This window comes from Prionailurus viverrinus, chromosome B3, assembly GCF_022837055.1.
Source record: "Prionailurus viverrinus isolate Anna chromosome B3, UM_Priviv_1.0, whole genome shotgun sequence".
NCBI classification, from domain to species: Eukaryota; Metazoa; Chordata; class Mammalia; order Carnivora; family Felidae; genus Prionailurus; species Prionailurus viverrinus.
Genome location: NC_062566.1, coordinates 129571431 through 130125801, shown reverse-complemented (window position 1 = coordinate 130125801; position 554371 = coordinate 129571431). Strand labels below are relative to the sequence as shown.

General features: G+C 45.3%; 2 protein-coding genes, 2 long non-coding RNA genes and 2 other non-coding genes across 21 annotated transcripts; 4 read left to right on the top strand and 2 right to left on the bottom strand.

Moving 5' to 3' along the window:
* The first annotated feature begins 13233 nt into the window (after positions 1-13233).
* RPS6KA5 (ribosomal protein S6 kinase A5) lies at positions 13234-207323 on the top strand. 10 transcript variants are annotated; one of them, XM_047864081.1, is made up of 17 exons: positions 13237-13596; positions 63796-63867; positions 84792-85010; positions 114918-115033; positions 117973-118080; positions 141712-141795; positions 143758-143861; positions 162979-163129; positions 166319-166480; positions 168402-168527; positions 169399-169532; positions 170227-170320; positions 173876-174046; positions 177604-177795; positions 185492-185651; positions 187456-187619; positions 189141-189473. In XM_047864081.1, exons 1-17 carry the CDS (start codon positions 13497-13499, stop codon positions 189378-189380), a joined length of 2397 nt encoding a protein of 798 aa, XP_047720037.1. In that variant the 5' UTR covers positions 13237-13496; the 3' UTR covers positions 189381-189473. The 10 variants fall into 10 exon arrangements, with proteins under 10 accessions (XP_047720043.1, XP_047720041.1, XP_047720042.1 ...); XM_047864083.1 differs by lacking the exon at positions 13237-13596 and adding an exon at positions 13840-13947; XM_047864082.1 differs by lacking the exon at positions 13237-13596 and adding an exon at positions 50419-50533.
* A 7908-nt stretch (positions 207324-215231) lies between these two features.
* Positions 215232-227252, bottom strand: LOC125167218 (uncharacterized). The gene is made up of 3 exons (XR_007152703.1): positions 227152-227252; positions 215918-216277; positions 215232-215617 (listed from the first exon to the last, which is right to left on the bottom strand). It is a non-coding gene; the product is annotated as an uncharacterized LOC125167218 (long non-coding RNA).
* Positions 227253-234812: 7560 nt separating this feature from the next.
* TTC7B (tetratricopeptide repeat domain 7B) lies at positions 234813-490077 on the top strand. Of its 7 annotated transcripts, XM_047861702.1 has the most exons (22): positions 234813-234970; positions 258091-258245; positions 264311-264479; positions 299138-299268; positions 315551-315672; positions 344118-344196; positions 350197-350369; positions 358288-358351; positions 362462-362599; positions 380965-381048; positions 382089-382193; positions 384133-384250; positions 386368-386425; positions 392829-392901; positions 395652-395812; positions 418696-418812; positions 425891-425988; positions 430421-430585; positions 432951-433001; positions 441968-442108; positions 456263-456465; positions 489117-490077. In XM_047861702.1, exons 1-22 carry the CDS (start codon positions 234850-234852, stop codon positions 489336-489338), a joined length of 2748 nt encoding a protein of 915 aa, XP_047717658.1. In that variant the 5' UTR covers positions 234813-234849; the 3' UTR covers positions 489339-490077. The 7 variants fall into 7 exon arrangements, with proteins under 7 accessions (XP_047717658.1, XP_047717652.1, XP_047717653.1 ...); XM_047861696.1 differs by lacking the exon at positions 430421-430585; XM_047861697.1 differs by lacking the exons at positions 430421-430585; positions 432951-433001.
* On the top strand, positions 295273-295402 carry LOC125169351 (small nucleolar RNA SNORA11). The gene has a single exon (XR_007153658.1). It is a non-coding gene; the product is annotated as a small nucleolar RNA SNORA11 (small nucleolar RNA).
* LOC125167511 (uncharacterized) lies at positions 418355-420742 on the bottom strand. The gene is made up of 4 exons (XR_007152805.1): positions 420628-420742; positions 420355-420461; positions 420060-420249; positions 418355-418758 (listed from the first exon to the last, which is right to left on the bottom strand). It is a non-coding gene; the product is annotated as an uncharacterized LOC125167511 (long non-coding RNA).
* Positions 490078-551576: 61499 nt separating the features above from the next.
* TRNAN-GUU (transfer RNA asparagine (anticodon GUU)) lies at positions 551577-551649 on the top strand. Its single transcript has one exon. It is a non-coding gene; the product is annotated as a tRNA-Asn (tRNA).
* Positions 551650-554371: the final 2722 nt, after the last annotated feature.

The window sequence follows — 554371 nt, the reverse complement described above, 5'->3', positions numbered from 1 at the left end:
AGCCTTTACAAGCCCAGGCACACAGAACTAACCAGATTTTTGGAGCTTCACTCTTTTTTTTTTTTTTTTTTTAATTTATTTATTTATCCTGAGTGAGAGAGAGCAAGTGGAGAGGGACAGAGAGACAGAGGGAGAGAGAGAACTCCAAGCAAGCTCAGGCCCACAGCGTGTGGCCTGATGTGGGGCTTGAACTCAGGAATCTGTGAGATCATGACCTGAGCTGAGATCAAGAGTCAGATGCTTAACCGACTGAGCCACCCAGGCACCCTGATGGAGCTTCATTCTTAATTAAGAATGGACAATGGGGGCGCCTGGGTGGCGCAGTCGGTTGAGCGTCTGACTTCAGCCAGGTCGCGATCTCGCGGTCCGAGAGTTCGAGCCCCGCGTCAGGCTCTGGGCTGATGGCTCAGAGCCTGGAGCCTGTTTCCGATTCTGTGTCTCCCTCTCTCTCTGCCCCTCCCCCGTTCATGCTCTGTCTCTCTCTGTCCCAAAAATAAATAAAAAACGTTGAAAAAAAAAATTAAAAAAAAAAAAAAAAAAAAGAAGAATGGACAATGAAGAATCTCCAGACACTTCAGGAAAAGATTTTATAATGAAAGAGAGAAACTACTGGATGTTAGCTGAACCTGCTGTGGCAATCATTTCACGTATATGTAAATCAAACTGTCACACTGTATGCCTTAAACTTATACAGTGATGTATACAGTGATGTACATCAATTATTTCTCAATAAAATGGGGGGGGATGAAAGTAAATAGGAAAACACAAGAAGCTTGGAGGAAACAATCAATTATTTTAAGAAGAGAACTCAAATCAAAGCAAACTGAACAAAAAACCTCTGGTTAATATATTCAGAAAGACTCATGAAGCTATTTCGTCCACAAAAGAACAGAATGCTATGACAAAGAAAAAACAAGATGAGCTCTTACAAATGAAAAATATGCCTGTTACAGTTATAAAAGAATCAATAGAAAGTGTAAGAGTTAAATTATGGTACTCTCTGAAAGTAGAACCAAAAGACAGAGATTTAAAAAAGAAAAAGGTAAGGAAAAGGAAAGGAAAATAAATACAGGATGTCCAATATCCAATTGATAGTAGATTGAGAGAAAGAGAGCAAACACAACCAAGGAGGAGGACAGTACCAAAGAAATACGACAGGGGAATTTTCCAGCACTGAATGCCACACATCTTTAGACAGAAAGGGCCCACTGAGTGGTAAACACAGAGTTTGAAACAAAAATCCACTTAGTCACATAATCTGATTTTAAACATCAAAGTTAAAGGTAACAGTTGGAAAACTTCCAGTATAAAAAAAAGGTCATCTATAAAGGAATGAAAATAAAACAGATTTCTCATGGGCAACCCTGGAGACTAGAAGGCAATAGTGTAACGCCTTCAGTATTCTGCAGGAAAATGTTCTTCAATCTACGATGTTGTACTCAAACTATCAGCCTACTGTGGGTGCAGAATAAAGATCTTCTGGGACAAACAGGGCTCAGAAAATTAACCTCTCACACACCATTTCTTCGGAGGATACTTGAAAATATGCTACAGCAAAACAAAAACATAATCTAAGAAGTAAGAAGATATTATCTTGGAAAATCTAGAATTGACCCAGAAAAGCCATTAAGGGAAATCCCATCATGTGAGCACTGCATGAGGATGGTGGGCCTCGGGGAGGGGGGGTGGGGGCTTAAAAACTCAACAGAATACCTGATTGGTTGAAGAAGCTGGCAGAAAAAAGAGCAGTAATAAAGAAAAATGCAACAAGATAAAAGAAAGACAAATAGAAAACCCAAGAGGAAAAAATGTTGTACCACAAAAAGAAGAACAATCTTCATAAACATTTTGCCTCTTCAGAAAACAGTATTTATAGAGTCACAACAATGTAAATGCTGTTTATTTTTTTTTTTTTAAATTTTTTTTTTCAACGTTTATTTATTTTTGGGACAGAGAGAGACAGAGCATGAACGGGGGAAGGGCAGAGAGAGAGGGAGACATAGAATCGGAAACAGGCTCCAGGCTCTGGGCCATCAGCCCAGAGCCCGACGCGGGGCTCGAACTCACGGACCGCAAGATCGTGACCTGGCTGAAGTCGGACGCTTAACCGACTGCGCCACCCAGGCGCCCCTGTAAATGCTGTTTAAACGCTATTCATGTTTTATGATAAGTCTGTGGGGAATTAGTTACCAAGAAGAGAATGCAAATATTCTTATCCTTCAAATTGTATATGGCAGAGATCTGGAGGTAGACATGAAAGAGAAGTGTAGAGATGCTGTTACCTTCATCCTTTTTTCTGAGCAGTCAGGAGATAACTACCCTTAGTTGATGGAATAAGAAATAAAGGTATATTAATGTAACACAGAAAACCTATAGAAAAACAAAGTTATGTAACTATATAAAGAGGAGAGTGGGTGTGGGTGACAATGTGTTCAATCCTCATTTATCATGTAAGGACGAAAATACAGGAGGCATAAAACAATCAATAGTGATAAGAGCAAATTATTTAAAGGTATAGAGATGACACCAGAAGAAATATCAGAAAGAGATAAAAATGATTATTTCTGAGGACCAAGAAAAAGATGAGGTGGGGCAGAGATATTTTCACTATGTTTGTCTCCTCAGCCCCCCACCATGTTGCTTTCCTACCCACTCCCCACCCATTGCCTCCCTCTCTCCTTCGTCTCTAGTTCTCTGGCCCCATCTTGTCTACTTATTCATTTAAAACCTTTGCTTGTTTGTTTGGTTGATTGGTTGGTTGGTTGGTTGGTTGGTTGGTTGGTTTAAAAAGTCAACTAGTACAAAAGGCATAATCTGACTCAAAGTCTCCATGAACATCCCATCCCAAACTAGAGTCTTCCAGCTGTCACATAAAACAGTCCCCATTTTCTCACAGTGTCTGTGGGGGCTTCAGGAAACGTTCTGAGCTCTGCAGATAAAGTAACGAGGATGTGCAACAGGGTGAGGATGGCATGGGCAGGATGATGAGGTTGATGATGATGATTGTGATTCTGTAAGTCTGGCACGGAGCAAAAAATGTCTACTACCTTCTTTAGTTTTGTTAGTTTGTATTCCTGGGTGGCAACTGACTGCAAACTTGAGCAGCTTAACACAACATCCATTTAGTATTTCACAATTCTGTAGGTCAGAACTTGCCAGATCAAACAGGTTACCTGCTTAAGGTCTCATAAACTTGAAACTGAGGTGCAGGCCAGGTGGGGTTCCTAGCTGGGGGCTCTGGGAAAGAATCTCCTTCCTATTCACTTAGGGCAGAATTTAGGTCCTTGCAGGAGTAGGGTTGAGGGTCTTGTTTTCCCGTTGGTTTTTGGCAGAGGGTTGCTATAGCTCCTTGTGGCTGCTCTCAGGGCCTTTCCGTATGGTGCCCTCTATTTTAAAGCCAACATTGGGATATCTCTCTTGCATGGAAGTCTTTGCATGCTTCAAATCTCTGTGACTTCTGCTACCAGCTGGAGAAAATTCTCAACTTTTCAAGTGCTCATATGATTAGGTTGGACTCACACAGATCATCCTAATCTTAAAGTCAACTAATTAGTAACTTTAATGACATCGGTAAAATCCTTTTGCTGTCTAACATGACATAATCCCAGGAGCAACACCCAAGGACAAAGACCACAGGGCCATTTTATTGTTCTACCACACTCCCCAGAAAATAGCTGTTATTTTTATATTTGATGTGTTTTATGATAAAAAATAACATAGAACAGTTCAAAGAGGAAGTTTCAAAAAAATGCACCCTAAATCTCACCAGAAATGACATTTGGAATAATCATCTCAACAGGTCCTTGTGCATAGAACCAGAGCAGCCAGATTGATAGACAACAGCGGGATTTTACTTTGCAAGTTACTTTTTTTTTTTTTTAAATATTTTATTTTGAAGTAATCTCTACACCCAATGCAGGGCTCAAACCCACAACCCTGAGATCAAGAGTTGCATGCTCCACTGACTGAGCCAGCCAGGCACCCCTGCAGATTACTTTTAAGTAAAATGATTAAAATTAATCTAGGGGCACCTGGCTGGCTCAGTCGGTTAAGCATCCACCTTCAGCTCAGGTCATGATCTCCTGGTTTGTGGGTTCAAGCCCCGCATTGGGCTCTGTGCTGACAGCTCAGAGCCTGGAGCCTGCTTCAGATTCTCCCTCTCTCTCTGCCCACATCTGCCGCTCATGCACTCTCTCTCTCTCAAAAATGAATAAACATTAAAAAAATATTAAAAAATTAATCTAACAGAAAAAGAAATGGAAGTAAAATAAAAGCTGTTGAACTTGAATTAAATGTTTCGATACCACAAGAATTCTTACAATATCCCCTTTAAAGATAAGAAAAACTGAATATAAAAATCATCAAGAAGTTAGAATCCTGCTTGCCTAAGAAAGCTGCAGTCCATGCATTTTCTTAGAGTGATTATTTCCTTGCCATTAAACATGAGTACATGTACATCCTTCCAGTCCTTCTGCTGCGACTTTCCCCTCATTTTTGTTAGGTATGTAATTACTTCTATAGCGTTTACATTTTGTTCTTCAACAATAAATTCCATGGCTGTTTCGTCTTAATTCTGTGTTTAAAATGTTCAAAACTGATCTTCAGTATTCTTAAAAAATCCTTAATTCTTCTCTTGATTTACTTGGGTTCATCCAAAAGCTGACTGGATTTCAGTATAAAAGACTTTTTTCAAGAATGTGGAAACCCTGAGTCTTATGTTCGAGAAAGACTGGGAATAGCCTTTATGCTTAATGGACAACTTGGCAGAATATAAAATTTATGAATCATACCATCATGCTCCTAACGTTTGTAGACCTTGCTTTATTGTCATTTAATATTAGGTGTGGCTTTTGCTTATTTTTATCTGCTATATTTTATTATTGATGACTCTGAACAAATTTTACCTTGACAGTGTGTGCTTTCTACCTGCTGACTCAATCTTCATTCCAATTAAGTTCTTTCTGTTGTTCTGTTTGTTCTGGGCATTTCTTCAGGCACGCCAATTACTCATATACTGGATCTCCATTGCTTTTTTTCCATAACTATCACATTTTATAATTTTTAATGTTGTTTTCCATATTGTTCCATTATGTTTTTACTGGTGTCCATTCTATTTTTGGCTGATTCTGTTTTTAATATATTTTTTAATGTTTATTTATTTATTTTGAGAGAGAGAGCAAGCAGGGGAGGGACAGACAGAGAGGGAGAGAAAAAATCCCAAGCAGGCCCCGCACCATCAGCACAGAGCCTGATGTGGGGATCGAACTCATGAAACGTGAGATCATGACCTGAGTCAAAGTCAGATGCTTAACCGACTAGGCCCCCCAGGCCCCCCAGTTTTTGGCTGGTTCTAAAGTTGCTTTCCTCTCTTTCCTTTCTTGAGCTTTGCCACTTGGTTTCATTGTCTTTTATTGCTATATAATTCTTTATTTGTACCCCTGAACGTCCTCTTTGAGATTTTTTCCTGTAATTTTTATAATATTATTTTGTAATTTTTTCCAGTGAGATAGGGCATTCTTTATTAAAGAATAACATGGGAGGGGTGGAAGAAGAATGTTGAGGCACTTGGCAGCTTTCTTTGGTGTGTTTCCAAATCTGTCAATTTCTTCTCTATGAGAGAATGTCTCTTAGATTCTCAGGTTTGGGCACTGAGGGGGTACTGAGGTCTCCAGCAAGCCTCTTTTGGGATAAAGCTCTCTGGATTATAATCTAGCAGTCACCTCTCCATCCCTTACTCTCTCATCTCCGGGAGACTCCCTTGGCATAGAGGCCAGGTCACAGAAAAAAATGAGCATCCACCTGACTTCTCCTTGGCATTGGCCCTCCCTGCTATCATCCTGGTCCTTTGCAAGAACACTATTTCTCCTGTGAGGTCCTTGGATCTTGTTACTCAAGTCTAAATTTCAGTTATTTGGACGCCACTTCTACAATTTTTGCTTCATCTGAATATCACCTCTATTATAATCAATGTTCTTCTTTGAATCAATTCCCAATTATTACTTATTTAAAAAGGAGGCATATCACTATCAGAAATGAAAAGCCAGTATCATTTGTGATAAATAGGAAGTAACTATTAAGGCAAATGCTGAAACAGAACAATGATAATATGTTCTACCTAGACACAGTTGTCTGCTGGAAGCTGAGTCTGAGGGCTACATATTCCTGGTTAGAAAGAGACATCATTACAAATTAGAAATAAGTTGAACACCATTGGCCCCAAGCCAAGACTTTCTTCCTGATGTAATCACAAGTGGAAGAGAACTCAAAATAGCTTTTTCATTATGTTATTCGATATAGTCAAATGACTGTCCGTGCACCACCTAAACTTATTTCCTGTTCCCCAAGTAATACAAGGCCCCCTTGCCTTTGAGAAACCCCACTCTCATTCAAGGATCAATGATTTGGTCCCTTGGTACTGTGACACTAACATCTAAGAAAAGGTGTTTCCTGCTCAAGGCTGGAGACAGTGTATATTGGCTCTCAGCATTTTAACAATTTCAGTGCAGATTTTACAGTATTTGGCAGGCAAACTTCATGGTTTGTGGTTTGAGGTTTTGAGAGTTTCCTTGTTTCATTAAAAACGGGGCTTTTTCTGTGTTTTTGCTTTGTTTTGTTTTTCGTTGCTTCCAGCAGATTTGGTGTGTGTGTGGGGGGTCTGGGGAGGTCGGAGGTAGAAATATCTTTACTATCTTTCACTGGATCTGTATGTGATGTGCATGCCTCTCTCCCACTGTGCACCAGTTGGCACAGTTCCACGCTGCCAGAGTTCAGACCAGATACTCCAACTCAGCCCAGCACTCCACATCTGCCACACTCAAGGATTTCTAAGCTTGTAGGTACTTATCTGGGATACCAGAAGGGAGAGTGTGAAATTGCCTTAATGCTTCCGTCCCCTTACAGAACTTCCTTCCCGTTTTGTGGACTCAAGGTGTGTGTGCCTTCCCAACATCTTTTTTGAGAACAGTGGCTATATGTCAGGTTTAGCAGTGGATAGGTGTCTTCAGAGAGTATGAACCTTACACCCCCTAACTGTTGGTCTCTGTATCCTGCAGTGACTCACTTAAATTTGCTGCATCTATATCACACAGAGGAGGTTCTGACCAGGTGAAAGATGTTGACAACGTCACTTTTGACTTTTCAAAAGAAGTTCTTTCTTCTCTGAGCGTTTACCTGAGTGTTTTGATAGAGTCAGTTAGAGGGGGTCAAGATGTGGTAAGCCTCTGGTGTTCTCTAAGTCTTATAAATCCAAAGGTGAGGAGCTTCCCTCTCACACTGCAGGAAAAATGAGATCATTGAGCCCTAATGGCTCACACCAAATGAGGTCTCCCTCCACTTTGCTTCCACCCTTCCACTCATGCTAAGGATAAGTGAAGCCACAGCATGGTGCCATAGACACAGGCCCGCAAGATAAAGGGGTGGTGTGCACACCTTTGGGTGCCCTCGTTCTGGCACCAGGAGCCAGCAAGCCTTGTGAAAGGCAGTTTCTAAGGGGAACAAACATATTTTCAAGCTTTTTCTCTATTACTCTTCTGGGCCTTAGCAGAACCATGACACCTTCCCTTTCCCAGACAGACTTGCCCTGGCTACTTGCTCATCTCTCAAGGCCAGAAGGAACAGGGATATTTTGCTTAATTCCAGCAGCTACATCCAGCCCATCAACCATTGTCTCACATGCCTTCAACAACTTCCTCCGTGGATTTTAAGCCATCTTCTCATATCACTGTCTCATTAATTAAGCCCCTCCCACACATTTTTTTTGGTGTTTTCAGCCACTGATTTATAATTTTCCTTTCTACCATACCTAGCATCATTATCGCCTATGAGAAGTTGTTGTTGTTTCAAAATTCCAGCATGTCCTTATTTATCTTCCTCTACTCTAATGGTTGTACATTACAAAACTGGTTCTACCTCACAATCCCTTGGGGACCTTTAAAAAACATCCCAAGGTTCAAGCCCCATTCTAGGTGCCGGGGATACTGAGATGGATGCCCAAGAGATCCCCAAGCCCACAAGCTAATCCATGCCTGCTTCCAGTCCCTCCTCCCTCTGTCCAGCCACAATGAAGGACTAGGTTTCACAATGAAGGACCTCCTACTCAAAGGCAAACCTCTCAGTGAGCTCAGGTTCCCAGCCCCACTCACTTTTTCAGAGATTCTCTTCATTGGTTCTCCTACCTCTGCCCCATCCACCTATCTCATGACCATTCAAACATGTTCCAGTATTTCTTATCTTAAAAGACAGTCAAACAGAAAATTCCCATTAGACTATCACAGGCATAACTGCAATAGGCAAGACCCACCAATGGATGCTAAAATTAGTGGGCGGAAGTTTAAGGAGAAACCAGGTATTTGCATAGTCTACAAGTACCTCACACATTCTCCCAATACTTATTAATTACAATAGAAAAAATAACACCGTTAGAGTAGAGAGATCTGGCAAGTGCCACCTTAACCAAGTGTTCAAGGTTAACACCAAAAGTAATAAGAATATAAACCTCTTGTACCTCTGATATGGAGAATTGACAAAGAGCACATCACGTCTGTGTTACTCTTGCCAAAAGATGCATAACTTCAATTGAATCATAATAAAACATCAGACAAACCCAAGTTGAGGGGCATTCTTCAAAATACTTGACCAGTGCTTTTCAAAAGAGTTGAGGTCGTTAAAGTCAAGGGAAAACTAAGAAACTGCTGCAGACTGGAGGAAACTAAGGAGCCAGGACAACTACATATAATGTAGGATCCTGAATTGGATACTGGCACAGACAAAGGACATGGTTGTGTTCCAATAAAACTTTATTTATGGACATTGAAATTTATATTTCACATAATTTTTATGTGTCATGGTATACTCTTCTTTTTTAACCATTAAAAAAAATTAAATCATTTTTATGGAAAAAGTGGCGACATCTGTAGAGTCTGTAATTTAGTAATGTTGTACCAATGTTAATTTCTCAGTGTTAATGATGGAACTATGGTATGTAACATATTAACATTAGAGGAAGCTGAGTGAAGGGTATGTGGAAACTCTGCACTGTTTTTGCAACTCTTTTGCAATGTAAGAATTTTTTGAAAATAAAAAGTAAAAAACAAAACAAGAAAACCTCCCTGGGTCCCTCCAGCTAGGGCTTTCTCTTCTCTATTTTCCTTCAGGGTCAAACTCCTTGAAAAATATGTCCACACATGCTGTTTCTACCCCTTCACCTCCCATTTGCTCTACCAAAACCACTCTGGATATTGTCACCAATGGCAGCCAAGTTGACAAATTCATGGGATCTTTCCAGACCTCATCTTATATGACCTCTTAGGGCATGTGACTCAGCTGACCATTCCCTCCTTCTCAAAACACTTTGGCTTCCAAGAAACTATGGGTTTTCCTTCTACACCTCCAGCTCTACCTTCTCATTCCAACATCTCAATGTCGAAATTCCTTAGACATCAGTCCTGGGCTCATCTTTTCTTCCTTCTGCACATTTTTGCCCCAGGTGATCTTATTCGTACCTCTGACCTCAAATCCCATCTATCTGCCCTGATTCCCAAATTTACATCTCTATCCTAGAACTCTCTGCAGAGCTCCAGGCTCATATATCCACATAGCTACCTAATATCGGACTTGGATGTCTCAAAATAAAACTTTTGATCTTCACTCTGGTATGTGTTCTTCCTTTAACTCACCCCTCTCATTAAATGATACCATCATCCCCTCCCATCCACCTAGTTGCTCATGTTAAAAACTTTGGTGTCATTTCAGGTACCCCATTCCCCTCACCCAACAAGTCCAATCCTTTATGAAATCCAAAATACATATCCAGGAACATTCCATTTCTTACTATATCTCCTGCACCCACTGTCATCTTCTGCCTATATGATAGTGATAACTTCCCAACTGGTCTTTCTGTATCCCCTTTTGCTTCCTTCAGCCCAGGCTACAAACACTAACCACAGTGACCTTTTGGAAATAATATTCCATTATATCGTTCTCCTGTTTATATTCCTTCCATTGCTTTGGACTTCACACAGGAAAAACTCCAAAAATATTAATAAGGCTTGCCACATACTTCATGATTGGGTCTCCGTCTCCCTCTATTAACTAATCTCTTGCTCACTGTGTTCGGGCCCCACCAGCTTTCTCTCAATCCCAAACATACATAGACTCTTCACCTGCCTCAGGACTTGGCATCTGTATCTTCCTAAAATTTCCCCCCACCCCGCCAACAATTCACTTGTGAAATAGTCAGGGTAGACTAGATTTTGCTTTGGTAGCAAACAACCCCAAGATCTTGGTAGCTTACGCCTAAGATTTATTTATTGCTCACATCACTTTGTATGTAGGTCAGGGAGGCTCTTCTTCAAGTGGAGACTCAAGGGTTCAGGGTTCTTATAAATTGTGGCACCCCATATTCGAAAGTTAGCCTTTGTAGTTGCTGTGGAAAGAGAAGAAAGTGTAGGTGATTATGTAGGGTGTCTCTGGCCAGGCCTGGAAATGGCACATATCATGTTTGCCCACACCCCATTGGCCAGATCACAGTCACATGACCTGAGTCTAACTACAAAGGGGAAAAAAAGTAGTTTTCCTGTGTGTCCAGGAAGAGGAAATGAGATTGGTGAGCACCAGGCCAGTTTCTGCCACATCCTGGTTAAAACCTACTCATCTTTAAAGAATCAGCTAAAATAATACTTCCTTACTAAGGCCTTCAAGCTCCTCCAGCCTAAATTAGGTTGATACATTTTATTGTAACAGCCTATAATTTTCCATTATAGCATGATCACAATGGAAATTTTGCCTTTTGTTATGTGATTATTTAATATTTATTTCCTTTTCTAAACTGTAGGCTCTATGAGAGCAAGAAGGATTACATCTGTTTTGCTTCCACTGTTTCCAGCATCTATCACACTACTTGCTATATAATTGGCATAAAAGTTGTTGAGTGAACAAATGAACAATTACACACAGTCATTCCCTGGCTCCAGCTAGCACACTACTTGTGGAGGAGAAAGGCAAGTAAGTAGGCAGTCATGGTTTAGTGGGATAAATGTTCCAGGCAGGTAAGCCCAGGTTGCTGAGGCAACCTGAATGGGCTGTCAAAGCTTCTCCGCTTTCTCTTCCCTGACAGTCTAATCCAGGAGTCTGCAAACTATGGCCTGCAGGCCAAATCTAGTTTACTGACTGCTTTTTACAGCCCAAGAGCTAAGAATGGTTTTTACATTTTAAATTGTTGAAAAGAATTAAAAGAAGAGTATATTGTGTCACATGAAAATTATGTGAAATTTAATTGCAGCGTCCTTAAATACAGCTTTATTGGAACATGGCCATACCCATTAGTTGACTTATTGTCTATGGCTTCTTTCACACTGCAATAGCAAAGTTGAGTAGTTGTGAAAGAGACCACTTGGCCCTTTACAGAAAAGGTTTGCTAACCTCAGATCTAATCCATGCTGAGTTTAAAAAGTCACTTCTATGTGAGTTACATCCAAGAGGCCATCTTTAATCCTCCCCTTTTCCTATTCTCAGGTCCACTGCCAGAAATTAGGCCCCATAAATTCTGTGAAAATCAAAAAAGGGACACCTCACTAAAGGGGAGCCTACCACTCCACAGCAAATACAGGAAGAAATTGGCAATTACAGACTCCAATAAGTGAATAGTCAAGAGGAAATAATGGTCAATTACAGGATCCGCTAGGAAAAGCTGTACATTGTATCTCTGATAAGAAATTGACTGTCTCTACAACTCAGCCAATGAGAACCCATCATTACCCTGAACTCTTGCTTTTCTCCAATGGACTTTCCTTCAAAACAACCCCTGCCAACTTCCTCCTTTTCCACTAAAAAAACTCCTCTCCTTTGTTTATTGGACTTGTCTATGATTTTTCCATAGCTTGCACCTCTCAAGTTGCAATTCTCTGATATTCCTAAATAAACCCATTTTGCTGGTAAAATAAATGGATATTTTATTTTATTTTTTTAGGTTAACGGTTCTATCTTTGCCACAGTATTCTTGCCCTGTTATTTTTCTTTTTCTCCAGTCCATCCTTCTCACTGTAACTGAAGCTAACTTCCAAGAGAACAGCTTTGGTATTATAACTACTCTTTGAGACTCCCCAGCCTGGACTACAGTGCAGTACGAAATCCGCACTGCTTAGGATGGTAGTCAAGGTTCTCCATTGTCTTTAAGCACCTTACCTTTTTTAGCTGTTTCTCTTAGGTCATACTTTCACCCAGTCTTATCAATCACTTAACCCACCCTTGCCTTCTCTGCTTTCAGGCTGAACGTCACAGCTCATTTCTGCATGAAATGTCTGCTGCTGGTATTTCTATCTAACCCATCCTTTAATTTGGTTATCTCAAATTCCTTCTTGCCCTAAGAGCTTTCCCTGCTCCCCTACTGAGAATAATTATTGCCATCTGTGCAATTCTCTAACAGTTTGTACCACTGTTTTGTTTCACTCTGCTTTATATTTCCTGTGTATATAATCGGATTGTTTCTCACGCTCTATTGAAAGCTGCTTAGGGGAAGGTATTGTATTCTGTTTTATTAATCTCTGTATCCTTTTGATGACTTGGGAGTATCTTGTACAAAATGGGAATGTCTATCCTTTGCAAACGTCCTCACCGAGAGAGCTGGGATTGTGAATTTTTGCAATGTCTAATAACTACCTGCATTTACGCACAAATTCCACTTAACTTGTACAGGGCACACTAAGGCAAGTAACATCTTTTTTAAGACACGCTGTCTTTCAGCTGGGCACACGTCCGTGGATCGCTGCTGGACCCCTCAGGTGTATCCGCAAACACGTGTGAGAAGCTCTTCCCTCTAGGCCCCTCCTCTGTCCATTGTGATTGGCGGACCAAATGTTCCAATCAGACCTCCCCGCCTCTTTCAGCAATAGCCAATCACAGACTCCAAGCGCCTCCTGACTACTAGACACTGTTTACTAACAGATCGAAGCTGGGGAATAAGGGGTGTGACAGTTCTGGGGAGGTGAGGGAAGGGAAGATCCTGACTGCGCGTGCGCAACAGCGGAAATGGGCGGGGCAGGACCTCAGGTCTCACCAATCAGAGTGGTCGCGTTTCTCCCTCTCCTGCCTCCCCGCCAAGCAACAACAATTCGAGGAGCTGGGCGGGGCGGCCCCCGAAGCATCAGAGAGGATTGCCCAATGGGAGCCGGCGTTCACAGATGCGCGCGCCCTGTGCCCAATAAGCGATGGCGGCTAGAATGGCTTCTCTACCTTGCTGACTGTGGGCGGAGCGGCCAGGAGGAGGAGGCGGCGGTGCAGGGGGCGGTTTGGTTGCGCGGTACTAGCGGTGCCCGCCGAAGGGGGAGGAGGCGGAGGAGCGAGCCGTGCGGCCAGAGCGGGAAAGAGACTCGTCGCTGCGTCCGAGTTCTGGAGCCGCCGCATCCCGGCTCCCGGAGCTGCAGCGCGAGCCGTGAGGGGCCGGGCGTCCGTTGTCTCCCGGGTTCCCGCGTAGGACCCCGCGGGATCGGAAAAGGGAGAAGATGGAGGAGGGCGGCAGCGGCGGCGGCGCCGCGGGGACCAGCGGGGACGGCGGCGCCGGGGGAGAGCAGCTCCTCACTGTCAAGCACGAGCTGCGGACGGGTGAGCGACCCCGCCCTCTGGCGGCCGGGCCCGGCGCGGGGGCGCGCCCTGAGGGCACGCGGGTGCCCGCACGGGCCGGGGGCGCGGGGCCGGGCAGTGGGCGTGGGGGGCGGGCCCGGGGCGGGGCCTCGCGGGCGGGGCGGGAGCCCGGGGTCCCTGAAGGTGGCGGCGACCCTGAGGGGGGCGCGGGCCGAAAGTTTTCCCCAGCCCGGGAATGAGCGGCGGGCGCGGGGCGTTGGGGCCGGCGGAGCGGCGGACTGCTGCCTGTTGGCACTCATCTCTGAGGATGTCTTCGCGCCCCCTTCCCTCGCAGGTGACAGATCTGTCACTGCATCCTGTCCGGGGCGAAAGGTGCGCCTTCCTGAGTGTGGGGTGAACGACGGTGTGTTTGGGAGCCTGAGTCGCTTCTCCTCCCCTCCTGTCCTTCCCTAACGGTGGTCCCGGTGGGGGTTTGTGGAACCATCCCCTAAGCCCCGGGGTCCTGTACAGAGTAAAGGGTGGCTGTTCCTGGGGTGTTTCACGAGTCCAGTGTCTTGTGAGGTAGATAGGGATCGCGGGCTTTCAGGATCTGAGTGCTTTTATTTGCAGTTATCATGAAATACTATACTTGGCCTTGAAGTCTTTCAAAGGTCGCTTGCGAAGAAGGTTCTGTAAATTTAAAGCTCTAAGTAGAAGCGACTAACCAGCCTGGTTTAAGCGCTCACGTTGTAATGTTCTAACATTTGAGATCACTTGAGTTGTCCCAAGCTTCATACTTGTGAGATTACTTTATTCGTTGTGTGGGTCCGAGTGGCTCATTTTGGAAAATGGTTATTTTGACTAATCACGACAGTTTGGGTTTAGATTTGTGGAGCCCGGTCTCGTGTTAGAGATACTTTTTCATTCCTGGACAATACATTTTAATACATTTAACGAGCTCGTTATTACTATTAAATGTTCTCGTGAGCATTTATTAAGGTTTATGATTCAGTTTCTTTGGCATATAAAGATGTAGATACAGAGCTTATACAGCAGATATCAGGTGCATACCTGGTACACCTCGTTACCATTTTGAACAGACTGTAAAGCTAACATCTGTCACCTGTTCTTTCAGTTTTTGTTATTTCTAAGGAGATTGCTGGTTAGCATTCCACTGCGTGCCAGTGTGGTGACTTAATTGAAGAGGGATGTCAAATGCATGTTTACTTATTTCAACATTTTTGAACTTTTTTTTTTTTTTTGCCATTGTGAATTTCTTATGTATCCTGAGCTGGTTACCCCAAATCTTTTTGAATTCCTAACATAACCTGTGTGGGTTTGGTTGGTTTGTTTTCTCTCTCTCAATTTAATAGACAACTTATGTTTTGAAAGAGCCATGAAGTCAGTTTTTTTTTTTCAGTAAACATTTATTCAGTATTAAAATCTGATTTGTGCCAGCAGGCTCAGTATCAGGTGCTTTCTGGTGTGGAGATTTTGAATTTCTTTCCTTCTTTCTTTTTTTTTTTTTTTTTTTAAATCTTATGTAACAATTCACTGATTTATATATGTAGAATTATGCTGTATCACAAAAGCTACATACACTCCTCAGCTGTTGGCCATGGTGCAACAAGAAGCTTTTTGCTAAGTGACCAGAGAGCAACCTATTTGTTATTAGCAGTAGACCAACTGCTCAGTTTCTGGGTTTTGCAAACAATGCTAGTTTATAGAAAACAGTGAGTGCTGCTTTACTTCTCCTTCTCTGCTAATCCCGTGAATCATCACCTTCAAGTTTGCATTTTAGAAATTGTTCTGATAGATGGTGAGATTATCCTGAATTCATTAGTACTGTTAACTGTCAAAGGAAATGAACAGTCATTTTGATTTACTGCTGAACACTGGAACAACTGACCGGATATAGTGGTCAAAAATAGTGTTAAAATATAACTTTGAAGATTTGCTCATCTATAGCCAACTGCATCCTTGTCAGCACATGATGCTATAATAGGCATCAAAGTAATTTGATCTGATGTGGTCCTTTGCTTCTCACAACGTGGACAAGCATTATAGCCGTATCAAGTGAGCAGCTGGTGACTGTCCATTTGTGTCCAACACCATGTTGTATGCTGTAGAATGAATGAAAAGGCAATGAAAGTCACATGGAAAGCGTTCCACTTGTGTAGACATGGAAGGTGTTCCAGTTGTGTAGATTGAGTGGCCTGGTATACGTGGACATGGGATCGGAAGACTTAATTCTGAATCCTAGCTCTGCCGCTTACTTGCTTGGGCAAGTCACTTCAACTCTTTCGAACTCACTTCTCTCATCTACGAAATGGGAGAATTGAATGAGACCCTGCTGAAAAAGTGCTAAGCAGTTTGCTTGGCACATGTGAGACACTCCGGAGATGTTGGTTGCATGTAAATCTGAAAATCATTTAATGATAGTATCTTCTCTTAAAGTGTGCACATTAGTCCCATGTAACCAAGAAAATAAATCACTTATTTGGTGCTTAGCCTATGTCACATTTCTGGCTCTCCTCTTTTTCTGGGTATATTTTGCCTTCTGAAGTAGAGTGGAAACTCCCCATGATCCCTGCTACTGCTTAGCAGCCTGTGTGTATCACTTCAGTAACATTTAACACACAGCGCTGTAATAATGGATTTACTTGTCTGTGCTAGACTGTAGGGTTCTTGAGGGCAGACACCGTGTCCTTTGTCCATTTTCAGCCCCTGGTGTATGGTATGGATTCAAATATTTGTTGAATGAATTCGTTGAGTAGATGAGAATCCAGGACCAAGCAACAACCAATAGTTGATTGTATTTCCCAGTATCTTGTAAATGTTAAGTGGTTGATAAATTGATGGCATTAATTATAAACACTGAAGAATGGAGTAAATGATTGCTTGAATCAGTTAAGCATTTCTTGTCACTTTCTGTTTTCTAGGCTAAATGGCACTGGTGATACCAAAAATGATAAGCAAATGTTTTGCGCTCTAATAGGGGAGGAGACCATGTGGACCAGTAATTAGGATATATTGTCATAATCACAACAACAGAGGGATATACAGAGTATAAAAGTAGCAAAGAAAAGGTTAGGACCTTTAGGCTTCAAATAATCAAATCTCTCTGTCGAGCAGCAACAACAACAAAAAAAGAGGGAGGGATTATTGGAAGGATATTGGATTATTTTACCCACTCATTTATTCAATAAATATTTCATTACCTCTTACGTCCTGAGTGCTGGTTTAGATGGTGGGGTTACAAGATAGATATGGTCTTGCCATTGGAAGGGCAGAGTCGCGTCAAAAATCCCTTGAGCCAGAGACATATGTTGTTTGTACTCCCTCCATCTTGAATATTTGCTTGTTTCTTAGAAAAAAAGCTTTTTAAAATGTTTATTTATTTTTGAGAGAGAGAGAGAGAGAGAGAGACAGAGAGAGACAGAGCATGAGTGGGGGAGGGGCAGAGAGAGAGGGAGACACAGAATCTGAAGCAGGCTCCAGGCTCTGAGTTGTCAGCACAGAGCTGGATGCGGGGCTCAAACTCACAAACTGTGAGACCATGACCAGAGCTGAGGTTGGACACTTAACCGACTGAGCCATCCAGGCACCCCAAATCTCTGCTTGTTTTTATGTGAAGGCTTCCTTCTTATCCATTGCTGTCTACCTTTTCCCACACAGGAAAGATCATTGTTGCTGACAGACCCCAAGTTTTACATCTTACAGCCGTCGGTATTGGAGAGATACTGCCTTTTTCACAATTTCAGGAATAAAAATTTCAAGGAAGGACCTTATTGACCTGGCTTGGGTCAGATGCCCATTTTCAGATCATTCAGTGAAGGCCAGGGAATGGGATCATGACTGACTAACATGACAGCTACTGTAGTGAACATGTGGATGGGGGTGAAACCAAACTCTTAGAAGAGGAAGGGTTGCTGGGAAGACATTTCTTCAGATGTCCTGCATTAAGAGAGAGAGCCCAACACTAAAGAGAGGGTCAAGGAAGGGATATTAGTTACCTATTGCCGTGTCACAAATTACCCCAAAACTTAGTGGCTTAAAACAACATGATTTCAGTGAGTCAGAGATCTAGGAGTTGCTTAGCTTGATGGTTCTGACTCAAGATCTCTCATGAGATTGTAGTCAAGATGTTGACCAGGACTGCAGTCACCTGAAGACTTGTCTGGGACTGTAGGGTCCTCTTATGAGGCATCTCTCTCTCATGTTGGCAGGATGCCTCACTTCCTTGCCATGGGGACCTCTCCATACTGCTATTTGAATGTCCTTATGATATGACAGCTGGCTTCCCCAGAACAAGCAATTGGAGAAAAAGAACAAGGTGGAGGCTGCAGTATTTATTAAACAGAGCTTTTGAAATATAATTTACATACCATAAAATACACTTGTTTTAATTGTACAATTTAGTGAATTTTAGTATATTTATAGAGTTCTGCAGCCATCATCACAATCTAATTTTAGAACATTTCCATCGCCCTGAAAAGAAACATCTTGCCCATTTTTATCAGCCACTCCGCATTTTCACCACCCATTCCCAACCCTAGGCAACTGCTAATTCTACTTTCTGCCTCTGTACATTTGCCTAGGACAGTTCATGTAATAGATTTTTACAATACGTAGCCTTTATTGCTGGCTTCTTTCACTGAATGTAGTGTTTTCAAGATTCATCCATGTTACAGCACGTATCTGCCCTTTATTTTTTTTAATTGACAGATACCATTCCATTATATGGATATGCCATATTTTGTTTATCTGTTCATTAGTTGACTGACATTTGGGTTGTTTTCACCTTTTGGCTATTGTGCATAATGGTGCTATGTACATTTGTGTACAACTTTTTGTGTGTGGATCTATGTTTTTGTTTCTTTTGTGTACATTCCAAGAGTAAAATTACTGGATCCCATGGTAGGTCTGTGTTTAACTTTGTGTTTTCCAAAGTGGCTTTACCACTTTATGGTCCCAGTAGCAATGTACAGGGCTCCAGTTAACATCCTTGTTAACACTTGTGATTATCATTTTGCTTGTGGCCATCCTAGTAAGAGGCGGTATCTCACCGTGGTTTGGATTTGTGTTTCCCTAATGGTTAATGATGTTAACCATCTTTTCATGTGATCGTGGGCCAGTTGGATATGTTGAGAGAAATATTTGTCTCTTCAGATCCTTTGCCCATTTTTTAATTGGTTAATTTGTCTTTTTATTATTGAAATGTGAATCTTTATGTATTCTTAATATAAGTCTCTTACCAGATATGTTCTCCCATGAAGTGGGTTGTCATTTTGTTTTTATTTTTGATGGCATCCTTCTAGGCACAAAAGCCTTTAATTTTGGTGAAGTCCAATTTATCTTTTTTGTTTCTTGTGCTTTTGGTATTGTATCTAAGAAACCATAGACTAATCCAACGTTCAAGAAGATTTATACCTATTTTCTTCTAAGAGTTTTATGGTCTTAGCTGTTGTATTTGGGTTTTTGATCCATTTGTTGAAAGACTATTCTTTCCCATTTTATTGTCTTTCCACCCTTGTGGAAAATCAATTGACCATAGATGTATGGATTTATTTCTAGACTCTCTTTCCTTATGCCAGTACCACATTGTGCTGACTGTTGTAACTTTTTAGTGAGTTTTGATCTTGGGAAGTGTGAGTCCTCCAATCTTGTTTTTCTTTTTCCAAATGGTTTTAGCTATTCTGGGTCCCATGAAGAACCGTATGAATTTTAGGATTAGCCTGTCAAATTTTGCAAAGTCGTCCACTGGCATTCTGTTAGAGATCACATTGAGCCTATAGGTCAGTTTTAGGAGTATTTCCATCTTAGCATAGTAAGTCTTCTGATCCATGAACATGGAAGGTTTTTCCATTTATTTAGATCTCCTTTCATTTAACAACATTTTGTAGTTTTCAGAGTATAAGTTTGTATGTTTTTGTTAACTTTGTTCCTAAATATTTTATTCTTTTTGACGTTATTGTAAAAGGAATTGTTTTCTTACTTATTTCAATTTCTGTTCATTGTAAGTATGTAGAGATATAATTTATTTCTGTATATTGATCTTGTATCCTGCAACTGAACTAGTTTATTAGTTCTAATAGTTTTTTAGTGGATGTCTTAGGATTTTCTACCTATAAGATCGTGTCATCTGCAAGTAGAGATGGTTTTACTTCTTCCTTTTCAATGTACATGCCTATTATTATTATTATTATTATTATTATTTGCTTAATTCCCCAGGCTAGAACCTCTAGTATGATATGTTCAGTAGAATTGGTGAGAGTACACATCCTTGTCTTGTTCCTGATCTTAGGGGGGAAGATTTAGTTTTTTACCATCTTTCACCATTATGTATGAGGTCAGCCACAGGTGTTTCATAGATGCCCTGTATGAAGTTGAGGAAGTTCCCTTCTTTTCCTAGTCTATTTGGATGGTTTTTTTGTTTGTTTTTTTGTTTTTTGATCATGAAAAGGCATTGGATTTTGTGAGATGCTTATTCTGCACCTATGCAGATGGTCATGTGGTGTTTGTTTTTTGTTTTATTGGTGTGGTATATTACATTAATTAATTCGGAGGTGTTAAGCCAATCCTGCATTCCTGGGATAAATCTCACTTGGTCCTCAGTCCTTAAGTCAAGAGGGATTCAAGTATATCTTGGGCAGAAAAGCCTTCTCCGGTGGCAAGTCTCCTGTCGTATCAGACCCAACATTAATCTTCTACTCCAGAGCAAGAAAGAATCTTGAAACCTCAGCTTCCTGGAGACATAAGTGGTTTGGTCGGCAGGATTGAATTCTTCCTGTGAAAAAGAAGCTGATGCTTGGTGAAAACCCCTCTCGGGAAAAATCTAACATAATAACATCATGTGTTGATTGAAACTTCACAATTAAATCCACCATGGAGAGATGTCAGTCCCAGAATGCAGTGGGAGGGAGGGGTTGTCACAGTTATTTCCTTTGAGCTCCCATAATGATTTACAGATCTCTTTATGCACCTCCAAGGTGTGAGCACTCCTACATTCCTCTGGTTTGTGAAGGCAGATGAATAAGGTCTGAAATAGAATCTTGCCCTCATTATGTTTGTCCCTAGCAATGTCCCTTTGGGTTCAGCTACAGTTGTTCCTCCAAAAATCAAGTGAGCTCTCTGGGCTTAATACCTTCCTAAAGTATTGAGTGAGCTGATGATCTCACTTTTTTTTTTTTTTTTAACATTCAGTAGGCATTCTCCCCTGTGACTGCAGACAGAATAGGGAGGTAAAATTCCCAATTTTTAGTACAGTACTTGGTATTGCAGTTACTTTATTTCACACTCAAGTTTTTGTGTAGGTGTGCTTCTTTTTATAACCAGTGTGTTCCTGACAAAAAATTGTGTAAATAATATTTTTGTATATCAAACTATTTAGGATATAGAAGGTGAACTTGCTACTTAAAAGAATTCTGAGGTTAATTCTTGAATTAAAACTTTTTGATTGGAGCGCCTGGGTGGCTTAGTCGGTTGAGCATCTGACTTCAGCTCAGGTCATGATCTCACAGTTTGTGAGTTCGAGTCCCACATCAGGCTCACCGCTGTCAGTGCAGAGCCTGCTTCGGATCATCTCTCCCCCTCTCTGTTTGCCCCTTTCCTGCTTGTGCTCTTTATCAAAACTAAATAAAAATTAAAAAAAAACCCTTTTGATTAAGTTCTCCATTGGTAAGCTTTACCATTACTTTGTAGATTTGGCCTTACGTTGCTGTTTTCTGACATCATCCTCACAATTTAGGTAGGTGCAAATAGGTAAATGGTGGAGTCTTGTGTGGCAGGCTGAATAAAGACACCCCAAGTCCTCCAAGGTGTCCATGCCCTAACCTGTAACCTATGAGTGTTTCCTTACAAAGCCAAGAAACCCTGCAGGTGAGATTATCCCAGATTATCCAAGTGGGCCTCATGCAATCACAGGGTCCTTATAAGAGGGAGACAGAAGGGTCAGAGTCAGAGAAGGGGATGTGACTGTGGAAGCAGAGCTTGAAGTGATGCCATTGCTGAAAGGGGCCCATGAGCCAAGGAATGTGGGCAGCTCTCCTGTCACCTTGATTTTAGCTCTGTAAGATCCAGTTTCAGACTTCTGATCTCCAGAACTCTAAGAAGACAAGTTTGGGTTGTTAATAAACCATGAAGTTTAGGGGTTGTTTTTCTTTCTCTTTTTACAGCAATAATAGGAAACTATTAAACCTTGCTTAAGATTGGGTGAGCCAAGAGATAATTTTGCCCCAAGCCTGGATAACTGGGTATGATAACAATGTGAAGCAGGCAGTTATTGAAGCAACTATTTTAGTAGAAAATGGTAACAAGTGTTTTTCTTAGTAGAAGCAGAGTGGTGTCCTCTCTAAGGAATCCCCAAGAAGACATTCCTTTCTGATGTTAGTACCAACCCTAGCTGAACTGCTTTTGACCAGCTGTTCTGTTTTTCCTAGGAACGCTGTGAAATGGGTCCCTCTTTTATGAAGTTAGTGCTAGAAAGCTTCACAACTCAAGCCTGTATCGCATAAAATTGTGGTCTGGCATGCATCTTTAAGTCTCTTTCTAGTATCATTTTTTTGTCTCTAATCTGCCTTCTTTTTCTGTTTTCGTTCTTATGCTTTAGTTCATCCAAGTAATTTGCCTTGAATCTTTTCTAGGCCAGAGGAAGGATTAGGTAAATATGTAATTAAATGCATTTATATTCAAACACATACAAACAAAGCATAAATAATATTGGCAATATGGGAAGATACTTGACTTTCTCCTCAGTGTTTTGCTTCTTAAATAAAATCTTTGTCATATGGTGTTCATGCTATTTTTATATTTCTCCTAAAAGAAAAAAAGTGAGGTCTTTATTAACTAATAGCACTTTTGTTTTTTTATACAAATGATAAAAATGAGAGAAATAATGAGAAATTAATCAAATAGAGGCATACTTTTAAAAATGAATTCTGTTGGCAGAAGGGTGGAGAGCATACACAGGGCTGTCTTTGTACCGGGCAGTTTTCTACATTAGTGGAATATCCCTTCATCAACTGGAAAATTCAGTCAACTGAAGCACTCTGTCCTCTGACCACATCAATACTGGAGTGGAATTATATGTTTTTCCTAAGGGAGAAACTATTCAAAATATGCAATAAGGATAATGTTGCACCTCAGATCTAAATATGATGCTGCCTTAAGAGGGCATGAATGCTGAATCCTAGCAGAATTGCAGTGACACTTTCCTGTGAACTTGCCCCCATAAGTCCTTTGTATTTGTATCATCTGTTCGTAAGGAGGCATTATAATTACGGCTGGATTAGGGCAAATCTATGGTACACACACAAATCAAACTCATCACCTAATTTTGCCATGTATAAGTTGGGCAAAACAGCCACAGTTTTATTCATTCATTAAGGACTGTTGAATTCCTACAGTGCGTCTGGCACTGTACCAAATGCTGGGTTTTAGCAAGGAACAAACTGTATGGCTCCTGCCCTCACTGAGCCATAGCTGAGAGAAAGACCTTAAATACACAATCATACAACCAGCCATATGATTGCAATTGTGATAACTCTGTGAAGAAATACAGGGTCCTGGGGTGCCTGGGTGGCTTAGTTGGTTAAGCGTTGGACACTTGATTTTGGCTCAGGTCGTGAGCTTGCGGTTTGTGGGATCGAGCTCTGCGTTGGGCTCTGTGCAGATGGTGCAGAGCCTGCTTGGGATTCTCCCCCTCTCTCTCTGTCCCTCCCTGCTCTCACTCTCTCTCTCTCAAAATAAATAAATATTAAAAAAAAAAAGATACAGGGTTCTGTGAGACAGTCTGACAGGAGGGCCTGGCATCACGTTAGGGGTGAGAGAAGGCTTCCGTGAAGTGGTGACATTCAGCCGAGGCCCTGGCCATCACAGGGTGGTGGGTCGGGGGAAGTGACACAGATGGTCCTAATGTGGGACATGGTTTGGCACACCAGGGTTACTGGAAGACAGGCCTCTGTGCCTCGGACATCATATCCAAGCAGGTGAGTCACAGGAAATGAGGCTGAAAAGCTGGCCAGAGCCATTTTGTGCAGGGATTTGAAGGTTATGATGAGGTGTTCAGGTGTTACCCTGAGTGCAGCATGAGGCCGTGAAGGATTTTTCTGAGATTAGTTTTGCACTGTAAAAAATGGCTCCCGCTCTTGTGAGGAGAATAGGCAGGAAGATTGCATGAAGGGAAACTAGTTAAGTGCTGTTGCAGAAGTTCAGATGGAACGTACAGTTTGGATTAGGTAACAGATTAAGAATTGTGAATATGTTTGCGACGTATTTAGGAGATAGAATCGCAGCAGAACTTAGTGTTGTTTTCATAGAGGGTTTTCTGGCTGGAACAAACGTGTGTTTGAAGGTGCTCTTTGTTCAGATGGTGTATTAATTTTCCATTGTTGCATAACAAATTACCACAAATATAGGAATCATAATAACACCCATTTATTAGCTCATAGTTCGGTGGGTTAAAAGTCCTCCCTCCTAGCATGGCTGAAGTCAAGGTAGTAGCCATACTACTCTTGTCTGGAGGCTCTGGGTAAAAATCCACTTCCAAGCTCGTTCTTGTAGTTGGCAGATTTTAGTTCCTGTAGTTGTTGGCCTGAGGTCCCAGCTTCCTCGCTGGCAGTGAGCCGGGGGCCTCTGTCAGCTGGTAGAAGCCATCTGCATTCTTTCTCATTTGGCCCTCCATCTTTAGGCAACGGAAAGTCTTTGACTCCCTGACTTTTAGATCTTCTTCTGTGATCTCTAGGCCCGTGTGATTAGGTCAGTTCTACCTAGTTACTCTGCTCATCATAAGGCCAACTGATTTGGGACCTTAGTTACATCTGCAAAAATCCTTTATTGCAAGGGTGTTACCAGATTCATTCATTCAAGGGGCAGGAGATCGTGCAGAGCCTCATGACGGGCTCATCTTAGATCTCTGCCTTAGAACTCACAGATGGTAAATCATATATGGGAGTGGGCAGAAAAGATAGGATCCAGTTTTACGTGGATCAAAGCAAGTTTGAGATATGTTTGACATATTCTAATGAACATACATGGTAAGAGTAATCACGGGTAATGAAAGCTTGCTGTGTGCCACCTAGTAGGTAGGTGCTTTCATTGACTCATTTAATCCACACCATAACCTTATGAAGTGAGTGCTATTACTATTCCAGTTTTCCAGACGGGGAGGCTGAGTCTTAGAGAGGTTCCCTGACCTGTTCAGGGTTACCCAGGAAGTAAGTAGAAGAACTAGTTTTGAAACCCAGGCAGTCTGGCCCAAGTCCCATCTAAATCACCGTGCTTTAGTTCTTTAGTAAGGTGTGGGTCTGAAGCTTGGGAAAGATGTTTGTGCTGCAGGCAGTGATCCTAGCATCGGTGGCATTTAGGTGACATTGAAGGCCCAGGGGGAGATGGGATCAAATTAGGAGAAACTGTAGAATCGAGAGAGGAAGAGGACTCAGAAGCAAGCCCTGAACAACTCGACAGTTCAGAGGATGTGTAGAAAAGGAGGTGCTACCAAGGGGCACTGAGGGGAAACAGCCAGAAGAAAAGCCAAGAAAGAACCTTGTGGAAGCCCAGGTGGAATGGTGCTTCATGGGCACATGTCCAGTCCGACTGCTCAACTCACCACCTTATCTAGAGTGGCCATGGCCTCGAGTTGGCAGGAGAAGCCAGAGAAGATGGGCTGAGGGAATGGTTGCAAGGGGAAACAACTTTGAGAGACTTGGTTCTGGAGGGGATTAGAGAGAGGGACTTAGCCAGACAGAACCTGGGGGTTCGAGGTGGGTATTTCTGGTTATTTTAATGTGAGTGGTGTTAGAACATGCTAGATACCACGAGTCTGAATCCATTACAGAGAGAGAGAGAGAGAGAGAGATTGAGATCAAAACTCCACAAGTGCAAGCAGATAGCTGACAGCAGCAGGGTCCCTTAGAGGAAGGGGACATGAAGTGGGAGCAGAGATTGGCCTCTGATGAGAGAATGCCACCGCTTCTAGGATAATACAAGGGAAGAGGGAGAGGATACAGGTGCATTTGTTGATTTAGTGGCAGGAAGACATGGGAGTTTTGAGCTCTTGTATTTTTTTTTCCCTCTATGAATTGTGAAGCAAAGGCAATTCTGTATTCAACAAGAGAAAAAGAACTTCATCGTTTAAAAAAAAAAATTGTTACTCTGGTCTTTTAAAAATTCTTAGATCTAGAAAAACACCCAGAAAGTTGACACAGAATGTGCCCGCTATAAGATGAAAGTTTACAGAACGTTGTGGAACCGCTTGTGGAAAAGAGGTTTTCAGGCGTAGCCATTGAAATGCTTCTGTGCTCTCCCAGAGGTCAGTTCTCTGAACATGTTCTCTGGATCATGCCAAAATTCTTAGTAAGCATAATGTTCTTTTTCTTCTTTTTGAAGTGTTTTATATTTAGTTCACTTCTTCTAAGTTAAATTTATTTGGTACGCGTATTGGAAAAAAAGCTGTTTGTTACTGCTTTATAAGCATTTTGTTTTCTTATTGACTCCATTTTCATGCTGGCCCAATCGTGCCATTCCAAAATCAGCTGGATAAGTAAACATGACTGTTTTATACACCAAAAGTACAGTGAGTCTTCAAGGTAAGTGACCCTGGCAGTAAGAGAAAAGTGGGCAGCATTGTCTTAAAGTACACAGATATTAAATATAACTTTGTTCTGCCTCCAGCAGAACGCTGTCCAGAGACATGGTTGGAGGCCCAACCACAAATCTAAACAGCTTCAGAATAGCTTACCACCTGGCAGTTAAAAGGAACCTGATGTGCTAACTATTTAGCGTATTTTCCGGCTCTCATATATTCCCTAGAACTGGGCTAATTGGACCCTGCTGACAGAGGTTAAAGATTCTAGATTTCAGAGTTATGTATGTGCTGGCAATACTGCGCTGGACACACAGAGCTTATCTGATAAATTGTTTCATAAATAATTTAGTTCCCCCTGACACAAAGAAAAAAAGAACTAAAACAGCAGAGGAAGATTTGTTTCTCACTGCATACAATTGTCACCTTTTGACTGAAACTAAAATTAATCCAAGAAGCTTATGTTTTTGTAGTGTTGAATAAGAAAAAGCAAGGTTTCATAAGAAAAGTTATTTTATAACTTTATTAGGTTGGTCTCAGCAAATTAGATGCTAAATACATATTTCCTAGTTGGCATATTAAAAATAAAGCCAAGCATATTAAATAAAGATGATTGAGTCAGATCGTGCTCTCACACCTCTTTCTGAAATCTTCCACTTCCTCAGAGAACTTACTCCCATTTTCTCCCTCCCCTTTCCCTCATCCTCAAACTCTCCTTCCCACGAACACATTTGAATCGTCTTGTTAAGAAAAAAAAAAAATCTTCTGTGGCCTTCGAGTCTTTGCTGTCGTTCTCTGTTCCACCAGTTTTTGAAAGAGCAGTTTGTACAGCTGTTTCTACTTTGTTATCTCCCGTTCATTCTTTGATGTGCTGTAGCAGAGGGCTTCTGTCCCAATCTGTCCAGCATGACGGTACCCTCTGAAGTCACCAAGGTTTCCCTGTTTTCCTGATCCGGTGGAAATGTCTGTTTTACTTAACCTCTTTCAGAGCACCTGGTGCTCAGGTGCTGGCACTGTCTTCCCTTCACCCAGGGACGCTGTGCCCTTCCTCCTGGTTCTTTTTCCCTGGCCTCCATCGCTGTGCGTGTCTCGTAAATATTGGTAATCCATCGTCAGCCCTCTTTTCTTGTAAATATGCATTCTGTTTCTGGGAAATCAGTCATCGTCGTGGCCTGAACTACTATCCAAGTCTATTTTCAGCATGGCTGTCTTCATTGAGTTTCTGATCAGTTATTCCCAACTGCCTACTGAACAGAAAACGGGCAGGCAGCCCACAGGTACCTTACACTCTCAAGTTGAATAATGCTTCTTCCTCCAGCTTTCCATGTTGTATTTCGTGGGACTGTCATTCTCCATCCCTCCAGGACCCTAGCTAGAACCATCCTGGACTTCCTCCTCTACCTTACGTTCTCCCTGCCTACCCGTTCACTCTCCCCGTTGTGTAGTTTATAAGTCTGCAGTATCTCCTTTATCTGTTTCTTGCTCCCCCATTGCCACTCCCACAGTCTTAGATCAGTGTCTAACCTGATGGTAATACCTATCATCTATTGAGCTTTGTGTGTGTTAGGAAATCTGCCAAGCATTTTGTGTGTTTCATTGAATTCTGAAAACGTACACATGTGATTAGTATTGTCTCTGACACCCGCAGTGCCCTAGCCCATTTTCTATCTGCCTCACTCTAGAGTTCAGTCGTAGCAAAGAGTTCTGTGTGGGCTTCGGCTCATTACAGTTTGATGGTGTCAAATTTCAGGTATACGTGCTGAACATTTTTACTTTCTGCCCCAGGACTTTGACTTTAAGGGTTGGGACCCTAGTGGGAGCTGGCTCGGCAAGCACAAGTGCGTATTCCAGATATGTACGGGGTGAATGTCCCACTGGGGCCACCCTCACCTAATGGGGGATGATGGAAGCTGATAATAAATGCTTCTCTGTATTGATCCGAGAGTGGAAAATTCTGACGGGCATTCCATATGTTCCTCAAAAGGTCCAGTTCCAGATTAGATTGAGTTGATAATGCATCCTTGTATTGGCTTTTCCTTCTTCCCTATTCACTCTCCTGAGTTCTTCCTCACTCCTTCTCACTGGGATTACTTTCCAAACAAACTATGTGCCCGTGAGCCCCAGCTGAGACATTACCTCACTGGCTCTAGGAAGCATACTTCAGATAGGGTATCGGAGTGGGTCGCCCACTGGTGACATCGCAACAGGGAGGGACACCATTGCTGGCGGTAACCCCTGTCATGTGTGACAGAATAATTACTGAGACTCCGACCTGCAAGGCATTGGGACTGGCATTGAATGGAAGGCGAAGCTTTGGGTCATGTTGCAGCTCTGTGACTTGAGTGGTATGGGGACAGTGGTAATTATAAAAGGACCCTGGAGTTGACTGACCTCTTTTACCTTTGGAAACGTTGAAAATGAGGGACTGACAGACTTAGGCCAGCCAGCTCTCATTGCAGGACACACTGTGAAAAGACAGCCTCCATGGCAGCATTTGAAAAGATTGTCATTGCCTGCAACCAGAGGACAGCTGATGCTAAGGAAGCAGGCCCTGGATTTAATCCTAAGGGTGGGAAAGCCGTATATCTTCTTGGGTAGGTTTGTACCGCGGCGGCTGAGCTAACCTGAGAATTACGTTTCCCAGAACTCCCCTCTGGGTTCTGGGTTAGCACTGGCCACAGAGATATTTTGAGCAAGATTTAAAGGCAGAAGTGAAGCAGCAGCCGTATTTCTTTTACATGTGAAGGTTGGTACTAGGCACTGCTGCGGCTCCCACACGTCGTTGCCAATCTGCTGTGTCATATTGTTGGCATGCAGCTTTAACCGCCAGGCCTGTAGCTCTTTTAGCTCCTGTTGGTTCACCTCCATCAACTGCTTAGAATCCTTGGTCATAATGTGCAGCTTTCCCCCAGGGTGCCTGCATCATCAAAGTTGGAGGCGTGGAAGGTATGAGAGACAGACAGGTTGTTACTTACCTTCATGGGTTCCAGCTTGTCTTTGGGATTACAGTCTATCCTTGCTCCTGCCTACTTCACGTTCACCATTCCTTTCCACTTGCTTGCCCTGCTCTCTTCAGACTCAGCTCCAGACAGAGAAGCAGCAGGATTACGTAGACTCTTGAACTCTCATACGTGTGTGGGATCAAATCCCTAAGTAAGTCCTTTTTCTATGTTGTTCATATATACACCCTGCCTCTTCTATACACCTGAATACATACCTAGGGTATTTAGAGTCAAAGTCAGCACCCTCAGATGGAAAGAGTAGGACCCTGAGATCTCTGATGGGGACATCTGGGTGGATGAGCCTGATAATTTTGGACCCCTGAATTTCCCTGATCCTCGGGACAGGCAGAATCAGTGTCTTGTTAGAACAGAACAGCCCTCCCTTGTTTGGACACCATGCAAAGATCTTGTTGAGGTTCATGCCTCCCAGAATGATGCTTGTCCTCTTTAGAATCTGCCCCACCCTCTACCCCTGTTTCTTCTAGAACAACTAGATGCAATCTTTGCATAATCTAATCAGGGATATTCTTGTTCTGGGAGGAAATACTCAGACAAATAATTCCAGGAGCCGGCTAATAGGTACCAATAGGAACAGGAGGAGTTTGTGGGGGAGTGGATCTTGAAGGTACTGGGCCAGGAGTGGCAGAATAATAAGGCTGGATGGGGGGGAATTTATTAACATGGGAGCACTATTCATAACTCAGGATTTAATATCCTGGTAACCTGGTCCTAATATACTGCAGGGATAGTTTCTTGAAGCTTGGACATGAATATGACTTACAGTAAATTAGATAAATATGTTCTTAGATAAATATGCAAGAACAGCTTTGGCAGAGTATCAAAGTTAGAAGTCTCAAAGAAGAAAGAATATTAGAATAGTTTTATTGTATGAGACTAGAGAACATACTATCTGATATGTTCCTTAGGAGGGTCCAAAGAAAACACTTCACTCAACAAGGTAATCCAGAATGCACTGGTGATGGGAAACAGACTGGAGTTGATAGGAGGTGCTACCATGGAATGGGGTTCCCTAGTGTCCATAGAAATGATAGGATTCTGGAGACACAAAAGCCAAATGGTGGTACTTATCATCAGGGGCAAGGTCGATGTAATTACCATAATGGGCCAAGTAGCATTCAGGGTGCCTTGACCTGCAGAGATCTGTGGCAATGGCACCAAAAAAGGTGGACAACCAACCAGGATGTTAACTTGATTAAGACCTTCGTCTCTGAGGGATCTGAGCCTTCACTTGCCCTTGGACTCTGGTTTCTCCAGATGCCTCTTCACTTTTTTACCAGGCACAGAAGCACCAACAAACATCCTAGTAAATTCCTTCAGTTCAAGATAAGCTCTTCCCTGTCACCATTATATGGTGGCAACCAGCTCCTCCTTGAAAGACTCAGTGACTAATTTATTTTTTTCCAGATTTATTTGAGCTATAATTGACATGTAACATTGTGTAAGTTTAAGGTGTATAGTGGAATGATTTGGTACACATGTGTTCAGTGACAGAGATGGGAGGGAATTTGAGCTATGGTCTATCAGTTGCCTCTGAAGCAGCGCCTCACATCATTTTCAAACTCTTTCAATCAGGTTTTGACTCACTTTGCCCTAACAGTGCCTTCTCTCAAGTATGCTCACCACCCATCTTTTCCTTTCGGCTCCAGGGCTTTTTCAAGGTCCACCACCCAGCAGGAGATAGTGGTGGGAGGGTGCAGAGGCTTATTCAGACTGGAAATGCCTGGAAGTTAATGTACCCTCTAGGACAACCCTTAACTAGAGGGAGTAGGAGCCAGTGGAGAAATGCTTTTCCTTGTCTTTGCACAGGCCATTCTAACAGCTTTCTAATCATTTTCAGAGAGTCTGGTAAGATTAAGCTCCAGTTGCCCACAGCAATGAGCATCTCAATACAGCATCCTCGTATTGGTTCAGGCTCCTTTCCAGTTTCACCCTCTGTGGTCCTTTTTTTCTCCTGCCAATTAAATTGTCTCTATACAAGTCCTCTGTGATGCTCTGTTTTTGGAAGGAATCTAGATTCAGACAAGTACAACTCTGTGTGTGTGTGTGTGTGTGTGTGTGTGTGTGTGTGTGTGTGTGTGTATGTCTGTGTCTCCCTACCTACCCATCCATCCATCCATCCAACCAACCACAGATTATAAATAAGAGTCTTAGAGGGATAGGAATAATTTCTTAGTGCAGCTTTAGTAACCGGTGGAGATTGAATTCATCTGAAGCCAAAACACAGCAGTGCTCTTCTTCCTTGATTTTCTGCCTCCCCACATTTGAAGATGAAATCAGTAAACCTTAGCTGGTCCTTCAGTGTCCTTAGTGATCTGGCTCTACCTGCTTGTCCATAGGGTTGTTCCTAGTTCACTGGTCTCCAAGTTGGTGCCAATAAGTTTCTTTCCTTTCCTTGTGTTTTATTGTAGGGAGATGCACCCCTCACAGTCTGTTTGGGAAAAGTGTACTTTTTCTGTTTCTTTTCTGAGATCAACTCTTGTTGTGTTTCTTTTTTTGGTTGTTGTTTGTTTGCTGGTTTCTGTTCTTAGTTTTTGTATTTCTGTTTTAGGACTTTTTTTTTTTTTCATATCCCAAATGCTTGTTTGAAGATTTTAAATTGCATTTGGAGGGTTGTGCTGCCATTTTCTTCAGCTTTGTGTCTTTTCAAAAGAAGGGGGAGGGATTCATTGGCTGAAATGCTTTTATTTAGTGTTTTCTGATTTTCACAGTTTTTCTGTGTCCGTGACCTGCTCTTTCTGTGTATCTGTTCATTCCCTACTTGGAGAGTTCTATAGCACCCTCCTCTGTGCACTTTCTTTTATGGATGGTGTTGGTGGGGGGGCATGTCTTGTTTGTCTTTCGTTTCTGTGGGATCTTTCATTTTTTTCCTATTCCCTTCTTTCTCTCCACTTCTGTGTTCCCAAGGGTACATCTCCTTCTCTCTCTGTCTCTGGTTTGCCCTCAGAAGTTGTGCTTCTCTCTCCAAGGCTGCCATTTGTGTCCAACCCCACTGACCCTCGACCTTCTTTCCTGGCTAGTGTTTTGAAGTAAAGTGCTGGCCTATGTGTAGTCTTTGGGCTTTTATCTTGGGCCCTTTCTGGGCATGATTTTTTTTCTTGCTTTGTCTAAGTCCTCAGTTCTCCTCTGCTCTTTTCAGTGCCTCATAGGTGTCCCTCCCTGCCTCCAAACCTGCAGGCTTGGCTGTGGGAGTGGCAGGAGCTTGGTTGGAATTTGGTCTGTTTTTCTAGTACAGGTCATTTGAAGGTTGTGGTATTCCTTGGTCCTGCCCAAGGCATGGGTCACATGTGGCTTTATTTCCTCTCTTTGTTGGTTTTATGGTGGTTTTTATTTTTTTGGGGGGTGAACAGGAAGCCTATATCATCTTCCTAACCTGAAGTTTCTCTGTACTTTGAAACACTCAGCTTAGACTTTACATTCTTCTATTCTTTGAAGTCTTTCTTATAGTTTTCCAGTTTCTATGCTCAAATATTTACTACTTGTGCTCCTAACTACTTTTACTTCTAATAGGTACATTTTTATATTGCAGTGTAATCATATATTTGTGTTTCCCTTCACCCCACCAAATTGTGACTATCTCTAAACTGACAGACCACATTTCTTTGTTGTGTTACCATAGTAGGTACCCATTAAATAGATTACTTTACTTAAAGCAGCATAAAAACTGTCAGTTGATGAATGCCACCTCTATCAGCTATGAATAATTTGAATATTTTTAAGTCATATTGTTTAAATTTTTTTTACTTTAGAGAGAGTGTGAGTGGGGGAGAGAGGACACAGGGGAGAGAGAGAGAGAATTTTATTAAGCAGCCTCCACGCTCAGTGCGGAGCCTGACGTGGGGCTCAATCCTCCCACCCTGGGATCATGACCTGAGCAGAAATCAAGAGTTGCATGACCAATCAACTGAGCTACCCAGGTGCTCCTGATTTTCAGTTTTAAAAGAAGATAAATAAGTAGAAAATTTGAATAATGATCAGGTTTATATTATAATACTACTAAAATTTAAGATAGTAAAAATAACACTCTCCCATTGAGCTTATAATGTTAATTGTCAAATTTAATAAAGTTGCAATGACTTTCATATATACCTTTCCTTGCCTTTAATATTGCTGACTAGTTAAAACTCTAGAATATGAAATTATTCATGGTTTGTTCTTTTTTTAAAAAGACTATCTATGAAAAGGTTTGGCAAAATTAATGTTTTTAAAGGATCATTTTAATGTATCCGTGTCTTTTTACCATTTTGGTATACAGGAAATATTTTATGTGTTACATGGCTAAAATTCCATACTTATGGAAAAGACAAACTTGGGTTCTTAAATGTCCAAGGCTCCATTTGCCTGATTAATTTCGGGTGTAGGTGTCCCAGAATCTCATCACGTGGTCAGTTATTGCTACTTTCTACCACTTTGCTGATATCTGACTTGTGCTTTTTCTATCACTGGTTTTGAAATAAAGAATTTGACAATATGAATATATATCTTTAAGGAAACTGTGACAATTCAGGCCCTTTACATAAAAATTATTAAATATTTTATTGATAGAAATTGGTTTTTTTGACCTAACTTTTCATAACATAAACATTTTTTTTTAAAAGGGAGCAATTTCTTCTCAAACTAAGGGATCCATTTAATCCATTTGTTACCTACCGTATTTCATTTGGTATTGTGGGCCATGATTATTATACATAAAAATTAGACAAAATTTTGGAAGATTAAATAAGAGATATATAAAACTTTATTGCAGTTCATGGGATTAAAAAAAAACCTGACTTCATCCAGAATTCCCTGTAGAAAGATATTGTTATAAATAGCGGGTGTTGGGGCGCCTGGGTGGTGCAGTCGGTTAAGCGTCCGACTTCAGCCAGGTCATGATCTCACGGTCCGTGAGTTCGAGCCCCGCGTCAGGCTCTGGGCTGATGGCTCGGAGCCTGGAGCCTGTTTCCGATTCTGTGTCTCCCTCTCTCTCTGCCCCTCCCCCGTTCATGCTCTGTCTCTCTTTGTCCCAAAAATAAATAAACGTTGAAAAAAAAAATTTTTTTTTTAAAAATAAATAAATAAATAGCGGGTGTTAGTCAACATTGTACTGCATTGATTTACTAATGTACAGGTCAGAAGGGAAATTTATTTCTGTAAATGAATTTGTTCAGAAAATACATTTGTTAGTTTTCCATATTCTGAAATTAATAAGGAAAAAGAGTGAAAGGAACAGAATGGATAGTCATCTGAAATTTGTGTGCCATAATTATAGGCATTCTTTCCAATATTTTTTTGTTAAAAGATCATTTTCTTTAGTTTTACTATTTGTAAGATAATTTTTGAGTTGTACCATTCTGTATTTTGGCTGTCTTTGCTCTATTCAAAAGAAATACAAAGTAAGCCACATGAAGCTAGATTTGTGGAGTAATTTCTTTGGAAACACTTCAATTTCTTTTTTTTATTTTAATTTTTTTTTCAACGTTTATTTATTTTTGGGACAGAGAGAGACAGAGCATGAACGGGGGAGGGGCAGAGAGAGAGGGAGACACAGAATCGGAAACAGGCTCCAGGCTCCGAGCCATCGGCCCAGAGCCTGACGCGGGGCTCGAACTCACTGACCGCGAGATGGTGACCTGGCTGAAGTCGGACGCTTAACCGACTGCGCCACCCTGGCGCCCCTGAAACACTTTAATTTCAGGTGGACATTACAGGAAGACATTTGACCCTATTTTTGTCAGCGTCACTTATGAGCCATTCAAAAAATTGGAACAAACCTCTCTTTTCTTTTGAGGTAGTGCATGAAATTTACTATACCATTAATCAGTTTTGATTGCTGTTATTAGTAGTGTAATTCAGGTAGGTACTCTATCTATGCATTCTCATTAAGTCATTAAGTGCCCTGTATAGTAAATGCTGTTACTGTCTCTCTGGTACAGAAGATGAGACTAAGGTTAAGGGCTCTGCTCAAGTTTACACCTACTGCAAGTGGCAAAACTGTGTATGAATATTTGGACAGATATTTGGACTCCAGAAACTGCTCTACCTAACGCTTTTTCCACAACTGATTTTTCACCCTGCCTGAGAAGAACATACCTTTGTGTATTCATTTATTTATTTTCAAATTTGGGGTGGTGCAAGCTTAGGGGTGGTGAGTGAGCCAGGAAGGGCAAGCTGTTTTTGTATCTTTACAAACTGGTCAATTCTCATTACTTTAGTTTTATTTATTGTTTTAAGAGGTCACTTTTAAAAGCATGGATCTTTTCTGATAGCTGTAAAGAGTGAACACCCATAAACCTACCAACTAGCATTATGTAATGTTAAAATTTTGTGATATTTGGGGTGTCTGGGTGGCTCAGTCAGTTAAGCGTCTGACTTCAGCTCAGGTCATGATCTCACAGTTCATGGGTTCGGGCCCTGCGTCGGGCTCTGTGCTGATGGCTCAGAACCTGGAGCCTGCTTCGGATTCTGTGTCTCCCTCTCTCTCTGCCCCTTCCCCCGTTCACATTGTATCTCTCTCTCAAAAATAAATAAACGTTAAAAAAAAAACCAATTTTAACGTTTTGTGATGTGGAGCTCGTATCTGTTTTTCAAGAAACAAAGCATTGCTAATTCAGTTGAAGCCTCTGTGCCCCTCCTTGATCCCATTCTCCTCCTTGTCTTCCTTTCCAGAAGTAACCCGCTATCCTGAATTTAGTTTTTGCCATCCCAATTACGCTTTTATACTTCTACTGTATAGGTATATGTCCGTAAATTACAGTACATAATGATGTTTTGCATGTCTTTGTCTTTACATAAAGGACATTATGTTATATACACATCTTTATTACCTGTATGCATATCCTTGTTGCCTATAGCACCTATGTCCTTCCTTGCTGACTTTGTAAGTGAGAGTTGTTTGTATGGACCGCTATAACTTTTTAAAATTGACTTTCACTGCTGTATGGTATTCCACTATATGACTATATAATAATTTGTTGCCCTGTTGATGGACATTTAGGTTTTTAATTTTTTGCTCTCATGCAGTAATGTTGACTGTGGCACTGTATGTCTTCACACACATATGTGCAGGAGTTTATCTGTTGCGTATACCTAGGCATGGAATCACTGAGTTGTAGGTAGGCACACCTTCATCTTCACTCGATACTGCCAAGTTGCTTTTGAAATTGTACCAGTTCATATCCCTGCCAGTGTGACGCAGGAGTTAATTCTACTTTGTTTGCCAACCCCTGGTATTACCAGGTTTTTAATTTTTATCAATTTGATGGGTGTATTCTATCTGAATTAGCAATTCCCTGAAAACGGATAGATTTTACAGGTTATTGACCGTTTGGTTTTCCTCTTTTATGAAATTGTCATTCTGGTCTCTTGCCCCCTTCCAAACTGGATTTTCTGTTGGATTGTTTCTCTTTGTGTAAACATAGTTCTTTATGCTGCCTGCCTTGTATCCCTAAGTTTCTTTCTTTCTTTTCCATGTTTTTATTTAAATTCCAGTTAGTTAACATACCGTGTAATATTAGCTCTGAGGAGCACTGAGTGTTGTATGTAAGTGATGAATCACTGAGTCCTACACATGAAACTAATATCCCTAACTTTCTTAACAGAGTATTCTGGATATAATTTAACCTTTTCTTTTTTAATAGTGACTGTGAACAACATTTATTGTGCTGTGTTTTGATAGCAGTGCTGAAGATGTATGAGATTGTTGGTGTTCCCATACTCAATGGTCCTGGGCTGCTGTGCTTCTTAGAGCTATTTTGTTTACTTTTTATAGTATTCCCTTTTTCCTCCTTTGTTTCTTGTTTCCATTCTTGATGCTTGCCATATATTTCATTCTTACTTCACTGTTGTCTGGTTTTAGATAGAATTATCTAGGTGAGGCGCTAAGGATTAGTATTGTCTTTTGTGAAGTGACTGTGCCGTGAGGAGCCACTTTCTTAAATCTTGGAGACCCATCTTTTTCAGTTGGGGGCTTGTATTTGAACTCTGGGTGTTGGATGTGCTCAACCTCCAGATTAGTGTGAGCACTGCTATACCCTGTCAGTAGTGATGATAAGCTTTTGAGACTGGCATGTGTTATTGTAAACCAACATAAGTTGTCTTTAAACCTTCTGAACTACAACTTTCCAAAGTCACTTTTTCTTTTGGGTTTCTGAGTGTTGCTGGATCAGTAAAGAAATCTTTCTGATTTTATGCATTTGGCTGGGACCCTACTCTGCTTAACAATGCTTGTAGAGTTTTTATGTTCAACAGACTTTTCTGTGTTTGGGCCACATGGTGTCATATGGCCATCTTTCTGCAAGGGAAGCTGTGAAATTGAATATTTAGCTTCCCAACCTCTCTAGACAAGGAACGAGGTGATGGAGACTTGTGTTAGGTGGACCAACATGTAGTGTCTGCCATAAAGAATATTCAACAAATTAATCCATGTAGGTACTTAGTCAAATACCACTACAAGGTTTACACCAAAACAAAATCAGCAGTCCCTGACCCTCATCTGATACTCCATTTCCAGTTTCTACTCTCTTAGAATATTGTCTACCAGTGGTTAGTGACGTTTAAGAGCTCTTAAGTCCTTAGTTTTAGACTTTTATTTCTTTGCTCATCTACAATAATGGAGTTACGTTACAATTTTGGCGGAATCCATATTCAACCTTTTTTTTTTTTTTCAATTTTTTTTTCAACGTTTTTTATTTATTTCTGGGACAGAGAGAGACAGAGCATGAACGGGGGAGGGGCAGAGAGAGAGGGAGACACAGAATCGGAAACAGGCTCCAGGCTCCGAGCCATCAGCCCAGAGCCTGACGCGGGGCTCGAACTCACGGACCGCGAGATCGTGACCTGGCTGAAGTCGGACGCTTAACCGACTGCGCCACCCAGGCGCCTCCATATTCAACCTTTAATAGCTATATAAATATCCATTGCTGAGCTAAGTGTCTCATATTTTTGTTTTCTTCATTATATAATTTTTTTTTCCTGGAGTTAAATTACCCCAATATTTTCATTTATTTAATTTTCTTCAAGTCTCTGGGTGTCCCCACATGGTTTTAATAGCTCTTTAAAATAATTTTCAACATGATTTTCTGTAGATCACATAACCCATGAGCACTCCTTTTTTCTTGATGACATTCCGTCTGGAGCTTTCTGTCCTTTTCCATTGGGATTTGTTGGTCTCTCTGTGACTGCATAGTTGTTACCATGGAACTTTACTTCACTATCATCTTGGGAATGGTGTGCTTATTTATTCCTATTTCCTGGATCCTGTGGCTTTTTATTTCTTAAAGGTTTTTCAAATCGGAAAATGTCTTCATTATATTCTTTTATGTGTGATAGGTTGGCTTGGTACAGAATTCCAGATTGAATTGTCACTCAGGATTTTGAGGCTTGTCCCATTGTCTTCTAGTTTCTAAGGATGCTGATGAGAGGTTTGATGCATTCTGATTCCCAGTGCTTTGTACATAATTTTTTTTTTTGTAATCTCAGGAAGGTTTTAGGATCTTCTCTTTATCCTTGGATTGGAATTTTGGACTTAAACATTTACACGGAAATAGAAATTTCATATTTGCATGTGGATACTTTTTTATTCAGTATGCTAAACATTGAGTGCACCCCTTAAAACACTCTCAGTTCTGGGAGTATTTTTTGAATTATAGCTTTGATAATTTCCTCCTCTTGGTTCTTTTATACACACTTTCTAGAATTCTGTTAGATGTTAGGTTTCCAAGATATTCTGTAACATTCTTATTTTTCTCTCCTATTGTTCATCTCCTTCCATTTTTTACTTTACTTTTGGCTTATTTCTTTAACTTTATCATCCAGATCTTCAAAATACAACTTTTATTCCCAGATTTTAAAAATTTCTAAGAGCTTACTTTTTAATTTATTATAACCTTTTTTTAAAAAAAAGATTTTATTTTTTTAAAGTAATCTCTACATCCAATGTGGGGCTTGAATTTACAACCCCAAGACCAAGAGTCACATGCTCCACTGGCTGAGCCAGCCAAGGGCCCCATTAATTTATTCCTTTTTAATTGTACCCCATTTCTGTTTCATGGCTAAAATGAATTAAGGATTTGATTGTACTTTCTATAAAGTTTTATTTTTCTTGTACCTTGAATTACCACTCTTTCTTCTGATTTCCCTTTTTTCTTATTTATTTGATGTCTTGTTTGTAGGGATTTTTCTCAATTACCTTGTGATCCTTGACTGGTAACTTGAGTAAGACACTAAAGCACTGGTTAGAAACTCTTTTGTGAGGGATATGTTGCTTGCTAGTTGGAGGCTTATACAGTAGAGCTTTTGTATTGGGAACTGTATATGTCAATATCAGTTAGGCTTTTACTCAAGATTATCCATTTCTCCAGAGAAGGATCCTCCAGACTATTATTTGGGGAGCACTAGCCTGGCCCTGTGCTTTTGGAGCCAGCAGGAAATATGTGGACTTGTATTTAATTTTTTGTTTTCAGTCTGCTGTCTCATCCTTCCCCATCGCTATGTCTTATAACCCCAAATCTGGTTCTTTTCCTCCCCAAATTATTAATCCTATATCATGTGTGAGTGTGGGGACATGGGGAGTAAAACTTAAAAAAGGCTTTCAGACATTTTCCCTGTTTTCATGTTTCACTTTGCTCCTCCTGGTCAGCCCTCTGCTGTCCACTGTTAACCTGAGCCTCCGTATCCCAAGCCTTCTTGGGGTCCCCTGGGGGTAATTCAGCTTCCTCAGGAATAGCTTCATCTGCAGGCATTTTGACTTCACCTTTCTCCACCCTGCTGAGTCACTTTACCATTCTTTCAAATATTTTCTACCCTCACACTTTGCAGTTCAGGATTATAGATGTCTTTGGGTATTATTAATTGTAAAGTGAATTTCTGTTCCTTGTTTACCTTGTTTGGGAGCAGTTTTTTGGAAAAACTAGGATGTAGAAAGGTCTTTACCATCTTGAAATTGGGAGTCAATAAATGATTTCATTTCAGTGAATTATATAGCAACCCATTAACCTGTATTGTGCACTTACTATCTATGCACCACCAGTGTGTGCATGCATTATTTAATCTGTACAATATGTGGTTTGTGCCATGCATGGACTTTATTCAGAATTTTAAATATTTTAGCTCTTTCTATCCCATGACAAATTTTACAGGGCTGGTACTATTAGCATTCTCATTTTATAGATGAGGATACAGAGATACAGGGAGGGGCTAAGCAACTTGTCTGAGCATGCATTGCTAGCAAATGGAGCGTGTATTCTAATCTGTACAGTGAGACTCTAAGCCCCTCTTGTTCTAGATAGCTACTTGTAATTACAAGTGTTTAAATATTTGTAGAATAAGTGTTTTAAAGTACACTCTGGGTTTTAATTTTTTAATTAGAATGATATTTTTATAGGTATGCTTTTGCTTAGCTATTGCCTAGTTGCTATGCTTTTTTATGTGAAATCTTAATCTTTTTATTTTCCATTTTTTTGGAGTCAATTTCAGTATCATAAATAAGGGCAGCTTAGCAAAGTAGAAAGGCCTTTTTAAAAGCTAGTATGTTTTTCATTTTCATGTTAGTAACTATTGAAATGGAAGGCTATAATAAGGCAAATAATAGGAAAGCAGAATAGAATTTTTTATGTCACTTCCCACAAGGAGTCTATGGGTATTCAGTTTTTAATTATTGTAATATTCCTTTAAAGTTCCCTTTTGCAGGCACATAGCAGAGAAAGGAAAAATCTTCATCAGTGGTTAATCTTCTTTTACCATGGGTGTCCTTGACTTATTTAAAAAAAAAGAGTTTATGCTTATCAACTTACTGTTGTCTAGATATTTTAGATACTTTAGAATTTGCCTGTTTATCTTCCTGATTTATAGCCCCAAATAAGAACAACTATAAATCCAAAATAAAATAAATACTTTCCTTTATTACCCCTTCAGATATACTCATGTTAAGCAGGTAATTAATAACATCTAAATCTATATGTAGATAAAGATCTCTGGGTATATGAATGTCAACCTATGTATGCATATATTAGCGGTTTCCTTTATTAAAATCATGTAATTCTCTTCATAAGGGTATTATGGATACTGTTATCTTCCATAATTGAAAGTCTGTAATAGGCTTGCATTGGCAATAGCTAAATCTGTTTGATGGGAATTTTTCTTTCTTTTTCTTTCCTTTTTTTTTTTTTTTTTTTTTTTTTAGAGAGTATTTGTGCTTATGTAAGTGGGGAGAGGGGCAAAAAGAGGGGAGGGGAGAGAATCTTAAGCAGGCACCATGCTCAGTGTGGAGCCCAATGTGGAGCTTGATCCTATGACCCTGGGATGATGACCTGAGCTGAAATCAAGAGTTGGATGCTCAACTGACTGAGTCACCCAGGCACCCTTATTTAATGGGAATTCTTAATAAAGCATTTTAGTTTCCGTCATTTGGTCAACTAAAATATTGCATGTATTGGACAGGCTTATTTGGATTTACTGCATGTCATTTGAATTTCATTAGATTATGATTTCTTTAATTTTAATATTAAGAGTCAATCTAGTTTTCACATACTAAGAAGTACATTGTCTTATTGCTGTTAACAGTATTGGGCATATTTTAGGTTTAAGATGCAGTTTCTATTGTAGAGATTTCTGATTCTCCTGCTGGCACAAGACAGGTGTATTTGTAGTTGGGTGGAGTCATGTGACTAGTTCAGGTCAATGAAATTGATCAGAAGTTACAGGTAAGACTTCAGGCCTGTGTATTTAATTACCGGTATGACACCCTTCAAAGCTTTTATTCCCACTGCTTCAGCAACTGACAGTACTTTAGATGGTGGCTTCTCTGTGATCCCAGGTACTGTAGTAGAAGATATGGAACAGAACCCCTAGGTAAGTCACGATGCACATGAAAAATGAATAAAATAAACTGTGGTTTTGAGCCACTGAAATTTCAGGATAATATGTTATGGCAATATAATTTAGGTGATTCTAAGTGATGAAACCTCCTATAGGGAAAGTGTTATACGAAGGCTCTCAGAATTTTTTTAAGACTATAAAGCTGCAAAGAATCCACCATTTTTTAACAGGAAAAGGATGCTGACATTTAGCTTTACATTGAGGGTCAGGTGGAGATGGGTTGGAAGGTTTTTAACTTTTGGAACACCTCTAAGTGACTCCCAGACCAAGGTGGAAACTTCCTAGTTGCCTTGAAGAATTTTTAGGGGGACGGGGGGAGGACTTCAGGAATGACACTTTAACCATGAGCAAGGATAAATCTTTTAGGTTTGGAGGATAATGACAGTTGTCTGATTGCAAATCTCCATTATACATCCCTCCTGCAAAAAAACCACACCCCATAATATTAATTAGAAGCTCAGATAAAGCCACCTATGGTGCTTATCTTCAGCTTTGCTAGGAGATAGGGAATACCATAATATTCAGATTATATCCAAGGAGGGAAGGAAAAATAGCACCAAATTCCAGCAGAGTTCTTGCAACAGCAATCCTGTGGGGCATAGAGTGGGAGAGGGGAGTCTTAAGAGACTCTGAAAAAAAAGAAGCACAGAAAACTGAAGCAAAACACAGGCAAAAAAATCGCTCTCAGAAAGAGAGTGTCAACAGTATGTTGCAAAATACTGATCCCCAACCCTGGTGCTTGGTAGCTCACAGCTTTGGCCACGGAAAGGGCTTGAAGTGAAGAGGATCAGAAGTGGCAGTGTTAAAGAACTGCTTCTATAGGAAAATAGATAAGGAAGAAGTGAGCACCTTGGGAATGTGGCTAATGAAGAGAAAGAAAGAAAAGGAGAAAATAACAGACCTTGCAGAAACAAGGTAACTTAACCTGCCAGTGCCTTGCTGTCATCCATTACACGGTGAACCCCACTAAACTTATAGGCCTCTTTTACACCACCAGGAACCCTGTACACCAAATACCTAAAAATAGAAGAAAAAAAAAAAGAATACAAAACTACTATAAAAGGAAAATAGAAAATGTAAATCAAAACATTCCTACTGATGCAGTACCCCCTAAATCCAGCTGCTATGCAAAAGAAACACAGAATACAATACTCCTAACTGAATAAATATCCATAGAAAAGCACTAGATGATATTTAAAAAACCTTAAATCATATATTCAAAAACAAAACAAGAAATGGGCAAAAAAGCAAAAACCAAAAAACCTAGGGGAACTGCAATGAGAGTCGATCAAACTTAGGGAGGAAAAAAAAAGAAAAAAGAAGGAAGGAAAAGACAGAATCATTTTGGAAATGAAGACTAAATAACAAAAACACCAAAGAAGAATAGATCCACATGAAAATTAATAGGAGGTATTGAAGAAAGCGGGGAAACAAAGGCTAAAGATTAGATAAAGAAAGAAAAAAGGTCAGAGATAAAGTAGTTGAAATAGAGGACAAAGAAGATGTAGCACGTTGAACTAGAGTCCTAAGAGAAGAAAAATGAACTATCTAGGAAATATAGTTCCAAAAATCAAAGAATACTTGAGCCTACACATTGCAATGGCCACTGGGTTACTGGGAAAAACTGATGATATAATGATCAGCTCCCATAGTGAACAGCTCTGAGACATATCTTAGTAATACCATTAGACTTTAAAGATTAAAAAAATTCTCAAGAGCTTCAGGCCAAAGGATCAAATAAATGACACAATTGTAGGATAATTAGCTGGCATCAGGCTTCTCAAAAGCAGCACACATGGCATGGCAACTCTGGAGCAACTTTTAAAAGAGAAAACTACTTAAGGAAAGGAAGTGCAAACAAGGATTATATACAACCAACTGCCTTCATGATTGAGGCTATAGAGAAAGTTTTGAGTATGCAAGAACTCAGAGAATACCTACACAAGTGGTCCTCCTGAGGAATCTGTTGGATTGAGTTTCATCCAAATAGATTGGGGAAAAGGACTGATGATGAGCCCATAATATTTATTTATAGAGCTGAGACTGAAACAAGATGGGGCCACAGATAGAAGAAAAGCATGTGAACCTTAAAGTTTTATTTTGTATACAACTATTTGTAATTTGTATCACCTAAGAACGCTTAGAGCATAAGTATGTGAACATATTTGTTCCCAATTTTAGATTCAATTTCAATTTTTCTTGACATTACAGAAAAAATCTAGTTTTTTACAATGAAACACACAGAAGCAGAACTAAGAAACCGTGCAAACCATGTACACATTCTCAGATACAAGTATTTATTTCCAAGCTAAAAAGGTGGTGGGAAAGGGGTGTAGGACCTGCCTCCTCAAATTGCTCAGCCTCTTTTTCTGCTTCAGCGTCCACACCAAGTATCCTCTAGTTGCTGACATTCTGACATTTCTTGAGCATTCAGGTTGTTTGCTGGGAAGTGGCTTGGTAATGGCATATGGCAGACCATCTAGATACATGGACATCATTGGTGTACTTCAATTCCATTGGTTCAACATTATAATATTTGGATTTCATCATTCAGCATTAGATCATTACTCTTGTACTCATCATGTTCTTTTATTTCTGGGTGAGTTGGCCATATGCGTTTTGGTTCATTTGGGATGACTTAAACCAGTAAATAAATTTAAGGTCAAATAATTTCATATAGAATAATTTTCTACATTAGCAAATTGTAAGCAAATAGTTTACACCCACTGAATGAGGCATCTCTTATAGTATTTTGGAACACATACCACATGTGTATACAGTGTATGTCCATGTACAGCATAAGTCCATATAGAACATAAGTATATAAATATATGTACAAAAGACTTAAATATATATATAATGGCATAAATATACATTCCCCAGCTCTGTTTGTGAAAAGGCCTAGAAGGCAAGATCTCCCAGTAGCAGTGAGCACACCTGGCACCCAGATTTTGGCTTCTAATGCCATTTACCATTAAAAGGAATCAAGGCTACTTGTAAGAGAAAGCAAAGAAATGCTAAGAAGAAAGGAAGAAAATAAATGAAGGGGTCATGTCAGGACACAGAAGCCAGCTTGCAGATACTTCTACCAACCAAATCTGGGTCCATTTGTGCAGGAAAATAATTGACAGGAGTGAATTTTAAGGCACTGAAAAAGTGGTAATCCATGAATTGTCTGATGATAGATAGATAGGAAGAAGGGAGGACTCTTCTTGCAATACAGTGCTAACTGGTAGACATAGAGGGGCGTGGAAGAGGTGGAAAATTATTATTATAAAAAAGTATTATTTTGTAACCATTATAGCAAAGATTGGTTTAGGCAAGAATCAACGGATGCTAAATCTAGGTGTGGGAGTTTGATGAGGAATGGGATATTTTGACGGCCCTGTAGTGTCTCTCCACAGATTTCTTATTGCAAGAGGGAAATTAGTACCTTTATAATGGAGAAACTGGACAGCACCTTGACTTGGTGATCAAAACTAACGTTGCCAAGGCACCTGGCTGGCTCAGCAAGTATAGCATGCGACTCTTGATCTCAGGGTCTTGAGTTCGAGCCCTATGTTGGGCATGTAGCCTACTTAAAATTAGAAATGAATAAAATGGGGGTGCCTGGGTGGGTCAGTTGGTTAAGCGACTTCGGCTTAGGTCATATGGATTTGAGCCCCACGTCGGGTTCTGTGCTGACAGCTCAGAACCCGGAGCCTGCTTCAAATTCTGTGTCTCCCTGTCTCTCTGCCCCTCCCATGCTCACACTTTGTCTCTCAAAAATAAATAAAAAACATAAAAAAAAAAGAAAGAAAGAAAAAATAAAACTAATGCCACCAATGAGACTGACATTGTCTGCTTCTGGTTGTGATACCCTGAGAAGCACGCATCACTTAAGTAGTATTCCAGCTGGGCATGTACAACCTGAATCATGAGCAGACTTCAGTCAAACAAAATTCTGTTTAAATTTAAAAAAATAATAATTATATTCTTCAAAAAACATCAGTTATACAAGACCAAGGTTGAGGAAATCTTTTGGCTTAAACAAGACTAAAGAGACATGACAAAATAAGTGCAATATGTGATTGTATACTAGATTCTAGACTCAAGGAAGAAGTGCTGTTAAAGAATGTATCAGTCAAGGGTCTCCAGAAAAACAGGACCAAAAGTGTGTGTGTATGTGTGTGTGTGTCTAAAGAGATCTATTTTAAGTAATTGGCTCGTGATTATGGAGGCTAGCAAATCCAAAATGTACAAGGGTGGGCTAGCAGCTGGAGGCTGGGGAGAACTGATGTTCCAAGTCTAGTCTGAGGGAGTCTGCTGGAGAATTCTGTCTTCCCCAGGAGAGGCTGGTCTCTTTGTTCTATTCAGGCTTTCAACTGATTAGATGAGGCCCACTTACATTGTGGAGGGCAGTCTGCTGTACTCAAAGTACGTAGATTTAAATGTTAATCAAAAACACTGTCACAGAAACCCAGAATAACGTTTGACTGTTTGACCAAATATCTATGTATATCTCCTTAAATCATACTTAATCTCCAAGTAAAGACAATAACAAGGTCAAGGTTCCCATTAACATGATACCACTATCCTGTGTACAACAGAAAACATGCTGTTTTCTCAGAAGAGGATTCACGGTCCTTGAGTGATGTTTATTCTTCTCCTTGGTATCCATCCTGTAAGTTAAATACTACAATATAAAGTCAATACATCATATATGTTACATGATAAAGGAACAAGAGAGGGAAGAAAACAAAGATATTTATTTTACACACACACATACACACACACAGAAACGTGTGTTGCAGTCTTCATTTCTGTAACTGGTCACATGGTGCTTTCACATTTCTTCAGGAATGTCCCAGAAAGGAGCTGTGGTGTTGTAACTGTCCATTTCCAGGTGGTGATGGCATGTTGTGCAGAGCCATCTATAACCAGGCCTGGGTCTTGTCTCTTCTGTCTATTGATCTTAGGGAACTCCCCATGAGGCCATAACTACAGGCTGGGAGAATGAAGGTAGTGTGGCAAGAGCGGGGACCATGGGCATTTGGGCCACTTGTTCACATAACTTGTCTGCTTTCAGGACCTGCTCAGCCCCAAGCTCACGTTACCACTTCCATTTGATGATGGAGGCTTCTGTAAACACCTGACTTTATGGAGAGCATTTTGCTTTATGGAGAGCAGTCCACCGATGGAATATTAGTCTTATCCAAAAACACCCTCATGGAAACACCCAGAATAATGTTTGACCACATGTCTGGGCACTGTGTAGTTCAGCCAAGGTGACACATGAAATTAACCATCACAAGGAACATCAGACAGTTGACAGATCGGAATGGGAACCACAGGTTAAAGTATTTTATCAGTGTTAAATTTTCTGAATTTGATAACTACGCTGACGTTACTTAAAAGCATTTTTAGGAAATGCATACCGAAATGTTGAGGGGCAAAGACGCATGACATGTGCAAACCACTGTGAATAGATCAGAAAAAGTAAGTTATGTGAGAGTGTGTACATACACGTTGAGTGTACGAATAAGAGAGAAGTGTGGCAGAATGTTAAACACTCGTGATTCTGAATATGAGAGTTGTCCCTTATTTTTGCAACTTTAGACTTTGAAATCATTTTAAAATAAAATAAAAAATTCATGTGACCAGGGAGCACTATAATAGTGTTTAAGAGGCATGAAAGTTCTGTAACATTTTCACTGGCAACACCATTGTGCTGATACCCTTGTCATAAAATCAGAAGCGTTCATTGCTTGACTTGGTTTCAGCGGAATGGGTTACATGCTTCATGTGTGAAATAAAAAAAGGAGGGGACAGCACAGGAGCACGGTCCTACAGAGCTCTAGTGCCGGCCCGTAAGTCCTTCTAGAATATTCTCTGACCTTTTCTTCTGAATTGAAGACTTGGTAGGCGCCTGGGAGGCTCAGTCAGTTAAGTGTCCGACTCTTGATTTCAGTTCAGGTCATGATCTCACAGTTTGTGAGTTCCAGTCCCGTGTTGGTGTCTGTGCTGATGGTATGGAGCCTGGAGCGCGCACGCTCTCTCTTTCAAAATAAATAAATAAACTTTAACAAATAACAAATAAAAACGAGTAAGTAAAATGCAGACTTGGTGTCAGAGGCTGGTTGTGGTAGAGAAGACCGTTAAAACTGAGAGAGAGGAAGGATGGGATAAGACGGGATGAATTTAGTCTGTCCGGTCCCCAGTGTTCATAAGCATGAAGTTAGTTCATTCACTAGGAGTCAAAATTGATATTTTTTGTAAGTAGAACTGTTGTTGAGAAGCCGGTTGGCGGTAGCCCCTCTGGAAGTTTATAGCCATAGGCACATATTACTGCGAACTGATCTGATGCAAGGCTGCTACATTTAAGTGCTAGTAGAAACCAAACTGGCACTATTAGCAGCATGTCCTCTGGAAAATAGAAAAAGGAAAGGGTGTTGGTAAAGTACTTTCTCATAATAGAATCAAACGTAGAGGTGACACTAGAATTGCAGTGGAAAAATGAGGTATGGCTTAGGAGGAACAAAGTGCTGCTGTATTTTCTTACATCAAATTGAAATCTGACTCTTGGGAATATTACTTTGGACTATTTGAAAACTATATCTTACGTGGAAGGTACAATTTCAAGTATGTCAACAAATACCAAAATAATTTTGGTAGCACATTGGAATCTGGAGTATTTACCTTCTGTAACGGTTTAAGGTTTTTATCATTTGTAAGTTGGCTAATTTTTTGCCTACCAAAATACTGCCGCATGATTTCCATCGCAAATGAACATATACCTTAAGAATAAGGAAAGCTGTGCCGAGTGTCAGTAACGTGGTTCTGTTGTCTATCCAGATTCAAGTTCAGAGCATAGTTGTCTCTAAATTGTCTGTCAGATAGCTAATGACTGATAAATTAACACTAAGTGATAAACTAACACTGAGGGAGCTTACTTTTGAAAGGAAGTCTTCTAAAAACGTCTACACAATCCTTTTGATGTGCTATATTCCCTAAATTATCTTTGTCTTCACATCTTTGTATGTATTCAGTCATGCGACATGGCCAGGAAATGAAGTATTCAAGTTGACTGTTGTAAAGCTGTATGTTTTATAATAATTGTGAATTTTCAAATCATCTTACTACAGTAAAATTCTTTACTGTGTATTGTTCATCTTCATTTGGAAATCCCACAGACATTTTACGTAGTTTTAACTCACAAAGTTTATGTTTACCAAATCTATAGACACCCCCCCACATCTGTATCTTACGATAACCAAGTACATATCAAGAAAATTCTAGTTGAATCTGAAAATCTCTTCTATGTAACATTTGTGTTTAGAAAATATTTTCATGGGAAAAACCCCCCAAAACAAAAAAAATATATTTATAGCTCTCATATTTTTGTATCGAAGTATAACTTACATACAGTAGAATTCACTCTCACTGGCATACAGTTCTGAGTTTTAACAAATGAATACAGTTCATGTACAACATTTTGAAGATTTATCTTGTCTTTTTTTTTTTTTTTTTTTTTTTTTAAATTTTTTTTTAACGTTTTATTTATTTTTGAGACAGAGAGAGACAAAGCATGAACGGGGGAGGGTCAGAGAGAGGGACACACAGAATCTGAAATAGGCTCCAGGCTCTGAGCCGTCAGCCCAGAGCCCGACGCGGGGCTCGAACTCACGGACCGCGAGATCGTGACCTGGGCCGAAGTCGGCCGCTTAACCGACTGAGCCACCCAGGTGCCCCGATTTATCTTGTCTTTTATTCCAAGTACTTTGTGATTTTGTGGTCATTGATGGATTACCATTTTGAATTGAAGGGATTGTACTACAGCTTTTCAGAATTTTGTAATTTTAGTAATTTCCGATGTTTTGGCTTTGTGCTTAGGAGTATTAATAAATAATATACTAAGGAATTTACTTTTCTTCTCTTTTCCTAACTTCAGCGCCTTAGTGTAGCCTGTGTCGTTTCTGGCCTCAACCATTGTAGCAACCTGTGCGTCGGCTTCGCTGTCTTCCACGTGAATTCCTTTCTAACTCATTTTCCACGCTGCTGCTGCTGCTGGTCTTTCTAAGGTACAGAACTGATTATCTCAATTCTCTGCTTAAAAGCTTTCATTGGCTCCTGTTGCCTGTAGAACAAAATACGTACCTTTTCAAATCAGAGTCTTTCACGAGCTGGTTCCTGCCTCAAGTCTGGCCGTGCCTTCCTGCCCTTTCCTTCTTTTGCGTTTGCCTGTCCGCGCTAATTGCTGATTCCCAGACATGCCGTGTTCTCTGTCATCATGGTAGTTTCGTGTTTTCTTCGGACATGCAGGCCTTTTTTTTTTTTCCCCCCATCGGTGCCTCACTTCCCCAAACCTTCAGATGTGGTCAGATGTCCTCTGGGTGTTCTGCGTGCCTCTTGCCTCTGCAGTGGTGTTTGTGCCTGTGGCTTCTTCACTTGCCCGAGCGCCTCCTCTGGCTCCTGAGCTGCTTGGCATCAGGGAGGATGTCCACTCCGGTGTTGCCACTGGTGTGCACAATCCTGGATACAAGTAAGCGTTCAGAGTATTGTTCACTTAGTATCGTTTGCTCTAGGTAGGGAGGAGGGAAATGTGTTATCACAGCAATGGGCACCGGAATTCTTTGTATGGAGGGAGCGGCCTTGCAGGCGGGTATTGCCTTGACCTCAAGCTCACTCAGGGATGGGAGTATGGGTGTTAGCTAGGGCTGAGAGGTCAGAAGTAGAGGAAGCTGCCTGACAGGAAACACGGGGACAGATTTGTTGGGTTTGCTCCTCAGAGAGAAAGAGAGAGAGAAAAGGAGGAAAGTCGGAAAAGCCTTGTGAAGCCAGGGAATAGGTGAGGTAAAGACCCCTTCCTTCAAAGACTGGAAGACGGTGAGAAATTAAGACTGTTCCTCCTTCTGGTTCCCTTTTCATTGCTGCCCTGTGTGCCAGGAATCTCTGCCTTTCTCCAGAAATCTCCACCAAAGCCTTTCTTACCAAGGGGTGCTTTCTGTTCGGGTTTTGTTACTTTCATAGAACTCGGGAGGAGCCCCTGTCACACAGGGATCGAGCAGTGCGGAGCAGAGGTACCTGAGGATCTCAGAGGGCACTGAGGATATGTCAGCTCTCCTGGGAATTGAGAGAAGCCTTGGGGGGGAGGGAAAGGCTTTGGACCAGCACAAGTCTTGGGTCTGCTGGTGTGAGTCCTTTGGTCTAGATTATTGAGCTGGCAAGCCCCAGCCAGTAACTAGGATACATACACGAGAAAAAAGTGGAAATGAATGTACAAGATGAGAGTAGCTAGTATTAGGATGGTGGGGTTATAATCGCCGCCACCTCTGAAACTGTTTCTGTTACAGTTCATGGTAAAAGAAAAGTTCTAAAAAGAGAGAAATGTCTACAATATTGTGCTGTGATCTTACTCTCCCCAGTACTTGGAAATTAGAGGTCAGTGTTGACTTCTTTAACATTGAAGGTGCTAGAAAGGGGAAGGTGAAAGTAATTATTGAGGAATAGGGAATTTGAGCCAGGACTGAAACTCCTTTCTTTGCCAAAAACAGGAACTTTTTTTTTATTGACTTGTTAGGCTTTGTCCCCCCACCCTTTTGTTTTAAATTGATGAGATAATGTCTCAGAGAGGAAAATAAACCTGTTAAGTGCCTGAAAGTTGGGCAAGCTCTTGTGTAAGACGAGTAGCGTTTCAGCTTTCTAAGTTGTGTTCTGTAGATCACAGATTCATAATAAATCATGGCCTAATTGTTTTGGTTTCAGCGGGGACAGGCTGTTGCCCTACTTCCTGTTGCACTTGCGGCTAATCTCACAATGCTGCTTTCTGTAATTGTTCTCCTTTTCTTCCGAGATGAAAAAAGTCACAAAACCATTGACAGGGTCACAGTACGCTACTATGTTGTCTTATAGTTATTGCTGTTATTGAAGTGTTCTTGATAGTGACAAGATTGATGCTGGATTGTTCTGTCATTTGTGTCTTCTCCTCGTGCTCGGGTTTCATGCATGTAGCTGTAATTACAATCTCAAAAGATCGACGTATCAGCTCAAATGACACTTGACCAATTTAGAGCGGGAAACACAAACAACTACCTGAAACACTTGTGTTTGCTTGATGAGTGCATGTTTTCCTTTTGGGTAAGGCTATCAATGTAAAATAGGGCTGCTTGCAAAGCATGGAATTAGAAAAAAAGGGAGTTGGTTGTGTACTCCACCAGAGAAAGGCTTAGGAGAACAATATGGCCGTCTCCGGGATAGGGGTGTTGCTTCCTAGGGGACCTGGTATTTGAAGCTAATGATCAGGGTGTCCCCTGGAAAGTGCTAGAAACACATTACCTCATTTGGCATTCTGTTTTTTAGTGTTCATTTTTTCCCATCTACCTTTTGTTGTCCACTCTTTAAATATCTTAGTTCTTCCTGTAGTTTCGACAGTTCAGATTCTAGGTTTATAGTGGTTTTTGTCGCATAAGGTGACTTTTTAGAGATCTCATTTCATCCCCCTGTGCATGTTGGCCAAGCTGATTTCTGAGGCATTTTGCTGTTGACTCAATGCATTGCTTCTCTGGTACTCCCGCCTGGAGTAGAAAGACCACGGATAATCTTTTTTTCCATCCTTAACACAGCCTTATTCTTCTCTCTGTCTTTTAATCCTTCTCCTTTCTGTCCTGGATCCCATCATTTATCCCTTCCCGAAGGATCTACTCTCTCTGCCCACAGGCCTTCTCTTTCATCTGACTGCTGAGTTGGAAAAATATTTCATATAATTCTTTTCCCATTCTCACTCTGTTCCTTCCTTTCGTATCCTTAAATCGAATGAAGTGTTTCCATGGTTTTTAAGGTTGTTGTCTTGTTTGCCCCTCCCCAGCCATATACCCTGACCTCCCAGCCTAGACTTGGGGATGAAACTATGACTCAGGAACAGCCAACTGGAAGAGATGCTCAGGACAAGGTGTTGGTAATAGGGGAGCAGCAGGGAACTGTGCAACTCGCGTGCCCCGTCAGGGAGCACCACCATCCCAGCACCTCTGTGTTCACCAGCCCTAAGCTCTCAGAACCAGTGTTCAGGGTTTTTTTTCTGGAGATTTCATGATGTAGGCATGACTGGTTAAATCACTGGCCATTGGTGATTAACTTAATCCCTAGCGCCTCTCTCTTCCCTGGAGGGGACAGAGGGGAGGGTGGGGCTGAAAGTCCTAGGTCTTTCTAGCAACCAGTCCCCAACCTGAAGTTCTCTGGGTCCCTTAGCCCCCAGTCATTTTAGCATACAAAAGACACTCTTACCATTCTGGACATTTCCTAAGCTTCTAGAAGCTGTGTGCTGGGAGCCTCGACAAAGACCAAATCTACATTTCCCGTTGTACTGCCTTTTGACTTCATCGTTAATGAGGGTTGGGTTTTTTTGTTTTTGTTTTTTTGTTTTTTCCTGGCATTCTTTCTTTGGATTCTGTACACTGTTCATTTTCCCACCTTTTCTCTGGCTCTTTTTCTTCCTGCGTCCTAACTCCTGATTGTCAGCAAGACTTGCCCTTCTTTTTGTGTGGTCTCCTGAGGACTTTTTTCTTAAAGTGTTTGCTCCTCTCCTAATAACTTGTTTTCCCTCTGCCCTTCTAACTTCTTTGGGACCTCTGGAACAAAAGACAGATTAATATGAGAAGAACACACAAATTTATGTAAAAAGTCTTATGTGACATGGGAGCCTTCATAAGGAAAGGAAGACCCAGGAGACATAAACCTGTGCATTATCTTGTTAGGTTTGATGGAGTGGAAAGTTGTAGAAAAGGAGTAAGAGAGGACCAAGGTATGAGGTAAGTGTGGTAACTGGAGAGAAACCTAGCAAGGCCTGTTTGTTCACACTCCTCCCTGTGTCCCTTGTCTACAGAGATAGGGATGCTCATGGGACTCCTGGGTGGCTTAGTCAGTTAAGCATCGGACTCTTGATCTCGGCTCAAGTCATGATCTCATGGTTCATGAGTTCATGCCCGGCATCAGACTTCTGCACTGGTGGCGCTGAGCCTGCTTGGGATTCTGTCTCTCCTTCTCTCTCTGCCCCTCCTCTGCTTGTGTGCTCTCTCTCTCTCGCTCTCTCTCTCTCTCTCTCAATAAATAAATAAATTAATTAACTAAAAATATTTTTTTTATAAAAAATAAAAATGAAAAAAAGAGATAGGGATGCTCCTTCCTCTGGTACAGGGAGGGTGCGTTTCACAGGAGGTCTTGCTTCAGGGGAAGGTCAGAAACTCCTTCCTGTACCTGCTGTTGATTCTGAGATTACTTCAGTTTAAAATATCCACCATGCCAAGGTGCTGTGTTTGGTGGGTGGATGGCATGTTCTGAACCCCATCAGTGTGCTGTCTCTGCCAAACTTCAGTTCCTTGTCTAGAACTGTCTACATGGCAGCCTTTTCGGAATGCCTAGCTGTCCCTCCAAAATCAGTGTTGAAACCCCAAAACTTCCCCGTTCAACTTCCCCTTTCCACAATATTCACCAGTAACACTACCATTCACCAGACTTTCATTTCTTGTACTTTAGATATGGGGCCGAAGGGCAGAGGGAGGAACAGAGTTTTCATTTATTTATTTTTGAAAGGGGGGACCCTGTCCTGTTTGCTTTTGTGGTCTCAGTACCCAAATCAGGGGTTCAGAAAATGTTTCTTGAACTGAATATTGCAGTGATTCTTAGGTTCGCTCGTTCCTCTTTGCTCTAGTTTCTACTCAGACCAGAGTCTTGTTAGCACACATCTGGTTTATTGCATTAACCTCACCACCTTTTAGCTTTAGTCTTCCCCTTGCTGCTTTCCACATGGCACACTACTGCCAAAGCAGTTTTCTAAAACCTTACTTTCATCTTGTCAAGAGCCATTATTGTTTATGGATTCAATTGAAACCAGTCTGGCATTCAAAGTTTTGAATCCCCTAGTTTCCTGTTCCTACTTGATGTAATATTTTTCTGTTTTTCCCACATAAGCCCATTGTGGCTAATTAGAACAATCCTCTTCTTATTCTGTGTTAGGAAAAGACTTATTCCTACTTATGCTTTTGCTCCTGATATTCTTCTAGCCCAGAATTCCCTAGCTGATCTCTTATTTTCAAATCATATACTTCTTACAGACCTAACAGCTGGCTCATGTGTCAGTAGGTACTCAGTGAATGTTTGTTAAATGAGTAAATGAGAACTTGTATTCTCAGTGAGCATTTGTAAGTAGCTTTACATGACAATGATATCCCCCCCCCAATATCCATAGAATCCATAATCCTTTCTAATAAATTACATTTCTTGTAGTTCATTGCAAGTTTATTAAGTGATTAATCCATTGAATAAAATGGTATCTGAGTACCTCACTCATTTACTAACAACTTACTTGAAATGGCTTCAAAAGCATTCTTCTTTTTCTTTACTTTTACTTTAATTGTAAAAGTGCTTTAAATTAAGCCTTTTCTTAGCTTTAACACAAGTGAATTCTTGGATCTAATCAAATGATTTCGGCACATGCTCTGAGCAATTACATTTGTGCAGCTTAGCAGAAACTATGGCAACAGAATGAAAAATGTGTTTTTCCTGATTGTTTTCCTCCATGAGATTGGGAACTTCCAACTTAAACATCTCAAGTTAAAAGAAATGGTCATAGATAAGATGCGTTACAAATTACTTTTGGTGGAATTGCCTAGAAAGTTGGGTTAAGAAGCCATTTATCAATCATAAGTTTATGGCTCAAATCCTGGAAGGAGGTGCCAAGGATTACAAATAGTAATCTTTGCTGGGAATATGGGAGATTTTCAAGGTTTACTTTAGACCTATTTATATTGTCTATTTTTTTTTAAGCCACAAACCAGGATTATTTTATAATAATAGAACAAACAACAAAGTTATTTAAATTTGGGAGAAAAGACAGTTATCTGGTTTGTCTAAATTTATTATTTAAGAAAATACCTCAGTCATATTTTCCTACACAGGCACACAACCATATTATTATACAAGGAACCAAAGGAATCCAGTTGTAGTGTAAAACACCAAGTACTTTATGTTCATTGTGTAAGACAAGATTTTTCCTTTAAGAGCTATTAATAAGTCAAGACTGTTTTCTAAAGAGAATCAGTTAAACAACTGAAATTCGTTTAAGTTTTGGCAAATCTTTTGTAAAGTTCCGTTGACTTCTTGTAAAGGAACTCATGAAATTCACCCTTAAAAGTGATTTCCTTATCAGGAAATATGCATTATAGGATAATAACACTAATGAAGAAGTGAAAGATTTTCAATGGGGGTAGTTTCCAATATCTTAATAAGAAAAAAATTGGTGAAAATTGCTTTATGAAAGCATTATCTTTTCTAAATGAATAAACTGAGTAATTCATTAATGTAAAAAAAAATCCTTTTGATGAGAAGAGACTGTCTGAGCTGATTAACAATAGAGATAGGCCTAACATAGATCTTGAAAGGTTTAAAAATATTTTCTTTGTTTTAGTCTGCGCTTACTAATATTTAACAACTCATGAGATAGGCATTGAAATAGCTGCTAGACACAAATAACTGACATGGTTGTACTATTATGTACTAATTAATAGCTTATGTAGCAACTAAATAGTTTGTTGATATTCTTTGTTATTTTATATATTTGTGAAGAGGTTTCATAAGGCATTCTTTCTGTGGGAAGGAGTTAATCCTTTTAGTTAGGATTTGGGAGCTGAGGGTAAGGTGTTGGTGCCATTAAGTTATTAGAGCCAGAAATCCAGAAATGCCCAACCTCTGTCCAGCCAATCTACTCTTATCCTTTGGGAGTCATGAGGGGACTGTCTGCAAGGAACAGTAGTAGCCAGTGGGACTCAGAGGTGCCACATTAATAAAGGCTTGTAAACTTCCAGCACATCAGTGTAGAAGTCTCCTTAACAGTGGCCTTGGTGCAAGCAGTTTGGGCTTAAGGCCTATGTCGGGACTCCTGCTTCCCTTCCAACTTCATCCAATCACCAATTACCCCATCACATTCAATCAGCATGTTGAGATGAGTGTTTGATTTGGAGGGGAGGGGCACCTGGGTGGCTCAGTCGGTTGAGCATGGGACTCTTGATTTTGGCTCAGGTCATGATCCCAGGGTTGTGTGATTGAGCCCCATGTCAGGCTCCACACTTACTATGGAGCCTGCTTAAGATTCTCTCTCTCTCTCTCTCTCTCTCTCTCTCTCTCTCTCTCTCTGTCTCTCTCTCTTTCTCACTTTCAAAAAAAAAAAAAACAAAACTGGAGGGGAGAACAAACTAGTAAGTGAACCAAGTCCCAAAAGAACCTCTGAATCTGCTTAGTTGATTATTGTATACAGTAGTCTCCCACCTTACCCACGGGAGATCGATTCCAAGACCCCCAGCAGATGCCTGAAACCACAGATAGTACCAAACCCTCTATATACTATGCATCCTCCTATACATATATACCTATAATAAAATTTACTTTATAAATTAAGCACAGTAAGAAATTAACAACAATACTTAATAATCAGGACAGTTACAACAGTGTATTGTAATGAAAGTTGTGAGACTGTGGTCACTCTCTCAAACTATCTTATTGAACTGTACTCACCCTTCTTGTGATGATGTGAGAAAATAAAATGCCTGTGTGATGAAGAGCTGAGGTGAGGTGGATGATGTAGGCATTGTAACATAGCGTTTGGCTACTATTGACCTTCTGAGGATGGTCAGAAGGAGGATCATCTGTGCCCGGCCCATGGTGAACTGTGGGTAACTGAAACCACAGAAGGTGAAACTGTGGATAAGGGGACTGCTGTATAGTGAAGGAGAAGTGCAAGAGAATGGCCACTGGGCCCCAGGAGGTCAGGCCAGGCCAGGCCAGGAATTGGAGGCAATAAAACAAACCTTGTGTGGAGACTGTTGCTTTAACACAGTGACCCCACCTACTGTTAACTGTGCCCAGTCAGGATTTTGGACTCTTGAATAATTAGATTAGTAACTGCTCTTACCTGTGGGTAGGACTAGACAGGGGGTGGGCAGAGGCTTGCCTGGCACAGGAAAAGGAGCTCCTGCAAGCACAATAAAGTGCCATTTACTTTCACGTAGGAAGGCAAACAATGGACAGTTCTGTCTCTCAGTTCTAAATGCTCGGTTCTGGTACGGTCTGGCCCCAGGCATGGAGTAGCTCCTGATCAGCATACATTTTGGACTTTACTAAGGCATGTAATGACTCAGAAATGCAGATTTCTGTGATTGGCTGATGTTTACTTTACCTCCAGGGTGAAATACAATGTGTAAATATTTTAAGTCTTGTTCTAATAAATGTTGGTATTGTGCTGGGAAGTTGGAGCTCTTGATCTTGGCTTAATAATTTAATTAAGAGAAATATAGTTTTAGACTTTCATATTCAAAGGCTTCTAAATAGTGACAATAGCATAGAAATGAGAACCATTTAGACACCTAGACTCACATGCCCAAATATATGTTTGTCGGTTCTTAGGATTCTATATATAGTATCATATTTACCATTTGTCTATATGTGTTTTATTGTTAACACAGTGAAAAAAGTCTTTATAACTGATAAATTCTTCCCCATGCCTAAATATTGATAGAGCTTCCTATTAATTTGCTTCCATATGTCTGATTACTCACTTTGCCTAACAGATGTCATGTAAAAGAATTATATGGATATTAAGTTCAAGATCCCTGAGTTGGGCTTATATCAAATTACCTTTTTAATTTTATTTTACTCTTTGAAGTTAACTTGCGAGGGGAGTAGTTAAAGTAGAAACAATGTAATTGTAGGGGAGGAGAACCTTTTCCTTCCTTTCTTCTAGGTTCTTTGGCTGGCCTAATAATTAAATTGATATAACACAAGTTAACAGGGGAAAAAAAACCACATTTAATTTTGTATGTACAGGAGCCTAAAGAAATACAAGACTGAAAGAAGTGACCAAAGCAGGTAGCTTTGTGAAGAATTGACAAAAGGGTTTAGTCTTGGGTATCAAATTAGGGAGGCAGTAACAGCTTGTTTATATAGCTTTCTTGGCCCTAAATCCCCTATTTCTGATAATAAGAGCCTTCTACCCTCCTAGTACAGGGAGGATACCTTTCAAATGAGAGATTTATTTGCTGCCTTCAGGGTAGACCCAGGAGGTCACTGTCCTTTCACTGGCTGGGTCTTAAGGAACTTTAATTCTAAAGAACCAGTATGCCAAAGTGGCGTATTTGGAGGGGGCGTGTTCTGCTCCCCTTCATGATGTTGACTGTAATGAGGGAAGACTTTTCTTTCTCATAATTTCACAAAAAGACCGTCTACTGGAGAATTCCATTGTAGAAAACAGCTGTAAAACCTGGATTTAATGTAAAAAGCAACTATTTAAGGCACTGGAGAGTGAACAGAAGCAGATAGACTCTACTGGGGAGTACACAGTTGGAGGAGGGAAGGGAGGGAGCTATAAGAAGTAACTTTGCCTTTTCACTGATTTTAGCTTCAGGCTAAGTACAGTCTGTACTCTGGGGACTCTGGTGGAAAAACAGTAGTCTCTTTGGCCAGGGAGACTAGAAAACTGAAACCAGAGAACCCTGATCACTGAAGATTAGGGGAGAAATCCCAGAAAAAGAAGAGCCAGAGGAGGGGGAGTCCTTAGCTTTTGTGAGCACACATCTCTGACTGCCCTCTGAGCCCTGCATGAGTACAGTGGACTCAGAAAAACTCGGGTAAAGACAAAAAATATCAACTGGACTGGAGCTGCCTCCTAAGAAAAATAGTTTACAGTTCAAGCCGACCCAAGATATTTGCCGGCTAAATGAAAGAAACAACTGTCACTGGAGAAAAAAAACAATCTCTCATCTCCACAAATTAACATTTCTACAGTCCATAATTACCCCATATATGGAGAATCAAGAAAATGGAACATATCAGAGAGGAAGAAAATCAGTTGAATTCTACCCTGAGATGAACGAGATATTGGCTGTACCAGGCAAGACTTTTAAAGCAGCTGTAATAATATCCTCAGTGAAATAAAACGCCATGCTCTCAGTGAATAACAAAACAAGAAATCCTATCAGGAAAATAGAAACAATGAAAAGGAACCAAATGGAAGTTCTAGAGTTGAAAAATACAATATTTGAAATAAAAATTCAGTAGCTGGATTTAACAGTTGAATGGAGGTGCAAAAGGAAAAGTACATGAACTTTGAAGATAGAGCAATAGAAATCAATTTGAAGAACAGAGAGAAAACATATGGGGGGGGGGAATGAACAGAGTTTCAGGGACTTTTCAGGTTGAATCAAACAATCTAACATGAACATAATTGAAATTTCAGAGGAGAGACAGAATGGGATAGAAAATTTTCTTTTGAAAAATTAAGGCTGAAACCCCCCAAATTTGATGAAAAACAGAAACTTACAGATACAAGATCCTTAGTGAATACCAGGGTGACTGAACCCAAAGAAGTCCACATCAGTACACATCACGGCAAAACTTTCAAAAGCAAATGTTGAAAGCAGTAAGAGAAACATGATACATTTAAATTACTGCCTTCACCCGGGAAACCATGGAGGCCAAAAGAGAATGGAAGAACATGTTTATACAAAGTGCTGAATATTGAGGAGGGCACCTGTTGAGATGAGCACTGGGTGTTGTATGGAAACCAATTGGACAATAAATTTCATATTAAAAAATAAATAAATAAGCAGGAAAAAAAAGTGCTGGAAGAAAAGAAAAAAGCCTGTCAACCCAGAATTCTTTATCGAAGAAAAATATGCTTCAAAAATGAAGAGGATTCCAGATTTAGTTAGTGGCAGCAGTGACCCAACTTGTGAATAGACTAAAAAGCATGGACAGATACGCTTTAAAAGGGTGAGTTTTATGGAATGTGAATATCTCAATAAAAAGATTTGAATGAAGGTAAGAAAGACTCTTTCAGATAAAAGAAAACTTGGAGAATTCTGCGCTACAAGAAATGTCAAAGGAAGTTCTTCGAGGCTCAAGAAAACTTACACCAGATGAAATGTTGGATCCTTGGAAAAGATAAGAAAGATCATCAAAAATGATAAATATCTACAGAAATGCAGAAGTCTCTCTCTTTCCTCTTTCTTTGTAAATCATATAAGGAAAACTGATAGCATTGTCTTGTGCGTAATCGCATATATAGAAGATATTAACTCCATTTAATATATATCAATATTCCATAAAGAATGATTACAAAGTTTCTACAGTTTTAGGGAAATGGAACAGTATTAATTATAAGAGGACTGTGGGTAATTAAAGATGTACACTGTACTCCTTAGGGCAACAACTGCACTAATAATGTAACAAAGTAGAGCTAAAATGCCACCTGAAAATTGAAATGAAATTCTAAAAACCATTTAAATGTTTTGTTGTTGTTGTTGTTGTTGTTGTTGTTGTTGTTGTTTTTAAGTCAGGAAAGTAGAAACATGGGAACAAACAGAAAAAACAAGTTAAGGGGCGCCTGGCTGACTCTTGATCTTGGGGTTGTGAGTGCGGGCCCCACGTTGGGTGTAGAGGTTACTTAAATAAAGGGAAGAGGCAAGTTAAAAACAAGTAATAAAATGGTAAACCCAAATCCAGCCATCTCAACAATTTCATTAAATTGTCAGTAGGTTAAGTTCAATGGGTATAGGGTTTGGTGTGCAAAATTAAAAAGTTCCAGAGATCTGTTGCAAACACAGTACATGTACTTAACACCACTGTATTACATACTTAAAAATGGTTTAGGTGGTAAATTTTATGTTACAGGGTTTGACCACAATTAAAATATTTTAATTATGCATTTAGTTAAACTTTGGAAGGACACTGAAGTCACTTATCCCCCTGAAACTTTTAATTCTAGAAGTTCGCAGTTGGGTCTGATTTGCTTGAAGTTGGAGGCCCAGAGCATTATTTATTTGCAAACATTTGTAATGATGCTCTGTGGCACACAACAAGCTCCGTATAAATTTAACTCCTTGAATCCGCATCAGATCCCTATGAGGTAGGTGTTATTTTATTTTCTGCCATTTTATTATGGGCATTTTCAAATATACAGAGAATTTGGAAGAACTACATGTTGAACACCCTCCCACTCACTGTCTAGATTCTGTAATTAACATTTATCGTATTTGCTTTATCACATATCTGTCCATACCTCTATTCACCCCTTAATCCATCTTATTTTTTTAAGCATTTCAAAGCAAATTGCAGACATCAGTATGCTTTGAGGGTAGATATTTTTATTATCCTCATTTTACACTAGAGGGGACCTGAGACACAGAGAAGTTAATTAATTTGTCCAAGGTCACATGGCTTTTAAGTGGTAGAAATAGAATTTAGCTTAGGCCTCCTTTAACCACATCTATAGAATGCTGGTTGGCACAATATTAATAGGTATTGCCACAAAAAAATAATTTTGTGATCCAATAAATTTGGTAAATACAGTATCTGAGCTTTAGATTCACATGCAGATTTTCATGGTGTAGAATCTATGAAGTTCAGCAGTAAAGAAACCTGTAACCTGATTAACTTTGTTTAAGCCGATCATTTCAGGTTTATTTGACTTGAAAGCATCTTTTCCCCCTAAACATAACACCTATTAACATCTTGTAGTATAGGACCAGAATCAATGGAATATATTCTGGAAAATGCTCATTTGTAAGATATCCTAATTTGGTTTATCTAGGACAGAATTTTTTTTATTAAAATTTTTTTTAACATTTATTTATTTTAGAGAGACAGAGCATGAGTGAGGGAAGGGCAGAGAGAGAGAGACACAGAATCTGAAGTAGGCTCCAGGCTCTGAGCTGTCATCACAGAGCCCAATGCAGGGCTCAAACTCAACAAACTGCGAGATCATGACCTGAGCTGAAGTCCAATGCTTAACCGACTGAGCCACCCAGGTGCCCCTGAAGACTTCATTTTTTAGAGCGATTTTAATTTATAGAGAATTGAGCAGGAAGTGCAGAGAGTTCCTGCAGAGCACCCGCCTCCACCTTCTCCCAGAGCCTCCCCTCTGAACATCTTACATTAGTGTGTCTCATTTGGTACAGCCTATGAGCCAATTCTGTGACGTTATTTTCACCCAAAGCCCACAGTTTACAGAGCTCCTTCTTTCTTGTAGTTGTGGTAAAATACGTATCATATACGTATCAAATTTACCACTTTAACCAGTTTTTAAAATTTTTTTTAAATGTTTATTTATTTTTGACAGAGAGAGAGAGAGACAGAGCATGAGCAGGGGAGGGGCAGAGAGAGAGGGAGACACAGAATTTGAAGCAGGCTCCAGGCTCTGAGCTGTCAGCACAGAGTCCTGCGCGGGGCTTGAACCCACGAACTGTGAGATCATGACCTGAGCTGAAGTCGGACGCTTAACCAGCTGAGCCACCCAGGCGCCCCCAGAATATGTTTTTAAAGAGTTAATACTTTCAAACAAATTTTAGAGCTGGCAGAGATCTTAGATTTTATTCAGGTCTGACTTTTGATTTTGGCTCAGGTCATGATCTTGCGGTTGGTTAGTTCCAACCCCACACTGGGCTCAGTGCTCACAGTGCAAAACCTGTTGCAGATACTCTGTCTCCCTCCCTCTGCCCTTTCCCCACTTGTGCTATCTCTCTTTCTCTCCCCCTCTATCTCTCTCTCTCTAATAAATACATGTTAAAAGTTTTCCTGTAATATATAACATACAGAGAAGTATACAAAACATAGCTGTGTAGTTTAACAAATAATTATAAAGTGAACCCTGGCTTAACTACCCAAGTCAAGTAATAAAATATTGCTGGTATTTCAGAAGTCCCCAAGGGCCCCCTCCTGTTCCTGACCCCCTTAATTATTTCTTTTTTCTCTTTCTTTTTTTAGCTAATTTAACAGGACATGCTGAGAAGGTGGGGATTGAAAATTTTGAGCTCCTCAAGGTCCTAGGAACTGGAGGTAAGTCTTAAAAAAGCATTTGTTACTCCTATGACAAAGGATTGGTATCTCCAATACAGAAATCAGTTAAAAATTTAAAAGCGTAAGGAATCCAGTGGGAGAACTGTCAAAGAGCACAAACAAACGATTCATAGAAAAAATACAAAAGGAAAAATTTGGAAGAATTGGCAGGGATTTAGGAAAACCAATTTCTTTTACCCTGCTGTTGGGAATGTAAATTAGTTCAGTCTTTACATAGGACACAATACTAAAATCCCTAAAATTTATAGAGAGCTTGTTACTTGCCAAGTACTCTGTGAAATACTTTATGCTGATTAACTCATTCAGTCCTCACTCCATTTTATTCATATCCACTGGTCATCATTGTTAGTAACGAAAAACGCAAGACCCTTCAGAAACCTAACAAAAGTTAGGTTTGAGTTTGGTTAAATTGAGCAGGGATCTTTATGTTTTGTAATTTAGACAATAGGATTGAAATGATGTGTTTTTAACAGTTTTGAAAATTCTCCATAATGTAAGAAGCTTAATAAGCTTAAAAAAAGGCTACAGACGAGAGTGTGCAACATACCATTTCTGTATGAACCAATGTCTACATGTGCACTTGACCCTTGAACAATGCAGGGGGTTACGGGTGCCAACCCCTGCACTGTTGGAAATCTGTGGGTAACTTTTGATTCCCCCAAAGCTTAACTAGTAATACAGTCTACTGTTGACGAGAAGCCTTACTGATAGCATAAACAGTTGATTAACACATAGTTTGTATATGTATTATATGCTGTATTCTTGCAGTTAAGAAAGCTAGAGAAAAGGAAATGTTATTAAGAAAATCATAAGAAATAGAAAATATATTTGCAGTACTATACTGTATTAATCAAAAAAAAATTACATGTATAAGTGGACTCATGCAGTTCAAACCTCTGTTGTTGAAGGGTTAGCAGTATATATGAATATAGAATATTCTCTGGAAAATCACCAAAATGATAACAGTGGTTGTCCCAGGTGGTAGGATTTTGGACGATCTTGGTTTTCTGCCTTATACATTTCTGTGCCTCCTGGATTTTTGCTGCTGCCATGCTTGCTGCTCAAGAGTCAGGGCCTCTTGGACGTACAGCCTGTGCAGTTGCAGAGACCCCCACACTCAGAAGAGCCCCATGTTAGGTTTAATGCTCTGCTTTCACTGTCCTGAGATTCTAAGTAATTCATGAACAGGGCACCCCACATTGTCATTCTGCAGTCAGCCCACCATTTACACAGCTGGTCTTGCCAGGAACGCACCTGGTCTCTTCAGCTCTCTCTCTGGGATGTGTTGCTCTGCAGGTATGCCACTGTGAGAACTTGGGACTCTCATTTTCCATCTTTAAGGTAGGGATGAAAAGGAGGATTTTAACTCTTTATTTTTGCAGTCTCAACAGGCCCTATCGTCTCTTTCCTGGAAGGGGAGGGAGAGCCTCAGAAAACAGACTATTTTTCTTCTCCACTAAAGTTTAGCTTCACACTCTCAGGGGCCTGTATGCCTTCCTAGATTCCCAGCCTCTTACCCGCCGTTGTCCGCAGGAAGGCATCTGCCCATAGATTCCTAAGTGCCGAGCCTTTTAGCAGGAGAAAAGTCCTTTCTCCTGGGCTTCCAGGATCAGTCCCAGCCACTGCCCTCACATACCACGTATGCAATTCGTCTTTAGGTCATTCGGTATTGAGCTGTCATGCCTAGGGCCTTGCCATATAAGCTTTTCATGATTTTCCTGAGTAGTTCAGCATATTGTATAGAGCCAGCCTTTACAGCTGCCAGTGCATAAGCCCTATAATTTATTTTCATCAGCTGAATATTTTATTGTCAGGAAGAGTTTAGTATAATTGTCAACTTGGGAGAGTTTACTGTGCATTCTCTCCATCAGATCATTTGTAAAGATGTATTTTTAAAACAAACTAGCCTCACCCTACCATATCATTAAGAAATCATGCTTGCAAAATATCAAAATAATGTCTTTTATTCTTAACATTTGTTTCCTCTTTCAAAGGCAGTATCTCCTCGAAGAAGAAGAAAGGTCACAACTGTATGGTGACTGAATTTCCTTAGAAATAGTTTGTGCCATTTTGTCAAAGGCTTTTTCAGGTCAATTTATGTTATAGCCACAGAATTTGTTTTATCTGCATGTTTTTTATTCTAATCGCTTTACTGCAATATAATCACATGCCATATGGTCCATCCATTTAAAGTGTACAAGTCAGTGGTTTTAGTATATTTACAGAGCTGTGCAACCATCACCCCAGCCAGTCTTAGAACATTTTCCTTACCTCAGAAAGAAACTGTGAACCCTTTGTCTATAACTTCCCAAGCTTGCCATCCTCCCAGCCCTAAACAACCACTGACCTACTTTCTATACATTATATTTGCCTGTTCTGGATATTTCATGTAATTGAATCATATAATTTGTGGTCTTTTGTGTCTGGCTTCTTCCAGTTAGCATAATGTTTTATAGATTCATCCATGTGGTAGCATGTATCAGTATTTCTTTCCTTTCCATGGCTTAATAATATCCCTCTATATGGATATACCACATTTTGTTTATCCATTCATCCGTCAATGGGATTTTTGGATTGTTTCTGCCTTGTGGCTATTATGAACAATGCTGCTGTGCGCATTCATGTATAAGTTTTTGTGTGAACATGTGTTTTAATTTCTCTTGGGTACATACTTAGTGGTGGGTTGCTATTCCATGTGATAATTCTATGTTTAATTTCTTGAGGGACTACTAGACTGTTTTCTAAAATGGCCACATCATTTTACATTCCCACCATTTTATATTCCCACCAGCAGTGTATGAGGGTTTCAATATCTCCACAACCTTATTAACACTTGCAGCTGTTCTTTTAGAAAATAAGTTATGAAAATCAGACTAAGATCCTGTTTTATTCCAGATATGGTCAAAGCCAAAAAACTTTCATTTAATATTAGTAGATAACCTCTCTGAAGCAAAATAGGCATGGAAACTACAGATCTCCTCAAGCCACTATTAACATGTAATATTAATTAATTTTCATCGCTGAATTTTATAACATGTAACAAAAACCATGAAACTAATTCTGTTCCTTGATCTGTCAATTTCATATTTGGCAGTATATTCCAAATACATAAGTAGAAATAGAAAGGCAGTTTATGTTCTCTTTCTGATAAGATGACAGCTTGCATATCTTGGAAAATCTTCCTCATTTTTAAACCCCTAAAGTGCTGGATAAAAACCTCTAAAGAAAGTCTACTAAATAGTATAGGTCAGCTTGTAAGAAGAAGAAAAATCCTTGGAATCCAAAAGGAAAACAGAACAGGAATCTAGAGAATAAATAAGCCCCTTGAAGGCAAAGGTTATTCTGGGGAAATGTACCAGTAGATTGTGAGCAGGTTCTTTGGACTTAGCATTTCCATGCCTGGTATGAGGGACATCATCTAAGACTCCTGAGAGGTAGAAAAGGTTACTGCTTAGCAAACCACTAAATAAGAAAAAAAAAAAAATCCACTCTGCAAAGGGAGGTGCAGAGGAAATTTTTCTGCCTCAGCATTGGCTCTGGGTGAAGGGAAAAAATAAATAAATAAAAGTGTTCCCTGAGCATTCACAACATAAGCCAGGCATCATGCGGGTTTGCAGCTTGAATTTGTACACATTTGTGTAATCCCAAAGAACAAAAAATAGGTAGGAATTTAGTTTACAGTCGTACTGAGTTGGTAGTATTCCCAGGTGCCTAGGAAAAGCAAATGTAAATCCTCTTTGAAAGAATAAACTGTTACCTAGACCATAAAGAAGTACCGAAGAAAGTTTTACAGACATGGTCTTAATTGTCAATGATCACAACATCCAAGAAGCAAGTCTCCATGAGTGAAAGACGTGGAAACAACAAATAGCAAAATTAGACCTGTAGAGACTGTTGGAATTATTAGGTCTGAAATATGATATAAATGTTGATATGGTCTTTAAAATTAAACAGAGCTTTGATGGTAATATTAAGGAAAAAAAGCATGCTACAAAATGGACAGATTTGAAAGAGAACCAATAGTAGTTCTAGAAGTTGAAAAAGTAATTCAGATTATAAACTCAGTAGTTGGTTTACTAGCACATGAGATGTAGCTAAAGAGAATTAACATGTTGAGAGATGGGTTTGAGGAGAATATGCAGAATATAAAATGGAGGAAAATGAGATGGCGTTTATAAAAGAGAGATTAAGGGGCACCTGGGTGGCTCAGTTGGTTGAGTGTCTGACTTCAGCTCAGGCCACGAGCTGGTTAGTGAGTTTGAGCCCTGCATCAGGCTTGCTGCTGTCAGCCCGTCAGCTGGTCAGTGGGGAGCCCACTTCGGATCTTCTGTACCCCTCTCTCTGCCCCTCCCCTGCTTGTCCTCTCTCAGAAATAAATAAAAATTAAAAAAAAAAAAGACATTGTAAGAGAGAGATTAAGACATGGAGGACAGAGAGAAGGTACAAGGTTGTCTGATCAGAAATCCTAGCTGAGAATTTACTAAGATTGATTAAACATGTGAATTCACAGGTTGAAGAAACAGAACAAATTCCAGGCAGACAAGTATATAGAAATTCTCACATGAATACATCATAGAGAAAGTGATGAGCACCAGAGAAATACGCTAAAAGCAGCCAGAGAGAAAAGACTTATTTATGAAGGAACAATGATCAGATAAACAGATGACTTTTCAACAGCTACCATGAAAACCAAGGGAGAGTAGACAAATATCTGCAGAATGCCCAGAGAAAATAAGTCCGTTTAGAATTGTATACCCAACAAAACTATTTTTCAGAAGCGAGGGCGAAATAGACATTTTCAGACATACAAAAGCTGAGTGTGTTTTCCACCAACACGTTCTCACTAAAAGAATTTCTAAAAGACCTAGTTGTAGGGAAAAAGGAAAGTAATCTCAGGAGAGTTTCCAAGATGCAAAAAGGATTGGATCTAAAGAAAATCTAAACAACCATAGCTGTAATGTTGAAATTGTGGGGTTAAAAAAAGAAAACTGAATCACTGGACAAAAATAGCATACAGTTTGGGAGGTGATAGGAGTTAGTGTTCTGAGGTAGTATTCCGCAAACTTTAACATGCGCATAAATCTTGCAGTGTGTAAGTTTCTAAACTGATTAAAAAAGACCAGTCAACCTTAATATTTTGTAACTGTTAAGAAAACTAGTAAGTGGGGCGCCTGGGTGGCGCAGTCGGTTAAGCGGCCGACTTCAGCCAGGTCACGATCTCGCGGTCCGTGAGTTCGAGCCCCGCGTCAGGCTCTGGGCTGATGGCTCAGAGCCTGGAGCCTGTTTCCGATTCTGTGTCTCCCTCTCTCTCTGCCCCTCCCCTGTTCATGCTCTATCTCTCTCTGTCCCAAAAATAAATAAACGTTGAAAAAAAATTAAAAAAAAAAAAAAAAGAAAACTAGTAAGCAAAAACTTCCTGCCAGGACAATAGTTGATAGAGTTTTAAGAATGAGTTCTGCCAAACATTCAACCCATAGATAATTCTCATCTTCCACAAACTCTTTCAGAGGATAGAAGAGTGGGATTCTTTTTTTCCAGTTCATTGGATGAGGTATGGCTTTAATTTCGAAAACCACAAAGAGACTATGAGGAAGGAAAATTATAGGCCAGTTTCATCTGTGTGAAATTTTTAATAGTGAATTTATCGAAATCAAACCTGGGGTATATTTTCTTTCAACACAGTGAATGCTTTGTCGCATTACCTACTTCAACTTTTTGAGTGGTATGATTCCAGGTCCTTAAGATAACTCTGCAAAGGTGAGGAATGAGTTTATCAAGAACGTTTTACTCGGGCATTTTCATTTCATGCTTTTTCGGTGCCGTATTACCAATTATACTCTTACTTCTCTTAGGAGAAGACGGAATAACTAAGGTGTCATTTGTAGGTATTTCTGTATTTAAAATCACATTTTTGATGACTAAATGGAGTAGGTGGAAACTTTTCTTATGAATATAATAAAATCTCAATTTTTATTCAAAAATTTCACCACTAATCTTTCAGTTTCATTACCTTTTTAAGATAATTTTTTTTCCAACGCCACCTAGAATAATAGAAAAGCCTCATCAGATGTCTTTATGTGTCAAGCCAGGTTTTCTTTGGAAGTGAAACTGAAAATTCTTCTGATGAATTAATTTTTATGTGTTTTGAACTATATAAAATGCTATTCACCCAATATCTTGAAGACTTTGTGGAATATTAAAATATCAAAGATTTGCTTTTTGATCTCATACTTAAATGCATGTAATATTTGTTTCAAAACCTCTCTTTCACTCAGACTGTTGATTTATTTCTCTTTCCAGCTACCTTGTTTCTGTTGGTCTATCACTAGTCTGTCGATCAGTTTCCTAAGGTAGACACTTGGAAGTAATTTTTGATTTTTCTCTACTTTTTATTTCTTATTTCTTACAAAGTCTTCTAATTTTTCCTTCAAAATGACCCTTGGATTGACCTTTTCTGTTCCTTGTGCCATCACTGATAGATATTACCTTGTACATGGATTGTTGCTAGGGTTTTCTTAACTGGTCTGCTTTGCTGCAAGTTCTCTCTTCTGTGTTATGCATTTTACTTATATTCTGTTATAAATGGTATGCATCCTCATTAAAATTCAACATTACTGCGCTATTCTCCTATTTCAGAATTTATAGTGCCTCCCCCTCCCCCAGTTAACAAATCCTTTTGCCTTGTTTTCAGACTTAGCTTTGTTTTCTCCTGTCTTTTTTGTCCAGTTACCCTGATATTCCACCTACTTTCTAGTCTGGTTACTTTTGTTTTACTCCCCTACATTTAGGCATACTTTCCCGTATTCTGATGCTCTGCCTTATCTTTTTTCCCATAATCCTAGTGCTCCTTTTCTCTTCTGCCCGTCCAAATCCTGCCCAGATCCCTTCCTTCTCTGAATTGGGGTGCTGAAATTCCTTTGCAGAGAACACAGCACTGAGTGGCTCACTGAATTTTCCTTCTTTTCTGCTATTTTCCTTCTAGATTGTAAGCTCTTAAGATCATCTTTATACATCTGTCCAACTCTGTAGCCCTGCCCCATCTCCATAGCTCACAACAGTGTGAGATGATAACAGTCTAATGAGTATATAATTCATGCTCTTGTCTCTAGCATGATTCTTGAGATTGATACCTCCAAGTCCAAGAAATAGCTTTGGTTCATCTTTTAGAATTATACTTGACTCTTGACCAGTGTGGCGGTTAGGGGCGCCAACCCCCTGCCTAGTTGAAAATCCGTGCATAACTTTTGGCCCACCAAAAACTTAACTTCCTTCCTGTTGATTGGGAACCTTAGTGATAGTATAAATAACTGTTCAACACATATTTTGTGTGTTATATGCATTATATACTGTGCATTTAACAATAAAGCCCGAGAAAAGAAAATATTAGGAAAATCATAAGGAAGAGAAAATACATTTACGGTATTGTACTGTATTTATTTTTAAAAAATTAATGTGTAAGTGGACCTGTGTAGTTCAAACCCATGTTCAAGGATCAACTGTATTTTGTTTCATGATGAAATTTTAGATTGTTTGTGCGAATACTGATTCTGTTTTCATTTCTCTCCTTACCTTTTCTGCTGCTTTACTTTTAACCATTTGCTTTCTCTGAGACATGTGCCCAGGTAGAGGTGAAGAAAGTCTTTAAGCATACCCATTGTGTACATTCTTAGTACTTCTAATGCTTAATGGAATGGAGCATGATGGTTTTAGCTAAAAAAAAAAAACTTTAGTATTCTCCTTGAATTTTCTTTATTCATCATACATGATCCTGTACTTTGGAGATCTTTTGTCATTACGCCTCCCCAAAAGTTAAATAAAGTTTGCCATGTGACCACAAAGGGTGCCCCCGAGTTGATTTCCTCTTCCAGTTTTAGTGCATTCACAACTGTGAAGTACTTCGTATCCAGGATGACATAGCAAATTCAGGCTTGAATCTTGATGTTTTCATTACCTACTTGTGTTCCCTGGGTAAATCACTTGAACTCTGAGAGCCTAAGTCCCTATTGGCATAAGTCAATAATACCCATCTCACAGTGTTGTTATAAGATTAATGAAATAATGGATACGAAGTGCCAGTTGCTGGATAACCATCAGTTGTGGTTGTTTATTGAATAGGAAACTCCACTGTAAAGCTATATCCTAAATTTGAAAAACAAAATTATTTGGGACTTCTTCATAAGGATAATTAGTTTTTTCATATAGATATGTTAGCATATCTGGGAGTAATTTCAACGGAAGTTATATTTCTAATAAGAAAAGTCTAACAAATGAAAAACTGCTTCATAAATGAGATATTGGTAGTTGAAATTTGATGAACATTTCTAAGACGTTGATTTGTCTATTACCTTAAAAATAACATATCAAATGAAAGGATTGTGTTTCTTATTCTGCTTTCTTCTTTTAACTATACAGACATTTTAGGTTCTGAGCACCCTTTTATTTTAGGTTGGCGATCTTATACTTAAATATGCAGAAAATGAGTAATAAAACATTTAGAGTGCCTGACACATAGTAACTGCTGTATAAACTTGAGCTAGTTATGTAACTAAAAGAGAAAGAAGCCCAGCTTCTTAAAAGAGATAATATAATGCATTAGCGAGGTCTCACATGAGCTTGATATGTCATTTTTTAACAAATATTTTATGGTACATATTTTATGTCCAGCAAGAGAGGAATAGAGCCACCAAAGATCTTCCAGGTTTCAGGCTGGTTCTTCTGGTCCATTATCCAGTCCACAGCCTAAGTGATCCTTCTTAAGTGCAAAATTGGACATGCCACTTCTCTATTTGAAACTTTCAGTTCAGGGGCACCTAGGTGGCTCAGTTGACTAATAAGCATTTGACTCGATTTCGACTCAAGTCATGATATCACGGTCTGTGGGATGGAGCCCTGCATTGGACTCTGTGCTGACAGCATGGGGCCTGCCTGGGATTCTCTTTCTTCCTCTCTCTTTGCCCCTCCCCAGCTCGTACTCACGCTCTCTCTCTTTCTCAAATACTAAAAATAAACTTTCAGTTCATTCCCATTGCTCTTAGGATTCACTCATTTACATGTGTTTATCAAGAGGCAAGTACTGTTTTGGGTGCTGGGCTTAGAGTAGGAAATATTAAAAAATTTGATAGATTTTTTTTATTATTGCAGATTTATTATTACAAATCTGCAAATTGAATAATAAGGATCTAGGCATTTAATGTAGTCATTTAATATAGAATTATTCCTGAGCTTATGAAACCTTAGAATGAGTACTGGCAAAGTACAGAAATTCAAAATGCCTTACCTCCAGGAATGTCTAGTGGGCAGCTATATTTGTGCCTACCTCAGCCTCTGGTGCCCTCATGAGAAGATAACTTTTTCCTTGTTGTGTTGTTTTTTTTTGGGGGGGGGTCATCTAATCAATAGCAGATCTTGCAAGCTGATGCATGGAAATACTTATTTATCCAGTAGAGAGACCATCTTTTGGTTGCTTACCCCAATCTTAAGTGCCATCCTTGAAATGGTGACTCTGGTGTTCTTTACTCATTTTCCCAGACTCTATGAAAATCATCCTTGATGGGACAGCCTTTTTTTTTTTTTTTTTAAATTTATACTTCAGCGTTCTCAGAAGCACATTTTCTTTATTAAATGAGACAGATTTCTATTTCTCTTGGGTAATTTGCCACTAGAGGGTGCTAGAAATTACACTAGGCAACTTAAAGACAGCTACTTTTTGGTGATAAGATAAAGGGGAATAAAACTTTGGTTGAATCATGTAAAAGACTATTTTATAAAGTATGCTGACTTAGTCATCATTTGTCATTTTATTCCCTTAAGTGTTTGGAAAATATCCCTATTAAAATAGTACTTTTCCAAGCATGTATTCATGAATTGTCAAAATTGTTATTCAAAAAAGTTTATAATTCTGCATCTGTATATATCCACTGTACCTTATGCTTCAGTGTAAACCTACAGTGTTTATGGAAGCCTTAGAGGTTAAATGTTTGTAATGATTTATGCCATGATCATAAAATGATTCCATAGGAAGATGTTGGTTGACATTGACATGATACAACTTATTACTGATGCTGTCGTAAGTCATGTCAGCTAGAAGCAGAGGCCAGGACAGGGATTTAGGTGCATGTGATTAATTGCAGGAATGCTCTCAGGAGAGAGTGAGGGAAGCAGAAGGAGCAGGGGAAGAGCCTAAGCAGCATGTGGTCTAAGCTCGGGTCTAGATTCAGCCTGGACTCATGGGAAGTTTTGGAGCAAAAGTAAGGAGGCAGGCCTTTTGCACCTATGTTAGTCACTGGCTGTAGGCTGCTTGGCTTGGGACGGGTTAGGGAATGGTCTGTCTACCTTAGGCCTTTCTCCTGAGAAGGAGGCAGCTGTGGATTATCAGCAGCTCTGGTGTATGGGTATACCAGCCTTTCCAAGTGTCACTGGCAGAGCACCCTTCACTTCCACTACAGATGGTATTTAACACTGGCCAATAAGACATAACTGTGTAGCTAAATAGACAGCTTGTTTGTTGAGGTATAAAGAGAATGATTTATGAAAGTGCTTCAAGTAATGGTTGTTCGTACTTCCTTGTTCTTGTGGATGTTTCTTTTAGTAAGATTCTCTGATAATCATATTCATGGGCAGTCATTTCCAAGTCTAGACCTCACAGTTGGACATGGTTTCCTCTGTAGCTTTTTCTTCTTTCCTGCTGGACCAGAATCTTTGGTTTTCAGGTCATTTGGCACCAGGGATAAGATATGGCCTGTGATGTAATGGGTCACTCATGTGGAGATAGGCAGGAGTTGGCCACACCCACTTACATATATGCAGTTATGAGCTGGCTTCATGCATGTAGTGTCTTAGTGCTTTCTCTGAAACTTACAAAGTGCTGATCTAGAAAATTATTACACAATTAGTCTTTAGTTACTCAAGCTAATGCAGTATGCACAAATGGTAGCCATAGATAGTTATTCCTGTGACTATTTTTATTTTCAACCTTTGTACGTGTTAAGTCTTTTTTAGACGCTATCACTATCCATAAGAAAATGTACTGTTTTGTGTTCTTGATTCAGCTGTACAACTGTTTCTGACCATTGACGTAGTTAAGCAAATGGGTCAAATGGCCGTGTTTTTAGTTTAAAAACTACAATTGGATTAAATTTAGAATGCTGGCACTTTTATTATGTCTCATCCAGATCCTCTGTGTTACATATCTTCAGGAGGATATACATGTTTATGCCCCAAACAAATGGCCTACCTCAGTGTCTTTTATAAAAATTACTGCTTATGATTTCATACGCTTTTACTGTGTCTCTTTTGTTTACTTACAGCATCTATTTATTTAATCATGTTTGGGGTTCATAGCTTTTCCTTATATCTTAGAAGAATATTTTAGTCTGCCTTAATTAATTTTAGAAATTTGGGGTGTTTTTGATTTTACAAATCAAAGCAGTGGCCAATTTTTACAAAATAGTTATATGAAATGGCTCAGATTCTTTTTTTTCCTCTAACAATTTTATCTCTCTAAAAATTTTATTTCTTTAAAATTTTTTTCTTTAGACATTTTTTCTTTTAAAATTTGAAATACTTCATTTTATAGGTATGTATTTTTTAATATTTGGAATTTAGTGTACAGTTAAGATACCTGTTGTATAAAGGAATTTAGGAATCAATGCTTGTTTGATAAATATATAAAGTCAAGTGCATTTATTTTAAATGTGTTTTGAAATTTACCTTCTTTCAAAAAGAGATTTAAGGGCATTTTCAAGATAAAAAAGAGAGAACCTTAAAAAAAAAATAAGTGAAAGCCAGATAAAAGGAAAGTGAAATAGATTTTACAGACATCTGGGGTGAGATAGGCATTATAATTGAGTCTTAAATTTAACTCTGAGGTTATTAGGAGGCAGGGATAAAAGGGAAAATTCTGTGGCTTACATAATTTTTTTTTAAAGGAAAGGCATATAAATTTATTTAGAACAGTGACTTTCAAGCTGTTTTGGCTATTTCCCATAGGACGAAATAAGCACGTTTTTATATTGCAACTCAGTATGTGTATTTATGTTATGTCTGTATACACACACACACACACACACACACACACACACTTTTCTTCCACTAATACTTCTATAGTGTTTGTTATCTGCCAGGATGCTTACATTAATTTATTTAATCCCTGGAACAGAAAGTAAGATGTAGGAACTATTACCCTCCCTAATGTGGAAATTGAGACACTGTTATCTTAACTGTTCTACCCAAGGTCATACAGTTACTAAATACCATATGTAGGGTTCAGCCTCAGGCAATCTGGCAGAGTATTTGTGTTTAGCTGCTGCTCTGTACTCCCCTCTCTTTTCCCCTCCCATGTGCTCAGATTTGTTTACATTCATATATACATACACATGGGCATGCATTTATAAAGAGGAAACACGGGTTTCATGAAACGCTTTTAGTGTATTTGTTTCTCTTATTTTTTTTTAAATGCTGTTTAGACCCACTAATTGATACCACTGCCCACTGTTTGGAAAAAACAGTCTAAAGAGACTTTTTTTTTCGAAGTTTGTTTGTTTGTTTGTTTATTTATTTATTTATTTATTTATTTATTTATTTATTTATTTTGAGAGAGAGAGAGAGAGCGCGCGCACAAGCAGGGAAAGGACAGAGAAGGAGAGAGAGAATCCCAAGCAGACTCCGTGCCATCAGTGCAGAACCCGATGTAGGGCTTGATCCCATGAACCATGAGATCAAGAGTCGGATGCTTAACCGACTGAGCCACCAGGTGCCCCCAAAAACCGGCCTAGAGAGACTTAACAAGTGCTGAAGTTATCAAATGGTTCCTATATCATGAACATTAAATGATATCATGAGAACAGCATCTTTGACAGAAGATGTGTGTCAATATTATTGGAAAAACATTGTCTTTTGGACAATAATGTTTCTTTTTGATGCTAAGGTCTAATTAATCAGATGTTTCATTTGGATCTTTTAGAAGTACCAAATTACGGTTAGTCGGTTGGATTCGTGAGTGTGTGTTTTTGTGGCTGATTGTGCTGTAAGAACACTAAAATGGCTATTTCTCTGACATGGATGATGGGGGGTTTTCTGGGGCTTCATACACACCACTCTGGCATTACTCACCACGTACGTTCCACTCGCCTATTGACAAGGATCTCGTTTCCAAGGGCAGGACAAGTGAAATTCAGAATTCCATGAGTGTATTTCTTGTTTGGTTCCATTCCTGACAATGTTGTCTTGGGGTCAGTGAAGTTGTACAGTGGAAGGAGGAAGGGAAGGCAGGTGGCCTGCTGGTCAGTGCCAGGACATATCATATGTGGAAAGACAGAAATTTTTCCCCAGATTAAATTATATCTGAGAAAGGGATGTGCCCAGGCATTGTGATTCGTTCTTCAGTGATTGTGGCAGATCATAACGCAGTGGCCATAAATGGACTATGTTAAGACATTTTCCTGCTCTAGAATGGTGGCTACTAAGTTTCCTGAGTTCACTTTCACCAGGGAATGTTGCCAGGAATCAAATTTAATACCCAAATTAAAAGGGATTGCTTCACGAAAGCTGATTGTTCCTTCCTCTGAGGGAAAGAGCTGGGGGTAGCTCGGTACCACTGGTCTGCATTACTGGTTTCTTTTGTTAAAGACTCAGCTTCAACTTTAGAGCAAAATTATCAGCCGAGAAGAGGGTATTTGGCTATACGCTACGGAGCTCTTTCTTTGGTCTGCTCCTGTTTGCTAGCTTGTTTGTTCTTTTTTTTCATGCACTTAGCATTGAGTCTCCAATTACTTGCTGATGATACAAGGAGTCAAATCACAGTGTATGATTTCGTGGAATTTCCAGTCCTGTGGAAGTGGACAGTGAAGCAGTCACACAGATCAGTGAAAAGTCATGTTTCTGATCATTTCTGTGACAAAGAATGCATGGTGTTATGAGAGCATAAAATTTGAGGAACTGTGCTAGTCGGAGAAGTCAGAAAAGGCTGGAGGTCTGAAAGGGTCTGCTAAATGAGACAGAAGGGGGAAAGAGGGAGGTGGACGCCAGATAATTTAATTATATTAAGTATTCTCCTTATCTTAAGGGCAATTGGACATCAACTGATTTGAGCCAGAAGGGTTATATTTTTTATCAGCAATTTAGATGGTACCACAAAAGCTGTGCTTGCGAGGTTGAGGATGAAAGCAAGCTGGGGCCATAGTTAGTGTGGTTGATGGCCGAGTCACCCTTTAACGAGATTCCACTAATCTGGAAGGAGGAGAGACGGTTGGGTTCCAACAGCAATGAACAAGATCCTCTCTCGTAATGACATGACTGGTACTTGTTAATCAAAAAAAACGGTTGAAGTGGAAAATCACTTTAAAAGGATATATATAAATATGTGCTTTGAACATATTAATTTCACTTAAAATAGATAAATATATATTCATCTGCCAGTGAGGCCAGTCTTTGTGGTTGTTTGTTATGTAGGCTCCATGCCCAGCATGGGGCTTGAACTCACCACCCTGAGATCAAGAGTCAGATGCTCTACAGATTGAGCCAGTCAGGTACCCCCACTTGCCAGTCTTTGGGTGTAGGCATGGGACCTTTTCTTTGAGAATAATTTTTTTTTTAACTTTTTTCTAAAGTTTATTTATTTTGAGAGAGAGAGAGAAAGAGAGCACGAGCAGGGGAGGGGCAGAGGGAAAGAGAGAGAATCCCAAGCAGGCTCCACGCTGTCAGCGCAGAGTCCCATGTGGGACTTGAACTTACAGACCACAAGATCATGACCTGACGCGAAACCAAGAGTCAGACACTTAACTGAGCCACCCAGGCGCCCCGAGAATAATTTTTTAAACAATAGTTTATTTTGTATAAATCACTTGTAGTGATGCTTGTAGTGCATCATCTAAAATTAAGTTTCAGATTCTTCAAAGCAGAGTGGGAACCAGCAGCATTTGAAGTACTCTGAGTCCAGAATCCTTCTAGATTTCCACAGTTTTCCCCCAAGCCTTTTATAGTGTTCCACCCACACCTAGCTTTTCAGCAGTTCTTTTTTTTTTTTTTTTAAGTGTCTTGCTTCTATCCAGTTCTTCCAAAGTATTCAACCTCATTTTTCTTTCACATTTACATTTCAGTGGTTTATGTAACATGTAGTTAAATTATATAATAACAATAACAGGAGTAAATGGGTGAGGCCACGAGTGAGTATCCACGAGTTGGTGTGAAGCAGACAGCTGAGCTACATGGAGACAGAAACGCATGGGTGAACCCGTCCTAGGCAGTCAGTGTGCAGCAGTGTGTTGTACAGAGGAAAAGGGGGGCGTATTCCTGGTCCAAGTGGAAGTCGCTAACAATTTCTGCCATGCAGTTTTTTAAAAGCCATGGTTCAAGTACAGTAGTTTCTGCTAGGAGTTTGGTATGAACCCAAAGTGTGGCATAACTGATAAGCAGTGTGTTTGAGGCACACAGTTTTCAATAGCATTAGTAAAAATTGGGAAACAATGATCTCACAGTGCTTGAGCCATTTGGGTCCCAGTGAGAGCGGCATGTCCTAGGTGAGGACTGCAATTAAGTAAATAAACCAGAGACCTTCTAGAACAATGGCTCCTAACTAACTCTTCCTCCATAATAATGCATGTAAACATATGCACATTTTGCATGCGTTTAATTATATGGAGTTGTAAAGTGATTGCTTTTACAGACTGTAAAAATATTTTTTTAACAAATTGTGATCTCATTATCATGAGATTAGATGCTACTTCCTAAAACTTTTTAATGAATTCACATTTTACAAATAAAGCAAAAAGATCGGTTCAGTTATGCTCAAAATAAATTTCAGCAAGAAAGCTGCTTTTGTTTAGCTTGAAAATGTAGTTGAAATTGTGTGGTGGCTTTTGATATGGCAGCATGAATGTCATCTTGTTTTCAAACCGTCAGTCAGTTTTAACTTTTCTTTATTATGACAACAAGCACTGAACACCTGATTGATAATACTAATTGTGGCAAGTGGAGTAAGATTCCCGCACTTGGAAAAGCAAACGGAGACGTACTCCAAGGAACTAGACATTTCCCCGTGGTGCTTGGTTTTAGTTCATTTTATATTATTTGCTTTATCCTCAAGCTATTGAGATCGTTGTCAACAAGGTTTGCCAACACTGTGCTGTCTGTGTCAGCGAGGATAGAATTCTAAATCCGCATTTCACTTTGAACAGAACTAACCTTCATAAGAGAGCTGGTTTCCTCCCAGCTGTGGAGTTCTTTCTCCAGCTTTGTGGAGAAGTTTGCTTATGTGTCTTGATCGAGTTCTCTCCTCTGAAATGGCTGCTTGAAGAGCACTCCGGTCTTAAGCAGAACCCAAAATGGCGTCTGTTGGGCCTAGAATTGAAGGATTTACTTCCTTCATTTGGTCCCAGATGTCGATCAAGCTAAAGTCAGGAACGAATCCTTCTTGTCATGCATTCTTAGAATTGACTTTCCTTCAGTCTCAAAAGAAGTAGAACCTCTACCTCTCCGTCAAGCGCCGTTAGACTGGTCCTCTGGAAACCCAGTGAACTCCGTGCCCTCTTTTTCTCACATTTCTTGACAGAGTATCTTGAAGAGGCGCTGATGCTAATGAAATTGATAAGATTCACAGCAGTACACGAGACTTCCGTGAGGATTGCTCATAAAGCCTTTGAAACCATTGCGTGTCGATGTGAAAATTAGAGTCATGCTGAAGCAGGAAGCTTAGTCTCTACCTAAGCAGCAAATCTGGATGTGTGGCCAAACATCCATTTTAGGGGCTCCATCTGAGCAGGAAGTACTGTTCATTTTTTATGGCCAGGAGGGTTGTCAGCATTGGTAGCCTTTGCAGTTTCCAGACGATGCTTTCAGAATAGGAATTCTTTAACGAGGTCGGCACACCACTTACCGAATGAAAGCCAGTTAGTTGTTGGCTGCACTGGAAGGCAAGCAGTCATTCATCTGGTTACGAACTAAAAGGATACAATACTTCCATCAACTCCACTTTTCGTGTCCCCTCTTCAGACACTGGAATGCATGTAGGTGGTTCTGGAGTGGATGGTGCTGTTCACCAGAAAGGCTGCTTCACTTTCTCTCTCTGTACTCATCTGCAACCCAGTTTACCCAGGGAGGGCGTAGCGACTGGGTTTTCTTCCCCTCTGCAGTGTGACAAGCAGCCTTATGGGTGCTTCAAAAACAAGGCTGTTTGGACACAACTGTGTTTTAGTTAGGCATCCTACTCCTAGGATCCTACTTGTCTGAAATGTTTGTTGTGTGGAATGTTGTAAGGCACTTGTTGAATTTTGTTGACATAAACACCTTTGGCACTTACTATGTGATAAAAGTACTGTAGCCTTAGTTAATTGTGGCAACTATAAAAGTAAAAACAGAAGATTTGTAAGCTTTATCCTTCTTTCTTTTCCCTGACGCTTTCTGATAGGGAAAATAATTGTATTGGCAGGATATATGCAGTCTTTAGCTTATGTTATTGGTAAGCTTCTGGATCTCATCACATGGCAAGGTGGATGACTGTTTACTATTTGACAGTTAGTATATAATGTAGCAGCAGGATGATTTTATATTATTTGACCACATACATTAGCATCCTGTGCTACCTCATATTTAGCATAATAGGACATTTTTTTAAAATTTCTTAACATTTATTAATTTTTTACAGACAGAGAGAGACAGAGCATGAGTGAGGGAGGGGCAGAGAGAGAGAGGGAGACACAGAATCTGAAGCAGGCTCCAGGCTCCCAGCTGTCAGCATAGAGCCTGATACAGGGCTCAAACTCACCGACCATGAGGTCATGAGCTGAGCCGAAGTCAGACGCTTAACCGACTGAGCCACCCAGGCTCCCCAATATAATGGGACATAGTTTTAAAGTAATAGGAAGAGGGGCACCTGGGCGGTTCAGTCCGTTGAGCGTCCGACTTCAGCTCAGGTCATGATCTCACGGTTCATGGGTTTGAGCCCCATGTTGGGCTCCGTGCTGACAGCTCCGAGCCTGGAGCCTACTTTGGATTCTGTGTCTTCCTCTCTCTCTGCCCCTCCCTTGCGCTCTCTCTCTCTCTCTCTCTCTCTCTCTCTCTCACTCAAAAATAAACATTTTTAAAAAAATTTTTTAAGAGTTAAAGTAATAGGAAAGAAATCAAAGAAAAAATATTTGTAACTCACAGAGTACGTCAGTGGAACCTCCTAGTGGTGAGAAGTCTCAAAATCATTTACTTTAAGTTTGGCTTAGGGAATAAGGACATTTTGCATAGGTGAGATGGCATGGTAGTGTTTTTAAGTATTTAAAAAATGATCTTACAGGGAAGGGTAATACTCTTTTTGTAAGTCCAGAGGGTATAGAAGGACCAACAGATAAATATTATAAAAAAGGTCTGTGTCCACTCAATAAAAGGAACATTTTCTAATATTTCCATCCCTTCTCCCCATCAATAAAATAGGCTACTTTGCAAGACTTTCTCCTCATAAAAGTTAACGGCCCCGTGTCCATCACACCAAAAACCCACCTTACTTCTATCGTGACTTCTGTTTAATGTCTCACTCCCTATTTATTTGCCTGTGAGGTCGTCCACGGAAGGGAGGCGGATGGAGCAGAGCTAAGTGTGTGGGACGCAGGGCCAGGTGGGCAAGTATGGTCTTTGATGCTTCAGTTTCTCAGTGTGGTAATCCTTCTCTCCTACTTACAGGGATGTTGTAGGAATTGAATGAGTTAATATACCTCTACAGTGCCTGGCAAGTACTCAGATGTTAAGTGCTAACACCCTGCCGTCTGTCAGCCACACGGTCAACACTTAGGCTGAAAGACTAGCTAGCTATAAGCTGAACAGCCATCTTTCAGTGATGTCTTGGGAAGATTTGCTTTGTTGGACAGCACACATAATTTCTAAGGACCGGAGCATTCTGGAGACGGGAGTCTCAGAAAACGGGGCGGGGTCTGCGTGGGTACCGTGTGTGTAGGGAACACAAAAGCCCCATACTTGTAGAGGACTTGACTTCCTCCCGAGTTTCTGTCATGGCTGACTCTGTGGAAGATATAGCACGCTTCATCAGAATATTTTCCAGCTTCCTGGCAGGGCTTCTGGAATAGATGAGCTTTTTTCATTTTTATATTTTAGGTTAATTTGTTAGCTTCGGAAAGTTGTCATTTTGGGGTTTTTTTGTTCACCTCTACCTCACTAAAATCTCAGTCTGTGATCATTTTATTTATAATGGGGTAGGACACAAACCCTTTATGCACTTTCTCTGTATTCCAGAATGTGTTCAGTATGATTATGGTAGTGATTTTACTAAAACCAGAGCATCCGATTTCTAGGATTTGCGAAGAATCATCTCTTAAATTCATTTTCAGCCCAAAGCGTGGTCCCTGAAGTTTGTATCCATTCTGCCACCGCTTACCCAAGTCTTTTGGCCACTTCCTTACAGTCCTGGAACCTGTTTCTTATCTGTAGCTTGCAATTACTAAAAGTACCACCTTCACTAGCTGTTCCGAGGATTAAGTGAACCAGTGTGTGGAATGTGTTCAGCACAGAGCCTGGCATAAGCAAGTTCCTTAGAAAGCGTCCTCCTCAGGAGTATTCCAGCCTTTCACCAATCCATATGTATATGTCTGTCATGTGTTGGTACTAATTTACTTCTCGAAGGACTGACCTGAATAACGTGGAGTATACAGGAGCCCCTCCCTTTAAGTGCTCTCACACTAGTGAGTGGATCAGAACAGAATTATGGGCTAAATACCGGAGAGGTGTGGGCAGGGTGCAGGGAGGCCCTGGAGGGAAGGTCTGGGTCAGAACTCAGACTAACTCCAGAACGGTCTGATGAAAGTATCAAACTTGGGGCGCCTGGGTGGCACTGTTGGTTAAGTGTCCAACTCTTTACCTCAGCTCACGTCATGATCTCACGGTTGGTGAGTTCAAGCCCTGCATTGGGCTCTGCTCTGATGGTACGGAGCCCGCTTGGGATTCTCTCTCTGTCTCTCTCTCTTTCTCCCTCTCTCTCTGTTCTTCCCCTGCTTGTGCTCTTTCTCTCTGAAAATAAATAAATAAAGTGCTGAACTTCAAAAGTGGGACTGGGCTTACCCACCCAGGAGGTGTTTCAAAGGAAAGAGAATTTTAATACACTGTAGAGATGCACTGGGGACCTACCCCTTCCCTCTCACAGTGTTTTTGTCTGCCTTTCCTTCACCCTCCTCCTCCTACCCCTTCCTGCCCTCTTCGCCTTTCTCTAGGGAAATAAATGCAGATACCTGCGCATTCGGCCCCAGTTCCTCCATCTGGGGGAGTGGCACCACACACAGGGTTTGTCCAACTGAGCCCTTAGGGAAAACTTTTTGAGGTTGACCTACTGAGCCATGAATTACTGCCCAAAGATGTTAAGGGGCTTTTCTGTCAGGATGCTTACAAGTTAAGGTATTTTAGTGTTTTCTAAGTCTGAAGATCTCTTTTGTTTATATAATGTCAGCTTACTTTTCTTTAGTTTTTTTTATTAAATATAGAGGGAGAGTCGAGGTGCTAGGTTTCTATGTGTATGAGATTCTTAAGAACTGTTTTCATTTGTTTACATCAACAGCAAAACCTGAAGATTTTATCTGATGTCTAAAATGTCCTAGTTGTTCCAGAATCAGATTGTGGTTAATTGACCATAATAGCAGCTAGTTCCCTACAGCTAAAAATATTGAGGAGAAAATACCAGTAAAAGAGTGAAAACATAACGCTGTCAGCAGTGGTGAAATATGTAAATACCAAGGTTTAGACCTAGAAATATATTTGGCCTACAACGAAAGAAATCTGTCAAAGCTGTTTTATTTGAAACCGCAATAAAGGTACTTTTTCATCAAGGAAAGTTCGTCGCGCATCTCGTAACTTTCACCTGCCAGTAGATTACCGTTCTGTGTAGTATTTTCATTCTTTTTCTTTTTTCTTTTCATTTTCAGCTTATGGAAAAGTATTTCTGGTTCGTAAAATCAGCGGTCACGATACTGGAAAGCTGTATGCCATGAAAGTACTGAAAAAGGCAACAATAGTTCAAAAGGCCAAAACCACAGAGCACACAAGGACAGAGCGGCAAGTCCTGGAGCACATCAGGCAGTCAGCATTTTTGGTGACGTTGCACTATGCTTTCCAGACAGAAACCAAACTTCATCTCATTTTAGGTAAGTGTCCGTTGGCCCTCGGTTGTCAGTTGTTCTTTTTACCAGAACACTTTTTCCCTTGGGTCTTGAGTCGCAATGAACTCAAAGGACCGCCTCCTTCAGACTTAGAAGAAATGAAACGGTTTGACTCTCATTCTTTCTGTGACGGCAGTTCCTTGAACACCATGAGTTGTTCTGGATTTGGGACCTCCCACCCTGAAGGGGTTTATATACTTCTATTCCACATTCCTTTATTGGTCTTAAGGAATACTTGAGTCATTAGGGGGGGGTCTGCTTCCCTGGGCATTGTGCTTCCACTCAAATGTGAGGACCGGAACGGTGACATGGGCCACAGTTTCTGCCTCAGGAGTTCTCAGGAGCTTTCCACGTTCGGGCTGAAAAAGGGATATTTGTGGAAACTGGTAATTGGGGAAAAAGATAAAAGGGAGACTTCTATTCTTGGAGATGCTTTGCTTTTTTGGTGAAAAATCTGCATTTAAAGGAGATGCTCACCAGCCAGTCAATGGGGGCACTCTCATTTCTACCCACAGACACTTTCTGAATCCTATCCTTTCCCAAACAGAGTTGGCCCATCATGTATGAACTTTGGAAATGTCCTCTGTTACACGTTGCCAGATTGCCTCGCGGGAAAGTCGCAGCGTTTTCTGTTCCTCCTAATGATAAATGGTGATGCTGTACTCTGTCCTCATTGACTATTTCATCTGTTCCACTTTAGTCCCACCCATGTGATAATTTGCATTTATGTGCTATGCTCCCCTGGTTCTCGAACTGTTCTGAGGGTTAGAGGAGATAGAAGTCCGCATCGTGCTCTGTAAGCATCACCTATTTCTTGAGTGTGAATGGTGTGCCTGCACCATGCTACGTGCCAAGTGTTATCCATGGTGATCACTAGCCCTTCACGACAGTGCCGCTAGAGTCCCCTCATTAGTGATGTTGATGGTTCTAGAAGCTGTATCTCCTGAACTTACATATCTTGTGTAAACTTGAGAATGAAGATTGGAACTCGGGTCTGACTCATTTCAAAGTCCGCCAAACAGTGCTGCCTATACTCTTTGATTATTGGTAGTACAGACAGGTAGGTTCTTATATATTTGACAATTTTGTCGAATGCCTTTATTTTGGAAATTATACTTTTATCAGTGACGCCTAAAGTTGCATTCACTTTTTGAGTCATGAAGTTACACTTCAGGCTCAGTTTGGAATGCTTACCGTCAACTAACAGTCCTAAATCTTGTATACGTAGAGGTCACACTCTCCCTTGCCCTGTCAGGGTCCCCTGTTACCATCATCATCTACCCGGTGTTCCTGCAAGTCAGTTATCATTTGGCTCTTCTTTCTGCCTCCTGGGTCTACCTGCTCAGCTTTGTTCCTTACTGATTCTTAAATACGTATTCCCGGAGTATCCCAGGTATATGACACAGAGCGCTTTCGTACAATGATTTTGAACACTTATGGCAGGAGAACTCTTCCCTCAAGTGACGACGCAAACATTCAAATGGAAAACAAATAGAAATGAGTACCCCTGCTTGAATCTGAGCCCAAGGGCACAAAGTCCTGCCAGTTTATTTCTATACCCACCCTACAAGAATCTCCAGGGAAGCTTTAGGAAGTCCGTGAACACTGCTTGAGAAGTAATTATCTTGTTTAAGCTTCTCCCCTTATAAAGAGCCGGCTCATCAAAGTGAAATCATGCGCCTAAGATCATGTAAGTAGTGTGAGCCTGACGTGGCAAGCAGCCACACTCCCAGACTCTGCACCACCGCAGAGCAGCTTTTCTCTTCCGCTCCTCTTCTTCCTGTTCTCGCACCATAACTGGACTCGGTCTTTTCTTTTACTGTTTATCGTAAATCGTGTAGTTTGGTAAATCATGTTTTTAATTCAGAAGTAGATGAATGGACGATTTTGTATTTGATTAAAAAACAATAGTCTTGGGGTGCCCGGGGTGGCTCTGTTGGTTAAGCGTCTGACTTCGGCTCAGGTCATGATCTCGCACTTCGTGGGTTCGAGCCCCATGTTGGGCTCTGTGCCGACAGCTCGGAGCCTGGAGCCTGCTTCGGATTCTCTCCCTTGCACTCTGTCTTTCTCAAAAATAAACATTTAAAAACAAAGCAAAACAAAACAATAGTCTTTAATAGTATTGCTTTTTAGCTGTTGGTTCTCCATTAATTTTGCTCTTTGTTAGTGGCCCATAAATAAATACAGCAGAAGAAAACAAGAAAACCTGTTTCTCGAGCCATCTCAGGAGTAGAATGTGGACTAGAACAGCACACCGGCTTCATCATGAGTGAGGCAGTACCTTTGGAACGCATGCCCCCTACTTCCTCTCTGTTGATGTATTTAACATAATTTCTCATTGTGCATGTTAATAGTTGTTTTTTGGCTTTAAAATCGAAACTTTGCAGAATCTTTGAGCAAGGCTTTATTATCAACTGTTTTTATGGTTCAGTTTGCAATGCTTAGAATGCACAGTAGGCCAGTTTTCCAAATGTTGTGCTATACACTTAGTCCTCATCTTAGTCCCTTTGAGCTGCTGTAACAAAATACCACAGACAGGGGGCTGAAACAACAGACGTCTGTTTTCCTCACTGTTGTGGCGGCTGGAAGTCCCAGATCAAGGTGCCGGTAGGGTTGGTTTCCTCTGAGGGCCATAAGGAAAGTCTGTTCCAGGCCTCTCTCCGTGACTGGCAGATGGCCGTCCTCTTGCTGCCTCTTCCAACAGTCCCCTCTCTGTGCATCACACCCGATGGTGCTTTATGTGTTCAATAGTCCTCTTCTAAGGATACGAGTCTGATTGGATTAGGGCCCACCCCGAATGCCTCATTTTAGTAATTTAATTCCCTTTGAAGACCCTGTCCCCAAATACAGTCACGTTCTGAGGTAGTGGGGGTTAGGGCTTCAATATATTAATTTAGGGCAGGCAGGGAGGACACAGTTCAGCCCATAACTATCTGTTAAGTTTATAGATTAGAGATAGCAAGAATTTTCATGTTGAGCTCTTCAGGGACCTAGCTGACCTTTTTTTTTTTTTTTTTAAATTTTTTAAAATGTATTTTTGAGAGAGAGAGAGAAAGCACGTGAGTGGGGAAGGGGCAGTGATGGGGGCGTGGAATGGAGGATCCAAAGTGGGCTCAGCACTGACAGCAGGGAGCCCAGCGTGGGCTTGTGCATCGTTAGATCATGACCTGGGCCGAAGCCGGATGCTTAACCAGCTGAGCCACCCAGATGCCTGCCCAGCTGACCTTTTTGTCTGAAGTAAATATTATAGACCTTTTTTAAAAAAAATAATATATTTTTAAAACTATTTATTACTGTAAAAGCACATATATGCATATGGAAAATACGGAAAAGCAAAAATAAGAAATAAAAGATGTCAGAAAGCAAAAATAAGAAAACCTTTTCACTACTGGGAGTTTACCTCATTCTATATTGCTCGGTTATTACTTAGTATGTGTATCCTAGATCTTTTTGTCTGTGTGTCCACATGCAGGCACGTTTTGTCAAATGAGGTGGTCCTGTGCTACCTACGGTTTGCACCCAACATCCTTTCTTCAGCTGATGATGCCTGCTTTTCCTAGTTAATAAGCTTTCACTTCATTTAATACCCAGTGGTACCAGTGATGTATTGTGCATATAACAAACAAACCACTCTACAAAGTAGTTGCTTCAGCAAGGATTTGTTTTCTCGTCATTCTGTGGGTTGGCCGGGCGGAGCTCTGCCGGTGGAGCCCAGACCTGCTCGTGGGATGGTGCTCAGCTAGCTGCAGGGTTGGCTGGCCTTAAATTGCCAAGATGGTTACACTCTCGTGTCCGAAAGCGAGTGCTGGCAGTTAGTTGTCTCGGGCACCTCTCTTCTCTGCGTGGCCTGCGTCCTCCAGGGCAGTAGATCAGTTTCTTCCTAGCACAGCAGCCTCAGGGCAGCCGCCGAGAGGGCAAAGGTAGAGGCTTCAAGGCCTCCCAAGGCCAGGCTCTGGAACTCATGCAGCCTCACCTCTGACCTGAGACCAGCCTGGATTTGATGGGTAGGGAAATAAACTCCCTTCCACCTTTTTTTTAGTTTTGTTTTTTTTTTTTAAATTAAGATCTAATAGGGGCGCCTGGGTGGCGCAGTCGGTTAAGCGTCCGACTTCGGCCAGGTCACGATCTTGCGGTCCGTGAGTTCGAGCCCTGCGTCAGGCTCTGGGCTGATGGCTCAGAGCCTGGAGCCTGTTTCCGATTCTGTGTCTCCCTCTCTCTCTGCCCCTCCCCCATTCATGCTCTGTCTCTCTCTGTCCCCCCAAAAATAAATAAACGTTGAAAAAAAAATTAAAAAAAAATTAAGATCTAATAGACATACAGCATTATATTAGTCTTAGGTATACAGCATAATGATTTGGTATTTGTATACATTGCAAAATGATCACCACAGTATATCTGGTTAATGTCCCTCAGTACACGTAGTTACAGAATTTTGTTATGATGAGAACTTTGAAGATGTACTCTCTCAGCAACTTTTAAATATGCAACACAATATTACTAACTCTAGTTGCCCTGCTGTACGTGACATCTCCATGACCTGTTTTGTAACTGAAAGTTTGTACCTTTTTTAAAAAATGTATATTTATTTATTTTGAAAGAGGGAGAGAGAGAGAGAGCTCTGAAGGGGCAGAGAGAGAGGGGGAGAGAGGAATTCCCAAGCAGGCTCCACACCATCAGCACAGAGCCTGACGCAGGGCTTGAACTCATGAAGTGTGAGATCACGACCTGAGCCAAAATCAAGAGTTGGTTGCTTAACCAACTGAGCCACCCAGGCGCCCCAAAAAGTTTGTACCTTTTGACTCTCATCACTCATGTCACCTACTAATCCTCATCCCTGCCTCTGGCAACCACCTAAGTGTTCTATTTATAAGCTTGGTTTCTGTTTGTCTTTTGTTTCTTTTTTAAGGTTCGGCATATAAGTAAGATCATATGATATTTGTCTTTCTGTCTCTGATTTATCTCACTTAGCATAATGCCCTCAAGGTCCATTCATGTTGTCACAAGTACCATGATTTCATTCTTTTTTATGGCTGAATAATACTCCACTGTGTATATATACCACATTTTCTTCATTCATTGATGGACGCTTAGGTTATTTCTATATCTTGGCTATTGTAAGTATAATGATGCAGTGAACACGGGAGGAGGGCATATATCTTTTGAAGTTAGTGTTTTCATTTTCTTCAGAAAAATACCCAGAATGCAGTTGCTGGATCATATGGTAGTTCCATTTTTAGTTTTTGAGGAACCTCCATACTGTCTTCCACAGTGGCTGCACCAGGGCGCATTCCTACCCACAGTGCAGGAGGGTCCCTGTTCACATGCTCGCCAAAGACCTCACTTCCTGATGAGGGGACTACAAATAATTGGTGGCCATCTACCACACAAGGCCATATTCACATTTCACTAATTGTCACATAGTATCTTTTTCAGCTGATTCGTCCAAACCAGGATCCAGTCCAGGAACATGTACTTGGTTGTTATGTCCTTGAAGTCTCTTAATCTGGAACCTACCCTTTTTTGTATCCATGGCTTACTGGTCTGAGAAATTATCTTGTAGTATCTTAGCTTATCCCTCTCTCTACTGAATTCTAGTAGTTGGGAAGTTAGATCTGGTCTTGATAGATTGACGTTCACTATTTTAGCTGGAATAAATCGTAGGTGGTGTTGCATGTTTCATATTGTATCGCATCAGGAGAAACCCATTATCTGGTTGTTAGTAATGTGAAGACTAAGAGAGATGACAGTCTGATCCCTTTATAACAGAATTATGTTTTTTCCTTATTAGTGAAAACAATTTGCATGATGTTTTGGCACTTTATGGCTTTAACAATTAATACTTGATAATTACTTGCTAAAATCAACGAATTATGAGTTGCAAAGTGGTGATTTTCTACGTCTATCATTTCTTCTATGTTTATTGGCTGGCATTCTTTCGTCAAGTGTGGCTTTCTGTCATCCACTGTAATTCTTTGGTTACCCTGAGACACGGTTTCTCACAGAAAGGCAAGAATCATTTCCTTTAACTGTCTGCATTCAAAGCGAGACGTTAAAAAGCAAACTCCAGTAGGCCTGTATTTCAGGGTGCCTGATATCAACTACCAACAGTCATAACCAGAGGTAGCTTGTCCCGTGTACTGTTCTGATTGTTCTCTTTTTCACTTACAAGTGTGTCCTAGAGCTCACCCTGCATAAGTTCATAAAGATCTTCTCATTCTTGGGATGCCTGGCTGGCTCAGTCGGTAGAGCATGTGACTCTTGATCTTGGGGTTGTAGGTTCGAGCCCCACATTGGGTGTGGAGATTACTTAAAACTAAAATCATAAAAAAAAAAAAAAAAAGATCTCATTCTTTTAAATTTCCTTTGTAGCAATGCCATTCTGTTCTATGGTGTACATAACCAGTTCTGTATGACTGGATCTTTGGGCTGGTTCTAATCTTATTTTGAGGCTTCAGATACAACTTTGCACATGTAATTTCCCACTTGCGTAGGAAAAAACCATAGGCTTTCTAGGTCTGTGTTTTGCATATACCCTTCCATAGCCGTTGCATCATTTTATACACCCACCAGCATTGTCCTCGAGTGCCTGTTTGTCTGTGGAGCACGATTGAACTCGTGGGTGTTTCCTGGTCTCACAGGCGAGGAGTTGCATCTCAGTATAGAGCTAATGTATGGTCTTGTTAGTGACAGTGAACATCTTTGCTTATGTTTTAAAGGTCATCTGGGTTTTTTTCCTGAAAATCATTTGTACCCTTTGCTCATTTTTTTCCTAATTTTCGAGGAGCTCTTAGAGAGAGGAACCATTTGCAATATGCATTGTAAAATTTCCCCTGCTTTCCATTTGCCTCTTGACTTTACGATGTTTTTACCAGGTAAACAATTTAAATTTATGTGTAGTGGAATTTATTTTAAAACCATTTTTATGGCTTACAGATTTTCAGTCATAAAAATCTTCATAAAAGATCTCCTCAAATTTGAGGGTTATAAAAGAACTCAGTGATGTTTTTTTCCAGTGCTTATATAGTTTTATTTTTTGGATTGAGTACTTTGATGCATGGAGCATTTTTCTTTGGGTATAACATAAAATAAGTATCCAACCTAATCTTTTTCGTATGACTACTGGTTTTCTCAGTACCATTTAGTAAAAAAAAGTCCAAATTTCCACTGACCCGAGGCTCTGCCTTTCCCATATTTTAAATTCTCATATACATCAGGGTCTGTTTCTTGATTCTCTGCTCTGTTTGGTTTGTTGAATCACCGGCCATAATCATGCTATTTTAGTTTAATCGAGTTCTACAGTGTGCTTTAATACCTGGCAAGGCTGGTCCTCAGAACCTTTTGGGGGGCCATCACGTTTGTTTATTTTTCAACATGAACTTTAGAATCAAATTGTTGAGTTCTGTATGGGTGTTGAGCTTGTTAGGGTGTTTTTATTGGGATCGTTTTAAATTAAAACAAATTTAGGGAGAATTGACATTTTTATGATACGGGTTATTCCTGCTTAAGAACACGGTATGTCTTTTCTCATGTGTTGAATTCTGAGACCTACAGGAGCGTTTCTCATTTTCCTCCCACCCACATTTCTTAAGTTAATCTTAGATAATCTGCCACGTGTCACCATTGTAAATGGGGTCTTCTCTTCTACTGTATCTTCTAGCTGAGAGCTGACAGTCTTTGTACATTAATTTTATACCTGCTGTCTGACTGCATTTTCTTACCCCCTCCATGGTACTTGTGTCCCGTCCTGTTCTTTCTCAGCCTGCTCATGGCACACTGACTGGTTTGTCTCTAAGTTTTGCTGAAGGAACAGGTTGTGAGATTTATTACCATTCTTGCTGTTCTTTAGGATGTGTTGGGAGCTGACGTGGATACCCACAACTAGGTTGCTGTCCCATTCCTCCTCGGATTCATGGCTCACTGGGCATTTCTTGACCAGTCTCCTTCCCTTGGGATAAAATTTGCCTGATTGGCACAGGCTTCTCCAAACGATAAGATTATTGTAACGTTAGTATTATCTTGACAGATGCTTACCCTTGACACTTGCCAGATATGGAGTATAGTGTTTCTGTCAGAACTGCGTAGGTACGATTGTTTCCTATAATACACCTGGTTTAGTTGTAATTGTCTTCCATTCATTTCTGTTGTTTTACTGTCTTCTACCTTAGGGCTCAGTAGCAGTGACTAGACTTGTCTCCTGGGCTGTAATTTGTTGACTACTCCTGTATACTCCATCTGCTGGAAGTCGCATTTCTGTGGGTTTTTTTTTTTTTTTTAATTCTACGTCATGAATATCTTCTTAGGCTCTGTTGTAATTTACATCTAATGGTATCATATGGATTTAATGGGTTTTCTGCGTTATATAATTATTTAGCCTTTCCAAGTCTTATAACATGCAAACCATACGTACTTCCTTTTATAACTTTCTTTGTACCTCTCTCTGTATGGTTATAACAAGAAATATAAAAATATTTTAATCTATTCTTGTTCTCTCTCTCTCTCTCTCTCTCTCTGTCTGTCTCTTAAAATTGTATTCATTTTAACTAACAGTGGGAGAGAATTCTCTGTGGAAAATAATCTATAAAAACAATTTTTCTTTTGGTATTCTCTGATCTGTTAATGGTAATTTTGTCAAAATACCAGCTGATTTATGACTGTATAAACTATCAGATTTATCAGTAGAATTAAGACACTAAAGAAGAGAGTGAAGAAACAAATCACAAAGGGTTTTATAAAGGTGATGCCAAGGAGCTTTGTTAATAATGAATGCCACCCCGGCCTTGTAGACAGTATCATGAGTCATCCTTTCAATATGAATTGAAGTTATTGAAAGCATTAAAGTTTCACTTTTGAGTCTTAATATCATCTCACACTTTGCAGGGCGAGGACATTGCCGAGATGGTAGCAGTTGGAGTGGATCATGATACATTGCAGTCTGTAGTACTTGGCAAAACAGGCAGTAATGGAAGGAACTTCCTTTTCTTTGCTTTGAAGTAAATATGACTAATTTCCAACACTGATAGAGAGGTCTTAGTCAGAACTTTATAATGATTTTGATAAGCTGGAATGCATTCATGAAGAAGTGCTTATTAGAAAGTTGAGCTAAAACCAAAAGAAAAAAAAAAAGGAAGATGACTTTGGCATGACATTAAAAAGAAATTATTTTCAGGTATGTGTGGTATATCATATTAAGACTGTACTTGAGATACAAGACAAGAAGAGGTGCGATCAAGAGAGATTTGGGTGGTCTGGAGGAGGAAGAGTAGGTGGAAATGAGAACCAGAATGTGTAGGAGTTCATGTATTTGAGGCCAATCCGAAGCAAGAGAAAAATTTGTAGGGGAAGAAAATAAAAGAAGGCCAAGTAATAGTGCACAGTGGGAGTAGTGGTGAGGGCAGAATATGGGACTTAAAGCAGATAGCTCTTTGGAGGGTGCCCCCGTAAGAGGAAACATGAGAGAGAAATGCTAAATAAAGGGATTTGAGGTTAAAAAGGTTAAATGACTAGAGGTCAGAGTATTGCCAGACAAAAGTAGATCTGTGGAGAGTGAAAGTAGAACCAGAAGATCTCCCTTTGAAAACAGGAGATGTAGGATTTCACCCTTGGTTTTGTCTGTTAGCTCTGCTTCCCCTCCTGCCAGCTGATTTCCATGAGATGACATAAACAAAACAGAGCCTTCAAAAGTTGACCCAACTCTTCCCCTGGTTATCCTTGTACACCCTCAGGGGAAAATAGTGCTGTGTAGGTCGTTTCTGTAGTCTTTTGTAACATTTGAAGGCTCACCAAACTTAGTATCTCGAGTGGATTTCAGTGTCTCCACCTATTAATAGAAGCACATAAACTAAGAACAGCAGAGAGTTTCTGCGTTCAACAGTAAGTCACATCAGATGTGCATGGGTCTGAGCAGCTGAAACTATCCTCTACCAACTAGCAATGTATGTTCCTTCTCAACAAAATGAACGTGTTCCATGTTATTAATGCTCTTGTTGCATGACTTCTCAACAGTATACTCAAAGCATGAACAGAAAAAGTTGTTGCAAATACTTAGAAGTGACTTCGAGTACCTATTTTTTTGTTTTGAAATGGAAAAATTAAATAATACGTAGAAAGTAATAATTGTGATTGAAAGCGGATGCTCTTTACTTTAATGTTAGTCCTATAACATATTTCCCCAGTCTTACTGAGATGTAATTGACATATAACATTATATTAAAGGTGTACAACATAATGATTTGATATGTTTATATGTTGTGAAATGATTACCACACTAAGTTAGTTCACACCCATCACCTCAGAGAGTTACAAAAAGTTTTTCTTCTGATGAGAACTTTCAAGACCTACTCTCTTAGCAACTTGCAAATATACAGTACAGTATTGTTAATGAGAGCCCCATAAAATATTGTCTCAAAAATATGAATAATTTGTCCCAGGGAGTTGCTGGAATCCTGGAAATTTTGTGGGGATCTTCAGGTCGAGTTCTGAAGATGAGTTCATTGTTTTTAAAAAACAAATGTACTGGCTTAAAGGCTACTTCTTTCTCTTCCAATCTCCTCCCCCTTTCCCAAACACACACAGACAGACCCACACCACAGAGTGTGCTATCCTAAATCCAAGAAGGAAATATTATTGAGGATGTGATAACCCTACAACAACAAAACGGAATCTACTTGCTATTGTTAAATATCTGTGTCAGTTAAGTGTCATTGAAATAAGACATAAATTGCATCCCTTGTATGAAAAAAAAAATTTGACCTAAATTAGAGGAACATCATTCTAGCATAATAGAGAAAAAGATTCTTTTAATGGGAACTGTGAAGGATCTGGCACTTTATAATTATTTTTAATTATTTTCTACAAGGACATATTAATGTGTCACAGCACTAGAATTGCTGCCCACTGGTAGAAGTCTTACACACTGTAACTTGTTACTTCTCTAGACATAAACTTCACCCAGACTTTTGGGTGAAGACTTCTTCCTCAGTCCATGGGCCTGATACTGAGCCAGTTTAGAAGCATAGGGACTCTTCCAGGTCTCAAAAGTAGACGAATAAATGATGGTTCATAGGAGAGATGATATGTGGCTTCAAATTCAAGTTCATTATGTAGGTTTCCTGGAGGACTCTTTGGGATACTGACCCCTTTGGTACAAGAGGTGAACTGTATCAAGATTTTGTCAATTGTAAAACTCTTCATGCATCCTATAAATATTTGCCTGCTTACCCCGTGCCAAGTGCTTGGAAATGGTAGCAAACAACCTAGACAAGATTCTCTACCCTCAGAGCCTTGTAATCGAAAAGGGGGACAGACCTTAAATAAATTAGCACATAACTGAGTACTTAGTTGGAGCAAGTAGTCGGAAGGAGATGCAGAGGGCACTAATGAAAGTCAGTCATGAAAACACCTAAGTCTAGTCTGTGTTGTCAGGCAAGACCTTCCCAGAGAAGTGACATTTAAAGTGTAATTTAAGAGGAAGAATAGACGTTAGGTGAGCAACAGGAGGGGATATGGAAGAATGTTCCAGGCACAGGGCTCCACCCAGCATGTGTGGTAGCCTGAAAATAGGAGCAGTAGAGGGCTACCAAAATGTCAATGTGAACCCAGTAGAAACAGTCCTGTGCGGTGTGGTTGTGAGGTCAGATCATGCAGGGCTTTTAGATCTTGGAGTCGGATGGACTTGTGTCACCTTAAGCAAGTCCCTTGGTTTTAAGCATGATTTACAACTTACCAATGTCTTCTCCATTAGCTGTTTTGCGAAACAGACTACCCCAAGTTAAGTGGCTTTAACACAGCCATTTTGGGGCAAGTCAGTTTGGGCTGGACCCACAGGCGTGGTTCCCCAGTCTTACTTTACTCTCCTTGAAATCTTTCTCTTGGTTTGCAAACTACAGCTGAAAAGTCAAGTAATGTGAGGGCTGAAAAGCATCCATTGTCTGGTAACACAAGGTTGTTTTTAACCCTGGTCTACGGTGCTATTATGAAGGTGGACGTTGTTCTGTAGTGTGTTAAGCAGTAAATAGAGGCTGTGGTGGGCTGAATGATGGCCATCCAGAAATGCTCACAGCCTAATCCTTGGAACCCATGAATATGTCGGGTTATACGACAGATGAGAATTAAGGTTGCAGATGGAATTAAAATTGTTAGTCAGCTACCTTAAAATAGGGAGATTTTCCCAGATTACCTGGACAGGCCCAGTGTGATCACAGGGGAGGGTGGTTAAAAGTGAAAGAGGGGGGGCGCCTGGGTGGCGCAGTTGGTTAAGCGTCCGACATCAGCCAGGTCACGATCTCGCTGTCCGTGAGTTCGAGCCCCGCGTCAGACTCTGGGCTGATGGCTCAGAGCCTGGAGCCTGTTTCCGATTCTGTGTCTCCCTCTCTCTCTGCCCCTCCCCCGTTCATGCTCTGTCTCTCTCTGTCCCAAAAATAAATAAAAAATGTTGAAAAAAAAATTTTTTTTTAAAAAAAGTGAAAGAGGAAAGCAGAAGAGGAGAGTGCACTGGAGATGTGACTACAGAAGAGGTTAGAGTAACGGGGTGTGAGCAGTTGACTTGACTGCCATTGCTGGCTTTGAAGATGGAAGGGACCATGAGCCCCAGTGTGGGTAGCCTCTTGAAGCTGGAGAAGACCAGGAAACAAGACTTCTCCCCAGAACTTCCAGAATAAATGCAACCCTGCTGACATCTTGATTTTAGCCCAATGACATGCATGTCAGACTTACGATCTACAACATAAAGTAATAAATTTGTTTTGTTTTAAGCCACCAACTCTTGTAGTAATTTGATTACCAACAATAGGAAGTGAACAGAGGGTAAGGAGAGTCAGATATCCACATAGACCCTCTAAAGAAGTTTGCCATCAAAAGAAGAAGAAAGAGAAGATGAGGACCTGCAGGATTTAGGGAGGATGGTATTGTGTTTGAAAATGGCAGAGATGCTGCACTTTTGAATTTTTACATTATTTGTGTGATTTCTGAGTTATTTTTATGCTTCTTAGAGATACAGCATCAGAGTGCTTATCCGACACTCCCCACTACTATCACATAAAACTCTTTAAAAGCAAGTTAATTGTACTTGAATACAAATCAGATATCTCTGCAACTTTAAAACTTGATTGCACTAAAATACCAATTCTATAAGAACATTTCTCTTTAGCTTAATACTGACTAAAACTAATTATGCCCTAGTAGTACTTGATGGTAATATATGTTAAACATTTATAAGCCTTGAAATTATGCTTACGTTGAGAAAGTAGATGTCAGGACACCATGAATTTGAATTTTATTTCTAAATCATTACAAGTAAACTGGGCATTATTTTTCAATCCTATAAATTGTAATTGATCTCTATAAACAATAACAGTAGTCAATAAACACTGTGCAATGCATGCTTATTATATCTGGCCCAAGTTTAACTCTTGGTAGCTCATTGAATCCTCATGACAATCTTATGTGGGAGTTGGAATTATTTATATTCACATTTTACAGATAGAGAATATGAGCCATTAAACATAAAAAGACCCATTTAGCAAATACAAAAGAATTGAGATATAATTTTTTTTAAGTTTTTATTTATTTATTTTGAGAGAGACAGAGACAGCACAAATGGGGAGGGGCAGAGAGAGAGAAGGAGAGAGAGAATCCCAAGCAGACTCCAAACTGTCTGTGCAGAGCTCGATGCAGGGCTCAAACTCTCAAAACCATGAGATCAGGACCTGAGCAGAAACCAAGAGTCAGACGCTTAACCAACTGAGCCACCCAGAGCGCCCAGAGATATAATTTGTATTATCTTAAGTTGGCTTTATTGTGATTTTTTTTTTACAAACTTCTGCCTTTTAAAATATTTTTTAAAAATTTGCATGTAGTTGACACACAATATTACACTGATTTCAGGTGTACGACATAGTGTTTCATCTTCTCTATACGTTATGCTACCTCACCACAAGTATGGTTACCATCCGTCCCCTTACAACACTATTAAAATACCATGGACTGTCTTCCCTGTGCTGTGCTTTTTATTCCTGTGACTTACTCATTCCATAACTGGAAGCTTGTTGACCCATTTTGCCCATCTCCCCACCCCCTTCCCACTGGCAACCATTAGTTTGTGCTCTGTATTTATAAGTCTGATTATGCTTTTGTTTGCTTACTCATTTTTTTGTTTCCTAGATTCCACATATGAGTGAAATCTTATGGTGTTTGTCTTTCTTATTCCGACGTACTTCATTTACCAAAATACCCTCTGGGTCCATTCTTGTTGCAGACGGCAAAATCTCATTCTTTTTAATGGCTCTGTAATATTCCAGTGTGTGTGGTGTGTGTGTGTGTGTGTGTGTGTGTGTGTGTGTACACACACCCCACATCTTCCTTATCCATTTGCCAGTAAACATTTAAGTTGCTTGCTTCCATATCTTGGCTGTTGTAAATAATGCTGCAGTAAACATAGGGGTACATATATCTTTTCAAATTAGTGTTTTCATTTTCTTTGGGTAAATACCCAGTAGTGGAATTACTGGATCACATGGTATTTCTGTTTTTAATTAAAATTTTTTTAATGTTTTATTTATTTTTGAGAGAGAGAGAGAGAGAGAGAGAGACAGTCAGTCTACAAGGGGGTAGGGACAGAGAGGAGGGAGACACAGAATCTGAAGTAGGCTGCAGGCTCCGAGCTATCAGCATGGAGCCCAATGCAGGGCTCACGCTTGTGAACCGCAATATCATGACCTGAGCCAAAGTCAGACGCTAAACCGTCTGAGCCACCCAGGTGCCCCTGTTGCTAATTTTTTTTTTAATGTTTATTTATATTGAGAGAGAGAGAGAGAGAGAGAGAGAGAGTATGTGTGAGCAGGGGAAGGAGAGACAGAATCCCAAGCAAGTTCTGCCCTGTCAGAGCAGAGCCTGATATGGGGCTTGATCTCATGATCATGACCTGAGCAGAAATCAAGAGTCAGATGCTTAACAGACTGAGCCACCCAGGCGCCTTCTGTTTTTAATTTTTTGAGGAAGCTCCATAACTGTTTCCCACAGTGGTTGCACCAGTTTACATTCCCACCAACAGTGCATGAGGGTTTTTTTTTCCTCTACATCCTCACCAACACTTGTTATTTCTTGTCTTTCTGATTCTAGCCATTCTCACAGGTATGAGATGATACCTCACCTGTGGTTTTGATTTGTATTTCCCTGATGAGGAGTGATGTAGAGCATCTTTTCATGTGTCTGTTAGCCATCTGGATGTCTTTGGGAAAATGTTTATTTGGGGTTTTTGTCTATTTTTTAATCAGATTGATTTTTTGGTGTTGAGTTGTGTAAGTTCTTTATATATTTTTTATATTAACCCCTTAAAATGTAATCATTTGCATATAAGAAGTTTCTTTTGGTTTACTCAAGGAACCAGCAGTCTATACAAGCATCATTTAAGGTCTTGCATTGTATGGACTATAAAATAGGTTCCAGCTGCTGCACACTCTCAGATTTTCTTCCTCTCTTCTTTCTTTTGCACGTTAACAATTTCTTGGAAATTTTTGGAAATGCCTATCATATTTGGTAAAAATTTAAACATAATAATAATATCAAGAGTTGGTGAGAACTTTGTTTTTTAAGGCATTCATTCACTGTTGGTGGGGAGTATGAGTGGCTATAAGCCTTTCTGAGGAAAGCGCTTATAAAATATTGTCAGCAATAAAAATTTAATATGTAAGTATGTTATAGCTCTGCAGTCTAACTCTATGAATCTGTCCTACTAATCTATACTTGCCCAGCCAGACAAAATGTACATCCAACCAACAAAGAGAAAGAGCAATGGAATTAGAAAATCATCATTGGATCCAAAGTGGGTAGACAGTGGTTTGATGAGGAATAGGATATTTCTACATAGTCTCAATTCATCTCCCCATAAATTACCAGTTAATTACAAAAGGAAACAGAGTAACTCTACTATGGAGAAACCTGGCAAACACCACACTAATCATGTGATCAAAATTAACACCAATATTGGGAGAACTAGCATCACATGCTTCCTGATATTTTCTGAAACGGTTACATCATGTCATTGCTATTCCTTCCAAGAATGCATAACCTGCATCTGATCATGAGAAAACATCTGGGGGAAAAAAAATGAAATTGAGGGTTTGTCTATGAGATAACTGAACTATCCTCTTCATAGATGTCAAGATCAAGAAAGAAAGAAAGACTGAGGGTCCAGACTAAAGACCTAGGATCTCCAATGCATTGTGTGATCATAAACGAGGTCCTAGGCTAGAAACAAAAGTAGCTAGAGAGCGTATTAGTGGGACGGATGACAAGACTTGAATAAAGGGCAAATTAGATAATAGTGTTTTTATCATAAAGTTTCTGATCTTGATAATTGTACTGTGGTTATAGAAAAGGGTGGGTTTTTTTTTCCTTAGGAGGTGCACCCTGAAGGATTTAGGGGTAGGAGCGTGATGTCTCCAACTTACTCTCAGGAAGAGTATGCACATGTATAAAAACACGAAAGAATACTAAAGCACATGAAGCAAAATGTAAACAGTTGGTGAATTTTCGTCATGGTTATGTAGGGATTCCTTGTACTGTTCTGGCAAATATTTTTTGTAAGTTTGAAATTATATCAAGATAAGTTTAAAAATAAATAAATAAAGCCCACAGGCAGGATGACCTAGGAAAAACTTTTCGAATAGGGCCCAGATGTAATGACAGTTTTCACCAGCCTTTCTTGACTAAAGATGATGCCACATTTCGTGTCAATATTCCATATAATGTAAGCCTGAGGAACAAGATTAGAGTATAATTTGTCCAAAATGGTGTTATTCAAGTTTATACTTCTGTTCTGACTTTGGCCAGAGCCATTATGGCATATCCAGAAAGAGGTATAGATACAATTACATGTATCGTCCTTTGTATGTATTATTTCTCACAACCAAATATTTGATGAGATTTGGACTGCCGGCAATTTGAGGTTCTAATCTCTGACAAGGACCTAGACTGTAGTGGTGCCTGGCTGGCTCTCAGGGTCATTAATTCTAGCCCCATGTTGGGTGTGGAAGCTACTTCAACAACAATAACAACAACAAAGAACCTGGACTCCTAGACTGTAGCTCTTCTGTGTTGCCAAATTCAATTCATCGTCTTGAACAGGCAGGTGGGCTAAGGTTATCACCTCTTAGGAAAAATTAAGGAGTCTTCCACAAGGATGGAGGTATTCCTGAAGGCAAGGCCAAGTAATTTTTTTTTTTTTTTTTTTGAGAAAACAGCCCAGTCCATTCCTGCAAGATATAAATTGACTCTTTTAAATTATGTGCTATAAATGGGTCAGTGATAAGTTTAGCTTGGTACATTCTTAGAAGAGATTGAAACTCATTGTTTACTGTGGCCATTAAAAAAAACCCTCTGTGTAGCAACCCCCCCTCCCGCCAAGAATGTCTACTTTTGAGCACTGTGACATTCAGATGAGCCCTCCAAACTTGTCAAACTTAATTGTGAAAAACATGTAAGATAGCACAATTTTATGACCAAATATATAGAACTATTGGCTCTAAGCCATTTACATGTTTGAAGGACAAAACAGTTGATTTTCTTTGTTTTTTAGAACAGTTGATCTTAAGGCAGTTTTTTGGACAGTAATTAACCAGACCAGCTGCACGAAGAGGCTGCTGTTAGTAAGCAACAGTAAAACCATATTTGGAGGAAGTGAAGCACATTTCTAATACGGCATAAAAAAATCACTCTTTGGAGTTAGACTGCCCATATTCATAATCCCTATCCTCCCACTCACAGGATATACAACTTTGTATATTTGTTTAGCCTCACTATTCTCTAGGGAGTACCTATTTTCTCTGGGGATCATACTATTAGAATAGTACCTAAGAGCACTGTTGATAAGGGTCAGATTCACTGTCATCTCTAAGTGGAACAGGCACACAGAAGGTGCCCCATGTCTGTAGTTGTTATTACTTCTTTGTCTGGTCTCAAAAGCAGCGAGCTGTGTTGAGATAATAAATTTTAAAGGAGAGCAATGAAAACCCTGTTTTATGTTCCTGAATTTCTACCTGTCAGCAGCCCTTTCCTGCTTCCCTGACTTAACAGGCTATAGAGATGTGGCTTCCATACAAACAGCAGTAGCCAAGAGCCTTCACTGAGTCAGTACCACTTGGTCCACTTTATGTCCAGAGAGGCAAGAAGATTCAGGAATATCAGTAAAAATGGAGCATTCTCATGCTGTTTCCGACAGTTTCCCTATCATAAACAGAATAAAAACAGTCAGCATTGGCTTCAAACAAACAAACCACCAAAAAACGCCAAACTTCATGCTTGCAATTTGTTGTGAAAGAAATTGGCAGAAACCTGAGAAATCTAATTTCTAGAAATCTAATGAACCCATAATTTGTACAGGAAACTTATTACTCAGGGTAGACATATTGGCATGGGCCAAAAGCTGACCAAGCAGAGTAGACCTGAGGTAATTCTAGTTTCCGCTCAGCGACTTTTTTCAGTCTGAGCTTTTAGTAAGTCTTTTATGGGAGGAAATATAATTTATGCTCAGTTGGAAAGGATGAAGGGTGGGGTTCCTTGCTTTATAAAGCTGAGAAGAATCTTCCTCCCAGATATCAGTAAGGATCTGGGTTTTTGTGATGTCACTGACCATATCCATGCCATTGCTAACTCTGTCCCAGAATCTGCCTGCTTTCCTGATTCCAGTATTCTCCTTCAAGAGAGTCAAGATTTTATAATTCAGCTCATATTTAACAATATCCCTACGGTCTTTTAAATTTGTGTTATTGTTGTCTCACTGCCTGGCTAAATTGTTTTTACTTAGGGCAAGCAAGCCCCAACTTTGCCCTATTAGATTTGCTAGATCTCTTGATAGACACACCAATGTAAAGACACCAGAATGAGGTCCCAGCACATCCTCAGTAGTCAGAGATCTTGTTGAAAATGAAAACCCCTTGCTCCATTTCACTTTGTAAAGCTCTGGACCTCACCAGTCCAATCCTAAATACAAATAATCTCCAGGACAGCTATGCCAAGCAAGGGTAGAAGTCAGTGAGAAGTGAGCTCAGTGCCCCGGAGAGGCCGGAACCAGGTGTGTGTGCCGTGATGATAAAGTTTGCGGTGCTGGAGACCTGTAGGACACTGTTTTCAGATGTTTCCCATGTGCTGGCAGCCAGTACTCATTGGTTTGTTTGTAAATAGAACTTTATAGGAACTTTTCCACTCAAATTTACAATGTTGTTGTAGGGGCTATGTTCCTTAAACTGTTTTTGGCTTCCAACTCCCTGGAGAATCTGATAAAAGCTGTAGACCCTCTCTTCTCAGAAGAATGCACAGATGCTTACGTATGCTTGAAAACAATTGCACATAATTTCAAGGAATTTACATGAAGCACTTTCAGAGCCTACTCTTCATTGCTCCAAAACCAGCCATAAGAAGTCTATCTTCCTCTCCCTCAAAACGTTCCAGAGGGCTCTTTTGTACCTCTTTAACAGTCTTTGAATAATTGAGGGTGATGACGAGGATCATGGTAACTACCTTGTATTGAGCTTTCAGTGTTTGTTAGACACCGTGTATTCCTTATCCCCAGAAGTGAACTCTGGGTCATCCTCTCCAAACCTGTTCTTCCAGCAGCCTTCCCCATCTCCATCTCTTCAGGTGCTCCAGTGAGACTGGATCTGTACCCCTACCACTGCAGTCGCCTTCCTCCTAACCACCATCCTCTCTCACCCTGCTTCATTGCAAGCGATCCCCTTATTTCTACCCTTGCCCTTCTCAACACAGCAGCCAGAATCATTGATCCTAGTAAAGCGCAAGTCTTATCTTCCCTCACTGTTCTACTCAGAATCCTCTACAGGCTTCCCATCTCATTCAGAGTGAAAGATGAGATCCTTCCAATGGCCAGCTCAGCTCCAGAGGATCACAATACATTGTACCATGCATGGTATGCATAGCAGCCCCGGTGATGGTCTGTAAGACTTTGCACAACTCTCCCACCCCCATAACTCAGTGACTTCTGTGACCTTCGCTCCCCTGCTACGTTTTCCTTGTTCACTGTGTTCTAGCCACGTTTGCTTCCTTCCTAATTGTTAGGTGCACCAGGCTCTCCCGCCTGAAGCCTTTGCATTTGTTACTTCTGCCAGGAATCGGGTCCCCCCAACATCTGCTTAGCTCATGTCTTCACTTTCTTAAATTCTTTGTTCAAGAGTCACCTTGGTGAGGCATACACCGACCACCCTTATTAAAATGCAGTCCTCAGCTCTATCCTAGCATTCCCTATCTGCCTTTAGCTGTGCTATTTTTTCCATAGCAATCATCATCTTCCAACGTATTCATAGTATCTTGTTTACTTATGTTTCTCTCTTCCCACTGGAATGCAGGCTTCACTAGGATGGAAAATTATTGCCTGTTTAGTTTGGCATATGGGTGCAGTATCTAGAAAAGTAATTGTGATATAATAAGGGCTCAAAGCCTGTTGAATGAAATGAACAAACCCTAGGGAAATATATTGTTCTCCTTTTATAATTATGGTTTTAGATTCAAAGAGATTACGCAACTTGCTCAAAGTCACACAACTGATGAATGGTATCACTAGGATTTTTGGATTTTCTGACACTAAAGACTTAGGTTCTTAAATACCAAAAATACTTCTTTCCAAGGGTATATAAAATAAGAGGTCAAAATGTAGTCTAGAAGTGGCAGTCTTACAAGGCTGAGGAGTCAAAAGTTGGAGTTTGGGGCCAACACAATGGCTGCAAAGGACCCTTTTCCTTTGTGGCAAAGGACCCTGCCAAGAAGGGAACCACAGGTGAGGTGGTTCAGAAATCTCTGTGTGTGGACTGACTTCCCAGCAGTGAGTGCATGGGGTGAACATCTAAGTGGCCCAGACAAAAGCTGGAAAGGTTGAAAGAGCCCAATAAAGATTTCAGCAGCTCCCACCTTCGGGGAGACAATTTGGAGTTAAATTCCTCCCAAGGTATAGGGACTTGGTAAACTCTACAAGACTTTTGTCAAAATTCTAGAAGAGCCAGGCCATAAGAGTAGGAACCACACTTGCAGAATCAAAAATAAGTGGTGGTAGCGAATTTTAACTCATTGAATAAACTAAACCCCTGAGTCCCTTCAGATGAAATAAATAAATTGAATGATGGGATTTGGGATAATTACATGGTTTCAAAGTACTTCTCCAAAATTACTTACTAATTACAAAAGTGAAATAGGTAACTTTACGGTAGAGAAGCCAAGGAGACACTGCCTTAATCAAGAGATCAAAGTGAAAATCACTGATACTAGGATGAATCGAAATCAGGCCCTACCTGAGACGATGCACCAAGAACAGTGTGACTTCCATGATTTCCTCTAGTGATGCTCACCTGAGTATGATCATGCAGGTACATCAGACAAATTCAGATTGTGGGACAGTGTGCAAAGTACGAAGCCTGTAATCTTCCAAGTGTCAAGGTTATGAAAGTCAAGGGAAGACAGGAACTATTCCGAACTGAAGAAATTGGGTGACTAAACTGAACATTTGATTCTAAACTGGAACCTTTTGCTGTAATACTTTGAGAACAACTAAGGAAACTTGACATTAGGATTGAGTATTAGATGGTAACAATATATTTGTGTTAATATATCATTTTGTGTTAATAATCATTTTGTAAATGATCATGTCATGGTATGGCGTACAAATGAAAGTGTGCTTGAGTGATGGGTTGTCAACTTGACAAATCACTTAGATGGGTTTCTGAAAAAAGTTTTATGACTATATTTAAGACTTGTCTTTAGATTTATGATTGTTTCAAAATAAAATGAAAAAAAAAGTGTATTTCTATATAGTAGGATCAAACAACTGGAAAGTGGAATTTTTTGAACATAAAATACTTGGGAATAAATTTACTCTGTAAATTCTACATTGCTGAGAGAAATTAAAGAAAACATGATTAATAGAGAGATGTACCATGTCCATGAGTAGGAACACTCAATGTTGTTCACATGCCAGTTCTCCCTAAATTGAACTATAGATGGAAAACCGTCAAAGTCACAATCCAAGCAGGGTTTTTGGTGGAGACTGACAAACCGACTCCCAATTCCTATGCAAAAACAAAGGAACTAGAATAGCTCGTTCAGTCTTAAAGAAGAACAAATATGGGAGGCTTAAATGATCTGATTTAAAAATGACTATTAAGTCACAGTAATCAAGGCAGTATGGCATGAAACATATAGATCAGTGGAATAGAACAGGACTCCAGAAATACACCCACACTTCTATAGCCCTTTGATTTTTGACAAATGTGACAAAGCAATTCAATGGGGAAAGAAGTAAGTGGTGCTAGAACAATGAAAAAAGTGAATCTCAACACTTACTTTGCTCCATACACAAGTATTAGTTTGAAACAGACCCTAAACATAAAAGTTAAGCATATAAAGCATTTATAAGAAATCATAGGAGAATATCTTTATAACTAGTGTAGGCAAAGTCTCCTCAAAACAGTAACCAAAAGGAGGAGGCGGACGGAAGCAGTATGAGAAGAGGAGGAAGAAGGAGGAGGAGGAGAAAACTGAACTAATAAAAATTAAACATTTTCTGCTCATCAAGAGACACTTTTGAGAAAATTAAAAGCAAACCACTCACTCAGAGATAATATTTTCCATACATATACTTGACAAAGAACTTGTATCCAAAATCTACAAGAATGCCTTTAAATTATTTTAAAAAGTAAACAAAGAGAGCTTGCTCCTAGAATGGTCATGTGAGGAGCTACATGGACCTGCTTTCCAGGGAAACAACTGTAACTAATAAAAGTTATCATTTAAAATCTCTGGAGGTTAGCCTGTGGGTGGGCATACATACAGCAGTTGAAGAAACATTTATTCAAGGAAATCTAAATGTTAGAACAGCAAAAGTGGGTGGCAGTTGAGCCATGACCTTCTGCCCTCTCCCATACTGCATGACCGAAACTCCATTTGGGTGGGGGTAGCCAAGAAGTTGGGGTCCCCTTCCCCTCAGCTCCCAGTTAAGAGATACTGTATCTCATCAGGAGATTTCAGGACACCAAGCATTTCTCATTCACCCAGCTCCTTGCTACAGAGGGTAAATTCTTGGCAAAGAATTGTGGCTGAGAGTTTGGGAGCTCCTTTCCTCCGCCCAGCCCCCACCCCTAGGGCAGAAGCTTTATTCTAGGCTTGGAAAGTTGAGAATATGGAGCTCTGATGCTCTTGCCCTGCTTGATTTGTAGGGTGAGGGTTCTGTGCTGGTAGAGGCAAACTGAGAAGGCCAGGGACTAGTGCCTTCATGTAGCACCTTATTAATTAAGTAGGGGTGTCACTCTGAGAGAAGTGGGCCACTGTCCTCACCCCCAGCCCCAGAGCAGTGCATCAGAGATTTCCCCAGAGGGAGAAGTAGTGCATAAACCCGGAACTCTGAAGTTCTTAACAAAAGAACTTATTTGAAGCAGAGTATGTAGAAGTTCAAACCTAAGGATGAGGGGGGAAAATGGGGACTCTGGTGGTAAGCAATTAAGAGGAGGCTTCGTAGCTCCATTAGAGCAGCACACTAAACTGTTGGAATGAGAATACCAGGGAAATAGTCAAGGATGAAGAACACTTTTGGGGCCAGAACAAATCTCAAACACTGGCCTCAGAAACTAACCCTACAAAGGAGCCTGAATTTATTGGATCAGACTGGGGAGTAATTTATGCCCCAGGGCATAAATTGAAAATAATAGATCAATCAGCCAGCAATTAGTGGAGCTCAACAACTGGGTATAATATGAAAGAGTCAGACAGCTTAACAGATCAGGTTCTTAAAGAAAGTAAAAAAAAAAAAAAAAAAAAAAAAGAGTCCTGCTAAACCATTCTATGAATGCCCAAGGTTGTGTCCTCTGAGGAGCAGCAGCAGAGACTTCTTGCAGGTAAAACAGACCTCACTAGAATACTCAGTTATTAAATAAAGAAAAAATAAATAAAAACAATCTTCTGGTGGGGGGTAGGGAGTTGGAATCAGATCATAACTTGAATCCACAAGAAAAAAAAAAATGAAGAGAACCAAAAATGTAAATAAGGCTAACATGCTAAATTATAAGTATATACTTGCTCTCCTCTCAGCTTCTCTGAAAGACATAAAATTGTGTAATCATTGTTATATTCTGGTGGCTTGTAACATGTAGTTGTACTGTGTATAACAATATCGCATAAAAAGGAAGAGGCCGTGAGCTCTACAGGAGTAATGTTTGTGTGTGTCACTGAAATTAAGTTGGTATATATCTGAAGCTTTTTTGATCTTAATGTGCATATAATAAGCCATAGCACAGCCACTAATAAAAAATGAGATTCATTAAAGGAATTAAAGTGTTATATTAGAAAATATTCACTTAGTGAAACAGAAAGGAGTAAAAGAGGAATAGAGAAAAAAATATATAGAAAACAAAAAAGTAGAACAGCAGACCAGACATCAACAATATCAATAATAACATTAAGTGTAAATGGAGTAGTCCATGTAATCAAAAGGCAGAAGTTGTCAGACAAGGGGAGAAAAGAATCAACATTATGCTGTTTACAGGAGATACAGTATAGGTTCAAAGATACAAATAGATTAAAGAATAAAGATGGAAAAGGAGAAATCACACAAACAGCAACTACAAGAAAGCAGGAGTGGCTTACTAATATCAAACAAAATAGACTCAAAAACAAAAAATGTTACTCGAGATTAAAAAGGGACACTTCATAATGATCAAAGTGCCAAATCATCAGGAAGACATAACAATTACAAACAAACATGCATCTAACAATGTAGACCCAAAATACATGAAGTAAAACTGATAGAAATGAAGGGAGAAATAAACAACTCAACAACAGTACTCCACTTTCAATAATGCTTTAGATTAACTAAGCAAAAGAGCAGCAAGGAAATAGAAGATAAACCACCTAGATATAACAGACATCTGTAGAGCTCGCTGAACAAACACAGCTGAGTACATATTTTTCTCAAGTGGATAAGGAACATTCTTTTAAGATAGGCCATATGGTATGCCACTAAAAAAATAAATACACCTCTGGGTGCTTGGCTGGCTCAGTTGAAAGAGCATTGACTCTTGATCTTGGGGTTGTGAGTTTGAGCCCCACGTTGGGTGTAAATTTTACTTAAATAAACCTTTTTTTAAAAACACCTCAATAAATTTTAAAAAGTTTAAAATTATACAAAGTATGTTCTCTGACTGCAATGGAATGAAGTTAGAAATCAATAACAAAAAGAAATTTGGGATATTCACAACTGTGAAATTTAACAATTTACTCTTATGTAACCAGTGTGTCAAAGAACAACTCTAAAGAGAAATCAGAAAATACTTTGAGATGAGAGAGAATGAAGACATGACATACCACATCTTATGAGATGCAGCTAAAGTAGTGCTTAGTGGGAAATTCATAGTTGTAATTGCCTGAATTGAAAAAGAAGAAAAAAAAATTTTTTAAAGAAGATCTCAAATCAGTAACTTTATCTTCCACCTTAAGGCACTGGACAAAGAAGAGCTAACTCACACCAAAGCAAGCAGATACAAGGGAAATAATAAAGATTAGAGCAGAAATTAATCCAATAGAGAATGTGCAAACAGTAAAGCAAATGAGTGAAACCAAAAGATGATTCATTGACAAACCTGTAGTTAGATTGGCCAAGTAAAACAGGAAGAAGGCTCAAGTCAGCAAAATTAGGAATAGAAGAAGGGACTACTAACTACAGAATTAAAAAGGGTCATAAGGGAAAACTGTGAACAACTGTCTGCCAAAAATTAGACAATTTAGGTGAAATAAATTCCTAGAAAGGCACAAACTATTAGAGTTGACTAGAGGAAATATAACATCTGAATAGACCTGTAACAAGTAAGTAAATTGAAGAAGGAGAAGACGTAATAAACTAACCACAATGAAAAGCCCAGACCCATATAGCTTCCGTAGTGAATACTGACAAGCGTTTAAGAAGGAATTAATGCCAGTCTTCACAAATGTCCAAAATATAGAAGAGGAAGAAACACTTTCCAACCAATTCTATGAGGCCAGTATTACCTCAACACCAAAACCAGACAAAAATATCAAGATAAATCAAGAAAATGATAAACCAATATCTCTTATGAATAAAGACACAAAAATCCTCAACAAAATACTATCAAACTGAATCCAGCAACATATTAAAAGGAAGGTATACTGTGGCCAAGTAGGATTTATCCCAGGAATGCAAGGAAAAGTGAAAATCAATTAATATACCTTACTAGTCAAATAAAGGACAGAAACCGTATTATCATCATGATAGACATAGAAAAACATTTGACAGAATTCAACACTCCTTTGTGATAAAGACACTCCTACTGCTACTTTTTGGTAGGAATAGTGAACTTCCTCAAAATCAAGAGCCATTCTTTCCCCCTAAAATCAGGAGCAAGGCAAGAATATCCACCTTCACTGCTTTGTTCAACATGAATGGATTAACTCCAAATGTTTCAAAGATTAAAAGTAAGAGCTAAAATGAAAAAATTTCTTAGTGGAAGATGGGTAAATCTTTGCAACCTTGGTGTTGGCAATGGTTTCTTAAATATGCAAAAGCACAAGCAACTAAAGAAAAAAAAGATAAATTGGAATTTAAATTGGATGGAGTGATGAAGATGTTTTAAAATTGAATGTGTTGATAGTTGCATAACTGAATATACTAAAAACTATCGAATTTCATGGTATGTGAATTATATTTCAGTTTTTTTAAGATGTTTATTTACTTTTGAGAGAGAGAGAGAATGAGTGGGGAGGGGCAGAGAGAGCCAGAGACACAGAATCCAAAGCAGGCTCCAGGCTCTGAGCTGTCAGCACAGAGCCCGACATCAGGCTCGAACCCGCAAGCCATGAGATCATGACCTGAGCCAAAGTCAGACACTCAATCAACTGAGCCACCCAGGTGCTCCTATGTGAACTATATTTCAAATGAAGAAAAGAAAAATCAGGGGCCCCTGGGTGGTTTAGTCAGTTATGTGTCTGACTCTTGATTTCAGCTCAGGTCACCATCTCACGGTTTGCAGGATCGAGTCCGTGTTAGGCTCTGTGTTAAGAACATGGAGCCTGCTTGGAAAATTCCCTCTCTCTCTCTGTGTGTGTGCCCCTTCCCTCCCCTGCACACTCTCTCTCTCAAAAATAAACTTAAAAAAATATAAACATCAAGAGGCAAACAAAACAAAACACACTTTAATACACTTCACCAAAGAAGATATAAAAATGTTCAATAAGCTGGGGCACCCAGGTGGCTCAGTGGGTTGAGTGTCCAACTTTGGCTCAGGTCATGATCTCCTGGCTTATAAGTTTGAGCCCACATCGAGCTCGTTGCTTTCAGCCTATCAGTGCAGAGCTGGCTTCTGACCCTCTGTCCTCCTCTCTGTGGCCCTTCCCCACTTGTGCTCTCCCAAAAATAAGTAAATATTTTTTTAAATGTCCAATAAGCCATGGGAAGATACTAAGTATCATTATGACTCAGGAAAGTGCAAATTAAACCCATAATGAGATACCACAACACACTAAACAGAACAACTAAAATTATAATGACTGAGAGTACCAACTGCTTACATTATAGAAATTCTCACTGACCTCATATCCCAGCCACTGATTAGCACAAGTACTTAACCCATAAGGACACTTCAGTTGTACCATAGTTCCTGCCATTATAGCCCTTTGGCAGCTTCTGTATCTACTTACCACTGTCGATACCTGGACCGCTGCGTAGAGCTGGCTGTTCACTTTGTAAAGTACACAACCATGTACCTACAAATAAAACATGTTTATTTTATGAAAGTCAGGTCTTCACCTTTGGCTCTTGGGCGATTCCAAAAGTAGAAAGTAGGTTACTTGATGCTATTTTAGATTTGTTTTCTTAAGTTTGTCATTAGTTGTTCTCTGTCTCCCCAGTAAATGGAAAATAAACCACTTTCTATGTTCCAAGCAACCATAATCCACAGTAGTTAACCATTTCCATTGTATGGATAAAAACTGCAGCTGAGAGAATCTTGATTTGCTCAAGGCAGGACACAGTGAAACCGCTGTTTGATCCCAGTCTGAGAGTTACAAAGCCCAGGTCCTATGGCCTATATTGAGGTCCCTTAAAGATAGTATATTGGATTCTTTTTACAACACACTTGCCTTTGAGTTTCAGAGTGATTTTTTTCAGAGTATATTTAATATTTATTCCACTGTAAAGAATCTGTGTTTAATTAATATATCTATGGAGTGCTTCCTGTATGTGGGTACTGTTTGTAGAGATGAATACATTGATCCAGACTTGTAGAAAGCTCAGAGTTTAGTAGAGAGGCAAGTGTGCAAATAAACATTTTCAATACAGTAAGATAACTGCAGTGGGAGAAGTCTTTAGTAAGTACAGTGGCTAACAAAAAAGGAAGTGATCAACTGCTGGAGTGGTTATTGAAGATGAGAAAATGGCATAGGACATGCAAGGATGGATGGGTAGGAGTTTGTCAGTTGGTCAGCTGACCTGTGGGTGTCTGTTTCTGTGTCATGACTAAGTGTGGAAACCATGTATGCATAAACATCAGTATTTGATTTAAGTAAATAACTACTTAAAGGTAGAAAAAATTCATTGTTAGTTGGCAGGAATGCTGTGTTCCTTTACACTTTTTTAATAATTAGCTTTGTGTTAAGATATAATTAAAACCTCTGAGCAAAATGCAGAAGCCTTACAAGGGCAATGCTTTTTATTGGCATGCGCTTTGTAAAACACACTGCAAAACAACCATTAGAGTTCTTTCATTCTGTTGCATCTGCTTTTTTGGAATTTAAAGCTAACCAGGCAAGATGAAACAAAAATTTGCAAGTTCGTGAAGATTTTGCTTTGTTCCTTTTTCAAATTTTGCTGAACTTGATAAATGAATATACTTGGGATGCATGCTTCTCAAATTTTTAGGAGGAAAGCTTTAAATTACATCTGTGACTATTTTCTAGGTATATGTTGTTTCTCACACATAGATGTTGTGTGGTCAGGTAGCAGTGGTTAGTTTCTGATGAAGCTACTATCAGATTATCAAATGTCTTATTAGAGCTAATTACAAATAATTTTTACAAATAATAATGGTAATTATTATTAAATATAATTATATTTATACTGTCTATATTATAATAATTATATTTATAATTAGTAATTATATTATTAATCACATAATATATTATTGTTATATTATTATTATTATTATTCAGCTCTCATGTATTTCTTACTGTAGCCTTTTTTGTCTCTAATTTCATTATTCTTGGGATAAATGGGGCAAATTAAGAGGGAAATGGGAATCTTTCAGTGTCAGGTGTTTGACTCAGCCACCTTGTGCCACTTTTACTTATGGGCTGCATATAGCAATAAGAAGGCCACCTGCTACCTGAAACACGTTTTTGAAAGGGTACATAGAAAATTCTAGAAAATAGGGAATCTGCTCAGATAGTGACTGGCAGCTATTACAAAGGAAAAGCTGAGATTTTTGTTTGTGTTCTGTTTTGTTCTGTTCCTTTTTTTATCTTAGTTGTTGCAATGGTTGACGTTTTGGTACTCCACAGCAAGCTAAGTATTATGTGGTGATGGCAGAGGTTTTGATACACTGCATTTGGAAAAATGTATTTAAATATATACAGATGTCATGTAATAGTTTTAATGGCAATACTCCATGCACATTCATTTGATTGTGGCTTAGGGTAGTCGTTATCTTATGAAATGTATTACTATATGTATTTAGTAATATGTTCTAGATGAAACTATATACTATAGACAAAGAATTTATACAAAAATAATATATTAAAGTCAGTGCCTTGTGGTTAATCCAAAATGTTTAAAAGGGAATACTTCCTTAAGTTTATGAATACAAGTCAAAGAAAGAAAAAAATATATTTCATTTTTAGATTATATAAATGGTGGAGAACTTTTTACTCATCTTTCTCAAAGAGAGCGTTTCACAGAGCACGAGGTGCGGATCTATGTTGGAGAGATTGTGCTTGCCCTCGAACATCTCCACAAGGTAAGATGCTCAGTCTTTGAGAGTTCTTTTCTTGAAAAAAAATCTATTTTAACTGAGGTAATGCCGGAGCTAAAGAGCTACTGTTTTAAACGTCATTGTCTTCGTGGAGATTGTGAAAGCACACTTGCACACCGTTGCCAATATTCTCAATTCTGTAGTTCCCTTTTTCAAAAATCATCTTTTTTTCTTGGTAGTTCCTGCGATACGGATTAAAAAGATAGAATGTGAGCAGTTCTTTGGTTCTTGTTTATGAAAAATCCTAATGCTTATTACAAAGTACCATTAGAATAAAAGCTTTTCATTCTTAAAATAACCTTTGAAATAAAACCACAAGTCATAATCTATATTTGCTTAGTTGTGACTTACTCCGTTGCAGACTCTGCCTGTTTGTTTGCAGGGTATATTTCCTGATTAAGTGGGAGAATATGAGTTTTTGGAAAGAAGCGCCTGCCACGCTACCCAGCTACCCCGCTGTCCCACTCTGGTCTGCCTTTGCCTTTGTTTTGCCCCTGGGGCCCCCCTCTTGTTCCCTCTCTGTCCCTCCTCTTCCATTGTCTCCATGTAGTGCGAACTCAGTTGCTAAAAACTTTAAGTGGAATTCATGCCTGTGCTGCTGTTTGAACTTCATAAAATCCATTCGAACTTCAAAAATATATATATTATTTCAGATACTATTAATGTTGATCGAAGAAATTTTGACTAAATTTTTTTTAACTTAATGAGGATGGATTATTATAGAAGCAGTTAGCTGTGTAGACCAAGCGTGTGTGTATTTCCTCAGAAATAGAAAGTATTTGAGTAATTTTCATCAAAGTGTGTGAGATCATGAGGCCATCACGACTTGAGTCGCTACATTAGGATGAGACAGGTGCATTGTAGAGCTACTATTTGTCGTGAATTCAGATCCTGCACTGGATTAGACATGAACAGGGATTAAAGTGGTGCTTATGGAGCATGGACAGGAGTGGAGAGAGATGAAGGAAAAGGCAGGGAAGAGGGAGGAAAATTTTAAAGTGGCAAGGAGACTGGAATTGCAAGATGGAGGCAATGGACGGGAGAGGCTGTGAGAAAAGATGGTGAGAAGACACAAGCACAGAAGGAGGGGATCAAGGAAAGGGGACATCTAGAGCAGAACAGAGCCAGGACTGGGTGGGGGGTGGGGGTGGGGAGGGGTGGTCAGAGCAGGAGTCTTACGGAGAGTGGATGAAAATGTATACGAACAGGAGGGAAAGAGAAAAGGCCCTGGTGGGCATGGGGGGGTGGGGCTGCAGTGCGTGGACCAAAGGGACAGAGGAGCAGGAAGGGAGCTGACAGACATTCCTTTGGGTGGAGTTGTCCTGGGGTGGCCAGCTTTTGCTGGTTGAGTATCCGTGGGATATAAAGCAGTTAGGACATCTTCATATATGAACCAAATTGGGCCCAGGAATGGGTTGAAAAGATCTTGGAGTTTTATGCTTAGGTGTAAGTTTTTATAATATAAAAACGATGGTAGAAATCACCATAAATAACCAGAGTAGAAACAAGCAAAGCAAATACAAAGCTCCAATGGGTAAGCTACTAAATTCAGTTTTTAATTTGTGTGAAATCTTTAATTCTGTTAATTCTGTTTATTAAAGAAAAAAATCCATGAACACCTGTTATTATTAAAACAGGGTAATCAGAAGTAGAAAACCTGATGAATACTGGATATACGTGTAATTGATGTAGAGTGAAAGTAATGTAGCAAATCAGATCTCAGCTAAGTTTCTCTTAATCTTACTACCCTAAAAAGATAAATACAAAGAGATACAACAGGAAGCCAGGAATATTAACCTTGACACAGCTGCTAACATTGAGTTTCCTGAGAAGAGACAAAAATGAGAGTTTCCTTGGAAGTGATGAGGTGAAGCAGATAGTAAATAATTTATTTCTAAAATTGTTTTCAAAGAGTTTGTTTCAAAGAAAAAAAAGTCACACTGGCTGTTAGATGTTCATGAAGCTTCGAGTCAAATGTCTGCTCGGACTGCAGATATTATCCTCTCTTTTCGTGTAGAACACTGAAGTTCCAGGAGGGAAACTGCCTAGCATGTTTCCTTCTGTAATTTTTTGTTTCAATTTTAAGAAATTAGTACGAATCTGCTTTTTCATATACTTTATGTTGTAGAAAGCAGGGTTTCTAAGTTTAAAAACATTTAATTGAGGCTGACATAACATGAAATATGCAATGCACATATATCAAGAACTTATATGACTTGTGTAGATTTATTTAGCTGAAGAAATAGCTGAAGTGTTTTACTGTAACACATGCAAAACAAAATGGAGGGATATATAAATGTTATCTAATTGACTTGTTGCTTATTTAGAAGCCTATTATTCAACAAGCCTTTATTAATTATCTATTTGATGCTTTGCAAGATACTAGATAAATGTGAAGAACAGAGTTAGAGTATGGTTATATCAAGACAAGGAGGAAACACCTAGAAAATATCAGTTATTTTTAGATAAGTGCAATATATGTGTAGGTGCTGTAAGAAGAAAAAGAAAGACATGACCAGTGTGGAATCTGGTTAGTCAGGAAAGCCTCCGAATCCATTAGCAAGTGATGGACACGAATTGGCTAAAAGTACCCGAAGAAGATCATGTACAGTGAGGATTAGATAATTAAGAAGATAGGAGGAAGCAATAGTCAACAGAAAGACCCCACAGAAGCTGGGCCAACAAAGATGGACCTTCGTTACACAAAGAAGGAAGAGTTAGGAGGTAGGAGAGGTCCAGCGAGCCCAGCAGATGAGCCCTGAGATAGAGGAATTCACATTTGCCATGGCCAGTCACTAAGAGCCATTAGTGCATCCTGAGCAGGAGAATCCTTTTTTTGGTTTGTTTTTAAGGTAGACAAAGACTTTCCTAATTTATTTTTTGGAAACTGTTATTTTAAAATGCATATTTGTTTGTTTTTACAGTTGGGGATTATATACCGTGACATTAAGCTTGAGAACATTCTACTTGATTCTAATGGCCACGTGGTGCTGACAGATTTTGGTCTGAGTAAGGAGTTTGTGGCTGAAGAAGTGAGTATTATATTTTAATTTGAAGTTAGTAACAATGGAATGTACACAATGATAAAAAATGAGCTGTAGAAGAAGCATTTATCAGGATAGTACCATATGGGTTATGGATTTTGGGGGCAGGTTTGCCTAGAGGAACATCTTGACCTGAATGACTGTAAAGAGTTTTAGCTTAAATTACCATGGAACATGGAACCATCTTGCTAGAATTGCAGTAAACATTTAATGAATATATCAGAATTCCCCAGTCTAAAACAAATCAAAACTATGCATTTAACTTTCCCTATAAAATATGACTGAAAATTTTGAGTAATCCTTTGGGCCCTTTAGGAGAATTATGGCTTAGGTGATAACCAGTGGACCATTACAAAACAAAGGACATACAGTTTACATTATATTTATAAAGTAGGACATGTCGTGATGGCCCTTCGAATTCACTTGACAAAAATGACAAGGATCTACTAGACCTACTTCTTCAACAGTCTAAAATTATTGAAGTAATTTGTGATAGCTGAACTAAAATTTGATAGCTAACGTGCAGATTTTGAATATGGAGGACCTTGCAACTTTCAGTAGAACTCTTTATTATTACAGGTGCATTTAATGACATTTAAAACTGTACATCTAGTTCTAGTTAAATACTCCTCATGTAGCAGCTGTAATAAAAATTATATTTTTACACTACTGGTTATGCAAGATAACTAGATGAATTTGAATGCCAATTCATTTTTATCTAAGAAATTATTAGTTAGAATACAGAATCACAGTGGAATTTTTGTAGTGAAGAACTTTGTGGTTGTAAAACACATTGGTCTTGAATTCCAAATTAGGCGTATCTATTTCTGAACATTTGCTTTTTGGAATATTGCCCATGTAGTCCTAAGTGAATTTGATAAGTGCTGAAATCATAAAAACTAAAGATCTCAACTTTTTATCATATCTCTATTCATTCAGTTCACTTATTAAGTATTGACCACCTCTACAATGCTAGGTACTGGATAATACAGTGGTGAATAAGATGCCTTCATGACGTTATGGTTATAATTATATTGATTCTCTTTGATGGGACAACCATTGTTATAAAATAGATGAATTTTTGAGGAATTGACTTCAAAGTTTGATTTTTAAGACTTTTTCTCCTTTGTAAAACTATTAGTGGCAATGTCAGTAAAATGTGACAGATTAAATACATTTACTGTTGCTTCCTCATTAAACCCCATAAACAAAAGTAAAGGAGTAAAATAGGTATGTACTCAGAAAAGATGAAAGAATATAGCAACCAAATTTTGGAAGACGGACAGCAGGAATACGACTTGTAGCCAATTTAAGCATCCCTGATCACAGTTGAATCCTAAGCTAGCAACGTGAGAAGCCCCAAGGCAAACTAATTTGCACTTCTGGCCCCCAGAAAGGTTCAGGACTCCCTCAGAGTAGGAACACAGGTGCCGTGCGACATAGGAGGGTTGTTTGGAAGTCTGTATAAGAAACAGGTAGCCTCCGGGTCTCTGTCTCCCCTATTCACCCAGGCAGCCATGCTTCCCTTACCTTCCAGGAAGACTGAAAGGGTTAAGTAGAAAGACTGGATTCAGGGACGAGGGGCTGAAGGTGAGGCCACAACAAGGAAACTACTGTTTCCTTGGGGTGAAAAATGACACAGCGAACCATGGAGCTCCCACGGCCTCTTTCTGCCACTTTGTCCTGAGAACACGTCTTCCCAGACAGGAGTTTGGAGAATTCCTCTCTGAGAAACTGAAAACAAAACCTGCAGATGCTATCAGTTGGTGGTGTTGCTAGTGAAGTAGCCCGGCCAGATCTTTCTACAGAGATGTCTGGGACTTGACGAGCCCAGCGCGTGCCCCGGAACCATGTTTGTGATGATGTCACAACTTCTCTTTCTATTTTGATTTCAGTATATTTCACCGTCATTCGTTTCTTTTGTCTGTATTGCAATATGATTAGTTTCCTCTGTCATACTGTGCATTTAAAAACACTATTCTGAGAAGTGGTCTGTGGGCTTCAACAGACAGCCAAAGGGCCCTTGGTTTGTAAAGGACCCCTTCGCAGGGAGATTTGGTGACCATCATCTCCTCTCTCCATGGGACCATTCACGCATTTGCTCCTTCCCTCTATCAAAGTATTTGTTGAGGGCCTTCTCCATGGAGACATTGGGCTAGGTTCTGGTAAGACACCAATGAAAAGAATCACTTAGTGACTCCTGTATTTACAGGTACATGTGGCTGAATGTTTGGCAGACTTTGGCCCTGGGCAACGGCAAAATGTCAGAAGCTAAAACAAAATAAACAAAAGTCAAATATGGATCAGAGTTGTTGAGTTTTTTTTTTTTTAATTTTTTTTTCAACGTTTATTTATTTTTGGGACAGAGAGAGACAGAGCATGAACGGGGGAGGGGCAGAGAGAGAGGGAGACACAGAATCGCAAACAGGCTCCAGGCTCTGAGCCATCAGCCCAGAGCCCGACGCGGGGCTCGAACTCACGGACCGTGAGATCGTGACCTGGCTGAAGTCGGACGCTTAACCGACTGCGCCACCCAGGCGCCCCCAGAGTTGTTGAGTTTTAATACAGAGATACAAATTAATCAGAAAGACTGTATGACTGAACCAGCCAGGTCCCTCCTCACAAGAGAGATTTGTGTGTCCTGCGAGTCATGTCAGCCGCTCCTCCACAAGGGGGGCTCTCATGGGCTGCCTTAAGTTTTGAGCACTTAGTTGTTTAGGTGCAAAAATGAAATACTGGTATTCTATCTGAAGTGGAGAAATACTGTACAAATTTTCTTATTTTTCACTGAATACAACCTAGCTGCGTTTAATGATAGTTACGTGATAGTGTCTGTATAATTAAGCTTTCTAGTTTCATCTCTTCCCCTCAGACTACCAGCTCATTCTTCCTCTTTCTGTAGAGGACATACCATCACACTAGACTTCAGGTTTAGCTCTCATGGCTGGCATGGGAACCACCCTTCTCTGAGACCCCTACAACGGGATCTCGTGGTCCTTTGCTCCCCTAATTCCACCCACCACTTATTCAGCCAATTTCCCTGCCTAAGACTCCTTCCACCTTAAAAATATTTCCACCAAACAATTTCTGTTTTGATTAGCTAGCAATCCTTTTTGGTTTCACATGTCACGCTGAATCACTTATATTGAAGTATCTTTCTTGGAGTGAGTTTCTTTTTTGTTTATCCCTATTCTATCTCCTTGGTTTTTAGTTTAAACTCTAGTTTAAGGAGTCTCCTCCTAGGTTTCCAGTGCCTAGGGAGAGATTGTATGGCTCTAGCTCTAACTAACCTCTCTCCTTCTCTACCTCTTCCTCTTGGACCCTTTTGTTACCATTTAAGCATGCTTAGTCTCTCCTGTCTTAAACTTTTAAAGATGGAGAGTGGATGGATGGATGGATGGATGGATGGATGGATGGATGGATGGACGGACTGACTAGTAGATAAAAAGAATCTATCTCAGAATTACATATTCCCTGCCAGCTCTTGTGTTCTTGTTCTCCTCTGTCAGTATTTGTCTACACACTCTCTTTACTTACCCACATCTCACTCACTCCTTAGTCTACTCTGGTTTGGCTTGCACACCTACCAACTGACTGTAAGTCTTCTTGTCAAGGTCACTATTGACCTCAGTTTTAGATACTTTTTAGTCCTCTTCTTAACTTGACTACCTAGTAATGTTGAACTAGAAATTGCTTCTTACTTTGGCTCCGTGACACCACGGTCCCCTGGCTTTCCTTATCTCTCTCACCATCTTTTGCAGGCTTTTCCTGTTCTACCCAAGTGTTCCTCACAGTTAAATACTAAGTGCTCTTCTCTCTATATGCCTTACTCTCTCCCTTTAGGCTGGCGATTCTTAAATATGTATGGCAACTCTGAGCTCTCTTTTGGGCTCCAGACCCTAACATGCTTCTACCGTATTTCCACTTGACACTTTTGTAGCTCCTCAAGCTCAACATTTCCAAAACCGAGCTTGTCTTCCCCCCACCCAAATCTGCTTCTCCTTCAGCATGTTGCAATTTTGTGTTATAAATTCTGCCCTCATTTGGTCTGGGAAATGTACTTCTTTTTTAATTTTTAGGAGTTTACTTAGTATAAAAAATGTGTACTTTTAAAATAACCTTTAAATTTTCTGTTCATGGCGTAATATTCATGTCTCTGTGTATTTGTTAATTTAACAATTGAGCAAATATTGAGTACAGTATGTCAGGTATTGTACTAGACCCTGGAAATATAGTGGGGAACATAACAAATTCTTTGCCCTGATGAGCCTCTATTGAGAGGTATTTGTCAAATATTCATATAATTAATTATTTCTAGATTATAGTTTGCTAATAAACAGGATAAAATTGATTTATTTTAGAAATCTTTAAAGTCTTTTATATGATAATGAATACTTTACAAGTTTGATACTTTTGATATGTTCTTTTCTCAATCATAGAATTTGATAAATCCCTTGAGACTCTAAGAATAAAAGAAGACATTTCTAAATACCTGTATGCTAGCCTATGTCCTTCAGAGGATTTCTTGAGAGTACAATTAGGTAAACGTTTGTTGAGTTCCTAATGTAAGTCAGACATTTTCTAGGTATCGGATATATGATTCTAACATTGAAGACTTCAAAAACATTTGTTTAGGGGGGTGCCTCGGTGGCTCAGTCGGTTGAGTGCCCGACTTCAGCTCAGGTCATGATCTCACCACTTGTGGGTTCAAGCTCCACATTGGGTTCTGTGCTGATAGCTCAAAGCCTGGAACCTGCTTCAGATTCTGTGTCTCCGTCTCTCTTTGCTCCTCCCCTACTAGACTCTATCTGTCTGTCTGTCTTTCTCTCTCAAAAATAAACATTAAAAAAATTTTTTTAAACATTATTTTTAAAAGGGGTTTGTTTTTACCTCTTCGTAAACAATGTCAAAATGATACATTAATGTATTATTAGTTACCCTATACTTAAAATTTTTTTGATGTTTATTTATTTTTGAGAGAGAGAGAGAGAGAGAGAGAGAGAGCACAAGTGGGGGAGGGGTAGAGAGAGAGTAGGGACACAGAATCTGAAGCATTCTCCAGGCTCTGATCTTTTAGCACAGAGCCCGACATGGGGCTCAAACCCACAAACCATGAGATCATGACCTCAGCCAAAGTTAGACACTTAACAGACTGAGCCACCTAAGCGCCCCTAGTTACCCTATACTTAAATAGTGCATGCATTCTGTGTTTTCATAATCTCACATTGAACATTTACAAATATCACAACAGGTTATTAACATGAGCCTACAGGTAGCTAAATAAAAGTAGCAGAAAAATAATGACCCCAACATTTAAAATAGAAGTAGCTAAACTATAACATACTGCCAAACTATAATATACTTTAAAGGGACAGGCCTATGGATTAATCACTATTTTCTCTTTACAGAAAATAGAAAAATGTACCTTCGCTTATAAAATGATGTTATTCATTAATTAATTTTTTGAACATATAAAGGCTTATATACTGGATGGAACATGTATTAAAGTAAGAGGATCTTTTTCAGTTCTCCACTTTGTGGCTGTGTGACTCTGGGCAAGCCACTTAGTCATTACCCCTCTCAGTCTTAGTTTCTTCGTCTGTAAAATAATAGCTGTCATATCTAATTGATAGGATCATTATATGGACAAAATGAGTTGGTGCTTATGAAAGTATGTTCTAATGTGTGAAGCAGTAAATAAATATCAGTTTCTACTTGTAGGACATACTGTTCAAATTTTAGATTACTGTGAGCAAAATTAAAATAGACGAGAATCTTAATTATTCTCCCTTTTCTGATTTGTAAGAAAGTTTTAAAGTACATCTTTAATGAACGCCTGGTTAATAATGTCATTTGCAACATTCTGCTATTGTGACATATATATCACAAGATGCCTGGGGAGGTTCAGGACCCATAAAGAGCATGTTTGCACTGGGAATCAGATAACCCTCCTCTCTAAGGCAGCTTTCTAGTTACTTCTCTCCCCCTCCTGCCTAATTTGCAGTGACATATGTTCACGATTCTTTGCATTGGCATGTGCTCCTGAAGAACGTATTAAGTAAGTCTCTGGAAGCAAGTCTTGTCAGTCACTTGCCAAGCTGAGTGACTTTAGGATAATTTTAGTTATTTTAGGGTCAACACTGAGATGGAAGTGTTGGGAAAACAGGAGGCCTAGAAACCAGTCAGAGCATTTTTCTGTTGCCCCAGTTTTTCTTCTACTCAAACAGTATTATGCAATTTACAGATGCTAGCACGTTAGTTTCAGCCATTGTTTTTGCAATGTTTTTCTGTCAGGTATCTGTCAGGGGAAGGGAGACAGATAGGGCTTTGCCCTCAGATGTCTGCCGCACAGATTCCTTTATAACTTTTCTTACAGTAGAAATTATTGGCTCTGCTGCTTCCGATTCTGTGCCTCCCTCTCTCTCTGCGCCATCCCTCCTCCTGCTCACGCTCTGTCTCTCTCTCAAAAATAAATACTAAAAAATTTTTAAAAATTATTGGCTCTGTTAAGACTTATCGTTACACTATCTATTTTACGGCAGGTTTGGGGCACTTGGGTGGCTCAGTCGGTTAAGGGTCCAACTGTTAATTTTGGCTCAGGTCATGAACCCAGGATTGCGGAATAGAGCCCCGTGTCTAGCTCTGGGCTGAGCGTGGAGCCTGCTTAAGATTTTTTCTCTCTCCCCAGCTCACTCACTCGCTCTCTCTTTCTCTAAAAAAAATTTTTTTTTAATTTAAAAAATGAAAATAAGGCAGGTTCAATGTATAAGTTCAGTGGGCAGGTTTAATGTAAATGGCATCACAGAACAAGCAGGGACAGCTTTTGAGTGGAGATTATTTTCACAGAAACTTCTATCATGTGCTCCATTGTTCAAATCAGGGTAAATATATATAATTTTTATTTACTTGAAAATTATATTTAGCAGTCACATTATTCTATATTAACATAGGATGCATTAATCTGAAAATAGACCATAATAAAGGGAAAATTATTTAAAACCATGTTGAGTGTCAGGGATTTTCAAGCCCTTAAGGGGAATTTAGCAAAAAATATTCTGGAATTCTAATCAACCCTGAATAAATGGGATGAATAAATGTTTATATCTTTTAAATATCTTTTTTAATTTTTTACATTGTGCAATATTTAACTAATAAAAATATAAAAAAGTGATACAACAGAATCTGTGCACCCACTATTCACATATGCAGTTATAAACATTTTGTATTTTTTTCCACTCACTCAGCAAATATCAATTGAATGTCTACTGTGATCCAGGCAGAGTTCTATCTAGTGTTGAAATCTAGCAATGAACAAAATGGACAGAAATCTTTCCTCTAGACAGGGGGGCAGCCAGTAACAGGAAAATGAGTAAAAACATGTATGGAATATGGTAGATAGTGGTTAAGTTACAAGAAGACAAGTACACTAGGAAAGAGGGATGGGGGTATCAGGGTGAGAAAGGTTGCACTTTTAAATCAGGTAATCGGGAATGGCCTTGCTGAGAAAGTGACAGTTGAGTAGAGACACAAAGAAAGTGAGAGTGTGAGCCATGTCCGTATCTTAGGAAAGAGATTTCTAGGTAGAGGGATCAGCCAGCGTGAAAGATCCCAGGTGGGAATATATCTGGGCTGTTTGTGGAACACAGAGGAGTGCAGTGTAAGTGTATAAAATGACTGACAGGGTAGCAGAAACTCGGGGTGTGCAGGCAGTCATACAGAGGGAGGATTGTATAGGTCATGTAGGGCATCGAAGACTGTTGTAAGGACTACGGCTTCTTTTAGTGAAGTGGGGGCCATTGGAGAGATTTGAGTAGGGGAGGGAGAGGATCTGACTTATTTTAGAAGAGTAATTCGATTTGCCAAGCATGCTGTTCTAATAGTGGGACAAGTCTAGAGACATGGAGACCAGTTAGTAAGATTTTGCATTAATCCCAGCAAGAGATGGTAATGGCTAGTTTAGACCATGGGCTAGCAGAGTAGGTTGTAATAAGTAGTCAGAGTTTAGATATATTTTGACATTAGAGATGATGAAAGTTCTTGATGGGTTGCGTGTGGGGTGTGAGAGAGCAAGAGGAATCAGGGGGACCCTAAGTTTTTTGGTTAGAGAGTCTGGAAGGATGAGGTCGCCATCAACTAGTGGACTTCAGATGGAAAGAAGATTTGGGGTAAGGGGAGGAGTTCATTTGAGCAGCTTGAGTTCTGAGATGACTATTAGACTTACAGAGATGTCCGGGAGGCAATAGGACATAGGAGTCTGGAGTGTGGGGGAGAAGTCCCATCTAGAGATACAGATTTGGAATTTGCCAGTATATTTAAAATCATGAAAATTGAGGAGAATATCAGCAGGGTAAGTACAGATAGAAAAGAAAAAGGGACTAAACTCTGAGCCCTGGCTACTCCAACATGGAGAGTAAAGAGAGGAAGAGGCACCAGCAAAGGAAACTGGAAAGTTGGGAAGAAAACAGGCGAGTGTGTTATCTTAGAAACCACGTGAAGAAATGCTTCAAGGACGAACAAGATCAACTATGTCAAATACTGTTGTTTACTCAAGTAAGGTGAGGACAGGAGATTGATCATTGGCTCAATTTAAACCTCAAGAGAGAGAGAATGGGAATAGACATATTGTCCTCTACCAATAAAGGCAACCTTGGGGTTTTCTGTAAAAAGGAATAGTGAAATCGTGTGGAGAGGGCAGCAGAGGATGAAGCGGGGTCAAAAGAGGTCTCTTTATTATAAGGCGGGAGAAATGACAGACGTCATATGCTGGTTGGCACATTCCTGTAAAGGAAGTGGGGGTCGATATAATAATAAGAGATGGGGGGGAGATGCTGGACCTTGGGAGGGATAAACTCAGTGCACAAGTGGGGATGTAGTTCTTAGCTAGTGGCTTTGTCAGTTCATCCTTAGGAACAGAGAAGGGTGAGTTCCTGGGCACAGAAGCAGGTGGCTGTCAAGACGTAGTGGGAGCTCATAGAGGGTCTTTTCTGATTGCTTCTGTGTTCTCACTGAAAGTGAGGAGGGAAAAGAAGGAGACACTGGAGTTTGAGGAGAGAGGAGAAGATACAAAATAAGCAGTCATGTCCGTGGGAGAATGAATGGATTAGGAAATGAGTGCGTTTGCTGGGCAGCGTTAAAGGCCTGCTCTAGGTTCACAGTCGTGAATTTAAAGTGAAATTGGTCAACCTGATTCTATGTTTTACTCCAAGCACATTTTGCTTAACAAGTGCAGGCAAAAGGCAGATGGTGGGTTGAATTTAATCCTGTTTTAGTGCCCCTACTTCAGATGTGTATATCCATAAACTATATATACTATTAGCTTGTGTTCCTAAAATGGACATAAATGACATACCATATGCAAATTGTTTTATTTGACTTATTTTTGAAATTTATCCAAGTTGATAAGTATGAATCTATTTCATTCAGTTTACCCTCTGTATAATATTCTTTGATGTGAATTATCCAGTTTGCTTACCCAATATCCTACTGAGATTCATTTAGCTTTCTGTGTTTATCACAGTATTGAAGTTTTTTTTCTGATATTATTGGTTTGCTGCAGTTCTTTATATATTCTAGATACCTGTCATTTGTAACTATACATATTGTTTCTTTTCCAAGTCTTTCACTTGTTTTGAATGATATTTTTGCCATCATCAGATTTGACATTTTAATAAAATCAAATTTACTATAATCATTTAATATTTATATTTGATTATGTAAAATTTTTAATTTTAGAAAATACACATAAAAATTATAATCTTCACTATTTTTAAAATGTTTATTTATTTTGAGAGAGAGAGAGAGTGAGCATGAGTTGGGGAGGGGCAGAGTGAGGTGGAGAGAGAGAGGGAATCCCAAGCTGGCTCCGTGCTGTCAATACAGAGCCTGATGCAGGGCTCGATCCTGTGAACCGAGAGATCATGACCTGAGCCAAGATCAAGAGTCAGATGCTTAACTGACTGAGCCACCCAGGCGCCCCATCATCTTAACTAATTTTAAGTGTAGATCAGTAGTACTAACTATATTCACGTTGTTGTGTAACACGTCTGTAGAATTTTTTTTATCTTGCAACTAAACACTACACCCATTGAGCAACAACTCCCCATTTTTTCCCCTTCCTAGCCCCTGCAAACCAATATTCTACACTGTATCTATGAGTTTGACTACTTTAGATACCTAGTATAAGTAGAATCTTACAGCGTTTATCTTTTTTGTGACTGGTTTACTTCAGTTAACATAATGTCCTCAAAGTTCATTCACGTTGTAGCAAGTGACAGGATTTCCTTTTTTTTTTAATGTTTATTTTATTTTTGAGAGAGAGAGAGAGAGAGAGAGAGAGAGAGACAGTGTGAGCGGGGGAGAGAGAGAGAGAGACAGACAGACAGACAGACAGACAGACACAGAATCCGAAGCAAGCTCCAGGCTCTGAGCTGTCAGCACAGAGCCTGACACAGGGCTCAAACTTGGGAATGGTGAGATCATGACCTGAGCCGAAGTCAGATGCTTTAACTGCCTGAGCCACCCAGGCACCCTGGGATTTCCTTCTTTTTTAAGGGTAAATAACATTATAATATATGTATATATCATACTTTGTTTATGCATTCATCCACTAAGGGACATTTGGGTTGCTTGCACTTATTGGCTATTGTAAACAATGCTGCAGTGAACATAGGTGTACAAATATCTCTTTGAGATTATGCTACCAGTTATTTTAGATATATATCCAGAAGTAGGATTGGTGGATCATATGATTATAACATTTTATTTATTTTCCCTCATGATAATTTTATTTTTAATTTTTTGAGGAATGTCCATAATGTGTCCCATAGCGGCTGCACCATTTTACATTCCTACCAACTGTGTGCAAGGGTTCCAGTTTCTCCACATTCTCACCTGTATTTATTATTTCTGCTTTTCTGATAGCAGCCCTCCTAATGAGCATGAAGTGATAGTTCATTGTAGTTTTTATTTGCATTAATGATGTAATGAGTGATGTTGAGCATCTTTTCGTATGCTTTTCGACCATTTGTATGTCATCTTTGGAAGAATGCTGAAATTCTTTGCCTATTTTCTTTAAGTTTATTTATTTATTTTGAGAGGAGGGAGGAGTGAGGAGGAGCAGAGAGAGAGGAGAGAGAGAGAATCTCAAGCAGGCTCCACACTGTCGGTGCAGACAGAGCCTGATGTGAGGCTTGAACTCATGAACCACGAGATCATGACCTGAGCCAAAATCAAGAGTTAGACAGTTAATTGGCTGAGCCATCCAGGCACCCCTCTTTGCATTTTTAAAATCAGATTATTTACTTTTTGTTGTTGTTTAGTTGTAGTTCTTTATATATTCTGGATATTAACCACTTATCAGATATGTGATTTGAAAATTTTCTCTCCCATTCTATAGGTTGTCTTTTCACTTTGTTTCCTTTGATGCAAGGAAGCTTTTAATTTTGATATTGTCCCATTTGTCAGCTTTTGTGCTTGTCCTTTTGGTATCATATCCAAGAAATCGTTGCCAAATCCAGTGTCATGAAACTTGTTTTTTCTTCTAGGAGTTTTATAGTTTTAGATTTTACATTTAGGTCTTTGGTCTTTTTTGAGTTAACTTTTGTATTTGGTGCAAAGTAAGGCCTGAATGCATGTGGCTTTCCAGTTTTCCCAGCATCATTTGTTGAAGAGACCATCCTTTGCTCACGTGTGGTCTTGACCATATGCACTGTAAGGTTTATTTCTGGGCTCTGTGTTTTGTTCCATTGCTCTATATATTTGTCTTAATTCCACTACAAAGATGTATTATTTACTGTAACTTTGAAATATGTTTTGAAATCAGGAAGTGTGAGACTGCCAACTTTTCTTTCTTTCTCAAGATTATTTAGGCTATTCAGGGTTCCTTGAGATTCCATATGAATTTTAAGATTTTTCTTAATTTTTGCAAAAAAAAAATGCCATTGGGATTTTGATAGGAGTTACATTGAATCTTTAGATTATTCTGGGTAGTATGGACATCTTCTATTATGTCTTCCAATCCACAAGCAGGGGATGTCTTTCTTTTTATTTCTATCTTCTTTAATTCCTTTCACAGTATTTTGTAATGTTCATTGTCAGGTCTTTTGACTTATTGGTTGTATTAATTTCTAAGCATTTTGTTATTTTTGATGCTATTTTAAATGGGATTTTTTTTAGATTGTTCATTGTTAGTGTAAAGAAATGTAACTGATTTTAATATGTTGATCTTCTGTCCTGTAACTTTGCTATATGTACTTATTCTAATCGTGTGTGTGTGTGTGTGTGTGTGTGTGTGTGTGTGTGTGTGTGTAATCTTTAGGGTTTTCTACATATAAGATTATATCATATACAAGCAGAGATAATTTTACTTTCTTCTTTTCAATTTGGATGTCTTTTATTTCTTTTTCTTGCCTAATTGCTCTGGATCGGACTTCTAGTGCTGTATGAAATAGAAGTGGTAAGAGGGAACATCCTTACTTTGTTACTGATCTTAGAGGAAGTTTCCATTTTTCACCATTGAGTATGGATGTTTGCTGTGGGCTTTTCATATACGGTCTTTACTATGTTGAGGTAGTTTCTTTCTATTCCTACTTTGTTGCTGAGTGTTTTTTTTTAAGTTTATTTATGTATCCTGAGAGAGACAGAGAGTGTGAATGGGAGGGGGGAGCAGAGAGAGGGAGAGAATCTTAAGCAGACTCTGCACTGAAGCCTTGATGCAGGGCTCAAACTCACGAAACCATGAGATCATGATCTGAGCCAAAATCAAGAGTTGGATGCTCTACTGACTGAGCCACCCAGGTGCCCCTCAAATGCTGTTTCTGCATCACTTGAATTTTTCTTCATTCTGTTCTTCTGTTCTTCATTCTGTTAATGTGGTGTATTACACTGATTAACTTTCAAATCTTGAACCATCCTTGCATTCCAGGAATAAACCTCACTTGATCATGTTACATAAACCTTTTAGCGTGCTGTTGAATTTGGTTTGCTAATATTTTGTTAGGATTTTTGTATCAGTTTTCATCAGAAATAGAAGGCTGTAGTTTTCTTTTCTTGCAGTATCTTTTGCTGGCTTTGGTATCAGTAATGCTGGCCTCATCTGATGAGTTTAAAAGTATGTTCTTTGGTTTTTTGAAAAAGTGAGGACATTCTTTAAATGTTTTTTAGAATTTTCCTTTAAGCCATCTGGTCCTGAGCTTATTCGGGGAGGGAGGTGGGTGGGGGGAGGGTGTTTGATTGCTGATTTAATCTCCTTACTGATCATGGTTCTGTTCAGAACTTTCTATTTCTCTATGATTCAGTCTTGATAAATTATGTTTCTAGGAATTTATCCATTCTAGATTATCCAATTTGTTGGTGTATAATTGTTCATAGTTATTTCTTTTTTTTTTTTTTAATTTTTACCTCCTTTATTTTAGAGAGAGAGAAGGAAAGAGCATGAGCAGGGGAGAGGGGCAGAGGGGGGGAGAGAGAGAGAGAACCCCAAGCAGGCTCCATGCCCATCACAGAGCCCAAGTTGGGGCTCAATCCCACAACCATGAACCAAAATCAAGAGTCGGACACTTAACTGACTGAGACACCCAGGCACCGCAATAGTAGCTTCTTATGTCTTCTCTTTCATTTTCTTATGTCTTCTCTTTCATTTCTGATCTTATTTATTTGAATATTTTTTTTAATGTAGCTAAGAGTTTGTCAGTGTTGTTGATATTTTCAAAAAACCATCTCTTAGTTTTGTTAGTTTTTTTCTATTGTTTTTCTATTCTTGTTTCATTTCTTTGTGCTGTACTTATTTATTTTCCTGCTGCTTTTAGTTTTTCTTTTTCTAGTTCCTTGAGGTGTAAATTGGGTTGTTGATTTCTTTGAATTTTTAAAAACATAATCTCTTTTTATCTCAGTGCACTAAGATATTTGCTTTTATTTTCTTTTAAAAATGAGCACATTAAAATGTTAATTTAATAGGAATTTCTGAATATAAAACAAAGTGGGGATATTATTTTACCTCTTTTTATAGATAATCCAGTTGATAGTTCACTATCAGTGAATGGTCAGTTAATCTTTTCTCTGCTGATTTGAAAGGTACCTTCTGTCATATGCCAAATTCCTATACATGCCTGTGAGTCTATTTCTGTTCTGTTTCTCTTTACTCAGTTTCATTCTTCTGGTTGCTTCTCTCTGAGTCAAAATAAAAAATCTTAAAGGCCATGATTTTATAGTAAGTCTTAAATCTGGAAAGGTGAGATCTTTCTCTTCTTCACTCTTACCCTGCCATTCTCTCCTCCTCTCATCTGACCTTCCTTCACTCTCTTCTCTCTATTCTCTATTCTTGGTCTTTTGTTCCTCCATGTGAATTATAGAATTAAACTGATAAATTAATTCGGAAATAACTGTGATCTTTGGATAATGAATCTTCTGATTAATTAGCATAAATAAATAGTCCTACCTTCCCAGTTATTATCTTTTATTTCTTTTAATAATACTTTATAACTTCCTGTGTAATGCTTGTGCTTATATCATTAGATTCATTTCTATTAACTTTATAAGTTTTATTCCAATTTACAAAAATAAGAATATGGGGTTTTTTGGCACTACAGGAATGTTGATCTTGTACAAAGCAATGTTGCTGAATTCATATTCCAGTAACTTACAGATTCACTTGGATTTTTTAAGTATATAACTATATTAAGAGAAAATCAGAACCACTGTTTGTCAGTAATGATGGTTTTATATCTTTGTGATTCTCATTTTTATTCTGTGTGTTTGTGAATGCATGGTTTGGTTTGGTTTTATTGCCCTTTTATTTGTGTGTATTCTTGCTTGTTTACTTTAAGGCTATGTGTCTTAGGTTTTACAATTTAGTATGGTGTTTACTCTAGGGTTTTAGTAGATGAATTCTCAGTTTCTAATTGTTTATTTATATAAAGAAATTCTTACAGTTTTTCTCTTTAATCACCTAGTGTTGTGAGTTATATTAATAACTTTATGTTGTTGAGTGTTAAGCCATCTTTCAATTCTTGGAAAAAACTTTACTTTCTATATTTTATTATTTTTTTTTTTTACACTTTGCTGGATCTTGTTTGCTAATATTTTATTTTGGACTTTATTTTCCAGTTGACGTATAATTTTCTAATATTACATTTGTCTGATTTTGGTATCAAGATTATATACCAACATCATGAAATGAATTTAGAATCAGATATATAGATAGAAATCATATTTCTCTTAATATTTCTTCTTACTGCACATGTATAGCTATCAGAGTGTAATTTTTTTTCTCCCCCCCCCCCCGAGTGTGAGTAGCTTTTCAAATACTTATTTAATGTTTTAAAAATATGTATAATTATATATGGTTTTCAATTTCTTCTTCAGTCAACTCTGGTAAGTTGTATTTTTATAGAAAAATGTTATCTTTTTTCTTTTTAAATTCCTTGGTATCATTTGTTCATAGAATTCACTTGTATTTTAATCTCTGTTGTGAGTGTAGTAAAGTTTCCTTTTTATTGATCTATAACTTTTCTCTTTTTTCTTGATCAGTTTGCTAGAAATTTGTCCATTTTAATCTCTTCCAAAAAACAGCTTTTGTCAAGTTTCTCATTTTTTTCTATTTCTTTGATGATGTTCCTGTGTTCCTTTTACTTTTCAAGTGTTGTGTTCATATTCTTTTTCTAAACTTTTGAGTCAGACCTCCAGCTCACTATATTTAATCTTTTCATTTTTAATGAGATAATTTCTAAGAACAACTTTTAGATATATCTCACCAGTTCTGATATATAAGGTATTTATTGTTATTGAAATAGTCTAATATTCATTGTGGGTTTTTTTTTCCTTTGGGCCATGAATTATTTAGAAATGGGTTTTTAGGTTTTCAAATATATAGGAATTTTGGGTTGTCTTTTTGTAAATGAGTTCTAATTTTATTGCTTTCTGTATGGAGAACAAAATATATATGATTTTATTTCTGTAGAATTAGAGATTTGCTTCGTGATCTATTACATGGTTAATTTCTGTAAATATGACATATATGCCTGAAAAAAATGTGTATTCTCTAACTATTACATATAAAGTTTGGGGTATTCTCAGGAACATCGTGTAAATCTTCTATAGCTTCACTAATTACTTTCCTGCTTGATTAGTCATTTATAAAAAAAGATATGTTAAAATGCCTGCTATGGTTGTGGATTTGTCCATTTCTTCTTAAACATCTCTCCATTTTTGCTTTTTAAGGCTTTTCAACAAATGTTGAGTATATTGAGGTTTGGGATAGTATTATTTTCCTAGTGAAATGTTCCTTTTATTATTATTCAATGACTCTACCTAATTTTAATAATCCCTTTTGCCTTAAAGTTTATTTTCTTGCTATTAATAAAATACTCCAGCTTTCTGTTGGCTAGTGCTGGTCTGATATATCTTTTTCCATCTCTTTACTTTCAATATTTCTTTGTCATTATGTTTTAGGTGTGCCTTTTGTAAATAACATATAGCTGGATTTTGTTTTTGATCCAGAGAGTTTCTATCTTTTAACTGGTGAGTTAAATCTGTATATTATGATTACTGATATATTTTTACTTATTTCTCTTATCTTGCTATGTGTTTCTCTTTATCACAATTTCTCTTTGCTTTCTCCCCCTCCTTTCCTATTTAGATTATTAGGATTTCTTTGTTTCATTTCTCCCTAATGGTCTATAAGTTATATCTGTTCTATTAACTTATATACTGACTTAACAATTATGTCTATAATTGTCATGACCACTACAAGAACATGGAGTGTTTTAACCTCAATTATCCATTTCATTTTCTGTATTATTGTTACTTAGTATTTAGCCCTACCTTGTATTATATTCCCCCAAATTAATCATTATTGTGTAATTTTCATTTTATAAATTCACTACTTGTTTAGATTTTCTCACATGTTTACCTGTTTTCTCTGTTCACTATTGCTTCTTATAACTTAACTCTTTTCTTGTGAGTTCAGTTTATTGCTGAACTGCATCTTTTAGGGGTCTTTTTAACAAGGATTAATGAATAGTAAATTCTCTTTGTTTTAAAATGCCTTTATGGGGAAGTTAAGATGGTGGAGGAGTAGGAGGATCCTAAGCTTGTCTCGTCCCTCAAACACAGCTAGACAGTTATCAAATCATTCTGAACACCCAAGAAATCACTTGGAGGTCTGAGAGAACAAAAACTGCAAGTCTACAAGTAGAAAAGCAACCACGTTTTGGAAGGTAGGAGGTGCAGAGAGTTGACTTGGGGGAGAAATAACTGTGGGTAAGGTGGTGGGGAGGGAGCCTGCTTATGGATGCTACGGCAAAGTATTATAAGCAAGGGAATGGAAAATTGGAACTTTCAGAAGTCCACTACCATCGGGGACATGCGTGGCTTAAAGGTGCTTAGTGGGGTGGAGTCCCAGGAATGACAGCATGTACTGAGGGTCCCCTGGGTCTCAAGAAGAAAGGGTGGCACCAACATGCTGCACTGTTTCCAGACATAGGAGTGGGGGATGGGGAGGGCAGGGGGTTCCTGTTGAGGGCAGGGAGCTGGAGTGCTGGCTTTTTGCTCTGTTTTGCCATAAAGTCTGAACCCCTGTGCAGCCACTTTCCTTGCACAGCCAGCAAACTGCAAAAGCATGACAAGATGATCACCCAGAGGAACAGTGTGGGTCTGTGCTGCGGAAGTCCCCAAAATTTAGATTTTGAAACTCAGTTGCGCACCTGAGATGAAAAAGCTCGGACACAGGCTGGGTGAACAGAGGGTTCTGATGGCAACTGGCGACAGCTGAGGGATATTGATTGCTCTTCTGTGAGGGTGACCTGAGGAGTGGGGGTGCGAATGTTCAGCTCCAGGGCTAGAGACGAGGGTGCTGCCACATTCATTCCCCCCTCATCAGCACTGAAAGCCTTCAGGGAGCAAAACTGTGCCACATAGTAGAGGCTGGAGCCACTTCTGCCAAGTCTCACCCCCCTGCACTTTGGAGGTGCGTCTACACTAGGGCAAGTTCACATGAGAATCAGTGTGACAGGCACCTCCACCAGAAGGACCAGCACAAACAACTAGCTTGTACCAAGTCTACTACGGGAATTCAAATCTAGCTTCCTTTTTATTTTCATTCTTTATTTTTTCCATTTCTTTTTTTTAATTCCTTTTAAAATTTTTTATTATTTTAAAAATATTTTATATATGGTTTAAATTTAAATTTAATTTAATTAGGATCTAGATTCTTTTAACCAGCAGACCAGAACACACCCAGGACCTAGTGTTTTTTTCGTTTTTGGGTTTTTTTTTACTTTTTTTTTTTTTGCTTTTTTCTTTGTTTTGTGTGTATGTGTGTGTGTGTGTGTGTGTGTGTGTGTGTGTGTGTGTTTTCTTCTTTTCTTTTCTGGACAAAATGACAAGATGGAGAAATTCACCCCAAAAGAAAGAAGAGGAAGTAGATCTCACAACCAGAGATTTAATTGCTACAGATATAATATGTCTGAACTAGAATTTAAAACAACAATTATAAGCATACTAGCTGGGCTTGAGAAAAGCATAGAAAACACTAGAGAATCCCTTTCTGCAGAGATAAAAGAACTAATATCTAGTTATGCCAAAATTAAAACTGCTGTGAGATGCAAACCCAAATGGAGTCCGTAAAAACGAGGATGGACAAAGTAGAGGAGCAAATGAGTGATAAAGAAGATAAAATTATGGCAAATAATGAAGCTGAAAAGAAAAGGGAAAGAAAAGTGATGGATCATGAAGGTATTAGGGAACTCAGTGACTTACTGAAACCGAATGACATTCATATTATAGGAATCCCAGAAAATGAAGAGAGAGAAAAAGAAGCAGAAGGTTTCTTCGAACAAGTTATAGCTGAGAACTTCCCTGATCTGGGGAAGGACACAGACATCAAAATGCAAGAAGCACAGAGAACTCCCTTAAAATCCAACAAAAGCTGACCACCGCCAAGGCATATCAAAGTCAAATTCACAAAATACACGGACAAAGAAAGAATACTGAAAACAGCAAGGGAAAAAAAAGTCCTTAACCTACAAGGAAAGACAGATCAGGTTCACAGCAGATCTGTCCCCAGGAACTTGGCAGGCAAGAAGGGAGTGGCAGAATATAGTCAACGTGCTAAATAGGAAAAACATGCAGCCAAGAATTCTTTATCCAGCAAGGCTGCCATTCAGAATAGAAGGAGAGATAAAGAGTTTCCCAAATAAAATGCCTTTATTTTGCACTGCAAATTCATTGTTAATTTAGCTGTCATGGACTATATCTACTCATGGACTAGTTTATCTTTTTATTTTAAAATAAAACGTATGTAAAAACGAAAGCAAAATAAATGTATGGGTTAAGGAATTTTTATAAGGCAAACACAACCATCACTCAAGAATGGGAATTTGCCACCCATGGATATATTTTTATTTAGTCTGCTTGGGACTTTTGCAATATTTTCTCAAGTGTATCTTCTGGTTTTCAGATTCTCTCTTTATTTGTGTCTACTTTGTTTAATCAGCCTGTGTTCATTAGTACATTTTTTCATCTATATAGTTAATGTTTGCTTCCTTTTCATATCTTTCTCATCTTTTTTATGCCGCTACATTATTTTATAGGTATTTTCCTTCTTTATGTCTTTCATCTTTTACAATATACTAGTCTTTTATAGAATGTTGTTCTAGTGTTCCAAGTAATCCTTCTGTTTGGTTTGGGGAGTCTAGTTCACTTATTTAATAATTTTGAGACTCCAGGGCTTTATCTGTGTGAACCCTCGGCCACCTGGATTGTGGGAATTTGTCTGGTTCTGTCATGTGTTCCAGAGTATTACCACGTTAGACCAGATTTTCTCACTTCCTCATACCAAGGAGGGGAGAGTAAATTCAGGCCTCGAGTCTACAAGAGGCAGAAGCCTTGGGATTTGATTTCAAAAGGGGCATATTTGTTTTCTAAGCTAAAGGCCCTCCCTTTGCAGCTGTAGCACAAGTCATATGTCTACCTCACTGGTTTTTGGCACCCTCTTCATGGCTTGCATCTAGGGATTCCCCTCTCTTTCTCATGAGCACAGTCTTAGATGATTAGCAATGCAATATTTACTTCTTTTTAAAAATCAAACATTTCTAGGGGCACCTACCTGGGTGGCTCAGTCAGTTAAGCGTCCAACTTCGGCTCAGGCCAAGATCTCGCAGTTTCTAAGTTCAAGCCCCGCAACAGGCTCTGTGCTGATGGCTCAGAGCCTGGAGCCTGCTTCGGATTCTGTGTCTCCTCCACTCTCTGCCCCTCCCCTGCTCACGCTCTGTGTCTCTCTGTGTCTCGATAATAAATGTTAAAAAACTAAAAATTAAAAATTAAAATTAAACATTTCTAGATATTTGTTGTAAGATTTGACAAAATTAGGATGGGAGAAAATACAGGATGGGGATGAGACTTTTCATTGGTAATTTTGCATTTATAAATTTATCATAAGCAAAGAAGATCAGGATAAAACATTGGCAAATAAAAGCTAAGAATGATTTAATCTAGTGTTTATTGAGAAATGCCTAAGAATTTGTCACTTAAGTTTATATTTGGATTTTTTCTTAGAAGGGAGCCAGTTTTTGTTTTGTTTTGTTTTGTTTTGTTTTTTTGTCCAGTGCTATCTGATCTTTCTCTCCAAGAGACAGTGGAACCTCCTTGATCAGCTGGTCACTTAAGCGCAAGAACACTGTCTTCTCTGCCAGAATGGTACACACACACTGCTTTTACCATATTTACATTTAAGTACATTCTCATTCACAATCTCTTAACTCTGTGCTCGCTTTAATCAATAATATTATTTATAAAATAATGTGGACCTAAATAGGGTTAGGGTATTTTTTAAAATATTAAAATAGTACTGTAAAGATATTTTGAACAAATGGTAATGAATAGAATTTAGTTATGTTATTCTAGCCTTATAAAACCATAGTTCATAAAATATTACCTAGGATGCTTTCCTGCCCCCACAGCAGACCTTCCTCTGTCATACCTCATCAGTTTATCTCCTTGGTAGAATTATTTGAAAGGCATTCTGTATACTTTCCAGATAACATGCATCTTCCTAAGCAGATAAATACAAATTCAAAAGTAAGTTGGGGATATTTTTACACATAGAAGATAAACTCTCAGGAAATCAAGGCTGACACACTAAAACTTAAAACCCAGAGGGAGTAACACTACCATTGGGGCAGAGGAAGAGGAAGCAGATACAGAACTGCAAGAGGCTAAAATGGCAATGTTTTAAAATAACAGAGAAACTTAAGAAATGCTTTTCCTAATGCTTTTCACTCGTTTCTCAGTAACTGGAACTTCCCAAAACTTAAGCTTTAATTTTTCTGTCTCCTAGAATTTCGATCAAATAGGTAATTATTAATTATTTGTTAATGTAGATACTGCCTACTCCCCTCCACTACCCACCCCCCCCAAACAAATAAACACAAAACAGAGAAGCTAAAGCGATTTAAAGGGAGCTCAAAACTCATACGGAGAAGGTGGATGAGATATCTTTGAGCACGTAATATGGTTCTGAGCTTCCTCTCTGTTGAGACCTTCAAGAGCTGAGCTGCGTAGTTCTCATTGCCAGAGAAAGTAAAACGTGAGAAGTGGGGGTGGCTGTCAGACATTTCTGGCATTCATCAGTAAGGTCTATGTGCCTTATACCCTTTGAACACTAAACTTCATGAATATCTAGTATTTTGAAGAAGAGAGTGTATATTTTCATAACTCTGTAAAATTTAATCATTGTCTCATACTTGGAAAAGTGCATGATTTCAAAATGGTTTGTGACATGGAGCTTCCTATTACTGGCAGTGAAAGTTTATATTTGCTAAAAAGACTAGTTTTCTAAATAAATAAAATCTAGAGAAGCAATAAATCAAACTCATTCTTTTTAGTCATAAAACAGTTTGGAGTATTATTTATATTTTTTTCAGGATATCTAAACTTGATTTAGGATATAATGGTTTAAAGGTATTTCTTAGATGAGATCAAATGATAAATACAATGATTCAGTAATTTTCGTGTTTCTTTATGTCAACTACACAGTGATTTTTGCTCACCCAAAAAAAGGCTGTTGTATACTAAATAGCGTATTAACTAAAAACACTGGTTTTATGAAGTTTGGATTTTTTTTAAGAGTAATTTTGTAGTATTTCTTTTTAAATAAGTCAGGGAACAGATGAATGCTTCTTAATATACACATTTTTTCTAAGCATGCCTAACACAGTTTAAAATTATTCATTACTTTTTATATGTAAATTAAATGGAATCAATTTTATTTAGCTTTAATTTTTCTGTAGTTTGATACAACATTTGCATTTGGTACTGAAATGATGAAGCAGAGAGATAATGATACTTGATATATGCTTTATATTAGCTACTTATTGACAATATTCTGCCAGGTAACAAAAAAGAAAATTTTCTGCAGATCTAAGCATAAGTAAATTATTTCTTTTCATTATACTCAGGAATAGTAATCTTTCAGCATATGTAGTATAAAAAAGAAAGAAATGAATCTTAAACCATCTAATATAATTACAATTAAGTAGTTTTAATATATTTGTTACCAAAGTGTTTATATCAGTTCATTACATGTATTGTCTTTGAGCTTAACTTTACACAAATAGAGAACTTCTGCTGATTCTGTAACATTGCTAGAGTAATGTTCTTTACATTTGAAATTGGCAAATAAGAAGAATGCCTATATCTCAAAATCTTACTGATGGAGGAAGAATAAAGTACAAATTGAAAAGCTTCCTTTAGTTTTTTAAAATATTTTAATGGCACCAAAGTGCCTTAAAATGTTTCAGGTACAGCCATATTAATTGTGTCCCATTAAAGAGGAGTTCTTTTTTTTATTTTATATATCTGTATAATAATTTAGATATTTCTTCTGTTTCATTGGGATGAGTCATATGACACAGTTGATCCATTAAAAAATTTAGTTTTCAAATCTAGACCTTTTTAAAGCCCTACAAAAGAGAAATAACTGTCTTTAAGGACAGTCTTTTTATAAAAACACTTCTGCTCATCATTACTGAGCATATGATTGGCAGTGCCAAACCTAGAAAAAATAAGGTAGGAAGAATTTTTTTCATCATTTTTCATCTCTGGGCTCCCTATTCCCTTCTTAGCATTTGGTCTCTGTCTTTTTTTTTTTTTTTTTTTTTTTTTCCTTAAGGTTTCCCAGTGTTTTCTCAATGTTGCTGATCTGGAAATAAAGTAGTAAAGTATTAGACAGTTCTTGGTACCCTACTAGGACTATTTGAAGTTTTACAAAGAAAATCGTACAAGAAACCACTAATTGAAATATACATACATACAGCAAAGAAGAAGAACAGATAGATGAATGGATGGATGGGCGGCTGGATGGGTGGGTGGGTGGATGGATGGATGGATGGATGATGGTAGATTTCAGGCCTCAAAGTCTTTCAACAGGACATTCACCCAGGACTGACTATACAGGTGATGATCTGTCCTGGTGAGAAGCGGGGGAGAGTCTGTCAAGCAGATTCTACCACTACTTTGCTACTGTGGTTTATCTTGACCAGTAACATGTAGTATTAACTTTCCTTTTTTGTCACTTGTCAGACTAGTTTGAAATCAAATGCCTTTTTGTTTGTTTGATTGTTTAAGGGTGAAAGAGCATATTCCTTTTGTGGAACTATCGAATACATGGCACCAGACATTGTCAGAGGGGGAGATTCAGGACATGACAAGGTATGTTCCGTACTTCTATATATATCTCTATAAAATGTACAATAAGAATCCTAGTTAATAACTTGAGTACAGTCTCTTCAACAGAGCCCTCTTTCTAGTGTTGTCTTACCTTCATTGTTTTCTCTCCTTTGCTTTGTATGCATGAACACATTATGGTATCTAGTGTTGTAGAGGAAAAAGACTGTTGATTATCTCTTCAGTAGAAATAAGTATACTAACAATCCTTGGAGATAGTCAAGGATTCAAGATAGTCTGTTTTCCTAAGCCCTCTAAAAACCTCACTTGCCTTTGTATGTGCAAAATGAAGATTGTAGAAGAAGCATTCTGAGTAGTTTTGTTATAAAATCTCTTTTTTCCTGTATTAAAGGGTACAGATTTGTTTAGTCCCATCCTAAGTAACCAATTTTTAGGAAAGAAAACCTTTTAGAACCTCCTAGAATTCCTACATACCTGAGGTCCAGAATAGAGCTAGTCAATAAATACTCTTTCCCATTCATGGAACAGCTTGACAACTTTGAGTTAAATTAAGTGTGACAATATAGGGAAAGTGCTTATCAACGTACCTGCCTCCACACTGTTCCTTTTATGATTGCAGTCTGCCTGATCATGTTTCATATGTCATGGTTATGTATTTTCTTTGAAATAGCTCTAGGTTCATAAATTTTGCATCATATCTCTGAAACCTTTGCCCTGAAGTTGAGACGCAGAGTTAAAAATTTTAGCATCCAGTTAATATCTCATTGGTATAAGCTTGTGTATTCAAGAAATTACTGAAATCTTGATTTGCCTAATTATAAAAGAACTAATTTGCAGTATATCAAAATTCCTAAGTTATATGTAATTTGGTATGCTCTCAGTTCAGGTAACTACATTTATAAATTGGTTTCCAATTTAGATTGCTTTTTTTTTTTTAGATCTCCTTTTATTTTGTATTAAGTGTCTTCATGCTTCCCAAAAAAAGGATGGCTCACACAAATGAAGATGTATGTGAATGTTTCTATAAGAGGAATTGATTTATGTGGTTATGAAAACAACCATTTTCGTTTTTGCCCTTTAAGGTCAAGGAATTTCATGATACTTATTGGAGCAAAATAATCAATAAAAATGCTGAATGGGGCGCCTGGGTGGCTCAGTCGGTTAAGCATCTGACTTTGTCTCAGGTCATGGTCTCATGGTTTGGTTCGTGAGATCGAGCCCCGCATGGGGTGAGCCTGAGCACCACTCTGGGCTCCGCTCTCCGTCTCCCTCTCTCTCTTCACCTTTTGGGATTCTCTCTCTCTCTCTCTCTCTCTCTCTCTCTGCCCCTAGCTCACTCATGTGCCCTCTCTCTCTCTCTCTCTCTCTCTCTCTCAAAAACAAATAAATAATGCTGAATGCTCCCTTTTCCCCTCCATCATAAGTGTAAAGATTTTACTTAAAATTTTTAAAATTTATTTTAAATTTACAATTTTTTTTTAATTAGGGTGCCTGGGTAGCTCATTTAACATGTTTGACTTCAGCTCAGGTCATCATCTCACGGTTCACAGGTTCGAGACCTGCATCGGGCTCTGTACTGACAGTGCAGAGCCTGCTTGGGATTCTCTGTCTCCCTCTCTCTCTCTGCTCTGTTCCACTCACTCACTGTCTCTCTCTCAAAATAAACTTTAAAAAAAGTTAAAAAATAAATAGAAATTTAAAAAAAATTAACCAAGCTGAAACTATTACTTAATGATTTAGGAAATAATGAAAACACTTTTAGCCCCTTAATTGACTTTACTATGTTTACATTCTTTTGTGAGGATACCTCGATATTTGTCCTCCAAATGTCTTTCGTGCAAGTGCTTAATTTCATACTCCTTACACAGAAAGTTATATACAAAACCTTTTGGTTAAAATATTTTCCAAATATATAGCTTTATTTTGTTCATTTTGTCTTATGAAATATATATTCATATTCTATAAAATGACATTGTTGTTTTATAGGCAGTTGACTGGTGGAGTTTAGGTGTTCTAATGTATGAGTTACTAACTGGAGCGTCTCCTTTCACTGTTGATGGAGAGAAGAATTCCCAAGCTGAGATATCTAGGTAAGACTTAACAAAATAAAATAAATATATTGTGTTATCAAAGGAACTTAACCAAATTTCTGCAATTATAGGCTGATAGAAAAGATAATGTTTTTAATGAAGATAGACAAAATAACGTTCGTGGTAAATTTTCATTTATATTCACATAGAATGTAGATACATAGCCTTTATATTTCTCTATATTTTATGTGCCCAGGTAGATCTTAAGTCGCATAAGGATAGTGTCAAAATTTTTGTGTGCTCCAAAGCACTTAGCATATTGTCTTAACCTAGTACATCATATATTGAGAACTGTATTTGTTGGGTACTTTTTTCCCACTGTATACTGAATGTAATTTCTTTGCAAATAAAGAAACAGTAGTGATCTCTTCAACTCCTGGCTACATACTCTCAGTAGAAACAAATACCATAAAACCACCCTCTTATAGGTTATCATAGCATTATTCTATTCTTTTCCGTCATAGCAGTTATCGCAATTGCAGTGTTACATTTTTGTTCATAGTTATTTGATTAATGTCTGTCTGTCCCACTAGATTGTAAGCTCTGTGAGAGCAAGGGGCATGTCTGGCTTTGATCTTCAGCGTTGTATGCTCACGTGCTAGCACAGTGCTTACTATGCAGAATTCAATAAATATTTTTGGAATGAAATGAGTTAATGAACAAATAAACGAACAGTGATAAAACTTTATACTAATTACTAGTTATGTTTTTGTCCTGTTTTTACTTGAATTTTATAACTTTGAGAACAGATTTGACATTAAAAATTAAAAATTGAGACTTCCACTCCTTACCAAGATGGAATAACAGGGACCCGGATTTACTTTCCTGCCTGAAACAGTTTTTAAAATGGGCAAAATGTATGCAACAGCAATATTGAAGACATTGAACATCTAGCAATGAAGGACAGTGAACACAGTGACGGAAAATAAACGAGGTGAGCGCTATGATTGCCCAGCTTACTGCCTTGAGAGAGTATCTAGGCTGCAGCACAGGGAGGGGAAACCCAGGCAGAGTTGAGGAGATGGAAGTGAGAGTCCAGGAAGACCAGGCAGCTAGAGTTTGCAGGGCAGAGTCCAGAGAGAAGTCCAGAGATTTGCAGAAGGTACCCCAAAATTATTCAGCGAAGTATGGATAAACACACATGTGTTTGGGAGCTACTCAGTATAGTTAAGATGTGATCTCTCTCTGAACTGATCTGTAGATTCAACACAGTCCCAATCCCAGCAGGCTTTTTTTTTTTCTTACAGAAATTGACAACCTAAAATGCATAGAGATATGTGGAGGACCTAGAATAGCCACATCACCTTTGAAAAAGTAGACCAAAGTTGATTTCAAGGTTTGCAGGCTACAGTAATTAAGACACTGTGGTGTTCATATTAAGATAGAAAAATCATCGGTAAAATACAAAGCCCAGACATGGAATCACAGAAATATAGGCAACTGATTTTTTTTTTTAACAAAGGCACAACGTCAATTTAGTGGAAAAAAGATAGTCTCTCTTCAACAGATGCTAGAACCATTGGCTATCATATGGGGAAAAATGAACTTGAATAAATACTTTGCACTGTATAGAAAAATTCACTAAAAATAGATCACAGACCTAAACGTAAAACCTAAAACTACAAAATTTCTGGAAGAAAACAAATGAAAATCTTTGTGATTTTGGGTTAGGCAAAGATTTCTTAGGACACCAAAAGTGTAATCAATCAAAGAAAACACTGATAAATAGGGCTTCCTCAAAATTAAGTACATGCGTGCATGAGCTTTTCAAAAGAAACTAAGAGAATGGAAAGACAAACCCCAGACTGGGAGAAAATTACAAATCCTGGATATGATAAAGGACCGGCTTCCAGAATACATAAATAACTCTCAAAACTCAAGGGGGAAAAAAAATCTGTTTTGAAAAATGGGGAAAAGAGTTTAACAGTTCACCAGAGAAGATCTTTGAGTGGTAACTAAACACGTGAAAAGATGACCAACATCATTAGTCTTTAGGGAAATGCAAACTAAACCACAGTGAGATACCACTGTGTAGTCACTAGAATGGCTACAAATAAAGAGCAAGACTGTATCAGGGTTCTCCAGAGGAACAAAATCAATAGGGTGTGTGTGTGTGTGTGTGTGTGTGCGCGCGCGCGCGCGCGCGTGCACGCGTGTGCACGCAAGTATGTATAAAAGGAGATATATTATGTGGAATCGGCTCGCAAGATTATAGAGGCTGAGGAGTCCCATGATCTGCCATCTGCAAGCCGGAGACCCAGGAGAGCCAGGCCTGAGAACGAGAGGAATCCATGGTGTTAAACCCAGTCCAGTGGCAGAAGACCAGTGACTGGTGTCAAGCGGGCAGGCAGCAAGGGGAACTGAATCCTCCCTTCCTCTGCTTTTTGTTTCTACTCAGACCTTTAAGGGATTCATTGCTGCCCATCCACACTGAGGAGAGGATTCTGCTTTACTGGAGTCCCCCAGTTCAGATGCTGATGATCTCATTGAGAAACACCCTCACAGACATGCCCAGAAAGTTTAATTTGGGCAACCTGTAGCCCTGTCAAATGACACTTCAGATTAACCATCACATGTCCCCCTCTCGTCAGTTTGGCAGCCACGCACATCTCCTCAAACTGTCCTTCGTCTCCATAAAGGCAATAACAAGGTCCTAATTCCACCTAACGTGATACAGTTATCCCTCATCCAACCAAAACCCACTAACCCCTTACACACAACCCCTAAGTGATATTCTCCCTTCTTGAAATCCCCTAACTTAGATACTGTGAAAAAAATTAACAGTACTTAAATACCATGATATAAAGTCAGTACATCTTATCTTACATGATAAAGGAATAAGAAAGGGAAGAAAACAAATACATATCTGTAACAAATATATACATTTAAATTATTTATGCACACATACAACCACACAGATATATTCATAACTAAATGAGGAAATACAATAATTACAGTCCTCATTTCTGTAACTGGTTATGGAGTCATAGCTGGTATTTATAACTACCTGCTTCTACTACCTACTCTGTATTCTCTTTGCCTTCAGCACCTTCTGAGGTGATCCAAACAGTCCTTCCTGAAGAATCTGGGCTTTTAGTAGTTCTACCTAGATTGGGTTATTGTAGTTTTCAATTGACCTTAATCACAGAACATGGTAATACTAACATACCCTAAGAGATCTCCTGCATTTCAGACACTCTTCCTTACTTTCCCTGGGGAGTAGTAGTCCACAATTTCCTCCTTGGCAGCAAGGATCATTCACCACAACCAGCACAGAACTCCCTCCGATTGCTTCAGAGGCTTTAGGAGCCCAAAGTGACTGGGTGGCTGTCTGAATTTCCAGCTCAATGGAATCATTATGTGTCTCTTGGTGGAAGCATTCCTTTTCCTAGAACTAAGACCTCTCGACTAGCAGAGCATAAAGTCATGGGAACAGGAAGCACACACTTGGCTAGTGAATCACTTGGGGGGGAATAGTGAGGGGTGCCATTCCCAGTTCTACCCCATCATTTCTGGACCCATGAATCCTGGTATGGGATAAAAGGCACAATATATTGGATGTTGATTCAGAGCATTGACAGTCTTCTGGAGAACCTTGCCAGATTCCTGCAACATATTGCCACCTAGCTCACACTGTAACTGTGTCTTCAAAAGGCCATTCCACTGTCCTGTCAAGCCATCTGCTCCAAGATAGTGGAGAACTTGGTAAGACCAGTGAATTCCATGAGCATGGGCCCACTGCTGCACTTCTTTTGCTGTGCGGTGAGTTACTTGATTAGAAGCAACGCTGTGTAGAATACCATGACAGCGCATAAGGCATTTTGTAAGTTCACAGATGGTAGTTTTGGCAGAAGCAGCTCATCGGGAAAAGCAAATCCACATCCAGAGTGTCTGTTCTATTTAGAATGAAACATTGCCCCTTCTGTAACGGAAGTAGTCCCATGTAATCAACCTGCCACCATGTAACTGGCTGAGCACCCTGGGAATTGGTGCCATCTTGGACAATCAGTGTTGGTGCAGATTGGGCACTCAGCGGTAGCCGTAGCCGGGTCAGCCTTGGTGAGTAGAAGTCCACATTGCTGGGCCCACATATAACCTTCCCTACCACCATGGCCACTTTGTTCATGGCCCACCCCATGATGACAGGGTTGACTGGAGAAAGAGACTGACTCCTGTCTACACAACAGATCATCCTATCCACTTCATTATTAAAATCCTCCCTGCTGAGGCTACCCTCTGGTGAGCATTCCCATAGGACACAGATATCGTCACATTTTTTCCTCCCCATTCAGAGAGGTCTATCCACATGCCTCTTCCCCAGATATCTTGGTCAACCAGACTTCCTTGTCCTCAGTATTCCAATCTTGTTTCTTCCAAGTCCCTGACCAGCCAAACCATTGGCCACTGCCCATCAATCAATATAAAGTTGGATGTCCAGCCAGTTCTCCTCCCATACAAAATGAACATCCGGGTGCACTGCCCGCACTCTTCCTACTGGAAGGATCTCCCTTCAGCATGTCCTTCGGGGCTGTGTAGCACTGCAGCCGGCCCTCTCAGGCGGTGCCTTCATGTCATGCAGAACAGTCTGTAAACGAGACCTTGAGTCTTCTCTTCCTCTGTCAGCTGTCATAGGGAACAACCCATGAGGCCAGAGATGCAGGCTGAGAGGAAGAAGGCATTATAGCAGGAGTGGGGACTGTGGGCATTTGGGCCACTTTTTCACGTCACTTCCTGTGCCTCCTCGGCCTGCTCAGGCCCCATCTGGTGCGTACTGCTTCCATTTGATGATGGAAGGTTGCAGTGCACACCCAACTTTATGGCTTGATGGATCAGATAACACCCGATTAGTGATGGGCATTTCAGGTCTCAGTGGAACTTGGAGGGCCATAGTTAAGTGTTCAGTCTCTGTTAAGGCCCAGTAGCAGACCAAGAGCTGTTTCTCAAAACGGGAGTAGTTTTCTGCAGAAGATGGCAGGGTTTTGCTCCAAAATCCTAAGACTTTGTGCTGCAATTCACTGATAGGGGCCAGAGGCTCCAAACGCATCTGTATCTACCACTGACACATCAAGGACTACTGAATCTGCTGGAGCATATGGCCCAAGTGGCAAAGCAGCTTGAACAGCAGCCTGGACCTGTTGCAGAGCTGTCTCTTGTTCTGGGCCCCCCTCAACAGCAGCTTTTCAGGTCATTTGGTAAACAGGCGGGAGCCATACTCCCAAATGAGGAATATGTTACCTCCAAAATCCAAAGAGGCCCACTAGGGATTGTGCATCTTTTTTGGTTGTAGGATGGGTTAGATGCAACAACTTCTCCTTCACCTTGGAAATGGTATCTGATGCACTCCACACCACTAGACCCCTAGAAATCACTAAAGTAGAAGGCCTCTGAATTTTAGTTAGATTTATTTTCCACTCTCTTGCCAATCAGTCTAGAGTAGTGGCTACTTCTTGCTCACCAGGTTCAGTGAGCATAAGGTCATCAATGTGTATCTTATAGAAGAGAAAGGCAATCAAGAGTCTTATGAACTAAATTATGACATCAGGCTGGAGAGTTGATATACCCCTGAGGTAGGACAGTGAGGGTACATTGCTGGCCTTGCCAGCTGAAAGAAACTCCTTTTGTTGGGCCTTATGGACAGTGGTGGGGAAAGGACATATGCCAGATCAGTAGCTGCGTACCAGCTGTGTGTTAATTTGCTCAAGCAATGCAACCACATTTGGGTACAGCACTGCAGTTAAAGTCACCACCTGGTTAAATTTACGATACTCCAGTGTCATCTCCAAGATCCATCTGTCTTCTGTACAGGCCAAATCGGTGAGGAGATGGGTGGGAATCACCACTCCTACATCTTTCAAGTCTCTGATGGTGGCACTAATTTCTGCAGTCCCCTAGAAATGTGATATTGCTTTTGGTTTTACCATTTTTCTAGGTAGAGTCAGTTCTAATGGCTTCCATTTTGCCTTTCCCACTGTAATTGCCTTCACTCCACAGGTCAGGGAACTAATACGGGATTGTGCCAGCTGCTAAATATGTCTCTTCCAAATATGCATTCTGGAACTGGGAAAATAACCACAGGATGGTGTCCGGGACCCACTGAAGCCATCGTGACATGGAGCTGGAACTCCATTGGTCACCTGATCTCCATAAATCCCTACTCTTTTTTTTTTCTCATTTTATCATAGAGAGAGAATGCACACACGTGCATGAATGGTGGGGAGGGGCAGAGGGAGAGAGAGAGTCTTAAGTCGGCTCTATAATGAGCATGGAGTCCGATGGGGGGCCCAATCCCACGATCCTGGGGTAATGACCCGAGCCAAAATCAAGAGTTGGATGCTCAAAACAACTGAACCACCCAGGCACCCCATAAGTTTTTTGTTTGTTTTAATTTGCTTGGTGGGAACTTTTTTTTTTCCACTAGGCTTTATGCCACTACGGAGCCCAATATGGGGCTTGAACTCACGACCGCATAAGCCCCTACTCTGACTGGTGGGCACAGGGATCTCCTGGAATTAGTGCCAGTTCAGAGCCAGAGTCCAGTAGGCCCCAGAAATCTGGTTATTTCCTTCTCACCAGTGTACAGTTCCTCCATTAAAAAGCTGTGGGCCCCTTTGGGGAAGGCTGGGAGAAAGAGTAATAGTATAAATTTTCAGGGTCCTTCCTTAAGGTGACTCATCTTTCCCTTCATTCAAGAGGTTCTGGGGGATATAAACTGGGTCAAATGTGGGAATTCATTGAGGGCCAGTTGATTGGGGAAGGGCAGTAGAGATGACAAAGGGACACCAGGAAACTTTGGAGGGTGATTGGCTATCTATGTCACTTACTTTGTGGCAATGATTTCACAGGTGTATACATATGTCAGAACTTACCAAAGGGCACACTTTTTATGTCAGAAGCTTATTGTACATCACCGTTATTTTAGTAAAACTTAAATTTTTCTTAACATGCTTATTACAGGACAGATTAGGAAGGAAATTATTTCTCACTGTTCCAATTTGTTTAATACTGAAGTGAAGTGATCAGTAATATTTCTTGTTAAAATCATAAAGTCATGCCTGTTATTAAAATTTTAAAATATTACTGTGCTTATTTTAAATGGGCCTTTTGACAGTCTGAAAATGCTTCAGGATTATAGGAAACCTTGGTCATGGTCTTGAGAATTTGGGTTCCTTTGCAAGGTCATACCTGTCATGGTGACAGGTGCAAAGCTAGACTTAATCTGATAATATTAAATAGTATCTCCTCTGACTGATTCCCCACTTTATGATTCCACATCCACAAGCAGTCTCCTTTTTCCAGTTTTCCTTTCCTCCACAGGTCTGCCTGCAGAGAGGTATATTGCTGCTTATGATGGCAGGAATGTTATGAGCCATGTGATACTCAAATTTAAATTGATTTTATTGCCTTTAGGTCAATCATTTGACATTCTGGTTTTAGAAAGAGAAAGAGCCTGAATCAGAGTGTCTAAATTCTTAAAACTCTAAAATAGTTTTCAAGAACTTAGATAACATTCTTTCCCTTTAATCAATTATCCATTTGGTCATGTTATTAATAATTTTTTTTAAAGCTTAGTGTTGACCCGTGATTTCGTGGTTTGGGGGTTTTTGTTGTTGTTACTGAAATTTATAAACTGTGTCATCATTCAGTTATCCTAAACTACCTTTTCCTTTCAAAGTAATCATTCTGATTGTCTTCCTGGTATAAAGTCTTTCATAGTATGTTCTTTTAAAAATACGCACCATTCAGTATATATACAATGGGATATTACTCAGCTGTAAAAGAGGATGATATTTTTGCCACTTGCAACAACATGGATGGACCTAGAGAGTATTATGTTATGTGAAGTAAGTCAAAGAAAGACAAATACCATATAATTTCGTTTATACATGGAATCTAAAAAGCCAAACAAACTAGCAAACAAAAAATGCAGAAACAGACCCATAAATACAGAAAACAAACTGATGGTTGCCAGAGGGGAGGAGATAAGTGGCGGGGTGGGGGGCAGTGCAAAATGAGTGAAGGGGGGAGGAGATAATAGACTTCTAGTATGGAAAGAATAAGTCCCAGGGATAAAAAAACACAGCATAGGGAATAAGTAAATGGTAGTATAATAGTGTTGTAGTAATAGTGATAGTGTAATAGTGTAATAATGTATGTAGGTAGCTATACTTGTGGTGAGCAGAGAATAACATACAGTCTTGTCACTACGCTGGACACCTGAAACTAACATAAAATTTGGTGTCAACTTGACTTCAATTTAAAAAAACACATAAATTTAAAAAGTGGAAAAAAATGTACCATTCAGATAAATATATCATTATCTTGTCCCCTGTATTAATTAGCCAAGGACTTTCTTCATCATTGAACCCTTCCATTCCTTAATTTTTGTGATCTTCCGTGAATGTCGTATACTTTCTAGAGCTTTGACTTGAGGTGCTTCAAAAGAACATCTTATCCAAGTTATCTACCTGCCCTTGTTGTCTAGACATAGCCTAAAATGAGAGCAGGCATGTTTTTCTGGTATGTCAAATTTCAAAATGTAATAAGAATGAGAGGGGTCGCCTGGGTGATTCAGGTTGGTTCAGTGTCCAACTCTTGATGTCGGCTCAAGGTCGTGATCTCACGGTGTGTGGGATCATGCCCTGTGTTGGGCTCTGCACTGACAGCGTGCAGCCTGCTTGAGATTCTCTCCCTCTCTTTCTGCCCCCTCCCCCGCGTGCACTTGCACATGCCTGTACCCCCCCCCCCCCCCCCGCCAAATAGATTTTTAAAAAAGAAGAAGAAGAATGATAGGAAAAGTTTCTCCCTGATGTAAGAGTCCCTTCAACAGGGTCCTGTAGTCCTCTGCCTTCTGTCTGAGCGCCATCCATGAGCGGTGAGCACAGTTGTATAAGGTATTTTCAAGAAAGCCCCTTCCGTTAATGAACAACTTTGATTGTATAAAATCCTGCCCCCTTAACGTAAGTTGCAATAAGCTTCCTCTAACCTCTGCCCATCAATCCTGGTTCTTTCCTCTAAAGAACATAGACTAGTTGGGGCACCTGAGTGGCTTAGTAGGTTAGGCTTCTGACTCTTGGTTTCAGCGCAGATCACGATCTTGCTGTTTTGTGGGTTCAAGCCCTGCATCAGGCTCTGAGCTGGCAACACGGAGCCTGCTTGGGATTCTCTCTCTCTCTGCCCCTTCCCCGCTTGCACTGTCTCTGTCTCTCTCAAAAATAAATAAATAAGCTTCAAAAAAATTTAAAGAACATAGAGTAGTTCTGTTGTTCCTTCCTGACGTCGCTTTAGGGAAGTGAAGATAGTTTTATCTAGGATAAACCTTTCATTAGCTTTTCTGAGTCCGTGTCTTATTTTTAGTTCATGTATGTGGCGTGTGCTTTCCATGTGTGTCCCCACTAGCCTTTATTCCCCTTCTGTGTAGAACTTCTCCTGGGCTCTGTGGGGAGGGATCCACCCGATCACAGTATCTCCATCAGTTCTGTCTGCGCCTCGTCCTTTACTTGACTGGGGCTTTGTAACCCATGGTAGTTGAATCCTGTGTCCTCACCTGAGAATCGGGACATACAGGTTCTATTTGCACTTCTTCCGTCATCTCTGACAGGGGCATTTCTTTGCCTCAATTTCTCTGACTCTGAAATGTAGAAAATATTTGCCATGAGATGTTTATTTGGCATTTCATTATCTTTTTTATTTGGCTTTATTAGTGTGTTTCGTTGTATATAGCATAGTGTTCTATAAATTCAGGTCTTAGTGTTATCAAAATAATACTCAGCAGACCTCTTGCTGTACCTTTTAGGTCAGGCGGTTAGCAAACTACAACCCACAGGCCAAATCCATCCTGCTGCCCGTTCTCTTGTGGCCTGGGAGCTGGTTTTTGCATTCTTAAATGGTTGAAAAAGTCAAACGATGAACGATATTTTGTGCCATGTGAATATTCTATGAAATTTTGAGTTTCACTGTCCATTAGTAACATTTTATTAGAACCCAGCTGGGCTCCTTCATTGGGGTATCCCCTCTGGCTGCTTTGGGGGCCACTGCAGCAGAGACGAATATTTGGCCCAGAGACTATGTAGCTTACAAAGCCTGAAGTATTGTCTGGCCTTTCACTGGTTATCCGTCATCCATTGCCCAGTGAGAAACTGCCTGAAAACTCAGTGGCTTAGAACAACATACATTAACTCTCTCAGAGTTCCTGGGGATGAGGAATCTGGGCACAACTCAGCCAGACCCTCCACTTCCAGGTCACTCACAGGCTGCAAAGTGCTGGGCTGTTGTTGTCTCCAGGCCCACCTGGGAGACGATCTGCTTCCAAGCACGTGTGCTTGTCAGCAGGATTGAGTTCCTCGCGGTTGTTGGATTGAGGGCCTCCGTTCCTGGCTGGCTGTGGGCCAAAGACCACCCTCAGTTCCTTGCCACCTGGGCCTATCTAACATGGCCGTTTGCTTCCTCAAGGCATGCAAACCGGGAAGGAATGGGAAGCGTCTCCCAGGTGGCTGGACTGTTTTGTAACCTAATCATGAAAGCGGTATCCTGTCACCTTTACTGATAGTATTGTTTATAAGCAAGTTACCAGGTCCCGCGCACATCTGAAGGGAGGGGATGACCCAAGGAGATTGCTGTGAATATAAGGAGACCACGATCATTGGAGACCATCTTAGAAGTCTGCGTGCCATGGGCCCTTACAAAATGTTTGCTGACCTCTGCCTTAGGTGATCAATTTCTTATTTGTCCTCCAAAAGAGTGTCTGTCTTTAGGGAATTACGTTGATTTTGTGTGGCCTTATTATAGTCTTCTAAAACAAAATTAAGATAGTAGTTTTCTTGTATTCTTTTATGCATGCTGATTAGTCAGTAACACCTTGAATTAGTTCATTTGTATTTTTTTAAATGTTCTGTTTACGAATGTCTTGCTCTTAGAGTTACACATAGAATAACTTTGGCAAGCATTATTATTTCTTGCCCTGTTTTAAGAGATCATTTTTTCCCCCATGGCTTCCGTGTCTCTCTCACATTTTCATGATAAAATCCTTTATCAGCGTATTTTGTAAAGGCTTCTTGATTCCCAGTGTGCTGCTCATTTTTTTCTTCTCTTCCTCATTTTCTGTATTTTTGTACCCAGTAGCAGCATCTGTGTTTCTTGAGGTGGTTTTGACTAGTTCCCCGCCCCCCCAAATCCGATGACGTGTGTCACAATAGCGATTCATCTACATGTTCTTCTCTGTGACACAATTGCAGCAGCTGGAGGGCAGAGTCCAGTGCCGGGAGGCTGCAGCTGGGAGAGGAACGGGATGGACATGACCCTGCCCTCAGCTTTCTGTCTTAACTGCCTTACATCGTCCTTCAGCTCGGCTTACTCCTGCTGCCCTTGCATGATGTGTGGGGATAGAGTTGAATCCTGCTGTATCATGAACTTGTCCTCTGAAGCACTCACTCTCTAGGGCACTGGAGGGCTTAGAGCCCTGAACAGAACATAGGAAGAATCCTTCCAACTGTGGGAAGGACCCGCCAGAGGCGCTATTAGAATGGTTACTGTACTCTGTCAGTGCTCCCCCTGAGACCTGGCCTTGGGTTGTTCCCGGCGAGGCTCTGTGGAGGTACTTATCACCACCTGTCATTACCACCCAGTTGGCTCTCCACTGGTCCCATCCACGTGAAGTCTGAAAGGTCAGCTTCATCCGTACTGGGAGAGGCTGTGGAGGTGGCCTTCTGCCTTTGTGACTCATTTGGTTCAGTTTCTGGAGTAATCTTACTGTTCCTTAGGTGCTCATGGTTCTCCAGCGCCTCCCGGGAGGGGCCTCAAACCTTTCGGGTGATACTCTTGGCTCTGTACTGGCTCTTTGCTCTGACCTTGGCTCTTTTCCCTTTAGCAATCTCTTTGAAATTCTCTGCATTTCACTCTGTTCTTGACTTGAAATACTGCTTTTAGTTTACTGTCCCTTGCAGCCACTTGGTCCTACATCACCAAGGTGTGGTTCTCCACCTTGTCGCATCCCTTTCATCCTGCCCAGTAAGGAAAGGTGCTCCAGCAGAGATAATGGAGTGGGTGAAGTAAAAGCTTCGTGAGCATCGTCCGGGTCACAGAAAAGGGAGAAAGGAAGAGGGACAGGGATGAGGTCTGCCAACAAAAACCAGAGTCAGTGTAGTGGGGTCCCAGCTTTAGCCTAAATCTGCACCCACCCCGTGATTAAGACACATTCAGGCATGTCTGATAAAGCCGTCTGGTAGACCCACTAAGTGCACAAGAGTGCGAGGAGGAGCCCAAGCAGATCAGCTCGGTCCTCAGAGGCCTTGGCCCTGGGAGGGGTGGGGGGGCAAGTCTACGTTGTATCCATCACTTTTAGGGAGAAGATGCTATACGTTGAAAAGAAAAAGAAAGCTCTCTTACCAAAATCTTTACAAGATCGTGCATACATCTTTACGTCCTCAAACCTCACGGGAAACAGAAATGTTCTCTCTTCTGCACCAGAAGCCATGGCAGGAGTGAGCACCCCTCAGGTGGCTTGTGAGGCAAGAGAAGGAAAGGAGATGCTTTATGTGAGAGTGAAGAAGAGTATTTATAGCTCACTTAAGACATGCCCTGGGGGCTCCCAGGGATTACTGGCTGAGATTTTGAGTAGAGTCCCGGATTTTGCAGGAGTTGGTAAAGAATCTCATTTTATTATTCTTACTGGCAATGTCTAAAGAAAGACGGGGTAGGTGGATCAAGGAAGGATTTGGTAACAGCCAAAGGGAAGTGTCCCCTCTGGCAGCCAGTGTCTGAGAGCAGGAACAGTCCTGGAGTAGCCCCACAGAGGGGGAGGCTCCCCGGGGCACAGCCGCGTGCCAGCCTCTGTGCCGAGAAGTCCCACATAGCATTTCCTGGAATCCTTACAGCCCTGGAAAACAGGTAGCTGCATGTGCTGTTTTACAGACAAGGAAACTGAGGCTTGTCTTGCCTAAGAACTCAGAGCAATTGGGCGCTGGGACTGGGGTCAAGTACAAAATGACTCCTGGAAAGTTGCTTCATGCTATCCCATGGCTCACACTTGGTTCTGTGCTGCTGTTTTCTTTCCTAGAGCTGAATGCTTATTTCAGGTAAGGGTTTGGGAAGTACCGGCCCAGACAACAGGGTGATTGATTTCATTCATCTCTGGAATATTTGCTGGGTGATTTTTACCTCCTAAGGCAGAGGAGAAATACAGAGGCAACATTCTTGTCCTAAGAAAACTTGTATACTGTTCACGAAGATGTGAATAAAAGGATGACAATTCGTAATACCAGGAGTTTGGGGAAGTATTGGAGTGGTGAGATGACTGCCATGGAAATACAAAGGCGGCATGGACCCTTGGGGACTGAGAGTGTCAGGGAAGCGTTCATGATGGAGAGACCGCATGGGCTGGGCCAGGAGGACCCAGAGGCTTGCAGAGGCTGAAGGTAGAAAAGAAGGCCTTTTGGGCAGTGGGAAATACCCACAGAGGGTTCAAGACTTCCCAGCCCCCATGCCAGGCTTGTGCTGGTCTCCGTGGGTCTGTGATCTTATAAATCAAGTTCATTCTGTTGTTCCTGTTCTAAAAGTAACGTTCGCTATAGTTTAAAATGTACATAAGGGAAAACCGTAGTAACACCCAGAGACCAGCACTGCCAGTATCTTGATATATTTCCTTTTAGTCTTTCACATCTGTATAATGTTGTACTTATGCTAGAAATATAACTTCGTATTTTCCAGTTTTTGCTTAAAGTTATACACATTCTCATGTATACAAACTCTTTGTACACATAATTTTGCAATGGCTGTGTAATATACCATTGAGTAGACGCACCATAATATTCTTATCTAGTTAGAGTAAATGAAGTTTGCTGAAAACTTCCTAACTCAGGCAGGCATATAAGTAGTCCGGTAATTCTGGGACCACATGGGAACCAGCAAGGGAGAATCAACAATGTTAAGTCACAAAATAGGAAAGATTGTGAACTTTGAAATGGAGGACAAATAGAATCACCCCAAGAGAAGGCATATGCTATTGGTGAAAAAACAAAGATGTTATCTGCAGGCATCTGTTGCAACTGAGGAAGAAAGAGCCTGAGTGAGCAAGGTATCGTAAATGGAAAATAATCAGATGTGTATTTATTCAGGAAATATATGTTGAGGACTTGCTATATGCTAAGCAGTGTTCTAGGCCCCAGGAAAAAAGCACTGAACAAAATTGCCTTTAAAACGAATCTCTCCTCCCTCAGAGCTTACATTTTAGCTGGGAGAGATCAGAGTAACCAATCAATAAATACAAATAGTCTTTAAATGCCATGGAGGAAAAGAAAAGAAAGAAGAGGGATGACTAAGGTGGGGAAATAGGTATTTTTGTTCGGATGGTTCCAGAAGGCTGCTCTGATAAGGTGACACTTCAGCAAAGACCTCAGTGGGGTGACAGGTGAGCACTGCCCACTGTACTAACAGCATTGTTGAGACAGTTCCGTATTGTTATATTGTTGTGATCATAAGAAACACGTGCACACTTTCATGAGCTCACTTTTTCTGCCACATTTTATATGAAAATGTTCGAATACCTGTCACAGTGGAAACCTGCCTACACACTGCCATGATGCTACCATGACTATTTTACCATCCTTGCTTGTTCTATATCTACCCATCTGCCCATCTTGCTCCCCATCATAGTTTTAATTTTAATCTCGATGTTAGTACTCTTTAGTTCATACATTTGTTTTTTTTTAATTTTAGAGAGAGAGAGTGTGTGTGTGTATGAGGTGGGGAGAGGGGTAGAGAAGAGAGAGAGAGAGAGAGAGGGAGGATCTTAAGCAGGCTTCACACTCAGCATGGAGCCCAATGTGGGGCTTGATCCCATGACCCTGGGATCAAGACCTTAGCTGAAATCAAGAGTTGGATGCCCAACCTACTGAGCCACCCAGGCCCCCCAATCCATACATTCTTAAGCTAATCAGATGGGAATTTCTTTCACCACAGAGGTTCTCAGAAACTTAACATTCATGAATAGAAAGAAATTTTATATTCATTTTTATATTATTGGTTTTTATTTTATTTGATTTTTCTTTTTTCATGTAATTCCTAATCCATTTGGAATTCATTTCAGGTTGTGGTATGGGGCAAGGTCTTGCTTCGTTTATTTCCCAAATAGCTGGTTTCCCCAGCACATTTGTCAAACAATGTGGCATTGCCCATGTTGGCTGGTCCCTTTTCAAAAACAATGTAAGTTTGTGTATATGCCTGGATGTTTTTCAAGTTGTCTCTTCTGTTCATGTGATTTGGCTGTTGATTTACTTTGCTAGCACCTCACTTTTACAATCTTGTTTCATAATACATTTTAACATGTGGCTAGGCAGATCTTTCCCAGTTATTTTATTTTTCAAAATTTTCTTAGCTCTGTTATTTGCTGCTTCTTGCAAAAAAATATTAGGAGCATCTATGTTCTGGAATATCAAGTTAAAATTTTGTGTGTATGTCTTGATTTGAAAGGAATCTTTCCTTACCTTTAGAACAGGGATAATAGTGGCTGCCTATTGATAGGATTATTGTATGGATTAAATGATAACAAACACAAGAAGTGTTTAATGTGATATGTCAACTCAGAGCCTGTTCTGATTTTCCAGAGAGCTCTGAGATTTATTTGGGCTCAGTGCTCCTGGGCGGCTCAGTTGGTTAAGCATCTGACTCTTGGTTTTAGTTCAGGTCATGATCTCACAGTTCATGAGTTCAAGCCCTGCATAGGGCTCTGCACTGGCAGTGCACCCTAGTTGGGATTCTCTCTTTACCCCTCCCCTGCTCTCTCTCTCTGTCTCTCTCAAAATAAATAAATAAAAACTTTTTTTAATGTATAAAAAATAGATTAATTAAAAAAAAAAAGATTTGTTTGGGGCCCACCCCATTACAGTTCATTTCTCAAGTTTCCCAGATTCCCTTTGGAGCTAAAAAGAAAGAGTTCTGGGTCATTACCAATTCAGAAATCTAGAACATTCGAAGAGGTCAAGTGGCAACAACACCTGAGAAATGTCTCCCTGCCCGTGTTGCAGGATGTTCTAGTATTGTCACGGCTAAAGGTCCGTGAGCATCCTCCACCTGCGTCCCCCTTTCTGCAGTGCGCATTCTGCGTAACTGTGCTGGTCTGAGCTTCAGACTGACATTCATACTCACAGGTCACAATAGGCTGTAATCTGGCACCAGTTTTGTTTTTTTTTTTTTTCAACGTTTATTTATTTTTGGGACAGAGAGAGACAGAGCATGAACGGGCGAGGGGCAGAGAGAGAGGGAGACACAGAATCGGAAACAGGCTCCAGGCTCTGAGCCATCAGCCCAGAGCCTGACGCGGGGCTCAAACTCGCGGACCGCGAGATCGTGACCTGGCCGAAGTCGGACGCTTAACCGACTGCGCCACCCAGGCGCCCCTGGCACCAGTTTTACTTAGCTTCCTGAGATACAGATCAGGAAACATGGGTATCAGCATGACAGCATCAAGCGCCTCTTCATCAGGGGTCCTTGCAGTCACCAGGCCTGGCTGGCCAGCCCACAGAGGGCACACTCAGCCATTAGTGATGAGAACAGGTGGATGGGTGACCCCCACATGGGAAGGCCACCACGGGACTGCATCGTACTACTCTTCTGTGCACCGCTTCCACCGCTCCCCCCTTCCAAGGACACCCTTGGGGTAAGAGACAACACCCAGAAACTTGTGTTCTCTGAGTTTTAAATAGTCCTGTCTGCTCACACATCTCAGGGGTGACTTCGCGATAACCAGGCACAGCTGTCATTTCACATGCATCTCGGCCCCGTACGTTTCAAGGAAGCAGAAGAGGAAGAGATCATCTTCCCCTGGAGAAGAGATTTAAGCCTGCTGGGGGCTCTTTCTCCTGACTAGCGCACCTCCATTTCTGGTCCTCTTCCTGGCCCTACAGTTCTCCGCGGGATTAGGCTTCAGAACCTCTCCACGCACTGAGGAAGCCCCGTGCCACTCCGTTTACCAAGACGACAAGGAGCCTAAGAAGCGGTCCTGCTGTGCTACCTCCTGCGTGGCCCCTGCTTTCACTCCTGCGAGCTGGGGTGCGTGCTCACCATCGCCTGCCCAACCTCCTCCGGCTGCTTCTGGCCGTGTTCGCTGCAGCCAGGAAAAAGGGAAGCTTTGTGGCCACCACTGGTGGTCCCTCTCGTCCCCTCGTCAGTACTGCTCCGAGAAACCCCTTCAGATTTCCACTCCAACTCTTCCTGATGTGCTCCCTGCCTCACTCCAATGTCACGCTCCAGTTCCTTGCGTGTGGCACCTGCTGCAGCCGTCGGTCGCCCACCAATGCTGTCTGCGTGCCCAGACCTCCGCCCCAAGTTGTACGCAGAGTCTCCCGCGCCTCTTCGCAGCTTGGCATCTCAGTGGGTCATCCCTGTTTCTGGGTGCTCCCTGTTCTCTCGATGCCCCTCCTTTTGTGGATGAACCGCCAGGGTTGGCATGACCGTTGCTTTCCCTAAGTGCCTGTACGGAGTAGACTTCCAGCAAATGCCGATGACTCAGGTGTGTGGACCTACAGAATCAGTACCTTCTGACGACATCAGCCAAAGTGCTTATTTCTCAGCCAAAGTGAATGTCAGCAACAGGGTATCTATTGCCTGATCCTTTCACACAAAAAGTCCCTGCCTGCTAAAAGCACATGAAAGGTGGGGAAAATGGAAAAGTCTCTGCTTAGCTTTCCCTCAGAAACCGGGATGCCAGTGTCTCTCAGAGACGCCTGTGCCTGGTCCCAGGAGAGGATTCTCTCCAATGCAGAAAACCCTGACGAGCAGCGAGCCCTGGGGGAACACTAAAGAACCCTAAAGAGAAAAAGCGTACTTCTTTTTTTTCCCTTGTTCCGTCCGGGTTTTCTTGCATCCCCAGGATGGAGTGCCAGAAGCGGGATTAGCTTTGAAATGAACAAGATGGCTAGAATTTCCAGTGAAAACTTACAGTTCCACTGTCATTTCACTGGTTCTCAGTGGCTACTGGCTGTGGTTTTCTGTGTGGTTGGTGTAGCCGAAGGGAGCCAGGGGCACACAGGTCAAGCGCTTGCAATGTTCCTGGTGCAGCGCTAAGCACTGTCTTCGCTCACTTAAGCATCATAATACCCATTTTAGGTTAAGGAGGCCGTGGTGTGAAGACGTTCATTAACTCTCAGAGTCGCACAGCCAGTTAGCAGCAAGCCAGGGTTTGAATTCGGTCCGGCTCTGAAGTCCATGTGCTTAACCACACTGTGCTGTTACAAATGTGTTACCTGGTTTTGTTCCATAACGGTTATTAATATTTTAATGCCCAACAGGGAATCTTTTTACAAACCCGAATAAAGGAATAACTATCTCCGTGTATACCGTGTTAAGCTTCTTAATTTCAATCCGTCCCTTTCATTATTCTTTCTCATTATTCGTCTGCCCTTTCACAGAGGCAGAGGTACATTTGGATTGGATTGATTTCTTCCATGACCTTAGCATAAATTCAAATATTTCATCAAGAAACTTGATTATCTTAATGTTTCACCTTCCACAGTAAACAGTAGACTTTACCTTTGAGTTCCTTATAGGGCTTACCTGACTGTTTTATAGTGGGAGATAATGAAGCAGGTGATCTCATCCCATGAAAAGCCCCAGGTCTGGTGCTCGTTTTCAGATATTAGGAGTGGAGCCATGTCCCAGTGGCTGTGACCCTACCTGCGTTGGCCTGCCTTCCCTCCCCATTCCCGCCGGGCCCAGCTGTTCCCTGGCACACAGGGAAGGGGAAGAGAGAAGGGTATGATGGTTGGAGCTGAGTGCTGGATTGACTTCTCTGAGTTTATTAGGAGTTGTTTCCATTGGGAAATCTTTCATCGGAGAGTCGAGTCAAGGTCTCACCAGTCCCAAGCCTTCATTTTTTTCCCCAATTAAATATTTGGGGTGGTGTTTCCCCATTTAGAGTGACTTACACTGAAAAAATGATCCAACGCTTTTTGTCTCTGCTTAGTTTCGGAAATTCGATTTCATGGCATCTCATTTTAAATACTCTTGCTCTGCTTTTCACATACAGTTTAGTTTCAAAGTGTGTGGCACAGTACTTGTCTTGCTAAGAATATCGTCACTGTAACTTCATCCTCTGGTTGTTTTAATAGCAAGTTTTATCTGTCAACAGGAGAATATTAAAAAGCGAGCCTCCATATCCTCAAGAAATGAGTGCTTTAGCTAAAGACCTGATTCAGCGTCTTTTGATGAAAGATCCCAAGAAAAGATTGGGATGTGGTCCACGTGATGCGGATGAAATCAAAGAACATCTCTTTTTTCAGGTGAAATTTATTGAACAGATGGTTTTATATGGCCTGCTATTTGCAGGGTGCTTGGCATTCTTCATGAAATGAGTGAACATGGCCCCTTTTGGAGACATTTGCTCCCTATCTTCACATACACTGTACCTTTTTTTTTTTTTAGATAGCAGGGACCCTGTAGGAATCCTAGGATCAGAATTCTCCTTGGAGGGGCATCTGGGTGGCTCAGTCAGTTAAGCGTCTGACTTTGACTCAGGACGTGATCTCACAATTTGTGAATTCGAGGCCCACATCAGGCTCTCTGCTGTCAGCACAGAGCCTGCTTGGGAGCTTCTGTCTCCCTCTCTCTCTGCCCCTCCCCCGCTTTCTCTCTCACTCTCTCAAAATAAGTTAACATTTAAAAAAAAAAAAGAATTCTACTTAGAGACACCTAAATGGTCTTTTTCTGCCTAAATGAAGTGAGAGTGGGGAGGACCATAATGGCGTTCAGTCTTCCATATGCTTATTGGTTCGAGTTTTGAGTATTGGTTTCTATTTATGATCTTGAAATTTAGGCATATGGACTGAAGAAGCTTTTATTTTTTACTTTTCTCTCAGTTCACGAGCCATTCCCACCAGTGTGTTTTGCCCTTTAGACTGATTTCATGCTTTCTCCTTTTCTCAGGAGCAATCGCAGAAAATTTTAAATGTGCCTATTTCTCAGTTACGTATCTGTAACATAGACTTATTTATTTATTTATTTATTTACTTACTTACTTACTTATTGCTTATTCTGAAGAAACCTAATGAGACCATTCTACAGAGCACCAATACATCTGCTTCACTTAGTTTGCTCACTTTAGTAAAACGAACAAAAGAACTCCAAAATTTTAGGTACCTGGGGGAAAAGAATTAAATTGGCTGAGTTGGCTAGCTATTTAAGTCTGAGTAGTCAACCCAGGATACCATGACCTCAGTTTTTAAAACCCTGAACTTAGGACTTATAAAAAATTTCATCACCTCAGTAAGCATGACTTAAATATTTATGGTCTAAAGGGACCATCCGGGTTTTATTTTTATTCTGCAAACTGAGCTTTTACAGTATTATCACCAGAGCAAATGAAAACGCCTAACATAACAAAGGAAAACTGCCCTAGAGTAACCTCTGTGTTGTCTATTGTTTTTTAAATCTAGAAAAACAAGTAATGGTTGAGAATAAGAATTACCTCTCTGTATTTCTTATCTTTTTTGTGTGTGACGCATTTTTAAATTTTGTTTTAGAGAGAGAGAGAGAGAGACAGAGCACGAGTGGCCGGGAGGGGCAGAGAGAGAGAGAGAGAGAGAAAATTCCAGAGGTTCCATGCTCAGCATAGGGTGTGACAGGGGGTTTGATTCCACAACCCTGGGACCATGACCTGAGTCAAAATCAAGAGTTGGACGCTTAACCAACTGAGCCCCCCTCTCTGTATTTCTATACTCAAAAAAAGAGCACCAGTCTCTCAGTTGTAACCCGTTTAAAAATATGTTACCACACATCTTACAGAAGTTCAGTAACAAATACATTTAGAATAAAATTAACTTCTCAATGTGTACATTTCATAAATTAGCATGGCTTACAAAGATTAATAGTTGAACAAACTATTTCAAATACCTTGTTGAGAAATGTGGCTGAAAATTTAACAATGTAAAATTCAAGAAAGTGCTCAAGCAAAATACCCTCATCATATTTTCCTAGGATCTTTTTCACTACAGTTCACTATATTTGTGAATATTACAGTATGTCTTTCATATTACGGAAATTTTTCTATGGCTTGAAATAGTAATTTTAGGTTCTTTAATGGCTTTGCTTTTTAAATGACAAGGACTCTTTAGGAAAGACCAGAATCCAACTTGTAAAGACCTAAATGGAGAGGACGTGGAGAGGAACATAACAGCGATCAATTTTCTACATACTAAACATTCTGCTAACAATATATTTCTTTAAATTACCCCTTTCCTCTAGAAGTTTCTCTTAATGTATGTATAAATAGCCAAGCACAAATCATATGCTTGTAATGGAAAACATTACAGCCACACGGAGGACAGAGCGCTAACGAGAAAATCAAGAGACTGACCCTTCCATGAGCTAATGTTTAAGTGAGAAGGTTAGTTCTTACTTTCAGGCTTCAGTTTCCACCTGGGTCTAAAGGAGATGAGCTAATTGGTCTCTAAAGCCCACGCTGGCTGAAAAACTTGAAGATCTGTAATCTAATGATTTTTTTTCTCCATTGCCTCCACAAGAGGGCATAATAAAAACATTTTTTCGTTAGTTGATTAAACTTCCTGAACGTCATCCACTGTCTCTGAAATCAGAATGCGTCTTACAATGGACAGCTTAACCATTCTACTTCATAATGCCTTTTCTTTCTTCATGGTACATGAAATCATGGCATATCTCACTATGAATGAGGACATCTTAGATTTGAAGAAATATGTTAATAGAATAGCTGTGGGATTTGATTCAATAAGTATTATCTGAGGTTGTTTTAAGTGACAGAAGGAGCACAAAGAAAATAGAGCACAGAGTTGGTTCTATTTATCAGACAATTGTCTGGCATGGGGGGAGAGGGGCTCGGATTATCCCATGGGGGAGACAAGAAGCAGTATTTAAAAAGCTAGGATACAGACTTAAATGAGAAAAGGGTGATTATATCAGTATGATAGGATCATTTAAACTTACAGACGTAAACAAGTGCATGACTTATAGTGAGTTTATTTTCTAGTCTGTCCAGATGACCAGGAGGAAGAGCAGGTCTAGGAAGAAAGCTACCTAACTTTGTCTCTAGAAAATAGGAATATTAGAGTCAGCATTCATATTCGTAGAGCATTGAAAAGCCCTTTGTCATCATTCAGTTTTATTTTGTTCTGGCCTCACACCTTCAGGACAAAAGTAATTTTTCTGTTTTCCCTGTGGGTGAATTAGGATATCCTGGTGCCCCCCGGAGGATACGGCCAGACCCCACAGTGACGGAAGGCAGTCTCCTCATTCAGGCATAGCATTGAATGCAGCAATAAACTGCAGTCAGAAAATGTGCTCATGCTTGGGAAAAAAACGTATTTATAATCATTGGTTTGAAAGATGTGCCCTTTCCCTGTTGACTAATTAAAACCCTAATCCATCTGTGTTAGTCTCAGAAAATATTTCCACTCTGCTGGTCTCTACTTTGTACCCATTTTCTTTTTCTGTTTCAGAAAATAAATTGGGACGATCTAGCTGCCAAAAAAGTGCCCGCCCCATTTAAGCCGGTCATCCGAGATGAATTAGATGTGAGTAACTTTGCAGAAGAGTTCACGGAGATGGATCCCACGTACTCCCCTGCTGCGCTGCCCCAGAGCTCCGAGAGGCTGTTTCAGGTAATCTCCAAGAGAGGGCGCTCCTGTGCGGCGGCCGATGTGCTGTGAAAGAAAAGATTAATTTTCCCATATAAGTGTTCTTGGCGTCTTTAAAAGCAAGATTCTCTAATCTCTTCAAAATATGGAGATGTTGCAAATTATTAACTGAAGCTTATGGTCTGTGACATAGTAGATATTACTTACATGTTCTTTTTTTTTTTTCATTTTTTTTTTTATTTTTTAAAATTTACATCCAAATTAGTTAACATCTAGTGCAACACTGATTTCAGGAGTAGATTCCTTAGTGCCCCTTACCCATTTAGCCCATCCCCCTCCCACAACTCCTCCCATAACCCTCAGTTTGTTTTCCATATTTATGAGTCGCTTCTGTTTTGTCCCCCTCCCTGTTTTGATATTATTTTTGTTTCCCTTCCCTTATGTTCATCTGTTTTGTCTCTTAAAGTCCTCATATGAGTGAAGTCATATGATTTTTGTCTTTCTCTGACTAATTTCACTTAGCATAATACCCTCCAGTTCCATCCATGTAGTTGCAAATGGCAAGATTTCATTCTTTTTGATTGCCGAGTAATACTCCATTGTATCTATATCTATATCTATATCTATATCTATATCTATATCTATATCTATATCTATATCTATATCCACCACATCTTCTTTATCCATTCATCCATCAATGGACATTTGGGCTCTTGCCATACTTCGGCTATTGTCGATAGTGCTGCTATAGATATTGGGGTGCATGTGCCCCTTTGAAATAGCACAGCTGTATCCTTTGGATAAATACCTAGTGGTGCAATTGCTGGGTCGTAGGGTAGTTCTATTTTAGTTTTTTGAGGAACCTCCAGCCTGTTTTTCAGAGTGGCTGCACCAGCTTGCATTTCCAAGTTCTTTACGTAAAGAAGTGTTGATTTTTTTACTTGAAATTTTATTTCTCTTCAGTTTCTTTTATAGAAAAATACAAGACTACTTCATTTTACCTCTAGCATATAAAATTGTCTTCGGTTCATAAAAAGTGTTGTCTGATTCTTTATCTTCAGTGAGAAATCTTAACTGTTTTCCAACTCCTAAAAAAGAATTAGGGAAGATTTTATACTGAGAAAAAGGTCTTTCTCAGACTTATACTATTAAATGGCATCAGAAAGCTATTAAAACCATTAAAGACTATTAAATGCTATCAGAGATTCACTTCTGGACCCCCATAAGTATACCATAAGTATGGCTTCATCTGGTCACCTGGGCTGTGTCTCTGGACCTTAATAACACTAATGTCTAGCACGTGGCTGAGCACATAGTAGATGTTTCAAAAATGTTCTTTGAACTAGTGAGTGTTCTAGCTTGAGCAGATTTATCATCTGTCATTATACCACTTTTGGTTCATTCTGGCATGTCGTTCTGCCATTTGATTTTTATTTCTTTTCCAAAACTCCATTTGAAATTTTTAGTCTAAGGAAATCTAATCAGAGTCAAATAATTGCTAAATTAGAAACTCGCTGTAGTGAAACTTGCTACTTTTTGAGCTTGAAAAATGATAACTCTTGGGCCCCTTTGTTTAATACCTTAACTGTACCTTTTTTGAGAAGCTAGTTGCGTTCCTAAGTGAACTGTCATCAGCAATGCGAAAGAACTCCATCTCCGAGTCAGATATTGGGGGTGGAATTGGACAGAAGGTTTTTCTGCCTTTAATTCTGAATTGGTTTAATTCTACCAGAAGATGGCATTATCTCCTTCGGAAAAGTTTGTCTCCATTGATTTGAAATCTCCATTGATTTGCATTTTAGATTGCAAATAAAATAAAATTAGATTCATCTCCACACATATTTGAATGTTTTTCACAGAGAGTGAAAAACATTATTACAATCTGGACTGTGCTAAACTGGAAAATTGCAAACCCTTGTTCCTTACTCTTCCTTTTCTTTCTTAGGGCTATTCCTTTGTCGCTCCTTCCATTCTGTTCAAGCGGAACGCGGCCGTCATAGATCCTCTTCAGTTCCACACAGGAGTTGATCGCCCTGGAGTGACGAGTGTCGCCAGGAGCGCAATGATGAAGGTATACATGTGCTTAATTAAATGATACAGTTATGATTTAAATACCAATGCTAATTAACATTGTCAAGGCCAATGAATTTAATAGGCTTACCATTTGAGTAAGGTGCAATTTTAAGAAATGAATAAATGGAAATAGCAATGTTTGCCCTAGAGAATTAGTCACATCCATTTCAATGAACTCCTTTTTACAGTGATAGCAAATTATATATCTTAAAAAATTATACAGATGAAAGTAGAAATGGTCTAAAGCAAGCTGAATCTTGGAAGCATATAAATATATTCCATGCATATCTATTAACATTAATAATGTTCTTTAGGGGTGCCTGGGTGGCTCAGTCGCTGGAACATCCGACTCCACTCAGGTCATGATCTCGTGGTTCTTGCGCTCGAGCCCTGTGTTGGGCTCGCTTCTGTCAGCACAGAGCCCACTTCAGATCCTCTGTCCCCCTCCCTGTCTGCACCTCCCCTGCTCATGCCCTCTCTCTCTGTCTCTTACACACAAAAATAAATATTAAAAGAAATAATAATGTTCTTTTACTCTGTTATTTATCCCTCTGTGTTCCTAGTATTTTCTTTTTTTTTTTTTTTAAGTTTCTTTTTATTTATTTTGAGAGAGAGAACACACAGTCGGGGAGGGGCAGAGAGAGAGGGAGGGAGGGAGAGAGAGAGAGAGAGAGAGACAGACAGAGAGAGAGAGAATCCTAAGCAGGCTCCATGCTGTCCGTGCAGAGCCCAGTGCAGGGCTCGAACTCCCAGACCGTGAAACCATGACCTGAGCCGATATCTAGAGTCAGATGCCCAACCAACTGAGCCACCCAGGCGCCTCAGTTCCTAGTATTCTCTTAAGGTAAATGATATTGGTTTCTTCTCAGGACTCCCCATTCTATCAACACTATGACCTAGACCTGAAGGACAAGCCGCTGGGAGAGGGAAGTTTCTCAATATGTCGAAAGTGCATACACAAAAAAAGTAACCAAGCGTTCGCAGTCAAAATAATCAGCAAAAGGTAGGGACCATTTCTGGCATCCTTTGGCATTCTTTTGTATGGACTCATCCTGGTCAAGGAATTCTGTAAATTAGGATTTTTATTTTGAAATCAGTGGTTTCTTGTAAAGCTTTTTAACCCTGGGTGTAGCCATTCAGCTCATTAGCTGATCCATTATCCTCTGACTCTAATAGATGTTTGCTGGTGAAGTAATCCATTTGGGACGTAAATCATGGCGTGACAGGCTTTCGAGTCTACCGTGAGGACATTTTCCGTGGCAGTGATAATCAGACTTGCCCCATTCATTTCGACAGCTGTTGCCATTCCTAATAGTTGTGTATCTGAATTTTTTTTTTCTGAAATTACTTAGCAGTTTGCTGGCAGCTTTTGGGAGCCAGCTAGTTGTTTTGGGAACTCATTATTACTTCCATGATTGTGTATTCTTACTACCAAAATGTCAGGCAAGTGAGGCACCCATTTCTTCATGATGGGCTCTTTTCTGACTCAGAAGTAATCATTTTCTCAGGAATAATGCATTACTTGTTCTGGTGGGTGGTATGATTCATTACTGTCATGGAAACCTCATTGTGATACTTGAACACTTACATTCTGAACACGCTGTAAATAAACACAAAACTAGGGCTGGGATAATATGGACATGAAAACTTGGTGAAGAAGGTACGTACGTGGAGGCTAATCACTTTCATCCCTGCAGGATGGAGGCCAATACTCAGAAAGAAATAACAGCCCTGAAACTCTGTGAAGGACACCCCAATATCGTGAAGCTGCATGAAGTTTTCCACGACCAGGTATCTCACACTATTTTCCTGTCCCTACTGACTCACACAGAGTTCTTTTTTCCAGTTGAGTTGCAACTGCCGGGGTCAGAGTCAGAGATAATGGGATACGACCCGGCCACCAGAGAGGGCAGAGAAGCTTCTTACCCACCCCCAAAACCAGTGCACGCTTTCACTTCTGCTCTTCTCACTCAGTCATGGGCATATGTGACATGGACGAAGGGCAGAGGGCAGGATGGGTCACAGCTGCTGGGCCTCCCACCGGCTCAGCTGCGGCCCGCCGCAGCTTAATCCCTGGACTTCTCAGTAGTCAGTTAACCGTCAGCCTTCGACTTTCTTTTCACTTCTAGAATAGGATTTAGAGTTTAAGCCTAGTTAATGCAAGCTCCAGAACAAAGATGAAGCAGAAGGGCAAGGGTACCCCCTTTCCTCTCCAGATGGCACGTTCACTCAGACCACAGGCCAGGTCCTGCTTTGCAACAGGACCCCGCGCAGAAGCACGTACCTCTGGATGTGGGAGGAATGTGTCAAGTCCGTGTCTCCTCAGCCCCTCCACCGCCAACCTCCATGACAATAGTTGCTCCATTGTTGACACATTTCCCCCTGAGACTGGGGGGGAAGACACAGTCCTACTTGAGACAGCATGCTAAGCACAAAAGCCGATACCAGTCCTGGATGCAGCTGACCCTAGCTTTACCAAAGAAGAAGCAGACTCAGAAGGGTCATGAGCCCTGTCCATGGTCACACAGCAGGGCCATAAGCATCTAGTCGGGAAAATCTGGGCCACCTCCACTGTGCTGCTGTAACAGCATGTCCTGGGTAGGCCGAGGCCCAGTTCTCCACCACACTGAAAGTCCCCAGAGCACTGGAATGATACAGCTTAGCCACAGTGACTGCCGCCCTTTAGTATTGCATACCTTACATGGTCCAGGTACCGGCCCAGACTCCACATGCACGATTCAGTCCTTATATAAGGTAACTCCACCAGGTGGGAAAACTGAAACTCTGAGAAGTTAAGTAACAGGATCTCACAGCTTGTAAGTGATAACGCCGGGCTCTGAACCCAAGCAGTCCGACTGCAGAACAAGCTTTTAATTACTCTGCTCTGCTGCCTTAGGGGAGGCAGCAACATGGCCCGGTTCTCCCAGCAGGTGAGCGAGCACCCAAAAATAACATCGTCATCTCCTTTCTCTTTGGCTCTCGTAGTCAGAAAAGGCAGGTCTTTGAGAGGAGGACTTGGAGGAGCTGCTCTCCTTGCTCCTACTGCGGCCACCTCATGGGGCCACCTGACTGCAGTGGAGGTAGTGAGTCCCCCATCCACTGGAGGTGCCTAAAAGGAGCCCGGACAGTCTCCTCCTGAAGATGATTCACATAACAAGTCAAGGGACTGGTGGATGACCTTCAACACCCCCCTCTGGTGTTTGCACTTGGGCCCAGCTCCATCCCAGCTCTTATGTTCTGGCAGATGTCAGATCTCAGGAACTGCATCCCTCCCTTGTTACTTATGCCACAGGTTAAATTTATTGTTTGCTATTTTTATATTAAAGAGTTACTGAATGTGAGTTGTCTCACGATGTGACCTTGTATCTGCTAGTACAAATATATAATCATTCTGCTGCCCAGTTGTTGATACCTGGGGTGATTTCTTTCCATGTTGGTGACACAGTTGCCTAGATCATCCCCAAGTACACACAGTCTTCTCTTTGACGGAGGGGTGAAATTGATTAGGGTGGGTCTTCAGCCCCTGGGTGTGCAGCATATAGTTCACTTTGTGTGCGATGATTTGTATTCGTTTCCTATAGCTGCTGTAACAAATTACCACATGCCTACACACTACCAATTTATAATCTCGCAGTCTGGAGATCAGAAGGTCAAAATCAGTCTCACTGCTATAACGTCTGGTGTTGGCAGGGCTGGTTCCTTCTGGAGGCTCCAAGGGACAATCCATTTGCTGGCCTTTTTTAGCTTCTGGAAACTGTCCACCTTCCTTGGCTCGTGACCCTTCTGTATATCTCTCCAATCTCTTGTTTCCATAGTCCCATCCCATACTGTTGGCTCTGATGGATAATTTAGACAGTCCTCCCAGCTCAAGATCCTTAATCACGTCCACAAAATCCCTTTGCCATATCAGGTAACATCCACAGGTTCTGGGGATTAGGACACGGACATCTCTGGAAGGCCATTAGTCAACTGTCTCATAAACATTTTCTCACTGTTATCTACGTTTTATTGGCAAGGGTCCTAAAGTTATAGAGGTTAAGTAGCATCCCCAAGGTCATAAGTAAGTAGCAGAAGCAGCATTCAGATCCAGGGTTGATTCTAAAACCTATCTTTAAAAAAATGTTTTAATGTTTATTCATTTATTTTGAGAGAGAGAGATAGAGAGCAGGGGAGGGGCAGAGGAAGAGGGAGACAGAATCCCAAGCAGGCTCCACACCATCAGTGCGGAGTCAAATGCGGGGCTCAAACCCACGAACCATGAGCTCATGACCTAAGCCCAAATCGAGAGTTGGACACTTAACCGACTGAGCCACCCAGGCACCCCTAAAGCCCATCTTTTAAACCATTGCATTGTTTGTTAGTCACTGGCAGATGTTTGTAACAGACCTTCAGTGTTGACCTGGTTTGTCATATGTAGAAACTCAAATTAGCTTGATCTCTGGTAGGCTGGAAGCAATTCTCTTATTAAAAATGTTCACCTTTTAAAATTCGCCCAGTTTGTACAGGATAATTATGAAGCTTTTTCTTTCGGGGAGGATTTTGCTAATTCGAAAAGAAACATATTTGTCAAGTGATGTTGGTTCTGTAATGCATAGCACCTGAATCTGGTGATTGGCTATCTTTCTTTAAACAACATGTTTGTGTTCATTTGAGAGCTGATACAGTTCCTTTGCTTTTCAGTGGCTCCTGAGTTATTTTCTTTATGGACATGTGTGCAAAGCATAGTAAATAAATAACTTTTTAAACTCTTTAAGATAATGCCATTGGTATCCAAAGCAATTATTTACAAAAAAAAAAAAAAAAAAAGGCAGTGAGTTATGGGTATTTGCCGTGGGTATTAACAAGGAACCCTGAAACTAATCTGTTGAGGTCTGACAGGAGGTTCAAAGTGACATCATGAAACACCTTTTTGAAAAGATAAATTTGCTATTCATTGGGTGTGTCAGGCCTCCCGTGGGCAGTTGCCCATTCTCTGTCATTAATCTTCTATATTATTTAAAGCAGACGATTTCACATTATTATCAGCAGCAGGTCACACTTGAAAAAGAAAGCTATGTAAACTTGATCAAGAGGGTTGGAATGGCATTCAAATGAAAGAATTAGTCAAGGAAAGGATATATAAAGATTTCACTGCAGTACTTGAAATTTTCCATTACCAAAATAGAATTCTAAAAAAGCCACATTACCCTTCGATTCTTTCCTCTAAAATATTACAGACTGCTGTTGATTATTTTACCAAGGGATTCTCTAAATGTATTGGTGATAGTTAATAGTCAAGGAATGTTTCATACATAAATACACTTCTCTTCATGAAAGCCCTCCACATTAATCTTTTTTCTTCTCTAGCTTCACACATTTCTGGTGATGGAACTTCTGAACGGGGGAGAGCTGTTTGAACGTATTAAGAAAAAGAAGCACTTCAGTGAGACCGAAGCCAGCTACATCATGCGGAAGCTCGTTTCAGCTGTAAGCCACATGCATGATGTCGGCGTGGTGCACAGAGACCTGAAACCCGAGGTATAAAGTGACGTGCTCTCTCGTGTAACTCAGCCTCGCCTCATTACCGAATATCCCCCCGAGTATGTGTGGGCTTTTCTTGTTTTGTTTTTAGGGCTTCCTGCTAAATAGATACTTGCAGATATCCTGTTTCTGGAATTTTTTTTTCTTTTCTATTTTAGTCTAAAATAAATTTGTCTTTTTTTTTTTTTTTTTTTTTTTTGCCAGCAGATCATCTTGAGGTTATATTTGTAAGTGTGAGAGCCTTTTATGGAAGAAATACTTTATGCAACAGTTGTGGGCTAAAAATAGCTATGGAAATTTTTGTAGCAGAAAATAATATCCCTCCTATATGTGTACCATTTTAGAGGTTTATTTTTTTAATGATGTATTTTGAAAGCTTGTTTCTCATTTTTGTAATCAAATTGATTAGCTCATGAATAGGAATGTATAGAATTCTGTTCTAAGTACTTAAACATAAAGAATTGTCTTGATTTAATTAGCCATACCATCCTTATATGTCTTTGCTCATGTACTGTCTTTATAGAATTGTGTAGCCATGCAAAAGTAGCAGCTTTTTATATATTTCTTCTGTCAAAAGGTTAGTAAAGAAGGTTCTAACTCTAGAATGTCCCTTTGTAGTATCAAAAATATGAAAATCCCCCCCTTTTAGGAAGTCATCAAAATAATAATGAAAATTGAAAAACAAAACCCAGTGATTTATAAAAGGACAACAGTGACTCATCCTTTACCATATGCAAAATTATACATATTTCCTCTTTAAAATAGATTCATTTGTAATTACCATGTGTTGATAAAGCATTTTCAAATATTCTTAAAATAATAATTTATTTGGAGTCTGTTTTTTGTGTTACACCACAAAAGACTATGTCTCCAAAAGCACCGTTTTTTTTTGTTGTTGTTGTTTTTGTTTTTGTTTTTTGCCTTTTTAAGTATCTTGGATCATTGGTAGGAAGAGGGTGTTTTAAAAATGGAATTCTGTGCATCCAAGTGTAATCAACTGATTCTAAAGCACATAAACTTCTGTCCCTGGACTTCCTATTACTGTTATCCATATTACTAGTAATTAATCAAAAGTGAACTGTGTTTCATGAACTTGCAACTGTGGTAGCTCTCCCTCTGCTTCCTTCCTCCGAGTTCTCACTCTCCTACAGAACGCCCACTGACAGTATGGTGCTCTGTACATTGGAGATTAGCAATCTATTTTTAAATGCAAAAGCACACCACTTAAATGTTTTCTTGATAGACAAGGAACAAGCATGTAATTTTTTTAATTGAAGAGATCTGTTCCATGACTGTATAGAATTCATTTTCACATGTTTTATTCTTTGATAACCGGCCATCTGTCATCCCATGAGTCTCAAATGATGCAACTGTCCTTTCCAACAGAATTTAAATTTGCCTTCCCATCTTACCCATACAAAGATACTTGTAGCTTCGTTCTTCTTGTTACCAACCTTTTCTTTCAAGTAGCCGTTTGAAATGAAGACATGTCAGATGAGTTAGGACATTCTACTATATTTATAGTCCTAAACCAACATAGATTCTGGAGAAATGAAAATGTGCCTTCCTACTAACATCTTCGTAATAAAATGACTTTCACTTTGACTTTTAAATGGCAGAGTATGTTACTCCCAGGCCCAAAGTGTAATCCCTTTCCCACTGATGTCGTATTTTAAGACCTGATGGTGTATCTTTTGGTCAATATTAATGTGGCATTTGCTTTCGGCATGGGCAAACTCCTAAATTCTAGGTGAGAAGCAGATAAACTTAGAAGCTAGCTGACATTCTTAGTGGACTGCTTTGTGCTTTTCAAACCGGTCCCCATCCTTAGAGATGAGAGACCAGTGACATCAGATGAGTTTCAGGGTGGAGCTTGAGAGGAGGCTGAAAGGCGGCTGCTTCCTGCCACTCCTGCCCATGCGCACCCAGCCCCATCAGGAGAGCCGAGAGGGGGAGCGCCCCCTCTCCTTCATTTCAAGAACTGCGGTTAAGGAAGTCCTCGCAGAGAATAAACGGAAACCACCTCCCAAGACTTGGCAGGCTCCGTGCGGACGGGGGCCAGGTGTGCCCCACGGTCCTCTGTACAGATCACAGTGCTTGTGCCGCAGAGGAGCTCACAAGTCATTCGCCGAAAGACTTGCCCGGAGCTATGGCGTGGGAACCCCAGCTGGGCTTCAGTTTTTATCCACATTTTATCCACATTTTAATTCCATCACACGTTCAGGATCAAGCATCCTAGGATAGAAAATTTAAGAAAACTTTTTAATCGTTTTGCTTTTCTTTCCCCCCACTTTATCCATTTTTAACTTTTGGGTGGAAGGTGTAGAAGATGTTTTTTTCTTTGTATGAATGAAGCCTTCTGTGATGTCTTTTATTTTAGCGGGAATAATATTAACGAAAAAAAAATGATGTTCCAGATCTGAGGAATAATTTAATGAACATAAAGACATAACAGGTTTCGTCAGCGTGTCTGAAGACAGTATAATCAGATTCGCTTACCGTGGCTACTAGCTTGATAGACTAATAAAAGTGATGATCATGCCTCAGTACAGTTAGCATTTATTAAACATGTGATAAACACGAAAACAATACAGTAAAAGCTTAGTGACTGAGAAGGCTTGGCAGATGAGGGATTCAAGAGAACAATGTTGTGTGCATAATTGAGGAATAATATCCATAAGCATCCAAAAAATGTTTAAGTCTTAGCTGTTTTGGAGAAAATATTCTGAAATGTAATGTATGCCTTTACCATGTCTTCTTTAATTTGTTTTTATTTCTTAAAGGTTTTTGGGTTTTTTTTTTAATCTATTTAAGCAATCTCTACATGCAGTGTGGGGCTTGGACTCACGACCCCAAGGTCAAGAGTCACACACTCTTCCAACTGAGCCATCCAGTTGGAAGCCAGCCTACCGTGTCTTCTTTAATAAGCTATACTGGATACAGCTATTTTATTTATGACTTTATTCAGTGGGCAGATATTTACCAAAGCACCTACTATATGAGTGCAGCAGGTTTGGGGAATAGAGTCATAAATAAGGTGGACACATAGTCCCCGCCTTTAGGGAATTATGGACTCATGAGGAAGAAGACAGTGGACTAATAATGCCGAGATGCTAAGTGCCAGAAAGGAAAAGCAAATATGCTAGGAGAAAATAGAAAAAGTCCTAACTTCAGTGTGGTGGCACGTTTGGGGGGGTGAGGGTGGTATCTCTAAGCAAGCAGTAGGGGCACGTGGGCCTGGTCGGTACCGAGGTTGGTGGAGGGGGTAGAGGACAAACGCCATCCGAAAAATGTAGACAAAGGCTCTGACACAGGAAGAGGCGTGGTGCAATCGAAAAATGTTTCATAAGACACTGTAAAATTGAAATAATATAAACAAGCATAAGCCAGAGAAGAACAGTACACTGTCGTCCAGCTCCCCGACCCTCTCCATCAGACCTCTCTCCGTGTCCGAATCCCGTATCAGCATAGAGATAGACAACGTTATGTACATGGTGTCACCAAGTCCCAGGACATTGTCACAGGAGACTAATTTACGTGTTTGTATCTTGCAGAATTTATTGTTCACTGACGAAAACGACAATTTGGAAATTAAAGTAATCGATTTTGGGTTTGCGCGCTTAAAGCCGCCTGATAACCAGCCTCTCAAGACACCCTGCTTCACCCTGCACTATGCCGCCCCGGAGCTCTTGAACCATAATGGCTACGACGAGTCCTGTGACCTCTGGAGCCTGGGCGTCATTTTGGTGAGTTCATTTCATTAGAGCCATTAAACCTAGTCAGTTCCTGGATGGCCTCTTACCTATCTCTTCCTACTGTTTTTCTTAAAGTTGCGGGGGATATTGACAAATTGGTTTCTTTTCGGCACAACCAAGTAAAGGTCTGACCAAAGGCTATCTCCCTTTTTTAAAATTTACATCGGAGACAATGTAGGAATTTTTATTTTGGTTTATTTTGAAATATTTAAGGTATTGCGTTTTATATGCATAAGAATTTATATAGTATTTTTTTTAAAGACGCAATAGTATATTTTCAAAAGATGCATATCAGATATAATATGAAAATAGCAAAGTGACTTATTAATAGAAAAACGTTAAAAAATATATTCCCCATGGGGGAGGGGAAGGAAAAAAAAAAAAAGAGGTTAGAGTGGGAGAGAGCCAAAGCATAAGAGACTCTTAAAAACTGAGAATAAACTGAGGGTTGATGGGGGGTGGGAGGGAGGGGAAGGTGGGTGATGGGTATTGAGGAGGGCACCTTTTGGGATGAGCACTGGGTGTTGTATGGAAACCAATTTGACAATAAATTTCATATATTGAAAAAAAAATAAAAATAAAAAAATAAAAATAAAATAAAAAATAAATGAAATAAGTAAAAAATAAAAAATATATTCCGTGAGGGGGCACCTGGATGGCTCATTTGGTTAAGCATCCTAGTTTCGGCTCAGGTCATGATCTCACGGTTTGTGAGTTTGAGCCCCATATCTGGCTCTGCCCTGGTGGCACAGAGCCTGCTTAGGGTTCTCTCTCTCCCTCTCTGCCCTTCCCCTACTCTCTCACATGCACACCTGCATGCCCCCTCTCTCAAAATAAATAAATAAATACATATATATATATATATACGTATATGTGTATATATACACACACACACACATACATATATATAAGCTTATATATATATATATACGTACACATATACACACATATATATATTCTATGAGATTTTCAGACTAAAAATGTAATGAAAGACAATGATTTAGGGTAAGTTAACAAATTAATGGATAAAGCGGGAAATATTTATGGTAACTTATAGTAATCGTGGTAAACATGCTTTTCACAAAATGACCTGGGCTGCTGTGATCAGAAACAGAACATTAAGCTAGAAAAATAATCTTGGCATGTTTCTTCTCAAAATAGCTTTACTTTTTCTGCATGTAACTTGTAATGCATAATCTTAGGGAGAAATTTTCGGACAATACAGAAAGAGTAGAGGAACAAGCAGACTCACTCTTGACATTGTGTGGAGGTGACGTGCGTGAGCTCCCCCTCTTCTAGCCCACTGCCTGCCGCCACCATATTACGTGTGCTTTCTGGCTTTCTGCTTCTTCTGTTTACGTGTACAGCTGTTTGGGTTTTTTAGCAAATGAGCTTATATTATACGTGTAGTTTGAGCCTCCAAACCTCATTTAACCTTCTTTATAATGAGCAGTTAGCATTTTCCAGTTTTTCACTAATTACAAACTACACAAATGACTATTTTTTAATAGATGTGGCTGCATTTGTCTCATTTCCCTGGAATAAACTCCTACGAGAAGGGCACGCACATCTTTATTTTGACATCTATGCCTCAAATTCCTTCTAGAAGGTTTACCAGATCATGTTCCATCAACTGTATGTGAATACATCGGATACTATCAATTTCAACCTGAAATTATTTTCTACTGTTGTAATTTGCATACATTTCTTTGATGAATATTCAGTTTTGAGCATCTTTTCATGTATTTGGACACTTGTATTTTCTTTTTTATGAATTGCTGTTTATGAGCTTTGCCCATTTTAAAGCTCTGTGAAGGACTTTAATCCTTTGTCTGCCATTGATAATGGAGATGTTTTTATTCTGATTTTGTCATTTGAAAACTTTGTTTATAGTATCATGGGATTTTCACTTGTGTTTCAGGGTTTAAATGGAGAATTTTTTTATTTCTCTGTAGTAAGACATCAGTCTTTTCCTTTATGACGTGTTTTTTAAAAAATTTTTTAATGTTTATTTATTTTTGAGAGAGACAGAGACAGAGCATGAGCAGGGGAGGGGCAGGGAGAGAGGGAGACACAGAATCTGAAGCAGGCTCCAGGCTCTGAGCTGTCAGCACAGAGCCCAATGCTGGGCTCGAACTCACAGACCTCAAGATCATGACCTGGCCCAAAGTAGGACGCTTAACTGACTGAGCCACCCAGGCGCCCCTGTGACATGTGGTTTTGATGTCAGATTGTCACACACCCCTACCCCAACCCAAGATTATAAAAATATTCTCCCAAATTTCCCTCCAGAATTATATTTTATTTTTATACTTAAATCTGCACTCCATCTGGGATTTATTTTGGTGTCGATTCTCCCACAGTGGCTAACCAGTTGTCCCTGCAGGATGGTTCCTCTTTTATTTTTAAGCTTTATATGGTTTTTATTTCAGCAATTTAAACTCATCATTTATAATTTTCAAATGAAAATATTTATGAATAAGGTTTTTTCAATAAAAATAAACAACGAACTGCTATAGATTTGAGAGTTTAAGGGCTTAAACTGATTACATTTTCATTAACATTCTCCGAAAAAATTAGTCTAAATAAAGGGGAGCTTTCCAACTTTAGTAATAATATAAAAGTACCCCTTGTAAAAGAGCCTTTACTTTAAATACAGGTCAGTTTTGATCATCATGCTTTTTAAAGTTTTACAAAAAAGTCTTAGAGATGTGGACAAGTGTTTTAGAGCTTCCGAATGCCACATCTATGGAAATAGCTGTGTGTCACAGCACGGATGGAAGCCATGCTTCTCTCTAGATCTGCTTGTCAAGTTTCTAAGACAAGCAAGGGGCAAAGAACAGCTTACATGATGCCACAGAAGTACGGTCACAATATCCAAACTATGGGCCGTTCTACAGGACAAACAACCCAGTTTCTCCCAGAAAAAAGAAAAGAGCCTGAGACCCTACAGATTAAAAGACACTTAGAAAACAGTCTTTGCACTTACTTCAATTCTGATTCAAGCAAATTCTAATTGTAATGCTATTTATTAGGTTCAAACTCTAAGTCATCCAGATATAATTATAATAGATACATACGACGTATATAACACAGATGGAGAAATTTGGATATTGATTGGGTACTGAATGATATAAAGGAATTACTGCTAATTTTTTTTAGATGTGATAATAGTGGTGTTGTGGTTTTTAAAAGATCTTTGCCGTTTAGAGATACACAATGAAATACGTATGCAGAATGTTAGTATACACCTTAAACTGTGAAAAAAAAAAAACAACAACCCAGAGTGCTTTGTGAACTTTTCTACATGAATGAATGCATATCTTCAGAGGATCTAGATACAAAGCCTCAGTTATTCCACAACAAGCACAAAGTTTATTTGGAGTCTCCTGATTTGCCTTAGAAATCTGTGGCCCTTGGGGTGCCTGGCTGGCTCAGTCAGAAGAGCATGTGACTCTTAATCTCGGGATTGTGGGTTTGAGCCCCACTGGGTGTAGAGATTACGTAAAAATAACATCTTTAAAAAAATAACAAAATAAAATCTTTAAAAAAAAGAAAGGAAATCTATGGCCTTTTTGTATGTTGTATCTAATAAACATGAATGTAGCTATTATAGTTTGAAAATAATTTATATTACCCCCATTGAGTAAAACAAATACTCCAGGAAGCTGCATCATGTAGTATCATATGGCATGATTACAACCCCCGTCTACCTCATAGATATGCAATCCCTGTCAGAAACCTACAGGACTTTGGGGTGCCTGGGTGGCTCTGTCAGTTAAGCATCTGACGTCGACTCAGGTCATGATCTCGTGGTTTGTGGGCTCGAGCCCCACGTCGGGCTCTGTGCTGACAGCTCAGAGCCTGGAGCCTGGATTCTGTGTCTCCCTCTCTCTCTGCCCCTCCCCTGTTCACACACACACACACACACACACACACACACAATCTCTCTCAAAAATAAATATTAAAAAAAATTTTTAAACAAACGTACGGGACTTTAATTAAAATAGAGCTTACACGGTGTCTTAGCTTGGTGCTGCCATAACAAAATACCACTGATTAGGTGGTTTAAGCAACAGAAATATATTTTCTCACAGAGTGGATGCTGGGAATTCCAATACCAAGATGCCAGCAGTGCTGGGGTCTGGTGAGGATTTTGTCCTTGAGTCGTAAACAGCCACCTGCTCTCTGTATCCTCACATGGCCTCTCCTCAGTGTGTATGCTTAGAGAGAGAGCATGAGCAAGCTCTCTGGTGTTTCTTTTTATAAGGACACTGCTCCTATTGGATCAGGACCCCGCCCATATGACCTCATTTAACTTTAATTACCTCCATAAAGGCCCTGTCTCTAAATACAGGCGCGTTGGGGGTTGGGTCTTCAACGTATTAATTCTGGAGGCAGACAAACATTCAGTCCATAACACACAGTATTTACATGGGCTAGGATCGTATGCTACCCCACGGGTACATTTAACATACCTGTGGGGTGACAGCTAATTCCATTTAAAACATAATCCTCCACTCACAGAATCAGATATGGGGGATCCAGCACCAATGGATCAGCCAGTGGTTCAACACAATCCTCAGGGACAGAGCCCCAACCCCACGGGGTACTGTCCTGAGCAGCTGCCTTCACTGAGTTTTTCACGCTCTAGCAGGCCACCTATCGAGCAGTCTCAATTTCCTTTCTTCCTCCATAGAGGAAGGAAGTCCTAGAGAACCCCTCCTCAATGAGGCCATTGGCTTGAGCTGAGGAAGAAGTGCTGGTGCAACAGAGATCGGTGGCACGCACCTGTGAACGTAACTTGCTCATGCCTTCTGGACTTCCTAGGATTGATTCTACGTGTGCTGTGTCCATAGTACATTGGATCGCTGCTCGGGCTTTGTGAATCAGTGCTGATCATAGTATAAGATGCACTGCTTTTGGTATCCCTTCTATAGGCATTCATACTCTACTAGGAACCAGTAGCGTCCAGGAGATGCTTTTCAGAGAGTAGTTCTCTGCCGTGGAAGGCATGACCCCACACAGAATCCTTCAGGTCTGCTCTACAACTCCTCTGTTGCAGTTGCCAGAGACCCCACACAGCATTCTTCCCTTTCGCAGATACCTCTAACACAATCGAGTCAACCAAATCCTATGGCCTAGGTAGCAGGACGGCTTGTGTTTCAGCTAGGACCTGCCGCAGAGCCCTCTTGCCTCTGGGCCCCACTTGGAACTGGTAGCCTTCCAGGTCACTTGATAAATGGATTGGAGCAGGATTCTCAAGTGCAATGTACGCTGTCGCCAAAATCCAAGGAAGCCCACTGAGTCCTGCACCTTTTTCTTAGTGGGACAAGCAATTTATCTTTCACGGGAAATGTCTCTATGCCCCTAACCATTGGAGCTCTAAAGTCTTTACCAATGTGATAGTCCCCTGAACGTTTATGGAGTTCATCTCCGTCCCTCTGACATTCGTGTGCTTATAAGGCATTTGGGATACCTGCTAGTTCCTGCTCACCAGGTCTCACTTAATGAAGACATCAGTATAGAGAGCCAGCATGGGATTCTTGAGAATGTCGAGATGATCAAGGTCCTAACAGACTATATTATAACAGAGCAGGAGAGGTCACACAGCTCTTGGGCAAGACAGTGAAAGCTATCCTTGGTATGTGAAGACCTACTGCTTTGATCCTTCCTATTGATAGAGATCAAGAACAATCTGTTGACCAACCAGATCAATAGGCGCTTATCGATGCCAGCACCATATTGACTTGTACCACATTCAGCATGGCAGCTGATCCCTGCAGTTCCTTTGGTGTGTACACTGTTCCCTGTTCTCAGTTCTTCCCGCTCAGGAATGTAATTGTGTCTTCACTTCTGCTTTAGACTCTGCTCTCTGGGGAACCCATGCTGAAGTGTTGGAGCCTCCAGTGATCTAGAAAGCAGACCTTTAGGAAGGGGCTGTAAAGTCGCCTGACTCACTGTTCTGATTCCCCACCTTCCATTGAGAAAATGGGGTCCCTGCTGCCTTCCAGCCAGAGAAAGAGGAGGAAGAACGGAGTGAAGCCTGGTATATTAGTGAGCAGGCTCCCGCTGTTACCACGTGCAATGGGTTGTGTGATCCTGTTACATTTGTTATGTAGATGAAGAAAAAGTCTAAGAGAGGTTAACTAACATACCCAAGCTAGTAAACTAAAAAGCTAGAAAACAGAAGCTAGTAAGTAAAAAAGCAGTTGTTGGAAACCAGGTCTGTCTGACGCTAAAGCTCATTTTCCCCTCCTACCGCCTATCTTCTCTCGGGAGTAACTATGACAGATGGCGGAGGCCCTCGTTACACATCCTGGAAAGTTACACCGAAGGGTGGGTGGGCCTCTGCCAGCTCAGGAAAGAAAATGGCCTTCTGAGGGGACCGAGTAGCTTGTGCGCGGTCCAGGAGGCCTAGGAACTGTTGGTGCAGAATAGGGGGTGGGAATACGGCTACTGCAGAGGCTGAGCCCAGGAGGGAAGACGAGGCCGGAGCTTGAAAGGTGCCCGGTGAATGTCGGGAAGCCAGTGTAGGAGTCTGAAGAGGGAAACTTCGGGAAAAGATGTCGGCTGTGTGAATGTTGCCGGTGTGCAGGAAGGATGAAGGAAAGAAGATTTAGGGAGGTTTCTGGTTTTCTTAGATTGTTCTGGCATTGTTCTTCAGGTGTCCTAGCATTTCCCTCCTTAGAACAAGGATCTTCCGGGGCACCTGGGTGGCTCAGTAAGTTAAGCATCTGACTTTGGCTCAGGTCATGATCTCACAGCATGAGTTTGAGCCCCTCGTTGAGTTCTGTGCTGACAGCTCAGAGCCTGGAGCCTGCTTCAGATTCTGTGTTTCCCCTCTGTCTCTGCCCCTCCCCCGTTGACACTCTGTCTCTCTCTCTCTCTCTCTCTCTCTCTCTCTCTGTCTCTCTCTCTCTCTCAAAAATAAATAAAAACATTAAAGTTGAAGAAAGAAAGAAAAGAAAGAGAAAGAAAGAAAGAAAGAAAGAAAGAAAGAAAGAAAGAAAGAGAAAGGAAAGAAAGAAAGAAATAAAGAAAAGAAAGAAAGAAAGAGAAAGAAAGAAAGAAAGAAAGAAAGAAAGAAAGAAAGAAAAAATGTCCTAGGGAAAGGATGTGTGGAATTGAATAGAAAAAAATAGCTATTGGGGTACCTGGGTGATTCAGTGGGTGAAGGGTCATGAAGTCATGATCTCACAGTCATGAGATCGAGCCCTGCTTTGGGCTCAGCACTGAGCATGGAGCCTGCTTGGGATCTCTCTCTGCCTCTCTTTCTGCCCTCCTCCGCTTATGCTCTCTCTCTCTCTCTCTTTCTCTCTTTCTCTCAAAATAAATGCATAAACTAAAAACAATTGCATTAAAAAATAGCTGTTGAGGCATTCTGCTCCCTCTCAATTCTCTGTTAACACGAATACTATTTTTTCAGAAGCAGCCGGATTATCCCTGTTTTGTTTTTCTTGCTCTTTAAATCTTGGTATCATAATAAGCCGGCTCACTTTATTTACAAGGCTTTGAAATGTGTTTGTTGCTTCAGTGATAGAAGTCTACATAATCTTCTAAACCCAGTAAGGCTAGTTATTGTATTTGGTAAACTCTGCTGATGAAGTTACTAGTGAGATTACTGGAGTGGCTTTGACAATGACTTTGGCAGACATTCTGTTCTGTTCCCTTTTTTTCTTGATAGTATACAATGTTGTCAGGGCAAGTCCCATTCCAATCTCACGACAAAAGTTTGACATGTACCAGTGCAGTGGAGATCATGAAGAAAATTAAAAAGGGAGACTTCTCCTTTGAAGGAGAAGCCTGGAAGAATGTATCCCAAGAAGCTAAAGATTTGATCCAAGGTAAGAATCTGATGCAATTTTACATTTTGTATGATGTGTAGTGATTAAAGTGGAATCATACTCATTGTGCATATATTTATTTGTTAATTACTCATGGAGCTTACATGTGTTCTAAAAGGTTTCCAGGTTAGTCTACTGAACCTTTTTTTTTTTTTTAATTTTTTAAAATATTTATTTTTGAGAGAGAGACAGAGCGTGAGCCAGGGAGGGGCAGCGAAAGAGGGAGACACCAGAATCCGAAGCAGGCTCCAGGTTCTGAGCTGTCACTACAGAGCCGGACTCAGGGCCAGAACTCACGAACCACGAGATCATGACCTGGGCGTAAGTCCAGCACTTAACTGACTGAGCCAGCCAGGCGCCCCGGCCTTATTTTTTTTCTCATCAGAACTCTGTCCCTTAGTAGTCTTACCCACATGCACAGGGTCCGCAGTGTCTCAATCGAACACCTCCAAAATGAACTGACACTATTTTACTATCCTTTCCCCCCAAATATGCCTCTTCCCATCCCCCTCTTGCACTGCCAAGCAGCCAAATTACCAAGACAGAAACCTGGACATCACCGTAGATCCCGCACCTTCCTTACCTTCCGCAGCCACTCAGTGCTGCAGGTTCGGTGTCTCTCCTCACCACCTCCTGCGGTTCACGCGGCCGCCCTCGGGTCTTGCCATCCTTCCTCTCCTGAGATCCCACACCATCCTTTCAGCCTGTCTCACTTCCTCTGACTTTACCTGTCCGTTATCGACCAGCAGAGCGACCTTCCTCATATCCAGACGTGCTCATGCCTCTCTTCTGTTAAAAGTCCTTCAGAGAGTCCCTGTTAGCTTCAGGTCAGACTCCTATATGGGAGCATTTGAGATTCAAAGTCCTTGGTGACCTGGGCCTGCCTGCCCATGCTTCCTGTTACCCTTACTCTGCCTTTGAATTCTTCAAATGTGCCGGCCCTCAGATTCCTGTGTGACTTTACTCTGGCGCTTTGTAATTCCTGGGGCATCCCTCTTCGTTGAGCCCACCTGTACCCATCCCCCCAGGACTCATCTTCTGGAAGCCTTCCGGGGTGCCCCCACTCTCTGGTCAGAGCCCTTCCCTTGGGCGGCTAACACACTGTGCCTGGGGATTTTGCTGTTGCGCTCGTCGCCTGATGCTGTCCTAGTTGGTTTTGTCTGTACATCAACTCAGAGCTCCTCTTTGTGTCTCCATCTCCATGTCTCCCCCGCCTTACGGCACTTACTGACTTGTACAAGATGTTTGCACACAAGGGGTGCCTGGGTGGCTCAGCCAGTGAAGCGTCCGTCCGACTCTTGATTTGGGCTCAGGTCATGATCTCACAGTTCACGCCATGGAGCCCCACGTCAGGCTCTGAGCTGACAGTGCAGAACCTGCTTGGGATTCTCTCTCTTCCTCTCTTTTTGCCCCTCCCCCCTTCATGAGCACACACGTGCACGCTCCCTCTCTCTCAAAATAAATAAATAAACATTAAAAAAAGGATTGTTTGTACACAAATGAAGTACATCTAGGTGCTCTTTGTTCCCTTGGAGCTTCCCATTTGCCAGTGGGCGTCTTTATGTTGGGTGCTAATTTTCTCCTGATCAAGAAGCCAGTTAGCCTACAGCAGACATAGGCTATTGTAGGCCTTATCATCAATTAGCACCCAGCATTTACTAGGAGATTTAAATGTATATGAAAATGTAATTACCTTAGTAGGAGTTTGAAGCCTTATAGAAACCATTGTGTCATGTGAACCTCATTGAGATTTATGTCTGAAGCAACAAATCATAAAATAAAAATATCTCAATTATTCCCATAGGACTTCTCACAGTCGATCCAAATAAAAGGCTTAAAATGTCAGGCTTGAGACACAATGAATGGCTTCAAGATGGCAGTCAGCTGTCCTCAAATCCTCTGATGACTCCAGACATTCTAGGATCTTCAGGGGCTGCTGTGCAAACCTGTGTGAAAGCCACCTTCCACGTAAGGCCCTGGGCTCTGCACACATAGGGCGGGTTTGAATCATGACCTCAGAGACACATCCTTAGTGGTGCATTGAAAATAATGCGGTTGTTTTTTTTTTAAGTTTAGGTATGTTTTTATAAATCCCTTCGTGATATAAACACATGGATTAACACAAAGTGTGTGGGGCATCAGAGTCACTGCTGACCCACAAGCACTCATATGACATTTAGAATGAGCTCGTGAGATGGGGCAGTCGTGTGACATTTGAGTAGTGGAAAGTTTTTGGGAGATCATGAAAACAATAGGCTTCATATTGCAATTTTTCTCTCTCAAATAAGCTGAACCATTTTCTTTGAAAGCCATAAATAAATATTAGGAGCGAAGGCACATGTGAAAGTCTATTCACTTAACAACCATTGGCACATCACATATCCTCGAGGCTGCGGGGGACGTGTCGTCAGAGTACACGCATTTGTACCAAGCAGCTGCTAATGCTTTAAGATAATCGCATAAGGAATAGGTGAGTTCCGGAGAAGTACAATTACCTCTGAAGGGATCATCTTGAGAGAGGAAAAAGGACAGTTTCTTCTTCAGCGGCAGACGTGGATCAAAAATTAATGAACGAGGATACCATTGAGGTGCGCAGGGAGTGACTGCGAAGGTTGTAGCAGATGGTCGCCCATCTTCCTGGTGGTATTTGAGGCAAAGCGATCATTAGTAGCCCCAGTGACACCCAAGCTGGAGACCAAGAAAAGTAGGGACAGGCTGCTGGGAGGAGTAACCAGGCCGAGGCATGTGGCACCGAGCCTTTCTGTGTAGATGAAGTGTCCAAGATCCACCCAGATTACCCCGACTTGGAAGTGGAGAGCAGGGGCCCGTAATGGATCAGGTCTGCTCTGTATTGGGGTTTTGTGGTCAGAATTCTTTTTATTTTCTTTTCTTTTATTCTATTCTATTTTATTTTATTTTATTTTATTCTTATAAGTTTATTTATGTATTTTGAGAGAGAGAGAGACAGACATGGGAGGGGGAGAGAGAGAGAGAGAGAGAGAGAGAGAGAGAGAGAGAGAGAATCCCAAGCAGACTCATCACTGTCAGTACAGAGCCCCATGCGGGGCTCGGACCCACCAACCATAAGATCATGACCTAAGCCGATGCTTAACAACCTGAGCCACCCAGGCACCCCTGTGGTTGGATTTAAATCTCAGACGCAGGACCCAGTAAAAGTAATGGGGGTTGGAGGGGGGGGTGGTTAGTGTTTTTTACTGAGAGGTAGCGCTGACCTCGTCAAAAGATTGAGGAAGAATCAGGACTCCTGAGCAGCCTGGCTGGTTTGATTTACGCGGAGCCCTGGGGACTCTTCCCCTGAGCTTGTGCGTCCTGCCAGGAGGTTGGCAAGTAGCGGTTTTAAGGACTTTGTTCCCCAAACAACTTGGAGCCGTGGTTGCCAACCAAAAGTTGTCTTCTTCTAGAAGTCAGATGTGCCGGAAAGCGTCAGCCCCTTTGCCTTCACAGAGGCTCCCTCTCTTTCTCCCCTAGGCCTTTAACAAATACAAGAGAGAGGGGTTTTGCCTGCAGAATGTCGATAAGGCCCCTCTGGCCAAGAGAAGGAAAATGAAGAAAACCAGCACCAGCACAGAGACGCGCAGCAGCTCGAGCGAAAGCTCCCACTCGTCCTCCTCCCAGTCCCACGGGAAGACCACCCCGACGAAGACACTGCAGCCCGGCCACCCCGCTGACGGCAGCAACCCGGACACCCTCTCCCACTTCTCGGACTGAGCGCGGGCGGGCGGAGGGCAGGACTGTCGCCACCGACGACCCATCGCACCCGCGTGCCCTCAGCCTGTGCCTGAGGTGACGTCGTGCGCTTTTAAAAACGTGCCCCGTTGGTCTTCGCGGAACCTGCCTCTTAGGGAGTTGCTTTCAGGCAAACCCAACTGGTTGCCCGTGTCCAAAAAGCACTGCACGGAGAATGTTACTGTGAACAGAGCACACGTTTTACTGTTGAGTGACCTGGCGTGACGCCAACAGGACTGTTCCTGAAAGAGCAGGGGTGTCTGTAAACCTACTTAGGGGCGGGTCAGGTTCGAGCTGCTTACAAAACGAGTCTCGGGTGTTCCAGACGTCCGCCCGCAGGAGTCACACGTACGGTGATGATGATGATGCCTTTTGCTTTGCCTCGGGGACCGTGTGGCCTTTTAAGAGATGGGCCCCCGCGGAGCAGTGCAGAGATTGTGTAGTGAATTTGATGCGTGGCGTTGGCTCATTTCCTGAGAGAGGGTTTTAACTTATTGTCTTTGTTTTATGGTTGCCTACGATGGTAACCTGTTGTTATGAGTCCTTTTCTAAAAAGTAAAAGAAAAAAAAAAAAAAGATACAGGAACGTAAGGTCCCATACTCTGTATTGGGGACCCGTCTGACATGCATGCTAAGCTACGTACGGTTTTAATTTCGCACTGCTCTTTCCTGGCAGGTTGTTTTAATGGTTATTGCCGAATATTGAGGTACACGTCTCTGTTTTAAGTAATACTGCACTTTGTAAAAGACTATGGATAAAGCAAACTATTTTATAAAGTGCACCGTTTAAAGCACATGTGCTGCATTTTTGCCCGTTTTTCCATCATCCGCTTTAAATTTGTCCTCACGTCCCCCTTCTACCTTGTCTGCGACAAGCGGAATGGGCATAATCACGATCCACTTAGGCACCGATGCGAAGAAAATCTAAAGGAAAATTCTATGAAACACTGTGCTTCACATCTGTGTACTGCGTTGTGCTGCAGCGAGGCATGCCCTCCCGGAGTCGGATATTATGTACATACTATTTGAGAATCATGACTCTGACTCGTCTTGAAATTTTTCTGTTAAATTTTAAATGCAGAGAGCCTATTTTATAAACTTCCGCAGAGCCCTTTTGTTGCTCCAAAGTTCTGAATTCCTACAGAAAGCAAGTACTATGTGATGGAGACCTTTCACCAAAAGATTGCTTCCTTTTCAAATACAATGAATTCGTTCCCTATGCAAAAAGAAAAAAAAAAAAAAGATAGGATTTGTACGTTGTATTTTCTTTTAAAGCCATCACAGGAAATGTCAGGACTGAGAAAAGTGATCTTGGCTGTGTTTACAAGAATCATGCTTAAAAAGATAATGCCCAACATGTTTATTTTATAATTCTTGTTAGTGATAATCTCTTGAGCATTGTTTTGGAATTTGGGCATGATATTTATTTATTCCTTTCTTGAGATAATAGCAGCATTAATTTCAAACAGTTACGAATACTAAAAATATTGCACTCTATGTAATAGTAGTATATTTATTACTAAATCAATGTACATATTAATAGCACAGGCAAAAAATGGCAAATATTAAAATATTTTCAAAATACCGTATCACTCTGTTCACATTTTTGTCCGTGAAGGTTATTGGAAATGACTTTTTATACTTTTTAGCGGCCCAAATGGCTATATAATTCTCACGAGTCAATGAAACTTTTGTGCTCCTAGCTTTCAGTCATTCCTGGTAATGATGGGAAATCTTACATGAATTATTACCACCATATAGCTAATTCACAAAATGTGATTTCCTCAGGCACAGAATTATAATAACCAAGAAAATGTCCGTTTGTATCTATAGTTATGTTAAATAGATTTGGAAATGTCTGAGTTAGCTCTTCAGCTCATTTTTTTTTTTTAACTGTGCATCCTAGTAGAAAATACTACTTGCAGAGTATAAACTAAACGGACTTTGTTGCTAATGGAAAACGATCCAGAAAAATGGTCAGTGTAATGATTGAAGATGTCATTGACTCCTGGATGTTGAAATTGAGGGGCTTCATTTTCATTTATTTTCATTGCCTCTTCTTCAGAAGGACTTGGCAGAAAATGAAATGGGTAAAAAGGCAGAGTAAGAAGAGGAAGGAAGGAGAGCTAATCCATCGCAATGAGGGTCTCTGAATAATCTAGAATGGGCTTTTGAAAAGACCTAAAAGCACTCGGGGTGGTGCCCCATGCCAAATACCTTCATCCCCACCCTGCTTATGAATTCCAGAAAGACAGCCTCTGATGCTAAGTTTGCAGTGGTTACACTGTGTGCAAACTGTCACCGCCCAGTGACTTGTATTCTAAAATTCACAACACTTTCACTTAGTCACATCAGAAGTAAACTAAGAAATATCTTATATGAAAATACTTCATATGAACTCTGCCTTAGTATTAGGAGTAGAGTAGAAGTAGATCCAAAAAAGCCCCCAATATATAAATACATTAATTTCTCTTTATAATATTAATTTTGGAGATAAGGCGAAATCACCCCTTCCTTTTTCCCTTATTGATTTTATTGCATGTCATTTCATACCATCATAGACCCCGATTCAAATATTTTATAGCTATATATGGCTAATGGAGAGTCAAGAATAAGAAAAGGAAAGTAGTAGAGGAAATAAATTTTAAAAGACCCATTTCTTCTAACTACTATGCCAGATCCTGTGGCTGACTGAGTTAAATTAGCTATTTTGAAATTCATTAATTCTTCCAAACCTCTATAAAATAATAAGTCAATGAGCCACTGGAACAAAAAATCAAGCCTCCTGAGTTCACTGCAAACATGCTGGTTTGTGTTCGAGTTGCAGATTCATTTACCTGTGAAAAGCTGCTTTTTCATTTTTTTATATTGCTACTGATTTCTTTAAAAAAAAACTATGTAAAGGGCTACATTTAAAACGTAAGTTTGGGGCACCTGGATGGCTCAGCCAGTTAAGCGTCCAACTTCGGCTCAGGTCATGATACCAGGTTTTATGGGTTCGAGCCCCACATAGGGCTCTGTGCTGACAGCTCAGAGCCTGGAGCCGGCTTCAGATTCTGTGTCTCCCTCTCTCTGCCCCTCCCCCATTCATGCTATGTCTCTCTCTGTCTCAAAAATAAATAAACGTTAAAAAAAAAAGTTTTTTTTAAATAAAAAAAGACAAGGAAATGTAAGTTAAATATGAACCCAATGCTAGAGCTTTGTTTTCCTGCTTGTAGGTAGATGGGGAAATCGTCGTTTCTCTTGTTTTCTTTGTTTAAAATCCAGGAAGGTTGACGAACATGACATTCTTAACGGCGGTTTTATTTTTGACTTTCTATGGGGCTGGTCACGCAAAATGTGCACTGTGGTGTTGAAATATATGTGACAATTACCCTCATGAAAGACCTTCTGGTTGTGTAGACCTTAGATCATTCATAACAGTTTACTTTAGGCGCTGTAGTGCTAGCCTATTTGCTGAAGTTATAAACACCAGTAAAAGGAGAGATTAAGTGTACAATAATTCTCATTCTCCTGATGAGTAAGAAGGGAAATACAGAGGGTGCCACATTACATGTAAAGGTAACGCTTTAGTACTGAAGTTTTGAAAAATATCCCTAAGAACTTTACCGCATGAATTTTTAAAAAGAAGAAGAGGAAAGCACATTCGAACATACTTAGAAAAAATTTTGAAAGACTGGCATTTTAACGGATAGCAGGTGTACTTCTGTCTCAAGGGCTATGTATGCATCCTTGGGTGTGGAATTGAAAACTCGGCGAAAATAAGCTACAGTAATCCACGTAATTATGTAAATTCTTCCACAGCCTTCATAAAGATAAGAATTCGTCTTCCTAGAAAGTAAGTGGGATATAAAAAGATGAGAAACATTGTTGTTCTTCTGTGTGAACGATTAAGGGGGACAGTGGTGTCACACAACTCAGACGAATGCCATTCCGCCCATCGCCATCTGTGGTGTCTTCACGGACTGCAGCGACTGTAGTTTCTCTTGCTTTCCAAAGGTACAACCGCACACGTGAGCGTTTCCCTACACTGATACTTTACTCCCCCCTTCTTAACACACCCATGTGTTGACTAATGTTTATGGATTGTAATTAACATCAGAGAAATCCTTGACGGGGGCAGAGAAGGGAACATTTGGGGATGAAAGGGCTGTAGGAAAAGGGAAATACTGGCCCTGTGGGAAAATGAGCAGCTTTACATCTCGGAGGTAGAAACAATTGCTATGAACATGGACAGAGGGTGACTTTACAAAAAGGCCATTTCAGTAGCCGTGTGTATAAATCTCTTTTAATCATTGTATCTACTGGGTCGGTAGGTGAACTTACTTAGCATGTCTATCAGGCTTTGTAAGATGGTTATTTTTTGCTAGGAGGCCCATGTGATTGCTTGCTTTCTCCCCTCCTTCCCTGTTCCCTCTCCAACTGTTCTACTGCTTTCTGCCATGGAGACCATTGACGTTCCGTGGCCAAAGAGACCAGTCCAAATGGAGCACTAAGGGTACATGTAGGTAGTGATCATATTCTTTAAAAATTTTAGGGGCACCTGGGTGATTCACTCGGTTAAGTGTCCGACTTTAGCTCAGGTCGTGATCTCACAGTTCGTGAGTTCGAGCCCTGCCTTGGGCTCTGTGTTGATGACTCCAAGCCTGGAGCCTGGTTGGGATTCTGTGACTCTCTCTCTCTCTCTCTCTCTCTCTCTCTCTGTCTGCTCCTCCCCTGCTCACACTGTCTGTCTGTCTGTCTGTCTGTCTCTCTCTCTCTCTCTCTCTGTCTCTCAAAAATAAATAAACAAATTTTTTTCTAATTTTAATGCAGCATAGCATATAAAGTGCACAGATCTTAAGTGGACAGCTCAGTGAACGTTAACTTATGTATGTACCCTCATAAGCATCACCTCAATCAAGATAAGGCTCCCACTCCATACTCAAACTTAACTACTGTTCTTCTGGCTTCTGTCTCCCATAGACTTGTTTGCCTGCCCTTGTGTCTGGTTGGGTTTGATGATCATCATATCTGTGAAATTCAACTACGTTGGTGCATGCAGCCATAACAATAGTGGCTCTTTTTCATTGCTGTGTATTATTCCATCAGATGAGTATATCCCCATTTATTTATCCATTCTAATGTTGACAGACATTTGGTTCATAATTTTTAGCTTTTCTGTCTAAAGCTGTCACAAACATTCCCGTGCGTAACTTTTGGTGGATATGTACATTCATTCCCTTGGGTTTATACATAAGGATGAAACTTACTGAATCATAGGATGGATGCATATTTAGCTTAAAGATGTTGCCAAATAGTTTCCAACAGCTGTCGCACCGATTTACACTCCCACCAGCAATGTGTGAGTGGCGAAGTTGTATCTCCTTGTGGTTGTAGCCATTCTGGCGAAATTGTATTTCCTTGTGGTTTTAGGCATTCTGGCAAGTGTGGATTCTGTTGTAGTTTTAATTTGCATTTCCCTGAGAAGCAGCGACAAGTAGAGCACCCTTTTATATCTTTATTAGCCGTTTGGACATTCTCACTTGTTGAGCACCTACTCAAGTCACTTAACAAGTTATAGTTATTCGCTTGTCTGTCTTTTTCCTACTGGTTGGCAGGGGCTCTTTACATTTTATTGGTATGAAGTTTTTGTCTGATGTGTTGTTATAAATCTCTTCTCTTTGGTTTGCTTTTTCACTTTCCAATCGATGTCCTTTGATGACCAGAAAGTTCTAATTTTTGTGAAGTACAGTATACCCATTTTTTATGGTTAGTGATTTTTGTGTCCTGTTTCATAAATCTTTACCCCAAGATTCTTATTCTTCTAAAAGCTTTATTTTATCATTCACATTAGATCTGTGATCCATCTAGCACTGGTATTTGTGCATGGTGTGAGATACTACAAAGTTTACTTATTCCATGAGTGTTCACTTGACCTAGCACAGTGTCTTGAAAATCTCAGTGCATTGCAGTTGTAATTTTTACAGTCTTCCCATCTGGTAATGTAAGATCTCTAACTTTGATGCTCTTCCGGATAGTCTCGGCTATTTTTAACCCTTTGCATTTCCGTATACATTTGTTTTTATTTTTTTTATGTTTATTTATTTTTGACAGAGAGAGAGAGAGACAGAGTATGAGCGGTGGAGGGGCAGAGAGAGAGAGGGAGACACAGAATCTGAAACAGGCTCCAGGCTCTGAGCCATCAGCACAGAGCCCGATGCAGGGCTCGAACTCACAGACCGTGAGATCATGACCTGAGCTAAAGTCGGACGCTCAACCGAGTCACCCAGGCACCCCTTCCATACACATTTTAGAAACAGGTTGTTGTTTTCCTTGGGGAGGTTACCTATTAGGGTTTAATTGGTATGGCATTAAGTTATAGAGATCAATTTCAGGAGAATTTATATTTTCTCAATTTTGAGTTTTGTAATCCACAGACATGGTATATCTCTTTATTTAATTAGATCATCTTTACTTTGTCTCAACAAGGTTTTAAGATTTACATGTGGAGGTTAGATTTATCTTTAGATTTTTGATGTTTATATGTTATTATCTAATTATTGTTCATTAGTATGTAGAAACATAATTATTTTCTATACTGCCTTTGCATCTCTCAACCTTAACTAACTTCACTTTAATTACACTAATTCTATAGATTCTTTTGTATTTCTTCATGTATACACTCATATCTCCTAAAAATAATGATAGTTTCACTTCTCTGTTTCCAATTTTTCTTTTTTTCCCTTACTGAGCTGACTAGACTTCTGGCAAAATCTTGAATAGAATGGTGACAGTGGACCTCTTTGGCTAGTTCCTAAACTCAAAATAAGAACTCAGTGTTTTACCATTCAATATGATGTTTGCTGTAAATTTTTTAATAGATACCACTTGCCAAATTAAGGGGTTTTTTTCTCCTAGTTTTTTGAGAGTTTTAATTAAACACTTGTTCTCCCTCTTCTGAGATGACCATGTGGTTTTTCTCTTTCGTTCTCACCTAGTGATTAATTACAGTAATTGATTTTCAAATGTTGCATTCCTGGAATAAACACACAAGCTACTCTGTTGTGGCCCAGAGCAGAAATCTGATGGTAATCATTTTCAGTCACCAAAGTCATTTTCCCCACAGTGGCTTCTTGCAATGATAACTTGGTTGTCATGGGTTCACATAGGAGGAAACCCAGTTATTCATTTGTTCCTTCACACACGTCTTTTTGAGCTCCTGCTCAGGCCAGGTACTATTCTCGACACGGGTAATACAGCAGGAAATAAGATTTCGGCCACTTTGGGAGTTAGAGCCTCTCATTTCCTAGAAGGACTGCTCCCAAAGGGTTTCTGTGTTGTACTATTTCAAGACTTTTTCTTGTGTGTGGGTGAATGAGAGACAGACTGAGCTCAAGGCCCTTAGGATGACAACGCCTTCCGAGTTTATAAAAATATTTTTAGGCTTTTAAAAAATTCTGCAGAGATTAACCCACTTCACAGTGGGTTAATCTTTTGAAAAGCTAAGGCATTATGCCTACCTCCCTATCCGCGAGTTTCTACATCATAGGGACAAGACAAACACTTGAGAGACTTACTTTGGAGCAGAAGTAAGTGACAATTCTAGTTAAAACTCCAGGAGCTCGTTCAGGGAGGACAAACATAGCTCTGAAAGCGAATCCTTCCGTGAGTGTCCATATGTGATCCAGTCAGCCCACTTGTGGTTTCTCATTTTAACTTCGGATTTTACCAAACATTGCACATGCTACAAAGCACTTATTAAGTGCTAAAAAAAATACTGAAAATAGTAAAAGATATGGCTTGCTTTTCCCAGTCTTCCAGAATAGCTTAAATGTCACTGGTACCAAGAGATAAAACATAACCTGAGCATATGTTACTGTTAAGATATTGTGATCAAATCAAGAATTTTAGTCCTGTTTTTTGTTATTCTTTCCCACTTTAGAAACTTCACATGTTCTGGGGAATGGTAATTTGTAGTTCCGATTGTAATCCATTTTCACGCGATCAAAAGGCAGTCCAGGAACTAGAACATCATGCATAGTAGCTCTGTAGAAGCTGGACTACACCCATGAGGACAGACCGAGAATCTTGAACACCTGTGATGTGGTGCCCTGGGAATTACAACCCTTTTGGAATGGTTTACGAACTGCCAGTTAAAATAGACAAAGCCAGGGGCGCCGGTTGGCTCAGTCAGTCGAGCATCTGACGTCGGCCCAGGTCATGATCTCGCTGCTCGTGGGTTCAAGCCCCGCATCAGGCTCTGTGCTGACGCTCGGAGCCTGGAGCCTGCTTCATAATCCGTGGCTCCCTCTCCCTCTCTCTCTCTGCCTCTCCTCTGCTCACACCCTGTCTCTCTCTCTCTCAAAAATTAACATTTAAAATTTTTCTTAAATAATAAAAAAATAAAGTAGACGAAGCCAAACACAAAAAGCCACTTATTGTGTTGGCTCCTGTATATGAAATGTCCGTAACAGGCCTATCCATCAAGATAGAAAGTAGATTAGAGATTTCCAGAGGATGATGGGAGACAGAAATGGGGAGCGACTGCTAATGCATGTAGGTGATGAGGTTTGGGGGTGATTAAAACATTCAGAATTCAACAGGGTAATGGTTGTGCAAACCGCTGACCTGTACGCTTAGATGGGAAATTTTGTGTTATGTGAACGTTACCCTAATTTTTAAAAAATCACACACATGCACGCACACACTCACGATCAGCCAGAGAAGTTGGAGTCATGTTGATGTAGTCAGTGCTAACACCTTGCTCTTCTGACAAAGCCATCTCCACTGTCGTTGAAGTGGCAACAAGCCTGTTTGAAGCATAATTAATACTATGGCTGGAGAGTCTTCGCTAAAAAGAGAAATTAAGTTTTGAGGGACAGAGTGAATTTGTTGCCTGCAGAGAACCCCCAAACTGCAGCCTACCAGGGGACACCTCCCAGTTTTGGGTAACGTTTGGGTAGATACCAAAATGCTGTGTGTTTTGACAATGGTCTCGTTCAGCTTATCATCACTTTGATCTCCGCTCTAAAGGTTTATCTCTTGCTTTTGGCTTCATTGTCCTAATGGGGCCACCAGGCTCTTGTGTTGCATACATTTTTCTTTGGTGAATATTTTTCTCCACTCTCTCTTGCCTTACCAATGTTACCTTTCTCTCTCAGAAGCTGGTTCATGTGTGCGGTTGGCTGAAATATTACTTTATTCATTCATGAAATCATTTGGAATTGTCTTACTCTCAAACATAGTGCCATCGAGATATCTGCAAGTCACGTCACTCCTGGCTTTGCCATCCAAGTAGTCAGAGGTCAATTGTCTCCCTTCACTCCACGGTATATGGTGAAAATATCTGTATCCTCGACAATTGTTTTAAAGCCTAATCATTTCAGTTACTCTCTGTTTTTTAAAATTTTTTTAACATTTATTCATTTTGGAGAGAGAGAGAGAGACAGAGCGCCAGCAGGGGAAGGGCAGAGAGAGAGAAAGATGCAGAATCTGAAGCAGGTTCCAGGCTCTGAGCTGTCAGCACAGAGCCCAGTGCGGGCCTCGAACCCACAAACTGTGAGATCATGACTTGAGCCGAAGTCAGATGCTTAACTGACTGAGCCACCCGGCCACCCCTGGATAATTTATTTATACTCATTAAAGGTAAAAGTTTTATCAATATGAGAGAACTTACAAATTTTTTTATTCACTAACTGAGACATCACATGAAACTTCTTTTGTTTCTGGCAATGATGAACCGTACTGAAGAAAGATAATTAGACTGAAATTTTCAAAATGCTTTTATGGCAAATGTAAAATAAAGTTGTTTCAAACTGCAGATTATTTCACCTAAAATCTTTATGTGGGGAGTATAATAGCACACTAATATCAGTACTTTTTATATATTTTGAATGGTAAATGTTTTGAAGATATTTTTAAATAAAAACTAGCTATTGAAAATTCTTTCTTAAAATATTTAGAATAAAGCCTATCTAAAATATATAAGCTAGTAGAAGTATTTTTTTGTATCATTAGTGTAATGGTATATACGTTTTACAAGAAGGGACTGGAAAGATAAATATTTGTTTATAGTATTATTTTACTGAGTGATGCTGATGCAGCTTTTATTTTTATTTTAAGATTTTATTATTATTTTTAAGTAACTCCACATCCAATGAGGGGCTCAAACCCACAACCCCGGAATCAAGAGGCACATGGTCCACTGACCAAGCCAGCCAAGCACCCCAATTTTTCCTTAATTTAAATTCTAGTTAGTTAACATACAGGGCAGTATTGGTTTCAGGAGTAGAATTCTATGGTTCATCACTTACATACAACATCCAGTGCTCATCCCAACAAGCGCCCTCCTTAATGCCCATCACCCATCCAGCCCATCCCCCCCCACCTCCCTCTATCAACCCTCATTTTGTTCTCAATCATTAAGAGTCTCTTGTGGTTTGTTTCCCTCTCTTCTCTTTCCCCCCCTCCCATACGTTCATCTGTTTTGTTTCTTAAATTTCAAATGTGAGTGAAATCATATGGTATTTGTCTTTCTCTGACTGACTTACTTCACTTAGCATAATACATTCTAGCTCCATCCACATCACTGCATATGGCAAGATTTCATTCTTTTTGATGGCTGTGATATTCCATCGTATGGGTATACCACATCTTCTTTATCCATTTATCAGTCGATCAGGTACCCCCAGTCTAATATATCTTTTTTAGATATGGGAGTAAAGTCCACTATAAAAGTATTCCAATTTTTAAGTTTCAGTGCCCTTGCTTTTGAGCCTGGTGTTGGCTTTCTTTCTTTCTTTTTTTTTAAGTTTATTTATTTTGAGAGAGAGAGAGAGAGAGGGAGGGAGAGCACATGAGGGGTAGGGGCAAAGAGAGAGGGAGAGAGAGAATCCCAAGCAGGCTCCATGCTGTCAGCACAGAGCCCAATGTGGGACTCAAATTCACAAACTGTGAGATTACGACCTGAGGGGAAGCAAAGAGTTGGATGCTTAACCAACTGAGCCACCCAGGTGCCCCAGAGTGTTGGCTTTCTAAAGTCAGAATAATCAAATTCTACTCACCTAAAAATTCAGAAAACTTGTTCTAATGGTGTATCTAATGATACATTCAGGGAAAAAGTTGAGTGTTCAGAAATTCTAATTAGAGTTTAAAATGACTTAGTTGTGTCCTAGGTATATTATGAAAGTGAAAATGATAAGTATTTGTGACTATTATACTTAATGTATAGTCTTTATTATGTAGAATTTTTCTTTTAATTAGTTTCTATACTAGTTTCATGTTAAGTTTTTCAAATGTTAGCACATTACGGTGGTTATAGTAAAGGGTTTTGTTTTAAATATAGTAGCATATCCAGGAACTATTAAAGTCTAAGTTACAATGTCAAATTTTTTTTTCAACGTTTATTTATTTTTGGGACAGAGAGAGACAGAGCATGAACGGGGGAGGGGCAGAGAGAGAGGGAGACACAGAATCGGAAACAGGCTCCAGGCTCTGAGCCATCAGCCCAGAGCCCGACACGGGGCTCGAACTCACGGACCGCGAGATCGTGACCTGGCTGAAGTCGGACGCTTAACCGACTGCGCCACCCAGGCGCCCCTACAATGTCAAATTTTTATAATTGGATCATAATTTTTCAAATTATCTATCTGCCTTGCTGTGATCCCCACCTGTACTGGAATACTCTCTGGTATGAGTTACTCCCTTATGTTGGGAGATAGGGAAGTTAAGCAAAGCATCACAGGGAATTTTTTTTTTTCATAGTAAATTCATCTTATATAGAGAATGACAAGCATATCTAGCACTTTTTGCTAGCACTAGGCTTCTTTTCATTGTGATTGCTTTGCAAAGTTAATGTTCCTCACTGAAAAGAGCCTGACTGGTTTTTTGTTGTTTTTTTTTTAATGTTTGTTTATTTTTGAGAGAGAGACAGAGTGCGAACAGGGGAGGGTCAGAGAGAGAGGGAGACACAGAATCCGAAGCAGGCTCCAGGCTCTGAGCTGTCAGCACAGAGCCCGACTCAGGGCTCGAACCCATGAACCATGAGATCATGACCTTAGCTGAAGTCGGATGCTCCAATGACTGAGCCACCCAGGTGCCCATGACTGGTTATTTTTGTTTAAAGATGAATATTTTTAATACAGAGAAAATAAAAGTTGCATATGTGCCTCTCACACGGCAAACTCTAAGGTACAGTATCCCACCTCGGCATCAGATACCAGCCGTGCTAACAGCGTGCACATGTGCATTAAATATGGCTCTCAAGTGGGTGGGCGGGTTTCCTGTGATTGAACTGATACATAAATATTTGCCCCTTTAAAGGTATTCAGACATTGGAAATTAATTATTTGCCCATGAACCACAGACTTGAAGAACAGTTTTAGGTGAAATTTCCATTCTTAACTTTTTTGCCGATGAATCTTGGGCATAATGCTCTGTGTCTATATTCTAGGACTGTTACTGAATAAGTAGTATTTATTTCCTTGTATCAACCAACGTGTTACTAAGTTATGTCTCTTGTGTTCGGAAAAGCCCCAAGACCACGGGAGACACTGTGTGGTGAAGTTAGAGGCAAAGTGACTGGTGCAGCGAGCCCCTGGCGAGAACCCAAGTGCCGGGAGGCAGGGCAGTGAGCACAGCCCGCCATCCAGGTCAGGTGTGGTCCATGCCCCCCCCCACCGCCCCCCAGCTATGTTTCTGCATGTTGCACTGTGTGTGGCGCTTCCCATCAGTAGTGCTTTATGAAAGGAACTGGGCAGGAAGTTGGTCCCATATTTCCAGACTGGCCACAGACTTGATCAATCTGAGCAAGTCACTTAGCCTCTCTCTGCCTCCATTTCTTCAGCCATAAAATGGGAATAACTCCACCCGTCCTTCCCTGCCTCACCAGCACACTGAAGGATCAGTTAAAGAAGAGGAAAACTTTTATATATTTTTTTTAATATGAAATTTATTGTCAAATTGGTTTCCATATAACACCCAGTGTTCATCCCAACAGGTGCCCTCCTCCATGCCCATCACCCACCTTCCCTTCCCTCCCACCCCCCCATCCACCCTCAGTTCATCCTCAATTTTTAAGAGTCTCTTATGGGTTGCCTCCCTCCCTCTCTTTTTTTTCCCCCTTCCCCTCCCCTGTGGTCTTCTGTTAGGTTTCTCAGGATCCATGTAAGAGTGAACACATATGGTATCTGCCTTTCTCTTTGTGACTTATTTCACTTAGCATAACACTCTCCAGTTCTGTCAATGTTGCTACAAAAGGCCGTATTTCATTCTTTCTCATTGCCAAGTAATATTCCATTGTGTACATAAACCACAATTTCTTTAACCATGCATCAGTTGATGGACATTTAGCACTTTCAACAATAGCCAAATTATGGAAAGAAGAGGAAAACTTCTATCAGGTGCTTTGATCCCAAAGATGGGAAGAACATAGATGTAGCTGTTGTTGAATAATGAAGGCTCTCTATTATATAGCAATTTAATTTTAAAAGTGTCTTTGCCTGGTTCTGTATAGTGAATATCAATTAGTATATTGAAATAGAAACTGAGAATAGGTAGGTTTAAAATTAAATAGATTTTTAGGGGCGCCTGGGTGGCTCAGTCAGTTAAGCGTCCAAGTTTAGCTCAGGTCATGGCCTCACAGTTCGTGGGTTCGAGCCCTGCGTTCGGCCCTGTGCTGCCAGCTCGGAGCCTGGAGCCTGCTTCGGATTCTGTGTCTCCTTCTCTCTCTGCCCCTCCCCCCGCTCACCCTCTGTCTCTCTCTCTCAAAAGTAAATAAACATTAAAAAAATTAAATTTAATCTAAAAGATTGTTAATGTTTTGGGCCATCAAATAGTAAAAATTTATAATGTATATTATAGTTCTGAGTGTGGGTTTGAAGTGTATTAGCACTGGGCTAATTTGTAGAAGGTCTTATTATTTGAGCCAACTTTGTTTATTTCAGAGGGCAAAGTGGATCAGATCATACTATCGTCACAGCAGTATTTTTAGCTTATCTAGAATCTTAGAGCTTAGGAACCTTAGAGCTCACCCAGGGCCTATCAGAGGCGAGGTTCCTTCTGGTGCCATCACTGACGGGGGCTCATGGGGCCTCTTACTGGGGATTCTTTGGGGAAGGGAGCAGGCTCCTACCTTGCTGTTGTTTTTTTTTTTTAATGTTTTATTTATTTTTGAGACAGAGAGAGACAGAGCATGAACGGGGGAGGGGCAGAGAGAGAGGGAGACACAGAATCAGAAGCAGGTTCCAGGCCCCGAGCCATCAGCCCAGAGCCTGACGCGGGGCTCGAACTCACGGACCGCGAGATCATGACCTGAGCCGAAGTTGGACGCTCAACCGACTGAGCCACCCAGGCACCCCATACCTTGCTGTTTTGATGTGTATCTTTTGTTCAAGAATTTCCTAAAACTTGAAACTAGTCAGGTGTTACATTAGAACATGTGAGCATTTAAAATTTTTAATTGAATACCATCTTTTTAAAGGACCTAGGTTTGTAATATTTTCTGGTTTTCATTTCATGGTTTTCCCATTGATGAGGTTGTTCTCTTCACTTTCTTAATAATCTGAAAATATTCTCTTCCCTTCTTATTTGTACCGTCTTCTATTTGGCATTTATGGTAGCAAGGAGGGAAGGGTTGTTTATTTTAATTTTTTTTAAGTTTATTTATTGAAGTAATCTCTACACCCAGTGTGGAGCTCAAACTCACAATCCCGAGATCAAGACTTGCATGCTCTACCGGCTGAGACAGCCAGGTGTCCCAATGATTGTTTATTTTTATTTTTGTTTTATTTTTTAATGTTTGTTATGTATTTTTGAGAGAGAGAGAGAGAGAGAGAGAGAGAGCAAGCTGGGGAGGGGCAGAGAGAGAGGGAGACACAGAATGCGAAGCAGGCTCCAGGTCTGAGCTGTCAGCACAGAGCCCCACAAGGGACTCAAACTCAGAATGGCGAGATCATGACCCAAGCTGAAGTCTGTCGCTTAACGACTAAGCCACCAGGCACGCCTTTTTATTTTTATTTTTTATTTTAGAGAGACAGTGTGCACATGAGGAGGGAGAGGGGTAGAGGGAGAGAGAGAGAATCTCAAGCAGTCTCCACGCTCGGTGTGGAGCCCCACTTGGGTATCGATCCCACAACCCAGAGATTGTGACCTGAGCCAAAATCAAGAGTCAGATGCTCAACTGACTAAGCCACCCAGATGCCCCACGTTATTTTTAGAATAGACTGAAATCATGACTTTCGTTCTTGTCTTACATGGCAACTGGCTTGATTACTGTCTCTTACTTAAAGGTCCTTTAAAACTAGAAGCTATTCCTTTCAGGTAAATGCCTGGTAAGTGATACCAGGAGCTCTGAGGAAGGGGAAGCCATGACACCCCAGTGTAGAGAAGAGTGTCCAAATGCCCTAAGGCTGTATTTCCTTCTAAAGAGCATACTTCCAACAGACATGGCATTCTAGTGTAGACCCAGCAGCTGGGTAGGAAGGCTGTGAAACAGTTTGCTGACTTTTCCTTTAGCAGGTCAGGGGTGGGGACATCATCTAGCCTTGACCTTCAGGTCCACCCTTTGTTCCATCTTTGAGAAATGAAGGTACCTCAATTTTGCTAACTGGCCCAAATTTGTAACTGGCAACAAAGTAAATCACTTGACTCTTTTCTTTTGGTTGTCATTTCTCCTTCTCTCTCTCTTCCTCTCTCTCTCTCTCACAGTTTACTTCTGCTTTCTAGCACCTTTCTTTTTTTTTTTTAATGTTTATTTATTTTTGAGAGAGAGAGAGAGACAGAGTGTGAGCAGGGGAGGGGGCAGAGAGAGAGGGAGACACAGAATTTGAAGCAGGCTCCAGACTCTGAGCTGTCAGCACAGAGCCCAACGTGGGGCTCGAACTCATGAGCTGTGAGATCATGACCTGAGGAGAACTCGGATGCTTAACTGAGCCACCCAGGCACCCCCTCCCACCTTTCCAAGGGAAGCTGTGCTTGATCTTGCTCAGTGCAGGTTACCACGTTAAGATGAATCAGCCATAGACTCTAAACCCTGCAGCAGCGATTATCTGCGTGTAGCCGCCAAATAATTTTAGACAGTTTTGAACAGCTGCTTGCTGTCCAACCACACCAGCTGTGTAGCAGTCCCAGGTGGCGTTTGGGGCAGAAGAATCACCGACCGGAGTGGGTTATTCTCTGGCCAAAACTCGTTTCCAGTTTCAAAGGGCTGTTTCTGAAGGTGTCCTCGTAACCTTTTTGTTTCTGGCTCCGTTAGTTGCCTGATAAGCAGTAGCTAATGCATCATTCCCTAAATATGAGAGGAGCGTTTATTATATTCAGACTCCCAGGCTGCCTGTGCAGCCTTCCTGCCTAGGACCAAGTACTCCCCGCCGAGGAGGGGGACTAGTCAACCTGCAGAGACTTGCTTGCACCCTTCTTGATCTCTCCCAAATTCTGCCTGACTTAATGAGGTTCTTGACCTGCACAGCTGTGTCTTTCTCTCCTGCTCTCTCAGTTTTCCAATATGGGAATCTGGGAAACTCCTCTTTGTTCGCTCTTAAGCCAAGTCTCCAGATAGGGTTTGCTTTGGAAGTTGGTGATGTCTTGTGTTGGTTGTAAACATCAATTTGGATGGCAAGTGGGATGTTTCTGGGGAAAAAAAAAAAAAAACCCTTCTGGGGCAAACCTTTGACAAAGTCACTCAGCTGGCATGTAATTGGAATTTTATTTGCATGGCTTTTTTTCTAAGTCTCTCTAGAAGGACGTAATTCTCTAGAAGACCCAATTCTTACAATGCAAGAAATATTCTCACATCAAGGATTTATATCTGCCTTGTATGCCATCTTTTATTATTTTTATTAGTATTACTATAGTATTAATTCTCCCCCAAGGGAATAGCATTTTTTCTTTCTTTCTTTCTTTTTTTTTTTTTTGCTTGATGACTCCTGCATTTAGTAAATAGTAGCTTTTTTTTTTAGCTGCTTTCTTGAATCTTATATTTATAATATTTTATGGTAGATTTTAAAAAATTGATTACTTCTAGCTGGGCTAGAATCATCAAGTATTAGTTAATTTTTTAAATGTTTTTATTTATTTTTGAGAGAGAGAGGGAGACAGAGCACAAATGGGGGAGGGGGCAGAGAGAGAGGGAGACACAGAATCCGAAGCAGCCTCCAGGCTCTGAGCTGTGAGCACAGAGCCTGATGTGGGGCTCGAACTCACGAGTCGCGATAATTGGTACTGCCATTGGTTAAAGGTAAACAATATGGAGTTAAGAATTTTTATACTATGAGCTATGTATTGGGAATTTTCAGAATTCCGCAGCTACTTGTCTTTAACGCTTGTAACAGGCATGTATGTTTTCCCTTCCTGGTCTTGAAGTCAGTTTTCCCTTTGTTCAGGCAGGTCTGGATGAGTGGTGTCGACCAGAAGGCATACACATATCCCAACGTGGCTGTTTGGTAGACATGTGATGTTTTCTTACTTTGGGCGTTTGGCCAGAAAAGTTTTGTGTGTGTGGGTTTTACTTTTAACAAAGCAGTAAGGGTTTACTTTTTACCAACGTGCGTGTGTGTAAAGATGTATTTATCCGAGCTTTAAGAAAAGAAAAAAACTTGCCAATGTACAAACACCTGATTCGGATCTGTGGGATTTTTTTTTTTTGGCATTAAATAAGATGCTTAAAGAAACACAACAGTGTATATCCATAATTCCATGTCTTAGAAGAATGACTCCCCTTGTGCTAAACCCGTGTGTCGCTAACTGACGGCCGAGTTCCCTTAACCATCCTTGTCTGCTCCTCTCTGCAGCCTCTGGAAAGCGTGGAAGCTTCTCTCTGCGCAGCGTGCTCTAAAGGTCTGGTCTTCTGGTTGCCTGTCCACCTTCACTTTTCTCCTAGAACCCCTGTCGTGTGGCCTGGGGGCTCCAGAAGGAACCAGCCCCAGCAGATGTTAACGGAGGTGTGCCTCAGCCTTCGTTACTGCAACTTTTTTTTTAAGCATTTATTTAGAGAGAGAAAGAGAGTGCAAGTGGGGCAGGGGCAGAGAGAGAGAGAGAGGGAGAGAGAGAATCCCAAGCAGGCTCCACACTGTCAGCACAGCCTGACATGGGCTTGATCCCACCAACTGTGAGATCATGACCCGAGCTGAAATCAAGAGTCAGACGCTTAACCCACTGAGCCCCCCAGGCGCCCCCATTACTACAACTCTTGGCAGCTGCTTCCCTGGGCTCCTTGCTACCACCCACCCGATCTTCTGGGACTCAGATCCCCCCCCCCACCAGAAGTGACTCTCCCCCGGCTCCTCTGGCCCCTTATCCCTCACTTCATCCTCTAAACACCCACCTGCCATCCCTCAAGGCCAGCTTCTCTCGATTTTCCAAGGAAATAGTGACCCGATTCAATTATTTGGGGGCAGCAGCCGTTGATGGAATGAGTGGAAGCCCAGGTCCCGTATGAGCGTCTAGTCGCGGCGAAACAACACAAACGCAGTGGCTTAAAGCAATAACCATCGATTATTGCACAATTCCTATGGGTCCGGAATTCAGGAGCAGCTTAGCTGGGTGGTCCTGGCTCGGATCTGAGTCTCTTGTGTTTCAGTCAGGATGAGGATGTTGGCTGCTGTCCTTTGAACACCACCCCGCCCCCTCCCACCCCCCCACCCCCACCGGCTCCACTGCCCGGACTGTCCCACAGTGCTAGAAGCTTCCCTGCAGTCATATCTTCTGCTTCTCCTGGCTGAGTCAGGGAATGAGCCAAGCTGGGCACTGGCGCGAAAAGTGCCAGCTTCTGAGCTGGAGGCCACTCTGTCTGTCCTCCTGCTCCCCACCCTGTAGTAGACAGAAAAACGGCCACGTCCTGATCTCAAACCCTGTGAAGATGGCCCCTCACGTGGTAAAGGAACCGTCCTGGTGGGATTCGGGTGAGAGTCTTGAGATGAGAGATTGTCCTGGATTGTCCAAGGGAGGCCCCGTGTGGTCGTGGTGTCTCCCCATGAGAGGGGTGGGAGGCCGGAGAGTGGGGGAGATGGCGTGCCCTGCTGGCTTTGAAGAGGGAGGAAGGGCTCCCAAGCCTGAACACGGGGTGGTCTCTGGAAGGGTGAAGAAACGGATCCTCCCCACGAGCCCCCAAGAAGAGTTAGGCCTGCTGATCGCTTGATTTGGACCAGTGAGATGGACTTCGGACTTCAGCTCTGCGAGGCTGGGGCTCCACTCCAGAATAGCACCTCTGAGAAGGCGGAGCCCCTGCCCTCCAACCCCGGCATCCGGTCAGAGGGCCCTCTTTCCAGGAGAGGTGGGATGTCGGCATTTCTCAACCTGGCCCAGCCACCTGTGGTCGAGGCCAAGTCCCGGGCAAGTGCAGGAGGGAGCTGGGGGCTCCTTTCCTCCTTCTGGCCCCTACTTGTGGGGTGGAGGCTCCACCGTGCCCTAAGAGCTCGGGGGCCCCCACCGCCTTGGCACCTGGGGCAGACGTTCCTGCTGGGGGAGGCAAGCCCAGAAGACCAGAGGCTGCTGCCCGCTGCCCGGGCCCACCAAGCACTCTGCTCCCAAGACAGGGTATCACTCCGAGGGAAGCACACCATGCTCCCCAGCGCCCAACAGAAACTAGGCTCATGGTTGCCTAGGGCAGGGCTGGGGGGCGGGGGCGGCGTGAGGGGTACCAGGGCTGACGGCTAAAGGGTGCCGCAGGCTTCCTTTCTGGCGGTGCGTGGCATTTGGGGAAGAGGCATTTTGCACTTACCTTGCGGGAGACCACATTTGCTTCCCACCAAAATGGACATAACACACAGGAGACGCCTTAAAAGCCGGGACACAACCTTGCCATCTCCTGGGAACCTTCGGGAAGAGGAGCAAAGCTCTCCCCTTCCCACCCACCCCCGGGAGCGGCCCCGCTTGGGACCGACACCCCAAGAGCTTTTCCCAAGACATTTTGATCCCGAGTTCAACCAGCCGAAACAAAACCTTGGGAGTGAAATAAATGCCTTCCACTTAGATGCTTAGTTCGTTATCTGGCCCCTGAGTAAAGCTTCGTTGTTTTCAGCTGACTCTGGGGTCCCTGCAGCTGGGCTCTGTCCAGCACACTGTTTATATTTTGCACCCAGTTTAAAACCGCAGCGTATCTTTTCTAAGGCTCTGTTTTAAACTGGATGCATAAAAAAAGAGAGCAATGGATTTTTTTATTTGCTGAGATGAAAACCTGCCTGTCAGTCGTTCATGACTTTGTGGCCTGGCTCTTTTTGCGCTTAAGTTTTTTTGTGTGTGTTTCTTGGAAATTATGACCCAACCTTCTGCTTCCCAAGCCCTCGTTCTCGATTCCCATCCCCTCTCCTCCCTCTCACTGGGCCTGAAGACATTCTGACCGAGCGGAGGAAGTTCACGTTCACCACAAAGGATTCCCAGAGGGCCACGGGGCCTTCCACAGCGTGAGGCCTGTGGCCGTGAGGGAGTGATGTGGGATGACGTACACGGAGCTTCCTTATGGGGACAATGCCCCTCGTGTGTCTCACTCCGATCAGTTCTCAGATCCAGCCACAGACTGGGCTTCATATTCTGTGTTTCTTTAACTTTGGTCAGTTATGCCACGTGGGGCTGTTGGCTCGAACCCAGGTAGACGTGATTCCAAAATCTCAGAGCCAGCGCCACGGATTAACAGCTAACCCGGGCGCGTGTTCGGCTGTTTTTAAGACAGAGAAGAAATAATCACCAGCCTAAAATCAGGTGACATCAAACGCCGTGGCTAAGCGGCCGCATAGAGGTGTGGGGCGAAGGGTTAACGGTGGACCACCCGATAGCCCACAGGTAACCCGGTCTGCGTGTTTACTTTGCAGAATGTTCAGCTGCAAATGACGCTGAGCCACAGGACTGCGTCGAGAATCTCATTTGCGTACGATAATAATGTATGTCAAGCAAAACCACCAGTCAGTACTTTGCAAACTGTGCCCTGGTGGTAGTTTGAGGCCACGGCTGGTATTGATGTGGAACAAACAGGAAACACAGGTTAAGGCCACACTGGGTCCCTCCCTTTGTGGCATGAGCACAAATGGCTGAAAAGCACCCCAAAGGGCGGATGGACTAGCCTGGCAAAAACCAGAATGAGACTGTGGTGCAAGGCCTGGGGAAGACCCCTGCCTCCAAACCTAGCCTCCCCAGCAGGTTCGACACCCCTCAGCACCGCCTGAGTTCCGACCACCGGAGGGTAAACCTCTCTGGGCCTCAGTTTCCTCACCTGTGAAACGGGGGTGACCTTATTGTCATCCTTCAGCCACAGGAAACTGGAACATCCCCTGGGGACTTCTTGGTGCTCTAAAGTCTATCTGAAGTCTCTTGATACTTTCAGACTGCTCAAAAATCATAATAGTTATGACAGATTACTAATACGGAGGGAGGGTCTGAGGCCAGTAATACACTGAAGGCTCGAAGGCAGAACCTAACGGGGGATAAGCCAGCTCTACCTGAAGGAGCTGGGCATGGCGGTCGGACTAATAACCCCCCAACACTGGTTATTATTAGGATGCGAAGGGGCCGTGGAGAACTAGAATCAGATTTTCTACTCATCCACTCTGGAGGCAGAAAGCTGCAGCGGTAGGGATGATGTTAGCAATCTCCTAGACCCCCAGCGACTCTCCAGTGTCTTACCAGATCAGAGGCAGAAGCTACTTCACTGTGGCCCCACCTTGAACTGCTCTTCGTGCCAAACGCAGGGGCAGGTTGCAAAGCTCTGCTTTCGAGTTTGGGGCTCTTTGGGCAGGCATTTGCATAGGAGGCCCAAAATGCATATCTAATGCTTGATTTCTTTTTTTTTAATTTTTTTTTTTTGAGAGAGAGAGACAGAGCACGAGTGGGGGAGGGGCAGAGAGAGAAGGGGGACAGAGGATCCGAAACGGGCTCTGGGCTGACAGCAGCGAGCCCAACGCGGGGCTCGAACTCACAAATGTAAGATCATGACCTCGGCTGAAGTCAGACATTCAGCCAGTTGAGCCACCCAGGTACCCCTCATAACGATTTCTTAAAGGACAGCATCGGCCAGTGCCACCAGCAAAGGGCAGTCGGTTCTGGATTACACAACACGTAGGAGAGGGCCCCAAAAGCAACAGACCAGCAAGGCGGACGCTGGTCCCACCAGTCTTAGAACGTTTCCCTGAACAACCGGTAAGGAAGACGGTCTGACTGCAAGAGGAGGCCACGCAAGGATTGAAATTTGAACCCATTTGATCCCCAGGGTGACTGAGGAGATGGTACGGAGTTCAGTCTGAGGAGCTGTGTGTGCTCACTCATGCGGGCCATCAGGCCACAGGGCACACGGGCCTGGCAGAACAGGTGACCCAGGGAACTGGACCCATCCACAGGCCTCCTGTAAGCAGTGAGTCCCACTCTGGGGGACACCCTGTCCTGAGCATGAAGGGGGTGGGGGGGAAAGCAGGGAGGAGATATTAAGATCTCTGTTCATCTGACCGGCCTACACAGAAGAAGGCTTTCCACGCTCTCCAAAATCAGGGTCTTCTTGCTATCATCAGAGCTCACAGCCGCACCCCAGGGCCAGCCATTCTCTGCCCGGGGCCTGGGCTCTGGACAGTTCTGTCAGTCTTCCTGAGTCCTGGGCATGTTCTCTAATCTTTTCCAACCCTGAGGGATATAAAAATAATCTGCCGGTGTCCCACTTGGGTTCTTTGTGTGAAAGCAACAAAAACTATCCCTGAACAACTTCAGCAAAAAACGGGATGAATGACAGCAAATGGGAGGACCTCTGGACCGAAGGAACAAAGAGCCAGGTGTGGCAGGGGCAGGAATCTGGCCCCTTGGGGCCTGAGGAATAAAAACGAATGGTTTGCTTCATCTGGGACTCAGTGCTGAGCAGTGTCTGAGGCCGACGTGGAGGGGTGGGCAGCCTGTAACTGAGTGTGCATGCGTGCGTGTGCGTGGGTGTGCGCGTGCGTGTGTGTATGTGTGTGTGTGTGTGTGTGTCCTTTTTCCTTCATCATTGTCTCCCTCCAGGCAAGACTGAACTGAACTTCCTGGGGGGAGGGTCCTGTCCACCTGGGCTAGAGGAGGGCGGGGCATCTTCCCCGAGTCACGGAAGAGGTGCTAGTTCGAGGTCATTCCTCAAAAGCCAAAGGGGAGCCTAACCAGAGGGTAGAAACAGCATTAATAGCCACTCCCGCCACCTTCCCCACCCCATCTCTGCTCTCTGCCTTATGTTTTTGTCCAGCCTTTTAACCAATCCGTCCGTCTCCCCGGCGGAGCCCAAACTCCAGGACAGGGACATTCTCCTGCACTTTTATTCCCCTGAGGGGCAGGGGTGGGAGGGAATTCAGCACCAGCCCCGATCGCCATCGGGGTCGCGATCACTGAGTAGCTGCCTAATAACTACTGATGGAATTGAGCTCAGTAAAATCAAAGACAAGAGAAATGAAATGCGGATCTTCTTAACACTTCACAACATCTCTGCGCCCCAAGGTAGAGTGCCAAGGGTTAAACACATCACACCGGCTTTGTGTTCCTGAGGCCTCGTCACCCGGCGGGCGCCTTCTTGCTACCTCCACCTCCACCCACCCTGGGCAGGGTGACCCCCTGTGGTGTTGCAGAATAATGGAATAATTTTGCCACTTGCTGTCAAGACGTTGCATCGCACCATGAGGGTCTTACTCCGAGATGAAGTATGGAAGCAGGCCCGAGAGGGGCCAAATGTTCACTTCCACCCTTGAGAAAGGAAGGTGAATTACAACAAAGTCGTGTTGACTCATTCTGTTGATGCCCACTATCTTCCCCTTGGCAACAAAGAGCGTGACTCATCCCTTCAGACAAAGGTCACCTATGTTCTCCCGAGAAGTCAGGCACCTTCCTCTCTGGGTTGTGATTGCTTCAACACCGTGATTTCGCGGAGAAATCTTCATCAGGGCGACCCGGCAGCCAGCCGCCGCAGGAGCAAGCTGGTCTGCTTATCACGGTCCATGCGGGAAATACTCAGCTTTTCTATCTTCTCTGCGAAATCAAGACCACTCCTTGGATTCATAAACACCGTCTTCTGCTGCTGTGTTCCGCAGCCTAAGAACAAACTTGGGCTTTCCCAGGAGCATGGGAGAGTAACTGGCAAACCCCGGCAGCATCCTGCAGTGTTCTAGCTTTCGTTCAGAGCTAACTCTCAAAAAAACTTGAAAGAGGGCGCCTGCCTGGGTGGCTCAGTCGGTTAAGCATCCAACTTCAGCTCAGGTCATGACCTCATAGCTCATGAGTTCGAGCCCTGCGCTGGGTTCTGTGCGGAGAGCTCAGGGCCTGGAGCCTGCTTTGGATTCTGTGTCTCCTTCTCTCCCCGTTTCTCTCCCACTTGCGCTCTCTCTTTCTCTCAAAAATAAAGATTTAAAAAAAAAAAAGCCTTGAAACAAATGAACAGACTTGAGTTTTCTGATGGTCATTGGGGTGACGCCCACCTCAAAAATCCCCACGCCTGGCTTACCTGGCTTACCGCTGAAGTTCAGGCCCCCCTAGCCCAAGAGAGCCCTGGGGGAGGTCAGCTGCCTTCTCTGCAAGTGGATCAGTGGCCCTTGTATAGAAACCACAGCTCATGACCACCTTTTGATAGGTGGTTGTTTCCTGGGGTTTGAGGTCACGACCTGAGCTGCTCTAGGGCTTTGTGGAACACAGATGCCCCTTAGAAGTTTGGGGCCCACTCCTCTGCATCCGTGTGAGGCCCTCCAGGTGACCCCTGTGGGGTCACTCGGGGAGGCCCAGGATCTCAATGCGCTTGGGTTTCTGGGCACTGCACGATTGGCCACTGACCAGGATGGGGTGTCCTGACACTCCTACTCTGAGATACTTTGGGGTCATGAGAAATTTACAACAAGAAAACTGAGGCCCAGAAAGGTTAAGTGATTTGCCCACAGTCTGGAGAAAAGACACTTTAGAGATGGCTCCACCCTGGACACCATGTGGGTTTTTTATTTTACAAGTTTTTCAGAGAAAGAGAGAAACACAGGCAGGCAGACATCATCCCCAGCCTGTATACAGACACCCAAATCAACAGAGCACAGAGGGGTGGGGGGCACAGGAAATCTAGAACCCAGCTTCCTGACGAGGGGACGGGCTCAGCTGGTTTTGTCTGCTCGACAGCACCCCTCACACTGTGCAGATACTGCTGGTAAAGGAGGAGGGGCCCAGGCTCTGCACCCTTCCGCCCCGGCAGCTGGACCACGCGGACCCCAGCACTCCATCCCTGTCGGAAGGTGGCTCTGTAGCCTTACCAAGATTTCAGAGAGGTGCAGAGGCCTGAGGGAAAATGGTACCTTCTGCCTCCCAGGCATAAAGTCAGGGGCCAGCCAGCCCAGAAACGCCCCTGTGCTCTGGTGTCCAGCTCAGAGAGGGCCAGATGGGGGTGCCTCCGGGAGCCAAAAAGACTCCCTGAAGCTGAGGGCCAAGAGTGGGTTTTTATGTCTCCTGGTCTTTGGGAAATAAAAGTAAGTTTGAGCTGTGGTTTCTACACAAAGGCCACTGATCCGCTTGCAGAGAAGGAAGCTGGCCTCCCCCAGGGCTCTCTTGGGCTAGGGGGGCCTGAACTTCAGCGGTAAGCCAGGCGCGGGGATTTTTGAGGTGGGCGTCACCCCAATGACCATCAGAAAATCCAAGTCTGATCATGTCATGTTCCCCCGAAACTGAAACTGCTCGGTGGCTCCCAACTGATCCTAGGCAGACGCCTCCAAGCCCCCTGTGGTCCTGCTCTTGTCTTAACCCAGTAGAGGGCAGGCCCCAGCCCCTGAGCTCCTTGCCCTGCTCACTCTGCCCCCAGCACTCCCTGACCCCATCCTGACAGGAGATCTCTACTTCCATCCGCTGCCCAGAGGCATCCCTGATCCCTACCCTCAGTGGGGGCCTTCAGATTGTTCCCCACCTTCCCAGACCCCACATATCTTCCTAATATAACTCATAATTATAAGTACGTGACTTCATAGCCATCTAATGGCTGGGTGTCCTCCCCATTCAGCTGTCAGCTCCCCACTGCGTGTTGCCAGCATCCAGCTTTGTCCCCGGCACCACAGCAGACACTCAGTAAATCTGGAAACAATGGCCCCGGCCTGTGTGCAGCTGTGACCCATAGCACAGGGAAGGGAGCCCTGAGCCTGGAGCTCCAGTCTGGTCTGATCCAGGCTTACCTCCGGACCACAGACAGTCCCTTGGATGTCCTCACCTTGCTCCTTTCTCTGTGCTCTGTGACCTTCTGCTCTCTCAGGACTTCCCTCAGGCCCCAATGTCTTAATCACCAGGAACTGGTTCCCCTGTTTGGGAAAAGCTGGATGTCAATGAAGTTTCTCCAGGGCACCCTCCCACACTAACCTGGGCAGACAGGGCCTCTGCGCCCTCCCTCAATTCCCTGACAGCCCCTCCCACCGCAGGGAAAGGGAGATAAGAAACTAATTTGAGCTGGGAGACCACAGAGACTATAGTTTCCGTATTATCTTCAGACACATTTGCATGTTAACAGGCACCTGCCCAAGACCAGACTCTCTAAGGACTGTGGGGAGGACAGGTAGGTGAAACGTTGGGGAAGAAGCCTTTTTGGTGCCCTTGAAACTGACCTGGAGGTTACTGTTTGCCTGAATGACTTGATCGTTTATGCAGCAAAAATATTTGAGGTCCAATGTGTACAAGCCAACCTATCATGGGCTTTGTTAATGTGGTGAAGGTTCCTGAACACTCAGCTGGGAGCATTTGCTGATCAAGCCTGCAGTGGAAAGAAGCCCTGAAATCGTATCCATATTGGGGCCCAGGAATTCTGGCAATCAAGCATGAGATGATCTTGCCTGAAGCTGAGCCTTGATCCCTTAGGTCTCTGAGACCAGAAAGGCAAACCTCTTCTGATTTCAGCAACCAGATGCCCCGGAGGCCATTGGAACCCAGCAAATCCAGCTCCCGCCCTCTTTTAAACAGCAGCAATTCTGCAGAGACAAGGGACAAGTAGAAGACAGGATGAGACTTAATATTCTTAAGATGTCAGTACTCAACCAAATTAATCTACAGATTCAACACAATCCCTAGTGAAGTCCCAGCTGCCAGCTTTGGCAGAAGTGGGTCTGAATTTTAATATGAAACTGATCCAAATTTTAATATAAAAATGCAAGGGACCTTCAATGGTCAAAATAATCTTGTAAAAGAGAAAATTCAGAACTGACATTTCCCAATTTCCAAAGTTACTACCAAGATACAGTGATCAAGAGAGTGTGATACTGACATAAGAATAAGCATGTAGGGGCGCCTGGGTGGCTCAGTCAGTTGAGCGTCCACCTTCGGCTCAGGTCATGGTCTCACAGCTCATGAGTTTGGGCCCCACGTCAGGCTCTCTGCTGACAGCTTGGAGCCTGGAGTCTGATTCAGAGTCTGTGTTTCCCTGTCTTTCTCTGACCCTCCCCCACTCACACTGTCTCTCTCTCTCTCCCAAAAATAAACATCAAGAAATTGAAAAAAAAAAAAAAAAAAAAAAGAATAAGCAAGTAGATCTATGGAATAAACACCAGAATCCAGAAATAAACCCTTTATGGTCAATTTGTGGTCACATGACTTTTTGTAAGCATGCCAATATCGTTCAAAGGGGGAAATAGCCTTTTCAATAAAGGGTGTGGGAGCAACTACCATGAGAGTCTTAAATACAGAGAACAAACTGAGGATTACTAGAGGGTGGTGGGTGGAGGATGGGCTAGATAGGTGATGGGTACTTAGCAGGGCACTTGTTGGGATGAGCACTGAGTGTTGTACATAAGTGATGAATCATTAAATTCTACTCCTGAAATTACTAGTGTACTGTACGTTAACTAAGTTGAATTTAAAGATAGAAAAGAAGAAAGAAAGAAAGAAAGAAAGAAAGAAAGAAAGCTGGAATAACTGAATATCCACAAGCAAAAGAATGAATTTGGACCCCCTACCTCACCATACACAATAATTAATTCAAAAATGGATCGTAGTCCTAACCATAAGAACTAAAACTACAAAATTTGTGGAAGAAAACATAGGTGTAAATCTTCATGACCCGAAGTTAGGCAATGGTGTCTTAAAAACAATACCAAAAGCACAGGTGACAAAAGGAAAAATTAGATAAATTGGATTTCATCAAAATTAAAAACATTTGCACTTCAAAGGACACTAACAAGAGAATGAAAAAATAACCATAGAATGGGAGAAATATTTGCAAATCATATATCTGATAAGAGACTTATATTCAGGGGTGCCTGGGTCGCTCAGTCAGTTGAGCATCTGACTTCAATTCAGGTCATGATCTCGCAGCTTGTGGGTTCGAGCCCGGCATCGGGCTCTGTGCTACCAGCTCAGAGCCTGGAGCCTGCTTCGGGTTCTGTGTCTCCCTCTCTTTCTGCCCCACTCCCCGTGTGCTCTCTCTCTCTCTCTCTCAAACATAAACATTAAAAAAAATTTTTTTAAAGAGACATATTTAGAATATATAAAAAAACTACCACCGCTCAACAATAAAAAAGACAAAAAAATCCAATTTTAAAATGGGCAAAGGATTAAAAATGGGCAGAGGACTGAAAGGATATTTTTCCAAAGCAGACATCCAGATGGCCAACAGACACATGAAAAGATGCTCAACATCACTCATCATCACAAAAATGGAAATCGAAACCACAATGAGATACCACCTCACACCTGTCAGAACGGCTAGTATCAAAAGATAAGAAACGGGGTGCCTGGGTGGCTCAGGCAGTTGAGGATCCGACTTCAACTTCTGCTCAGGTCATGATCTCAGTTTGTGAATTTGAGCCCCTGATCGGGCTCACAGAGCCTGCTTCTGTCCCCTTCTCTCTCCGCCCCTCCCCCACTCTCTCTGTGTCTCTCTCTCTCTCAAAAATAAATAAACGTTTGAAGAAAAAAAGACAAGATATAACAAGTGTTGGTGAGGATGTGGAGAAAAGGGAACCTCATGCACTGTTGGATTTGCCTGGCAGCATAGCAGTTCCTCAGAAAACGAAACATAAAACTACCATGTAATCCAATAATTCCACTACTGGGCATTTACCCAAAGAAAATGAAAACATTAACTCAAGAAGATATAGGCACCCCTATGTTTACTGCAGCATTGTTTACAATAGCCAAGATACGGAAGCAGCCCAAGTGTCCGTGGATGAATGAATGGTTAAGAAGCTGTGGTATAGAGTGGCCAAAATGAACAAATCAGGAGACTATAGATGCTGGAGAGGATGTGGAGAAACGGGAACCCTCTTGCACTGTTGGTGGGAATGCAAATTGGTGCAGCCGCTCTGGAAAGCAGTGTGGAGGTTCCTCAGAAAATTAAAAATAGACCTACCCTATGACCCAGTAATAGCACTGCTAGGAATTTATCCAAGGGATACAGGAGTGCTGATGCATAGGGGCACTTGTACCCCAATGTTCATAGCAGCACTCTCAACAATAGCCAAATTATGGAAAGAGCCTAAATGTCCATCAACTGATGAATGGATAAAGAAATTGTGGTTTATATACACATTGGAATACTACGTGGCAATGAGAAAAAATGAAATATGGCCTTTTGTAGCAACGTGGATGGAACTGGAGAGTGTGATGCTAAGTGAAATAAGCCATACAGAGAAAGACAGCTACCATATGGTTTCACTCTTATGTGGATCCTGAGAAACTTCACAGGAACCCATGGGGGAGGGGAAGGAAAAAAAAAAAAAAAGAGGTTAGAATGGGAGAGAGCCAAAGCATAAGAGACTTAAAAACTGAGAACAAACTGAGGGTTGATGGGGGGTGGGAGGGAGGAGAGGGTGGGTGATGGGTATTGAGGAGGGCACCTTTTGGGATGAGCACTGGGTGTTGTATGGAAACCAATTTGTCAATAAATTTCATTAAAAATAAATAAATAAATAAATAAATAAATAAAAGAAGCTGTGGTATAGATACATGATGGAATATTAGTCATGAAATAGAACAGGACCTCGCCATTTGTGACAACATGGATGGACCTAAAGGGTGTCACACTATATGAAATAAATCAGAGAGATAAAAATACCGTATGATTTCACTTCTACGTGGAATCTAAAAAACAAAACAAACAAACAACAAACAACAATGATGAAAAAGAGAAACAGACTCATAAATATGGAAAACAAACTAGTGGCTGCCAGAGGGGAGGGCACGGGGGGGGGGGAGGGGGTTAGAAGGAACAGGTGAAGGGGATTAAAAAGTACAAACCTTCAATTATAAAATAAATAAGTCATAGGGAAAAAAAGTCCAGCACAAAGGAATATAGTCAATAATATTGTAATAACTTTGTGTGATGACAGATGGTAACTATACTTATCATGGTGAACACCTTGTAACGTATATAATTGTCAAATCACTGTGTGGTACACCTGAAGCTAATATAATGTTATATGTCAACTATACTTCAATTAAAATTTGAAAAAAAAAAAAACTAAAAATAGGCAAGGGATTTGAATTTTCCATAGAAGACAAATAGCCAATAAGCACCCAAAAAAATTGGTCGATAATATTATCCATCAAGGAAGTGCAAATCAAAACTGCAATGAGATACACTTCACATCCACTAGGATGGCTAGAATCAAAAAGACAGATGTTGGCGAGAGTGTAGAGAAATCGGAACCCTTCTGCATTGTTGATGAGAATGTAAAATGGTGCAGCTGTTTTGGCAAACAGTTTGGCAATTCCTCAAAGAGTTAAATGTAGAGTTGACACGTGACCCAACAATTCCACTCCCAGGTATATACCTAAGCAAAATGAAAATGTGGTGGGTCTACACCCAAATCTGCACACAAAGGTACACAGCGGCCTCATTCCCAATGGTCAAAAGGTTCAAACAATCCAGTGTTCAGAACTGTGGTCTCCGCACAATGGAACATTATTCGACCATAAAACTGAATGAAGCACTGATACATGCTACAGTGTGGAGAAATCTTGAAAACATTATGCTAAGTCAAAGAAGCCAGTTATTTAAAAAACCACATATTGTGTTACTCCATTTAAAAGAAATGGCCAGAATAGGCAAATCCATAAAGACGGAAAATCAATTAACGTTTGCCAAGATCTGGGGAAGAGGGACTAGGAGTGACTGCTGATGGGTCCAAGATGTCTTTTGGGGATGATAGGATGCTCTAAAATTGGTTTTGGTGATGGTTGCACAACTCTGTGAATATACTGATAACTATTAAATTATATATTTTATATTGAGAATGTATGCTGATTTATATCGAAAACTTTTTATTTTTTTTTCAACATTTATTTATTTTTGGGACAGAGAGAGACAGAGCATGAACGGGGGAGGGGCAGAGAGAGGGAGACACAGAATCGGAAACAGGCTCCAGGCTCTGAGCCATCAGCCCAGAGCCCGACGCGGGGCTCGAACTCACGGGCCGCGAGATCGTGACCTGGCTGAAGTCGGGCGCTTAACCGACTGCGCCACCCAGGCGCCCCAAAACTTTTTATTTTTTAATGTTTATTTGTTTTTGAGAGAGAGAGAGAGGGTGCACACACATCGTGCCAGTGGGCGGCAGGGGTCAGAGGGAGGGTGGGGACAGACGATCCAAAGCGGGCTCCACGCTGACAGCAGAGCGCCCAATGAGGGGCTTGAACTCACAAACCGTGAGATCATGACCTGAGTTGAAATCAGATGCTTAACAGACTGAGCCACCCAGGCGCCCCCAAACTAAATGACACATTCTAACGCGCTACACAGATGTTATTAGGGTAGGTGGCCTCTTGTATGACAATCCCATTCAATGAATGTTCCTTCATTCAAAAACTACGGCATGCCAACCACATGCCAGATGCTGTGGGGGTTGTTGAAGTGACCAAGATCCCGTCATGGCCTTTCTGAGAGACACAGTCCCCCAGAAGAGCAAATGCACACCCAAATGCCTCTAACAGGAGAGGGACTGTGTGCCCCTGTCACAATAAGGCACTAGTGTAAGAAAGAATGACAAAGGAGAGAACTGGAAACCCTAACTGTCTCTTCCTCTTGGGGAAGGAGAGGAGTCTGGTGCAGAGGGAGGCATGGTTCTGCAGAAATTTCCCTTCTCCTTCCTTTGGGGGCTCTCCAAGCCACCCCCGCTGGATGGATGGGTGAACTGGTGAGTACCTGCTGAGTTGGGTGTCCTGAGGCTGCACGGAGGGCTAAGCCATGGCCCGCAGTGCCTGGTGTCCACAGGCCCCCGGGCCGGGGACACTGTGAGAAGCTGACGAACAGAGCCCATGACCTGTAGAAGGCAGCATGTGGCAGATGCTGGCTTGATGTTCAGGATGGTAAGGGCCATAGGAATGCCACGTCCTGCTTCGGCTCTTTCCAGATTGTGCTCCTTGAGGTCCCCTGTGTGGGCAGCTGCCTCCTTGTCCATCCATGCGGACTTGGACTTGCATGAAGGGCTGTGCTGCAGTTGGTTTAAGCCGGGGTTAGGAATGAGATGAGAACAGGAGAGGGAGGCCAGTCTATGGGGCACCAGACTCTGTTCCGACCTTTTAGGGACCTTTCCCTCCTCCTCTTCTTCCTCTTCTCCCATGTCTAAGCACCCCTGCCGCACCTTGCTCATTGAATCCCTGCTCCCAAGAAAGGACCTGATCCCTGCCCCCACCATGTACATCAGTGCCTCCCTGCATGGGGCGAAGCCCCACTAGAGGGACCCCTCAGCCACTCAGGAGTGGGGTCCCCAAACCCTTCCTGCCCCCACTCCCCAGGCTTAGGCCCAGGAGTCAATTCTAATAGGATTAATATATATTTTTTAATGTTTATTATTTATTTTTGAGAGAGAGAAAGAAAGAGCACAGATGGGAGAGGGGCAGAGAGAGAGGCAGACACAGAATTGGAAGCAGGCTCCAGGCTCTGAGCTGTCAGCACAGAGCCGACATGGGACTCAAACCCATGAACCGTGAGATCGTGACCTGATGCTTAACCAACTGAGCCCCTTGGGTGCCCCCCAGGAGCCCGTTCTAATGCACACAGAGTTGCAAGGGCTCAACCCACTGGGATTAGTTGCTCCCATCAAAGGCAGAGGTGCAAGATCTCTGCTGGAGATTTTAGGGAGGTGAGGTCCCTGAAAGCTTTGCTTTTCCCTGTGAAAGGAAAGTCCGGGGTGCCTGGGTGGCTCAGTCAGTTGAGAGACTTTTTTTTTTTAACGTTTATTTATTTTTGAGACAGAGACAGAGCATGAATGGGGGAGGAGCAGAGAGAGATGGAGACACAGAATCTGAAACAGGCTCCAGGCTCTGAGCTGTCAGCCCAGAGCCCGACGCGGGGCTCGAACTCATGGACCGTGAGATCATGACCTGAGCCAAAGTCGGACGCTTAACTGACTGAGCCACTCAGGCGCCCCGAGAGTCAGACTCCTGATTTCAGCTCGGGTCATGATTCCAGGGTTGTGATATCGAGCCCCATGTGGGGCTCTGTGCTGAGCATGGAGCCTGCTTGGGGTTCTCTCTCTCTCTCTCTCTCTCTCTGCCCTTCTCCCCTGCTCCTCCCCCCCCCCAAAATAAAATAAAACAAATAATAAGAGAAAGTTCACCCCAAGTTAAAATAGTATCTTAGGGGAAGGACTTGGCTATTTGGGCCCCAGGTTGGGCACACAGCCTGAGGCCTCCCGATCAAACCTGAGAAGCCTCCCACGATGAGGATGAGGCAGTCTAATTGACATTCTTGAATGAAAGGCTTAGAAAGCAAGCCAGACTTTCAGGAAAACCCTCCAGCCCATTCACGTTTCCTGTGACCCTCGGTGACCCAAGTGAGGAGCTGGGGGAGGCTCCTACCCACATGTGACTCACTTCTCTCTGTTCAACCCATGACTTGATCTCAAGGACAACACTGCTGAGGTACTCTCCCTTCTCAAATGCCACTTCCTCCACCCGGGCACCTGTACCCTCTTCTTGCCCTGCTAGTGCCTGGCCCTCCTTCTGGAAGCCTCCTCCCTCAGTCCTGTTCTCCACAGAAACCAATGGCGGCTGGTTTCTGCATTAACAGAATTAACCTCAGATGGGTCACAATCTCGGGGATGACAGGGACCAGGATGGAAGCTGGGCAGCCCTCTACAGAGGCCAGAAATCCTCCCGAAGACCGGTCTGGAGAGGAGAGGGCACGGCGCCACTGCTGGGCGTGGTCACACAGGTGCACGTGGGACGACACCACCCACAGCAGCCACAACAACCTCGACCAGATCGGGATGCGGCTGCCCCCGGGCTCTGAGAGGTTGTGTGCCCAGCAGAGCTGAGGTTACCCACCCTCATCCACAAGGGAGTTTGGCACAGTGAGTGCCTGGCATTCTCAAGTTCCCCAGTGGGAGGGGGGATCTGCCTTATCAGGTGGGGGGTTCCCCAAATACAGGAGGGAGATAAAGATCCCAGGTGACCACAAGGCATGACAGATGGCCATTCATCTTTGGATAAATACCCAGAGCAAGGGCATCCAACTCCACTCTTCCTACTCCCTGCCTTCCTGACCAGCATGAGCTCTGAGTTTGACAACAGTTACTCATGGCTGAGTCAGCTATTCAACACATATTTGTTGAGGTCCCAGGCCAAGTGCAAGGGTCCTTTTGCTTGGGAAAGCTCCTTAGAACAATGTTCGACACGCAGCTGTTAAAACTATTTCCTCTGGTTCTAGGGGTGCCTGGGTGGTTCAGTCGGTTAAGCATCTGACTTCGGCTCAGGTTATGATCTCACAGCTTGTGGGTTCAAGCCCCACATCAGGCTCTGTGCTGGCAGCTCTGAGCCTGGAGCCTGTTTCGGATTCTCTGTATCCCTCTCTCTCTGCTCTTCCCCTGCTCGTTCTCTCACACTCTCTCTAATACATAAAAATTAAAAAAAATTCTTTTCCCTCTGGGCCAAAGGCTCTGCTTCCCTGGACTGCAGCAAACCAGAGGCTGTAACACAAGAACATCTGTAAAAACATGTCTTTTTAGGTTTTTATTTTTTTGAGGCACAATTGACATATACCCTTATATAGTTTCAGGTGTACATGTGTATGTTCTGAAGTGACCACAGTAAGTCTAGTTAACATCCACTGCCACACATAGTTGCTAATTTTTTTTTCTTATGATGAGAACTGTTAAGATTTACTCTCAACAAATTTCAAATATGCAGTACAGTATTATTAACTACAGTCACTGTGTTGTACCTTACCTCCCCATGCCTTTATTTTATAACTGGAAATTTGTGCCTTTTGACCCTCTTCACCCATTTTGCTCCATGGCCCCCCAGCCTCTGATAACCACCAATCTGTTTTCTGTATCTATGAGGTTTTTTTTTTTTTGTTTTGTTTTAGGTTCCACATATAAGTGGCAATCATACAGTACTTGTCTTTCTGTGTCTGACTTACTTCATTAGCATAATGCCATCGAGGTCCATCTATGTTTTGGCAAATGGCAAGACTTCATTCTTTTTTATGGCTGAGTAATATTCCACCATATATATATATACATATACATATATATACATATACATACACACACACACACACACACACATATATATCACATCTTCTTTATCCATTCATCTGTCTGTGGACACTTAGGTTGACTCCATTTCTTGGCTTCTGTAAATAATGCTGTAATGAACATGGGAGTGCAGATATCTTTTCCAATTAGTGTTTTTGTTTTCTTTGGATAAATATCCAGCAGTGGAACTGCTCGTTCATATCCCTTTACGTGCTAAAAAGAGAAATCTGGGTGGGGCGAGGAGCCGTGCAACCTTCCTCGTGCTCCTGCAGCAACAGAGACATTCAAACCATCCACCCCACTGGAGCTCATCAGAAAATAACTTCCTACAGTAGACAGTGCTGGCAGCATCTCTCTGCTGGCCACAGACTATTCTGGGCAATGTTTTGAAAATGAAACTGATTTATTAAAAGCTTACAAGAAGAGGCAAAACACAAAAAACAAAAAAAGCCTGAGGTTGACTTGACTGCTTTGCTGTGGGGAGTGGCCCAAGATCATGAGGGTGAGTAGCCTGGGGGATGCAGCGGTGGCCTGAAAATACAGTTTTCTTGTCCCCACTGTCCCGCTCACTAGCCACATAGCCCTGGCCCAGTCACTCGGGCCTTCGTTTTCTTGTCTGTAAAACAAGGCTGAACCCCTCAGGAGTCCTTGAGTGGCAAACATCAGGAATCCACACGGGATGCCAGGAGGGGTGTTGTCAGAAACACAGACTGGGAGGGTCTCTTGCAGCCTGAGGGCTGGAAGCAGCTGGGCCTTGGGAAGGCTGGGAAAGTGATCTCTTCTTCACTTAACATTTACTGAGTTACCACTCTACATGCCAGGCACGTTCAAGGCCCTGGGATCCAGTGATGAACAAACCCCCAGGATGTCGGCTCTCAAGGAGCTTATGGAGAGCTGGTAAGCAAATGAATACCCATGATAGTACTGAAGATGTCACATGCGAGGAAGACACGGAAGCAGGCTGATGTGATAGAGTCTGGCTGCAGGAGGGGCCCTTTTAGAGTGGCCCTCTCTGAGGAAGGGTCACTTAAGAACATTCCTCCCCCACCTCAAAAAAGAAAAGAACATTCCTGAATGTCAAGCCTGAGGCAGCATGGGAAAGACGGGTTCAGAGTTCTAGGCCGAGGGAACGACATGCCCCAAACCTCGGGTGGGACCAGGTTGTGCTTGTTTAAAGACCAAAGTGCCCTGAGGTCCATCAGCCAGAGCCAGTGGCCTGAATTAAGTCTGAGAGGGAGGCAGGGGCCTGGCAGTGCAGGGCCTGGAGGGCATCTCGGCATGGACTCTCTTTCCACCTCCCCTCTCTGGGCCTACGTGTCTGCTTCACTGTTCTTCCTTCTGCAGACTGGTTTCCTCTGCTGCCCAGGCCACAGGGCAGAACAGGGCTGCCCGTGGGTACCAAGTTCACGCTTGGTCCAGCCACTCACAGGGACTGCCTCAATCCAGGAAAGCCCTGGTCACACGTGCATCTCTGGTCCGATTTCCCGTAGCCCAAACCACGGCAGCTGCTAGGAGCCGAAACAGGCTCCAGGAGTCCATGGTGAGAACAGGGCAAGCACTCCAAACTTACCTCCCCCACAGGGGACTGGACCGGGGGCCCCTCTCCCAGCCCTAGGATTCTGAGTGCAGAATCCACATCGTTCTGAAGCAGTCTCAAAGGTCACGAGGACTTAAGTCAGTTCTCACACATTAGTGAGCACCAGAACCACCTGCAGGGTTTGTAAAAACACAGATGGTGGGGCACCTGGGTGGCTCAGTTGGTTAAGCGACCGAGTTGGGCTCAGGTCATGATCTCGTGGCTCGTGGGTTCCAGCCCCGTGTCGGACTCTGTGCTGACAGCTCAGAGCCTGGAGCCTGCTTTGGAGTCTGTGTCTCCCTCTCTCTCTGCCCTTCCCCCACTCACGTGTGCGCGCGCGTGCTCTCTCTCTGCAAATTAAACACACACACACACACACACACACACACACACAGATGGCTTCTGATTCAGTAGGTCTAGGTGGCAGCCTGAATATTTGCATTTCTAACAAGTTCAGATGATGTTTTAAATACTTTGGTTCCTAAAGTGGAGTCCAGCTCTCTGGCCCTGCCAGTGTCCTTATCCTGCAGGTTTCAGAGTCAGAAGGACAAGAGTCAGGGGTAGGGCCTAGCCTCCATAGCCAGCATTCTGGATCCCTCTGTGCACCAGGGTTTGAGGATCATGGTTTTAAAATGTTTCAAAACACCAGAAATGTCTTTCTTCCTGGCCTTGGGTGTCTAATTAGCAAGCTCTCCACTTTCACCCAAAATGAGGGTTCCTCGGAATCCAGCCTCTGGGTGGGTAAGAGCTCTTTTTGGGGAGCATTTTCAGGAGGAGACCGGGTCCTACTCACCGCGTGGCTCGCTGCTCTGCGTAAATAAATACTGGGAGAAAGTTTGGGGACGCGCCCTCCCAGCCCTGGCTCCCGGGCCTGCGGCTGCTACCCGCCGTCCTGCGGGGCAGTCGGCGCCAAAGCCTCGCGGGGGGTCCTCCAATGAAGCGCCGAGGAACTCCATGACCTCATCGGGAAGCTCTCTCATTGGCTGCCGCCGCCGCGCCGGGCCTGCCCCTTTCATTAGAGCTCCGGGTTTCTGCGCGGGCCCGGCCCCTGGATTGAAGGCTGCTTGGGTTCCTAACTGCAGGCTTTGCAGGCTTCTCTTTAGATTCCTCAGAGGAAACTTCTGTTTCTTGAGAAAGACTGAAGTGTTTTTTTCAACCTGCCAAAGTACTGGTTTTCTGCGCTGGTGTGTTACTGGGGTTTAGCTGGCGCTTTCAGCCTAAGTACCTGACCGATCACATTTATTTCCCATTTATTTTAATCATGTATTCTAAAGAGTTTTGTCTTTCTTTCCAGTGGATGAATTTCTCACGCCCCATCTTACTGCGGAATGCTAGTGACCTTCTCTCCCACATTTACCCTGAGAATTCAGTGATTCCCAGAGAGGGAATATGACTTTCACAAGGTCACACAGCAAGTTAGTTAGATGAAAGTCAGATCCCGGGCTCCTAACTCCAGCTTCAGTGTCACACATTCTCCACTCGGAAGATCAGACCAGACCTGAAATCATTTTTCAAGGCTTGGCTCAGGGGTTACCTCCTCCAGGCAGACTTCCTGGAGCCCCTCTGTGGCCCAAGGGCTCCCCCAGTCCCTGGTGTTCATCTGAGTGCAACCACAGAGCTATTTTTCACTTCTTTGTCGCTTTTCTCAATTAGCTGTAAGTTCCTTGAAGGATGGCATCACATTTTATACAATTTTGTATCCTCAGAACCTAACATTGTCTGGCACACAATAGATGCTTAATAAATGTTTGTTGAATTAAACTGTGGAAACTTTGCATGCTGGTGGCCTTGTGTAGGGAAAGATCACTCGTAAAAGTAGACTCTGTGTTTCTGAGGCTCTTTCATCCTGAATGAGAATTAGCTTTTTTTTTTTTTTTTAATGTTTAACTGAGAGAGAGAAAGGGGGGAGGGGCAGAGAGAGAGGGAGGTAGAAGATCCAAAGTGGGTTCTGGACCGATAGGAGACAGCCTGATGCAGGGCTCGAACTCATGAGCCCTGAAATCATGACTTTGAGCCAGAGTTGGACATTTAACCAACTGAGCCACCCAGGCGCCCCAGAGTCAGCTTCTTTTTACTAATAAAGTGTTTAAAGCGAAAATGTTTGCTAATTCAACTCTGCAGGAACAACCAGATCCTTTGTGCTTACCTAGTAAGTTCCTGATGGCCCTTTAAAATTTCTGATGTGTGAATCAACCATTATTCAAATCAAACCATTTATTTATTCTCCATTTATTCTCTTCTGTGTCTGATCTTCCAGGAAGCTTAAAAATCATTCTAGTCACACTCTTGACTAGGTGATGCAGGTACAATGTTCTCCCCTGTATCCATGTAGTTTCTGATCTTTATGTTGCTGTTCATTCACACATGCAGTTGGGTATTTTATCACTAAGCCTATTTCTGGCAGAAGGTAGGACAGGTGGTATAAGGGTAACAGGAAAGTGTCCCCTAAACTCTGAGTGTGAAAAAACACTCATGAAAATAAGGGATTCCTATCATACAGGCTTAAACCCAAACCACCTTGATTGTTATTATGGTGTCCAAAGCCTAGGCAAAGTAGGCATGGGCGGAGACAGAAAGTGGAAACTCACATAACGGGTCCAGCTTCATCCTGAGCAGAAGACAAAGATTTGGGACATATGGATATTCTCACCCTTGGAGAGGTAGGCTCAAGAATGGGACCAACACAGTCCTCTGATCTTTTCCAGGGCCTGAATGATGACCTTCTTGAGAGTCGCCCTACTCTGGTTCCAAATCCTACTCACCAAGCAATCTCTTAACAACAGTTTCAGCTTCGCACGCATCGTGACACTGGGAACGGGGTCTCCAGGGATGGGGTACTGGGGGGATGGCTTCCATCATCAACGAAAGTTGGCATGGAGTATAAACAGTGGTCTGTGGTGAGCTTCTTTAGTGGAAGTAGGTGGAGTGCCCTGGAGCCCCCGCATGTTTCTGGACTTACAGGGCTGAAGGCCACCTTGGGAACATGGTGTCCGCGTGCAGGTCATGCCATGCCCAGGCCTTCCTCGAGCAGCCAGCCAGCCTTCTATCCCTGGCTATCTGGCTATCCCTCTCAGATGGCAACCGATGATAAATTAGAGACACCAGCCTCAGTGCCTGCAGTGGGACTGCCCAGCAAGATTCCCACTAGTGTGTCCCTACAGTGGGAACCATGACTCCAGGCAGCAGGTGGCCTTTGGGAAGAAACTCAGGGGACCCTAGGGCACTTCAAAGGGGAGGGGCATGGAGCCATCTTGAGTCATCCTCAGAAACCCTGCTCAAAACAACAGCACTGATGCAGCTTTTGAATAGCAGCTTTCTGGGGCACCTGGGTGGCTCAGTCGGTTAAGCGTCCGACTCTTGGTTTTGGCTCAGGTCATGATCTCTTGGTTCGTGCGTTCAAGCCCTGTGTCAGGTTCTTCGCTGACAGTGCAGAGCCTGCTTGGGATTCTCTCTCTCCCTCTCTCTCTACCCCTCCCCACTTGCTCTCCCTGTCTCTCTCAAAAATCAATAAATTAACTTAAAAAAATAGCAGCCTTGTTCAGAAAAGTGTGGGTGCTGGGAGTATGATAATGTGGCTGACTCAGTGTGTCATGGGCACACTGCAGAGTATTACACACGGAGAAAAAAAAGGAACCATGGCCTTCAACAAGGCTGTGCCAAGGACAAATCCAAGAAGAGAATGAGCAACGAGGCAAGTGACAGAACATGACACCATGTTTACAAAGCATGAAACCAAACAATATCATATATTGGGTTACATGTAGCATTCACGGCACAAGGGACAGCAGAAGGCTACTCACAAAACAAAGCCAGGGTATAATAAATGCAAAGATCAAGATGATGGTTAACACTGGGATAGTCAGCAGGTGCCTTGGTATTCATTTTACTAGTTTACTATGTAGGTGCCCCTTGATTATATGGGTTGTATGAATCAAATATTTCATAATTACAAACCACGCAAAGGCACGGCACCTGTCATTACTCAAGCCCCAGGCCTGCAGGCTCTGGCATGTTTTCCAGGGTCCTCACGGGCATCGCCGCAGTGCCCACTTGCCCACGGGGTGGCTGCTCATGGCTCACACCTTCCAGGGGCCCAGGGCCCAGATGACAGGGCTGCTGCCTGGCCTGGTGAGGTCAACGGTTAGAAGTGACTGTTCTGTTAGCACACTGTGGTCATTGTCATTTTTTCCATGTAGATTTCCATCTCTTTCTTAAATGCGACCCATTTGCTTCAGCAGGCAGATCCCCACTTCTATGGGCCTGTCCCCAGGGATGCTCAGGACTCGGCTACACCAGCCCAGCCCAGCCCAGCCCAGCCCCATATCTACGGAGCACCTACTCTGTGCCAGGCACCGTTCTCAGCGCTGGGGAGGCAGCCATGGATAAAATCCCACAAAACCCCCTGCCCATGGAGCTTACATTTGAGTGAGGGGAGACTGACAGTAAACACTGAATTAATACCTAGGAGTCAAGAAGAAAGAAGAAAAACACCACAGTGGAGTAGAAAGATCAGGAGTGAAGGGAACGGCAGGAAGTGGGTTTGGATGGGGTGGTCAGGGAAGGCCTCCTTGAGGAGGTGACCTTGGTGCAGAGACCTAAAGGAAGGGAGGGGGACCACGTGGATATCTGGGGAAGAGCCTTCCAGGTTGAGGGAGGTGCAGGGCAAAGGCCCCTGGCCCCTCCTCTTGCCTTCTCCTCAGTCTCCTGGAGCTCCCCCAACCCCAGCCCAGACCTCTCTCAAGCACTCTCCCCCCACTCCCACCCCCCACTCATGTCTTCCCCTATTAGAGTTGTTTTTCTTTTTTAACTTTTTTAATGTGTTTATTTTTGAGAGAGAGAGACAGAGACAGAGACAGAGACAGAGACAGAGTGCGAGCGGGGGAAGGGCAGAGAGAGAGGGAGACACAGATCGGAAGCAGGCTTCAGGCTCTGAGCTCTCAGCACAGAGCCCGATGTGGGGCGATGTGGGGCGATGTGGGGCGATGTGGGGCGATATGGGGCGATATGGGGCTCGAACTCACCAACCATGAAATCATAACCTGAACTGAAGTCAGACGCTTACCCCACTGAGCCACTGAGACGCTCCCCGCTATTCTAGTTGTAAAGGAGACCCAGGCTTTCGGGGGAAGGGGAATGGGAGGTTTCCAGACCACAGGGGCGCCCCTGTTTGTACCGGCCTTTGCTCTGAGCCTTCAGACCGCCCTCACTGCTCCAGCAAGCCAGATTTACTCTAGGGATTAGCCAGGACTCATATTTCCTGAGCCATCTTCCACTTAGCTTCTTTCCTTCTGGGCATCGCCAGCCTCGGGGGTTGGCCTACAAGCTGTGATTTTTCACATCTTTGTCAAACCTGTAATACCAGTGCCTGGAAACAAAGATGTTGGCTTAATTATTGTCATCAGCACGTATGACTTCCTACCCCTGAATTTCCGAGTGCCACCTGCAGGTAAACTTACCTGGAAAACAATCTGGGGGACTTCTCCACCTGCCATCTCTTGTATGTCTCCAGGGTTGTCACGGCAGCTGCCAGAGCGGCCGGGGCCATGGGGAGGACCAAAACATCACAGATGTGGGGCTGAGTCCAGACCGAGGGGCCCTCTCTGGGGCTCTGCACAATGAGGGGCCAGAAAGTTCTTTCCCTTGGCCGGTCAGGCTCACAGTGTTTGTCAGCTTCTGCTGCCAGTCCCTACACCCCAGCAACCTCAGGGCTCAAGCAAATGACCTTGAGGACTCTGTTGGGTGTCCACTACTTCCAGGGTGGCCTGTGGTGACGGTGGAAGCCTCAGATACAGTCACAGACACTGTTCTGTTAAGTCCAAAAGGAAAACATTTGCAGGCTGAGTCCGGACCTTGAAGATCACCAGCCTCATTCGTTCACTCAAACTCCTACATCGTTCCTATGCTGGGTCCAAGGGGGGTACAGAGACACAGAATGAGAGCTCACGTTTTTTGCACTCTTATGGTGGGTCAATGCCATTTTAAAGTGCTTTGCTTGTATTTTCTTATTTAATTCTCCACCAACTCTACCGAATAGGTATGCTAGCTGAGGAGCTGGAGGCATGTAAGGTGTGGAGAGGTGAAATGTCACTGCCCAGGAGGCACCTCCTGGGTTAGGGTCCAGGCTCCACTCCGCCCTCATGACGACATACGCCTTGTCTCGGAACTCATCACGTAGGGGGACATGAGTGGAACTCTGATAATTCACATTCCAGCGTGGCCACTGAGGCAGTCTTAAACGTCACTACAAAGCTTGTTGTTAGAAGCCCTAGCATGGCCTGGGGCTCCAAGAACGCACAGGAATTTCCCTCCTGGACCAGAGGGGACAAAACATTCCAGGCAAATGTCTGGAGAGACAGATCGCCATGCCAGAGCCTCGAGGAGAATATGAGGGTCTGAGGGGGAGGGGAAGTATCTCCTGTGGACATTTCTCCTCCTGTTCTTCCTGTTCCCTCTTGGCAGAACCGAAGGCACCAGGCACCAAAGGGTCCTCTGCTAAGACATGTCCCTTTCCTGGGGCTTGTCCCCAACACCTGAGACCCTTTAGGTCACCTTCGACACGGGTCCTTGGGGGTGCCTGAAGGTTATGCTGGTCACGGCAGAAGTCATCTCCTGACCTTCCTTTCCTAACGTCCAATGTCTCCTTTCAGATTCCTCATGGTGAACTGCTGTCCGCCATGTCTGTTCTCCCCAAGAACAGCCCCAGGGCTGCTGAGGAGACAGGAGACAAACCCATGTGAAGCTGGAGTGAGGTCCCTGGAAGGGGTGCCGCTGCTGGGGACAGTGCTTCCTCAGCACTGGAGCTCCAGAGCGTCAGCTCCGGCCTCAGTCACACTGTCCAGCACCCAGCATCCTCACCTCAGCCACAGCTATCACCCTGGGGCCTCCCCAGCCATCTCTCTCCCCAACTACTGGCAGTGTTCTCAGCCATAGTGGACATACCTAAAATGTAGGTCACAAAGTGACACTCCTGTTAAAAGTCCTGCACGGACGTCCCATTCCACCAGAGTAAAAGCCAAGGTCATTACAACGACCCACAAGGCCCGCCATGAACTGAAATTCCTCCTGCCTTTGCTCGACTCCCTCCCTCCACTCCAGCCACGCTGGTTTCTTTGCTGTTCCTCCAACTCCCCAAATGCTCTCTCCCCCTCACCCCCAAGGGCCTTTGCGCTGCTGTTTCCCATGCCAAGAATGCTCTTCCCCCCCCAGATGTCCTCAAGGCTCTCTCTCACCCTCTTGAAGTCCTTGGCAAGTGTCACTTCCATGAAGCCAAGGCTAACATCCCATTGAAAATTGCAACATCTTTCACACCCCTTGCCCCCCACTCTGTGTTCTCACTTGGCCCCCTCGTCTCTTCAAATAGCCATCTTCACTTTCTAACTGACTACTGTATTTTGCTTATTTCTTCCCCTGGCTGGAATGAAAGCTCTACGAGAGACAGAAATCTTGGCTGTTTAGTTCTCCACTGTATTTATTCCCAGCACCCAACCCAGGGCCAAGCACAGAGCTGGTGATCACTACATAGTTACCAAATAACTGAAAGAATGCACACCTTGGACACCTGCCCCCCAGCTCTCAGTCCACAGAGCCAAGGCAAGGAAACCCCACTGGTGACTTTGCATACTCCTCAGGGGGCAAGGCAGCTGGCATCCGAGCTGGTAGCAGTCCTTGCCAGGCCCAGTTCAACTCAGCAGACATTTATGGAGCCCCTGGACAGGTGCTGTGCCGGCCTGACACGGATGACTCTTCGCCCACCCCGTCCGCCTGGGGGCTAAGGCTGCCAGGGGCAGAGGGGGGCCTCCTGACTGGGACAGGCCAACCCTGGCCCAGAGGGATCTACTGAAACCTGAGATGGCAGGACAAGCTCAGGCAGGCCTCCCCCTCACACTCCCCTCACACCAGGCCCACTAGTCCTGTCTGGCGGGTGACCTTCCTCAGGGTCGCTGCCCTTTTAGGCCCCATCCCCATCCTCCCCTCTGCGGTTTCTTCCCTCCCTCGGGTCCCCAGGCCCCCAGCCCGCCAGACCCACACCCCTCACCCTTGCCCTTCCTCACCTGTCCGCACCACCGCCGCTCCCCCCGACCCCTTCCACCTCGGGTCTCGACCCCAGCCCCAGCCCCCGCCCCCCTCCAGGTCCCCCCTCCCGCCGTCCCTCCCCCGTCGGGCCTCCGCCGCCGCACCTCGCCCTCGCTCAGCCTCCCGCCGCCCCCCAGCCGCGCCCGGCCCCGGCCCCCCGCCCGCCTGCCGCTCCGGCCCTGGCCGGCAGGGGCCGCTCCTCGCGGCGCCCGGGGCCCCGCCGCCGCCCGCCGCCGCCGCCCGCCTCCCCGCCCCTTCCCCAGCCGGCGCTCCCGTTACGCCGCGGAGCCGGGAGCCGGAGCCCGCGCCCGCGGCGGCAGCGGGAGGCGGCGGCGGGGGCGCCCGGGCGGCGGCGGCGGCGGCGGCGGCGGGGCCTGCGGGGCCTGCGGGCGGGCGGGCCGGGCCCGGCCAGGCCGCGATGGCGACCAGGAAGGCGGGCTCGCGGCTGGAGACGGAGATCGAGCGTTGCCGCTCCGAGTGCCAGTGGGAGCGGATCCCCGAGCTCGTCAAGCAGCTGTCGGCCAAGCTCATCGCCAACGGTAGGCACCGGGCGCGCCGGCCTGGGCTGCAGGGGGGCGCCGCGCTCTCCGCTGGGCCGGGCCGGGCCCCGGAGGCGCGTAGGGGCGCGGGCAGGGGCGCGGCCGGGATCGCGGGCGCCGCGCCGGCGAGGTGCGCGGGGCCGGGGCCTGGGCAGCCCGGGCGTCACGCGGTGGGGGCGTCCGGCGGGCGGGGGCCGTGCCCGGCGTCCCGGAGTTCCGGCGTGCTGGCGGGCTCCTGTGGGGTGCGCGCGTCGGGGGGCTCCAGGAGCCGCCTGCTGCACCGGGGTCCCAGGGGCCGGGGCGGCCTTGGGGTTGTAAGAAGTTGGAGGCGATGGGGGAGGGTGCTCCCCCGGGCCCGGCCCGGCCCGTGCAACGTGCAGGGGATTACAGTGTGTGCGTGTATGCTGTACCCAGGGGGGTGTCGAACAGAGACCCCTGGGAAATAGGGTTTGTAAACACATGACGTTCAAGGGGCTCCAGGGAGAAGCTCAGACTTGGGGTGTGTGTCGGGGGTGGTTGGGGAAGGCAGGGGAGATGTGTGTCCTGGGGTTCAGAGAGTAGAATGTCAAAGCTGTGGACCTAGGGAGGTCGGGTTTGGGGAAGTAGAGTCAAGAGAGTCAGAGAGAGAATATTGTAGAGAGAGGTGGGAATGTTGTGGAGGAATGGGGTTGGATGGGCAAGGGGCTTGGTGCCCGGAGGAGGAAGGGGCCTAAGGGAGCCACTGAGTAGGAACCTGGTGCTTGGAGTTAGTCTATGGCCCCGTTGAGTGAATTGGTTCTTGGACCCAATCGAATCAAAATTGCATCCAAAATCCCATTTCAGAGCGCAGCTCCACGTGGCCTTATTTGTTTTGGAAGCAAGTATCGTTAATATTTGCTGGTCCTTTAGTACCCGCCAAAAACCAAGGGCACCAGTGGACTGGTGAGAGGGCAGAGGTTTTGTGTTTTATATCATCTCTGGCAGCCTGAGGCTCTGTGAGCAAATGGTGGCTGAACAAATGAATGAATGAATGAATGAATGAATGAATGAATGAATGGCACTGCTCTAAGAAAAGACATCACACTATTTTCAACCCTCTAACCTCAAACTACCCAGAAATGGAGAGGGATGTCACGTGTCTTCTTCAAGAATGGTTTATGACTGTGCCTTTTACGGTATTAGTGCCTTGAAATAAGAACTTGGTTTTGCACACTCTCAACTGTGGTACCCTGCTTTGGGCAGATGTTTCCTGGAAGGACGCGGGTACCATGACTGTCCCAGGGGCATGGAGGAAGCATAGGTCTGCCTGGGCTCAGCTTGGTGGAAAGTGTTGACTCTTCTCTAAGTCCTCCCTTGACAACAATGGTATTTGGTCCCGTGGGCCCCAATGGCAGCTTGACCTTGCCCTTCCTTTAAGGTTCACCGGCTTCTCCTCCTGCTTCTCCTCTTGTTACCTGCAGCAAGGTCTCATTTTTTCCTTGGAGTTTGGACAGTCCTGGGTCTACTTTGTCACTTCCTGGCTGGGTAGGCATAAAATACCTTCAGGGCAGGTTGATGTTAGGGTTAAATGGGTTCATTTGTGAACCCCCCCGGTTCTCTTCTTCAGAACCTACTTGTTTTCTGCTTTGTTTACTCACTCATTGCGCCGATATTTGTGTGCCCACCTGTGCCAGGAACGGAACAGAAGTGAACAGCACTAACCAAGCTCCTTCCCTCGTGTACTTAAACTTTTCCGAGGAGATAGGATAGCAAATACAGAAATCAATATATAGGTTAGCTTCAGATAGTGAGAGGTGATTTATTTTATTTTTTAATTTTTTTTAACGTTTATTTATTATTGAGAGACAGAGCACAGAGCATGAGCAGGGGAGGGGCAGAGAGAGGGGGAGACACAGAATCCGAAGCAGGCTCCAGGCTTTGAGCTATCAGCACAGAGCCTGACACGGGCTCGAACTCACAAACTGCAAGATCATGACCTGAGCTGAAGTGGGTCGCCTAACCAACTGAGCCACCCAGGTGCCCCAGTGGGAGGTGATTTAAAGAAAACAGACGAGGAAAGGCGATTGAGAGTGATGAGTGGGGGAGAGGCGACTCAAACTATGGTGGTCTTTGGAATAGATGGGCTTTTGGTGGTATGGACCCATCTTACCTTCACAGCCTCCCAAGGCTTGGCTTCCTTCTCAGGGACTGGTCCCTGGGGCCTGAGCCTCAGTCATTATGGGGCTTTTGGGGGAGTGGGTTGCGTGGGGCACTGCAGTCCGTGGGTCTGTGTGTGTGTTTGCTTTTGGGAAGCTCATGAGAGGCAGATTTCTGCCCCAGAACCCACCTACCTTGTAGCAGTCGTTGATGGCAAAAGGTCACCCACCCAGCCTTAAAAAGGTCAAAGAGATTGCTCAGGAACGTAAAAATACACAGCAAGGAAAGAGATGAAACAAAACCAGAATTATTGTGGCTCTTCTTTAGGGTTCAGAGAAATGTTGAAGGAGGGTCCTTCCTTTCTTTTGGCTGCTGGGGGCTTCCTTTGGCTGGCGGTGGGACTTCCTTCTGGGTTTGAGGGCACCAGCTCCCCCTTAGATCCTTTTGGGTGCACTGGACCTCAAGTTCTGGGCAGATTTGGCAAAATCCTTTGGCTAAAGCATTTGCTGCTTGGAATAAGGAAAGCGAGTTAATGTCATGTTTTTCATAGTAAGACACTTTGAAGGCAGCCACAGGCATAACAGAACACAGTCTTTGGAATGAGGCAGACCAGTGCCTGAGCCTGACTCTATGTCCTTGGCCAAATCACTTAACCACGCAGAGCCTCAGTCTCCTCACCTTAGAAGGGGAGCTGAACACTGAGTTTGCAGGGATTGTTACGGGAATCACAGGAACTAATGACTCCCAGGGCTACTCGCAGAGTCTGACATCTTAACATGTAGGCCCTTCATTCGTTCATTCATTTGTTCGTTCATTCATCCGTCCCATAAATATCGAGTACTTGCTACTCACTGCTTTAGGCACTGGGGATATACCAGTGAACAAAACAGACTAAGGTGACAAATGTCCCTGCCTTTGTGAAGTCCACATTCTGGTGGGGAAGGGGCAAGGGGATGTAAATAAAAATCACTCAGTAAAATTTGCAGGTTGCCAGATGGTCATAAGCGGTATCAGAGGGGGCTCAAGAGGGGAAGAGGCAGCAGTGCTTTGAGAGAGGGGTGGTTGGGGGGCACAGAGGATACTGATATGTGGCCAGGGAGGGCCTCACCGGGAAGGCAGCATTTGACATAGGACCTGAGGCTGTGGCCACACATGTTCCAGGGAGGGGACCTCAAGGGCAGAGGCCTGATGAGGGCAGAGGGGTGGCTGGGCCAGATCACCTGAGGCTTGGAGGTCACGGTGAAGGCCTTGGCTTCTCTCTGAATGAGGTGGGAGCCAAGGGAGGTTTCCGAGTGGAGGAGACCTGCCTGCAGAGGACTTCCTACTCAGCAGCTTTTGCTTCTTCTGGGACGGGAGCATGGCTGCGGGCTTGAAATAGTAGACACTTTCAGAGCACGCTGCTCCAGCCTGACTCCTCTGAGATAAATTGGTTTAGACATTTTGCCAAGAGGTGGATAAGGAAGAAAAGGGCAAATGCCAAGCTGAAAACAGACCCCAGAAATCCATTTTCTGCCTCGTGCCCCCCCGTGGGTACCATTTCAACCACTCCATCTCAAAAACACAAAATGTGTGGCAGGGATATGCCAGGCCCCTGTGTGTTCCAGCAGGACAGTGACCACACAAGTTAAGGGGGGGTGGCGGGTTGAGGTGGGAGAAAATTCGACTCAAGTCTAGACTCTTGCTGCGAACTAGCAGCTTGGGCATCGTGTGGGAGCGCGTGAGGAATGGACTCTCAGGCCCCACCCCAGACCTGCAAGGTCAGAATCTGCATCTTAACAAGGTATCCAGGAGATTTGTGGGTACAGGGAGTTCTGAGGTGCGGTGGCCTGGAGCTGAGGTGGCAGCCTGGGGGGGTGAGGGGGTAAAGACGGAGAACAGCACATCAGCTCCCTGTTGGCTCGTAGGTCGGTCCTGGCCCTAGGAGGACAGTCCCAGCTGCCTTCTGTCTCCAGAATGTCACCCTTTAGCCTCCCCATGGTGAGTTCACTGCTGTGTGACAAAGTGCAGTGGTCTGGCACCTGGGCTTCCATCCAGTCTCTACCTGTAGCTAGCTGGGTGACCCTGAGCCAGTTTGTTAATCGCTCGGAGGCTGTGTTTCTTCATCGGTGTGATATGGTTGATAATCCTACTCCCCTAGGGTGGCAGTGAGGAAGAAATGGGGTGAGAAAGGCAAAGCTTGCTACATGCGAAACATCACTGTTTACTCTCTCCACCTGACGCAGTATAACCCTGGACAAGGCAGGCCATGTCCTGGATATCACCTGGCTGGGAAGAAGAATGGGAGGCCTAGAAATGACACACTTGAGCTTGTGCCCGGTGGAGGCTCTCGCGTATTTCAGGCACAGCAAGAGGCATTTTGGAGCCTGTGCCAGCCCCAACAGACAGCCACCCCCTTTCTGAAGCAGTGTCTGTTTTTCCTTCCTTTCCCTGTCTGCTAATCTTAGGTGAGCTCAGTTGCTGAGCTCACTTACAACAATTCGGCCCCAAATGGTGGTTTCTCCTTTAAGGGATCATCACCGTTCTGATTAAGTGTGATTTTGAGACCCTTTAAGTACCTCTTGGTGATGGGCAGGTAGGGAAATGGTGCCTGAAACAAAGAATATTTCTCTTTTAAAAAAAATTTTTTTTTTCAACGTTTATTTATTTTTGGGAGTGAGAGAGACAGAGCATGAACGGGGGAGGGGCAGAGAGAGAGGGAGACACAGAATCGGAAACAGGCTCCAGGCTCTGAGCCATCAGCCCAGAGCCCGATGCGGGGCTCGAACTCACGGACCGCGAGATGGTGACCTGGCTGAAGTCGGACGCTTAACCGACTGCGCCACCCAGGCGCCCCTTAACAAAGAATATTTCTGGCGCAAAGTTTGGTTCAAAATGTATGCAGACCATTGAGTGGGAGTGAAGTTCTTGCATTTGCCAATAACTGATATTCCCCGTGGCATTGGTGCCTCCAGCACGGTGGCTTTCCACTCTGGAGCTGGGCTGAGTCTCAGGCCTCTGGAGCCTTTCCTGCTGGACCAGGGGCTTCTTTGGAAGTAAGGCTGAGGTTTAACCGAGAGTCTGCTGTGGGGTGGGAAGGTGTCACTGTGGTTTGCAATGGCTTCTTTGGAGGTTCCCAGGACGTCAGACTGTTCCCGGACAGTGGGGAAGGACACGAGTCAGACCTTGGTGACACTTCATCTCGGCCTTCCTAGGGCATCCATCCTGCTTTCATGTAGTCTGTCCTGTTGTCTGTCCTCTGAAGGACGCACCTTTGTGGCAGACCATACGTCCTGATTTTTGGATTCAAAGGTTCACTTATTTGACAATAATATATTGATAGCTCTGAGATAAGCACCGGGGCTCAGGCTCATGGTTGCTGTGAGAGGGCAGAAGGACCATGACCTTGTGGCTGCACACAGTGGGGCTGGGACTGCTCAGCTTCTCCCTGGCCTCTGACTTGGAGGGATTTCAGGCTCTGAGGATTCCTGACGTTGATCTGCATGGTAAGCCAGCCTTTCTGGTGTGTCCTCCCATTACCTGAGCTCACCCCCATCCCTGTCTCCTCCGCCACCCCCCCCCCCCCCCGCCATGGCTGGTTTGGCCTATTGGACCCTCACACTCACTTTGCTCACTGTCTTTGCCCCCATGCTCACGCTATTGCTCTGAAGTCCTCTCTGCAGTCAGAAGCCTACCCGTCTGTCAAGGTCTGGTTCAAGTTCCTCCCAGCTGTCCTCCCTTCACAGAGAAGGATTTGCTTCAGAGAAAATAACCATACAGTGTTAGAACCAGATGGGTCCTGAGAGATCCCATTGTGTAGCGGTTTTCAAACCGCGTGGTTGAGGAACCCCTCTGGGAACACGCTTTAGGGGCCTGGGGGCCAGGTGCACGGGCCTCACACAACGGAGCAGCGATACTTTTCCCTAAAGTTTCCTTTGAAAGAAGAGCTAATGTGCTTTTAAAAACATATTTGAAAGCCATCGATCTAATCTTTGGCTCTCCATTTTACAGGTGAGAAAACAGGCTCACAGAGGTGTCTCCTGCAAAGCCACCAGCTGGCGAGTGGCAGAAAAGAGCAGAGTGGGTCAGAGCTCTGGCTTACCGGTTCAGTTGCTTGGTTCAAAGTGAGGCTGTGCTCCTTCCTAACTAAGAGCCTTATTTCCCCTTGTGAAACCGCACATGGGAAGGGGTGATACACATTCGGCATCCCTTTTCTGAAACCCTTGGTGCCAGCTGTGTTTAAGAATGTAGAATTTTCCAGAAATACTGGAAATTTTCCGTATGCTGGCCAGTATGTGACCCTCTCAATGGGTCCGGGGCAGCACTTGATAATAAAACATGTCACTCTTTCTGTATCAAAACACACGAACAGTCCCTGCAAAGGGACACATAGAATATAAATAGCCCACTGTGGTGGGTTTACGGTCTCCCATCCCCCAGTCCAAGGCTGTTTCTCCTCCCCCATGTGGCCTGTCTTGGCACATATCTTGTCTCCTCACCCAGGCGGTCAGCTTCTAGGGGACCGAGGGCTGTGGTTCTGCTGGGATGAGCTGTCAGCCCGCTTGGCATGCTGTGCGGCCAACTGGGCCCGGACTTTTGCACGTGGAGGCCTCTGAGCGATTGGAACAGGCGACGGGAAGTCCTCTTCTCTGGACTTGCTTGTATGTGGGGTCATAAACGTCTTGTTGTTGAAGTCACACTGACTTGGGTTCGCTCCTTACTTGCCGCCCAAGGCCCTCCAGCAGGTACACCTCCTCGCTCACTCGGGTCACCCCCAGCTGCCCCGCCAGCTTTGCACCGGGCACGCCATCAGGAACGGCCTCCGCTTCTGATGCATGTTGACCTCACTTGGGTAGATTCCTGCCCCGCTGGGTGACCTCATGCTTGGCGGGTGGTGGAGGGTTGCAGGGCGTTCTGTGAAAGCCAGTGTTTCCCATCTGAGAAGCCAAGAGAAGGGAAGAGGTTTTCCGACACCTCTCAAAACCCTCTCCATCAACTACCAAGACAAGAAGGAACAGGCATTTGGCAGCTGGGTCAGATGAATGCCATGTAACGTAGAGAGGGCAGTCACAAGCCACAGGAAACCTAGCAGTGTGTGTGGCCACAGCCCCTGTGTGTCTGCTCCTGCTCGTCAAGTGCGGTGCAGGGGACGTGCCAGAGCAAGGCGGAGCAGACGTTTTGTGGTCCTTTTGGATGCTGGCTAGACCTGGAGTCAGAATCTGCATGTGTTTGCCCTCTGAGTGACCTTGTGCACCTCACTTGGTTCTCTGAAGCCTTAGTTTTCCTGACTCCCTGGGTGTTAAAACGGTGCGAGTAGGGAACGAACAAGCATTTCTTGAGCTTTTGCTGTGTGCCGTGCTCTGGGCATCACAATGACCGCGTGAGGAATGGTGTCGGGGGTCATAATTCTCATTCGGGGATAAGTGGACCGACGTTTGGAGATGTTCATCGAGCTGGTTTCTAACCCTCTTCTCACTCTATTCCATTTTTCTTTATACCAACAAATTGTTTTCTAAACTTGTCAGATCAAAGAATCACCAAGTAGACTTGCTGGGCCGCATCCCTAGTGATTCTGATGATGCAGTGGGTCTGGGGCAGGGCTCTGGGGTGATGCCAGTGCTGCTGGTCTGTCCACCCATTCTGAGTAGCACTGAACTAAGGGAGCCTGGACATCATAGATTCCCAGGCCTCTCCGGTGGGGTGGTGATTTCCCTTGGTCCAAGGTGGGGGCTGGACATCTGCATTTTTTTTTTAATGTTTATTTATTTTTGAGAGAGAGAGAGAGAGAGAGAGAGAGAGAGAGAGCACAAGTAAGGGAGGGGCAGAGAGAGAGAGGCAGGGAGACACAGAATCCGAAGCAGGCTCCAGACTCTGAGCTGTCAGCCCAGAGCCTGACATGGGGCTCAAACCCACAAACCATGAGATCATGACCTGAGCTGAAGTCGGTCGCTTAACTGACTGAGCCACTCAGGTGCCCCGACGTGTGCATTTTTAAACAGAGCCTTAGGTGGGTTGTGTGATCAAGCGGGTCTGGAAGCCCTGCTCTCAACCATAATCCTTAGCATTTAATGAGTACCTCCTATGCGTGGGGACTGCACCTGAAGAAATAGAGTGAGGGGGTCACCAGCCACGAGGAGCTTCCAGCTCAGGGTAGTCACGTAATCTCTGGGCAGCTGAGTCGCCTGGGGGCTGCTTAGCAATTCAGATTCCCATGCTGGGCCCGAATTCCGCTTCAGGAAGCCATAGTGGGGTTGGGGTTCAGGAAGCACGATTGTTGACGAGCATAGGTGGTTGGAGCACAGAAAGTTCCAGGACCAGATTTTAGACACGGTTGTCCAAGTGGTGGGGACAGCGTGCCCCGCCTGCAGCCTGAGAGAGCAATGACCACGTTACGAGGCTTCAGGGTGCCGCTGGGTTACTGGGGGGCTGAGGGCAGGGTGCGCTGAGACGACAGTGGGAGGGGCCTGGCAAAGTGCCAGGAGGAGGATCTTGGGCAGGGCTGTGGCTTTAGGGTGACCAACGTGTCCCAGTTGGCCTGACGCTTTCTTGGTTTTCAGAACTGAAAATCCTGTGTCCTGGGAACCCCCCAGGCCTGGGCAAGCAGGCTCGTAGTTCACCCTGTTAAGCAGATGGAGCGGTTTTTAGCAAAGAGGAAAGGAACCCGGTGCAAAGCAGGGCTTTGTCCTGTTAGACCTGGGTTCAGATCCCGGCTCTGATGCTGCTTGTCCGGCCTTGGGTGAGTTACTCAGCTTCCCCGAGCCTCCCTCTTTAGCTCAAAGGTTGTTTTGAGGAGTAAAAGAGATAATGCAGTTTCAGGCACCAGCAGTCATCTGCAGCAGCCTGCCTGAATCAGGAGTACTGTGTGTGGAAGGAGGTTAGAAAGGTCCAGATACTCAGCCCTTTACAGGGAGGAGGAAGCAGTCAGGGTGACAATGACAGCAGGGATAGCAGAGCCGTGCAGGAGGGGTTGGGGTGGGGTCCTGTTGTACTGACTTGTGGCTGAGGCCCAAAGCTGAACGGCAGTCGCTGTTAGCTGGGTCCCCGAACTAGTCAGTGCGGACCTGGGTCTGACAGGCTCCCCAGCCCTCTCCTTGCAGCCTTCCATCCTGCACTTTAATGAGCCGGGATAGGATGTGGGGGTGTCATGATGTGTACTGGGGACGCAACAACGAATGTGACCCCTGGGCTGTCAGCCCCATGAGGGCAGGGCTGTTTTGCTCTTTTGTTCTTTGCTATGTCTCAAGCACCAGTAACATGTCTGACACACAGTAGGTACTCAATTAGTTGTTCAGTGAACACCTTGGCCGCTGCCCTTGAGGAGTTAACTCGGATGCATTTCCTCCTCAAACACCTGCTGAGTGCGTACTGGGTGCCAAGCCGCTGCCTGAGGGCCTGGGGTGCCGTGGTCATTAGGCCCACCCTGTGCTCTAGTGTAGCACACATGCTCAGTGCTGGGAGTGGGAGTGGGAGAGGACGAGGGCTGAGGAGGTCCTGGGGAGGGAGTGTCTACCTGAGAGGCTAAGACTCTTGGTATCGTCCCTCAGGTGACTGGATGGCCCCGCCTGCCTGGGGCTCTGGGTAAGTTCTGGCTGATGGACTGCTGTTCAGGCTGACTGAATGCCCATGACCTTCTCTTCCTGTGTCTCCTGTGCAACTGCAGGGTTGACACTTGCTGAGTGGCCAGGGCTCCCTGCTGCCTCTCCTTGTCCCTCCAGTCTCCTCACCTGTGGGCTGGTTCAGCCCCTTTGCCGTGAGGCCTGCTTCCCTTGAGTAACTAACTGCCTCTCTGGCCCTTGCAGGTTCTGAGTCCAAGAAGAAGCAGTATGTTTTCTCAAGTAAGGGGTGTTGAGTCGGTGAGGTGATATTGCTGGGCATGTCGAGCACAGGGACCTGCAGTAAATGCCTTTCCTTCCTCTGGCCCGCCAGGCCAAGAGAGTCCGCTCTCCACCGAGTCTTGGGCCTGGAGGCCTGGGAAGGTGGGTCCCTCAGGCCCCTTGCAGCTGCCCCGTGGCCCGGGGCAGCCTCCTTCCTACCTCTGCCCCGCCGCACACACCAGTTTTGGCGTCTCCTTCTGCCTGGACTCTCACTTGGAGAAATCCTACCTCACCTGTTTTCTGAGTGTCCCTGGTGGTCTTTCCACCCCACTGTGCCTGGACTTGATGGCCCCACACTGTAGTCTTTGAGGGCAGGGACAGGATTAGAGCTTTGAATCTTCAAGAGATGCTTGCCGGCTCTGTGTGGGTATGCATTTAACTTGTCTGTGTGGGGCCAGCTTCCTGAGCGAGCCCTTTCCAAGCCTTCTGGGCTGGCCTGATAACATCCCCCTGCCCTGTTAGAGTCATTTCCTGCCCTGCTGAGCCCTGGGGACAGGCCAAACCAACTCCAAGATCATGACTTTCAAGTTACCTTTTCTCTTCTTAGACTAGGTTTTTCTAGGGAAGTGTGTGTGTATGTGTGTGCATGTGCGTGTGTACGAGCGTGTGTGTGTTAAACCAGTATACTTATCTATTCTGCCAGCAGTGGAAATATTGTCTTCTGTTCTCACATTTTACTCTCTCATCCTGTCCCTCCAGCTTCTGCATTGTGCATGAACACGGGCAGAAGGCTTTGGCTTGAAGCCTGGACTCTAACTACCAAGAGTTTCCCAGAATATAGCTTTCTGCCAACTTCTTTGAGCTCCTTAATCTTTGACTTATGGCATCTTTGCCTTTCAGTCAAGATCCAAATGGCCAGGTCCTCTGAACCGGGTCATAATTCAAGCAAAGATGGCGGAGGGGGAACAGAGGCAGCCCTGAGGTGGAAATGGGAAGGCCGGGGTCTCGGTCAACAATCATATCCCAGCTGCATGCCAGGCACGCCTGAGGGGGGCTGAGGTACCTGATTAGGTCCCGTCCGTGAAGGGGAGACTAGAGATTGACTCATTCCTTTCAGAAATATTTAAAGAATACCTACTGTGTGCCTTGGAGACAGGGTGTGAAGGGGAGAGTGACAGGGCAGAGGTCAGAGCCAAGGTGGTAAGGTACAGGGATTTTGGCTTTCGCTTCGGGTGAAAGGGGAGCTCCCGGAGGGTTTTGAGGGGCCGGGTGACATGACCTTCTCTTCCTGCCCTGCTGTGTGGCCCTACCCCGGTTAAGCCCAGCTCCCGGCCTGCCCCTGCGTGCTGCATTTTGCGGGAGGAACCTTGCGCGTCATTTGCACTTGATGACAAGTGACCTCGGAGGCACTGCCACGCTTCTGGCATGTTTGTATTCCCGCTCTCACGCATTCTTTTCCCTTCTTAGGCCTTTTATCTGGATGGCACCCTCTCCTACCTCATGACGTTGCCTCATATTTTAGCGAGGAAATAGAGGCAGTTAGGAAACCCCCTTGTTTCCCACCACCGAATCTGTGTCCACTTTCCCTCCTGTCACCGTGTGGAGGCTCCGGTTCCTTTCGAGGCCTGCACCCCCTTCACCTTGGCTCACAATCGCCCTGTTGGAGCCTCCTCAGGACTTCACGGCTTCGGGCATTTCTCCTCGCCTCTGGATCAATTCTCTGTCTCTCTCTGTTTCCTGGATCATGCCCTAGAGGGTTCATAGATACCCAAGACTCTCCTGTAAAAACCTTCCTCGGTCCCACGTCTCTGTCTCCTCACTGCCCGCCTCTCTGCTCTGTCTCAGCAAAGCCTCTTCGAGGAACCTTTGTCTCCTCGGCCCTCTCGGAGCTTGTGTCCCTGCCCATCCCGCTGCTCTTCCTGTCAATGTCACCCTCCGATGTTGCCTCCCTGTTGCCAAATCCAGTGGTTACGTTTGTGCTCTTATTTTCTTCCCTATCCCAGCTGCCTTTAACCCGCTTGGCCACTCCCTCTTTCTGGAAACTTCTCATCTCCGTTTTTGTAACAGGCAGTCCCGGTTTCTTTAACCTGGTCCTTTCTCTCACTCACTCTCCTCCAGCTTTGACGCCGACCTCCATCCACCGATTTGATGTCTCTACTTGGATATCGAATGTTATTTAAGTCTGTCGAAGCAGAACTCTTGGTCTTATTCCTCCTCCCCTACAGTAAACGGCAAAACGGTACCACTGTCTACTCCACTGTGCAGTGTCATATCTGAGATTAAAGAATTTATCTTTAATCCCCGTCCATTCCTCATCCCTTGTGCATCCGTTTCCTATTGCTGCCGTCACCGATTATTACACATTTACTGGCTTGAAACAATGCAGCTGTGTTCTCTGACTGTTCTGGAGGCTACAGGTTGGAAGTGGGTCTCATTTAGGCTAACCTCAAGTGTCAGAGGGGCTGAGTTCCTTCTGGAGGCTCTCGGGAAGGATCCATGCTTTTGCCTTCCTGGCCTCTGCGACTGCCCACATTCCCTGCCGCATGCCCCGCCTCCATCTTTAGAGCAAGGGGTTAGCTTCCTCTGTGACTATACCTGTTTTCACCACCATCTCCTCCTCTGAGCCGCCTACTTCCCTCTTCCAAGGACTCGGTGGTGCCCCCGAGGTAATCCGGAATAATCCCGTCTCAAGGTCATTAACTTAATCCCATCTGCGGAGTCCCTTTTGCCATGTAAGGTGACATATTCACAGGTCCCAGCAATTAGGGCACAGTCGTCTCTGGGGCGCAGGGGGTGTTATTCTGTGTGCCACACCTCCGGTCCCACCCATTAGTAAATCTTGTTTATTTTTACCTCCAAATCGTGTCTTCCCCTCTGCCCGTCTCCCCCCTTCGGCACTATTTCTCACCTCTGCCCCCTTGTCCTGGCATCCGTCACCCCTCACCAGACTCCTCTGCGGTGACCTTCCAACCATCCCTGCCGTTGCCTCGCCCTCTCCAGCCCCAAGTTCGTTCTCCACACGGCGGAGGGAGGGGTCTTCACAAAACCTAAACCGATCACTTCAACCCCCTGCTTGCACACTCCCCGCCCCCTCCAGAGGCTTCCAGGTGCTCTGAGAAGGAAAGCCACACTCCTGAGCACAGTCTGCCACAGTGTGTTCGTGGCTGCCCTTACCCGCCTCTCTGACTACCATGCTCCCATCTGTCCCCGCTGCTCCAGCCACCGGCCTTCTTGCTGTTCCTCACGCATGCCAGCTGCGTTCCTGCCCCAGGGCCCTTCCGTGGGCTGCCAGAATACTCCTCCCTCAGATCTTTCCGTGGCTCGCCCAGTCTCAGGTAGCCACCCAGTCGCGCACTGCCACGCCGCCCTGTTTTAGCTCTCTGCGCGTCTCTTACCGCTACCTGGCCTTTTCCTGGTTTGTCTCCCCTTCTGGAATGTGAGCACCACGAGGGCAGAGACGCTTCTGCCTCACCCACCACTGTACGTGTCGGGTGCTGGCGGGTGCTAAGTAAATGCTGGCTGGTGGCTAATGCGTGCAGCACTCTGAGGTCAGGCCAAGGGAGCAGGAAAGCTTCTCCAAGGTGACCCTGAACTGCAGCTCACACGACGCCTGGGCTGTTGGCAGGAGAAGGGAGAGAGGTACAGCCTGTCCAGGCACCCCCAGGTGAGACAGATTGCCACAGCCTCGGAAGGATGCGGGGGGCCTGGAGAGTGTGCATGTGGGAGGCTGGTGGCCCAGGGAGAGCGGTGACGAGCTCTACTTAATAATTGCAGACCCAGACCTCCCTCACCTGGTTCTGAGATGCCGGGCCAGGTCCTGCCAGCCCCCTGTGGGTGACCAGATTACGCACTCCCGAGTCAGCACACTCCAACACGGGCCATCTTCTTTTCTTGATTATTATGATTATTTTATTGGTTTTAAGAGAATTTAGTGATTCATCACTTGCATATAGCACCCAGCGCTCATCCCCACAAGTGCCCTCCTTCATGCCCATCATTCATTTAGTCCCCTCATCCCGGTCCACCTCCCCTCTTTTCTTTTTTATTAAAAAAATTTTTTTTTAACATTTACTCATTTTTGAGGGACAGAGAGAGACAGAGCCCGAGCAGGGGAGGGGCAGAGGGAGAGGGAGACACAGAATCCCAAGCAAGCTCCAGGCTCTGAGCCCCGATGTGGGGCTTGAACCCACGAACCACCAGATCATGATCTGAGTCGAAGTCGGACGCTTAACCGACTGACCCACCCAGGTGCCCCTCCCCTCTTTTCTTGTTAAATTAACTAGTTAATGTTTTATGCAGGCAATGAATGTACACGGTAGTAAAAGTCAAATAACACAAGAGAGAAAAGTAACTTTATTCCTACAGCATCCCTGTATCCTCTTGCTCCTGTCCACAGACGTAGCCACTCTTGGAACTTTCCTGGGGGTCCTTTCAGAACTAGCGTATGGGGCGCCTGGGTGGCTCCGTCGGTTAAGCGTCCGACTTCGGCTCAGGTCATGATCTCACGGTCTGTGAGTTCGAGCCCCGCGTCGGGCTCTGTGCTGACAGCTCAGAACCTGGAGCCTGCTTCGGATTCTGGGTCCCCCTCTCTCTCTGCCCCTCCCCTGCTTGTGCTTTCTCTCTCAAAACTAAGTAAACATTAAAAAAAAAATAAAAAGAAATAGTCAGCATATCTGTACGTGTATAAGAAAGAGTGTTGTTTGGGGCGCCTGGGTGGCGCAGTCGGTTAAGCGTCCGACTTCAGCCAGGTCACGATCTCGCGGTCCGTGAGTTCAAGCCCCGCGTCAGGCTCTGGGCTGATGGCTCAGAGCCTGGAGCCTGTTTCTGATTCTGTGTCTCCCTCTCTCCCTGCCCCTCCCCCGTTCATGCTCTGTCTCTCTCTGTCCCAAAAATAAATAAACGTTGAAAAAAAAAATTAAAAAAAAAAAAATTAAAAAAAAATAAAAGAAAGAGTGTTGTTGGTTTCTGGTTTTCACACACAATAGTAACATTCTGCATACCCTGTTTTGTATCCCTCTCTGACAGTGTTACCTGTTGCTGTGTAACAAACCCATCCTCAAACGTGGTGCCTTCAAATAGCCACCTTTTATTATTTTTCACCATTCTGGGCTTGCCAGGGGAGCCAGCTGTGGGTCTGCTCCGCGATGGAGCTGCCCTTGTCTGGGCCCTCTCCCGTGGCTGGGCCTGGCTGAGACGACTCAGCTGTGTTCCCTGTGGCCTTTCTTAGCCAGCCCCGCTGCGTTCTCAAGGTGGTCACAGAGAAGCGAGAGGAAAGCAGACGCGAGTAAGCCCTTTTCCGAGCCTCTGTGTGTGTCACACGTGTCTGCGTCTGTCCTGTCAATCAGAGCAAGTTACGCGGCCACGCCCACGTTCAGTGTGAGAGGCCAGAAAGCATGTGGGTTCAGGGGTATGAAGAGCTGGGGCCGCTCGTGCAGTCAGGTACCGCGGGACCGTATGTAGATCCGTTTCCTTCCGTGTAAGGGACGCGTTATGTCCCATCACGTGGGGCACGCCGCAGTGAGGACTGTGCAGGTTGTTTTCTGTCCTATGCTGTTCCCAGTGGGGCCGTATGTTGAAACATCCCCGTTGGTACACGTAGGTGCTCAGGAGTGCACGTATGTATGGGATAAGTTCCTAAGCCTGGAATTTCTGGGTCAGATGGTGCAGGTACATAAATCATTCTGTAGATGTTGCTAATTGCCCTCGGTCGACACTCGTACCGATTTATGCTCCTGCCGACAGTATCCCAGTGTCTATTTTTCTGTCACTTGCTGGTGGGGAGGGGATGACAAGTGCTGTAGGTGCTGGGGTACCTGTGACTTACAAGAAGCCAAGTAAATGAGACGAAATTCACTGAAGTCGTCCTGAGACCAAGAAGTGGAGAACCTGGCTGACTTCCCAGGGCAACAACAGAGGTGCAGGGGACGCTGACAACGGCTGGACTTGAGCAGGGGTTTGTTTTTCCTCTTGGATCGGAGCCACCGCGGGATTGGTTTGAATAGACCTAAATGCTTCTCTATTGACAAATGCGAGTTGTTGAGAGTTTTTTGTATTGGTGTCACGTACTCCCTGGAATAGAGTGGAAACCTTAAGCTTTTTTCTTCCGCGTTGATCCAGTCTCTGGGTGTCAGCTGTTTATCCCATGAGGGAGAAGGCTGGGAGGAGGGGGCAGTCACCTGAAGTGGCAAAGGCCACACAGCACCTCCCTCCTTGGGGGAATCAGGGAGGCCAAGGCCGCCTGGGCATCCAGCAGGGCCAGCCGCCAGGCTTCGGAGATTGTCTGTTTGCAGATGAAGCTCAGCACAGGGCTCTCGCCCGGGGCCGATTCCCCATCTGCTTCTCAGTGAGAGTCCCCAGGAGCGGTCTCTGTTCAGCTTCAGGCTGTATCTCTACCGAAGTCCCTGGGAAGCTGGTTTCTGCAGCCTCACTTAAACCCTGAAAAATACCCGTGGGAAAGGTGGAAACCAGCCCCGAGCACCCCTGAGTCCCTCCTCACCCTGGTCACCTGACAGTCCTGGCAGGCGGAGCAGGAAGGGACTTAGGAACGGCCCGCGCAGCCCTGCGGCCGAAGGGTAAAACGGCTTGGCCAGCGTCACATGGCTGCTTGGGAGGGAAGCTGGGCCCCTTCTCTGGATGCTGATATCCACACGGTTCGTGCCTGACGCGCCGGGGTAACAGCGCAGGTAGACGGCCTGGGTTCAGAATTCCAGCTCCAGGACTGACTGGCCCTGTGACCTTTGACACATGGCTTCACCTCTTGTGCCTGGTCTCCCATCCGTGAGGATGGAGGTTGAGAATAGGTTCTAGTGAGGTTTGGAGGACTAACGGGGTGATGTGATGTCTCAGCGCGCGGCACGGCATTTAGTAAGAGCCCAGCATGGCTTGTCTAGTAAGATTATACAACATTTTTATCATCCTACTAGATCGCAGGCCTCTTGAGCACAGGGATTGTGTCCCCTAGAGCTTCCTGGCCTCCTAGATGCAACATAACCATTCTGGGAGATAGCAAGTCCAAAATGAATGGCAATGGCAGTAATCGTAACTCACATCTGTACCTGCTCTGTACTCTGTGCATTACACCCACGTCTAATCCTCGCCGTCGCCAGGTGAGGAAACTAAGGCTCAGAGAGGTTAGGTAAGTTGCCCAGAGCCGCTCAGCTAAGTAAGCTAGGGAGCCGACGTTAAGCCTGGGGCTGCCTGAGGCCAGAGCTCTGTCTTCCACGTTGTACTCCTAGGCTTTTCCATTCTGGAAAGTACACCCTTGGTCCCACTGTGCAGTCCTGCTGTGCTCCCTGCAGGGTGGGATGGCCGGCTGTGCCCTACCCTGTGCCTGGTGAGTGTGAGTAGGCAAGGGAGTGGGGAGAGATACTTAGATTTAAGTATTTCATGAGGCGGAATCCTCATGTAAGGGTTCCTTGTTCCAGTGGTGCAGCCAGAAACTCTCAAGGCAATTACAGAGCTCACCTTGTCTGCTCCCCACTTTTCAGGGACCACTTTTCTCTGTTGTCCCATGTCCAATGTTGTGAAAATTGTTTTTTTCACATATTTTGTCTTGTGTTTATGGTTATTTGTTTTTTTCACTTGAGAGGGAGAGCGAGAGAGTGCATGCGCACATGCAGGGGAGGGGCAGAGAGAGAGAGAGAGAGAGAGAGAGAGAGAGAGAGAGATCTTAAGCAGGCTCCACCCTCAAAGCAGAGCCTGACATGGGGCTCGATTCCATGACCCTGGGATCATGACCTGAGCTGAAATCAAGAGTCGGACACTCAACTGACTGAGCCACCCAGGCGCCCTGTGTTTGTGGTTATTTTATACAGGAGGGTAAATCTGTTCCATCTTGGCTGGAAGCGAAAGTCTGTTTTTAACTTTTTACTCTCTTTTATTTCATACTTAATTCTTTAATCCAGCTGGAATTAATTTTCTTGCATGCCCCGAGGTGCCGTTTTTTTCCCCCTTGTGCCTCACTTTCCTAGCATGTAGCTGGACATGCTATGGGCAGTAACAACTGGCTAGGTGACATCTGTGTCCTTTGTCACTCGTGGCCTCTGAATTGGGGACCCAGGGGTCCTTGATAAGAGCCGGCAGCGCCGACTGAGGATGGAGCCTCGCAGCCTCCGTAGAACTTCTCCAGCGTGAATTCATAGCATGTTTTTCAGATCTTTGCCCTCCTGGTTGGGAGAGTGAGTGGTAGAGAAGTCACCTTTTTGGAATAGAGAAAAGGAAACATAATTTGCCTGGGCGATTCCCTGGAGCCTGAACAATTTTAAAGTTTCACAAATTATTTTGCAGCCGCTACGTTCATTTCAGATTTTCAATTTGCAGCCGCTCTTTGCTCAGAGCGCGCAGCTCCTTCGGGAACTGAGGAGCTGATCCTCGCCGACCTGGCAGGAAATCCCAACTCTTCCCCTCTTCCCCTCTCTGCCCTTCATGGTTCAGCTCTTGGAGTTCCCCGAACAACGGGGCTGTGCCATGCCTTTGCACGTTCTGTTTCTTCTGCTTGTGAACACGTACCTGTAACATTGCTGGTGAAGGCTTTGTCTCCTCTTCCTCCAGTCCAGGACTGTGCACGTCTCCAGTACCACTGCGTCGCGTGGAGCTTCAATGAGGGAAGGGACCGTGTCTCCTCAGTCTGAGCAAGGCCTCTTCCTCTCAGTGAACCTTTCCCAGGGCCTGTCCAGTGTTTCTGTTAGAGCTGGCCTCCCTCCACAGCTTGGCAGCAAGACTGGTGTGTTCCTCCATTATCCGGAGATCGATACGCTAAAAGTCTGTAAATCCTACAAAGCACTAAGGTGGTAGCTTTTTACGTCTCTTTATGTCGTCCTTTGTTTAAATATTTTTGCAAGCCTAGGATATACAAGCCGTGAAATGGGAGAGGTGGGACGTCGGGGCATTCTACCAAAGCCCTCAGTTGGGTTCTGTGGAAATTCCTTTTAGACGTGAGGGACCCTGAGAATGAGTATTGTTCGGTGAGGTGTTCTCAGATAGCCGTTCTCAGCTGAAAGCCTGTTTGGTGGTCGGGACATCTAGTCAGGATAGCAGTTTGGCCACTGTAACTAAGGTCCCAGTGACAGTGACGAAACAACAAGAGCCAAGTGGAAGTTAATGTTTCTGTCTCACGCAGTGATTGATCATAAGCGGTCTAGGGCTTGGTGGCAGTTCACGCGTGTTGGAGACCGAGGTTCCTCATGTTGTGCTGCTCTGTGGTCCTCAGTAGATGGCTTCCATCTGGAGGGTTAGAATGGATGCGCCATTTCCCAGCAGCGCGGACTCTTCCCAGCTATTGGGGTAGGGCGAGGAGGAACCGGAGGGTGAGCTCACTTCCTGTGGGGCCAGCAGAGAAGCTGCATGCGGCACTCTGTTCACATCCCACGGACCACAACTTAGCATCCAGCCCCCAGGGAGCCCGGGAAGCAGTCTCTACCTTGACAGCTATGGGCATGGATAAAACTCAGGGACTCTAATACTAAAGGAAAAAGGGGAGAATGAATACTTGGGGACAGTTGGCAGATTCTGTCACCTCCCAGAGGAGGTTCACTGGGCCCACGTGTGGAGAACTTGGCCGGAACCTGTTTTCCACGGAGATGGGGCTCAGCGGGGAGAGGGGAACCGTTAGTCCCATGTTTTGCTCCCCGCTTGAGTCTCCGTTCTTGCCCTCCCGCTCGCCCACACCCTCTTCTCCGGCCACTTGGTCCGGTGCACTTCCCTTGCCTTTGCACCTTCCTTGTGCTCTGCTGTTCCCTCAGCCTGGTTTGTCCTTCCCTGTGCTATTTGCCAGTCCAGATCCTACTCATCCTGTAGGGTCTAGTTGAGAGGCATGGCAGGCCAGGCCACAGCATGTCCCTCCCCGAGAATGCATTAGCTCCCATCCACGGTCTCGTTGTGATCACGGTATCCTTCCCATTTTCTACATGGAGGCTGGTGCTTCAAGAGGGTGAGCAATGTGCCCCTGGTCGCACAACTAGAAAGAGGTGGCAGGCAGCAGAGGGCCCAGTCTGCTGTCCTTTCTGCTTGCTGGCCTAGCGATTCTGCTGGGGACGGCCATTTCAGCTGTAGGTCAGGGGAGCCGCAGTGGGGAGTTAATCGGAGTGGGGAAAAATGCGGAGCGAGGAATCCTCAGTTCACACGTACAGTGGGGCTTTCTTAAAATTGCTCCCCCCGCCCCCCCAGAACACTGAGGTTAAATCCTAGAACCACAGTCCCAACGTGACAAACTGGGATTTATATCTATAACTCTGAATCTAACGTTATTTTAGCTTTTGGAAATTTAAAATCTACAGAAAAGAAAGTCCGTGTCTATGAATAGTCTCACCCCAGAAATAACCACTGTTCCTGTCCCATCATATATACTTCCAGTGTTTAAAGAAGACTCGCCCTTTTTCCTAATATTAAGGTAAAACAATTCTGCTCAATGAAAACAATTCAAACTACACAGAGTTAAAAAATTACCCCAAATCCTATCATTCAGAAATTTTTATTACTCATTCTTAAGAGATACTCATTCTAGACATGTTTTTAGGAAAACAGAATAAAGGTAAGCAGGCAGACTTTTATGAAGAGTGATCGCACATTCCTGTCCAACGTCACAGCCATCAGCCACGGGCAGCTTCTGACCACTTGAAAGGTGGCTGGTTAGAATTGAGATGTGCCATATGTGCGAAGTACCCATGAGATTTGGAAAGCTTTTTTTTAAAAATTCATTTTTATTTACTAATTTTTTTTTTAAATAAGCTCTGCGCCCAACGTGGGGCTCGAACTCACGCCCCAGAGATCAGACTCACATGCTCCACCACCTGAGCCATCCAGGTGCCCCTAGATTTGGAAAACAATGCAAAGAAAGAACATAAAACTATGCCAGTAGTTAAAAAATATGGATTGCTTGTTCAACTGATAATATTTTAGATATATTGAGTTAGGTAAAAGATATTATCAAAATTAATTATTTCACTTGTTTCTTTTTCCTTTTTTACAATAGCGACTGCAACTTTGAAAATAACGTGTGGCTTGTACACAGGTCTTGGGCGCAGCCATTCTCGATTTGAAAAATAAAGTATTAATAAGTACTCATGGGAAAAAAGAAACGAAAGTGAATCTCAGGGAACTGTTGAACTCCAGATAAATGCTTCGGCACACGGCATCACTTCCTAAAAGAGTTCAATCAACTCTTCAAAAGACTGGAGTCGTGTGTGTGTGTGTGTGTGTGTGTGTGTGTGTGTGTGTGTGTGTTTTCTTTAAGCCTATATTCCCGTGTTTTGAAAGATGGTGCTCTAAAGCTCCTCCCAATTTTGATATATTGTCATTTTTGCACTGTGTTTAAAGCAGTCACAGTCTGTTCTTTAACTGTAATTCTTGTAGGCACCTAGTATCCTGTAGGTAAATGTGTGGACCCTCCCTGTCAGGCCTTTGCCCACATATCCTTCACGCCTGAGTCCCGAGTTTCTTTATTAGCGGGATTTCATTCTCAAGAATGTGCACTTGGGCTACGCTTTGTGTCTTCTGTAGACGTGGCTTCACTGTCTTCGGTTCAGGATACTTCTGTGGATCTTGCCTGATCTTCCCCCTCATCTTGTAGGTGATTTGCTTTTTCTTCTTGGACACTTACAGAATTTTTGTGTTCAGTCACTTATCTCAGCCCTGTTCTGTTGTTGCTCGGCTTATCCTAGGACCCTCGGTCTCATCTCTGAGAGACTATTTTAGGCTTCCTGGTGCACAGACAGAGGCACTGCTAAGAACTTTAGATTTGGCAGATCTGGGTCACTGACCACAGGACTTGGGAAGGCTCTCTTTCCAGCTTGCAGCCTTCAGTGGACCTACCACCCAGAATCTCAGCGGGTCCTCTGTGATTTTTTTCTCTTGAGTTAATTTTAGATTACCTAAACAATAGGCAAATCTGTTCTCCTTTCTGGGACTGGAATGTTAAAGGTAAAACTGAAGTCCATTTTGACCCTTTACTCCAGTTGAGGTCCTTGCCGCTCTGCATCCCGGTGGTAACCACGGTCATGGATTGGAGATATATCCTTCCAGACCTGTTTTGTCGCTCTTACATCTTGATACAATTGCATCCTGTCCCATGACAGCAGAAATACGTCATGCTCAGGCTGGTGTATGAATCGTTCTGGGTTTATTCAGAGCATCTAGATGTGCGGATCCCAAAGCGCTACTTCTGGAGTGAGCTCTTCATTCTAATTAACAAGCCAGCACGGATATTAGCAGAATTGCAACCATAAGTAGTATACTCTTAGGGGTAAAACCTGCATCTAGACATTCCCAGCTGTCCGTGTCTATATGGCTTCGACTTTTAGGCAGAAACAGACTGCATGCAACTCAGGTGTTTTTGACACAACTCGTTTTAAGAATCTGACTGTAGGGGCGCCTGGGTGGCTCAGTCGGTTAAGCGTCTGACTTCGGCTCAGGTCATGATCTCATGGTTTGTGAGTTCGAGCCCCGCGTCAGGCTCTGTGCTGACAGCTCGGAGCCTGGAGCCTGCTTTCGATTCTGTGTTTCCTCTCTCTGCCCCTCCCCGACTTGTGCTTTGTCCTCTCTGTCTCTCAAAAATAAATAAATGTAAAAAATAAAAAATAAAAAAAATCTGACTGTAGAAGATATTCTGCCAGCTCACCTCCGCGTTATAAGGCCATAGAACACAACAGGACTGGGAGATTTCACCACATTGCTCTTGGAAAATACATAGTATTGTTTTATAAAGATCATGCTGAACAGTATCGTAAGACAACTTTGTGTTTTCCTACTGAATTTGGGCTCTCTCTGTTAACATATATCAAGTCTTTCTAGATTCAATCAATGTGTGACAAAGGAATGAGCTACCACCTGTCTGAGTACAAACTCTGGAACATTCTTTTTTTTTAATGTTTATTTATTTTTGAGAGAGAGCACGAGTCATGGAGGGGCAGAGCAGGGACGGACAGAGGATCTGAAGAGGGCTCTGCGATGACAGCAGCAAGCCCTACGTGGGGCTCAAGCCCATGAACCGTGAGATCATGACCTGAGCCGAGGTCGGACGCTCAGTCAACTGAGCCACCCGGATGTCCCTGGAACATTCTTATTAATGAACAGAATTCACCATAAGATGGTGCCTCCTTGGACTCCATCTAAGGTTATGAAGTTCCAGAAGGGCCTTGCTGAGGGCACGGCGCAAGGGTGTGGTGGTCCTGAAGTCCTTGGGGGGCCTTCCCACTTAGCCTCTCGCTTTGTTCTCTGCAGATGACATGGCAGAGCTCCTCCTCGGGGAGTCGAAGCTGGAGCAGTACCTGAAGGAACACCCCCTACGGCAGGGGGCCAGTCCCCGAGGCCCCAGGCCCCAGCTGACCGAGGTCCGCAAGCATCTGACCGCCGCCCTGGACCGGGGGAACCTGAAGGTACTGTGGGTGCCCGAGATGCGGGGAGCGGAGGGGTGACGCTGGGCCCACCCCGCTCCGGGCAGTGAGCAGTTACGAGGAGCCGGGCAGGTGGGGAGCACGTCTGTACCCTGCCGTGGCTTCTGGGAAGCAGGCCGACCCGCTGCGCGATTGCTGTGCCGGACCCACGGCTGGCTGACCACCATGGGGGGGGGGCTTCCGGCTCCTAGGGGCCTCTCTGGTGATTCTTCGATGACACATTATCCTGAAGCATCATCTGCCCCAGGTGCTTGGATAAAGCTGCCGTCTGAGGCCCAGAGCTCAACCTGCCACCTTGGCCCACTGTAGGGAGGAGAGGAGTTGATCAGGAATGCCCTTTCCCGCCAGTTCCTGCCTGAGACACGCATGTCCTGAGAACTGTGTGGGGCCCCTGCTGGTGACCGCAGGCCTGGTACCTTGGTGTGGGAAGGAGCCAGGACAGGAACTGCCCTCTGCCTGAGCAATGACCTGTTCCTCACGGCACAGAAACCTGAAGTGCTACCCTTCTGCTGTCCGCCTGCTCTGTCTTCTGGTCTCTGCACCCAGCTTGCCCTCTCCCTCTCACCACAGTCCTTTCTTGCTTCCTTTGAATCTCCCTTCATCTGGATTTCACTCCCCCTCCTCCCTCCCCACCGTTACCTCGCTTGCGGGGCTCTGCACACTCCGTGGCCCCGAAGGCTGGCTCTTACCGCTTCTGCAGGCTGCTGCCCGTACCTAGCCCGTTCCCATCATCTTCTCTAGCCACCGTTGTGCTCTTGTGCCCCGCTCACTGTTATCACAGCTCCAGAACTTTTTCATCATCGCAAAGTGAAACTCTATGCATTACCCTCTAACTCTCCATTCCCGCCTCTACCCGTTCCTGGCAACCCCCATTCTGCTTTCTGTCTCTGTGATATTACCTGCTCCAGATCCGTTATAGAAGTGGAATTGCATAGTATTTGTTTTTTTTATGACTTGCTTATTTTATTAATATTATGTCCTCGAGGTTCATCCATGTCGTAGCATGTATCAGAATTTCCTTCCCTTTTAAGGCTGAATAATACTCTGCTGTGTGTTTAAGCTGCGTTGTGTTTATTCATCCATCAATCAGTGGACACTGATGTTGCTTTTACCTTTTGGTAGTTTGAATAATGCTGATATAAACATGGGTTTACGGATATCTCTTCAAGATCTTGCTTTCAATTCTTTTGGGCATATACCCAGAAGTGGGATTGCTGAATCATATGCTAATTCTATGTTTAATTTTTTGAGGAACCTCCATACTGTTACACTGTTTTCCCCAGCAGCTGCACTATTTTACATTTTACATTCTCACCAACACTGAGTTCCAATTTCACAACATTCTTGCCAGCATTTTGTATTTGTGTGTGTGTGTGTGTGTGTGTGTGTGTGTGTGTGTGTGTTGTTTTTGGATAGTAGCTATCCTAATACTTTTGAGGTGGTATCTCATTATGGTTTTGATTTGTATTTCCCTAATGATCAGTGATGTTGAACATCTTGTCATGTGCTCATGGCCATCTGTAGGTCTCTGGAGAAATATCTATTCAAGTGCTTTGGCCAGCTTTTATTCAGGTTGGGTTTTTGTTGTTGTTGAATTGTATCTCTTTGCTTGTGACCTGGATGATTTCTCTTTCCCTTTTCTTTACTTCCTGTCTCCAAATCCTCTGGGACTTTACTCTCCTGTTTGTGTACATCCCCTCCCCCCCACCCCAAGAGGCCATGTTTTCCTCGACTTTACCTTCTGTACCTGTTTTGGAAACCTGTGCCTATTCCCAAATTGCTGTGTGACCCCAAAGAGATCATTTCCCTCCCTGGGGCTTAGCTTCTCTTGGTTTGAAAGGGGTGGGCTGTTGGAGGGGTGAGCTTGGACCCTCCCAGCTCCAGTATATTCCAAGCCTGCGAGCTTTCATTCTGAGATGTCCTTCCTCCCTGTTATCTGATCACCTCCTTGGCCCCGGAGCAGTTGAGGGCGTGGGCAGCATTTGAATACGTGAGTGTTAGTGTTCATCAGTTATGCGGCTGCAGGCTTCTGGAAACCCTGGCAGAAAGCCTCCTTTCAAAATGGCCTTTGGGTATGTCTGTCTCCAGTGGACATAGCCCCAGGCCCCTCAGAGGCTGGCTTGAGAGCATTCACTTTAATATAGGAAGTTCAGTTTAGTAAGCACTTGGTGCTGCAGGTGGGGCTTTAAAAACACATGTTCTCTCTTTCCTTGTTGCTTTCCAGGGGCCACGATACACTTTTCTTCAAAGTCAGCTCATGATACTAGCAGGTGGTCATCAGTGCGAAGGGGGAGAAGGACAGTGGACACGAGGGGCCACGCTTCACAGTGGCAGCCGTCAGATTCAAGCACTACTCCAAGAGGATGTGGCTGTGTGTTAGGGGAGAAAGGCTGAGGATCCCGCTCCGGGCCTGACATCTGGCTAGTTTCTTTCCCCCCTTCCAGACCCCTAACTTCATGGTGAAAAGTTGACCTTTTGTGTTACCAGGTGCTGCTGGGTTTTGCTCTCCACCCTCTACAACCCAGTGTAGTGGTAAGAACACGGAATTTCAAGTTAGAATGCCTGAGTTTGTGTTCCAGTTCTGGATTTATAAGCTGTGTGACTCGGCAGAGTTACTTAACCTCTCTGAGCTTCACGCTGCTCATCTGTAAGCATATAGTTAGCTCAGGGTTGTTTTGAGGCCCGGACGGACGTGGAAGTTCTTTCACAGCCACACAGCACCAGGGACCTGTCATTTGTTGCTGTTTTACTGGTTCTACCTGGAGGAATGTTCTCCTCCTACCATTTTGTAGCTTCCTCTACCCTATACAGAGTGTTCCAGAGTCACACAACTTTTGTACGGGAAACTTCCTCTCTTCTTGACCTTACGTCGGTTTGTCTCCTGGTTGGGAGCTTGCTAAAGCCCAGTGCAGACAAGGTACCCACAAAACACACGTGGACTGAGGCAGGAAGGACCACAAAACACACGTGGACTGAGGCAGGAAGGACCAGAGCAAGGAGGCGATGGGGCGTGGCAGAAAGAGCCTGACCTGGGAGTCAGGAGCCCTGCTTCTGATTCAAGTCAAGAGAACTGTGTTTATCAAGGGCAAGGCCACGCCCGAACACCGTGGGGGAGGTGCTCTCCGTCCGCCTGCGGCCGATTGGACTCACCCAGCAAGGCTGTTCCCTGCATCTAAACTGTGCCTTTCCGCTTGTAATTCTCTTCAGGCTCCTAGATCTTTTCCATCTGGCCTCGTAGTCTACTTTTCTTTTCGAAAAAAAAAAAACAAAAAAAACAAAAAAAACTTACACTTTTTTCAAGCTGAATATTAAAAATCTTTTTCTGTTGGTAAAAAATACATAACACAAAATTTAGTGTTATAGCCATTTTTAAGTATACAGTTTCAGTGGCATGGAGTGCGTTCACACTGTTGTGCAACCGTCTCCACCAGCCATCTCCAGAACCTTTTCATTGTCCCAGGATGAAGCGCTAAGCCTCTTAGACACCAGCTTCCGCCGCCCCTCCCCCTTGCTTTTAAGCCAGTGGTCTCGGTGCCGGAGGGCTTGAGGTAGGAAGGAAGACACAGCCTAGTCGGCCAGGAAGCCTTTCCTCTGGGTGGAGAACCCAGCGGTGGGTGCTTTTGTCATCGCTCTTTTTCTCTTAAGTCTGCTTTGATTTCTGCGTTTGCAGATGTAATTCTAATTTCTTGCATTGGTGCCCCCCCCCCCCGACTGCCCCCACTTAAAACTCTTTTGTTCCCTTTTTTTTAAAAATTTTTTTTAACGTTTATTTTTGAGACAGAGAGATACAGAGCATGAATAGGGGAGGGTCAGAGCAAGAGGGAGACACAGAATCCGAAGCAGGCTCCAGGCTCCGAGCTGTCAGCACAGAGCCTGACTCGGGGCTCGAACTCACAGACCGTGAGATCATGACCTGAGCCGAAGTCGGACGCTCAACCGACGGAGCCACCCAGGCGCCCCTAGAGCATGACACTCTTGATCTCAGGGTTGTGGGTTCAAGCCCCACATTGGGCGTGGAGCCTACTTAAAAAAGAATAATAGTGAACTTAAATGAAAAAGAAACCCCTTTGTTCCCTTCACTTCCTGTGCCCATTTTGCCATCTCTCCAGTGCTGCCTGTTGCCCCTGTTCCCTTTCGAGAAATAACGTTATGATTTCACTTATATATGGAATCTAAAAAACAACAAATGAGTAAACAGATAAACAAAAAGTAGAAACAGACTCATAAATACCGAGAACAAACTGATGGGTGCCAGAGGGGAGGGGAGGGAGAGGTGGGTAAAATTGGGTGAAGGGGAGCGGGAGATACAAGCTTCCAGTTTTGGACTGAAGAAGTCATGGGGGTAAAAGGCACAGCCTAGGGAACACATTAATGGTATCCTAAGAGCATCCTCTGGTGACAGACGGTAGTTACACTTGTGGTGAGCACAGCCTAGCTTACGGAGTTGTCCAATCACCATGTTATACACTGGAAACGAATGTAACATTGTGTGCCAACTGTACTCGAAGAAAAAAGAAAGAAATGCCTGGAAGCTGACCATCCTGGCGGACAGCTGCTTTGCCATGCTCTGGCAGGTGACCTGTGCATTGCCCACCCCCTCCCAGCTGCAGGCTGCGGGACAGTGCAGCTTCCTGGAGAGCTCCTGTATGCTGGCAAAGCTAGCCTGGCGTAGCTTGGGTTCCAGGGAGAAGGCCTGCGCCAGGGTATAAATCTGCTTCCTTCTATAGGTGGCTGGGTCGTCTCTTCTTTTCCTACTGAGGAGTGGTGGCCTGGAAGAAGGGCGGGGGTGAGGTGGGTGTGGACTGGGGGAGCCAAGTGCTCCTGCCTGGAGAGGAACGAGGGCCCATCAGATGACTGTTAGAGCTTGCAGCCTCTGTGGAGGGGACGAGGGCTCAGTCACCTTGACAAGAAGAATGGCTCAGTGGGAGAAGTTTGCCCCTGGAAAGAAAAGTCCTGGGTTTTGCACTAATTTGTTTATTATTATTTTAAAATGTTTATTTATTTATTTTGGGGGGAGAGAGAGAGAGAGAGAGAGAGAGAGAGAGAGAACACGCATGCACATGCACGGGGGTAGGGGCAGAGAGACGGAGAGAGAGAATCCTAAGCAGGCCCCGCATTGTCAGCACAGAGCCTGACATAGGGCTTGATCCCATGAACTGTGGGATCATGACCTGAGCCAAAATCAAGAGTCAGACGCTTAACCAACTGAGTCACCCAGGTGCCCTGCACCAATTTAGAAAGCCTCTCTCCTGGAGTCCTTTGGGTTACGGTCTTGTGGCATACCCCCTGTGCAATGGGCAGGACCTACCCGGATGTCCTTTTTTGAGACAGGTGCTTGTATGTTTTTGTTCATAAAGTGTCCCTTTGTTCATAAAGTGTCCATTCTGGGCCCAGCATAGCCAAGCACAGGGGCCGGAGGGGAGCCTCAGTGTTCTGTTTTGTTTTGTTTTGTTTTGTTTTACAGCAGCTTTATGGAAATGTAATTCATGTGCCATATAATTCTCCCATTTAAAATGTCCGATTCAGTGGGGTTTTTTTGTATATTCAGAGACTCGTGCAGTCATTACCCTCAGTTTAGAACATTTTCAACACCCCCCAAAATAAACCCGTACCCATTAGCAGTCACCTGCCATCCTCCCACCCACCGGCCCCAGGCAAACGGTAATCTACCTCCTGCCTCTATAGGTTTGACCATTCAGGCCATTTCATATAAATGGAAGCATTAAATATGTAGCCATTTGCGATTGGCTTTTTCACTTGCCGTAAGGTTTCTGAGGTTCATCTGTGCTGTGGCGTGGGCCAGTACTTCATTTCTCACTCTGGCTGAGGATTATTCCACCGCGAGGCTAGCCCACATTTTCCTTATCCGTTCCTCAGTCGATGGGCATTTGGGTTGTTTCCACTTCGGGGCCGTCGTGCTGTGCACGTTCAAGTGTGGGTTCTGTGTAGAGAGCCTCAAGGCTTTGCAGCAGCAGGTGGAGGGCCCCCGAGGGAGCGTGACTCAGAGCATCGTCGGAAAATGTTTCTCTCTCTCCTTTTCCTTCTAGTCAGAGTTCCTACAAGAATCCAGTCTGATCATGGCCAAGTTGAATTATGTGGAAGGAGATTATAAGGAGGCTCTCAACATCTATGCCCGCGGGGGCCTCGATGATCTGCCGCTGACCGCCGTCCCTCCTTACAGGCTGCGCCTGATTGCGGAAGCCTACGCTACCAAAGGTGAGCCCGCGCCTTCCCTCCCCGGAGGCCGTCCCCCGGGGCCACGCTGCCCTGCGTGGAGCCTGCAGGCCGACCCGTGCCCTGGACTGGCAGTCCCCAGCAAGGCCTTGGGTTGGAGCCCACCACGTGCATTGCATAGTTCAGGCCCAGCCACACTCTGCTTCCTCAGAGCCTCCGGTCTGCAGTTCTCACCAAAACAAGGAAAGGCCGAACACGGAAAGGGTGCTGATAACTAATCTGCAAGGAAAGCAGGGGTTTATGGGGTAACGGGGATCCTGCACAGCACATGCAGGGAGTCTTGTCATAGGGCCACGTGGCCACGTGGCTGACCAGTCGTATTCATTGATGCCGCCTCTGGGCTAATTAAGGCTGATCGGTCCCTGCGGATGGCCATCCCTGGCACAGTCAGTCGTCCAGTGTTTAGCTGTGTGCTTGGGGGCTGTGGGGGTAGAAGCAAGTATAAATCACCCCAGTTGCCAGGAAGGAGTTTGTAACCAAATGTGTGAGAATGCAGTCTCAGAGAGGGAAAAATGCCAGAGGCAGGACACATACATCATTTGACCTTTCCAAGCTGCTACTTCCTCATCTGTGAAATGGGTATGATCATATTCGCTTCACAGATGTATTCTAAGGATTCAGTCAAATAATGTGTGCAAAGCACCACAGTACCTGGCCTATGAAATGCTTATTAAATAACATTTTAAAAGATCAGCGCCAAACAAGGAGCAAACGGTAAAAGTCGGGCACAGCTAACAGCTTTTTGGAGACAACAGAGGTCGCACAGACCCGCAGGGCCAGGAAGGCTTCCTGGAGGAGGAGGGACACTTTGAATTCCAAAGGTCTTGGGAGGAAAGGGACCATTTGAAGCTGCTCCTCTCCCTCCTGCCACCTACCGTCCAAACCGTGCATGTGATGGACTGTGGCTGGGCACAGGGGCCACCAGAACGGCGGCGAGCCGGTCATCTGTGTGCTGCTGGCTGTCTGACTGGTTGTCCTCTGCGATATTAAAGACCTGGCCCGAGGCACACTTATGAGCTTTGTGACAGGGGTGACATAGTCACCCAGTTCCCTGGGGAGCCTCGAGTGCTGCCAGGTTCATCTACTTAATCTTCTCTACATCCGTGTGGGCTGGGAAAGGATGCCGTCTGTCTGGCCAGGGCGTTTGGTGGTTTGCTGCCCCCTTCTTCATGGTGCCCACTCCGTCACCTCACATCACCTCACGTGGCTTAGGCTTATGGGAGCTCGTGTGTGATTTGGGGCCAGGAACGATATTCTCCAGTGAGAGCAGAGCTTCCTCTGGCAGTTTCCAGTCACCTGGGGGCTGGTGGATTTAGCCAGGGGTGTTTGCTAGCTGGGGGTGGGGGATGGCTCTGAGGCCTGCTTTGCAGCAACAGCTCAGGTCCTCGCATTGGCTCCAAGACAGGCTGGGGGGGGCAGACCATCCGCAGGTGGCACTGCCAGCAGAGACTCGTGGCTGCAGGTGGGCAAGGAAGACAGAAGACTTGGTCCCTGAGTTGCCCTGGGTGACATGTGGTGAGCAGTGGGCTCCTAGCCATGCTGCTGAGGTACTTGGCTCTTTTTAAAAAAAAAATTTTTTTAATGTTTATTTATTTGTGTGTGTGTGTGTGTGTGTGTGTGTGTGAGAGAGAGAGAGAGAGAGAGAGCACGCAGCAGAGAGAGAGACGGAGACACAGAATCCCAAGCAGGCTCCAGGCTCTGAGCTGTCAGCACAGAGCCCGACGCGGGGCTCAGACCCATGAACCCTGAGATCATGACCTGAACTGAAATCGGCCACTTAACCGACAGAGCCACCCAGGCACCCTGAGGCACTTGGCTCTTGAGACACGCTACCCGGCTCACGGGAGACCGGGCCCTGGCTAGCTTCTGACTTCCATGGGCACATTCAGTGTCACACGTGTATGGGAGAGGGAAGGGTCACTTTTGCCAGTGGAGGCCCCCAGCCCTGAGAACCTGCGTCAGCCACGTGAGAGGCAGTGTGGACCAGTGCTTAGCCATCTTTCTGGGTCCAGTGCCTACCTCCATCATGTACTGGCTCTGTGCCCTTGTGCAAATTCTTAATGGCTCTGTACCTCAGTTTCCCCATCTGTCAAGCTCTCCTTGGGTTGTCATGAGGATTACATGAGATAGTATATAGAAAATGCTTAAAACAGTGCCTGGCACATAATGAACATGATACAACTCTTGGCTTACAAGCTAAGTGTTTAATGGGGGGACCACAAGAAGTGACTATGAGTGGCAGAAAAGTTGCCCCTTTAGTTCATGGAGATGCCCAAAGACAGGCCAGTTTCTCTGAGGAGTTCAAGAGGCTCTTGGTCTTAACTCTGTGTAGCAATACTCTTTGGTTCTTCTTTCTTCATCAAGGTCCTTGAGAAGTTTTTAGGAGGGATTGTGGACAAATGTTTGATGAACGCAAAATATACGGAGGACTCACCGCTCCGTAACCTGCAGGCCCTGGAGACGGGGTTGGTGTGGTCAGCTCCGTGTTTCCAGTGCTTTTGAATTAGCTGCTGACATTTCCAGATTGGGACCATCCAGTTAATTCCAGCTCTGTTGGGAAGAAGGAAAGAGCGGTCCCCTCACTGTCCCCGGGCAGGCCCTGGCTGGAGCTGAGCACAGCAGCCCCTGGGACATCCCTCCCCTGTGCCACCTGCGTGCTGCTGGAGGTGGAGGAATTGGCCTTTCACAGGTCACCTAAACTGGTCCATGGCTTCCGGAGGCCTGATTTGAGCCGGGCTGCCAGCCAGAGCCTGGAAATGTCCATGAACTTCCACATCTGCTTCTCCAGCCATTGCTGGGAGCGCTTCCCCTGACGGGCTGATGTTAGCCTTGGCTTATTGGGAATCAGAAGCCAAAATCATTCAGTTGTCAGTTAGGGCTTCAGTGTCTCTTAAATCCTGCAAACCTCTAATTTACAGACCAAGGAAGTGAGACTGGGCGAGGTTACTGGAATGTTACCGATGCCTACTTGTGCCAGGCTCTGTGCCCCTCATTTGGGTATCAGCCAGTCTTCACAACCACCCTGTGAGGTAGGCTCTTTTATTCTTTCCATTTTACAGATGAGAAAACTGAGGCACAGGGAGGTTAGATAAGCTGCCCAGGGTCCCAAAGCCAGGAAGTGGCTGAGCTAAGACTTGAGCGCAGAGACCGGTGCTGGAGCCCATGCTCTCCTACTGAGCGGCAGAAGGGGGACTCAGTCTGAAGCGTGTGCAGCTCCAGAGCCCATGTTCTTAATCATGCTGCTCTACTGGCACGTGGGTCGGAGGATGCTTGGGCCAGGTAAGGTCTCCTCATGTAGAAGACATTCAGATCACTGGAGAATACCCGTGATTTGTATATACACCCCTCTTTGCAGACTCACCTTCCTTGTTCCTCCACCTTAATTCCTTCTCCTTGCCTAGAGTTTTACCTGTAGATTTTGTGCCTCAAGCTCACACCTCCCATCTTCTCTGACCCCTTCTGGGACTCACACATTCAGAGTTAATCAGGTTCACTGCTGTCTTTGCGTGGTAGATCAGCAGACTGCCTGAAAATCATAGTAGTGTTAGCTGTCCTATTATCAGACACCCCCACCAGTCCACGAGTTCCTCTGAAGGAAGAGCTCTTTGTTTGCGAGCCTCAGCACTTACCACGGTATTTGGCACATGATTGGTGCTCAGTTATTGAGTGAAATTTATAAAAGTTCCCTTGCTTGGATTTTTACTGAGATGCCCGTCGTGTAGCTCAGGTGATTCCCGGTGCCTTGGCTCATAGCCGGTCACAGTGAGATGCATTTTGTTTGTAGGCAACATATTGGGCATATTTTAGTGATTCAGGGTCATATCCTTGCAATCATGGGAAGTACCTATGAGAGCATATGCTGGCATCACACCATGACAGAGCCGGACATGGATCTCTTTCCAAAAGGTTGTACGTTTCAGTTCATTTCCATGATCAGAGAGTTCCTAAGTGGATCTCACCTCCCCTGCATCCCCTTAACTCCTTCCTTCATTTCTTAAACCGAAGCAGACAAATAGAGGGTGGGAATAGAGGGAATTGAGAAACACTTTAGCTTCTGATAGCATTGGTTTAATCCAGTGAGTAGACATCTTTGTTCTGGGATACAGATTGAGGTTTCAGGTGAAATCTCCAGGACACCAAATGGCCACAGATGTTTCTTTCCCAAACGGGAAGGCTTGGGAACAGTGGACACATGGCCACTGTCTATTTTGGGACTTAGATCTGCTGGACACGGGGTGACTTTCTGCAGATGGGACAGTGTAGGCTAGAAGTGGCTTGCCTTCCTGGATGTGGACTTTATAGACAGCCTTGGCACGTACCCTTTCATCCTACAGGGACCAAACATGCACTGGCTCCCATGTGAGAGAAGCCCTGTAATATTCCAACTGGTCACAGCCGGTGGGGCAGCTGTGTTCCCTGAGGTTACCGTTTCTCCCCAGGCACTAGGGTGTCGTCCTCATCTCTGTGATTGAAGCCGGCTTGCTGATGTGTTGCAGTTCCTGCAAAGGGGAAGAGAGAGAGATGTCTGGGTGAGCACAAGGAGCACGCCTCGCTTCTGCTGACAGTCCATTGGTGAGACGTTGCTATAGGACCATAGTCACCTGGGAAAAACAAGACCAGGGGCACATGTCAGCCTCTGATTAGACATGCCCCGTAGAGTGTGGTCTCTCACCCAGCTGGAAGTGGCCGAAAGAAGTAGCCTGCTCTCGGGTGAATGGAAGGGGACGTGCAAGACTGAGGCTTTGGTGCCCAAGAGGAGGGACATCATGGACCCGGAGACATATCCGGCGTGGTATTACACTTCCTTTCTAGATTGCATGGTATCAGGCAGAGAAGGATTGATTGCAAAGGGCAAACGGGGCCCTCATACAAATGTTCTGTGTTCCAGTGGGGGAGACTGTGCCAGAGTGGCTCAGGGACTTGCCTGATGACACCCAGTAAACTGGAGGGAGGGCCAGGATGAGGTAGGAAACCTGCCCGTCAGTCTGCACGGCCCCTGTGCCCAGGTAGAGAAGGTGGCACGCTGTGGGGGAGCTCTCTGGAGCCACATTCTCTCTTTCTCCTTTGCTCCTGGTTTCAAATTGTTCCTTTGATGCGTTGGTTAAGAGCCTGGGGCTTTTGAAGCCCGACTGCCCAGATCTGATCTCCAGCTTTGTCTCTTATCAGCTATAAGATCTTTGGCAAGTTGCTTTCACGTCACTGGGGCTCCGTTTTTTTCCTCTATAAAATAGAGATAATAATAGTATCTGCATTGTAGGGTTATCGTAGGGAAAGAGTGAATACCTGTAAAGCTCTTAGCACAGCACCTGGCAGAGCAACAAAGTTTAGCTATTTTTGTTCTTGGGTGTGACCTCAGATGGATAGACCTCTCCAGAAGCCCCAGGTAACATCCAGCTATGGAGAGAGGGAATCGTAGCCTTAGTATATCTCCCTTGTCTGGCAGAGGGTTTGGGACCTGGGAACAGTATATTTAGAGGGAAATCTCTAGGGGCAGATCCAGCCAAAGATCTGAGACCTGGAGTGCCCCATAAAGAGGAAAAGGTGTTGATGGTGTTGGAGGAGGGCAGTACCCAGTGGCCAGGGGCAGATGGAGAGGTTACCCTAAGGGGATTGCTCAAGGGTGGGGCCCAAGACTAGTCCATTTGCCCCTCACCAGTCTTGCCCAAGGCTGACCCAGAGGGTTAGAGGTCTTTGGAATTGGGCCCACATTCATGGTTTTATCACAAAGGACCATTCACCTTGGAATGGATCAGTTGATTCAAGTAGTGTTCCTGTAAGAGGCAGGAACAATTCACACAGTCATCTGACAGCTGTCTTCTTCGTAAGAAACATGCTAAATACGTTGGCTGATGAGAGGAGAGATAGCTGAGGAGAAACCATCTCTTGGTTCGGCTCCCAGGAGGAGGGCTTGTCTCTTCTGATTGGACACCCCTTCCTGACCGGAGGTCGAAGGTCGGAGGCTGATCTCTAAAGAGCTCCCCTTCTCTAGAATCTGCAGAGCTCGTGGACCCCTTGGTCTTCCCAGAAGCGCAGGTGTGATGAATAGCACGAGAATCATATAATGACTTCCCCTTGGAAAATGTTACATCCTCTTTTGCCTGCCTCCAGTAAAGCTGGCCCTAGGGTTCTCTTTCGACTGTCCGTGTGCGTTCTGAATGTCTCCATCTCAGGGGTCAGCGTCAGGGAAGGAACGAAGACACCTGCCTTCTGCAGTGGGCAGTACCACGGGGCAAGGGAGCTCTCAAGAGAGGCTTTCCAGAAGCACCATCTGTCTTCCGCAACTGATAAGCACTAGTCTGTAAATAGAGAACCCGTCTCCAAAAGGTTTGGATCCCAGCCCTGTTCTCCCCAGCTTGAAACCCAGTGTCTTCACACACCCGCAGACTTCAGCTCAGCATAAGCGGTTGTTAGGCCAAGAGACTTAAACATTCTCTACGAATGTTTTCGGAAGAGGCACCTGGGGATTGCCCACTGTCTCCTGTGGGCCTCCTACGAGAGCAAAATTTAGATAAGTCAGCATAACGGATGCAGTCCATTGATGAGGGGCTTTTTATCAAGTGTTGCTCGGGTGTGACTTCTCCACACTTGGCTCAGTCCTGGGCATCTGGGTGGCATGGAAAAAGGCTTGGAACAAGTTGAGTTGGAAATTCTTCAGACGGTGGGTGGTGATGGCTTGAGGACCGTCATACCCCCCAAAAGGCTGCCGTGTTAAGCAGGGGTTGCCTCTGTGGAATGTAAAAGATACAGAACGAAGGCATATCGGCTCTTCTCCCTAGGGGCTGATTCTAACAGCACTGTATGTCAAGGCGAGGCCAGACCCTCGACCGGGTGACTTGAGGCATTCGTTTCCTACACGGTGGTTTACTTTTCTGCTTCGAAGCGTGTTTTCCCATCGTGGAATATTGGCTCCCAGGAGCAGCCCCAGCTTCCCCCAGGAAAGTGGAAACATGTTCACTGGGGGCTTTCAGCTTTCAGGATGCTGCGGGCTCCATCCTTGGAGATGTTAGTTTGCTGGTCCCGGGGCAGCCCGGGTGTGGTGGGTTGGCTGCAGGCTGGCCATGCTCTGCCAGTGCCGAAGGCGTCCGTGGTCACACTCATGTAGGGGGCCCCCTGCCCTCTTCAGGCCGGGGGGCTGAAGTCTTCTGAGCCCTTTGCTCGGCCTCAGGCACAGGGGCAGTGACCAGGGCTTGGGGTGAGGCCACTCGTGTACTTGGTGGGAGAGAGTGTCACCGAAGAGATGTGATGGTCACCGGGGACATGAGAGTAGGGAGGGGGCAGACCGGTGGCAGAGGGTCCCTGTCCTCTGCTCTACCCTGCCCCAGCGGTAAACGAATGTGTTTTGTTCACAGAGAGGATGGGAGGCGGCAGTGTAAATCCTAGTCAGCAACTCGAACCCCACCCTACAAGGCTTTCGGGAGGTGGGGCCAAGCCCCTGCCCCCAGGGACACGCAGAGGGGAAGCAGTGTAAGGGGAGGTGAGGCCCCGAGCCAAGCTGGAGGCTCATTTTGAAGTTCTGCTAAGATCTGTGTCTTCTGAAAGACAACTTTCAGTTGTCGGTGAAAGAAAACCCAACCCAGGCCGACCTCAGCGGCAGCCGCATTCAGGCCTCAGAGATAGGTGCTTTCTCTCCATTTCTCAGCTTACAGTCCTCTGTGTTGGTTCCCATTCCAGGCTCCAGGCGGCTGGGGCGGCTCCAGATTCTTGATTCTCTTAGGTGTAAGTCTCAGAAACCTCGGCCACATTCTCACTGTGTCTCCTTGGCCCTGGTGGATCACATTCCCATCCTTGATGTAGTTACAGGGGCCAGAATCGTGCCCAGGGACTGGCTTGGGCCTTGCATGAAGGCCGTGATGAGGAGGGGTGGTCCCACCGGGAGAATCAGACTTCTATGATAGAAGTCCATAGTGTGGCTCTTCTGAATAGGAGTCCTCTCGTCAAAGAGGCCCAGGGCCCCGAACACCCTTTTCTCCCTGGCAGCGGTCCTTGCAGGGTAGAAGGAACATGAGAGGAGCCACATGGCTGCTCTGTGACGGAGTCTCTGTGGACTGGACTGGAGGGGCCTTCCAACCAGACCATATCAGGTGGGTAAGCGCTGAAGGAATGGGGCTTTTTGGAAAAGAACAGTCTCCAGGGGTGGAGGGCCCTTGGGGGGAGAAAGACTTCTCTGTTCTGTCCTCGGGGATGGGGCCAGAGCGGGGCGGTGGAAACTTCACCGAGTCCAACGTTAGGCCCGTATCTGGAAGTCTTTCCACTAGCAGGAGCTACCTCAGGGCTTGGCTGCCCTGAGAGGTGGGGGTTCCCGGTGGGTTAGCATTTATCGAGCCCTGCCCAGAGGCAGGCGTGATGCTTGCTGATTTAGCTGTGTGACTGCACCCCATTCTGGCAGCAGTCCTGTGCTCAGGGATTATCATTTCCTGTGAGCAGTTGAGAGGCTGAATTTCGGAGGTGAAGTGGGATTCACCTCAAGGCCTATGGGCCCCAGAATCCCTACTCTCTCCGCTTTATCGAGCTGCCTTTCAGCTGGAGCATGAACTCATTTAGAGTGGGGTTGTTGTCGACAAGCGTCTGGTGTCAGATAACCTGCGAACCCCTCATTCTGTTCTGTGATTCTTAAACCATTTGATTTAAGTGTCTAAGTCCTACTTGTTTTACCTGCAAAATGGGGATAATAATATTCAGGTGAGAGTCCTGAGAAGGCTGGATTAAGGCAAAATGGGAAAATGCTTTGAAGTCTATAAATCCGAGGTCAACAGAAGGAGATTTGTGTAGTCGGACATACACCTGCAGTTGGGGGCGACGGGTGGCTGTGATGGTCTCACCCTCCCCTCCCCAAGGTCCTGTCTAGCATGCTCCTTTCCTTGGGCAGTGAGGTGGGACTTCTGGCTGTCCCTGTGTTTGACCTCCTGCCCCTTCCCCCATCATTTTATTTTACTGTTCTTCTTGTTACAGACAACATACATGTGCATTATATAAAAATCAGAAATACAGACCAGTCAAAAGAATATAAAAATATCCATCACTTGGTCTATCCAGAGCCAACCTCTGTTAACATTTTAGTGCGTTTACTTTTAGATCTCTATAATTATCATGTGTGATTTTTTTTTTTTTTTATAAAAATGAGTTTATACCACATATACTGCTTTGTGACCTGCTTTTTCCACTTCAGATCATAAACACTTTTAGCAGCTGTACAGCATTTCATTATATGGGCAAGCTATAATATATTTAACTAAAAAGCCCCTATTTTTGGACATGTAGGTTGTTTTCAGCTTTTTACTGTTACACGTAAAGCTGTGACGAACCACCCTCTCGGCCTGGTCTTTGTGCTTGTCCTTAATGATTTCCCTGGGAGAGATTTCCAGAAGGGGAGTTTCTGGGTCAAAAGAGAAGTATTTCCAGACTGCTCTGCAGAGGGCTGTACCTTTGTGCTTTTCTGTCCATAGGGTAGGGGACCTGCTGCCTCTCCTTCTGGCCCACACTGAATAGAACCCCTTTGACCTAAAAATGAACTTTGATTCTTTGGTTGTGTGTTGAGTGCCGGCTGTTTGGAAAATGAAGAAAAATGTAAAGCAGAAAGTAAAATCAGTCCTCATGCTACCACTTAAGCTAGTTGACCACTGCTAAATATATATATATATATATACACACATACATATATACACATATATATTACATATTATATATATAATATAAATATCTATTTTTAAATTTATATGTGTCTACATATAGATATTTTATATCTAAATATCTGTATCTATATTTATATCTATATATATTTAATATTTAAAATATATAAAATAGATTTATATAATATTTTTAATTTTATTTTGAGAGAGAGAGAGCCCACAAGCAGGGGACAGGGGCAGAGGGAAAGACAGAGAATCCCAAGCAGGCTCCGTGCTCAGTGTGGAGGCTGACGTGGGGCTCAATCCCGTGTGCCTGGGATCATGACCCAAGCCAAAATCAAGAGTTGATGCTCAAGTGACTGAACCACCCAGGCGCTCCTATGCTATTTTAAATACAGTTAGGATTATGCTAGATATACTATTTATGGTCTACTTTTTCACTATATGTATATATGTATATGTATAATTATTTTTCCAGGTCATTAAGTATCTTTGAAAAAAGTTTTTAATGACGGCATGGTGGTGTGCCTTATGGGATATTTTTGAGCCACTTTCCTATGGAACATCTGTATTGTTTCAGTTTTTCATATTACAAATATGGTCTTTGTATAGCTTTTTTGTCTAGCTTATATGGTCTTTGTATAGCTTATATGGTCAAATATAGCTTTTTAAAAAAAACAGATTTATTAAGATATAATTCAGATACCATAAAATACAACCTTTTAAAGTTCAGTGGTTTTTAGTACATTCAGAGTTGTGCATTCATCACCCCATCACCAGTGTCACTTCCCATTGCCTAGTTAACATCCCCCCAGACGAAGTCAACCACTTTGTGTCTCCACTACATTTGCCTGTTCTGGCATTTTATACAAACAGGATCATGTAGTATGTGATGTTTTGTGTCTGGCTTCTTAGCATGTTTTCGGGGTTTGTCCCTGTTGTAGCATGAATCCGTGCTTCGTTCATATTTTGGCCAAATAATATTCCATTGTATGGATATGTCACGTTTTGCACATTTTATTAATCCATGCATCAGTTGATGGACAAGAGGTTGTTTCCACTTTGGGGCTATCATCAGTAATGCTGCTGTGAACATTTGTGCATAAAATTTGGGGGGCATATATAGTTTCATGTGTCTTGGGTATACACTTGGGAATGGAATGACTGGATCATGTGACTACTCTGGGTTTCACGTTTCAAGGAACTGCAACTATTTTCTGAAGCGGCTGTACTACTCTAGAGGCTCCTGTTGCTTTACAACTTGTCCGCCGTGAAGCTGACTCTATAATCTGTCCTTTTGATTATAGCCATCCTAGTGGGTATGAAGTGGTATGTCACGAAGGCACTCCCCAAAACATAAACGTTTTAAGTTTTTGATTAAGTTTGGGACGCCTGGGTGGCTCAGTTGGTTAAGCATCCGACTTTCGGCTCAGGTCATGATCTTGCGGTGTGTGGGTTCAAGCCCGCGTCGGGCTCTGTGCTGACAGCTCGGAGCCTGGAGTTTGCTTCGGATTCTGTGTCTCCCTCTCTCTCTGCCCCTCTTCCACGCACTCTCTCTTTTTCTCTCTCTCAAAAATAAACATTAAAAAATTTAAATTCTGATTAAGTTCAGTGTTTCTTCTACTTTTTTTTTTTTTTTATGGTTGCTTTTATGTTTTTGGTGTTGTAGCTAAGAAATCACTACTTAATTGAGGTCACAAAGATGCATTCCTATGTTTTCTTCTAAGAGTTTTACAGTTTTAACTCTTAGATTTAGATCTATAGTCTACTTTGAATTAATTTTTATGTATGGTATGAGAACTTCATTCTGTTGCATGTGGATATGCAGTTATTACCACAGCATTTGTTGAGAAGACTATTTTTCATTGAGTTGTCTTGATATCTTTGTTGAAATCGATGAACGTGAATGTAAGGGTTTATTTCTGGGTTCTTAATTCTAGTCCACCATTTGTCTATATTTCTGTCCTTATGCCAATACCACACTGTCTTTATTACGGTAGCTTTGTATTAAGTTTTGAGATATGGAAGCGTGAGTCTTCCAACTTTGTTCTGTTTTAAGATTATTTTGGCTTTTCTGGGTTCCTTACATTTCCATATACATTTGAGGATCAAGTGGTCAATTACTGGGGAAAAAAAATACTGCTGGGAATTTGAGGATTCTGTTGAACCTATAGATCAATTTGGCGAGTATTGCCATCTGATTAATATTGTTTTCCAGTCAATGAACACAGAATGTCTTCTTTAATTTCTTTCAAAAGTGTTCTGTAGGGGGTATAGCTCACTGGTAGAACATTTGACTGTAAAAGTGTTCTGTAATTTTCAGTGTGACTTCCATTCCTTTTCTTAAATTTATTCCTAAGTATTTTCTTCTTTTTGATGCTATCATAACTGGAATAGTTTTCTTAATTTCATTTTCAGATTGTTCACTGCTAGTGTATAAAAAATACAAGTTTTTTTTGTATATTGATCTCTTACCTTATAACCTTGCTGAACTGATTTTTTTAGCTCTAAAAATTTTTTGGTGTGTACAGATTCTGTAGGGTTTTCTCTAGACAGGATCATGTCACCTGTAAAAAGGATAGTTTTACTACTTCCTTTCCACTCTGATGCCTTTTGTTGTTGCTGCTTAATTGCATTGGCTACAACCTCTATTCTAATGTTTAATACAAATGACCAGAACAGAGATCTTCTAAGATAGGGGAAAAGCTTACAGTCTTTCATCATTGGATATGATGTTAGCTGTGGGTTTTTCATAGATGGCGTTTATCAGATTGAAGAAGTTTACCTTTATTTCTGTTCATTGAGTGTTTTTTATCATGAAAGAATGTTAGGTTTTGTCAAATGCTTTTTTCTAGTGAGATGATCATGTAAATTTTTGTGCTTTATTCTTCTAATGTGGCGTATTACATTGATTTTCATATGTTTAATCGGCCTTGTATTCCTGGGATAAATCCCACTTAGGGCATATATACACTCTTTTATATGTTGCTGGGTTTGATGCACTAATATTTTGTCCAGGATTTTCACTTCTATACTCAGAATGGATATTGGTGTAGTTTTTTTGGTGATGTCTTTGTCTGGTTTTGGTTATCAAGGTAACACTGGTGTTGCAGAGTCAGTTTTGAAGTGTTCCTCCTCTTTTGCTCTTTGGAAGAGTTTGCCAAGTATTGTGTTAATTTTTTAAGCATTTGGTAGAATTCACCGGTAAGCCATCTGAGCTTGAGTTTGTCTTTCTAGGAAATTTTTTGATTTCTCAATTCCGTCTCTTACTACTCTACAGTTTTAAAAGATTTTTAAAATTTAAAATGTATTTTTTATGATTTTATTTTATTATTATTATTTTTTTTTTTTCCAGAGAGAGAGGGTGCAAGTGAGCGAGAGGCAGAGAAAGGGAGATGGAGAGAGAATCCCATGAGGGGCAGAGAGAGAGTGAGAGAGAAGTGGGGCTCACCCGAAGCAGGGCTCGTGCTCACCCAAAGTGGGGCTGAAGCTCACCAACTGTGAGATCATGACCTGAGCCCAAGTCAGATGCTTACCCGACTGAGCCCCCCAGGTGCCCTGTTTTAATAGATTTTAATTAGCCTTTACTTGCTCTCCACTTCCTTTGACATGGCATTTTTTCATTGGAGCCCCGAGCCTCTTGATCGTGGCAAACAACCCTGGTCAGAAAGGAATGATATTTAGCTAGTAAGTTGAGTAATACCTTCAGCAGCAGCCCCCATGTTATATACACCGTACACCCAGTCTACGGTGTGGTCAAGGGAACAGCACTTCCTGTATTTGCCGTTGATTGACAAAGTCAGCCTGGGGGAGGAGTCCTCTTTTGCCCTGCCAGGAAACTGCCAACCAAGAGTAACTTAAGTTTATAAGTAAGAACGATCCTTCTGGCATGGAACGGAGAATGGATTAGAAGGAATTAAAGATTATAGGGAAGGGGACCGGTCAGGGAGGTGAACTGGCTGCGGGCTCTTTCCCTCTTGTTGCTCTACATCCCAGGGCGCCTGACTTCTGCCAGCTGTTTCCAAGATCCCCTAGTCAGTTGGTTGCTGCCTGGGTTTGGCCAACAGGAAGCATTGGCAGGAAATTGGGGAGCAAAACGAGAGAGAAGCCAGGGTATTTCTCTCTCGCTCGCTCGCTCGCTCTTGCTGTCTGCCTCCAGCAGCACTTTTGACAGCAGGTCCCCCAGCTGTGGGGGTCTGACAGACTTCCCCTGAGGTTTTGGCTCCCACAGGGGAGCTTCTGCTGGGTTGCGTCTCCCACCCAGTAGCCCCAGCTTCTGGGCTCTCGTAACTCCATCTCCTTTCTCGGTCCTTTCTGGCCCTCGGGCTGTCAATGGCCTCCTGACGTTTCAGAATTCTTGGATGCCACACCCTCCTGTTTGTCTTTTCATCTGTTTCATCCCCTTAAATCTCTTTTATCTGTAAGGACTAGAGTGATTCTCTTGTCCTACTGGATCCTGACAGATACTGCAAAAACCCGGGTTCCAGCACGCCCCGGAGACAAGTGTGTTGGGGGGACTTGCTGTGGGAAGGTGGTTGAGGGAGGAGTCAAAATGACTGGGATTTTCAGCATCAGTCACGGGGCAGAGAATGATGTTGAACCAGGTTAAGGATTACAGGAGGAGAAGCCAGCTTCCCTTGGAGGCAGGGGGAAGATACTGGGTTGGAGGGGAACATGGTGATAACCTCTGTGACCGCAAGGGGGTGCTGTCCAGGGAACCGTTCTAATTCTGGAGCCTTTGCTCAGCACAGGGGTCTTTAGGCTTCGGGTTTGTTGGTCAGGATTTAGGAGCTGATTGTGTATAGAATTTGGTCACAACCCAGCAGTGGCTGAAGCTCACTCCGAGGAACACAGAGAGTGAGGAAAGGCAAGATCTGAAGCTGGAACCCTGGGGGCCCTGGGCATGTACCAGAGAAGCTCTTCCTTCAGGCAGAGCGCTCACCAGGGCTCTGGGAGGAGAGGAGGAGGGAGGCAGGTGACACAGAGCTTTTCCCTGGGGTCTACAGGGTCTAAAACACAGCACTGTACATTTGTGGCAGATTTATATTCTTAAGTAGGCTGAAGTTAAAGTGTGGTGAAAGCAGTCAGTAGACAGTGGCCTGAGTGTCAGGACAAGTCAGTCTGAGGTTTAAAAACTATGGAAAGTTACTGAGGTAATCAAGAGTGGAGCCCCCCACCCCCACCCCCACCCCCACCCCAAGTTAGCTTTTCCCTTACTGTTGAAGCTCAGGTTCTTGATGAGTGCTTCTGCTGAGCAAAGCAGGTCTAGGCGGGGCCGAGCAGTTTTCCAGATTCTGGAGGCTCTGTCCTGGTCTTGCTGGGGCAGCCCCATATCCTGGTCTGTCCCACCCGTGTTCTGCCCACCTGCCCTCACCCCTGCCAGGCCCATTCCCCACCTCTACTTGTCTTCTCCCTCCAACCAGGGTCTCTTCCTTTTCCCTGTGAGGAGTCCACCCCTGGTGACATGTCAGTGACCATCTCTCCAGCTCTGTTGTCCACTTCAGTCCCTCCTTCCTCTTCTACCTCTATTTATAGTCAGTAGCATCCAATTTGGCATTCAGTTTTTGTTGGATGACTTCACACCTGTCACTTGCCTTTCTCAAACTAGATTGCATATTTAACTCATTAAGCTAGCAAATATGTGAGCGCCTGCTCCGGGGTGGCCTCTGAGGGCATGTCATGTCCCAACTGCTTGTTTTGTGTCCCCACATTCACGCAAGGGACAGTACTTGCCACACAGGGCTACTGGCGATGGGGTGGTTCTTTAAACAGTTTCCCCTGTCAACCCTGGGGTGCACCGCTGAAGGTGAACTCTAGCCAAGTAACACAAGTTGCCTAACCAAAAGTGCCGTGTTTCCAGTGTATTCTGAAATCCTCTCCATTCTAGATAAAAATAGATTTTGGTTTGGGCCTGACATGAGACGAGACGAGTCGTGTCTCTAACTCGTCTTCTACCACATTCAGTTTCAGGTCGGCTCGTCCCAGGCTGTGGACTGTGTTTCAGGTTGTAGGGCTCTAGAAACCTCTCTCCCATGGCTCCTTTTCTTTGAAAGCCAGTGACTCTTTGGACGTCCTTAATGCAGGTTGCTCCCCTGCACTGTGCTATAGCTGCTCTATTTTTCACTCTTGGGATTTGGGTGCTTTCTGCTAGGATCTCTTTGGGCCTACGCTCGTACGAAGCTGGCCAGGTTTTAAAAGATCATTTAGTTCATACTCCTGTTGAATATTTTAAAACCAGGACTCCTGACGCCTGAGACCGTGCTCCCTCTGCCACCGCCCATCTCTTGGCTTCCATCATTTCCAAACCATGTCTGGTGTTCATTTTCTTCCCCCAAATGTTCCCGATGCTTCGGGAATGAAAAAAGCATCCAGATTTGGAAAGCTCCGAGCTCTGTGGGGGCGGGAGCGGAGCACAGCCTGTTCTGTGGAGAAGGAGGGTGTCGGATTGGGCTCCCCGGCCTCTCCCTCACGCTGGGACTGGTGAAGAAGGGCGGCAAGCTGGGGCGGGGCCCGGGCGGGGCCTCCCTGGCCACGGCCCTGAGCCTTGAACGAGGCAGAGGCCCGCAACTGCCCTACAGGGTACGCGGCAGCCTCACTAGCCAGGGAGAGGGCCTCAGCTTCGGGGAGGGCCTACTGTGTGCCGGCTTCTGGCATCCTAGTAGCAGGTTGTTAATGGTAATTACAGCATTAAAGATGATTCCTTCTAAATACCATTCTAAGCCCTTGCCCTTCAGCGCCCTTAATGCTCACAGCAACCCTGTTAGAAGCTGGTAAGGTCCCCATTTCAGAGGAGGGGTGAAGGGTGGGTCCCCCCTTCCAGCCCCTGGCCCCTTTTCCCCTGCCTCCTAGACTGGGGCTGGCGCATTGTGTGGGTAGCGACCCCCGGGTCACCTCCAGAGACTGCCCAGGCCGCACTCAAGAGGCCGAGTCCACGCTGGGGTCCTGGGGGTGCCTTGCCTTGGTGCCAAGCCGACTTTGCAGGAGCTTCTGGAAAACTTCCATCTCCCTGAACACAGCGCAGACAGCACTCGGGGTTCTTATTTAAGCAGTAGAGTTCTGTGGTTCGGTGAGCACGTTCCAGAACCGGAATTCCACAGACGGCCTCGAGCGAGGCCACCTGCTCAAGGCTCTGTCGCGGGCCACTCCAACAGGGACGGCGGCCAGCGGCCGCGCCGGGGCTTCCAAGCCGAGCCGGCCGCCGCCGCCAGGGGGCGCCGGAGCCGCGTGCTTGCCCGGCTCCCGGGGCCGCGCATGCGCAGGGCGCGCCTCGGCGTCCCGTCTCCGCGCTGGTCCTGCCCGCCTCCGCGGGCCTGCGGCAGGCAGCGGACTCGAGGGGCAGGCCCTGACATTTGGGTCGTTCTGAGATTGCACGCGAGGTCAGGGGTCGGAGGAGAGGGGTGAACTTGCCAGGCTTCATTAAGTCCGTGAGCCGCCCGAGGAACTCCAGGCCGGTTTCTGGAAGCACAGCCTCCAGGGGCAAGGGGGCCTCTCTGGCAGGTGCAGACCCGGCCGGGCCTTTGCTGTTGTCCCGCAGGCGTCCGCAGTGCCCAGTACCTGGAGACATTCAGTGCGTGCATCGCTTTAAGAAGGAAAGGGATGTACCAGTATGTATGCCGATAGTGGAGGTTTAGCAGGAGTTAACATGCCGCCTTTTTATCACCGACCGAACTCCCCTCTCCGGTTATAATTAGGACTGTAGAAGATTTTCCTGGAGTAGTGGTTGGTAGATTAATGTACCAGTCTTGAAGTGACAGTGTCTAGGCCTGACCTTTATGAATTGCATATCTGCTAATGACCATGACCTTCTAGGTATCCCGGAGGCATCGCAGACAAGTAACCATTGACAGTGTCTCTCCCCTGGCAGAAGAATTCTCCAGTCCAGTGGGGGGCCCATGTTCCAGCTACCGGGGACCTGCTCTGGTAGTTAGCTCATCGGAGCAGGGCTCAGGGCTGGCTCTACTGATACCCTCTATGTGACCTTGGGCAGATAACCCTCTATGTGACCTTGGGCAGATGGGGAGCCCTCTCTGAGCATAGATTTTTTCATCTGCAGAGTGAGCAGAGAAGATGGGGGAACCTTTCTTTTTCCCTTGAGAAGTTGCTTTCCTTCCTTCCTTCCTTCCTTCCTTCCTTCCTTCCTTCCTCCTCTTACTATTTTTTGAAGCCTTGAGATCCCTTTGGTACCGGGAAAAAAGCAGTTTTATAGAAAAGTAGATGGGTAGGGGTGCCTGGGTGCTCTCTCTCTCTCTCTAATAAGTAAACAAATAAGTTCCTAATAAATGAACAAACTTAAAAATTTTTTAAAAAGAAAAAAAAGGAAAGTCGATGGGTGGAGGAAACAGGGTGATAGAGTTGGGGCTAGGGAAGGCCTTGCTGAGTGCTGGCTTTTGCCAGTATGCCAAACCCAGAAAAAGTGATGGCCGAGGCCAGGGCCTGGGAGGTTCCTGCATCAGAAGCCTTCCCGCTCTTGATCTCTGGCCTCCTCCCGGCCAGATGTAACCATGCTCCCACTAGTGGGAGGCTGCATGCTCTGTGGCTGCTCATCTCAGGTTGCTAGTCAAAGCTTCCTGTTTATATTTAGATGGTGTGAGAAGTGTAAGAGCTCTTTTATTGCCACTGACCCATATTCATATTTAATGTTGGTTGTGTTAATAGGCTCCTCATCGGTTCTCATTTTGGAAAGCAAGCAGAGACTCAAAGAGACCAAAGAAAGTTTGGGGGCTGGAATCTGAGGCGAAGGTCCACGGAGGTGCTTGTCCTCAGTTTCTCTGTGATACCTATTCTGTCTCAGTCACTGCACTGCTTCCATTGTTTTGAGAATGTCTTTCTCCCCCATTGCACTAGAGGTGAGCTTCTCGAGGGAGAAGACCATGGCCCAGCCCTCAGCAGAGCACTGCCCACAGGTGGTGCTCAGTGAGAATTCTAGAAGTGAAGAAAGGACCAGCACATCTGGTCACTGGCAGCCCTCGCTCCTTGCTGGAGTTGGGGCGCCCAGGGCATGCGCTTTGCACTGTGGGGATCCCTTGTCTACTTTTCTTGGGAAAGAAACTAAAGCCGAGACCAGAGTTTACACGGCATCATGAATGCTTGGGGTGGAGGGTGTATGCGTATAACTCTGCATGGTGGGAGTATGGGTGATTCTTCTTCTCAGTGCTTTTCTGCCTTTCTCAGATACTTCTAAAAAAGGATAAGGTTCGTCATTGTCCCCAAGAAAGGTGCTTGTTGGTAGTAGTAGTTACTGTTTATCAAGGACTTACTTCCCTCTGTGCTAGGCACCCGGCTAAGCCTCAGAATATTCTCGTTTACTTGATGAGGAAATAGAGGCTCCAAGATGTTGAGCGGCTTTCTCAAAGCCACGGAGCTAATAAATGGAGAAGCAAGGGTTGGAGTTGAGGCCTGTGTACTCAGAAGCCCATGTATTTTCATTTCGTAATGTTTTACCTAGCAGTGTGGCAGTTAGATAGTAATGCGATTTTTTAAAAACAAAGACTGAAAGTAATACAACAAAACATAGGATTACCCCATGTTCTGTATCAGTTTTATTCTAGGGATATAGCCAAGAGAATGGAAAACACTTAGGATGAGCGCTGACTCACCGTTGCACAACTGAAAGTAACATAACACTGTTAACTGTCCTGGAATTAAAGTAAAAAAACTTAATGAAAAACAAAACAAAATAAAGAACAAATGTGAGAACAACAACAAGGAGAAAACGTGTGTCCATACAAAAATCAGTGCATGACTGTTAGCAGCACCATTTTTCATAATATCTAAAAACTGTAAATGGTCATCAACCGATGAATGGATGAAGTGTTACACCTGTACCATGGAATATTATTCAGCAATGGAAAGGAATGGAGTATTTGGAACTAGATACAGATGCTGGTCATACAATATTGTGAATGTACTAAATACCAGCGAGTATTAAAAAATGGCTAGTTTTGTGTTGCGTGAATTTCCCCTCAATTAAAAAAAGGAGTGAAGTTCTGATACTTGATACGAGAGGTATGAACCTTTCGAAAAAAACACACCAAGTGAAAGCAGCCAGAAGCAAAAGGTTTCATACTGTATGATTCCATTTATGTGAACTATTCAGACGGGGCAAATCCCTAGAGACAGAAAGTGGATTAGTGGCTACCAGGGTCGGGGAGGAGGGTGCGCTGGGGAGGAGCCGCTAATGGGAGTGGGATTTCTTTTTGGGTGATGAAAATGTTCTTGAGTTAGCTAGCAGCGATGGTTCCACAACTAGGCGGATATGCTAACACCACTGAATCATGATGTTTTAAACAGGTGATTGTGGTATATAAGTAATATCTCAGTAAAGCTGTCATTAAAATCTGTATACAAATAATCTAACAAATGACTTTGATGCTCCCACTTGGAGACCTTCCAGCCTGCTGTTACCTAAAGATAACAGTGGTGTAGGGAATGATCATGGTAGTTACTGTTTTTCAGGTGCTTAGTATGTGTCGGGTACTGTTCCAAGCACAGGGAGGTTTTACATAGAAAGTCACCTGTGGATTGGAAAACCAGGGAGTCTGACTCCAGACCCAAGTTCTTAATCACTACACAGTGCTGCTTTACATATAGAGGCAGGTAAATCAGAGACCAGAGAGTGCAATGTGAGACCTAAAGTCAAGTAATAGTATCTGGCTGGAACCCTAGCTCGGCCACTTACTAGTGGCATCATCTTAGGTGAGCTACTTAATAGCACAGAGACCAGTTCCCTCATCTCTCAAAGGGGATGATAGTAAATCCTCCCTCATAGCATTCGTGCGAAGGGTACAGAAATTATGTCAAACTCTCAGAAGTGCCTCGTGTGTAGGTGTGCAGCTAGTACTCACTAAGGGTTGTTATTACTCTTATGTTGTTACGAAGTAGTGATTTAACGAGTGTCATTCAAATTGCAAATTTCATTTGGCGAGCATTTCAGGTCGAGTTTACGTCTCACTTGCTCACAGAATTGTGGAAGGGGCACTGAAAGATGGTCTGCTGTAGCAGGTGAGTGTGTAATTCAGGGTCTGGCATCTTCTTTTGTGAGTGATGTGTGTGCGTTGTGTGTGTGTGTAAGTGTATATACATGCACGCCTTCTAAGAAGAATATGGCGACTCTGGAAAGAAGACAGCAGTTTCTAAAAGCATCTGGAAGGGGCCAACCGAGGCTCCCAGCCCAGAGACCACTAAAAATTATAGAAGCCCTGGATTGACGGGGACTTCACAAGAAGTCTAGGCCAGCCACCCCCTCCCTTACCCCCACCAGCATTTGGTGGTTTCCATTGGTTTTCTCCTCCCTACACCCTACACAGTGGCTTGTCCTTCCACTGAGTTGAGTACATGTGACACCTGGTGGGAACCTGGCCATTCTAGAGGTGAGAACACAGGACCAACAATCTGGAGCTGCCTTTGCCAGGACTTGGATTTGAAGATCTGGAATCTCTTTTCCTGAATTTCTTTTCAGCCTTGGGAATTGAGATCCCTGGAAATCATCTTACTGTCTTTGAAGGCCATACCACAGGGCTGGGTTATCAGAGACAGTGTATTATAATAAAGTTTTCCGGGTACTTCTAGTTATACATACACTCCCTTATAGGTCATGTTACAGCCAAGTGTCAGGGTCTGGCTTCCAGAGATGTGGTTAAGATAAATGAGGAAACAATGCCTAATGTTGTAGTCCCTAATTCATATGATTATATTTTATAGGCTTTTATTGTGTTGCATAACTTTATAAGAAATTAATTCCTTGTTCATTTTAATGCGATTAAAAAATTCAAAATATTGGTTTTGGCTGTTCTCTGAAGTTGTGCAGCTCAAGCTGGTATCCCGGTGGCTGAGCCCTTCCTGACACAGACAAAGTGTGGGAGGCCCAGTGACCCACAGAACTGTCCAGGGAGGCACAGCTCTTGGTGGGAGAGATCACTGCCTTTGGGCTCTGGACTTTGACTTCTGTGTCTTTACAGTTTGAAACTCATTTTTATCGTCATTACTCTTATCAGACACTGAATATGCTGTCAGCAGCTCAGCGAGACTGGCTATTGTGAATAGGGTTTTGTGGTCTGATAGACCAGGGGTCAAAACTTGACTTTATCATAAAATTCACTAGCTGTGGAGCCTGAAGTTCAGTCTTATCTGTAAGGTGCTGTTAACACCCTCCTTGCATGGTGGCTGTGGGGATTATAAATGGTGCATGTCAGCCCTAGACATAGTGCTGGGTGCTGAGTAGGGCCTTGATAAATGAGCCTTTATCATTATTGAAACTGTTTAGTCTTACATACCCAGACCAGGCTCCTCACTGAGGGTTCTCAAATTTGAACAGTCCCAAATGAATTTGGGGTGGTTCCCCCTCAGCGATCGCTGGAGTTTTGGCCAGTGAGATGTGCAGCTAGCCGCTTCCTCAGCCAGCCCTCCAGGGATACATAGCCCTTGTGGAGATAAACTGGAGCTCCCTTTCAGAGGTGAGGAAACCTTGCTGCAGAAGGAAACCAAGGATGAAGAGTCCAGGTTGCTATGTTGTATGTTCTCTAGGCCACACCTAAATGGAGCAGTTCAGAGGCTGCACACATTTGAGCTTTTAAAAGTGTCCGAGGTCCTCAGCCGGCTCCCTGCAGCCTAGCCCCCTCCCCCTGCCCCCCCCCCGCCCCCACTGTGACATCCCTTTGGTCTGCTGGTGGCCGTGTGACCCCTTTGCCTTCCGACACCCCTCCTGCTGCATCAGACTCGGCAGTCTTGGTTTCTCCCCTCAGAATATTCCCCGGGACAGGACACATTTGCCCAGCTCCCAGGCCCTCTTATAGTTTCCTCCTGGCCCCTGCACAGACCTTTTGGTTGTCGCTTCATTCTTCTGAGACTTTCTTTCTCCACGAGACTGGAGGGAGGATGGTGTCTATTAACCAGGACCACACAGGCTTCTGTACACGGAAGGGCTTCGAAAGCAGTCAGGTGTGATCTAAATGATTTTCTGATCACTAATTTATTTAAGCGTGTTACCCATCATAGGAGGGTCTTTTCGGAAGTGAGTGTACCTGTGGGCTTCCCCTCCTGTGGCAGGGGGATGCATTTTGGGTCCAGTGGCTATTCTGCATTTTTGAAATTGTAGCACACGGTCCGCTACTGTTTTCATCCATGCTTTAAAGTTGGCCTCGATGATTGGGCAGGGAACTGTTGATTTCCACTCTTTGTATGCAGCTTTGATTTTGGAGGCACAGAGCTTATCAAGATGTGCATTGGACGTTGCTGTCACACCAGCTATTTGTCAAGTCTGTTCTTCACTATTTTTTTGGTCATGCATTTCTTTGGGAAAAAGAAAGTAACTAAAATCATTATTGATGATAGCTTTCCAAACTGACAGGGTGTCATCTGACATTTTAATGGGGGCCAGTTTGGGCCATGACCTCAGGACTTGCTTCTCAGACAGTGTTGATCTGATCCCAGATGCTTTAAAATTTATAGTCTAGTCGAGAGGCCCTGTAAGTAGCTTTTGACAGAGAATTAAATATCCTGGAGCTGAGCTGCATAGCCACGAATTCACTGTGGCAAATCAGGGCTCTGCTGTTGCTCTGAGATGTGCCCAGTGACACATGGAAAGAATGTCATAGCATTTGGGAGAAGGAAAGGAATAATGTTTACCATAAAGAGCCCCCTACTAAGAATGATTCCTTGCCAGGGACCTATTTGCCAGCCCAGACCTTGGGTGTCCACATATCTCCCGAATTAGAACACAGACCCACAGAAAACACCAGTGTCTCCTCACTGTGGAGGATTAAGTTGTGGAACTGGTTTGAGTGTTCCTACTAACTATGTGTGTTGATGGATTGCAAGCCTAGATGACTGGATTTCAGATATTTCAGACCCCCAAATACAGATGATAGACAAACTGTGCTGAACTGGAATTGGCTTTTCTTTGATTTGGTGGGTTTGGCGGGTCCCTGAAGGTCGTCTTCACGAGCGTTAGTGGTCAGGGTCCAGCCTGCAGTGATACAAAGTGCCGCAGGATAGACGACCCCCCCCACCCCCCATTTTCTTTTTCCTGGCCCTTCAACACACTCTGGAGATTTTTTTTTCTTTATATTAAATTCCCGATAACGACTTGCACATTATTTGGTCATTTTTCATACAAGCAGAAGGCAGATTATGGAACCATTGATCTCTTTTTGTTTTCCAGTGGTTTAAATTTTGCACAAGTGAGCACTTAAAGCACATCGAGGAAGCTCCAGTCAAGCACACGCTTCAGAGTAGTTCCAGAGCTGCTCTGGCAAATGGTGAATTCGTTTGGTTTGCTTTTTGAGTGTGAGGCAGTTTGTTGTGGTAGTAATAATACCTTAACAATAATCATAGCAAACCCTTCCTGAGTGCTTTCTATAAATAAACTCAACTAATACTCCCATTGAATTTGTTCAATTAAAAATTTTTTTTTTATGTTTTATTTTTGAGAGAAAGAGAGACAGAGACACGGCACAAGTGGGGGAAGGGCAGAGAGAGAGGGAGACACAGAATCTGAAGACAGTCTCCAGGCTCTGAGCTAGCTGTCAGCACAGAGCCCGATGCGGCGCTTGAACTCACGAACCAGGAGATCATGACCTGAGCCGAAGTCAGACGCTTAACCGACTGAGCCACCCAGGCGCCCCAGAGTTTGTTCAATTTATCTTGTATGCTCCTCCAAAGAAAATTTCAATAGGCTGTAGCAGAGTTCACACTGGAGAGAGGCTGCATAGTGATTTTTTTGCAACTGCGTAAACAAATTTGACTCTAAATGGGAGAGGAATGAATATTGAACATTCTAGGACTGAAGGGGCGTTAAAACAGGAATTAGAACTGTATTCCTCCCATTTAAAAATTTAGTGGAGACATGGAAGATAAGAATAGACATAAGTTGGGGCACCTGGGTGGTTCAATCGATTGAACATCCTGTTCTTGGTTTCAGCTCAGGTCATGACCCCAGGGTCATGGGATTGAGCCTTCCATTGGGCTCCATGCTGAGCATGGAGCCTGCTTAAGATTCACTCTCTCTCCCTCTCTGTCCCTCTCCCCTGCTCACATGCTTTCTGTCTCTAAAAAACAAACAAACAAACAAACAAACCAAGAAACAAAAAATACATGTAAGTCAAATTTCTAGAAATGAAAACTGTAATGTCTGGGATGCAAAATACACTGGATATGATTAATGGCAAATTAGACATTGAAGAAACTAATGAACTTGCAGGCATAGTAGTAGAAACTATCCATAATGAAACAGAGAGAAAAATATTCCTTTCAAAAAGTGGAGAGAGCAAACGTGAGCTATGGAATAACTTTAAGTAGCCTCGTGTGTGTGATTGGAGTCCCCTAATAGGATGGGTAGCGTAAAAGATTTTTGAAGAAATAACGGTTGAACACTTTGCAAATTTTATGAAAACCATAATTCCTCAGATCTAGAAAGCTCAGTGAAGCCCGAGCGCAAGAAACATGAAGAAAACGGAACCAAAACACTTAATAATCCAAATTGCTCACAACCAGTGATAAAGAGAAAATCTTAAAAGCAGCCAGAAAAAAAAAAAAATACACATTACATGCAGACGGACAAACATAAGGGAGATTTATTGCCCAAACCCATCCAAGTTTATAATCGTGGTAGATTTACTGTCAGAAACCATGAAAGTGAGAACACAGCAGAGTGACACCTTTAGAGCGCTGGTGGGGGACATGGGAATGAACTATCGGCCCTGAATTCCGTACTTAGTGAAAATATCTCTCAAAAAACGAGGCCCATAAAAGCCTTTTCCAGACATACGGTGGCTGAAAGAAATCATCATTAGCTGAACTGCAACTCTAAGAAATGTTAAAGGATGCCCTTTAGGTAGAAGGAAGGTGGTACCAGGAGGAAATACAAATCCATGCAAAGGAACGAAGTCATAACTATCTCGATGGCTGTGTGTGTTCTTCCTTGTTCTTTAAATGTCTTTAGCATGTAATTGATCATTTCAATAAAAATGAGAACTATGTAGGGTGGGACTTAGAACCTATGTGAAGGTAGAGTGTGTATAATAAGAGAATAAAGACTGGAGAGAGTTAAATGAAAGTATGCAATGGTGAAGGTGTTGTACTGTATGAGATGTGGAGTACTGTCATTTGAAGTAGACAGTGATGAGTTAAACCCTAAAGCGACCACTGACAGTTCTTGAAGACGTCAGTACCCGTTTCAATACGCGATAGAACAAGTACACAGTTGATTGGTCAGTAAGGATAGAAGACCTTGGAACAAAGCAGTCTACTGATTTGACCTAACTGACATTTATGTGGCACTCCACCCAGCAACAGAATACACAGTCTTTTTAAGTGTAATGAAACACTTAGCAAGATTGACCATATTCTGGGCCAGAATTTTGATTCAAGTTTTAGCAAATTAGAAGGGTTCAACTATGTCCTCTGGCCTGTGTTAGGGATCCTTAAGACCAATTCTCAGGTCAGCGATTCACTAGAAAGACTCGCAGAATTCAGAAAAGTTGTTATGCTCACGGTTTCTAGTCGATTACAACAAAGTTTACAGATTACAATATGTAAAGGGAAAAGGCGCTTAGAGCAGAGTCTGGGAGAGGCCAGGCTCAATCTTTCAGTGGTCTTCCCCCAGTGGGGTCATATGGACAGCACTTCATTCTTCCAGGAAGGTTGTGGAACAACACCTACGGAGTATTGCCAGTCAGGGAAGCTCATTCAAACCTTGGCGTTTAGGGTTTTTATTGGGATTCTGTTATGTAGAAACGGAGCACCCATGGAACTGACTTTAATTATTCGGTTTTTACTATTTCCAGAGGTCAAACGGATATAGGGTGGCCCAAGGCCTTCACCATAGATCACATTATAAGTATAACTATCTGGTGTGACCCAGATTAACAAAGACACTCTTATCAGGTACGATTTTCTAGGATCCTAGAGGTTGTTCCCCAAGAGCTGCACAAGGGCCAGTCCTTTCTTCGGAATGTGCGGAGTTCGAACATCCCAAGCCCGCTTAGCCTTTTACTGCACAGACCATAATGGAATTAATTTAGGAATCAATAATAGAAAGATCTTGGGAAAATCCCCAAGTATTTGGCAACTAAATAATACATTTCTAAAGCAGAAATCAAAAGTTAAATTAGAAAGTGTTGTGAACTGAATGAAAAAAAAACCACAACATATCAGTATTTATAGGGTACTGCTAAAGCAGTACTTAGGGAGAAATTTATAGCTGAATGACTATATTAGGAAAGAAAAAAGGTCTCAGATTTATCCTTTAGCGTTCACTTTAAGAAATAAGAAAAGGAAGAGTAGATCAAGTTCAGTGTATACAGAAGAAAGGGAATAGTGAAAACCAGAGCAGAAATAAAGGAAATAGAAAACAGGAAAACAATAGAGGAAAATCAGTGAAACCCCAATCAATGAAGTCAAAAGATCTTTATTGAGAATTTCAATAAAATGGATAAACCGTTAGCTAGACTGTCCAGGATAAAAAGAGAGAACACAAGCTGCCTTGATCAGAGATTCTATAGATTTTAAAAGGATCAGGGAATATTCTAAACAGCACCATGTCAGTAAATTTGACAACTCAGAAGAAATGGACAAATTACTTGAAAGATATAAACTACCAAAGCTCATGTAAGGAGAACGGGATCATCTGAACAACCCTGTATCAAAGACATTGAATTTGTAGTTAAAAGCTTCCCACAGAGAAAACTCTAGGTCCAGATGGCTTCCCTGGTAACTTCTCCCAAAAACTTAAGAACAAAATAACAATTCCATGCCAACTCCTCCTGAAAATTGAAGAGGAGGGAATATTTCTCAAGTCATTTTATGAAGTTAGCATTTATACAAATCCCAAATCCATTACAAGAAAACTATGGATGAATATTCCTCATGTACAGAGATGGAAAAAATTTTAAGCAAAATTTTAACAAATCAAATCTGACAGTATAAAAAAAGATAATACATCATGGTCAGTGGGGTTTATTTCAGGAAAGGAAGTTTGTTTTAATATGTGAAAGTCAGTCAGTGTAATTCACCAGATTAAAAAACTAAAGGAGAAAAAAAGCCATCTGATTATCTCAGTGGACACAGAAAAAGGATTTGAGAAAATTCAGCATCTGTTCTTGATATTAACTCATAGTAACAGTGGTGTAGAAGAGATCTTCCTCAGCCTGATAAAGGGCATCTGTGAAACACTCACAATTAACATCAAACTTAATGGTGGAGGGCTGGTGCTTTTTCCCTAACATCAGGAATGAGGTAAGGATTTCTGACCTCGCCACTACATTCAGGATTGTACTGGAGATTCTTTGCAGCAAGGCATAAGGCAGTACCTAGAAATAAAAGGCATCCGGATTGGAAAGGATGAAGCAAAACTGCCTTTTATTTGCAAACAACATGAATATTTTTGTAGAAATTCTGAGGGACCCTACGGGACCCTACAAAAATGGTGGTAGAATAAGTGAATTTAACAAGGTTACAGATTTCAAGCTCCATATTCAAAAATTTATTGTAGTTTTATATATAGCAGTGAACAAAAGGAAATTGAAATTAAAACAGTATCATTCTTAACACCATGACAAATATGAAATATTTAAGGGTAAATCTGTGGAAAGGTTTGCAAGGCACGTACACTGGAAACTACAAACCATTGCTAAGAGAAGTTAAAGACCTACAGAAATGAAGAGACATACTGTGTTCATGAGTCAGAAAACTCGATATTGTTAAGATGCCAGTTCTTCCCAGATTGATCTATAAATTCAACACAATCTCCATCAAAAGCCCAGCCAACTTAAAAAAATATATTGACAAGAAGATTTCATGTGGAAGTGTAAAGGACTAAGAATAGCCCTCCCCCCCCCCCCCAAAAAAAAAAGAACCTGATAAATGGGAACAAAATTGGAACACTAACACTGCTTTCAAGATTTATAAAGGTGCTGTAGTCAAGACAGGGTGCTATTGGCATAAATATAGACAATTGGCTCATTGAAACAGAATAGAGAGTCTAGAAAAAGACTCACATGTATATCCCCATCTGATTTTTCACAAAAATGCAAAGGCAATTCCATGTGAAATAAAAATCTTCGATAAGTAGTACATTTGGATGTCTATCTATAAAGAAGTAAACTGCGATCTCTATCTTGCAACATATACAAAAAATATTTATTCTTTAAATGTTTATTTTTTTTTTGAGAAAGAGAGAGAGCATGTGTGCAAGCAGGGGAGGGGCACAGAGAGAGAGAGAGAGAGAGAGAGAGAGAGAGGGGGGGAGATACAGAATCCAAAGCAGACTCCATGCCAACAGTAGTGAGCTCAATATGGGGCTTGAACTCACGAACCGTGAGATCATGGCTAAGGCGAAGTTGGATGCTCAACTGACTGAACCACCCAGGCCGCCCTACAAAAATTATTTTAAAATGGATCATAGACCAAATGTAAAACCTACCCTATAAAAATTTCACAAGAACTTATAAGAAGAAAAGCCTTTGGGGGCACCTGGGTGGGTCAGTTGGTGAAGTGTCCAACGTCAGCTCAGGTCATGATCTCGTGGTCCGTGGGTTTGAGCCCCACGTCAGGCTCTGTGCTGACAGCTCAGAGCCTGGAGCCTGCTTCAGATTCTGTGTCTCCCTCTCTCTCTGCCCCTTCCCTGCCCACACTCTGTCTCTCAAAAGTAAACACTTCAAAAAAAAAACAAAAAAAACCCAAAAGCCTTTGTAACCGTGGGTTATGCAAATATTTCTTAGATAGGAAACCCAAAGCACAGTCTATAAGAGAAAATATTGATAAGTTTGACTTCATCAAAATTTAAGATTTCTGATCTTCAAAAGACATATTAAGACATGTCTTAACATTATAGATGAGAGAAAATATTAGCCAATCCCACATCTGATAGAAAACTTGTATTCAGAATATATAAAGAACTCTTTTTTTTTTTTTTTTAAAGATTTTTTTTTTTTCAACGTTTATTTATTTTTGGGACAGAGAGAGACAGAGCATGAATGGGGGAGGGGCAGAGAAAGAGGGAGACGCAGAATCGGAAACAGGCTCCAGGCTCTGAGCCATCAGCCCAGAGCCTGACGCGGGGCTCGAACTCACGGACTGCAAGATCGTGACCTGGCTGAAGTCGGACGCTTAACCGACTGCGCCACCCAGGCGCCCCTATAAAGAACTCTTAAAAAGCTCAATAATAAGAGAACAAACAACCCAGTAAAAATGGATAAAGGATTTTAATAGACATTTCTTCAAAGAAGATCTATGAATAACAAGCACGCAAAGAGATGGTTAGTTTCATTAGTCATTATGGAAACACCCATCAAAATCACAATGAGATCACTTCACACCCGCTAGGCCGGCTCCAATAAAACAGACAATAATGGGGCGCCTGGGTGGCGCAGTCGGTTAAGCGTCCGACTTCAGCCAGGTCACGATCTCGCGGTCCATGAGTTTGAGCCCCGCGTCAGGCTCTGGGCTGATGGCTCAGAGCCTGGAGCCTGTTTCCGATTCTGTGTCTCCCTCTCTCTCTGCCCCTCCCCCGTTCATGCTCTGTCTCTCTCTGTCCCAAAAATAAAAAAAAAAACGTTGAAAAAAAAATTAAAAAAAAAAAACCAGACAATAATGAGTGTTGGCGAGGATGTGGAGAAACTGGACCCCCCCTAAACTGTAAGATGCTATTGCCACTTTGGAAAACAGTTTAGTATTTCTTAAATAATGAAACATAAATTTATTATCTGACCCAATAATTCCACTTCTAAGTGCATACCCATTGAAAGAGAATTGAAAAGATCTGTCCACACAAAAAATTATACATGAATGGTCATAGCAGCATTATTCATAATAGCCAAAAGGTGGAAACAACCCAAAGGTCCATTAGTGGCAAGTGGGCAGGTAAAATGCAGTCTATCCATACAACAATACAAAGAAATGGAGTACTGTTGTAATTTGGATGAACATCGAAAACCGTATGCTAAGCAAAAGAAGCTCGACACAAAAGACCACATATTAAATGATTCTGTTTTTATGAAATGTCCAGAAAAGGTAACTCTCTGGAAACAGAAAGCAAATTAGTGGTTCCCTGAGGCAGGGGGTGGGCAGAAAGGATCACTGGGGGATGACAGAAATGTTCTACAACTGAACCGTGTTGATGGCTGCACAGCTCTGAGTTTATTAAAAGCTGTTGAGGGGTGTGATCAGAGCAGGGGGCCTGAAGAAATGGCTCTTCTGTTTACAACACACCCAACAGGAATCTGGGTTCGTTGTGACAAGGGGCACAAACCTTGTGGCTTTCCTATGAACAGATACCCTACATGTGTCAAAAAATAAAAATAAGATAAAAGTTGTTGAATTGCATACTTAAACTGAGTGAATTTTATGGCATATAAATTATCCCTCAGTAGATGTTTGTTGTGTTTGGAAAAAATGGTATAGAGTAGTTAGGACAGCCTAATATTGTGGAAAGAATAGACAAATAAATGCATGGAACAGAACAGAGAGGCCAGAAATAAACTCATTCAACTATAGCCAACTGATTTATTTTAATGGGGATATGAAACTTTTATTTATTATTTTAGAGGGGGGGGGAGAGAGAGAGAGAGAGAGAGAGAGAGAGAGAGAAAGAGAGAGAGAATGTGAGTAGGGGAGAGGCGCAGAGGGAGAGAGAGAGAATCCCAAGCAGACTCCATGCTCTGTGCAGAGCACAATGTAGGGCTTGATCCCACGACCCTGGGATCATGACCTGAGCAGAAATCAAGAGTTGGACGCTTAACCGACTAAGCCATCCAGATGTCCCATATAATCCACTGATTTTTGATAAAGGCACAAAAGCAATTCAGTGGGGGAAAGATAGTTTCTCCGACAAATGGTGCTGCCACAACTGGACATCCACATGCAAAAGAGAAAAATCTAGACACAAACTTTACACCTTTCACAAATGTTAACTCAAAATGGATTAGACCTAAGTAGAAAACGCAAAGCTGTAAAACTTCTAGAAGATAACATAGGGAAAAAAACCTAGGTGACCTTAGGTTTGGCAGTGGGGTTTTAGGTACCACACCAAGATCACAGTCCGTGAAAAAAAAGATTGATAGGCTTTATTAAAACTAAAACCTCTCGTTCTGTGAAAGACATTGTTCAGAGAATGAAAAGACAAGTCATAGACTCTAATAAAATACTGGCAGATATTTGCAAATATCCGATAAATGAGTTGTATCCAAAATATACAAAGAAATCTTAAAACTCAACCATAGGAAAATAAACAACCCAATTGAAAAAAGGGCAAAAGATCTGACCAGACACTTCACCAGAGGAAGTATACAGATGGAAAATAAGAATGAGAAAATATGCTTAGCATCATTTGTCTTTAGGGAATTGCAAATTACGAGGAGATACTACCACATACCTATTAGAATGACTAAAATCCAGAAAACTGGTAACACCAAGTGCTGACAAGGATGCTGAGAAATACTAAGTCTCATTCATTGCTGGTGAGAATGCAAAATGGTACAGCCACTTTGCAAGACAGTTTGGCACTTTCTGACAAAGCTAAAAATATTACTGTTTCAAAGTTATTTGTAAACAAAATATGTTTATGTAGCTATTAAAAAATTTTTTTTAGTGTTTATTATTGAGGGACAGAGAGACACAGAGCATGAGCAGGGGAGGGGCAGAGAGAGAGGGAGACAGAATCTGAAGCAGGCTCCAGGCTCTGAGCTGTCAGCACAGAGCCTGTCGCGGGGCTCGAACTCACAAACTGCGAGATCATGACCTGAGCCGAAGTCGGTCGCTTAACCAACTGAGCCACCCAGGCACCCCATTTGTAACTATTTCTTACAGAGTCTCACTCTTGGTATTGATTGACCTATTTGAATTGAAGACTATGTTCACACAAAAACTTGCACGTGAATGTTTATAGCAGCTTTATTTGTAATTGCCAAAACTTGGGGTCAACCTAAGTGCCTTTCTCCCTTCCTTCCTTCCTTCCTTCCTTCCTTCCTTCCTTCCTTCCTTTTTTTAATGTTTATTTATTTTTGAGAGAGAGAGAGAGAGAGACAGACAGAGCGTGAGTGGGGCAGGGGCAGAGACAGGCTGTCAGCACAGAGCCCAATGCCGTGCTTGAACTTGTAAACAGCGAGATCATGACCTAGGCTGAAGTCAGATGCTTAAGCCCCAACCAAGGTGCCTTTCAATAGATTAATGAATAAATGGAATATTGTAAAGGGACAAAAAGAAGTGATCAGACCACAAAAAGATGCAGAGGGACCTTAAATGCTAAGTTAAAAGTGAAAGTGAAGTTAAAAGTGAAAGTGAAAATGCTACATGCTGCATGATTGCAATTATATGACATCCTGGACAAGGCAAGACCATAAAGGCAGTGAAAAGATTAGTGGTTGCCAGGGGGTCAGGAGGAGGGATATAGAGATGAGTAGGTGGGGCATGGGACGTCTTTAGGGCAGTGAATTTGTCTGTAGGACACTGTAATGGTGGATACATGACAAAACATTTGTTAAAACTCATCAAGTACAGAACACAGTGAGCCCTAATGTGGTTTAACTATGGACTTTAGGTAATAAAACATAAAATTAAATAAATATAAAAAATCATCATGATGAAACATTGAAAAAATGTTTTGCTTGTTGTATGCCAATTTCACCCCAATAAAGCTGCTAAAAAAAAATGACAAAATCTTTGAGCCGTCACTTTCTGTGACAAACTGGTAACCTCTGAGCTCCCAGGCACGCTGTCCTCAGTTGTTGCGTCCTTGTAAATAGAAGTGGCTTCTCCTCTTTCCTGTTCAGTACAGACATCTCTCTCGTGGCTTTTTGCAGCCTTGGAGGGACGGTCACTGATAAGAGCAGCTTGGAAGAGGCTGTTCTCAACATGATGACACATGAAAGAATGGGTCATTTGCTGACGCTCAGCATGTCTGGTCTCCTCTCTGTAGTGGGTCTGCTCTGAAAATTAGCAACTAACTAGATGGGTGTCATTTGGGAGGCTGGAGACCTGAATTCTGATTCCTGTTGTTCTATTAACCGTCAGGTTTTAGACACATCACTTACTTTCACCCTGGCCGATCTCAGCTTCTTGGTCCATAAAATGAGTGGGTTTTCCGGGGGTGGGAATTTCTCTGGCTTCTTCCAGCTCCAGACCCCCTTTCTGTCAATATCAAAACTTCTCCCGCACTTTTCCCTGGAGTGGAATATATGCCATGTTGTATACATATGTCCCAGGGCACTTGTCACAGGAGAAGCCCTCTTGTGTAGAGTCACCGGAGACCCTCCCTCTCTCTGCCTCCAGTTGTGGGTGGAGACCGGGGGGCGACTGGTTGCCCAGGGCCGGGCCTGAGGTTGGTGCTGGTTCAGGCAACAGCTGTTCTTAGCATTCTTATTTTTTCAATCTTTCGTACTTTTGTACCTCCCAGCCCTGAACTCTCTCTTGGCAAAGAGGATCTCTTCCGTCTCCAAAGAAATGCCCACAAAGCAGCTCTGGTATTTTCTTAGCCCACAGCGGAGAGGTGGTCTGTGGGGCTATTGTGACTCCCAAAAGTCTAAAGCTCGGAGTTGGAAGATTTTCCTAGTAACTGAGACTCCTGAGAGCATTTAACATTTTTTTTTTTATGTTCAGTTAGTTAAGTGTACATTTTGGGATAGAAGATATTCTTTAGCTAGTACTGTGCTGTGAGCCAAGCTTTGCTTACTTTAAGGGCCTTGGGCCATACCTTGAATGAGAAGCTCTGTTAGGTCTGAATGGGGTCATGGTAAAGTACCCGGTCAAATTCTCAACCTGGATATCAAAGTCATGGGGTAATTTCTGTGTATTTGGGGCCTCTTTCATGTGTCACATACGGATATTCTTTTTGGTGTCTCATTTTGATGTTCCATTTTGTCCTTGGGGAGGGTAGAGGGCAGAGAAGCCGCTTCTCTGACGGTTTATGATATCCTGGGACCATCTTCTGGTCCTCTAGGGCAATACTGAGAAATTAAGCTCCATGAAAAACAACTCACCCAGTTTTTGTATGTTTGATTTTTTGTTTGTTTGTTTGTTTTTTAGGACTTTGTTTAGAGAAGTTGCCTGTTTCCTCTTCTACCAGTAACCTCCACGTGGACCGGGAACAGGATGTCATCACCTGCTATGAGAAAGCAGGCGACATTGCACTCCTGTACCTCCAAGAGATAGAGAGGGTAAGTGAGGAGTGTGTGTTCGCTCCAGCTGATAATTTTTTAAAAATTTCAAACCAGACCGTAGAGAACTGTGGTCAACCTCTGGAAAACCTTCCACGTGTCTGCCTCTGGGTGTAAAGCGTTCCTTACATTTTTCAGCGCATGGGAGATGGTGGGGATTGTGGCATCTTGCGAAAAGTGCTTGGGAAGCATTTTAGTATCCTCAGAGCAGAAGTGACAGTGTGCCCCGGGGCTGGTTAGTCATTCATGTTCTCCTACGCGAAGTGGGTTGTACTTGCACGGATGATATGCCCCCATGATGTACATCTGGGGTTTGGGAGGCTTTACATCCATAGTTACATGAAAGGTCGGCTGGGGACTCCCGGCTGACCTGCTCGGAGCAGGTGTGTATCCCCCGAAACCATCTGGGATGGTTTACCTCCAGCAGTCAGTGGTTGCCTGTGGTGTGGGGAGCCAAGCCGGCAGCTGACAAGGGGGCCCCCCTGGGCAGGGATGGAGAGAAGATACCTGCGCTCACGCCCTCGGGCAGAGGAGGTCGGAGGCGCGATGGGGCCCGCCAGGTGCGGGCAGCTTGTCTGTTTAGAAGGATCACTGTCTTTTGGCTCTGCTCTCTCCTCAACCTTTCTGTGTGTAAAAGGAACGTCTACTTTATGAAGTTCTTGTGGAGATGGTAAAAGGATGTGTCAGTGAAGGAACTTAGCCCCGATGCAGAAATATACTGGATCCTTGGTACACGTCATTTATTTTCTACTAATAACAATGGGTTCTAGCCATCTCTACCCCCAGCAGAGTTTCCTGGCATTCTGACCAAGGGCTTACCACCGGTGTTTCCCCCTTCACACCCAGAGACATGTCCCGCGAGACTTTGAAAATGACGCGTCTTGTTTCTCATCAAGTTTATGAGTTCTCTGTTTCCCTAAGGATTAGAATGGGGAGGGGCTGCCAAAGTCTGGTTAGCTCTGTTACGTTGTATGTGTACAGACTGAAGCAGTTTCTTCCCTTAAGTCTTCTCATAACGTGTTGATGTGTGTGATAAGGGTCAGAATTGCCTTGTAAGGGGCAGGGAGTGCAGGTGAGAGCCACAGAGAGGAGTCTGGGGGAATGAGGGGACCAGCGTTTGACCTGGCCGACACCAGCATGGGTCGTAAATTGCAGGTCATGGTGTCTGAGAATTCAGGAAGATACTTGGCCATCTTGCCAAAACGTCCCCTCAGAAGGCTGCTATGAGAAAGGAATTTTTCAGTTATTCAGAATTTCTGATATGATCTTTAAAGAAATGGTTGTGCAGCCTGCTTTAAAATGCACATCGTCTTGAACGTCTGTCTCCCTGATAGCCAGTGCTTGGAAGTGGAGACGTCTCTTACCCAGCCAAGCAGTTCTTGTTGACCACACAGCCCTTGCCACTTAGGGGCCCTTATTTTGCACCTTATTTGCCAACAGTTGTCTGGCCCCGTTACCTCGGGGCTGCCTTCTCCTGGCTGGAGGAAAGGAGTTCATCTGTGACGCGTGTCTTTAATGACGTGGGGACTGGCAGCTCTGGATGTACTTCCTGTTGTGTTCAGTGATAACCACCAGTTCACTGTCAGGTTCTCCCGCCAGACCACCAAGGAGACTTGTATAATCATAGAATTAAAAGAAAAACTTTTTTGTGTGGTGTTGGGGAAACAGTGGTCATAGGATGTGAGATTTGGAGATGAAAATGGAGGCCAGACAGGGAGGACCCACAGGAAGTTAGGACCACAGGTAGGATTAGAACTCTTCTGACACCAAGTTCAGGGCTCACTCATGTCAGGCTGCTGCACACAAGTACAAGGCAGTGTCGTTTCCCACACCCTTCCCGACAGAAAGCGCTCAGAAGGTATTTGGCCAAGCGAGCATAGCTCTCGGTAGCGCGGGGAAGCAGCCTCAGCCTAGGGTGTAATCTCGGGGTATAGATGATTTTCACATTTCTGGCTCTGATTTTCCAGTGTGAGTTTTGCTTTATGGGAAATCACTTTGCCCCCCCACCCCCAAGATAAAACATGCAGGGGTATTAGTGATGAGAGAGATGGAATGACCAGATATCTGTTTTGACTGTAGTAGGTGCTCGAGAAGCCATTTATAGATTGATGGGAAGCATGGGGGAAAAATAGCCTTTCTAAGTGACTGCTGGGCTGGGTGGATGTTCAAGGTCTTGATGAAGCAAGATTGGTGTTCTATGCAGAAGATACCTACTTGGCCTCTTTTTTTTTTTTTTTTTTTTTTTAAGTTTGAAGTTAAAATGACTTTTAAGAATTATGCTAACAGAAATGTTAGGGAAATAGAATCTGAAAGAAGTCACAGACTAGGACAAGCTGAGGTTTATAGTGCTTTGTTTTTCTGGGCGGGCAGACCTTTTAAGTAGAAAATCCCACACACTCTGTTCTGGTATTCGTTCTGCTGGGCACAGGCAGCCGGTCACTCAGTGGTTTCCCCCCATTTACCGGCCATTCTGTAGCAAAGAAACTTCCGTTGGCCAGGACCTCCGGCATTTTATCTACTTGTGGTGGGTTTTTGTTTGTTTGTTTGTTTTGGTTTTCTGAGTGGTTTTCTTCATTCACTAGCAAGAAGAAAATTGGGGGAGAAGTTTTGAGGACAGGGTGGAGTGACACGGTCAATATTTTTTCATGATGTGACACCCCCGAACCGTGTTTCAGAGATGTTTGAGAGTGTTAGATTTGTGAGGCAGCTGACTTAAGCTGTGAGAGGCAGCAGAGCGCAGTGGTATAGTGACAGCCAGGGTTGGGATCTTGGATTTGCCACCTCCTAGCTGTGGCACTTTGGGAAAGTTACTCCACCTTTCTGTGCCACCCGAAGATCCTCATCTGTATCAGGGCAATAATAATTGCTGTAAGGCTGCCATGAGGATAAAATGGGTTCACTCATAGGCCTGCCATCATATGGTTAGCAGTGGAATCTTTCCTAATCTTAGAAGATTTCAGATAGTTGGATAAAAATCTGGAATATTATTAACACACTGTTTTTTGTTTTTTGTTTTTTTTTTGAACTGTTAAATAATTTTTAGCAGAATATTTATGGAGTGACTTTTTTTCAGAACTTTTCCCTTTCTTGTGCAGAAGCCCTAACAGGACCGCGTCTTGCCTGGAGTCCTCATGTCATATCTGGATTCCGGACTTCTGTTTACCCCTGACTGTTTGACCTTGGTCCAGTCATATATTTCCGTGTGCTTCGACTTTCCATTGTCACGGTGGGGCTAACACTGCCTGGTGTATTTGGGGCTGGTGTTTTCCACCCCTTATGGGATGTGCCATGTGTTATTGTCCCCCTGCCCCTTGTCCAGAGGTGGAGGCAGGGCCGAAGAAAATTTGAATCCATGAAAGCAGGGTGATTCAATATTTGTTTAGAGTTGTTCCTGTTATCTTAGGGGTAAAGAGCCATTTAATTTTCTCAGTTTGTTCTCTGAAGGGGAGTAAGACACTCCTACAATTGTGCACATATAGTAATTTAATCAAACAGATCGAATTAGAACGGATCGAATTAGAAAGGACACAGGCTGTCCTTGATTTGTTTGTCTCGAGCTGGTGGCATTATGCCAACGGTAAATAAAGTTACCTGCCCCACGAGGAGCGTCTCCTGGTGCAGCGATAGGAATAAAGATGACTTCATTTTTGAAGAGCATAAGCCGAGCCCCGCTTTTGGCAAATGAAATCATCCCGTCTGTGTCCTTTGCACGCCTCAGCCAACCAGCTGGTTACGGCTTTCTTGAGGAGAAGCCGCGCCGGGGTTCAGCTTCACCTTCTGCCGGCAGTTCGTTTCTTCACGCCCGATTTTAGAAAAGAAGTCACTGCTAAATTACGGGGTGCCGGAGACGTTTCGTGGGCAGTTTCAGTGCTGACGTTTGGAGGAGAAAACAACTGGTCCCCAAATATCGCGGGGCCCGGCCCGGGACTCCTGCTCCATCAAGGCGTTGCTCCCTGGCCAGCACGGGAGGCACCCGCAGTGACGTCGTTGACGTGCCGGACTCTGGACCGGATGACATGGAGGTCACGGCGGGTCTTGAATTCACACGAGGTGTCCCAGGAGAAGGACCCCGCGCCGCTGATGGGGAAGGCAGGGGGTGACTCTGGAGGTCTACGTGGCCGTGCTTTTGGCTTTAAAACGGGAGACGGTAAAGAAGATTCTTGCTTCCCTCCGCCTCTCCAGGGCCTGCCTTTCCACCCAGGCCAGAGCACCAGGTGACTGACTATTCGTAGCTTACGAACTTTGCTTCCTTAAAGAAACGTCGAGAGGCTGACTAGCCAGTAAATGTGCTCTGACTCTGGGCCTGCCATCTGGCTGCCTGGGAGAGGAGGCCACACACACTTGAAGCAGTGGTAGAAAAGTCTGGAAACCGGAAAAGAACAGCAGCTGATTTTAATTTTCGTGTGTTCCCAGCCAGCCTTTCCCCTCGTAATTGTGTGGCATTCAAGAGTTTTGTATCCGTCCTTTGTCACTCAACGTTACGTTGGGACTTCAGAATGTTTTCATGGCCAAATAATATTTCATCGAGTGGCCGGTCTCTCTGACAGAATCAGCTCACTGCCAGGTCTGCCCCGTTGTTGTAAATAACGTGGCGATGACAGCTTCCTGCGGGGACCTCTCCCCCTTTGCTTTCGCTGTTTTCCTGACGGCAGATTCCTGCAAGTGGAGATATTTTCGACATTCTCATTAACTACATATCGTGTCCATTGGCTCCCTACGAGTCACACTAACATCTCCCTTCGGCGCGCCGGGAGCATAATGGTTGCTTTGCACTCTCAACGGGCTTGCTGTTGTGTAAAGGTTATTTTGCTGATCTGCTAGGTGGAAAAATGGGACCTTGCTTGCGGTTTTCGTTTGCGTTCCTTTGACTGTCAGTCAGGCTGAAATTTTGTCCATCTACTCCCAGGTTGCGTTTTGTCTCTTTTTGAATTGCAGCTTTATTGAGTTATAATTCACCTACCATACAGTTCACCTATTTATTTATTTATTTATTTATTTATCTATTTATTTAATTTTTTTTTAACGTTTATTTATTTTTGAGACAGAGAGAGAGACAGAGCATGAACGGGGGGGGGGGGGGGGGGGGGAGGGTCAGAGAGAGGGAGACACAGAATCCGAAACAGGCTCCAGGCTCTGAGCTGTCAGCACAGAGCCCGACGCAGGGCTCGAACTCACAGACCGCGAGATCATGACCTGAGCCACCCAGGCGCCCCCAGTTCACCTATTTAAAGGAAACCATCCATCTGTGGGTTTCAGCCCCGCATCGTGCTCTGTGCTGACAGCTCAGAGCCTGGAGCCTGCTTCAGATTTTGAGTCTCCCTCTCTCTCTGCCCCTCCCCACTCAGGTGCTGTCTCTCTCAAAAATGAATAAATGTTAACAATTTTTGAAAAAAAAAAGCTATTTTAAAGGATCCCATGCAATACTTATTAACATATTTAGAGTTGTATAACCATTCGCCAGTATTTAATTCCAGAACATTTTTGTTACCCCCAAAAGAGACCCTGTACCCGTTAGCACTCACTCCCCATTTGCCTCCGATCTCCCCGGTATGTATAGATTTGTATATTCTAGATTTTTCATTCAAGTAGAACCCTACCACCTGTGGTCTTTTATGACTGGCTTCTTGGCTTCGTCCATCTCGTGGCACGTTCCAGTGCTTCATTTCTTTTTATCGACAAATGTGCCATTTTGTGGATATACTGTCTAGCATTTTATCATTCACCATTTGGGTTGCTTCCAGGTTTTGGCTGTTATAATAATGCTTCTATAAATTTTCACATATAAGATTTTATGTGGGCAATGTTTTCATTTTTCTTGAGTATATTCTTAGGAGTGGAAACTGGTAACTTTATGTTTAACCTAGTAACATTCCTTTCTTGCCTGTGTTTACTTCCTGTCCAATTTTTGGATGAAGTTTTTTTTTTCTGATAATTTGAATAAAGTCTTATATCATAAATATGTTAGCCCTTTAATCATGTTTGCTCTGAATATTTTCCCAATCAGTAAATTTCCATTTGCAAGTTGCTTATAAAATTTAAATCTGTATATAGTTGAATCTGATTTTTTAAATTACATTTACCTCATTGTTTTAAAGCTGAAATCATTGGGGCACCTGGGTGGCTCAGTCGGTTAAGCAGCCGACTTTGGCTCAGGTCATGATGTCATGGTTCATGAGTTTGAGCCACATCGGGCTCTGTGCTGATGGTGCAGAGCCGGCTTGGGATTCTCTCTTCCTCCCTCTATCTCTGCCCCTTCCCTCACCTGCTCTCTCTCTCAAAATAAAGGAACCAAACCAATTAGACAATAAATTTCATATTAAAAAAAAAAAGCTGAAATCTTGGGATAACCCCCTCCAGGATTTAACATTTTTTTCAACCATTTTCCATATCTTTATTATTTATTAAAGAAATCGTTTTAATGTTTATTTATTTTTGAGAGAGAGAGACAGAGACAGAGTGCAAGCAGGGGAGGGGCAGAGAGAGGGAGAAGTAGAATCTGAAGCAGGCTCCAGGCTCTGAACTGTCAGCATAGAGCCCGACGTGGGGCTCAAACTCGTAAACGATGAGATCATGACCTGAGGTGAAGTCGGATGCTCAACTGACTGAGCCACCTAGGCGCCCCTCCATGTTTTTGAAAACAACTTTTAATTTCGAAATCTTCTTGGGATTTATTTTGTTGTATGATGTAGATATGACTCTAAATTACTGTTTTTCTCCAATTTCACTGCTGCTTTGAGATGATCTTTTTTTTTTCACATTTTCTGTCATATATTTTAAGTCATTCAATAAAATTTTAGATATAACAGTCATTTCTGGCTGTCCTATTTTGTTCTCCTAATCTTATATTGCACCAATATGACACTACTTAATAAGTACTTCTTTATGATGAGTTTCAACATCTGAAAGGATTAGTAACTATGCATTAGTCTTATTTTTCAGAATATCCCTTGTTCTTTTCTCATGATACTTCTAGGTGAATTTTAGAATAATTCTGTTGAGGGGCGCCTGGGTGGCTCAGTCGGTTAAGCGTCCGACTTCAGCCAGGTCACGATCTCGCAGTCCGAGAGTTCGAGCCCTGCGTCAGGCTCTGGGCTGATGGCTCAGAGCCTGGAGCCTGTTTCCGATTCTGTGTCTCCTTCTCTCTCTGCCCCTCCCCCATTCATGCTCTGTCTCTCTCTGTCGCAAAAATAAATAAACGTTGAAAAAAAAAATTAAAAAAAAAAAAAAAAAGAATAATTCTGTTGAGTTCTAGAAAAATCCTGTTGGGATTGGTTGGATTTTTATGAACCCTATACATAATTTGGAGAATCATATCTAGTCTTCACTCATCTATGACCATGATACCACTTTCCGCTTTGTAAGACTTCTTGTTTCACAGATTGTAGTCAATTTACTTTATTCCCAGATCTTTTCCATTTGTATTGCCTTGTGAATGGGATCATTATTTTTTAATTATATTTTCGCACATAGCAGTGCTATTAATTTTTTCGTTCACTTACACCAACATTTACCGAGTGCCTTCTGTGCTCTGCAGTGTGCTTGACACGAGGGACACTGGAATTAATAAGCCACAGAGTACGTCCTTAGGAAACGGATGATCTCGTGAGGACACAGGTCTATAACCAGTGTGGGCAGTGTTTTGGTGGGGAGCACTCAGCAGACTCTGCAAGCCCAGAGAAGGGTCTTGGTGGAGCAGCATGGTAGGTCAGGGAGGGCTCCTGAAAGACAGGACACCTGAGCTGAATTTTAAAGGCTGACAAGGGTGGCAGCATAGGATTATTAGCCACAGTCCTGAATTCTGTAAAAATAGAATTGATTCTTTTCATTTTTCTAAGAATATGAATACATGGCAGAGGAGTGATTTTTGTTGTTGTTTCTTCCTGTCTAATATTTTCCGTCTTATCCCTCTCATGCCGTCCCTCCAGATTTTTCCCCCCATCTCCAGTTTTTCTAAAGCAATGTTAAAAGAATGAAAGTGGTAGAAAATGTAGAAAATGCCCTTATTTTGTTCCTGTTTGAAGGTAATTCATAAATATCTGCCCATTAAGGATTAAAATGTTTGTGTGCTTATTAAGTTTCCCACTTACAATTCATAACCATTATGTCGGGTATATATTATTATGCCCATACACAGATGAGGACAGTGAAGGTCTGAGAGATTGAAGGAATTGTCCTAAGTCCACAGTGGTGAGGAGTATCAGAACATGATCTTGAACCTGGGCCTTTTGACCTAAAGTTTTCGGCCTCTGCCTCCTTTCTGTCATGCTTCCGCAGTCACTAGGTGCGTGCTTTTGCCAAAGCAGATTGCACTTGTGAAGAGGGTTTGTTGGCAGTCTTCTTGCAGGGAAGTGTTTATCCACAGAACAAGTGGTGGCTTCGACGTGCCAAACAGTGCTCCTGCCCAGGCCCATGTGTTAGAAGCTCTTTGTGAAGACGGGATGAAATCCAAGGTGCTTAAACTTAAGGTGCTTAGCTGAGCTAAGTTATTCTCTGCCTCCCCACTGTGTCTTTCCCATTCTTCCCACTTATAACCTAAAGCCTCATCCTGGCAGCTCTGACCTCTTGTCTTTTGAACTTTGTTCTGCAAGCAAACACAGACCAAGAGGACAGAGGCGGAGGAGCTGGACTGCAGAGTCAGGTGGACCTGAGTTTCAGCACCAACTCTAACACGTGCTAGCCGCGCATTTTGGGCAACTCACTCAATGGGACAAAGCCTCACTGTCTCCTTCAGTGAAGAGAGGATAGTGTATCTCGGTGGTCTTTTGTGGGGGAATAAATGAGAGCCTGTGTACCTACATAGTACCTAATGCATACTAGGTTACCTTCGTATTGCCTTTTCCCCTGCCTTTCTGATTGGTCTTGCAAATTTATTCATTCATTCATTACCTACATATTTCATTTATTTATCTATCTATCTATCTATCTATCTATTCTGTATATTGAATGCTTACCCTACACCAAACACTGCAGTAGGCACTGAATGTATTAGCAAATGAGATAGATGTGGCCCTGACTTTGTGGAAGTTTTAGCACTGTGGAGGGAGACAGCCAGTATTCAAAGACAAAAAAAATACATCAATAAACTCAGTGAAGGAAAAGGATGGGATGATTTGAGAGGGAATAACAGAGGCAGGCCTACTTGATGTTAGGTGGCTAGGAAAGGCCCTTCCGAGAAGGTGACAATCAAGCTGACACCTGAAAGGTGAGAAAGATGACAAAGGTAACAAGACCCAGACTGTGTTAGAGAAAAGTTATTCAGGCTGCTTGTGGAAAGTGGGAAGGAAGAAAAGGAGAAAGAGATTCCATTTAGGAGACTAGTGTAGAAATCTAACAGGAAGTGCTGGTAGCTTAGATGGAGGTAATGGTTGTACTAATGGGTAGATAGAGACATATTTGAGAAACAATTAGAAGGGACGTGGTAATAGATTAGATGTGAGAGAGTGACAGGGTGTCCAGGCTCACCCCCAGTGTCCGATTTGGGCAGCTGGGTGGATGATGTTCTTTATTAAGACGGGACAACTAGAGATTTGTGTTTTGGAGTGACCCTGGACTTCTGGAGATTTAATCATGCTCAGAGTTTTCCTGGGGGTGGAAGCTAGGCAGTTCTTGTCTCAAGAAGGCATTCTAGAAGGTAGGAAGGAGGTGCCCAGAAAGGGGCCCCTGAGGAAGAGTCTTCTCTCTGAGCTCCAGGTATATAGAACCTTCCTAAGACTGAAATTGGACCAGGAAAAGCAAGAATTTCCCCTCCCACCACCAGCCACATAACAAACACAACGCCAAGTAATGAGTAACAGCAGAATACTGCTGGGAAAGGGGCATGAAATTGGAGAGAAATCCCCTCTGTAGCCCAAGCACACAGGGACTGCTGAAAACAAATTGGAACAGAGACACCGAGGAAAACCCTCTGGCATACCAGGTCCCACAGTAAGCACAAGTTAGTAGCCCACTACTTGAGGAGTTTGCAATCTGTGGTACTTTGGAAGTAACTATAGAGACAACAAAACCCAGCCCAGCTTCATCCTCTGACTACATTGGCTCAGTCCCCCCCCCATTTGTTGCCTTTTAGATGAAAAAAATGTGCCTATTTTCAGGTGTAAATATTATTTACCTCATTCTGTTTTTCTATACATAATCTTCAACATTGAATTTAAAAATACCAGATATATACACAAATGCACACACAAGCAGGAATAAGCAAACTGTTGTGAAGAGCAATAAACCCAACCCAGAAATGGCCCACGTGTTGGAACTATCAGGTAGGAGCTGAAAAATATCAGTGAATAATATGTTAGAGGATATTGTAGAAAAGGTAGACAACATGCATAAAGAGGCGGGAGTTTTAGCAGAGAGATGGAAACTATAAAAATGTAAAATTGAAATGCTAGAAATAACAAAGCAGCATACAATAGAAGAAGAAATTTTTTTTGATATGTTATTTTTACATAATCTCTATCCCCAACACGGGGCTTGAATTTACAACCCTGAGATTAAGAGTCACATGCTGTACTGACTGAGCCAGCCAGGTGCCCTGAGATGAAGACATTTTTTGATGGTTTGTTAGAATACTGGACACAACTAGGAAAAAAATCTTCTAGTTGAAAATAGGTTAACAGAGATTATTCAAACAGAAACACAAAAAGAAAGAAAAAGTAAGGAAAAAATTAGAACAGAGAATGCAAGAATTGTGGAAAAAATATCATGTATGTATTTGGTGTCTCAAAAGGAGAAGAGAGAAAAACTGGAACAGAAGAAATATTTGAAGAGAAATGGCTAAGAGTTTTTCAAAATTACTGAAACACAACAAACCACATGTCCAAGAATCTCAGAGTACACCAACCAGGACAAATAGAAACATATACTTTGACATACTGTAGTTAAACTGTTGAAAATCAAAGATAAAATCTTGAAGGAAGCCAGAGAAAAAGAAACTTTGTTTTATTTATTTACTTATTTACTTATTTATGTTTTAAGTAGGCTTCAGGCCCAGCACAAAGCCCAATGCGGTGCTTGAACTCATAACCCTGAGATCAAGACCTGAGCTGAGATCCAGAGTTGGATGCTTAACTGACCAAGCCACCCAGGTGGTGCAAGAAACTTTAAATACAGAACAATAATGGTAATAGTTACAGCAGACTTATCATTAGAAATTCTGTAAGTTAAAAGACATCAGAAAGATACCCTTAAAGTACTGGATGAAAAATTCCAAAACACCTCCGAAGAAAGAAGACAAAAACTTTCTGTTTCTTCTGGGACAAACAAGACTTGAAAGAATGCATTACCAACAGACCTGCATGACAAGAAATGGTAAAGAAGTTCAAGCAGAAGAAAATACAGATAGATATAACAAAGTGAAGATCATCACAGATGGTGATAATGAGCATACATATAAAAGACTTTTTCTTATGTTTAATTTTTTAAAAAGATCACTGACCCCTTTGGAACACCTGGATGGCTCAATCATTTGAGTGTCCAACTTCAGCTCAGGTCATGATCTCATGGTTCATGAGTCTGAGCCCTGCATCGGGCTTGCTGCTGTCAGCCTGTCAGCGCAGAGCCTGCTTTGGATCCTCTGTCCCCCTCTCTCTCTGCCCCTCCCCACTCACACCCTGTCTGTCAAAAAATAAAACATTAAAAAAAAAGATGATAATTGACCACCTAAACCAATAATAGCATCAACAGATTGTGGGATATATAACATAGAAGTAAAAGGTGTGACAACCATCGCACAAAGGATGGGGAAAGAAATGTAAGCACACTATTATAAGGTGTTTATGCTACATATGAATTAGTGTAATATTATTTGAACAAGAATTGTGATGAGCTAAAGAGCTGTATTGTCTATAGTTGGGCAGCTGAGAGAGAAAGACTGATGGATGGACACACAAACACAATTAACCAGTCATTAGTGGAAATGAAATGGTATCATCAACCTAAAAAGCAGAACAAGAGAGAAAAAAGGAACAAACAACAGATGAGACATAAAAAAAACAACTAGCAAGATGGTTTCAATCATGTCAATTAGTACATTAAATGTAAATGGTCTAAAGAATTAAAAGGAAGAGATTTTCAGATTGGATGCAAATGCAAGGCCTAATATGTGCTATCTATATGAAAACTATTTAAAATTAATATATAGGTAGACAAAAGTAAAATTATATATCACACAAACAATAATCAAAGCAAAGCTAGAATGACTGTATTACATCAGAGAGTTAAATTTGGAACAAGAAATACTACAGATAAAGGCAGATGTTACATTAAAAAGGGGTCAGTTAACAACAAGGCATTGTAATTCTAAAAATGTATGTACCTGAAGTAGAGCTTCTAAATGTCTAAAACAACATGTATAGAGGAATTTATAACATTAAATGCATGTACTAGAAGGGAAAAAAAAATCAGTGATCTAAATTTCCAACTCAAGAAATTAGAAAAAGAAGAAAAAATTAAAGCCAAAGCAAGCAAATAGAAGGAACTAATAAAGATCAAAACAGAAATCAGTAAAATAGAAAACAGATAAACAGTAGAGAAAATCAGTGAAACCAAAAATGGATTCTTTGAAATGATCCATAAAATTTGTAAAACGTTAACAAGACTGGAAGAGTTAAAGAAAGAAGACATAAATTATGAACCCATAAGAAGAGGAAATAGTACTATAGATTCATAGTATTAAAAAGCTGTAAGGGACAGGGTGCCTGGCTGGCTCAGTCAGTGGAGCATGTGACTCTTGATCTTGGGGTTGTGAGTTCAAACCCCATATTGGGTACAGAGGTTATTTAAAAAATAAAATCTTTAAGAAAAAAAGACTGTAAGGGAAAATTATGACCAACTTTATGCCAGTAAATGTGATCACTTACAGAAAATAGATTCCATGAAACATGCAAACTACCAAAGTTCACTCAAGAAGAAATAGGTAACCCAAATATTCCTATATCTTTAAAGAAATTGAATTTGTTATTAAAAACCTTCTAAGAAAACTACAGGCCAAGTTGACTTTATTGGTGAATTCTACCAAACATTAAAGGAAGTGATTATAGCAATATTATAAAAACTTTGAGAAAACAGAGGAGGAGGAAAACACTCCCTAACTCATTTTATGAGACTGATATCTCATGTGACTATAGATGCAAATATCCTCAACAAAATACCAGCAAACTGAATTCAACAACATATAGAAAGGATTATGCTCTGTGACTGAGCGAGATTCCATATCAGGAATGCAAGGTTGACTTAACATGTGAAAATCAATTAATATAATTTATGAATAGAGGGGTGCCTGGGTGGCTCAGTCGGTTAAGCGTCCAACTTCGGCTCAGGTCATGATCTCACATTCGTGAGTTTGAGCCCCGTGTCGGGCTCTGTGCTTACAGCTCAGAGCCTGGAGCCTGCTTCAGATTCTCTGCCCCTCTCTGTCTGTCTGCTCTACCCCCCACTTGCACGTGCGCGCACTCTCTCTCTCTCTCAAAAATGAATAAACGTAAAAAATTTTAAAAAATATATATCAATAGAATAAAAGACAAAACCCACATGATAATGATAATTTCAGTAGATGTGGAGAAAGCATTTGACAAAATCCAACACCCTTTCATGATAAAAACCCCTCAACAAACTAGGAATAGAAGTTCACATCTTCAACCCGATAAGGAGGCACCTATGAAAAACCAATATCTAACAACATATATAATGGTGAAAGATTGGATGTTTTTCCCCTAAGATCAGGAGCATGACAAAGATGTCTCTTCTCACCACTTCTATTCAGTATTGTAGTAGAGGTTCTAGCCAATACAATTAGGCAATATGAAATAAAAGGCATCCAGATTAAAAGGGAGAAGTAAGACTATTTCTGTTTGCAGATGACATGATTTTGCATACAGAAAATCCTAAGGAATTCACACACACAAACCCTATTTTAACTAGTACATGATTTCAGCAGGATTATAGAATACAAGGCCAATATAAAAACATCACTTTTATTTCTATACACTAGCAATAAACAATCTGAAAATGTAATTAAGAAGTCAATTCCATTTATAATAGCATCGGAAAGATGAAAATACATGGGGATAATAAAAAGAAGTACAAATCTTATACCCTGAAAACTACAAATCACTGTTGAAAGCAATTAAAGAAAATCTAAACAAATGGAAAGACATCCCCCTTTTTGGATCAAAAGACTTAACTTGTTAAGATGTATCTGTATCTGTATCTATACTCTCTCTCTTTCTTTTTTCTTTTTTTTTTTTTTTAAAGAAATAAGCTTTTTTTTTCAACGTTTATTTATTTTTGGGACAGAGAGAGACAGAGCATGAACTGGGGAGGGGCAGAGAGAGAGGGAGACACAGAATCGGAAACAGGCTCCAGGCTCCGAGCCATCAGCCCAGAGCCCGACGCGGGGCTCGAACTCACGGACCGCGAGATCGTGACCTGGCTGAAGTCGGATGCTCAACCGACTGCGCCACCCAGGCGCCCCAATACTCTCTCTCTTTCTACACACACACACACACACACACACACACACACAATAAATACAAGATCCATTTTTAACTCTAGGAAAAGTGCCTAGGCCTTTAATGACTATGTGCTTAAAACAAAAAACAAACAAACAAATAAACAAACATTTTTCTGAAGTTGAGTGATTACTCTGATCACATTTTAGTTTTTCCTGCTAAATTCAATTAAAATTAATTCTAATGGTTTTAAGTTTAAAACTGGCTTATATAATACAATCTGTTTTTGTAAAATGATTTTTATCTTTCTTCCCTTGATACGTATGTATAGAGACATCTGGATTGTTGTTTAATACATGCTAACTGGTTATTTCTGTAGGAGGGATATTTTGAGATGATTTTTAATTTTCTTTCTGTGTTGTACGGAATTGGTTTTTTGCTTTTTAAGATAATCATGGCATTTTTAAAAAATTAAAAAACTATTTTCGAAAACACACGAAGGCTAACTATTGGGCCCCAAAGTAGAGATGTCAAGGAAGCCGTTGAATATCTGAGTCTGGGATTCAGAGGGGGAAAGTCTGCAGCGGAGAGGATAAATTTGGGAGTTGGCAGCATAGAGATGATTTCTGAAGCTCAGAGGAACGGATGAGATCATCCTGAGGAGAGACTTACAAGAGACCGTGCTCTGTGCATCCGCAGCACTTGGAGGATGTTGGGGAGGAGCCTGCAGTGAAGCCAAAACTGACGGTTCGAGGGGTAGGAGGAACACCCACCTCTTAGCACTTGCAGAGACAAGTGCTAAGTCGGGAAGGAGCCAGGCAGTTTTGAGAAGATGCTGGGATGTTGTTCAAATGCAAGGGTTGCCCGCCTGGATTTCATTCCACAACATCTGTTCATTGTGTGCTTTCTTTTCTGTTTCCCAAAGCTCGAGAGTTAGAGATCCAGCAATCGCTTCAACTCCATTCAGAGAATAATGTTGAGACCTCTAAGAGGTTTGGGGCGTGGCTCACAGTTGGGTCTTTGGGGAGCTGCTGACTGTCAGCAAACGTGGACAACATGTTTGGAGAACACTTGTATGGTTTTTAAATGGGCCACAAGTAGCTTCTGTTTGATAAATGCTTTATTCGACTTGCCAGTTTAAGGCGAGTAGCCTCTGTAATAGTAGATATGTGTTTACACGTCACTGTAACCCACTCAACTTACAGGTCTTTATCCTGCTTACTTGGCAGTCTTTCTTGCCGGGGCTAAAAGTTTAAACCTTTAAAACCTCGCTGTCTGTTGACAAAAGATCAAGTCTGGGGAGAGAGAGAGCTTAGGTTGTTTGTCTCGGCTCTCCCCTCGAGAGTCCGTAACCTTGGCTCTGTAGCTTAGAGGGTTCGCCCTCCCTAGGGAATTCTGGGGCCAATGCCAATCATAGTGCTTCTTAGGCTCCGCCCTTTTTGAGTTCATCAAGCTTATGTAGGGCTGAAGCTTCAGTCTGCCTGTCTGTGACGTCGGCCATTGGTAGCTGATGACTATTCCCGCCTGTTGCTGGGACCTGTTTCTGTCTCACCCAGACTCTCTGTCAACATCCTGGCATCCAGCAGAACCCTCCGCCTCAGCTCTTCTCCCGGCACCGTGCACCCTTCAGCACCCTTCAGTCCTCAGCCATCCTCGCCAGGAGGGCCACACATGCCCCGTCTCATAGGTGCCGTTCTCTCGGCTCTCCTAATCCGATGCACCGGTGTGTGCGTGAGGAAGGTGATTTGTCAGGTCGTGCAGCGCGTGTAGACATGCGGTTTGAAGGGACGAGGCTTGGATGTGGATCTGATTAGTTTTCCGATTTTCTCCCCTTCTAGGTAATACTTACCAATATTCAAAACAGAAGCCCTAAGCCTGGCCCTGCTCCCCACGATCAAGAACTAGGTTTTTTCCTAGAAACAGGACTTCAGAGAGCCCATGTCCTCTATTTCAAAAATGGGTAAGCCTTCTTCATTTTTTAAATCAGGTTCCTAAAGAAGGAAAATAGAAAGCCTTACAATGCCGTCTCCGGTTTAGCTATTGTAACAAAGCAATTTTAAATATGAACTACGATTGGAATAGTTTTTTAGAATAATGGATATAGGCTCTTTTGCCTGTTCTCCCCCGGCTCTCTCACTTTGCCATGAGGTTTGAAGGTGGGAGAGGGAGGAAGGAGGGCTGTATGGGTATGAGTCACATGAACGAAGCACCGGCCCAGCGGGAGTCGGGGGGGGGGGGGGGGTCCCGACAGGAGCCTGCTTTATGCCATCCTTTCTCCGTGGCAGTGGCTCTGCACACAGGCCTCCCCCTTCTTTTGGGGGACAAGTTCATGATGTGGAAATCCCAGCACACAGGGTCACTGTCCCTTGAATGGCTTATCAGTCCAGAGACTTGGGTTTGCCAAATATCGGACAGTTTTTATGAACGTGGGGGCGGCTCTGAGGCCACACAAGAGCACTTTCCATTTGAGCTGCCTTTGGAAAGGGCACGCGAGGGCTAGCTGTCTAAGGCACTTGGTGGTGGTTTTCCTTTTTGTGTGGCTCTTACAAGAAATGCGATGATTGTGTTCCAAATCTCTTCAGCTGTCCCTTGTTTTGACCTTGTGCTGCAGGATAGATGTACATGAAGTCCAACAGTAGGTATCTGGCTCTTCCGTAGCTCCTCCTGGGCTGGGCACGGGAGGCCCCTAGGGGCCCATCCCCCTTCCTCTAGGAATAGTCACGTAGCGCTTTGAACGACAGAGGGGACGCAGGTCCCAGCCTTGGGATAAATGAACAGTGGAGTTGCTCCCTGTTCATTTTTAAGAGCTTCAAACCTTGGGGGCGTAGCTCATGGGAATGGCATTTCATCTGCCTGGGGGCTCAAAGCCACACGCATCCATCTTCTATTTGTTGTGCGTAAATGCTGATTTTCCCAATCTTGTTAAACTGTTTGTAGAGGAGGCCTGTTTGGCTCCAAAGGCCATTGATTCAGATTGGCACGGCCTGTGAAGGGCCGCAAGGACACCCCAAGGTTTGGACTGGCTTGAGGCCTTGGCACCAAGAAGATGCTCTCAAGTTTGATCTCATCCTCCACTGACTGAGATCATCTGAGCGATAGTGCATGTCTCCTAAGCTCCATTTTTAGTTCTATTTCCAATGATGTTATAAATAGAGGGAGAAGGGAGGGAGCATGGAATATTTTTTTGAGGATCTGTTTCTTCTCCCTTTTAATAATAAGTGGTGGGCATCAAAGAGAGGCCCTGACCTTGCTCTCCCTCCTTCTAACCTGTAAGTGTGTGTGGTTAACTCCCAGATGCAAGTCTGGAGGGGTGAATGCGTTCCCTTGGGGCTCTCAGAGGTGCCAAACCAATACCTGCTATTGAAAATGCTTTGTGTAAGATTGGTGAGGGTGGGCTGGATCATTTGTTTTCATCTGAAGCCTATTCATTGAGGAGGAAGCCAGTCATACTGGGCTCTGGCCTCCTGCCCTGAAATGTTGGTGGTCCACCGGAGTCCAACTGAAAAATAATAATGATGAGAAGTTTGCACGAGATGATGGATTACATGCCAGGAATTGCTTACCGGCTCATTTCTCTTTTTGTTTCACCCAAGTTCAAGGAGATCCCCATTGACGTAGCCAAAGTGAAGAAACCGCTTAACTTTGAAGCCTTTTCTTCTCCTTTCTTGCCGTCTTGCTGTTCTGTCTGGGCTCTGAAGACCAGTGAGGGGATTGGCCAGCTACTCCAGAGAGTCCTTGCCAGCTGCAGCGTCCTGAAGGCTGGGATTGTGCGGCAGTGATGAGAGATTACTTTGGGGAGGATAGAGGTGAAGGCCAGTTAGGGGACCACAAAACGTGGATGAAAAGAGAAAAAGCAGCTGGAGCTTTTGGTCATGCCCAGTGCTTCCAGCACCACCTGACTTAGAGCAGTGGGTTTCTCAGGGCCCAAAAGCCAGACCTGGGTCATTTGTCAGTGGACGTCTGCAGCTAGGGTCTCTGCAGAGTAGGTGGGGACATCCGGAGGTAGCTGCTGTCCCTAAGCACCAGTGGCTTCTTACATCCCATCTCCTCATGTGTTTGCTCCTTTTCATCTTTCTGCCCCTGAAAAATATGTATCTGGAAGGATATAATGGACAGGGTTAGACTGATTTGCGAGGATAAGAAAATGTACTGTAGAGAGCTTCGTGATAAGAGATGGAAATCGATAAAGCAGATCTTTTTCTTTAGAAATACACTTAGGGGCTCCTGGGTGGCTCGGTCAGGTAAGTGTCCAGCTCTTGATTAGGCTCAGGTCATGACCTCATGGTTCGTGAGTTCGAGCCATGCATCGGGCTCTGTGCTGACAGTGTGGAACCTGCTTGGGATTCTCTCTCTCTCTCCCTCTTCCTCTCTGCCCCTCCCCCCACTCACACTCTCTTGCTCTCTCTCAAAATAAATACACAAACTAAAAAAAAAAAGAGAAATATACTCAGATGCCCTCAGCTTTTTAGTTGTCGTCCCTGAGGACTTAATGAGTTTTAGTAATCAACTTCATACTTTTGTAATTCTCCCATCTTTTCTAAGAGTCAGTGCCAAACCAGTGAACTTGGGTCTCTTTCCGAAAGAGCCTGAGCTCCAGACCTTGGATCCCAGGGATGCCGTTGTGTTCACCAAGGCTCTTACTTTGTCATCATTGACCCTCACAGTGTTCGCTCTTTCCTGGGCATTGCCGCCCCGTGAGGCTGGCGCTGTAGGTCACCCCACGGGAACACGGTGACCTGGCTGCCGTTCTGCCTTCAGTCCTTCCAGCCCTGTGCCACATAGGGGAAGGTCTGTCTGTGTGTGGAGACGCTTGGTCCGACCTGCTGTCATCCTGCCCCCCTGGGAGGAAGCGCTGGACCCAAGCACGAGGCGTTGCCAGGGGACGGTTCCCAGGCTCTGCTGTTGATTGGGGTTTTCTCCTCACATTTTTCCTCATGTCTCATGCAGAGCATGTCCCAGGTCACCATTTCTTCCTCTCTCCTCCTCTCCCCTGGCCCTTCCTGCAGCCTCTTTCCTCCTGGAGGGAGAGAATGCTTGGTGCCATCCCAGCGCCATACTGCCCTGTCTGTTTCACATCTAGTTCTTACCCTGTGGGTAGCTCAGCCTCTGCAGAGGGTGAGATCAGAGAGTGTTAGCCTTCAAGCACCAGGACTGCTCCCTCCGTGGGTTCTCGGAGGGCCTTGCCCAGGCTGGCGCTCGGATGAGGGGCAGCGAGGGTGGGAGCCAGAGGCCTTGGACTTGGATGGAGCCAGTCCTTCTTCTCACTGGGTCTCAGTTTCTTTATCTGTGAAATGGGCGTAATCCCACCTATGTCACAGAGCTGAGGTAACGCACCCGTGAGAAAATGCACGTGGAAGCTCTTTGTAGGGCGTCAGGCGAGCGGCAGGCGCTAAGTTGTCATTTCTGGTGATGATGGTGCCCAGCCGACTTTCCAGCAGGAAGTGGAACCAAGTTGAAGCGGGAGTTTGTGAAGCGGCCATCACTCATTTGGTTGCTGAGGCTCACACCACACGTTTTTCAGGGAAGGGCATTTATTTGTGACTGCTGCTTTGGGTGAGCTGTGCTCAAGATGTGTTATCAGTGAGCTTGGATAGCACTAATGACCGATGGCCTTGGTGCTTCAGGGAAAGGAGGTGGGGTGACTGGTCTGATGTGGTAGCCACGGGTGTTCACTGGGCAGCACAGGGGGTCTCAGCCTGGCGCTCCCCTCAGCCTTCTTTTTTTTTTTTTTTTGAAAGATTTTTTAAAATTTTATTTTTAAGTAATCTCTACACCCAGCATGGGGGCTCGAACTCACAACCCCAAGATCAAGAGTCGCATGCTCTTCTGACTGAGCCAGCCAGGTGCCCCTCCCCTCAGCCTTCTAAGGAGAAGAGAAATGATTCTCCTCTCTTCAGTCCCCATGGCTCTTCCGGGAAGCTTGGCTTTGGGATTCCAGTTATTGATTACATGCTGTTTTAGGAATATTTGATCATCTTTTATAAACAGAGGTCAGCAAAGGACATTTCAAGTGGCTTTGCTTCTTGTCAGCCATGTCCGAGGTACTGGCTGAGCGAAACGGATTGCAGTGTGTGTTTTCCCTGGCTCTGAATTTCTTTTACCTCAGGGAGGGTGGGGACAAGTTAAAACAAGGCAAATACCAGCGACACCTGGGAGGTGTGCCTGTGGGTTGTAGTTTTTGCTAGAGCACATCCTGGAGTTGTACCTGGGAGACCCCGACTCAGAGAAGGTGGGAAGTCAGGCCTGTGGTCAGACTCTGAGCTCTCCGAGATGCTTGAGGCCACACCGGGGAGTAAAGTGGTGTAGAGCGCCTTTTTGGAGTTTTGTTATTACAGGCAATCAAATAGACCGCTAATCACCACTGTGCATTGGCTTTAAAGATTCCTAGACTTCCCCAGTAATTTTGGTGCCCTTTGTAACTGTTCAGCTTGGCTTACTGTAGCCCAGAATCAGCAGGCCAAAAAGGGGCAGAGAGGCCTGCAGTGTCCCACGGGCTGCTGAGTAGGGTGCTTCCTGTGTTTATGGTCCCCAGATAGCAGCCACAGGCAGACAAGACTCCTACGGCCCATGTGACCATGGGGAGGGGGCCAGCCAGGAAGCCAGGGGGGCCGTGCTGCATGCACCGTCTCCCCAGGCGCTGAAGCAGCTTGGCCTTCACCTTTGCCTGCTAGCTGGCATACCGGCTGTCTTCCCACCTGCAGTGGTCCGAAGTGTTCCCTTCTTAAACCGCACATGACTTTTTTGTATCAGAAGCCAAAGGTGAACATGGGAGAATTCAGATACATTTCCAGGAAGCTGTGTATCAACTTCTTGTCCGTGACGATCTTCCAGGGATTCAGAGATTAGAAGGAAATGGGCCTTAACTCTAGGAGATAGTAGGAGAAAAGAAAAGGTTAAGACGTAAACCTAAGTAGGGGCGCCTGGGTGGCTCAGTCGGTTAAGCATCTGACTTCGGTTCAGGTCATGAACTCGCCGTTTGTGGATTTGAGCCCTGCATCGGACTCTGTGCTCACAGCTCAGAGCCTGGAACCTGCTTCAGATTCTGTATCTCCCTCTCTCTCTCTGCTCCCTCCCCACTCATGCCCTATGTCTCTAGGTCTCTCAAAAATAAACGTTAAAAAAAAAAAAAAGACGTAAACTTAAGTAACTTTAAAGGTTGTGAAATGAAGGAGGACACCTGATTACTTTAACTGAAGTGAGCTCGAGTTTCTAGGCCCATTTATTTATTCACTCAGCAAGGTCATTTGTTCATTCGTTTCATGAGGATTATTGCATACCTGTGAGGTAACGGACCCCATCTGAGTTAGGTGCTGGTGAAAAGGAGGGGCAATGTCCCTGCCCTCCTGCAACTTACAGTCCCATGGGGAGTTAGGAATTAAAACAAGCAATTTCGGGATAGTTTGTGTGAGTTGCCAGGGCAAGGTCCAGGTTGCCACAAAAGCAAATAGGAAAGCGGCCATGTTGAGACAGCCTCACGATTTGTAAAGGGAGTAAAGCTTTGAGGATGTGCACTTGAAATGCTGTCAATGCAAATCGACTAGGGAGTGCCAGGGCTACCTCCCAAATAGCTGGTAGAACTATGGAGTTAGAACTCTGGTCAGCATCGTATACATTCGGCTGGAGCGAGGATTTATGTAGAGATCTGTGGATTTTCACATAAACCTCTCAGCATAGGGCCTGGCACGCCATAGATTTGGCCAGTCATCTGACAAGTATTTGTTGAGTTCTGCTGTATGTCAAGTACTGGGCTTGGTACTACATTGGCCAATAGAAGAGACATAGTCCAGGCTATCAGGGAGGATGCAGTCGACTGAGGGGGACAGATAATAAACCGGGAAACCGATGTGTACAATTACAAATTGGAAGAAGTGTCAGGCATTGAGTGGGTGCAGTGGAGGCAAAGAGCAGAGGACCTGCTTAGGTAGGGTGGCCAGTCCAGGCTTGCTGAGGAGGAGACACTGAGCCCAGGACCTGACCGTGAGAAGGAGGTAATCCTGCCAACAGCAGGAGAAAGAGGATTCCAAGCAGAGCAGCCAGCATGTGCAGTGGTCTTGACGCGGGAAAGACCTTGGCGTGTTTCAGAATCTGAAAGGATTCTGCGTGGCTGAAGCAGTTGCAAGGGGAGAGTCACAGACTCGGTCCGGAGGACTTTTGGTCAACCTAGCTCACTGCCCTGAGCACGTCACACGAGTCATTTCCCTGCTAAGGAAAATTTCCATAATAGTTGAACTGATGGCGGGGTATAGAATCTGGAAATCTGGGGACTTATCAGAGCACATTTGTTTCAATCACTGCCCTTTACAGATGGGGAATCTGAGAGCCAGAGGAATCACGTTCAGTATCATCTAATAAATGTGTATTGAGAACCTTACTGGGTTACTTTACTGATGCCGAACACTGATCTAAGAACAGGTGAGACCCAGTCAGTGCCCCTGTGGAGTTTACATTTTGGTTGGAAAAACAGTCAGTAGATAAGGCAGCAGGATTTTAAATCACACAACCAGTTGGTGGCACGGCTGGGGCTCGGACCTCCTCCTGACACCCAGTCCTGTTCTCTCACCACTTGGCCCACATGGACCATGCCCAGTTGGTACCCTGTTCTTGACAGTGGTGCACTGGGCAGCGTAGCTTGGAGGAATACGTTACACTTAGAAAACAAGGACTTTTAAAAGCCAGTCGAGATGTAATTATTTATGTAACAGAATGCATCAGCCAAATCTTCTCTGTTTTGTTTAAATGTAGACTAGGTCTGGCTAATCCCTTAATGCCATCAGAACTTTAGTATGGAAACAAAGGAATCTTTGTCAATTTTAATTATGAAACCCCAAGACCACTTTCAGTGATGAATTATGGGGACTGAATTATAGGGAACAGGTAATTGCTTTCAGTGTACTCACAATGAATGTTGGAGCCCTGTGTTGTCTGAAAGCTTTACGAGTGCAAGGGAGCTGCGTCCATGTTGGTCTGCCCTTGGCTTTAGTGGAAGAGGGTAGGTCATTTTAGGCTTCCAAAGTGCTGAGATGGGAGGGTTGAAAGGGGAGGGACCAGTGAACTAACCGGCAGTTCATTGCATCTCATAAAGGCCTCTTCGCACATGGTTTTGACCGGCTGTGCGCTGCCTCCTTTCAGTCACCATTTAGAATTGGAGTTCCCTGAAACATGAGCTAGTAGATGAGTTTATTTCAGTTCTTCGCAATAGATTTGTCTCTGTGGTGATTTTCTGTTTTGATGGGGACAGGAGGGGAGGGAGAGATTCTTTGTTGATTCATTCACTTATTTATTCATCCATCAAATATTCATGGGCTAGGAGCTAGGGTTAAGCGCACAAATGATCCCTATGGACTTTCTAGTTCAGCAGGAAAATAAAAATTCCCAGTGAGTCAAGCCTTCGGAAATAGGACAAAGACAACGCTAATTTTTAAATTTTTAAAAATTTACCCTTTCGCTTGGCAAGTTTTCCTGAAAGAGATAGTTGTACGATACAATGTCTGACAATCAAAGTTAACAGGTTTTGTTTTTTTTTTTAATATTCCCAATACCTCTTGATATGACTGGAGATTGATCCCCCTGGGAATTACTGATAGCAGTGGCAATATTTGCAGAACAATTCTTGGGTCATGCTCTGGATGGGGGTAGCCCAAAAAAGCACACACTGGTGGTATCAGTGGTATCAGGAACACTACCCACCTCTGTTTGGTTTCAGATGATGTGTTGTGACCTTCACTTGTTCTGCCAGCATAAATATCTGAGGATATTTACCTGAGGGTAAAATGGTGAGCCCTACCTGCTCCTTGCTCCCGGAGAGAAATTCGATCATTATATTCTTGGATGTCTAGTGCTGAGATAGTGCTCAGAAGGGAAGGTCCCCATTTCTGTGGGAGTCCATTTTAAAATGACATTGACCTAGATTTGGTGGTGAGGGGAGGTTTTCCTGAGGGAGTGACTGAGCAGAAGCCTGAGAAGATAAATCATTGCGTGGCAGCTAAGTGGCAAAGTCAAGGGTTGGGGGGGGGGGGGTGCTTATTGTTTAGACCTGCAGGGATCTTCAGAAGCGGCTTGCCCAACGGACCCATCCTTTTTTTCTGTCTTTCTTTCTCCTTAGCGTTGAACCAGCATCGAATATACTGTACACAGGGCTCACCAGGGTCTTCTCAGGTTCAGTGAAACACTCTAACTCACAAGACTTTCACAGGCCATGGTTGACACCCATCTAGATAGAAGAATCCAGAACAGGATCATAAATTGCCAGCAGGGCAACGTCAGGGGTTTCTCTTCTTTGTGAATCGTGGTCTCAGCAGTCCGTATGGCCACCCAGCAGCTGTTGTATTTGCCCCTCCCCCATCAAGTGGCAGAGAATGAGCCTCGCAATTAGTGGGCACGGGATCTGTCCCAAGTACTCAGGGTTCCTCTAGGGAGGTGCTCAGTTTTAAGCCCTCACATTTGAGGAAGCCCAAGCCACGATGTCCTCGTCAGATGTATATGGTTCCTTCCAGTCCAGATGCAAGTTATCAATCAGGGGTCACTTTTATCATAAGCAATGTTGCCTGGTAACATAATTGACATTTTATCTTTATTAGGTTTCCTGGGAAACAGAACTGGAAAGTTAACCTCGGGTCAAGTTCTCAAGCAGACGAGGAAGGGAATTTGTTAACCCTTTGCTCGAATTGTATTTTTTTTTTTTTTCTTATCTAATTTGTCTATCTCCCATCACTAGAATATACGTCCCACTTGGGCAGAAGTTTCTCTTTTGTGTGGGGAGCAATGTCTGGGACAGAGCTGTACGTGAATGAACGAGTGAGTAAATGAGCTTCTTGTTTTCAGCTGAGATAGCCATGGCTCACAGATGGCTGATGTCTGTGTGCTTACCTTAAAATTAGGTGATGTAGCATATATTTATCGAGAGCTCAATGGAACTTACTGCCCCAGTTAACTGCTTCTCGGTGGTAAAGAGGGAGATGTGCTCTCCTCATCTAGGTCTTTCTGCATATCATGTCCTTCTGTTAAAGGAGGGTGGAGGGGGCCAGGCATCAGATAACTTCCTTGACCTCAGTAGGAAGTAATACCTTTTCTGGGTAAAGCTTTGGGACCTCTGCTTTCCTCCTTACCTCTGGGATTGGAGGATATTTGCAGTAATGGCGGCTTACCTATAAGAAAGTTCTCAAGCAGGCCCTGGCCTAGCTTAGTGCTCCTAGCTTAGTGGAATTTTGGTGACTGCAGGCCTCCTCACGGAAGCCTCATATGCACCCGTCTGGATGGGAGTCCAGAGTTCCCACAGCAGGGACGAGAATGACTGTCTTCAGTGGTTTAGTTGTTGAGAAAGTTTGCTCCCAGGGTTTCCCAGACCCGCATTTTTCAAGTAAGGAGCTCTTCGAGTTGAAACTTCTTGGGGCAAAGTTGGACACTGAAGCACGTCAGAGTATTTTAAGTGTGGCCTTTGTACGCGGCCCCCCAAGGGCCGACTGTTGAAATGACACATGTGTGTTGGGAAAGAGGAATTCGCATCCTGTCTGGTCAAGAAGGAAGCCAGATTTTACCCTCTCTGAGCCTGTCAGACTCCGGGAAGCTTTCCTGGTGGTTTAGTGATATCCATGCCACAGAGCAAGTCCAGAGGTATTAGCCCTGGAAGCAGGGTGGATGGGAAGGAGAGGGGTGGGGACACAGGCAGCACCCCTGTTCTGGCTCTTGGCCAGAGCAAACTCATTAAGCCGCTGTTTTCTTTCCCTGGTTTCGGTGTCAAATGCATTAATACTTTACACGAGAACAGGGTCGGAGGGGATGGGGTCCCCAGCTCTTTCAAGGGATACTTCCTACCTATTTCTTTTTAAATCATTGTGTTTCTCTCCATTCTTTTTTTCTCAGAGGTATTTTTAGTCAAGTCTTAGAGTGGCAGAGAGAGATTGAGCTAAAGCCCAGAAAATGACAAAGGCATCTTTGCAGAATTTCTGACTTTTCTTAGGAACTACTAGAACCTTCTACTGAAAACGAGCGGGGTTATAAATTTTCTTACAAATATCTGCCTTTATATTTGTATATGTATATTTATATGGCAATATCTGCCATAGATCTGTGCACCAACAAGGAAATCTACGATATAATTGTATTTTCTCATAGCAAAGCTCTCTGTTAAATTACAAGATTTTTATTTTTTCATTTTTTTTTTTTTAATGTTTATTTATTTTTGAGAGAGAGACAGAGCGTGAGCGTGTGAGGAGCAGAGAGAGAGAGGGAGACACAGAATGTGAAGCAGGCAACAGGCTCTGAGCTCTCAGCACAGAGCCCGACGCAGGTCTCAAACCCCCGAACCTCGAGATCATGACCTGAGCCAAAGTCGGATGCTTAACCAGTTGAGCCACCCAGGTGCCCCTGTTAAATTACCAGACTTTTAAAAATTAATGAATTATTTCTTTTCAATTGACATTTGGTTTTTCCACTTTCCTCTCTATTTTAGGTTTGAATTTTTCCTGTTTATTTGTGAGTTTGGTGGTAATTCTTTAGGCCTGGCACAGACACATGGTACATTCCTTCTGCTAGCTCTTCCTCCCATATCCTCTCTGTGCTGGCAGGTGCTTGGCTGAAGGGTGTGGTAGCTGGTTCTCCTTTGAATCTCCCTGGCAATTAGCATCAGAAGCAACAATCTATGCATGTTGGAAATAAGCAGCTAAAATATCAGGAGAATCAGATGCTGTGTTTCTTCTGAAGAATGCCCCAGAAAAACTCATTAGCCAGACTTGGTAAAACCTCTGAATTACAGATTAAAAAAAAAAAAAAAAAAAGATGCAATTATGTTGCTTTCAAGTACATTTTGAGCTAGTTTTAAGAAAAAAAACTATTGCCGACTCAGTTCCATCAATGTTTATTGAGAGCCTGCTGGGCGCCCGTCGCTAGGGTAAGCTCTGGGATAGGAGACGAATAAAAACTGTTCTCCGAGCCCATGGGGAAGACAAGGATGTTGACGAACAATTTTAACACCTGGTGAAAAGCACAATCATAAAGGGATGGGTTGGAGAAAAGAAGGGGGAGGAAGGAAGAAGCAGCCACCTCCCCATGTGAGCTCATCCAGTTTCTTAGAACTTGGTCTTTGAAGGAGGGGTTACAGTTTCCCATCTTAGGGAGGACTGGGGGGACAGGGGTGTTAGTCACAGGTGAATGCTAGATCTGTCAGGCCAGATACATTTCATACGCTCATTGGAGGCAGCATTGTCTAGTGGTTAATGAGCACCGACTCTAGATTTTATAGAGACATTCACCAGCACTGTGATCTTGGCAAGTTTCTTGACCTCTCTGTTTCAGTTTCCCTATTTGTAAATTGGGGATAATAATAGTGCTAATTCATGTGTCGTTTAAGCAGATTAAGTGGGTTCAGTAACGATAGTGTGCTTGAACAGTGTCTGGCACATAGTAAGCTCTATACCAAGGTTTGATCAGCTCCACAGACTGAAGGATTTGTCAGCTTCCTAGAGGGAAAGGTACGATTGGCAGCCAAGAAATCTGGGAAAGTGATGACAACAGGGGCCGCATGGCTTTTGGATCTTCTCACATATCCACATAAAAAAGACACAGTAGGGGCTCCCGGGTGGCTCAGTCGGTTGAACGTCTGACTTCAGCTCAGGTCATGATCTCATGGTTCCTGAGTTCGAGGCCCACGTCGGGCTCTGTGCTGACAGCTCAGAGCCTGGAGGCTGCTTCGGATTCTGTGTCTCCTTCTCTCTCTGCCCCTCCCCCACTTGCACCTTGTCCGTCTCTCTCTTAAAAATAAATAAACGTTAAAAAACATTTTTTTGGGGGGCGCCTGGGTGGCGCAGTCGGTTAAGCGTCCGACTTCAGCCAGGTCACGATCTCGCCGTCTGTGAGTTCGAGCCCCGCGTCGGGCTCTGGGCTGATGGCTCAGAGCCTGGAGCCTGTTTCCGATTCTGTGTCTCCCTCTCTCTCTGCCCCTCCCCCGTTCATGCTCTGTCTCTCTCTGTCCCAAAAATAAATAAACGTTGAAAAAAAAAATTAAAAAAAAAACAAAACACATTTTTTTTGGGCAGCAAACCCAAAACAACATTTATAACAGAACCAGATGCCAAGGTATACTCGTGAACACCAAGGTACAAGCTGGTGTGACAGCTCCCGACAGCTATGGACTAGCATGTTACTTGCATTTGTGTAGGAGAATGCAGAAGGAAGCGATGGGGCATCTGATGGACCTGAGAGTAAGAGACTTTAAAATAGCCAACAAGAGTTGGCTGGACAGCTTGGCAGGCCAGTTGGGATCAGCGGTTAAAAATGAGAGGGTTTTGCCGAGTAAGGTCTAAGGGGCTGGAGCAGTGTGGCCCCTCTGAAGACTTGAAAATGGACCAGTGGGCTCTTTGCCGGGACTGGGCCCCATGAGGGGAAACTGCAGAGCGTGGAATGGAAGTTGACCAAGAAGTGACACAAGAGACAAAAGACTGAAAAGGTAAACGTTGGGGGGAGAGGGAGATAGCCAAGAGTTATCATAAAGCAAGCTGCTATGTTTTTTAGCAGCTTTATTTAGGTTTTATAGATATATATCAAAAACTCACCTGTTGTAAATTTGCAGTTTAATTGCTTTGAGTAAATTTTTACAGTGGTGCAGTCATCGGCACATGGCACCTTTAGAACATTTCCATCACCCTAAAAAGTTCTTCATGCGTATTTGTTTCCATTCCCACCCTTAGCCCCGGGCAACCACTGATCTTTCTCTGGCTCTATGGATTTGCCTTTTCTAAACATTTCACAGAAAGGAAATCATAGAATATGGAGTCCTTTGTGTCTTGCCTCTTTCACTTTGCACGGTTTTTATGTGCACCCACATTGTAGCAAGTCTCAGTAGGTCATTGCTTTTTATTGCTAAATAGTTATTGCATCACATGGCTGTGCTATCTTTTGTGTATTCATTTACCAATTGATGAACGTTTGGACTGCTTGCACTTTTTAACTGTTATGAATAATACTGCTATGAACATTCACGTACAAATCTTTCTGTAGACATGTTTTCATTGCCCTTGGATGGATTCATGGGAGTGGAATTGATGGGTCATATAAGTTTGTGTTTAACTTTTTAAGAAACTGCCAAGCTGTTTTCCAAAGTGGTTGTGCCATTTTACATTCCTGCCAGCAACGTGGAGCGTTCCAACTTCTTTTCATCCTCTTTGACACTTAGTGTTGTCAGTTTTCAAATTAAAGCCAGTCTAGTGGGTTTGTAGTGGTATCTCATTGTGATTTTGATGTGTATTTCCCTAATGATTAATGAGGTTCAGCAGTTTTCATGTGCCTCTTAGCTGTCCTTATATCTTCTGTATGAAATATCTATTCAGATCTTTTGCCTGGTTTTCTACTGTGTTGTCTTATTATCAAGTTGTAGGAGTTCTTTATATATTCTTGATGCAAATCTTTTATCAGGTATATACTTTGCATGTATTTTCTGCCTGTCTGTGGCTTGTATTAATTTTTTTTAATGAGGTCATTTATTTTTTAAAAAAAAAAATTTTTTTTTTCAATGTTTATTTATTTTTGGGACAGAGAGAGACAGAGCATGAACGGGGGAGGGGCAGAGAGAGAGGGAGACACAGAATCGGAAACAGGCTCCAGGCTCTGAGCCATCAGCCCAGAGCCCGACACGGGGCTCGAACTCCCGGACCGCGAGATGGTGACCTGGCTGAAGTCGGACGCTTAACCGACTGCGCCACCCAGGCGCCCCTAATGAGGTCATTTAAAGAGGAAAGTTGAGTTTGATGGAGTCCAATTTTTCTTTTTATGGGTCATCCTTTGATGTCATATCTAAGAAAATTTTGCCTAATCTAATATATACTTTGCATGTATTTTCTGCCTGTCTGTGGCTTGTATTAATTTTTTTTAATGAGGTCATTTAAAGAGGAAAGTTGATTTTGATGGAGTCCAATTTTTCTTTTTATGGGTCATCCTTTGATGTCGTATCTAAGAAAATTTTGCCTAATCTAAGACTACAGATTTTCTCCTATGTTTTATTCCAGAAAATTTCTAGTTTTAGCTTTTACATGTAAGTCTGTAATCTGCTTTAATATTTGTGTATGGTGTGAGGTAAGGGTCTGAGTAAAAAAGTTTTTTTGTATCTAGATATCCAGTTGTCCAACCATCATTTGTTGAAAAGTCTCTTTTTCCACTAAATTGCCTTGACACTTTTGTAAAAAAATTAGTTAACTGAACATAAATCTAAAGGTTTGTTTCTGGAATCTCTGTTTTGTTGCATTGATTTATATGTCTGTCTGTAAGCCAATACCACACTGTCTTGAATATGTAGCTTTATAGCAAGTTTTGAAATTAGATAGTGTGAGTTCTCTAACTTTGTTCTTTTTCAAAATTATTTTGGCTATTCTCAGTCCTTGACATTTCCATATAAATTTTAGGATCAGCTTGTCAATTTCTACAAAAAAAGCCTGCCAGGATTTTGATAAGGTTGGCAGTGAATCTCTAGATCAATTGAGGGAGTATTGCCATAAAAGTAATAGTGAATCTCCCAATCCAGGATCTCTTCATTTATTTAGATTTTCTTTAATTTCTCTCAAGAATTTTTTTATGGCTTTTATTGTGCAAGTTAAGCATTTATTGTTGTTTCTAATTATTTTATTCATTTTTATGCTATTGTGAATGGAATTATTATTTTCTTTAAAAAAATTTTTTTTTAATGTTTATTTTGGAGAGAGACCGAATGCAAGTGGGGGAGGGGCAGAGAGAGAGGGAGACACAGAATCTGAAGCAGCTGCAGGCTCTTATCTGTCAGCACAGAGCCTGATGCGGGGCACAGACCCATGAACCCTGAGATCATGACCTGAGCCGAAGTCGGACGCTTAACCGACTGAGCCACCCAGGCCTCCTGAGGAATTATTTTCTTAATTTCACTTTCAGATTATTCTTTGCTATCATGTAGATATACTGTTGCTATATTGTTGTATTTCAATATCGTTTCTTGTGATGTTGCCAAACTTACTAATTAGTTGTGGTAGATTTTTTAATAGATTCCTTAGAATTTTTATACTCGGGATCACATCATCAGTGAAGAAAACCAGTTTTACTTCCTCCTTTCCAAACCGTACGCCTTTTACTTCCATTTGTTACCTTGTTGCCTTGTCAAGAACTTCCAAAACAAAGCTGAGGAGAAGTGATAGGAGGACACATCTTTATCTTACTCCTGCCTGATCTTAAGAAGTAAGCATTCGGTCTTTCACCATAACATGTTAGCTGTAGGTTCTTTATAAATGCCTCTTTGTCTCTGGTAATGTTTCCTCACTTACAGACTGACTTATGTGATATCTGTATAACCATACTAGCTGTCTTGTAGTTACTGTTTACATAGTGTATCTTTTTTATCCTTTTATTTTCAACCTGTTTGTGTCTTTGGAGTATAGTACTACTTGTATATATTTCTTGTAGGTAGCATGTAGTTGGATCTTGCTTTTTTAATTTAGTATAAACATTTTTGCCTTTTGATTCAATTCCCATTTAATGCAACTGTTGATGTGATTCGATTCATGTCTGCATCTTGCTTTTTTTCTATATGTCTGGCATCTTTTTTGATTCTTTGTTTCTCCCTATCACTTTCTTTTGTGTTAAGCAAATACTTTTTAGTATTACATCTTAACTCTTCTGTTGATTTTTTATGAATTACAATGTAGGTCTTAAATGATCATAGTCTACTTCAGATTAACGCTGACTCAATTTTACTAAAATCTACAACTTGACTCTAATATAGCTTCATTTCCTCCCTTCTTTGTGCTATTAATGTCTCTATATGTTATAAACACAACAGTGCAGAAAATAAGTATTCCCTTATACAATCTTATTTTTTATAGGAGTTTAAAATGATTTAAAAATGTATCCATACAATATTTTATATTTACCCCTGTATTTACATTCCTGGTACTCTTACTGATTTTTGTCCTGTGGATTCAAATTGCCCTCTGTTGTCATTTCCTTGTAGTCTGGACTTCCTTTAAAATTTCGTATTGGGTGTGAGAATTCCCTAGCTGAGAATTCCCTCACTCTTTGTTTATCTGGGAATGTCATTATTGGCCTTCGTTTCTGGGTGACAGTTTTACTGTAGATAGAATTCTTGGTGATAGTTTCTTTTCTTTCCGTACCTAGAGTGTATCTACTCCTCTGATGAGAATAGTATGGTTGTTCCCCTGTATGTGATTAATTTGGTTATTACTTTCAAGATTTTTTTCTTGCTTTTGGCAGGCTTACAATTACATGTTTGTTTTTCTAAAGTACTTTTCCTCTCTGTTCTTTGGACAATTTTTATTCACTTATCTTTAAGCTTGTGATTTTTCTGCCATCTCAAAACAGCTAAATTCCGTTCAGGGAATTTTTCATTGTACTTATACTTTTTAATTCTAAAAATCTTCATTTAGTTAATTTCTATCGCTTCTGTTTCACTATTGAGATTCGCTGTTTTTGAAACGACTGATCTTAAAAAAACATCTTTGTATATGGTTGCTGTTAATTCTTTGATTGTACTTATAATAGCTTCTTTGAAGTCTTTGCTAAATCCAACATGTGGATCCATTTGGAGTGAGTTTATATTGATTGCTCTTTTTTCTGGCCATAGGTCAGGCTTTTCTGTTTCTTTGTGTGTCTCATAACAGATAGAGTACAATCACAAATTTTAAAATGGAAAGAGAACGCTGATAGCACATGCGGAAAATAAATTTTTAATATTTCAGTAATTATAATGATGGTGGTATTATTAGTATTGCTACTCCAAAACACTTTTATGTGACATGGAATAAAGCAAATGAATACTTATGGAATGTTCTATCTATTATCCCCTGTGTCCTTGAGAACCAGATTTCTCGGTGTGGGAGAACCAGATTTAAAATGGAAGAAATCAGGAACAAACTGTGTCAGTCCTGAATGATTAAATTGGAAATGATTGAAACCATGAGTTAGTGTGTGTCTGCATATGTACATGTGTGTGCATGTGTGTATATATATACATATATACACCTGTGTGCGTGAGAGAGAGAGGGAGGGAGAGAAGAAGGGAGAGAGGGAGAGAGGTCTGACTCAGTGACTGACCCAGTAGCAATGAACATCCCTAGTGCATGATTGTGATCTTGAAGTATCATTTACCAATAAAAGAAATCATTCCAGTTCTGGAATAAGAAATGAATAGGTTGAGTTTGGAACATCCTTACGTACCAGATAGCAAGGAAACTCAAAAGATTTCTAGGATCATGTTTAAAGAATTCAGGCCAAATATGGGACAATTTGAATTTCAAGAAGGATAAAAATTGCAAGAGACTCATCAAATATGTTTAAATTCATGAGTTCTAAATCGGTATCAACAAAGTAAATAAAAAGCACTGGAAAACCGAGTATTAGATGAAAGGAAACACCTTCCTATAAGATTATTCCAGCTAATGAATGAAAATGCAAAGAGAGACTTAGAATATCACCATTTTGGGGGCGCCTGGGTGGCGCAGTCGGTTAAGCGTCCGACTTCAGCCAGGTCACGATCTCGCGGTCCGTGAGTTCGAGCCCCGCGTCGGGCTCTGGGCTGATGGCTCAGAGCCTGGAGCCTGTTTCCGATTCTGTGTCTCCCTCTCTCTCTGCCCCTCCCCCGTTCATGCTCTGTCTCTTTCTGTCCCAAAAATAAATAAACGTTGAAAAAAAAAATTAAAAAACAAAAAGAATATCACCATTTTGTACCTCCCAGTGAATTCATGTATCTAAGGGCTGCTAACACCAAAAAAAAAAAAAAAAAAAAAAAAAAAAAAAAGTGACAGCCAGAAATGATGTGCCTCCTGATAGAGGGGTACACCACTGGCAAAATCTTGAGCAAAGGGATTGAACTTGAATAGGTCAAGTCTTGAATTCCAACTACCAACTTTAAGAAATACAGAGAACAGAGAAAAGTATGAAACTGTGCAGTTTTCCAGCTAAGGAGAAACTCGATGGGGCAAACAGTTCAGATTCTTTAATAGATAAATTCTAAGGAAAAGAAGGAGGTAGAAAGGGCACCTACAGATTAAGAGATTTTAAAGACTCCTCGAGTAAGGAGAAAAGTGGGCAAGGCTGAACTGTAGTGTAGGTATGTATACTTGAGGGAGTAAGCCATAAGGAAATGGAATGAGGTGATTATTCTAAAAGTCAGGGTAGCAGGTACTTTTGGGTGGAGGGAGGAGCTGTTAATTGGGATAGGGTGTTTGACAATGGTTGTTTTTTTTTGTTTTTTGTTTTTTTTTTTTAGAGAGCATGTGTGCACAAGCAGGGGGAAACACAGAAGGAAATAGAGAGAAAGAGAGAGAGAGAGAAAAAAAAAATCCTAAACAGGCTGCAGGCTTTTTGCAGAGCCTGATGCAGGGCTCGATCCCACGATCTCCGGGATCACAACCTGAGCCGAGATGAAGAGTAGGATGCCCAACCGACTGAGTCTCCCAGGCTCTCCTCCCTGACAGTGGTCTTTTTTTAAACCTGAGTGGTAGTTATAAGGGTGTTTGCCTCCTAAGAATTCCCCAGGAGATTTATTTGTTTTATTTGGCTGTCTGCTCTATACTTCATATAATAAAAGTTAACAAAGAATGGGGGAGGGTGGGCAGTGAAAGATGAGATAGAACAGTGCCCCGCAGAGAGCAGGGGAGGGTTCCCTGTACTGGGAAGCCAGGGGCCACTCACTGATGGAGCTGCTGGGCGGGCCTCTCCCTTTCTCTCTCAGGGACTCGGTCTCCCTCTCTGTCAGTTGAAGGTAATGAAGTCCTACATGCCTCAGTAGGTTGGTGGGAGAACCATCTGGAATAATGGGTTGGGAGATGGCATGGAACCAGTTGGTGTTGCCTCAGAAGAAGATAATGATGGTGGTTCACATTTACTCATCGATGACTGTTAACCTCACATAATCCTGACAGCAGCCCTGTGAGTAGCAGGTATGCAGCTGGGTCGTATCCTGCGAGCACACGAGGACCCAGTCTCTGTCCTGAAGGAGCCGAAAGTCTTAGAGGGGCTTTCTTGATGAGGGAGTGAAATATTTTTTAATTACCTTGTCAGTGGTTTATTAATACACTTCTGAATGGCTTCGAGGGGCTTGAAAATAGCTTATTCCCCCAAGACAAATTAAATATGCTCCTCACAGATCACGCTTGTCCTGTCCTGCTCGTGTGCTTAGCAAAGCTTTTTTTTTTTTCTATAGATGGTCCAAAGGTACAGTTGAGCTCACCATCTTGGGTGACCGGTTGTGAATGGGAAGGTCAAATAAACGAGTCACTGTATGATGAAAGAATTTAATTTATAAGCTTGTCCTGACGACTGGGGAGAGACCCGTCTCTGTGTTGTCGTCCTTTGGTCAGTGTTAGTCTCTCTGATACCGTCTTACTTCGGAGTTGTGTTTCTGCCCAGACCACTCAGCAGAAATTCCCCGAGGTTCCTTTGTCCTCCGCCCCCAGGGGAGGGGCCTCCAATCCCATCCCTTCTTTAGAAACCAGTGTATTCAGGTGGAGACTTGGACCCTCGCTGCTCCCAACCTTTCTGGCCTCTCTTCTGCCTCTGTTTCTGCGTCACGCGAAGCGGTCACAGTTTCCAGGTTGTCGGCGGGCTTCTGCACGACGGGGATGGTCTTCAGCTTTCGCACCAGAATCAGATTGAGCCTGAGTTCAAATGCTGGCTCTTCTGTCCGTGGGCTGTACGATGTTACGTAATTTCCTGAGCCTTTGTTTCCTCATGCAAAAGTTCTGTAAAACTACAGAAGGTGCTAAATAAATACTTGTTGGTTGGTTGAGAAGAACATTTTGACATAGTATATAATAGAAGCTGGTCCTGATTTTCCTCTGTTTTCTGCTAAACCAAAGGTACACGGACATAGCAGCGGCTGCTTTTGGCTCTGGCCCAGTCAATGTTGACACGTGGAGCGGAGAGCCAGATGATAGATGGTGGGAGGCAGTGGATGGTTGGAGAATGGGGGGGAGTTCACATGGTTCTGAGCACTGGGTCAGGAGCTGTACAGGTGTCATCTCACTCCGGTGTTTGGAGGGAAGATAGTCCCATTTTCTAGACGAGGAAACAGGCACAGCAAGATAAAGCCAGTTGCCCGCATTCTTACCCTTCGAGGTGCGTGCCTAGCATCTGGTATTGTTTTCCCTTCGCTGTGTTTCCAGATGTCTCACATTCCATTCTCCCTTCCTCCTCTTCTGCTCATGATCGCTCGCAACCTTTGCCCTTTTCTTCTTTTCTGTCCCCAGCTTATTAGCCTCTCCCAGACCCAAGCAAGTTATCTGGCATGACTCACGGGAGTGTCTGCGAATCCCAAACAGCACCATGCTGCCTCGAGCTGAGATATACTGCTTTATTTCCCCAAGAAAAATACTGGAGGCTCTCTTGCCAATTTAATGGCGGAGCCCCCCCCCCCCCCCCCGCCTTCCCCACATGGAGTGTATCTGGCCTGGTTTTGAACTCTACACCTTAGGCAGGCCTGGGGCCCCAGCACCGCCCCCAGCTGCTGCCACTGCCTGGCCCCACCCATGTGGCCGCTTGCTTGGCTCCTGAAGGCGTTTGGACCCGTGACCCTGTACATTTAAAGATCTTTTTTTTTTTTCTTTTTAACTGAGTCCCTTGGATTTTTTTCCCACTTGCCATAGCTTTTAAAATATTGTCCCCAGACATTGTTCTGGAACTGCAGTTCTGTTTTCCGCTAATTGAAATGGAAGTGAGTATTGCACTCTGATCCTTGTACTTAACTTTTAGCTCAAGTATTGCAGTACATTTGGAAGGACTGTCCTCCCCTTGATGTCTTCTCCGCCTTTTTCCTTCTCCGTAGCACAATCGGCTGGGTGAGCAGGAGGTCAAAAGTACTTGTGAGACAGTTAGTGGTTCAGCCTCCCAGGTTAACCTTTTTGAGTTTGGCCTGGCCCTCATCAATTGATTCAGAGCAATCTCTGTAAGTTGGCCGTTTTAACTGAGACAGCCCGAGAAGGATTCAGTTCACCTCCCTCAGTGCCTCTGCTTCTCAGTGTTGCATTTGTCCCTGACCGTCCCCTACAGCTTCGGTGGGGAATCTGCACTCCTCCCTGTGGGCACCAGCACACTTGGGAGATCTCACCATCATTTCCTGGGAGAGTGATTACAGAGCCCCGGAGAAGGAGCTTCTGTCACCCTCCCTTGACATGGGTTGTTGTCTTTTGTCTTTGAGGGCATGGTAGGTTTTCAGTAAATAACAAAGTGAATGAGTGAATCCAAACCAGGAATAACTTTTTTTTTTTTTTTTTGCTTCAAAGTGAAATGTCTCCAAAGCGGTAAAACAGACTTTCATGTTCTGTAAGTTGACTGGGAGGTAGTTTCCAGAATTCCAAAACTATTTAGACCAACGACAGAGTTGTGAGGAAATAGTAGTAATAATGGTAAACATTTAAAAGCACTTGCCTTGTGTATTAACTCATTTAATTCCTAGAACCAGTCTGTGGGGGGGAGGGGGCTACATTTGTTATCCCCAATTTACGGATGAGGAAGCGGAGGCACAGGCTCTTGCCCAAGGTCAACAATGAGTGAGTATGAAGCTGGGGCTTGAGCCCTTACCATGTGGCTCTAGGACCCATGTTCTGTTTGGTCTAGGTGTCAGTATATATGTAAGTATGTGGATTTCCAGGTGAGCATATGGGAGGGCCGGCCTCACGTGTTAGATAAGTTCTGGTTCTTTTGGTGCAGGTAGCATTAGACTGAGGAGTCCTGCTCTGTGTTGGATACCGCTGGGATTCGGGGCGAAGGTGACCATGGTCACACCACAGCTCACGAGGATGCACGTGTATTGGCTGGCTCACAATTGCACCCCTGTGCCCCTTTCCTGATGCCCATAGGCACTCAGTAGATATTGTTGGAATGAGGATTGATAGCCTTTGACCCATTCCCCAAAGTTGGAGGAGAAGAACGTGAGAGGAAGCAAGCCTCTCCGTATTCCGTGTTTCCTCAGAGGCCGGGGGTCCAGGCGAGTGTCAGGGAAGAGGTTACTGGGGGAAGGGTGCCGTTGTTTTGCCCGAGTCCAGCTTGCATCTGGGGGCCTCTAGCACACCACGCTGGAAGTGTGCATGTTTTGTCCCGGCTCCGCGACAGCCCTGCCTGCCTCACTGGACTTGTCCCTCCGCTGCCTGAGACGCTGTCTGATACACAGAGCCTGCTCCGCGTGCTGCCTGCTGCCTGGCCGGCTGACCGAAACGCCTGATTGACTCTGCTTTTGTCACGGGGAAGCCTCAGTTGCTGAGGTAGTCAGAAAAAATGTTGTTAAGCCTAGTACAACTCTCATTAGGTTTGCAGCGAGACTTCCGGAAGCTTCGCCTGCTTGATCGCCTCCCAGCGTGGATGGCTGTCACACCCTCCACCACTATATCTAGGCTGCAGCTGGCCTGCTCCGTTGATCAGACAGAGTCCTTTGCTAACCAGGCCAAGGTTGTGGGTTTGATCCCTGGCCTCTGACTACAGCAAGCCATCTGTCTTCACAAATGCATGTCATTGGATACGAGGCAAAGAGCGTGTACAGAGGGAGAAGCTGGAGTCCATTCTGGGACAAAAAGCAGCTCCCTGACAGCCGGCCAGAAGTGCCCTTTTGGACTGCGAAGGATGTCTTTTTCTTCTCACACTTTCCCGATCTGGATATCTGGTTTTGATTTCTGACTTTTTCCAAATAGATGATCCTAAGGTTGTATAAATGAAGAGGAAGCAATTCTCAAGCCTGAGAGCTAAGAGAAATTGACCTAGAGAAGGCTGGTTTATTTCCGTCCTTCTGGGGTTGTATTGACAATGTCTAGCATACCAGTGGGGTGTGTCTCATGTAAGAAGGGTCTGCTTCAGTTGTCCCGTTTGTGGTCAAGAAGACTTTTCATCAAGGAGATGGGGAAAGGGATTTTGGAATACAAGATGGCGCTCGCTCTTTCTTTTGAGGGCACACAGCTTCCTAAGTGTCACTGGGTGCCTGGTTGGCTCTATGTGGCAGTTGGGACAAAGAGGGTCTTTGCTCCCGAGGTGATCACGCTTTGGTTGGCAGACAGACAGAAATACATGTGAAAACCAGTGTGTTGAGTGCTCACTAGGCTCAAAACACAAGCGAGCTTGTTGGGAGAACCCAGGAAGCAGTACCTGCGTTTTCCTAGGGAACCTAGGAAAAGGGTCCCCAGGTGGCCTCTGACCTGGGTCTTGAAGGATGACTAACAGTTCCTAGAACACTTCAGACAGAGAGGAGCAGGTGTAAAAGGCACGTGAGCAGGAACGCTTCCCTGAAATATTTGGAAGGTTTTTAAAAAATCTTCAAAATCCTTCTTATCCGTGCAGCTCTCTAGAAGCTGTCAGGCCAGGCATGCCTCACTCTGCCACTTGGGACAGGCAGGTATGTCACTGCTCCCCCAGGTACCCATGCTGCAATGCCACCGAGGGCATCTGTGACATATTCTGTTTAAGAGAGTGCATTGCTGTGCTGTCTGCCAACCCAGTGCAGCGAGAAAGAAGGGGACAAGGAGCAGGTAGAAAATGTATTCCCTTGTGATCTTGGTTTATTCGACTTACAGTAGCTCTGAAATTCATTCAACAAGTATTTAAATTTTTGTTAAAGTTTATTTATTCTTGAGAGAGAGAGAGAGAGAGAGAGAGAGAGAGAATCTAAAGCAGGCTCCAGGTTCCAAGCTGAGAGAGAGAGAGAGAGAGAGAGAGAGAGAGAGAGAGAGAGAATCTAAAGCAGGCTCCAGGTTCCAAGCTGTCAACACAGAGCCCGACGAGGGGCTCAAACTCACGAACCGTGAGATGATGACCTGAGACGACATCGGATGCTTAAGTGACTGAGCCACCCAGGCGTCCCTCATTCAACAAGTATTTTTTGAGCACTTGCTGTATGCCAGACTCTGTTTGAGGGGCTTGGGGTATGTCGGTGAACAGAACACAGATCTTGGTCCTCAAGATGCTTATTACGTTCTTGTGGGGTGTGTGAAGCCCTCTGAGCTCCCTGGGGTGGGATGGTGTCCCTTGCTCGCCAGTGTATCTTCAGGGATGAGCCTGGAACCTGAAGAACAATGCACTCAGTGACTGTTGAAATGACCCTACTGCTGAAGAGCCTCAGGGGTGCTAGTTGGTAAGAAAAGACCTGGGAAAAGCCAGTGACTTCTTAGTTCTGAGAGATCTACTAGCTTGACTTGTTCTGTAATTGATCTTTGGTTATAGATTTCTTAACCACAGAGGAGAAAAAATATTGAACTTACTCTAGCAGGAGCACTTTTTCCTTATCATCCAGGAGTTTGACAAACAGCATAAAAAGTATTTTATTCACCCCAGAACTTTGGGTTTGCATGACCGTGATAATGGATAGTTGAATCGAAGAGTGTTGGTGGCCTGGGCCAGACTCTGAGGTCAGAAAATAATCTGGAAGGACAAGTTAGGGGAAGAACTGCCCCGTCCCACCCACGCTGGTCCCAAGAAACGAAAGGAGAAATAATAACGAAAAAGGTGTATTGAGCTTGCTGTTGAAGGAGCCACCTATCACGAGGTGTAACGGTTCTGAACGTCTCCAAGTTTCTCCCAGCCCTGGTTTCCCATTTTGATTTTGATTCTGGAGCTCTGGCTTCCTTCCCAATGCAGCTCCTCCTTGATTTCATGGCACAGAGGCACAGGTGGCCATGTCAAAGAGCTCTGAATGTGGCTCAGAGTCGTGAAACAGGCGCTGCCGTGGACTTGCACGTGGCAGGGTGTAAATTTCAGAGACCAGCCTTCAAATGGCTGCCACAGGGCCTGCGGGGTCCAGAGGGAGGCCAAGTGCTGGCAGCGCCGCCTCCCTCGGTGTCCTCAGGAAGTCATGCTTTTGCCCTGACCTAAGGGCCAGCAGACGAGACCTGGGAGGTTCCTCCCATCTGAAACCAGATGGAGAAAGGAGGAGGGAAGAAGAAGTGCAAGTAGGTCACCAGGAACAGAACGCGTCCCTGGGAAAAGTGGGCGGGCTTTCCTGTCAAGACAGAGCAGTAGGTTGCCTGGGTTTGAACGCGAGCAAGGCGGTGGGACTGGCCCAAGCTCTCCCCACAGGGTTGGGGGCACACAGGGATGTTGGCAAGGGAAGACAGGGTTGTGCCTGCTCGTCACACTGGACAACCAGCTGGGGCTCAAGGGACGCCCAGGCCCCTTCTCCTTGGTGATAGCTGAGCTGTTGGGAACCTTTCCACACGGAGGGAGACGCGCCCAGCTTAGAAAGCTTACCCAAGCAAGATGCGGGAGGTGAACCCCAAGTTCTGACAGCTTGCCAAAGTGCCCGCTGCTCACAGGCTGGCAGGAACATTCATTTTGAGTCTAGTTTGCCATAATGAATTCTGACATCATTGTGCTCTCTCAGTCAAGGGTGTTGAAATGGAATCAGTGACCTAATGTGAAGGGTCTGTGGAAACCCTCAAAACCAAGGAACGTCCTGGCCTCCCTTGTCTTCGTTTTGGAGTGGAGTTTTTAAGCAACAATTCATTCTAGATATTTAATGATCTCAACATTTGAAGAATAAACTAATAGTTTAGAGACATGAAGGCAATCCTGTGGCTTTTATTTCCCTCAAAATGGAGTATTTCATAGCATTTAGGCTATAATTCTTATAAGTTAATTCCCCTTTTTGTTCCTTTCTGTCATGATCATCCATCTAGCTTAAATTTTTTTTCTGCTGTCATGGCAACGGTTGGAAATGATTGGTTGAATAAAATTATGTGCCTAAAAAAAAAAATGTATGAATGGTATAGGAGTTGCTGAGAAGGAGATGTTTCTGCATCTGGGAAACTTTCTTCCTCTTCTGCTATTTAAAATCTTTCACCTCCAGCCCCTTCTTCCTGCTGTCAGCCTGGTCTGTGGCCGGACACCCACGTGTGGATGGTGCCACATTCGTTTGATTGGCACGGTGGGGTGAGGCCTTCGGGGGGTCACTGTGGATCCTTTGTTTACAAGCAGGATCCCAGAGCTTGAGGAACAATTCGATTCTGAAAAGCTCCCGCCAGAAATACCGTGGAAACAGTTGAGAAAAACCGTTTGCTTCAGAGGCAGCGTGGGTACCTTGGGAACAAGCACCCAGAGGCTGATCAGCCCCCTCCCGTGCCGCACCCCTGAGGCCCAGACACTTCCTCCAGTCATCCAGCAGGGGGCCTCGGTCCCGCGCGGGAGAGCCTCCTGGCCCTCAGAGGGTAGTTGAGTTTCTCCAGCCATCCTTTCTCTTTTAAGGCAGCCGAGGCAGTACCCTCCAGAAGGCTTCACCTGGGCTGACGCATTTTCTTTTGGATCGTGAACCACTTCCTAGCAGTAGCTCATTAGCTGTGGTCACTGGAACGGGTAAAATCTGTATTATGTATATATGAAGTGATTTGCATATAAATGTTACAAAACAGAGACCTGAGCTCCCTTATTCGTACTTTGTTCTTTCTTCTAGAGCCTCACTTCGCTTTCAGAGCTGACATTTCTTTTGCCCAGAAAGGTGATAGAACCCAGGAGAAAGCTTCCAGCTCATTCTCTGACTGGGTTTGTGAACCTGAGCGAGCCATTTCACTTCTGTGTCATAATGGACTAGGTTGCGTTGGATCGTGTCTAGCTGGAAAATTCTGTGGGTCTGTAACTGGATAAGTGTCTCCTTTTGCCAGCAGGGCGCGGGAAACATTCTGAATGACCAGTGCCTATCTTGCAGCCTTCCCTGGCTCATCATATTCAGATTTGATGCTACTTTCAGGCCTGATTTCCACCCTGGAAAAACAGCCCTTTACACACTGGGTCTTTAGTTGTGTTCCCTCAGCCCCACCCTTAGGTCCTACAGTTCAAACTGCCGTTCCTTTTGCGCACAGTAGGAGCTTGGTCTGTGATTCTGGAACAAAATTAGCCCACCGTGCCCACACCCATCCCTTTTTTAGCTGTTGCTATTTCCTCCCCCACCCCCCACCCCGTTACTCAAGAGAGCTGAGCTTCAGTCCAAAGCAAATGTACTTTGTTGCCTGTGAACACAGATCCCATAAAAACAAACGAAGGGGAAAGCAGAGGAGATCGTATGTCCTGGGGCCTATTACCTAATTTTTATTCACGCCTCTGTTAGATTTTCTTTAGCGCCGCTTAGAGTCCTGAGCACACGCTTCTCTTTTTATGTCACCATAAAGCTTCTGATCTGGTATCATCTGATATGTGTGGGTGAGAGGAATCCGAGAGTATTTATGTACATACGCCAGTAAACTATTATCTTAAAGTTCCGGGGCTGTACTTGTGAACGAGAGTCCTGGGACGTCATGTAGGTATAAGATACAAAGGAACAGCCCGCGTGAGTGCTTGTAACCTACAGAAACCCCACATTCAGTTTGATTAAATACCTTTGCATGATTTAAAATGTCACCCAAGAAGAGAGGCAAATACCTAGAGCATCTGTCCCAGCCGGCAGAGGCTGGCTGACAGGTTTGTACCGGCTGACCCGTTCTGCGGCTTTTTGGAAAGATGAGATGTGTCCTAATGAGCAAGTTATAAATATCACCGAGTTATGTCATAGGTGGTGGCAGCACTCAATGTAAATGGGAAGTGTTCCCAGCTGAGCAGGGCAGGCGCAGCTTTCAGGGAGGACAACGGGCAGGGGCCTGGACATCTGCACCAGGATGTCACTAAACAATGACTTCTCCGTTTGTCTTGGGAGGTGTGGGGCCGGGAGGGGAGATGTGTTCTGAGCAGAGTCAGGCAGCTCCGGGTTCCAGTCCTCATGCGTTTGCTCTCGGAAGGGCCTTTGACCATTTGCTTTTTCTTGTTGGTGCAGGGTTGGGGGGAGGAAGGCCGGTTTGATGGCTTTTGGGGACAGTGATTTCTGTCCTCCAAGATGCAGAGTGATTGCTTGGTGGAACCCCACCGTTTTCATACCTGTTACCTTTGTCTTGCCCATAAAAATCGCAAGTAACAGGAAGCCTTTACCCACAGTGCATTCAGTGCTGACATTTCTGTACCCTGTTGCCACCCACCTTTTAAGTGAAAAGATAGATTTCGGCACCAATCAATAGAGCAGGAAAACTACAGAGCCATTGTAAGGTTGAGGAGAAACTCTTGCAAGATATCTTACATTTTCTTCCTCCTTTCCTTTCCTTTCCTTTCCTTTCCTTTCCTTTCCTTTCCTTTCCTTTCCTTTCCTTTCCTTTCTCCTCCCTCCCTCCCTTCCTTCCTTCCTTTCTTTCTTCCTTCTATACCTTAGAACTGATTTTCACATTTTTTTTTTTCTTGAGGAAATCTGACTGTGGAAGCGCAAAAGACCACCAATCCCAGGCCAAATTTTTCAGAGTTGAACAAAGATGGATGGACATGTGCAGAATAATTGTTTGCTGAAAACCTAGCCAACAGCTTTTATGTAGACAAAATGCATTGAAATATGTGTATAAAATATTTAATATTAATGCACGCCAGATGGAAACCCTGTCAAATTCTGTGTGCACACAGGAACTTGACAAGAGGAGTCGGGAGATTTAGAGAGATCCTCAGAGCAGTAGAAACAAGAACAACTCAAAACCTGCGAATGGTGAGTGTGATGGATAACTTGATTGAGGCCAGAAGGGCACTTCAGGTGTTCTCACTCCTTGCCTCCCTTCCCCTCCCTCTGTCCCTCTGCCCCTCTGCCCCTCTGTCATAGATATATGAGCTTTATTGAGATCTAATTTCCACACTATACATCTCACCCATTTAAAGTCACTGGTTTGTAGTATGCTCGCAAGATTGCTCAGCCGTCACTACTGTTTAATTCCAGAACATTCTCATCCCCAAAGAGAAACCCCATACCTATCAGTAGTCAATCCCCACGCTCCCCTCTTCCCCTGGCCTCCGGCAACCACTAATTTCTTTTTGGCTTTTATGGATCTGACTGTTTTGGACACTTCAGATAAACGGGGTGATATGTACCATGTGGTCTTTTTATGACTGGCCTCCTTAGCACACTGCTTTCAGGGTTCACCCAAGTTGTAGCACGGATCAGCACTTCACTCCTTTTTGTGACCAAATACTATCCCACCGCATGGATAGAACACATCTCATGTATCTGTTCATCAGATGGACATTTGGATTGTTTCCACGAGTTGGTGACTATGAATGATGCCGCAGTGGACATTCTCATGCGAGTTTTTAGGTGGAAATATACATTCTTGTACCTAGGACTGGAATCTCTGGATCGTATGGTAGCTCTACATTTGTTTGTTTGTTTGTTTGTTTGTTTAACTCATTAATGATTTAATTTACATCCAAGTTAGTTAGCATACAGTGCAATAATGATTTCAGGAGTAGAAACCAGTGATTCATCCCCTACATAGAACACCCAGTGCCCATTCCAGGTGTCCTCCCCACTAACCCCTTGTCCATTTAGCCATCCCTCCACCCACCACCCCTCCAGCAACCCTCAGTTTGTTCTCTATATTTAGGAGCCTCTTACGTTTTGTCCCCCTCCCTGTTTTCATGTTATTTTTGTTTCCCTATCCTCTGTTCATCTGTTTTGTCTCTTAAATTCCACATATGAGTGAAGTCATATGGTATTTGTCTTTCTCTGACTAATTTCGCTTAGCGTAATACCCTCTAGTTCTACCCACGTTGTTGCAAATGGCAAGAGTTCATTCTTTTTTGATTGTCGAGTAATATGGTAACCCTGCGTTTAACATTTGGAGGAACTGCCAGATGATTCTCCAAAGTGGCTGCACCATTTTACATTCCCCCCGAAAGTTACGAGGCCTCCAATTTCTCCATATTCCCTCACAGCACTTGCTGTTGTCTTTTTAGTTGTTGCCATCCCAGTACATGTGACGTGCTGTCTCATTGCGGTTTTAATTTACATTTCCCTGATGGTTGATGATGTTGAGCATCTTTTTATGTATTTATTGTCAGTGCTAGCTCTTGAAACCCAAGGAATGCGTCCCATAAGGCAGGGGCCACGTAAGCCCTCCCAGATGCCAGTGTAGCAAAGGAGTCGGTTGTCTGCTAATGATTTCACACCAAAACCTAACCAGAGCAAAAGCAGATTAGATCCTGAAGAGTACTTAGTTGTTTGATGAGTTATATTGACTCTAAAACTCAGAGGAGAAATATAAAAGCTGGTTCCATAAACCAAGCTGTTGATCGCTGTTTGGCTCTCTTGTTGACTTAAGTTCTCCCTCTTTCTTACACTTTCCCTGCTGGGGGAACTTATTGATGGTAGTACCCCCATAGCTTGGCCTGCAGAGCCATAGCCAAGGGGTGTCTGGGTGAAGGTCTGGAGCTTACCAGAAGCTAAGCGAGTATCACATACAACCCCACACAAGATTCCACTTTCCTTTGTCTTGTTACCATGCCACTGTCCTCCTCACGTCATGGCCCCTTTTCGTGCCATGGTAGAGTTTCACTTGGGCAAGGCCAAGAGACTCCTGTTGTGGGAAGAGAGGCTGAATCTTCTTTTTGGTGTCTTCAGGGTTTTAGGATGCGCAACTGTCATGGGGCCAGGTGGCTAAGCCAGAGGCTTTCCTGGAATTAGTGGGCATGAGGGAAGATGGGTGACTTTACGCCCCCCACCCCCTACCCCCCACCAAGACTTCACCTGGTCTGTGAGATTTATTTATATATTGATGGGATTTTTAGGTGCCTTAAGAAGTTCAAACTAGACATTTTGATTTGTAGAGTTCTTTAAGGGAAAACAAAACAAAACAAAACCCTGAAAAAGTATAGATAAAAATTATTGCCAAATGTCTTTTCTCTCGGATTGACCTCCTCCCAACATTTCATAACACTCCTTGCCTGGTCAGCACGAACAGGTTCTTTTAAGATTTGGAAGCACGATTAAAGTAACTGATTATACTGGCAAGTGTTCTTATAATTGTTTTAAGAGCTGATTAAAAATCCAGTCTTTCAAGATTGCTTAAATATGATGCATTTGTTCATATTGTTGACTCAAAAGCATATATATTTTATTAAGGAGATTAATGGTTTTCCCCCACTAGAAGATGCAAGTGCATTGAGTGCACTGTGGGGATCTGCCTGCTGTTTACTTCAACATTATTTTTCACAGAATTAGAGAATATCTTCCACCATTGCCTAAGGTTTGTGGTATTGAAATCAATGTACTTTAACTTATAAAAATCCTATGAGGTGGGATTCTGAATAAAGATATGTCAGGAAGGGAGAGAAGTTTTTTCAATTAGTTTTCCTTTTTTTTTCTGAGAAGTACTGTGAAGAGGCTCCTAAAGAAGTCTGGATAGACTGGAGTTGCCCCTGGGCATTTTCAGCTGCTAACTGGTTGGTGCTGACGCGAGAGGAGTCACTTCCTGTCTGTGTTGGACTTGAGGCGCAAGTAGACCTGTGGTCTTGGTTGATGAGGCTCACGTGACCTAGGTTGAACTGCTTCCAATTCCTTGAGGGCTGAACCAAAGGTGTGCATCAGAATTATGTGAGCAACATTTTTGAACAAGTACACATCCCTAATCCTGACCTCAGAGATGTCAACTGAGTAGGTTTGGGGCAAAACCCGAGAATTTTATTTTCTCATTTCCACAAGGGATTCTTTGCCTTCCCCAGCTGAGAAGCACTTGGTGCTTGGTGGGCTTATTCACTGGTATCTTGGTCTGCACTAGACATCAGAAAGCTTGTCCAGTTAATACTGCTCATAACCATAGGATTCCTCAAGGATCAGCTGATCATTGCAAATTTATGACACACTTAGGAGATGGAAATGTCGCTTTGTAAGCTCTATGGGGTGAGACCATAGCTGAGGGCTTAACAGTACATTTACAGCAACCCACTGTTAGGGAAACACTCCAAGGAACTAAAAGCAGGTGTTCAAACAAAAACTTGAACGTTAATGTTCGTAGCAGCACTATTTATGATTGCCAAAAGATGGAAGCGATCCAAATGTCTATCTGCTGATGATTAGATAAACAGAATGTGGTATGTCCACACAACGGAGTATTATTCGGCCACAAAAAGAGTGAAGACTGACCCAGGCTACAACATAAGTGAGCCTAGGAAACATTACACTGAGTGAAAAAGCCAGATACAAAAAGGCCACAAGTTGTGTGATTCCATTTTTATGAAATGTCCCAAACAGGCAAATCTACAGATTAGCTGTTCCCAGGGTCTGGAAGGGGGGAATGTAGTGACTACTATAAGTGACTACTATACAGGCTTTCATTTTGGGGTGATATTCTGGAACCAGATAGAGGTGATGATTGTATAGCACTGAAGGTACTAAGTGCCATTGGATTATACACCAAAATGGTTAAAATAGTAAATTATATGTTATACGAATTTTACCACAATTTAAAAAATATATACAAAACGGATTTACATAATGGATTTACAAAACGGATTTGTACATAAAAACCTGACTTGCTTCTGGCTCCCTTCCTCTCCTTTCTTTCCTTCTGACTTTGATAGCTACCAATAATTTGTTAACTTTTCAACTGCAAGCAAATGAAACCTGAGTATAAAAAAGTAGAAGGTCTGATTGACATTGGTAATGTTGCTGGTAATTTCTCATATTTAATCTCCTGTTCTGAAAACTTCATGTGGGCTCTCAGTGCCCACAACCAAACTAGTCGGTAGTGCAGTGGTGAAATGACACCCTTAAAATATGCAATCACATCAAAACCTTATTTTCAAAGTCTCTCTGGAAGGTTAATACCCTGAGGTAAAGTGAGATCTCGCATGAGCTGTCTAGTTAGTGGACAAGCAAACTGTTTTTTAGGACAGAGATTTTTATAACTTCAGAATCCCTCCATGGCAGATATACCCAGAAAATGAAGTTCCTCGTTCATTTTTTCTCCTTTGACTTTTTTTTCCCCTCAGCTATAGCGAGTGGAGGTTATTTCTGCCAGTTGATGCTTCCAGCAGAAGTCATTAACGTATATGACTGCAATGAGATGGAAATGAAACTATAATGGAAGGTTTAAGAAAACAGTTCGGGAGCTGTTCAGGTCCTGAAAATTGTGTGCTTATGAGATCTTTACAGATGGCTCAGTTGGGGATGATAGGAGTGCATTTAATTTCACATTTTTGTAGACATTTAAAGCCAGCGGGTCTTACTTGGGAATAATTAAGAAAATTTGCCTTTACCCAGTGGTCATCAGAAACCACTAAGCTAGTGATTTGGTTGCTTTTAAGTTTCCTTGTGGTGTTTTAGGAGATTTCATGTGGATGAAAGCCTAGCAGAGTTCTCTCCTGGAACATATTTATTAAAAAAAAAAAAGTCTCGCCCTCAGGGAAGATCAGCATTCTCTGCGTGTTCCAAAGAATGCTAAAACCTTGTGGGAAAACCTAATGGTTGAAGTTTTATTTTGCCACCTTTGGCTGATCATGGGGTAGCCTGGACCACCCTCAGGTGCAATGCTTCTGTTTTCAGAGAGATTTTGTGAGTTTGTTTGTTTGTGTGTTTGTTTTTACTTCTCCTCTCCTTTATCTCTGGAAGATTATGAGGTAAATGAACTGATACGTATCAGCCAACGAACTATTTCTTAGTAGATGCCACACACACCCTCTTCCCTTTCATCCTACGTGGTACTGTTCTATATGTTCCATGACAGAGGGCTTGGAAAGCATAGTAAATCTGTTTCTAACTCAGGATGACAAGACCCAGATATGTCTGGGTTTTCACAGTGAGGAAAGAGATACCTATCCAGCTTTGAAAAGAGGTCTCTCTTGATCAGCAGCCACGCTCCCCACCTTGCTTTCTCTGTTGCACAAGGTCAGCAGGAGCCTTTGGGCCGCAAGGCCCAGGGTGCGCCCGGAACGAGGTGCCCAGGTGCTGAGTCCCAGGATGGGGCCACCATGGTACTGGCCTGTGGCACTTCAAAGAGGGAAGGCATTCTAAAAATCTTCCCTGATTGTCATCTTACCATCAACGAAGAGATTTTTTTTTTTTTTTCAGGAATAACATCATCTAGGTTGATGCCAAGTTTGGGTTTCAGCAGGGATCTGTTGGGAGGTGATGAAAATATTTGCAGTTCACCTGTTACAAGAGCTTTTGGGAGAGAACTTAACTCAAAGTTTCAGTTGCTTTAGGCATAAAACACGTTTAGCGTTTCAGAGGCAGGGTGGCATTCAAAGGGCATGAACTTGTGTTTCAAAAAGGTTCAACTATCTTGCTGTATTGTATTTTATTTTTTGTCACCAACTGATATAATTTTCATCAGAGAAGTAAAAAATTTTTTTTTTAATTTTTTTTTCAATGTTTGTTTATTTTTTTTGGGACAGAGAGAGACAGAGCATGAACGGGGGAGGGGCAGAGAGAGAGGGAGACACAGAATCGGAAACAGGCTCCAGGCTCTGAGCCATCAGCCCAGAGCCTGACGCGGGGCTCAAACTCACGGACCGCGAGATCGTGACCTGGCTGAAGTCGGACGCTTAACCGACTGCGCCACCCAGGCGCCCCGAAGTAAAAAATTTTTAATCATGAGTCTTGGAATTGTGCCTAGCACAAAATGATGACTGAAAAATATTTATTGAATGAGTGAACGAGTGAATGAATGATGCAAAATTGATTCATAGCTATGCCTTTCCTCCTTTGTGTTTCCAGACAATAGCCAGGCAGTTGGCGGAGATCTTGTTGCGGGGTATGTGTGAACAGAGCTACTGGAACCCCCTGGAGGATCCACCCTGCCAGTCACCTCTGGACGATCCTCTCCGGAAAGGAGCAAACACCAAAACCTACACCCTGCCTCGGAAAGCCCGCGTCTACTCAGGAGAGAAGTATGGCAGTTGATGTCCTCATTTGTAGGTTAGGGGATTGGGGGAAAACTCAAGGATGAGTAGAAGTTCAAGGGCAGATTCTTCCCCGAGAAGAGAACCAGACAAGTCTCATTTGCCAATTTAATAGATAGACCTCATTATTTTTCATAACTTCTGCAAATATCTATGCACCAGTGGGGCATTTTAAGTAGGAAAATTCTCTCATTTCGGTGGTTGGGCACCGTTTTCAGCCATCACTGTTGGTCTTTGGGATTCTCATTCTATTTATTGTAAGAAACGTAGCATTATCCAGCAATTAGCGACAAATCTGTTTGTAAGCCAGAGTTAACCTTTTTTTCTTTTCTTCAGCAATTCCTTGATCTTTTTGTTTAAAAATTTGTTTTAGGGGTGCCCAGGTGGCTCAGTTGGTTAAGCATCCGAACTTCAGCTGAGGTCGTGATCTCACCATTTGTGAGTTCAAGCCCTGCGTTGGGCTCTCTGCTCTCAGCGCAGAGCCCACCTCAGATCCTCTGTCCCCCCCACCCCTCTGCCCATCTCTTACGCACTCTCTCCCTCTCTCAAAAATAAGAATAAAAATAAACATTAAAAAAAGAATAAAAATTTGTTTTAAACTGAATTATCTATAAGAAGAAGGAGAATTAAATAATTTGTAAGTGATTGGAAGATGTGATGTCATTTTTAGATCCTCTTAATTTTTTTAAGTTTTAAATCTGGGACTTAACCACCTTTGAGGAAGGTGGGCTAGGGAACCACTGCAGTCTCCGTGTGGGCCCTCCCCATTTGGGGGAGGGGGACGTGGCAGGGAGAGACCATGAAGAGGGCCAGGAGACAGGGACAGTTGTTGACTCACTCTTGATTCCTCCCCTTAGAGCCTCACCTTCCCATCTTTGCCTGTCCCTGCGAGGACAAGGCATGATGGCTTTTCAGAATCTCTCCATGAGGGAAAGGTGGCGTGTATGAATGCATATGGAAGCCTCCACGGTTGTTAATCAAATCGGGAAAATGGCAGAGAGACTGCAGGCTGCTGTATTGCTAGATACTACATGTGTGACTTCTGAAAATGATTGTCGCATTTTCAAAGGGGACAGCATTTCTCCAGGCAGCCTCTCTTAATCCTCTTATGTTGACCCTGGCTTTTCTCTCCCTCATCATCTTCCTGTTCAGACTGTATTTCTTGTATGGATTCAGAGTGAGCATATTCTTAACTTTTTCCCTAGGCTTATTTTAATTTGTGTTTAATCCCCTTTTAATTTAATCCCCCCTTTTTATGGCCTCGTTGAACCATGAGTTTGCTTAATTCATGGCCTGTGTTCACTCCTTAGTCCTTATCTGGATTCACAGAACATCTGTCCTAACAATTCCCAAACTCTCACTTTAAAAATGCTGACTCCTCATTATGAACTATTTAGAAGCAGGTTTGGGGTTCATTTTTAAAGTGAAACTTACATCCTAAAAATAGACCTGAGATTTTTGTGTGTGTTTGTGTGTGTGCTTTCTATGTTTCTTAATTGACAGGTATATAAGATGCCAGGTATATTGAGAAACTCAGCTCTTACTCCCTCCCCTGATCAAGCTGGACACATAGATAGAGCTCTCTGTCTCTTTGGGTGTTATTCCAATGTGGTCTCACCTCTTGAAGGCAAAAAAGCTCATAGAGCCGGCCACTTCTCCTTTATTTTGTGAACCACTCAGACTTTGTCACTGTTCTGACGTCAACTTCCCCATCTGTCCAAGGAGAATTATGGAGGCAACATGCAGATCTAGAAAATGCAATTACTGGTTCACCAGAGGATTCCCATACCAGCGCTGATTGCTAAGTCACAATTTCATTTTGCACAGATACAGTCAGTTGGGTTTTTTTTTAACCGTTTTGTTGAGATATGATTCACATACTTTACAATTTACTCATTTAAAGTATATAGTTCAGTGGCTTTTAATATTGGTCCTATAATTGTGCTTCCATCACCATAATCAACTTTAGAACATTTTCATTACCCCAAAAATAAACTCAGTACCTCTTAGCTGCTGTCACCCCCATCCCCCAGTTCCTTGCATTTTCATATACATTTTAGGATCAGTTTTTGTCCATTTCTGGGGGGAAAAAAGGCAGCTAGGATTTTGATAGGAATTACATTGAACCCATAGATCAATTTGAGGAGTTGCCATCTTAACAATATTAAGTCTTCTGATCCATGAACATGGGATGTCTTTTCATTTATTTAGGTTTTGTTTGATTTCTTTCAGCAGTGATTTGTTATTTTTAGGGTTAAAGTTTTACACTTATTTTGTGAAACTTATTGTGTGTGCTATGCTTTTGGATGATATCATAGGTGGAATTGTTTCCTTCGTTTCGTCTTTGGTTTGTTCATTACAAATATATAGAATACAATGGATTTTCTATATTGATCTTTTATACTGCAATCTTGCCGAACTAGTTCATTAGTTCAAATAGTTTTTTAGATTCCTTAGTATTTTCCACATACCAAATCATGTCATCTGCAAATAGAAGTAATTTATGTCTAACTTTCCAACTTAGATGACTTTTATTTCATTTTCTTCCCTAATAGCCTTGGCTAACCTCTGATATAACGTTGAATAGAAGTGGCAAGAGTGGTGGACATCCTTGTCTTATTCCTGATTTTACGAGGGAAAAGCATCTAGTCTTTCACCATTAAGTGTGAGGTTAGCTGTGGGTTTTCATATATACCTTTTATTAGGTTGAGAAAGATCCCTTCTATCACTAGTTTGTTGAGTAATTTTTTTTATGAAAGGGTATTTAATTTTGTCAAATGTTTTTTCTGCATCTATCAAAATGATCATGTACATTTTTTCTTTATTGATGTAATGTATTACATTAATTAATTTTCAGATGCTAAGCCAGACTTCATCAGATTTCACTGATCTTTTCAAAGAACCAGCTTTTAGTTTTGTTCCTTTTTTTGAATTGTGTCTCTATTCACTATTTCATTAATTTCCACACGGTCCTTATTCCTTCAGTCATTACTATCATTTTTTAGCTTTCTAGTTTTGTGTGTTCCCAGGGATATTCCTGGTTTATTAGTAAACAGAGAAAGCCTGTTGGGATTACACGTGTGTTGGCGCTTCCTAATCACCAGGACTATCTGATTGGTCAACCCTGTGGTGAGAAGGGCATTACCACCAATTCATTTGTGGTAGTTGGGAGGTGAAAAAGGAAATCCACGGATAATGATTAAACCCCATCTTGGCCAATAGTCCCAAATGCTTCCCCCTTCTCAGTCTCTTATGAGAAATATGAGCACAGAGCAGACTTTAGGAGGCACAGAGCCTTCTAGCTCCAGCAAATCGCAAGAACCCTTCAGAATAGTTGGTCATAATGGAAAAGTGAGCTCTGTCAGAAAACTCCACTCCTTGTCAATGTGGCCTGCATGTGAAGTGGAAACAGGATGCTCATTCTCTCCCCATCTTGAATTTTGAAAGGAAAGCAGATGTTGACAATCCTAGATAGAAAAGAGGGGAGGGAGCACATGCTCTTGGCCTCTTTACTTCCTTCCTTCTAGGTCTTTCCATGTGGAATTTTTTTTTATCTTTGCTTATTTATTTTTTAAGTAAGCTTTTTACTGATACATGACACACATTGAGAGAAATAAACCAGAAGTATAAAACTTGGTGACTTTTTACCAAGTTCCCTATCCAAGGGAAACCATCCTGAGTTCTGTCCCAATAATTAGTTTGGCCCATTTTTCTTAATTTATGTAAACGGAATAATACATGAAGAACTCTTCTGTTTAACTTCTTCTAACATTATGTTTGAGAGATTCACCCATATTTTTGCATGCAGTTGGAGTCTGTTTTCATTATTGCACAGTATTCCATAGCTATTCTAATATATTGATCCGTTCTGTTCATGATGTATGTTGGAGTTGTTTCTCAGTTGGGGCTGGTTCCATCTCATCTAGGCCTTGGCCCAAATAGCTTAACTGTTATCTTCTCAGAAAGGATTCCCAGTCACTGTATCTAACTGTCCTTTCCAAGCATATTCTATCACATTAGCTCCTTTGTTTTTCATCATAGCACTCAAAATATCTGATTTTTTTGGTTCATGTGTTTATCTGACTCCTCCTTCTAGAACGTGCTGCAATGAACATTCTTACACATGTTCCTTTAGTGTACACACGTCAGGTATATCTTCCTTCTATTGTATTCCTCCTTGTAAAGAACACTTTAGGTGGCTTAGATCATTAAATGCATATTTGACTTCTTGATTTATGCAAAGTAAGGAGGGAGATTAAAAACTACTTTTGTGCCAGAAAGTGGTTGATGAGAACATTTATTGAAAGCCTGGAGCCAGATGTGCTGAACTCCTTTGTAGGCCCAGGAGGAGAGAGTGACTATCATGGAGTTCTAAATATAGATCTGAACCTCCCAGAGCCAGTGCACAGGCTTTGGGTAAAGATGAGGACACTGTTTAAAGTGTGAAGATGGGGGGCTTGAAGGGTCAGGAGAACCACCTGATGGCAGAACTGAAGCCGTGTGAGCAACCCCCTGTGCCCCCGGTTCCTGCCCTGGGCTCACCTCTAGTGTACATGGCCCACCTTCCAGTCATGGTGGAGGGCCTGTCTTCTCATCAGGAATGCAGAAGGCCTCGTCCAAGGCCATATGCTTTGTGGGACTCACCCAGTCCACTCCAGAGTATAGCTCAGGGGACTTGGTCCAAACGAAGGACCCTTCTTTCTTTGTCATGAGGGGATGTTGACCTGTATGGAATTGTGTGCCTGGTTGATCCTCACATCAAGCTAGCTGATCCCTCATAATCAGCAGGTACTCTTAATGATTAGTTTTTCTTTCTTGGAATCCTTGTCCTTCCACACAAACCTGGGACTGATGTGTTTTCTGTCTCAGCATCTTTAACAGTGTGACTTGGGGATGGGGTGGGGCTGCAGCCTTGTCGGCTTTGATTCTTTAGCTCTTCTCCACTGGCTGTGGTTCAGAGGCTGCATTTGTCCAGAAATTCCCTAGTAGTATCACAATCAGGCAAGACATAGTCAAAATAAAAGGCACCATTGCTGGGCCTTGGAGTTGATGCCGTCATTACTTACACATAACTTTCTTACAGGTTGGAGGTGCTCAGGGCCATCTTTGTACCTAAATAGGGTCTGCTTTGACTCCCAGATGGTGCCGTTGACTTCCAGACATCCTACTCGTCATTAGTTGTGTAATGGCTAAAGATGACAGAAAGATGAACGGCAGTTGGATAAAATTGGATTGATTTCTTTTGTATGATGGTTTCTACCACATATAGTGACATTTTTCACCTATCTGGGAAAATTTTAAGAAAGGGCTGTTATCTGGGAACCTCAGCAAGGTCATGATCACTATAAGTGAAGCTTCTTGTCCTTGTTTCTTTTGTGTAGAGTCAGACAGTGAGTTGGTAAATTTCATCCAAAGTCAGAAAATGAGTGGCTTGCCTGCAGGTCAGCCCGTGAGTTAGTAATGTGGCTGGGCTTTCAGTGCAGTCCTTCCATCTTACCCAGCAGCACTGTGCTTCCACCCCCTCCGCTGGCCACCAGTCTGTCCCCTAGGAGCTTGTCCTCACCCCCCACGGGCCCTGTTTTCTCTCTGCTCCTTTTAATCCTGCACCCTACCCTTTAGTCAATGTCCTGTGGGTCTAGAGCCCCAGCGTTCCCACTCCACAAGGCTGAGACCCAAGCACCCTGGGACCTCCCCTGAGGCTCTTGGTCCCCACCAGGAGACTGTCACAATTCCGACATCTACCCTGAGCTCCACATCAGGTTCAACAGAGAAGAAGGGAGGAATGGACAGAAATGGGTCTAGAGAATCCATAAGTATTGGAAGGGGTGCATTCTGATATATAGTTTTTCAACATGTCCCTTAAAACTACCCTTCCTCCTTCTCTCACCCCCCATTTCCTCCTGCCAGCCCTGAGAGCTTTGCAGTGCTCCTGAGTACCCATCTCGCCTGCCTCGAAAGGAAGGGTAGAGGAAGTGGAATTAGAATCAGTTAATGTGTTACTTGTTAGCAGCTCTGGTAAAAATAACACTTAGCATTTAAGCAGACTGGATGGCTCAAATGGAATTTAGGGATTATCCATGGACTGAATTGGCTGGTGTTAAGTCACAATTAGCATGGGCTCTCTCTTCTTTTCAATTAGTCTGGACAATGCAGAACTGGCTAGCCATGAGAAAAAAAAGGTTAATGCTACTGCTTTATTTGTAAGGTCCCAGTTGTATGTAAGCTGGAGCCAGAATATCAGGAAATGATTGCTGGGTGGACACACACACACACACACACACACACATGAACACTCTTCATTCAAATTCTGTAGGCTCTATTTCTGAATTTAAGGAGAAAGAAGAGTTCCATCTCTGAAAAACCCAGCTCACCTCAAGCTACCTCCTTTAGGAAATTCACTGCAAATCCCAGAATCTTGCCCAGCATTTACAGGCCAGCCTTTTCGTAAAATTTTAGCCCACAAGAGCAACGGGAACTATCCACAGGTGGTTTCCTTACCTCTAGGGACGTCAAAGTTGTAAAAAGAGAACCAGGCACTGTGCTTTTTCTGTCTTGCTCTTCACGGTCCTTTGTCGCCATACAAAAGTTGCCAGCGCTTCAGAGAAAACAAGGATCTATAATGATGTGGAAGACATTTTTTTTCACCATTTTGGTGGGGGAGTCATCCCATCTCTGAAATGATTGTGATGTTATCACTGGGAAGATTTATTCTTTTGTAATCGTCTCCAAAACGTCCAGGAGATTTGTTTTGTTTTGTTTTGTTTTGTTTTGGGGGGGGTTGTTTGTTTAAAAACATTTTTTTATGCTTTATTTATTTTTGAGAGAGAGAGAGAGAGAGAGAGAGAGAGAGAGAGAGAAACAGAGCACAAGTGGGGGCGGGGCAGAAAGAGAGAGAGAGACAGACAGACAGACAGAATCCAAAGCAGGCTCCAGGCTCTGAGCTGTCAGCACAGAGCCTGACACAAGTCTCGAACTCACAAACCGTGAGATCATGACCTGAGCCAAAGTCGGACGCTTAACCGACTGAGCCACCCAGGCGCCCCTTGTTTGTGTGTTTTTAACCAAGTTCATTTTTATTGCACTCCCCTTCCTTTCCGTGAAACAGTCGAGTTTGGCTCAGTTGGTGATAACACTTCTAATTCTACTCAAAGGATTCTAGAGCTTTTAGAACAGAGGGAAAAAATGCTACAAGTCTTTAAAAATGCTCAAAGCACAAGGCTATAGGCTATAAAGAATGGAGATTGGGGGTATGTTTGGGTTTTTTTGTTCTCTAATCTCGAGGAGCAACATTGAGCTTAAAAGCTTTTTCTTTCAATCCAAGATGTTATATAGCTCAGCCAACTTCCATAAAACAGATTAATAAGACAGCTAGCTCTTGCGGGCCACCCTGTAACGAACATGTGTGTTTAACTAGTGTGGCTCGCCAAATTCTTACAGTATTCTAGAAATGATTCAAACTCTAAAATTGCTTCCAATCTCTTATTTCATCTAATGGACAATATAAGATACGGCAGTTAGCAAGAAATAGGTAAGCAGACACCTGCTTAGTAAAATGCCTATAATCGATACCCCATAATGGGTTTAAGAGAGAGCTTTATCATGGAGGTAATGTCAGTTTGTAGCAAATTTCTGCCTCTGTAATTGGCATATATGTTATTTGGGCTTTTAATGTGGTTTTTACAGCTTTACTTCACTCTGCTGCCTGCTATTAAAATGCATAGTTAAAATATAGTTAAAACTTCCATAGATTACCATAGAAATAAGCAAATTAATTCAAGTGTCCAGATGATACAGTATTTTTTTGGTGTGGATTCTATATAAAAAATCTAAAAGCTTTTAATAATCAGTTCCGTTCATTATATTATTTTGAAAGTGCCATGTATAACATTTGATTTTCTTTACACAGCATTTTTTGTCCTCAAGAAAATACTGAAGAAGCCCTGTTGTTACTGCTGATCAGTGAATCAATGGTAAGTAGAATGTGTTTTTACATTTTTCTTTCCCCTCTTCCTACAGTCCTGTTTGTGATACGGTGACTCCATCAGTACAGTGGCTGTTTTTCTTTGGAGAAGAATACTTTCTAGAGGGGATAGCTGGGTGGGGGGAAAAACAACGGGGGTTTGAAAAGAGGGATGTTTCTTAATTCTTGGAATGGTTAGAAATGTCCCCTGTAGGTTAATGTCAGCTTGGGGCATGGGACTTCTCTGCCCTAGTAGGTAACAGGCATCTGAGTTCATTTATTTGCCCACCTAGTGAGTATTGATGGAACACTAGCACAGTTGTGTATCGGAAAACTGCAGCTAAAAAGACCATCAAAGTAACCCTAAAAAGGGAAGGAAGCCCCCAGAGGTTAACCTTTTCGAGCCTTCTCAACTTGCCTGGGTGGGAGGGAGAGTTTAGGGATAAATAACTTGTGGTGTATGCGAACCTCTGTTTTTTTGGTTTTTTTTAATTTTTAAAAATGTTTTATTTATTTTTGAGAGAGAAAGAGCACAAGCAGGGGAGGGACTGAGAGAGAGAGACAGACAGACAGACAGACAGAATCTGAAGGCTCTGCCCTGTCAGCACAGAGCCTGACACAGGGCTTGAACTCATGAACCGTGAGATCGTGACCTGAGCTGAAGTCGGACGCTTCACCGACTGAGCCACCCAGGCGCCCTGAACCTCTGGTTTTTAAAGCAGAAGCCCGATGGAGCAGACTCAGCTCTTTGGACATGTCTCCCGCCCGCTCCCTGGGCATTGCAGAGTCCCTGGCCGTGAGAGCTCTCTCCTGTTACCTGCTCTGCTGTTGTGCGGGAGTTTTTGCCAGGCCATCAGATTCCTTTGAAATGTTTTCGTAATGTCTGGCCAGAATATCAAAGTTTATATCTAGTGTTTCATTACTCACCATTTATTGGGTTTCTACTCTGCATATCACTAGGCATGACCGCCTGGCTTGAAACTCTGAGAAGCAATCTGTGTTATAGTAGTTAGTACGTTAGCACCTAAATGGTGTGTGCTAAGCACCTGAGCAGAATGGCGAGGCTCCTGGAACTTGGAAGGACCTAGATGTCCTCCCACCCATTCACTCATTCTGTAGATGAGGACCAGAGCAGGCAAAACGGATGTATCCCACAGTGGTCTGTTGCTCTTTCCAGATTAGGCTGCGTCCTCTCATATCTCCCTCCTCACCAGGCAGGCAGGTGGAGAAGGTGGAAGAAAAGGAATCGAAACTGAAGCGAGAGAACGTAGTTTCCATCTTCCCCAAGTGTGCAGTTTAAATGGAGCCATGAAATGCGCTCAGCCGAAGAAGATTTAGAAATGGAACACAAGAAGAAGGCTGTATGCTGAGCGAAGGAGGGATTGGAAGAGGCTGGGATTAGTCAGGGAGGCTAGCATCCTTGCCTTAATTTCAAGCTTTGGGTTTCCTTGTTCTGTGAAATGGCCCAGAGATGTTTACAGGAGCAAGACTGCTTGAGTTACCACTGCTTTTTATTTGGAACCTCTTTGACGTCATTGGCCTTACTTCCTCTGAAGGAAACAGGTTGCCCCCTTGACTCATCTTTCCTTGACTGTCAGCTGGTAACTTAGAACGGTGTCATTTACATTCTCTACTCTGCCTTGGCACAGTCAGGGAAAGCATATATGTGAACAGGCTGGCACTCTGTGGCATTGGGGAACTGTTTTGCGAATGAGCCGGTCTCTCCGCGCTTCGTCATCAGTTCTTTGGTGGGGGCCAGCTCGCGTTGGCCTCCTAGCTCTCGTGCCCTCCTTCTAGGCGGGGCTCTCCACAACCTCGCAATTAGTTTCATTTGGGCAGACTGGGATGGTGACGTTGTAAAAGTTCTGAAAGAGTGGCGACCACACATTTTAGATTTCTTGGACAATTCTGATTGAAAATATGGTGTTCTGTGGTCAGGTTGTGTGTTCCAGTTTAGAGTCTGGAAAACACAGGCACATCTCTGAAATGCTTGCTCTAAGTGGAGATGTCTTGGGAATGATGTCTCCAACTTTCCTGCTCCTTAATTGAAATGATAGAAACTAATAATACTCAAAATTGAGATCCCTTTGAGACAGTCCGATTTGGCTCTGTGGTATTGAATTTCTGGAAACTCTCTTCAGAGGATGGTGAAATCCAATGACATCATCAGTAAATATGGAGGTCTGGGTTTCCAACCAAAATGACTGTGCTCTCCCTGTAAATTATTCCGTAATTATGTAGGTAGAAGTCTCAGTTAAGTTGCCTTTGCAAGCCTTTTTTCATGTTCCTTGACTTCTTGATTTTTCAGCTGTTAGACAGAAAGTTTCATGTGCTCAATTTCAGAACCAGTTGAGAATTGCTGTGTTTTTTTTGGTATCTGAGAAAATTGTATCTTCGTTGGTTCTGACTTTAACTTAGAAAAGTCAATTCATCCATAGTCTCTCCACCTGCAAGAAAGTGTCAAATGAAGTTTCCCCAGGAGAAAGGGGTCATCAGAACTACATTTCCACAATTACCACTGACACGGTGTTCTGTGGTATTTATTATCTGTGGATGTATTGAGGTTTTAATCAAAAGACGTCGATAGATTTTCTCTAAGAATTAAAAAAAAAAAAAAGTGTGCTTGGCATAACTTGAAAATATCCCCTAAGTAGTATTTTGCTTTGTTTTGCTTTGTTTTGTTCTCTTCCAGGCATTGGTCTCAGTATGGAACATTTATGGCAAGTAAATAAAATGAGACCCCTTACAGGAGGCCCTATTTCCCTCAGGGTTTCTTTTCTTGGCTCAAAGACACTCCTAACAAGAAAACCTTAGAATGAAATCTTCAAAAGCAGGCTCGTATCCATAAGAGATGACTCACTTTGTAGGAAGTGGCCTGTCTTATGTATTCTTATTTGTCTTTGACATTTAAGAGCAAGGAGTTTTCGAGTGAGTAAGTACTGATGGGTGGCTAAAAGTGAGTGCTTTGGACTCACACACAGAGAAAGCATTTTGTCTCGTTTGTGAGAGAGAAGGTGTGCGCGCGGCCATCTAAATGTCAGGCAGGGAGATGATCATCAGCTGGCCTGGACAAGCGACCCTGGTATCTCAGGCACCCCTTCGCAGGAAAAACCAACGGGCCCCTTCTGTCCTCCTAGAGGTGGATAGATCTGGAGACTTCTGTTAACTAGCAGGGGGAACAAAGACAGGCAAAATCTAACTTAGTTGATTCTGGCTCCCTATTAGGGAGAAAAAGAAAATGGTTAGAGTAGGTAGCGTCCCTGATACATGGGATATGTGTGGAGAATCTGTAGAGAAATTAAATTTCGGAAGTAACGAAAACAAGTTGTCGTAAAGAGCATTTGATTTCTAGATAGATGAGATTAATAAGTTTGAATGTGCCTGCTGTATTTCTGTGCCAAGCAGCGGCGATGGAAAATAGGCAAGGTGATCTCTTGAGTCCTCGGTAATATCTTTTAAGACAAAAATCTGTTTGCTGCTTGGTTTCTCTGATACAGCTGTTTTGTGCTTCCCTAAACAAGATTGCATTAGTCTTTGTAGTCTGTTCCAGGGAAGGTGCCATATAGGGATTTGAATGTTGCTTTAGTGACACAGGAAGAGGACCGCACGTCTCCACAGGACTGACACAACGTAACGGCACCCTTTGATGATGGGAACATGGGACTGGGGATGTCCCCCCTGCTCTTTAATGTAGAGCGGAAGCAGGACCTACAGGCAAGGCACAGCAGGGCCGTACCTGATGGGTCATTCTGCTGCCCCCGAGCACTGGCTGTGTCTGCAGCAAGCCTGGCTGTGAGCCCGAGCCCAGGAGAAACCACCCTGCTCCCCATCAGCCCCCAAAGCTTCCCTCCAATGCCTGCTGACAGGTACCAAGCGTCCTCTAGAACCGTACCTCCGGGCCTTCGTGTTTGGATAGCACCCCGTACCATGTGCTGCAGTGCTCTGGGGAATTTGAATGAACAGCCCGAGGTCACAAGCCCCTTACTCGTTCCCTCCCCTGTCTCCAGGCCCTCGGCAAGCTGTCAGGGGCAGGAGGGCCTAGATGGCTTCTCTGCCCCGAGCACTGGCGGTGTGCAGGGACTGGCTCACCATCTGCTTCTCTCTTCTGCGTTGTTTTCAGGCCAACCGGGACGCTGTGCTGAGCCGGATACCCGAGCACAAGAGTGACCGCCTCATCAGCTTGCAGAGCGCATCTGTGGTCTATGATTTGCTGACCATTGCCCTTGGGAGGAGAGGCCAGTACGAGATGCTGTCGGAGGTATAGCGCTTGAGTCTGGTACTTTCCGGTGGGGAGTGGTGCCAGCAGAATAAGCCCGGGGAAGGGCTGTGAGACCTGGTCCTGACCCCTCTGCCACGGCAGCCACGTGACCTTGGGCCCATCACTTAACTCTGTGGAGTGGGAATTGGGCTAAATGATTAGCTCGTAGAATCCACTGGTGTCGACTTCCTACCTTGGTCCATAAACCCACTGGCTGTGAATTTGCGTGTGAGGGAAGGCAAGCATTTCTCAAGCAGTTTCTCTTTGAGGGTAATTTCTACCGTAACCCCAAACCTCCCATCCGTGATACTAATGTCCTTATGAAGGTTTTACCTTATTTAAAGCATCGACGCATAACTCCTGGGGCAAAATGGCACCGCCGTGTGTGGTCAGTGAGCTGGCATAGACATTCGTGTCGATAAGCACAGTCTTCGTTCAGAGATTTTGGCTCGATCAGAAGACGCTCTAGTTGATTACAGATCTTGGGCGAGGTACTGTCATTTTGTTCCTTCAGCTTCTAAAAAATATTTGGGATGGAAGCTTGACTATTTTACAATTTCAGAAGAAGCTAGTTAATCTTGGGCTGCGGTCATGCATTATTGAGCTGCTGCCCAGAATACCAAATTCCGCCACGGTAAGGGCTAAATAAGTAACACGATCATTTTGTCCTTTCTTTAGTGGAGTAAGAAGAAAGAAAGAAAAGAAAGAAAACAACTCATTTTGTTAAAATGGACTTTTCCATGTTATTTATCTTTTTCTTTCTAAATTTATACACATTGCAACAGCCTCTGGGCACGAGGACAGGGAATGAAATACAGTAACAGATTGGCTGAAATCAGATAAGCACCCGGCTCACCCTCTCGCCGGTGCTTCGCCACATTAGGCAGGAGCCTTGGAGAACAGATGAGCCTGCGCGGCCCGGGTCTTTTTTTAGGCTTCGGTTTGGTGACTATACAGGGCAATGGTTACTCAGTCTTCAAAAAAAGCCCCTCATAGGCCGGGGCTCAGTGTGTCCAGATGTTCCTGTCGCACACGGTATGCCCCTGGGGACGCTGCCCAGATTCTTTGCCACCGTGGGTGCTTTGATTTCCCCGGCCCCTCTCCTCCTGGCCGGCTGAGTTCCCATCTGCCGTGTCCACCGTGGAGCCTGTCCGTGGGGACAGTGCCACCCAGCTCTCCGTTGAGTTCTTTTAAGGTGAACGTTTTTCCTCTAGATAAACCGCTAAAGCATCTCTCTGGGTCTGAGCGTGATTGCGGTTTGTGTGTCTGCTTTCGTCCCATCATGTGGCCACGTGGCCTTGCCTCAGCTTGAAATGCGCCAGCGTCAGAATCAGGTGTGAGGAACTGGAGGTGGCTGGCTGGCCCCTGCCCACGGACTTCTCGACATGCCATGAATGACTCTAGGGGGACGGCTGTCACCTTAGCAGCGTTCCTCTGCAAGCCTGGCATGTGCCTCCTCCCAGCATGGAATACTGGGACCTTGTTTGCACTCCGATGACTTTCATCTTGGTATCACATGTGGCTTCCATCTTGTGGTGATGACCTGACGCCCGAGTCACTGGGCGGTCTGGTTGCCGGAGCTTTTGCAATTCAGAATTTCACTGCCCTGGTCACGTTTAAAGTGATGGGGACAGCGTCAGAGGTTGCCTCGTAGGTGAGGGAGCACAAGGGTAGGAGAAAGGGAAATTTACCACCGTTACATTCCTTGGAGGCCTTTGGATTTTATCCCATGGCTGTGTTTTATCTATTAAAAATATAAATCAGGGGCGCCTGGGTGGCTTAGTGGGTTCAGTGTCCCACCTTTGATTTTGGCTCAGGTCATGAGCTCACAGTTCGTGAGATGGAGCCCTGTGCCAGTCTCGTGCTGAGTGTGGAGCCTGCTTGGGATTCTCTCTCTCCCTCTCTCTCTCTCTTTCTCTCTCTCTCTCCCTCCCCCCGCCCCCGCCGCTTACATGTGTTTGTGCACTCTCTCTCAAATAAATGAAAATAAAAACTTAAAAAATATATAGAGAAGTCAAATGATAAGATATATAAAATGGAGGACATTCATTTCTTTAACACAGGTATATGTATTCCCCTGTTCTGAGCCAGGGACTGTGATAAAGGCCGGGACACAGCCTTGCACGAGGCATGGTCCCTGCCCGTGAGTGGCTCCCAGTCTTGGGGAGGCAGCCAAGCAGCAGGCAGTTGCCATCTGCTGTGGCTGATGCTGGGGAGGGCTCCCCGCAGGGTCCGCTTCCAGTAGCAAAGCATTTGAATACGTGGCTTCAACCTTTCTTGCTGTTTCTACTTGATTTTGCAGTTGGAGCTTCCCGCAGCAAATATTTGATGACCATGTTGTCTCATATCTTTTAGCTAGAACAGGAGGTGTCGTAGGAGAAAGGTGAAAGCTCCCGGTATCTGGAGACGGTGGCACCTCGGTGCTCAGTTCCGGAAGGTCCACGCTTGGCTGAGCAGGGACACTCTCTCCTCCGGCCCCAGGCCACATCTTCCGTGGAGTGTCCTGCTTCCTTCATTTGCTGGGACTTTCTTTCTTTTTTCTTTTTTTTTTCTTCTCATTTGCCCTTCCATTCTATTGGGGCTTTAGGTTAAAAGGTAATTGGACTGTCTTTTAATTGAGATAAATTCACGTAACATAAACTTAAACCATTTTAAACGTGCACGATTCAGTGGCGTTCTGTGCATTCCCCGTGCTGTGCAGGCATCACCTCTATCAAATCCCAAAACATTTTCAGCACCCTAAAAGGAAACCTCATCCCCAGGAAGCAACTGTCCCCCCTCCCCCCTCCCCCCAGTCCCCGCCAACTACTAACCTGCTTCCTGACTCTATGGACTTACCTATTTTGGGTATTTCCTATTAATAAAATCATCTAGTAAGTGACCTTTTGAGTCTGGCTTCTCTCACTCAACATAATGTTTTCACGGTCACCCACACTGTAGCCTGTCAGTATGTCGTTCCTTTTTATGGTCGAATAACAGCCCATCATGTAGATTATACCACAACCTGTTCATCCGTTCCTCTGTTGATGGGCATTTGACTGTGGTGAGCCGTGCTGCTGTGGGGGCAGCTGGATTTTCAACTTCTTTGGGCCCCATGAGAGTTAGGGATTGTCGTTGCTGTCATTCATCGAGGTAGAATAGTATGTCTGTCTTCACCTCCTGCATTGTCCCCGAGGTGGTCTAAGTCACAGGTGTGGCATGCCACCCTTCCGATCAGAAACACGTGATGGCTTGTCCCATCCCTCCCTCTTTTTCCTTTCTATTTCTTTTGTTTTGTTTCCCTTTTCCTCCCATGATGAAATTGACTTCATCGGTGATCATTTTTGCAGTATGCAGCACCTTGCAGACTCCTTGAAAATCAAACTGTACAGACAAATATGGAAAAGGAAATAAAAGGCACTTAAAGCCCCACCCTCCTGAGACAGCTGACTACCCATTGACATCATAGAGACCATCTTTTCATGTATCTCTTTGTGAATAAATGCATGTACATTTACGGAAGTTTCAAGGAATGGGATAGTATCGTATGTGTTTACTATAGATATTCCCACTCATTTTTCTCCCCTCCATTGGCTCCCCACCCCGTCTTTGTTTTCTCAACCCCCAAACCCAGGGCAGCAACCAAGTGTGGCCCAGGCCCAGGCCCTCGTGTCAGAGAGCTTGGGTTTGGGTCCTGGGTCTGCCAGTTACCAATTGTGTGATCCTGGCAAGTCATTGACCTCATATGCCTCGGTTTTTCCTTCTGCAAAAGGAAATGGGGCTAATAATGACACCTCTCTCAGCCTCTATTGTGAGGCTTATTTGCCAAACCACATAAGGTACTCAGAACAGAGCCCAGCACTGGAGCTTATTACGTGGCCGCTGTGTGCTTCTGTGCTGTCCCCACCACCGTATGCTCAGGGGTTTCCAGGCACAGGGGAAGCAACAAAGTGCACAGAGAAAGGCCTTTGGCTTCCAGAAACTTCCAGAAACTAATTAGGGAAATTAAATAGAAATACACAAAAGGACACTGATTAGAGAAGACTGGTTAGCCCAAGGCATGCTAACCACAGGTGGACAGACCGGGTAGGCTGCCGCAGTGTTTGTAGGTGGGGGGCCAGTGCGAGAGGAGGAACGCTGGTTCCTGAATTGGCTCTTCAAGGACTGCTGGGAATTAAAGTCTCAGAGCAGAGAGACACCTTCATCCTCAGGACTGTGGGGGTGTGAGGGCGTGAGGCCTGAGGACGTGGGAGACAAGGGCTCGCTCTCACGGAGGAGCGGGAGGAGAGGACAGCAGACGGGCACGGGGCTGGGTTGGGAACCCCCGACATCTTGGGACAGACTGCTTGTGCCCTTCGCTGATGGGATCCGGCCGTGCCCCGCCGCGGCTGGTCTGTGAGCAGGTCCTGCTTGCCGTAGCAACACTGCACAGACCTTCCTTTATGCCGGCTGGGACCTTGCGTGAGCAGAAGCCAACAACCGACCTTCTGCCGCTGACCCGGGCCCCTCGGCACCCCTGCACCGAGGGGGTCCCTCTGCCGCAGCACCTGGTGCACCTTCCCCTTCCCTCCCCGCATCACTGGCACCTTTGGGTGTTGTGCAGCACTGTGCGGACCCAGCCTTTTAGGAACGGTGCCTTCGCGGGGCGCAGAGCCACCTTGACCAGAAAACCGTGTTTGTCTCTGTCTCTCTCTTCAGTTGTGTTCCTTCAAGATGGAAGGCTCCCCTCCCGTCTCGAGATCGGCCGCCTCTGTGTGTGTGCCCACGGAATGCCTTGCTCTCTTTCAGGGCAGCGCACAGCCAGATCACCGGGCAGGAGCCTTGTGTAAAGGCAGTACAAACCAGAGGTTTCCCACATCCTCGTTGTGACAGGCTTAAATATAAGCATGGTGTTTACCGTATCTCCGGCGCCATGAGTTTTCGTGTTTTTAGAAGACTAATTGTGAGCCCCGCTGAAAGGTTTGTGTAGGAAGGAACACTTCTTTCTTCCCCTTCAATTTAAACAGGAGCACTAGTTGGCATGACAACCCGTGCTATTAAAAGTAAAGCAACAAGCCCCGCTTCCTCTGTTTTTTTCAGAATGAACCCAAACTGCGAAGTAGGTTTGTTTCTTGAATTTGACTATTAATGGCTCCCTCTTGACAGAATGTTAGGGGGTCCTCTTGGGAAGGGTGTACGTGTCCCCTCTACATAGAGACGGCAGCTTTAAAGACAGAAGTGGTATTTTTGTCTTTCCTTTTGAACTCCCAATTCGTTTCTGGTAAATCTCAACAACATTATAGTTCTGTGGGTAGAACTGTCTGGCTAGTGCTTGTACCAAAGGGACATTTACACATTCCTAACCCAAACACTCATTTAATCAGGGAGCATGTGAAAGACACTTGAATGTCTAAGTCTGCGGAACAGGCCTACCATTTGTCAGTTTATATTAGAGTTTGGTGTTTCGTGCGGCCCCACTTGGGCTACAGAAGCCCAGCCTTGACCTAGGTGCCCAGCTCGCTAGGAGGCATCAGTGTGGCCTGACCACTAGAGGCGTGGCCTTCTGAGAAATCAAGGCAGAATGTTTAGTGCATGGTAGGTGTTCAGTAGAAACTTGCTGAATAAACTCAAAGCCAATGGACATTCTCGTCCTGCTCCCTTTTCTTTGATTTTCAAGATAAACTTTCCCTGGATATGCAGTGAGTATATCTTCCCAGGTGAGTCCAAAGAGTAAAGGTCATTTAGCTGGGAAATAGGTAACAGAGGAAGAGCTGGGCCCAGCATGGGCCAGAGCACCTACAGATCCCCACTCTGGTCCAGCTCTGGGGGTCACCCAGCAGGGATCGGCTATGTCACGTTTGTGTGACAGGCCTGCCCCAAAGAATCTCACCTTCTGACGTGGCCCCTGGCACCTCCATGTCCACCATTATGGAAACGTTTTCGAATTAAGTATCATTGCTCTGTTTTTATGGCCCTCAATAAATTTTAATGTGCCATTTTAACCTTTTTAAGGTATACAATTCAGTGAGTTAATTGCATTCACGATATTGTACAGCCTTCATGACTATTTCCAAATCGTCCATCACTCCAAACAGAAAGTCTTTACCCATTGAACAATAACTCCCTATTTCCTCCTCCCCACCCCCCATAACCTGCTAACCTCCGATCTACTTTCTGTCTCTATGAGTTTGCATCATGTAAAGGGAACCATGCGGTCCTTGTTTTTTATGTCTGGCTTATTTTACCTCGCCTAATGTTTTCAAGATTCCACTCTGTTGTGTAACACGTCTGATCGCATGTATCAGACTTCATTCCTTTTTTTGTCTGGAGAATATTCCTTTGTATGTATACGCCACATTTTATTTATCCATTCATCTATCGGTGGACGTGTTCAGTGTTTCCACCTTTTGACTGCGGTGAATAATGCTGCAGGGAACATTGGCAAACACATATTGGAGTTCCTGGTTTCAGTTCTGTAAAGTCATACATACAAGAGTGGAATTGCTGGCTCATACGGTAATTGTTTAACTTTTTGAAGAACTACCAAACTATTTGCCACAGCAGCTGCACCGTTTGACATTCCCAGCGGCAAGGCACAAGGGTTCCAAGTTCTCCACATTCTCACCAACACTTGTTATTTTTGCTTTGTTTTGTTTTCTCGTAGCCATCTTAGTAGTTGTGAAATGGTATTTCATTGTGGGTTTGATTTGCATTTCCCAAATGACTAATGATGTTGAATATCTTTTCATGTGTTTTTGGGCCACTTGTGTGTCTTGTCTGGAGAAATATCTATTCAAGACCTTTGTCCATTTAAAAAAACTTTTTTTAATGTTTTTATTTATTTTTGAGACAGAAAGAGACACAGTGTGAGCGGGGGAGGGGCAGGGAGAGAGGGAGACAGAATCCGAAGCAGGCTCCAGGCTCTGAGCTGTCAGCACAGGGCTTGAACTCACGAGCCATGAGATCATGACCTGAGCCGAAGTCAGACACCTAACCGACTGAGCCACCCAGGTGCCCCTGACCTTTGCCCATTTTAAACTTGGGTTTTTGTCTTTTTGTTGTAGAGTTGTGGGAATTCTTTCTTTATTGTGCATAATAAACCCTTAACAGATAATGATTTACAAATATTTTCTCCCATTCTGTAGGCTGTCTCTCCATTTTCTTCATAATGTCCTTTGATGCACAAAAGCTTTTCATGCTGATGACGTCTACTGTGTCCATTTTTTTCTTTTGCTGTTCATGCTTTGGGTGTCATAGCTAAGAATCCATTGCCAAATCAAGGTCATGATTTACTCCTATGTTTCCTGTAAGGATTTTATGGTCTTTGCTCTTACTTTTAGAATGTTGATCCATTTTGAGTTAACTTTTGTGTACAGGTAGGGATCCAACTTCATTCTTTGCATGTGGAAACCCAGTTGTCCTAAAAACATTTGTTGAGAGACTGTTCTTTCTCCCATTGAATGGACTGGGCACCTTGGTGGAAAACCAGCTGGCCATAGATGTGTGGGTTTCTTTCTGGGATCTCAGTTCTGTTCCATTGGTCTATATGTTTATTCTTATGTCCGTACCACACTGGTTTGATTACTGTAGCTTTGCAAGCTTGGAAATCAAGAAGTTTGAGTCCTCCAGCTTTGCTCTTTTTCAAGATTGTTTTGCCTATTCAGGGCCCCGTGCAAGTCCACATGAATTTGAAGACTGGCTTTTCCATTTCTGCAAAAAAGACTTGTTAGAGTTTTCATAGAGATTGTGTTGACTCTGTAGGTCATTTGGAAAGTGTTGCCCTCCTGACAATATCTCATGTTTTGATATCAGATCTTAGTTTGAATCTCAATTCTGCTACTTTATATGCTGATTATGAATGTAGGCAGACTCCTTTACCTCTCTACACCAGTCCCCTTACGTGGAAAATACAGGTAATGATAGGACCTACCTCTGAGGGTTATTGTAAGGATTGATAGGATAGTATATGCAAAGTGCATGTTGCTGTTCCTATTGGTGGTGGTGATCATGTGCTTTCTCAAGTAAAATCCCCTCTGTAATTACCCTGGCAGATAATGCTTGAGCTTTGGTAGGGTCTTTCATTGTACAGTGGGAAAACTCAGCCTTGGAGTCCAAGCATATCTGAGTTCAAATCCTGGCACTACACTTTCCTAGCTTGTGATTTTGGAAAGAGTTAGCCATTCTGGACTCCCACCTCAAAGACCGTCATAAAACTTGGTGAGACAATAGGTATAAAATAGCACAGCTCTTGGTATGTGATAGGTACCATTCCATTTCTCTCTGGTTAGTAGAAAGGATGGATCTGAAGTTTGTCTCCTAGAACTTCCATCTATTCTGTCTCTTTGGAACAATAGAGCAAGTTCGGTTCTGCCTCAGTGACAGGCAGCTGTTATGCTGTCTTCTTTCCTCCAGCCTAAAATGCCTGTGCCTTTAGTTTGGGGGTTGGTAAACGTTTCTGTAAAGAGCCAGACACTAAATATTTTAGGCTTTGAGGACCAAGAGACAAAATCAAGGATATTATGTAGGTATGACGAGAAAGGGAACAAATTTCCACAGAATTTTTATTGATTACATTCCAACTGTAACAATGAATACAACTTTCTGTGATACAGGTCCACTAATGAGAAGAACGGGATTATTTTGGAGGATGACATTTCACTTAATTTGGGTTCAAAGTTGGTATTTCTGCTCATCAAATTGATGGCAAATGTTCGTCTATAAAGGACTCCTAGCTTTTGGACTCTATGCCAACAGGCAGCAGGTGTGGTTTGGCTCACAGGCCATACTACGGTAGCCCTTTCTAACGTGACGCCAGCTCCAGGTTCTTGGCACTTTACTGTACTCTTCCCAAGTGCTTCCTTGTTTGGGTGGCCTCCTAAAAGCATATCTGGAAGAGTGGATTGCCACTTGACCCAGGTTTATTCCTTCCTTCAAGCATTCGCTGAGCATCTGTTTCGTGTGTGACACTCCCCTCGTCTGCTGTTACCTTGACTCCTCACTTCCCTCCCCCAGCCCTTGCATGGGTGAAGCGGCAGCCGTGGTCAAAGGGCAAACACCCAGCACCCCCATCCAGGGCAGGTGGACTGAAAACAGATGAAGACCCAAGGTTAGAAGCAGTTGAGGAGGAGGTAGATGAACAGGATGCCCGTTTCTTGAATTTAGTGATTCATTTTGCAAGAATAACAGCTACATGAGCGCAGCGGCAGATGGAATCGTTTTTGATTAGGACCCTGGAGACCCTTTACTCGCAAGGCAAACTTGATCAAGTCCCTTCATAGAGTTGAGCAGAGAGCGTGCCAGAGGATGGTGTCCAGCGTTCAAAGTCTACAATAAAGTCGGTAACCTTTGGAAACCAGCCTGCTCTCTCTTCCTCCCACCATGGCCATAAGCCGTGGTACCCTTTGGTTTAAGCACTTGTCTGAACAATAAAGGTTTGAGACTCCTCAGCTTGGAGCGGTATTGGTGTTTGAAAGCAAAAAGATAAATGGGATGGGGGCACAGATGTGGGGTTCACTCTGTTTCATTTCTCATTTCTGAGGGGAAAACTTGAGTGAGACTTGATGGACCTCATCTATTTCCTCACAACCTGGGTGGGGGAACTTTTACTGGTGGCTGAGAGTCCCAGAAGCATGACTTTTAGAAGCTTCTCCTGGACTCAGACTCTCGTAGAGTAGATCTCTCAAGTAGATCTGTAATTTGTACTCTTATTTTTAGTTAATATAGAAATAGGGGCTCGGAACTGAGTGTCAAAGCTCTAATTTCAGATCTGCCCCTATGTGACCCTGGGCAGGCCCTGTTTTCTCTCTGGGTCTTAGTTGCCACATCTGTAGAGTAAGAATAGGGCTGGGCAGTCTCCAGGGTCCCAACATGCTCTCTGATGATGTCGTTCTGTGGGTCTAAGATATGGGTCCAAAATGTGTAAATTGCTTAGATAGTTTCTCATTGTTAAAAGTAAAGAGGTGAAATATTATCCATACGCCACGTTAAAGTTAAAACAAAAAACTACAATTTTACACAGCTGCAAAGGATTACATTTATCAACGAACTCATTAAGTATATATGATGTAGAAAAGAAAATTCTCCTAAACCACTGGAGGATCCGTGTTACAAGAACTTTTAGTTAGGATATGGCCAACCTGTTCACGACGGTGAATAATGAAGACAGCTCGGTGTGTTATGTGTTCTATTTTAATACTGATGGATTTGAGACATAAGCTCCAGGGTAAAGCTGAGGGGTATCTGATTATTTTATTCCTGTCCCCTCCCCCATGGGTTTTGGCTGCTGGATCTCACTCTTGAATTCCAAAAATAGGCTTTGGCTTTTCCTTGCTCGTGGCATTGTCCTGCTGTCACTGCCACGCACCCAGTTCGTGTAGTTGGGCTTTGGGTACTAGAAAGGTAATCGCTACATCCCTTGCCTGGGCCAGAAGAGCTTCTCATTCCTGGAGCCCCCTCAGGGCTGGCTGGTTTATGTAGAGCCAAAATAGACTGGAAAGGGCGAACCCTTGCTCCCAAAGGGAAGCGACATTTTCGCAAGTGGCATTTTGACTACCGCTCAAATGATTAGGATGCCTTTTAGAGTCTAATTATTGCTCTACAAAATATTCGCGGTATTAAATGAACATGACCTGGGGTGTAGCGAGCTGGCAGAGGTGTGATTACAGCGAATGGACCTGCCTTTCCTGGTAGACGTAATGCTACTCCCAAATCCCCCTTCTTTTCTTGCAAGGGAGGCGATCTGGAGATGTCACCTGCCGCCTGGGGTGTGTGGCCCAGGCATCATCTGCCCCACGTCCCTCTGCCCCGGCCACGCTGCCACCTCTCGACCCAACACCACACGTGGGAAAGGGCTGGCATCTGGCTGGCATCTCTCCCCTTCCCCTCTTCCTTCGCCGTCTACCGGCACCCCCGCGCCATCTACAGGGCCCTCGGCCTCCCCTTCGTGCCCCCTTCAGATCAGACCCGAGCCCCTCAGCATCTGCTACTTTTCCTCATTTCATCAAAGCACCATCAACAGCAACGCGTTTATAGCGTTGGCTCTGTGGCGGCCACTCTTCCAAGTATTTCTCCACTTAACCCCATGACAACCGCGGCTGGTGAGTAGGGAGTTTGGATGAAGCCTGGGCAGCTGGCCCCAGGGCTGGCCTTCAGCACGTGACTGCTCTCTCTCTCTTGGCCTCATGGGCTCCTCTCCCCTTCCGGCCCCCGGCCCCCGCCGGGCCTGGGGATTGAAGCGGCCTCTCACGTGCCCCTGGCACACAAACACCCACGTCTTAGACTGGAACCGTTATTGAAATATGAATGTTCTTATTTTGTCTGACTTTATTTTACAGCACGTATGGATTGCCATCTCCCTCGGTCCATTAAAACTGGGAAATGTTTACTTCGCCCTATACAGATATGATTAGGGGGTGTTCAAAAAGGGTAGTCAGGTAGAACCGGGGTGGGCAAACACCTCATCTAAGGAGCGGAAGCCGTGGATAGCAAATGCCTCCAGAGATGACTCAAGTGCCTTTTTATTCAGCTGCATTCTTTGGGAGAGGGCTTCCATTCGTTGTCGAGGTATGTTGACTTGAGCTGCTTCGGGGCTATATAATCCCCGTGTTTAGGGGACCACGGGGAGGACATGCTATATACCCAAGAGGTATGCTTGGCCTCAAGCTTTCACAAGCATCTGGAGCTGTCTAGGCACTTTCTCAGAGACAGCGTGCCGTCACCGTATGTAAGATGCCAAGAGCCTCGGGAGGACAAGAGCCCTCAGCTGTGATGCCGGAGCTCAAACCCCTCAGAATTGGGGGCGAAGGGCTACTTTGTCGTTGTTGGCTTGTATTTCCTAATTCTGTGACACACCTGGACTAACTTTAGGAAACCGGTTTCATTATGGGAGGGAGGTCCAAAGCGGGAGGGGCCCATGAAGGATGCCACAGTGGAGGGGACATGCCTGAAGGACACGAACTGAGCACCTTTGCTTGACTGTGGTGCTGGTGGATATCACAGGGTCTGGGAGGTTTCTTGAAAATTCCGCAAGCCGGAAAGGCCTCCGTGCTTTGAAGCCTCGGGGATCCCAAAGAGGCCACGGGAGCGAGGGCCCCATTAGCAGTAAAAAATATTGCTGAATCTCCAGAACAGTTCAGGTGAGCATGTGGCATTTTGGGGGGCCTTTTATTTTAGCTATCCTTTGCTTTATGCGGCAAGAGTGGGACTGATAAGTGTGGCTGGCCTGTCTGTAATTAAAGTCGCAGAGGCAGGGAAGTGTTGTGGTTAAGGGCTCTGACTCTGGAACCAGACCTTCCGGGTTCAGGTCCTGCCTCTTCCACCAGCTCACTGCGACCTGGCACGTCTGTGCTCCAGGGAGGACCGTCATAGTGCCGGCTTGTCCTTGGAGGGTTGTGAGGACGAGCCATGAGGCAGTTCTTGCAAAGCAATGGGACTAGCTCCCGGCTACAGAGTCAGTATCCTATAGTAAGGCTCGTCGTTGTAGTCTATTCAGGCTGCTGTAACAAAATTCCACAGGCTGGGTGGCTTATAAACAGTAAGCAGTTATTTTTTTACAGTTCTGGAGGCTGGAAGTCCAAGGTCGTAGCTCTAACAGATTTGATGTCTGGCGAGGGCCGACACTTCTGGGTTGCAGACTGCGGGCTTCTTGCTGTGTCCTCACACGGTGGAGGGGGCAAGGGATCTCTTCTCCCTTATGAGAGTATTATTCCCATTCCTGAGGGTTCCACCTTCATGACCTAATCACCTCCCAGAGGCCTCACCTCCTGACACCATCATATTGGGGGTTAGGTTTCAACGTATGAATTTGGGACACAAACATTCAGTCCATACCACTTGTTAGGAAAATAGATAATTAACGTATATTCTAGTCTGATTCTATAAAGTGTGCTATTTTCAAGGATCTCAGACTGAATCCTTTTCTAAGATGAGAAAGCGTTTTGTAAAGTAATTATTTCTGATATATTATAAAATTGAACTTTAATATTCAGATTTTCATTAAGTTTAAAGTGATGGGAATTATACAGTTTTGCTTCTTAATATAAGAATGTTAAATTTTTAGGGGCGCCTGGGTGGCTCAGTCAGTTAAGCCTCAGACTTCAGCTCAGGTCATGATCTCATGGTTTGTGAGTTCGAGCCCTGCATCGGGCTCTGTGCTGACAGCTCGGAGCTTGGAGCCTGCTTCAGATTCTGTGTCTCCCTCTCTGTCCCTCCTCACTCGTGCTCTCTCTCTCTCTCCCAAAAATAAATAAACATTAAAAAAATTTTTTTTAAAAAAATGTTAAATTTTTATCAAGAACCAATAGCTAACTTTTATTTAGCACTTACTAGCCAGTATCTGAGCTACTGTTCTTATTGCTTACGTGTATTAACTAATTTAATCTTCCTGATAACTCTCTACATTAATTACTATTATATTTCCCATTTTACCACGAGGAGTGTGGATAGAGAGAGGTTAATTGGCTTGCCCGAATCCACACGCTCCATCTGTGGTGGTGCCTGGCTTTACTTCCAGCTACTGTTCAGGTTGTGAATTCCCTATTCTGGAAGGTCCCCGGCAGAACTAGTACAACTACTTGTTGGGGGCTAGGAGGCAGGGCTTGCTTGTAAGAGCCTGAAGCCTTTGATTGGTTGTACCTTTAGGGCTTTGATTGTAGGTAGCAGAAGCTGACTAGTTCACTCCAACAGAAAAGGCAGTCGTCCCTGTGTGCTGCTCACAGGATCCACAGAAGGCTGAAGAATGGGTCTGAGCAGAAATTAAGAAGGCAAGGTCCCTGGCTCAGTTTGGGAGGACACCGTTCCTTCCTTCCAGGGCCTCCACCAACCCTTCTTCTCCTGTGGCCCCCAGGCCCTCCCCTCCCTGCTCCAGATGCAAAGCTCCGGCAGGAGCATCTGATTGGCTGAGTTTGGGCCACGTGACCCACTCCTATCGCTTCTGTCCTTCATTCATCCTTAGGCCTTACTACAGGGAGACAGAGAGGCTGCTTTCCTCCAATGTCGGGTATCCCCAACTCTTGAAACAAAAAAATCAGAAGTGTTTTGAGGTGATGGGAAGCCAAAACGACAGAGATCTCTCCTTTGGAGACTTCAACTGGACGTTTCTCAGGTTCCCTCGTAGCCCCAAGATTCTCCAGGTCTACTTTTTAGGAGGGCTGGTATTTTCCTGGTGCCAGGGCTGGTTGCACATGGAATGGAGCTCTGTACCAATCAGGCCTCCAGTAAGTGTTTTTCACTGAGTATAATGAGTATGTTAACCTTTGGCACAAAAGAAAATAAAGATGCACACTTATTTATAGCATCTTGCTTTTTGATTCAGAACAGGCTGTTTCAGCTGCTGACTCCTTTTGTTTATTGGGAAAACAGTTGATATTTATCATTCCTCTTAGCAAAAGGAGGAAGAAAAGCGTTCAAACATTTAAATGTTTCTGTGTACATATTTAAGTACTTAGTGGTCATATTGCAGTGAACTGGTTCCGTAGAGCTGTTAGGACAAACCTCATTTTTGATTGTCATCTGCGACCTTCTCCACGTGCCGGCTCCTTTGCCTAATTCCTGCAGTGTGATCATGTTTTCCGTTTCCTCCTCCTCCGCCGTCCCTCATCCCCCAACTCAGTTTCCAAGCACTGTTGGCTTTTCACTGCTTGGTGTTCTCTCCTTCAGAGCCGTCCTCCCCCACCTCTTCCCAGCTCCTACCACCCCACACCTGGATGAGGTCTCCCTTCACGCATCTTGCCTACTTGATGTTTTCAGCAGGCTGCTTTAGTTTTTGTTCCCACAGTGCTTCTTAAAGGCACAGTGAGGGCTTTTTAAGGGCCCTTCTTAAGGGTTTCCTGTTCTTATCAGTATAGCAGAGCCGCTAAGGGGGCTCTGGGGTCAGGTTCGGATCCCAGCTCTGCCATTTAGTGTCTGTGTTAGTGAGAGGTGCAGCCAGATGTAATCAACAAAACCAGCTCACAGTGACTTAGCCAAATATGAGTCAATTTCTCCCCCCACAACAACAGCAACACGTCTGGAAAGAGGCTGCAGTCACAGCCACAGCATGTCACAGCCTCAGGGGCCCAGTGCTTTCTCTTTCTGCTCAGCCATTCTAGAGAGTGGCTCTTGTCCTCATGCTTTGGCGTTCCTGGCTGCGTCCCAGGTGGGAGGGAGGGCCAGGGCTGAGGGCAGAGCGTGCAGTAGCCCAGAAAGCCCTCCTCTTAGAGAGCCATGCCGGAGGCCTCACCCAGCAGCCTCTGCCGACATCACATGATCCAGAATGAAGTCACATGTCCAACCCCCCAGATTTTGGCTAAGCAGTTTGCCAGTGTGATCGAAATGAGGAACCAAATATTCATCTTACTTGGGATCTGCAGATCCCCATCCTATCCCATCACCAGGTGTGCAGTAGGTGCTTCTTAACTGCTTATCGCTTTACCTTTTAATATATTTTTATTGGGGTAGGTTTTCACAGTGAACCAGCTAGCATAATATTTGCTGTGACCTTCTCTGGAAATACTACCTAAAATTCTGGAATTCTTTTCTCTCCTCTCCCACCTCCTCACTTCGCCTTTATTATTTCCTGCCATTCGTTCGTCACCCTCTCTGTGGCTCCTTTGTTCCTCCCTCAGCCCCTAGCCCCCTACCCATCCCTGAATGTCTTCCTGTTAGTCCTGAGACTTCCATAGTTGCTCGCCTCTGCCCCAGGCTGGCCACAGAGCATCACTAGAGAGAATTGGCAGCAGGTGCTGCAGGTGCCATTGCACACACACCAGCCTCTAAGGTGACACTGGTGTCTGTCTGTCTCAGGGTGAAGTTCATGTTTAAAACTTTTCTTTTTTAAGAAACTCCCGGCCCTATGCTGTTTCCCTGCTCCTACACCCACCTCGGCCCATCTTTACAGAGGAAACGGTGGCTGGGAAGGACAGCTGCTGGTAAGGGTCTCTCCTCTTTCTCTTAAAGAGCCTGTGTCCTTAAGAGAATGCCTTCCACCAGGGGCCCGTCTATTCCAGGGACCTGGCTCTCTCTGGTCCTGGGGGACCTAATTTATCTCCTCGGTTTCTTCTCTGACTTTCTTCCGCTTGTTCGTCTCAGGTTGTCTCCATGGAAAGATAGGTGCATAGATAAGTCACTGTGCTCCCGGAGCTCGGCCACCTGCTGCCGGGTCCGGGGCCCCTGGGCCTCCCGCACTCTGACCGTCTCCTCGTCCCCGTCCTGAGACCTGTCTGTGTCTCTTCTCCTGGCCCCGAAGTAGAGATGCTTCCCACGGTCCTGCCCGAACTGCCCTCTCTCCGAGCACTCCTTTGATGTTCTTCAAAACCTCTTCTGATGGCTTCGACTGTTTTCTCAAATGTACTTTTCCCCCAGTTATTTTTACTGTGGTAAAATACATGTCTTACCTTCTTAACCATTTTAAAGTCGTGCAGTGCAGTGGCATTAAATACATTCACAATGTTGTACAGCCATCAGCACCATGTATCTCCGGAAATCTCTTCATCTTGTAAAACTGGAACTGTCCCCATGAAATGCTACCTCCCCCGTCCCCCTCCCCGAGCCCCTGGCACCCACCATCCTGCTCTCTGTCTTTGTGATCTTGACTCTTCTGAGTACCTCATACAAGTGGAATCATATGGTATTTATGTTTTTGTGACTGGCTTATTTCACATGCAACAGAATTTCCTTCCTTTTTAATCTGAGGCTGGATAATATTCCATTGTGTGCTTATATCTCATACATTTTGTTTATCTGTTCATCCATTGATGGACACTTGGGTCCCTTCCATGCTTTAGCTATTGTGAATAATGCGGCTATGAACATCGGTGTGCAGATACCTGTTTGGGTCCCTGCTTTTAATTCTTTGGGGTCTGTCTTTATGCCAGTACCATACTGTTTTGATAGCTGTAGCTTTGTAATAAGCTTTGGAATGAGGAAGTGTGAGTCCTCCAACTCAGTTCTTTTTTATGATTGTTTTGGCTATTCTGAGTCCCTAGAGATCCCATGAATTTTAGGATAGGATTTTTTTATTTCTGCCAAAAAAAAGAAATGCCATTGGGATTTTTACAGGGATTGTGTCAAATCCTCAGATCACTTTGGATAGTTCTGACATCTTAATAACATTAATCTATAAACATGGGATGTGTTTCCATTTATTTATGTCTTTAATTTCTTTCAGCTCAAATGTATGTCTTTTTTTAGGTTTTTCTCATGAGGCCCCAGATTGTCTCTAATTATCATCAGTAACCACGTGACACCTCAGACTCACCATGTTCCTTACCAAGCTCATTAATAAAACACATTTCTTCCCCAAATTCTCTCTTTATTCTAAAAATTTTCTTTCTCTCTCTCATAAACACACACACACACACACACACACACACACACGCACGCACGCATATGATATGTGTGTGTTTACACAAGGGTCTTCTCTGTCATGGGTTTGCTCCCAAGTATACAAGCCAGAGACTTTGGAGGCCTCCTTCAGCCTCTACACCTCACCAGTCATCCCTCCCCCCTCCTTGGCTGCCCTGTCTTTGCTGAAGTCTCTAGACCATTCTATCCACCTTATTCCTGGTCTGTCTTCATGCTGGTCACACATCCCTCTCCCCACCCCCCAAATGATCCTTCTAAAGCTCTGATGTGATCATATCACTCTGTGCATAGTGAAGCCTATTGTAGATTACCCACCTAGGTGGGTCCTGAGGTGACAAAGTCAGGATTTCTGCCCTTGATGGTTTTTCACAGTGGAATGTGGCTGGGCTGGGCTGGGGCAGGAAAGGTGAAGACAGTGATATTAACATACAGTTATGAACTTGAGGAGCACCACCAAGCCTGGGGTGGAGGAGGGAGATGGAACATCTTTGAAAAGGAGCTGCCATGTCAGACTCTCAGTGACATGGGCCCAGCCTATGCCAGCCTCGCAGCCTCATTCTGCCCATTCCTGCCTGTGTGCCCTGGGCTGCCTTTATTACTGGACCATTTGCTATCATCGAGTCAAAGCATACCCTCTCACCTCCACATCTCTGCTTATACCCCCCTCTTCCAGATCAGAGCTGCATTTTTTTTCTTCCTCATTAATCAAGGCCCCGCTCAAGTAGCATTTTTCCAGGATGCCATTTCTCAATTCTGTGATTACTTGCCCATTGTTGGGGCACATATCAGTCTGGGCCTTGTGTTTGAGTTGTTTATGTACGTGCCTTTTTCTTTGCACTGGATGAAAAACTACTTAGTCAACCGTGGATGGTCCTGGCTTCTGGCACAGTGACTCATACCCTGTGGGAGCTCCTCAGGAGGGGTCTGGTGGAGGATTAAGTCTGACGCATTCGAGGGAAGCAGATTTTGTAGGACTTACCTTAACATGTGTAGACACAAACTCACACATATCCCGTTGTGACACTGGCAGTTCTCAGATGTCCGCATTTATTCTTCTTTCCAACCAGTGCTTGGAAAGAGCCATGAAGTTTGCCTTTGAGGAGTTCCAGCTGTGGTACCAGTTTGCTCTGTCCCTCATGGCCGCCGGAAAAGTGAGTTGCCCTTTGATGCGTAATCCTCTGTCTCAGTGCTTCATGTCTTGGAATTCCAGGGGGTGATATCACACCTTGTAGATGTCTACACCAACTATCTGAAACTCCCCTGTGGTCGTTTATAACTAAGTCATCACATGTAATGATTTGGGAGCCAAACACGGACATGCCACTGAGAAGAGAAATTCTGAAATATTTGCCCTTTTTTGGCCACTGTAACTTTGTCGTGTGAAGGCGGGACTTAAGCGAAGGCTGGTTCTCCCAGCGACCCTTTCACTCATTTGGAAGCATAAACATATTCCTGGAGGGGGAAATCATTCCGTTGTCTTTAGCAATGCATTATATCAGGCAGCGTAGGATCCTGGTTGAAAGCTTGGGCTGTGGAGCCTTGCTGCTGGAGTCGAGGCCTGGAGCTGCCCTCACAGCTATCACTGAGGGCAGGTCACTTAGTATCTCCATTTCCTCCTCGGCAAAGTGGAGACCTAACGGCGCCTCCCTCACAGAACCGTTATCGGGTAAATGAGGTAAAACCCCTAAGATGTGTAGAATAGCAACCCCCCCCCCCACCCCCTGCACAGGTACACACACAATAAAGGTAGTAGCCACCATTCTCGTTAATTCGGGCCATTTAGCGAAGCTGCCATCTAGTGCCTTGTTAAGTCTGAGATATGAGATTATTTGGGCCAAGTGGAGACAGAAATTGAGTATGGCGTACTTTAAATTGTACCGTTTATTTTTCATAATAAGCCTTCGCTGCCTTTATTTATTTTTTTCTTATTTTTGCAACGGCTACACAAGTAAGGAAGAAAATTAGGGTGATTCCAGGGAAGCATTTCTACTTGTCCTCACCACAGTTTACTCCCGTCACTCGAGAGCCCCAAGCTCTGGTTGTCACCATCCTCAGGCCCCTGCTCGTTTGGGTTCAAAGTTGAGAAGCCTCGTGAAGAGGCCACCCTTACCGAAACCCCTCAGGGAAGGCTTCTGTATTTGGTCCTGTCAAAAAAGTTTGAGTTTTACAGAAATAATTTCCTTTTGCCAAGTCTGCTCGTGCCGTGAAGGTGCTGAAAGAGTGTATCCGTCTGAAGCCCGACGACGCCACCATCCCACTCCTCGCCGCGAAGCTGTGCGTGGGCTCCCTTCACTGGGTGAGTAGGGCTGGGGCCCCGCGCGCTCAGGCAGTGACCTCTTTCGCTTCAAAACACTGAGAGAGAATAGTGGCAATTCATCAGCTACCCAAAAACAAGGCCGCCCAAAGCCCCAAAGCCCAGAACCCCTCCGGCCTCAACGCACCGCGCCAGGACTGAGGAGAATCACGTTCCCAGGATACTCCAGGGTTTTCTTTTTCACAGGAATGTGCTTCAGTTGATGAAAGAGGCAGAACTGATAAAAGAGAATTGGAACTTGTACTCACACCAACCTTGCTGTACGCAAAGAAGGGATGCGGGACTGGAAAGGTGTATGGCACTGAGTGATTCACTCTTAGCAGAGCGGAGGTTTTCTATAGAAGAGTCATTCTCTCCTGCAGCTCACGTGTAAACCAATGCTGTTCGCTCCCCCTCCTTCACGTAGGCTTTCCTCTCGCTCAGATTTGAATTTGGGAATAGTCCCATCTGTAACAGTGCTAGTACCTCAAAAAAAAAATACCGTTTGAGTAGAAAGTAGAAAAGCCAGACTAACCGCTGAGGTGGGGGTATGGATCATTACCACAGACGATCCAGTTTTAATTTCTTTTCTTTAACTTCACGCCAAGGTTAATTAGAAGAAGAATTTGCTCCAAAGACCGAGGTGCCTTGCTAAGGATTTTTGCCGTTACGGTCCTCGCTGCTTGTTTTTTGTTTTGTTTTGTTTTGTTTTGTTTTGTTTTTTTCCATTTATTCTCACGCAGCAGGACGAAAGTAAGCCCTGGGAAGAACGTGTTCTACTTCCGCTAAATTGTACTTGGGGAAGTGTGGAAGGAAAAAGACATTTTGAAAGGGCAGGTTCTCACCTGAGGCTCACAGCTCTGAAGGCGTCGTGTGGTTCATGCACTTTCGGACAGTTCGGTGCCACAGGCGAGGGAACCACACAGGCAGGCTCCAGCGGTGGGCGGAGGAGCTGGACAGACCCTTCCGTTTTGAAAATGCCACTTTCCGGCGATGACTGTCGCGCCCCTTCCAGCCATGGCATTGTTCGTGACTGTCACGCAGATCTCTCCCTAAGGCCAAAAATAAACTGGACTCTCTTTTTTTGTGTGTAAAGATGAGCAGAACAAATCTTTTCTGTATATATATATTTTTTACATTTTTATTATTAAAATTTCCAAACACCCCACAAGTCAAGAGTGTAATGAACTCCCAGGTATTATCACCCAGCCTCCATGGCCCCAACATTTGCCATATTTTGAAGAAACACATCTTACTATTTTGGCTTCTAATAAATTGTGCAAAAGGTCTTACTGTGGGTGCCGTTTCTGGGTGCTTGGAAAGAGCCATGAAATTTGTGGTCCTTTCACATTTTCTCATTGGAATCTGCTGACGTGAGGTCCATGTGCTCTGCATTGTAAAATAAATAGATGGGGGGTTCTGAAATTTTTAACAGCTGTGGGAAAGAGAATCCAAGCCCAAATGTGTTCTTTTTGTCATTAAAAAAAAAAAGGAAGGACCAGACACCAAATGTTTTAAGAACTTTATTATAAATAACATATATATATATTATATATAAGTTACATCTATAATTATTATAGATATTATTTGTTTACAATCCGATTTCTGAATCCCTAGCACAGCCCAATTACAGAACAAATTAGTAAAAACTAAAGATGAAAAAGATAGAACCCCACCAAGAATGAAAATGACCTTGGAAAAGAAGTGAAAAAAAAAAAAGCATTAAGGCAAACTCGAAAGAAAGAAAGGCAAGGTGGGAGCCCTGAGGTCTGTCAGACAGGCTCAAATAAAGAGAACAGAATTACCAGAGTGGAATTGGAAGACCTGGGAGTTATTTTCACAGTGACTCATCAGAAATCTGGTGTTGCCAGCAGACGCTTATGGGAACTCATGTTAGAAATTCTGCAGGTTGTTGTCGTTTTCAACTTGTCTGGTTTTTCAGTTGGAAGAGGCCGAGAAGTTTGCCAAAACCGTCGTTGATGCGGGAGAGAAAACGTCAGAGTTCAAGGCCAAAGGCTACTTAGCTCTGGGGCTCACGTACAGTCTGCAGGCCACTGATGGTGAGAGAAGTCCCGCCCCAAGGGATCTGGGCTCCTCAGGGCTGGGCTCCCTACGTCCGCACTGCAGGGTTGCCACAGCCCTCACAGAGGACTGTCGCAGGAGTATGCATCTAAGTTGGGTCACTCGGGTGTGCCGTCCCGTGGGGACCTGCTGCTGCTGTCCTTTTCGCTCCCACTGGTTGGAGAATCAGAGCGCGGGGGCGAAGGCCCTGTGCGCCAGGTGCACTGACTGGTGGTGCACGGGGTGCCCAGCTGGCAGGTGCAGGGTCTTGAGAGATGGTTCACCCAGCCCAGCCTGCACCTGCGTCTGCCCTGGCACTTGGCTGGGCTGTCCCCATGTGAAGGGATGTTGTGTCTTAGGCACAGGAATGTGGAAGAGTTTAGGGCCAGCTTCCTCCAGGAAGCTTCCCTTGACTGCTCAGGATGCCCCTTCCCTAGTAGCACATTTTAGTTCAGATATGTGCACATGCTGTGCAACAGCTTACCAAATACCCATGCGGGGGGACATGCTTGTTGGATGTACGTAGAATTTGGGGGTCCCAGCTATTTTTTAAAAATCTTAATTATGTTTTGTACACCTGATGAAGCTTTCAATGGTACATCTGCAGGAAATATAAACTGATAAATTACTTTCCTGAACTCTTATTATGTCTTTAACATTTTGTTGTTAAATATAACACGAATAAAAAAAAATTTTCCAAAGCAAATGCATCATTAACGAATGAGGATACAGGAGATATCCTTGTAATCACCACCCTGCTTAGGAGATAGAACCTTACCAGCCGCCCGGGGAACATCTCCTGTCCCCCACCCCCACCCCCCCGCTCCTGATCATAGTCCCCATGAAGAAAAAACACCATCCTGACTTGTATAGTGTTCACTTTCTTTTTCTTTCTTTATAGTTTTGCTATAGTTTACTTTACAAATTACCCCAAATCCTCTTCTCCTAAAAAATCAAAGACCTTAGAGAAATTTCACATTATCAATCGATTTTCAATAATGGGCTTGGATTTTGTTTTTGTTTTTTGTTTGTTTGTTTGTTTGGTTTTTTTTTTTTGCTAATCTTTTTTGCATACATGATATACTGGCAACACCCAGCACATTGTTTTAACTATGGGCAACTTTCAGTGAAGTTTAGGTTTAATGCCGTATATTTATCCAGATAGAGTCTTAGTTTGGACCCCAGCCCTGATTAGCTTGGTAATTTTGGGAGAGGTGCTTGACCTGTTGAGCCTCATCTTGCATTCATGGTTTAGTAGGATCGCCTGAGATGCTCTCTAGTTTAGTCACTGTTGTTCTAAGTTAGCTATGGCCCTTGGGACAGCTGTCCACCATTCTCAGTATCATGGCCGGAGGGGATCGGCCATGCTGGGTTGTTCGATAGGGCCTCCTCAGTTCCAACCCTAAGCAGGTTCCTCCAGGACTTTTTCTCATGCCCTAGTAAAAAGTACCTTTATAGTTCCCATGACAGACCTTAAGGAAGCTGTTTCTCATATGCTCTATACAGGGGACGTGTGGGCTCAGAGCAAGATGGCCTCACACTTTTCAGCTGATTTTCTAGTATCAGTTGTGGGTTTGCCTGGTCTATCCCTTATGTTCATATCAAGGTATTAAAGGTCTTGGCCATTGTCCAGTGTGACTTAAACCGGCCTTGTATGGCATCAAGCTAGTTCCCTTGGCCCAGTATCATAGTTGTCAGTGCCAGAAGGAACCGAAGTCCGTCTGATCAACACCATTGGTGCTTGAATCTCTCTGGACCATCCAGTAGAGGCAGTCTTCCCCCCCCCCCCGGAAGCCACATGCCCGTGCTCGAGAAAGCAGACGCGCTCCTCTCTGGAATTCCCAGCTGATCTTTTGACAACAGCCCCCTATGCCTGGGGCATCAAGGTGACCAGCCAACTCATACTGTCCCCTCGGCATGGCTCCACAGCTGTGCCCACAGAGTGCAACCGTCTGGGGGCGGTCTGGGCTTCATTTCCCAGTGCCCGGACGGGGCTGGGCACACAGTCCTGTGTTGCTTTTAACCCAGTTGCATGTACAGTTTTTATGATGAGCTTTGTGTTTGTCAGAAACTCCCCGATCTTCCATGCCACTGACTAATGGAACCCTTTTCTTAGCTTCTTTGCGAGGGATGCAGGAGGTCCTACAGAGAAAGGCGCTTCTTGCATTTCAGAGGTGAGTGGGAGTTCATCTTTTCACTCGGCTGTGCATAATGACACCAAAGTATGAAAAGTATAAAAAGAAGAGATATTTATAAAGATTATGTAAACAGTATTTTCCCCCTGGGAGTCTTTTCATCTCGAGCACCGAACACACAGTATCAAAACTTGCTGCCCCACTTGTTGCTACGTAAATCTGCATTGTTAATCTGTTTATCCACTTGGGCATGTTATTCATTCCTAATTAAATGATTTCAGCTCTAAGAAGATGGACACTTTGTATGTCTGGGGAGATGCTTCCTTTTATTAAAGACAATTGTCATCATCTAGAAAAGGGATCATTTCTTTTCTGGCCTTTGTTTTTTTTGTTTGTTTGTTTTTTTACACGTCATGCTGAAGATGTTTATAAGAAATGAAAAGGCCAGATTTTAGGACAGTTTCTGAGATGCTGTGATAAGACAGGCCAGCAAGTCTCAGGACCCAGCACTGCCGCTGAGCTCCATAAGCCTTGTGATTGTCTCCATCAATTATGCTCTTCATGAAATTAGGAGGGCACCTTTATAATTAGAGAATGCTCGAGTGACCTCTTGCATTCCTCCTTGAACTTGATCCTCATGCCAATAAGACAGACGAACAAGTGGTGTGTCTACTGCAGGTAAGGGACTAAGGTGTGCAGGAGGGAAAAGAGTTGCCAGAGTCACACAGCTACTGAAGTCAGGGTAGAATCAAGGTCGCCTGACTCCCACTCAGCTTTCCTCGTACCTATGATACTTTGCCGCCCTAATTTTATTCCTTACCACGGGTATAATAAATCACCCAAACGAATCATTGCCTGCAGGGGTAGCCCCGTGATGTCAAATCTTGAATCGGTATTGATCCTGTCACCTTAAATGTATCTGAGTTACACTGATTTCTTGGAATTGTATTAGAAACTTCGTTACTTATCTGAAAATTTTATGAGGCCCTCTCAATACCAAATAATCTCTGTTCAATTTCTTTTCTTAGTAACTGGGGTTGCCTACAGATTTGTCACTGCGCACGTGTCCCTTTTTTCATGAAATCATTATCACCCGGCTTCAGTTACTGTGGGACTCTTTTGTCTCGTTTCTTTTCGTTTCCTAGCAGGCATGCTGATAGCTTCTTCCCTTTTGCCAGTCCCAGACTGGTTAATGACGCAAAGTACCACTTGACATCTGCAGACAGACCTCCTATCTCCATGCTAAGCTTTTGTTAACGTTCTTCAGCATGGAGTGTGGAAAGCATTTCCATTTCAAATGATTTGGAGTTTCACGTCCTGCAGTCCTAGTTTGTAAAGCCCACACATGGATGCCTATGAAAAGTGGCCATCACATCTGTTTCATTTTTCTTAAATCGGCACATCTTCCCGACTGTCTAAAAACAGCCATGGCGGTGGTCTGCCTTGAGCTGCCAGAATTCGTAACTTCATGTTATATAACAGCTATTCCATTGGCCTGAAATCCCTTTTTGTTCCTTTTTTTGCTTGGGTTTTAATTCATGGAGATTTTTAAAAATATTAGTTCATATGGGAATAAAGAGTAATAAAATCCTGCTAACCTACACAATCATATTGGGGAAGGCTAACCTACATTAGTATTTGTGTGAAATAAAGAATATTTTTCAAAGGAATACAATTATTTTGTTTCAAGTACGTTCATTAGCTAGAGCTATTCCAGTGCACTGGAGACTTAACAGAAATCTATAAGGGAATGATGTGAGGTAAATAAGAATGATTTGTATTACTTCTTAAATGTAAATGGGTATTTAAAAACCACTTGGCTGAGAAGTACTTATTTACTGTGTATTGTAAATCTTCTGCCCACAATTCTGTTTATACCACTGTTTGACAATTTTTTTGTTTAAAGAGAAAACAGTATAATTCAAAAAGGATGACGTTGGGGCTCCTGGCTGGCTCAGTCAGTGGAGCGTGCAACTCTTGATCTCGAGGTTGTGAGTTCGAGCTCCACGCTGGGTGTGGATCCTATTTTTCAAAAGAAGGGGATGGGGTTATAGATATAGCATGTGAGAATTAACTCTTAATTATGACCGGAGTCAGAATTCAGAAAGATTTGCTTTCTAGTGGATTCCAAAAGTCGATTTTTGAAGACCTCCTAGTTGCATGACTGCATCTTAATACTGAGACCCTCAGCTGTTTGCTGACTCATACACTCAGCCCAAGCAGCTGAACCAACTCATTTGCCCGGTACGAAAGAATCATGAGGAAAAACAGTGTTGTCTTCCGAGCTTTCTGAAGACACACAAGTGGTCTGAGCGGCTACTTCTGTGCTCTTGTGTCCACCAGAGGAAAGCAAGTCTGCAAACAGTCGAGAGCATGTTTCAGCAGCTTGACCCCCCAACGGCAGCAACCTGGGCTGCCCCACAAGGAAGAGGTGGCATGGTGTCATTCACATTTGCCATATAAAGTGTTACAGGGGGTCCAATCTCGCTCTTTTTTTTCTCTCCCCCTCCTAGCTTCAGTTTAAGTTAATGTGGCATGTTTTATGCACAGTTCGTCAGGAACTGGGAAGTTTCCCAGAATATGGGACTTTCAGTACTAAAACCAGGAATATCCTGGACAAACCGGGACAAGTTGGTCATATCCTATGTGTGTAACTAAAGGGAGGTTCCTGAGTAATAACTTTCATCAGGTTTGTATTTTTTATTTCCTCAATAACACACAGATCCCATGTCCACTGTAATTAGGACTAATGGGACCTTAAGAGTTGGCTAAACAAGGCAATGGGGTGTTATGCTAGGGAGACAAGGCCTCAGAATTTCACTTCTGGCTTTACCTCTTTTGCTGGATGCTCTTGGACAGGATGCTTAATAGTAGATGCCTCATAAACTATAGTTGTTCTTGTTACCAGGTATGTGTCTTATGGACCAGGTTCAAATTGGTCAGCCTTCTCTATATTCTTGGTTCATCTCTAGAGGATGTTGGAACCAGAGTCTAGGAAAGCACTGGAGTGACCTCAAGGCATTCTGAGTTTCAGCCAGGTGGTCTGGGAGGCCCATCCATGCTCTCCAATAGCACCCTGGCATACCTCTCCCAGGACATGCTCCCACTGCACTGTAATGATCACTTTGGGTCTCCCCCTCTGCGGGGTCGTGGGGAGCTTCTGAAGGAAAGACGCTTGTGTTATTCTTTCGTCTCCTTCGTCTCCAAGAGGCTAGGACATGTCCTGGCATTGCAATAGGTACTGCATAATATGGATGGATGGATGGATGGACGGACGGACGGACGGATGGATGGATGGATTTGTGGGTGGGTGTGTGATGAGGATGGATGAGTGGATGGATGGATGGATGGATGGATTTATGGGTGGATGTGTGACTAGGATGGATGGATAGATGGATGGATGGATGGATGGATGGATGGATGACTAGGGTGAATGGATGGATGAGTGGTGGATGGATGTGTGAGTGAATGGATAGGTGGATATGGATAGATGGTTGAGTGGATAGAGGGGTGGATGGTTGGATATGTAGATGGAGGGATGGATTAGTGGATGGATGAATGACTAGGATGGATGGATGGATGAGTGGTCAGATGACTAGATGGACTAATGGATGGAAGGGCAGGTGGATGGATGGGCGACTAGTTGAGATGGATGACAGATAAGTGGACAGATGGATGGATGGATGGATGGATGGATGGATGGATGGATGGGTGGATGACTGGATGGATGGGTGGGTGACTTGGGTAAGGGGATGATGGATGAGTAGATGGATGGACAGATGGGCAGCCTCAGTGAGCCAACAATCTAAGAATTTTTTCTCATAGAAGAGAAACTGACTTAATGGATATGGAGGTGCTTTGACAAGGGAAGTGCTTTGTGAGCATCCATGGGGTGACATTTTTAGGTCTTTGGGTTTCTCTTAGCAGCCTTACCAGGTGCTGACTCTGTGGGAATGGGCTTTATGAGGCTGCTTTAAGTCCATATGCTGAGTCCAGCAGGCTTACAGTTTTCAAGATCGCTACTAATGTCTTTCCTCTCACTTGCATTGCTTGGTCATTTCTGTTGAGCACATTTTCTGTTGGCATAGTTTTGTCACAGGAAGCCTAGCTGCCCAAACTGTTCTACATGACCGAAGCAAGTTTTCTGGAGTCTACATGAGCTCCACACTGTGCGCTTTTTCTTGTTTTCTTGGGCATTCTCCTTATCTCCTTTTTTCTTTCATAGGCTAAAGTGGTCAGTTTAATTCATTAGCAAAATTATTGAAATAAGATTTTTCAATGTGTATGTTTAAGTTGTGTCCTGTTAGAAACTTGGCAGTTGGGCAGTCAAGTTGGCAGTCTTCAGGTTTTGTCCTGATGCACCCCAGAAATGCCAAGATTTCTGTCGTTCCTGGTTTGTTTCTTTCATAGTGCTGTGGCTGGCAGTTAATCGTTATTTGAGGAGGCCAGAGTGGGCCTTTGGTCGGAACTATCCCCATCTACTCCCTGAACTCACCAAGCCATTGCCAGCTTTTCTTGGTTGGTGTTGGGCAGAAGCAACCATGACTTGATTTAACTTCATTTGTGACAAGTCTAAACTGGCCTGAGAAAATGGTAGCTCTGAGGAATTTGGGGTTTTTTTGAGGGTTGTAAAAACCTGGCTTCATTGTGAAAGAAGATAAGATAAAATAAATAATGCTAAATAATTCAAAGTCTCTTCATAATTAAGTGTGTATTCGTTTTCCCTGAATAATTGGGAGAGACAGAAACCATGACATTCCAATCTCACTTTTTATGAACACCAAAGAAAAAAAATTCTTTGATGTACAAATTCATGGAAAACCAATACTTGTAAAATCATAAAACCTGGAGCCCACCGAGTAGGCCTCTGGCAGAAATATGACATTTAAATTTTTTTTTAACGTTTTATTTATTTTTGAGACAGAGAGAGACAGAGCATGAACAGGGGAGGGCCAGAGAGAGAGGGAGACACAGAATCGGAAACAGGCTCCAGGCTCTGAGCCGTCAGCACAGAGCCCGACGCGGGGCTCGAACTCACGGACCATGAGATCATGACCTGAGCCGAAGTCGGACGCTTAACCGACCGAGCCACCCAGGCGCCCCAGAAATATGACATTTAAAAGGACAACACGCACACCTCTTTCAGTCTCAGCCTCTTAAATGAGGGCTGTGTCTTGAGGCAAGATGATGAATGAAGATTCGCAGGAATGGGAGTCTGGGTCCTTTGCTGTTGAGCGTACCTAAAGGACAGTCACCACCCCAGTTTCCCCAGTCCTGTACTGGAGCTACCACATTTGTCTAAACAATGCCCTACTTGTTGGACCCAGTAGCGTATTTTCTGGATCCCAAATACCTGGAAGACTGTTTAGCCTTTTTCTCCACAGCAGACAGATGGTTTCTGCAAAAGGCCTTATTACTACAGGAAGACATCCTTGACGTGTTTGCTGCCATTGAATACATAATGATTTGGCTTCCTTTTCTATCTCAGATTTGTTTTCTGCTGGTAGAAGATTCTCCTTTAATCCCAGAGTGTTGACAGAGGACCGTGAAGGGTTGTGTACTGTCTGCCCCACCCCCACCCCCAGTTGTAATTAGTCGGCCCCATAGTGACTTTTGAAGAAACTGAAAGTTTGTTTTTCTCTTCCTACCAGACTTCTGAACACAGACTTCTGCCTCATCGAGTCACATTTTGAGTTACTCTTGGTGAAATACAATTGGCCTCCACATAAAAGCAAGAATGACCGTGTTTGCAATCAAGTAGGAGGCCAGTACAGCTTCTTCCCCTTCGCTGTCAAAGGCCAGTTAATAAAACCAAGCCTAGTGTCTGGCCACAGAGACTTACATGCATAGTTACGCAGACTACATCAGTAAGCTGGAGGGAGCTTAGTAGAAGCTTCAAAAGGCTGAATGAGAATCCTCCTCTTCCCATGGTTCATCAAAAACCAAAACCTCATTTTACAAGCAAAGCCAGGTCTTTGATTTTCATACGGTTTCCCTGAAATCCCGAAATTTGGAGGGAGTAGTGTTAAGGCCAAGCCAAAACTTAACCAAAGCAGCCGTCACCTTGCCAAGTGTACTCATAGCCTCACCGTGTCCTAGCATGACACGTGGGCTTCTCCTGCTCAGCCCAAGGGAGGCGTCTGCTGGGGGGTTGGGGGGTCAGACCTCAGGGCCTTGTGGCTTCACCTCCTCAAAGCCAAGGGTCCTTGGCTGCCATTTCAGATGCTAGACGAAACACAGAGGCAGGCTCCGGCGCCATACGCACACACAGCCATAAGAGGGAAAACACGTCACACTTGCTAATGGACAGAAGAGGAGAGTTTAAAGGAAACGTTGCATAAATATGTGGCCTGCGTGTAAAACTGCAAATGGGAATACTCATTGGATAGGAAGGGTTCAAATGGCCTCTCCCGCGTTCTAATGGCCATCAATACTTTTTCAGGGCCCACAGCCTGTCACCTACAGATCACCAAGCAGCTTTCTACCTGGCTCTGCAGCTTGCCATCTCCAGACAGGTCAGTTTCTCTCACGTTCTCTGAACTTGGTGTGCGCGCCTTCTTACAGTTCCTTCGGCGCCTCCCTCTGAGGCAGTAGCTGGTCTTCTTTCGCTGACCCGAAGCTGACCCGAAGCCAGTCTCTTCTCAGAGGATGCTGACTCCCCACGGCACAGCCACTGGTGTTTTGGTCAGTTTGGGCATCTGCTGTGAAGACACAGATGTCCTGGGCTCCGCTTTGGGAGATTACGTCCACACATCTGGAGGGTTCAGAGGGCAACACGGGCTGCAGCACGTGGCAGACACCCTGAATGAACCCAGGAGTCACCAAAGAGCCTTTGTCCCTTGCTGGCAGACCCAGTGCCGAGCTGCGCAGTGGGGATTAGCCACTGGTCATCGTAAGGTGCTGGCGATTGACAGGAAGTTGCTGGCAGGCATGGGCAAAAGGTAGCAGCTTCCTTTATAACATGTGGAAGAGAGGGACAGTCACAGTGGCTCCCCCCCTACATACGGGACTCCTCAGCACTCTCCTTGCTGGAGAGGCAAGCTTCGCTGGCCTTCCTCTTCCCAACAGCAGCTTCCAGAAGCCGTCTTGACCATTCTCATACCCTCCCGTCCCCTCCCAGCTGCTCTGAGAGTCTGGCCGCATGCCTGCCTGCCCACCAGGTGCAAGACACTGGTGGTAACCCCAGCACATTCCTGAGTGCTGACTGGAGGGTGAAGCAGAGGTCAGTTCCCCAGACATGCCATTCCCCAGATAGGCCGGGGCTGTGGGCATGCTTCTGACTCCCTGCGGGCCTGGGAATGGTGTTGAGGAGTGCCTTCCCGTGGTGACCCGGGGACGGAGGAAACCAGAATGCCTCCTCTGTGTGGGCCCTGTCGCCCGGCATGGTAGGGCTCACAGCTGGACGGATGGGGAGCTTGCTACTGGGGGGTCGACCCCCCGGGCCCTCCTCCACCAGGAGCGTCTCTCACCTTCTCCCTGAAGCCTCCTTCCTGCAGGAGCCATCTCTTCTCCTTCCTCCTGCTCAGCTCTCCTGTTCAGGACCTGTCTTCCTCCCTAGACTTCAGGTTCCAAGAGGGCAGGAAGCTGTCACCTTCATCACTATACCCTGGTGCCTGGGACACTGCCCACCATGTGTTAGGTACCCGGTAACATTCGTTGAATGAAGAAACCAGCTTTGAATTCCTTCCCAGTCAGCTCTCCCTTAAGGCCATCATGTTGAATCCTGTTATCAGTTTGTCCCTGATTGCTCTGGTCACCCCTGCAGATCCACACTAGAAGTACACCTGCCTTCGACCTTCCTAACAGGAAGCTGAAGGCTGTTCACGCAGTGGGTTGTCTCCCCGAAAAGAGGTCACATAGGTGGGGCCTTGTGGGTCCAGCCGCTATCTTTGCAGGCCCACAGTGTGAAGACACCAGACCTCTGTGGGAGAGTGTCCCTGCTGGGCAGGGGCCCCAAGGCTGTGGCCCTCTTATCTTTAGAGCCAATGCCATTTGCGCAGGAGGAGAGGACAGGAGAGGAATCAGAAGGTCTAGAGCCACTCTTGACTCAGTCACTCACTAGCTAGATGGCAATGCTCAAGTCTTGTCACCTCTCTGGACTCAGCTCCCTCCCTGTAAACAAATGGCTGGGCTGGATGAGCCCTCTCCCAGGCTGTGACAGCCCTGATTCTATGGCTCGGTGGCAGAAAGTCTCTGTAGCCAGGCTTTATAACTTAAATCATCCTAAATGGAATTTCAGAGAGGAAAATGAATAGGTTTGGGAAGTCGTGGCTTCTTGCTACAGAGTGAGGTTACCGAGGGCTGGGAAGAAGCAGGCGAACAGAGAAGAGGTCTGGACTGGAGTTGAGGCAGGGGGACAGGAAGCAGTCCCTGGGTGGTTGTGTAAGAATGCTTCAGTCCTGAGCTCTATTTCGAAATCCAGTGTCAGGTTCTAATTCCCCCCAGTTACTGTTAAACCTGCACGGAATTTCGGGCGTTCAAATATCCATTATGTATGCATTTTATCAACCCTGGTGCTTGGACAATTTTGAAGAGTCTTGCACAGCTCTTGCATTTTAAAGGTTAAAGTTTTATCTCACCCTATTTGAATTTGGATACATCTGCTTTGTATGCGGCATTGCAATTTGTTTCTTGGATCAAGTTATTTTAGGTTGTAGTTTGGAAAGGTGTGGGGTTTTTGTTTGTTGGTTTGTTTGCATATTTCCTTGATGCCTGATGGAGATGTCCAGGACAAAGGAACTTGAAAAGATTCACGGGTGCCTAATCCTTTGGAAAGCTCTGTTTAAGGTTTTGTAATTTCTTATGTACTTTAGTTCACTAATACTTCAAAAAATGAGAACAGTTCAGCTAAGGCAGCTTAATTACACTAAAAACCTCTGGCAACTTGTATGTGTCTCCATTGAGAGTGAAACAATCTTGGGCATAATCAAGAGTGGATCAGTTTTGTGGAAAAAGAGAAATTGTGTTTTGGAGAGAAACAAAAGATTTGGTATTGGCAGTTTTACAGAGAAGCAGAGCATCTAGCATCACTCCGCAGGTCATACTGTCACTTGAAGAAGACATCTGTCTGCATGTTTGTGGTTAATATCCTGGGGCTATCACAAAGGTTAAAATCTGAATGTGGCACAGGGTGAAGCAACTTTTGATGTTTATAGAGAATCAGATATTGAAATGGTATCTTCTCTTGTGTGTGTGTGTGTGTGTGTGTGTGTGTGTGTGTGTGTGTGTGTGTTTTAAAATTCTTTTTGATTTTGTTTCAAACCAGATACCAGAGGCTCTGGGGTACGTCCGCCAAGCTCTTCAACTTCAAGGCGATGATGCCAACTCCCTGCACCTTCTTGCCCTCTTACTGTCTGCACAAAAGCATTACCACGATGCTCTGAATATCATTGACATGGCCCTGAGTGAATATCCAGAAAACTTTATGTAAGTGATCCTGGCCTTTTGTTTTCCCTTACTCAGAAGTTATTAACTTTACTTCTTTCCCCCTTCCGTCACTCTATCTAATTTAAGTCCTTCATGGATACCCTGAGGGTAAATAGTACAAAATTCCTTTATTCTTGTTTTTCCATGATATTTAGAAACAAACACAGCCTGTTAGGTCACCTTATTACATTAAAACACCTTATCCAGTCTTTCCCAATGTGTATGTAGCTTTGGTGCACGTTAGATGATTTAAAATTTTTTTTTTTTTTAACGTTTATTTATTTTTGAGACAGAGAGATAGAGCATGAATGGGGGAGGGTCAGAGAGAGAGGGAGACACAGAATCCGAAACAGGCTCCAGGCTCTGAGCAGTCAGCACAGAGCCCGATGCGGGGCTCGAACTCACAGACCGTGAGATCGTGACCTGAGCCGAAGTCGGACGCTTAACCGACTGAGCCACCCAGGCGCCCCAAGATGATTTTAGATGGATGGTGGATGAACATTTTTATTTTTTAAGATGCACATTAGAAAAAATATACCTGTGTATCAAAGTGTGATTTCATAGAAATTCCTGCTCAGAGGGAGACCACAGATTTTCCAAATGAGTTGTTTCAAAGTCAATTTAAAGAAAACTATGAAGTAAATGCTAATACAGATACACACGGATATGGCACCAGTTAAATCGAGCCGACTCCAGTGCCTGAAGCCTGGGAAACAGGCTTTATGGCTGGTTTGTCCTGGTCACCGGCGCCTTCTGCTAGTTCCAGGCGGTTATCATCTTTTAGGCACCTTGCAACAAGGTACTGACCTCTTTGTACCTTGGTTTTGTTCTCTAGGAAATAGAATTCCCTAAATAAATCAATTAGTGTCTGTACCTAACTGAAGAATTGACATTGTAAACTGCCATATGCATGTCGGTCTACTTGAATTCACAACATTCTTCCAAATCCCTGAATCCGGGCCTGTCGGTTAGGCTTTGTGGAGAAGGACACTGTTGTGTGGGTGCCTTGGTTCCCGTTTTATCCTCAGTGGAGTAGCCTGGTAACCAGTATACTGTGGCCAGAAACGCTGGCAGGTTCTGATTGTCTAAGTGGCAGGGTCAGTGATGGGGCGGGGGTGGCTTGGGGCGGGAGGGAGGGAGGGAAGAAATGCAGACGGGGGCTCAGGGCAGCTCCCTTCACTTTCAGAAATCAGTGCCGCCGTGGCGAATTTTAAGTGGCTCTGCTTTGGCTTTATTTCCGTGCCTCATCACTTCGCTGTTTTTAATCAGTGCGTTTCAGCTCTCCTTGGAAAATTGGTTCACGCATTTCCATTACAAACATTTCTTTGTCTTCAAGTGAAAAGGGCACTTCTCTTCTCCCCATCGAGAAAATTCTCATTATAACCCAGGAAACCTCTGACTAGAGATTTCTTTTGTAGGTTCAGCTATTTGTGCAGAGTGAATTAAAGAGCTCTGCTGCAGTGTTTTACTTCTTGCAGGCCTCAAACGTGCTCTTTTGCACACCGAGTGTATTTCTGGATTGCATCCAAAGCCGGTTAGCCCAAGGAATCTTAAAATGGTGAAAGCACTTTAAAAAGGACTTGGTCCTTTACCCATCAGTAAAGTGCAACCTGATGCCGTTGAATTCGGTTTCTCTCATCAATATTTATAAAGCGGCATTCCTTGCCTCCCACCCCAACACCTTCATTAGACGTTAGACTCCCGCGTGTGTCTCCTGTGTAGACAGCCTCGGGTGTCATCCGAGAGGAGGCTTATTAAACTAATAGCCACGCCACACAGTGAGCAGTAAACAGTGGTGGCTAATATGGTAATGCTTCCAAGTGACAGCAGCTGACAGCCTTTTCAAGTAGAATAAGTAAGGAACAGCAGTAGAGATATTTGAAGAATGCAGGCCTGTTATTTTAATGTTAAGCTGTAAGCTCAAAAAAGCAAAGCATATGGCAGCAGGTCTGAGAGCAGCCAATGACTTGTTTGCTTTTTAAATATTTGTATTTCTTCCTATGTGATGGGAAACTTCTTCCCAAGAATACTTTGTGAAAAGTTGGGGCCAGATGTCATTGGTGGATCCCATGGTTTCTTTCCAACATGGGTAAAACATTTCATCACCAACCTAAACAAGACCATGTGGGCACCTGTCCCGAATGCCGACACGTATTATCCGTTTGTGACAAGCTCGTCTCCCGCAGAACCGTAGGCTCTCGGAAGCCTGGGAATGCCTCATGTTTCTCGTGTCCCAATGGCCATACACAGACTGAGGACATGCTTGATGTTTCCTCCTAGATAACTTGCCAGATGGAGGAGAAAGCCCCTCCCACAGTTGGGCTTAGGCCTGTTTAACTGTTGGGCAGTTAAACTGTTGAACAGAGCATTGATTTAGCTAGCCTCTTAGCCTGATGCAGAGAATAATAGACTTTTTGGTCCCTGTTAAGCTCATTCAAGGTACTTAAGTGCCATCTTTTATCATTTCATGGTAACAGTAAGGATAAGTAGTACTTGAGAGACCAGCTGCCCCTCTGAGGACGTTCAGCTGTCTTAGCTAGTGCATTTAAGGCATTTGTACATGGTAATCACTCAGTAATTGGTAGGAATCCATGTTATTGGTATTACAAGTCCTTCTATAGTGTTCTCAAATATGATTTTTGAGAATCCTTTAAAATGATTGTTATTAAATATTGAGTAAAAGCTAAAGGTTATTTATTAAATATATTTAAAATAATAATACAGTTAACATGTGTGCTCACTTCTTAGTTTAAGAAAAGGAAAATTAATATTGCCTATGAATTTCCTATGTATCCCTTACCTCTCTAACATCTCCGGACGTTAACTGCATCCTGAGTTCTATGTTGAGCATTCCCTTGTGTTTCTATATCATATCTGTTTGCACTCCCAAAGAATGAAAATTTCTGGTTTTGCATATCTAAACATTTTTAATGGAATTGTACTGAGTATATCCTTATACTGCTTGCTTTCATCGTGTGGCATTGTATTCTTGGGGTTGATCCTTACCGCCTGCAGCAGCAATTTATTCTTTATACCGATAAATAGTATTTTATTATACAAATATACCAAGATGTATTTTTCTAGTTGATCGCAAATGGATATACAGCGCAAGTTGGGGTGAGGGTGGGCAGACGGAGAGAGGGAGACACAGGATCCGAAGAGGGCTCCAGGCTCTGAGCTATTGCAGAGCTCAAACCCACAAACTGCGAGATCATGACCTGAGCCAAAGTCAGATGCTTAACCAACTGAGCCACCCAGGCGTCCCAATATATCCTTGTACAGGTCACCTGGTGCACATGTGCAAACACTCCAGGCATTATGTAGCAGTGAGATTGTTGGGTCATAGGGTATCTGCATCTTGCATTTTACCAAATGATTCCAAACTATTTTCCAAAGGGGTTGTGCCAGTTTCCCACCAGCAGTGCCCAAGAGCCCATGTGGCTGCCTACACCAATACCCGGTGTTTCAGACTTATTTTTGGCAATGGTGTTACATTGTGAATTTAAGTTGCATGAGGTTGAATACCTTTGTATTTGTTTATTGGTCATTTAGCTTTTCTGTTTTGTGAAGTACAGGGAGAAATCTTTCTTCTTTCCTAATTGGGTTGACTTTTTCATACCAATTGGTGACATTTCTTTATATATTATGGTTACGACTCCTTTTGTTGGTGACATGTGTTGCAAAAATCTTCCACCAGTCTGTGCCTTGTCTTCTGATGAACAGAAGTTCTTATGTTTAAAGCGATTGAATTTATCAGTTATTTCCTTTATGGATTTTACTTTCTGTGTCTAGTTTAGGAAACCTTACTTTCCCTTCTTTAGGGTCATGAAGATAAGTCTCCTAAGTTATATTCTAAGAGCTCTCTTGTGTTACCTTTCACACTTAAATCTAAGGGTCCATCTGGAAATGATTGTTTTATATATGTATGGTGTGAAGGATGTAGTGTAATTTTTCCCTCTATGGAAAAATTGCTTGTCTTAGCATCATGTATTGAAAAGAATCCTTTCCCTGTTGTTCCACAGTATCATTTTTGCCTTAAATCAAATGCCCATATTGAGGGGGGGTTGCTATTTCTGAGCTTTCTGTTTGGTTCTTTCAGTCAATGTACCCATCTGTGTGTGATTGCCACTTTCTGAATTCTTACAACTTTATTATATGGGGGGTAAGTTTGTCCCCATATCTTGCTCTTCAAGAGTGTTGTGGCTATTCTCAGGCCTTTGAACTTGCATATAATTTTTTTTTTCCTTAGAGAGAGACAGTGAGTTGGGGAGAAGGGCAGAGGGGGAGAGAGAGAGAGAGAGAGAGAGAGAGAGAGAGAGAGAGAGAGAGAGAGAGAATCTTAAGCAGGCTCTATGCCCAACACGGAGCCTGACACAGGGCTCGATCCCACAATGCTGGGATCATGACCTGAGCCAAAATCAAGAGTCGGACACTCAACCAACTCAGCCACTCAGGTGCCCCTTGTGTATAAATTTTTGAATCAATTTTGTCAAGTTCCAAAAACAAAAACAAATCTATTGGAATTGCATTTAGTCTAATAGCTCAGTTTGAGGAGAATTATATATTTATGACAGTTGGTTTTCTAATCCATGGCCATTATATCTAATTATTTAGGTCTTTAAAAATACTTTTTAATGAAGTTTTATGATTTTTCTTATAAATATTTTGCCCATTTTTAACTAGCTTTATTCCTAACTACCTGAAAAAAATTTCATTTGTATACACTATATATGTAGTATTTTTTTCTTTATCAAATTTGCTATCTATTTGTTGTTAGTGTGTAGAAAGGTGGCTGATTTTTGTATATTCTTCTTGACCCAGCAACTCAGCTAAACTCTTGTTACTTCTAACAATCTATGTATAGATTACTTTGGGATTTCTGTATAGACAATGACTTTTACCTGAAATAATTAAAATTCAGTTTCTTTATCTCTAATCCCTCAACTTTTTAAAACTGGCCTTACTGGGCCTTCTGTATAGTTGAATAAAATTCTTTCAGTGTTTTGCCATTACAAATTATGCTTTTTACGAGTTTGTTTATAGATATTATTTAAGAAGATAAGGACCTTTTCTTGCTTGCTAAGTGTTGATCTTTTTAAATCATGAGTTGATATTGAATTTTATCAAACTCTTTTTCTATATTTATTGAGATTGTTGTATGATTTTACTCCCTTGAATCTGAATGTTATATTAATTGATATTTTTTAATGTTAAATTAACTCTGCATTCTTGGAATAAGCCCAACTTGATCATGACATATTAGCTTATTTTAATGGATTCAGTTGACTGATTTTTATTTTTATTTATTTTTTAAATGTAAATAAAATTGTAATTATCACTTCCAAATGGTAGTAATGCAAAAGATGTTAGTTATGAAATTATATGAGATGAATTGCTATAGGTGATGAGAGAGTTGGTTGCTAATTTTTAAAGGAACATTTATATTTATGTTCAGGTATGAAATGCCTTGTAATTTTCCCTTCTCTTTGTATACTTGTCAAGTTATGGCGTCAAGATTAGGCCAGCCTCCTAAAAGGAGTTGGAATCATTTTTGGGGTGTTTTCGAATCATTTGTGTAAGATTGGAATTACCTGTTTCTAGAATAGTGAGTTTCAGTAGAATTTGCCTGTAAAACCATCTGGGGCTGGGTTTTTTTCTATGGAAAGACTTCTGATGCTTTTAAAAAATAATGGGGGGTGGGGGGAGGGGAAAGTGGGTGATGGGCATTGAGGAGGGCACCTGTTGGGATGAGCACTGGGTGTTGTATGGAAACCAATCTGACAATAAATTTCATAAATACTACACTACTACTAATAATAATTAGGGGGTTTTCAAGTTTTCCACTTATTTTATTAAGCTACATATAACGTAGAGGCTGAAACATACAACATATATTTTAAGGGTTTGTTCATCTCATCTAAATATTAAATTTCCTTGGCATAAAGTTGTTCATATTTTTTTATGATCTGTTTGTTGTCAGGTAGCACCTATGGTTAAGTCTTTTCCATTCCTAATACTGCTTAATGTGCTTTCTTTTTAATTTTCTTGAACAGCCTTGCCAGAAATTTGTCTGTTACATTGATCTTTTTGAAGAACCAGCTTTTTTATGGTCTCAACTGTATTTTTACTTTGTCTTTCATGAATTTCTGTTCTTCTATTATTTTCTTTCTTCTATTTTCTTTGAGTTTGTTTTGTTTTGCTTGGTTTTCCTTCTTAATCTTTTAAGTTAGGTGTTTAGTTCATTTTTAATTTTTGTCTTTCTTGTTTTCTGACATAAACATTTAAGACTAAAAATTTCCCACCAAGTGCTGCTTTAGTTGGGAGACCACAATTTCACTATGTGAAATTTTTATCATTATTTTATTCTAAATAACTTTAAATCTCCATTATTCTTATTTGACCCATCAGTTATTTTAGAACTGTGTTTTATAACTGTCAAGTATATGGGTCTTTCCACTTATCTTTTGTTAATGGGCTTTTAATAACTTCATTGAACTGTGTTCAGAAACTGCAATCTATATGAACTTGAAATGTGTTGACTTTTTTTATGGCCCAGCATGTGGTCACTCCTTGTAAATATTCCATCTGTGCTTGAAAAGAACGCTTTCTGTATTTGGAGGTACATTTTTATATATTTGTATATATTTCACATATATTTATTAGATTAAGCTATTAATTGCACTATTCAGATCTTCTTCATTCTTACTGATGTTTTTTGTTTACTTAACCGATCAATTGTTGAGCAGAGGTGTGTTGAAATGTGCCACTGGGATGGTGGATTGTCCTATTTCCCCACATAGTTCTAGCAATGTTTGCTTTATATAGTTTAAAGCTATGCTATAAGGTGCATATAAATTTAGAATTGCTTGTCTTCCTGGTAAATTCAACCCTTTATCATTATGTAATGAGTTACATAATTCACTTTGCTTCAAAATCTAGTTTGTCATGCTATGCACACACATCCACAACATTTATCTAATGTGTGCACACATACAATACATGTGCACACTGCATGCACGCTTAGAGTATCTTTCTTCATTCTGTTATCTTGAACTTATTATATGCTTATGTTTTAGATTCACTCTTGTGCTCAATATAGACAGCTAATTTTTTTTTTTTTTAACTCAGGCCGACAGTCTTATCTGGAACATTTAGTTCATTTCCATTTACTGTAAATACTATTATATTTGCGTTAGTGTCTCCTACCTCATTTGTGCTTTCTCTTTGTCCTGCCCTTTTTTTCATAGGTTATCCTCTCTTTTCCTACCTTCTTTTAGGTTAATTGTGTTTTTGTTACGTATTTTTTACTTGCCAATTTGGAAAGAAACATTCTGTTTTGGTTTTTGTTTAGTGATTATCCTAGAAATTTTAGTGAGGGTCTGTTGCTGGCACACTTTCTCAGTTTGTGTCTGAAAATATATTTGGCTTTACTCTCGAAAGAGATTTTCCAACTGGATATATAATTCTAGGCTCACATTTTCTCACAGCACAAATGATCTTGCTTTCCTCTTGGAGTTGTTGAGAAGTCAACTATTTGTTTAATTTTAGATCATTTTAATGTCATCTGTCTTTTCTCTCTGGCTATTCTTAATTGCTATTGTTGCTGACACTGTACATTTTCACTGTAATACAGATAAGAGTAGGTTCTGCTCGGATTCACTGGGCTTACTTAAATGGTGGATTGGTATTGTTTATCATTTCTAGAAAATTCTCTGCCATTATTTCTTTTCAGCCAAATACTTCTTCTCTTATAGATAGCTTATGATTGGGTCTTGCTTTTTTATTTAGTCTGATCATTCCTGCCCTTTGTCTTAAGTGTTTAGTGCATTCACATTTAATATAAGTAATGGTATGGTTGGATTTATGTGTACGATTTCTATAAATGTATTCTTTTATTTTGTTCCTCTTGTGGTGACTTCTTTTTCTCTTAAAAAATTATTTTTTAAAACCTTTTATTAAATACCTAATCAAAAGAATGACAAATTATTTGCTGATTATATATTGTCTATTTATTTATTTATTTATTTATTTATTTATTTATTTATTTTAAGAGAAAGAGAAAGTACACACAAGCAGGGGAGGGGCAGAGGGAGAGGGAGAGAGAGAATCCCAAGCAGGATCCTCCCTGTCAGCACAGAGCCTGACACGGGGCTCAGTCTTACAACCTGCAAGATCGTGACCTGAGCCGAAATCAAAAGTTGGACGCTTAACCGACTGAACCACCCCAGTGCCCCAAAATGTCTTTAATACATTGTAAGTTTTTCCCCAAATAAAATCTAACAAAGAACACATTTTTCTATTGAAGAGCGTAAATTCGGGTAGATTCCTTATCTAATGTACTTGTTAGAGGAGCCTTGATATTTCTCCTTTTGAAATACAGCTTTGCAAACATTTCCTGACTGATGAATACACTTTCCTTGGTAGATTTCTTCATTGGCCCAAGAAGGTAGATGTAGGTGCCGGGTGATGTTTGGAACAGGTGTCTCTCTGGGGGACGGTGCGGCAATCTGTCAGTGAGCGTCTTGGTCAGCCCCTCACGGACTTTGTGTTTCTGCCATGGGGATGCATTTTTAGATAAAATAATGGGATGGAAGCTGACAATTTGTTCCTTTTTGTCTTTGAAAAATATATCAGATAGTATCCTACTTACAGTGGCATCTGAGAATTTTAGTGTAACTAAAATGTTTTCTTCTAATTCAGCCAGCCTTACAGTAACTGCTAAGGGCAGCCGCTGTCAGGTTTAGCTTCTTGCCCTGAGACAAATGGTGGCTGTGCAGCCCGACTGATTACAAATTGTTAATTGATTTGAATTTTAATCTTTCTTATTTAAACCACAAATGCGGTTTGTGATGCAAAGCATAAGAAAGCAATTTTTAGAACCTCTCAAGGATACAAATCCAAGTGGCATCATTAAGGTGTGTGGCCAACTCTCTTAAGTACATTTCCTTTAAATTTTATTTTATCTATTTATTTTTTAGAGAGAGAGCATGTGAGTGGGAGGGAGGGGCAGAGGGAGGGAAGGAGTGAGAATCCCAAGCAGGTTCCACGCTCAGTGCAGACCCCAGACGTGGGGCTTGATCCCACAACCCTGGCATCATGACCTGAGCTGAAATCAGGAATCAGACACTCAACCATCTGAGCCACCCGGATGCCTCCAGTATGTTTTCTGATCCGTAACTTTGATACAGGAGAGGGTACTGACACAAGTCCTCAGTCACCTGACCAGAAGACCACCAGCTCTTCTAAACACGCTCCTGTGGGTGATCTTATACTCTCACACATGCGAGAGATCACATTTCTTTTGACACCAATGGGAACTAACTGCATGGAAAGCAGTGGGCATACATAACGTCTACTCATTCACTTAGCAGTGATAATTATTAGCATTTATGATAATAGTTGTTATAGGCAACTCTTATCAGCACATTGTAAATTCATTCTAAACTCATTTGATCACGGTGGGCAGTGTTATCACCCCCATTTTACAGCTAAAGAAATCGAGGCACAGAAAGGTAAACTAGTTTGTCCAAAATTACCCACCTCGTCGTCAGTCACAGTCATGATTTGAACACAGGTGGTCTGGCCTCAACATCTGTGCTCTTAATCACTGCCTTTGAGCACTGAGTTCCTACCACCTTCCAGGTACCATGCTAGGCATTGGGAAGGCTGCCATGAATAAGAGAAGACATTTTATGCTCAGAACTAGCAATCCAGAAGGACCGCATTTTTATGCTGTCTCCCCTGTCAATCTTATCAATAAACTGGAAAACATGGTTAGGATCATTCTGTACTTGAGTGGAGCATATATCTGGTTTAAAAAAAAAATCATTACTTGGCAAGTAAGGCTGTCTCTTCCTCACTGTGTCTCACTTACACTCAATGTAAGTTGAAAGATGATACTGAGTAATGTTTGGATGTAGTGATTACTGAGAGGCCAGGTGCTGTGGGCTATTCTTATGCCTGAGCTGAGTGATGGAGTAATGAACATGCCCATTAAATTTGCACTTGATAGAAAGTTGGGCCACAAGGAAGAGATTATTCTTCTCGTTAGCTCAGAGAAATAATCCATGGAAACCTGAAGGATGTCTGGGAGGGATGAGTGCAAGGTAACCCACCCAGGGATGCCCACGCCTGAATACAAGCTGGAGAGGAGGATCTTTGGGCAAAAGAAAATGGGTGGCACCCTCAAAGACACCGTGGATCAAAGCGGAGCAGATTCATCGGTGCAGTAGGTTACTTAAAAACAACTTCCGACAACCAAAAAACAACCCAAACAAAAAAAATCGGCCAAGGAACTTGAATAGACATTTGTCCAAAGTAGATATTCAACTGGCCGACAAGCACATGAAAATATTCGTAACACCGCTAATTATCAGGGAAATGTAAATCAAAACCACAATGAGATACTACTTCATACCCATTAGGAGAGCTGTTAGTAATGCGCGCGCGCGCGCACACACACACACACACACACACACACACACACACACACCAGAAAGTCATGAGTGTTAGCGAGGATGTGGAGGAACTGGGACCTTTGTGCCCTGCTGGTGGGAATGTAAAATGGTGCAGCCACTGTGGAAAATAGTATGGCAGTGCGTCAAAAAGTTAAAAATAGAAATACCATATGATCCAGCAATTCCACATCTGGGTAAGTACTCAAAAGAATTGAAAGCAGGAATTTAAATAGATAACTGCACACTAGTGTTCACAGCAGCACTCTTCACAATAGCTAAAGATGTAGAAGCAACCCAAGTGCCCACGATGAATGAAAGGATAACCAACGTGTGATATATACATAGGATGGAATATTACTTGGCCTTAAACAGGAAGGAAGATCTGACATAAGCTACCGTATGGATGAAACTTTAGGACATTATGCTCAGTGAAATAAGCCAGACACAAGAAGACAAATACTGTGTGGCTATTATTCTGTGAGGTTCCTGGAGCAGCCAAAAATCACAGAGGCAGAAAGCAGACTAGGGGTTGCCAAGGGGCTGGGGCAAGGGGAGCATGAGGAGTTACCATTTACTGGGTACAGAGCTTCAGTTTTGTAAGAGGAAAAACGTTCTGGAGATGGATGGTGGTGATGGTTGCACAACACTGTGAATATACTTAATGCCACTGAACTGTGCGCTTTGAAATGGCAGATTTTGCGTTATGTATATTTTACCACAATTAAAAAAAAAATCAGCTTTCTAGCCTCTCTCCCTCTAGACGTATGTGGTGGTAGGAGGGTTGCCAGCATTCTTGAGAGGCTGAGATTAGATGGCTGGGGTCCCCTGCACCCTTTGACTCTCTGGCTCTGGGTCTGCCGTGTTGCCTTCAGTAAATGTAGATGCTTGTTAAGAGAGACAAAATACCCAAAAGCCAATGAAAAACGGCTTAGAAGCTGAAAATTGGGTTTGTGAGGTATGGGTAGAAGAACTGGAAAAGAGAAAATGGAGGAGAAATGTATTCGAAGCCATGTTGGGTCATGAGAAGACCTCCCTGCTCCAAGATTAGGGATGGCTTTGTCCTCATATTGGGAGCTGAGCTGGCCCAAACTCTGCTCCCTGAGTCCACATGCCCAGTCCTAGATATGCATGTGGCTGTTTGTCCCCCAGTCCTAAGTCCTCATGGGACTCTCCTGCTTCCTTTCCAGAGAGTTCCCCTTTTCCTGGTTATTTCAGAGCATGCTGGAGAGAAAGCCTTCAGGATGTGCCACTCTCCCATCAGCCAGGGGAGAGAGCTCTTCAGGAGGCCTGGCAGCTGGGAGAGGCCAGGCTAGGGCGGCCACCCCAAAGCCATCTATCCCCAGTGGTGGCATGCACAAGGTTTATTTATTCTGGAGCTTTTCTTTACAAGATTGCAAGTTCTTCTAGATACCTTATTCAACAATTCAAAGTATGGAGTGTCATCCTCAGACTTCATGCAAGGTGTTTCCTGAAACCTCTGGGTCCCTAGCACCTAGCCCATGCTGTACACATTAATACACGTTTGCGCAGTGAGTGGTTGAAACTGATGACCCTACCGAGTAGTCTGGTAGCCTTAGTTCCAGCTAAGCGTGTGTCTACCTGTGTTTCTTCCATTGTCCATTTGGGTTTTAATCTGCCAAGTTCTGCTGTATACAATGATGATATCTACTTACTACATATGGATCATATAAAGCACCTACCTGCTAGTTACCCAGCCAACTGTGCAAAAAATATCCAACAGTCCAAATACAGGTGAATGTCAGTGCATTCATAGCGGTCTTTTTGCATTTTAAGGTCATGAAAGATTACTATTTACTATTTGTTTAAAAACAAAACACAACAAAAGTCCCCGAGAGCAGGGGCGCCTGGGTGGCGCAATCGGTTAAGCGTCCGACTTCAGCCAGGTCACGATCTCACGGTCCGTGAGGTCGAGCCCCGCGTCGGGCTCTGGGCTGATGGCTCGGAGCCTGGAGCCTGTTTCCGATTCTGTGTCTCCCTCTCTCTCTGCCCCTCCCCCGTTCATGCTCTGTCTCTCTCTGTCCCAAAAATAAATAAACGTTGGAAAAAAAAAAATTAAAAAAAAAAAAAAAGTCCCTGAGAGCAAAGAAGACAGTCTCCACGTTTATCCTATAAGCATTCTTGTGGGAATCCTCAGCTGGAAACAGCTGGTTGGGGTCAATAACCCACCTACAGATGATCCGATTATCTGTTCTTTGAGCACCCCCCTAGTTAAAGGTTAGAGAGCTCCCACTTTCTGCCACGGCCGAGGAAAGCACTGTCCCTGCCTTCGTGCCGCTTACAGTGCCGTGTGAAGAATTACTCTAGAGTGTCCCGAGCACCTCAGAAGAAACAAAGATCATGGCTGTGGCCCCCGCCACGCACACCGTTGCAGAGCAGGGCCCCCTGCTAAAGCTCCAGCCCCCACGGACAAGGGTCCTGCTTCTGGTCTCCTTGGCACCGCTGAAGCAAAGCCAAGCAAGACAAAACCCACCCCTTCATGATGTGCTAAGTGAGAACACACAGGACGTAAAGACCGAGAACATGGGACCTGCGAAACAGGCCAGGATTCACAGCAGCAGTTTTCTGGTGCAGAAACTAGGTCCCATTTCGCGTCCAATCCCAGAGGGATGGGTGCCTTGTCCACCTCGGGTCCCAAACTGCTGGTTCAGCTTCCCAGCCCCCTGCCAGGTTCCTTCCTTTCTGGTTCCCATCCTGTCCTTGAGTGGAGGGTGCCATTTCTATACTGCAGATCCTCATGGATTCCTTTGTCTCTGTCCCATCTGGCCTGGGCTCTTCCCCATCTAGGTCCATGTGATGGAGGATTCCCATTCTTTTGACATCTGCCACCATCCACTGAAATGGACCCATATGCCTCATTTCTGTGCTTAAGCTCCCAGCTTCAGACTCGGGAATACAGACTCGGGAAATCAGGGCCATGGGAGCTAAGTCCGAAATAAGGACAGGGATACCCTCCAGAGAGATGGGCTCTGAGCAGGTGGCAGGTCAGTAGAGTTGCTTCTGGTTCACTCCCTCCCCCGTTTTAGAAATGACCGATGGCTTTGTGGTTCAGCGAGAATAGATGATTTTCTTTTAGCCAGATAGTTTAATGGGAAGACTTGCTTTCAGATGTTTCCCGTTCACACATTTACTTCCTCGATGGCCACTGTGCCAAAGGCACTTGCTTGCCGGCTTGCTTACAGCAAAGCGGAGGGCAGGTGCTCCCACTTCCACGGTACCCCCTCGGCCTCCCCCCACCACCCGGTGAGATAGCGCTCAGGAAGTGGCCCTGACTGCTCATGTTGGTTCTTTGGTGCTTCGTGGATAGAGCGAAGTGAAATGGCTCCCTTCCAAAAAATGCCAAACTCACACCCTGGAGGAGGTCTTTGAAACACGGGCACTGTGGTTCCAGGGGTGTTTTTAGTTCACCCTGGCCATGTCATTTCCAGTTTGGCTGCTGGTCCTGGTCACTGGTCTAAGTTGAGATTAAGAACCGGAGCGGGAGCAAAAAATGAGCCAAACCGGGGTTTCTTGAGGTGATTTATTTTAGCTAAATATGTCAGTTGTTTGTTTGTTCTAAAAATACCGCTAGAAGGATGGGGGAGTATTCCAGATTGTTGACACTTTGACTGAAATGAGAAGCGAAATGTAACTGATAGGGGATCTAACAGGAGTCCCTGCCTGTCATAAAGAGGAGGCCGGATTAGGATACCGAGAGGCGCAGCTGAGCCCTCACAGACGGCAGGACGCCCCGCAGCTCCCGTCCCTTCCAGCAGCCTCCCAGCCAGGGATGAGGGGCGGCTAAGTTCTGGAGAGCGAGGCTTCTGCTCCTGATACCAGAGTTTGTTAAACAAGAGTGGTGCCGCTTTTCCCAGGAACCAGCAGACCTGGGAGCCTGGGCCCGGGATAACATGGGTGACAGCGAGGCCAGTGTGGGGAAATGCTGAAATGACCTCCCTGACAGGCCGGCGCGTTAGGCGACCTCTTCTTGAGCACCCAGGAAACTTAAAAGTGGTCAGATTTTTAGAACTTGCTCAGGGGTTAAAAACTCCAGGACAGAAGTTTGCCAGGGACCCACCCGGGGCCAGCTCCTGGACAGGCTTTATCCCTGGACCAGACACACTTATGAGAAGACCCACAGTCTTCCCACCCTCCTTCCGTGGTTGTGTTGTGCTCTGGGGTTTTGTCAAGAAAGCCAGCTCCTCAGATTTGACCCCTGAAAAGCTTGTAAACCAGGGGTTTCTGTCTGGCGGCCTGGGAGCTGACATTTGCTAGCGGAGTTCCGTTAGGTCAGCGTACATTTTAAAAATGTTTGGATTTGATTACCTCTCCGGTAGGCAGGCACGACTCCAAACGCTCCCTGACATCTTGAGCCCAGCTCCTATTGAGTTGCCTGGTTGTGGGAGACATTGGAGTTTTCTGTCCCTCAAGAGGACCCACAATGGCGGTGGGTGATGCTCAGTGCCCTGCAGACTCAAGGGGTGCCCTTGAGACACTTGTGCCCTTGAGACAATGTGAATGTGCCCCCAGGGTTGATATGCTGACCCTCGCTGGAGAGACTCTCAGGGAGGACCTGGGCGGGGTTATATAGCACGGCCCTCAGGAAGCTGCCCTGGGAAGCCCTCCGGAAGGAACAGAAGCATTCTGCTCAAGATCATGGGTAGGGGTCCGCTTCATCTGTGAGCTTACTGTGAGTGGTTGATCAGAATTCCCACTGAATTCAAGAATAAAATACTCCCAAAATTCTTACTGGAGGGAAATAAACAGAGGCGGGCTTTCCTAAATGGAGGGGCTACGCGAACACTTCCTTTGGAGGTCTTTAAAAAGATCAGCTGATTGAAAGTTTGAATGGAGAGTTATGAACCAGGCTGGTGGCCCTTGAACTTCAATTCCTACACAAATCATCTGCAAGTTGCGTTCCGTGAAGACTGTAATGCGCTGGGTCTAGGGTGGGTGGCTGTTCTGCATTCTTCACAAGCTCCCACGGTTGCCTGACCCAAACCACACTCTGAGTAGCAGAGCATTACAGGACCACTGGAGGCCTTTTCCAGTTTTGGATTAATTGGAAAAATCTCTCTCTTTTTTTTTTTTTCTAACAAGCCAATGAACAGTTTCAATACAGCGATTCTGTAAGCCAAATGGTCAAAGAAATTGCGTGTTTCCCGTGTAACAGTTGAGTAGATAGATCATTCATGCAGGTGACTTTTATTGAACATTCACCATTAGTGAGTCCCCAGGCACTATTTGATGTCTAGTGGGAAGAGTCACATGAACTGGTTTCTTACCACCCATCCCTTCCAGCTGTTGTCAGAGGACCCTCGGGAACAGTTTCAGGGCGTGGCTTTGGGGCCCTCACTGCTGTAAACCCGACATCATTGGCCCCCTTGGTGGTGAAGGGGCCCTGTTGAACTGTCAGGCCAGGCAGCTCACAGGCCCGTCATGGTCTTGATTTTCAGTGACAGTGACTCAGCCCAGGCTCAGACCTTCTGGGACTGGACCACTTTGGAAGCCCAGCCAGGAGAGGCTCCAAGACCAGATCAGAAATGTTGGTGACAATGAAGTGAATTAGATTTCCTTCTTGAAAGCCACATCGGAGCCTGGAAGAAACCCTTCATTCCCCTCTGAGGGGTTGGTTAGATTTATCTGATGACATACCTCTGCCCGATCAGCAACGGGCTGCTTTCTCTATCCTTTCAGACCTCGTTCCCAGCTGACTCATCTGGCTTCGGATTTCCATCTTTCTTCCCCTCGTCACCACATGGTTTTGGCACATCTCTTTCGATTCCTCTTACCTTACTGGTCTGCGGCTGCCAAACCATTTTCTCAGTTTAAACTTTAATTTCAACATACCTGCACCTCCTACCCCCTCTCCTGACCCATTATTTCTTTTACCTGGTGACAGATTCTCACTTTCTTTCAGGTGTTTGGCAGCCAGCCCCACGTCAGCCCTCGGATCAGATTCCCTGGAGGTGAGGGATGGGGGCGGTAGTCAAGGCCCCCATGGCCATTGCCCCACTTGGGCAGATCCCATGTGCTTTTCTTCACAGCTCTTTTGCATCTCTGCCTATATTCAGCAGATAAACAAAGAGCATGCTGGGCCCAAGAGCATTCAAACACAGACCAGCACCAAATACCGAATGTTCAAGGTGCCTGTGATTCTCATTCTGAATCATCTGCCTTGAATACAGCATTTACAGATCGGCTCATTAGTGCGGGTTTTGTATATTAATATGCATGTTTCCTCCTTGATGCACTTAATGAGTGCATTTTATATCCTGCCAAATAAGGTTGGAGGAAAGTACTAATTTAGTATTTCTCTAAACTTTTCTCATTTACTTTCTTGGAGAGTTCTTCACCAGAAAGTTTTGTGAGGCATATTAGATTCCAGAAATTTGAAATACCTACCCCTTCACCTTTATCTCGGGCCCCAGCCTTATAGCCCGGATTCCAGACACCACTCCTAGCTTACTGTGGATGCTCACACCTCCCTGCCTATGCTCGAGAGGTTGTCCATCCGCCTGCCTGGAAGGCCCTCCCCAACACCCCCCGCAAGGGTCCCACTTCTTTGTGGTCTTCCATGAGCCCCAGGCAGAATGTTCTTCCAGTTGTGCTCCCACAGAACTTTGTCCTTATGTCTGTTCTTCACATATCATGTGTGTGTAACGCTAGACTGTGAGGGAACATTCCACGTCTTATTCCCCTTTGTAGCCTCAGGGGCATAATAGGCACTTTGAAAATGACTGACAAGAGGCTGGGGTGGTTCAGTTGGTTAAGCGTCTGACTTTTGGTTTCAGCTCAGGTCATGATCTCACGGTTTCTTGAGTTCGAGCCCCTCATGGGGCTCTGTGCTGGCGGCATGGAGCCTGCTTGGGATTCTCTCTCTGCCCCTCCCCCACTCACACTGTCTCTGTCTCTCTCAAATAAATTTTAAAAAATAAATAAAAACATTTTAAAAAAATGACCAACAAAAGGATGAACAAATTTGAGTTCATCATCAGGTACATTGATGTATATAGGTGGTCAGCTGTACAAATATGGATGAATTAACAGATTAGAAAAAATATTTTGTACGTGTAAGGGGAGGAAGGAAATAGATTTCTGCCTGAGTCTGGGGGCCATGGAAGATGTCAGACGGTGGGATTTTCATAGCTGGGAGTGGGAAGAGCACTGGGAGAGAGCGGACTTCCAGGCCAGCAGATACAACGCCATGAGCGTAGGTGGGAGCCGTGAGGGTGAGCGTCTACAGTGGACTCAAGGAGGGGCGTCTGAGGTCTGGGACTCCTGGGGGTGGGGGATAAAGTTGAACTGGAATGAGCCACTGGAGTTGAGGGTCTGGTGGTTGGGGGCAGTTTCCAGGGAGTCAGGAAAGTCTTCCTGAAGATGATCATTAGACATTAAACCTGGCCCCGATAAAATGTCACTTTGATGCATTCCCTAAGGTACCCAAGGAAAAGTCGCAGTACCACGTGCCCCTGAGCTTCACGGGGGGTTATATCTTCTTTCTAAATTCTACTCTAAGCCAAACACAGGTGTTATTTCAAGACGTATCTTGGGAGTCTTAAAAAATTCCAAGAATAGGGTAAAATGTTATTTCTGTTAGGTGCAGTGGAAAGTAAAACCTTGATTAACTGAGTCCTTCAAATGACTCGAATTTTGTATGCACCGGACTTTTGGGTGAAGGAGGCAAGTCACAAGAAGCACAGACAAATGTGATCATTTTGTAAAGAAGCCCGTCTGATGTATCCCAGGAACAATCCCCCAGCAGCCCAACCCCCATCTTCCTGCGGCCACACTCCAGTTCCAGGGCCGTAATCTGTCCCTAAACCAGGAAGCCTACCTCCTATTCATGGCCAGATCTTTTCTTCTGATTGGACTTACGTTCTTTGAGGGCAAGGGACTATATTTTATTATATTTACCACTTTCTATGCCACACAGCGACACAGGTCTTTGCACATTATACAGGGTCTTAAATACTTGGCAATGGATTAGAAAATGCTGTCTATCCTCGTTAATGTCAGGAGCGTGATTAGAGCATTTTCAGTCACTCTCCTGCGTTTCTTGTTCAGTGCTTTGGAGTCCGAGGGATCCGGGTTTCTGCTTCCATTCAACCAGTGACCAGCAGTGCGAACCCGGGCAAGTTACTTAACTCGCAACCTGACTTTCAGGGTTAGTGTAAGAATCAGTGATTAAATAGTTAAATTTAAATTAACTGTTTAAAGCTGTTGTTATTGTTATTATTTCGCTTGTCTTGAAAGCAGAAGTTTCCTGGCTTGTAGGCTCTTATCCCACAGCTGAGCTCTCATGTCTTCTCTGGAGTTGCATTTCTATTTGGGACCTTTAGCTCCTGTTCCTTAAGGTCGGCTTCACTGGGCAGTGGGGGAAGGAGGGAGTGGCTGTTTGCCCCGAATCTTGAAAGATGAGTAGATGCTTTAAAAAGCAGAAATGGATGGAAAAAGCATTGCAGACAGAAGGAATAGCATGTGCAAAGGGCCTGGGTCATGAAGGAGAGTGGCGTGGAGGAAGTTGATCACGGCCAGAATGGGGGATGCACACGACGGGCAGGGGGCAGACCAAGGCTAAGCGTTTGGGCAGGAGCCGGGTCAGGAACAACAGTGTGTGAGACGCCAGATTTGGGCTATCAGGAATGTAGTCAGAGTCGTATATTGGCAAGCTTCTTCTATCCTTCATTCATTTTCTGTAAGTTTCAGTGAGTGTGAACCAAAATTGTTTTAATTAGGTCAATGACCTTTGAGCCAGGCATAGGGCATAGGAATAGACCACTTTCCCAGCACGTAACTTCTCACTAAGAGAAGTGACTTCTTCAGCTCATGGTCGGACTTGGCTGCTGTGACCGGCAGACTATCTCAGCCTGAAGTCCCCTCTGCCCGCTCTGCCGGGTTGGTAGTTCCACGTGCTGGAATGTACTCAATGCTGGTTTGTCCCAGGCTTTCTCATGACTTCCTGTTTTGTCCTCAGGGTTTCCCCAGTAGGTGGAATCTGTAATATCTTTGGATATCACCTGTAGCACACTCATGCTAATCATTGTTTGCATTCCCTTCCTATCTGGGCTAATGTCACATTCCCACCAGCCAGATGTTTTCAAACAGTCTTGAAATGTGTGAGCAGGGTTTGGCCAGTATGCCGACAAGCATCACCTGTCCTGTGCTCGGTATTATTCTCTGCTTGTAGACAAGCTGAGGTTTGGGGAAGTGGTGAGAAGGAGCAGTCTCCTGGAGGCCGTGTCTCTGCCTCCTGCTTTTACGTGCCCATCCGAGGGAACATATCAGAGTTTGGCTCGGCAGGGCGTTCTGCCCAGCGCATTGGAGATACCTGACAGCAGCTGCGAGGCTTTGCTTCTGCTCCCCTGCCCGTGTTTTCCAGCTCTTTCTTTCTGCCAGTCTCTCTCTCATGCTGTTCCTCCAGCCTCACTTCCAGGTGCCTTTCCCATCATCTGTGCTCAGCCGTTCCCCCATTGTTCTTCCTGTCTGGTTCTCTTAAATCCAGCCCACACCTTTTCAACTCCATATCCTGAGTCAAGTGTTTGAAAGCTGTTATTTCATGTTAATTAGAAGTTCTTTTTGCAGCCAAGAGGCTTTGCATGGAACCATTCCCCCAAGTTGAGGCTTGGAGACAAGCTCCGGCATTTTGTACTTTGGGTACAGTGAAAGCAATCGTGGACGATTGGAACCACACCGTCAGCGTGTGCGGGGAAACCCTCCCCACCATCTCGCGGCCCTCCCTGGGGCAGGTGGGCTCGATGTGCCTCTCAGAGAACATCACCCTGGTCCTAGGTGGGGTCTTCCTTGGCCAAAATGGCTTGGCAACCAGACCCAAGGGGGTCTCTGGCCTCTGAATAGGTCTCTGCCAAATGCTGCTAGGTGACCCTTGGGCAGCTTCTCCTCCGTCTGTAACACATCCCCAGCTGACCCATGTTTGGTGGCCGATTCCGGTGGGAAGAAACTCTCACCACTCTCTGGACTAGTGGAGACATTGGCAGGAGTCGGCACCTGGTTCCTTAGGAACCCCTTGAGACGCCCTGAGTGGCTGTCATTCTTTGTGGACAGTCCTGGAAAGGCCTCTGGGAACCTCTCCTTCCTGAGATGTTTCGAGCAGATGCCCATCCCTGTTCTCACGTCTAGCCTCACCCTTTATGCCCACCTGTCTGTAGATCAGGGACTACGTCCCTGTCATCACCCGGCCCGTTGCTGTCATCCCAGGCGTCTGCAGATCCAGGCTCCAGGAGGCTCTGAGAGCCACCCAACACCCACCCCCTTGGGCATCCTATGTTCCATTTGGAGGGAGCGGGTGACACTAACCCCTTCTGGAACCTGGGCAGTAATGCATTCAGACCACCCTCATTCCATCTCCCACTGAGGAAAAGGAGACTTTTTGCTTCTAAAGTGCCTCCAAATGAAGCCGTTAAGTCATTTGTGGTGGAAGAATTGTCTTACATGTCTACCTTAAATCACTGGACACATATTTCACAATCTGTGATTTGTACAGAAAGCAGTCAATGAGCAAATGCAGATTTAAGGCCTGCTGGCCTCTGAACACAATCCTAGGCACTCCGGAAGTGAGGGGCGCTGCTCTTTTCTTGTAGGGAGAGAAACACCACCAGGCCGGAAGAGCTGTTACAAAGATGCCCTTGATATTGTCTGTGAAGTGCCAACCACGGGGCCTGGCACAGAGGAGACCCTTAATAAACAGGAGCACCTTCCTCTCTTCTTTGTATTTTCAATAACAACCAGCAGCAGCTGATGTGACACGGAGTAGAAAAGACAGAGACGTAAACGTGGTCTTGTTTGTTGAGGTGGGGTTTTAGCCGGGTTTAGAATTTAGGAAGAATGGGGGAGAGTAGTAGATTCATCCATACAGATGAAAACTGAGGACACGGCAAATATATTCATAGAGTTAGGACAGAAACCTGGCCTTTGGTAGGAGTAAAGGGGTCCAGAGGGATGTGTGGCCCAGAATGGGGTGGGTGGTGACACAGGAGTGGCCGGTGGGCAGGGTACTTTCGAGGATTCAGTAAGGAATTTTGACTTATTATTACAAACAATAAGGAATCATTGTAGTTTCTCGAGCTGGGAATGAAAATGATTTTTAGAGATCTACAGTTTCTTAGAGCCGGGCAACTCAGGGGACCGGAAGACCACCAGGGCGGTATCTGGGCTCATGTTGGGGCCTTCGCAAGGATAGTACTGATGGGCTCTGGGCCCAGGGGAGCCAATGTCTTCAGAAAGGCATAAGTAGAATTTAGGAATGGGATAGCTGAGGGGCTGAGAAGGATCGAAGCTTAGCTCTCAGCAGGTCTGGACAGAGGGTGAAGCCATTGGTGGTAACAAAAATAGGGAAGAGATAGTTGGTGATTACGAAGTGAGTTGGTGAAATCCTAACCCATAAATAGCAGGACTGAGAAGATCCGAGGACAGGGCATGAGCCAGATGCCCCCTTCTTTATGTGCCTGCAGTTCAGGCTCTGCGAAGCTTACGAGATTTATTCACCATCACATGATGAGGATCATTGTGGAAGGTTATTTGTAGACGCTTATATCAACTGAGTCACACCTCTTGTGTAATTTTGTAAATAAATCAAGATTCCCTTTTAATGAATTTTTGAAGCTTTGCAAATGAATTGGTTTTGTGTTAAAAAGCTCTTAATAAACAGCTTGGTTTGAAAGCCGCTCTTGAGACACCTGGGTGGCTCAGTCAGTTAAGCATCTGACTCTTGATTTCAGCTCAGGTCATGATCCCACAGTTTGTGGTTGAATTCCTCATCAGGCTCTGTGCTGTCAGTGAGGAGCCTGCCTGGGATTCTCTCTCTCCCTTTTTTGCTGCCTCTCCTACCCTCTCTCAAAATAAATAAATAAACTTTTTTTAAAAAGTCGCCTTAATAAAATCCTTGTGTTCTCAATAAAATTAGCCACCTTTATGCTTTTTTAAAAAAAATTTTTAATGTTTATTTATTTTTGAGAGAGAGACAGACAGAGTACGAGTGGGGGAGGGGCAGAGAGAGAGAGAGAGAGGGAGACCCAGAATCCTTAGCAGTCTCCAGGCTCTGAGCTGTCAGCACAGAGCCTGATGCAGGGCTCAAATTTGTGAACCGCAAGATCATGACGTAAGCCGAAGTCGGATGCTCAACCGACTGAGCCACCCAGGTGCCCCAACCACTCTGATGCTTTTAACCTGATCACAGATGGTCCTTTTTGGTGTGCCTGCATTTGCCTTCAGTATACAAAGCCATATATTGAGCTGGGAGTTCTGGAATCCTTGGTCTGCACCACGGCTTCCCCTGGATCAAGCCTTTGGACACCCCTTTCTAGGATAAGCACCATAGCATCCGGGTCTAGGCCAGGCCACGGTGTTTGGTTTCCGGTGGGGACTCTGGCTTGAGCCGTGTTGTTTTCTCCCTTTGTCTCCCCGCCGTAGACTACTGTTTTCCAAAGTGAAGGTGGAGTCACTGTGCCGGGGCCCGGACGAGGCGCTCCTCACCTGTAAGCACATGTTGCAGATATGGAAATCCTGCTACAACCTAACCAACCCCAGGTAAGAGGCCAGCAGCGCCTGCTTTGTGTGGTGTTTGCATGGGTCCCCGCCCCACAGTGCCGCCGCCGATGGGCACTTAGCGGATGGTAGCAATGGAGCCGCACACACTCCATTCTTAAGGGGACTTTCTTCCAGTGGCCGATGAGGCCCCCACACTGTGGGTTTCTTTTGCGGCTGCTGCCGCGATGCCCCTCTAGGGCCCAGTTCATGGGCGACCTCTATCTGATTCCTCTCAACCAGCCATTCAGTTAACTTATTTGACAAGTCTTACCATCTTTCGGGTAATTTGTGGATAGACTCGTCAACTGTATACTCCAGATGGGGCTCCTATGGTAATATCTAAAAGGCCTCCATAGACAATAGGCCACGTCCTTCTAAAGAGAGTAGAAATCACTGTATCACTATTGGCAGGATAAAGCATGATTTTCAAACGGTTCAAATCATGGCTCAAATACAAAACAAGGACCTATCGAGATTTTATTTACCTCATTAACGAGGGAACCAGTAAGACGTTAAGACTGGTTCAGAGAAGAATTCAAAAAATAGATAACGCTAAAATGAATTTGCAAAAGATAGATATGCTAAAATGAATTTGCAAGGAAATGCGAAGACAGGAGCCTATAGAACAATGAAATATATGGTTGGGGGTCATCTTTTTTGCAGGGTAGAAATCAGTCGTATCTCATCTGCCCGCAGAGGCAGATAACCTGCGGAAGGTTCACTAGTCAACCCCCAGCTCACCGCTGTAAGACACCCAGTAACCTGTTGTGCCCTTTTTCAAGTCTTGAACAGTTTTTCCCGGTGTGTGTCCTGCCTTAGGAAGGACGTCATTTAATGCAAAGGGACCTAATAATTCCAGTGAACTCAGACAACTGCTCAGACACACTCGGAACATTTTTCAAGCTCATAGCAAGATGTACGGACAGCCCACACTAGGCTCTTAAAAGTCAGGAGCCTAAATATGTTCAACTCACATCGTAAGTGTGTCATAAATGTGTCACTAGCCCAGCACAGTCCCCCAGGAGGCAATAGGCCACTGGCCTAGAGCGCTGGTGGGATGGGCGCTAAGGAGGCCACAGAGTACAGGTGGGGTTCCGTGTGGGATTTTGTTTTACAGAAGTTTCTGCAGTTAAAAAACTATATTCAAAATCAGGGCCCTCTTAGGGGATGGATGTTTGTGACCTGACATTCGACAGACTTGTGACCACAGGCCTGGGGGCAGTGCAGCTGGACGGGAGGAAGCTCACCCTGAACAGCCAGCCCGCCGTCCAGTTCCACGCCCGGCGGGCGGCCAGGCGACCCTTGCATTGCTGGAGTCGCAACAATTAGACAGGAGTCCCCTTCACATAGCCTGTGGCACATGACTGCTCATGCCCCATCTTCCTCTCGGTGAAAAGATAATCGTGAAACTGGCCTCTTCCCTTTTGTGGATATGTTCTGAAAATAAAGATCATTTTAATTAATTCTCCTTTTCTGAGTCTGTCAGCAGAAATAGAAAATGCCCATCTTATGTTCCCGAAAAGCCCCCCGCTCCTGGCTTACCAGAAGCAGCAGGATTTGGGGTAGAGTCTTTGCCACAAGCCCAGCTAACAGGAGACGCTCCCCAAGCTGGTTGCTTCCGTGCTGGAGCATTCCTTTGCCTGTACCCCCTTTAGAAATGAGAAAATACACCCATCAGCCTTCACATTGCCAATTTTCCCTCCGTTCTCCACACCTCTCCCACCTCCCCACATTTCCTCCCACTTAGCAACCAAGAATATTGAATGTGAGGAGAAAAAAATAGCAGAATTGGAAAGCTTTTTAAAAATACTTAACCAAATGCCTGGGCTGTGTGTCCATACTTCCTCCGTTTCCTGAAGGATCTTTCGGGGCCGGAGCAGGGAGGGACCCTGGCTCCAGAGGCAGAGTCTGGGTGGGGTGGGGTGGGGGGGGGCGGGGGGATGGAGGAAGACCCATCAGTTGGCGGAGCTCTCGATCCTGCTACTCAGAGAACCTTGAGGGAGGGGGGATGGGTGGCAATTGAGCAGCCCCTTATTTAGGAGCTTCCTGATTGTTTTTTTAACTTTATTTATTTTCTTTGGGATATAAATAAATGTTTCTCCCGTAGGCCTTACCATTGCGCAAATTTAGACATCCTCCCCAGTGTGGTCAGGCAAGACGTGACCCTGGCAATAGAATAAAGCATAAAGAGGAGAGGGCTGTGTCTTGACAAGGGATCACATACTTCCTAGTTCTCCAGATAAGGGCAGCTCTGGGTCCAAGAGCCTTGAGTCTATGATCAGGTCACACGGGGTTTCAGAAGAGGGCAGAATTGCACGAACCAATGCACGAGAAGCATCCCTGCTTTAAAAAAAAAAAAAAAAAAAAAAACGAAAATGAAAACAGCAGAAAGCATCTTGGGAAGTGGCTGCTTTGTACCGACAGAAGGTCCACACTGACTTCCTGGCTCAGGGCGCCCTTATTTCTGAGTGTGCTCGACCTGCCAGGGTTTCCCGCTGTCCCCACCCCCTCCCAGCTCCATCCCGGGGCTGACACAGGCCTCCAGAGCCCGGGAGGCAGTGAGGCACAGAGGATGGTATGAGCAGTAGCGGGCCACACGGAGACTCCACGTGGCTTTCGTGTTCTCTGCAACTCGCTCTGTATTTTTGCTCGAAGGAAAATCACACCGAGCTAGTGGCTGAACTGAGCCTCAGACAGCTTGCAAAGAGCGCTCCACCCGCAGTCTGAGAACACATCTCTTGCTGTGAGCAGCATGGGGGGAGGCGTTCTCTCCAGTGTACATGTGGCAAGGTGTGTGTCATCTCAGGAGCCTGGGTTTATTCGCTGGGTGTGCAGTTTTATGTGCATTTAGGAGAGAAACCCGTTTCCTGTTTCGTCTCCTCTCTCCCAGTAAAGTAGCAAGCCCCTTTGGTCCTTGCACATTTTGACTCTGCCACTGGGAACAGTGGGGCTTGTGAGCAGAGCACCCCATCCCCCAGAAGGCCCCAGCAGCCTCCTGGAACTGAATGACCCTTCCCTGGGCCATGGCTGTGCTGGGCCATCCACTTGTGCCTTACCTTCAGTCCGCACGTTAGCCCTGCAGAATCACTACTGTTCTCTCCGCTTTATAGAAAATAAACAAGTCTGGGGCACCTGGGTGGTGCAGTCAGTTAAGCGTCCGACTTCAGCCAGGTCACGATCTCGCGGTCCGTGAGTTCGAGCCCCGCGTCAGGCTCTGGGCTGATGGCTCGGAGCCTGGAGCCTGTTTCGGATTCTGTGTCTCCCTCTCTCTCTGCCCCTCCCCCATTCATGCTCTGTCTCTCTCTGTCCCCAAAATAAATAAAAACGTTGAAAAAAAAAATTAAAAAAAAAAAAAGAAAATAAACAAGTCTGAATAATTTGCCTCCATTTTCCCAAACAAGCAGTAGAGCTATGATTCAAGCCCTGCTCTAACATCAAAGCTTCCTGCACCAACCTGAGTCAGCAACCAACTTCTTTTCCTTTATTTTTATTTTATTAAAAAAAATTGTTTTTCAATGTTTACTTTGTTTTGAGAGAGACAGAGCACGAGCTGGGGAGGGGCAGAGAGAGGGTGCGCGCATGAGAGAGAGTACATACGAGCGGGGCGGGGGAAGGCAGAGAGAGAGAGGGAGACAGAGAATCCCAAGCAGGCCATGTGCTGTCAGCACAGACACCGATGCAGGGCTCGATCTCACGAACCACGAGATCATGACCTGAGCTGAAATCAAGAGCTGGACGCTTAACAGACTGAGCCACCCAGGCGCCCCTGTTTTTATTTTTTTATTGTTAACCCCTTCTTTCTCCCTCTTGCCACTACCACTGGGACCATCTCCATCATGTAGCCATGTAATTGGAAGAAAATGTTTTCTTCCTCAGTCCTATTCCTTACTTAACAAACAGCACTTAACATTTTTACCGAGAGAAGGTCCAGAGCATTTTGGTGAAGCTTTTCTGTTTACAAAGCGGGCTGTCATTTCATCTTCAGAACAGCCCCACGAAACAGGCAAATGTCATGTTCTCTCATACCCATTTTACTGATGAGAATTGAGGGTCAGGGATATTGGGAGCTTACCTTGATTCCTATTACCCAGCTGTAAGAGGCCTGGAGGACACCAGGCATCTCCTCTCCCACCTGCCCCTCTCTGGTGTCCTGTCCCAGGGCCCTCTCTTACACCCGGCACTTATGTGTGCCACGTGCTAGTTCAGAAGCTGGCGAGAGGCTGGGTGGCAACAAGAACTCCCGGGCTCTGACTCCTAGCCCGCTGCCAGCTTGCCTCTTGCGTCTGGCCTCCTCTGCGTACCACGGAAGGTAGAGAGGATTTCCAAGAGAAGCTTCCAGTCTCTGGTATAACGTTAACCATCACTACAGTGCACTCTAAATGTTCAGTGTGAGCAGGGAACAGAAGCTACCCACACCTGTGCATCTGCCTACATGGAGATCTGTAGCTTACGTACCATGGATCTGGGGCTCCTGCCGCTGTCCTCTCCCTAAGCTGTCTCCTAGCACCACTGACCAGGAATGGTTTGCTTCCCTTCCTGCTTGCCTCCTTGAGAGGTGCTCCTGGCAGCCTAAAGCACTGGGCTCTGCTAACTGGGTAGTAAGGTGGCAGAGGGTGGTCCATGGGAGGGGCCCAAGCAGGCCCCAGAGGGAGAGAGGAAGTCTTTTGTAAGAGACACTGGCCAGAGAAAGTCAAAGAAACTCAAGGGTTGGCCAGGGCCTCCCTTTGCCCCTTCCTCCACATTCCAGAGGTCATCGCAAAGGCAAATCTTGATGGGTTAAGACTCCGTACCCTCTAAAGGTAGAACTAACCATTGCTTAAAGCAACCAGCCAAATTCTCAGTCCCAGCATTCAGGGTGGAAACAAAACCATCTCCATTTTAAAGAGTGAAGTGTTGCTTATATACTGTTTTCAAAAGGAACTCTGGAACATGCACTATGGGTTGTAACTATGGGCTGGTGGAGGGGAAGGCTATCCTGTGTCATTACCAGTGGATAAGGCTCACAAGTCACGATTTGGGTTTTGGTTGCGGTTTCTAACATTGAGAGCAGGAGGCCCTTAAATCAGCTTTCCCACCCTTATCATTGCACCAGAATGCAAGGAATCAGTGGGCCTCAGAAATTAGCCAGCCGTATTAACCTCAGCTGCATGTATGGGTACGTGTATTGATAACGATGCATGGAATATACCCAAAAGTTACAAATCTTCTGAACGCTGTGACCACATGACCTCAGTTCAGCCTTGCAAAGCTGTCTGTAGGAAGACAACCCTTATCTTCATCTGACAGGGAAAGTAGACCCCAAGTGACCTACTTGTTAGGGACAGATAGAAGGTAAGAAGCCAGACGCCGCCCCCCCCCCCCCCCACCCCCTGGCTGGCTTCCAGGACCCAGCAGCACACGTGACAGCCAACCTTGGGCTCTGAAACTTGGTAAGATGGGAAGCCCGGAGGGTTAGGGCCAAAACAAACACTTCTGATCCATTTCCTCAGATTGGGTCCACCAAAATGCCAGGCGAATCCTTCCTTTGCAATGCCAACACCTTATTGTGTGGCCTGGAATCCCCCAGGAGATTGAAAAAAAATATATCACTATATGTTGAGATAACATCTTCTGGAAAGCTCCTAAGTGAGGAGCCATTGCAATATTCAGACAACTCTTTGTAATATCTTTGTCATATTTATATTAAAAATATATACATGAACAGACCAATGTTGGAACTGTTCAGTTGGTAATGTGATTAATGCACATTTGCATGTACTTTTGTGCTGTCTTCTGCTCAGAGACATTTATTATTTCTCAATTGCGGAAATAATGAATAGAGCGGTTTCCAAAAAACGCGTATCCAATGATGTAATAAGTATAGGCTGACAAATAGTCTGTACTGAGGCAAGTTTCCATCTGTTTCCTGTGGATTTCTCTAACTACATCACTGGACGTGGAAATTGCAGCCTGAGAACCATATTAAGTTTCATACCAAATCTTGTTTGTATCACTTTTAGCAACAGCTGCACGCAGGAAGGAAATTGTGTCCCTTTATTATAGAATTTGAACTTCTTAACAACAACAACAAAATACCACTCCTAGAGCCCCCAGATTGACAAAACAAAATAGATGCAAAGAAAAGCATTATAGATAGACTCAAACCTCAAGAGATAGATGGGCTGCTTTTTGGAGCTTCTTTGATGGAATCTCATGATAGAGGAAAAAAGGAAGAATGTAACTGTTTTTGCTTACAAGCTTCTTAGAACGAAAGAAAACAAGAGTCTGTATGAGCTCCGGTCCCCTACCTCTGTTTCATTCCACCCGGGCCTGATGTGGTCTCCCAAGAGACTTGCCAACCAATGGTGCCAAGCCCGTTCTGTGGGAGCAAGGTGGGGAGGGAGGGGTGGTGCAGCTGGCCTGTGTGACCTCACAGCCCCTTTCCCTCCTGTGTTAAGTAGGGACACAAACCAGGCCATGGCTGTGGTTGCCCTTGGAAAGGAAAACCAGGGGCCAGGGGTTCTCAGATCCAGCTATCTGGGTTCTCAGATCAGAGCCATCTGGGGAGCTTGGAAAAATGTTGACTGCCCCAGAAATGCTGATGGATTTGGTTTGGAGAGGGGCCTAGGGTTCAGAGTCTTCTAGAAATGCCCCAGGCAGGTGACTTCCCTGGGCAGTGAGGGCTGAGGTGTAGACCGTTGATTAGTAAAGCAGTTCGAGGATGGTGTGTGTTTACGGGCTTGATGAGGTGCAAGACATTCAACACAGAATGCCAATCCAGTGGGTTCCCCATTCTAAGGTGGTTCGAGAACCTGCCTTCAAGGTTTCTTTCTTGTATCTTATAATGACACAAAAAGGGTGAAAATTAGCAAGGGTCTGAGGGTGTGGTTTACATGTGTTTGTGACAGTGAACGTGGAAAGTAATCCCAGCCCAGGCCTTGCCACAAGCAGGATGCCTGGTCGTCAACGGAGAGAGTGTTAAAGAGCATCGAAAACGCACAAAAGGGGTGTTACTGCACTTCAGGGTCAGTGGTGGTTAAGTCTGTGTCTTTCCCCTGCCCCCCTTCAAATGACTGACCTCTGCAGCTGTGTTTTGCAGTGATTCTGGACGTGGGAGCAGCCTCTTAGATAGAACCATTGCTGACAGACGACAGCTTAACACAATTACTTTGCCAGACTTCAGCGATCCCGAGACAGGTGAGAATAACAGACCAGAGGGGACGAAACGGTGTCCACGAGAACGTGGGGCCTGGCCCCGAGTGGCGTGGGGTGGAGACTGCCAGGGACTGGGCTTGGAAACGCTCCTCACGCAACTAGGTTAAACTCAATCGAGGCGCATTTTCTCCAGCTTCTCTTCAAGTGTGTGTTCACAGTGGGGGTTGCGATAGTGCCTGCCCGGCAGAGCTCTTTGAAATCTTTTCTATTTTTCCCCTTGTTCTCAGAGCCCAAAATTCAAAACTAAAATTAGATCGTTCCCATCCCCGTGAAGCTTCCCCTCTGCTTTTCTGTCTGCCTCTCTCTCTCTCTCTTTAGGTTTCAGACCTTGCTGAAATCGGTTTTGATTTTTAATCAGTTGCACATAGGAACATCCTCCCCACCCCCACCCTGGGCCAAAAGGCCCTTTAGGGACGCAGGTGGGTTCCGAGCTTCTGATGCCCCTGTCCCCACGTGAAGGCCTGCTGCACTCACTGCCTCTGAGCAAATAGGTACACCTCGTCATTTGTGCTTCCACATCTGCTGGGTAAGGAGGAACAAATATACCTCTGTCATTTCCAAACCTCCAAACAAGTAATGCTAACAGTTACACCAACCATCCAGGGGCAGTTTGGAGGATGTAAAGAAATTCCCTCTGCTTTGAGCCTCAGAGACCATTTCACAGCATCATCGGAAAGCCGGCTCTGCTTCCTCTCCCCCTGCCCCGCAGAGGCAGTCTGTGTAAGGCTTTAATCCCCCTCTGGGTATGCCTGCTCTTTTATGGGCTGGCTTCATGGAAGGAGCCTCCCAGTCCTTCTCCTGACCAAGCCTTTCCAGAGAAAGCCAGGGAGCAGCACTGAGGTGTGCACAGCCATCTCCTGGAAGATTCGGCCCCTGGCAGGATGGAAGAAACACCACCTCTCGGAGCCAGATGTGTTACCCGCCCAGGCCCATGCCCATGCCCATGCTAACAGCTGCCTGCAAACAGCATTCCTGTGCTAGGCTCCCTTTTACCAAATTTGCAGTCTTCAGAAGTCTGCCCTCAGGGCCCCAGGGTTCCTAGGTCAAAGGAGTGTTGGGTATTAGATGCAGCATGAATTGCAAATCAATGCGGTTTAACACTGGCAGCCTGTGCTCAAAATGCAGACGACCAAGCCACAGAGAAACTCCCCCTCCCCGACCCTGCAGTGGCCTGACCGCCTCCCTCCCCTTGACCAGCAGTCCTTGGAGGGGGGCCTCTGGCTTTGAGTAGCACAGAAGTGCTCCTAGAGACGCTGTGTAAGCCCTCGTTGCTGGAAAGGCTGTCCAGACTGGCCGCTGCAAGGTGAGGCTGGGACACGGTGGGGAGGAGGGGAAGCTCACGGCCGCACCTGCAGCAATTTGGCTGATTCAGAACAGCTGCTGCGGCTGCCCAGGGCTTCCTCCCCCGTCACCCCTCCTCACCACCCTGGGAGGACAGTCCTACTGAATGCAGACCCCGTCTCCTTCCAGCTGGCCTGGACCTTCATTTCCCCTGAAGTCCCAAGGCTCGAATGCCACATCGCATTAAATACAGAGAGTGGCAGAAAATAAGAGAGACCCTGTTATTTGTTCTCCCCTTTGCCCTGTGGGACATTCTCCCTAGAGACCTCAAGAATCTCCCTCTTCAGGTTTGAGCCTTCTCAGGTGCCATAGCGTCCAGGCGGGGTGTGTCTGTGGCACAGGCAGGGGCTCATGCATCTGCTCTGTCACTCACTCCGGGGGTCCCAGGTGGTTAGAGTCTGGATTGCTTGCACAGGTGCCCTGCCCCCAGCAGGAGAGAAGCACAGCCTCCCAGGCCTGGCCACTGACCATTTTACTGTTGTTGTTGTAGTATCCCTACAAGATGATTCTTGCAGGAATCCCTACAAGACTTCATTCCCCAGCCCTGCCCCCAGAGCCCCAAACTCTTGGTTTACACAGCACCAATTACTTACCCAGGAGGCCAGGGAATCAGAAGAATGGAAGGCCACCTCAGGAGGCCTTGCCAGTTGCCCCCTGGTTGTAAATGAGGGTAGTACATTCTGAAATGACAGTTGAAAGCAAAGAGACGAAATTTAGGGAGGCTCGCCTAAAAATGGAAAGTGTGCCTCCATCTCGGTTACCAGAGCCCAGTTTTCTGTAGTTCAGCTTGGGGGGTGGGGGAGCAGTCAGAGGGCCAGCCCATTCTCATTCATACACCTGTGTGGATGGCCTAACTTGTGAACAGCACATAGATTTTAGGTTTTGATTCGGAAGGTGCCCTAGAGAAGTTTTTACTCCCATCCCCGCACCCCCGTCTGGTTTTTCCGTAAAGGCAACCATTTTTATTGACTTTTTGGTTTGCCCTTCCAGTGTGTTTGCATTCAAATACTCAGAGATATCATTTCCATGTCCCCCCACACGACAAATAGCGGAATACTGTGTATATGTGCTGTTCAGTCCCTGGCTCGGTTCACTTCACGGCACGTCCTAAAGACCCCTCCGTATCCATCCGTACAGAATGTCCACGTTCTTTACAACAACGTAGCATTCCATGGCGCACGCACCTCACACTCTGGACTTAACCCGTCCGGCGGGGATCTCGGCCATCTTCCTCCTTCCCTTTGCCACAGTCTTCAGTGCACGTGAGGGAGGAGGCTGGCTAATTTTGAGGATCCACTGCAGCTCTGCTCATTTCGGAAAGCAACTGGGCTTAGAGAAAAAGAGAAAAGGAACTTACCTGAGGCAGAAATGCTCCTGAATCAAAACAAAGTGTCTGAGAGAACCCAGCCCTGCAGGTGACATCTTGCTAACAGCATTGGTCCATGCAACACCTGCTCTTCTCTTCTTTTCCCAACTCCCTCATTTAAAGGGCACAGGCATGTGACACTAGCAAAGCCACAGCGTTGGCATCGGCAACGATGCGGCCAGAGCCATGGCGAACTTCCACCGCCATGACCCTGTCCGTTCTCAGTCAGCCAGCGTGCAGATAGGCCCTCTTGGGTTACTTGTTTGGGTGTTGAAGAACAAAAACGTATCTCCTTTTAAAAAAATTTTTCTCTATTGTGGAAGATCTTCAAACATACCCAAAATAGAGATACTAATATAATGAATCCCACGTACCTACCACCAGCTTTCAGCAATCAGTATTCCTTTTGCATCCACCTCTCCTGTCCCACACTTAGATCTTACAGAGTATTTTAAGGCACATCTCAGACATCATATTTTGTGTCCTAAAATTTCAGTGTACATGTCAAATAGATAAGAACTCTTTAAAAATGTAAGTCCAATGCTATTATTATACATCTGGGTCATTATAAGGTGCAGGCTCAGCATTATTGATGTTGGAAGTGGTTAATTAACTAGGTATGGTTTTTTACCTCCGAAATTGTCCACATGGACATCTATGGAATAACATCAGGGGAACTCTTGTCTGGAAGCTTTGGATTGGCCAAGTCCCCTGTGGCTAAGAAAGTGGGCATTGGGTTCATTAAATGGATGTGACAAATTGAAAAATCCCCCTAAACAACATGTTTTCCCTTTCAGTGTCACCTCTGGTCCCCCTTCCCCCACCTCTGATAGGTCCCAGCCATGGAAAAAGAGGAATCAAATAGAGTGACAGTCTTAACGTTGAAGCTATGAATCATTGTCTTTTCTTAGGAATAAGTTGGTAGTTCCTTAAATAGAGGATGAAAAAAAAATTTTTTTTTTCTTCCTTTGCCTTGAAAACAGGATGTGGAGTAAGGAGATTTATCTTTAATCATTGGTAGATATCACTGGACACCTGTCCAAAGCAAAGTCATTCTTTTAACTTGAAAGTTTGGTCCATTGTGTCTGGGAAAGGTGGTCTCCCTCTTACTTGTGTATGTCTCCAGCTGTGAGACCTGAAGGCGACAATTACAGCTTCCTTTTCAAAGTGCCCCAGCCTGTGCACCGAACCACAGACCAACTTAGAAAGCTTAGCACTCTGTTGTCACGATGCTGGGACTAAGACATATCATCATATCCTCAGTATCTCTACCTAGGAAAACCTAACCTTTCAGGTAAACTTTATATAAGGGCTTCTCCTAAAAAAACAAGTCCAGGAATAACCAAGGTCTACTGCACCTTTCCAAATGAAAAGCGGTTTCCTCTAGAAAGTCCTGGATATTGTAGGTTAGAGATGGTCATTGGATCGTGCTGCTGAGTCTGTGCCCAGGTAAATCTGAGTTATTTTTATTCTGTGGTGTTGTTGCAGAACAATTAAATAACCAGTGGGGAAAAAAAAAAACAACAAATTTGTTTTCTTCGAAAAGCACTTGTATGCTATTGTCCAGTACAGGAATGATTGTCTATTACATGACCTCATTTTCTTTGCAGCTTATGTGAGTATATGAAAAGCTAGTTTATTTTTTCCTTTGTGTTTCTAAAGCTTTTTTTGCCTTTATCCTTTTTTTTTTCTCTTTCACTTTTTTAGTGTCAGATTCCTCCTCCTCCTCCTCTTCTCTTTCAAGAACCGAATCTCCTCTCCACCTGTTTGTATCTCCTCATCTTCATTCTCCTCCCAAACCTGACACCTTTGTGTGGCCCCCTGCAGCTCATTCATTCAATGACCCAGGTCCCCGCCAGGAGCCCTCTCTGTGTAAACATGCTTTATGGTTTTTCCTTTCTTGTTAGACCTGCTTCATTTGCCTGATGTTTCATTTTCTGATAATCTTCCTAACTGATAAGCTGAATAGGAAACTCCCATCAAATTTATCTGAGGGGAAAATCTTGCTAATTTAAAAAATCCAAGAGCTGTTTGGGGCAGAAAGAGACATTGGTGCCCAAGTTCCAACCTCCTCTTTGAAAAGGAAAGGAAACCTGTTTTGAGCAGAATAAACAGAAGCTTTTCTAGACAATTACGTCCTGTCCTTGGTTACTTGTATGCTTTCCTGGAGTTAATGTTAATGCGTAAAAACGCTATTTTTAAAAAAGGCAAATTAGAACATTTTGCCAATAACTTATTTATGTGTATTTCTGATTTTCTATTTAGAAATTAATTCGACAAGCATACAGTGATCAAGGTGATATCCTAAAGATAATGGTCGTATGCCCTTTAAGTTTGTGGTTCTCAAACTTTACTTACTGTCCGTCAAAAGCACACGAAGAGCTTTAAGAACCACAGATCCCCTGAACCCCATCCCTATAGCTTATGACTCAGTAGGCCTGAGCTGGAGCCCAGGCACCTGGATTTACAGAATACCCACTTGGGATTCCAAAGCCCACATCTTGGGTCACCACATCTTGGGAAGCAACGGTATAAATTGTTTTCCATTTGCTAGGAAGGAAAATGTAGGGTTTGGGTGAAAACCCATGAAATCATGTAGGGAAATTGGATGGTATTTTAATCTGATCTTGCTTTTAAATAATACAGAAATTTGAAAGTCTCTTTTACAGTGTTTGGGGACCTGTCCATTAAAAAGAGAGAGAGAGAGAGAGAGAGAGAGAGAGAGAGATTCCTGTACTAAAATGAAACCCTGGGCGGTAAGGTCCTTAGATGGGACCCAACTGTGGGTCTCCCCCCAGGAGGTACAGCCTTGCTTCCTTTCACTTATTTATTTAACATCCACTTTGCCCAAAGCACTGCCAGAAAATTTAATCTCTGTATCCATAATTTAGAAGGGCTCATCTTTGTCCCAGATGCTCAGTTATATGCAGAACAAAAGCCCCTGAGGGGAGGCGCTGTCAGAGAGAACTGCTTCCTCTAATGTGCTCATCGTTTGGATGGTAAAGCTGCTGTGTTAAACTCACACACGCACAAAGCCGGGGCAGAAATGAGGCTATCATCTAAAATAAATCATCCAAACCAGGAAACACTCTGGCTCTACTTATCTGTGTAGTAAGTGTGCTCAACTTTGCTTTCGTGGCAATCCCAGCTTTATGAAACGCAAGATGAAGATAATGTTTATAAACTGCTTATGTTGTTTTTAACCCACTTCTTAAAATAGGCATTGTCTCTTAATACAATGCCTCCAGGCAATTGCCACCTTCAGTTTTTTCCAGAAAAGCTGTTTTTTTCACATTGACTGTTGCCCAGTTTTTTGGTCTTAAAATGGGATCTTACCATTCTAGAATACATTCCCACTGGCCCGTCCTCTCCTGTTATACGGCAAACCCACCTCTGTCAACACCATCCCGAGGATCCCTGTGTTCCTTTAGACTTTATAAGGTTGAAGTCCTGACTCTTCAGTGAAGCACTAGATATCAGATGAATTAGTGAATTTTTAGGGTGATGAGCCCCCCACTGGGCTTTCTGCTGAATGTGCTGTATTCCACGAAGGACTCAACTGTTTATTCTTTGTGAAACCCCGAGCCGTTTTCCCATCCTTAGAGAGTGCCTAGCCAGTAACCAGGTGTTTTAGACCAAGACCGATGTGCCCAAGACTCTTTCTCCTCCATAGATACAACATTTCATTAGAGAAGAGGAAAACATACCACACATTACTGATAAATGTAAAATTTATTGATTAAAACTGTAATGAATTTGAATCCCAGCTCCTTTCGTTAGGAGGGATAGCCAAGGCCCCAAGTTCTACGAATGTCTCCCCACTCCTTTGACTTCATAGGAGCAAAAACTAGCCGAGGTCTACAAAGTATTGGAATCATGATTAGGGTTAGTGGTGGAAAGATCTGAAAAGTGCTTGTGTGATTATTTTTCCCTTCCCTTTGGAATTTCCTGCCCTGGAAACAAAACACATTACATGAATCGGTCAGCTTTCATGTGCTGGGTGAACATTTCAATGTAGAGAGGAATGCCCAGTTGGCCTTTCTTTGGTTTAAAAAAAAAAAAAAATCATTGTTAGTGGAAAAACATGTGTCACTCTTGAGTTGAAATCTAATTCGACACAGCCAGACTTAACAGTTGGAAGGTTATTAGAACTCTATTTGCTTTTTTAGCCTTAATTTTGATTTTTCAAATGTTTTGTTTCTTGGTTTTAATTTTTGATTTGGTTTGTTGTTCCAAGGCAACTCTCCAGAAGTATACTTTCATGGTTTCCCCTCCCTTTTTTCAGTTAGTAAGTAGCTTACCAATCTATCTATTAACCTCTCTGAGGGCCTCCAGAATCACGCTTCCCTCCACCACGGAACGTGTGTTGTCGTTGTCGACCGCTGGGAATGCTGAGATGACATGGACGCAAAGCTGCCACGTGCTTGCCCACTCCGCCCCCCCCCCCCCCCCCCCCCCCCAGTTCCCATCTCTCCCAAGATTCTAATGCATTCCGCTGCAGCTTGGGCTTAAGCAATGAGGAGGCAGCACTTCTCTGGGAGGGACCACAGAAGGAGGCAGTGTGGGAAAGATGCCCTAGTAAGGGCATGCAGTGGATTGGTCAGCAGCCCCAGTGGCCTGATTGGAAGTGTGAGGCACTCAGCCTCCCCAGTGTGGGTCGTCTGTGAATTTTAGGTAGAGGGAACCAGTTGAATCTGGAAATTTTTTTTCCAGTTCAACCATTATTGCTACATATGAAAGCAGTCCTAATCATGAATTTTCCTAAAATAAGCTAAACAGATGCCATAAAACTTAACCTACACCTACCAAAATTTAAAGGGGACTAAGCGGTTCCCTGGGTGTAGGACTCATACTTTAGGTGGTATCCTTTTAAGGCAGGAGTGAAGTTTCACATCTTTCAGAGGATGTTTCCTAGACTTCTGATTCTCTCTGGGCAAATATTTTTGGGAAATACTGCATCTCCCTCTTAGGGACTGACAGTTCACATTAGCATATTAAAGGCTCTGAGAAGTCCTGCAGTTTAAAAAAAAAGTTCGAGCTAATTTCCTGAGCTAATTTCATCATTTTTCCCACCCTGTAGAATCAGCATTCCAGGCACTGCATTCTGGGAGATGTTCACGTATATGGTGATCCAATGCATTTGAATGATCTGAGCCTTTACTGCTTATAGTAAATATACCCCTCAGGGAGTTGATTTCCCCTCTGAAATCCAGCTCAGCTTAGATGTGACTTTATTTCTGGCTTCTAAAAGTGTCAATACAAATAAAACACTTTTTAAAATAAATACAAGTCCATAATAGAAGAGATATGTTTGGTATTGTCATCACATTAGGGTTCTTCATGGGGAAAAAAAAAAAAAGGTTTTACCACCAAGGTTCTTTCAATATCAGGCTCCTCGGATACATTAAAAAGATTTGATTTTCAGAAAGTCAGGTTACCTTAAAATCTTCAGGCAGCCCATATTAGTGACAGTGAGGCTCGATACATTTGTACAAGGGACTTAACTATCTTCTGTGGAAACCATTCCAGCTCTCTCCAAAGTCAGGAAACCTAGGTTCAAGGGCCACTTCTGTGGAAGAACCCAGGGAACTCATTTAATCAGAGTCCACCTTAGTTTCCCCATCTGTAGGGATGTCAGCTTACTAATTCTTCTGTTCACACATGCCTTTATGGTATGCCAGGAGCCCCTCCTGATCTCAAGCTTCCGGTCAGGTACCTGCTCCCGAGGTGGCCGCCAGGTGGGAAGAGCCCGACTGGGACACAACTGTCCAAGGCTCTCTCCACGCTGCTCACCACTCCTTAGACCCGGGGACCCCAGGCAGCCCCCTTCTTGAGTGCCCTTGCAGTCCTTATCTTGGAGGAGAATGTGTGTCGACATTTTATTTGCCTCTCCAAGAACATGCTCAAATCAAGAACGCCAACTTGGGTTCTTGGCTCAGTTTTTCCTATCACTGATTCTGGTCAAGCTGCCGCCCCTTTTAGGAACCTGTAACCCGGAGAAGAGAATAAGCAGATTAATGATAAACAAACCCCTGGAATGAAATAAGGTTGAAAAACAAACTCAAGGTCATTGTTTTTTCCCCTTTTCTTATGGCTAGCATTTTATTATTGACCTTGCATTTTCTGACAGTTCAAAATGTATCTCGTGATCAGGAAATGACCAGTCTGTTGGGTGTCTATTTCACCCTCTGCTCCTGCTTAACAGAATAAAGTCGGGGTTTTTTTAATCTGTATTTGAACAAGTTACTCTTAGTGATGACTCCACTGCTTTTGAGGGGTGGCAGTTAAAAAACTCCAGCCCTGATGAGTCAAGTATGAACCTCTTCTTGCTCTTTTAATGAAATTACAGTTAATTCTCCCCAATTAGTTCTGTGGTGTCTTTCTCTAAACAAGATTGAATAGAATCTCAGGAGATTGACAAGTCAGTAACAAACGGCACTCGGATAGAAGTTAAGGAGTGTGGGTCCAATCATTAGACCCTCACCCAAAACCGGGAAGGCTTTTCCCATAAGCTGCATTCAAAGACAAACACAGCCTTCCCCAGACACTCGAGTGCAAAGACACAGCCTCATGAATATGCAACAGGGAGGGTTTCTGATGGCGATGAAAGCATCTGCCTGGTGTCGTCCTCCAGAAGGTACTGTCTCCAGCCCAGAGCCATGGCTCGGCTCACTCTGACAGCTGGCATCTTCCTGCATGCTTGTGAACGGCTTCCCTCCACGCTTCCCGTGTGACCACCTGGCCCTGCCAGCACCCGCCAGCAGCATGCTGGGTCACCCCCGCATGCCCACTGGTGACCACATCCCCCAGTCTCTCCCTGCCTTAGTGGGATCCTTCCCTAAAGCTTTCCCTGGAAAGAACTTTCCCCCTTCAGGAGAAGACACATCCTGTCAGGTTTCAGCTGTGCTTGATACTCTGTTAAAGTCACTTGGAAATTGTGATCTCGTCTTGAGACCGTGGGTTTGGCTGTCCTGATTTATTTGGCTGTCTTAATCTCTTTCCCACTCTGTGAAAAAGGGAAGTATCTCCCAGAATGGGGACCAGAGTTATTGATCGGAGGAACCCACAAGCAGGAGGCCTGGTTGTCATGGGAAGTGGGTAGGGCCGGCGGTTGCCTGTAGAGCACTCGAGCCCCACGCCCCTGTCACCCCAGCAGACATGCTACAAAGAGGGGAGCTGAGAAGGACACGTCGCACAGCACAGCGGGGAACCCACCCCAGCCCCAAGTCAGCCTCCTTAGAGAAGCAAGACCACCTCCAGCAGAAATCGGGGCCGGGGGTGGGGGTGGGGGGGAGCCAACATGTTTAACGTTAAAAAAAAAAGGTACAGAGATAAATAATGTTGATGTGAGAGTGGGTTCTCCTCCCCCTTCAAAAAATAAGAGACAGTCATCACTGGCTACGGAGGGGCTGTCTCCTTCCGCCCCGAGGACAACCTGGGTCTCAGAGCACAGGTGGCAGGTGTGAGGTCCCCGGCTGCCAGCAGTCTGCAGCGTCGGACTGATTTACTTTCAAGCCCTATCTCGAGAAACAGACGTTCTTTTCCTGTTAAAAGTGAAAAATTGTAAGCAAAGCTCTCTGGCAAGAATGCTTAGTCATTCAGGGTTGCTATTTAGTATTCGGGGTCTTTAAGAAGGTATAACTGCTTCCATTTCCTTCTTATTGGAATTGTTTTCGGGGGGGGGGGGGAGCACAGCTTCTCAGAAACTGGAAGCTGGACGAAATCTACTGACAGATAATATTGCATCATTTCATAACCAAGGGGAAATCAGTAGAGGGGTTCATTGGCCGTGGAGGATTTCTGCGTGCCCGCTACTGGAGTGGCTCTGTTTCTTTTCAGAAAAACTGTGGGGAGGCCAGGTATCTGCCACTGTAGCGTTTGGGAGAATGTGGGTGACCAGCAGAGAGAGGGGACCTGGGGCACAGCCCCATGCTCCATCACTCTCCCCATATTCATACACGTGAGGCATCTGAGTTGATTCTGGGGCCGCGAAGCAGAGAGCAGCCCGGATCCCAAGCAAACACACGCGAGCTGTGTCTACTGACTCTCCGATAAGCGAGTTTCGTTGCACGAAGTGTAACACCTGTCCCTTGTTCCTGGACTTTGATGCTTGCCTAGTCACTAGGGGGGCAGGGTTCCTTCTCAGACCCAGTTTATCTGCTACACGCTGAGAAGATAGGAGGGGAGAGGGAGGGGCACACCCTTCAGACCATAGCCGCTTACCTAATGCCACCAGAACAGTCAGAAGGACAGCTGGAATATAAATATAGGCCGTGCATTCAGTGACCATGCTTGTGAAAATAACGCCTCATTGAACATAACCAAGCCACGTCATTCATCGTGCCTTTTGCTTAACAAAACGGTTGCCTTCGAGATCCCTTTGAATGGTCAGATGGGGTTCGCGTACAGCTGCCACGTTGGAGGGCTGTGTGATGTCGACCACAGGTGTAGCGTGCTTTGGAAAAAGGATTTTCGTAAAGGCTGCAGCTGCACAAGCAACTTGAGCTGGCTGTTCCCAGTGTCCTGTCTGTGGCAGCGTTTCTCAACAGGGTTTTCAGCACATGATAGCAGCATGGGTCAGCAGAGGGGTTCAGAGCTTGGACTCACGGCTTCCTGAGGTCAGTGGCCTCGGTCCTGAGTCCTCTCAGCCGTGGGGAGATGCCTGTCCACTTCAGTCCCCCGGGGCCACTCTGTTGCCGTCCCCTCCCCCCATCCCCACACACAGGGTGGTCCAAGGAGAACCCCGATGAAAACCCGGGATGGAGGGATCAGAACAGTTCATCAGGGGACACTTTGCCTTCGTAAGAGGTGCCCAAGATCACATTTTCTTTGGGGGCATCTTGGTGGCAGGGAAGAGAGAGCAGTTGGCTTGAGAAAATACAGATCTCAGCTCCAGGGCATCTGATCCCCACCCCCCCACCCCTTCCGGACCATTTGGACAATTAGGTCACAGAACCTGGACCAGGTTTTAGGGCACATTCTCACCTGCCTGTGTCAGCTCTCGGTTCAGTTAGGTTTTGCGGTGGCTTTTCAGGGCCTCGTGCCCTGTGGCTGGGGGACTGGGTGGAGCACCACAGCTGCTCAGCTTGCAAGGTTAGGACAGTGATAAGCACGTCTCGAATTCCTGTGCTAAATAAGAGATGTACAGCAGCCGGCCTCCCTGGCTTACCTGTGGAACCTGATTATATGGGAGCTGATTCCTCCAGAGTCTTGGATTTCAAATTAGAAATATGTCTTCTATTCCTTCCTCCGTCTGATTCCTTTTTTAAGCCTCAATTTGTCCATTTCTCTGAGGGTAATAATCCCTTCCACCCCCACGTATGCTGTGGGAATACATTTACTTTGGAGAGAAGGAAAGTGGTTGCTTTAAAAAAAAGTGTTGGTTAGAACTAGCATTTCTAGTTGTGTACCTACATAAATCCAAATCTATTTTGATATCGTATCTATTTTGGCACTTACCATTTTAGTCCCCTGAGACAGTAAGATACAGGCTGTTTTGGTTATTTTCTTTAATCAGATACATCCATTCTGATTCATAATTGTGTTTATTTATTTTTTCCTCCAAATTCTAATCCAATGGAGGAATCTGATTGACGGTGTTATTGCCAGGAATAGTGGGTGTTAACTATGAGATAATGTTGCCATTGTTACCAGTCACCTATTATTAGTACATATCTGAAGCCTCTAATATCCATCCCTGGTTTAGGACGTGAAGGGTCTCTGCCCTTGTGAAGCAGGTGTTAAAAGGGATTGACTGGGAAGGGAAAAAAAAAATATTTCTGAGAAACCTCCGTTACCCTCCATATTTAAATGGCTTGGTTATATTAGAGATGGGAGAAAGTCACTGAGTGAGGTGACTTTAATCTAACTATGTGCCACACTCATTTGCAGTCCGGGTGCTTGGAGGCGATGACAGCCATGCTGAGAAACCCTTTGAGACCGTGAAGGTTCTGGCCTCGGAGCCACTGTTAGTCAAGGAGACTAGAGGACACAGACATGCTTTTCCAAAAGAGGGAACCACTGTCTTCCAGATTTCAGACAGTGACGTGCCTGTTGACAGTAGTCATTCATTCACTTTTTCGTTCCACAGGCCTTTACCAGGTATCTCTCACGGGCTTGGCGTCGTTAGCCCCTGAGAGCACCTAAATGCACGCTTCCTATCTTCCAGAACCACAGTCTAAGAGGGGAGACAGTTACATTAACTTGAACATGAAACGGTGTGGTCTGTTCGGTGATAGCCACACCCCTAGGGAGTATAGGAGCACCGAGGACCCAAGGCACCAAGGCCTAGCTTCTTACAGGGGAGGGGCAGGGGGAAGAAAGGGAAGGCTCACAGCAGCCTTCCTGGAGGAGGTGGCTCCAGAGCTGGATTTAGAGGCTAGAGGCTAGATTTGGAGTTAGACTACTGTTTAAACCCTACCTTTGCCACCCACTGGCCGTATGACTTGGGATAAGTTCATAACCTCATGAAATCTCAATTTTGTCCCCTAAACCGTGCAGATAACATTGTTAGCAGCCCCACAGACCCACAGACCCACAGAACTGTTTAAGGGTTAACTGAAATAATCTATGTAAAGTGCTAGTTGGGAGTGCCTGAAGCCTGCTACACCATGTTCACTAAAACTCATCATCACTACCGTCATCATTTGCCAGAACTTATCCACAGTGAAGCATACTATTATGTGAATAATTAGCTACTTTGGTCGTATGTAGATATCACAAAGAGAAGGAACTTTAACAGTAGCTCTGATTAATTTGTTTGCAGACCAAATAAAACAGTGAATCCAAAGAGCAAAATTAGCCCCTCCAAAAGTCACAGGTCCCTTGTAGCAAGGGAACCATAGAACCTACTAGAAAATGTGTAGAATTTTTCTTCAGTAGTAGTTTATTGTTGTATTTTGTAATGAATTAATGACCAAACATTTGAAGCGCTTCTCAGTTTTGGTTTCCAGTGTGGTAAATATAGAGAGATATATAACCCCTATAAGTACAATCTCTTGAGGGGTTCTCAATAACTCTGCAGAGTCTATAAAAGGATCCTGAGACCAAGAGAATTGAGAACGAATATTCTTTAAAGAACAAGATCTTCCTGGAACTCTGTGCTCCAGAGTCTTGGGCCGCAGGGAAGCAGGAAAACTCACGCTCGCTGCCTGGCGTGTGCAGAATATGCTTTCAGGCTTCTTTTGACCAAACATTAATGACATCTGCTTTTCTGTCTCTCCAGGTCGGTGGGTCTCAGTCTTAGCTGCACGGTGGAATTACCTGGGTGATTAACAATAGGCCTAGCCCCATCCCTAGAGTTAGTGACTCAGTTGGTGTGGGGGGTGGTTTAAAAATCCATGACATCATGGGTTTTGAAACACACCCCTCCCCCCGCCAAGTAATTCTGATGTGAAGCCAAGGTTGAGAACCACTGTTCAAGGCAGTCAATGAGAAGGCAAGCCACCGTGGTGACGTCAGACTATAGCAACGGCAACCTTGTTTATTTAACTGACAGCTGCTCCTGAAACTCTCAGGAAAACTATATGAAATCTTTGTTCTCAAAGTTAAAATATTTATTTTCCATTAAAAAAAGACAAAGTTCAAAACGAGACCAAAAAAATCAACAGCAGTGTAATCACTTTGCTGTTTAGATTTTGTTTTTCTGTTTTTGTTTTTTCTAAGTAGTCAGACACACTTTGTCTACCCAAGAGTCAGTTCTTAGCTGAACTTCATTAGGTCTTCCGGATGGTAATGGCATCGATTGATGTCTTCTAACTCGGCCTCCGGTTCCTCCTCCTGTGTGGCTGCATTCACTCTGCAGGACTCACTTCCTTCCCGGGACAGAGGGCATGGGGGGGTGGCGGGGGTGGGGGGGGGCTCTCCTCTTGCTCGTCCTCGTGGGTGCCCTGTGTGGATTATCCACAGAAGGTGAATTCCTGGCCTGGTTTCTGTCCACCTCCCATAAGCCACCTCCACCAAATCCCTGCTGAAGGATTTGAGTGTATTTAGAGGTATCTGTGTTTCCTTCATGTTGGAACAGTCAAAACGCAAAACGGATGGCCAGTCTATTGCTGCAAATACTCTTAAAATGAATAAATTATGGTGCACTTCAAAGCCCCAACAGAAATTATTTTTATGCTCACAATTTTGTCTTATCTAGAGTATAACCAGCTCCGTTTATTTGAGTAGTCAGCATTGGTCTTTATATATTATCACTATTTGAATCCTTATGATAAGTTGATGGTTCCATGTTTATCTACATATTACACTTTATGATGAATTCAAATTTAGAATGTGGCCAGTGATAGAAGTATCAAGTTTTCACCTTGAAATAACTGAGACCCTTTCTCTCAGCTCTGAAACCACATCTCCAGGAGAGAACTGGGGGAAGAGGTGAGGACCAAGCCCCTGATGGTCTCCAGCCATCAGGACCCATAGAAGGGCCACACGAAGAGGAATGAGTCAATTGATTTCCGAAAAGAAGTTCCTTTGCCAACTCCCTTTGCCTGTGAATGTGCTTGGTCCACACCTCTCCATAGCCTTTTAGGACAAATTTTACCCAAGAGTCAGGCAGGTAGCAACTCCTGAGCATAGGTGCCTTTGCTACAGCCCATCCTCCCTCAGTTTAGCCTTGATGACCGACATCTGCTTGTACGTAAGGTGAAAGCGTGCTCTCTCTCCTACTCCTAAGTCATGTCCTAGAATGTGGTTCCAAATCCAGGGGTGTTAGCCGCCTTGCAAAAGCCAGGGAGTGGAATGGCAAGTGGCTTGGTTCATCTTAAGAACGGCCTCCATCCCCAGGAAGCAAGGATGATTCCTCCCCCAGTCACCAATGCACACCCCCCTCCCCCACCCCCCCGACGATAGTTTCCAGGTTTAGGCCCTGACAGGGGTGCCTTGTAACTTTCCTTTGTAGCACTTCATTTATGCCACGTTTCCGCATGAGCGCCATAGCTGTGTCTAGCTGTACCCCTGTCCCCCCCCAACACTCGCGCTGTCCTAGACTGAGCTCCTCAAGGGAGCACCTCCCACGGCATGTGCTCTGGATGTTGACTAAAAGATTAGCTAGAGCCTTGGATGGAAACTCAGGTTCAAGGCCATAATGATTGTCCGTATTTCTTTATGGACATAAGACTTAGAAACGTCCTGGGGAAGGAGTGTGTGTTCGTCTTGAACTCGTGTCTGTGTGTGGGAGGGGGTGTGGGGGGGGTGACTAGTCAGTCGGGTCTGTCCTTTGACTTCTGATGCCGTCTTCTCGGAAACCCCTCACAGGCTCTGTCCACGCCACGTCAGTAGCAGCCTCAAGAGTGGAGCAGGCACTGTCGGAAGTGGCCTCTTCTCTGCAGAGCAGCGCCCCCAAGCAGGGCCCACTACACCCCTGGATGACGCTGGCGCAGATCTGGCTCCATGCAGGTACTGCCCTGCCCCTACCTGTGGGCCCTCCCACCACCCACACCCGCACGACTGAGCCGGAGGCCGGAGCATCCTGTGGGCACTTGCCTATTTAGCCTTCAACCCCACATCAGGAGAAATCACGGCCTTTGTGGTCACATGCCAAAATGCCACTACTTCCTTGCAGGAACCACGAGTTGCTGTGTATCTCCCCACCCCGTCCCCTGCCTCGATACCCTGACCCAGAGGCTGGTACAGAGCAGGCATCCAGCGGAAATTTTCTGATTGGATGCCAAGGGTCCTGGTGAGATCTCGGTGGCGGTTGTAGGGTTTGTGCTGCAGCGGGGACCCCAGAGCTACACCCAGGCTTTCTTTGCAGGGGACAGCGTAGTAGGGTGTCCCAGGCTTCAGAAGTCTGGAAGTCCATTACTCTTTACTGGCTGTGTAGACAGGAGCTAATAGCTTCACCCCTCCCCCTCAGGGTCCACATCTGCACAGTGGGGGTAATAGCACCGGCCTCCTAGGGTGGATGAGCGCGGCGCCTGGCGCATCCTGGGGTCCCTGGGAGAGGGGACGGGTGTGTTGATGGCTCAGATGTCTTCGTCACAGCCAGGGAAGGGGCAGCGCTCTCGATGTCCCTGCCCCCTGTCTGTTGGCACTCCTGCTAATCCGCAGAGGCAGGGGCGGGTAGCAGCAAACACAGGGCTGGAAACCAGCCCAGAAGGCAGATGTGATTGCCCCCCACCTCCAGTTTCACATGGTTGCTGCCGCATAGCTGGAGATCCCCCAAATAAATCCCACGTGCAGGCATTGCAGCAACGAGCACCCCCCCACACACACAGAGGCTCCGGGTAGGTGATGGCTGCGGATTTCCTTCCGTATTTATATCTGGGTATAGACGGTAACTTCTGTTCCTCAAGTTTTATCACTGGGTCCGCGAGACCCCCAACTGGGCCTTCCCAGGCTAGACCCTCGGGGTGCACAGCGGAAGGCCAGATTCGGCTGAGGAAAGTACTTATTACCCACCGTTGTCCATCTATTTAGTCGTCTTTGGCCAAGGCTCATTATGTGATGTTGAGCCTTGTTTGGAACCATTGGCGGACCTTTGTTGGAAACATGGTCGGATCTACCTGGCTTTGGCGGGTCACAGAGCCAAGCTCAGCCGGCCTCTTCTGTGTTGGCATCTTTAATTGAGCCATAACAACTCCCGTAAATTAACAAATTACATTCTTCTAAGCAGAAGTACAAAAGAGGGATGATTCATGAATGTGCTGATTGTTCTTCCTGCGCAGACGCTTGCCAGCATGTGGCCTCTCGCCGGGTCCTAGATGAGCTGGCGCTCAGGGCGTGGGGACAGCAGCAATGCCTTCCTCTGCACTAATGCAGCTCTCCCACAGAAGAGCCCAGTCCCCAGTCCAGGGCCTGGCACCTGTCCCATCCTGCCGCCTGATGAGCGGTGACTCCAGAGAGCAGAGAGGGAAGGCTTCAGTGTCAGGGTCGGCCAGGAGAGACCGGCTGACCCTGCAGGGCCAGTGTGGGGGCAGAAGTGTCTTTTGAATTTGAATTAAAGTTGGGATTTTGGAGGGCCACCATCTAAAAAAACCAGAAGAGCTGAAGGCAGTCCTTCTAGGCTGGAATGAACTTCCTTGACTTCAGGGACACTTCTTCTTGCCCATTTCTTGGAAAAGTCAGTGACCTGAGTGAGGGTCACTGGGTTCCAGAATGGCCTCTCCCGCTGGCTTGCTGCCCCTTATTCGGTTATTCAGACTCTGTTCCTTTTTGCATATCCCACGTGACTCTTGGGAGGGAATTTTGTGGCTGCTGATGAGAACATTGAAGAACTTGGTAGCGAAGATTCAGTTTAGAGCTGTCCTTGAATTTTTACATGATCACATAATATCCACTTCTCATCGGCACAGCTTACAGCACAGAACAAAGTTCTCGTTGTTAGTTTATAGGTGTGGCTTTTAATAATCTACAAGTTGGTGGGGGGGTGGGCGGGAGGGCAGCTCCTGAGTTGCTCAGTCAGTTGAGCATCCCACTTCGGCTCAGGTCATGATCTCACAGTTCGTGGGTTCGAGCCCTGCATCGACCCGCTGCTGTCAGTGCAGAGCCCGCTTTGGATCCTCTGTCCCCCTCTTCCTCTGCTCCTCCCCCACTCACGTGCCTATGCTCTCTCTCTCTCTCTCTCTCTCTCTCTCTCTCTCTCTCAAAAATGAATGGAAAAACATTTAGAAACAAAACAGTCTACTAGGTGGTGGCATTGGACTGTGGGAAATGAATGCCATACCTGCCTTATAAACTCTGGACAGAATATTCATAGTGCTTATGTTATGTGAATGCACTGAGTAAATTAGAATCTTATGGGGTCTGTGCCATATTGACTCTTTCAAAGCAATGACTTTGAGTCAAGATCATATATTCATATAGTCTTTGGAGAGGTAACTTCAGAATGAACTGAGAAAACAGCTTCCACTTAACCGTAAGACCTTACCATCTGTGGTTTGAGCTCTACTGCTCTCAGAGGCAAGATAGCAGTGACCAATCACCCCGCCCCCACCCGCCCTGCCCAATGCCGACTCTTGGACAATTTGTGGTTCCATCGTCAGGCCTAGCAATACTGCCAGATTCTGTAAATTTTGCAAGCTTTGGAAGAAACTAATTAGATCAAGGCCTAACGCCCAAGGCCATGGTGTTACTGTGGCATTTGTGGGTCTCTCCTGTCTAGATTGTGTTCTCTGGTGAGCTGAGTATAGTGGGAGCTCATGACGAGAGCCCATGGTGAGGGGGCCCCCGAAGCTAGCAGATGAGGTCACTCTGAGACAACCTTCGATTTTCAGCCTATTGGATGAGCAGGTCCCTGGGCCACTGGTATGTCCATTTGAATGGCAAAGAGATCATGAATTGGACACCAGAGCCTCCAGCTGCCCTGTGAAGGAATGGGCCAATGGCCCAGCAGGGAGCACAGATCCAGGAAGACCAAGGACATTTGGCCACATAGGGTCCCTCCATTCCTGAGCGGTGGGACTCGCTCCCAGTTCACACCCTTCCCTCTGACCTCCAGCTCTTCACCAGGACACCTGGTGGCTGACCAGCATGGGTTGTGTGTGTTTTGTTCCTTAGTTTGTTGGGACCTCTGTGACAGTTTTATCTAAATTATTTTTGAATAAAGAGTACCTTCCCCTGGTACACAACTGGAAAGGTACAAAGGATGGAGAGTGAAAAGGCTCCATCCTGCCCCTGAGCCTCAGCCACCCACCCACAGCACCCTCTGTTAGCAGGTCCCCTGTGTGCTTTCCTGAGCTGTCACTCGCACACAGAGGTCATTGCTCATCAGCACATGTAACGCTTACTCACTTTTTCCTGGCTGCATAGTATAAATCATTATATGACTCCATTAGTTAACAGATTATTTCTAATATTTTGCCATTACGGACAATGCATCAGTAAGTATCCTTCCAAATATTTATTGCTCTCTATGTTGCGTGTAAGATAAATTCCTAAAAATGGACTTGATGGACCAAAGGGTATACACTCTTCAATTTTGATAAGTTTGGTCACATTGACTTCCACAAAATAGTACCAACTTATAGCCCCGCCAACAGTGTGTGAATGGCCCATTTTCCTGCATCCTTATCGACACGACGAACTCTCAGACTTCTAGATCTCTGCCAGTCTGATAGGTGAAAAGTGGTATTTCAATCGTCTGTTCCTGGTTTCTGCTCATTTATCTTCTTAGGTACTGAGCTTTCCTTTTTTATTTGTAAGCACATGTTATGTGCCAAAGAAATCTGCCTTGTGTCTGTGATATGAGCTATAAATATTTTCCCCTGTTTTTATTTTGTTAGTGTTTTCGTTGGTCTTTTTTTTTTTTTTTTTTTTTTGGCCAGTTTTTAAAAAATATATTTATCAATCTTTTCTTGATGGCATCCGGGCTTTACATGACATTTACCCGTTTTTATGGTCTCCTTTTCAGAAGTTCCAAGCACCTTCTGGGGCCATTGGTATATATACCATCTTATAAAGGTCAGAAGGGGTTATCTCCTCTCCTTTGTGGGAGAACCCAGGCCAGATGGAAATAAGTGCCTCTGTGGTCTTACTGGGGAATGAGACAGACTCAGGGGAGCTCCGTTAGAGCACGTGATGCTTATTGTACCGCAAAACCCATTTCCCTAGGAACCGTACTTCTTTAGGAGGCAAACCGATGGTTGGCCATCGGAGACTCACACATTCACAGACCTTCCAGGTTGAACCAGAGCCTTTGCCACACCAGGCGGCAGCTTTTTGTTGCCCATCTTTTAGTTTCCACGTTGGGATGGCGGCTAAAAATGACTTTGCGGTAGGTGGTTAATTTCTGCTTGTTACTTACTAATAATTATAGCTTTCACTTTGGCGCTCTCACAGTTGAAACTAGCGGCTATTCTTAGATGTGCAAGATCAGATTTTCTGATTTCTGCTGGGAACTTAAAGCGGTGATACTCTCACGAATTCCCTGGCCCTGGCCCAGCCTACACCCCGCCCCCACCCCCTTACCAGGCTCCTCCCAGCCTCCCAAAGTCTGCATCCGCAGGATGGAGGGGTCATCCTGTGGCATAGCCCTCAGCTCCCAGATGGGTGGTGTATGGGTCACCGCACAGAAAGCCCCTGCAGGAGGGAACGCTCAGTACCTGGGGGTCGGGCGAGCCCCATTCAGGGCCAGTCTAGATTAAGCAAACCAGCCCCTGCTCCTGCCCGGAGTGGCTTTGACTAAATGGTCTACATTCTACAGGTAGCTAACATTTACCAAGCACTGTCCAGGTATCAGACATTATTCCAAGAACTTTATATGCCTTAATTGCCTTCTGAGGTGTAAACACCTTAATCACCCCATTTTACCTATGAAGAAACGGATACACAGCTGTCAAGTCACTTGCCTAATGTTACATGGCCAGTAAGGGGAGAAGCCAGAATTCAGCATCCCCGCTCTAACCCCGGGTGGGCGCTCAGGCGTTCAGCACAACGTCTTCCGGCACGTGTTTATGGGCCACAGTCAGAGTGAGGCTCAGGAGGGCAGTGGTCGTAAAGACAGACATGGTCCCTGCCTTCATGGAGTTGACAGATGTGAGAGAAAACAATTACAGATTAATTCTCATTGTGCCACGTGCTATGAAGGCTCAGGGTTGGTCTCTCATGAGAACTGATGACAGAGGTCGCCCCAAGCCGGGAGCCAGAGCAGGTCTAGGCATGGGACCGGAGGCCTGAGGAGTGATTGATGGTGGTTGGGACACGGGCAGGGAGGCACAGGACAGCACCCGGGAGGCCTGCAGACGGTGCCGGAGAGTGTTGGAGAAATGGCAGGGCCCCTGGGCCTGGAGCCTAAGGAGAAAGAAACGACGTGGCCCGAGGTGAGGCACAGTCCTGCAGGGCCCCTGGTAGCCATGCTAAGATCTTTAACTTAATCCTAAAAGCATTGAAAAGCTACCGATGGCCTTCCGGCAGGAGGGGGAAAGGGTCAGACGGGTGGGAACAGAAAGAGTGGAATACAGAGGGTGCGGCTCGGTGTCTGAGGCAGAGGGAGGTGGGCCCTGAGACGCACTGTCCAGCAGGATCCATAGGACTCCCCGGTGGGTGTGAAGTTGGGGGAGAAGGAGAAAAAAGAATCTGGGAAGAGTTCTGTGTTCGGGGCCTGAGTCAGCGGGTGACTGGTGACGCTGTTCTCTGTGATGGGAAGCCGTGGCGGGGGAGCGGGCATTGAGAACTGATGCATTGGGGTCAGGGAGGAAGGGAAACCAGAGTCGTGTTTGAACTTGGAAGTGTCTGGTGCCTGAGGATGCGCAAATGAAGACGGCACGTGGGCAGCTGGACAGTCAAGCCTCCACGTCAGGTTTTGGCTAGAAACAGACATTCGGGAGTGAGGATTTAAGGCCAAGGGGTGTGATAGGAAGGCCCAGGAAGAGAACGTCCAGGGAGCAGGGAAAGGGACAGGACTGCATGTGATCCAAGCCCCTCCCACATTTAAAATTTGGGCGGCGGGAGGGGAAAAGCCAAAGCGAGGGCAAGGAGGGGGAGGTCAGGGAGGCAGGAGGGGAACCGGAGAGGTGGCACTGTGGCAGCTGAAAGGGTTTCCTTCCAAGGGGCCTGTGCGGCACGATCAAGGGCTCTGAAGTCGGGCTCGTGAAAATCCCGGTGTCACCTGGGTGTAGCCTAGTGCTCTCCGACAGAAGATGAGGGCAGTTGTGACAGCTACACCACATAACACATGGGGAGTGTTCAGTGGGCAGCAAGCACTCGAGAACTCCTCAAATCACTGTTATTGAGGAGGATACGGCTGGTAGGACGTGCTGCTGGGAGGTTGAAGAGGTGCAGACAGAAGCATTTGTTGGTCGTGGCGGATGGGAGTTGGCGGCGGCCATGACAGGTGAGGCTTTGGGGGCCAGAGGTGGAGCCTCCTGATGTGGCTGCAGGGTGGATGGCAGGTGACGAAGACAGGCAGGGGGTACCTAATCCTTCCAGGAAGGGCCCCTATGCAGCAGAGGGGAGAAATGAGGGGTAGCTGGGGAGGAGTGTGGGTTCAAGTTAGGGGGCTTCACAAATGGCTGACACAGAAGCATGTTGATTGCTGCTGGGAGTGATCACGTCAAGACTGAGACCTTCCTTGCCCTGAAGAGAGAGAGGATACGTGGGGGTCTGAATCCCTCTAGAAAGCAAGAGAGTGGTGGGGTCCAGGGCGCAGGCAGAGGAATTGGCCCTCAGTTAGGAGCAGAGTGGATAGGCACAGAGGACAACAGAGGGCTTGTCAATGTGGTGGCAAGAGAAGGCTCAAGGTCTGCTTTGCCAGCTTCTGTTTTCTCTTTGAATGATGAGTCAAGGTCAGCCAAAGGGGCGGAGGGCTTTGGGGAAGGATTGAGGCATCAGGAGAACAGCTGGGCCAGGGCCCGGAGGGGTCAGGTGTCTCCGATGCAGCTAGAGGGTGAGGAGCCCGTCCTGCCACCCCTACCAAGCCACCCGGGGAAGCATTCCCCCCTGACAGGTTGACACAGCCACTCGGAAACTCAGAAATAAGTGTTGATCCGGAAGCTGAGACCCTGACAGAGGCATCTGGCCAAGATTTCATGGAGGAAAGGCCCTGGCTATGTTCATCCTGGGGACTGTAGGCCCAGCTTGGGGCTCGGCCCAGAGAAGCTGAGGTTAGGACCGATGCATGCAAACAAAATCACTGCCTTCTTTCACTTCTGACCTTCCCCGGAGGAAAAGTAAAGAACAGTTCTGGGGAGAGCTGATAAGGGCGCAGCCCTCCCCTGGGCCTTCATGACTTGGAAGGGTGACAGAAAACTCATCAGGCCCTTGTGCTGACTTTGATATGAAAGAGTGAATTCAGTGGTCCGGGTGCTGTGCTCTAGGAGCACCTGATGCTTCCGGAAGATGCCCTGTGCTCACCATGGGGACTCCTCGGCCCCCCATGTGCAGGAGCTATCCCAGAACCAAGTTGCTAAGGTTTGTTTTCCAAGCGCAAGTCAGGGAAGTAGGGTTTGGGGTAAAGGAAATGGTTTTAGAGGGTCAGGGGGCCCACCGGCCTAGCTCCCTGCCTGCCTGCAGACCTGACCTGTATGATTGGGGAGCACCTGATGGCACACGGGTCTTTTCTTGCATCCCTGTCGGCCAGACCTCAGGTGGAATGGAAGATCTGAGCACCCAGACAAGGTGCCGCCCTTGAACTGCCTCCAGCATATACTGCTGCTCCTTTATCTGAGTTCCAAAATAGGTGTCCCCTCCGGGTAGACTATCCCGCAGAGAACAGGCCTAACTAGCTGAAGGCACATTTGTGAGAAGGCACTTTGCATCTCTCTGGGCAAATGCAGCCCTGCAGCAGGCACACAGCCTGCCAGCAGGATCCAGGCTAGATTTCAGCCCCCCTCTGCCCAGCACCTTTGCACAGTGCACAACATGCACAACCCTGAGCCCAGGGAAGGCATGTTGTAAGCCACTTCTCAACGTTGCAGCTGACATGAAGCAGGTGCTTGACAAGTGTTAGAAGAATGAATGAATGAATGAATGAATGGGGAAACCAGACCTGTGGGAGACTGTGAGTGCATCTACACTGGGTCCCCCAACCAGGAACAGCTCTTCACCTTGAGGAAGAAACAGTCCTCAGCCTTACATGCAGAGCTTAGCTCTTTCAGATAACACCCATAGAAGGTTCAGCAAGTGATTTCAGAAGGCCCTCCATGCAAGGCATGGTTCAACGCCAAGGCAGAGCAGCTCGACTGGCCGTCCAGGACCACAGCCTCTAGTGGGAAAGCGAGCACACACACAGCTCTCATGGGACAAGGTGGACTGGGGTGCATGCTTCCCAGAGCACACACAGGGCACTGGAAGAACAGGAGTGTGAGAGGTGGCTTCCCTGGGGGTGTCTAGGGAAGGCAAGTGCAGCTGGAGTGTGCTGGGGCTGAGAGTCAGGAGTCTTCACAGATGGCCACTCGGGGAGGGCATTTGGGGCAGAAGGAACAGCACAAGCAGAGGTGTGGGGGTGAGACCGTAAACTAAACATCGCGGGAGGCAGTCGGAAAGGTGGCAGGGCCCTAATTTTGAATGCTGAGCAAAAACAGTTGGGTTACAGGGGCACCTGGGTGGCTCAGTCGGTTGAGTATCTGAGTGTTGATTTTGGCTCAGGTCATGATCCCAGGGTCGTGGGATCGAGCCCCATGTCAGGCTCTGCACTGAGCATGGAACCTGCTTGAGATTCTCTCTCTCTCTCTCTCTCTCTCTCTCTCTCTCTCTCTGTGCTCTTCTCCCTCATGCACGCTGTCTCTAAACTAAAAATAAAAATTAAAACAAAACAAAAAACATTCGGTTACATTCACCTGCAGTAGGGAACCATGGGAAGTTTGCAAGCAGAGAGGGGATTTTATTTCCAACATGTTCCACAGCAACAGAATGACAAGGACAAACCAAGTGATTCCAAAGGGGACTGTCAGAGCTCAGTGTGAGCTCTCAGAAAGGTGGAAAGTGTCCATGACCCTGAGCAACCCCTTACCTCCGGTTAGAGGCTGTCAGCTGCCAGCAACCAGCACAGAATCTCTGTGCCTGGGACCCCATCAGAGAGTGACCTCTCAGAGCCTGCCCTGCACGGTTCAAGTGCATTCTCGTAGGGCCTGACAAGCTCTCGGTTCCGGGAGCCAGCTTCATTCTGTCTTGCTGTTCCTTTGGTGCAGACTCTTACCATCTCTTACATAAGCTCACAAGGCCCTTTGTTCATTTTTTTTTTTTTTTAACTTGAATTTAGCCATCGGTGAAGGGTCAGGGAAACTGCTGTTGCTTCTCTGACCCTCGACTTGCTTCATTGGCCTGTGCCCCAGAAATGGCCCATCTCTGGCCTTCACTGAGCATTCACTAATCTTCAGACTGCACTTTGAACACCTGCTAAACGCTAGAGCCTGTGCTAAGGAATGCAGAGATGGCCGTGACTGGGAGTCGCTCATAGTTTAGAGGGAGAAAACAAGTCTGGTCATATGCTGGAGGCTTTAGGGAAGTACGAAACACCCTTTAGCTCCTGAGTTCTGGCAAGTGGAGAGCAAACTGCCAGCTCACTTACTTAGGGAAGTGGAATCTGAGAAGGTGGCTTGGCATCTGGACTCGGTCAGATTCCCTAACATCACGGCTCAGGTAAATTCGCCCATCCCAAACTGCTGGCCTCCCCGCGGCAGAGGCAGAGCCCCGCGACGTGCCTGCAAGAGCAAAAGCCAAGAACTCAGGAATCCGAGAGACAAGGCCTGGGGCGGAGGGGGCTCTGAAGGGCCACCGCGAGCACGCCCAAGGCCCTCTCCCAAACGCATCGATCAGATGGGACCTGGGGCAGGTGGGAAAGGGCCAGGTGCATGGCTGTGGCAGATGAGCCCCTGGCAGACACGGGAAGCAAAGGTTGGAGGGTCCTCTTGAAAAGATGATGTGCTCCAGGGGACGGTAGAGCTTATTTATGGAAGCCACATGGAGCCACAAAGGCGGGAGCTGCAGCCCTGTGGACTGAGGGATGGACACTTGTGAACCCCTCATCCAGGAAGGTACTGGGCCTTGTTTGAGCTGAGGACCCCCAGGAAGGAAGGCTTCCCAAGCGTCATAAGCTCAGAGTAAATACCTACAGGGACTCGTTACATTCTAGAAGGCCAGCTGTGTTGTCTAGGCAAGAGGACCCCTCTGGGGATTTCAGGGATGCAGGGAGGCCTCTGTAATCCTTCCCTCTTCCTCCCCAATTCGTCCACTAAGGTCTTGCTCCTGGAGCCTAAGACTGCACCCCAAGAAGAGGTGATTTCCTTATAAAGAGGGAATGACTATTCCAAGCCACTGTCTCACAGGAGCCGTGGTAAACAGAAGGCTGGCCCTGCACCCCCAAATATACCGATCGACCCAAACTATGCCCAAATATGCTGACGGGTCTCCCAGGTGGCTTCAGCTCCCCGTACTCTTGTTTCTTCATGGCCATCTGGAAGGCGGCAGGGCTCCATGAAGCGCCATCCTCCCCAGTTCCCACCACCCTGGTTGACCCTTACCGCTGTCCAGGGAGAGCTGTGGGCCAGCCTCAGGCCCCAGCTCACAGGTGAATGGGCCCAGAGAAGTTGACTGCGTTGCCCCAGCCACACACTCGGCCCAGGTACAGGAACTGAACCCTCCGTGTTCTTGTGACACTGGCTTACAAACTGAGGACGCTAGATCCCTGAGGTCCCCAGAGGTGCCTCAGAGGCCGGAAGAAGGGACCAAACCAAGAGGGAGGCCAGCTGCCACTCTTAAGATCCCTTTGGAAAAAGAGGCTCCTTTGGAGGAAATGGTTTGAAAATCACCACAGGATATCTGCCCCGTGTCCTTCCATTTGAGCTTAAAATGGATGCATTTAGGAACAGCCAGGCCATGCATCTGTCTGCCCCACCTATGTGAGGAGCACAGGCCTTGCCAGTGACATAGGTTTCCTCCTGTAACTTCTGCACCACTGAAAAGAAATCCTTGGAGGCCTAGATTCTTTCTCCCACTGTCATGATCATGACTCAGCTGAGTGTCTGTCTTCCAATCGATTCCTCAGGAAGGAAGCAATAGCATCAGACACGTGGCCGATGACAACACGGTGGTCATGAAGATACATGGTCCCACGGAGAACCTTCCTAGAACAGGGCTGACGGGTACATTGTCATGCTGGTGTTTAAGCCCGCCGCCCCCCCCCCCCCCGCCCCACCTTGATTCTTGTTATAAAAATTCTAGAAGCATTCGGTCCCCACTCCCAAGCTGGTCTTTTTTCATAGTGATTTAGATGACAGAGGCCCAGTGTGTCACCCACCCAGTCAGCTCTAGGCCCTGGGGACCTCAGAAATGTACACAAGCCCACCCCCAAAATGGGAGCAAGTCAGGAGCCAAGCATACAGTGGGAGGAACGTTCTGTACAGCTCTCCCGAGTCACTGGCACTCAGGTAACCTGAAACCGCAGTGGGCACGCAGCCGGCTGGCTAGAGCCGGGAGGGAATTGCATGGTGAGAGACATCAGACAGCCCTGCCGTGTCCTTCCCAGGAGGGGCGGACTTTCACCGGGGACAGACTTTCACCCTTGTTCTGCAGAGTCCCTGTGTGTCATAGGAGCTCAGTAACTACCCGGTGAGCTGAACCTCCAGAGGACGGGAGATAGGCACGGTGCTGGCATTGCTACCGTCAGGGCTCGGCTGGATTTCAGTGGCCCGAGTTTCCACGTCTGAGGGACCCCTGGGCCAGCCCGTCATGTCTGTGCTCCCTGTCGAAGAGGGCACCCACAGATCGGAAGAACAGACGGGCGGTGCGGGGCCCGCTTTCCCCAGGGCTCTGTCCCTGCCTGAGGAGTCAGTGGTTGGTGACCATCCCTGGGAAAGAGAGGGGGCTCGAGGAGAGGGGCCATCAGGCTGGTTGAGGTCAAAAAGTAGTCAACATGAACACACCCCAAGTGTGTGATCCACACCTGCCCTTTTCCAGCCTCTGGGCCCAAAGCTGCAGGTGGGGAGACAGAAAGTGTGCTGTCCGCGAGCGGACCCCAGACCCTTCACTGAAACACATCTAGGGCCGCAGCCATCAGAGACCGCAGAGGCCGGGCTCCCCTCTGAGGGAAGAGCTGGCTGCCAGGGATGATGGCTATTGAGCAGGCCTCAGTGGGGGGAGAATGGCACCACAGGAAGGGGCAGAAGACTGGACACGTGTGTGGAAACAGCAGCGGCTCACCAGAGCTTAGGGTGTCGGGGAGCAGTAGAGACACAGGTTCGTAAGGGCCGTGGAGCCAGTCATCGAGGGATCGGGATGTTATCTGGGGTCAGGGCCACTGTTCTCTGTAGAGGCCCAAACCAGGCTCTGCCTCCAACTTGCCCTGAAACCTTGGACAAGTTGTTCAGCCTCTCTGTACCTCAGTTTCCTCATCTGTACAATGGGGATAAAATAATAGTACCTATGGCATCGTGTGCCGATGAAGGAGAAATGAGGGCACTTCCTGGCATAAGGCACATGCTTAATGAATGTTAGCTACTATTGTTGTTACTGTTACTCATTCATTCATTCGCTCAGCGACTCTTCCCTGAGCTCTGACTGGGCCAGGTGCTATTCCCATCCCCGGGGACACAGCGGTGAACAACACGCACACAGTCCCTGTGCTCGGGTGCTGATGGCTTACGTTCTGCAGGGGACACACAGACAGCACAGGAAACCAACGAGAGGAACCTGTTGGTCGAAATTATGGAGGACAAGAAAACAGCATGGAACAGGGTCATGCTGAGTCCGGGGGGAGCAGCAGGCTAAGCAGGACGGTCAGGGAAGGCCTCCCTGGGAGGCCGCTGGAAGGCAGGCTGAAGGGCGTGAGGGCTGAACAGAAGCAGCAGGTCTTCAGGAAGGGGCGCTTTTCTGCAGGTGGGATGACCGGCCCCGAGCTCTGCCTCAGGAGGCTGACCTGGCAGCGGCTGTGTGGGGCAGACAGGTGTGGCAGGCAGCAGGCAAGGGGCCCAAGGAGGGCCTGCCCTGGTCAGGGCAGTTCCAAAGTGGCCTCCAGTACACAGCTTGTGAAGTGCACAAGGAAAATACTAGGACTTTTCTATTTCTTTTGTGTTGTGTTCTACTCCTCTACTTTGGCCTGCATTATATGACACATAACATTTTACCGTATGTGTAACTTGGGGGGCATGGGTGCAGATGTCGCTGACCACCAGGGGTGAGGGGGTGGGGGTCCAGGCAGGAGCCGATGAGCCGGGGGCTGCCTTGGAGGTAGAAGCAGTCCGTAGGCCCCAGGGCACAGCGGCCGGCCAAGTAGGACTCTGGGCAGTAGTCCAGACAGATACGGTGAGGAGAGAGGAGAGGGGTCTGAAGTCTTTGGAGACACCTGCCCAGCGCCGGGAAGAAGGTGGTGCTGGGGTCACAGGCCTCAGGAGAAGAGGGCACTTGAGTGTGCCCGAGAGGCAGGCGGGCAGCCGTGCGCGATCGGCCCTTTGGGAGGCAGGGGCCGCAAAGCGATTCGGGACTCCACCGGTGAGAGCTGAGGCCTGACATTGCAGGAAAGGTCGTTTTCCTGCCTTTTTGAAAGTGACAGCTTGGTTTTCAAAGGGCTTTGTCAGTGTCATACAGTTAATGGTCTCCAGGGCACAGTAGCTTTTACTGGTCGGAGGGCAGGGTCTGATGGAGCCGCCCTTTTATTTCATGCCCGTGAACATGGCAGCCACAGTCCGCTCCCTCTGCATGCTTTTTGGCATCAGGAAAACAGGCCGGAGGGCAGAGCTGTCCCCCTTGAGGGGCCGTGTGCCTCTGGTTTTCTTGGCCTTCAGCTCGTTCCGGCCCTTTCTTTGTGGATGTCAGAGCCGAGGGCAGGTGCCCCGGACACCAAGGTGCCCTAGGTCAGCCCTGAGGGTGGGGGTGGGGGGTGGCACCAGGCCGGCCTCACTCCCCTCTGGCTGGTGGCGACTCGTGTACCTTCCAAGGCCCTGCAGCCAGAGAGACTCGAGTCCCGGTGTAACCGAGGGCGGGAAGGGCTGTCACTGCAGCTGTTTCGACTCAGGCTGGGGGACTGGCTGGCTCTGGGCCCTGCGGATTCCAGATGGGTCCCTGCCAGACTCCCGTGGGGGGGATGTAAGTGTCCCCAACTAGAGTCACGGCCGTTCGCAGGGCCTCAGAAGGGCAGCAAACCAGTAAAGCATCTGTCTTCTGCTCTCCCCGCCACAGCCGAAGTCTACATTGGCATTGGGAAGCCTGCAGAAGCCACGGCCTGTACTCAGGAAGCCGCCAACCTCTTCCCGATGTCCCACAACGTCCTGTACATGCGTGGCCAGGTTGCCGAGCTCCGGGGAAACCTCGATGAGGCCCGGCGGTGGTATGAAGAAGCCTTATCCATCAGTCCCACCCACGTGAAGAGCATGCAGCGACTGGTGAGTCTCAGAGCCAGGCCGGGACCCCGCTCCCGGGCCGGGGCTCCCCTCGGAGCGACTGGCGGGTCTCCTCCGGTTCGGAGGCCCATGTGGTTAGCCTGCCAGGCCGTCACACAGCACAGAGCCAGCGGCGCCATTTCTGTGTGGTTTATGGAGCCCCTGGGAGTTGGTGGTGCACAGCCCTGGCAGCCCTGCCCAGCGGTCCTGTTCCGCGCAAGGGGCAGGCATGAGTCACTAGTCTCCTGGGCACTGCCACTGTCACCTTGGTCTCTGTGCTGCCACCTCGGGAGGGTGTCCCCACCCTGGGAGACTCCAGCTTGTCTCCGAGGCTACTGGCTAACAGGGGCATCCTGTCAGAGGAGGGCGGGATGGGCCCTCTGGTACCGAGAGGACCCAGCTAAGTCACCCGGTTTGCACGCTGCGCGTGGTGTGGTGGCTCCTCAGAAATGCATGTGCGCCCGAAGCCTGGGGGCTGCCTGGCTGCTCCTCTCCCTGCCTTGCCTGGAGTCGGCTGTCCCTCCACCTCGTTTTCAGTGGGGTGGGGGAGCAGACTGATCCCTCCGCGGGGTTCGCGTTGGTGGCATTACTGTGTTAGGCACACGCATTGAGCACAACCGCCCCACAAAGCCGCCGATCTCCTGTTATTCTCCCGTGAGTCTGAATGGAAACTCAAAAGCTAACCAAAGTCTGAGTTGCTGATGAAAAGCCATACTGCTTCTCTGGGCCTGCACGCCAGGCTGACGTTTGGGATTCGCGCTTCGTACTTAGTGGTGGGACATCTGTGATTTCGTGAGTCCAGGGACAGAGGAGACTTGTGGTGAAACTGAGGTGGCCTTCGTGTCAGCAGCCCTTGGGAGCCTGGTGTCCGTAATCAGTGGTCAGTGTGTGATACAAAGAGTGAGCAGTGGACCAGGAAGTCTGGGAACAGCGTTCCGGACCCTGTGGTGTCAGTTGCTCACTCTTTAACTTGTGAGCCTGCCTAAGCTCACAAAAAGAAAGACCCTAAGCTGTCTGCCCCCCGTTTCCTTTCTGTAAAATGAAAGCAAGCAACTAAATAGGCCGGGAACCTCCTCCAACACTAGGAGGCTATGGTTTAGTACCTAAGAAATAAAATGTTCTCCAAAGGATCCCAAAGCCTTAGTTCTCTTGCTACGTCTCCTAGATGTAGATGGGCTTCAGCAGTTTGAAAAATAACTAACTACTAGTTTTCTGTTTTAAAAACAAATCAGACTGGGGCGCCTGGGTGGCTCAGTCGGTTAGGCGTCCGACTTCGGCTCAGGTCATGATCTCACCGTTCGTGAGTTCAAACCCCCATGTCGGGCTCTGTGTTGACAGCTCAGAGCCTGGAGCCCGCTTCGGATTCTGTGTCTCCCTCTCTCTCTGCTTCTCCCCCGCTCGTGTTCTGTCTGTCTCTCTCTCTCTCAAAAATAAACAAACATTAAAAAAAATAAAAATAAATCAGACCTTATAATTACAGCTACTTGATTTTTTTTTCACCTTCCCTTTATGAACATTTTGTAGCTTGGTACAGCTTTATAAGTAATTTTCCATATTATCCAAGCATTAGTCTGTTTGATTAAAAATATTACATGGCTTTTCATTTTTGTCTCCCTGTTGTAAGAGGGATTTGGTACAGAGCTTCTCAGATCTCTGTGCTTTTTGGTAGAGCATTGCAGAAGAGGTATAATCAACACCGTGTACCCAACCTTTTTATTGAAAAGAAGCAGCATATTTCTACCTCGGGGCCTATGAATTATTCAGACAAGTATTTCTTGTTCATCCCCAAGGGGAACATGAGACAAAAGATCGAGTAGGAAGATCGCACCAGGAAAGTTTTCTGTTTCACCTTTGGAGCTTTTCGAGTCACCCGAGCTCTCCAACAAATGTCAGATGCTCGCCTTTCAAAAGGAGTAGCCTCAGGCCTGGTGAGGGGAGCTGGTGAGGGGGACCCAGGTGAGGCCGGGCCATCACCAGCAATGTCTGAGCCTTGTCTGGCTCAAAGGCATTCTTGCCAGTAGAAAATAGTAATCATAAACCCTTAAGACTTTTCTCAGTGCATCCTGACATATTCAGAAACTACGCAGACTAGAGGCAGGTTGAGGCCAGCAGGCCTACAGAGTTTAGGTCTTGATTCTTGGAGTCCAAAATACTGCTCAATGACTATACTTGGTGTGAGTTCCAAAGGGCAGAGTGGATGGTTCCTTCTTGGTGACCTTGTAAATGATGCACCATGGCCTGTGTTCTCCAGACTACCCCCCACGGTCCATCTCACAGCTGGCAGATTCCCTTCCCACTGGTGCTGCTGGATCTCCTGGTGTCTGGGAGGGGGGGGGCGGCCCCCAGGCCCCCCAGGCCCTCCAGCCCCAGGCTGCACAGAAAAGCTGTGTTTCTATGGCTTGGAGCATAATAAGGGAAGGAGGCGGCCTTTGCAATAGAAGCTAAGGATGAGGCTCCAGGCCAGAAAAGGTGTGAGATTAGAATCCCAGCTCTGTCCCTCACTGGTTTGGGGACCATGGGTAAGTCACCCTCTTTGTGCCTCAGTGTCCTCAGATGTATAAATGGGGTCAATATAGCACCAGACACAAATTAAACACAGAACCGAAATCTCTTTATTAAGGCACAGTAGATCCTTGCCTCTGCCCTCATAGAAACCAGACTGATTTGCAGGCCCCTAAGTTGAGGGGAAGGGGTCAACAGAGAGGTCAGAGGCCTCTTACCAGGCCGAGTCCCAGGCAGGAGCCAGGAGCTCGAGACTTCTGTGCTGGAAGCAGGGTAGAAACAGCCAAGATGACGGTTCTGACACTCGGGGCGAGGAGTGTGCAAGTGAGGGCTTGGGTCAGGCCAGGGCGAGGCTCAGAAGATCACAATGAGGAGTTTGAAGAGCACGAGCACTGGAGACCGCCGGAGAGCCAACCACGAGAGTCAACCACGGGGGTTCCCAGGGAAAGAGCCGGCTACCGGCAGATTGTGGGTCATAGAAAAAACCAGAGGGTGGAAAGTGCGTCCACGCCAGCAGTCAGGCTTGGAGAGGGAGGAGGGGAGCCGGAGGGACAGTCGGAGGGAGCTCTTCTGAAGGAAGGAAGCCGCGTCCGTTACAGGTGGAGCCCAGGGGGCAGATGGAGAGCGCGAAGAACCCAACGGTCAGAAGCTCTGCCTGTGTCGTGAAGAACAAGGATTGGTTAGCTTCTAGGGCTTGTTAGCAATAGCATGTGTCAGATTGTCCGGCTCGGAGGACAGGGACGATTTAAGCAGAAATGCAAACACGTTAATATTGTTGGAAAAGCAGTAATGACTTGGAGGCAGATGGTATTCACTGAAGTTAATAGAAGGTCAGACTCGACAAAAGAAAAGTAAATTACACCCAGTGAAACTTAACACTTTTCTAATCGTTTCAGCCTTCATCTGTATGTTTAAATTCACATATAGAGAGAAGGGAGAAGAGAAATAATGTGTTTACCGTTAATAATGATTTGGCACAAGATAAGGGAGGCAGAGAGCTGAGTGTGGGCAGGTATTAAGGGAGCAGGGAGCTGAAAGGATAAGGAATTACAAAGTAATGTTGTTGACAAGGGGAGGAATTCATAGAATGATCAGACTTTTCCCAGAAAATCTAAAGACATATTTTCATATCATTTTGCATAAGTGAATACATTTACATGCATTTCCATGACATCTTTCATCCCCAGGACCCAAGATGAATTAATGAAACACAGAGCACCCTTCTCCACATCAGTTGTCCTGTGACCTGGAGTGGGGGGTGGGGGTGGGGGGAGGGAAACGGGGCTGTCGGTGGGCTGGGGGCAGCTGGGCAGCACTGCTCAGGCCAAGGGCAGGCATAGAGACTCAAGGTAGCCAAGGACAGAATTACCATGACAGAGACAGGCTCTGCAAACAGGGACATCTGCTCAACATCTGATAACATCAGCCTGGGCTCATGGGGGCAATGCATGAGATTGGAGGATGAAAAGAACAAGAACATTCAGGAGATGAATGAGCATGGCAGGGAGCCAGGAAGGTGATACGGAGAGGAGCTGATAAGGCGAGGAGGGGAAAGTATTGCTAAGAAATAAATGTATCCTAGATCATATTACCAGGATGCTCAGGTCTTCTTCTAAACCACTTGACAGGTTGAGAAAAGGCATGGAACAAAGGCTGGGGGGAGGGGGACGGTGCTGCCCAGGGCTCCCAGAGTGGACAGCACATGGAGGGAAGGACACAGGGCTCTGAAGAGGGCTGTGAGCCCGAGAGGAACCAGGGGAGGAGGGGCTTAACAGAGGCACTGGTGAGCCAGAGCCTGCACCTCTGCAGGGGGCAGGAGGAGAGATGGCGTCAGGGGTCAGCCTTCACCTAAAGCAAGTCTTTGTGCAACAGAGGCAGTGATATTCCAGAGCTGATGCTCAGAGAAGAGAAAACATAGGGGCCATCCTCTTGAATGTTGAAGTTCCCAAGACAAGGCCTAGAAAGGGATAGAAGCCATCAGTCATTCAAAGGAGGGCAGCCTGAAGACTGGGGAAGGTGGTAAGTTTCACCACCTCCCCCAGAGGAAGTAGTGGTAAGAAACCACTGGTGGATCTCCCCAACGAGAGGGGAAGATGGCTGGGAAGAGAGGAGGTTGGAGGTGATGGGTTAGGCTAGGCCATTTGCCCAAGGACTGTGGCTGAGGCTTGTCTTCTGTGGAAGGATCATAAGACATGAAAACACCCAGTGCAGTCAAGACGGCTTCTGGCTAACAGTTTCATACTCAGGCTATCTTTCTTTTTTTCTTAATGTTTATTTATTTGGGGAGAGAGAGAGAGAGAGCATACACGTGGGCATGTGAGCGGGGGAGGGGCAGAGAGAGAGGGAGAGAGAATCCCAAGCAGGCTCCACGCTGTTAGCACAGAGCCCGACATGGGGCTCAATCTCACGAACCATGAGATCATGACCTGAGCCAAAATCAAGAGTTGGACACTTAACGACTGAGCCACCCAGGCGCCCCCGTACACAGGCTGTCTTGAAGGGGTTTCTCCATGATCTAATGTTTTCTGAAACATCAGAAATCTGAAGTGACATTAACAATGTTAGAAGTACTGCTGTACTTCTGTTCCACGGCAGTGCATTAGTGGGAAAGACGCAGGGAGAATGGCTGAGCTGTTGGAAAAGCGCGTTCTATTACGAAATAGCAGGGGCGCCTGGGTGGCTCAGTCGGTTAAGCATCCGACTTCGGCTCAGGTCATGATCTCTCGCTCTGTGAGTTCGACCCCCACGTCGGTCTCTGTGCTGACAGCTCAGAGCCTGGAGCCTGTTTCAGATTCTGTGTCTCCCTCTCTCTCTGACCCTCCCCCGTTCATGCTGTGTCTCTCCTTGTCTCAAAAATAAATAAACGTTAAAAAAAAAAAAACGAAATAGCAGAGGCACGTCACATCGACGGTGGGTTTGGAAGGAGGACATCAATTATGTAGTGCAGTGGGTTATGTCTTATGGATTGTGACTACATTTTAAGTTGTTTTAAAAGCTCTAAAGTTTGATCCAGAAGTATTCGTCACAACAAGGCTGGCTAACGACATTGTTCAGAGGCGAAAAAGGCTCCTCTGAAGTTCAAAGAAGGGCCCGAAGTTGGAGCTTTCTTTTAACTGTCTTCGGGCTTACATGCCTGTTTACTGTGAGAAAAGGCTTCACCTCATTCTGCATGAGGAGCCAGAAGGATGGCAGAGAGGGTTGGAATCGAGGGAAAGAGGTGAGCTCTGGCTTCCCTCCGGCGACTTGCACTGCTAAATTCTGAACCTTCGGTGTTTTTTCTCTCTCCCATCTTTTCAAGCGTCCATCTGTTGAATGAGATTTGGAGGGGAAATTGCTTGTGTCTCCTCTTTCACTGGTCAGAGGCATGTTTTCCAGTTTGTGCCTCTGTTGGCAGAGAGGTGCAGAATGAATGGGATGGAGTTGCAGGGGTTCATTCCAGAGACAGGCATCCTGTGTCTGTGTATCTGTCTGCTTTCGGCATCAGTCTGGCGGGGGGCTCTGGGGTCGAGGGCGGCCCAGGGCACAGACACATCGGGCAGGGTTTCACCTCGGCACGGCTCGTTTTCCCGCGGCAAAACCTGTCTTGAAGAGGGGCCCTTGATCTCTAATGCTACTCTGGGTAAGACAATTAAGCCAATGAAATAGCATCAAGATACCCTTCCTCTTTCAAACGCTGATCTTTGGAAATGGATCTCTTTCATCTGAAGTATCAATTTTCTTCCTGTCCATAGAATGATTGGCAGGAACAAAGCCTTGCCATAGTCAAGTGAGAAGGCCCTTTTATCTATTAATTGCATTTTATTTACTTGATTGTTTTTTAAAAAATGCTTTTCAAATTAAGACCAGTTTTTTTCTTTGAAGAACGACCTAATGAAATATTTAGATGTTCTCCCTTCCCTACACATCTGTGTGCTTACGGAGACCACTCTTAAATGTACGACGCTCAATTTCTCCAGTATCTTCACTCGCTGTAACTGGGATTCAAACTAACAGTGCAAGAGAAGAAGTGGCACCTTCTGTTGGGGGATCAGGTCTTTGTTCTTTCTTCTGCCTTCTCTCCCTTCGTTTAGTAGCACACACTACATTTTAGCCCCATGAGTAGCTCAAGGCCCTCTCGAGAACTCTTAGTATTTGGCCTGAATATAATAACCTTTACAAAGAAATTGAAAACCTCAGAGGTCCTACCTGATGCGTTCGTTCTCACGGTATGTGCTGAAGTGGACAATTTCTCTTTTTACTGCTGGGGAGACTGCTCTTGGTGACCGGCCCCAGGCTACACTGCAAATTAAGAGCAGATCCAGGGCTGGGCGATACTAAGATTGGATGTTTGTGGAGTCTACAGAAGCGCCTACAGCTTGAGTGATAGCACGGCACAGGGGTTCAGAGCCCGGCGTGAGAGCCAGCCTGCCTGGGTTCAGGTCCCAGCTTTGTCACATTCTAACAGTGTGGCCCGAGAGAAGTTCCTTAATCTTCCTGCACTTCCGTTATGTCAGCTGTTTAACAGGGGTAACCATAGTACCCCTCCGTGTTATTGTGTGGTTAAACGAGCTCATACAGGCTGCATCGCTCTCCACAAACACTAGCTGTGAACGCTACTCTCATTCTGTATAATTTGAGTCGGTGGAAGCCCCTCTGTATCTACTTGACAGTGAGGGAGGCATCTCCTTTCCAAAAGATCTGCCCACGGGTGTGGCTTTCCTTCTGAACCGAATTTCAGCAGCCGGAGGAGCTGAAATAAGAATATGTCATGAAACGTGGTTGGCCAAAAGCTCGTGCTTTTGCCTTTAAGTATTACTTGCTGTTTCTCTGGAGCCCGTAGTCCAGCTTATTAAAGCCAAAAAGAGTAGGAAGGCATGGTGTGGTTTGTCAGGCAGAGACAGGAAGCATCTGGGCTCAGAGGGGCCAGACCAGGGTGGCGGCAAGCCCTGGACCTGAAGGGGGTGCTGGGCAGGCTCCATAGATTGGCCTGGGTAGCAGGGAGGGCAGAGCCTGCCATGGAGGCCGGCTCAGATGTCACACCTCTGAGGAGCCTTTCTTGACCCCTACCCACCCACCCCTGCAGAGGGGCCTTCGGCCCGTTGACTTCCCTCTCTTGAAGCACTTGTGGAACCAATATAGGGTTCTTTCTTTGCAGATCTGTCAGAGGAAGGCGCCATGCCTGTGGTGACACAGCGGCCAGTGTAGACCAGGAGTGTCAGGTAGTTGAGGTATGGCAGGGAGAGGTGGAGAAAAACAAGTTCAAGAGCCAACTTGACCTTGACAGATGTCATCATTCCCCTTTTACAAAGACCCCCAAAGCACCGGGTGCCATCTCCCTTGAATGGACTTTGAGCAGATATCATGGGAACACGCTATTTTTAACTAGGCTAACTATTTCTCTATGCGGAGTCCTTTGGGCGTTTGTTGGCTTGGCCTTGGCACAGTCCCTTCCCACCATGAGTACAGGAAGTGACACCGAGGCGGGGACTGGAGGATGCAGCCACACAGTTTCACATGAGACCATGGAGGCCGAGTCAGCTAGTTGATGGAACCTTCCAGTGCAGTGGGATCTGAGTGTGTCACAGGCCGGGTCTCAAAGAGGACGTGTTGTGCTATAAGGTGGGGCTCCTGCCAGGCGTGCTTGGCCCCGCCAGGTCCCCAGGCCAACCTGTAGCACCTGCTCCAGAGGGGCAGCCCTCTGCCCCGGGGCCCTGGGGGGCAGCAGTGGGCCCCTCTCAAGTTCAGACACCCTGTCTTGTTGTCCCCAAGCGCATGCTTCTTTGTCAGCCCCTGTGCCCCATTTGGGGGTGGCAGTGGTCACCATCCGTAGGCCAGAGGCTGCTGTGGAGCAGTGTGCAGGCCATCCTGCCAGGGTCAGCCCTGGTCTTCCAGGCCCCATGTGTCCCAGGCTGCCTGCTCTCTGTCTCTCATTCAGTGAGACTATCACCCTCCGAGAAGCTGACCCATAATAACTGTGCCCATGAGAGACCTAGTCTCAGACTAGAAAGTGAAACGGTAAATTTATAAAGATTGATGCCTCTCCTGGGCCACACCCCTGTGCTTTCTCACCCCTCGTCCTCCCCAGAGGCACTCCCCCTCTAAGCCGGATGTCAGGCTCCACGGCCCATCCCAGAGACCCCATGCTGAAATGGCCGTCCCCAGGCAGCCTGGGGCACCGTGGCAGACAGGTGGACGTGGCAGGGACCGAGGGATTGGGGCTGTGCCGATCCAGGCAGTAGCCCCGCCTCTAATGCAGAGACCCTCTTCCCAGGCCCCAGACTCTCTTGCCCTTTAGGCCAGAGCATCTCGCCTCTGTCCTGTGGTTACAGATGAGCCAAAGAGGGGACAGCCTCTGCCCTCGGGAGTGCCAAGGAAAGGGGGTAGTGTGTCACATGTGGCCTAGAGCAGCCCGGTCCTCCTGCCCCAGGGTGCCATACAAATATCATTAAATACCATTTCCTGTTTAAGGAAAACAGACACCCAAACACTGATCCTTCTGCTCAAATGAGTTCTCTTGTGGAGTTTCTGTCAGCCACCCCCTAGTCATCTCTTCACTTGCCCCCATGGTGACCCAGAACACATCCTCAGCGCTTTTTATCTGGTTCCCTCCATAGACTGTGAGCCTGGTGTCTTGTTCAGGGTGTGACTTCTGATCTTGGCCCCAGGCTGTGGGAGCCTCTGTTTGTAACCCCCGTGGCTACCCCAAACCCAGATTCAAGCAGCTTCCCTTGTTGCCACAGCACCAAGACGTGTCCCTTGAGGGTGGGCTCCTCTGGGGAGAGGAGAGGGGGCCGTGCCGCTCTAACTGGGTTTGCACGGTGCCCGCGCCCGTTTGGGGGTAGGATGCCTGCAGCGGTAGCGACAGTGAGCCTCCCAGAGCCAGGTCGGAGGTGCGAGCCACATGGGGAGGACATCTGAATAGGGGGAGGGATTGGAAATTATTTGGGGGAAGAACCAGGTAATTGAAAGGGTTTTTTTTTTTTATGACTCAAGCTATGTCCTCACATCCTTTTGAAAATGCGTATTTTTAGCTTAAAGCATTTTCCGTTTGTTGGCGTGTATGTCCTCCTTGGAGCAAAAGGAGTATCACCTGGAGATGTAGAACTTCCGCACCCACGTGGCTCCTGTGTGGCTTGTGGCCCTTGATCTTGCCAACCCCTCCCGCACTAAAAGCCCTCCCACCCCAAACAGCATCCTTTGGTGCAGAGATACTCTCTGCAGACATTTTCTGCTTGGTTTTTGGATTCCTCCTTCCCACTGCAGCATTTTCTCAGTGCTGGCCAGGGAGATATGGCATCAGGCCACCCGGCTCTCAGCGAGGACTGAAATCACAGACCCGGCGCAGGCTCCGAAATACAAGCCATGTCACTGGGCCTTCCTTCGCCGCGGCTTAAGGAAAAAATTAATTCTGTGTTTATTTCTATTTTCTGTTTGGGAGTCTTAGATGACTAATTACAGGCAGTGCAGTTCAGTGTCTCATTAGTAATTATGATCTAAAATTATTTAAAATCTGACATACTCTATCCAAACCATTTATTCTTAGAAATGCTGGCCCATTATTCCAGTATGATTTGACATTTCACTTCCACCGCATTCCTGCCTTGCCACGGTTGCTGCTCCCTGGCTTGGATCAGACTGTCTGATCCAAGTTTTCCCTTATCCGGGTTGTTCTGTGTTCCCAGATACCTGCCTCTAATTCCCCTTCCTTATTTCAGGCCCCCCTGGATTTGAGCCCTGCTACAGCACCCTCCTCCCCCACACCGCCTGTCCCTGAAGTCAACAAGAGGGCTGTCGCCATGAGAAAGTGGCATTCGGGTCCACCTGGCCTGGCTGTCCCCAACCCGCCTCTTGTCTGAATGGCTTCCCCATCATTCAGTGCTAGTCCCAGAGGCTCCCCACTCCCCAGGAGTGCTCCTGGGCTCTCTCTGGGACATGCCTGCACACATGTTGTCTAGAGCTTCAGTTTGAGCATAAAACCCTTCAGCCCAAAGGTCTGGGGAGGACACCCTGGAAGTTTCTCCCAGGTACTGCTTCTGGCATTTCTTCACCAGTATCAGGGGTGAGAGCCTAAAGCGGCCGGGACATCTTTGGACCTAACACTCACCAGAGAGCGGAGGCATCGCAGGATTTAGAACACCAACGAAATTCCGTAGTCTAAGCACCCCTTTTGACGGATGGGGAAGCTGAGGCCAGAGGGGGGAAGGGACTTGCCAAGAGCACAGGGCAGCAGGTGGCAGACCCAACCAGGAATCCTGACCGCATCATTCCCAAAGGCGTCACGTCCACTTTGTCTGTGAAGTGAGCGGTGGCGTCTGCCTTTTGACATCGGGGTGGGGGTGGGGAAGAGACGAGCTCCCAGGACTCCTCGAGGGTAGGCCCTGGCCCCGGAGAAGCCCGCTCATTGCTCTGGGGAGAAGGGGAGTAGGGAGCTCGAGCCTGTCTTGGCGGGTCATGTAGCATCCGCTGAGCTTGCATCCTCTCTCAATTTTGCTCCCAATTGGAGTCAAGACTTGGTCTCCCCACTTGCCTCTTACCTGGCCCCCCTGCTGTGTAGCACCCCTTCTCACAGCCTGGATCAGCAGGATCAGCACTGATTTATGAGCCCAACTGGGCGCAGGAGAGAGCAGCCTTTGGCACCCCTCCCGTTGCCAAAGGAGTGGGGGTGAGGGGTTGCTTCGGAGGAAGGAATGACAAACGGATCAGTGACAAAATACCAAAACTCACCAAGCCTCAAACCCTTGGACTCTAGGAGGGTGGTGGCCTGGAGCCAAGGCAGGCCCCCTCCCCTGCACAGATCACAGAAGCATGCTCTGGGCCCTTTCCTTGGAGAGCCCCTGCTCTCGGAAGCCAGTGAGCGCCGCTGACCAAGGAATGGGGTGCCAGTGTGCAGAGGCTCCCTCCAGGGGCACTGGGTGAGGGCACCGCCCAGGGTCTGGAGGCAGCCTTGCCCCGGATGTCCCTCCCTGGGGCCTTGGCGACCTGCTGCAGAGGGAGACCAGAACCACAGTCTGAGGGCCCGCCCCTAGCTCCCAGATCTGGGCCCCTGCATCCAGAAAGCTCCAGGCCTGCAGGAGCTTTAGGAAAGCCCTTTGAGAACTCCTCTGCCAGGGTCCCTGGGACTCCAGCCGCTTTGCCTGGCGGCAGACCCCCTGTCCCCACGGTTACTTGACCGCTTTCACCTCCCGCGTGATCTCTCTTCCCTCCCTTTCCTCATCTGCTTGGTATTTATGGGACACCTGCCTCTTCAGATACCTCTGCAGGCATTGTTTCTCTTCAAGCCTTTCAGAACATCTTCAGCTGGAGGCTTGTGAGCAGGAAGGGACCCGGCACTTGGGCACCGGCACCTTCTCTGTGTCAGGTATTGTTCTGGCTTTACCCTCAGCATCATGGATTCCGCACAATGGCCTCTTAGTTACTGCTGTAAGAATTAAATGGCACGATGTACGTAAGCTGCGTGGAGCCTGGTTCTGTGCCACATACTGGACTAGACCACTCCCCTCAAGGCTCGAAGGAGAGCCATAAACATGTATAAGTAAGTGTAGGAAAAGTCACAGGGGAGGGGCACCTGGGTGGCTAAGGCGGTTAAGCATCTGGCTCTTGATATCTGCTCCGGTCATGATCTGGAGGTTCATGAGGTTCAAGTCCCACATCAGGATCTGTGCTGACTGCACGGATTCTCTCTCTCTCAGTCCCTTTCTCTCTCTTTCTCTGCCCTGCCCCCGCTCTCTCCCACCACCCCCCCCCACTCAAAATAAATAAACTTTTAAAAAAGTATTTTTAAAAAAAGTCACAGGGGCTCTGGTAGACAGAGGTACAGGTCACAGGTTGTCTGGTGTCATGAGGGAAGAGGGACAGACACGGCTCCACTGAAGGTGTGACCTGGGGGCCAGGATTCAGCAGCAGAGTAGAGATGTCGACCCTTCCACAAGTTAGGGACAGATGGAGCTTGAATACCTAGTAAACAAACTAGCTCTTGGAGAGCTACATGGGACAGTTGGGGCCAGTTAGTAGACAATGGTGAGCAGGTACTATGAATTTTGTTAGAGGTGGTTCTGTAAGGAAACATTCTTTTTTTTTTTTTTTTTTTTAAGAGATTCCTGCTGAAGTATTTAGGGATGAAGTGTCACAGTGCCTATAGTTTACTTCAAAATACTAACGCTTGCCCCCAAAATAGATAAAGCAAGTGTGAAAAACGTTAACAGTTGTTACATTTAGGTGATAGGTATATAGATGTTCATTATATCAGCCTTTCGAATTTTCTGCATGCTTGAAATTTTTCAAGATTAAAAAAAACTTAAGACAAAGTGGTGAGATCAGGTTTGCATTTTGGAGTGATCAATCTAGAAGCTGTGGAGGATACGTTAGTAGAAGCTAAGAGACACTGAGGACTGGACTCCACTAATAACATGTTGACAGTCCAGGAGAAGAGATTTCGAGAAGGCAGATGCAGTAAGGCTTGGTGAGGGAATTGGAAGGTTCTCGTCTGATTCTCAGATACCCGGGTCAGGTACCTGGATGGATAAGACGACTTCACCAACAAGAGGAAACACAGGAGGAAGGGAAGCAATGGGAAGAAGGAAGGTACAAGCCTTGCACACGGTCTGGAGGCAGAACATTCCAGGGCAGGGGCCATGGTTAGGAAGCAGTCAGTGGTGGCCTGGAGGTGGCAGCTAAGCTGCAGATCAGAGAGAAAAAGAAAGAGGGCCAAAGACGGAACCCAAGGAGCACCAGCATTCACAGAGCGGGAGAGTAACTTGGCTAATGAGGACACATGGGTTCTGGTCATTTACACAGTTTTCCCATGCACCCAGCTCATCCAAACTGTAGCTGGGATTTGGGCCTGACCCTGCAGATCCCCAAGCCCTCTTGTTCCCGTGGCCCCACTCAGTTCTTGGCTCCGGGCTGTGGCCGGCCTAGGGCCCTGTGAGGTTTATGGGACGTCCATGAAGGAAGGGTCCCGGTGAGCAAGATCACTGTGATAAGTGTGAGAGACAAGAATGACTTGAATTACAGACATGGTCCCACACAGAGGAGCTGGGAGCCCTTGAGCTTCTCTGGGCCTCAGTTTCTTCCTCCATGAGTAGAGATGGTGATGGGAGAAGCAGATGGGATCACATATGTGAGCGAGAAGGACTTGAATGGTGTCTAACAGTGAACGGGTGCCTTGGTTCCTAGGAGGGATGTGAAACATGCCCTCTCGTGTCTGCTGGAGACCCGATTCTCCTGCTGGGTGCCAATGTCCGGGGGAGGAGGCGTGCCCCAAGCTGATATCAACGGTGACCTTTTCTGCAAAGACTCTTGAACACATGCACACACACACACACACACACACACACAAAACCTGGGATCTGGCCTCGCCAGGAGGTCAGTTTTGATTAGATCAGTAATTGCAATGCTGGCTGATGTCCTTCCGAATGAAGGAGAAACTGCTGGCCCAACCCTGCAGGGGAGCCTAGGGGACATGATGCTGAGTCTTTCTTCATAAAGAAAGGAGCAAAGATGCCTATTGCAGACAACGGCTCCCCCCCCCCCCCACAGGGATCCGAATCTCTCTCCCTCCCTGCACCCCCGCGGGTTTTCTCTCCTCCTCTGCATCCGGGGCAGCGGGAGTCCAGACAGATGCATGGGGCTAGAACCAAAGTCCAAGCAAGTGATCCCTGCAGGGATCCCCCAGAACAAACTAGAAGCAAAATCTGCTTCTTCCTACAGACAACATGCGTTTTTCCAGGCCTTTCAAAGCCAGGCAGGTCAATCGAGTTATAATTGGCAATCTAATTAGAACTCCCACAAGCTGTTAAATTCTTTACCTGCTGCCTGGCATCTTACACAGAGGTGATGCATCTGCTCCTGCCTCTGGCATGATGAAAGAAAGCCGGCTACAATCCCATCCTTCTTGCCGGCAACAGCCCCCTCCAGCTACCCACCCCCCCCACTGCCACCACGCGGACGCCCACATGCCCACCAGCAAGTATGACATGGGACACAGCCCAGTTGACAAGAAAATTGGCTTTAGAGAAATCAGGCTGAAAGGGCTGTGTTGCTGGATGATCTTGGGAGGCTAAAGGGGAGAAACGAAGCCCCCAGCCCCGTTTTCCCCGATGTGGGAGGTGTTCTGAGGGTGGTTCAGTGGTGCCTTAAGCTTCCCGCAAGTCAGATTGCTCAATGACAGAAGAACACGTGTCCCTCTGCTCCCTTTCTGCATCCTTAACCCTGAAGAAAATAGAAGTTTTGTGCCGACCCCCCTCCACCATCAAGACAGCAGTGTGCTTTGGCCGACAGGATGGGCGGATTTTATGGCACCAGCATCACCTGCATCTTCTGCCGTCCCTCTGCTACTGGGCCAGGGGCCTCTTGCAGCTCCTGCTCGCCGGTAGACGCAGGCAGTGTGTGCCAGAGCCGGCCAGCCAGCTCCGTTCATCCTTTCCCAGCTCTGCCCAGAGTGACCTCATGGGTAGCTTGAAACCAGCCATGGTGGGAGCCTTGATACCCTAGAAACTGGCAAGCACTACAAATCAGGGCTTTTTCTTTTCTTTCAGAGGGCCAGCAGACCAGCACAACACTGGACGTACAGATCTAAGTGGTTTCACGGGGGGAAGGGAGGCAATGGGGGAGCAGTGGGTAGGCAGAGAAGAACACACGTGTCCCTGCCTCAGGACTTCCAGGGCGGCGGGTACTCGTGGGACAGGTAGAGTGGAGCTCACCTTGCCACTCTAGATAGAGACAGAACAGCTATGGGGAGGCTCAGGGGAGAAAGAACGAGACTCACAATTGCCTGGGTGGGTGGCAGGAAGGAAGGTGTGGTTTGGAGCGAAAAGTCCTACATTTGAATTCTAGCTCTCCCATTCATTGGCGATGCGTAGGACCTTGGACATGCTATTTAACCTTGGACATGTTATTTAACCTCTGTCATACAGGGGGTCCCTGGGTGGCCCAGCCAGTTGAACACCGACTTGGGCTCAAGTCATGATCTCGCAGTTCGTGGGTTCGAGCCCCACGTCAGACTCTGCTGACAGCTCAGCAGAGCCTGCCTCAGATTCTGTCTCCCTCTCTCTTTGCCCCTCCCCTGCTCGTTCTCTCTCTCTTTCTGTCTCTGTCTCTCTAAAATAAGCATTAAAAAAAGAAAATTTAACCCTCTCCTACATAACACCTTAGCAGAGCTGTCGTAAAGGTTGAACACAGTTCTGAGCACTCCCAGCACGTAAGATCTGCCTGGCAGCTTCTAGTCTTCCAGGCCCTCCTTCTCCCAAAACAGTGTGGCTGTGAGAATCATGTGTGAGGTGAAGAGATCCCCCAGAGGCCACAGAGGATGGCCGTTGGGTCTCTCCACGGTCCTGCTCTTCACCGTTCTTTGAGACAAGGAGAGGGCTCACTCCCCGGCACAGCATCACCACTGGAGAGCAGCGGGTGCCCGAGTGGGTTACAGGGAGGCTGAGACCTCGTCCCCTCAGCTCCTTGGCAGCCAGAGCCTCTGGGCAGGTCCCCCTGGGCTGTGAGCAGCCACCTGTGTGGGCCCCAGGGAGCGGCACAGTATTACCTTTCCTAAACCCACGTGGCGTGAAAGTCACATGTACTGCAGCTTGGGGGCAATCCTTGCTGTTGCTTTGATTTGCTCTTCTGGTGTCCTGTGTCCCTGCAAATGAGCGGCTCGACACCTCCCAGATCTGTTGGGAGCTCTGGGCTTGGGCTTGGCTTGGGAGAAGGCTCCTTGTTAGCTACAGCCCATCCAACAGCAGAGCCCGAAAAGCCTCTGTTCCGGAGACCGGGCACATCACTGTGCTCCTCTCTTTAGAGTGCTGGGGGATTTTTGAGGAAATGACTCTAATCTTGATGCTGATTTATTCCATATTGAAGTGGTCAGTGATAAGAGCTCAATCGTGCTGGAAAAGAAAGTGCCACGCCGAGTCTCTGTCCCATTTCCACAGCAGCCATGTGGCTCCCTGCGGGCAGTTGCTCCCACAAGTCCCCTAGCTCATCTGCCATTGTCACTGTTCCAGTCCTGGGACAAGGTCTGGGGGCCCTGGGGCAAAAGTTTTGGTAAAAATCCTCATTTCTGAGCAAATTGCCTGTTTTCTTCTCTCACTAGAGGGTAGCTCTCCTGTCCTCTGGCGCACCAGGAATGGCACGGGGCGTGAGGGGGAAGCGCTCGGGGGCAGGCGGAGCACTGGCCAGTGAGCCCCCTGCCCTGCCTTCCTGCCTGGATTGGAATCTCTCTTGTTATTTGTGGAAAAAATTTTCCAAGGCCTGTCAATCCCAGTCCTCTCTCCCCATCGGAAGTATCTTATCATTTCTGTTTGTTTCTCTTTAAACATGGAAAAAATAGCTGGTGCCAGACCCTGGCAGGGGTGGGGAAGGCGCCTGCCAAAATGACCTCGTTCCCCGTGGCAGGTAGTGAATCACCGGCATTTGCGTCTCGGTGCGTTGGCGCGTTGGCGAGAGAACCGTCTGTCTCCATCAGGGGTGTGGCACTGCCGTGGTGGCCTGGGGCCAGCAGCCCCCAGCAGGGCCTGTTGAAAACCCAGACTCGGGGAGCACCCCGCTTTGCGTCATCCTGGCGGCTGCCTGTGGAGCTAGTGTTCTCCATGGAGCCCGGATGCACCCGCATCCCCAGGTGGCCTTCAGGCCTGGGGTCTGGAAGCTTTGCTGGCCATCCAGGCTGAGGGGCACACCCATCGCCCCACCACCCGGACAGCACCGTCCGCTCCTGGGCCAGCCTCCACTGCACCCAGAGGTACAAGTTAGCACCGAGCTTGGGCGAGGTTTCCACGCCCTTCTGGCAGGCCCTGGCCTGGACAGCAGTGGGGGACTGGCTCACAGCTGGGAGATGACACCCATACTGCAGTCATTGATGAGTGCCCACTGGGTCCTAAGGACCACACCGGTCTCTGGGGATACAGAGATGAGTCGCCGAGGCCCCTGCCTCCGGGTGCCTGAGTCTGCACAGGTCAGAAGCTGGTAGCCCTTTGCGTCTGCGCTGTTGGCTGTTTGCGCTTCCCAGGGCTTCCTGTAAATCCAGCCGTCTTCCAGTACCGCCAGCGAGCCCACTTTCTGACCCCATTCCACACTGGGCCGAAGTGTCTCCAGCCGCTAGCTGCCTTTCAGGTGTCAGAGAGAAAGCCACGCTGCACTGCCCAGTGACCCCGCAGGCCCCACTCAGCCCAGCCAACACAGCACAGCAGGGAGCGAGGTTCCAGGGCCGCTCTCTGGGCTGTGGTGGCCTCTCCTCCTCCAGGAAGCCCTCCCTGCCCTTTCTTGGCATGCTGTGGGCAGCCTTCCCTGCACCCCACAGACTGCAGAAAGAGGCTCTTCCCTATGGTGCTTTCTCTAGTTAACATTTAAGTTCTCAAACCAGAGGCCTAACAGGTGGTCCGAAAAACACTTGCTAGATGGAAGATTTTACCAAACCCCTAGAATTTTCATATTGATCATCTACTCTTTGTTTTCTAGGTTAGGAAAGTGAGGCAGACAGAAGGTTCTGCCCAAGTAGGGTGGTTGGCAGTGGGCCACAGGGCAGGCCCAGACAGTGTGCCCCCCGCCAGCAGGATGTCCCCCACAGCCCTGTGTTCCTGCCCCAGGGAAGGCCAGGACTTTTCAGTGCAGTGACATCCGAGTGGAAGGTGTGACAGCCTCCCCCTGCCCCATCTGAGGACAGGCTAAAGCAGAGGCCCAACGTGAGTCTGTCAGGGTCACTGGGAAGGAGGCCCAGCCTCGGACCTCGGGGATGGGGCTGGGGTTTCTAGGACTCCCCCACTGTCGATGGCCCAGGGGCTCCCAGCAAGCCCTCAGCTCAGCTCTGCAGTAGTCACGTGTGAATTACTCTCCTGAGGACAGAGAACCTGCAGCTGGGGCTTGTCAGACACATCCCCCACCAGAGCTCTGGGCCATGTCTCTCCCTCCATACCTACCTGTCTCCATCGCCTCATGGGGAGCTAAGCATCTGCCTGGGCCTCCCTTCTCACCTGTGGAAGCCAGGGTGCCAGGACCCCAGGGGAGGGCTGGGCTGGAAGTTTATTCGGAGCTTCCCTGGCCCACACCTCTCTGGCTGAGCTGGACCAGCCTGGGGTGGGACGCCATCTTCCCGAACACACCTGGGGTGGCAGCAGCCTCCCGTGAGGCTGGGAGGCTGGGCCTTCGCCCCCGGGGAGTGATTAGCACCAAACTTTCCACTGCGTGGATAACTCGGGGCCGTGGGGAAGCGCTGACTTCCAGGCCGCCCTGGGCTGCTATGTCCGCCTGACTTGTTTGTCGGGGAAGGTAGATAAAAATAAATAAATCAGTCAACGAGGGAGATGTAGAAGTAAGTCAACAGGAGTCTCTTGCCCATTACCAATGGAAAAGTACGAGCAAGGGGAGCCACATTAGCACTCGCAGAAAATGCTGGCTGGGATGTGGCCGGTCCCACAGCACCAGGGCCAAACTGCAGATTCCTCTCACCTAAGAATTGGTAGCTAATATTTATGTCCACCCTGAGGCTCTGCACTAATACTCGTTGTAACAACCAGGCGTGCAATTTAAATGACAGATTGGGTCAGGGGAGGATGGAGAATCATCTGGAATTTTACCAAGAACTGTCACGGGCTTCAGAGTAAGGACAATGCCCAGCATCCCAGGCTCAGCAGGGCCTGTCCCCTCTGACCCCTCACCAGGGCCCCCTGCTCAACCCGAGTCGCACAGAGGCAGACCTTCTCGCTCATGTCCTTTGATAGTGCAGGGGACTTGCCTAGCAGGTGCACCATGCGGAGCTTTACAGGTGCTTATGCTGGTGTGTGTGTGTGTGTGTGTGTGTGTGTAATCTGTGAGTGCCTTGCCTTGGGCTGCAGTGGATAGCAGGGAAGGGGAAGGGAGAGCTCACCCCACCAGACACAGGGATTCCCCATTGCCCTTGGCCTGGTCTCCAAGGGCCTGCTGGCAGCGGTATCTGACCCTCAGGCTTTACACACAGATCAGAGTGATTCACCTCCCAGGGCTGGGGTGGGGGCTGTGCTTGGGACCAAGAGGGAGCAGCTCGAAGGCTGCCTTTGAGCCGTTTCCAGGGAGGAAGCAGCTGCCTTCTTAGCCTTCTCGATGAAGTCAGAGAGGGGCTCTGACATCTTTTTCCTAATGAAATCTCCGCACCATTCCGAAGAGCAGGGAAAGAAAGGGACTTGGGGTGCCAGATAGCCAGGTCCTAGTTAGGGCAGGAGAGACTGCTGAGAGCACAGGGTACCCCATCTCTGATTTGGAGAGTGACCAGTGTCCTAAATGATCTCATTTGCCAGCAGACATTACAGATGGGGGGAGGGGGGCGTGTTGTAAAATTAACACAGCAGGCCGAATAGAAGGGAGCTGGGCTTTTCCTGCTCTGCGTGGCAAAGTCCAGACCTCGAGGGACTGCCGTGCAGGTGACCGTCTGGGCCACTAGCACAGGGTGCTGGGTGGGGTGGGCATTCGTCACGTCACGCAGATGTGAGCAGCCCCATCAGCCCCTCTCAAGCTAGGTCCTGTGGTGCTCACCTAGGTCCGGAGAGCCCACAGTCTAGCCCCACTGGAGTGGCATCCCCTGCATGGAAGAAGGACCTAGTGTCCAGGCTAACAGAGCTGGACAGGGAAGTCCTGTCCCCAGAGCTCCTTCTGCAAAGAGGACTGCTCTCTGGACAGCCCAGTCCAGAGCCAGCTAACCCTGAGAAGCCCTCTTAGAATGTGTCTCTTGGTCCCCTAAATGCCCAACACCTTCTAGAGACCACGGTACCCTGACCTAAGAGAAACAGCCCTGAGCTGGTCCTCCACAAATCTGGCTTCCGAGACCCAACTTGGCCTCTACCTGGCTTGGTGCCTGAGCCAGGTGCTCGCCCGCCCAGGACCCTTTCCTCACTTTTCTGTCATCAGTGAAGCCCCTCCCAAGCTTGGCTGCCCACATGCCTGTCCACAAGGAGCTTTTCGAAGTAGCTCTGTGGCCATGAGCCAGTCACGCCCAACTCTGAGCGTCAGCCTTCCCATTAGTTTAAAAAAAAAAAAAATGGGTGGGAGCATTGTGTTGTCTCTTCTGGAATGATCTCCCTTGTGCTCCTTCCAGCAGGCCTCACTCTGTTCCAGATGCTGGCCTCACTCTGTTCCAGATGCTGGACCTCCACATGTACAGTCACCCCTGCTGGGCTCAGGGAGCTCTCTGGGGCGGGACCCTCAGCAAACTAGCCCCCCCACACACACACACACTGGTGCCAGAACACCCACAGGTGCTCAGTGGAGTTTATAGAAGGGAGGAAAGGGCTAGAAACGGCTTTGGTTACAGCAGACCAAACAGAGCCCCAGCCTGGGACCTCAATGCTGTTCCTCAGCTCACTCTGTCACCTGGGTAGATCAGGGCCCCTGTTTCCTGCCTGTGAAAAAGGAGGGTGGCCCTTTGGGGAATGCTCATGTGCCCTTCTTTGCCATCCCTGACCACCCTCTGGGCATTTGTCTACAGCAGCGGCAGGCTGTGGGTCTTTGGTGCTGGGAAGCTGCTGGCAGGCGGGCTGACTGTGGTCCCTTCCCTAAAATGTCCCACTGATCCCCAGCAACTGTTCTCTGAAAGCCACCACAGCATGTGGATGTTTTGGCACCGACAGTGAAGTACCCAGTTTCAAAGAAATTAGGCCAGAGGAAATTTGGGGCCAAATTGAGATTTCTGTGTGAAATCCACTTGAGGCTGGACGGGCCCTTTGGCTTATGACCAGACTGCCCCCATCCTCACTGTTGGCACGTTTACTGCTGGACAGCCTATAGCTCTGCTATTTGAGGAATCAGCTCCTCCAGAATATTCCAGACCATTCTGGAAGAAAGCAGCTTTAAGCAATGCCAGTCAGATGCTTTAAGAAAAGGAAAAGCCACAGTCACATTGTCTTGGGGCTTAATCGCTCCGTCTTCTGAACCCACCATTTAGTCTCCTTTGGGTACCATGCTCAGCAGCAGAAGTCAGTGAGGTGGGGAGATTAGGGAGGCCTGAATTTACTGTTCCTCTAATGCCCTGGACTGAGAGAGAGAGAGAGCTTGTGTGTGTGTGTGTGTGTGTGTGTGTGTGTGTGTGTGATTCTGGAAGCTTTCTTCGGATCCTGAAGGACTTTCAGATATAAAGCGGAGGGGACTTTTTCCATATGACTCAAGAAGACTAAATGAACATCAGAGAACAGTAATTAGATAAAAAGCCTAATTAGGGCTCTACATTTTTAACTGACAGTTCAGACTGCCCACTAATGGTGTGGGCTGCCCGGGGTGGTGGTGAGCTCCCCGTCACTGGAGGGTGTAAGCAAGAGTGGGAGGCTGCCTGTCAGGGACTGCAGCAGGGGCTCGTGCGTCATGAAGCAGAGGCCCAAGCCCCCTCCTCACCCCAAGGAGCTCTGCTTCCGTGGATGGTTGGCTGCTGGCTTAGAAAAATAAGAGGTTTGGGAAAAATTGAGTTTTGTTTCCTTCTGAGTTGAGTTAAATGCTATAAAGGCCTGGTCTCCAGAAGGCACATTTCTTCAAATAAAACACTTGACCTGGAAAAGGGGCCTGTGAGAGGACAGCTTCCCACAGCCGGCCGATCTCCTGCCTGAACAAAGGTGCCAGCTGCCTCTTGGGCACGTCTGATCCTCCCTGGGTGGAGGAAGGGAGGCACTGGGGTCTTTGCCTCCCTCCTTCTGGAATCCTCAGCACCAATTCACAGCACACCCTGAGGGAAAGCCTCCACGGGGTGTCTGTTGGGTTCAGACCACTGCCCCTCCTCACCCAGGCCTGCCCAGATTGTCCTGTGATGTCCACCATGTCCATCTCTGGCCCCACCATGGATGGAGCAAGGCCAGCTACGTGGGGGCCTGGCTTCCACTCACCTTGTCACAAGGAGCCACTCCTCAGGGCAGCCTGAACAGTCGCTGGCCCTTCCCCAGGAGCCGCTCAGCCCACATCTCCCTCCTCCCCTTTGTTCCTCAGCCTCTTCCTTCCTGCTCTTCAGCCCCCGTCCCCAGTACCGGACGTCAGTGGCCCTTTGCTCTGAAGGTCAAGCGGCCTCGTGAATGTTGTGTCCCTACACGAGGGCCAGGTGGGGTGGATGGGACCCGGATAGCCGTGGGTGGGGGCTGCGGCAGCCTCACCTGCTGTCTGTGGTTAGATGGGTGTGCGGCTGCCGGGAATGGCTGGCCCCGGCCTTTGGGGAAACTGGGGGCAAAACTAAGTAAAATGGCTAAAACAAAAAGACCCACCCCTTATCAGTTTCCACCCCAAACTTCTGACCTGCCGAGCCACCGCCAGAAGGGCTCCCCAAACTCATTCTTGACTGACGTAGCAAAGGGGGTTGAATTGCAGCGTGTGACCCCCTCCGCGCTCTGGAGGTGCAGTGGGCAGCGGCATAGGCTGTAGGGCAGTGACACCTGGCATCAGCCGGGACACCTAGAATCTGGCCTCTGGAGCTCCTGGCCTGGTTAGGCAGGCCCTTCCAAGCCTGGCATAGTTGGCCAAGGCACACACGCTCGGCCCCCTGGCAAGCCAGTGTGCATTTCTAAGCACTCAAAACACACAGAAATGAAACATAAAACAGAGCCCAGGAGAGCCCAGACCTCACCCAGAGCCGCTGGAATCCAGGTAGAGAAGCTGAGCACTACCCCCACCCCATCCGAGTGTGTTTTCAGTTCCTTTTCAAGGCATCATTGGGAAGCGGAGCGGGGCTCAGGCTGCCCCTTCAGTTGCGCCCACAAAATGCTGGTGCTCACAACTGTCAGTGCTTTTGATGCTTCCCAGAGAAGAAAGGGCCACTCCCAGGGCAGGGGGGGCCGGCGGCAGCCCCCCACCTGGCCTTCCCACCGCTGCTCCCAGAAAACCTTTGCAAGGCCACCGTCTCCCGCGGCCTTCTCAGGGTGGCCCTGCTTGGCAGTCCATTTAGATTCTGACTTAAAAGGGAACTATCTCTGAGGGCACCGCCACTACCACCCGGCTTCTCTCTGATGGATCGCATCCTCAGGAAGGAGAACGCAAGTACCTGACCAGAACGGGGACTGGCGTCCTGCTTTCCTCGGCGATGCAGTATCTGTAGGGGAGACGGTGGCAACCCCCTGGGAACAGAGCGCCTCTTCCCGTCGGGCTCAGCCGCCTCAACAATGTCCCCAGAAGGCACACGTGGAGGCTCTGAGCGATCGGGCTCTGATGCGAGTGTGGACGGGGGTGACCCGAGGCCAGGCCTTTTGGTACTCATTGGTCGAGAGCACTGGCAAGAAGTCATGCCCGCCCCCGTCCTCCCACCATCAGACAGTGTCCCGTGCCATCCGCTTGTCTATCTTCCCACCCGTTCACCAAACATTGACCAAGAACCCCCTCTGTGTGCAAGGACAAGCCAGATGGCCCTTGCTGTCACAAGCTCTACCCAGAGGCACACAGGACGGCAGTGGAGAGTCCTGCAACCCTGGGCATCTCCTCCCCCTAGGTCATTAAGGGTAACGATAACGATCACGGTCTTGTTGATGATGGTGACCATTCACCAGAGGTTTACTGAGCTCTCTACAAACTTGGGCTCTTGTAGCCTCATGACCCTCCTGTGAGTTGGCATTTGTCCCCATTATACAGATCAAGTATCTGGGACCCGGAGGAAGTTGTCCAAGTCACTGGTGGGACTGGCTCACACCCAGTCCCAGTGAGCCCCAGGCCACGCTCTTAACCTACACCTCCCACTCTCTAAGAAGGAGCCGGGCCTCTCACCTGCGTGGCATGGGTCCTCTGGCGGTGGCCAGAGCCCGCAGAGCTCTTTGTAACCCCTCGCCTGCGTCCTGATCCCCAACAAGCTACCTCTAGTCAGCACAGCCGCCGCTCAGGCTACAGCCAGGCAGCTCTGTCACCGTCCCAGAGGGTGACGGGCTGAGGAGATGGGCTCTCCTCTAGCTGCCGTCACAACAGAAGTCCCACCAGAGGGGAGGCTTAGGTGTCTTTGTCCAAAAGTCTTGGAGGTGCCAGTTTGGCTTGAGTGGCCCAGGAAGGGCTGCAGATCTGGTCCTCAGCCCGTGTCCACTTCCTCCAGGGACAGCCTTGCCTTCAGGCCCCTGGCTCCCTGGTGCCGGTGAAGTCCTCCATCTCTCCGACGCATGCCGTGGCGGGTAGGAGCACAGGCTGTGGGCCAGAACGACCTGGACTTGGCCAGCAGTGGCCTTAAACATGATCCTCGTTTCTTCGATCTTTGGGGGCCCCTCATTTATTCGTTCTGCACTGAATACGGCCCCACCTGCTCGGCGTCGAGCCTGCCAAAGCAGAGACGACCCACAGCTTGCCCAGCCCCTGCCCTCCGGCCTTTCAGAGCGAGGCCTAGTTGGGGAGCTGGGACAGAGATAAGCCACCTTGACTGACGTAGCACCTGTCGTGTAGGATGGTTAGGAAAGCATTTGGCAATCAGTAACACGCAGCGTGTTGGCTATCACACTTTGCCCATTAAAGATTAATAGAGCCTATGGGGCGCCTGGGTGGCTCGGTTGGTTGAGCGTCGGACTTTGGCCCAGGTTGCGATCTCCCAGCTCGTGGGTTCGAGCCCCGCATTGGGCTCTATGCTGACAGCTCAGAGCCTGGAGCCTGCTTCGGATTCTGTGTCTCCCTCTCTCTCTCTCTCTCTCTGCCCCTCCCCAGCTCGTGCTTGCACTCTGTCTCTGTCAAAAATAAATAAACTTAAAAAAAAAAAAACTTAAAGATTAATAGAGCCTAGTGGATCCATGCATTTGTCCTTGCAGGTTTACCTGTATTTTTGGAGGAACCTCCTGACAATACTGCCCTAAGCTCCCGCCCTCACCCCCACCCCCACCCCACCCCCCTGCAGTGATTTAATGGTGGAGTGTCTGACCCAGGATGGGACAGAAAACTCTTTAAATACTCCAGTCCCACCCCAGACACCAGACTTCCTCCCACCCCCCAGCCTTGGTGCTTCCAGCAGCCTCTGCAAAACCCAGGCTGGCTCGAACACAGCAAGGGCACCTGCTGGTCTCTGCTCCAGAAGTCAAGAGCAGCGGCCCCGGGGTGGAGTCTGCAGCAGCAGCCTGGTGCGGCATGGAAAGCACAAGGGAGCTGTTCACCCCCACCCTGCTGCTGACCGTTTGATTTCCAAAGCATCCTTCCCCGGAAAGAGTGATAGGCACACTGCGGCTTGACCCCCGAACCAGAGCTGAGCTGCAGGACTGCTTTTTAGTGGTGGCTCGGCATTGAGAAGGATGCTTTCCTGCAGGGACATTATCTCTCTGTGCCTATACCCCTACAGGGACAAGCAGTGAGCCCAGCAAAGGGCCATCTTGGACTTGCACAGAGCACCATGGGGATGTCTGAAATAGTGGCTTTTGTCCTGCCTCTTTGCTATTGGTCACCTGATCCAGGGCTCCGAGTGCTCTCCAGAGTGAGGGCTGTAGCAGGACGCCTTGGGCACTAGAGCCCATGCAGAGCTCCTACACGGGTGCCCACAGCATGTGGCAAGGTCTTTAGTCCTTGGGCATCAATTATCTCACACACACACACACACACACACACACACACAAGACATGAGTGAGGAAGATGCTAACCGTCCTCAAATTAGCCAAGTCCATTTTGTCTCATTTGAAGTAACAGATTTAATTTAATCTCTCACTTCCAATTTGGTGTGGCACCAAGAGCTTATTTGTACAGAACACGTGATTATAATAATCACCAGCTTGGGAGGCTGTCTTCATTTGTGTCCAAGAAAAGGGACAAGTAAGTTACCTCTCAGTGATTCCCCTCTTCTCAGAAGGCCAGCCCAGCTGCCTCCCACAGTGGCTCGGGAACCCCAGGGCTGGCAAAGGTGGAAGCCTGTTTGCACAACCTCCAAGAGAAGAGAAGGGGCTGGTGTTAAAAGAAGGCACAGACCATGTGAGTTCCCACCTCGGCCTGCAGTGGTGTCTTAGGTCTTAGGGAGCGATTGCTCGATCTGGTTAGGATTTTCACTGGGCCCCGAGCTTTGAGAACAGACTTGACCTCCTGTGTGTCGCCGGAACGTGGCTGGGATCTGGACAGTCACTCAGTGGGGTTTTGGATTTTGATATGGGAGAGAAGGCGGGTTGTTGCGGTAATGAAATATGTCACTCATGGAGAGCTCTGTCTCCTACCAGCCTGAGTGCTGGGACCCGGACCCGTGCCTCTGGGTAGTGCTGCCTAAGGGGGGCAGTGTGGCCCGGGCTCTTGGGGGAATGGTGATCTGCAGGGCTTTGAGCAGATGGACTTGAACTCCAGCAGGAGGGGCCAGACCAGGAATGACTATGGTTGGAGAGGGGGAAGAAGGCTGGGGGAGGCATCCTGCAGAAATAGGTGGGCTTTTAGACCAGCCTGGCTGAACCAAGAGGTCTGTCCTAGGAGGAAGTTGGATCCAGCCGTGGTGAGAACAGTTAAACGCAAGCCTCACGAGTTAAGCCTTTGATGGTTGGAGGAGAGAGGAGGCAGGGCCTAAAGAAAAGGGTGTTGGGATTCTAGTGCATAAGAGCATCTAGTGCATAAGAGCAAAGCCAGGGAAGGCCTCTCCCAGCACACCGGGGCTTGGGTGGCATGTCATTCATGACAGCCAGGCGTGTCCAGGTCCCAGCCCACCTCTGGCCAACCTGCCGGCGATGCTGGCCCCAAGCAATGGCTCAGACCCCAGCTGGAGCTTGTCCTGGTTGATCCCATTATGTGACTGATTTCTGAGCTGCTCTTGGCTTGCTGGGGCACTGGGCAGAGGCTGATTTTTCATTCCCTTGCCAAGCCTGAGCTGGCAGCCCCTGGCAAGCTTCTGATGTCTCCCTGAGCAGCTCCAGCTTTAGGAATTAATTCCACTAAACAGATTGCTCAGGAAGCTTCAAGGTCATCTGGAAAGGGTAGCCTGTTCCTACATTAGGAATATAAGTCCAGGTACACGGATTGGAAATTTCCAAGCCCACAAGACCTGTGAGACACTGGACAACATGAAGACTCTTAGCTTCCCAACACTGCGGGTGATCGGTCAGATTAGTCCATTGGCTGGTTCTTTGCAAGCATTTGGGAGTGGGGAGACGTGTCACCTGCCTTAGACCCTGGAGCCCCCATGGTAGGCTACACCCAGATACAACAGCCTGCCAATTTCTAAACAAAATTCCCAGTTAAAAGGACTGGTGACCTTGTCCCCACTCCAGCAGGGTGGGGGTAGGTCACTGCTGCTGAGTGCAGTGGCCTCTGGGTCTTGCTGGGCCAAGGCCCTGGTCCTTCTGGGTCTTCACGTCTCATTGGCCCCCAGTCCTTTGGCACCCATGTCCATGCCAAGCCTCAAGATCACAGCTAGCCTCTAGGCCACCAAAGGGAGGCAAGGAGCTGTCCTCGTCCTTGAGTGAATATATAGGATACTGCCAAGCAGCAACCTGAGCTGGAGAAAAGCTGGGCTGGAGAGGAACCATCTCCTGGCCATAACCACGGGGAGGAGTGACAGAGCCAGTGATCAATGGTTGGAGAAGTGAAAAGGAGACCCAGTGCGGCAGATGCCCATTTGCCATGGCTCAGATGTAACTGGGTCAGTGCCCAGGGGGCTCCAGGCTCGTCTCTTAAAGCGACAGAGGCAGCAGTGAGCAGGCGGGCCGGCTGGGAAGGTGTGCGGGGAGCATGGGGGCTTTGGCCTCCGGCAGACCTGGGCCGGCCGCAGCTCCTTATCCATTGGCCCTGGGACCTTGGGCAAGACTCTTGGCCTTTCTGAACCTTGTCTCTGTATCTATAAAGCAGTGGTAATGTAAGACGAGCCAAGCACAAGTGCCTAGCATCGTGCCTGATGCGGAGAAAACATTCCGCGTAGAGGAAGAAAGCAGAGCCTGTCGGGACCCAGACCGTACGCTCGGCCTGCCGCCAGGTAACTAGGGACGCCTCTTTCCATCTTACCCAGTGGCTTGTCCCTCCTCACCCATCTGCCCGGCACACGCAGTGCGTGTCTCCCTGCCTGGGAGGGCCACTCAGAAAAAGGTGGTGTGTATTCAGTAATTTGATGCACTGAGAGAGAGTATGACAGGGTCACTTGGGTAAAATTCATGCCACTGCTTGCTGCCTCCACCCTGAACTGACCCCCTCCCTCCTCTCACGGCTCTGTTGGTTAAATCGGAATATTCTAGAGTGAGCTCAAGCTGATAACCTCGCCCGGAAGGGATGAAGGCAGGAGCTCGTTGGCCCTCACATCCTGCTGCCTGCAAGCCGGGGAGGGCCTCTCGTCCTTTCTGCCTGGACCTCCAAGATTGAGAAGCGTGGGTGTCGAGCTGCCCCAGTGTCTCTGAAGGAGGGCCAGAGGGAGGATGCCCCACACGCACCCACCCCCCCAGGAGGTGGAGTTGGCCGCTTGTAGCCCCGCCCCGGACTCCGCATCCGAATGGATGTCAGGCAGGCCCTGAGAGTTAGGATGCGGATTGTAGTCCAGCTCTGCAGCAGCTGGCTGTGCGCCTGGGGCAGGAGACGCAGCCGTAGGAGCCATAGTTCTCACCCGCAAAACGGGAGGAGTACCTAGTGCATGGGGAGATTTCCTCTTCCGCTGCAGGACCTTGTCCACCGCGGTCGAAGCCGGCCTTGCAGCCAGGTGCAGACATGTCCCGGCCATGCCCGTGCGAAACCACTTCGGGGTCCCCGGGTGGATTAAGTGAACTAATGAACGTGAGCACTTGGAATGGTGCCTGGTGTGTCAAAAACGCTGAAAGCCCTTGCTGCTGTTATCACTGTTAATCATCCTGCAGGAAGCTGGGTCCATGCTGAACCGCTACCCCTGCTCTCAGCACATGGTTCCCTTGCCCGCTCCTAGGTGGGTGGAGGATGGGGCTCTGGGGAGACAGCTGGGAGGCTCTCACCGGCGACCTCTGCAAAACTGACCCTGACCAGCCTTGGGCCGGCGGCTGAAACCTGCAGTTCGCGCTGGAGGACGGGAAGGCCTGTAGTCTGAGGAGAGAAGAATTTCAGAAGCCAAGGTGAAATCCTAACGGCAAGGACTGACTTCCGGCCACCTCTCGTGTCCTAAAGCATCAGAGGGAGCCACCTGTCTGCCCGGCCCTGGCCACCCTCTCAGAGCCTCAGCTCTGACGGATCCCATTTAGGACGTGGACTCCAGCAGAGACGTAATTAAGGCACATATCGATGTTAATAAGAAAGGGAATGTATAGTGTTTCCTTTCAATTTTCCTCCCAGAGAGAGTCGAGCTGACACTGAGGTCTGCTGTACCCTGGCCAGGGGAGGACAGCCTCTGTCTGCTGGAGGCCTTCTCCTCCTCGCTCTGGAAGGCAGTTCAGGGAGCCGGAGCTGGGGGCACGGAGAGTACCCCTCCACAGTATCTCACACTGCCCTGGGGTTGTGGGTCGCCTTGGCCGTCGCCCCACTGACCTTGGCCTCTGCCAGAATCGTCCTCACAGCTCCTGCGCTGGGTACTCTTAAGTGCGGGTGATTCTCGGAAGCAAGGCTGCTTTCCAGGCCCTCAGACGCCACCTCCAGGGCCACACGCCCTGGGGGAGAGGCCAGCCCGAGCAGCCCACAGGACCTGGACACCACCCACAGAGGCGCCTTCCTCACAGCCTGTCTCGGAGGCCAGAGCTCTTCAGAGTGGGCCCCACCTGGTTCCCCGGTGCTCACGTTGTCTGTGGCCTATGGCTCAGGCCACAGCCAGCCCCCTGGAAGGCGCGTTTATGCCCCCTCCCCAGCAGGTTCTGCTCCCGAGAGCCTACCTGCTGGCCCTCGCCCCTTGGTGACGCATATGCTCGAGAACACTGGGGGTGCCTCATCAGTTCTGCGTGTGAACCACAAAAAGGTAGAGCAAGGCTTTACCGGGAAATTTAGGAAGAGATACGCGGGACCAGCCGACCATGCCATGTTCTTGGTTGGGAAAACCCAACACGGTAGATGTCGGGCTTCTCCACACACACCCAGGAGGTTAACGCAAGCACGATTCAACTCCCGAAGAGAATGAACAAGATGATTGTTAAGTTCATCGGGCACGGTCGTGCAAATACTCAAAAGCAAAGGGAAGGAGGAGAGGCTCTCGTCCCCACCCCCGCCATTAAAACATGATGTAACAGCAATCTTAACAGCACAGTACTGATGCAAAGGCGGGAGGGGGTTGTTGTGGCTCACTGGAAAGTTGTAGTAGGCCCCGTGTTTCATGTAATAATTCACTTCATGACGGGCAGCGCCTCACGGGAGGGACGGGGAGGGAGGGGTAGCTAGTTTGTGTCCGGCAGAGAAGAAGAAATCCAGGTAGGTTCCTGTCTGCCAAGATAAAGCAGACAACTACTTAACAAAGCGGGATTGAACGCACGTCAGTTCTTTGAAAGTATAACTTTCAGAGCTTTGGAGTGACCAAAAAACAAAACAAAACCCACTAAAGTTCAACAAATCCAACTTAAAAAACTAAAAACTTTTGTTCAAAGAAAAAAATCTCAAAAGTTAAAGAACAATCTAGACAAGTATGCTAGCAGATGAATAGCAGTCTTCTAAAAGACTTGTAAACAAAAGCATGGAAAATCTTTAACCTCAATTGTTGGGGTTTTTTTATTTTTATTTTTTTGAGAGAGAGAGAGAGAGCAGGGGAAGGGGCAGAGGGAGAGAGAGAATCTTAAGCGGGCTCAGTGCATGCGCAGTGCAGAGCCCAACACGGGGCTTGACCCCATGACCCTGGGATCATGACCAGAGCCAAAAATCAAGAGTCAGGTGTTCAACTGACTGAGCCACCCAGGAGCCCCAACCTCAACTGTTACTAAAGAAATGCAGGTTTTACTAAGGACAGACGTTCTGCACTTATGAAATTAGCAAACATGAAGAGTAATGATAGTGGGGGACAGGGGACCAAGCACTGGAATTCTGCGGATGGGTGAGAAAGTGACATGGCCTGGGACACCTGAGTGGCTCAGTCGGTTAAGCACCCAACTCCGGCTCAGGTCATTATCTCACAGTTGGTGAGTTCAAGCCCTGCATAGGGTTCTGTGTTGACAGCTTGGAACCTGGAGCCTGCTTTGGATTCTGTGTGTGTGTGTCTCTCTCTCAAAAATAAACATTTAAAAATTTTTTTAATTATAAAAAAAAGAAAGTGACCCTTTAGGCATATAATTTGCAGAGTATTTGGAGAACTTAAAAAGAGTCACATCCTCTAACCCGGCCAAGGTCACTTTGCGGAAATTTGCTGTAAAGGAAGAGTCTCCAAACTGCTATCAAGCTGGTTCCATTGAGCCCCTTCCAGGGCTGCTGCGAGGAGCCCACAGAGGCCGCTGCCCCCACCCCAGCGTCCCCCCCAGAATATGTGGGTAATTCTCAGTAAGGTTCCATTTACCCGCAGGTTAGCAGGACTGTAGAAAAGATTTGAGATCTGCCATTCTGTAAGAGCGCAGAGGCGCTGTCTGGAAAGACCATCGCAGCATGATTTATAATAGCAAAGGGAGGGGCACCCGGGTGGCTCAGTCTGTTGAACGTCTGACTCTTGAGTCCAGAGTGGTGGGATTGAGCCCTGTGTGGGGCTCCGTGCGGGCATGGAGCCTGCCAAAGATTCTCTCTCACACCCGCTCTCTGCCCCTCTAAACAAATAGAATAAAAAAAAAAAAAAAAAAAAAATAGCAGAGAAAGTGGGCACAATTTCAGCATGTTCCCCGTGAGGGAGAGATTGAGCAAAGAGAATATATCATCTGATGAAAGAATACAAAAACATCGGTCATCGAGATGCATAACTTAGAAACATGGTCATGGTCAAATATTTGGGGACCAACCCCTACGTCCTAATTAAAACTGTGTAAAATGGTGGGCGGGGGACAACGAAGGCAGGGGCTTGTTTATGGTAGGGGGACTGAGAGCAATAAAAAAAGGTCTGTTCTAGTCACCACCATAAGTAATGCCACAAATGACATTTCTTCAGGTTAGAAAACCTGTTACGTATCAGCCGGTACACCCAGGATGGCCCCCTGGGTCAGTACAGACTGGCCTCTCGGATTGGTTCGCTCCTGGGGGTTAAGTAGTAAGATGAACCGTGTGGAACTGCCTTTTGTATCTTTCAAAAAACGGCTGTACGTAGGCAACTTCATACAGTTCGAGCAACTCTTTGGAACATTGCCCCTGAGTGCAGGAAGGGTTCGAACTTGCCGGGTGCCCAGCCCGGTGGAGATTCACGCCAGCCTCCCAGAAACGTGCAGAAACTCCAGGACGGCTAAGAGCCTAGAGCTGCAGAGACTCTCTCTCTGACTGTCTGTCTCTCTCTCTCTCTCTGATGCCTGCAGGCCCTGATTCTTCATCAGCTGGGCCGCTACAGTCTGGCAGAGAAAATCCTCCGGGACGCGGTGCAGGTGAACTCGACGGCCCACGAGGTCTGGAACGGGCTGGGCGAGGTCCTTCAAGCTCAGGGCAATGACGCGGCGGCCACCGAGTGCTTCCTGACAGCCCTGGAGCTGGAGGCCAGCAGCCCCGCCGTGCCCTTCACCATCATCCCCCGGGTGCTCTGAGCAGGCCCCTGCCAGCCTCACTGCCGCTCGGGCCCAGGAGGCCCCGCCCGGGGCGCCCCTCGCCGAGGCCGTGGCTGAACATGCGATTGACCACAGTGAACTCACCAAACAAGCCCCGGATCGTCGCTCTCCCCACGTGCATTTCTGTTGTTGTTTTGGCCAGCCCAATGATAGTTTCCAAGCCCACCGACATTGTTCAAAATGGATTATGTGCCATATTTTGTTAGCTGACATCCAAGTTTTAAGTAAAACAATAATGGAATGAATCAGCCAATGTAGAAGAATATATTCAAAGTTAAAGTTCACTGGCAGAGCAGATTATTTTTATCAGAGCTGTAAAGGAAACTCTCCTCCCCGTCACCACTCCTCCCCCAACCTCGGCCGGGAAACCAAATGTGAATTTTCTGGTTCCCACCTCAGTCCTAGTCCAAGCCAGGACACCAGCTGACAGTTTCTCGATCTTGTTGTCAGTAACTGTACCATGTGATGAATTCCTCTCCTCACTTAGAACAAAGCCTGAGTCCGAGAATATTTATATTTCACCAATATATGCCTGTTACAAGAGAAGGGAATAGGAGCTATTTAAGTTTAACTTTTTTATGTGAATTCAGAGTTTATTTATCGATGGAAATATGTACAAAGAAGCTTCAAATGGAATATTTACCGACATTCCTTATACATGACAGACACTTGGCTAAATGGGAAGATGATGTTAATAATAAAATGATTTTTAAATGGACCCGTGGTCTGTGGTGTTGATGAAAGCCCACAGGGCTGAGGGGCTAAGGCTCAGTTTGCGGGGCGGGAGGCCGTGTGCGCCCGGGACCTGCCCTGACCTTCCTGTGGAAATTCACCTTTCCCATCGCTCCCCTGCTGTCTGGGATTGGAGCATGGGACTCGGGCCTGGCTATTGATGTCTGCATTCACGGGCGCACAGGATCAGGAATAAAGTGACCCGATTAAGGCAGGAGGTGTGAGGAAAGGTTTTTCCTCTCCATGCTGAGTGGTGTGGCTAGGACCTCAGCAACCCTCCTGCCACCGTGGCGGGAGGGAGGGCAGAGAGGTGTTAGAGACAAATGTGAGCCAGAGAGGACCTTCCAATCCCCCGGGGCTGCTCAGCCAAGCAGATATGGGGCAGCCCCACCTTGCCGGGGCCCAAGAAAATGGGGGGTGGGGGGCAGGGGCTGAGTTCCAATCTCGAGGCCCCCTACCCAAGCTGAGCGCAGCCTTCCTGACTCACTGGGCAGGCAGGTGAGGGGGCAGCTGAGGTCTGGGGAGAGACCACAGGCAGGGAGCCTGCCTGCCATTAGCAGAGCAGGTAAGCCCCCCAGCCTCAGCACTGGCATTGCCAGGGGGCATCTGGGGCTGTGGATGGACAAAAATCATGGAATTTTCAACACGAGATACAGGCAGGAAGGGGCAGGTATCCAATGGGGTAGCAGCTCACCCTGGCTGGAGGCTCAGGGCCCAGCCCTGCCATCCTGTGCAGGAGTGTAGGGAGAGGCCTGCCCAGATCAGGACCAGGAAGGCAGGAGCCGGGACTACCCAAAAATAACGGTCCAGGGACCATACCGGCCATTATCTCCCAAGCCAGCCCTGTGCCAGGCCCTTGCCTCGGAAAATCCCTAAGACGTCAGGCTGTGCAAGGGCACTAGTGATGGATCGTGTCTGCCTGCCCCCTATCCGTCCCCTCCCCAGGGTCCCATCTCCCTCGGGAGAACCCCCTCCCCCACTCTCCATCCACGTGGCTCAAAGATAAGCACGTGGGCCCCGCCTTGCCAGCCAGCCCCCAATTTTAGTGGTTCACGTTTGGGCCTGTGGTCCAAGCTTGACCAATGGGAACGGGAGGCCCAGCTAGGATTTGTGTTACGGAAATAGAAAAAAACCCTCTTTCTGTTGGGTTTGATGTCCTGAAGGGATGCCAGCCTGGGGTTGCTGCTGGCCACAGGCACCGTGTGGGACGGCCTGCCTGAGGGTGATGCCAACTCAGGAGGAGAGAGTGAGGAGACAGGGACCGGATCCCAGACTCCTAGCTGGAGCACTGGAGCCCCAGACTTTTCCATCACGGGAGCCTATGCATTTCCCTGTTTTGCTTGTGCAAGCAGAGCGCGTTTCCGTGAGGGGCCGTCACCGTCCACCCCCATTAGGGAACTCTTTCCAAACCCCTTGGTCCTCTTCCTTAATCTCACCTGCTCCCCACCCCCCATTTTACCTGTCAGTGAGACTAGTCATTTCTACCCGGATCATATGTCCATTCTCCCTCCCCACCTGCCCCATCAGCCGGCCCCACCACCTCTGACTGGACCACTGCAGTGTCCTCGCTGCTCCTCCCTTGTGCCCTGCAATCCGTTCTCTGAGGGTCCTTTATAGGGTGAGGGTTGGATCAGGCCTCTGCCCACTTCATCCCGCTCCATGGCTAATCCCACTCTTTCTTGGAACCAGGCCCCGAGCGCCTGCGGCCTGGCCCTGCTGTCCCCTCCTGCTCCCCATTAGTCTCTCGCTGCTCCGGCCCTGGTCCTCTAGCCTGCAGGGCTTTCCCAACCAATGGCCTGCATTCACTCACTCATTCATTCATTCACTCATTAACAGACCTGGGAGCAGAAGCTGAGTGGGTGAGACACCAGCCTGGGGTCATGTGAACACTACCCGGCAGAACCCAGATTGAGACCCAGGCCTGAGGGATAAACCTTTGAAAGGTGCCTACGGCTGCCCAGCTGAGGAACAGTGAGATGTGGCAGTTGCCGTGTTCGATTTATTCCCCTTCCCTGGTCTCAGTCTTCCCATCTGTAAAATTCCTTCATTCATCCCTCCATCCAACAAATACCTGTAAAGTGCTCACAACACCGGAACACCTATTGTAGGCACCGAGGGTAAGCAGCACACATAAACGGCGCTTACGTTTTCATGGAAGAAAAGAGAGAAATATATAATCTCGTGTATGTACCATATACACACAGTGATACAGGTATGCAGGGATGCAAGGGGGCATCAGAGTTACGGTTTATAGGAGATGGTTAGAAAAACTTCTGATAGGGGCGCCTGGGTGGATTGGTCGGTTAAGCGTCCGACTTCGGCTCAGGTCATGATCTCACGGTCCGTGGGTTCGAGCCCCGCGTCGGGCTCTGTGCTGACAGCTCAGAGCCTGGAGCCTGTTTCAGATTCTGTGTCTCCCTCTCTCTGACCCTCCCCCATTCATGCTCTGTCTCTCTCTGTCTCAAAAATAAATAAACGTTAAAAATAATAATAATAATAATAAAGAAAAGCTTCTGATAAAGTACCATTTGGCCAGAACAAGCCAGGTAGATCTGGGGTGGGGGGAAGGGCATCCCGGAAAGCAGGAACAGCAAGTGCAAAAGCTCATAGGCAGACGGGGGACAGGGCAGTAAGGAGGAGAGGAAAAAGATGAGTCAGAGGGGCTTAACAGGGGCCAGATCATGCAGGGCCTTGTGGCCCACATCAAGGGTGCACATTAGCTTCCTGTGGCTGCTCTAAAAAAATTACCACAAGCTTAGCAGCTTAAAACAACACACATTTATTCTACCGTTTTGGAGGTCTGTGTTGGCAGGGTTGTGTTCTTTCCGAAGGCTCTAGAAGAGAATCTGTTTCTAGAGGCTGCCGTTTCTTGGGCTCGCGGCCCCACATCACACCACACTTGCTGCCACTGTTATGTCACCTTCTGCCTTCTGTCCTCTCCCGCCTCTCAAAAGGAGGGACCTTGGGCCCACTTGGATAATCCAAGATAATCTCCCATCTCAACATCCTCAATTTAATTCCATCTGCGAAGTCCCTCTTACTACGTAAGGTGACACAGTCACAGGTTACAGATTGCGACGCAGACCTCTTTGGGGGAGGAGAGACGTTACCCAGCCCACCCGAGTGGGAGACTGTCAGGAGGGTGCTATGGTTCCTCCGGATGAACACGACGGTTGGTGGCGAGGCCGAGTGGTCAGGTGTGGTTGGACTATCTTGAAGACGGAGCCAAAAGGATGTGCTCACATGTAGAACCAGGGCTTCGAGGGGAAGAGAGAAGTGAGGGAGGATGGCAAAGGTTCGGTCCTGAGCCACAGGATAAAGGGAGCTGACGGCCCCGAGGGGAGGGCAGGTTGGCGAGGTGGGAGAAAGGCAGGCGTTTGTTGTAAGCAGGTTGACTGTAAGACCATGAGCCCGTGAAGGCTCCGAGTGGGGAGCAGCCGGCTAGACAGGGCTGGCGCACAGGCGAGACTCCAAGATGAGGGTGTAAACGTGGGGGCATCAGTGAAGGGGGCTGTGGTGGGGCCGCCTCAGGAGTGAGTGCAGACAGGAAGGGGAAAAGTCAGGGCTGAGCGCCAGGGCGTGGCAAGGTTAACGGGTTGGGAAAATGGAGACGGACCGACAAAGAACGAGGAGAAGCAGTTGTGAGGGAGGAGAAGCAGGAGAGTGAGTCTCAGAGGCCAAGGAGGAAAGGAGCCGGCTGTGTTCCGTGCCCCGAAGGCCAGTAGGCCAGGCCTAAGAACGGACCCCTGGGTTTGGCACCATGGAGGTTGGTGCTATGGATTGAGTCATGCCCCCGCCCCCCATTTACAGTGGAGGCCCTACCCCCACAATGTGCCTGTGTTTGGATACAGAGTCTAAGGAAGTAGTTAAGGTTAAATCAGGTCATAAGTGTGAGGCCCTGATCCAACAGGATGAGTGTCCCTGTACGAGGAGACACCAGAGAGCTCACACTGTCTCCCTCTCTCTCCACCGTGTGAGCATATGCGGCCAGAAGGCGGCCGTTCTCACCACAGGCAGAGGGTTCTCACCATGACCCAGATGGGCCAGAACCCTGGTCTTGGACTTCCAGCCTCCAGAACTGTCAGAAAATAGATTCCCGTGGCTAAGCCCCCTGGTCTGTGGTATTTCAGTTATGGTGGCCTGAGATAACTAAGATTAGCTGTTTGGACAGAGTGGTAGGGTGGAGCCAGTTTGGAGCGGGTTCAAGAGCGGGAAGAGAGATTGGAGTGCAGACGTCTCTTTCAAGCATGTCACTGCCAAGGGACCCTGAGAAGGTGGGGGCACAGGTGGGCCGGGACTGTTTTTAAGATGGGCTCACGCTCAAGTTTGTAGACGGGACATGGATGGACTAGGAGAGCAGGGCCGGAAACTGCCGGAGCTGCGTCCCCAAGCAGCTGAGAGGCAGCCGGCTGTTTCAACCAGGAGCCCAGGTGTTTTCCGTGGGTAGAGCACCTGACCCCTGATGCCGATGAGCCTCGGTGGTCCTCTTCCTGTGGCCCCCACCTCTCAGCAAGCTAGAGAGCAAGCTGAAGGTGAGGGTGAGGAGAATATGTGGGCAATTGGAGGGGAAGGGGGTGTGAGGGGGCCAGGGAGGGAAGGAGGAAGAGGTGAGGGGAGAGAGGAGAGAGGAGGTTCTTCTTTACAAGGAGCCAGCCCCTGCCGGCAGAGAAGGATCTCGGGGACGGGGCCAGGTCGAGGCCCCGAGGTGTGGGCTGTGGCCAGGGCCCTGCACACCCTCGGGACTGAGAGGGGCGTGAGCTCAGATCTCCCCGGGTGAGAACCAAGGCTTCCCATGCCTGTGTCCTTACCTGTCTTATGGCCTAAAGGAGGGCACACGGATGGAAGTACTCCAGATGGTCGCTCAGAGCTCCCCTGTGGTCCCATGGTCGTCCCTACCCTCTGCCCGGCACCCTCCACCCTGTCAGTGAGGCACCTGGGAACCTCCCGCCCCCACCCAGCCCAGCCAGTACTGACTAAACTGGGCCAGCAGCCCTTCCCCTGCACCCCTACCCTGCCCAGCCAGAACCCACTAAACTGGGCGGTGGGGAGAAGGGGATTCCGAGGCGCCCTGCCGTCCCCTCTCCCATCCCCACCCCCAGCCCTCCCCTGTGGATTGGGGGGGGGGGTGCCTGTCACTGCTCAGCTCCCCCTTTCCTCCTCCCCTCCTGTCTCCTTCCTGCTCTTCTCTCCCCGCTACCTCTCAGGGCCGGCAGGGTGGACGTCATCCAGTGGGGGGGCACCAGTTGAGCTGGAGGACTGGTGACTAGCACTCTCAGCCTTGAGTGCGGCGGCCGGCCCGTCGGCGGGCGCTCCTGTCCTTCCCTGCCCTCCCTGCCCCTCTCTCGGTTCCTCTCTCTGTTCCCTCCTGCCACTCAGAGCCACACGCTGACCGCCAGTCGCCGAGACCTTGCTCAGGGCCAGCAGGCCCCCCCGTGTCTCCCTGTGACAGGGAGTGGGGCCCCAGGAGGCCGGCCCTCTGTGCTATGCTGCTCCTGCCACCGGCCTTCCTCTCACACTTGTTCTCACTCATTTCCTGCCGCCCCCGCCCACGCTGCCGCTGGACGGGACCCGGAAAAGGACATCCTGCAAATGTCTCAGACAAGCATGGCCTCCTCCGGAAGGTCTTTTAGAGCCCATCTGGGACCCCCTCCTCAAGGCCGTGCCCTGGGAGACCCATTCCAGCTCTATGCCTGCCTGGAGGTGACCCTGACTAAGTCACTGTCCCTCTCTGGGTTTCAGGGTCCAGTGGGGATGGATGATGGCCTCACTTCTGGGCTGAGATGTGAGTTGGCAGGCCCCTGTAGGGATTATGGGGTGCCGGGCAGGGCACACTGCCCCCCGTGGGGCCTCCACATGGGGCTTTGGGGCCCCGCTATAGCAGGACCCCTCCTGGGGGTTCGGGCCCTGAGTGGGGCTGGCTAAGGGAAGGTGACAGGCAGGTCACGGGGTGCCTTCTGCAGGTCTGTCTGGAGCTAGGATCTCCAGCTGGCCAGTGGGCCACCCACTGCCTCCACAGCCCCCCTCCCTCCTCCATCTGCTAGTGGTTGGCCCCCGACCCCCTGAGGACAATAAGGTTTCCTGTGGGTCACACGGATCTGGCTGGAATCCCAGCTCTGCCCGGTCACATCACCTCTGACGGCAAAGGGTCGCAAGCTCCTGTCTCAAAGTGGCTTGACACTTCCGCTCACGGGGCTACCGGGCCTGTGAACATAATCTTGATGGAACACGGTGCCTGGCCCCAGAGGCGCACCACAAGGATGTGCTTTCTTCCCTGCCGAGCACAGGGTGTGGGGGGAGCAGCCCTGAGACACGCCAAGCGGCCCTGGGTGGGCAGGGAGGCATGTGCTGGCTCTCTTCCCCCCTCCCATACAAACCGTATGCAGCAGGGCTGGAGGCCACGCCACGATTCCCTCTGCGGACCGAGTACCCCTCTGGGGACACCTGGGTAGCTCAGTCTACTAAGTGTCTAACTTCGGCTCAGGTCGTGATCTCACGGTTCGTGGGCTCAGGTCCTTCATCGGGCTCTCTGCTGTCAGGGCCCCTCTAATAAATTTCAACTTGATAGAAGAGAAACGTCCTGCAATACCAGTAGGTATGTGATGCTGGACGTCACATGATCACAGCTGCTTTGATATACAAGTGCTTTGATATATAAGCTTTGATATACAAGTGCTTGGGATTACAAGCATGTTTCCAGAATGAATTATGCCCACAAACCAAGGTTTTACTGTATTTTTATGTAGCCAACGATGGTCTTAAGAATAACAAATCAGGGGCGCCTGGGTGGCTCAGTCAGTTAAGCGTCCAGCTTCAGCTCAGGTCATGATCTCACGGTTTGTGAGTTCGAGCCCCATGTCGGGCTCTGTGCTGACAGCTCAGAGCCTGGAGCCTGCTTCAAATTCTGTGTCTCCCCTTCTCTCTCTGCTCCTCCCCTGCTCCCACTCTGTCTTTCTCTCTCAAAGATAAATAAACATAAGAAGAAAGCATTAAAAAATAAACAAATAAATAAATCGCAAACATCTTTTGTTTTTCATTTATCATTGCAAAATACCCACTGTATTAATTTCCTATTGCTGCTGTAGAAAATTGCCACAAACTCAATGGCTTAAAACAACGTGTTTATTAGCTTAGAGTTCTAGAAATCAGAAGTCTGAAATAGGTCTCATAGGACAGAAATCCAGGTGTCAGCAAGGCTGTGTTCCTTCTTTTTTTTTTTTTTTTTAACATTTATTTATTTTTGAGACAGAGAGAGAGCATGAACAGGGGAGGGTCAGAGAAAGAAGGAGACACAGAATCTGAAGCAGGCTCCAGGCTCTGAGCTGTCAGCACAGAGCCCGATGCGGGGCTCGAACCCACGGACCGCGAGATCGTGACCTGAGCCGAAGTCGGACGCTTAACCAACTGAGCCACCCAGGCACCCCAAGGCTGCGTTCCTTCTGATGGCTCTGGCGGAGAATCTGCTCCTTGTCTTTTTTCCAGTTTCTAGACGCAGCCCATGTTCTGTGGTTTGTGGTCTCCTTCCATCTTCAAAGCCAGCAGTGAATCACTGTGACCCGTGATCTTCTTTGTCCCATCTCCTTCTCCAACCCTGCCTCCTGCCTCCTTCTTTCACGTGCAAGGACCTGTAATTGCTTTGGACCCACCTGGATCATCCAAGATAACCTCCCCAAATCAAGATCCTTGATTTAATCCCATCTGCAAAGTCCCTTTTGCCATATAAGGCAACATATTCACTGGCTCCAAAGATTAGGATGTGGACATTTTGGGGGGCCATTATTCTGACAACCACCCCCACTGTGACCAGTCTCAGAAATACAAAGACTAAGGTCAAATGTCACCATCTAGTGTTTGTCTTCTCAGCGTTTTGCCCTGTTGCCTTCCAGTATTTTCCTATGAGGGTATTTTTTGATGAAATGGAAATTACATATAATACTTACACACCTTTTCACGTAATAGTCCCCTGTCATAGAACTCAGTAGACGATTTAAGGATAGCAGATGCTTCCATCACACGGGTGCACTGTGAATCATCCCACCTGTCCATTATTGTCAGCCATGGTCTCTCATGGTCATATCACACGAAGTGGAATGATGGAGGCCAGCTCACATTTACTGAGCCTTTACTATGCACCAGGCACCGATCGAAGCATTGTACTTGGATGAACTCCGACACTCACGGCAACCCTGTGAGGTGGATACTGTTATGACAGGTACTGGAACAGATGAGGAATGAAGGCCTCTTGAGAAGGTGAAGCAAACTGCCCCAGGTTTGGGTGATGCTGTGGATTACCTCATTCAACCCTCGCGATTCTATGAGACGGTCTGTAAGTTGACCGGAGCCACGCTGGTCAGTTTGAATCGCTGGCAGGTCTGTGTGGAGGCTAATCGTTGGCAGGGAGGGCTGCAGGCTCCTGACCCACAAGTCCACCTTGCCAGCTGAGCCCCGTGAATGCAAAACCCAGGCAGATCATGCTATCAGCAAGCAGGTGCCAAAGCAGGTGCATGGTCTGGGATGGGGTGGGGGTAGGGTGGGTCCCAGCTCTCCGGCATCCCGGGTGCTGAGAAGCACTCCCAGGAAAGGACAGGTACGACAGGATTCTGATGGCAAGATTCAGAATTCAGCTTCCCTCTGGTCAGATCAGACATCAAAACCTTCAAAGGAATCTGGACACAGAACTAGATTGGGTCTTTGGTCCTGGGCTACTCCTGGAGTGCTGGGCACGTCAGAGGTGCCTGTACAGTCTTGCCAGCCAATCCACACTAACACTTTAACACCAGTAATTTCACCCCCCCCCCAAAAAAAGAGCATTTTTCATATCCATTGTACTAATTAGCACCCTCCTCAAGCCCTCTGGACCTGATGGAAGATATAGTAGCTGAGCAGGTCATAGCTGCCTCTTAGACCAGGGGCTTCTGATTAGTCTTTCAGATGCTGACCAACCAGCCCTGGAGTGTATATTCCTGCTTAGACTTCTTTAAGAGTTAAGTAGTCATCTCTAGGTGCACATCAAAATTAATATATGTTGCACTGCCCTTGCTGAAATATGTTAACGTAATTAAAAATAATACAAAAGGTAGATGCAGTGATTAGCCCCATTTTGTAGACGGGAAAACTGAAACAGAGTGATCAAGTGACTTGCCAATGAGCATGACCTGTATTCCATCCAGGATCCATCTGATTCCACTCGCCTCCCTGCAGGAACCAGGGCAAACACATGAACATTTTTAATGCCCTTGATAAGCGTTAATAAACTGCCCTCCCACTGGACTCTCTCACCTGTGAGATGTAACAGTGTCTGCTCACTATGGGGGTTCTAGTTCCTAACCGGCCACTCAGAGGGTCATCTGTAGCCAGCGGAAGCCCCAAATCTGGGCTCCTCTAGCCCTTCTGTTGTATGGCCAACGTGGGAGGCATTTGAGGCTCACAGCAGGGGAGTGTGGGGCTGTCTGCCCTTCGGCATCATTCCTTCCCTCGTTTGTGCAGGGAACTAGCAGGTGGCAGGTGTCTGCCTGGCCTATGGCGTACACCGAGAACCCTTATCACCTCCGGAAGCCCTTACCATTCACTCAACATATACTCGCCTCATCTATCCCTAAATACCTACCGAGCATTTACTCTGGGCCAGGACATCCTTCCAGATCTCTGCCCTGGTCTGGGGCCCTGAGATCCTTTTACTTCTTATCTTTTTTTAATGCTGATTTATTTTTGAGAGAGAGAGAGAGCATGAGCAGGGGAGGGGCAGAGAAAGAGGGAGACAAAGGATCAGAAGCGGGCTCCGCGCTGACAGCACAGGGCTTGATGCGAGGCTCAAACTCACGAACTGCAAGATCATGACCCGAGCCGAAGTCGGATGCTTAACTGACTGAGCCACCCAAGCGCCCCCGTTTTCCTTCTGATCGTAGTGAGATCATAGGTGAATCACTTCCCTCTCTGGACCTCAGTTTCCTCATCTGTAAGAAGGGCAAGACAGGGCTTGACTAAATGACCCCTGATCCTTTGTAATCTTAAACATTACCAAATTTAGGGGTTATTGGGACTTCTCCCAAAGGGTTATTGGTAGGGTTGGGGACAGTGTGAAGTGCCTGGCATGGAAGATTCTCAGATAAAGGTGAGGCTTCAGGAGCTTGAACACTCGAGTGTGCTGGACTTAGGGACTCCCATCTAAAGAGCAGAATTTAGAAAGGGGGAAAATTGTACCACCACAGCGGAGAAACCCGGCACACGATCAAGGTCAATGTCACCAGCAGTAAGTCATGTGGATGGCATGTACCCCCAGTGGGATGGGATGGGATGGGAAGGCACCTCACCTCTGGGGTCTGCTTCCCCCAAGACCATTACCCTAGTTTAGTAATGAGAAAACGTCAGAAAAACCTATATTGAGGAACTTTCTATAAAATATCTGACCAAGGCTCCTCAAAACTGTCAAGAGCGTGACAAACAAGGAAAGTCTGAGAAACTAACCAGAGGAGCTCACGGAGACACGACCACCGCATGTGATGTGGTGTGGGTTCCGGGGTGGGATCCTGGAACAGGAAAGGGACACTAGCGTTGTAAATTAGTGGGGTCTGAATAAAGTCTGAAGTTTAATCAATAGTAATGTAGCAATATTGCTTCTTTAGTGGTGACATGTGCCAGGTAATATAAGGTGTTACTATTAGGGGAAACTGAGTGAGGGGGGATGGGTATCGGTATTGTCTTTGCAACTTTTCGGTATAGCTAAAATTATTCCAAAATTAAAAGTATGTGCTGTTTTGTTGTTGTTGTTGTTTTTAAGTGAGATCTGGGCCAACAAACGCAGGAAAAGATGTTCAACATCATTAGTCATAAGGGAAATGCAAATCAAATCCACAAGGAGACACAACTTCACACCCACTAGGATGGCTATAATCAAAAAGACAGACAACAACAAGTGTTGGCAAGGATGTGGAGAAATTGGAGCCCTTATATACTGCTGGCGGGACTGCAAAATGGTGCCGCCTGGCAGTTTCTTAAAAAGTTACACATAGAATTACCAGTAGTATTTATCTAGGTATTCATCTGAAGAAAAGGAAATATCTGTCCGTACGAGACTTGTATATGAATGCCCAGGGTTGCTTTATTCATAACAGCCACAAAGTGGAAAGAACTCAAATGTCCATCGGCAAATGAATGGGTAAACAGGTTGTGATGCAGCCGCACAAGGGGGTACCAGTGGCGATAGGAAGGAAGGAGCTGTCGAGATGTACAGCCAACGTGGATGGATTTCAGAATACCGAGGATAAGTTAAAGAAGCCAAAGGAGAACCTACTGTAGGATTCCATTTACAGAAAACTCTAGAAAATGCAAACTCATCCATGGTGACAGAAAGCAGGGCCCCTGGGTGGCTCTGTCGCTTGAGGGTCCGACTCTTGATTTCATCTCAGATCACGATCTCAGAGTCGTGAGTCTCTTGATTTCGGCTCAGGTCATGATCCCAGGGTCGTGGGATCCAGCCCCACGTCAGGCTTTGCACTAAGTGTGAATCGTGCTTAAGATTCTCTCTCCAGCTCTGCCCCTCTCCCCACCCTGCTTTCTGTCTCTCTAGAATTTAAAAAAAAAAAAAAAAAAAAAAAGCAGACCAGAGGTTGCCTGGGGCAAGTGGGTGGGTAGTGATGCGGGTGGAGAGGGGAGAGGAGCGAGAAGGAGGGGTTACAAAGAGGAGACGGAAATTTTAGGGGATGATGAGTGTGTTCACTATCTCGGTTGTACGGATGGCTTCACAGCCATCAAAACATATCGCGTAGCTCGTCGGTTGAGCATCCAACTTCCGCTCCGGTCATGATCTTGCAGTTTGTGAGTTTGAGCCCTGCATCGGGCTCTGTGCTGTCAGGCAGATCCCACTTCGGACCCTCTGTCCCCGGGCTCTCTGCCCCTCCCCCACTTGAGCTCTTTGTCTCAAAAACAAACAAACAAACAAACAAAGCAAGTAAAGCCTGACTGGATCAGTGGATCCAGTGGACTCTTGATCTTGGGGTTGTGAGTTCAGGCCCCACGCTGGGTGTAGAGATTACTTAAATAAATAAACAAACTTTAAAAGAATAAAATAAAAAGTAAAATGCAAAGCCGGAGTATGGGGCCAAGGACAGCATGGCCTCAGTCTCCTTGCCTGTAATGTGGGGTGATCTCATGTGCCCTGTCCCCTCTGAGGGCCCAGGGTGAGGTGGGGGCCAGTGGGAGCCCCTCCCCTGGCCCAAAGTGCTGAGCTCCTCAACCTCACAGCTGGACAGCTGCAGGACCCTGGCTACTGACCCTCTAGGGAGGGGACATTGTGAGGCCCCTCCCAGTGTCGGGGGTGGGGGAGGGGGATGGGGGGAGTCCACTTACTCTCTCTTTTTTCTTCCTGAAGGAAAAAAAAATGCATGATGCTACATGTACTTTGGGGATTTTTTCAACACAATTGTCTAAAAATAGCCTGGGCCACTACAGCCCAATTCCTTTTTAGGAAGGGTTTCGGCGGCCCAGCCCGTCCTGGAGGCCGGCTCAGGAAGCGGAGGCTTGGCTGAAGCCCGGGCCTCGGGCCCGGGCCACGGACCGGGGCCACAGGGACGCTCCCCTTTCCCGTGGTTGAGTGGACAGGACAGGCTCTGGAAAGCCACAACCTGACCGAGGGCCCACCTGAGCCAAGCCCCGGGCGTCAGCACCCTCCATTTCCTCAGGGTGCAGGCACCAGGTTGCACCCCCTGAGCGGTGAGGGTTATCACGTGTATGTCCCCGGACAGGTGGCAGCATCCAGGCTTGCCAGCCTACATTTCATGATTAATAATCCTCACAATGTGGGCGTGCGGGTGGCTCAGTCAGTTGAGCATCTGACTCTTGATTTCACCTCTGGTCATGATCTCACGCTTCCTGAGACTGAGCTTCGCGTTGGACTCTGTGCTGAGAGCGTAGATCCTGCTCGGGATTCTCTCTCTCTCTCTCTCTCTCCCTCTCTCTCTCTCTCCCCCTTTGCTCCTCCCCCACTCACACTGTCTCTCTCTCTCTCTCAAAATAAATAAACTTAATAGTAAATAATCCTCATAACAACCCTGTGAGAACATACTCACGTTATGCCTGTTAAAGGGCTGAAATGTGACTCCCACCAACAAATCACTAGATTGAAGTCCTAATCCCCCAGTACCTCTGAGTATGACTGTATTTGAACATAGGGTCTTTAAAGACGTGATTCCAGGAGGCCATTAGGGTGAGCTCTGATGTCCTTTAAAGGAGATTAGGGCACAGACACGCACAGGGGGATGACCACGAGAGGACACGGGGAGAAGGCAGCCACCTACAAGCCAAGGAGCCAGGCCTCAGAAGGAACCAGCCCTGTGGACACCTTGACATAGGCCTTCCAGCCTCCAGACTTCGAGTCACAGAACGTCCGTTGTTTAAGTCCTGGTCTGTGGGACTTTGTCACGGCAGCACGGGCAGACCAATACATGCCCTGTGACAGCCGAAAAGGCCAAAGCTTTGGAGAGGCTAAGAATCGTATCCAGGGTCGCACAGCTGATGAGCGAGCGGCTGGGGCAGAGCTGGAAGCCAGGACCCTCCATCCCCCATGCTCTGTCCAGCAAGATCTCTGGAAAGGAGAGCAGAGCCCTTCTCACTGCCTCTCCTCACAGACAGCCCCAGCCCACCCCCAGTGCTCAGGGGCAGGAGGGACAGAGTGACAAACGCCCTAGACTCTGGACCCTCTGCCTGCCCCGTGCCGGCTCAGCAGGCCAGGGAGGGGCCAGGCCCAGCACCCGTGGCCCTTTCTCCTGCCGTCTCCTCCTGCAGCTGCCTGGTCCTCAGCCCCATGAGGTCCACGCTCTGCCGGGGACCCCATGTGGATATGGGCCTCCTGCGGGGCTGTTCCCAACTCGCCCCGGAGGATGGGTCGTGGGTGAGCCAGGAGCTCCACTCGAGAGCATCAGGCACTCAGTCTATCGGGACAGAGACGAGGTCTAATTTGGGCCCTGCACCCTCAGCCGGAAGGAATGACCAAGTGAGGCAGCGGGTCTGGTCCTGGAGCCAGCAGGTCTAGGGGGGACTCTGCCTCACTGCTGTGCCGCGGGCAGAACACAGGATGCCCCAGCTTCATCTCCTGAGTGGGTGGCAATGTGCCCTGACTCACAGGGCTGTCTGGAGGGTTAACTAGGACACCCTTTCTCTCCCCAACCCTTCCCTCCCTCAAACCTCACTTCCCCTCCCCCTGCCCCCCTGAGAAGAGCCGACACAATCCACCCTCTGCCCCTCCCCGGACCCCTGAGCCAGGTGGCAGGGGTGCAAGAGCTCCTTCCGCGGCCTGCCTGGCACAGAGCAGACACCCTCAGACGTGGCACCGAACAGAGAGGCAGACAGGCTACACTGTCACAGTAACGGGGCACTCTGGCTGAGAGTCCCCTAGAAGGAACTGGGGACAGGGATACTACACATACAGCACTTAAAACAGGAAGCCCTCACCGGGGGCCATAGCCCCGGGCACTGGAGGCAGCCGTCGTGGGTTCGAGTCCCGACTCCACCGCGGGTTAGCTGTGTGACCTTGGGTCTGTCTCTTGCCCTCCCAGCTTACTCGTCTGTAAATAGGAGGGTAGTAGAGGTACCTAATGTATCCGTTTGTTATAAAAACCAAACACGATCATACGCTGAGAGCACGAAGCACTAGCCCCCGTTCGCAGGAAGCACGCAGTAAGCATCAGCGATGTAGCTCAGCGAGGCACGGCGTGAGGAGAGCCGGGCACCCCATAGGAGCTGGCCCGGGTCTCAGTTCCTCCAGCCAGCGACTGAGAAGGTGGGGCTCCTGAGGGTTGCTATCTTTACTGCTGTGTTGTCTTCCTTAGGCCAGGTGTGGGACAGCCGTGGGGGCCCCGGGGAACGTGGGAACAGCCGAGGGTGCCCCAACCGTGATGTCAGGCGGCTCACCCCTCCCAAGCCTCAGTTGGTCGCTTGTGTGGGGACTGTCCCCCGCCCCCAAACACTTTTGTGAGCTGTGGGAAACAGCAGAGACCTCAGGAGGCCCTCTTCACTCGGGCCTCCAAGGCACCCAACCCCACAGGGTGGCCGTACCCGAGAGGCTGGGTTGCCCACTCAAGGCCTCGGCAGGAATGAACCTGGGCTCTGCACCCCAGCTGGGCTGCAAGGCCCTGGCCATAACCACCCCTCTTCTGCCCCCTTCCATGGCCCCCACCCTGCCCCCACCCCCCAGAAGTTCTCTCTGAGCTCCTGGGAGGAGGCCAGTGGCCCTGGCGTGTGACAGTGTTTGGCTTTGTCCCGTCAGAAGAGCAATTTTTTCCTCTCCTTGGCTGTACTTTCTTTGAATGACTTTCTGGCCCAGGGCCCAAGCTGGATCAAAGACTCCCTGGTGGGGAGGACAACAGGACAGTGTGTTTGTTGTGAGAAAATCGTAGAGGTGAGGCCTGTGGCTCAGGAGCTGGAGGGCCGAGGGGTGGGACTGCCCTGAGCTCCAGATGGGAGTGCGGCCGAATCTCCTTCCACCAGCGGTGGGGAAGAGGAAGTGAGGACAGAGAACAGGAGGGAGGAGGGAGGCACCCTTCAGCGTAAGGTGAGAGCAGGAGGGCTCCGCAGCACGTTTGCCATGACCGGGCAACCTCTGGGCTGCAGCCTGAGGTCCCAGTGGACCTCTGTCCTTCAGGACGACCTGAAAGATCCGCTTGGACAAGGAAGAGGGGGCGGTGGGAGGGAGGAGCCTGGAACCATCTCTGTGAGCTTCTGACTTCCTTTGCCTTCCTTCTGTCCCACACAGGCCCCCAGCCCTGTCCCCCAGGCTGCCCAGCGGGAGAAGGCTGGAAAGCGCCCCCTTGTCTGGGGGCTCTTGGCAGCAAAGGAAAGGGAAGCTCTTCTCAGGAGCAGCTGCACCAAAGCTGGCGCTCGAAGACGCCGGGAGGGAAAGGGCTGGGGGCCTGGAGGGCACTGGTCGTCGCAGCCTGGAGCAGCCGGGCGGGGTGAGGCCCGCGTAGGTGGTAAACAGGTGGCCCACCCCTGGGGAGCTGTTGCCCATGCTGCTGATGAAGTTGTTTTGGAGAAGGGAGCGGGAGGCCCCAGGGCCCCAGGGAGCCGGAGGGAGCGGAGGGAGCTGTCTGTCGCACAGGGGCATTCTTGCTGGAAGAGCCCATGTGACTGGCCTGTGTGGCTGTGCACACCCACCCCTGCACGTACACCCTGCAGGCACACCTCTGCACACATGCCCCTGCCCACACGCACACACGCAGCCCTCCGACGCCCAGAGCGTTGTGCGAGGCCACGCGAGAGAGCAAGAAGGCTGATTCGGGCCCCAGCTTCGCCACAGCTTGGCTCACGACTCTGGCACATAACTCAAGCTCTCTGAGCCTCGGTTTCCCCATCTGCTGGGTGGAGCCAGGACTCTGGCCCACCCTCTGGGTTATCGTGAGACTTGACATCGTAATTGCCAGTTTAGTCAGTCATCGTTATCGTCCCCCATTTAGTTAAGGAAACCAAACCGCCCCTCTGCTAGGGTAGGGAGAACCCGAAAGACCCGGGCCAAGTCGGAGGACCTGGACTCGAACCACATTCTACCCCAGAGATCACGTGTACATATACTTGACTCATCTATCATCCGTCCACACATATCTGTGGGTGTGAGCACATACACGCGGCCGTGATAGTGGCCGCTGAGCCAGGTCCTTTACATACGCTCCACAGAGGAAGTCATACCTCACTGCCTCCCTAACATGTTTTGTTACAAGTATCAGAATCCAGCTAACCCACAAGTATAGCAATTGCTTATTTAACGAGGACCTCGGGCATAGGGGACTTCTGGGCGGTTCGGCAACTTAGTGAGATCATCAAGGACCCGGGTTCTTTCCACCTCTCGGCCCGTCATCTTCAGCGTTAACATGGTGTCACATAGTTACAGGATGGCTGCCACAGTTCTGGACATCGTGTCTGCATTCCAGCATGAAAGGAGAGGAAAGGTGGCCTAAGAGAAGTCTCCTTTCATACCTGTCCCTTTTATGAAGAAACAAAAGCTCTCCCAGATGCCACCCTCACTCCCTCCCCACAGACTTTACCTTATGTTTCATCACCCGGAACTGGGTCACTGGCCACCTAGAGCTGCAAGGGAGGCCGGGAAAGAGAGACTCTGGCAAAGGGGCACAGGACCAGCAGTGAGGCAAGATTCATCCCCTGGGCCCTGGCACTCTCTGCTGTTTTGAACCAAATCAGGATTCTGATGGCCAAGAAGAGGAGGGGAAGGGCCAGTTCAAATGCCTGGCATCTGCCCCCCCTTCTGCCACGAGCTCCATGCCCCATCCCTCCTCCAGGGGGCAATGTGAGGACAAGAGACACAGAGGGCACAGGAGTTTTGAACTCCCTGGGGGAGGGAAAGGGACCCCAAATTCCATTGCAGCTGTGTCCCTAAAGGTGGCAAACCCAGCCAGGAACAGGCTTGCCGAAGCCACCTTGCTGGAAGCAGGAAGGGGCCATTTACCTGGCTGTGCCCACCCAGGCCCCAGAATCTTGGTCACGATGTCCCGTGTCCCCAAACAGCATCTAGTGCTGCAGCCTCTGTCCTTCCTACCACGACACATCCACTGGCGGCCCCTCTCCTCCCCAGCCCCCACCAAAACCTCTGCCTGCCTATGTGCGATGATGTCCCAGGGTCACCCAGAATCCCCTTTAACTTTGAAAAACAGGAAGTCATTTAGAAGCCCAGATGCCTTGGTATGACCCCTCTCTGCCGACTCCACGGCTCCAGGGACCCCTGGGAACCAAGAAGCCCTGAGGCGACAGCACTTTATGAAGATGGTTTGTTGGGGACAGCTGCCTATCAGGCACCTTCTGAAACAAAAGTTAGTACGTCTGCCCTTCGGTGAACACATCTGAGCGTGGAGAATCATGGCTGAGCCTGGACAGTGCGGCTTAGTCATCAGGATCCAATCTTTCCTCTCCAGGGACCTGTGGCAAGCCTTTTCTTGGAGACTTCCCGGTTCCGGTTTCCAGAATTCTGCTGATACCCTGTGCACCCAGTGAGCTCTGGCCCAGGCCATGGGTTCTGGGAAGAAGCCCTTCCTGAGGCAAGACCCGTGTCACCAAATACACAACATTTGGGGTCCCTGAACGTGCAAATGCTCTCAGCTCTCTCTCTGGCCAGCTCCTTGGCAGCTGTCATGGGCTCCCTTCCTTCAAGGAACTCTGTGCCTTCTTGGCCACCTGCCTAACTACAATGGCTTCTTCCTTTACGTTTGTCTCAAACATTGAATATGACGGAATCCTTCCGGGTCAGAGTCTCAGATGGAAACAAAGATCCCCCTTGGGGATCACGGCCCTGGGATGCTTGCCGCTGGAGTCGCCGGAGCCCCACGTGGGGCACACTTCACACCCCGGCCCACGTCCCCTCCTGGCTCTCTCCTCCCTGCACATCGAGCCGTCATCTGAGGCACCCTTCCAGCCGCCGTTCTGAGAATTGAGCTTCCCCTTAAGTGCTTTGGGGTGGTAAGGATGTGACACTACATCTCGATGGCCCTTCCCTCTGAGGCGGCTGGTGCCAGAGAAGGCTGGGTATGAAGGATGCACATGCAGTGATCCAAGGAGAAGGAGTCCCCACCGTGCCAGCAGCTGGCCTCCCCATGTGTGGGGGTGGGACGGGGGGCAGTCGTCTGAGAAGGTTACTGAAGTTTGTTTCACTCAAAGGATTTGGTTCTTTCCATCATGGTGGCTTGCAGACCAGAGCCGGGAGAGGTGGGAGGGACAATGAGGCTTTCAGTGTCCTGGGCTAGGCAGGCCAGGTGCAGGGGCAGGGATGGGACATGCTTCTCTCAGCTGTTACTTCCCCCCCCCCCCGAGGGAGAAGCGGCAGGGGCGGGGTGGGGGGCAGAGGGGGTGTCCAGGTAAGGCAGGGCTGGAGCTCCCATTCGGCCATCACAAGCTCCTGCTGAAGCACAGCCCGGGCTGGGGCTGGGAAGACCCTGCCCTGGCATGGCGTTCAGTCCCGGAGAGGGGCTGACGGCCACAGAAGGTCACTGTGAAGCCCTGGTTCCCAACTGGGGGCGATTGTGGCACCCAGAGGAGGTGGGAGACATTTGGGTCGTTAGATCTGGCCGGAGTGCTGCTCACAGCAGTGGGTAGAGGCCGAGGGTGCTGCTAAACCCTGGGTGCACAGGACGAGCCCCACCGCATAGAATTATCTAACCCCCAAAATGTCAATAGTGCACCTTTGGCCAACTGGGGAAGTGCCCAGGGCACGAGGACTAGAGCATGGGATCGCCTGTAATTATACGATGCCCTGGTGAAAACCTTGGGGTTACTCATGGGGCTGCCATCAGATGGCTCTGGGGAGTGGCACATGGTCCTTGTCAGCTCTGGGGTGTGACAGTCTGCTGACCACAGGAATCTAGCCCTTTCCTCAGGCTCTCCAGGTCCCAACAGGTGCATGGGGACCGGCTCTCATCGTGCATCATGGGAAGGCCCAGGCTCTACTGGACTGGGAGAGACTTGGTCATGACCACAGCCCCAGCCGGCTTCAAGCAGAAAGGCTTCAAGCGGAAAGAACTTGCTCGTGTGTGAGGGTCCACCTACCTCCTCGGGCTTGTCCCCCCTCCGTTCCGAGGCTCCCCTGCCCAGAGCAGTGAGAGCCGAATGTAAGCAACCAAAAGAAAGCAAAGACGCCAGGTTGGGGCCTCTGCCTTGCCCCAGCTCCCTGCCCCTTCTGCCTAAAATCCACACCCATATGGCCTTCCAGTCACTGCAACCTGGCCTCGGTCTACTTTTCTCACTACTGCTCCCTATTCCTCTCCTCCCTGTCTCTGCCAGAGTCCTGACCACAAACAGTGTCCCCCTGCACTGACCTTGTGACCTTCCCTGTCCTCTGTGTCCACCCCCAATGGAGCCTCCCCCTCCCTGAATCAGGACTGCCCACAGAGAGTAAGGCCACGTTTCCATTCAGCACTTACTGCCTTTGGGCTTAACAACAAAAATAGCTTTAATAAACTATAAGTAGCTTTAAGAAACTGTAAAAACAACTTTATACATGTGTGTGTGTATTTTAGTTTAAAGAATACAAAAAGGGGGGCGTCTGGGTGGCTCAGTCAGTTGGGTGTCCGACTTTGGCTCAGGTCGTGATCTCATGGTTCGTGAGTTCAAGCCCCGCGTCAGGTTCTGTGCTGACAGCTCAGAGCCTGGAGGCTGCTTCGGATTCTGTGTCTCTCTCTCTCTGCCCCACCCCTGCTTGCACTCTCTCTTAAAAATAAACATTAAAAAAAATTTAAAAGAATACAAAAAGATATAAAGAAGAAAATAAAAGCCACCTTACAGGAAGGCCCCTCTAGCATTCTGGAGAATATCCTCACACACATCCCTCAGTGTGCAGACACACACACGTATAAATCTGTGTTTACACTTGCATGTAAATGGGATCTCTTTGCGTCAGATGTCACCTGACCTGCTCTTTTCTCCATCAATGTGACCTGTAGAACTTTCCATGTCAATGCAAACATGTCTACCCTATCTGATCTAATTGCTGGGCAGTATTTCATTGAAGAGGTAGATTAGAATTGAATCATTCTGTTCCCTATTAATGGACATTTAGATTATTTCCAATGTTCTGTTTTCACAAACAACACTCTGATGAATATTCTTGTATACAGGTCTTTGCTCACTTGTCTGATTATTTTCTTAGAGCAGATTTAGTAGGCACTTTTAAAACTCAGACACGTGTTTCCAAGTTGGCCTTTAGAAAGAGTGCACCAATTTATACCTTGAGCCAACAGTAATAATACAAATGAATAATAAATACCAGGTAGTGAGCACTTTTTCTTACCTGGCCCTTCCCTGAGCACTTTATACCTCATGACTTATTTAATCCCCCCACAAACCTGCCAGGTGGATGCTTCCATAGCCCATTTTACAGATGAGGAAGGTGAGGCAGGGGGAAGTTTTATGTCAGTAGTCCAGAGTTAGTAAGTGGCAGAGCATTAGTATATGAAGATGCCCATTTCCCCACAATCCTGCTAATACAAAGAGAAACATTTCTTTAATTTTTTTAAATGTTTATTTATTTTTGAGAGAGAGACACAGAGAGAGAGAGCACGCTCATGTGCAAGGCAGGGGAGGGCAGAGAGAGGGGGAGACAGAGGATCCCGAGCAGGCTCTGCACTGACAGCAGAGAGCCCCGTGCGGGGCTCGGACCCATGAATGGTGAGATCATGACCGGCACCGAAGTCAGACGCTTAGCCGACTGAGCCACCCAGGCATCCCGAGAAACATTTCTAATCTTTTGATAATCTAACGGGAGGAAAAAAAAGAAAATCTCATTGTTGCCTTTATTTTCATTTTTGTTACTAGTAACGTTGATATTTTCCCCCCAAGTGTTTATCAGCCAGTCTTTTATGAATTACTTTTCCGTATTTTTTCCTCATTTTTCAACCGGGCCATTCATCCTTGTATTGATTTGTGGTAACACTTTACATGCTACAGAAATCAGCCCTTTGTCATTACCTGCCTCATCTCCCACTTTAGACAGTGAGGGTCTATGGGGAGAGGGTGAACCAGCCTCAGCGTCTGCCCCCCCTGCCCCGAGTGCCTGGCACAGAGCAGGCTTCCAAAAGTGGGACCCCTCATCCTTCAAAGGGGGCTCTGGGAGCTCTTAGCACTCAACAGGGGCACAACCCATTTGTCATCGACTCGTAACACCTGCTCTGCCCCTCAGCCTGAACTAACAACTCTTCTGTCTGCCCGGGGTCGGTCGTATAGAATGAACATCCGTCTCATTGGATGCCCAGGTGGCCAGGTGAGGCAGGTGGGGTGTATTAGTCCCTGGTCACAAATGAGGAAACTGAGGCTCAACGTGGCTCCATAAGACGCCTAAAGTTTCACAGCTAGGACTGACATTGAACCCCCCACCCCCACCCTTCTTCCTTGGTTTAAGGCTTACCTGTTCCATCTCTGAGTGACAAGCCGTATCAAAATGGGGCAGAACTTCCTGCCTGCAGAAGACAGGGGCCCGTGCAGACCTGGGTCCCTGACACGCCCCAGGGTCCCCACACGGCAGGTCTTGCACCCACCCCTGTCACCCGCCAGGCGGCTCCAGGCCAGGCCACCCTGCCTCCCACAGTGCTCCCAGCTGGGGCTGAGCTCAGGGAGAGAGCAGAGGGAGGGTGAGCAGGCGGCACAAGGGCCCCTTTGTGCCTGTTGCTAAGGGCCGGGCTGTATTTACTCAGCCTCGGTAAACAGGAGGTGCCTGGAGGCCCGCTCTGTTATGACAACTTAAAGAGCATTTTCTTTCCTTCCTGAGGCTGCTCAAGCCCTGGAGTGCTCGAGGTGGTTCCCCACATTGGAGGGTGTGAGCTGGGGTGTCTCCGCCATGCTGGGTCAAGACTGGAAGATACCAGAGAGGCCGCTCAGCTCAGCCCTTTGAGGTTCCGCTGGAGACACAGAGGCCCCAGGCGGGAATGGGGATGAGGGGGCAGGGGCCTCTGGCCCGATGTCACAGAGGAGGGGCCAGCTGAGATAAACCTGGCAGCTGAGAGTCTGTCTTCTGCGGGGAGCCGATCTGGGAGATGTCCACCTGTCTCTCACACCCTGGTCATCAGCGCTTGGCTCCGATGTGACTCCTCACCACCTTCCCTCCCTCCCTAGGGTAGGCGGTGGAGGTGGGGGGAGGGTGGCAGGGGCAGGCGGAGGCTGCCCCTGCCACCCACCCAGAATTCCCCGGGCCCAGGCCCATGGAGGTGGAGAACAGCCCAAACCAAGCCAAGATACAGTTAAAAAAAAAATCATGGTCTTATTTCGAATGCTTGCAATTAATCAATAATCGCCTTTAAAGCCCCCTCCCGGGGTAACATCATAGTGGCAGCTACAAGTTAGCTAGAGGATTTCTTTTCTGCATATACACGGTTAGGGGCCATGGATGGTGCGTCCAGTGAGGGAACCCTCCTCCCCGGTGGCCATAAAATGAGCTTCCTTTAGCCCTGTGGATATGTCAGTCATACCTCAGGCTGTCACCTCCTTTGCAGAGAATGTCAAAGGGCTACTTTGAAGCCCTTGGTGCAAGAGAGGCCTCCTGCGACAGGCCCAGCCCAAGGTGGCCAGCAGCCAGGGCTCCTGTGTGACCTTCAGCCAGGGCCGCCTTCCCTGGCTCCCTTCCTCCAGGAGAAGGGCGATGTGGGCTCTGGGCTCTGTGTCTCCTGCCCTGAGGCCCCTGTTAGGGACCCTGTTAGGGCTTCACCTCACACAGAAGACCCGGGAGGCCCGAGGGTGGGCCTTGGGGGCCAGAAACTGATTTCCAGGGATGCCCATGATTCCTGGGCCTGTGCCCAATGGGCCTCTGCCAGGCCAGGTGCTCCAGGCCAGGTGCTCCTCCTGGCCCAAGCCCCATCCTCCCCTCCTGCCCACACCCCAGGCTCCACAAACAAAGGTTCTGTGTACCTTGGCTGGCAGGACACTCACGCAGGGAATCCTTTGGGGAACAGAGTGGATTTCCTCAAAGGCGGGGGTGGGCCAGCCTGGGGAGGCCTTCTGACCCAGGGTCACCCTACCTTGGCAAACAGCCCACAGCTCAGGGCCAGGCCCTGGGGATGCTGTGAGCCTACCCAAGTATTCGTTAGAGGGGGCAGCCAAGGCTTTCGGCCTTGAAGGGGAAGGTCTGGGGCACATGCCCCACCCCTGCCTGAGGATGTCACGCTCTGGGGCTGCCCCCCAGTGTAGCCAGCCCTGAAGTCGAGGGCTCCTCCCTAGCCCTGCTCTTACTTCCTTCCACCCCAGAATGCTGTTCCAGCAGAATTGTATCAGTGGAGACCTCTGAACCAGCCTCCGCCAGATGCTGGGCGAGAAGGAAATAAGGCCAGATTTTGAGTATGGAGCTCCTTCCTGCCTCCAGGAGCTGGCCATTATTGTCCCCACTTACAAATGAAGAAATGGAAGCTCGCGAGGCCACAGGCGGCATCGGGGGAACTTACAGTTGTGCCTGGAGATGGCCTAGAACCATCTTGTGCCTTGTTCTCAATTGCTGCTCTCAGAAAGAAGCAAAGAGCCCCACTCTGCCCCTCAGCCACATGACGTGGGCGCGTTACCCAACCTCTCTGGGTCCCAGGCTAATTCATAGTACCCATGTTCCAGAGTTAGCATGATAGGTGACCTCACATGTTTTGGGCACTTAGAACAGCCCTGGGGTAGCATAACCGTTATGTAAGCCTATTGGATGATGACAATGACAAAGGTCACAAGATGAAACCCTTGGGGAAAGTACAACGGCTCAGGCCCATGGAATCTAGACATTTCTCCAGCTGAGGTACCTCTAGGGCTCCTGGGTTCTGGGAAGTGGGGCAGTTTGTCCTCCTCTTAGTGCCACCTGCAGTGGGCTGGGCTGGGCTGGCCCCTGGGCCACTGTGCAGGAATGCTCCAAAGGCCAGGTGAGCTAAAAACAACCATCCTTAGCCTGCCCCTATCCCTGCCTCTGCCTGGTTGGGGCTCTGATTGGGGCCTTTTTCTTCTGGACTCTCAGTCCCAGCTGGAGCTGTGAGGTCACACATCAGTCAGCACCTGCTCCTTTGACACAGGTTGGTTTCTTTGTATATGACCCTGTGCTGGGCATGGGGCCACTGACAGGGAACACAGTAGAAGGTTCCAGTCCTCAAGGCGCTTAAAGGTAAAGGGCAAGCAAATACATCACCATGGGACTTCTTTGGGGGAGGAGGTAAAAGGGACCATGGTCCCAGAGAAGAGGGAGACCAACTTCGAGGTGGCCTCAGAGACGTGCCTTCATCCAGCCCCAGAGCCAGGCGGAAGCACCCATGCTCCGGGCTGGTACTACTATGCCCATTTCAGAGATGACAAAACTGAGGCTCAAAGAGGTAAAGGGACTTGCCCAAGGTCACACAGCTAGTAAGGGGCAGAGGTGCATCCCCCAAGCCCTCTGGGGGTTCATGCTGCTTCCAGCAGCCAACCTTGGATCCACTTGACCCTGAGTCAAAGGCCAAATTGGGACATGTCTTCCTTTCCTGGAACCTTTCTGTTTTTCTGGTCTGCCAAGGGCTGCCAAGGCAGAGAAGAAGACCTTATCCTGATTTGCAAGCCCAAGAAGGAAGCCCCAGGGGGAGCTGGTTTGTGGCCCCAAGGTAGCTCCTGGGGCTGTCCCTCCAGAGGTGGTTTCAGTGAAGACGTGGGATGTGGGGGTGTGCACCTGCCAGCGTGATGTGAGGCAGGGGGGCTGTCAGCCAGGTAAAGCGGAGGAGATGGGGACACAGGGCTGCGTGTGCCTTGACTGGCTGCATGACCTTAGCAAGTCACATGCCAATAGTGACAACCACTGTGTATTGCAAGCCTACAACGTGCCGAGCACTATGAGAAGGACATTTTACATATTACCTCCCTGATCCTCACGGTAGGGCCAGAAAGACCACTTCCCCCGTTCAAAGATCACAGAGGGTCAGTGACTCGGCCAAGGCCACAAAGCAGATGAAAACCTGGGTCTGGTTTACTCTGAAGCGTGTGCTCTTAGCCCCAGCCCTGCCCAGACCCTCAGCACCCTCAGCACCCTCAGCACCTCTCCTACAGAGGGCAGGTGCAGGCAAACCAGAGGATGCTGGGAGAAGACAGGTGGAACCCTGTGCTCGTGGATAGACCAGGCTTTCAGGAAAATACCAGTGCTGGGCTCTCTGGGAATCACTTGCTGGGATCACAGCACTGAACCACATCCTGGATGGACGCTGGGGGTGTTTCTCGGGTGAAATGTGAGTGGAACGGGTGCCGCCAATGATCTTGGAAAGAACATTCGTGAAAAGGAAATGTCTCAGGGGGGTAGGAAAGGGGCAAGGGGGACAGGAGGAGTTTCTCCTCTTCCTGGACTCTCACTTTTAGCTCCAGGGTCTAAAGTGGTCTTGGCAGTGGGTCACATGGAGGCAGCTGAGAGTTAAAAACAAGCTGTGTCTCTGTTTCCCGCCTGCGGGTGGCAGAGGTAGGCATCCAAAGCAGTGAGCAGTTTCTGGGACACCAGTATCAAGGACAATGATGGAGAAGCCTCAATGCAGGGGCATCTTTCTGGCCAACCTAGGGACGGGGAACAGCCTGAGGAGAGCCATGTCCCATGCCTCCTGAGGCCCGAAGACCATCTGCAGTGACCCCAGCAGAGAGCCAGGCCCGGGAGAAGGAGTCTCAGCAGACGCCAGAAAAGAGGGCATGCCCCACCCCCAGCCCAGGACAAGCTTCCAGAGAGCACACGAGGTAGGCAGTGCCCAGGAAAACATGCAGACACAGCAGGACCCACTCTGAGAAGGGCTGGTTTCCAGCAAGGGATCAGTGTCAAGTGGGGTCCCGAACACTGACGTGGGGAACGCGGGAGTTACAAACAACACATCAGCATGCTGTCACTGGATGTTCTGTAGATAACAAGCCACCCCAACACTTAGGGGCTTAAAACAACAACATTTTAGGGGTGCCTGGGAGGTTTAGTCGGTTAAGCATGTGACTTTGGCTCCGATCATGATCTCCTGGTTCATGAGTTCAAGCCCTGTGTCCTGTAAGCTCGAGCCCCATTTTGGGTAAAAAAAAAAAAAGCCCCACTTTGGGTGAGCCCCGCTTCTCTCGATCTCTCTCTCTCTCTCTGCCTCTCACTCACTTGCACCCTCTCTGTCTCTCAAAAAAAATTTATTACTATACCCCACAGTTCTGGGGGTTGATCAGTTCTCACCTGGAGCCTCTCATGTGGTTTCGGTGGCTGGGGCTGGAGCCTTTTTGAAGAATTCCTCACCCCTGTATCCAACAATTAAGGCGGACTGTCAGCTGGAACTTCAACAAAGGCCATTGGCTGGAGCACCTGCACTTGACCTCTGTATGGCTTGGGCTTCTTCACACCATGGTGGCTGGGTTCCAAGGGCGGACATCCCAAGAGAACTGGGCAGAGCTCTGTCGCTTTTCTGACCCCAACTCTGAAGTCACATAACGTCACTTCTGACATAGTCACAGGCCTGCCAAGATTCAAGGGGAGAGAGCAGAGACATCCACCTCCTGCCATTCAAAGGAGTGAGTGTCACAATTACACTGTATGAAGAGCGAGTGGGGTGGGAGGTGGTGGCAGCCATCTTTGAAAAATACAACCTGCCATCTTCAGTAACTGTTCATTGAGTGGCTACTATGAACTAGTAGTGACCCGGAGACAATAGTCCCCGCCTCAGGGAGCTGACATTCTAGCCGGAGAACACAGCCAAATCGGTCAACTAAATAAATCGGTCAGCCACATGAATAGGTGAACTCAAAGGCACATCAAGTGGAGGTAAGTGCTAAGAGGAACAACGTAGGGTAAAGCACTAGGGCGTGTGGGGGGCAGGTGGTGATGTATATGTCATGTGGCTGTTTGAATGTTGGCCATATGAAGGTCTGGAAGTGGAATTTCAGGAACCAGATCAACCAGAGTAGAGGCGCTTTGGTGGGTGTGTGTCTGGGGCTCAGGAAGCAACCCGGAGGCCAGTAAGGCAGGAGTGGAGAGACAGGGAGAGGATTGGAAGGCAGGAGCAGGATGTGCAGAACTGTTGGTCTGTCTTTGTGGGGACTTTGGCTTCTGCTGTGAGCAAAGGGGAGGACTGTTTTGAGCAAAAGTGGAGGACTTCTGACTTCTGACTCCAAGAGCAAGACTGGGCATTAAGGAACACCCAGTCCAATCCTCCCATGCCCCAGCTTTTGCTTGCATGCCCTTACCGACAGGGAACTCACCCCTTTGTTGTTTATGGGGTTTGTCTTGTCATGAATGAAAATAAACCTCCAGTAGCTCTCCCTCATTATGGCCTGCCTCTGGGACCACTGAGTGGGTCCCTCTCCCATTCCCTGATCATTTAAGGGATGTGTCAAACTCTCCGAGTCTTTTCCACATCAATCCCTATGAAGTTCTTCCACTAATCCACGTATACCTCAACCTCCTCGCCATACTGGTCATTTATGTCTGTCCTTTCTCTAAAGAGGGATTGGTAAAATATAGCCCAAGGGCCAAATCAGGCCCTCAGCCTGCTTTTGTAAATAGAGTTTTATTAGAACACAACCATGCCCCCTTGTTTACTATTGCCTATAGCTGCTTTTTGCAGAGTTGAGTTGCTGCCCCAGAAACTGTAAGACCCACGAAGTTTAAATATTTATTATCTGGCCCTTGACAAAGTTTTCTGACCCCTGTCCTAAATGTGTGTGCCTTAAGTTTTGCCCTGGCTGCGATGCTGAAAAAAGACTGTGCGGGTCAAGAGTAGAGGCAAGGAAGCCCACGAAGAGGGCAGACTCTTAAGCAGTAAAGAACATCCCAAAGCACAGTATTACAATACTCTTGCTATATATTTGTCCAATTCAAATATTTTTTTTTAAATTTTTTTCCCAACGTTTATTTATTTGTGGGACAGAGAGAGAGGGAGACACAGAATCGGAAACAGGCTCCAGGCTCTGAGCCATCAGCCCAGAGCCTGACGCGGGGCTCGAACTCTCGGACCGAGAGATCGTGACCTGGCTGAAGTCGGACGCTTAACCGACTGCGCCACCCAGGCGCCCCTGTCCAATTCAAATATTAACCTACCCAAACATATATTTTAAAATTAGAATTCATATCTAGTTCTCTGTAAAGGTTTCTAGGACATCTCTGGTTGAATAAATACAGATTTCTGCATGTTTTTTCATGAATTATCAGCACGACAGAGCCTCAGACCTTACCTTGAGTCCCTCCGCTTAGCCTGTAAGGGGGTGCAGTGGTTGGGAACAGAGCTGGGTGGTATCCTGAGGTGCAATTAAAAACCACAGATTCTTAACTCTGAAACACAACAACATTAAAAACCACAGCGGGCACAAGGCCCACAAAGGGCTGAGTGTTTGAGGCTGAGCGGCAGGATAGGCCAACCACGTCTGCACCAAAGAAAGCAAGAAAGCCCACACCCCACCAGCCCGGCCAGCCTCCCTAGGAAACTTGGACTCTTTCTGGATTTTCCAAAGCAAGGTTTTTTTTTTTTTTTTTCAGTCTCTATGGTCATGAAGCATGAAAAGAAAGCCCTGAATTGTTTCCCAGGAAGAAAGGGAGAAAAAGAAAACACTAAAAACATTGCTGGTTCAAAAATACATGCTTTGTCCTTCAGCTGCCCTAAAGAAAATAAACATACAACAGAACTTACAAAATTAGAGACAGAGGCTTAAAAAGTGAAGTCTTTACCTCTCATTGATAGCACCTTCCAGAATCTGCACCTTTGGCAACTAAACTGTGTGGCCTCGCTTGACCTCTTATGCTGGGTTCCAGGTCAATGTCTGCATAGCAGAAACCCCAAGCCCCTCCCTTCAAGGGGTTGTGAGGTCTCCATGAGAGGGTGAAGGTGGAAGTTCCAAGGGAGTAGCCACCAGGTGTCCCAGAGTGGCGCTTTGTGTGGAAGACCGGAGAAAGAAGCAAATGACTTCCCAGGCACTGTTCCCCTGGATTGTTGCCACCCACACTGGGATGCAGAGATACAGGACAATATACGGGTACCACAGGTGTCCAGGTATTTTCTGGAAGCCTCAATAATGAAATCTGTGGGTGAAGAGCTCAGAAAGAGAGTGGTGAGTGCTACCAGGGGTAACAAGGCTGAGGATACTGGTAGAGGTTCAGCCTTTGGACCTTGACCACAGAGGATGGGTGTGGCAGGGACAGAAGGTCCACGGATGCCTCCATGCTCATGCCCTGCCCTGGGTTCAATGAGGGGAATTCTGACCTCTCAGCCCACCTCCCCTGAGGATTTTCTGGGCACCCAAACTGTTCTCTGCTGCTCCCCAAACCTTTTCAATGTCATGACCCTGGCAAGGTGCCAGGAAGCTGGCACTGGACCAGATCCTCTTCCTGCCACTTAGGAATGTGCCCAGGGTCACGTTTAGTGTGGAAAAGCAGCTGCCTGACTCAGGCCTCCCCAGCCTCAATCCCAGGTTGAGATCATTTCCTTTTCTCATTTGTTCCATGAAAAAAAATCTCTCCCAGGTTAGTGGACAGGCAGGGCCTGCTCAGAATGAGCCTCTGGGGAGAAGCTTTGAGCAAACCAGAGTACAATGCAGAGCTTTGGAGGGAGCTGGAAGAGCTGAGTTCCAGTCAGATACCTCGGGAACTGGCTCTGACCTAGGCAGGCTGCCCAAACCCTCTGAGCCCCATTTCCTCTGACACTCCCTTGAACATATTGAACTGGCTGACCTCTACCATTCTAGTTTTTCTTAACAACCACAAGTAGATGAGTAGTTTATTGTCTAAGGTCAAAATGTAAAAGTGTGCAGTGTAAATATACCAGGCCAGGACCAACTTCAGGGACCACGTGGGAGCCCCAGAATGCCTGTGAGAAAGCTGACCAGTTCAAGTGGCACAAAACCTGTTACATCTATCCATGAATCACACCTAAGCATTGACCCATTGACCCAACCATGCTTCCATTCTTCCTCCTATCTTCCCTTTCATTCTTCCATCTTATCAGCCCTCCATCCATCTGTTTAACCATCCGTCCACCCATTCATCCAACCAACTATCCATCCATCCATCCATCCAACCATCCATCCATCCATCCATTCATCCATCTGTCATTTCACCTTTCTTACTTCCATCCATCCATTCCATCCAACTACTCTTTCATCCATTCATGCTTTCTCTCTTCCTTCCTTTCTTCCATCTCCCCATCCTTCCTTCCATCCATCCAAACTTCAGTCTTCCTCTCCATCTACCATCCCTTGTCCTTATACCCTTCCATTCAATACCTGTCCTTTCCTTCAATTTAGCTGTCCATCCTTCCTTTCATCCTGTTCCTTCAATACATCCATCCATTTGCCTTTCCTTTTTCCTTACTTCTGTCTATCCATCTATCCAACCATTCTTTCTCCCATTTTTCCATTTGTCCACCCCATCAGTACATTTATTGATTACATATTTATGAACACCTACTTGAGCTAGATACTGCATATATATACATATATATATATACATATGAATATATATATTCATATGTAGTCTGAACAAACCATGTGCCTAGATATTCTAGAAATACCTCTTAGGGATGAGTGACATCCAAATACTTGAGGTACAACATGAGAGATGTGATAGATTTGTTCATAATAAGTTGTGCAAGTCTTAGGGGAAATTATGCAACTCTGGGGTGGTCAGGATGGGTTTTCTGGGACTTTTCTTGAGGGATTTGAGAGATGGGTGTTTATTACCAAACCAGGGAGGGAGGGATGTTTATCATGCAGACAAGGGAGGCCAAAGGAATGGAATGTGCAAAGATACAGAGACATGGAAACAATATGGTGGCTCCTGAAACATAAGGAGAGTGTTATGAAATAAGACGAGGGGAGTATGGAGAGGGAGGAGGCTGAACATAAGCAGGGGTCCAGTTTCCAAGGGCCATGCAGGTCTTGCTGAGGAATTTGGATTCTGTCCTGAGGACAATGAGGAGCCCTGGAAGCAAAAGACCTATTTGGCTACAGTGGGAAGATTGAAATGGGGTGGGCAGGGTGGGTCAGGGCATGCCTGGACACAGACCAGTTGCAAGGTCATTCTGGAAGATAGGAGGGGAAAGAGGGTATGGTCTAGCAAAGTGATGGAGTTCAGATGGAGAGTGGGTGGGATAGAGAATTATGTAGGAGGTGAAGAGCTGAGGGTGGTACTGAGGGAATTCCTTCTCTGTGGTCAAAGATGTTGGAATGTGTAAGCAGCAGCAAGGGTGGGAGGGCAGGTGATGAGTCTGGATTCAGTCATGGAGATTCTGAGGCCTGGAGGCATCCTGGAGCAGGGTCCAATTGCCAGTGTGTGTGCAGATATTGAGCACCGGACCAAGGCCTTTGAGCAAGGCCTTTGCTGCCTATTTACTCATCTGGTTTCCACTACTGCCCTCAGACCAAGGCTGAGCATGCATTCATTCATTCATTCAGTCATTCGCTTTACTTGACAAAAACTCTCTGAGTATCAAGTACCTGACTGACTGTAGGCCCTAGAATACACAGAAAAAAGGCCATCAATGTCCCTAGCTTCCTGGCAGCTGAATTTTGGTGATGGGAACCCCTGTTGGACAGTCAGGGGTCTACCCAAGGATACATAATCAGCTGAAGGTCAGGCCAGAGCAGAAGCCAATGCTCCAAGGAGCAGCTCAGCAGGGGGATGAAACTGGCTAGATTTACAGGAAGACTCAGGAAGCTCCACGCCTGTTCCAGCTGCTCGGTGACTCAGCAAAGGGATTTTCTGCTGCGGCCGAGGACCCAGAGTTGAGGCAGGAGAGGTCTGCAGGGACCCAATGGGACAGCCAGGTGTCTGTGGCCAGAGCTTCCACTACCCCTCGGGAAGCTGCTTGGTTTCCACTCCCTCTTCCTGCTGGAAACTGCCTCCCCCCAGCTCAGCCCTGCCTGTCTCCTTTGCTTCCTGCTCCTGGCCCTGAGTCCCCACAACACTTTTACTTGGTCCCTCAGTAACTGCCTGTCTCCTTCAGCTGAGTTTTCCCCAGACTAGCTGTAGGGTTTCAGAAATGTCATTTGGCCTCTCTGAGTCACCTTCATGTCCTTCTCTATAAAACAAAGCCACCTGAGCTCATGGACTGAAGCAGGTTTTGTGAACCATGACAGACCTGTCAGGGCTTGCTGGGCTGAGCAGAAGCTGAGTCCAGTGCAGTGTCAGGCCCCAACCATGATAATAGATACATTTTCTTGAGCACTCACCACATCTAGGCTCTTACCAGGCATTAGCCCACTTTGTCTTCACAACCAGTCTAGAAAATAGGCCCTGTTACTATCCCCTTGTCTGCAGATGAGGAAGCAGAAATGCAGACAGGTCAAATAACTTATCCAAGGTCACACAGCTAGGATGAAGCCTGGATTTGAATATCTAGCTCTAGTCCCCACATACTTCTACACTGTGCTGTGTCCTCTCAAGGGTCTGTCCTTGGAGCTTCCACACTAGTCATGGTGGACGGATGTGTGGCAGGAGCTGGGCATGCTCAATATGGAGAAGAGATGGCTTGGGGACAAGGAATCCCTGCATCCCTCTCTTCATCTGGTTAAGTCCTACCCACCTTTTGGGACTTAACTGAAGGGTCCCTTCCCTGATCACTGTCTTTCTGGATGCTCTGGGGCACAGGTGATCACCTCTGTCACAGGTGACTATTTCATTGCATCTAGCACCTTCTCTGCACCAGGCACAAGGCACCAGGCTAAGCATTTGACATTTTTTCCTTCATTGAATCTTCACAGCTCTTCTGTCAGTTCTTGGCTTGGCTTGGCTTGGCAGAGGTCTCTGAAGGCAGGAGCAGAGCCCACTAGAGCCACCTTAAGAGAAAGGGAGCACACGTTGGAAAGCCCCTGGGTGTCTTAGGGAAAACTGGTCTCACAAAGGATTGCAATCATACACTGGAACGATATCAAGAACCCTTACATGTCCTCTACATCTCACTCTCTCTTACATGTGGAGGTCACAGCGTCTCTTATCTAAGTTTCTCTCGTGGTCTTGACACCCTGGGACAGAAGTCTGCTCAGTGTAGGAAGAACTTCTCTCCATCAGGACTATTCAGACATACAAAGGCCTCCATATGTCCGCAGGGGCAGACAACGATGACCCACCCCTAGAGACATGGAAGCAGTGGTGGGAAACGTGTGGAGGAGATGTGCCAGCTCTGATGGGGACTTGAGCTCAGGCAGCCTCTTCTGGGCCTGTTCCATTTCAGCTACTCTGGGCTGTGAAATCCAGAATCATGTTTCTAAATGCCTCCTTGGTGTCTCTAGTGGGATGTCCAATGAATATCTCATAAAGGACACAGCTGAAAGTGAGCTCTTGTTCTGTGCCCCCAAACCTGCTCTGCCCACATCTCTCCCCACTTGATGGCAGCTCCACCTTTTCAATTGCTCAGGCCAAAACTTTAGTCATCCTTGACTCCTCTCCTTTTCTGCCATCCCACATTTGATTCTTCTGCAAATCCTGTTGGTTCTACCTCCAGAATCAGTCCAGAATCTGACTGCTCCCTCCACTTCTCTGGCAACAACCTGGTGCAAGCTTCCCCACCATATGGTCCCCCATTGTCCCTTTCACCTCTTCCCTGACTCCTCCCTGCTATTTCTCCAACACAGGCCTCTGCACTGGCTGTTCCCTCTGCCTGGAGCCCTCTTATTCCCTCTCAACCTTTTTTGCTCGAGTGTTACTTTCTCAGTGAATCCCACTATAACCTACATATTTAACATTGTAACTGACTCCCCCTTTCCCAGCCCATCCTGAGTGCTCGAATTCCTCTTACCCTGCCAGGTTTCTTTTTTCCTCCCACGCCCCTTTTTTCATAGCACTCACCACTTTTAATATACTATATAATTTCATTATTTTATTATTTATTATCTGTCTCCATCCACTGGAATATAAGCTTTATGGGGATAATGACTTTATTTTTTGTGCTCACTGATATACCCTAAACGTGTAGAACAGGGAGTGATCTGCCATAGGTCCTCAATTAATAAATAAGATAATGGAAAGGTGGGCTGCAAAAGCAAAGCAGGAGCTGGGAACCCACGGATGCCCCCAGAAGCTGATCAGGGAGCATGGAGCCCCCTCTCGTACTGGGCTTGAGGATCCAGGCAGACTCAGCCCAGCTACTCTCTATACCTCTTCTTCCCTCCTCCACTCTCATGCAGAGTTGCTCACCAGGCTCTCATGGGTCTGTGACTGCAGCCTTCATCCAGTTGAAGATGTAACAATCAGTACCCTGGATCTTAGTGAGTCCCCCAGATTCTCCTTCCTCTGTTCCCAGCTTGGTGGTTCCCAAACCCCCATAGGCCCTGCCCTTCTTCATCTCAGGTCTTAGCCTGTGCTGTGCCCCTCAGCATTAGCAAGACCACAATGGTGGCTAGGATGTCATGGTGCTCTCCGTGGTCCTGAACCACCTCACTAGTCTCTGCTCTGTATAACTTTGTTCTTTGAGGAGCAGAGGTAGAGAGTGGGGAATTGTGTGCCCCAGAGGACCCCTCCCTATCTAGGTTACACTTATCTTTCCTCAAACTCTAATTCTGCTTTTTTTGCTTTTATTAAACCTTCTTATCTTTGAGGTCTTGGCTAAGTCGTCACCTCCTCAAGGAAGTCTTCTTGGGCTCTGTAAAATTGAGTGTGATCTTCTCCTCTGTGTTCACATAATGTCCTGTACTTCCCATTTTCCAGTGTGTGAGGACCACCTCTCCAAACCCCATCAGTCAATTTTAAGCTCCTAGTCATTCTCCTGCACTGCTGTGTTCCCAACACATAAAGGATGACAATAAATTTTGGTTGAACAAATAAATGAGTCAATGAATGAAATGAATGAGTGGTGGATAGTATGTGGAAGGAATGCCCTCATGTTATTTCTTACCCTTTAATCAATCCAGGACCTCTATTCCAGGACCTCTATGCCTCTCTGTGCTAGGACTGTGGCAGAAAAATAGGAGGATCCTTCCCCTAAGGATCACGTGACCCAGTGGAAGAATTAATGGTGGTTGATAACTTGAGCCCCATTTTACAGGTAGGAAGACTGAGGCTCAGAGAAATGATGCAATTCTTCTGTAACCACATATCTCAGGTGTAATGGAGGTGAAAACTTCCCCCTACCCCTGGACCTGGTACTCATCCCCTGCCAATGCCATCACTTCCCCCTCTAGATTGTAGTTCACACCCCTGTGTAATGATGACATTGGGCTAAATCTATCTCTAAGGGAATTTTTCAACTCCCAGATTCCATGGAAAATTAGGACCCACGGGCTTAGTCTCTATTCTTTGGGTAATAACTTCTTGTTCAAAGAAAGCCCTTTGTTCCAATGCATAGTTTTGTCTCCAGATCTCATTATCAGAAACAGGGTAGGGGGCCCTTGCTTTCCATGATCTGAATTCTCAGCAGCAACCTTAAATGCCTAGTCAAAGCTCATACATAGGAAGTGGGGGTAGGCATGATATGGCCCAGTCTGGCCTTAATGTGGTCAGTGGTCAGAGCTCCCAAGACAGACCACATCCCACCTGCTGGGGTTGACCTATGGGAACTGGGGGAAATTCTATCACTGCCAACATGGAAACCTTCTCCTGCCAGGTTCTGAGAGGTAGGGACCATAAGATAATCCCTGAGCTAGTGTCAATTTTCACTTCTTGGAACGGTCCCACATACCCACCACACAATCATACAAACCCATGTTTCTGCTTCTGGGGTAGTCAGAGCCTGATGATCAAAAATTGGCTATGGTGTGCAGAGTTACTCAATAAACGCTGTTTGCTCAAAGGACAAAGGTTTCGACAACACAGAGTCCACAGAAGAAAAATCACACAAGTAACTGCAGGGTGGGGGTGGGGGTGAATGGTAGGAGATTCCTGGTTAAGCCAGGACGTACCAACACTGAAGGGGACAGCTGGGCTCCTGCTGGGGACTGAGGCTCAGTCTGGGGGGCAGGGCATGGGCAGAGGGAGGAGCCAAGATAAGCAATGGGACCCTACCAGGGAAGGCTAGAGGGACGTTGCTAAAGGCTGGCTCTGTGACCTTGTTACTTCAGTTGTAATCAGGGCTGTTGAGAGACAAGCAAACATGGCACCCCAATAAATCCCATCTAGCACGGAATCTGGGAGAAGTGGAAGCAGTTGTGCTCTCCCCAGGCTCCGATTCTTTTCCCGTGTCCCTTTGGCTCTCAGCAGCATGTGTTCTCTGGGTCTGGCCTACCATGTAGCTACTGCCATCTGTGATGTCCTCAGGGACACCATGCCTACTGGACTCACAGCTAAGCCCAGGGGAGACGACTCAGGGGAGTCAGAGGCCTGTGTGACCTTGAAAGAGTCTCCCAAGTCACCCTTCTGGCCCAATGTCCCAGCTGCAAAAAGGGACAAGCTAGATATTCTCTGAGGGCCTTTGGTGCCAGTCACACCAGGGCTCTCATCCTAGATTCTGAGGGGGGGAGGGCTGGGTCTCCACAGAGAGGCTGTGCTGGCCCCAAATCTGGAAGCAGTTGTAGCTAGTCGCCCACGCACAGGCAGGCAGGCGGAAGGCAGGGTGCTGCAGCCTCGTTGCCAAGCACAGAGAACTTTCCACTGGGTCCAGGTTTCCATCACCATGGCAACCACTGGAGAGTGGAAGCAGAATTCCTCAGAATTCCAGGGATATTATATGGGGGAGGGAAGAACAAGAGAGTGAGCCCTGAGCAGACCCTGAGTGGACAAGGCCAGCACCCAAATGAGTCCCATATTTCCTTTTTGCCTTCTTCATTCCCTTCCTCCTTCAATGTTTCTATCTGTATCTTTTTGTCCTTTCTCTAAATCCTGATTTTCCTACTCTTTCCCCTGAGCTCTTGCTCTTAGGAGCCGTGGCTAACATTTATTGAGTGAGTACTATACACCAGACACCATCCCAAGTGTTTTACACATGTGAACTCATGTAATCCTCCCACCCTGTGTGGTAGGCTCTATCATCATCCCCATTTTCCAGATGGGGAAGTGGAGGCTCAGAGAAGATGGGTGACTTATTCATTTCACACAATACATGGCAGATTCAGCAGTTTGGTTGGGCTCCGGGGACTGCACCCTTAGCCACTATGGTGCCTGGGTGGTCTCCCTTGTCTGAACAAGTACAGGTGCTGCTAATGAAATTGGGGGTGGGGGAGGCAGACAAGGGACACAGGCAGAATATGTTATGCTCTAGAGACCCCACAGAGCCTTCCCCACTTTCCCCTTCCCTCTGTCTACACCCCACATCGACCTTCCTGGCTGAGGCCAGGGCTGAGGGCAATGCCAGCTGACCACACCTCCTTGACACTATTGTTGACTGAGTTCCCTGGCCCTGGCTGACTGCTTATTCTCTCAAGCCCAGAGATGGCTACTGGTCTCGGGTTGGCATTGAGAGATCAAGGAGGCAAGAGACATGGGTATCATTTCCAGCACTCCCTCAATCTTCCTGGGGTACCCTGAGGAGATAAAACCTGACCCAGGAAGTCTGGCTTATGCCATATCATGACCCTGCAAGAGAATTACTTAGAATTCCAGGGGATTCACTTCTCTCCTCAAAATCTCCCAGATCGTAGTGAGAAGTTGATCATAGGTCCTATTAAAAGATATTGTGGCAGGGACACCTGGGTGGCTCAGTTGGCTAAACATCCACTTTGGCTCAGGTTCATGAGTTCAAGCCCTGCATCAGGCTCTCTGCTGTCAGTGCAAAGCCTACTTTGGATCCTCTGTCTCCTTCCCTTTCTGCCCCTTCCCCACCTTCTCTCTCTCTCTCAAATACAAGGAAGGAAGGAAGGAAGGAAGGAAGGAGCAAAGGGAGGAAGGGAGGGAGAGAGGGAGGAAGGAAGATGGATGCTTTGACAGCAGCAAATATAGCAACTCTGCCAGGCATGACCTCACTTGGCGTAACCTCCATGGTGAGACACTCAACCAGGTTCATAAAGACCAGAACAAACTTGGAGCTGGGAAAGACCTGCTTCAGCTCTGGGGAAAGAGAATCCCCTATTTGTGACTTTAAAGATGGCCAACTCCTCTCCAGGCTGACTCTGCCTGCTTCTCACTCCCCTCTGGCTTCTGCATCCTTCTGGCTCATGTTCCTCTACCCACTACCTTCAGTTGGATTTTTGTCTTCAGATCCCTCACAGATGGTCCCACACTCTATCCAACTCTCTTGCTCAAATTCTGGTCTCTTAATTGCTGGCTCCCTAATTGGGCAGAGCTCCCCGCCCCCTGACTATTTCATTGGGAACTGATTGATTGCTCTTAGCCTCATACTTCCCTGTAGTCCAATCAGCTGCAGCCAGGGAGGTGGGGTCTCACGTTACTGAATATTGTCGCTGATATAATGGATGCATTTTTTCATTGATGTAAGCCATTGGGAATTGGAGATTCCTTTACCTAAGAAGCCACCTCACTAACTGGGAGCCTTCATGCCTTTGGTGATGAGTCACTCCTTGCCCCACTATGACTAGTTGAGTTGGAGTTTCTGTTATTAGCAACCAAAACTCTCTGGTGGCACCCCATTCATTTCACAGGTTATTGCAAGATTGAAAGGTCAGACCTCTTCAAGCTCAGTCATGAACTTACAGAACTGAAGTGAGTGAATCCAGAATGTTGCCTCAGGAAACCTGGATGTCCCAGTCCTTGAGACTCCTTCCAGGGGCCAGCTAAAACTGACATGGAGGCATGTGTTTCTGTCAGTAATCATTGGTGGCTGTGTACTGCCCCCAAGATACATATGCTCAGAAGGACCAGAGAAATGAACTCATCCAATCTCCTCCACCATTTTGGTCAGGAAAGGGACAAACCGAGTTCTGAATGCTCAGTCCCAGGCCAGGATCCCCATTTGATGAGCCAGCTTTCAATCACCTATGTGGGTAAAGGACCATATCTGCAGCCAGAGGCCTCTCCAGCCTCCACAGTGCTCACCATAAATTTCCAGTCAAGCTAGTCCTACAAATGTCTTTCCAACTCCTGGAGCCTCGTGATCAAAGGGACATGGCTGTATCTCCAATGTATTATTTATGCCTCACTGTGTGGGCAGGACGTACCAGCTCAGCACTGAGTACTGGGAAGGAAGGGAAGACAGGGCCATCATGGGAGGCAGAGAACTTTTCACTCCAGAGCAAAACTGGACATTAAAGAACACAGAGCCCAATTCCCACATCCCCCAGCCTCTACTTGCCCATTTCTGATGATACAGAATTACCCCTTTGTTGTTTTAAAGGGTCTTCCTTGACACGAATTAAAATAAGCCTCTTGTAACTTCCTTCTATTATTATTTTCCCTTTGAGACCACTGACTGGGCATGTCTACCTCTCCATACTTAGTCTCACCCTGTTCTTTACCAATCCATATATGCCTCAACCTCCAGAACCCTTCCCATGCTTGTCATTTACATTTGTCCTTTTTCTAAAGTAAGGGCTGGCAAAACTATTTGGCCCAGGGGCCAAATCTGACCCACTACCTATTTTGTAAATAAACTTTTATTAGAACACAACCACACTCCTACATTTACTATTGGCTATGACTGCTTTTGTGCTACAGAGCTTAAAACATTTACTTACTTACATAGCCCTTTACAGAAAGAGTTTTCTGACATCTATTCTAAAGCATCAATTGTCCCATAAATGGTACAGGAGACCCCAGGTATGACTTGATCTTGAGGAATGACTCTTCCTTTTCCCCTCCCTGGACCCAGTGTGTGGCTGCTTAGTATAGCCACAGATGCAGTGGGGTTTCAGCAGCCATGGCCCAGTATTGGCTCCAAGAGAACCTGTGGTCAACAAAAATGCCCAGGTCACTTTTGCATAGCCTGTTGCTAAGGCCTGTTGCCAAGACAACCTCCTCTAGCCCTTGAGTTTTGCAGGGCTTGCATTACCTTTCTTCATTTCCCTTTGTTGCCTTTGTCACAGCCCTTGCCTTATAGAGACTATTTTGAACCATGAGTGTTTCATCCATCTATAAGCCAGCCAGCTCTGTGTCTTCCATATATTTTCCAGCTCCCTTTCTTTGTATTCATCCAAATTATTAATGTCACCAGAGACCTCCTTTCCAGGTTATTGATCTACTAAACAATGCTCCTTAGGCATCATTAATCTATCTTCTGTGACTTATCTCCACCTAGAACCTGCAAGGTTCCATTTTACCATATTATCAGTAAGGATACTGTGAGGCATTTTGTCAAATATTTGGCTGGGTTTCTTTTCTCAAGGACTGCTGCTCACCTTTTAGAAAAAAAGAATTGCAGAATAGAAGAGACTTTAGAAGTCACCTAACTGAACCTCTTTTCTCACAGGTGGTGAATTGAGGTCCAGAAAAGTGACTGGCCCAAGATGACAGAGTCAATTGGTAGTAGAACCAGGAATAAGATCATGCTCTTTGCATGACCCCTTGATGATTCAGCCTGTGTATTGGCCAACTAACTGCTGTAGCAAATAGGCCCAAACATGTAGCAGATCCCTACAACAGAGGCCCCTCTGTTACTCTGCTCACACTAGTCCTGGGCAGGTATTCAGGGTAGTTGGGTAGCTGTCCTCCTCACTGTCCTTCAGAGACCCAGGCTCCTTCCATCTTGTGGCTCAGCCATCCTATGGGGCCTCATCATAGTACCCCTCTAGCTGACCAACAGAGAGAGAACCCTGGCCCAGTCAGGAAAATTCTACTTCTACTTTGCTAAAACCCCAAATGATTTTTTTCTGGCTTTCGCTGTCCCCCTCATTCTGCCCTTGAGCCATTTCTCCAGACCCCAGCCTTCTCTTGGTCCTTCATGTCACATGCTCAGCCCCTGTACCCATCTAGGAAGGGCTTGGTCTGGAGTTTGAGCTGCTGTCCAAGTCACCACCAGAGGGAAACTGGATGAATGAGCAGCCGGTGTGTGTCCAATAATCACCCACTCTCTACAAGGGTGAGAAGGGGCCTGTTTCCCCCATCCTGTGGCAGAAGGAACAAGAAATGGCAGCTGGCAAGTTCACAACTGGGAATCTGCCCACACAGAATCACAAATCCTCCTCTCTGAATTTAAATGTATCTGGTGCCGTGGTGAAAGAAGCAGTTCCCACCTTGAGGAGAACCCGTCAGGCTAAGGGGTCTGCTGCGAGGTCCTGTAAGAGGTGGCCTTCTTTGTTACCATTGCTATTGTGGCTGGACAAGACTGTGAACCCCTGGTCCCCATTCTTTATACCCCTCATCTACCAGGCTCCTTCTCTGCTAGTAGTTTTCTGGAAATCTATGTTGGTAAAGTCTGGGCTGACACTCTTAGCATTTCAAGGCCTTTCCCTTCAGTCCCACCCCCAACTTATCTCTCTCTACCATCTCCCCGGATGCTCTTTCCTGAGGCAGCATGGCATCATAGATCTTTGGAGTCATACAGTTCCTGGTTCTGCCTCTTACCAGCAGTGTGGGCAACTCTCTATGACTCAGTTTCCTGATGTGTAAAACAGAGCTAATGATAAGTAGTTAACAAGGACACTGAATGGATGAAATGAAATATAGGTATGTAAAAGAGCCTAGCACAGGGTTTCCCTTTTCTCACCTGGATTCCCAAGGCCTTCTCCTCCTCTCTGTCTAGCCAGCTGCCACTTACCCTTCAAGCTCTACTCCCAACATCTTCCAGTGACTATTGGAGGTAGAGCTTCTATAACCAACCCATTCCTCAGCAATCTCGTAATACTAATTGACAGGGAATAATTATATATCTGCAACCTGATAAAATGCAGGGCTCCTTGTGAATTAGTCTTTGCATGAAGTTGCACTCAAAGAAAGTCTAGTAATTGAAAGCAATTTTAAAAGACATTTCAATCCTTGTTTTTTGATTCTTGGAAAACAAATTCAAAACCCATAATAGACTTCTCCGAAGCTGCTTTTGGCATTCCTAAGGTCTCCAGACCCGGGAGCTACAGCTCTCACAAACCTTCTCTCCATGTTCTTCCCAGTCCCACCCCCTAGTTTTTCTTCCATTCTCTCCCCTCTAGGTCTTCATCATGTACAGTGCTTGGGGTGAAAGGGGAACATGAACACTCATGGACTAATAGGTCTTGTCTTCTTCTTATGTGTCTGGGTTTTCCATGGGTAGATCCCTCATCTAACAGTAAACTCCATGAGAAAGAGGCTGCATTTGGGGGCTGGCTTTTAATTATATCATTTCAAACAGACAGAACATCTGCAAGAATAGTACAAGGTTCTTCCTTATATACTTGACCAAAATTCACTGCTTTTCACCAAAATTCACCAGTTGCTTCCATTTGCTTGCTTTCTCTCTTTCTATAAATATATTTATTTATTTATAATATATATTTACATATGTAATATGCAAACATTTATACATTTTATATATTATATGTACATTTACATATTATATAAATATATTTTACATTGTATTTACAATATTTAAGTAAACATTTTTTACATATTAGAAATATTTTTTTCTTAAATAATTTGCAAGTAAGTTGGGGATATTGTATCCATTTACCCCTAAATACTTATGGGTGCATTTCCCAAGAAAAAGGACATGCTCTTGTATAACTATAGTACAGTAATAAAAATCAGGGTATCAAACATTCTAGTAATATACTATGACCTATTACACAGTCCATATTAGAATTGTATCAATTGTCTCAATAATGTCCTTTGTAGTTACTTTATTTTCCCAGTCCAAGATCCAATCCAGGGCCTCGAGCTGCTTTTAGTTGTCATATTTCTTTAGTAGAAAATGTTTTGTATATAACAGGGTTTTTTTTCCGAACCCTTACATTTAGGCAGCAATGCCAGCACAATGCTGTGAACCTAATAGCAATTCAGCAACCACTGTGAGTTGAATTAGGAACACAAATTTTAAAGGTAATAACTTCAGTTTCTCACACCCTATGACAAACACTATTGGTTAGGTACCCAACAGTCATTCCATCCCCCGCCCCCACCTTGGGTTCATGGATGTGGTGGTGGTTGGATGGATAGATGGGTGGATAGATGAGTAGACAGATGATAGAAAGGATGGTGGGCAAATGGGTGAATAAGGAATAGTTGGATAGAGGGATATACGGATGAATAGATGGGTGGATGGCAGATAGGGGTGGATGGGATATTTATATGGATGGTTAAATAAAGGAGTCAATTGGTTTGGGGATGGATGATGAATGATTAAGAGAATGAATGGTTAAATGGAGGGATTGGTAGTTGGATGTTGTTTGTGCCCAATGTTCACAGAGATATGCTGGATGAAGTACTTGGATGGGAGTCAGAAGTCCTTGGTTCAGGCTCTAACTCCACCTCCTACTCGAACTCTTGGAAAGCTCTTTCCCCAGTCAGGACCTCATCAGCATCATATGTAAAACAAGTTTGTTAGACTAGTTGACTGATCTCTTCCATCGGGACCAACTCGCAACTCAGAAATGTTAGATGATTTCCCCAAGGTCATGGAGCTAGTGCATGATGGAGTCCAGATTCAGATCTGGGCAATCTGACTCTGAAGTCCATGATTTCTAAATATTCTGCTTTACTGCTTCTATCGAGACATCAGGAAAAAGGCTCAAAGGCTAACCAGGGGCTCCTTGTTCCCAGTACCAATCCCCCTACCTCCATCCAGGCAAGCTGCTGTCCCAAGGAACAGCTCTGAGGCCCCTGCATGAGGAAGCACCTGGGCTTGCTCCACATTTTTCTGCCACGCCCAGAGCCCAAGAGATGATGCAGGTGGCATTTTCCACAGGCCTCTCCCTGCTAGCTTTCCTCCCAGCTCAGCCTCTCCATTCCCTGCCTGTCCCTATCCCCAGCGCCCTTTGTCACACCCTCACCCCCACACTCAGCAGCTTGCAAGACTTCCTGCCTCCTCCAGGCACCAAAGGAACTAAGGAGAGGTGCTACAGCTCTGAGACCTGGCTCCTTTCCAGCCACGTGTGAGGGGAAGTATTAACACCTACCCACACAGACAGGAATTGGGCTCCACTCCCATAAATCCCAGGGACACACAATTTTCAAGGTGCTTCAAGAGGAGCATCACTTGCCTCTTTGATCTTACAGCAGGAGGCCTAGCAGGTGTTAAAGATGATGGCAAATAGGGGCACCAAAAATAAATAAGGAAAAATAAAACATTTTTAAAAGATTTTGATATAATGTTGTAAAAGCACTATTAAAGTAATAATCACACACACAAAAAATCAGAATTTAATGAGACTATGGTATTTTTAATATTGTTTTAATTTTGTATGACTTGTGAGGTGGTGGCCAGCCCCAGAATCTCTTCCAAATACAGGGTCTCAGAAAATCTTCATGTGGCCCTCCCTTGGAGAGTTTGGAGCAGCAAGACTGAGACTGAGCTGACCAAGGCAGGGAGGGCTGAGTCCTGGGCCCATCATTCTCGCATTTCAGGAGTCTCCTGACCCTAGACCGGAACAACTGTAGGCTGCCTCCCCCCAACTTCAGTTCCCTGCATCTCAACTTCCCCAGGCTCACCCTCAGAGCGCAAGTGGTCTCCCCACTCCCAGGTACATCCCTTTGAACCAGTGTCTGTGTATGTGCATGTACGTGTATGTGTGACAAATCGAAGGCCACATGACTAGTTCCAGACAGAGCCAAGACTTGAACCTTATGTGGTAGGAAATGAAGGGTCCATGCAACCTACGTCATTTGTACCAGTGCAAAAACAGGAGGCTTTACAGAGAGCCGTCCCTGGCAGTGATCCAAAGGTATAACTAGGTTCTGTGTCTTCCTCTCTCTCTCTGGTCCTCCCCAGCTCACAGTCTGTCTCTGTCTCTCAAAAATGAATAAAACATTAAAAAAAATTTTTTTAAGGGGTGCCTGGGTGGCTCGGTTGAGCGTCCGACTTCAGCTCAGGTCATGATCTCACGAGCCCCTGCGTTCGGCTCTTCGCTGACAGCTCAGAGCCTGGAGCCTGCTTCAGGTTCTGTGTCTCCCTCTCTCTCTGCCCCTACCCTGCTCACACTCTGTCTCTCTCTCTCAAAAATAAATAAAACACTTTAAAAATTAAAACAAAAACAAAAAACAAAGGTGTAACTATGCCAACAGTTTGCTTTGAGATTTAAGGTTAGATGAAAAGGTTAGTGTGTTATTGCCACACCCTTTTGCAGACATTAGCCAGCCTTCAGTCTTTATTCAGAATGTCTATTTGAGGCATTTGCATACTATGTACTCATTCCTCATGTAATCCACTAACCATTGTTGAGTACTAGCTCTGGGCAAGGCACCTGGAGAAGAAGCATAAACAAAGAATTCAGAACCCAGTTTGTGACTGGGTCAGGGCTTATAAGTGCCCTGGGAGCACAGAGACAGTGACTCATTAATTTTGCCTGAGGAGATTGGAGAAAATCTCACCAGGGAGCTGACATTTTGAGCTGGGTCATGAGGGAGAGAAGAGGGGAAAGGGAGAGGAAGAAGTTGTGTTTTTTGAGCATGGTATTAATTAGGGTAATGCTAGGCACCATAACAAGCAAACTCTGAAATGGGCAATGGGTCAGATGTGATAGAAATTTATTATCTATTCACGTAAAGTCCAACACTGTGTTTGTGACTAGCAGGTGACTCTCTTCCATGTGGTGATTCAGGGGCCCAGTCCCCTTCCACATTCCTCACCTTGCACGTCTGCATCAGCCCAGTGGAAGGAAGAGCATGGACAATTACATGTGGGAATTTTTTTTTATGGGCCTTACCTGGAAGTGGCACACATCATTGTGATCACATTCCATTTGCTAGCACACAGGCACATGGCCACACCTACCTGCAATGTAGAGTGGAAAATGTTACTTAAGTCTGTGCCCTGGAGGAAAGAAAGGGTTTGGCGAGCAGCTGTAACAAATACTTGTTAATTGTATTCTTTAATTGTGTTACTCTTACCAGCAAACCTGTAAAGTTGGGCATTTTTATCATTCCCATTTTGCAGATGAGAAAGCTGAGGCTTGAAAAGATTCTGCAATGGGCCCAAAGTCAGAGAACTGGTAAGTGGCTGAGCTCTGATTCAATGCCAGGCTGGTCTGTGTGAGTCTGAGGCACGTTCACTTCCCCAACACTACCAAGCTTCATTGATCTCCAGGAAGTGGAAAGAATGGAAAGCAAACATGAGGGTGAATGCAAAAGACTGAAACAAACAAACAAACAACAAAAACAATGGAAGCAAACAAGTGTGGAACTAGCCAGCATGGAAGAAAGAGAAGAAAATGCAAAGTGAAGTTCATGAGACTCTTTGCAGTTCATGCTGTCACCTGTAGGTGACATGCCATGGGTACCATAGAAGGGTTTAAAACCAGGCCCCACCAATCTCACCTATACACAGAAAAATCTTAAATAAAATACTAGCAAATACAAAACAACAGTACATTTAAAATAGCACACAATGACTATGTAACATGTGATGGAGATAGTAGCCAATGCAATTAGATACGAGAAAGCAAATAGAAGCATAATAATCAGAAAGGAAGAAAAAACTCAGTTTGCTGATAATATGACTATATATATTTGAAAGAGCCAAAAGAATATGGTAAAACTACTATAAACAATGAGAATTTAGTAAAGTAGTAGGATAATAAAATCAACATGCATAAACCCATCATCTTTATAACTATAAAAAATTATAAGAAGAAGTTAACAGAAGAACAGGCTCCATTTGTAATGCAAAACTTGAAATAAAATATTTAGACATAAGCTTAACAAGAAATGTGTAAAATCTATAGGAGGAAATTTTTTTAGGTTCCTGAAATGCAAATATGTATATTTGAGCAAACTGATGTATATTCCATGTTCCTGGTGGGAAAGTTCAACACTGTAAAAATGTCAATTCTCCATAAGTTTACTTATAAATTTAATAGGATTCACCCTTCTCAAAATACCATCTTTTTTTTCCCTGGAGCATTAAAGATTGATTATAAAATTCATATGGAAGAAAGCTAGTAAGCATAGCCAGGAAAGAAAATGAGAGAGTAATAAGGAGTCCTACCCTTATAAGATATTAAACATATTTGGAAGCCTCTATAATTATAACAGTGTAGTATTGGTGCATAAAGATGAATATATCTATTTATGGTGCAAGGGTTGAAAATCCAGAAATAGACCCAAGTACTTAAGGAAATTGAGTATATGATAAAGGCAGCATTTCAAGTAAGCGGGGCAAAGAAGGTTATTTAATAAGTCTTGCGGAACAACTGGACAGCCATACAGAAAAAGATAAAATTAGATGCAGACAAACACTGTGCACCAGGTTAAATTCCATCTACATGAGAAATCTAATTGTAAAAACAAAACAATATAAATAATCTTTATAACCTGGGATTGGAAAAACATTTTCCTAATTATGACTAGAAATCCAGAAGCAACATGGAGGGAAATGGTAAATTTACTATATTAAAAAAAGGCTTTTAAAATTTTCATATAAAAAAACATATAAACATATGTTATAAAGCATATAAAAACACAGGGACAAATGATAAACTGGGAAAATATTTTTTAACTTATATCACAAAGAATTAGTATTCCTTTTTTAAAATTTTTTTTTAAAGAATTAGCATTCCCAACAACAGCTAAGAAAAGAAAAATGGGTAAAAGATGGGAATAGACAGTTCCCAGGGGGGAAAAATGCAAATAGCTTCTTAACCTATGAAAATAGGAAAATGCAAATGAAAACTGAACCAAAATACCACTTCTTTCTTACCTATCATATGGGCAAAACCCCAAAATTCAGCAGCATACTCTGTTGGAGAAGCCCTAGGGAAACAGGCACTCTCCAATAGTACTGATAGGAAAGCATAAATATGCAACCTCTCTTGAGAGTTTGGCAATATCTAGCAAAATTACATAGGCATCTACTTTTTGATCCAGTAATCCCATTTTTAGGAATTGCCCCAAAAGCACACTGAAAGAAATACAAAATGATAGGTGCAAGGTCATTCACTGGAATATCATTTATAATAGCAAAAAGAAAAAAAGCTGGAAATAGCCCAAATATTTATCAATAAAGAATTGGCTGAAAAGACTATGTTCATCCATACAACAGAGTACTATTTAGCTATATAGAATGAGGACTACCTGTAAATGGTATTGTAGAGCAATTTCCAAGACATATTGCTAAGGGAGGGTACAGAACAGAGTGCATGGTTTGTTATTTTTTTGTGTAGAATGGGGAAATACACATATACACATATGTATGTATTTGTTTATATTTTCAAAAAGAAATAATCGAAGGAATTCCAAAAACTAGTAAAAAACGAGAGGCAGGGTCGCCTGGGTGGCGCAGTCGGTTGGGCGTCCGGCTTCAGCCAGATCGCGGTCTCGCGGTCCGTGAGTTCGAGCCCCGCGTCGGGCTCTGGGCTGATGGCTCAGAGCCTGGAGCCTGCTTCCGATTCTGTGTCTCCCTCTCTCTCTGCCCCTTCCCCGTTCATGCTCTGTCTCTCTCTGTCCCAAAAATAAATAAACGTTGAAAAAAAAATTTAAAAAAAAAAAAAAAACGAGAGGCAAACACAGCGAGAAGCGACTTTTCTGAATGCAATTTGTTTTATAGTTTTGACTTGAGATCAAGTAAATAAAAATTGAAAACAAAGTCAAAGGATCTCTAATTTTTTTTTAATTACATACCAAACTGAACTAAATAAACCTACTTCTACATCATAATGGTTATACATCAAGCTGGCAATGTAACCATATGGAGAAAAAAACATGGTTTCAAGTGACTTTAAAGCACACTATTCAGCAAATCTTAAGGAAGAAATCACACACAAAGCAATCTCCAACTGTATTTAGTTATTGGTTATTGTCAGTGTCAATGTCAGCATGGTTAGTTTGAAACTACTCTTATCTGTGTGAATATATGTGTGGATGAATGGATGGATGATGGATGGATAGATGGATGGATACAGATAGGACAATAAATATTTTTGGAGCTAGAGAAAAGAGATAAATACGAAATTAAAAAGTTAAATCAAATTTTACCTATGCTCTTTAATTAAATTTGAAATATCAGTATCACAGGATTTTTTCCCTCTTTCTAAAATATGCAGTTTTCCCCTTAGCATTGTCCACTGAAAAGTCTTAGAAGCAGTAACAACCCAATTGCAATACTTAATATCTAGATTGTGATGTCTGAGTACCTTTTCTCACTGAAAGAAAACCAGGGTTCCTTGGAGAAATGGCTGATTTTAGGGATGGGGCAGGAAATGTACAGGATGAGTCTGGATCCTCTTGTTCTGTTTGAAAGCAAGGCAGTGATTACTGGGGTCATGTCAAAAAGGACATGAGAACCAACTTGAATGAGCTCCCCCTGGCCAAAGATGGGAATATTTATTTGTCAAGAAGACTAACGACCAAAATGGAGTAAAGCACGTAAATATGTTAAAAACCTACTGATTATAACGGCTTCAATAAAAAACAAAAACAGTCCTTTATTGGCCACCTGTGGAGGTTTGCTCAGGCACTATCTCATCACTTTGAAAGAAGACCATCGAAAAGAAAGAATCAAGCACCTCAAGCACTTATCATGCCTTTCCTGTAAAACTCATCTTCAAGATAACCAAATGGTTGATGTGAGAACATTCCTCTTTATAGAAGGATGAGAGCTAATAAAAGCAGGAGAAATTATAAAATTAGAATATCACCCTTGCAACTCCTAATGAAATAATGGGTCTATTCACTCAATGGCTGCTAAAGCTGGTGGAAAGGGGTAGAAGACTCAAGGAGAACTTTAGAATAGGTCAGGCTCCAGCACCTGCACTGACTGATCAGTCAACATCACACAACCGATGTGAGACATCGAATAGAACATCCTCCTGATGGGATGCCCACGAGTACACAGCAGTACCCACAACGTAATTTCTTTTCCCTAAACACTAAATCTGAATCTATTTAAGCCTCTAGATATTCCAGTTTACAGAAAAATGGAGGAGAGAGGAACGTGCCAAACACCACCACGAGAACACAGTCAAATCCAGAATGTTGGACTTTTTATAGGGCAAATGATTGTGTTTCTTTGACAAAGGAATGGTGTTTTTATTTTTTTTTTATAAAAATGTTTTAATGTTTATTTATTTTTGAGAGAGAGAGACCGAGTGTGAGCAGGGGAGGGGCAGAGATAGAGAGGGAGACACAGAATCCGAAGCAGGCTCCAGGTTCCGAGCTGTCAGCACAGAACCTGATTCGGGGCTAGAACTCATGAACCATGAGATCATGACCCGAGTCAAAGTTGTCCCTATTTTTTAAATGTTTATTTATTTGTTTTGAGAGAAAGCGAGAGAACACATGTGAGCACAAGCTAGGGAGGAGCAGAGAGAGAGAGAGAGAGAGATGGAGGGAGGGAGAATCCCAAGCAGGATCTGTGCTGTCGGTGCAGAGCCGGATGCAGGGCTTGAACTCACGAACCGTGAGATCATGACCTGAGCCAAAATCAAGGGTTGGCTGCCACCCAGGCACCCCAGGAATGGTGTTTTAAAAGGAGGGGCAATTGTTACAGACTGAAAGAATCTTAAGAGACATGCCAGCCAAATGCAATGTGTGGAATCCTAATTCAAACAAGTGACTGTAAAAAGGCTTTTTAAGAGAACTGGGGGCAGAGTAAGGGTACTAGATGATGTCAAGCAACAAAATATTAATTTTGGCATGATAAAAGTATTAGGGTGATATTAGTTACCAATAGATGAAGCCCATGTCAGAATGCTCAATACACTACTATGTCTGCTTTTCTTCATGTTTGGAAATTTTTCATGATAAAGCATTAAAGAAAATCAAAGACTCCAATAGAGACAGAAGTGCCATCCTTCCCAGCCCCAGCCCCATCTTCTGGGCCAGCGGCCACTGCAAGTCCAGGCCCCTTCAGGCCACTGGGGATTTGGCCCCTGTGAATGCGCAGGGGCTTGCTCTCCTCTGTGAGAACTGGGGCATTTCTGGGAAACCGTATGAAGAGAAGCTTGGACTTACTCTGTCACTGTGGGTATTTGGGGGACGACTAGGTCGCATCCATTTTTTGCAACCTCACATCTGCTCTTTCCATCATCCTGCAGAGTTCAGCCTATTGTGGGGGGTGGGGGTCCTGGGCAGTGCCATGGTGCCATCCAGGGCCTTCTCTGGACTTCTCATGGGGCCCCTGAAGAGATGCCACACAGGTTCCCCAGCCCTACACCAGGAAACCCGGGGCTACCAGCCAGGACCACCTTTGCCCTCAGGGGCTGAATAAAAGCCCTTCAGAGCCCCAGGGAGGCATAGGAAATCATCCCACTTATTCAAATATCTCAGCAAAAATGGAGGAGACAAGCCTTTTCACCTTCACTTCGAGTGTCCCTCCTCCTCAGATCATCCAAAACGCTCCAGCACATACGAGTCCAAGGCAGGTGATGCTGGGGCCAATACAGCATGCCTCTAACTTAAACCAGGTGCATAACTTGAGTTATTGGTTCAAATTTGTCCCTCTCCCATCAGAGAGTTCTAAATTTGCATCTACTACAGCCTCATGGTAGATGGAGAGTACTTCCCCACCCTTTGGACTTGGGATTGCCCATGTAACTCACACAAGTGACATTGGAATATTGGTGGCCATTTAGTGGGCAGAGGCTTGAAATGCATTCACCCAGCTGGACTTGCCCTGTTGAGCTCCACTGGTTGAATGGAAGAAGCTGCCTCTTCAGTCTGAGTCCTAGAATCAGACAAGTGGAACAGACCACATACCCCCAGCAGCTACTGGGCCAAGAAACACGAGTTATATGTAGAGCGGGCTTGAATTCAACCTGCAGCTGGGGGCCTGGAGCCCAGGGCTGGGCCTCTGGAAACCAGCCCAGCCTAGCTGAGGTGCGCTGGGCCTGAAGACCCGTGAATATGATCATAATCAATGGCCATCTTAAGCCCCTGGGTTTGGGAGCGTCTTATTACACAACACTAGTGTGTAACCAATATACCAAAGAATAAAGAGCTTGCTTGGTATGCTGCGGCCATAAAGAGACCTGACTTTTAATCCAGCTCCACCATTAACTGTCTGTATGACCTTTCACCTCTATGAGACTCAGGTGTTTCCCTCATTAAATCTCTGCTTATTTGGGAGCTACACGGCCAGCTGGGCTCACTAATCCCATGATCTCTCCAGCCAGTGACCCCCTAAGACCCATGCGCGTTGCTTTACAAATGTGGACCCAACAAGTGACAGGCAGGGAAGGACTGTTTAAAAGAATAAGCTCTCCAGAGCATTTGTTTATCTGATCTCTTAAAATCAAGCTTAGAATTTTCTACCATGTATAATACCAAATGAGATCAACTATTTTGAACTTAATACCTTACATAAAAGTGTTTTTGAGAACTGTTTGTGTTTCCGAGCATGTATTTAATCAAATAATTATCTGTGGATGGATGTTTTTAAATGTTTATTTGCTCAACCAAAGACTTAATCTGTGTAAAAATGTCTGAATCATGTGTAAGAATTCTGGAAATTCTACTAAACATTAAAGGAGCAAAACCATAGATTATAATGGGGGTGGAGGCAGGGAGTGGACCCCGGGGGGTTTGGAAAGCCAATTCATTTGAGTGCAGGAAGACAGTATTAGGATTTTTATTCAGACCTGTATGTAACACTTCAGAAAGAAACGAAGCTTTATTGATGTTGAATTTACAAACTGACCTCCAGATTGTCCCAGATCAGGTGGCCACAGCGCTGGAGGGACCATACACTGAAACCCTCTCCCAATGGGGTTTCAGTATATGGTAGTTCGGCTTTGCTTGGGCAACTGGATTTGCAACTGCCTGCTTTTCATTACATCAACTCTAAGTGGACAGATGTCTTTAAAAGACTCCTATGAAGGGGGCACCTAAGTGGCTCAGTTGGTTAAGCGTCCAACTTTGGCTCAAGTCATGATCTCTCTGTCTGCGAGTTCGAGTCCCTCATCGGGCTCTGTGCTGACAGCTCAGAGCCTGGAACCTGCTTTGGATTCTGTTTCCCTCTCTCTGCCCCTCCCCCACTCGTGCTCACACACTCAAGTACGCATATGTTGGAAGGATGGATGGTTAGAAATTTTGCTGGTGGAGTGCATGATCAAAAAGCTTGGAAGTTATGGAGGCAGATGGAAACTATACTCCGTGTGACGAGCACTGAGTAACACATAGAACTGTTGAATCACTGCGTTGTGCATCTGAAACTAACATAGCATGGTATGTCAACTAAATCCCAATAATAAAAAAATTTTTGAATCACACACAAAAAGTTATTAGCTGTGAGACCTTTGGAAGTTTCTTAACCTATCCGAAGTTCAGTTTCTGCATTTATAAACTTTTTAAAGCTTGTGGTATAGAGTTGTCAACATTCTCCAAATGTTAGCTATTATTATTATAACAAAATGTTGGCAGAGGGAGGTTAGCACATTCATAGTAATTGTATAATATCTTTTGCTGGATTCTCGTATGCGGCTTGGGCAAAGGAAGTACCTGAGGAACTTTGCATTTTACATAATAAGAAAAAAAGTTTGGAAGCTACTTCATGAAGATCCAGGCAAGCATACAGCGTCAGAAAACAGGAAGAATGGTTGGAAATGAGACTGGGAGAGAAAGCTTAGCTGAAGGTCACTTACTAGCAGGTTTATTTAACCTCCACACGTTTCAGATTTCTGCCAAGTGTGGATAGTGATTGTACCAACTTCAGAGGGCTATCATAAGGAGTCAATGAGTCAGTAACACTGAAAACAGGGTTGGCTCATAGTAAATGCTCCCTAAGAGTTTGTTATATAAGTTGCAGAATCCCACAGGATTTCATCAAGTGGAAATACTGACCGTGAATAAACAGTATGCCAGAGCATTGGAAGTATGCGTCACAAATGTGAGCTGTTGGAAAGAATCAAACACAAACGGCAGATGCCAGGCTGGGTACAGGTACTGGAATTATAATCCCTGGGCTCTCCCTTTCAGTGGGGTGCACATGACATCATCTATTCTGTCAAACTCCACACTGGCTCCTGGGATGATAGAGAAGCTCCCAGCCTGATGGAGATGACAGCGATGCCAACAGACGTGACAGCCCAGTGGGACGGGAGCGGGGACCAAGGAGGGACTGGTTTTGAAAAAGCCTTTCATCAAAGGATACAAAATGCTGATTCAAAGGGGCACAGGCACCCCAATGTTTATAGCAGCGCTCTCAACAACAGCCAAATTATGGAAAGAGCCCAAATGTCCATCGACTGATGGATGGATAGAGAAGGTCTGGTAATACATATACAATGGAATATTACTCAGTAATCTAAAAGAATGAAATCTTGCCACTTGCCAACAATGTGTATGGAACTGGAGTGTATTATGCTAAGCAAAATAAGTCAGGCAGAGAAAGACAAATATCATATGATTTCACTCACATTGGAATTTAAGAAACACAACAGATGAACACAGGAGAAGGGAAGGAAAAATAAGATAAAAGCAGAGAAGGAGACAAACCGTAAAAGACTCTTAAATATAGAGAACAAACTGAGGGCTGCTGGAGGGAAGGTGGGTGGGGGGATGGGTTAAATGGGTGATGGGCATTACGGAGGAGACTTGTTGGGATGAGCACTGGGTGTCATATGTAAGGGATGAATCACTGGGTTCTACTCCTAAAACCAAGACTACACTGTATGTTAACTAACTTGAATTTAAATTAAAAAAAAAAAAAGATATTTGAAAAAATAAGCCTTTCACTGGTTCATCCGCTTCCCTCTGGCTTGGATAACTCTTATCCTGACCAGGTCTCCCTCCCCTCTCCCCAACCTGGAGCTTAGAACATCAGCTGCCATAGTAACCAGGGACCCTGAAGGAGAGCTCAGACCTTAGCTACCAAGGTCATCAGATGGGTTAGCCACTCTGTGAGAACCACCTGAAGTCGGGTGAAGGCAGTCAGTCCCCAGGAGCCAGGGATACAGGAAACCATGGTGTCCCAGTGCACCCGTCCGGCTTTCCCACATGAAGATCTACTATTATCTAAGTGGTGTGGGCTGGAAGTCAATTTGTTTTACAGGAGCCCAGAGGGCTGAGTGTCCTATTCCATCCACCAAAATAATAACGAAGCAATTAATAAATAATAGAATGGCACTGATTTTGTTAAAGACGGGCAGTTACGTGGCCCATGGGCTGTGACTATGAGATTCAGATGGTGGAGTGAGCTGGAGCCTGAGGAGGACCGACATCCTGAGAAGCTGGACGGGAGAGGAAGGTCTTGAGGAGGAAGGGGCGGGAGCCCCAGGCTGCTCTGCCTGCCTCGTGTCCAGAGTCCTGTGTGTGGTTGTCCACTGACCATCCACCTAACCAGGTCATCAGGCTGTGGCCGATGTTAGAAGCTACTCATCCACGTGCAGGTGAGGCTGGGGTTCTCTGTGTGGGGGCCAGACAGGCCCTTCCATAAGCCCTCCAGGTGAATGTTCAGGGTCTGCCTTTGGGCTCCGTCCTGGGTGGTGATGCCCTTGTTTTTCCCTGTGTCCAACCCTGAGCTTGGCTCAGAACAGGGGCTCATCAAATGTTTGGTGTGATGGACAAATAAATGAGTATGCATTGGCTCAGACACTAGAGGGACAACGTGGCAAAGGAGACGTCACACAGTCTGGAGCCTGGGCTCTGTCATATCCCAGCTGCAAGCCTTAGATGTGTTATTTAATGGGCTTCTGTTTCCTCATCTATAAAATGGGAGGGGGGATCAAGTGAGTTACTGGAATAGAAGTCTAGAAAAGTGCCCAGCACATGGTAAACACTAGCTGTCGATGATCAGCAGGACCACGCACGCAAGCACTTCCACCACCCGTGTGCCAAGTGTCACCACGTGCTGCCCATGTGTCCTCCGTGGCAGCTCTCGAGTATGAGCCACCTCCCCAACCTCACCACCTTCCCTCACCCCTCATGCAGGCTTCGGGGCCTCCTCCTCCCATCTCAGTGGCATTGAATGTCAGGCAAGGGATGGTCAGATCATCTAAGGCCTTTGTACTCACATCGTGATCCATGAACCAGAAGCATCGTCATCACCTGGGAGCTCGTGAGAAATGCAGCCACTGCAACCGCATCCCAGACCTACTGGATTCAAACCAGCGCTTCGGCAGCATCCCCGGGGGGTTGTGGATACGTTAAAACCAGAGAAGCACTCAGAGTGGTTCTCAACCCTGACTGCATAGTAGCATCACTGGGGAGCAGGGGAATCAGAATCACTGGGATGGTGTGTGGCCATCAGTCATTTTTACAAGGTGCCCAGGGTTAAGAATCCATGAATAGACAAATGCTTTCCCATAACAGAGAAGTCAACCAGGGTCAAATCTAGGCAGAGGCAGAACAGGCCATAGAAAACAGGCACCCTTCTTCCTGCTGTGACAGTGTGAAAGCTCAGCCACTGTTCCAGGCCCCATGGGAATGACAATGGGTGAGACACCCCCCAGACCCTATGTTGCTCCTGGTCTGGGAAAGGAAAACACCTGAGTAAAGAGCCAACAACAAGGCAGTATGGGAAGGGGTGGGGTCCGGGTACAAGCTTGGGGAACACAGAAGAAGGGGTGAAGGACCTGCCTGGGGAGGCCTGGAAGGGAAGGATGGGGTGGGCAGCTTCTGAGCCTTGTCTTGAGGGCCTGGGAATTTGGCAAATGCAAGAGAGGGAGAACATTCCAGAAAGAAGGAACAGCATCGCAAAAGCATGGATTCACAATTGGGCTCTTTGGTGAGTATAGGGACTGGTGAGAAGCTCAGAGAGGTTGAACCCCAGAGTGTTTGGAGCACAGAGGCTAGTGAAAGATGAAGGGAGCCAGGACTTTATCCTGAGGACACCACCCAAGTTCTGGTAAGAAAGAGCAGAGACAGAACCACACTTGACACTTAAGATCACTGGCAGCAGAGGGGAGAGTGGATAGGAGCGGACAACCCAGGGGATGGGGACACATGAAATATGAAGAGGGTGTGACCCTGAACGGTGGCAGAGGAATGGAGAGGAGAAGCCAAGTGCAGGCCACATTTCAGAGGAGAAATTGATGAGTGATGCATGGGGTGGGGACAGCCAGGCTCCATGGTCCAGAGCAAGGATCTCAGTTTGAATCCCAGTTGCTTACCCCTTTCTGTGCCTCAGGTTCCTTAGCCATAAAATGGGACTGTAAGTAGTACATCCACATAGAGTTATGTTTCAAAGATCAAATGCATTAATACAGGCGGAGCTTTTACGATGCTGCCCGGTAGATTGTAAGTGCTCTATAAGTGTTGGCTTGTGGCGGAGAGGACCACTTGAACACCAAACAATCATGCTCCTCCTTCTTCATGTGCAGGGAAGTGCCTGGCTAGTTGGGGACTATGTTTCTCAGCCACCTTGACCTTGAGATGGGGCCCCATGGCTGTGTTCTGGCCAACAGAACATGGGGGAACGTGATGAACACCACATCCTGACCTGGCCAAAAAATCCTCCCCGCTCTCTCTCGCTCTCCCTCTCTCTCTTCCTGCCAGTGTGGATGTCAAAACTGAGAGTGACCTTGGGGGATCTAAATGATAAAAGATCATCGTTCTCTCCCCTCCATGATTTTAGCTCAAATCCGTTCACTTGTCATTGATCTGGCATCAGGGAAGAAAACAGCTGTTCCCCAGAAGTTAATTATCCAATAAAGAAAGTAAAACATGTCAGAAGAACTAGGCTCGAGTTTTCATCTCTGATTTTAATTGCATGACCTTGAGTGAGCCACTTGATCTTTCTGAGCATTATCCAAAAAAATGGGGATGAACTCCCTTACGCAGCTGTCAAGAAAGTTAGATCAAAGCATAGGTATAAAAGTTCTTTGTAAATTTTCCGGTGTCTGCTTTACTCCTGAGTTCCTAGGACTCTTCACTCCTTTGAAACTCAGCCCAAGGGTAATCCTAGAGCCCAACCCTTCCATGTCCCCAAGACACCGTTTGCTTTCCTCCCTCAGAGCGCTGAGCGAGTCTACGTTCTTTTTCTTCTTCTTCTTCTCTGCTGCTAAGTTTAAGCATCTTACAGGGGCATCTGCATCTTCAACCTCGACCCAGCACAGTGCTTGGCACCTCGTGGGCATTCAGGAAATTCTGCTAAATGAATAACTCATAAAGCCAGTAATTTTGGGTAGTGATGGGAACTATATCACCTCCCACTGAAAAATCCATTTCTCTGCATTTTCGAGTCATACTTAGAGCCTGCACTATTCCGTTTGTTTCAATTACATTAGCTAATTAGTTCAGTGCTTAAGCTTTTTCTTGGACGTTTTCCACCAAAGATATAGTTGGTTTCCAGAAATAATTTAGGTGCACACTGTGTATCCCATTTGGAAGACAGTGAGAACCTCCTCCTAGTTCTGAGCAGGCTGGGACTGGGAAGAAAGAGAAGGCTTCCACCCCGAGGGGCTTCTTAACAAGACCAGTGTTGAAAAGGAAGGACACCTCCTGTGTCAGGTTGTCGCATCCAAAGATGGCTGCAATAGCATGGCCCACCTCACGTATGTTTTGGCGATGTGACCTTGACATCCCTCCCGTGAGAGGGGGCACCCAGGCCTGCTCACCCTCACATCTGGGTGGATTTGTGTTTCTTTGACTAATAGAGATGGCTGGTTATACTGCAATGGAAACTGAAACACACACACACACACACACACACACACACACACCCCAGCACTGCAGAACCAAGATTCTTACTTCCCATCTAGTCCCTCGTGTAGTCCAAAGCCCACAAATGCTGAAATTCAAGAATACTCCTGAATCTACCTCTCACTAGCTTCTGTTACCTGATTTGTGTGACCTCTGATGTTATCTTCCCGCTTCTTTTATAATCTACACATACACACATTCGCTCAAAAGAACATTCTCTCTTTGAAGAAGATATACAAATAGCCAGTAAACACATGAAAAGATTCTCAGCATTGCTAGTCATTAGGGAAATGCAAATCAAAACTACAATGAGGGACGCCTGGGTGGCTCAGTCAGTGAAGCATCTGACTTTGGCTCAGGTCATGATCTCACGGTCCATGGGCTCGAGCCGCGCGTCGGGCTCTGTGTCGACAGCTCAAAGCCTGGAGCCTGCTTCGGATTCTGCGTCTCCCTCTCACTCTGCCCCTCCCCTGCCTGCACTCTGTGTCTCTATCTCTCTCTCTCTCTCTCTCTCAAAAATAAACATTAATTTTTTTTATTTATTAAAAAAAAAACTACAATGAGATACCACCCTACACCCATTCGAATGGCTACTATCCCCAAACAGGAAACAACAAGTTTTGGCGAGGACGTGGGGTCATCGGAACACTTGTGCACTGTTTTGGGGAATGCCAGATGGTGCGGCCACTGTGGAAAACAGTATGGAGATTCCTCAAAAAATTGAAAATAGAAATACCCAATGATCCAGTAATCCCACTTCTGGGTATATACCAAAAAGAACTGAAAGCAGGGACTCAAACATGTACGCCCAGGTTCACAGCAGTGAAAACATGGAAGAAACCCAAGTGTCCGTTGATGGATGAAGAAATAAACAAAATGTGGCATATATATACAAATGAATATTATTCAACCTTACAAAGGAAGGAAATGCTGACATGTGCTGCAGTGTGGATGAAACTTGAGGACATTATGCTAAGTGAAATAAGCCAGTCACAAAAAGACAAATACTCTATGGCCCCACTTACCTGAAGTACTTGGAGTAGAAAAAAATCACAGGAACCGAAAGTGAAATGGCGGTTGCCGGGGGCTGGAGGGGGGGACGTGAGGGGTTAGTGTTTCACAGGGACAGTGTCAGTTTTACAAGATGAAAGGGTTCTGGAGCTGGATGGTGGTGATGATCGCATAACAGTATAAATGTTCTCAATCCTGTTGAACTGTACACTTAAAAATGGTTAAAATGATTTTACACGCGTGTATTTTAACACAAAAAAATTGGAAAAAGAAGAAAGAAAAGAACATTCCCATCAAGTCAGATTGAATTAGAGTTCTCAGTGTTCATAACTCACCATGCTTCACTCACCCACTACACCTCTACTCAAGCTGTGCCCATGATCCGAAGGCCTTCTTGTCTTTTTAGCTATTCTCAAACTTTGTTGTATCAGCTAAGAATAAGCAGGGCTGGTATTCAGCTAGTTTTCAGCTGATATGTATTGATACAGCTGGACTGGTGGCTAAAATATTAAAATACTTCCATAGTACATGGTAAATATCTTCTGCTCCAATCTCCCTGCTATCCTAGCCCTTCATCTGGTACCCTAGCACTATGACCAGAGTTTGTTCGGGCTTGTCAGTGCCCATGCCATTCTGGTGTTTAATATTTTGAATATGACCCCTGGAATTAGGTTCAGCTTCAAATAACAGGAAAAAACGGGAGACGTGATATAGAAGTTCGTTTCTGTCACACAAAAAAGTAAAGAGATGGGCAGTTCAGGGACAGCATCGTGGCTCCATAGTATCATTTAAACAAAATAGGCTCCCATCATGCTCCATCATCCTCAGTGCATATTTTCTGTCAAGGTCAGAAAAGTCAACTCATACTTCAAAGTAGATGCTGGAGTTCTGGCCATCACATCAGCATTCCAGACCAACAGAAAAAAGAAAGAGGGATAAAGGGACTCTGCTCCCAGCGGAGTCAGATTCTTTTAAGCAGGCTTTCCAGAAGTCCTACTTAAAGCATGTGCTTTCACTTCTTTGGCCAGAACTTAGTCACATGGCCAAACCTAACAGCAAGGAAAGGCTGGAAAATATAGTCTCGATTTTGTTATTAAGAAAAAGGGGAAGAATGAATATTGAGGGGCAGTTCGTACTTTCCGATTCTCTTATCCTTCAAGGTTTAGTGCAAGATTTCCCTGTGACAGCAGTCCCCTAGGATGTCTTACATCACACATCATTGGAACCACAGGGTCTGTATTCACTGTTAAACACTCAGGGCTTTATGTAATAATAATTATAGTAGTTCTAGTAGTTACCATTCACTGGGCCCTACAATGTGCCAGACACTAAGTACTTGGCCTGTTTTATCTTATTTAATCCTCACAAAATCCCTACACGAGGGTATTAACTCTCATTACCCCCAGTTTGCAAGTAAGGAAACTGAGGCCCAAACGGAGATGAAATACTTGCTTGAGGTCACAAAGCTTGTAAGAGGTAGAGTCGGGATTTGATTGGTGAGCTTAAGACAAGAAACCAGCACCCACCACAGTCGTCAGCAAAGAGAAGACGTTAAACACAAATAAGGGGGCACCTGGCTGGCTCAGTTGGTGGAGCATGTGACTGTTGATCTTGAGGTCGTGGGTTCGAGCCCCATGTGGGGTGTGGCGCCTACTTAAAAAGAATAAGTAAATAAATATTTTTGAAACAAACAAAGAAAACGTCGTTGGTTGATCTAGTAACTAACTCATCACCGAGACAGAAACAGCAACCAGAGAAGGGACTTAATGGAAAACCCCAGCCTTTCCCAGGTACAGGAAACCACAAGTCCCAAAAAAGGTAAGAGTTGACGCTGTGGCTCCAAAGGTCGAGAGATATGCAGAGACCACGGAACAAAGTAGGGCTGAAGTCCCAGGCCTGCCTCTGCACCCACTGCGGGGATCGTCCAGACAATGTCCCACAAGGCTAGTATATCTCCAGAAACTCCAGGAATGACCCAAGTTGCCTTCATAAGCCAAGAGTTTCCATTTGATGCCCAGTGGATTGCTTGTTTGGATTCAGTTTTTTATTGTTTCTTATTGAGCAATTGGCCATCAATGAATGGGCGCCTGGGGTGGCTCAGTCGGTTAAGTGTCCGACTTCAGCTCAGGTCATGATCTCCCAGTTCACAAGTTCCGCCCCCCCCCCCCCCCATTGGGCTCCGTGCTGACAGCTCAGAGCCTGAAGCTTGCTTTCCATTCTGTGTCTCCCCCTCTCTCTCTGCCCCTCCGCCCCCAAAGATAAACATTTAAAAAAAAATAAATAAATCAATGAAGCCACCTTCTGCAGCTCAAACATACCCAGGCAAGACGCTGAACATTTGCTGTCAGTGGCCAGCAAATCGTGAATGACTATTATTACTAGTTCAACAGAAAATAATTCACACAGGTTACAAAAGCCTCGGAGGGCTGTTTTCAGCTTTTCTCATGACAGTGCTACATATTTTAGTACCAGCCTACGATACCTCTTTCCTAGTGCAGAGACTTCTGGAAAAGCAGGCATGGACCTCTCCTTCTGCTCCAAAAAAATATATACCTTATTAGGAAAAAATGTCAAGCATATACCAAAAAATTAGTTTGCACCATATGAAATTGCCATTTTGAAGGTCAAAAGTGGTCAAATATCAGCAATTTCATATGACGCAAATTAATAGGGTAGTATGACCCCAAGCACCCGTCATCACCAACTACAACAATTATCAGCTCAGGGTCAATCTCATTGCATGTAACCCCCCACATCCACCTCTCCACCGTGCATGACTTGAAAGCACACTCCAGACATCTGATGATTTCATCCACAAATATTTCCGTTTGCATTCCTCAGCAGTTAGGACTCTTTTTTTAAAAAATTTTTTTTAACGTTTATTCATTTTTGAGACAGAGAGAGACAGAGCATGAATGGGGGAAGGTCAGAGAGAGAGGTAGACACAGAATCTGAAACAGGCTCCAGGCTCTGAGCTGTCAGCACAGAGCCCGATGCGGGGCTCGAACCTACGGACCATGAGATCATGACCTGAGCCAAAGTCGGACGCCCAACCGACTGAGCCACCCAGGTGCCCCAGTTAGGTCTCTTTTTAAGCATAGTCCCAACCATCTTAACTGCCCTCAAAAATTAAAAAATCATTGGGGCGCCTGGGTGGCGCAGTCGGTTAAGCGGCCGACTTCAGCCAGGTCACGATCTCGCGGTCCGTGAGTTCCAGCCCCGCGTCGGGCTCTGGGCTGATGGCTCGGAGCCTGGAGCCTGTTTCCGATTCTGTGTCTCCCTCTCTCTGCCCCTCCCCCGTTCATGCTCTGTCTCTCTCTGTCCCAAAAATAAATAAACGTTGAAAAAAAAAAAATTAAAAAATCACTCATTGACATGATTAAATATCCAGTCAGTGTTTAAATTTCCCCAATGGTCTCATCGGATGTCTCAGTTTTTATTGTCATTGTTGTTTTTTAGTTTGTTATTAAGACTCAGGATCCAAATAAAGTCCACCCGTTATAATTGGCTGGGATTTCTCTTGAGCTTCTCTGTTCACCTGGTTATATCTCTGTAACCAGGAGTTACCTGTCGAGGCTTGATCAGATTCTGGTTTGACTTTTGGTAGGAATACTTCCTAGGTGGTGTTACAGTCTTCCACGAGAAGGAACATCATTTCCAACTGTCTATCCTTTCACCATGTTAGCTGTCACCGACGATCACTACCTGGATTCATTGTATTCTGAATGATTATAAATTGGCCTTGGTGACCGGCAGGGGGTATGTTCAGCTAAAGGGGTCCCTTTGTCTCCCTCCTTCCCCCTCCCCCCCCACCGCCACCCCCCCCCCCAACCGTGTTGTTTGAGAGACAGTAGGGGGCTGGATGCTAGACTTCCTGACCATCTCCCTCCTCTTCCTTCCTACCCCCATTCCTGTGGGAGATGCACCATTAATAGAAAGCTGAAAAATTAGAACACACCTTGAGTCTGGGCCTAGCCCTGCTGATGCCAGCCTCGGCGGTTGCTAGGATACACGGCTCCCAGAGCCTCCTCGGAGTCACAGACACTGCATGGGCTGGCTGTGCGGTGGGAAGGGGAAAAGAGAGGCAGCACCCAACAGTCAGGCCTGCCAAAAAGGGAGAGGCCCAGCCCCCTCCTGGAACTCCACATGGAGATTCTGAACACCCATGGTGAAGGCCACTCTGGATTTTAAAAGTACCCCATCCTATCTTCCCCTGATACGTTCTTTTCCACAATATGCCCTTCTGTGTTTATTCAGAAAATATGAGTGAGTGAGTGAGTGAGTGAATGAATGCTTCCCTCTCCCCAGCCCATCTGCCTGACAAACTTCTGGGCCACATTAAGGCTCAGCCAAGGGCTGCATTCTC

Coding starts and splice junctions, on each gene's coding strand:
- RPS6KA5 (XM_047864081.1), top strand. CDS start 13,497: ATGGAGGAGGGCGGCAGCGGCGGCGGCGCCGCGGGGACCAGCGGGGAC. Junction 118,081..141,711: donor AGGAGTTTGTGGCTGAAGAA/GTGAGTATTATA, acceptor TGATTGTTTAAG/GGTGAAAGAGCATATTCCTT. Junction 187,620..189,140: donor GTGTGAAAGCCACCTTCCAC/GTAAGGCCCTGG, acceptor TTTCTCCCCTAG/GCCTTTAACAAATACAAGAG.
- TTC7B (XM_047861702.1), top strand. CDS start 234,850: ATGGCGACCAGGAAGGCGGGCTCGCGGCTGGAGACGGAGATCGAGCGT. Junction 234,971..258,090: donor GGCCAAGCTCATCGCCAACG/GTAGGCACCGGG, acceptor TGTTCTCTGCAG/ATGACATGGCAGAGCTCCTC. Junction 299,269..315,550: donor ACCTCCAAGAGATAGAGAGG/GTAAGTGAGGAG, acceptor CTCCCCTTCTAG/GTAATACTTACCAATATTCA.